This window comes from Carya illinoinensis, chromosome 2, assembly GCF_018687715.1.
Source record: "Carya illinoinensis cultivar Pawnee chromosome 2, C.illinoinensisPawnee_v1, whole genome shotgun sequence".
In the NCBI taxonomy this organism is placed as follows: Eukaryota; Viridiplantae; Streptophyta; class Magnoliopsida; order Fagales; family Juglandaceae; genus Carya; species Carya illinoinensis.
In genome coordinates, this window is record NC_056753.1 from 35,375,430 (window position 1) to 35,934,830 (window position 559,401).

At 35.9% G+C, this 559,401-nt stretch overlaps 64 protein-coding genes, 1 long non-coding RNA gene, 6 other non-coding genes and 3 pseudogenes across 156 annotated transcripts; 40 read left to right on the forward strand and 34 right to left on the reverse strand.

Moving 5' to 3' along the window:
• Positions 1-3,388: 3,388 nt before the first annotated feature.
• Positions 3,389-8,694, forward strand: LOC122301349 (protein MAEA homolog). The gene is made up of 7 exons (XM_043112628.1): positions 3,389-3,807; positions 5,200-5,394; positions 5,705-5,827; positions 6,733-6,918; positions 7,668-7,801; positions 7,987-8,173; positions 8,249-8,694. Exons 1-7 carry the CDS (start codon positions 3,421-3,423, stop codon positions 8,348-8,350), a joined length of 1,314 nt encoding a protein of 437 aa, XP_042968562.1. The 5' UTR covers positions 3,389-3,420; the 3' UTR covers positions 8,351-8,694.
• Positions 8,695-15,360: 6,666 nt separating this feature from the next.
• LOC122301920 lies at positions 15,361-28,402 on the reverse strand (annotated as a pseudogene).
• Positions 28,403-30,299: 1,897 nt separating this feature from the next.
• Positions 30,300-36,328, forward strand: LOC122301350. 2 transcript variants are annotated; one of them, XM_043112629.1, is made up of 4 exons: positions 30,300-30,502; positions 31,430-31,644; positions 31,739-34,632; positions 34,735-36,328. In XM_043112629.1, the coding sequence occupies exons 2-4, from the start codon at positions 31,621-31,623 to the stop codon at positions 36,143-36,145; spliced, it is 4,329 nt and encodes a 1,442-aa protein (XP_042968563.1). In that variant the 5' UTR covers positions 30,300-30,502; positions 31,430-31,620; the 3' UTR covers positions 36,146-36,328. The 2 variants fall into 2 exon arrangements, with proteins under 2 accessions (XP_042968563.1, XP_042968564.1); XM_043112630.1 differs by having other exon boundaries at positions 30,300-30,498.
• Positions 36,329-39,415: 3,087 nt separating this feature from the next.
• On the forward strand, positions 39,416-53,293 carry LOC122301352 (SAC3 family protein A-like). Of its 3 annotated transcripts, none has more exons than XM_043112631.1 (14): positions 39,416-39,814; positions 39,947-40,018; positions 40,831-41,859; positions 42,154-42,582; positions 43,138-43,233; positions 46,178-46,275; positions 48,484-48,664; positions 49,053-49,544; positions 49,660-49,800; positions 50,426-50,485; positions 51,616-51,746; positions 52,000-52,133; positions 52,219-52,445; positions 52,798-53,293. In XM_043112631.1, exons 2-14 carry the CDS (start codon positions 39,959-39,961, stop codon positions 52,897-52,899), a joined length of 3,180 nt encoding a protein of 1,059 aa, XP_042968565.1. In that variant the 5' UTR covers positions 39,416-39,814; positions 39,947-39,958; the 3' UTR covers positions 52,900-53,293. The 3 variants fall into 3 exon arrangements, with proteins under 3 accessions (XP_042968565.1, XP_042968567.1, XP_042968566.1); XM_043112633.1 differs by having other exon boundaries at positions 48,487-48,664; XM_043112632.1 differs by having other exon boundaries at positions 39,422-39,563.
• A 139-nt stretch (positions 53,294-53,432) lies between these two features.
• LOC122301353 (protein RDM16-like) lies at positions 53,433-63,886 on the reverse strand. 5 transcript variants are annotated; one of them, XR_006240175.1, is made up of 7 exons: positions 63,134-63,886; positions 56,637-56,921; positions 56,023-56,499; positions 55,745-55,939; positions 55,501-55,661; positions 53,862-54,818; positions 53,433-53,706 (listed from the first exon to the last, which is right to left on the reverse strand). XR_006240175.1 is itself a non-coding variant. In XM_043112636.1 (7 exons), the coding sequence occupies exons 1-7, from the start codon at positions 63,154-63,156 to the stop codon at positions 53,948-53,950; spliced, it is 1,935 nt and encodes a 644-aa protein (XP_042968570.1). In that variant the 5' UTR covers positions 63,157-63,299; the 3' UTR covers positions 53,791-53,947. The 5 variants fall into 5 exon arrangements, 4 of the variants coding, with proteins under 4 accessions (XP_042968570.1, XP_042968568.1, XP_042968571.1 ...); XM_043112636.1 differs by lacking the exon at positions 53,433-53,706 and having other exon boundaries at positions 53,791-54,818; positions 56,637-56,760; positions 56,838-56,921; positions 63,134-63,299; XM_043112634.1 differs by lacking the exon at positions 53,433-53,706 and having other exon boundaries at positions 53,791-54,818.
• A 2,446-nt stretch (positions 63,887-66,332) lies between these two features.
• LOC122301354 lies at positions 66,333-77,341 on the forward strand. Its single transcript, XM_043112639.1, has 18 exons — positions 66,333-66,718; positions 67,144-67,365; positions 68,144-68,239; positions 69,146-69,198; positions 69,527-69,623; positions 70,617-70,690; positions 70,969-71,086; positions 71,307-71,417; positions 72,120-72,196; positions 73,266-73,332; positions 74,011-74,076; positions 74,780-74,887; positions 74,991-75,121; positions 75,308-75,374; positions 75,531-75,598; positions 75,674-75,767; positions 76,438-76,508; positions 76,634-77,341. The coding sequence occupies exons 1-18, from the start codon at positions 66,569-66,571 to the stop codon at positions 77,010-77,012; spliced, it is 2,049 nt and encodes a 682-aa protein (XP_042968573.1). The 5' UTR covers positions 66,333-66,568; the 3' UTR covers positions 77,013-77,341.
• A 1,925-nt stretch (positions 77,342-79,266) lies between these two features.
• Positions 79,267-82,082, forward strand: LOC122301356 (probable membrane-associated kinase regulator 4). The gene is made up of 2 exons (XM_043112641.1): positions 79,267-79,457; positions 80,967-82,082. Exons 1-2 carry the CDS (start codon positions 79,442-79,444, stop codon positions 81,941-81,943), a joined length of 993 nt encoding a protein of 330 aa, XP_042968575.1. The 5' UTR covers positions 79,267-79,441; the 3' UTR covers positions 81,944-82,082.
• On the reverse strand, positions 79,430-80,800 carry LOC122301357. Its single transcript, XR_006240176.1, has 2 exons — positions 80,333-80,800; positions 79,430-79,792 (listed from the first exon to the last, which is right to left on the reverse strand). It is a non-coding gene; the product is annotated as an uncharacterized LOC122301357 (long non-coding RNA).
• Positions 82,083-84,185: 2,103 nt separating the features above from the next.
• On the reverse strand, positions 84,186-88,268 carry LOC122301355 (ankyrin repeat-containing protein ITN1-like). The gene is made up of 4 exons (XM_043112640.1): positions 88,049-88,268; positions 87,235-87,741; positions 86,058-86,467; positions 84,186-85,170 (listed from the first exon to the last, which is right to left on the reverse strand). Exons 1-4 carry the CDS (start codon positions 88,068-88,070, stop codon positions 84,340-84,342), a joined length of 1,770 nt encoding a protein of 589 aa, XP_042968574.1. The 5' UTR covers positions 88,071-88,268; the 3' UTR covers positions 84,186-84,339.
• A 16,464-nt stretch (positions 88,269-104,732) lies between these two features.
• On the reverse strand, positions 104,733-104,850 carry LOC122302086. The gene has a single exon (XR_006240332.1). It is a non-coding gene; the product is annotated as a U5 spliceosomal RNA (small nuclear RNA).
• Positions 104,851-114,097: 9,247 nt separating this feature from the next.
• Positions 114,098-115,945, reverse strand: LOC122301360 (3-ketoacyl-CoA synthase 19-like). The gene has a single exon (XM_043112643.1). It carries the CDS (start codon positions 115,822-115,824, stop codon positions 114,439-114,441), a length of 1,386 nt encoding a protein of 461 aa, XP_042968577.1. The 5' UTR covers positions 115,825-115,945; the 3' UTR covers positions 114,098-114,438.
• A 5,582-nt stretch (positions 115,946-121,527) lies between these two features.
• On the forward strand, positions 121,528-124,247 carry LOC122301361 (probable pectate lyase 4). The gene is made up of 5 exons (XM_043112644.1): positions 121,528-121,751; positions 122,360-122,711; positions 122,796-123,006; positions 123,135-123,203; positions 123,804-124,247. The coding sequence occupies exons 1-5, from the start codon at positions 121,625-121,627 to the stop codon at positions 124,038-124,040; spliced, it is 996 nt and encodes a 331-aa protein (XP_042968578.1). The 5' UTR covers positions 121,528-121,624; the 3' UTR covers positions 124,041-124,247.
• A 660-nt stretch (positions 124,248-124,907) lies between these two features.
• LOC122301358 (exocyst complex component EXO70H1-like) lies at positions 124,908-127,397 on the reverse strand. Its single transcript, XM_043112642.1, has one exon. It carries the CDS (start codon positions 126,825-126,827, stop codon positions 124,908-124,910), a length of 1,920 nt encoding a protein of 639 aa, XP_042968576.1. The 5' UTR covers positions 126,828-127,397.
• A 2,002-nt stretch (positions 127,398-129,399) lies between these two features.
• Positions 129,400-131,234, reverse strand: LOC122301362 (60S ribosomal protein L35). The gene is made up of 4 exons (XM_043112645.1): positions 131,073-131,234; positions 130,785-130,920; positions 130,530-130,686; positions 129,400-129,684 (listed from the first exon to the last, which is right to left on the reverse strand). The coding sequence occupies exons 1-4, from the start codon at positions 131,074-131,076 to the stop codon at positions 129,610-129,612; spliced, it is 372 nt and encodes a 123-aa protein (XP_042968579.1). The 5' UTR covers positions 131,077-131,234; the 3' UTR covers positions 129,400-129,609.
• Positions 131,235-137,880: 6,646 nt separating this feature from the next.
• Positions 137,881-140,781, forward strand: LOC122301363 (caffeoylshikimate esterase-like). The gene is made up of 8 exons (XM_043112647.1): positions 137,881-138,210; positions 138,316-138,357; positions 138,467-138,593; positions 138,743-138,889; positions 138,998-139,128; positions 139,800-139,937; positions 140,092-140,190; positions 140,325-140,781. Exons 1-8 carry the CDS (start codon positions 138,208-138,210, stop codon positions 140,619-140,621), a joined length of 984 nt encoding a protein of 327 aa, XP_042968581.1. The 5' UTR covers positions 137,881-138,207; the 3' UTR covers positions 140,622-140,781.
• Positions 140,782-146,539: 5,758 nt separating this feature from the next.
• On the reverse strand, positions 146,540-153,069 carry LOC122301364 (spliceosome-associated protein 130 A-like). 5 transcript variants are annotated; one of them, XR_006240177.1, is made up of 5 exons: positions 149,830-153,066; positions 149,069-149,560; positions 148,010-148,165; positions 147,828-147,891; positions 146,540-146,877 (listed from the first exon to the last, which is right to left on the reverse strand). XR_006240177.1 is itself a non-coding variant. In XM_043112648.1 (4 exons), the coding sequence occupies exons 1-3, from the start codon at positions 152,839-152,841 to the stop codon at positions 148,028-148,030; spliced, it is 3,642 nt and encodes a 1,213-aa protein (XP_042968582.1). In that variant the 5' UTR covers positions 152,842-153,066; the 3' UTR covers positions 146,540-146,877; positions 148,010-148,027. The 5 variants fall into 5 exon arrangements, 3 of the variants coding, with proteins under 3 accessions (XP_042968582.1, XP_042968583.1, XP_042968584.1); XR_006240178.1 differs by having other exon boundaries at positions 146,540-146,917; XM_043112648.1 differs by lacking the exon at positions 147,828-147,891.
• Positions 153,070-153,869: 800 nt separating this feature from the next.
• On the forward strand, positions 153,870-155,427 carry LOC122301365 (dirigent protein 24). The gene has a single exon (XM_043112651.1). The coding sequence runs from the start codon at positions 154,055-154,057 to the stop codon at positions 155,279-155,281; it is 1,227 nt and encodes a 408-aa protein (XP_042968585.1). The 5' UTR covers positions 153,870-154,054; the 3' UTR covers positions 155,282-155,427.
• Positions 155,428-156,780: 1,353 nt separating this feature from the next.
• On the reverse strand, positions 156,781-162,470 carry LOC122301366. The gene is given in 5 exon segments (XM_043112652.1): positions 156,781-157,487; positions 157,603-157,789; positions 159,318-161,147; positions 161,748-161,828; positions 161,937-162,470. Coding segments are annotated over 3 exon segments (1,188 nt in total). The 5' UTR covers positions 159,708-161,147; positions 161,748-161,828; positions 161,937-162,470; the 3' UTR covers positions 156,781-156,876.
• A 776-nt stretch (positions 162,471-163,246) lies between these two features.
• On the reverse strand, positions 163,247-173,566 carry LOC122301367 (probable sulfate transporter 4.2). 2 transcript variants are annotated; one of them, XM_043112653.1, is made up of 17 exons: positions 172,916-173,566; positions 171,946-171,994; positions 171,056-171,257; positions 170,210-170,378; positions 169,215-169,280; positions 169,026-169,133; positions 168,221-168,328; positions 168,063-168,128; positions 166,356-166,416; positions 166,053-166,180; positions 165,729-165,770; positions 165,433-165,549; positions 165,007-165,058; positions 164,563-164,701; positions 164,317-164,405; positions 163,905-163,981; positions 163,247-163,790 (listed from the first exon to the last, which is right to left on the reverse strand). In XM_043112653.1, exons 1-17 carry the CDS (start codon positions 173,225-173,227, stop codon positions 163,497-163,499), a joined length of 2,079 nt encoding a protein of 692 aa, XP_042968587.1. In that variant the 5' UTR covers positions 173,228-173,566; the 3' UTR covers positions 163,247-163,496. The 2 variants fall into 2 exon arrangements, with proteins under 2 accessions (XP_042968587.1, XP_042968588.1); XM_043112654.1 differs by having other exon boundaries at positions 171,056-171,261; positions 172,916-173,016.
• Positions 173,567-174,800: 1,234 nt separating this feature from the next.
• On the reverse strand, positions 174,801-178,516 carry LOC122301369 (metal tolerance protein 11-like). The gene is made up of 6 exons (XM_043112655.1): positions 178,070-178,516; positions 177,037-177,146; positions 176,687-176,932; positions 176,009-176,089; positions 175,622-175,852; positions 174,801-175,440 (listed from the first exon to the last, which is right to left on the reverse strand). The coding sequence occupies exons 1-6, from the start codon at positions 178,233-178,235 to the stop codon at positions 175,096-175,098; spliced, it is 1,179 nt and encodes a 392-aa protein (XP_042968589.1). The 5' UTR covers positions 178,236-178,516; the 3' UTR covers positions 174,801-175,095.
• A 6,676-nt stretch (positions 178,517-185,192) lies between these two features.
• On the forward strand, positions 185,193-192,147 carry LOC122301370 (beta-hexosaminidase 1). The gene is made up of 15 exons (XM_043112656.1): positions 185,193-185,697; positions 185,781-185,864; positions 186,183-186,218; positions 186,375-186,486; positions 186,669-186,739; positions 186,881-187,011; positions 187,537-187,553; positions 187,834-187,882; positions 188,339-188,439; positions 188,818-188,877; positions 189,659-189,692; positions 190,471-190,569; positions 190,869-190,928; positions 191,021-191,271; positions 191,663-192,147. The coding sequence occupies exons 1-15, from the start codon at positions 185,344-185,346 to the stop codon at positions 191,836-191,838; spliced, it is 1,635 nt and encodes a 544-aa protein (XP_042968590.1). The 5' UTR covers positions 185,193-185,343; the 3' UTR covers positions 191,839-192,147.
• A 1,710-nt stretch (positions 192,148-193,857) lies between these two features.
• On the forward strand, positions 193,858-199,565 carry LOC122301371 (protein-tyrosine-phosphatase MKP1). Of its 6 annotated transcripts, none has more exons than XM_043112658.1 (4): positions 193,858-194,019; positions 194,364-196,970; positions 198,057-198,235; positions 199,324-199,565. In XM_043112658.1, exons 2-3 carry the CDS (start codon positions 194,544-194,546, stop codon positions 198,111-198,113), a joined length of 2,484 nt encoding a protein of 827 aa, XP_042968592.1. In that variant the 5' UTR covers positions 193,858-194,019; positions 194,364-194,543; the 3' UTR covers positions 198,114-198,235; positions 199,324-199,565. The 6 variants fall into 6 exon arrangements, with proteins under 6 accessions (XP_042968592.1, XP_042968596.1, XP_042968597.1 ...); XM_043112660.1 differs by having other exon boundaries at positions 193,859-194,194; XM_043112661.1 differs by having other exon boundaries at positions 193,859-194,194; positions 194,395-196,970.
• A 1,565-nt stretch (positions 199,566-201,130) lies between these two features.
• LOC122301921 lies at positions 201,131-207,372 on the forward strand. Its single transcript, XM_043113271.1, has 4 exons — positions 201,131-202,379; positions 206,195-206,339; positions 206,410-207,029; positions 207,138-207,372. The coding sequence occupies exons 1-4, from the start codon at positions 201,765-201,767 to the stop codon at positions 207,213-207,215; spliced, it is 1,458 nt and encodes a 485-aa protein (XP_042969205.1). The 5' UTR covers positions 201,131-201,764; the 3' UTR covers positions 207,216-207,372.
• A 425-nt stretch (positions 207,373-207,797) lies between these two features.
• On the forward strand, positions 207,798-209,863 carry LOC122301373 (60S ribosomal protein L23a-2-like). 2 transcript variants are annotated; one of them, XM_043112665.1, is made up of 4 exons: positions 207,798-207,896; positions 208,071-208,125; positions 208,833-209,196; positions 209,558-209,863. In XM_043112665.1, the coding sequence occupies exons 2-4, from the start codon at positions 208,110-208,112 to the stop codon at positions 209,640-209,642; spliced, it is 465 nt and encodes a 154-aa protein (XP_042968599.1). In that variant the 5' UTR covers positions 207,798-207,896; positions 208,071-208,109; the 3' UTR covers positions 209,643-209,863. The 2 variants fall into 2 exon arrangements, with proteins under 2 accessions (XP_042968599.1, XP_042968600.1); XM_043112666.1 differs by lacking the exon at positions 207,798-207,896 and adding an exon at positions 207,935-207,957.
• Positions 209,864-210,326: 463 nt separating this feature from the next.
• On the reverse strand, positions 210,327-213,588 carry LOC122301372 (psbP-like protein 1, chloroplastic). The gene is made up of 8 exons (XM_043112664.1): positions 213,426-213,588; positions 213,232-213,334; positions 212,565-212,645; positions 212,265-212,347; positions 211,997-212,119; positions 211,811-211,882; positions 211,091-211,187; positions 210,327-210,702 (listed from the first exon to the last, which is right to left on the reverse strand). The coding sequence occupies exons 1-8, from the start codon at positions 213,480-213,482 to the stop codon at positions 210,599-210,601; spliced, it is 720 nt and encodes a 239-aa protein (XP_042968598.1). The 5' UTR covers positions 213,483-213,588; the 3' UTR covers positions 210,327-210,598.
• A 1,088-nt stretch (positions 213,589-214,676) lies between these two features.
• LOC122301374 (ABC transporter B family member 20-like) lies at positions 214,677-225,730 on the forward strand. Its single transcript, XM_043112667.1, has 11 exons — positions 214,677-215,568; positions 217,339-217,393; positions 217,497-217,672; positions 217,822-218,022; positions 220,235-220,494; positions 220,568-220,878; positions 221,085-221,305; positions 221,413-221,753; positions 221,960-222,744; positions 222,830-223,071; positions 223,931-225,730. The coding sequence occupies exons 1-11, from the start codon at positions 215,191-215,193 to the stop codon at positions 225,158-225,160; spliced, it is 4,200 nt and encodes a 1,399-aa protein (XP_042968601.1). The 5' UTR covers positions 214,677-215,190; the 3' UTR covers positions 225,161-225,730.
• Positions 225,731-226,126: 396 nt separating this feature from the next.
• Positions 226,127-228,393, reverse strand: LOC122301375 (photosynthetic NDH subunit of lumenal location 1, chloroplastic). The gene is made up of 8 exons (XM_043112668.1): positions 228,214-228,393; positions 228,011-228,107; positions 227,270-227,353; positions 227,090-227,163; positions 226,890-227,012; positions 226,738-226,809; positions 226,540-226,636; positions 226,127-226,368 (listed from the first exon to the last, which is right to left on the reverse strand). The coding sequence occupies exons 1-8, from the start codon at positions 228,265-228,267 to the stop codon at positions 226,265-226,267; spliced, it is 705 nt and encodes a 234-aa protein (XP_042968602.1). The 5' UTR covers positions 228,268-228,393; the 3' UTR covers positions 226,127-226,264.
• A 942-nt stretch (positions 228,394-229,335) lies between these two features.
• Positions 229,336-231,063, forward strand: LOC122301376 (aquaporin TIP1-3-like). The gene is made up of 3 exons (XM_043112669.1): positions 229,336-229,724; positions 229,949-230,199; positions 230,414-231,063. Exons 1-3 carry the CDS (start codon positions 229,592-229,594, stop codon positions 230,786-230,788), a joined length of 759 nt encoding a protein of 252 aa, XP_042968603.1. The 5' UTR covers positions 229,336-229,591; the 3' UTR covers positions 230,789-231,063.
• Positions 231,064-232,348: 1,285 nt separating this feature from the next.
• On the forward strand, positions 232,349-236,186 carry LOC122301377 (phragmoplastin interacting protein 1). The gene is made up of 4 exons (XM_043112670.1): positions 232,349-232,994; positions 233,458-233,629; positions 235,146-235,192; positions 235,363-236,186. Exons 1-4 carry the CDS (start codon positions 232,459-232,461, stop codon positions 235,883-235,885), a joined length of 1,278 nt encoding a protein of 425 aa, XP_042968604.1. The 5' UTR covers positions 232,349-232,458; the 3' UTR covers positions 235,886-236,186.
• Positions 236,187-236,878: 692 nt separating this feature from the next.
• LOC122301379 (protein SOSEKI 5-like) lies at positions 236,879-238,622 on the forward strand. The gene is made up of 3 exons (XM_043112672.1): positions 236,879-237,419; positions 237,538-237,608; positions 237,765-238,622. The coding sequence occupies exons 1-3, from the start codon at positions 237,194-237,196 to the stop codon at positions 237,834-237,836; spliced, it is 369 nt and encodes a 122-aa protein (XP_042968606.1). The 5' UTR covers positions 236,879-237,193; the 3' UTR covers positions 237,837-238,622.
• A 317-nt stretch (positions 238,623-238,939) lies between these two features.
• Positions 238,940-244,266, forward strand: LOC122301378 (protein ALP1-like). The gene is made up of 3 exons (XM_043112671.1): positions 238,940-239,546; positions 239,685-239,823; positions 243,110-244,266. Exons 2-3 carry the CDS (start codon positions 239,691-239,693, stop codon positions 244,153-244,155), a joined length of 1,179 nt encoding a protein of 392 aa, XP_042968605.1. The 5' UTR covers positions 238,940-239,546; positions 239,685-239,690; the 3' UTR covers positions 244,156-244,266.
• A 2,076-nt stretch (positions 244,267-246,342) lies between these two features.
• On the reverse strand, positions 246,343-247,651 carry LOC122301922 (ethylene-responsive transcription factor 5-like). Its single transcript, XM_043113272.1, has 2 exons — positions 247,578-247,651; positions 246,343-246,916 (listed from the first exon to the last, which is right to left on the reverse strand). The coding sequence occupies exons 1-2, from the start codon at positions 247,649-247,651 to the stop codon at positions 246,343-246,345; spliced, it is 648 nt and encodes a 215-aa protein (XP_042969206.1).
• Positions 247,652-252,560: 4,909 nt separating this feature from the next.
• Positions 252,561-253,457, reverse strand: LOC122295524 (zinc finger protein ZAT11-like). Its single transcript, XM_043104564.1, has one exon. It carries the CDS (start codon positions 253,309-253,311, stop codon positions 252,733-252,735), a length of 579 nt encoding a protein of 192 aa, XP_042960498.1. The 5' UTR covers positions 253,312-253,457; the 3' UTR covers positions 252,561-252,732.
• A 2,556-nt stretch (positions 253,458-256,013) lies between these two features.
• Positions 256,014-261,619, forward strand: LOC122301380. 5 transcript variants are annotated; one of them, XM_043112675.1, is made up of 7 exons: positions 256,014-256,176; positions 256,479-256,640; positions 259,086-260,486; positions 260,594-260,662; positions 260,759-260,957; positions 261,122-261,223; positions 261,386-261,585. In XM_043112675.1, exons 2-6 carry the CDS (start codon positions 256,638-256,640, stop codon positions 261,190-261,192), a joined length of 1,743 nt encoding a protein of 580 aa, XP_042968609.1. In that variant the 5' UTR covers positions 256,014-256,176; positions 256,479-256,637; the 3' UTR covers positions 261,193-261,223; positions 261,386-261,585. The 5 variants fall into 5 exon arrangements, with proteins under 5 accessions (XP_042968609.1, XP_042968607.1, XP_042968610.1 ...); XM_043112673.1 differs by having other exon boundaries at positions 261,122-261,585; XM_043112674.1 differs by lacking the exon at positions 256,014-256,176 and adding an exon at positions 256,185-256,366 and having other exon boundaries at positions 261,122-261,585.
• Positions 261,620-263,383: 1,764 nt separating this feature from the next.
• LOC122301923 lies at positions 263,384-264,342 on the reverse strand (annotated as a pseudogene).
• A 511-nt stretch (positions 264,343-264,853) lies between these two features.
• LOC122301924 (WAT1-related protein At2g39510-like) lies at positions 264,854-266,283 on the reverse strand. The gene is made up of 4 exons (XM_043113273.1): positions 266,226-266,283; positions 265,613-265,704; positions 265,126-265,265; positions 264,854-264,974 (listed from the first exon to the last, which is right to left on the reverse strand). Exons 1-4 carry the CDS (start codon positions 266,281-266,283, stop codon positions 264,854-264,856), a joined length of 411 nt encoding a protein of 136 aa, XP_042969207.1.
• A 2,293-nt stretch (positions 266,284-268,576) lies between these two features.
• On the reverse strand, positions 268,577-270,816 carry LOC122301382 (WAT1-related protein At2g39510-like). Its single transcript, XM_043112678.1, has 7 exons — positions 270,575-270,816; positions 270,386-270,448; positions 270,134-270,250; positions 269,793-270,033; positions 269,553-269,714; positions 269,262-269,413; positions 268,577-269,084 (listed from the first exon to the last, which is right to left on the reverse strand). The coding sequence occupies exons 1-7, from the start codon at positions 270,772-270,774 to the stop codon at positions 268,889-268,891; spliced, it is 1,131 nt and encodes a 376-aa protein (XP_042968612.1). The 5' UTR covers positions 270,775-270,816; the 3' UTR covers positions 268,577-268,888.
• An 8,401-nt stretch (positions 270,817-279,217) lies between these two features.
• Positions 279,218-286,286, reverse strand: LOC122301383 (2-oxoglutarate dehydrogenase, mitochondrial). Of its 2 annotated transcripts, none has more exons than XM_043112679.1 (9): positions 286,104-286,286; positions 283,877-285,522; positions 283,244-283,470; positions 282,790-283,122; positions 281,642-281,888; positions 280,834-280,962; positions 280,494-280,709; positions 280,169-280,292; positions 279,218-279,737 (listed from the first exon to the last, which is right to left on the reverse strand). In XM_043112679.1, exons 2-9 carry the CDS (start codon positions 285,425-285,427, stop codon positions 279,499-279,501), a joined length of 3,066 nt encoding a protein of 1,021 aa, XP_042968613.1. In that variant the 5' UTR covers positions 285,428-285,522; positions 286,104-286,286; the 3' UTR covers positions 279,218-279,498. The 2 variants fall into 2 exon arrangements, with proteins under 2 accessions (XP_042968613.1, XP_042968614.1); XM_043112680.1 differs by having other exon boundaries at positions 285,993-286,286.
• Positions 286,287-290,486: 4,200 nt separating this feature from the next.
• LOC122301384 (40S ribosomal protein S15a-1) lies at positions 290,487-292,900 on the reverse strand. Of its 2 annotated transcripts, none has more exons than XM_043112681.1 (4): positions 292,744-292,900; positions 291,647-291,784; positions 291,392-291,552; positions 290,487-290,801 (listed from the first exon to the last, which is right to left on the reverse strand). In XM_043112681.1, exons 2-4 carry the CDS (start codon positions 291,777-291,779, stop codon positions 290,703-290,705), a joined length of 393 nt encoding a protein of 130 aa, XP_042968615.1. In that variant the 5' UTR covers positions 291,780-291,784; positions 292,744-292,900; the 3' UTR covers positions 290,487-290,702. The 2 variants fall into 2 exon arrangements, with proteins under 2 accessions (XP_042968615.1, XP_042968617.1); XM_043112683.1 differs by having other exon boundaries at positions 291,647-291,787; positions 292,744-292,895.
• A 2,906-nt stretch (positions 292,901-295,806) lies between these two features.
• On the forward strand, positions 295,807-311,600 carry LOC122301385 (replication protein A 70 kDa DNA-binding subunit B-like). Of its 13 annotated transcripts, XM_043112693.1 has the most exons (13): positions 297,342-297,503; positions 297,625-297,673; positions 298,163-298,220; positions 298,299-298,452; positions 303,062-303,332; positions 303,417-303,513; positions 303,612-303,736; positions 303,817-303,895; positions 304,095-304,239; positions 304,339-304,496; positions 304,601-304,721; positions 310,491-310,537; positions 311,542-311,554. In XM_043112693.1, exons 6-12 carry the CDS (start codon positions 303,440-303,442, stop codon positions 310,518-310,520), a joined length of 732 nt encoding a protein of 243 aa, XP_042968627.1. In that variant the 5' UTR covers positions 297,342-297,503; positions 297,625-297,673; positions 298,163-298,220; positions 298,299-298,452; positions 303,062-303,332; positions 303,417-303,439; the 3' UTR covers positions 310,521-310,537; positions 311,542-311,554. The 13 variants fall into 13 exon arrangements, 10 of the variants coding, with proteins under 10 accessions (XP_042968621.1, XP_042968619.1, XP_042968620.1 ...); XM_043112687.1 differs by lacking the exons at positions 310,491-310,537; positions 311,542-311,554 and adding an exon at positions 295,807-295,917 and having other exon boundaries at positions 297,444-297,503; positions 304,601-305,174; XM_043112685.1 differs by lacking the exons at positions 310,491-310,537; positions 311,542-311,554 and adding an exon at positions 297,255-297,335 and having other exon boundaries at positions 297,444-297,503; positions 304,601-305,174.
• Positions 311,601-315,329: 3,729 nt separating this feature from the next.
• On the forward strand, positions 315,330-319,617 carry LOC122295532 (transcription factor bHLH103-like). Its single transcript, XM_043104577.1, has 10 exons — positions 315,330-315,589; positions 316,023-316,157; positions 316,301-316,361; positions 317,394-317,515; positions 317,696-317,787; positions 318,077-318,238; positions 318,550-318,633; positions 318,730-318,795; positions 319,050-319,112; positions 319,218-319,617. The coding sequence occupies exons 2-10, from the start codon at positions 316,112-316,114 to the stop codon at positions 319,335-319,337; spliced, it is 816 nt and encodes a 271-aa protein (XP_042960511.1). The 5' UTR covers positions 315,330-315,589; positions 316,023-316,111; the 3' UTR covers positions 319,338-319,617.
• Positions 319,618-322,299: 2,682 nt separating this feature from the next.
• Positions 322,300-324,154, forward strand: LOC122301387 (actin-depolymerizing factor 2-like). Of its 2 annotated transcripts, none has more exons than XM_043112696.1 (3): positions 322,300-322,461; positions 323,389-323,654; positions 323,788-324,154. In XM_043112696.1, the coding sequence occupies exons 1-3, from the start codon at positions 322,459-322,461 to the stop codon at positions 323,936-323,938; spliced, it is 420 nt and encodes a 139-aa protein (XP_042968630.1). In that variant the 5' UTR covers positions 322,300-322,458; the 3' UTR covers positions 323,939-324,154. The 2 variants fall into 2 exon arrangements, with proteins under 2 accessions (XP_042968630.1, XP_042968628.1); XM_043112694.1 differs by lacking the exon at positions 322,300-322,461 and adding an exon at positions 322,777-322,806.
• Positions 324,155-325,698: 1,544 nt separating this feature from the next.
• On the forward strand, positions 325,699-325,770 carry TRNAC-GCA. Its single transcript has one exon. It is a non-coding gene; the product is annotated as a tRNA-Cys (tRNA).
• Positions 325,771-326,683: 913 nt separating this feature from the next.
• LOC122301388 (THO complex subunit 4B-like) lies at positions 326,684-329,334 on the forward strand. Of its 2 annotated transcripts, none has more exons than XM_043112697.1 (5): positions 326,684-326,977; positions 327,185-327,310; positions 327,995-328,063; positions 328,142-328,326; positions 328,873-329,334. In XM_043112697.1, exons 1-5 carry the CDS (start codon positions 326,810-326,812, stop codon positions 329,054-329,056), a joined length of 732 nt encoding a protein of 243 aa, XP_042968631.1. In that variant the 5' UTR covers positions 326,684-326,809; the 3' UTR covers positions 329,057-329,334. The 2 variants fall into 2 exon arrangements, with proteins under 2 accessions (XP_042968631.1, XP_042968632.1); XM_043112698.1 differs by having other exon boundaries at positions 326,686-326,977; positions 328,885-329,334.
• Positions 329,335-331,353: 2,019 nt separating this feature from the next.
• Positions 331,354-345,329, reverse strand: LOC122301389. 3 transcript variants are annotated; one of them, XM_043112699.1, is made up of 18 exons: positions 344,858-345,329; positions 344,076-344,155; positions 343,432-343,482; positions 342,546-343,064; positions 342,196-342,441; positions 340,820-340,885; positions 340,120-340,317; positions 339,119-339,170; positions 338,750-339,034; positions 337,815-337,925; positions 336,260-336,451; positions 335,401-335,676; positions 334,432-335,055; positions 333,793-334,205; positions 333,644-333,704; positions 333,480-333,548; positions 332,030-332,646; positions 331,354-331,860 (listed from the first exon to the last, which is right to left on the reverse strand). In XM_043112699.1, the coding sequence occupies exons 1-17, from the start codon at positions 345,101-345,103 to the stop codon at positions 332,560-332,562; spliced, it is 3,576 nt and encodes a 1,191-aa protein (XP_042968633.1). In that variant the 5' UTR covers positions 345,104-345,329; the 3' UTR covers positions 331,354-331,860; positions 332,030-332,559. The 3 variants fall into 3 exon arrangements, with proteins under 3 accessions (XP_042968633.1, XP_042968634.1, XP_042968635.1); XM_043112700.1 differs by having other exon boundaries at positions 331,354-331,863; XM_043112701.1 differs by having other exon boundaries at positions 339,119-339,166; positions 340,116-340,317.
• An 11,561-nt stretch (positions 345,330-356,890) lies between these two features.
• On the reverse strand, positions 356,891-363,313 carry LOC122301390 (ACT domain-containing protein ACR9-like). Of its 5 annotated transcripts, none has more exons than XM_043112703.1 (8): positions 362,947-363,313; positions 362,101-362,319; positions 361,894-361,999; positions 360,921-361,275; positions 360,209-360,490; positions 359,977-360,119; positions 357,483-357,610; positions 356,891-357,147 (listed from the first exon to the last, which is right to left on the reverse strand). In XM_043112703.1, exons 1-7 carry the CDS (start codon positions 363,296-363,298, stop codon positions 357,499-357,501), a joined length of 1,569 nt encoding a protein of 522 aa, XP_042968637.1. In that variant the 5' UTR covers positions 363,299-363,313; the 3' UTR covers positions 356,891-357,147; positions 357,483-357,498. The 5 variants fall into 5 exon arrangements, with proteins under 5 accessions (XP_042968637.1, XP_042968636.1, XP_042968639.1 ...); XM_043112702.1 differs by having other exon boundaries at positions 357,478-357,610; XM_043112705.1 differs by lacking the exon at positions 357,483-357,610.
• Positions 363,314-365,586: 2,273 nt separating this feature from the next.
• On the reverse strand, positions 365,587-369,308 carry LOC122301392 (UDP-glucuronic acid decarboxylase 6-like). 5 transcript variants are annotated; one of them, XM_043112710.1, is made up of 13 exons: positions 369,182-369,308; positions 368,543-368,656; positions 368,326-368,412; positions 367,985-368,072; positions 367,801-367,892; positions 367,463-367,527; positions 367,295-367,383; positions 366,945-367,022; positions 366,718-366,811; positions 366,439-366,505; positions 366,263-366,326; positions 366,134-366,174; positions 365,587-366,034 (listed from the first exon to the last, which is right to left on the reverse strand). In XM_043112710.1, the coding sequence occupies exons 2-13, from the start codon at positions 368,630-368,632 to the stop codon at positions 365,849-365,851; spliced, it is 1,041 nt and encodes a 346-aa protein (XP_042968644.1). In that variant the 5' UTR covers positions 368,633-368,656; positions 369,182-369,308; the 3' UTR covers positions 365,587-365,848. The 5 variants fall into 5 exon arrangements, with proteins under 5 accessions (XP_042968644.1, XP_042968646.1, XP_042968641.1 ...); XM_043112712.1 differs by lacking the exon at positions 369,182-369,308 and adding an exon at positions 368,971-369,129; XM_043112707.1 differs by lacking the exon at positions 369,182-369,308 and adding an exon at positions 368,829-368,971.
• A 1,790-nt stretch (positions 369,309-371,098) lies between these two features.
• Positions 371,099-371,170, forward strand: TRNAH-GUG. Its single transcript has one exon. It is a non-coding gene; the product is annotated as a tRNA-His (tRNA).
• Positions 371,171-371,673: 503 nt separating this feature from the next.
• TRNAP-AGG lies at positions 371,674-371,745 on the reverse strand. The gene has a single exon. It is a non-coding gene; the product is annotated as a tRNA-Pro (tRNA).
• A 949-nt stretch (positions 371,746-372,694) lies between these two features.
• Positions 372,695-373,465, forward strand: LOC122295540 (CLAVATA3/ESR (CLE)-related protein 46-like). Its single transcript, XM_043104590.1, has 3 exons — positions 372,695-372,854; positions 372,983-373,050; positions 373,142-373,465. The coding sequence occupies exons 1-3, from the start codon at positions 372,722-372,724 to the stop codon at positions 373,226-373,228; spliced, it is 288 nt and encodes a 95-aa protein (XP_042960524.1). The 5' UTR covers positions 372,695-372,721; the 3' UTR covers positions 373,229-373,465.
• A 7,590-nt stretch (positions 373,466-381,055) lies between these two features.
• LOC122301393 lies at positions 381,056-382,750 on the forward strand. Of its 5 annotated transcripts, none has more exons than XM_043112717.1 (3): positions 381,056-381,427; positions 381,568-381,619; positions 381,728-382,750. In XM_043112717.1, the coding sequence occupies exon 3, from the start codon at positions 381,746-381,748 to the stop codon at positions 382,556-382,558; it is 813 nt and encodes a 270-aa protein (XP_042968651.1). In that variant the 5' UTR covers positions 381,056-381,427; positions 381,568-381,619; positions 381,728-381,745; the 3' UTR covers positions 382,559-382,750. The 5 variants fall into 5 exon arrangements, with proteins under 5 accessions (XP_042968651.1, XP_042968649.1, XP_042968650.1 ...); XM_043112715.1 differs by having other exon boundaries at positions 381,573-381,619; XM_043112716.1 differs by lacking the exon at positions 381,568-381,619.
• Positions 382,751-383,770: 1,020 nt separating this feature from the next.
• On the reverse strand, positions 383,771-388,282 carry LOC122301394 (geranylgeranyl transferase type-1 subunit beta). The gene is made up of 11 exons (XM_043112718.1): positions 387,947-388,282; positions 387,284-387,359; positions 387,014-387,072; positions 386,793-386,932; positions 386,384-386,439; positions 386,214-386,290; positions 386,028-386,073; positions 385,548-385,672; positions 384,596-384,663; positions 384,429-384,516; positions 383,771-384,145 (listed from the first exon to the last, which is right to left on the reverse strand). Exons 1-11 carry the CDS (start codon positions 388,154-388,156, stop codon positions 383,996-383,998), a joined length of 1,095 nt encoding a protein of 364 aa, XP_042968652.1. The 5' UTR covers positions 388,157-388,282; the 3' UTR covers positions 383,771-383,995.
• Positions 388,283-395,953: 7,671 nt separating this feature from the next.
• Positions 395,954-397,766, forward strand: LOC122301396 (dof zinc finger protein DOF3.6-like). The gene is made up of 2 exons (XM_043112719.1): positions 395,954-396,216; positions 396,359-397,766. Exons 1-2 carry the CDS (start codon positions 396,163-396,165, stop codon positions 397,334-397,336), a joined length of 1,032 nt encoding a protein of 343 aa, XP_042968653.1. The 5' UTR covers positions 395,954-396,162; the 3' UTR covers positions 397,337-397,766.
• A 5,846-nt stretch (positions 397,767-403,612) lies between these two features.
• On the reverse strand, positions 403,613-407,596 carry LOC122301400. 12 transcript variants are annotated; one of them, XR_006240182.1, is made up of 4 exons: positions 407,213-407,596; positions 406,817-407,022; positions 406,223-406,305; positions 403,613-404,725 (listed from the first exon to the last, which is right to left on the reverse strand). XR_006240182.1 is itself a non-coding variant. In XM_043112728.1 (3 exons), exon 3 carries the CDS (start codon positions 404,663-404,665, stop codon positions 403,904-403,906), a length of 762 nt encoding a protein of 253 aa, XP_042968662.1. In that variant the 5' UTR covers positions 404,666-404,725; positions 406,866-407,022; positions 407,213-407,575; the 3' UTR covers positions 403,613-403,903. The 12 variants fall into 12 exon arrangements, 11 of the variants coding, with proteins under 11 accessions (XP_042968662.1, XP_042968661.1, XP_042968660.1 ...); XM_043112728.1 differs by lacking the exon at positions 406,223-406,305 and having other exon boundaries at positions 406,866-407,022; positions 407,213-407,575; XM_043112727.1 differs by lacking the exon at positions 406,223-406,305 and having other exon boundaries at positions 403,613-404,738; positions 406,866-407,022; positions 407,213-407,575.
• Positions 407,597-408,926: 1,330 nt separating this feature from the next.
• On the reverse strand, positions 408,927-411,602 carry LOC122301397 (heat shock cognate 70 kDa protein-like). The gene is made up of 2 exons (XM_043112720.1): positions 411,228-411,602; positions 408,927-410,636 (listed from the first exon to the last, which is right to left on the reverse strand). Exons 1-2 carry the CDS (start codon positions 411,439-411,441, stop codon positions 408,976-408,978), a joined length of 1,875 nt encoding a protein of 624 aa, XP_042968654.1. The 5' UTR covers positions 411,442-411,602; the 3' UTR covers positions 408,927-408,975.
• Positions 411,603-414,871: 3,269 nt separating this feature from the next.
• LOC122301399 (very-long-chain enoyl-CoA reductase-like) lies at positions 414,872-418,791 on the forward strand. Its single transcript, XM_043112724.1, has 4 exons — positions 414,872-415,262; positions 415,536-415,575; positions 417,114-417,868; positions 418,459-418,791. Exons 1-4 carry the CDS (start codon positions 415,194-415,196, stop codon positions 418,525-418,527), a joined length of 933 nt encoding a protein of 310 aa, XP_042968658.1. The 5' UTR covers positions 414,872-415,193; the 3' UTR covers positions 418,528-418,791.
• Positions 418,792-419,327: 536 nt separating this feature from the next.
• On the forward strand, positions 419,328-422,382 carry LOC122301398 (actin). Of its 2 annotated transcripts, none has more exons than XM_043112721.1 (5): positions 419,328-419,490; positions 420,583-420,652; positions 420,817-421,210; positions 421,372-421,985; positions 422,086-422,382. In XM_043112721.1, the coding sequence occupies exons 2-5, from the start codon at positions 420,593-420,595 to the stop codon at positions 422,149-422,151; spliced, it is 1,134 nt and encodes a 377-aa protein (XP_042968655.1). In that variant the 5' UTR covers positions 419,328-419,490; positions 420,583-420,592; the 3' UTR covers positions 422,152-422,382. The 2 variants fall into 2 exon arrangements, with proteins under 2 accessions (XP_042968655.1, XP_042968656.1); XM_043112722.1 differs by lacking the exon at positions 419,328-419,490 and adding an exon at positions 419,542-419,930.
• Positions 422,383-423,008: 626 nt separating this feature from the next.
• On the reverse strand, positions 423,009-427,122 carry LOC122301402 (dolichyl-phosphate beta-glucosyltransferase). Its single transcript, XM_043112736.1, has 10 exons — positions 426,922-427,122; positions 426,745-426,793; positions 425,680-425,786; positions 425,327-425,372; positions 424,781-424,915; positions 424,569-424,658; positions 424,317-424,448; positions 424,128-424,211; positions 423,905-423,969; positions 423,009-423,473 (listed from the first exon to the last, which is right to left on the reverse strand). The coding sequence occupies exons 1-10, from the start codon at positions 427,032-427,034 to the stop codon at positions 423,287-423,289; spliced, it is 1,008 nt and encodes a 335-aa protein (XP_042968670.1). The 5' UTR covers positions 427,035-427,122; the 3' UTR covers positions 423,009-423,286.
• A 76-nt stretch (positions 427,123-427,198) lies between these two features.
• TRNAK-CUU lies at positions 427,199-427,271 on the forward strand. Its single transcript has one exon. It is a non-coding gene; the product is annotated as a tRNA-Lys (tRNA).
• A 10,029-nt stretch (positions 427,272-437,300) lies between these two features.
• Positions 437,301-438,413, reverse strand: LOC122301404. Its single transcript, XM_043112739.1, has one exon. The coding sequence runs from the start codon at positions 438,245-438,247 to the stop codon at positions 437,564-437,566; it is 684 nt and encodes a 227-aa protein (XP_042968673.1). The 5' UTR covers positions 438,248-438,413; the 3' UTR covers positions 437,301-437,563.
• A 982-nt stretch (positions 438,414-439,395) lies between these two features.
• Positions 439,396-442,717, reverse strand: LOC122301403 (glucan endo-1,3-beta-glucosidase-like). The gene is made up of 4 exons (XM_043112738.1): positions 442,174-442,717; positions 441,179-441,757; positions 439,719-439,986; positions 439,396-439,628 (listed from the first exon to the last, which is right to left on the reverse strand). The coding sequence occupies exons 1-4, from the start codon at positions 442,624-442,626 to the stop codon at positions 439,600-439,602; spliced, it is 1,329 nt and encodes a 442-aa protein (XP_042968672.1). The 5' UTR covers positions 442,627-442,717; the 3' UTR covers positions 439,396-439,599.
• Positions 442,718-444,184: 1,467 nt separating this feature from the next.
• On the reverse strand, positions 444,185-447,979 carry LOC122301405. Its single transcript, XM_043112740.1, has 3 exons — positions 447,323-447,979; positions 445,677-445,893; positions 444,185-445,121 (listed from the first exon to the last, which is right to left on the reverse strand). The coding sequence occupies exons 1-3, from the start codon at positions 447,542-447,544 to the stop codon at positions 444,634-444,636; spliced, it is 927 nt and encodes a 308-aa protein (XP_042968674.1). The 5' UTR covers positions 447,545-447,979; the 3' UTR covers positions 444,185-444,633.
• Positions 447,980-453,342: 5,363 nt separating this feature from the next.
• Positions 453,343-458,336, forward strand: LOC122301406 (annotated as a pseudogene).
• Positions 458,337-466,506: 8,170 nt separating this feature from the next.
• LOC122301407 (receptor-like cytoplasmic kinase 176) lies at positions 466,507-469,952 on the forward strand. Its single transcript, XM_043112741.1, has 6 exons — positions 466,507-466,959; positions 467,499-467,824; positions 467,971-468,106; positions 468,244-468,386; positions 468,481-468,604; positions 469,279-469,952. The coding sequence occupies exons 1-6, from the start codon at positions 466,908-466,910 to the stop codon at positions 469,692-469,694; spliced, it is 1,197 nt and encodes a 398-aa protein (XP_042968675.1). The 5' UTR covers positions 466,507-466,907; the 3' UTR covers positions 469,695-469,952.
• Positions 469,953-470,494: 542 nt separating this feature from the next.
• Positions 470,495-473,732, forward strand: LOC122301410 (transcription initiation factor TFIID subunit 11-like). 4 transcript variants are annotated; one of them, XM_043112751.1, is made up of 5 exons: positions 470,495-470,963; positions 471,515-471,811; positions 472,236-472,323; positions 472,827-472,926; positions 473,350-473,732. In XM_043112751.1, exons 2-5 carry the CDS (start codon positions 471,546-471,548, stop codon positions 473,472-473,474), a joined length of 579 nt encoding a protein of 192 aa, XP_042968685.1. In that variant the 5' UTR covers positions 470,495-470,963; positions 471,515-471,545; the 3' UTR covers positions 473,475-473,732. The 4 variants fall into 4 exon arrangements, with proteins under 4 accessions (XP_042968685.1, XP_042968686.1, XP_042968684.1 ...); XM_043112752.1 differs by having other exon boundaries at positions 471,520-471,811; XM_043112750.1 differs by lacking the exon at positions 470,495-470,963 and adding an exon at positions 471,014-471,224.
• Positions 473,733-474,478: 746 nt separating this feature from the next.
• LOC122301408 (serine/arginine-rich SC35-like splicing factor SCL30) lies at positions 474,479-480,762 on the forward strand. Of its 7 annotated transcripts, none has more exons than XM_043112743.1 (8): positions 474,479-474,669; positions 475,322-475,489; positions 475,622-475,699; positions 477,037-477,201; positions 477,302-477,342; positions 478,665-478,743; positions 478,835-479,008; positions 480,478-480,762. In XM_043112743.1, the coding sequence occupies exons 2-8, from the start codon at positions 475,326-475,328 to the stop codon at positions 480,488-480,490; spliced, it is 714 nt and encodes a 237-aa protein (XP_042968677.1). In that variant the 5' UTR covers positions 474,479-474,669; positions 475,322-475,325; the 3' UTR covers positions 480,491-480,762. The 7 variants fall into 7 exon arrangements, with proteins under 7 accessions (XP_042968677.1, XP_042968678.1, XP_042968676.1 ...); XM_043112744.1 differs by lacking the exon at positions 480,478-480,762 and adding an exon at positions 479,234-479,369 and having other exon boundaries at positions 478,835-479,046; XM_043112742.1 differs by having other exon boundaries at positions 474,487-474,669; positions 478,835-479,017.
• On the forward strand, positions 478,307-478,434 carry LOC122302094. Its single transcript, XR_006240341.1, has one exon. It is a non-coding gene; the product is annotated as a small nucleolar RNA snoR111 (small nucleolar RNA).
• A 659-nt stretch (positions 480,763-481,421) lies between the features above and the next one.
• Positions 481,422-484,878, forward strand: LOC122301411 (16 kDa phloem protein 1-like). Of its 2 annotated transcripts, none has more exons than XM_043112755.1 (5): positions 481,422-481,674; positions 482,268-482,353; positions 483,943-484,081; positions 484,437-484,572; positions 484,646-484,878. In XM_043112755.1, the coding sequence occupies exons 2-5, from the start codon at positions 482,293-482,295 to the stop codon at positions 484,703-484,705; spliced, it is 396 nt and encodes a 131-aa protein (XP_042968689.1). In that variant the 5' UTR covers positions 481,422-481,674; positions 482,268-482,292; the 3' UTR covers positions 484,706-484,878. The 2 variants fall into 2 exon arrangements, with proteins under 2 accessions (XP_042968689.1, XP_042968688.1); XM_043112754.1 differs by having other exon boundaries at positions 481,423-481,674; positions 482,288-482,353.
• A 3,722-nt stretch (positions 484,879-488,600) lies between these two features.
• LOC122301414 lies at positions 488,601-501,844 on the forward strand. The gene is made up of 4 exons (XM_043112766.1): positions 488,601-488,628; positions 500,853-500,959; positions 501,073-501,189; positions 501,272-501,844. The coding sequence occupies exons 2-4, from the start codon at positions 500,891-500,893 to the stop codon at positions 501,710-501,712; spliced, it is 627 nt and encodes a 208-aa protein (XP_042968700.1). The 5' UTR covers positions 488,601-488,628; positions 500,853-500,890; the 3' UTR covers positions 501,713-501,844.
• Positions 501,845-502,269: 425 nt separating this feature from the next.
• Positions 502,270-508,205, forward strand: LOC122301412 (protein INVOLVED IN DE NOVO 2-like). Of its 9 annotated transcripts, none has more exons than XM_043112758.1 (10): positions 502,270-502,632; positions 502,761-502,846; positions 502,928-503,029; positions 503,240-504,225; positions 504,332-504,513; positions 504,741-504,830; positions 504,930-505,217; positions 505,535-505,744; positions 506,153-506,391; positions 506,752-508,205. In XM_043112758.1, the coding sequence occupies exons 4-9, from the start codon at positions 503,274-503,276 to the stop codon at positions 506,387-506,389; spliced, it is 1,959 nt and encodes a 652-aa protein (XP_042968692.1). In that variant the 5' UTR covers positions 502,270-502,632; positions 502,761-502,846; positions 502,928-503,029; positions 503,240-503,273; the 3' UTR covers positions 506,390-506,391; positions 506,752-508,205. The 9 variants fall into 9 exon arrangements, with proteins under 9 accessions (XP_042968692.1, XP_042968694.1, XP_042968693.1 ...); XM_043112760.1 differs by having other exon boundaries at positions 502,928-502,981; XM_043112759.1 differs by lacking the exon at positions 502,761-502,846.
• A 3,042-nt stretch (positions 508,206-511,247) lies between these two features.
• On the reverse strand, positions 511,248-513,448 carry LOC122301415 (expansin-A4). Its single transcript, XM_043112767.1, has 3 exons — positions 513,196-513,448; positions 512,506-512,824; positions 511,248-511,837 (listed from the first exon to the last, which is right to left on the reverse strand). Exons 1-3 carry the CDS (start codon positions 513,350-513,352, stop codon positions 511,528-511,530), a joined length of 786 nt encoding a protein of 261 aa, XP_042968701.1. The 5' UTR covers positions 513,353-513,448; the 3' UTR covers positions 511,248-511,527.
• Positions 513,449-520,208: 6,760 nt separating this feature from the next.
• Positions 520,209-524,334, forward strand: LOC122301417 (telomere repeat-binding protein 4-like). Of its 2 annotated transcripts, XM_043112770.1 has the most exons (9): positions 520,216-520,444; positions 520,544-521,357; positions 521,482-521,691; positions 521,780-521,848; positions 521,947-522,026; positions 522,491-522,732; positions 523,156-523,461; positions 523,605-523,668; positions 523,872-524,334. In XM_043112770.1, exons 1-9 carry the CDS (start codon positions 520,364-520,366, stop codon positions 523,917-523,919), a joined length of 1,914 nt encoding a protein of 637 aa, XP_042968704.1. In that variant the 5' UTR covers positions 520,216-520,363; the 3' UTR covers positions 523,920-524,334. The 2 variants fall into 2 exon arrangements, with proteins under 2 accessions (XP_042968703.1, XP_042968704.1); XM_043112769.1 differs by lacking the exon at positions 523,605-523,668 and having other exon boundaries at positions 520,209-520,444.
• Positions 524,335-525,916: 1,582 nt separating this feature from the next.
• Positions 525,917-529,227, forward strand: LOC122301416 (scarecrow-like protein 14). 2 transcript variants are annotated; one of them, XR_006240183.1, is made up of 3 exons: positions 525,917-526,131; positions 526,552-528,902; positions 529,030-529,227. XR_006240183.1 is itself a non-coding variant. In XM_043112768.1 (2 exons), exon 2 carries the CDS (start codon positions 526,552-526,554, stop codon positions 528,787-528,789), a length of 2,238 nt encoding a protein of 745 aa, XP_042968702.1. In that variant the 5' UTR covers positions 525,917-526,131; the 3' UTR covers positions 528,790-529,227. The 2 variants fall into 2 exon arrangements, 1 of the variants encoding a protein (XP_042968702.1); XM_043112768.1 differs by having other exon boundaries at positions 526,552-529,227.
• Positions 529,228-530,324: 1,097 nt separating this feature from the next.
• LOC122301418 (actin-related protein 5-like) lies at positions 530,325-536,434 on the reverse strand. 2 transcript variants are annotated; one of them, XM_043112772.1, is made up of 12 exons: positions 536,018-536,434; positions 535,866-535,936; positions 535,469-535,593; positions 534,608-534,652; positions 533,918-534,020; positions 533,565-533,674; positions 533,216-533,325; positions 533,047-533,137; positions 532,526-532,969; positions 531,853-531,980; positions 531,225-531,564; positions 530,325-531,116 (listed from the first exon to the last, which is right to left on the reverse strand). In XM_043112772.1, exons 1-12 carry the CDS (start codon positions 536,086-536,088, stop codon positions 530,613-530,615), a joined length of 2,142 nt encoding a protein of 713 aa, XP_042968706.1. In that variant the 5' UTR covers positions 536,089-536,434; the 3' UTR covers positions 530,325-530,612. The 2 variants fall into 2 exon arrangements, with proteins under 2 accessions (XP_042968706.1, XP_042968705.1); XM_043112771.1 differs by having other exon boundaries at positions 536,064-536,433.
• Positions 536,435-559,401: the final 22,967 nt, after the last annotated feature.

The window sequence follows — 559,401 nt, forward strand, 5'->3', positions numbered from 1 at the left end:
CTAGCCAAGGAGGACTCTACAAAGTAATTGCAATATAAATATGTCAGAGTTGCCGTCACTAGCATCATTTCACACAATAACAACCGTAGCCTAAGAAAACAGACTTCCATGGAGAGAATTAGCATTCTAATCACTTTCATTGTCTCCATAACCATTTTGCCAGCAGCCTCTGGGAACCTGTTACCAGCAGACGACTAGGCTACTCAGTCGAGATTGAGACGTGCACTGTCTGCTGAAACCAAAGATCATGTGAGTGTCAGATTCAGCGACTCACTGGGAAATTGATCATTGTGAAGCATTTGAAGAACCTTAAGTCAGTATACGATGGGTTCTAACGCTGTGCAATCGACATGTTCGAAGCAAAAGGGCCATGCATGAGACAGTGAGTGTGCTCGCTGTAATATTGTCTAGGCTCGACTCGAAGAAAGTCGAGTCGGACGATTGGAGACCTGGTTGGGTGAAGGTTCTTCGTCGGGATCAAGATGGTGGCGGCCATGTAATATTTCCGGTTGCCAACATGTTCTATTTTAGGACATTTGTGCCGGAGAATGTATGGTATGGGTTTGATTATTGTCACTCTGGCAGAGGTTTTATCCCTCATGCTGCAGATTCTTGGTGAGGACAAGTCGAAATGCTAAAATATAATAATTTGGCATATCGATATATTGTCTAGGCTTGAGAAAACTTTTCTTTTTCTTTTTCTTTTTTTAAATCTTTTTATCAAAGTTTGAGATAAATTTTTGATATTGAGATGATTTTAATTTTTGTATAGAAAGTTAAAAAGGTAATGGTTGGGTCCCATTAATAATAAGTTTAAGAGGAATTAAATTTGGTTTAATAACTAAACACAACCGTTTAACGTTTCCAAATATTATCTTACCTTTTATTTTTCTTTTTGTGTACAAAATAGTAAATTTTTTAATATTTGAATTTGTTAAGAGTTTCTTTCTAAATTAATGAACAAGGTAAAGAAAAAATCTATACATTATTTCCACACCACACATAATTTTTAATTTTGCTAACTTATTAAATATATAATATGTGTATGATGGGTATAGGAACTCATTTAATATAGGAGAAATAAAACCAAAAAAATTTTAAAATATAAAAATGAAAAAAAAAAAAAAGTATGGTGCATGTATAGTGTATAGTGTGTGAGGTGAGGAGTAGCAAAACTCGTAAGCACAATAGATAACAAATATATAAAGTGGATATCTCTTTAAAAAATATTTAAAAATGAAAATAATGGCATTGGTAACATATTTGAATCTGAGGGTAATATATTAAGGAAACTATTACAATACCAATTTTACTCGCATAACCATATGTGATAACGTATAAATTATTGAAATGTTAAGCGTTTTAAAATTCAAAACTTGGATTTAAAAAGAAAAAATTAATAAAATAGAGTGATACTCTATACCCATAATATTGTGTGTAAGCCGTAAAGTTGTATATATATATATATATATAGCACTACTCATATATTAAATACGTAGGCCGTTCTATTTATATGTTTAGCACTTTGTGTTCTTCTACAGTACACACTGCGTACAAGTCACTAGTAATGATTATATACATGACTTATACCTTTCTTTTTTAATTTTTATAAAGAGATGACTTGTCCGTAGAGATTATAACTCACAACCTCAACCTTTCTTTTATTATAGGAAAAATATATCAGTTGAACTATATATCAACATGTTAATGCTTAAAATTGCACAATAAATCAGAATGGAGAAATAAATTATACCTAACTCACGATGAAGATTTAGCCTTTGATATGCTATTCTTCGCATTCATTCATAACATAACTAATAAATAAGCGAGTAAAAATAAATAAAGAGAGACGCGTGGATTTACATAGTTTGGTATAATACTTATGTTCACAGTTTGTTTGGGTGCGAAATCTACTATAATAGATAATTTTACAATCTTTCATGTATCACATATCTCACAATATAATAGAAAAATTTATGAAACTTCAATTGGAATCGCTTTGTATAGTGGAGTTTAGCGTAATGAGCTTCTTTAGAGAGCTTATTAATAGTCTGTCAAATTTGTGGAGACCTTCACCTTATATAGAGGTTTATTTATTTGAGTGATTGTGTTAAATTTGCATTATGAAGACTTCCATTTTTAGAAGTATGAGTCTATTTCATTTTAAGAATCTGAATCACTTTCATTTGAAAAGTTTTAGTCAACTTATCTTATCTTTTTTTAAATTTATCTCTTAACTTGATTTTAAGCCTTATCTCAATGCTCAATTTGGGGCGGATGATTTGATCCCTATACAACTAGGGTTGTGCAAAAAACATAGTAACTCGACCCGTCTGCGAGACTCGACCTGAACCGTACCGAAAAATACAGTTTTAACCACTACACGGGTTTGACCCATACAATCCGTACAACCCGATGACCCGCTATTAATTTACAGCTGAAAGCCTGAAACCCTAGCCCCCCTCTCAGAGTCTTCTCACTTCTCTTCAGATTTCATCTTATCGCCTAGGCTTTCCTTGAGCTTCAAGAAGCTGAGTCGAATGGCAGATTCCTATGGTGGAGCCACGAGAGATCATCTTTCATAACCACCGATTGAAATTCCAGAAAACCTCCATCTTCTTCCTCGGTGGGTTTCATCGTGTATTCCTTTTAAAGTTAGTTTAAGCGGATGAACTCGTTCTCATGGAATCCTCCGGAAAATGCCTCCTCAGTCTTCTTCGAAGGTTTAGGAGCGGCCCAAGTGGGGAGTATGGCTTGATGGAATAGGAGGGTTGATTCAGTTGAATACGGGGGTATGTGTTTGGGGGCTAAGAATGCGAGGAAAAGTGGAAACGAAATGAAATTGGGTATCTGGAAAGAGGATATCTGAGAGTAATTGAGACTTGGACAGTGATGAATTGAAGGAAAAGGAGGGTTGAAGACGGGGTGGGGTATGCGTTTGGGGGGCGAGAATCTGGAGAGGGGAAGAAAACACGGGTTGAGCGGTGCAGCCTTGCAGGTCGGATCGATTCTGCCTAACTTATCCAGAATCACGGGTCGGGTCGGACCCAAATTCTAAACGGGTTGCTCGGGTTGCACCCCTATATACAATAGTCAATCTTTCATATTTGTCATAAGATCGTTAAAATTATAAAAAAATAAAATTGATGAGTAATATTATATACAGTAATAAAATATATAAGTATTACGTAATTATTTTAAAAAATAATAAAATTTATTATTAAAAAAATTAATTATATTTTATATAAATTTCTTATTTATTTATTTATTTTTTCAAATGTAAATACCATTTCTCAAAATTTATTGAGACTTTTCATTATCGGGAGACGAGCTTCGGTAAGCTTTTAGTTCACAATCTATCTACGTATTCCTATACATATAACGGAGTCGGAAGCAAAATGTGAAACGCGGTCGTTTCTAATGTCCCGTCCTCCAGTACTTGTTAAACCTTTCCGTGTTCACTCGGCAATCGCAAGAAAGCGTGCTGGTGTGGAAATGGATTATCTTCCGATCGGAACTGCAACCAGCACCACCGGCAGTCCGACCAGTTCATTCTCCACGGCTCCTGCCCCACCCTCCTCAGAACTGGCCCACCTGACCGAGTCCCTAAAGCTGGAGCACCAGTTCATGCGTGTCCCGTTCGAGCAATACAAGAAGACGATCCGAGCCGACAACCGCATCTTCGAGAAGGAGATGTCCGCTATGATCTCCAGCGTCTCCGAATCCTCGGATTCGGACGTTTCTACAGACGAAGCCATTCATAATCTCAGCTCGCTGGCATCCCGGCTTCAAGGGCTCAAAAGGAAGGTACGGGATTGAGAGATATAATTGCATTTGGACGAAATTGGCGGATTGGATCCTTGATTCTTTTAAGGACTCAGTCAAATTGCTCAAATAGTATTTTTTTTAATGATCAAAGAGTGATCTTCACCTATATGACTATGTATAAATTCAGGGAGCTCGAGTTTTGATTTGTCGAGTTCGGCTTAATTCAAAATATTCGATTTCTAGTCTGAATTCAAGATTTTTTTAATTTTTTATTCGAACTCGACTCGATAAGCTAAAATCTTAATTCGAATTCGTCACACAAACGAGTTCGAGTCGAACTGAGCTCGACCTCGAATTCGAGTTTGAATTTTTTTAATAAGATTTAATAATTAATAAAATAAATAAATAAATAAATAAGAACTAATATTGAATTTATACAATTAACAAATAGAATCTCTATTAAATTATAAAATTTTAAAAAATTTATAAATAATTAATATCTAACTAGTTGATATTTATCTAAAATAACAATATATTATATGCCTACATATATTATTAATACATTCACTTAATATAATAGAATATATCTATTTCATATATGGTTCCCACATACTAGTATATGAAATTTTTAAATTTTATCAACTAATTATTATACAAATTATAAAATATACCTATGAAGTATATTTACTATATAGGCATAAATAATTAGAATATATATTATATATTTAATATATATCATATTAGTTAATACATATATACATGCATAGGTGTATGTATATATTTATCAATATATGAATGAGTTTTAATCGAGTCGAGCTAACGAGTCGACTCGAGTATAAACGAGCAAGCCTAAACGAGTTTTAGTCGAGTCGGGTCGAGTTTTGTCGAGTATGTGTCATTTACAAATCGAGCGAGTATTCTGCTTTAACGAACGAGTTTTTTTTTTCACAAGTAGAGTTCGATTCGAGTTTAACCGATCAAGTACCGAACGAGCTATCGAACATACTTGTTCATTTACAGCCCTATATAAAGAGGCTACCACTTGTCTAAGGATTAAAATTTTATTTTATTCGTAATTGTTACTGTTATCCAAGTTTAAGGCAGTTATTTTTATATTATTTTGTTTTAAATTTATAAAATGAGAACTCTGAAACTGGTATTTACTTTGTACTTAGATTTAGTAATTTTATACCCGTGCAGACTAGTGATTAAAGGAGGGAGCAGTATACTTAAATATCTGGGTTGGTTTCCGTAGCAGGAGTTCCCTGGATGTGCTAATATACGTTAATAAGGTCTTGCTCTTTAGGGTGGGTCTGAAGGGACCTGTCTTGGTGAGTTACAAGTCATAAAAAGTAATTTTGTGGTTTGAACGGTGGAATTTTATTTTGAAGTTCATAACACTGATGATTCTCTCATATTTGATTTGTTAAGTTGGAAGAGGGAACTCGTATAGGGAACTTGCAAGCACAGAAATGCCGTGCTCGGGTGGATCATTTGGAGTTGGCAGATGCTGAGAATTTTCTGGATTGGAATAACACACGCTCGAAGCGGATTCTCATAGACTACATGTTGCGAATGTCATACCACGACACTGCTGTGAAGCTGGCCGAAAGCAGCAAGATACAGGTAATCTTCCTATATTACCTACATATATATTGATGACGGGGAACCACCCCATGGCAGAGCCCTTAGGACTCACTCATGGAACCTAACCCCTCGGAGAGACTAGCACAGCAACCTACCGCAATGGCCTCCCAATTAAAATGCAATTTGATCTCAGGGGGAATTGAACTTGTGACATGGGGCTCATGCACACAAGTTCGCCCTTATTTTAAGTAAATAGAATTTTACACTTTTCTATGTACACGTTGACATTTCTGTTGTATACTCACTACCTTTACATCTGCTGCCAATCTGACTAAATTTCACGTCTCAGGATCTTGTGGATATTGAGGTATTCCAAGAAGCAAAAAAGGTAATCAATGCTCTTCAAAATAAGAAGCTAGCTCCTGCCCTAGACTGGTATGCTGATAACAAGTCAAGGTTGAAGAAATCCAAGGTATATGCTATTCTATTGGCTTTATTTATAATTGGTGGGTACATGAGTTTGCTAGGACTGCTACTTTCTCTGCTTGCTTAGGAAAAAAGCTTATGCCGTGACTTGGATTGCTCAGCACTTGTATATTTTATTTTATTTTATTGATCGATAGGCAAGATTTATTGATCATGAGAATAGGCAAGAGCCCAAGTATATTTTAGGCTCCTTCCTTTTGATCACTGTTGCCAAAAATCTCAGTTGTGATCTGCTCAGTTTCCACACTTCGGCCCTAGGTTCTGTTTAATTTTTTGAAAGCTACCTTTTTCAGCATAATAAGCTAATTTTATTTCCTTGGACTGAGCTACTTTGAACCTCAACTTGTTTTCACTGATTAGGGTAGGTGTTCTGAACTGATAATCCAAGGAAAGCTCTAGTCATATCAGAATTTATTCTCCCAATGAACTTGTCAATGTCACGACTGAAATTGATTGCAATCATTCCAAAGCTCAATTTCACCTTCTAAGGAGCCAACGTGAGACTTTACCCTTGATGCACATTTATGATACTCATTCACCTCTACCAGTTCTTAATCACCCAATGTAAAGAAGATTTTAACATCTCACTAATGATAAAGGTGAATGAGCATCATAAATGTGCATCAAGTGTCAAGTCTCATATTGTTTCCTTATTATCTGAAATGGACTTTACAATGATTCCAATGACCTCTAATGATTAGTCCGTTTGGAGAATAAGCTCATATGTGGTTAAAGCTTTCCTTGGGTCATTATATCCAAACCATATCCTCTATGAATTCTGGTAAAATTATAATTTCCATTATGACATTTTTCCTTCTTGAATGCAGTTACCACACCCAAAATTTTGCCAGCTTTCTTCTTAATGAATGGTTTTAATGTCTAATGATGCAGAGCAAATTTGAGTTCCAATTAAGACTTCAAGAGTTCATAGAGTTGGTGCGAGTTGAAAACAAGCTGGGAGCTATAACATATGCACGGAAGTACCTTGCACCTTGGGGTGCCATCCATATGAAAGAGTTGCAGAGGGTCATGGCAACACTGGCCTTTAGAAGTAATACCGAATGTGCTACATACAAGGTGAACGTCATCACTTTTGTTCTGAAAAAATGTTTTGTATGTTAGTGTAGCGGATGCACTTCTTTGATACTTTAACGGGTTGGAAGAACCATCTTTTTCTATCCACCTTTTTCTTGTCTGTTTTGTCTTAACGTCGCCATACCAATTTCTGAGACTGAATATGATACTGCTAGAGGTTGTGCAGCACCTGCCAATTGAATCAATTGCAAAGCCAGTCTTTGGGTGTTTGTTAGGCTCACAGGCTTCAGGTAGGATGAGATTATGATACAACTAAGATGGTTTTTGGTTTTCAAGCGGAGAGGCTGAGGAAAAAAGGACATCATCCTCATTGTAGTTGTTCAGTCCCAGTGGGAGAAGAGGCCAAAAGTGTTGATAGCGACTCACAACATCTCACCATTTGGGACACTGCTTTGTCATTTGATTGTTCTTTTGTCAGGTCGTTTAGCCTCCCAAGTTCTTGTGTTTTAGCATATTTGACGTTCTCTCCCCATTGCAATATTCGATACCTGACTTCTTTTTAAATAACTGCTCATATTCGGTAGTTATGTGTCAAAAGAAGCCTGATGCAGCCTTAAAAATCTTTAAGGGCATAGACCCCTGCATCGATAGATGGTAATTGATGCCACAAGTTCATTTTTCCTAAACCTTTGTATTGCTTTCTATGATGGCTGTTTGATTGGTCTTGTTTTGGTTTTGAGAGCTGAGATGGGTTACTTTGTCCTTCCTGATGGGTTTTGGTTCTGGTGCAGGTTTTATTTGAACCCAAACAATGGGATTTCCTGGCGGAGCAATTTAAACAGGAATTCTGCAAATTATATGGCATGACACTTGAACCTTTGCTGAATATCTATCTGCAAGCAGGCTTGTCAGCTCTAAAAACTCCGTATCCATATTCAATTCCACATCTAATATTTATCTGCAAGCACCTTTTTTCGAATCAGAAATTTTTGAAAAGTTCTTTTTGTTTTTTCAAAAATTTAAAAGTAAAAAAGTAGAAATCTTCCAAGGCCACGGATTCAGAAGGGATACTGCTAGTTGATATATGTTCTGTTGCCTTGACCTGACTAGATACTGTTATGAAGATGATTGCAGCAAGGAAGACCCTCTATCGCAGGATAGTTTTCGAAAACTAGCGATGCCATTACCATACTCTAAGCAGAATCACACGAAACTTGTTTGCAACATAACAAAAGAGCTGATGGACACAGAGAACCCTCCACAAGTTTTGCCTAATGGCTATGTTTACAGCACTAAGGTTCGCGTTGTTCTTGCTATAAAGAACATGTGTAATTTATTATTCAAACTCATTATTCACTATGCTTGTTGGCAGGCTCTCGAAGAAATGGCCAAGAAAAACAATGGTAAAATCGCCTGTCCTAGGACAGGTTTGGTCTGCAACTACTCAGATTTGGTTAAGGCGTACATATCATAGAGGTCTACATGTTCCGGCCTGTCTAGTGAATCAATTATTTTAGGGAAAAAATCTTGCAACGATATCTGTCTTTATTGCAGTCAAGTTCATCTTCTGTACATGGTTCCTTTCTGCAAGAGGGATGCCTTATTGGTTTGTGTTGTGTTGGGGGACTTGCACATACATGCTCCGTACCGTTTAACATAAAACTTAAATAGTTATAGATAAAATTAACGATAATTTAATTTAAAATATAAATTTTATTTATATTTTAAAACTTTCATGTTAATTTAATTCTAAGGTTTGTTTTCTCATATCCTTGTAGAAATCTGAAATGTAATTTAAAAAACCAAGGAATCTTTGAAGCTGGTTTTTGTCAAGGATGACGTCTGGAAACTTGTCAGCAAATTCAATGGCTCTTTGGATGGGCCTGATTTTGCCTTCAAAGATGTCATAACCAAGGAATCTGATCTTGGTTTGAAACAGTTTAATCTTTTTTGCAGAAACAACAAGTCCATTTCTTTTGATGATCTCAAGAAACGTTTTAAGATGTTTCCAGTGTTCATCAATAGATTTGGAGAAAACAAGAACATCATCTATGTAGACGATGGTGAAATCAGTGAATGATAGAAAAATATCATTCATAATATTCTGGAATTCACTAGGAGCGTTCTTCAGCCCAAATGGCATGACGTTCCACTCATAGTGACCAAACGGAGTAGTGAAAGCAGTCTTGTACCTGTCTGACTCCCTAATTTGGATCTGTCAAAATCCGGACTTAAGGTCAAACTTGGAAAAAATAACTGCATCACTTAACCTATGAACCAAGTCATTCTTGTTAGGGATGGGATACCGAATCCACTCTAACACCTTGTTCAAGGGTTTGTAATTAATGACTAAACGGGGTGTACCTCGCTCAATCTCAGCATTTTTCTGAACATAAAAGGCTGCACACGACCAGGGTGACTTACTATGCCTGATGATATTCTTAGCAAGAAGATCCTGGATTTCATTTTTACAAAACTCCAAAGTTTCTCTATTCATTTGAATAGGTCTTGCTTTGGTTGGAATTAAATTTTCAGAGAAATCTTTAACATAAGGTAAAGAAACAACATGTTTCTTCCTATGCCAGAAGGCATTAGGAAGTTCCGAGCAGACCTAATAAATCAAAGTTTTTTGAAAATCTTTAATTTTAGATCTAAGCAGGGGATCATGCAAGTTATCATAAACACGTTTGAATTTGATTTCTTGTTTAAGAAAATCTAAATGTTTTCTTTTTGCAGAAAGCAAAAACACAGATCTTCTAGCAGTATCACGTTCAAACTTGGAAGCAAATTTAAACTTAACTTTCTGTCCAAAGGGGTCAGTGGTGATCCCATCAGCTTCAGAAAGGAATGGATAAATCATATTGAGAAAAGGCATGCCAAGAATAACATCATGAGTCAAATTCTTAACAAGCACAGAAGGAATCTTAAAGCAAATATTGTCCTGGCAGATATGAGCTGTGTTCAACTCATAACGAATCTTCATCTTAGATCCGTTTGCCGAGAATAAATTCTCTTCGGACTTTTCGAAATAGGAGGTAGGAACTAAGCCTTCTCGGATACAGTTAAGATCCGCTCCTGAATCGATTAAGGCAACAACAGAGAATCTATATTCATGATTAACAATAATTTCTACTAAACAAAACCATTTCTGTGGAACAGAACGGTGAACTAAACAAATTTCCTTAGTTGGACTAGAGGGTTCAGCATGGTCTGACTGGTTTGATTCTTCACCAGAAGGGCTGTCATGATCAAATTCTTTATCCAACTTTAAACATGCTAAATCTTGTTTAAAAGATGCATTCTCAGATTTGAGATTCTTGATCTCTTCTCTGAGTTCAGTAATCTCCCTTTTAACAAGAGATACTTCATGCTGTAAATCATTTAATGAAATATCTTTGGGTTTTTGTTTTTGAAAACGTCCCAAAGTTTCTTCAAAAGAAATCTTGCCCTTGGAAGTCGATGGATCCTTACGGGTCATCGTTTCCTTAAGCTTTCTGAGATATTTCTCTTTAAGTTCAGGGTCTTGGATCTGTGAGATAATAGAGAGGAGCATGTTTTCATGTTCCTGCTCTTTACTCAAAACAAGTCCTTGTTCTCTTCCTCCGTCTAAAACATTGATTGTTTTGACTTTAGAAGCACAACAAGAATCATTGCATCCAAACTTGATGTTTGGTGAGTTATTATGATCAGAGTCCGAGTGGTAATCAGATCCGCTTGAACTAAATTCATCATCATCCGAGGATGTAGGAGATCCGTGTTTGAGTAAACGAAACAGATCTTCTTGATCAACGGAATTGATATTTAACTCATTAAGCTTTTTCTTAAAACCTTGTGGCTTCTTCGTACACTTATTCGAATAGTGTCCAGGTTGGCCACAATTAAAACATGTTCCCTTTGCAGGGGTTTTTGAAACCTTTTTATGAAATGGTTTCTTTCTTGAAACCGATTTTGAAACAGGTTTTTTATAAAACTCCTCACGAGATCTGTTATAGTTCCTGCGAGGTTTTGCAAATTTTTTAGAACTCTTTCTGCGCTGTACAGATGGAGCAATAGGAGGAAGGCCAAATTGTTCGCAAAAGTTTCTCATCTCGTATTTGGCTTTCTTTCTATCTTTCATCTGTTGAGCAATCATCTTTTGATCATTGCACATACTAATACCAAGTTTCTGAATAGTACTTACAATGTCACCGTAAGTATAATCATCATAATTCAGATAACCCGTAATATCAGTAAGTGAGTCCTTTACCTTAATGGCGAACAAACGAGGCAATCCATCAATGAACTTTTCTTTCCAGTAAGGTTTTTGAGAATCATCTCTAAGCATAACATGAGACATAAAAACATCTTTATACCAACGATAATCAGACATTTTATTGTATCGCAAATTATTCAAATAATCAGAAACTCGGTTTGTGATGTTGGAAGGGGTTCCAACAAAATGTTTAACTATGGTAAAAATCAGGGTGTTGACACTATCAGGAGACCCATGGGTTCCTTCCCTTCGGTCTTCTTCTAGTGGCAAGATGGGCAAACCATCTGTGTCTCTTTTGACAGCAGAACGAATGGTTTCCCTTCCCTCGGTAGTGAGATGTTTATCCCACCAAGAACGAAGCATCCTTGAAAATCCGCTGGTCAGGATATCAACAATCTCAGTCTGGCTGAGTTTGTTGTTGTAATAAGCAATAGCAACCATGGACATACGATTCAGAGTATTGAGGATTTCTTGCTCAGCGAATCCATCAATATTCCATTCATACATTTGGTCAGCAGATATGGAGAACTGAGAGTGTGAACCTCTCTCTTCGTATTGCAAGTCAGGAGGTGTGGGTCTAGAATACCAGTTTTTCGTGAGACCTATTGGTTTAATGTCTCTCGAATATATCCTCGCAAGCTCGGGTTTTTCAACTTGAAGACCCTGAAACTCTTTTTCAAGTAAATCAATTTTCTGAACTAAGGAATTATCAGACAAAGAAACTTCATCATCAGAATCATTCCAAGTACGTACAGAAAAGGAATCATCAAAATTAACCCCTGGGCCGTTTCTGTCTATAACAGAACAGGAGGGTTTTTCTTGCTTAACTTCAGCAAGCATTTGATCAAGTTTAGCCATTGTATTGGTCACTCCAAAATGGATTTTTGACCTATCATATGGCAGGACGATCAAAGGTTTTTCAATTGTTTTCTTTAAAGCAGGTTTTTCGAAAACAGGTTTTTCAACTTTATCCTCGATACGGTCGAGTTGTTGACCTATTGTATGGAGGGTCTGGTTGACGAAATTGTTTTGCTCTATGATCTTTTTTGTTTCGGCAAAAACATTTTCATTCGGACCTGAATCCGAGATCTTAAAGGGTGAAGCTCTCACTTCTTTCCCTTTGACAGAAACAAGGATGGTTTCTAAAGGAGGGTGGCTGGTTTTTACAACTTTCCTGCCTTCTTCTTTAGTAAAACTTGTTTTTAAAACATTTAAAAATTTCTTCGAATCATAATGATTTTCAAGAAAATCGAAGAATAAGATGTGCTTGTTATCCCTGTACATCTTTTTCTTCCATTCTTTTCGAATCTTCTGTTTCTCAGAAATTGAGTAAATCCTATGATAAGTTTTTCGCTTATCACGGTTTTCTTTAGACATAAAATCAGCATATAAATTAATCATATCAATTACAAGTAATTCAGAATCTAAATCATCCAATGCTTTATCCAAAACCATTAAATTGGAATGGACTAGAGCAACCATATCAGAAGCTGTAGGAGATGTTGAATCAACCTCATCTTCTACTTGTACTTCTTCCTTTATGGATTTACCCTTGGATTTATGATCATCTATGGTTGAATAATAGGCTGAAGTAACCTGGGACTTAGTTGAAATTCCTTCCAACTTTATGTCTTGAGTCAAGGGTTCTTCTTTTGAGTGAAGTTCCCTGATCTGGATCGGACGAGCGGGATTATCACGATCCCTCAAGTATCTTTCGAGATTTTCATCTCTTAAATCTTGGTCCGAACTAATTGAAGACCTAGAACCTGCAAAAGAATTTCTTCTTTTACTGATAGCAGGTTGGTCAAAGGAAATCTTTACAGTACCATCAAGATACTGTTGGATAATCTTAAGGTCTGAATTTTGAGCTGGTATCTTCCTGGGAGGAAGTTCCTGCTTAAGTACCCATTCAGTTGGAAGAGTAACGTCCTTCCAAAAGAGCATCTTGGGTGTTGTGATGTTAGAGTTCGAAGTTGAACTATACATCAAAACGGTCTCATTTTTTGGAGACTTAATCTTAGTCTTTGGCTCAAGGCTAGTGCTTAAGACTCTGTAATAGATGCGGTAAACTAAGGATATTGGTCTGCTACCTTCAACCATATCAAAACCAGAGGTTTTAACACTCAAAGTTAAAGAAGACAATACATTTTTATCAAACAAATCAACAGTTAAATCAGGATAACAATTAAAATGAACTGGTCCGTCAATTAGGGATGTTTGAATGATCCCTAAAATACTATTATTGTAATTTAAATGTCTCCCATCGCGTAAACATAAAAGAACACAAGCATCAATACCTTTTCTAACTAAAGGTACTACTGCAATTTGAACAGAAGCTATATGCATGAACTTATAACCTTTTTCTTGAAAAGATTTTATGGTTTTCTTTTCAAATAGAACACAATGTTCTTGTATTCTGGAAATAGGAAAGGTTTGTTTTAAAGTTTTAACATGAAATAAACTTTTCATTTTGGATTGAATCCAAGTGCGGTGATAAAGAGAATCAATTTTGATCTTTGGCATATGCCATTGATCAGAACTATTTGAATCATTTTCAAAAATCTCACAATCTTCTTCATTAACAATATCAGGAGGCATACCTGACTGGGAACTAGCAGATGAGCTAGATCTATACATCTTGCTCATCTTGGTAATTACTGAAACAAAACTCTTGGGTACATCCTAAATCTAGGTCTTTTCGTTTTCCTAGTTGCAGGACTCACACATACCGGAGGGCCACAAAACCAAAGCACAACCTCTATATCCCTTCAACGTCCTTCACACGCCTACCCGGCTAACACGGACCACAAGGAACTCCGGAGGTATCTTGTAGGGTTTATTCGACTGCGGTGGTGTACAACAGGAAAGAGAGAAAATAACTAGAAACAGAATGAACTTAGAGTGTTTCCAGAAATTATCAAGATAAGAAAGAGATAAGATAAAGCAAAGTTGTTAGCAACCAGAACCAGAAAGTGGCTCTGATACCATAAAGTGCGGAATCAAGTGAAGAAAGAGAGAAAATAAAACGAAGCTCAAAGATTAATGGCAAGAATTAAACATGAACAGATATTTTTGGAGTCTCAGATTGCCGATGCATGAGATGCTTGGTATGAAAAACTTAAAGAAATAATGATCCAAAACTTTCAAATATTATTAATTGAAAGTAAATATAAACAATACTTAAACAAAACTTACACAAGCTTGAAATAAAGAAAAGAAGAGAAGGAAGGTGAATTGAAGCTTGCAAGTAAGTAGGGGAAGCAGTTCTTGCTGAAGGTTGGTTCGGCTAGAAAGTTCTGCTTAACAAATGAAATGAAGAGCCCTTTTATAGAAGAAGGAAGCCCTTTTACAAATAGTGAAAGCATAAATTACGGAATGAACAGTGAAAGTGAACAGTGACTTTTTACTATTCACTTTTCAGAAAGCATGCACTCGTTGAAAGTAGTTTTGTCTTCTTTCGCCGAAAGTGAAATATTCTTCCTGCACGTTGATGAAATATTATATAGAGGCCTTAGAATTATTCTTTTAATTAAGTAACTAACAAGCTGCCAAGATTTTTAAAAGTTTATGGGAACTTAAACGGGAAATTAATTCATGCTTGAACAAGACTAGCATTTCCCCCTCAAAACGATTTGGATAATAACTCATAAAAAAATGATTTGAAGAAAAATAGCTCCGTATGCCACTCAGTTCCAAATGTTGCAAATCCGTGAGCTATGAAGTTGGTTTCTTCCAATTTCCAGGAGACGTGAACATGAATCGCTACGCAACAACTGGAATGTCTAAGTAGCACACCGAACAGAACTTGCCCCGTATTCAATCCAGAAATTTGATTCGTAAAGTACCTTTGGTCACGTATAAAACTAGCATGGACACGACCAGAAAACCCCACCGTCCTGGCGACAAGCGACTCCAAATCTTCAATGTTGCACAAGAAAACTAGTAGAATGACATAAGGTACAGTCAAGATCACTGGAACTGTATGAATAATACCTCTCCAGTAAAAGTTCAGAAAATCTCAAAACAGGTTTGAAAATGTTCAAGACTATAGTTACCCATATAAAGTAGAACCCTCATCAATAACAGGTTTTTAAGTTGTATTCCGTCACTTAACAATGCCTTCAGTTTGACTAGCTGCCTCTTGGAGAACCATGATTATCATCATCCCTACAGGTCGGACTAGAGCTGCGACTCTGGCCATTTTCTTTGGCAGGGCTTCCATAATTCCGCTACTATGGGGCCTCTTCATCAGCATCATCCATAGGGCTTCTGCTATTTCCCCTGGGACTCCCACTGTAATCAGACCCATTGGCCTGCCCGCCATCCCTTTGGGACGAGCTACCTCTCTCTTGTGGGCTCTTATCAGGTGTAAGACTATGCTTCCTCCCTTTAGATGGTGGTGGTGAACTCCTGTGCCGCCTAGGGCTCTGGCTGTCACGGGGGCTCCTTGATCTTCTTTCAACCTGCTCAAGCCTTCGTTCTCTCTTTAAAGGTGATCTAGATCGACTGAGAGAAATACAATTTATTACACACGGAAGGTTTATTGAAATAAGTAAAGGCATTCTGTAATGAGGAAAGCATTTTATTTGTCTTATACAAAAGGCAGTGTACAAACCACATAAATGGGACGATGGTCCATACTTGTAACTACGACCCCTGCTGTAACTACGGCTTCTACCACGTTGAGGACTCAATGACCTTGAGTAGCTCCGCCCATGATTGTACCAGAAAATTTCTTGGTGAATAAACTTGTTAGAAAGTACAGCGGAAAGTACCTCAGGCTTAGCTTAAAGAAATGCTCCACAAGTTTCTCCAGCGCGACAAAAAACCAAGCGTTTTCTCTTAGTGGTAAAGTGTACTACGTAGTTATAAAACTAGAATAACACTTAATAAATCCACAGCCTATAAACTATTTCAAGAGAGAACAAGTGAAAGAGAGATTTTTACTATTATCTTTGATGCTCCAGAATCAAAAGGAGGGGGGCTATATATAGCCCCCTACACGGCTGGCCTTAAAGGCCAGCCTTCAATACGCTGGAAACGCATGGCTTAAAGCCATGCGTTTACCGGCTGTGTAACGCATGAGCCATGCGTTATAACGCATGCAATAAAAGGGGGGGTTTGCCCGTGTGGGCGCCCCCTCCATTTAACATCTCTCACTTGCACACAATGGGCATGACCCTAGGTCTGCATCTCTCTAATGTTCTCAATCTTGTTCACACAAGTAAATAGGCCGTGCGACCACCAAGCATATCTTCAGAAAGGTGGGAGTACATACACTAAATCTCTCCCAGAGAAGACTAGCATAGTAACATCCCTAACGTGTTTGGTTATGTCCTAGACTCATTCGATCGCATCAGTTCAAGCATTTTCGAAACCCTCTTGAGTTTCAAAAAACTCAGAACAATGCTTGACTATCTCTAAATCATTTCAATATGTTTACAACCTTAGTCGCTACCAGTATGTAGCGTCATAGTTTGACGTCAGCAAACACTATCGAAGATGCGATATCGAAGAATCTTCCATTTGCACTCATATCATTCAATTTTGGTCAAATCGCTTTCCCAGCAATGCCTCTTTAGACCGTATTAATCATGGCCATAGACAACATGCCAAAGTAGCAGACATTATAACCTTCATCTTGTGACATAGTCAAAAGTAAAGGACACTTAAAAAAAATGAGACTCACATAGTAAGAAAGAGAAGAACCATTTACTCACTTACTCATTTGGTCAAATAAGCACATGTAGTATGAAATACATGCTACGGTGGATTTCTCTTTTTAAAAGAGCATATGTCTATATCAACACCGTACAGATCTTAGTCTAGTTGCTCCTTAAGCGTCTAACCCGAGTTCCTCTATTTGCTCGCCTCCAAGGTGTCAAAGAGGATCTCACATCTGGCTATCCACAGGCTACATAGGTTGTGGGGTAACCCATGCATAGTCCTCTCATTGGACCTGATCTTAGCTCCCACTAAAACGACATATCTTTGTGTCATCTAACTTATCCATTTGGACAAGTATCTAAGAACACAATGTCTCATATCTACTCGCTTCTTAAGCGCTAGAGGCGATCGCTCATGTGAGTGAGCCGATCTAAGCCTGTTGACATATCTTGTGTGTGAATTAGAAAGACAATACGATAAAGACAATAACTGAATCATATTATATTAATATCCCAAAGGAAAGGTTACATCTCAATGTAATTTGAAACACAAAAAACATTTACAGTCTACGCAGTCCTAAATTCCTAACATGAGCCTCAAAGACATCTCTTGCTATAGGCTTCGTTAAGGGATCAGCAACCATGCGACTTGTAGAGAGGTGTTTCAAAACCACTTCCTTTTGCGCTACCATGTCTCTGATGTAGTGATATCTGATATCTATATGTTTGGTTCTTCCATGGTACTTAGAGTCCTTAGCATATGCGAGAGCAGCCATGCTATCGCAGAATATTGTCACTGAATCTAAAGAATCCGTGCCAATGTCTAAATGCTTGAGGAATCTCCGTAACCAAACAGCTTCTTGAACCGCTGCAGAACAAGCTATGTATTCTACCTCCATGGTGGATAAAGCTATACAGGGTTGTTTCTTGCTGCTCCATGTAATGGTGCCATTGTTGAGCAGAAAGGCATACCCAGTGGTTGATTTACGCTCATCTAGGTCACTGCCCCAGTCGGCATCGCTGTAACCTTTTAGCTGCAAATCTAAACCTTGATAGCACAACACATAGTCTGCAGTTCCCTTGAGATATCACATAATCCTCTTGACTGCTTTCCAGTGAGCCAGTCCGGGGTTAGATTGGAATCTACTCACTAAGCCAACTGCATAGCATATGTCAGGCCGAGTACACATCATTGCGTACATCAGACTACCCACAGCATTAGCATAAGGGACACGGGCCATCTTTTCCTTTTCTATTTGAGTCTTAGGACATAACTCTTTAGATAAGTTCTCGATTTTTGCAACAGGGGTATCAATGTGTTTACATTCATTCATTAGGAAACGCTCGAGGACTTTCTTTATGTAAGTCTGTTGGGACAAACACAAAAGTCTCTTTGAGCGATCTCTGTAGATCTTAACTCCCAGAATGTATTCTGCTTCACCCATATCCTTCATCTCAAAATTGAAGGATAACCACTCTTTTGTGGCGACTATCAACCCTTTATCATTTCCAGCTAGTAGTATGTCGTCAACATATAATGACAACATAATGAAACTCTTCTTGGACCTTTTAACATAGACACAATGGTCCTCTGTGATCATCGTAAACCCATTTGAAAGAACGGCTCGATGGAATCTGAGGTACCATTGCCTAGATGATTGTTTTAGGCCATATATTGATCGTTTGAGCTTGCACACTTTGCGCTCTTGACCTTTGACCACAAAACCCGTTGGTTGATCCATATAAATCTCCTCATCTAGTTCTCCATTGAGAAATGTTGTCTTAACATCCATTTGGTAGAGTTCCAAATCCATGTTTGCTACTATAGCTAGAATCAGGCGAATTGAAGCGAATCTCACCACTGGTGAAAAAGTTTCCTCATAGTCTATACCCTCCTGTTGGGTATATTCTTTCGCCACTAAGCGAGTTTTGTACTTATCTATCGATCCATCCAACTTGCATTTGACTTTAAGAACCCATTTGTTCCCAATAGTCTTACGCCCTGTCGGTAGATCAACCAGATCCCAGACCTGGTTAGTCTTCATAGACTCAATTTCATCATTAAGAGTTTTCATCCACTCATCTTTAGTAGAAGATGAGAGAGCCTCATGAATTGTCCTAGGCTCATCATCATCATGCGGAGCTACCATAAAAGTTTCCCCTTCAATCTCAAAACGACGACGGGGAATACTTTCACGTGTGCTTCTACGCGGCTGAGGTTGTTGTGATTGATTGACAAGCGGTGTGCTTCCACTCGGATTTAAGTCCTTTTTATCATTTGTAGGAGCTTGAAGAATTTCTTCCTCATTCTCAACTAAATTCCTTGGAGCACTTTCCTCTTGTTCCACAATCTCATGAAGTTCTAAACTCCTATCAACATCACCTCTACTTGGAAATTCATTTTCAATGAAGTCCACATCTCGTGATTCAATCTCAGTTACACTTCCATCAGTTTGTTCACCTATTAACACATACCCTTTAGAGTGTTCTGAGTACCTTATAAAGATACACTTCTTCCCTCTAGGGCCTAATTTCTCATACTTATGAGAAAGATCATGAACAAAACCCGTTGAACCCCATGGCCGCAAGTTACTCAATTTGGGTTTCTCGCCGGTCCATAGTTCATATGGGGTGGAAGTTACTGATTTGGAGGGCACTCGGTTAAGAATGTAGGCAGCAGTCAAAAGTGCATCCCCCCAAAAAGAAATTGGTAGGTTTACTTGCGCCATCATTGACCTAACCATCTCAAGCAGTGTTCGATTTCTCCTTTCCGCCACGCCATTTTGCTGTGGCGTACTTGGCATTGTTAACTGTCTTTTGATTCCTTTTTCATCACAGAGCTTTTTAAATTGCTCAGAGATATATTCTCGTCCTCGGTCAGTTCTTAGAGTTTTTAAACTCTTATCTAACTGATTCTCGACCATTCTTAGATATTGCCTAAGACATTCCAATGCTTCAGACTTATGAGAGATTAAGTAGATATGACCATAACGTGAAAAATCATCTATAAAAGTGATGAAGTAGACACCTCCGTGTCTTGCCCTCACACTCATTGGACCACAGATGTCTGAGTGGACTAATTGCAGTGGAAAATATGCCCTAGTGGCTTTTCCAAACGGTTTTCTCTTAACTTTTCCCATTAGACAATGTTCACACGTGGGCAAGATGACCTTAGCGAGATTGCCTATCAGGCCTTCTCTCACTAATCGAGTCATTCTATCTTGCCCTATATGGCCAAGCCTAGCATGCCATGTGTATGAATCCAAATTATCAATAGATGAAGAAAGAAAAGCAATAGATTCATTTATATTAGAATAAACCAAATCCAATATCATAAAACCGTCTTGAAGAAAAGTATTGCCATAAAACACATGGCCCAAATGAAAGGAAACATAATTGTTTTCAAAAACAATCCGAAAACCAAGTTTTAATAGAGTGACAACTGAAAGTAAGTTTCGTCGGATCTCGGGAGCGTATAGCACATTGTGGAGGAAAAGAGTGCGGCCACCCCGCAAGTCCAGCTTGTAGGTACCAAGTCCTAGTACCTCCACGCTAGCTCCATTCCCCACCTTGATATCACGGCTCCCAGTTGGAATTCGGCGATACTCTACAAATCCGACTCTATCTCGCGCTATGTGCTCAGTCACTCCTGAATCAACAGTCCACAAAGGATAGGAGTCAGCAACCATCACATGGCTAGTTACAAAAACAATGCGAGAAAAGTCAGAGTGTACCTTCTTCGGCTCAGTGCAGTCACGAGCGAAGTGGCCAATCTTTCCGCAGTTGAAGCACTCTAATTTTGACTTGTTTTTCCCGCGCTTGCCCCTCTTGGTGCGCCGAGAAGTTCCTGACACTTTTTTAATATGTCCAGCAGTCACTCCATTCTTGGACTTTTTGTGCTTAGGCCTTGATGCCTTGCGCGAACCAGCATTAGCCACATAGGCCGTATGATTGGGCTTAGCAGCCTCTAGGCGCTCAGCCTCCAATTCCAAATGACGCGAGACATCATCAAAGTATTTGATATTTTCGTTATGCGTCAAATTCTGGCTCATGTTCTCCAAAGAATTCGGTAGTGATCTTATCACTGCCTGTACTTGCTGTTTATCTGTCAGGTTGTTTCCTGCCGACCTAAGTTCGCGGATCATAGTTGACATAGCCCTAAGATGCTGCTTCATCGTATGGTCAGAGCGCATCTTATAGGAGTTGAACCTCATGGTTAATCCACGCAACCTAGTGGCTGAAGTCCCACCAAACTTCAACTTCAAAGCCTCCCACATGCTTTGGGCAGTGTCATAGACCTCGAACTCACACATTAGATCATTGTGCATGCTGCTTAACATAATTATGCGCGCGCACCGATTTTTCTTAGCCCATTGGGTATAGGCTTGTTGATCTATCTTGTATTGTTCCGAGTTCCCTTCCTCAGGCATAGTAAGGGTGTGAGATAAGGTCTCCAAGACCTCTTGCTCATCTAAGACATATTGAATCTTGCGATGTCATATGTCATAGTTTTCCCCATCTAATTTCTCCCATTTGTTTAAGTCGGCAACAATATTCTTGGATGTCATTTCACTACAATACGCAAAGAAGGGATATTACTCACACACCTAAGAAATCTGCCGCGTCCTTTCAAGTTAGAAAAAGAATAATTTAGACATGTCGCAAGATCGAAAAATCGCTAAGCTTCAGAATCATCTCTTGCGTCACAATATCCAATTATTAGATTTCTAGCTCAATTTCCGTGCAAATTTTAAAAAACGAATATGGGAGAATTTATCATCATAAATCTCAACCATACTCCCACTATCTTAAGTAGTTATCTAGGCCTAGTCACATGTAAAGACATAACCTACTAAAACCGCAGTAACCTTTTGGGCCAGTCTACAAGGACAGCTATCCAGACCATAGTAACTGTGACGCCCCCAAATTCCGTTTGGGATCGGACGGACATTTGAAGCGTCGAGACATGCAACACAAGGTTACCTGCCCCCGTTCATGACATATAAGATGCAATGTTCCTAACATGCATCTAACATTATGCAATATTCGCAGCGCATAATTTTTTCTTTAGCAATACTATGCACCAAATTGAAAATATCCCAAATGCTTAAAACATACTTCATACATAAAGATCCATTGAATAGATCACAACACTAGTCCAAAATGGTTATGATCCAAAAAGTACTAAAGATGCAACTCCATTGTACAAGTAGTAATTTGCGTTAACTACTATATTAACATTGACGTCGCACCGTCGCTTAGTCAACTGTGTCTAGTTGATCAGCTCCTGATTCTCCTTCAGGTCCTGAAACAAGATCTACCATTCGGGGGGAATGGTAGTTGGGACTACCAAAGTGAGATTTGATTACAAATTTCAGTAAGTTAACAAAAAACTTCCACACAAGCTAATGATGCATGCATGACAGTAAAAGCATAAATGCATAATCAAATTCATAAGTAATTAAAGCATAACTTGGCGTACAACATAGCATAATTGACATAACTTAAATTGAAATATGAACTGAACTTGACTTGACATGAACTTGATCTGAAACTTGACTTATCATGAACTTGTTCTGAAACTTGACTTAACATGAAAAATACATACTCCACAGTTGTTGTGGCCCCATGTATTCTACGTGTAAATACATACTCCACAGTTGTTGTGGCCCCATGATTATACGGAAACTTATTCTTTAACTGTTTAAATACATACTTCACAGTTGTTGTGGCCCCATGTATTCTACGTGTCACAATTGCTGTGTCTCACGTAGTGTATGCGTCACAATTGCTGTAACCCCATACATAAGTAATCAAGATGAAACGTGACTGGAATACGAAAGGACTGAAGCCCTGACATAACATAACGTGACTTGAACATAACTTGAAATACATGACCAACTTGAGATAGAAACATTTCGTAACATGACATAACATATAATAAACAACATATTTAACATGACATACTTGCAACAGTGAATATTACATGACTTGACATACATGTAATAGATGGCATACTTAGCATGACGTACTTGTAATGTACAGTAATACATAACAGAATATATTATGTAACAGATAAAAATTGATGACAGAATAAATTCTGTATAATAGACAATTACGTGATAACTAGGCATGACATGACATATATGATAACACATATACATACACTGTAGTTCCTTTACTTAGCACACATACACAGTAGACTGCTAGTAAGTTAAAAGCTAACTTACTTCGATCTCCGCGTTTCTTATAAAACTTCAAGTGCGACCACGAGGAACTGTAATTAGTGATTCTTAAAGTTAGAACTAAATCACTAATAATTTAAAATATGGAAAATACTAACTTAAAGAGTAAAATTTTCATTTTACTCTCTACATGTGGGAAAATAACCATTTTACCCATAACTTAAGGATTTTGCATACTAATTCCAAAAGTTTCCAAAATTTACATTCCTCATGTAAATTTTGTCCTAAACTTAAATATCAAATCAGAAAAATTTAAAACAAAACACAACTATGAAGAACACACTATGGCCAAAACATCTATAGGTCATTTCCCTTGATTTTTGTTGCAATTCCTTCCAATTTTAAAACTCATGCTTAAACCAAAATTTTGCAACAAATATCTTTCAATCCTAAGTTCAAAACCATACTTAAAACATCCATTTAGAAAAAGCTAATAATTAACACCAAATTTTTTTATAAAAAGATCTAAGCACTTGAATCACAAGTTTTGACCTTAAATCAAAACATCTTCAAGAATTTCAAAAATCAAATCTTACTTCTAACATATTCATAATATCATCCTAACATCAACCATGCTTTAAATCATCAAACTAAAGTCACCAAAATCACAAAATAACATTTGGAGTTTTTGGTTTTACACTTAGTCCAAAAATAGAAACTTTTTCCTCAACTAGTTTTGATAAATCTCTTGATCTATGACTTATAAATATATGATCTTCAAACCAAACCATCACATGGTTTAAAACGATGTCCTGAAACATATATAAGCTTCTAATTCAAGATCAAATGGTTAGAAATTAACCAAAACATAAATTTTAGCCAAGAATATCCACACTTTGGCTTATTTGAATATCTCTTTGCATAAAATTTCATATCTTTGAAACTAACATCAAATATCTTCAAAATAATAATATAACATGTATATAAGATACTTAGGATCCTCCAATAAAATTATTAAAGTCATTAGAATAGGTTTAGACCACCAAAGAGTTAAACTTTCTCAAAACAGAAACTGTTTTTCTTCTTCCAGTTTCTAAATCTAAGAAAATTTTTCATCAAAACCTTTAATCATGCAAAAATCCTCAACCAATAGTCACATATACATGTTAACAATACTCCATAAAAATTTCGGACCAATATCTATCCATTAGCTTGGTCAAAAACTCCAAACTATAACATATTCTCCAGTTTATCTCCCAGAATGACCTTTCTATAGTTTACATAATATTTGACTGACCAAATGATCTTCAAATGGGGCAAATAAGATATCCATGTAAACTAGACTCAAAAAGGAATAACTTATATGAAGAAAAATTTATGATAAAACACTTACAAAAGCTTCGAAATGGGTGTGCAAAAGACCTCCTAAAAGCTATTCGAGAGAGAGTGTTTGATATTCTTTCAATGGAAAGTGTAAATGAAGATAATTTCGTGGGGAGAGGTGGCTGGAGATACTTATGGATGAGATATGGAAGAGATGAGGCTGGAGTTGAGAGTTGAGTGTAGTTTTCTCCTACCCAAAATATCTATAAAAGATTATCTCATAATATTCTATCCAATAGTATCTACAAAAAATTAACTTAAAATATTTTTATCTAATAATATCTATAAAAATCAACTCAAAATATTTTTACCCAATAATATTCATGAAAATTACCTCAAGATATTTCTTTTTATCCAATAATATCTACAGTTTTGAACAGACGTTTTGTTCGAAAATATGAAAAAATGTTATTGTGCCATAAGACTTTAAATAACCCTCCGAATCTAATGGCACAAACCATAATACATTTTGACACTTCTAACTATCTCCAATAATCAAAAACACACTTATGATACTATAGTAAATAATAACATTAACTATGTAGTTAGACAAAAACCTATACGATTAATAGATTCGTGAAAATTTATGGGGTTTTCACGAGGTTCCTAAACTTAATAGAAATTTCACAATTGAATTTCTAGCGGGCTGTTACAGTAACCTGTTGGGCCAGTCTACAAAGACAGCCAGACTACAACAACCTGTTAGGCCAGTCTACAAAGATGGTTCATATGAGACCATTACAGTCTATTTTTCTTGTCCCATCAGTGTATTTACAGTTCTTACTGGGGCCACTGTAGTCTTTTTGGCTATGCAGTACATTTACAGTTCTTATTGGGGTCACCATGGTCTTTTGGCTATACAATGCATTTACAGTTCTTACTGGGGTCACTGCAATTCTTTCAGCCTATCATTCACATTGACAATTCTAACTAAGACTACTTAGTGGGATTTTCTATTTTATCACTAAAAGAAATAAAGACTAATGTCTAAACATTTAAGTCTAACATTCATAGATGATAAAATAATCATATTTCCACATGTTCAATACACACATACATGTTATCACATTTAATTCTAAAAAATTAAATAAAAGATCACATGTATTATGACATTATGGAAAAAAAAAATATAGCATGAAAATAAACAAATATTCACATGTTATCACATTTAATCTATAACATTAAATAAAAGATCACATGTAATATAACAATATATCTAAACATATATTGAATCATGCCAAATTTTTTTTTTAATATTATTATTATTTGACAAAAACTATTTATAAAAACATTTAAAACCCCCACCTAAACCAAAGAATATTTGCAGCCCAGTGGTGCGCCCTCTCCTTAGTTTAGTGGTAAGTCTTGGGTTCAAAACCCATTGTGCCACTTTTTTCAGTTTTTAATAAAAAAAAAAAACTTACAAAAAAAAAAACACTGGGCTTAAAAGCCCAACCTCCTTTTTTTTTTTTTTTTTAATTTTTAAACCCAAAACATAGTGGGCCGAGGGGCCCAAGCCCATGCAACAAAAACATATGACATTAGTCATCTTCTTCCTCCAGCAGTTACTGTTCACGTGAACAGTAACTGCAAAACCAGCAAATCCCAGCCGCCGTTTTAGGAGGTTACCGGTGCCTCTGTTCGCCGGAAAGAACCTCCGGAGGAGGCTGGGTGCTGCCGCAGCACCTGGGTGGTGCGCGCAGCACCACGGTGGTGCTGGCAGCACCCCTCTGGTGCACGCAGCACCGTCCTGGTGCGCGCAGCACCGAGGCGGTGCTTGCAGCACCACTGGGTGCCTCCACGGTGCACCATGCACCGTGGGCTCCAGTCGGTGCACACGGCACCGTGGTGCGCGCAGCACCATTGCAGGGGTGCCGCGCAGCACCCTACGGTGCGCGCTGCACCACCATGCTCAGGTGGTGCGCGCTGCACCACTGCAGCGGCTTCGGCCAAATTAAAAAAAAAAAAAGTTTTTTTTTTTAAATGCAACACCACATGTGCGCAAATCACATTAAAAAATAAAAAATAAAAAATAAAAATAAAAAATAAAAAAAAGACAATCACAATTTACATGCATATGCCAAAAAGAAACTGGAAGCAATTTAAAAAGCTCTGATACTAATGTTAGAAAGCACAGCGGAAAGTACCTCAGGCTTAGCTTAAAGAAATGCTCCACAAGTTTCTCCAGCGCGACAAAAAACTAAGCGTTTTCTCTTAGTGGTAAAGTGTACTACGTAGTTATAAAACTAGAGTAACACTTAATAAATCCACAGCCTATAAACTATTTCAAGAGAGAACAAGTAAGAGAGAGATTTTTACTATTATCTTTGATGCTCCAGAATCAAAAGGAGGGGGGGCTATATATAGCCCCCCTACACGGCTGGCCTTAAAGGCCAGCCTTCAATACGCTGGAAACGCATGGCTTTTCCCAGCTGTGTAACGCATGACTTAAAGCCATGCGTTATAACGCATGCAATAAAAGGAGGGTCTGCCCGTGTGGGCGCCATTTCCATTTAACATAACTCCAGGTATATAAAATTTGTAAAAGGATGAGAGTCGTACCTAACTTTCTTAGGACTGTTCTTAAAATTCCGTTCTATGTGGCCTCTTTCCCCACAGCGATAACACTTATTCTTCCAGTCCCCAGCCTTGCAATCTCGTGCCCAATGGCCATCAATTCCACAATTAAAGCACTGCCCTGATCCAGGAGGAGGACCTCGCCCAAGATACTCACGAGATCCACCAGGACCACGTGGCCCCTAAATGCATCCAAATTACATTTAGCATAGCTTTTCTACCTCAAGAAATCTTCTTCAATAGCGTGAAAAATAAATGAGAACAAATACCAAAAAAGCAAATGATTTTATTTTTATTTTTAAAAAGAACATTCAGATTAGATATTAAAGCAAAAACAAGACCTTGTTCTGCCTGATTCAACCATCAGTTCAAGAGAAAACAAGATTCTAAATTTGTTGGGTTCCTTCATTAAAACCTGGTATGAATTTACACGCCAAGAGGTTGAACCACTAGCTGGAACCACTATTCTTTACACATGAACTTTACCACAATCAAAAGACTCACCATAAGCATAAACCACAACATAGAAATAAACAAGTGCCTCAACAGTGTAGATCAAAATCTTATTTAAGTTCAAATGCATAGAGGTAAATGCTACACTTTTACATGGATCTAAATAACAAAATTCCAAATTGAGCTTGTATGGGCCATAATCATTCACGATTTTCACTAAAAAGGGTTGCCCATGACAAGGAAAAGAAAAAAAAAATCAAATAGTTCATACATTGCATGCTTCCGACAATAACATGAAAAAATTTTACATCGAGAGAATATTAGGCTTGGTAAAATAAATTCTATTGAGTAATGCTATACATTACACTACTATCACACTTGCATTCTACTATATATAATGTGACACATTCATCACTATTTGATGATAAAGAAGTATGCAATAAATGACTATTCAACAGTGATAAATGTGACACATTTTACTTAATGTGATATAAATAGGATGGCAGTATAGTATATAGAATTTTTCAATTCCATTAACTCACCCCCTTTGCAAATTCTACAATGACTCTGCTTCCATCTACTGCATCTTCAGCATCTCGAGGGTCACTAAATTCCTGGGATTGTCAGCCATTTAAGGAAAAAAGACAAGATCATACTTGCTAAAGAGATTATTTGAATGGAGTACATAGATGAGAAAAAAATGGTGAGCGAGAGAAAGCAGAACAAAGAATGCAGGTATACATACAACAAAGGCAAAGTCGCGCTTCATATCCACATCGCGTACTCTGCGTAAACGGGTGCCAGAAACAGTAAGGCCATCAAGATACAAGTATCGAAGGGTTGGACACTTCGCCCCTTACAGATGAACTAAACACCACTTTGAGATTGTTGCCATTTCCATAAAAACACGCAATAACATTATAGAAAGACTTGCCAAATCCACCAAGGTTCACCCTCTCACCATAGACCTCCAGGTTAGGCAAAAGCCAAGAAACCTTCAAGAAGATCATTTGATATAAGATTAAAATTAAATAAAATATTATTATAATATAATTTTTATTTTAAGATTTAAAAAAATTAGATTATTTTTTATATTATATTTTAAAATTTATACAAATTATAATAATGATATAAGATAATTCATGAAAACGAAACTAGGCCAAATTTTTAAAGCTTCTTGAACATAAAATTGGGAGAGTTTATTTGCAAATACTGCACCATTTGAACAACTTCAACACAATCCACTCCATTAGCTTCATGTTCCATATTACACAAAGTGAAATTACCCTTTTTTTTTATATCATCTTGTAACATGACTCCACCCAACTTTCACGAGTAATTCATCGTTTGTGGAATTTGAATGCGGTAATTAAGACCCGTTAATAGCTTGGTCGGCGTAATTATATTATCTAATTATTTAATTGAATTGAATAACAAAATTTTAAATAGCACATAACTTGATTTGTATAAGATTATCAAACTCTATTATTAATATTGTGTTTCGTTTGCTTTTAGATCGGGTTCTTAGCAATTTGGGTATTTGATCTTAGACCTGCGAACACAAATAAAGCACTGAGGGATGGCGGCTATGGTGGTAACCAATGGAGTCCGGTGTTAAAATTAGTAAAAATGCTTCATAGAATTATAATGAATGAGTAGAAGAACAATAAAAGTAAAAAGAGTTTAGAGAATCTAACTCTTATTCTATGCCTGTGAGTTATTTTTATTTCTGAGGTTAGGCGTAGAGGCCCATGCCCTGTGGCTGAGAGTTCGTGTGCCCCCGTAGCTTCTTCAACCATGTCCATTTAATACAGTGTGGTCTTCTAAACTGAATATTTAATATGACATAATTTGTATCTCATCTATTTGTCTCATATGTGGTGCGTCGGACGCCCCTTCCTCTTTACCACTTGTCAAAGCATTATGAGTCTTTTGTCTATATGGGCCATTGACTTTACTCATTTGAAGTCGGATGACATTGCGGGAACTCAAGCCCCCCTTGTTCTTCTTTCTTTAAACCTGGACAGGCTCTTTGGGCTCGAACATATCTGGCCAGCCCGAGTCTCACGCACTTGGGCCTGCGTTTCTGGCCGAAGGCCGTAAGGGAAAAAACCCCTAACACCTGTGATAAAATATGTCTTTTATCGTGCAAGGGCATCTTTGTTTGGGTGCCAAAGTGTAATTATCATGCAATTGCAACTATTTTCCCCCTGGGTGCCAAAGTGTAAATTACCATGCAAGGGCATCTTTATTTGGGTGCCAAAGTGTAAATTATCATGCACGGGCATCTTTATTTGGGTGCCAAAGTGTAAATTACCTTTTTACTTTTTGTGATGTGATGGTGGTCAGACACAGTTGCAAAAAATAGAAAGTTAAAAGTGGAGAGGGGAAAAAAAAAATTAAGAAGGGAAGGGGAGCTTGGTAAGCGAGAGATAGCTGAGTCATTTGAAAAATATTATGGGCTGTCGGTTAAAGATTCCAAACGTGTAGGGACTTAATCGCAAATATGTCAGAAGAAGATGGTGGTGCGGTGTGAAAGCATATATATTATTCCTTGACTTAATTTAAATCCGTAACTTCGCGGAAGTCCGCTTTCCAGAAAAGTTGAAAAAAAAGAGAGAAAGGTATAACATAACGTTAAAGATTTATGTAAAGGAAAATAATATATGGGCATTTTCCGAAAAAAGACACAGGCGGTACACGTGTCAGGTAACTATTTGAGGTCATGTTCTCCGGCCAAAGTGCGCGCGACCAAGACTCTACGTGTCCACCCACGTTAAAGTCTAATACAAGAATAAATATAAAAAATAATCCACAGCACATTGCCCACCGCAATTATATATAAATATATATATATTTTTTAGATATTTATATAAATATATTTATATATATATATATATATATTCATAGATAGGAAATAGATGGCTGCGTGCGGATGCAAAGCACAAACCCTAGGCTTGAGATTTAAGGCTAATTTAGTTTAGATTCTCTTCCTCTTACCTTGTCTTTCCGTTTTTCTTTGGCCGATCTGATCATTCACATCCATTCCCGGAAGTTGCTTGCAGAGCTTGATCAAGCTCATCCGATCCCCTTCTCTCTGTCTTCAGTAGGTAATTTTTTCCTTTTAAATAACCGATTGTGTTCTGGTCCTCTTCCCCTTTCCTTTCGTCATGTGCGTGTTGATTTTTAGATTTCAGCTACTTCCTGGGAATTATAGGATTTTTTTATATTATTTTTCATTTTTTAAATTTTCTGTTCAATTATGTATTTCGATTACTTCAACCTGATTTAGGTATTTACTGAAATGATCGTAAAGTCATCCCCCCTCGCGCCCTCTTTCGATGTGATTCTTTTTCCATTTTCGGCGCCTGATTTGTGAAAGACGGTGGAGAGAATTTATCGATTTCTTGGACGATGTGTTTGGTCGTGGAGAACACATTTTCGGAAATGTTTCTTATCGTCATTCGAAAATCTCGCTTTCCATTTATGATTTTTGGTTGCCCTTTTCCCTAACAGATGTTTCCTGGAAATCCTTTTTTTTTTTTTTGGATTAAAGGAATGAATCTTATTGCATGTTTTTACGGATCAAATATTTTCGACGTGTCCGTGGAAGGAAAATTACCTGTGGATGTGGATGTGGATGTGTATTTAGTTTGTGTGTTTTTGTGTTGGGAAGTTGACCTCCAAGGACCGAATGCGTAGTTTGATCCGTGATCCTATCACTTTGGCATGTAATTGTTTTGCCTTTTCGTGCAAGATCATATCCAGACCATTTCTTTTTTTATTTTCTCAGATTTACAGTTAGTATTTGATAACGATTTAATTGTATTCCTAAAAATGTTTTTTCGTCTTTTATGCTGATTTTGCTTTCTTGGTGATCTAGTTGTTTTATCATTTTACGAATCAAAATCGGCTGTTTACTTGATTGACTTGATCAAGAAGTTATTATTGAACTTTTTTTGTTTTTGTAAAATTTTGTTTCATTCGTCTTTCTGGACCAAGTCATCATGGCGTAGCTTTATCTTTTATGTTTGCAGGTGAAATTTGCAGGTGATTACTACATGTTATCCCATCCAGAGTTTAAGATTCAGGAGACTGCGTGAAATTGCAAGGTCTTATGTAGCTTAGAAATATCAGTGAATCAAGAGCAACTTTAGAAATTTAATCAAGGAATTGCTATTGATTTAGGATAGAGAGAAGGATTATAAGTTCAGCAAATCTGGAAGTCATGCCTGTATCAGGCAATGAAGAGGTTTATTTCTTTATCAAGCTCTGCTTGGATTGGAGAGCGATACAAATTTATTGGTTCTTTTGAATATTTGATTTAAATAATCTTTTGTTTGCAGACTGGGCTTAAACCCATTTCCCGGCAGTCTAGCGATTACATTTCAGGTGTTCCCATGAAGAAGAGGAGGTTCCCATTGTTCTGTTCTCCTTCACCTCCACTTGCACCAACTTTGATTCCAGCAGTTTCATTAAAGAAGGAACAATCGGATTCCTTATCGGAGGAACATTCTGATTCCGTACAGAAGGAACAATCCGAGTACATTGCAGGTGTTCCCATAAAGAAGAGGAAGTTCCCATTGTTCTGTTCTCCTGCTCCTCCACTTGAACCTACTTTGATTCCTGCACTTCCATTAAACAAGGAACAATCCGATTCCCTATCAGAGGAACATTCTGGTTTGCTACAGAAGGAGCAATCCAACTCCCCATCAAAGGAACATTCTGATTTGCTACAGAAGGAACAATCTGACTCCCCATCAAAGGAACATACTGATTTGCTACAGAGGGAACTATCCGACTCCCCATCAAAGGAACATTCTGATTTGCTACATAAGGAACAATCTGATTTACTACAGAAGGAACAATCTAATTTACTTCAGAAGGTTCACTCTAGCCCACCTCAGGGGTCTGCCATGTCAAATGCTAGTGTTGCAACAAGTTCTTCAGGTATATCTGATGTAAACAAGAAACCCATATCTGAGGCGTCTAAAGGAAATATTGATGTTTTTAATGTTGCTTTGGCCCAAAGCAATCCTAAATGCTCTAGAGTTGAACTCGAGAAAGCAAGCATAAGAATTCATCCCGATTCTTTGGATAACATGGGCAGCGAAAACAAGCTTATGGTGGCTGAAAAATCTGCTTGTCCAATAACAGTGGGAAAAGTGAATTTGCAGTTAGCACCAAATGAAGCTCTTGCACTTAATATGGGGAAAGAGGTACATAGCAAAGAAAATTTTGAAGGGAAGTGTAAAGCAGAAATTCCTACCGTTGCAGGGAATACCGAATTGAGATTAGGTGTAAAGGAACATTTTTTTCCAGCATTGGCAGTTCAAAACAGTGATGGAAGAGGCCAAAATCAGGGTACTTCAGAGCCTGGTTCACTGAATTTGTCTTTGAGCAAGGGAAGTAGCAGTAGCCAGTGCAGCAAAAATGGTGTTGAATTGAATAATGGGTTACAGCAGAGTGCTAATAGGGCAAACTGGGATCTGAATACTACAATGGATGCATGGGAAAGATTTGCCAGTGATGCAGCATCAGGTCAAGCATCTACCGATGGGTTCAATGCAACTGATCGTGTACATGATAGAAAACCTTTGATATGCACAAATGAGATGATTGGAATTACTGCTTCTTCAGAACAGCATAGCCATGTAGAGAGTGAGAACAGAGCTAATTTGACCTTATCATCCAGCCTGGCTGGCCAACAAAATAAAGTAGTTCACTCTCTTCAGTTAGGTCTTAGTCAGTCCTCCCTTCGGTCACAAGTGAGCCAGGAACCTTCCAGCTTATCTGCCAAAGAAATTTCTGGCAGGTTAGTTTCCAGTATGGGCTTGCCAGAATCGATGGCTTCAACTGGAAATTTGAGTACGGTTAGTCATAGGACTGTGAAATCGGAACCATTTGATGATAGCACCAAATTAGATAACTTGGGAACGGAAGCCAAAAATATGGGATTGCTAAATACTAGTAGAGCACTAGAGCATGAAATAGTTGATGGCAGTCTTACGAAGTCTTCAAATATCAGCACGCTGGAAGTAGCTGGTCCTGCTGCTATTAAAACTGAACCAGTTCGTGAGGGTAGTCGACAAGCCCTTGATACAGTGAAGGGGACATCACAGGTAGGCACATCACAAATAGGCAAACAGGTCAGTCAGGGTTTGAGTAATAATTCTTTTGCTGTGGCAATGCCTGCACAGATGTCTTTCCCTACAGTCGAACCTTCTTGTTCAACAGGGTTGACTATAGCCAGCGATGTAACAAACCATTTAGAACATTCTGATTTCACTGAAGGGAGCCATCTTGATGGGGAGGTGCTGCCTCAGGAAGCATGTGAAAGTGCCATGCTAGTTGCTTCAGAAACAGTTGCTATATCTGTGTGTCATAATGATAAAGAATCGAGTACTTCTGTGATGATAGCTAATGTAAGAGCTGAAGATGGAAATGCTGATGATCCTGAACAGTGCAGATTAAAACACATGAATGACCACCTCCCTGATATGCGTGGAAGTGAAGATTCTGTAAGTGATGAGGAGAAAATCAACATATCAGCTGATATATTAGAAGAAGATTCTTATAGTTCTGATTATGAGTCAGATGGTAACCATCGTTTAGCAAGGGTGCTGGATACAGAAAAAGATTGTGAAGAAGATGATTATGAAGATGGTGAGGTCCGAGAACCACTAGTGCATAATGCAGTAGAGGAGCCCATATGTGAGAAAGAAGTAATTGAACCTGTTGATCATGGCGAGACTGATGATAGAAAGATGGACATTGTGGGACAGTATGGTGATTGTGACCCCACTTCATCCCATGATGGAGATGGATTGAAGAGGCCAACTAGGGATATACAAAGAAACCCATTTGATCAATCAGATAGTAAAGATTGCTTAAAGGAACAGGAGACAGAATTATCGTCTGAGCAAACCACTAAGGGAAACCAAGAAGCAGTTGCCACTGTAACTCAGGAGTTAGAGGAGGATGTTAAAAAAATTGACTTGCTGGCAAATACTGATACACGTTTGCCAAATATGGAAGCATCTGCAAATGGTGATGATGCAGCTAAGGATGCCAACGGTGGTGGTAATCGGAGCCGCATTATAAATTTGTCTCGAGCTTCTCATGCATCATCCCCTGGCAAAACAGGACCTATTTCTGCTAGGTCATTGCCAACGCAAGCTGGGAGTGAAAGATTACCTGATGTAGCACTTGAGGGAGAAAAATTACATCCCCGAGGGAGGTGATCATTCTTTTACCCTTATTTACTTGTTTATGTAGCTTCTTTCTTGAGGGCTAAGTAGTTGTATTGATATCTGATTTTCTTTCCTTTACTTTTGTTCAGAGATGAGTCATACATCGATGGTTCTGGCAAATTTTCACGAGAGAGGCACCAAGATCTCTCGCCCAGAAATTCTAGATTAAATTTTGGGCGTGGCAGGGGGAGGATCCCTAGTCGGTTAGACGCTTTACATGGTGATTGGGACTCAGACCGTGACTTCACTTCAGAATTTTATAATGTTCCAACAGAGTTTCATGTCTCCAGACATAAATATGCATCTGCTGTTGCCAATGCTGACCTGGAATATAATAGTTATAATATTCCACCTGATGGTGCATTTTTTTGCACTGGTCGGGGAGGGAGGAAGCGCTTAAATGAGGAGAGAGCTATTTTTCGCCATATACCCTCAAGAAGACGGTCTCCGGGAGGGAGAGATAACCCCGCTGCACGTGGTGGTGGTCAAATGATTCGCAGAGTTCCTAGAAATGTGAGCCCAGGTAGATGTGTCGACGAAGATAGTTCTGAAGTGGTTGGACTGAGGCATAGCGAGAAGCTCATTAGGGTTTTTCATGATGATGCTATGGAACCCATGTTCACACGATCTCAACCTGCATATGAGCATTTTGCCCGAGGTGCTAGGAACTTTTCTTCTGTTCAGAGAAGGGGTCTTCCCCGACTTCATTCAAAATCTCCAATAAGATCCAGATCTCGTTCTCCTGTCCCATGGTCATCTCCTAGGAGAAGATCCCAAGATGGCTTTGATGGACATCCAGAATTGACTCATCGAAGATCTCCAATATACCGGATGGAGAGGGTGAGATCTCCAGATCACCCTTCTTATCAAAAAAGAAAAAAGAAGAGGTCCCCAGATCACCCTTGTTTCCCTGCAGACGTGATGGCCAGGAGGCATGGCTCCCCGCCGTATTTGTCACGAACATCTAATGATTTGAGGGATTTGGATTCTGGACGAGACCATGGTCATCCAAGATCTGTAATTCCCAATAGGAGCCAATCTGGCCGGATTTTACTTAGAAACAGGCGATTTGACGTTATGGATCCCCGAGAAAGAACAGACAGTGATGAGTACTTTGGGGGGGTCATGAATACCGGTCGACTGCATGAGCTTGGTGGTGATGCAAATGGTGATGAGAGAAGAAGGTTTGGTGAGAGACGTGGACCTGCTCGTTCATTTAGGCCTCCTTACAGTGATGCCGATGGTGAGGGTTTACATCTTAATTCAGATGATGGCCCCAGGCCCTTTAGGTTCTGTCCAGAAGACGAATTAGAGTTCCGTCAAAGAGGCAATTTAAGGGATAGGGAGTTTGACCGGAGAATTAAGTACCGGCCAGGAAATGCACCTAGAAGAACAAGAAGCATTGAAGAGCAGGAAGCAAATTACAGGCGTGGCGGGGGGCAGGTTTGGCATGATGATGGGTTTGATGAGATTTCCCGAGTGAAGAGAAAAAGATTTTGATTTTGATTCTGCTATGATTTTGTTCTCGGTAATTTACAGCCTTATCGAGGACATTTTACTAGCTCAAAGCACACAGGAAGTTGCTAGTCATTTTGCAGTTTTAGGGGATGTTTGGATGATGATGGGGAGTTCTTGAAAATTTCATGAATACCAGTGCAAATTATTTGAGACAAGTTTTTATCAGAATCTCGCAAAAGAGGGTGGAACCCATTGAGAATATGATTGAAAATATAGGTTAAGGATGGCCAAGTTTTTGACCGGAATTATACAGAGCATGTAATAAATAATTAAAAAAAAATTATTTTTTCATTTTTGTTAAAAAAAAAAAAATGAAGAAGAAGAAGAAGGATACCTGGGCCACCAATGGGTGGGTATAGATTTAAGGCTCATGGCCGAGTTCTGGCCCTCACTGCTGATCAGATCGGGATGTGATGGCTGACAGCTCTATCGACGACCCCATGGTAGTCGGTGGTCCAGTTTGGCCACCCAGGGGTGTGGCTACCATGAGGTGGTTTTACTATTAAATTTATTTAGTATTTTCTGAGATTCTAACCTTCTTAAAGGCTCTCATAACTCTTGATCATATATTATTGAATCTCCCTTGACTGAGACATTACTTTGACCAACAAGAACAGCATCTTTCTACATGCCATTGTTCCTTCATTAATTGTGGCCATTTCTCCAGTTCTCTATGCAACTTATTCATGGGCCTGCCTTAAAAACCAGTTTATTGAACCGAACCTTTTTATTCTGGATTTCCATTTTTTTTTATTACTATTGGATCTCGAAACTATGGAGATATGTTTCGTAACTTCTTTAACACCAAATTAATCTTTCATTTAAGAAATGTTTTTAAAAATAAATAAATCAAGTTTTTCTATTTCATTTCCAACTTTGAATTTCAAGATTTATCGTACGTTATGCGTGTAAAATGACAAGTATATAATCTAGATAGCATTTTCCTTCCTACTAACATTGATAGGGAAAAAAATAAAACAAAGAGGCTTTATTTCATGGCATAAAATTATTATAGAAAAATATTTTACCAAAGTTATTAAAAAAAAAAAAAAAGAATAATGCTACTCTTCCTGTTGGGAGCTACTGTTGGAGTTTTAGTTTTAGTTTTGTTTCGTACTTGATAATTAAGTTTTTTTTAATAATGTTATCATTTTTTTTAAAAAAAATTAAAATTGTTAAAAAAAATACATATAAAAAAGAATATACAGAATCAACTAGCGGGGGCTCCCAAAAGTCGCTGTAGAGCTACCCAAAACAAAAAATTGTTGTGGACCGAATATCGGGCAAAACAAAATAAGGACTAAAATTACTTTTTAAAAAGAGAAGTGTTACATACATAACGAGAGTATATAAAAATAAATTCTATAAATTGATATAATTTCATGTGATTCGTTAAATCTACTTTACAGTAAAAATAATTTTATAATTTGAAGTATTATATCAAATCATATTAATTTATAAATTTATTTTTAGAGAAAAACTTCAAATTGATAATAGTGTAAATTAGAGATTTACACGTTCCAATGAAAATAGAAAACTATGAAATTCATATGGTTTACAATGGGTGTGTTTGTAGAATATTACCCTCCCCTCAAATCCCTCAATCCCCTCCCACTCCTTTTCGTTTTCTTCCTCCCACCAAATGGACAAACTCAAACACCAATAGACTCCATAATGATTTCAGGAAAAAATACCCCAGAGATAAATGAAGAACATAAACGTTATCAACCTTTTAGAGAATATCAAATAGCACCATACATCGCAAAAGATGACATAAATTGAGAAAGTTTGGGAAAAAAAAGTAATGAAACTGTTGTAATAAGGACACATGTAAGAAATGAAACCCCAACTTTCAATTTGGCTGTTGAGAAATTGATGAAAAATAATAGAAACATTTAGGTCTTAACCCCTTATTGACGTGATCATTTGAAACCACACTTAACACCTCAAAAATACACCCAATCAACTAGTTTCGGAAATTCATCCAAAGATAAATACACAAAAATACACCCAAGCAACAAATTCATCCAACTGATTATGCAAAGAGAGAGAGAGTTCAGAGGTGAGAGAGAGAGAGTTGAAAGAGGGATACACATGTGAGAGGAAGGGAAGAAATGCGGGTGAGGGGAAGAAATGTCTGTTTGGGATTACGGTATGTCTTAAAAAATCTTTAAATAGTCTTAAAAGCTATCTAATAGAAAGATTAAGTGGTTTGATTGTTACATATTAAGTGCATGTCTGAGATTATGGTGGAAAATATAATTTATAATTTTATGGCTTATAACTTAAATAATAAGCTCTATACTTCAAAAGCTGTTTATTGTTTGATAAATATGTATCTAAAGTACTTTTAAAGTTAATTATATTAATTTTTTAAAAATATATAGTTATCTGCATGAGCTTTTTGATTAATAGCTTCAATTTGGTGCTTTTCTAAAAAGTAGACTTAGTTTTTTTAGGTGATTAAAGTATTTCTTATAAATTTACTAAACATGTTATTTTTTTCTTTAAAAGAGGTTTTAAACAGTAAAAAGTACTTTATAAGTTTTCAAACTCAATCTAAAACACTTTTAATCTTAAATAAGTTAAAAAATATGTTTGAGGAAAATTAATACTTTTCCTTAAACATGCTTTTTCAGATAATGCGGAACATATATCAAATTTTAAAAAAACTATCAATAGAAAAAAATACTTATATAACTTTAGAATAATTATAAATTTCAAACTTTTAAGGATATAATCATAATCTTTAAAACATTAAATAATCGTCAATTCTATATCATAACATATTTTTTTAATTTATTTCCAAATAAACATAATATGCTTAAAATTGTTTTAAATATATAGTTACCAAATATTAAATAATGTTTTAATAGTAAAACTTATTATTTAAATTATAAGTTATAAACTTTAAAATTATAAGTTATATTTTTTACTGTAATTTTAAATATATACAAACTATTGTAATTCGTTTTTTTTCTTCCTACGACCAATTATAATTTACATTTCATAAAATTTATAGGTGTGAACAATTATTGGGTGCTCTAAATTTTTTATTTACACCACGTCCTGCTCCGAGGTGGATTTTTATTTTGTATAATATATATATATATTTATTTTGTAGATTAAGTACGTTAGGGAATTTCTTTTTTCGTTCGTTTCCCCCGTGCTTTATTATTGATATAATTGATTTATGGTTTGAACTAACCATAAAAATCAAATCGTAATAAGTTATTAGGAAGCAGAAACTTAAACAATCCCAAATAATAACCATAAGGTCCATAACCTTCCCCTTCCGCCAAACAACGTTTCCGAGTCCCGTCACCTGTGCCCCCAAACACGACCCAAACTAGGCCCCGCCTGAACCACCTCTCTCCGAAATATTCTTACACATATATCGGTGTGTTCACTCTATTCATCTCTAATCGTTTTCGTTTCTGAGTTTGATTATTCATTGACTTCTTTGTTTCCGGCCTTGTAAACTTCATCTTGGTGCGTGCTTGTTTTTTGTTTTTGGGGGATTATACGTATTAATTCGGTCGTCCAATTTTACCTGAAATTTTCGTCTGCATATCTTCAACTTTTGCTTAAGATCTTTGCAATGAATCGGTCCGCATTCGACTTCCGGGTGTTAATTCAAGCTCTTTGAAGGTCTGGATCGCTTCCGATTAATTTTGAGCCGATTAGGGTTTTGTAGTTACTTTATTCTGCGGGTTTGTGGTTGATTAAAGTTTTGGTGAAAACTATGCGTTGGCTAATTCGATTCCTGTTGTGCTTAATCAGGATGTGGATAAGATGATGAATCAAGGCGGTACTACTGAGACCGTAGCTCCGGCGGAGACCTATTCGTTAGAGGTAATTTCGAGGCACTATATCTTTATAGTAATCTCTGCTTGATAGTAGAGTTTTAATAAATGCTTCATATGGGATTCGTTTCTTAGTGGATCGATTTATTATGAAAATTTAATATGAAAATTCCACTCAATGAGCTATATTAGTTGCTGAAAGCTAGTGTATCCGTTTGAGAGCTTTTATGGCTTCTCAACATGCCTAGAAATGGCTGATGAGGAATCCGTTTATCTGCTAGTATGATGGCCGGTCATAGGTCAGTAAATATTTGAAGCGGTAATATTTTGGGAGGTTTAATATTCAATGGATTATGTCAAAACTAATGATCTTATTTCAACCTATTGAAAAAAATCAGAGCCGCTGCTGGTTTATATTAGTAAGTGAGAATAAGAGCACAGCTTTATCCAATTCCAAAAAATTATTCTGAGAAATTCACTGCTCCCTAATTTAACATAATTCCGTCAACAGAAATGTATTTTGAAAGTCCCTGCTGCGCTATTTGTGCATTGTCAGTAAAAATCTCAAATTTACATTCCCATGCATTGGGGCATACATGCAATAAAGTATATGTTGTCAATTTGGAAAAGGACTTATCTAGACTGATTTGGATGGCCTGCTCGGGGAAACATTTTGCATTGATCTGCTACTATTGTATTTCTAGGTTCTTTTGTTGTATTCCACAGTTCTCTTTCCAGTGTCATCATATGACTTAATATGGTCTAAGTTCCTTATTGAGTGCATTTCTTATGTTTATGTGTTTTATTAGTTGCGGCAAATGTTAACAGCTATTACATACATTGCATTCATTTCTTTCTCAGAATCAGCATGTAGTTGATGCAAGCCAAGGTCAGACTTCTTCATATATTCCCCAAACGACTGGGATTGATGCCTTATCATGGACCATTCACCGGGCGGATCATAGCTCCACCCAGAATGGGATCCTTGCTAGCTCCACCGGCAATTACCAATATGATTATCACACAGAGCCACCCACTAGAAATGCTCAAGGTGGCCTAAATGTAGCACCTTTGACTTCTAGTTCATCTAGTTTGGGAACATCAAACGTATCACAAGATTATAATGGGTATGCATCATACCCGAACTCTACCGATCCATACGGTTATGGAAGCGCAGGATACCCGAGTTACTATAATAGCTATCAGCAGCAGCAGCAGTCTAACCATTCCAGCTATCCACAGCAGCAGTCTAACCATTCCAGCTATCCGCAGCAGCAATCTAACCACTCCGGCTATCAGCAGCAGCAATCTAACCATTCCGGCTATCAGCAGCAGCAACAATCTAACCATTCCAGCTACCAGCAGCAGCAATCTAATCACTCCTACTCACAACCTGTAGGAGCATATCAAAATACAGGTGTTCCTTATCAGCCTCTTTCCTCATTTCAGAATACAGGGTCTTATGCTGGGCCTGCAAGTTATTCAAGCACTTACTACAATCCTGGTGATTATCAGACTGCTGGAGGTTACCCGAGTGGCAGTTACAGCAATCAGACTACCTCATGGAGTGATGGAAATTATACAAATTATACTACCCATCAATATACAAACTACACTCCAGAATCAGCTGGTGCTTATAGCTCAAGTACTGCACCTGAACCCTCCTTACATTATCAACAGCAGTACAAGCAATGGGCAGATTATTACAGTCAAACAGAAGTCAGCTGTGCACCTGGCACGGAGAATATCTCTAGCACTAATAAGTCTCATGTTGCCTGTCCAATTCCTGGTGTTAGTGGTGGATATCAAACTTCAAATAGCCAAACACCACCTTCTTACACCCCATCTTGGAGGCCAGATTCTGGTTCATCTGCCTTGCCCTCAGTGCAGGTTTTAATTTTTTCGTACACAGACTTATCATTTTTTTAAAAAAATTCTCTACAGGGTTTAGAGGTCTTTATTTTACCCTTTTCCTAATTGTGTTTGATATTAAGATGCAAGTACTCTCTCACACATAAGAATTTTCCGTTGAGTATTTCAATAAACTCATAGTCATGCGATTGCATTTCATCAGATATTTATGCCGTATTTTTTTCATGAGAGATCAAACAGAGTCTTTTCCTTGGTTAATTAATTATTTTGCACTGATACTTGGTAGTTAAATTGTTTCTCTGTCTCTCTCAGCCCACTGCAGGAATTAGTGGTGCCAATGATGTTTACTGGCAGCATGGAGCTCCAAGCTCTCAAGTTCACCATACTAGTCCCATGCAAACCCAATCTCAAAAGCCTTTGGATTCAAGAACTTATGATAGCTTTCAGGATCAACAGAAAGCTGTGTATTCTCAGGGACCTAATGTACATTATCATGCTACACAGCATGAGAGTTATCAACTACCCATAAAAACTGTTCAACCTTTGGATACACGAAGAGTAAGCAAACTCCAGATCCCAACAAACCCTAGAATTGCTTCTAATTTGACCTTCAGTTTGCCAAAAACCGACAAGGATAGCTTTACCACCAGTGCATCAGCAAAACCTGCTCATGTCAGTGTTTCACTCCCAACAACAAATCAGAAAGTAATGTGTAACGATGCTGCAGATTCAATACTTAAGGTGAGACTCCTGCTTTGCTCATTTGGCCGTCTTTTCAATTATACCTTCTGTAGAAGTTATTGTAAGATGGACTGTTGCCATTCATCAAACTAACTTTTCTTAATTGCTTATCTTCTAATAATAAGGAATGTATGATTTGGCAGATGCAGTGAGAAATACTTACTAAATAATGCATTGCAAGAACGTAATTATTTTTCTTTCAAATGCTGAGAGTTCATTTATTTTGCATTGAGGTACAAGTACTGATGGTGTGTTATGGAAACTGGAAACGCATTTAATATTTCTAAAATAAGTTATAAGACACTGAACTAGCATGACCATCCTCTTTTTGTAATGCTGGAAACTCGTTCATGTTCCTTTTGAGGTAAAATTCTTGCAATATAATTTTTGGGAAAGTTTAATCATATTACATGGCTTCACATGTCATGCTGCCTTAAGTACACTTAGCTAATTTTGCAAGTTTGGAATCTGATGGCTCTATAAGTTGACGCTAGAATTGTTTGATGCATGAATAATGTTTCATGCTATTGTCAATGAATCTTTTGTTGTGTGCAGACAGGTATGTTCCCCAAGTCGCTACGTGGCTATGTTGAAAGGGCTTTGGCTCGCTGTAAAGATGATACACAAACCTGTCAGGCTGTCATGAAGGAGGTGAGCCATGTGGCTAGTCATTCTGGTTGCTAGTTACATGCATCCAATTGTGTTCTATCTGTTCTCTCTCTCTCTCTCTCTCTCTCTCTCTCTCTCTCTCTCTCTCTCTCTCTCTCTCTATCCCCCCTTTTATTTTTTTTTTCTACTCTCTACCTTTGCAGGATTTAAGTGAACAAAGGATAATTCTTTTTTATATGTAGTAAAACTTTATTAAAAGGCACAATTCAAGGATTCTAGAAGTATACAAGAAATGCACCTATTTAGAAGGAGTTTCGAACAATGCATGGTGTGAAAACAATATATTTTCCCTCTTTAGGATCATGATGAATACCCTTCTTAATTCAAGGATATATGGATTTCTGTTTATCTTTATTTATTCTGAGTAGAAAAGTACTAACTAATGTCTTTGTGAAAAGTTTTGAGGGTATGGATAGTATCGACGTTAATTTGAATGTGGTAAGCATTAAGTGTCGTCTCCTAAAAAGTTGATACCATGATGAACAAATAAAATCTGAAAGCTTCGTTCATGCAGCCACTTGTTTCCCTCATTGCTACATTAGATTTCTCTATGAAGTAAATTGCCAATGAAATTTGAGCATAATACTTTCAAAAGGTAAAAGGTGAGAGTATCTCTTCCAATTGGTAGTGTAATGATTACTTCGTCATTGATTCATTTGACCTATTTCACAAAGTTCATAAGAGTCGTGTTGTCAATTCTAAGATACAAGGAAGAATTTGGCTTTGAGTGTATTGAGATTGATTTGTCTATGGCAATGGTTTTTTTTTTAATATCAGTAAACAGAATAGGCAAAAGCCCAAGTACATGGGACATATACAAGAGCGTTGCCAATGTGCTAGCTCAGTGATATAAGAAATTCATGGAAACTCATTCCATTGGAATCAACTACAATCAACCAATGAAGTAAAGTACTAAAAAACAATTTCCTAAGCTCTTCCATTTATCGCTCTTGATCTTAGAAGCTTTTGTCATTCATTTCCCTTCAAATGCATCGCCATAAGCATATTGGGACCATCTTTCATATTGCTGCAATATGAGAGTTACCTTGGAGGCCTCTCCAAGAAGCTAATAGATTGATCTGACGATCATCCTTTGCAGCATCACCCAAGTTAGTCCCACCTGAGTGAAGAAGTCGTTCCATGATGTCATCGCAATCTCACAATGAATTAATAAATGATCAACTGACTCCCCACTCTTTTTGTACATACAACACCACTCCATGACAATGAATCGATGTTTCCTTAAGTTGTCGAGTGTGAGTATCTTTCCCTAGGGGTTGGCTCAAGTGGTAAAGGCCTTGGGCTTGGGGGTATGCTCCTCCCAGGTCTAAGGTTTAAAATCCCCTTGGGTGCAAATAATCTCTAAAGGCCATTGGACTGGGGGATTTTTCCCTTAAATTACCCGTGGTGTACTTGCCGGAAACTTCTTGCCGAGGGCCTGTGTACCCCCGAGATTAGTCGGGATGATGTTTCCGAACATTTGGTGCCAATAAAAAAAAGAGAGTATCTTCCCCAACAAGGCTGTCCATACAAAGAAGCGTGTCTTTAAGGGTGCCCTTGTCTTCCAAATGTTGGGAATGGGTTGGTTGTTTGTGTGCATGGCTTGATAGAAAGAGCGGACAGTGTCACCTGTGTAGTTGAGCTTTTGCCAATTCCTACAATCGATAAAAAAGAAAGAAAGAGCGGACAATGAACTTCCCTATTTTGGAGTGACGCTAGAAAATCCTGTCATCAACTTCCCTCCTCATGCGAGTGGAATGTATGAGATCTTAAAACATATTGCGGCGACTTCCCAATCATGTGCATTTATGAAAACAGTGACATTGCATTGAGGAGCACCATTTGATGTACCAACAGGTCCGAAATCGAGGCTTCTGTCATTCTTGCCATGCCATAAACTTCTGGATAAGCTTACTTGAATGGCCTATCACTACACCATATGTCATGCTAAAATTTGATTTCAAGTCCATCACCCACCTCGAACTGGGTATTTCTAAAGTAGGCATCCCATCCTCTTCTTATGTGCTTCCAAAGCCCCACCCCATATGCCCACTTACCTCATTTGAGCATCAACCTCCCCACGCTTCACTGTGCTTCGAGTCTGATATTTGAGCATCAACCTCCCCACGCTTCATTTTGCTTTGAGTCTATGATTTTCTCCACTAGCTCCCCCGTTCTTGGTGGTAGTTCCACAGCCATTTTCCCAACAAAGCCTTATTAAAAACCTGTAAATTCTTGATACCCAAACCTCCTTCTGATATGGGAGAGCATATTGTGGCCCATTTTACCAAGTGAATCTTAAACTCATCATTCATCCCCCCCATAAGAAATCTCACTGAAGTTTCTCAATGCGTACCTTGGTAGGAAGCGGGAATAATGATAAGAAATAAGTCAGCAAGTTCGATAGAGTACTTTTAATTAAAGTAACTCTACCACCTTTGGATAGGTACATCCTCTTCCAGTTGGCCAGTTTCCGCTCCATTTTCTCTAATACATCATCCCAAATTGATTTCGATTTGAATGGTGCACCCAAGGGTAGACCAAGATATTTCATCGGCAAATGAGAGATCTTACATCCCAAGGTGGAGGCCAAGCTCTCCATATTAGTAACATTTCTCTGTGGTAACAGGTTTTTTTAATACTAATTCTCTATGGTAACAGTTAAAACTGTTTACCTTTTTATTTTTGTTGAGCTTCATTAACATAACTTTTTACATGTAAGATTCTGCTCTCCTGACATACATACTTCCAGTCATAAATACATGTATATAATTGAACTCTTAAATGTGTGTTATATGCATTTAAATTTTCAATACCATTTAATTTTTTTCCCCGAACAATACCATTGAAATTTAGTTATTTGTACTTGCATTTATTTAGTACTTTTCTGATGAAAAATATTGTACATTCTTGTTTCTATATTCAGATTATCACAAAGGCAACTGCTGATGGTACACTTTACACTCGAGATTGGGATAATGAACCTCTTTTTCCACTACCAAATGCGGATGCAGCTGACAAAGAGTACTTTCTTTCTCTCTCTAAATTAAGTATCATATCCTGTATCTCATTTTGTATATGTTTGGCTTTTCCTTGACTTAAAAGAACATTTGGCTTTGCCTTGGTCTTAATTTTCTTGGATTGATAACTATGAAGAAAAATTATTGGACCTTTTGTAACACCCCGTTCCTGTAGGATAGAGACGTACTAACAAACATGATAAAATGCCCGGTAAAGAGACTCATTACTCTGAAATACCTCATTTATTGAAAGAAACTTAATTGAAAGGATATAAATAGTCTTGAAACTTGAAACTGAATAAAGCAAAACATGAGCTAGTGTTAAACAAGACTAGTTATTGAAATGACATAAAAGAAACTTAATCCTTGTGTAAAAGACACTTATTCATCTCTAAGTCCTTATACTAAATCTACTCCTGGCCATCCAACTCTGCATCATCATAATCACCATCTGTGGCAATCAACATAGAAGAAAACAAAAAGACAAACAACAAAAATGAGTTGAATACTCAGTAAATAATACATCATACCGTAAAATACTATCTAGCTTAGCATAAATTTGATTTTTAAAGCCTTATCATAACTTTCATATAACATTCATGGATTAACATGAACGGAAACATTCATAATCGTGGCAAACATGAAGCGTGAATGCATGAGTAACTTGTTTATCTTGAATTATACTTATTTCATGGTGAACCACGCTTGAGTCCATGGCACCACATAACTTGTCATGTAGTGAAACACGATTGAGTCCATGTTTCACTTAACTTGCATAACATGAAGTGAAATACGCTTGAGTCCGTATTTCACTTATCCTGCTTGACATGGAGTGAAACACGTTTGGGTTCGTGTTTCACTTAACTTGCTTGACATGGAGTGAAACACGCTTGGGTCCCTTTTTCACTTATCTTGCTTGACATGGAAGGAAACACGCTTGAGTCCGTGTTTCACTTATCTTGCTTGACATGAAGTGAAACATGCTTGGGTCCATGTTCACTTAACTTGCATGACATGGAGTGAAACACGCTTGAGTCCGTGTTTCACTTAACTTGTGGTAACCACGCTTGAGTCCGTGGTACCGTCTTAGCATAACTGCGATAAACACGCTTGGGTCCGTGTTACCTTAAAATGTTTATCTTTCTTGATGCATGATAATTTTCTTGGACTTCTTAGACTTTTCTAGCATGGCATATTCTTGTACATGGCATGGCATAATATGATATATTCTTGTACATGGTATAGTATAGCATGACATGGCCTAACATGATTTAATCATTTTATGACATTTCATGGCATGCATGATCTGAGAACTAATGAACATGTCATACATGATCTGGCTATTTATTACATGGCATGCTTGACTTAAGTTATTGCATGAACAATACATGGCATATATGGTCTAAGTACTACATGAATGAAGCATGCATGATCTGGCTATTTTAATTCATAGAATACCTATCTTAAATTATTATATGATCATATCATGACTTCCATGTGATTTTAGTAACATTCAATCCATCAATCAACAATCCATAAAAGCATAACATATATATAGGCTTACTTTCATGTAAATCATCGTAATTCATAGAAGTTCGTGAAAGCGATCTAATCTTGACTTGGCTCTTAGCGCAACGTAGATAACCATCAAAACCATATTATATTATCATACCCAATTATAATATTTACATTACGCGTACATTTATATGATTATACTATTTACCTCTTAGCGTTGCTTCCGAAATCTCACGTCGTAGCTCGTGACCTATACAAGGCACTAGACGTTACTAATCTTTCTAGAAAACGTGTCGTAGCAATCTAATTACTTAAAATCTTACCATAGAGATAATTTAATAAATAAGTAATTAATAAAAAGAATAAATATAATCATAACATAACTAAATAATTTCTAACTAAATTAACCTAAATTCTAGGTTCGTATGTTACACCTTTTATTTTGGGTTGAAGTATCACTAAACTAGTATGCTTAGGTGATGCTCGTCTACGTCCATTTTTATGATCACGATAAAAAAAGATTTTGGTTCAAATTGTTTTTCTTCTTTTTCTTCATCTTCTTTGATTCTTCCTTGAGTTTGTATTATGTACATATAAATTTAACGCGTAAATTATATTTGATCTTTGGATAGACATATTTATTTAGGTAGCATCCCATGGCATTATCATATATCCTTGAGTGCGTTCTGTTCTGTAGCAGTTTTCAGTATTCAACCCCCGGTGCCGCATTGCTAAAGCACAAAAGAAGTCCAAGTATACGACCTAAAAGTAGGTGGGAGCCTTTACCAGAGGAGAAATTACTTGATAAATCAGCATCTATGGTGACTGATACTGTGAAATATGGTGGCTGGATGAATGCCAACGAGAGGGACAGAAAGGTATTCTTGTGACAGTTCTTTGTCTGCGTGCGCCCCCCCCCCCCCCCCCCCCCCCCCCCCCCCCCCCCAACACACACCACACACAAAAAAAAGAAAAGAAAAGAAAAAGACCTAAAAGTAGTGTACAACAGCAGTTGAATCCTTATGATTTGCTTTCTTTCCTTGCTCCGATTTCTTTTTTTTTTGGGGGGGGGGGGGGGGGGGGGGGGGGGGGGGGACGGTGGGGCGTATTTGAATCATTTTTTCTTGTTTGTTTTGTTAGTTTCTTTATATGCAATGGATTGCACATTTTACTTATCTTTATATCTTTATACAAGTTTGGTTCTGAGCAACATATGTGCTTTAGATTCTTAGTAATTTGTTTCATTGCTAAAATAATTGTTTGCAGCCTTTTGTGGGGAATAATGAGAGCAAGGAGAATCATTTGAGTGCTACTAGATACTCTCCACTGGACCAGAAGAATGCAAGTAGGAACATGCAGAGGCTGGTTAAGAAGCAGCGTTTTGCTGATGGTTTCAAGGCTGCTGATAATGGTGATGCATCTAGTGATAGTGATAAGGAACAGAGCTTAACGGCATATTACTCTAGTGCAATAGTACTTGCGAATACACCAGAGGAAAGAAAGAGACGTGAAAATCGCTCTAAGCGTTTTGAAAAACGGCAAGGACAAGCAGAAAAGAGTCACTTTAAACCCAAAAATGCTGGGGGTGGAAACCTATATGGTAGAAGGGCTAGTGCGTTGGTGCTTAGCAAGAGCTTTGAAGATGGTGGCACCAGAGCCGTTGAGGACATTGACTGGGATTCCCTTACTGTCAAGGGGACCTGCCACGAGATTGAGAAACGTTATTTGCGTCTTACTTCTGCACCTGATCCCACTAGTGTAAATACTTTCTATAATTGGCTTTTTAAGGCATCCATTATTCAAATAAAATCTGAATAAGAAACTGATGACATTTTACGAGTAAAATAATTCATTTTCGTTTTCAACTTCACAGGTAAGACCAGAAGAAGTTTTAGAAAAAGCTCTTGATATGGTTCAGAAATCTGAAAAGAATTACCTATATAAATGTGATCAGCTGAAGTCTATTCGCCAAGATCTAACTGTACAACATATTCGCAATCAACTAACAGTTAAGGTATATATGATGCATTCTGGTGCTTCCTTCCCCCTGCCCCACCTCTCAGCAGACTTGTGATCTCTCATGTACATTTTTTGGATGGCCAGTGGATCCCTTTCTTCATCATTTTCATTTTTTTTCCTTTTCTTTTTAACCTTGGTGAATTCTAACATTGTGGCATAACATTCTCATTGCTTTGAATACATTCTATATGATACACACACACACACACAACTACATATGGGCAATTTCTACTTTTTGACTCTGTTACACCTCTCATCAACTTTTCAGTGGATCAATATTTTATCGAACCCACAATTTGATTAATTGGCCAAGTACCTACGATTTTTGTCAAATATCTATTATCACCAGATATCAAGATGATTGGAGGTTAAGAATAATCTCATTTCAACATATTTATGATTTAATGTGTTAAAAAACTATTAAATATCTGAGTTTCTGAAGGAAAGTAAATGACATCATATTGGTGATAAATTTGGTTTGCATGACCAGATTATTGGGGACATGTAATCTAAAGGTGGGCTTGAAAAAATCTTGATCCAAGTGTAACTTCAACTTTATACATATGTTTTGTGTGTCTTTAGAGATTGCTTATGCTGTTCATTCTTCATACACGTTTCAGGTGTATGAAACTCATGCCCGATTAGCGTTAGAGGTTGGGGACCTGCCTGAGTATAATCAGGTTGGAGATATTCACTTTCCTTGAATACCATTTTGTTTGATCTATTATTGTTTTATTTTGCATGGCTCATTTCCCTACTTCTGTTGATTTTGTTAACTTTTCTTCATGCATATAGGCTATGATTCATTTTCTCATTTAGAAACCATCTTTATGTTAAGATTACCACTTTTGTGTTGTTACACAGCCAGACTCTGAATCGTAACTGGTACCAAAAGAAGTGTGTATACACATCCGTCATAAGTTCCAATATCAGTAGTCTTTACTTTAATACTTTTATACATTTCTTTTTGGAGAATATTTGGGGTGATGTGTATAGATGCGCCATCATCGCCTTTTCATGTTCATGAATTATTTTGAAAAATTTACTTAGAAAAAAAAAAGAATTATTTTGAAAAATACTGTGATGTCTTAGTGAACTAATCATTTTCAAGATATTTACTTTTTTTGTCACTTGAAGATTCTAGTTTAAGAAATTGCAGACACTCCCCTGTTACAAAGGGGGAAAAACTCAATTAATATCTTGTTTATCATTAAACTGGTTGGGTCCAACAAATTTTCATGGAGATAATTATATATCTAGGAGAATGTGAAGAGCCATGAGTTATATGCTTCTAGTTGCTGGGTTGCGTTCAATCTTGTTAATCTCGGTCTAAATTGATGAGCTTTTTGTTTAATATGGAGTTCTTAACTCAATTTTACTTTGTTTAGTTGTTCTGAATTCAGCTTTTGGATCAACTTCGGTTTGAACTGTTACGAGTTTATCTTTTTTTTAGTCAACATTCTGAGTTAGGGGATTTATTATTTCCTTTCGGCGATTCCGGTGAGTGAGTTGGCACCAAAAGTTATGTACACCCTTTTGGTGCCAATGCAATGTGACATGGTAGGAGTTTCTTGCTTTCGTTTAAAAGTAGTATTAATTTTTGTGCCAGTAGAAATATATATGTATTTATATAGATATTGACAGATGGACAAAGATAGAGATAGAGATAGAGTTTAATCTTTGAAAAAAAGAGCTTTTGAATATGATTATGAGTTTTCCTTTGCTATATATATGTCACTGTAATTCCTTAGATGTTGTAATGTGATTGTAAATTGGAGTTAGTGATTGATTTTCTTCTATGTCGTTTCAGTGCCAATCCCAATTAAAAACCCTTTATGCTGAAGGTATCGAGGGATGTCATATGGAGTTTTCTGCTTACAACTTACTCGGTGTCATTTTGCACTCTAATAACTACAGAGATCTCTTATCATCGATGTCGAGGTTAGTTAATCAGTAGATAGATGACATGGCTTTCATTGATCAAGTATGCTTATCATCTTGTGTGAGTTCCTTTCAATTTTAATTGATTTGTGTTTGATAATGAAGTTGTAACATGGTGTCAGCGTATACATTTTCTTGGATGCATGTATGATATGATGTTCCCGTAATGAGTCTGAGTTTATTATAAATTTCATATGTTCCCTTCATATCATTAACCAATTGAATTTTAAACATTGTCTTCGTGGTTTATTAGATTGTCAGTTGAAGCAAAAGAGGATGAAGCTGTAAAACATGCCCTTGCAGTTCGTGCAGCTGTCACTTCAGGAAATTATGTTTTGTTTTTTAGACTGTACAAGACAGCTCCTAACTTGAATACTTGCCTTATGGGTGGGTATATTGTCATGGAATCATTTTAGAATAAGTCTTCATCATCAATATAAATGAGTTAACAAAATTTTTAATGAATTTGCAGATCTCTATGTCGAAAAGATGCGGTATAAAGCTGTTAGTTGCATGTCTCGTTCTTATCGCCCAACAATACCTGTTTCATACATTACTCAGGTGCTGGGCTTCACCACACCAAAGAATGAAGAATGTGACCAGGACTCTTATGGATTAGGGGAGTGCGTGACTTGGTTGAAGGCACATGGTGCATGTCTTATTCCGGATAACAGTGGAGAGATGCTATTGGACACAAAAGTACGTCAACCTCACCTTATTAATTTACACTTGTATATAGTATCTATTTTGTGCTATTATTTCTTAGTGGGACCAGTGCAGAACGTAATTTGCTTCGAGACAATATCCCTAATGAAACCAATGTCCCATCTGAGTTTTTTTTTTTTTTTTTTGCCTGGTGTGTTTGTATGGCTTTTTTTTTTTTTTTTTTATTTGGGGGTGGGGGGTGTGGTTGGGAGTGTTGACCGAAGTATCATATTTCATTAGTCACAGCTGGATGTGGGGTTGAGACGGGGGCGTCTACAAACTCATGTATAGTTTCGTAGTTGCTATATTTCGACTGTATGTGATGTGTTTGATGTACATACTACAGGCATCCTGTTCGAGTCTTTACATGCCAGAGCCAGAAGATGCTGTGGCCCATGGAGATGCTAGTCTTGCTGTCAATGATTTTCTGACACGAACATCCTTATAGTCAAGTTGATTGTACCCAATTGTATTTGTTCATTAGTGAAAAAGAAGTGGGGGAAAATCCTACCACCCTCAAAAATCTGTCGTATCATGAAGGAGAGTGGCATTTATCTACCTGATTGATTGCTACTATTGAGAAGGCTGAGCCTGTTGAGCTTTCCTCTGGGCGGCGTAGATGATCCGATCCATACGGTAATTGAAACGTAATGAAAAAAAATCCTAATTTTCCCCCAAAGAAGATGCGAAATCACAAAATGTGCGCTGATACTTGGCAGTGTAGCGGCCGGGTAGATTTCAATTTTTGGTTTTAAAAAGCCTGTTATTTTGGCGAGGACAGAACATAGTAAATGTATCATATTGGAGGAGGGAATCAAAGGAATTTTTTTTTTTTTCTTGTACTTGTGATGAATCACTTCTTAGGAGAGCTCCAAATTATTAGTAAAGTTTTCATATAGAACTAAGCCATTGTTTTATTTTCTTTGCTATTATTATTTGAATAATTTTGTGCAAAGCCATTAAAATACTGGTTTTCATAGGTAGTCTATAATAATTGAATTTTATTAGTTGGAGGATCCACATTGGGGCCAAATTATTACTCGCCCTCTCAAGTCTCATGTTTTACTTACAAAATATATATTAATCATCCGAACTATAGCCATCAACAACAAAGTCGATAACCTTTTTTGGATGATAATCAGGGTCACAGGCAGCAGGTATATTCCCCACCTGGATGAGAAGGCCTAGCGTTTTTGGATTTGCCGGCTTTCTTCTCCTTCTCGGTCCGCTCTGGCCAAGACAGACGTGCGTGAGGCTGTATATATGGCAACAGAAGACGTGCCACTCAGTACCACCACGGCGACTTGCAAATAAAGTTTATCCGACTTATGCAATTTCGTACCACACCAAGCTAAAAAGGTCTAGATAAATGGGCATGCCAATTCAACTCTTAACAAACTCGTTACTTACCAACAGGTTGATTGACAAAGCAGCTCAAGCTGAAAAGAAAAATCCAAAGTGAATCGAAAATACTCCCCCCAATGCAGCGTCTCCAACTATGTTTGATCGTCTGAAAAGTTAATGGCTAGCTCCCAGTAATGAGCAACACCAGCATCGGCAAAGATCTTCCGTGCAGCAGCTTCAGTCATACACTCGTGAACAGTAAATCTGTTGAAACTCGATTTGGCAACACTTCCTTGCCAGACTAAGACACACCTCTTAGCAGGTTTATCATCACCATCTTCATCCTCCTCTTTTACAGCAGTAGCCCAGTTTATGCGCCTAAGCATGAGCTTTCCATACCTCTTTATGGACTTGTTTCCACCTTCAACAACCACAACAGTAATACCATCAGAGATCACAGCACATCCAGTCAGGCGGTTCTCTTGGGCATTAACATCAATTTTGAAGCGGGTCTGTACGTGTGACAGGTCATTGATCCGGTAAACTGATACATTGGTCTCCACTGTATTTGGCTCATCAAAAAGCTTCCGCTCTTTCTTTTCACGGCGCTCAGCAGGAGTGAGTTTGCGAGCAATATTCCTGTCAATGTGAGCTTGCTCCCGTTCAGCAGCTGCACTCCTGATTTCCTTTTCAAGCCTAGTTGGATCTTGGGTCGCTTCAGAACCAAGAACTTTCATCAAATTGCTCATTTTAACTTTTGGCTTTGGAGGCTCAATCAGGCCTTGCCTAATCATCTCTTGCTTATCTTTCTCCCTAGCCAGCCGTCGCTGAGTACGAAGTTTCTTCTGCTCCTTCTTGGTTAACTTCAAGGGTTGAGGTGGTGTAGGAGCTGGCTCAGCCGGGGGCTCAATCGGACGTGGGTGTTGTACATAGATAGTGATCTTCTCCTTCTTCAGTTTATCTTCTACCATGGTTCCATCTACTATGTCACCATAAGCACCAGCTTGCAAAAGAGTCGCATCCCTGATAATTCCAGCAAGTTTAACTAATAGGATAAAACATAAGGGGAAAAAAGTTGCTAAGATGCAGTTCTTAACTATCGGTAAGATACAAAATGCAAACAGAGAAGGAAATAAATTGGCCCCTTCTGCTTTTCATCAGGTAGAGAAAACCGCGTGGTTTCTAAAACGATCAATGTACTATTTTAAACAGTTTAGACAAGTGAGGTGGAGAGAACTTTGGCCCCAACGGAGGCCTTAAGCCCTTACTTCAACTTCAGTAATGATAGTCACAATCCAACTCTCAGTGTTTCATTAACTTGGAAAACAGATAAATCGAAACATAGGCTACTCGAGGCTTTCTGGATATTTACAGAGAAGCAAAGAATGTAGTGTGCATATCAGCTTACTGCTTTCTCTCAAATTAAATTACATATCTAGCAGGGATCCCAACCCACGCTAACTGACCAGATTTGGCATTTCTAGCATAACCTTTATATTATGGAATACTTGATCCACAAAGTTACCTTACCATGGTAAGTTAGATTGTAAAACTAATTGAATTGCAAAGTATATATGATGTGCTATATTAAGTCACGCCAGTTTGTCAGGAAGTTATTAGTAATTCTGTTTATAGACCCAGCACTTCTATTCTACCATACAATTTTCCCATGGGCATACCAGATGAACAGATCAAACCCACTTACCACCACTCGATTTCAGGAATCGTGTCCTTAGGTTTTTCTTTGATGATAATTCTCTCTGCTACCTCAATCAGATTTGGATTAATATCAGGTGCTGCCTTTGCCTTAGCCAACTGTGCCTGTTTTGCTTTCTGCTCTTTCGCCTGTGCTTCTCCAAATTTACTCTGCAACGGCAAAATGAGAACCATTCAAACAGGTGTTGAACTAGTAGAAATGAGCAAGAGGAAATAAAGGCAACAATTAATACCTTCAATTTAATATGCTCGGCCTCTTTTGACCACTTGCCTTCTTCAACAAACTGGAAAGTCATCCTCTTAGGCCTTAGAAGCTTAGTTTTGTCAATACCCATCCTTTCATCAAAATGAGGATTTGTCTCTGGATCAACATCCAATTCAGGTCTAAGAATCTGAAAAGCTTCCTTTTTCTGTTTGTTAATGTTGACCTGGAAAGTCAACAAGATTAGAGCACCTACAAAAATTATTGCCAATCAACACTTGGCTGAACAGATCAAAAATATCAACAAACCTTTAAAGTGCTGAGGTTGCTTGGTTTTGTCACATTCACCACATTTCCATGTTCATCTATCTCTCTACCAAGTGCATCAAGACGAAGAACAGGGGCCTTGGTTGGCTTCTGCGGAACAACGAACTCTGTTGCCGCCGTCTGACCTGGAAATAGGTTTATGAGAGGAGCAAACTCCGGGTCCTGACGAAACCCCATCCTGGCAGCAAGTTCCTGTGCACGTTTTACTGCCTCAATATTGGGTAGAGTCGTGAGGCCTGCAGAAGCACTAGGACCAGTGACTGGTGGCTTCACAAAAGCTGCAGCAGATGCAGAAGGTAAGGTCAATGAAGTAGATGTCATCCCCTCTGAAACATTGGTAGGGGCAGTCAAAACATTTGGCCCTTGCCCTGTTCCACTAATGACAGATGGTGCTTTCAGTCCCTCCTTCAATTCCAAGCGTAAGCTACCATCTGGAATTGAGCTAGAACCCTTGTTCAACTACATGACAGTTAAATGTGTACAACTTTAAACATGAGAGAGAGAGAGAGAGAGAGAGAGAGAGCAGTTGAAGAAAAGCTTGAATATAAAACGGTATAAATAAGATAAATCGAAGTATTCTGGGATTAACAACTTACAAAGGGAATCTTCTTCAGCTTCTCTGACAAATCTTTTTGCATTTGTAAAGCTTTCTTAGCTTTAGCTAAAGCATCAAGAGATAGACTTCCACTTTTTCCAGCAGCTGAAGATGTCCCATCTGTACTAGATTTTCCAGGAACCTCATGAGATCTGGTAATAATAACTCCCTTATTTTCATTTGTGGTAGAAATTGAAGATACCTTTGTAGGAATGTGATGACTAGGGGGGAAATAGGACTCAGGCACACTCCTGGACTCCATGGTGAGTGATTCCAGAGCAGCACCCTGTGTGAAAAAATAAATAATTAAGTTTATACACTAGGCCATAGGAGCTGTATAATTTTTGTGTAAGTAATAGGAGCTATAGAATTAGATGGAAACAAAACTGAAAATAGGTAAATAAATTCAAAAGGGCATAAAGGGAATGAGCTGAAATGTCCACAGTAAATGCCAAGAATGCCAATGTTTTATAAGCTTACAAGGGAAAATAAAGTTGTCATCCAGGCAGCTCTACCATATGCTATAAATTTAAGCAAAAACATAAAATAATAATGCTTAACAAAAAAATAAAAAAATGCTTCATCATAAAAAAGGTCTATATATATATATATTTCACTTATATAAAAAAGATAATTATTTTTAATCCATAACTTCCACTTATATGGGAGAGTTACAGTTTCTTGAAAGAATCAACGAAGGCAGATCTCTCTCCGTAGAGGAAAGAAATCAAGAGCTTTGTGGCTGAAAGAAGGGGATAAGAGTACAAAATTCTTCCATAGAGTGGCAAATCCGCATAGGAGGAATAATACCATTAAGATGCTGAGTATCAATGGTAGAGAGTGTACGGAGGCACCTGTGATACGGGAACATGTGCTGAATTTTTTCGAACAACTATTTACAGAAAGACAGGGATGGAGGCCAAAAGTGGATGGACTTGTATTTGATTCCATTGAGCCACAGATTGCGGCAAGATTGGAAAGAGCGTTCGAGGAAGAGGAGATATATGAAGTGATCAGACAAATGGGGAAAGACAAAGCGCCAGGACCAAACGGTTTTTCGATGGGGTTCTTCCACACTTGTTGGGAGGTGATAAAAGAGGATCTGCTGAATGTCTTCCAGGAATTATTCTCGTCAGGGAAATTTCAGAAAAGTTTGAACACGACTTTTATTGCATTAATTCCGAAGAAGACTGAGGCTGTAGAAGTGAAGGATTTTAGGCCCGTTAGGCTCATTAACGGGGTCTATAAAATTATTTCAAAGGTTCTAGCAAACAGGTTGGAGGCCATTGGTAAGATAATCTCAAAGCTACAAAATGCCTTTGTTAGGGGTCGTCAGATTCTGGACTCGGTATTAATAGCCAATGAATGTTTGGATAGTAGATTAAAATCCGGTATGGCAGGGATTATTTGTAAATTAGACATGGAAAAGGCATATGACCATGTAAATTGGGACTTTCTTATCTATCTCTTGAGGAGGTGTGGTTTTGGAAAAAAATGGTGTAGATGGATCAGATGGTGCATCTCAACAGCAAGATTTTCAATTCTGATTAATGGCAATCCATAAAGTTTTTTTAACAGCTCGAGAGGTTTAAGACAAGGAGATCCATTGTCCCCTCTTATCTTTGTTATCATAATGGAGGACCTGAGTCGGATGATAATGACTCTAGTTAACAATGGTTTGCTGGCTGGTTTTTCCGTGGGTGATCTGAATAGGGGCCTTATCTCGATATCTCATTTACTTTTTGCTGATGACACGTTGACTTTCTGTGAGGCTAAACAAGAACTTAGGACTCTGAAAGCGCTACTATTATGCTTTGAAGCAGCATCAGGTTTGAGTAAAATTTTGATAAATCAGAATTAGTTCCAATTGGGAATGTTAGTAGATCTCGACAGTTGGCTAACACATTGGGGTGTAAGGTCACTGCTCTTCCTATGACTTATCTGGGTTTACCTTTGGGGGCGGCTTCAAGAGCCATAGCTATCTGGGATACAATTATTGTAATACCACATATGATAAGGATATGGGTAGGTGGTGTATGGGATCCCACATTACTTGGGAAGGAAAAGTTTGTGCTCTTTATAAGGTTCCAATGGGGCTCCAATTGTATCATTGACTAGTCCTTTTGGAGTATAGGCCATGTGGTTTGGGCCTTCCATTGGGGCGTTACAATTGGTATCAGAGCTTATCCCAACCAGAAATGTGAGACTCAAGCCGTGCCACCTACAACGGATAGGCCCAACGAGGACGTCGGGAATTTAAGGGGGGTAGATTGTAATACCCCATATGATAAGGATATGGGTAGGTGGTGTATGGGATCCCACATTGCTTGGGAAGGACAAGTTTGTGCTCTTTATAAGGTTCCAATGGGGCTCCAATTGTATCATTGACTAGTCCTTTTGGAGTATAGGCCACATGGTTTGGGCCTTCCATTGGGGCGTTACAGTTATTGAGAAAATAGAGAGAAGATTGGCTCGATGGAAGAGACTGTACTTGTCGAAAGGAGGCCGAGTGACCCTGATAAAGAGTACTCTTTCCAACTTACCCATTTATTTTCTATCTCTTTTTACAATTCCAGCTTCTGTGGCAGCACGGATTGAAAAATTGTACCGTGATTTCCTTTGGAGTGGTTTGGGGGATGAATTCAAGTTTCATCTAATCAACTGGGATACAGTTTGCAGACCAATTTCTTCAGGAGGGTTGGGGATAAAGAATCTGAGAATTTTCAATCGGGCTCTCCTAGGGAAATGGTTTTGGAGATATAATATGGAGCCGGAAGCATTATGGAAAGTAGTTCATAGTAAATATGGCAGCCTTTGGGGGGGATGGTGTACTAGAGAGGGGAATGGATTGTATGGAGCGGGGATTTGGAAGCAAATAAGAAGAGGGTGGAGGATGTTTGCCAATAATACTAAACTTTTGGTGGGGGTGGGCACATGTATAAGCTTTTGGAGGGACATTTGGTGTGGGGAAGATACACTGAAGGACACTTTTCCATGTATATATTTAGTGGCCTGCGATCAAGAAGCTTCGGTCGCAGACCTGTTAGTTCGCTTGGGGGATCAAGTTCACTGGAACATCACTTTTTGTAGAGCAACACATGATTGGGAAGTAAACAGTTTCACTGATTTTTTCAACCTAGTGTACTCTATGAAGCCGAATGGATTGCATGAAGATAAACTGTGGTGGAAACATACGGGTAAGGATATTTTCTCGGTTCGCTCTTATTATAAGGCCCTTACAGCTATACCGAATGTTTTGTTTCCATGGAAAAGATTGTGGAGGGATAAAGCGCCGCCCAAAACACTTTTCTTCGTTTGGAAAGCAGCTCTGGGCAAGATTCTAACTACTGATAATTTGCGGAAGAGGCGGGTAATCATTACTAATTGGTGTTGTATGTGCAAAAAAGATGGTGAGTCAGTGAACCATCTCCTGATACATTGTGAGACAGCGAGAGCCTTGTGGTGTGAAGCATTCCATCGAGTAGGGTTAAATTGGGTGATGCTGAAGTCAGTACTTGAATTATTAGCCAGTTGGGCGATGCCGGGGGGAGATGTACATGTCAAAGCTATGTGGAAGATGGTACCTATCTGCATTATGTGGTGCATTTGGCAAGAGCAAAATGAACGAACATTTGAAGATAAGGAGAGGACAACTGAGGAGCTTTGTATCTATTTGTTCAGCACTTTATTACTATGGTCTCTAGCTATAGACTTTAATGGCCTAAATGTACACGAGTTTTTGGTGACTACTATAGCCACCTAGATAGGTTTTACCGCTTGTATACCTTCTTATGTACTTGGGCTATGCCTATTATTATTAATACTATCGTTTACTTATCAAAAAAAAAAAAAAAACTTATGTATAACTTATCGTTATGCAAAACTTTAAACAATTGTATCCTTAAAAAATAAGTAACAATTCTCATCCAGATTAATCCATAACTTCCACTTACATATAACTTACCATTATACAGAATTTTAAACAATCGCATCCTGAATTTAATTTATTCAGTAACAATGCTCATCCAGCAATTGAAATAGAACTTGCGCCTGATATATCTGATATGTCACAATATAGCTTCTATTTTCTTGACATAGACTAATCGATCTAAGTGAATTTCAGTCGGGGAGTAAATGTCTAGTATGTTTCTGTCCAATTTGGGAAGATGGTCACATTCAGCCAAAACACTAGCTGGAAATCCTAGCATTTCATAATAAATATTACAACTTTATGTCCACCATATAAACACCTTGAGAAGAGTGGTACAAGTTGATAAAGAGTTGAGATTTAGAGCAGAAAACCAACAGCAAAAAGTAATCATTTACAAAGACGACACTTACCACGTACTGATTATCATTGAACAACTTTATATGGATGGTTACATGCTACCTCAACACTATAGGGAAAACCTAGCATTTTGTAACAACCATTACAAATTTAGCCTGTCACCATATGAACATTTTGAACAGAATGGGAAAATTAGACAATGGTGTGAACTTTTACCTCAGAAAACAGTCATTCACAGAGATGACTAGGGATAGGGGCAAAACTACCACTGGTTCCAACTCCGGCCAACGTTTGCTCCGATTCCGACTCTAGCAGAGTCTGAAAAATCGGAGTTTGGAATCACAGTCGGAGTTCCTTCGAAAATTTCTGTTGGAGTCAGAGCCGATATTTGCTCCAACCTCTGAACTCTGACTCCAACTGAAAAAACAAAAAACAAAAACTATGCTGCGATTTTTTTGCTCCTCAGATCAAAGAAGGAGAAGTCTATGGTATTTTTAGTCTATTTTTGTGCCTGTCTCAGTACATCTGTCTCTGTCTCTGTCTGTCAGTCCGTTTGTCTTCTGTTGCTCTGTTTGCTTTTTATGTTTACGTTTGGTTTAAGGACGGTTAATGTTAGTTTCGAGATCCAATCCTAACCGTTTGTTCCTTTACATCGACGGCTAATTTGAATATAATGTCACAGTGCATATATATAATTAGCTTTTAGTCTCTATATCCGAGCTCCTCTTCATTCTTCAACACTGAGCCTCTACTATCTTCCCAGTCTCATTTCCTTTTACGTTTTTGTGCAGCATCTTACAAAGGAAGAAATGCACCGGAGGAGTACATGTATACCATTCACCGGAACATACAAACTCCATATCATCACGGTGGCTTTAGAGTATCAACTATGCCATCGTTCAACGACAGCGGCCAATGGAGCCGGCGCTCCCTCCCTCCCTATGTGGCACCGACGCTCCGACTCTGACTCTGGAAAATCCAATTGGAGTTGGAGCCCAACTTTGACTCCGATAAAACTCGGAGTCGGAGTTGGGCTTTCGGACTCCGTCGGAGTCGAAGCTTAGCCCTAGAGATGACCCATCAAAGACAAGTACTCAACTCATAATCATTTCACATATCATATGAGGTAAGCAAATTGAGCTTGAGGATTGTTTCATCTTAAGCTACATATGTAAGTCAAGAACATTATCAGACCAAACCTTGTGCACTTAAATACTAAAAACACTAATATCCTGTCAGATGAGGTAAGCAAGTTAAGTTTGAGGATTTTTTTTATCTTAAGCTACATATGTAAGTCCAGTGCATTATCAGATCGAACCCTGTGCACTAAAATACGAAAAACGCTAATATCCTAGGGAAACACAATCATACAAAATCAGCCTGATCCACCAATACAGCAGTTCAACAAAATCATAAAGGATTAGGCACTCAAAATCAAGTTCAACTCGGTAGATTGACAATCATACTGACTTAACCTGGACAATATTGGAGCTGGATCGTACCCTATTAACAATTGATCCAAAAATTAACAGCCCCTAATGCATGGAGATAAACCAAATGTCTCAGCACACCACAGGCAAGTAACAATTTGACTTTCATCCACAAATTTGGTGCTCTCAAATACTTCCTCAAAGCTTGTTCACTAGTTAAAGATTAATCAAGAACGAAAATACTGATTCTAATAATACTAAACCTTACTTCTAAAGTACAAATTATGGGCTAGGTTCTCTCTTGTAGACACCTAGTGTACTTGGTTACACCTATTGATATTAATAAATTTTTAGTTACCAAAAAAAAAGTGCAAATCCTGCAAGTACAAAAATCAATTAAATTAACGAAATTATATGCATAAAACTAATGTAAGAACGACTGGGTACTTCACAAGCAACATTTGGCCCGTCTATTTCAATAGTTGGTAAAGGTATTGTTTAAACAGGACGAAACTCATCATTCTACAACAATTATAAACATATCCTTGCAATAATTTCACTAAACTCCACAAGAAGCTAGCGCATCTGCCACGTGTTAAGCATAACATGCGGAGTGCTAGTGTTCAAAACTTCTTTGGACTTTCAATTCACACGTAACATGTGCTTTCTATCATCTATGATTCTTTTTCATGCCAAAAAATGGCTCAAAACGTAGATAAATTCAACTGGAATACCGCGACAAACATTATACAAAGAAAAGAAGGTTTGTGAAAAACTTACATTTCCCGATAAACCATTAGCATTCGCGGTGTTGGCGCTCCGGGGCTTACAGAGATGCTCTTCGTCACTCACCTCTTCCTTCACCCGAACCTTCAATTCACTCCCATCCACTCGCTTCCTGTATTCAAAATCGCTATCATTTTCATCCCCCTCTTCTTTTTCCACTCTATCCTCAAGCCTCCTGTCATTCCTTTCCTTCCTCTCTTCTCCATCTAATTCGTCCCTGTCCTCAAACCGCCTTCTCCCCGAAACCCTAGCCTTCTTCTCGCCACCATCACTCCTCTCTTCGCTTACTCCTCTCTCCTTCCGCTTGTGCGAATGCGAGTGGCGCCTCTCCAACGAACCCTCCCCCTCGTCAGATCCCTCGCGAAGATCCTCGTCATCGGCATCCAACAGCCCGCGTTTCACTCCGCGATGCTTAGGACGGTCTCTCTCTCTGCTCCCTTCCCTTTCCCTCTCGTCGTCGTAAGAACGCTCAAGCTTCGAATCCCGGTCTCTGCTACCTTCGCGCTCGTTGTGAGAGTGACCAAGCCGAGATCGGTGACGGTGGTGGTGATCAGACTCGCGGCGCTTCTCGTCCTTGGAGGATCGGTGCTTGTGGTCCCGATCGCGGTGGTCAAGATCCTCTCTGGCACGCTTGCTTGGTCTCTCTCTCTCCGAGAGGCGCTCCATGCTAGGTTTTGGTTTCGCAGATCTCCCACCCGCTCCCCCCCTCTCTCTCTCTCAACTTGATCGATGAGAAAGATCCCTGATTCTGTGCGAAGAGATACCGGCTCAAGATTTATATGAAGGTTTCTTCGCGGTTTGCTTTTACTGAACCGGGCGTACCAGTCTCTTTAGCCTTTTTCTCCCCCATTTCTGATCGACCGGTCTTTTTTAAATGCTGCGAAAATTGTAAAGAGACTGGTACCACCGCAAATATATTTGCTAAAATGAAATTACAAATTGATATTTGTTAAAAATAAATTACATATTGATAGGTGTTATGTGATATTTTCTTTAATTGGTATTGTGAAACTAAAATCTTGGAAATGCATAGGTTTTTGGTAAGTAATTTTTTTGCAACTTCATTTAGATAATTCAATGGAAAATTCTTTCGATCTAATAATTCATAGAAATTGCTAGTACTTACTGAGATTTAAATCTTAAGCTTTGAGAGAACATATTAGGGCTGTGCATATAATCTGGAAGAAAGCTGGGCCAAATTAAAATGACCCAACCCGAGTCGGATTTGATCGGGTCTCCAACTTATTAATGGTAACAGTTTGTGTTTTGGATATCAACCCGTCCGACTATAAAAACATCATTATCTTCAATTCTTAAACCCTAGCCACCCAAGTCCCATGAATGGATGAGAACCTAGCCTTCCATCTTCGACTCGCCAATCCATTCTATTCATAGCTGCAAACGGCACATAGGCCAAATCATCAATCATTCCTCCTATAGTCAAGACCTCAATCACTCATTACCACTTGACCTAAATGCCTCACCTAGAGCGCCTCATCTTTTAGCATGTGCAGCAAGGTAATTTTTCCGGCATTATCAAAACCAAGGAACAAGATTCTCACCTCCTTTTGCTAGATATTCAACGATGCTATAACTCCATAAAACCAATCAACAAAGAACATGTTTTCTCCAAGAGAGTTGGCACAACCATATGTCCCATCGAAAATCAATTGTGTGTTTGGAGTTTGAAAAAAAAAGGAGTTGCAATTGGTGTTATAGTCTTGTAGAAAAATTGATGAAAACGAAGGAATGGTACTTACATGTTCCAGTAGAGGTAGGAATGGTGAACGAAAATAGCCGACTGTTAATTTTGATGTCTTGCATGGGAGAATTTGAAGTAAAGTAGTCGAGACACCTAACTCTGTTGTGGAGTTCTATGGGTATTTTTGGTTCAATTAGTCTTCAAATTTATGAAATTTGTAATTTGTGGATTTTTTTTCTATATTTAAATAGAATCTGTTGTGGATGTTGTTGTTTGGCTCACGAGAAAATAAAGAAAAAAATGAATCTTGATGTTGAGTAAGGAAAAGTGAAATGGGTTCCTATTGTGGAGTATGGACTCTATGGTGGTTTTAGTTGTTTGGCTCTTGAGAAAACGAAGGAACAAATGAATTCTAACGTTGAGTAAAGAAAAATAAATAGATTCCTGTTGTGGTCAGGTTATGCGGGTTTGACCCGATTTTATTTTGATTGGGTCAAGTTGAATCTACTTGGTCTTCAAAATAATCCTGGTTAGGTTGAGCCGGGCCTAAACCCACTTATTTCAGACCGAGTTGCAGGCCTAGAACATACTATCAAGACTGAGAATATTACCACTTGTGCTATACCGTGAGGGTTGCATATGATATATTAAATTATGTTAACTCGTGGGCTTTATTTTTGTGATATCTCTTTGTAGTTAAATAATTTTTCAATTGCAAATTTAAATGTTGTTTATATTATAACCCTTGAACATCTATTTCGATTGAATTTTTTAAATAAATTATGAATAATGCTACATATAACCCATAGTTATGTAAGTGCCGCACATTCCATTAAAAAAAGAGTAAAGTATATTATTAAAAATTAATTTTTTCATATGTATCTCATATTTATTCATTTTTTTTAAAAAATATATACAACACTTACGTATTTTATAACTGCAAATATTATTTATCAATTATAACAAATATGGCAAGCCGAGGTCCAACTCAAACAAGACTACTGCAGTCTCATTATCATCTGTACTATTTGGGAAGGAATTTATATTCATTGAATTACCAAAATTAATCACAATCAGAATTAATTATTCCAACCATTAAACCATTTAAGAGATAAATGCATTAGATTAAACATTAGTATTATGTGAAAAATACACAAAGCTATACATAGGAGGTTTTATTGCTTGCAACATTCACTGCAAGAGATAAACTCAGCAAATTGAGCTTTTAAACTTTAAACTATCTATTTATAGAAGTGATGGGAAACGATATCTCAACTTTTTCTTTTATAGAAGTGATGGGAAACGATATCTCAACTATCTCAAAATCGAGCGTTTAAACTTGAAACCATCTATTAATTTAATGCTCAGTTTAAAAAAAAAAAAAAAATGGTATAAGATCCATTTATTATTATGTGGACTTTGTAGTGTGCAGTTCAGACCGTTTGGCTTCCACAGAGCGATAAAACGACGCCGCTTCGGCTACAAAACTTGCCTAATCCTATGATCCTTTTGAGTCGCTCGCAGACCGCTTCGCCCAGTGTCCAAAAATCTCCAAAACTGAAGACTTTTGCACAATTTCTCCGTCGTCCAGTGTCCTAAACCTTCCCAAAGCGTCTTGCATGCTCGATTTAGCTATCACTTTATAATCATCGTCATCTTCTTCTCTTCTTCTTCTTTCCTCTTCAAGATTTACAATCTCTCGGCTATTTCTGGGACTCCGGGTCAAAATGTCGTGGCTTAGATCTGCGGTTAGCAAGGCCGTAGAGGTCGGCAACAAGAACAACCTTACCCGTACCGTCAAGAACTACGCCGATTCCGTCGTTCAACACGCCGGCCAAGCCGTAGCTGGAGGCGCCAAAATCCTTCAGGATCGCATAGTATTGTTCCTATTATCTATCTATTCTGACTTTCTTGCATTTTTCTTTTTCGTTTGATTCGAATTTATTTTTTTGTTCCATTTAGATGTAATACATACATACGTGCTATTTTCATGTTACTTATATAAAAAAAAAATACATGCTATTTTCAAGTTATCTGGTTTTAGTATCTGAAAGAGTGGATTGCCTTATTGGGTGTTTTGGGTTTCCATCCAAATTCTTGAGGCGACTCGTATTAGGAAGTTAATCGAAAATAGCGCAGAATATAATCATCTGAGAGCACATGATTGAATTCACACAGTGGTTTTCGTAGTGGTTGGCGAGACCTACCACTTCTGACAGTTTTTTGCTACAGACAATAAAAAAACGCATTTATTCCGGTTGATACGCTCTATCCGACTCTGTTAAGTTGCACTTATATGCAGGGGACCCGGAATTTTAGAAGTGTTAAACAGACCATTAAAAGACTGGAAGAAGCAGCAGTTTCTTGCACTGGCGCTGAAAGAGTTCAGTTACTGAGAAGATGGTTGGTCGTGCTTAAAGATATTGAAAAATTATCTGGAGCTCCCCTCGAAGATAAAGAAAAGACCCTTGAGCAACATCTTGCTTCGGATGAAGGAAAGGATAGCCCAAAACGACCATCTCTGGTGACTAAACACACCACCCCAACTTTTTTTCTTTTCATTTTCTCTTTTTGAATCTAATATCTATAAATGCTAGGATTGCTGTACTATGATATTATCATAAGCAGTTTCATTTTGTTTTTCTTTACAATGGGAATTCAAATCATTTTAAGGGCGATCATGCCTCTTGGACCGACTGTGTAATGAATTTTGATGGCCCTGATTTTTTCCTCATCAGCCGCAGGGCTATTTGGGCTGGTGGAAACTTTTGAGTTTCCCACATTAAAATCGGTGGTGTTTTTTTATTGGTAAAATCGGTGGTTGTTACCATTTCCTATTGGTATTTTTCAGCTTTATTTATAGTATGAAAACCTTGAAATCCAAAGGGAATTATGTTGAATCAGTGTTTCACATTGCACACTCTATTGCTTAACTTCTCATTACTTCACTTAGAACTTTTTTGTTTTATTTTGTTTTATTACTTCATTCAGAAAATAAAAAATCGAATGCCTTAGCTGTTACATTGCTTGACCACGATAATTGTTATGACCATGATTCTGTCCTCATACATGCTATGATGATTAGAATTTGTACTCGTCAATTATTTATTCTAAAACCTTATCATTTCATCAATTTTTTCGGACCAGTATGAGTCATGTTTTTGCACATTTTAATATCCTAAATGCTCATTGCATGACTGCAAGGTTCCAAGTTAGGGTGAGATTTCTCGTGTGCAACAGTTGGTAATTGGTTGTTATTTGGGTTTAGATAATTGTTCCTAATTTATTTTTTCCTCTTATAGGTGCTGTATTATGACTCTGATCTTGGGGGTGAGCCAATGAATTTTCGTGATGTTTTTCTTCAGAGTCAGGCTTTGGAGGGCATAATAATCTCTATGGTACACTGAACTAACTTCAAGCATTTATATAGTTTTACTTGAAATGTGCTGAGAATCAGTTGAAACTAACTTCAGTATTGTGAAAGAAGTGCCAGTAAGGTGCTTATAGCTTTATTTATAAAGTCAAGAGTTTGGTACGCAAGCCTCAAGCAGCCGGGCATAGGTGTAGAAACAAGATTTTTTTTTTTTTTTAAAAGAAAACTGAATAGCGCACTATTGAAAGAAAAATGAATGAAATAGGAAATCAAAATATGCTGTTACACGTTGAAATTATGTCAAAGTTCCACAATTACTTTATTTTTTTGGTCCAGTAAACTGTAAGATACATTGAAATACTGAGATGCAACTAGTAATTGTTGATTAGTAAGTAGAGGTTAGTATATTTACAATGGATGTTTCCATAATATTTGTAAATTGTTTGATGAGTTTTAGTGTTTTTGGGTGATTTGTGATTGTGGTCTATCTAGAATTGGGAAAACTTTTATGATTTAGTTAGGATGCCAATTGTGTTCAATTCTCGGCAGTCAAGAATTGGGTTAGCGTTTAAGTGAGTCCATGCGTGCATATGGAAATTCTTTGAAGTCTGATCATGTTCAATGAAGGATAATCAATGCATGATGATTCTATTATCTATGAAGATTAAAATTTGCCAAATATTTACAATTTTTTCCCTGAGGCCTAAATGGTTTGCTAATTTACGGGGTTTTTTGTTGTCTGTCTAAATATTGGATTAAAGGAAATAGTGAGCCATACCATTGGGCCCTTTCAGTCTAGCGTATGCCTTTATTCTCAATATTTAGACAATGCTCACTTTTCCTTTCATGTTGACACTAATTAAAAAATCTCTATGTTTTGTAATTGCTAATTATGGAGGTTAACACAGGTTAACTCTTTTCTGTGCCTCAGATTCTTGAAGCACCAGTCGAAGATGAAGTTTCTCTGCTCCTGGAAATGTTTGGGTCAGTCCTCTCACCATCGCAGCTTGTGGTGGATTATGGGAGAGAAGTTCCTGCATTTATTTAGTATCTCACTGGAATTAAAAAATCCTGAATCAATTCTTTTTTATATGTAAAATGTTAAAAATAGGTGTAGCCAAGTACACAGGGTGTATACAAGAATCTTCAATCAATTCAATTTTAACATGATGAGGAAATGGATTTATTTAATCTTCAATTTTGTATTCTCTTTTGCTCTTTTGAGGCAAATGTAGTATAGGTTTTCATAATTATTGACTTGTGTTCATCCTTAAGAAGATCTGAATCTTTTCTACAATATTATCACCTGCAGGCTCTGTCTTACTGGAGGAACAGAAGTTCATAATGCAATAGTGAGCAGCATACAGGATCTGGCGAAAGCTTTTTCAAGCTACCAAGATGAAGTATTGGTAAATACATATAAACAAACATTAAATTTAAAAGAAAACCACCATTTCAATGTTTAATTTCTTTATGTGCAAAGTATGCCCCTATGAGCTGGGTTATGCCTCAGTGGGTGCTGGATTTGATGCCTTGTTGGTGTAGTTCTGTTAGTAGCCATAGCTACTTAGAGATTTGGAAAAGCTCCCTTTTGTGTCTGATGCGGTGTATCTGGTGGGAATGTAATCCTTGGACTTTTGAAGATTGTGAGTGGACTGTGTTAAGAGCCATAAGCTCAATTTTACTTATAAAACAAAAAGAGCCATAAGCTCAATTCTCCTTATGTATGGATGGCATCGTGCAATAGTGTCGGCTCCTAGCTTTCTCAATTTTAGGGAATTGTGTTCTTCTTCATCCCTTAGTTGGGTGTTTCCCAATGCATACTCCCTGTGTATATGGGTTGTGCCCCTTTGTGCTTTGGATAAAATTTACCTTATAAAAAAAAAAAAAAATGTAAGAAGCGTGCTTTACATACATACATGCACACATGAAGGGATTTTGGCCATCTAGTGCTTGGAAAAGTATATTGTGTTACCTTTCTACAACTTCCCTTGGACCAAATAAATAAATAAATCATCCCCAAGTCTGCTGGGTTGAAGAGTAGTTTATACTTCTACTCCTGTAATTCTTTTGTCACCTTTGATAGGAAGTAAACCTTTTCCTATAGAAAAGTACAACAGCAATATTAAAAACTAGGCCAAGGAAAAAAAAAGGAAAAGAAAAAGAAGAAAGAATAAAAACTAGGTCAAGGAAAAATAACCCAATAGAGAAAAAAAGAAAAGAAGAAGAAAGAAAAGAAAAACCCAGGTTACTTCAAATGTTACAGAAGTACTTAATTTTGATAACTAATTCTTGTGGCGCCACCCCCTTTCTCGATAAAAAGTATTTAGAGTTATCTTTTTTTTTCTTCTCCTTGTGATTTTGAGTGACATACAGTTTATTGATGTGTATTTCATTTGCAGGTGAAGCGGGAGGAATTGCTTCAATTTGCGCAAGGTGCCATTACAGGGTTGAAAGTCAATGCTGATCTTGGAAGGTGAGGACAGAACAGCTCAGCTGCTCAAAGTGATCTGTTGCAAATGCAATTCCTGTTTGCCTACAAGTTTTTTGCTGCTTTTGTATTGGTTATTTTTCCTTTTTCAACTAGCATGTTCCCTTTTATTTCTATTCTTGTTACTTTGCTAGCCCCCATTGGTGCTTATCTCTTGGGTTGCATCCCTTTTGGTGCTCATATTATATGTATTAAAGAAAAAAAGAAAAGCAAAAGGAACAAAGTTAACAGTTTTTTTCTTTCTTAATTTATTCGATTTACAGAATGGATGCTGAAGCCATTGATCTCAAGAAAAAGCTTGATGAAATTGCAGCTTCCCAGAAGCAGTTAGATGAAGGCCGTGCAAACGCACCCAAAGAAACAACTTTAGCAACAATAGAGGTGAGCCTGCTTTTTGTGAATAGGCCAATCTTATTGAATACAAAATTTTTTTCATTGAATCCGGATCTTTCTTTCTTTCTTGATGTGTATGCTAATAAGTGTTCTGGAAAGCAAAAAAACTTTTCTACCCTTTATTGAGTGGGAAGCTATGAAAAATGGAGCTTGGTTGCTTCATGTTTGTGGTAGGCTCTAACTTATAAAAAAAAATATGTTTGTGCAGGCTCTAAAAGAAGCGCTTGCACATATTAGAGTTTGTTCCAGATTGGAAGGTCTCTTATTGAAAAAGAAATTTCTAAACAATGGAGATACTCCTGAGGTTCATGCTCAAAAGGTATGCTTCTCTCTTGCTGTTGGACCACTGCTTGTTACATTTCTCAAACATAGATCATACCGTGCTTTTGTTGTGTTTTACGGCTACAGTCCCAGTTTCTGATTTCGGTGAGTGTATTCGGGTCTTTTAGGTTTACCTGCAGTGCTACACTGCAAGTTCTGAGAATTGATTTTGTGACACACCATATATGGGTGCAATTTTACTAGGTTGAATAATTTTTAGTCATTGTATGTATATAGGAGCTAAGGAATTGGAACAAGATAATGAAATTAGTAATTTTATGATAAGTGGCACATTGCATGAGTAGTATAAAGGTCAATGATTTTGAAGGGCTTGATAGTGGTGCTCGGCACAAGCTGACATAGTTGTCTGGAAAAAGCAATGTGCCATTGCTAGAAGGAAGAACTCTCGGACTAAAAGATGAGTGCAGACTTGTTCCATACATGGGTAATCTCTCTATTGCACATTAGCTTGATCAAAAAGCATATTGGCACGATATATACTCGTCAATTCTGCAGTCTTGGCTATATATGTCTTAGACATTAGATTGTCTGAATATTTTAAGTGGCCTTCTCGTAGTGTGAATTGATTACATTTAATTTGTTTCTTTTTTATTTGCATGTGTATTAATCAGTAATGCTAACGTTCCTTAAAGGTTTTCAAAAGTTACTGTCACCTCTATTGTCTTATTCCTACAAGCAGGTTGACAAGTTGAAGGTCTTATCAGAATCTCTTGCTAGTTCCACGACAAAAGCTGAAAAACGTATTTCTGATCATAGGTAGAAATCATACTTAAAATTCGTGACCTCAAATCTAAATTTTACTGCACTTATGCGCTGGAAGATGTTTTTCATTCAGTTGTTATTATATTGTTGAAACACTTATTAAAACACTTTATGCTGTTATCTTAAAAATTAAGTTTGGCAAAAGGCATAAAAAGCATAATGCCATGTTTTCATAACAAGTCACTAGCATTATGCCAGAGGCATTGAAATTCTCAAGTGGAAGAGGAAATTCATTCTATGAGGCCATCTCTAGCAATAAGGACAATCTGTTTTCTTGGAAGAGTATTTGGAGGACTAAGGCTCCTCTCAAGGCAGCTTTCTTCTTATGGACAAATTCATTGGGGAACATCCTGACTATAGACAACCTAAGGAAACGAGGACTTATCACAATTGACTGGTGTTGCATGTGCAATAAGAATGGAGAGCCAGTGGATCACTTGCTACTTCATTGTGAATTTGCACCTTGTGGGATGATGTCTTTAGTAGAGTTGGGTTATGCCTGAAAGGGTGGTTAATCTTTTCACTAGCTTGAAAGATTTATACGACATCCCGCAGATTGCAGCATTTTGGATGATGGTCTCCAAATGTATTATGTGGTGCATTTGGAGGGAGAGGAATGACTGAAACTTTGAAGATACGGAACACTCCATGGACGATCTCAAAATCTTCTTCTTCAATACTTTATTTTTTGGGGCAATTGCTATAGATTTCAATGGGCTTAGCTTCAATGCTTCCCTTGTATCTATATCTAGTTCTTGACTAGGTGTTATCTCTTGTATACGTTCTGTGTACTTGGACCACGCCTATTATCCTTATAAATATTTTTTCTTTACCGATAAAAAATGTTAAATTGGGATCCTGGAGGGTTCTTCATGAAATCCCAACCATACCAACCAACAGGATGCAATGCAAACCTGGACCCTTTTACAATCACTTCTGGTGCTCATCTAAAAAAAATGACTAGCTGATTGCTTGAATATAATTAATGGCATTATTTTGTATTTAATCCACTATTTCTTTTTTTGTTACGTTTCAAACTATTCGTTCTCTTCCCTGTTGGCAGATTACAGAAAGAGGAGGCACTAAAAGTTCGTGTAGCCAAAGCAAGTGAAGTTAGTGAAAGAGAGAAGGTAACTTGCTTCTACAGCAATGCATTTTTCTTCTCTGGTACCAGTGAACTGTAAGAGATAAGAAAAAGACACCATTCTCCTACAGTTATCAGTAACACTCAGAAAAGCAAGTATCATGAGGTTTATTTATTTATTTATTTTTATTTTTTTATAATTTTAAAGAAAGCTTCGTATTTTCTCATTTAATTTCCATTTTGGGATGAGAATTACTTCAAAATTATATGGAAATAATTGTCATGCAAAGTATTAAAAACATTAAAAGATTGAAGTAACGCACGTGTGCACATCCACATTTATATGTGTTTATGTATATATAGAAATTATTATGTGGACAAGTTTTGACATTTAAATGGTTTAATGGTTTATGCTGTTTTACAATTATTGAGAACATCTCCATCTATGTGGATGCATCTCTCGCTATCAAAAACATCATGTTGCCTGCTTTCATAATGTTTCTCACTTAATGGTACCACATAGTTGTGTAACATATAAAAGGTGGGTGGATGCTTTGAAGATTTATTTGACAGTTAGCAGCAGTATAGCTTCCTTTGTGTTGCTGATCTTCCTATGCTTTATGGTAGATATGTGGTACAAGGCCATGCTTGATACAAGCTTGTGGCTTTTACACTTCCTGTTCCAATTTGTTTTAGGAGAAAAACTCCATAATTTTGTTTCCAGGTATTAGCAGCTGAGATAGCAGAACTCGAAACACAAAGAGATGATCTTGAAGCTGAATTGAAAAAGGTTTTTTCTGCTTTCTTTTTCTTCCCCCTCTCTATTGTCAAAAACTATTATTTGTATTACGGGGAGAAGTTTTCTTGTCATGTTTGATTCTCTTCTCACATGAAACTCGACCTTTACCCATCTCTTCAATAGTTTAAATCCAATTGTCAAAATGGTTCTCTTCACCTATAATAGTTGATCTCATTTTCTGCACTTTTTATACCATTGGATGCTTTTAATATACTTTTCTTTTTGTTTCTTTTGTATAACAAATACGAACATTTTCCTTTGTGATAAACTTGTATTCAAAGCTCGCTCTTTCAATCATGGAATGTAACATATCACACACACCAGTCTTCAAAACTTAATTAATATTTACTTATTGAAAAAGTTATTAATGTCTAAAATTGCCAAAGAACAATCTGCCTTATAACTATTATGGGACTACTTATTATGATGAGAACTCATGCCTTAAATACATGCTTTGCAAATACCTCTAACATTGTCAAGGCTTCAATCTTATACCAAAGTCACTATTCCGTAATCTTGTCTTTAGAGTAGTTTCAAAGAAGTTTGAAAGTCAATCAACAAGGGCTTGTCAACCCTTTTTTAGTCATTTTAGTAACCTTGTTATTATTGTCTTTTTTCTTGCCCTCCATTGATTCTGAATTTTTTTTATAAGTCATTGATTGTGAATATTTTTAAGCCGGTGCATGTGATGTAGGTTAACATTTCCTTGGCTGCTGCTCATGCACGCCTTCGCAATGCCAGAGAAGAGAGAGATCAGTTTGAGGAAGCTAATAATCAGATTGTTGTTCACTTGAAAACGAAGGTCTGGATTCTTGTTTTATGGTGATCATAATTTTTATGCATTGCATCTATACTGGCTACTTACCATTCAAATACCCAAAATATCCTATGTAAAATGTTTATAGGAAGATGAGCTTTCCCAATCCATAGCCTCAGCTAGGGTAGAAGCAGATGTTCTCAGCACATGGATTAATTTTCTGGAAGATACTTGGGTTCTTCAATGCTCGCATGCAGAAACTAAGGAGAAGCAGGTCAAGTATGTACCTTGACTGAGTGTATTGACTATTGAGTAATGCCCACCAGGGAATTTTTCTTTTTAAGCATTTTCCATACATATTTCTAACTGTCGTACCCATTGGACGCTAAATGCAGTGGCCCTTACTTCCTATTCTTCCATATGTTTCATGCATGGTTACTTACTATTCCTTCTTGCATTTACTAGTGATGAACTGGAGAGGCATGAAGACTATTTTGTTAACTTGGCCATTCATCTCCTTTCTAATTACAAGGTGTGTTAATATTCTTCATAATAAAGATTTTTTCCAGTCTACTTATCCAAAAAAAAGAAAAAAGATTTATTCCAGCAATGGAACCTAAAGTAGTGGATAAAGTTGTAAGCTCTCACTTTCTCCCCTGCTCTAATCCAACTTGTACCCCTTGTGCAGAAAGAGTTGGGGCCATCAATCGGCTGTATTCAAAAATTTGTGGATAACTTAAAGAATTTGAGTGAGGGGTAATGCCTCTTGTTGCACTGAGATTGTTATGACCTATATAACGCAGTTTATTAATTCTTTTACTGATGAGACAGGTCAGCGGAGGCATCAACTTTGGATAATGAGGATTCTAAAGCATTAAACCCAAGAAAAAATCTCGAGGAGGAATATTTGGATTATGAAGCCAAGGTACAAATTACTAAAAGCTGTAATTTATTTCACAGTACTAAGATATTGATATGTTCATGCTTACAATATCAAAGCTTCATTTATGGATTCTCTTTAACTGTATTGGAAATTCTACCTTTCGGCTAATTTTTTTTCCGTGCTATCATCTTTCAGCTTGGTTTTTAAAAACGCAAAAGCTTGAAACTACTTTTCACCTATACCAATTCTGCTTCAGATTAAGCATCATGAATGGGGTTGCATAATAAGCTAAGACTTACAAGTGTTTATTATATGCACGACATTTCCATCAACTCTGGATAATCCAAGATTTGTTACAGATTCAAATCCCAGCAGTAACTCAGACATCTTGGGTTTGATTTCACATTAGGAGTTTTCTTGGATTATCCGGAACACATGTAATGGGTGGGGGGGTCATGTATTTGGGGTTTATCCCCAAGGGAGGGTCTGAAAAGCCCTGCATTGGTGAGTTCCACGTCATTAAATTGAGAGAGAAAGGATGAAACAAAAAGAAAAGAAAAGAGATTGGATTGATAAAAATGGGATGGAGCGGGAGGATGAAGCTACGCCTTCATTTTTTTCTATGTATCTGGTTCTTTGTGAAGAAAGGAATGGAAGGGGGAAAAAAACAATAGACATCTTATACATGTTATTTGATTTGTTTTTGTGTCAGATCATAACCACCTTCAGTGTAGTGGATAACATGAAGGAGCAATATTATGCTCAGGAAGGGAAACATTCCAGGTTCAATATTATGGCCATGACTTCACCTGTTATGTTTTTTGCTTCATTGACTTTTTTTTGGGGGGGGGCGGGGGGTGTCCTCCGTTTTTCCTTTAAAGTGATTTACTTGGCCTCCCTTAATCCAGGAAAGACGATTTGATGGTCAAGGAGCTTTTTGATGACATTGAAAAGTTAAGAGCAGAATTTGAGTCTATTGAGAGACCAATCTTAGAGATGGAGACACCAACCCCAAAGGCTGAAACTCAATCTGTTGAGAAGCAGCAGAAAGCTCCATCTCCTCCTCCAATGCAGGGTACTGAAACACTAGAGGCTGAGAAAGACAAACAGCCAAGATCACCTGCAATCATGGCAGAGCAGATGCTAGACACTGAAGCAGAACTTGCGAAGTTGGAGTCCGAGTTTGGGAAGGTTGGTCAAGACTACAATGCAGAGGAGATTGGTGACTGGGAATTCGATGAGCTTGAAAGAGAATTAAGAGCTGGCGATTCGGCAACAAGCAAATAAACCTTCTACTGCATACATGGCTATCCTGTTATCCCAAGTGTAGTAAACAAGCAAGCATATGTATAAGTACGATATACATTTCTGTGTCTCTACGAAGCTAAATTTTAGATATCAAGCTTCTCTTTGTAACTTCCTTGTAGCAATTTATACAGTTTCTATTTTTTTCATTCTTCTGTAGATTCTCAAACTTGTATCTTGTTTTAAGGAACGTATTAAACAAATCAAGTAAGCTTGTATGGAAGTAAATGTGGAACCTTAAGGATGATTTCTGCTTGCATCATTCAAGTGCAACATTCGTGTAAAAGGGGTTAGTCAACAGTTATTTATAATCTCTCTCTCTCTCTCTCTCTCTCTCTCTCTCTCTCTCTCTCTCTATATATATATATATATATATTTATATAATTGTAAGGGTTGTTCTGCCATATCTTACTCCGTTCCCAAGACTGCCTACTTTTGAGTTGAGAATGTGGCCACAATTGTCTCCTTGGACAAGGTGGTTGGTGTTGAAGGGGGCCTGTCGTGCTTTCTCACTCAGAAACAAAGGACGGAAATGTGAGTTTTTAAGGTCTCTGTTAAATGTTGATTCGTCAGAGAAGTTTGCGGATATAAAAAATGTTGATTCGTCAGAGAAGTTTCCGGATATAGAAGTTGAAATCTGTTTTATCTTTGTAGAACATCATTATTGTGGAGGGTTTCATGCTTTCAGCACTAGGGTACACAAGCTATTGGGTGGGAACCCCTCGCACAAAATCCCTTCAAAAGGCAGTTTGTAAATTGACTACCAAAACACATTGCCCGGAACTGTATATGTGCTGTTACATTTTAATTCTTTTCTTGGTGCTGGTTGGATACCTGGCAATGGAGCCCCCAATGGTCTGCTCTACTGGTTTATCCTTGTACCATTCAGTTTACTACTCTAAGCATCCAGCTTTCCTGGGTGGTGGTGTGTCATTTAGATGGATGCATGTATGGGCCGTATGGCTGTCCTTTGCTTGTAATTTTCTCTTTTGTTAGGCAGTATTTATCCCTGCAAACTCTTCATCCAACACATTGACTCATCCATTATTTGCTATGTAAAAGTTACGACTTACTATTATCTTCACTTCTGACCAGAATGCTCTAGATTTTTTAGGGAAAATTTAGTGGGGACTTGTTAAAAAATCAGTCATTCTTAACTGCTTTGCAGCTAAGCCATACCCTGATACACACCATACCATGCTCTGAACACAACTAAAAAGACTTTTACAAAACTTGCATGAAATAATAGGAGTTGATGTGTTTAATCTCTTGTGTATGCAACAGAAACAATACAACTCTAACTAAATGTCTCGTTCTTGAGAATGGAAGGTTCTAATTATTTCATTGTCAGTGGCTGAAGACGTGTCTGTACAAGAGAGAATGCCAAACATAGTGTGGTGTGTGTCAAATGAAGAAGCAATTAAAAAAAGAAAGTCTCGAGCTGCGCAAGCATTCCATCCAGAATTTCCATTCCCCACCATGTATTGTCGGATCGTAGGTTGGTTCTCTGTCTCTCTGCTATCATTGTGTTAAGCTTTCAGTAAGGTCAAACGTTTGGTAACTGATAATTTTAAAAAAATTAATCCCAATCCAAATAATTTTAGACCAAAACAAGTTCAATCATTTCAAATATCTCATCTTGTTTACGTAATCAGCAAAAAAAAAAAAAAAATATTTTTATGTTTGATGAATATATCACGAAGGGGTTGACTCAAGTGGTGAAGGTCTTGGTTTTGGGATATCACCATTTTCAAGATCTAAGATTCAACACTTCATGGATGCAAATAATCATTTTAGGCCAAAACTTTAGTGAAAAATCAGTGATTTAACCAATTCCATAAAGAGAAACTTCTTAAAATGCAGTGTACAAGAACGAAATTTACTTTATAGGGGTGGGTCCAAAGGACCCCATGCCATAACCAATTCCGTATAGAGAAATTTCTCAAAATGAGGTGTACAGGATCATAATTTACTCTGCACGACTCCATGAGAGGTTTCCGACGTAAAAATAAAAACAAATTTAAAAAAAAAGGTTTGTTGAATATTGGGCAGATGCATTTGTTGATAGCATAATCGTGAAGAAGATCAAACAAATTTCTGATAAATGATTAAAAAAAATTAACAAAAAAGTAAAACAAACCCACCCAGGTATCCAGTGAAAGTGATAAAAGCACGCGAAGTATAAAGTCGTTCTTTAGTATTGGTTTCCTCCAATCGAATGGAAGACTTTTTCCCAGTTCATGCTCTTTTTTAAATTTTTTTATCTCTGGTGCACGGAGACAGACGAATAAAATATTATGTTTTGAAAGTGCAGAAGCCATGTTTAAAGCTATAAACAGGTTCGAAGTTTGAATGTGGCTGATAGTGATAGCCGTAGGGGCTTGGAGAGTTCTGCATAAAAAACCAGAAATATGTATTACTTTTCAGGTACGTTCTCTTAATCTGTGACTACCAAGTTCCCTGATCAAATTTAAAATCAGATACGTGCAGTACTTCACCCATCTCAAACATTTCGTGTGTTTTCTCCTATTTTTCCTCTAGATAAGATATATAGATCAATCAAGGAAAGCCATAATCTAAGCTATTCCAGACATGACTTAGATTATGTAGTACAATCAATCTGCACTATTAGAGACAATACATGTAGTCACAACAACCAGTAGGATGATTGCCATTTCACACGAAGCGGACAGAGCAGCAGCAAAGCCATCTTCTTAAAACCACAGCTCTCCATTTTCTTACAGCCAAAATGAGTGATATTCCTGCAAATAAGCCACACAAGGCTGTGAAATCATTACTTGTCTCAAAAGCTTAAACTGATAGAAAGAGAGATTTTATTATTTATTTTATATCTTAACACTCTCTCTTACATGTGGATCAGACTCTCACTAAATGTGTGGCCCAAGAAGTAAAATATTTAATTAAATAGATGTAGAGTGTAGAGTCAGTTCGAACTCAAAACAACTTTACAAAGCAGACAACACTTCACTTTACAGGAAGTAGCATTGGAATCCATTTGTCTTGTTGGGAGGCATGGAGGCACTTCAGTTAGCAAATCTTCATTTTGATGCAATTGGGGATATCATTCAGATCACACTTCAAGCAGTTTTTCTTTTTTTTTTTTTCCAACAAAATTAGAGTTTGGTATTGTCAATCGACGAGCCCTCTCTCAAGACGAACTTAACTCATAACCTAACCCTAACAGGCTAACACACCGAGGAAAAAGTAGTTTCGCGCCTGTGGGTATTGAAAATAGACATGAGTCTTATCTTCTTGTTGACAATATGAAGTTACATACTTACCTTGCTTCCATGTGGGTGTTCTAGCCTTAAAATTTGATGGCGATGTTGCCTCTATGTGACAGTCGAGAATAAGGAATACAGGCATATGGCCACAAGAAATAATCAAGAATTGATGATGACCCCAAAGTGCTTTGAAAGAAAACAGCTTGGGAGAGTATAATACTGCCTAATTCACTTTAAAACCATTACTGGTTCTCATTTAACTCCTTCAAAAGAAGCTTTATCAGAACAAGACGGCACTCTTACCATTTGTTAATCATAAATATCAATAGTGAAAAGGCAATGAGCCACAATAAAAGAGAGACGTAGACAAGGGTCAGTGCTGAGACATTAGAAAAATCCCATAATTTTGTCTGCGTCTTATATTTGGACGCATTCGAAGATTTATAAAAATTATGACTATTCCCGACAGTTTATTTGTTTCCATTCATCCACGCTTTTAGAGGGAGGACTATCCGTCATCCCCCCTCGAAATGCTCAGCTCCCCCCCCCCCCCCCCCCCCCCCCCCCCCCGCCCGAAAGATAAGCTGCTTCATTGTGTGTGTGTGTGTGTGTGTGAGAGAGAGAGAGAGAGAGAGAGATTAACAATAAAGAGTTGAAATGGCCGTGAACCTCCCATCATGTGATCATGCAGATGATGACTTCATCGACATGGAAATCAGCTCATACTCGAACTTCCCATGCCATTCTGTTAGCTCCCCTCCGCACAACAGAGAGTTTGAGTTCCAAATGTCTTCCGGCTCTCAAGAAAGAGAGCATACAACTTCCCCAGCTGACGAGCTCTTCTACAAAGGAAAGCTCCTTCCTCTTCACTTTCCCCCACGTTTGCAAATGGTAGAAAAACTCCTGCAAAGCTCCGGCTCTGCTTATGATACAAGAAAAGAGATCTTTGAAGAATGCTATAGCACTCCATTAAACACTACTGCCCCGACACCCACTTCTCATACCCCATTTGAATCCTGCAATATCTCACCCTCAGAATCTTTCCGGGCTAGTAGAGATCAGTTGAGCCTAGAAGAGTATATCTCGGACAATTCAACTGAAGTCAGTGGCTTCATTGGTGAAAACCCAAATAAGTCTTGGACCAAAAAGCTCAAGCACTCCTTACTTGGTTTAAAGCAGAAGGCTTCCAGGGCTTACCTCAAGTCTATTTTCAGTAAATCTGGTAGTTCAAATGAGCCCTGCACAACGGCTACAAAGGATGCAGATGAAGGATCGATTTCAAAAGCCAAGAAATACATGAATAACTCTATAAAAGAGTCAAACAAAACCCCGTTGGGACAAATTCAGAAGGATAAATGCTCGACGTCAAAAAGCATCACAAGGAGCATTGACAAAGACAACGATGCTGAGAATGGCGTCGGTCACCATAGGAGATCGCTGTCAGTGGTTATCAAACGCCATTCAACAAACAAGTCTTCATCCTCATCTGTCTCTTCTTCATCTTCATGCTCAAGCAATTCAGATGGGTTCCATGAGTTGCAATTTCTCAAGAGATGCAGCAGCGCAAGTTCAGATATCGAGATGTCAATTCAAGGAGCAATTGCTCATTGCAAGGAGTCTCAGCAGCTGTTCCACTCCAGGAAGACTGTTAGTGAAGTTGGGTTTTAATGATTGCTGCCAATTTCCAGGATTGCAGTTCATGAAGATCAAGAAAGGCCAGACCTTTGCAGAGGTTTTTGTGTTTTTTTTTTGGGGGGGGGGGGGGGTTGTCGCAAACAAGGAGGAGTAAGATGTTTTAATTGGTTAATGATGTTTTCTTACCCTTTTTTCCTTTCATAATCTTGATTTTCGCCATGCTCCGATCCAAGACTAGAACTATGGCTTTTTAGACAATTTAGACCAGAACATCAAGTGGACTTTGTGAAAATACACAAAAAAAAAAAAGCTCCCTTCCTCAAAATAAGTTGTAACGAAGAAAAATGAATGAGGTTCTTCGTCTAGATTAGATGCCTTTCACTTAGTTAGAATTTAACAATCTAGGTTTGATTGATTGGGAGATTACACATATAAAATCTTCTTTTATTCACAAACTGTGAACCTTTGATTTTTGAAACATGAGCTGAATATCTTCCACCCAGGTAACAAGTCCACTTTTATGCTTGCAAACTTCTAACATCTATCTTTTCTGGGCCTTTTGCTGCTCCTAAATGATTCCAGTTCAGGGATCAATGAGACATCACTTTCAATTTTCAGTATACTGTAAACCTCAAAATCTGGTACTGAGTATGATTTTATACCCTTGTTTCTTCTGACATGGAAGCTATACATGTGTCGTCTTTATTCACCTGTCTTATACTGACTCATCAGGAAGTGGATCGGATGTTAACCCTTGCAAAATAAGAGAGACAATCTTTTCAAATTTTTACGAAGTGAAAGCAAACAATCATTTTCCACAATTGGGTGATTATGAAGTGAAAATGAAAACAAAAATTAAAAGAAATCCATCTCTTACACAAGATGACATCGTTTGTCTAAACTACATAAAGATGAGTATCATTTTGTTCTACTCAATTATCTATTCATGGAATCAATAATGACTGGAAGCCCGCCCATCTGTCCAACTCTCTAAAGCAACCAAGAGTTAATCCTGCCTCCCTTAAATATGCCAAGTGCTGCCTAATGGCAACACACGTTCCTTTTATAAAGTTATAGAAAGCTGCTGAAAATGGGGCAAAGGCGTTAAAATTATTAGACCGCCCATAGATGCACGGGTAAACTAAAACAACACCAACAAAGCTAAGCAAAGCAAAGACCATAACTAATATGAGAGGAAATCTTCAGGTGCAAGCAAACAGCCTTTCATGTATCTCTTTTCCCATTCTTTTCATTTACGTGGTGGGTCTGCTCAACCTGAAACTAAGAATACATGTCAGCCAGAGTTTTGACAGGATTAGAGCCAAAGGAAAGCAATAAAAATGCAAACTTGATGTTGTTAAGCACTGAGGGAAACCCTTTTCTCCACCCAGCTTCCACGTATATCTACAAGGAGAAAGAAGGAAAAGGATACCTAATCACATCAGCTTGTCCTTTTTGTTACTTGAGTTTTTAAAATAATTAATCCCCGAAGAATTGTATCCAAAAGGTTATGGATCAAACTCTGCCTTACATTTGGTTTCGGCACGGAAAATATTTTAGTTAAATGGTGGTTGGTTTCAAAGGAAAACATCCACATGAGGTGTTCGATAAAATGTTTCTGAAACGCCGTGCAAGACTTGTTTTTGCATATCAGACTACAGGAAGTACGATCTATTTAATCATTTTCGCATCTAAATTTAGGCGGGAATTGTAACATTCAAAACTGTCTCTATCAGATAAGTATTTACAACTTGGCTGAAGATTACAACATTCAACACTAGTCTATATCTCATAGAGCTGCTAGCAATGCCTTCAGCTATAGGGAACTGAAAATCACAAAGGAAATGATAGGGGTGATTCTTTCGGACTTCATGCATATCTCTGCAGAGGTCATCATTTATCTAAATGCGTGGCCCCAATTGGAGTTAGAGTTGATCTTAACTCATCTCGTCTAATATAATCATTATAATTTTTTTAAACTACCATACAAAATATAATAAACAATTCAACTTTTTTAAATCTCAAAACAATAATAATATTAAAAAATAATATTCTAACAATATTCAACTTTAAACTTTCATCTGCTCATTCTATCTCAACTCATTATCCAAATCTCACCTTGTATGGCCACACTCTTGGCATCGGGAATTGCGCGGTTAACTTGTGTTACTGAGGTGTGCATCTGTGGTTTCTCATCTTATAAGAATATTTTGATCATTTGGAGTTTTGGACAGACCCAGAAACAGAAAAATAGAATCGTCCAAATGCATTAACGTGCACAGAAATATAATTGTCATAATTATTGATTCTTATTTAAGTTCAAAGCTATACTTAAAGGCATTCATTTTTAAGCACCTTTTGTACTCGTTCAGCGTGCATCTTTTCCATTTATGATCCTACAAACTTCCACAGACTGTAAGTTGCACACATCAAAGGGCAAAAATCCGATCAACTTCTGAGTTTGAGTAGTCAGAGTGATGCCACGAGTTGGATCCGCTCCTCCTGGCATGCTTCTCCTTCCTTCGCATTGAATGATTCCTCTTGGACCTCACCACATAATAAGTCATAGTGCCGAGAACCCCAGCCATTATTACTCCTCCCACAGCTGTGACCAAAATTGCTGCCCATTCATGCTTCCTGCCAACCACTATATAAGAGGAGGCCATAAAAGCCACCGAAGTGCACACAGAAGCCAGCCACATCAGCTTGTTAATAACTTCCACTACTCGTTTTTCTGCTTTTGTCTCGCCTCTAACCAATGTAATTTGAACAACCACCACAGCCAAAGACGTAAAAAGGGCAATAGCATTGAAGATGAAGAAAATCTTGAAAGAAGCAGTCTTGACCACCACAGCCATTCCATTGTCCTTATCTCCACCAGGCACAGTAAAAATAGCTGCAAAGGCAACTGTAGCAAATAGCACAGCCACCACAGTCACTGAGTTGGTGGCATTGTTGATCCCTTCTCGGTGAAGTTTCCTGAGCTCTTTAGAAATATTATGAACATTTTTGTTAGTTTTCCTAGTTTGTTCGAGCTGGATATGAACATCTTTCTTAATTTGAGTCACAGTTTTCCTTAATTCATCCCTTGGTTGGTTCAGTTCATTAGCTCTGAGAGCATTACATCGAGAAAGGCAGTCCCTTATATCTGTGGATTCTTCAGAAAGGGGAAGCTCTTCAGCTATGTCAAGAGCTGTTTTGTGGTCTCTGGTCAGTGCATTAACATTGGTGTCAGGAAGGGATAATAACTCATTCACTATCTGCAAGAAGAAAAGGGAACATCAATTCTAGGACAATCTTTTCACCCTAAATATGTGTATACTTCAATTTTATATGAAGGAAGTTCATTTAATTGAAAACTTGGCATATGTACAAAACCACACAGAAGTCGGATACTTTTATTCTAACATACAGCCAAAGCTTCAATCGCTCATGTTATTACGAGTGTAGAACATCAAAATTGATTTTGGAGAAAAATAAACATGATAAGGATACAGAAGCAACTAAATATACTAGTTTTCCGGGAGTTGGTGCTAAAATATGAGGAAAACATTGTCAGTGGAAGATTTAAGTAGCATGAAACTGTTCTCTTTCAGCAAGATATATATATGATGACAAAGCAAAGATATATACTTCATTTGCACTGGCAATCAAATAAGCAGCAGGCAGAAATCACAGAGAGATGCTAACTGCAAAGTTGGAAAGAGACAATCCAAGCTAGACATATGCAGGGATCAAGTGCAGGCATTCTAACTTGAACAGACTCAAAAGCAATAGAGCATGCACATTGCTGAAAATGTAAAAGATATATACTTCATGCACATTTGACATTAATATGAATTAAAGCCGTTAACTATAATTTATAAGAAATGCTTTAGCCACAAAGAGATCCCACAAAAGTAAACCCACAAGACGTGGCTTGACGTGGTATCTTAGATTGCAAACCTACTTTGGTTGTAAAGTAAATCTAATGTATTATATAAAGCCATGTCAATTTGTGAGTTTACCTTTGTGGGATCTCTTTGTGGACACTTCTCATAATTTATAGGTTCCAAGTATAACCAACATGTGAAAGATATGGACAATTGAACCTTCCAAAGGATACAGATCTAAAAAACAATATTCAGGATAAGCCAAAAAATGGTACCTCTACTCGCTTTTTCCGTGTGGCTACATGTAACGCTGTGTTACCAAATTTATCCGGAAGCATAACAATAGCAGCATCAGCATTGAGAAGCAATTTCACCACCTCACAGCTCTGCCCTTTTACAGCCATATGCAATGCAGTCTGCCCTTTCTTGTCAGTCCTTCGTGCCAGCTGTGGATCTTTGCTCAGTAATGCTTTTACAATTTCAACATGCCCCTGTCGGGCAGCCAAATGCAATGCATTTTTCCCGTTGGATCTAGATATCTCCAGCAAGCTACAATCTTTTGAAAGTAATTCATTAACTACTTCCGTATGGCCTTTTGTTGCTGCAGATATAAGAGGAGTTGCATTTGAAGGACCAATTGTTTTACTGAGACCAGGGTCATGATCTAGGAGCACCTGGACAATGGCTGCAAAAGAAAAATCGTCGTAAGTGTACTGCCTTTGCAGGGAAAGTGTATCTTTGACAGGTGCTCATTATATCGTTCAAGCGCTATTGCAGTGCTAAATGACTTTATGATATAGAGCAGATTAAATGGAAACATGTCATCCCAAAAGATCAAGAAAAAAAATACGACGGACAAAAGAAATAAAACCCATAAATTGGAAACCAATAGTACAGGGGCCAGTTGCGCCTGGAAAAGACCTCTTGAACCCTGCAATCCTTAGTGATAATGATAATCTCTCAAGTAAATATATGTCTAATACTGCATCAACAGTCATAAATCACTACTTCTGTGGCCGCTAACTTTTGTGGCAAGATGTCAATTAGGATTCTCTCGCATAAAGTCGACGTGTTTAAACCATGTGGTTAATAGATTCTCAAATTTTCTATCTATCATACGCGCATTTAAAGAATGAAGACTGCCAAGAAACCATTTTTCTCAGGAAAAGAATTTTGCAGTCCATCAACTTGTAAGTTGCTACATCTCTCGATTCCACGAGTACCTTACATAAACCTTTGTACTGTTTAAAGTATTCGGTGTAACGAATCCTTCAAGAGAATAATAGCAGTTAGTTAGTAATCTTAGATGCATCTCTAAAACAGCCATAACCGATGTGGACTTAATTTTCATTTTCTTACAATTTCTACTGCAGTTGAAACTGAGCTAAACAAAAAAATCGAATTTTTAAAGCACACGATCAAAATAAGATAAACGCTACTTGAATCCATTACCATGGTGTCCTTGACTTGCGGCTATATGCAACGGATCAAACCCAGAGAGATTCTTCTTCTTGACAGTCTCCTGACTCGAATACTTCAACAATTCCTTCACAATATCAAGGAAGCCTTTCTCGGCTGCCGTATACAGCGCCGTCTCTCCCAACTCGTTCACCTCATTCACAACCGCAGCCCGGACCTCTGCAACCTCAGCGTCAAGATCCGCGCCGCTCAGAGTTCCCGTCATCTGCGAAACGATATCATCGAGTATCCGCTTCATGGCGGCCAGATCACCACGCTGAGCGGCCAAGTGCAGCTCAGTGTCGTTGTGCCGCCCCGTCACCTGCTTCACGTACTTCTTTTTCCCCGCCTGATCAATCCGCTTACCGGAATTGGAAAGTACTAACGCCGGAGCCGCAGCCGAAGCCGTCGACGAGGGAGATGGCGAAGGTGACGGCTCGGCGAGAGGGTTTTGACTTGGTGGTGGAGTCATCAGTCCCTTCTCTAAGTCTCTATCACCTCCTATCCAAATAAATCAAAGTTCAGTCAATATTAGATAACAATTCAAAATCTCGTACAACATACTCTAGCTCCGTTTCTTTTGTTTTCCGAGAGGAAAACAAAACAAACTTTGTTTCCACAAGCACTGAGCTTTATCGAATCGATTTTGCTTATTGAGTGAGCTGAATATATACAGAGATGGACAGGAGAGAGAGAGAGAGTCTCCAACGAACCAAATCGAGCAAGCATCATATGCAACAACAAGGTCCAGCTGGAAAACTGAAGAAAACGAGAGAGAGAGAGAGAGAGAGAGAGAGAGAGAGGGTACCTTCTTCGATTGGGGATGCCATGACCTAGCGAATCGGAAGAGAAGATGGATTATCTGGGAGTTCGTTTTAGGAGTTCATCATGGACAGAGAAGGAGGGGGGGAGAGAAGATGAGGCAAGGGATTAGATCAGAATCAGAAATGATAAAAAGCGGACAAAAAAGGGCAGAGAGAGAGAGCCGAAGGTGCTGAGAAGGAGAGCATCTGCTTTCGGAATTTTAAATGAATTGAGTTTTTTTTTTATGGCTTTTGTTCAATGGTAACCGAAGACCGGTCCCACTTCATCACACAAACGTCCAATCCCCGGCGGCTGCAGCGAAACCACTTACTTACTCGAGTCCACCAAAAGTTAAAACTGCTCCATTTTGCAATCCTTTTACCAATTTTAATATTTTACTATTATTTAAAATATAAAATTATTTTAAACTTTTAGATATTTTAATACTACTTTATTATTACTTACAAACCATTAATATTCTAAATTCTAACGTCGTCTTCATCACCGAAGATAAGATGGATCAGGAAATTGTCTACCTACCATGCGACTCTTTTTTCACTTTCCGCGCCAAGTCTTCACTATGCGAGTCCTTTCCGGAAGAAAATGCTGGGAAGGCAATAATGTTTTTTTTTTCTTTTAAAAAGATTAAAGTTGTTCTAATTTTATTAATTAATATCCCTTATTTTTTGTAGAGAAATATCAAGTACAAAGAAAAAATTTGGGGTTACAAAAATCTCAAACCGTCCTAAACAAACTAAACTATATTACTTATCAATACATCATAAAATGTAATCTAGAACATCCAATGTACTAAACGGTCACATGAGAAAACTATATTAACAGCTATAATGCTGGACACTAAAATGTAAATTGAATTAACCACCATCTAAAAGCAAAGCACATGTAAAAAAGAAAAAATAGTAACAATTACAATCTATGTCTAAACTTTGGCAAATCAATTAAATCCAATTTTAATTAGTCCCATGCTGATCTAGGCAAAACAAAAGATAAAATAATAATAATAAGAGAAACCTTTGGCACCAATTTTTCCTAACTAGTTCGCAACTGTCTAGTTTGGTTACCAAATATCAAATTATTTCATCTCATTTAATTATTATAATTTTTTTAAATTCACACACAGAATATAATAAATAATTTAATTTTTTTAAATTTAAAAAGAAAATTAATATTATAATATTATTTTATTTAACTTTCAACAAAACATCTCATCTCGTTTCATCTAATCTATGTAACCAAACGAAATTGTCTTCCTTAGATATGTGCTGCAAGAAATATAAAAATTGATTAAAACCCATCTCAAATCTCTAAAAGCTTTCAAGGTGAAGAGCAGACTTGATTGAAATTTGAAAATTTTATATTATTTTTTGTATTTCATTTGAAAGTTTGAAAAAATTGTAATTATTAGGTAATGATTAAATGAAAATGTTGAATATTTGTAATTAAAAAGTATTGTATGTATGTGTGACGCCCCCAAATTCCGTTTGGGATCGGACGGACATTTGAAGCGTCGAGACATGCAACACAAGGTTACTTGCCCCCGTTCATGACATATAAGATGCAATAATCCTAACATGCATCTAACATTATACAATATTCGCAGCGGATAATTTTTTTTCTTTAGCAATACTATGCACCAAACTGAAAATATCCCAATACTTAAAACATACTTCATACATAAAGATCCATTGAATAACTAAGATCACAACACTATTCCAAAATAGTTATGATCCAAAAGTACTGGAGATGTAACTCCATCGTACAAGTAGTAATTTAACTACTATATTAACATTAACGACGCACCGTCGTTCAGTCGACTGTGTCTAGTTGGTCAGCTCCTGATCCTCCTTCAGGTCCTGTAACAAGATCTACCATTCGGGGGGAATGGTAGTTGGGACTACCACAGTGAGATTTGATTACAAATCTCAGCAAGTTAACAAAAAACTTCCATACAGACTAATGATGCATGTATGACAGTAAAAGCATAAATGCATAATCAAATTTATAAGTAATTAAAGCATAACTTAGCGTACAACATAGCATAATTGACAAGCTTAAATTGAATCATGAACTGAACTTGACTTGACATGAACTTGATCTGAAACTTGACTTAGCATGAACTTGCTCTGAAACTTGAATTAACATGAAAAATACATACTCCACAGTTGTTGTGGCCCCATGTATTCTACGTGTAAATACATACTCCACAGTTGTTGTGGCCCCATGTATTCTATGTGTAAATACATACTCCACAGTTGTTGTGGCCCCATGTATTCTATACATCACTATGCAGTTAAATACATACTCCACAGTTGTTGTGGCCCCATGTATTCTACATAAACTGAATATACTCAAGATGAAACGTGACTGGAATATGAAAGGACTGAAGCCCTGACGTAACATAACGTGACTTGAACATAATTTGAAATACATAACCAACTTGAGATAGTAACATTTCGTAACATGGCATAACATATAACAAACAACATATTTAGCATGACATATTTGTAATGTATAGTAATACATGACAGAATATATTGTGTAACAGATAAAAATTAATGACAGAATAAATTCTGTATAATAGACAATTACATGATAACTTGGCATGGCATGACATATATGATAACATACATACATACACTGTAATTCTTTTACTTAGCACACATACACAGTAGACTGCTAGTAAGTTAAAAGCTAACTTACCTCGATCTCCGCGTTTCTTATAAAACCTCAAGCGCGATCACGAGGAACTGTAATTAGTGATTCTAAAAGTTAGTACTAAATCACTAATAATTTGAAATATGGAAAAATACTAACTTAAAGAGTAAAATTTCCATTTTACTTTCTACATGTAGGAAAATGACCGTTTTACCCATAACTTAATGATTTTGCATACTAACTCCAAAAGTCACCAAAATTTACATGCCTCATGTAAATTTTATCCTCAACTCAAATATCAATTTAGAAAAATTTAAAACTAATCACAACTATTAAAACTCCATAGGGCCGAAATTCTCATATGCTATTTCTATTGATTTTTGTTTCCAACTTGTTTTGATCAACCTTTTGATCTATGACTTATAAATATGTGATCTTCAAACCAAACCATCACATGGTTTAAAAAGATGTCCTAAAACATATATAAGCTTCTAATTCAAGATCACATGGTTAAAAATTAACCAAAACATAAATTTAGCCAAGAACATCCACACTTTGGCTTATCTGAATATCTCTTTGCATAAAATTTCATATCTTTGAAACTAACATCAAATATCTTCAAAATAATAATATAACATGTATATAAGATGCTTAGGATCCTCCAATAAAATTATCAAAGTCATTAGAATAGGTTTAGACCACCAAAGAGTTAAACTTTCTCAAAATAGAAACTGTTTTTCTTCTTCCAGTTTCTAAGTTTCTAAATCTAAGCAAATATTTCATCAAAACCTTCAATCATGCAAAAATCCTCAACCAATAGTCATATATACATGTTAACAATACTCCATAAAAATTTCGGACCAATATCTATCCATTAGCTTGGTCAAAAACTCCAAACTATAACATATTCTCCAGTTTATCTCCCAGAATGACCTTTCTATAGTTTACACAATATTTGACTGACCAAATGATCTTCAAATGGGGCAAATAAGATATCCATGTAAACTAGACTCAAAAAGGAACAACTTATATGAAGGAGACTTTATGATAAAACACTTACAACAGCTTCGAAATGGGCATGCAAAAGAACTCCTAAAAGCTGTCCGAGAGAGAATGTTTGATATTCTTTTAAAGAAACGTGTAAATGAAGATAAGTTCGTGGGTGATGGCTGGAGATGCTTATGGAAGAGATAAGGGAGATGATAAGGCTGGAGTTGAGAGTTGAGTGTGGTTTTCTCCTACCCAAAATATCTATAAAATATTATCTCAAAATATTCTATCCAATAATATCTATAAAAATCAGCTCAATATATTTTCCAAATGTGGAGTAGACTTGGAAGAGTAAGGTGGCTAAAATCTTTCTATGTGTATTTTAAATCTCTATTCTTAAGATATTTTCCAAATGTGTATTTTGCTTAGGTGTCATGATCTCACACCTTGATTTCCTTCACAATTCCATCTAATGGTTTCTCTTTGTGCCAAGTGTCTAATACTATTCATTATGTGTGGTTAAGATCTTGCCAAGTGTCCAAATAAAATATCGCTATCCTAATTTGGACATTTCACACTATGATTTTGAAAACACTGCGCTCAGTACATTTACCGAGGTTACTATTCACTCCAAAAATAAACGTAATAAACTTAGTACTGAAAAATTCTAAATATTCAATTAAGCCTAGTGGTGTAGACTATAATGTATTCTGACACTTTTAACTATCTCAAATAATTAAAATCGCATTTCTGGCACCATAGTGAGTGATAATACTAACTATGTTGACAGGCTAAAATTTATGCGATTAGTCAATTCGTGTAAACTTACAGAGTTTTCACGAGGTTCCTAAAGTCAATAGAAATTCCTTAATTGAATTTCTAGCGGGCTGTTACAATCTCCCCTCCTAAAAAAAAGATTTCGTCCTCGAAATCGAATTAAATAAGAAATAGAAATTTAATAAGGAGGTGTTGCTTACCAACCTACTGTCTATCCCGTATATATTTGCCTTTGAGATTATGTCATTCCTTAACTCTCTTACTTTAATCAACAATTAGATTATACTTCTTTGTACAAGGTTGGCCAAGTTGTAACGACATACTCTCCAAACCTAAAACTTTAAGTAAATAATCTTCCGAAACTCTTCTTTAGAAAAGCATAGGTGATATACTTTAAATGTTCTTGTAAATACCATAGTTAGTAAAGAATTCATCAAAATTAAACCGTTAACCTCTCTCTTTTTAACAAAATCGGTGGCACTCTGTTTTAGACCAGACAACTCTGATCCGCGTGATTTTTATAGGTCTTCTGTAGTTGTCAGGCGCCGCATAGCTACGACACTACTTTGTTCTTCTGTAATTGTCAGGCACCGCAGCTATGATACTACATTGCTCTTGTCTCTTGTAGAGAAATGATTCACGAGAGGTGATTCGTCATAATTTTCTCTATAAAAGAATTATTCAGTTCATCTTCTTTCTCATCTCATCTTCTTCACTTTTCTGAAATTAATCTGCATTCTTACTCTGCAATCTCTTTCTGCTTACTCACTTTGCAATGGCTCAGCAATCTTCTCATTGCCAAAACATGAGGTATTCTGCACCTCGTTCCCCAGTTGTTTCTGCTTCTTCCATAGGTGCTATTATGCAATCAAATAATGATCTGACTAATAAGTCAGAAAATGAACTTATCTACGAGCTTGTGAGTCTCGGTACTCGATACTCATCAGCCATTGTCGCATATTCTCAGAGACTGCAATCCAGGACTGGTGGGGTTGACAAACTCCACGAGAGTATTTCTCTGCTTCAGAGGCTTCTTATGGAATCCAACATGAAGATAGAAGCAGTAAAGCGAGAGAACAGAGATTTAAAATCTTTGCTTAACTCTTCTTTTCGAGTGGCTACTCCTTTAGATAGGAGAGGCATGCAGATTTTTGAAGAGCAAGAACGTTTAAAGATTGAGGCAAAGAGCCTCAAATTTCTGTAATTTTACTTTATGATAATAAAATAATACTTCACAAATATTCATATTTGTGTTTATATCTTCTGGTATATGTTTTATGTACTCCATTTTATTTCTTTCAGGGATTTTCATATATATGACATGATCCAATGACTTATATAAATATGCATTTAATCATGCATATTCAAACTCTCAGTAATCTTCAAGTTAATAAAAACCTCAAGGAGTTCTACTGGTCTAGGACTAACTTACTTCTTTATAATCGCAACAATCAGTCATCTTCCTAGGTGGTACTTTGATAACTGACCAGTTAATAACTTAAACTTGAAACTTTCTCTCTTATGATTGTCATAACTCTTCTATCCATCATAAGTTATCAATTATTCTAACTCTAAATGATTTGTTCCTAATGTTCACATAAATCCTCAAGACCAATATTTTACTCTCCATATAATAGCCTTCAAAAGAAGATCGATCTATGTATCCATAAAGATAGTGTTTTGCCAGAAATCATTAACTGGCGACGTGGTAATACTATTATCATAAATAAATTCTACTAAGGCTAAAGTTTCTCCTAATCAAATTACTCTTCCAAACACAATTTCTATCGTATTCTCCGAATCAAAACAATTCTCCAAATATGTGGAATACCATTTATCAATCCTACATATCCTTTCTCATATTACTAAAAGGTATTCTATATCTACATTGGTATGAACAATAATACTTCTAATGAAAATTGTTACTCTTACCACTAGGGTAACAATTTAGCTTCCAAACTGAATTCTCAAGCACTACCACAATTAATAGAAACAATGACTCGTTTGAATCAAATAATGTACAATTTACCAACCCCAATGACTTGACTTACTCCAAAATAATAATAATGCAATACTACCATCAATTGCAATCAGATCAACGTTAACTATGTTTACCTCAACTAATTCTTTATCCATCGGAAAATTCTGATCTTTTTGATTGTTATCTCCCTTAGGATTCCGAGGTATTCTATCACGAGTCATGTGTCCCTTCTTGAAACACACGAGCATATATATTAAAACCACATACTACCCTTCATACCTTAAGAAATTCAAGCCTAATGTTTGGTGCATTTCCTAAGGACATGTGGATTTACTGCCCAGAGACGTATTGCTCTGATACCACCCTGTGACGCCCCCAAATTCCGTTTGGGATCGGACGGACATTTGAAGCGTCGAGACATGCAACACAAGGTTACTTGCCCCCGTTCATGACATATAAGATGCAATAATCCTAACATGCATCTAACATTATACAATATTCGCAGCGGATAATTTTTTTTCTTTAGCAATACTATGCACCAAACTGAAAATATCCCAATACTTAAAACATACTTCATACATAAAGATCCATTGAATAACTAAGATCACAACACTATTCCAAAATAGTTATGATCCAAAAGTACTGGAGATGTAACTCCATCGTACAAGTAGTAATTTAACTACTATATTAACATTAACGACGCACCGTCGTTCAGTCGACTGTGTCTAGTTGGTCAGCTCCTGATCCTCCTTCAGGTCCTGTAACAAGATCTACCATTCGGGGGGAATGGTAGTTGGGACTACCACAGTGAGATTTGATTACAAATCTCAGCAAGTTAACAAAAAACTTCCATACAGACTAATGATGCATGTATGACAGTAAAAGCATAAATGCATAATCAAATTTATAAGTAATTAAAGCATAACTTAGCGTACAACATAGCATAATTGACAAGCTTAAATTGAATCATGAACTGAACTTGACTTGACATGAACTTGATCTGAAACTTGACTTAGCATGAACTTGCTCTGAAACTTGAATTAACATGAAAAATACATACTCCACAGTTGTTGTGGCCCCATGTATTCTACGTGTAAATACATACTCCACAGTTGTTGTGGCCCCATGTATTCTATGTGTAAATACATACTCCACAGTTGTTGTGGCCCCATGTATTCTATACATCACTATGCAGTTAAATACATACTCCACAGTTGTTGTGGCCCCATGTATTCTACATAAACTGAATATACTCAAGATGAAACGTGACTGGAATATGAAAGGACTGAAGCCCTGACGTAACATAACGTGACTTGAACATAATTTGAAATACATAACCAACTTGAGATAGTAACATTTCGTAACATGGCATAACATATAACAAACAACATATTTAGCATGACATATTTGTAATGTATAGTAATACATGACAGAATATATTGTGTAACAGATAAAAATTAATGACAGAATAAATTCTGTATAATAGACAATTACATGATAACTTGGCATGGCATGACATATATGATAACATACATACATACACTGTAATTCTTTTACTTAGCACACATACACAGTAGACTGCTAGTAAGTTAAAAGCTAACTTACCTCGATCTCCGCGTTTCTTATAAAACCTCAAGCGCGATCACGAGGAACTGTAATTAGTGATTCTAAAAGTTAGTACTAAATCACTAATAATTTGAAATATGGAAAAATACTAACTTAAAGAGTAAAATTTCCATTTTACTTTCTACATGTAGGAAAATGACCGTTTTACCCATAACTTAATGATTTTGCATACTAACTCCAAAAGTCACCAAAATTTACATGCCTCATGTAAATTTTATCCTCAACTCAAATATCAATTTAGAAAAATTTAAAACTAATCACAACTATTAAAACTCCATAGGGCCGAAATTCTCATATGCTATTTCTATTGATTTTTGTTTCCAACTTGTTTTGATCAACCTTTTGATCTATGACTTATAAATATGTGATCTTCAAACCAAACCATCACATGGTTTAAAAAGATGTCCTAAAACATATATAAGCTTCTAATTCAAGATCACATGGTTAAAAATTAACCAAAACATAAATTTAGCCAAGAACATCCACACTTTGGCTTATCTGAATATCTCTTTGCATAAAATTTCATATCTTTGAAACTAACATCAAATATCTTCAAAATAATAATATAACATGTATATAAGATGCTTAGGATCCTCCAATAAAATTATCAAAGTCATTAGAATAGGTTTAGACCACCAAAGAGTTAAACTTTCTCAAAATAGAAACTGTTTTTCTTCTTCCAGTTTCTAAGTTTCTAAATCTAAGCAAATATTTCATCAAAACCTTCAATCATGCAAAAATCCTCAACCAATAGTCATATATACATGTTAACAATACTCCATAAAAATTTCGGACCAATATCTATCCATTAGCTTGGTCAAAAACTCCAAACTATAACATATTCTCCAGTTTATCTCCCAGAATGACCTTTCTATAGTTTACACAATATTTGACTGACCAAATGATCTTCAAATGGGGCAAATAAGATATCCATGTAAACTAGACTCAAAAAGGAACAACTTATATGAAGGAGACTTTATGATAAAACACTTACAACAGCTTCGAAATGGGCATGCAAAAGAACTCCTAAAAGCTGTCCGAGAGAGAATGTTTGATATTCTTTTAAAGAAACGTGTAAATGAAGATAAGTTCGTGGGTGATGGCTGGAGATGCTTATGGAAGAGATAAGGGAGATGATAAGGCTGGAGTTGAGAGTTGAGTGTGGTTTTCTCCTACCCAAAATATCTATAAAATATTATCTCAAAATATTCTATCCAATAATATCTATAAAAATCAGCTCAATATATTTTCCAAATGTGGAGTAGACTTGGAAGAGTAAGGTGGCTAAAATCTTTCTATGTGTATTTTAAATCTCTATTCTTAAGATATTTTCCAAATGTGTATTTTGCTTAGGTGTCATGATCTCACACCTTGATTTCCTTCACAATTCCATCTAATGGTTTCTCTTTGTGCCAAGTGTCTAATACTATTCATTATGTGTGGTTAAGATCTTGCCAAGTGTCCAAATAAAATATCGCTATCCTAATTTGGACATTTCACACTATGATTTTGAAAACACTGCGCTCAGTACATTTACCGAGGTTACTATTCACTCCAAAAATAAACGTAATAAACTTAGTACTGAAAAATTCTAAATATTCAATTAAGCCTAGTGGTGTAGACTATAATGTATTCTGACACTTTTAACTATCTCAAATAATTAAAATCGCATTTCTGGCACCATAGTGAGTGATAACACTAACTATGTTGACAGGCTAAAATTTATGCGATTAGTCAATTCGTGTAAACTTACAGAGTTTTCACGAGGTTCCTAAAGTCAATAGAAATTCCTTAATTGAATTTCTAGCGGGCTGTTACAATCTCCCCTCCTAAAAAAAAGATTTCGTCCTCGAAATCGAATTAAATAAGAAATAGAAATTTAATAAGGAGGTGTTGCTTACCAACCTACTGTCTATCCCGTATATATTTGCCTTTGAGATTATGTCATTCCTTAACTCTCTTACTTTAATCAACAATTAGATTATACTTCTTTGTACAAGGTTGGCCAAGTTGTAACGACATACTCTCCAAACCTAAAACTTTAAGTAAATAATCTTCCGAAACTCTTCTTTAGAAAAGCATAGGTGATATACTTTAAATGTTCTTGTAAATACCATAGTTAGTAAAGAATTCATCAAAATTAAACCGTTAACCTCTCTCTTTTTAACAAAATCGGTGGCACTCTGTTTTAGACCAGACAACTCTGATCCGCGTGATTTTTATAGGTCTTCTGTAGTTGTCAGGCGCCGCATAGCTACGACACTACTTTGTTCTTCTGTAATTGTCAGGCACCGCAGCTATGATACTACATTGCTCTTGTCTCTTGTAGAGAAATGATTCACGAGAGGTGATTCGTCATAATTTTCTCTATAAAAGAATTATTCAGTTCATCTTCTTTCTCATCTCATCTTCTTCACTTTTCTGAAATTAATCTGCATTCTTACTCTGCAATCTCTTTCTGCTTACTCACTTTGCAATGGCTCAGCAATCTTCTCATTGCCAAAACATGAGGTATTCTGCACCTCGTTCCCCAGTTGTTTCTGCTTCTTCCATAGGTGCTATTATGCAATCAAATAATGATCTGACTAATAAGTCAGAAAATGAACTTATCTACGAGCTTGTGAGTCTCGGTACTCGATACTCATCAGCCATTGTCGCATATTCTCAGAGACTGCAATCCAGGACTGGTGGGGTTGACAAACTCCACGAGAGTATTTCTCTGCTTCAGAGGCTTCTTATGGAATCCAACATGAAGATAGAAGCAGTAAAGCGAGAGAACAGAGATTTAAAATCTTTGCTTAACTCTTCTTTTCGAGTGGCTACTCCTTTAGATAGGAGAGGCATGCAGATTTTTGAAGAGCAAGAACGTTTAAAGATTGAGGCAAAGAGCCTCAAATTTCTGTAATTTTACTTTATGATAATAAAATAATACTTCACAAATATTCATATTTGTGTTTATATCTTCTGGTATATGTTTTATGTACTCCATTTTATTTCTTTCAGGGATTTTCATATATATGACATGATCCAATGACTTATATAAATATGCATTTAATCATGCATATTCAAACTCTCAGTAATCTTCAAGTTAATAAAAACCTCAAGGAGTTCTACTGGTCTAGGACTAACTTACTTCTTTATAATCGCAACAATCAGTCATCTTCCTAGGTGGTACTTTGATAACTGACCAGTTAATAACTTAAACTTGAAACTTTCTCTCTTATGATTGTCATAACTCTTCTATCCATCATAAGTTATCAATTATTCTAACTCTAAATGATTTGTTCCTAATGTTCACATAAATCCTCAAGACCAATATTTTACTCTCCATATAATAGCCTTCAAAAGAAGATCGATCTATGTATCCATAAAGATAGTGTTTTGCCAGAAATCATTAACTGGCGACGTGGTAATACTATTATCATAAATAAATTCTACTAAGGCTAAAGTTTCTCCTAATCAAATTACTCTTCCAAACACAATTTCTATCGTATTCTCCGAATCAAAACAATTCTCCAAATATGTGGAATACCATTTATCAATCCTACATATCCTTTCTCATATTACTAAAAGGTATTCTATATCTACATTGGTATGAACAATAATACTTCTAATGAAAATTGTTACTCTTACCACTAGGGTAACAATTTAGCTTCCAAACTGAATTCTCAAGCACTACCACAATTAATAGAAACAATGACTCGTTTGAATCAAATAATGTACAATTTACCAACCCCAATGACTTGACTTACTCCAAAATAATAATAATGCAATACTACCATCAATTGCAATCAGATCAACGTTAACTATGTTTACCTCAACTAATTCTTTATCCATCGGAAAATTCTGATCTTTTTGATTGTTATCTCCCTTAGGATTCCGAGGTATTCTATCACGAGTCATGTGTCCCTTCTTGAAACACACGAGCATATATATTAAAACCACATACTACCCTTCATACCTTAAGAAATTCAAGCCTAATGTTTGGTGCATTTCCTAAGGACATGTGGATTTACTGCCCAGAGACGTATCTCAAAATATTCTATCCAATAATATCTATAAAAATCAGCTCAATATATTTTCCAAATGTGGAGTAGACTTGGAAGAGTAAGGTGGCTAAAATCTTTCTATGTGTATTTTAAATCTCTATTCTTAAGATATTTTCCAAATGTGTATTTTGCTTAGGTGTCATGATCTCACACCTTGATTTCCTTCACAATTCCATCTAATGGTTTCTCTTTGTGCCAAGTGTCTAATACTATTCATTATGTGTGGTTAAGATCTTGCCAAGTGTCCAAATAAAATATCGCTATCCTAATTTGGACATTTCACACTATGATTTTGAAAACACTGCGCTCAGTACATTTACCGAGGTTACTATTCACTCCAAAAATAAACGTAATAAACTTAGTACTGAAAAATTCTAAATATTCAATTAAGCCTAGTGGTGTAGACTATAATGTATTCTGACACTTTTAACTATCTCAAATAATTAAAATCGCATTTCTGGCACCATAGTGAGTGATAACACTAACTATGTTGACAGGCTAAAATTTATGCGATTAGTCAATTCGTGTAAACTTACAGAGTTTTCACGAGGTTCCTAAAGTCAATAGAAATTCCTTAATTGAATTTCTAGCGGGCTGTTACAGTATGAGTGATGTTTGGATATGAAATATATGAGAATATATAAGAATATTTAATAACAGTCGTGTTTCCAAATAGACTCTCAATCTATCTAACCGTCTGAGTTTAAAGTTGGCATTTGGATTCAGTGCGGTGAATTAGTTTGACTTAAGATATTTTATTGAATTTTGAAAAATAAGAGGAAAAAAATTATAAAGTTAAAAAAATTTTGAATATAATTTTTGTTTTGAAATTTGAAAATTTTCTATTAATTTTTGTATTTTGTTTGAAAGTTTGAAAAAATTATAATTGTTAGGTAATGATTAAATGAAAATGTTGAATATTTGTAATTAAAAAGTGTTGTGTGTATGAATGATGTTTGGATATGAAATTTATGAGAATATCTAAGAATATTTAATAACAATCGTGTTCCCAAACAGACTCTTAATCTATCTAGTCGTCTGAGTTTAAAGTTGGCATTTGAATTTAGTGCGGTGAATTAATTTGACTTAAGATACTTTATTAAATTTTGAAAAATAAGAGGAAAAAAATTATAAAGTTAAAAAAATTTTGAATATAATTTTTATTTTGAAATTTGAAAATATTAAATTATTTTTTATATTTTGTTTAAAAGTTTGAAAAAATTGTAATTGTTAGGTAATGATTAAATGAAAATGTTGAATATTTGTAATTAAAAAATGTTGTGTGTTTGAGTGATGTTTGGATATGAAATATACGAGAATATCTAAGAATATTTAATAACAATCGTGTTTCCAAATAGACTCTCAATCTATCTAACCGTCTGAGTTTAAAGTTGGCATTTGGATTCAGTGCGGTGAATTAGTTTGACTTAAGATATTTTATTGAATTTTGAAAAATAAGAGGAAAAAAATTATAAAGTTAAAAAAATTTTGAATATAATTTTTGTTTTGAAATTTGAAAATTTTCTATTAATTTTTGTATTTTGTTTAAAAGTTTGAAAAATTTATAATTATTAGGTAATAATTAAATGAAAATGTTGAATATTTGTAAAGTGTCGTGTGTATGAATGATGTTTGGATATGAAATTTATGAGAATATCTAAGAATATTTAATAACAATCGTGTTCCCAAACAGACTCTTAATCTATCTAGTCGTCTGAGTTTAAAGTTGGCATTTGAATTCAGTGCGGTGAATTAATTTGACTTAAGATACTTTATTAAATTTTGAAAAATAAGAGGAAAAAAATTATAAAGTTAAAAAAATTTTGAATATAATTTTTATTTTGAAATTTGAAAATATTAAATTATTTTTTATATTTTGTTTAAAAGTTTGAAAAAATTGTAATTGTTAGGTAATGATTAAATGAAAATGTTGAATATTTGTAATTAAAAAATGTTGTGTGTTTGAGTGATGTTTGGATATGAAATATACGAGAATATCTAAGAATATTTAATAACAGTCGTGTTTCCAAATAAACTCTTAATCTATCTAACTGTCTAAGTTTAAAGTTGGCATTTGGATTCAGAATTGGATTCATTGCACGAGTTATGAAAATAAAGAACGTTAACTTTGTCTAAAGTATAAAAATAAACTTATAAAATAACGTGATTTGATATAAAATTGTATACGTTAAATTATATTAATTTCAAAGAAATTTATTTTGTTATAAAAAAAAATTTACAATTTAATATTCTACGTTAAATTATATTAATTTAAAATTTTATTTTTATAAAATGTATATATATAACAAAACTTTCTCAATCTTTAATGCACTGCAAGCACCCAACAAGAATATCAGGTCGAAGCGGACGAGGCCACGAAGGACCATTCCAATTATAGCATCGGAGACCTGAGATTTGAGTGATAAAAAAAATCACGTTTCGGAAATTGGGCCACAGTCTACAACAAAACTAGGCTTGGGCTAAGCAAAGTGGCCGTTCTTCATTTCTCTATTGAGAGCGAGACTTGAGATATAAGACGATCCTTCCAATCGAATAAAATTTGGTTGTACAGCCCAATTCCCGATTGCTTAGTTCATTTAGGTTCAGCTGTTTTGTGACGGTCAGCATTGCATCACATGATCGCCTCACGTTACATTTATTTCTTTGTTAAAAGATTAAGGTTAGACGTAAGTCTAGGCCTCGTTTAGTTATGCCATTTAGATGAGATGTAATATTTTATTAAAAATTAAATAAAATATTATTATAATATAATTATTTAATATTCACTTTATTTTAGAATTTGAAAAAGTTGAATTGTTTATTATATTTTGTATAGAAATATTAAAAACTTATAATAATTAGAGGAGATGAAATAAAATGAGATGAGATAATTTAGTATTTGGTAGCCAAATCAGGCCTAATTGTACAAATTCTGAATAGATATTTTTATCAAAAAGTGAGTCCCACTAAAAAATTAAATTTTTTAATAATTTTTCATAGTGAAATTTCAGAGTGGTAATATGTGACATGACCCGTGAATCTAACAAAAATAGATACAAAATTAGCGAGTTTGAATTTGATGTTAACGGGTTTGAGTCAAAACAGGTTGACTCGTTAGTACACTATTTATAAACATGACAATCACAGGACAACCCACTTCATTCGAAATCAACTCGTTTTGATCCGTTTATATTTTATTTCAAAATGATAATTTTATTATTGTTGAGTTATAATATTGATATTTTTTAGTATACTTATGTTTTTATTATTGGTAGAAAGGATGTTTGTATGTCGTCAACAATTGAGATTGTAATTATGGACCTGTACTCATAATTTTATTGTATAGTTTGTAATATTGGTTTTATTATATGTTAAAATTTGAAAAATATTGATATTTTTTGTTAGTAGGTTGTATTATCTTTTTTAAGATATTGTGGTTACTAATAAATATGTATTTTAATTTTTATGTAAAATTATGTCAATCATGTTAAATGGGTTATGCGTGTTAATTCAACTTATTTACATTAAATGAGTTAAAATAAGTCGTATCGTGTTGATCTATTTCTAATTAATTATTACGAGTCAAAATAGGTGACACGACTCGTTATCTAAATGAGTGAGGTTAAGGTTTGAATGTTTGACATGTTTAACTTAACGAGTTAGATTCGGATTGACCTTTATAATCGAATATTCATGACTTGACATGAATTGAAAATACAAAATTTAAAATTACAAATTACAATCCCTAGTGGAATCTACTATTTTACAAACGAATTGCACATTGTATGTTTAGAATTTGCAAAAATCATTATTCTTGTTGAAATAATAAAGGTGGAGTTAATAGTCCTCAATACTAGACTGTTCCAACATAGCTCGATGCCAAATTCAAGGAGTTTCACAAATGCCTGAAAAAAAGAAGAAAAAAAATGTGCATATTGTTATGAACTGAATGAAAAGAGAGAGTTTCAAGAGATTGAGAGAGAACGGGAGAGGAGATTCTCTTGTTGATCTGTATCTCATATAACATCAATGTACCCATATATATAGGGTTACAAAAGAGACTATACATTTGACGACTAGCACTATACACTAGTACTATGCATTTGACAGCTAGCTAAATGTGGTCATACAATTCAAGATAGTTTATAACACATATATAGTATTTATTATAGCAGAAACTAACTTTTTAAGCTGAAATTGGCAAAGAGCCCACATAAGTAGCGGCGAGCACACGGTATTCTTCAGGGAAAAGAATAGTTCGCTCTGTCGCTGTCCAGAGTTTTAATACTCTCCTTAGTCCTTTCCCGCGGGACTTCTAGCCAGTTCTCCTTTTCAGACCGACTCCATTACCTTGCTATTTTTTCCAGGCTCGCACTTCTCTTTAGCATTAAAACAGCTTTGCACGTTCCAATATCATTCTCGCGTACTCACTTGACTGTTATATATCCAATATTACTAAAAATCATTATGACCTTGTCACACAAATCAATTTGAGAAATACCCATATATTCTAAAGAAATACTTTTTTCTTATATCGGACTCTCAGAGAAGAACAAACTATAATATGCAAAATTTAAATTAGAATTTCGGGGACATTTGCAGAAAATCCCCTTAAAAAAGTAATGTATGCCGTTGGAAGCGACGAGCACACGGTATTCTTTAGTAAAAGGCGAAAAAATAGTTCGCTTTGTGCTCACCGCGCGGCTCCACAGTTGAAAGGCCTGTCGGCATGCTTTACTATGTAGCGTGGTATTGGTTGGATTTTATTTCCTTGTTTCTGTGTGGGACCAAAAACTTCAAATTTCATTTTTCATATTGAGTTGGACTCCATTATATACCATTGGCTAATTTGGCTTTCCCCATCTACCACTGCCTCTCCTCTCCTATGTTTCCTCCCTCTTTCCCCGCATAGCTTTCCTCGTTTTCCACTTCTGTCAATTCCAAAATTTGAGCATCGATCCATGAACAACACCCATCCATCAATAATCACAAGGTAGAAAAAAATAGGCCTATAAATAAAAAAGAAATAATATTTATAATTGTAGTTGTACAAGTGTCGCGTAGTCTCTTAAAAAAAATAAATTAATATGAGACTCACATGAAAAAAAAATTAACTTTTTAATCGTGGATCTCACTTTTTTTCAAAGTGACTGTGCGACATTTACACATTCTACGGCTGTATATAGCATCACTCTAAATAAAACTCATATTTTCCTAATTTATTTATTTTTATTAAAAAATTTACGCGAACAAAATTTTTATATATCTAGAATTACTCATAATTGTGCATAATCATATGGATCAACAATCTTTCGTTATTATTTGTGCTACAAGTTCAAGGTAGTTGATTAGCTGAACTCATTGTTTCCAACGTGTTGGACTATATAATTAAAGAAATTGAAGGGGATAAAAATAACAATCTAGATATATCAGCTCACCCCATTAAAGGACCATCATTATAAGACAAATGAGAAAATGAAGAATTAGGACAAGATGAAAAGAAAAAGTATAGTGTCAGAGAAAGTGAGAGAATTGACAGGAAAAATGAGAAATGAGAAGAAAACAAGTCGACATGCAAAGAAGGAAATAACATAAAGCTAAACTTTCGACGAGCCACTCGCGAAATCTCAATAAAAGGGAGTCTGATTGGATCAAGAAATGGATCATCTTCAACCTCATGATGATAACTCCGAAGATAATAAAGAGATTATCTTCTTCAGGAAAAATGGGTCTCCAAACCTCTATTATATATAGAGAAATAATAAATCACGAGAAACTGTAAAATACTCATATTATAACTAATGGATTTACCATTCAAATAATTGGTGGATTTAGGCCTTGTACCGAATCACATAAATATATGTCTTTTTTTATATTTTAAGTATTATTTTTCTATTTACTATTATGGAAGTACGTACGGACACTGTGTTAACGTCACAAACCACTATCATGGGATTCAGATGACATCGATTGAGGCCCAAGTCACCACCGTGGGTCGGGAATGACTATTTTTCTCATTTCGACCTATTTTGCAATTTTGAACTTTAACATAAATGATCAAATTCATATAATTTCATTAATTTGTATTCGAATTTCAACTTCACATTTCTTCCTCATCTTAATTGAATATTCATCGGGGCAAGCAAGAATAAGAGATATGAAATGGAATCGTAATTCATACTACTCCCTTTAACAGACATTTTCCAAGGAAAGAAAAACCGTAGATATATAATGTATATAGAACCGGCATTCATTGCCCACAAAATCATAATTTTGTCCAATATTCCTTTATAATAAGGTCTAATTGAGATTTGAATATCTTCTATATATAAAAAATGTGTATGAAACGGAATTTGTTGTTTTAAATGAAAAATCGGGTTTCTCCATTAATTTTGTTGTTCCCGTTAAATAACAGTTAAGCCACCGTTTGTGGCCATTTATGTTGTGTCTGTTTCAATTCTATTATCTAATAATTTAGAATTTGCAAGAAAAATAGTGCCAAATTATAAGTACACTCTTTAGTGGCCAATTGTGTTATCTGTTTGAACTCCATTAATATAATAACTCAAAATTTTGAAAAAAACAGTGCCGAATTATTTATGTTGAGTCTAGGCAGGGATACCATTGTCTTTTCCTATAAATTATAATGGCAAAACATTATAATAAGTTACAATTTGGAAAGACTACAGTCTCATTTTATCTTATTTTTCCCCTTCTGTACGTGTGCCAGCTATTGAATTTGTGAATATTGTTCATGCATTGGAATGAAAGCTACAACCAGAGAGAAAATATAATTTAAAAATCTATGGAGACAGATTTTAATCACATGTAATAGAAATTTATAGTAAGTTTTTATAATATACAGTATAACTTATAATTTATAATAAGTTACTTTTTATATCCATGTGTGTAGGCAGGGAAAAATTAGTAATTTTCAATCACTTGATGAGGCAGCCGAATGGCCAAGCAGTGCAACAGTCATATTCAAAATTTGAATATCAAGAGACATTTCGTAGGAACCCAATAGGCATTGAAAGGGGTTTAAGAAAACCCTTCTATTACTTTCAGTGCATTGGTGCTAATGTTTGAAAAGTGACTGATACCTTCTATTACTTTCAGTGCATTGGTGTTACGGTTTCCTTGATTTGAAGGAAGATTGAAAAGTAAGTCTAACTTTCTTTTGTGTGTTTATAGTATAAGTCTATCCATGCATTACATATGTTTTTTCATATTTATAAAAAATGAACTAACCGATACCATGAAACCATAGAATTTATAAAACTTATTAAAAAAACCCATTACAAAACTTAATTCAGAAAACTTATCCATGCTCTGTTTCTCTCAAATCAGGTGTGGTGAAGCAATGCAATGGTGCAAAAGTTTGAAGGTACATTAAAAATGTCAGTTTTATTGCCTTTTGTGTGTTTATATTATATATAATCTATCTATGGATTATATCAATCTCTAAGTTTTATGATATTAGATTACTGCCTTTTAATAACTTATTTGTCTTTGACTTAATAATAAAAACATCAATCCAAATCAAGCCACAAATTTTATAGCATATAATTATATCAGTGCCTTATAATTATACAGTTCAAAACTCTTCTCATAATTAGACAGACAAAAATTCACGAAAATTGAAAGCAAATAAAAACTGTATAATATATCTATTAGAGAAATCAGATATGATGAATGAAAACAACTCATATGATTGCAATTTATAGAGTAGGTTAACGAAATTAGGTCTTATTTTTTTAGCATTCAGAATTGAGGCATAAAACAACTCATGGCTAAAGAATCTCTCCTCTACAGACTTAAAAAAATAGTACTCAAATAATTTGTAGGCATCTAATAAAAAATAATAATTGCTTTAGAAACCTCAAAATAACTTCATTCCTTTACAATAAAATCCTTTGGCCGACCACTAATTTAGCAGCTAATTTCTTTGTAAGCCACCCCTCATGTTCCTTGTCTCCATGCCAAAATATAATACATGTTATTCCAATCCAAGTTTGACCAAAATCCCAAAAAACAAAGAACTCAAGAGATAGGGAAGTTTCACTCAACATCAAGCTTAAATTTACTAAAATTGTCTTCTATCAATGTGGATACAAGAGGCAGCAAAGAAACAGAGAGTAGTTTCAATCTATACAAGCTTACTGACCTTCAAACGGGAAAACATAATGGTAAAAGATGCAAACTACGAAAGAAAATATAAGCAAAATACAAAATGCAATGGGGAAGAAACTTACCAAGATAAAAGATACAAAAAGAAGGTGAACAGAGTCTCATTGATGTAAATTTTGTCTTGCCCAATCTCTTATATTGACAAAAAGATTAAACATAAGAAAAAAAATCCTATAATAAGTACATTCCACAAAAATGAAAAAAAGAATAAATTAATACAAACTGTAAGAAGATAGAACCTATCACAAAAAGCAGAGTACAAAATAACAGCATCTAGGAAAGCAAGTTGTTACAAAACCAAACTAGAATCCAAAGTACTTAAACAAAAAAAGAAAAAAGAAAAAAAAGAAGAAGACCAAATCAGATCATTTAAAAAATAAAGAACCATACAGAACAATGGCAAAATAAAAAATAAAAAAGAAAAACACTCAGATGTGAATAAAATCTCTTCAACTTTATGAAGATCTGTTTAGCTGTTCATAAGCGAACGACAAAATAAAAAACAAAAATAACCAGATTTGAACAAGAACTCTTCAAATCTGTGAAGAGATGTTCAGATTTGTAGAGAAAAAAAAGAACAATATAGATAGAGAGAGGCGAAGATCAACTATGAGCATCTGAATGGCAAAATTAAAAAGTAAAAAACATAAACAAATGAAGAAAATCTGTTAGAAATGAGGTCTCTCCATTTCCCTACGGATCCGTGATGGAAAAATAGCTGTAGAGAGAAGAAGATCAACCCAGAGCATGCGAACGACAAAATAAAGAAACAAAAACACCCAGATCTCTTCAAGATCTGTTCATATCTATAGGAACAAAAAATAAATAAAGAACCATATAGACAAAGAGAGGTAAAAATCAACCCAAAGCATGCGAATAACAAAATAAAAAAATAAACAACAAATGAAGAAGATCTGTGGGAAATGAAGAAGATCTCTCCATTTCTCTATAGATTCGTGGAGGAAAAATAGATAGAGAGATGTGATCATTGAAACTGTGAGCATATGAGGGCGAGAGATGATGAGTTGAGAGCAATTCAGAGAGAGTGTGAGAGATAGAGGAAGAGAGTGAAAGTAAGAAGAAGATTCGGGATGCGGGTGAAATGAGCGAAGGAAAAGAGGCAAAAAAAATTACTTCGACTTAGCTGGGATAGGCTGTCTATAGGTTGTGAGTCAGAACCGAGAGAGAGAGAGAGAGAGAGAGAGAGAGAGAGAGAGAGAGAGAGAGAGAGAGAGAGAGAGAGAGAGAGAGAGAGAGAGAGAGAGAGAGAGAGAGAGAGAGAGAGAGAGAGAGAGAGAGGACAAATTACAAATGTAAATAAATGTGTCTTATAAAGAAGTAGTTGCACATGCACGTCATGTATATAAATGTGCATGTTATATGGATAAGCCAGGAAAACATATACAAGTAGGTGGATCCATTAAATTGGTAGAAATATAAATAGAAAATATAACTTCTTTACAGAAAGACAAACTCAAAGATGGCATGAAACCGCGTTGATATCATACCAACGAGTGTTTTAAAAGTGAAATATAATAAATAAAAAATTCTACGTGCATTACTTTACATATTTTTTTTATAATTTTATTAATATGATTAATTACATTATTTTTTTAATATAATTATTTTTTTAATCAATCATGACAATAAACTACGTAATAAATACATAAAAAATAATTATATATAATAAAACTCATAAAGGTTTTTCATTTTTTTTTTTTATGGAGACGTCATAAGAAACAATTCTTTGAGAGAGACGGGAGTTAACTGATGTCGATTCTATTTTCATCTTGGTATAAATTATACCATACGTGTCACAATTTCATTGAATGATGTAAATCTCACATTCACATTGCATCCAATTTAAAGTTTTTCTCATTTGAAAATACTTTCTTACCGTAAAGTATTTTGTCATTTATTTTCAAAATATATTACTAAATAAGTAATAAATAATACATATTTTTTTAAGTTGTTTTTACACCCATCAAGAGAAGCCATTGAAATTTGTTACAAAATGTTTAATTTTTTAAAAACATTTTTTTAAACCCTTTAAACATTTTTAAAATGACAAAAAAAAAATTACATACTTATTAAAAAAACACTTTCTTAACTACTAAATAAAATAATAACAAAATTAAGAGCAATTCGGTAGAAAATGTCTATGAATATTATTGATGGGAGTGGATTTTTTTTTTTTTTCTAATTATTTGATTTTACATCACAATGACAAAAGATGACGAAAGGTCAAGGTCATCTGTAATTTCTTGGGAAGCTAACATGAAAGCCATAACCTTATAAAATGATCCAACAATTCAAATATTTGTAAACTTTTTATATCTATATTTTTAAAATATATTAAAATTATAGCAAACTGTACATTAAAATAAAACTATAGTCAACAAAAAATATGATTATTAAAATATTTAGCATTTTACCTATACAGTGAAAATAATATTGCAAATAGTATATGTTGTATATGGTAGAAAAAAAAAGACCAAAGAAATATAATATTTTATAATAATATTTACGTCGTTCAGCGTGCATAGAAAGTATTACCTTCCATTTTGTCAAGAAAAATCAGGTCTAAATTTTTAAAAGTTGAATTTTGTTATAATGAGTTAATTACAAAAAAAAAAAAAAAGTTTTTTTTATTAATTATATAAAGCTATTCAAAATTTATTTTATAAGAAAATCGACCGTATGTTAAAAGCGTTGTAGAGAAATTATCAAAAAAAATTTGGAAGATTCAAGTTTATGTAGATCTGGAAAAACTTAAAGAGAAAAAACATAGGCAATTTAATGTCCTCTCTATTGAAGCAGTGCAAGATGAAGAAAATACTAGATCGTTATCTTAGAATCAAAATGATCTCAAACAACTTTCATAAAATTATTGCTGATGTTTATTTATAGGACCATGCTATATATTCTATTAATGCTCTTCTTTTTTAATATATCACAACGTTTAATTATTTATCAATTATATAAACATTACATTATTAGTTATTTAATTAACCAAAAATATTACATCTTTATTAATAAAAAATTAATTCTTAACCAAAAAAATTACATATAAACTAAGCAAACATGCATTGCACATTACTTTCACCTGTTGTATATATATCGCAAATGATTAACATTTTCAGTTAGAGATCGACCCTTTCTTTTCCAAAAAATAAATGAGTTCGGTCTCCCTTAAACCTGACCTTGTACGTGTCCACTGTCCTTAAAATAAAATAATAATAATAATAATTAAAAAAAAAAAAACCAACTCTAGATCGAAAAAGAACCACAAGTGAATAATTATGTACTGGTACAAGCCGCTACCTTGATAGTGCTGTTTTACTGAAATATCTGTTTTCTTGGTAGACATTTTCTCAGCACATGCTAATAAGTGACCAAGTCCACTATTATAAGCTGTTGTAATTGTCCTTTTGAAATTAATTAATGAAAAATAATATATTGCACAAGCCTGCCAGGTCTAGAAGTACCAAGATCAATGGGTTAAGTTGTAGACCACTTCTAGTTGTCCTTGTCTAGTTTCCGTTCTGTTTGGACAACACGATTTAAAATTAATAGATAGATGACCAAATGACTTTTGATCAATAGAACTGTTAACAATACAAAAAAAAAAAAAATATAAAATTAAATTTATAGATTGAAGTAATTTGATAAAATTAGTTAAATCTACTTATAATAAAATATTTTTATTATTTGATGTATTTATCAAATTAAGTCACATGAATTTATGAATTTATTATTATTTTTTGGTTAAAATACTTTTTAATTAATTATTTTAAGTGGAGATGTGTAATTCATAATTGGGAATTTCTTGTATGCATTCGTGTGAGTTCCTAACATCTCCTGTACGTTCGTCGATCTGTCTGAAGAAATCTGATAAATTAATCTGATATTCTTGTCAGTTCTGATCGAATAAAATTAAATGAATTATTACTGAACACTATTTTCGTGTATCTTAATTCGTTCAGCTTGCAGCCAATCAAAGACCGATTATTTCAGCAGTGCGATAGCCTGAGAGGCATGCAGCCTGTCTATATGGAGAATGGCGTTAATCTTCTTAATTGGTCCACGACGCCTGCATTCGACAATAGTGTGCCGCAGCAGTAATGTTTCAACCACGTGTTTGAAACTTTTTGTGCAGAGTAATGTTTAAACAAAACCTAACTCCGCCACTGATTAGCTTGCAGTTAGATCTACCCAGCAACGTACGTACTCGGGGAAAAAGAAAGGAAGGGTAAAAAAAGAAAAAGAAAAAGAAAAAGTAAGAGAAAGGAAAATTCCTAATCCGATAACTTCTTCTAAACCTCAGCTATTTTAGGCATAGAATATGCAGAGTAATGGCACAGATGTGTGCGTGTATACAAAACTGGAATAAGATAATGATCAATCGTAAAATGCCATGTATATTGATGGAAAGAATTGCTGTGATCATGATCTGGAGTGGGATGAAGCCACCAGATAATTAACATCATGAACTTCATATTCTTAATTTATAAAGGCAAAAATCATTCGCATGCATGCCTAGCTAGGCTTGGGATTTGCATTGCCGTGGTGACTTCTTAACTAACTTGAGTTCTGCTTTGTTAATAGGCCAACTAGCTAGCAACATTGAATGTTAATGCTGCAAGATCACCAACATGCTACAGGTATGGGTGCTTTTAATAATGAGCATTAATTGTGTAGCGGAAATATTGATCCCTTTCTGCATCTTTCAAAGGAGCGAAGGATTTAACCAGTCAGGCAGTTGGGAATGCAAGCAGATTAATTATACTGTGATGGGAGCTAGGTTCTTGTCGGCATACAGTACTGGCACTACAAATGATGTGTGTGTGATATATATATTTATATATGTATAGGAGGCAAACATATTAATTTCGATCGTCGATCTGCTTTCGTCTTCGATGATCTTCATGGGCATGCAGTTGCTGTAAAATAAAAGTTCACGAATCACATTCGGCAAAATAGTTGGTGAAACCTGTCCCGGCGGCCGCCCTCACACACACATATATTATGAGTAATACTATACATTACACTATCATCTTATTTGCATCTCATTATATATGATGTAGATTATTTATCATTATTTAATAATAAAAAAATATGTAATAAATAATTATTTAATAGTAATAGATATGCCACATCTTACTTAATAAGATGTAAGTAAGATGATGTATAGAATTTTTTATTATATATATATATATATGTGCATAACTTTAATATTTACATCTATATTATGTATATATATCTATATATATATGCATAATTAAGTACTCTTCGTCACAGGGCATTTTTAATTCTATGCCGAGTACGTACGTAGTTCACATTTATTGGAAAAGCTAGGTTTTAACTTGGGTAAAAAGAAGAAGATCACTTTTTAACTCGACCAGGTCAGAAGAGGCCCGTAACACTGCCAAACCGCATTTACGTCCATGTGCATTAAAGAAGTTATTAACAGTGAAAGAAGTGGTAGGTCAGAATTTATTGACCTGAGAATACTGAATAGTGAGATTCTGTGATCAGCATGAAGATTTTAACGTACGATCGATTCTAATTATAACTAATTGTATTATTTTCAATATCTTTGAGATCATGTGGATTGAGACGATCAGTTGTGATCAAGTAATTACTCGATCGCTCAACACTTTTTGTACTGGAGTTTCATTGCGGCAGGACAAGATTTCATTCCAACTAAAGTATCAGCTAGTATTAATATTATCAATAAATTAAAAGAGAGAGAATTCTATAATGAGGAGAAACATCGATGAATCTAGTTCATTGATATTAAATATATATTAATCTACTAATCAAATCAAAGAAACAGCCAGCTAGGCCGGTACATTTCGAAAGCTGATCTGCAAGCTTTATTTTCATGATCACACTAGATGGATGGAGTACTGCATGCTGATGTATCTGGGATTAATATGATAAGTCGATTCAAATTATATGACACGAACTACCATAACAGGGTCATCTCCTTCGAGTAGCAAATTAACATTTATAGCTTTCACAAGATCATAAACGATCGAGATGCCACATTCCGAATTAAGAGGGAAAAGATCTATGAGCGTAAACCAGGAAAATTCACGATCAGATATCTAATTCAAGTCTGACAAAGCTTAGATCTTCATCATTAATCCAACTATACTTTTCCACGAAAGGGTTGACTAGTGCTTTCGGTGGGTAACTATCTATGCAGTCTTTCCAAACATTGCCGCCGTCCAAATCCCTCAGCACCTCCCACACACAGTTGTTGCACTTAAATCCTGCTCCAAAACTGATCATCAGAATCCGGTCACCCTTCTTAAGCCTCTTCTTAGCTTCCATGTAACCTAAAACATACCAAAGCCCACCGGCCGATGTGTTCCCAAACCGATGGAGAGCCATTCTTGCTGGCTCAAGATCATATTCACTGAGCCGTAAACCCTTGCCAACCCCATCGATAACGGCCCTTCCGCCCGGGTGGATACAGAAGTGGTCTACTCCGGCCTTAAAATCCAAATACGATCCCACTGCGTCGAGTTCCAGGCTGTCAGCTTTGGCCTGCTGGAGTGCTACTATGAAGTGGCGGAGCAGTTCCCTTACTGGCAGTACTTTGGGTACTAGCATTCGGAGGTTTGCTGTAAAAGCTTGGGCTGCAGCTTTTGTGAGGCTTTTGGTGAGGCGAAAACCAAGGAAGCCTCGCTCGTCTTCTATTTGTTTGCAGCATTCATATGCTTCATCGCTTGAGCCGAAATGGGTTCGAACTAGACATTTTAAACTCAAGATGGCTCGATGCTTCAAAGCTCTATTGTTTGTGAAGAGCATTGAACAACCTCCGGCGCGGAATAGACAGTTGGAGAGGAGCATGGATTTTTCTTTGCCTTTATACCAGTGCGGACCCATGGATTCCGTACTCACAACAATAGCAAAAGATTCTTTGTAGGTCTTGAACAAGTGCTGGACGAGGTCGACTGCAACTAGGCTTGCACTGCAGCCCATTCCTGAGAGGTTGAAAACCTTAATGTCCTCCCTCATCTTGTAACGATTTATAATGCAAGATGTTAGAGAGGGAATGGGAGAGAACAAGGACACATTCACGACAAGTATGTCGATTTCTGATGGAGAAACACCTGTCCTGGCAAAAAGCTTGTCAAGTGTGTCGAAGATGATTTCATTCATCTCCAATTGGGCATCTGCAAGAGTAGAGCAATCTTCTCTTCCCGCAATGACAGTTCGTGGGCCATAAGTTTCTTCGCCGAGCCCTGAACTGACAATGGTTTTGAAGAGAAAACGGTATTCTTCCAATCCCAGATTCTTGTTTCTGAGGATGATTCTTACGGAGGAATCAGTGTCGATCTTCCTGTCCTCAGGAGCCTTGTAGCACTCGTAGGCCAACATATAGCAGCCTTGGTTTCTCCATTGAAGAACCGATCTACAGATGCAGAAGAAAGCATAGAACACAGGTAGTAGACACATTGTCATGAAGAGATCCATGGCTAGCTAGAGTGAGAATGAAATAGAGTGTTTTCCTTCTGTGTTCTATGTATGTGTTGTGGAAATATTCTCCAGTCTTGTACACATTCTATGCGCAACTTGGACATTTACCTCTTACCTAACAATTACCATCTCTAATAAATACAATATGGCTATGATTACCTATCCTTCTAGTGTCAGAAAGGCTGGTGCCGTGGCTTTTTTATACACCAGAGCTAGGGTACTCGATCGTGTCGTGGGTGTGTGAGATGATATATATCAGATGAAAAATATGGGAATAAAAATGAGATATTTTATAAATAATAATAAAATAATTTGAATTAAAATATTTTATAAGATTTTGAAAAAGTGAAAAGAGTAAATTAAATAAAAATATTATAAAATTAAAATATTGTTAAAATATAATTATTATTTTGATATTTGAAAAAATTGAATTGTATTTTTTATTTTATTTAAAAATTTAAAAAATTTGTAATAATTATGTAATATTGATTAAATTAAAAAGTTAAAAATATGAAAATTTAAAATTATAATATATTTATACGATATTTAAATTATGTTAATATAAGATGAAATGAGATGTGATATGATAGTCTATAAAACCAAACAGGTCTTAAGACTCACTAACGAAGGGTTGGTGACCTTTGCAACATGGCAAATAATTAAGCAGAAGTAGCTATACTTAGACACATTTCATCATGGCACGTTCTTTTATAATTTCGCACCACATGCACTACGATCAAGTTGCCCTCGAGAAAAAGCAAGTTATGATCATTCCATTACAAAACACCAAGACGTTTCTACTATAAGTGAATATAATAATAATAATAATAATAATAATAATAATAATATCTACTATATTTTGGTAAAGAGCCTTCATCTTATGCCCTCTTCCCAGTACTATGAGACCATCTATTGCATGAGCACGCTTGATACTTCTATTGTTTTTCGTCAGCATGCAGCCTCTTCAATCTTCATGTAGTACATCTCCATATCATGAATTCACTACGTACGTACAGCCGCGTAACCCAACAATTTTAGCACTGTTAAGGCTGTCCTACTCCAGTGATCTCCCAATACAATCGCAGCTGGCTGGAAACGAGCCAAAAAAAAAAAAAAAGAAGAAGAAAAGGACCGACGTTGAAACATTTTATTTTGCTTTTCAAAGAAAGTTTACCATGTCGATCGTCAGTCAAGCCTCCATCCTTGCATTTGCACCAAAATGAGCTTGTGAATCAAGATTCAGGTACGTAGGACAGTGCCATCTTCGATATAAAGTCAAGGAGTTCGATCGACAGCTAGCAGTACTGGACCAGAGGCATGCAGCTTAATTTAAAAACTATATATATATATATGTCATGCATCCGAAATCTTTGAAAGTGCTTCATGTAGTTAAGTGCTTCAAGGTGATGTTGTGGCACAGATTTTAAACCCTCACCAACACCAGTTTTGATATTTTGACATCAAAATCACAGAACCCATACGCTCATGTGTTCGGTCTTTTTCTAAATAGAGAAGCTTTGCCTTCTCTCTAAAAAGAAAGCTGATCATTTCGAGTGCTGTTGTCAAAAAGAAAGGTATGAGTCTCGGCTTCACCTTCCTCTCCATTTCCTTTTCATTTTCTTCTTCATTTTCATTACCTTTTTGTATATATGTTTCTATGATAGTGTTTTTCCATTAGTTCAGATTTTTTTTAAATCTGTAGCTCTTCGGCCATGAACACTCGACACATGACCCATCACGATGTTCCACTCCCATTGATTTACTGGGACATCGCAGAACTGCGTCCAAAATGTTGGCGTGTGACCCTCGACACATGACCCATCAGGATGTTCCACTCCCATTGATCTATTGGGACATCGTAGAACTGGGTCCAAAATGTTGGCGTGTGACCCTCATGTACGGCTTGTCTCCTCGTGTGAACTTCACGCTCTGTTATGCTCCGTCAGCTCTGTTGACTACACGCATCGTACCAATAGACTTCCCACCCTCCAATCTTTCAAATTAGCTTGGCCCCACCTCCATTCCACTAGTGTGTGGTCATAATGCTCTACTCTAAAGGCACGGGTTGACCATTCTGTCACTGCATATGTGCCTTTTTTACGCCAGTCTATACGGGTTATTACTTTCCCTAATCGGTAATATTGAGAAAGAGATTAAGAACCTCACTAACAGATACCTCAAGACTTTTAGGTCTTGTTTGATTAACCAAAACTAAAAAACTTATCTCAATTCATCATTATAATTTTTTTAAATTTTCATATAATATATAATAAACAATTTAATTTTTTCAAATCTCAATATAAAATTAATATTAAAAAATTATATTATAACAATATTTTATTCATTATTATTTAAAATATCTCATCTCATCTCATTTGTGTAATCAAACAAGGCCTTAACTACATTACATCCGCTTACATCACCTCGAGCGGTGGTTTACCTTTAAAATGTCTTTTAAGACGGTACTCTCTTTGTAGGGCTTGGGTATAGACCAAGAAATTAGTCTCAGAATCTTTCTTGTTTTTTTTTCCTATATCTTTTGTATTGTAGTTGTTGTTTTGAGATGTTTTATTGGGAACCCTTTTTTCTTTAACTTGTACCATATTTTATTTTAATGAAATTTAATTACATAAAAAAATGGACTAGTCATCTCTGTGCACAAATGGGATTAGAGCAACTTCAATTAACATAAAAGTAATGTTACATACAATCGTAGAATTAGTAAATATGATATAGTCACTTAAAAAAAAAAGATTTTAATATTAAAAAATTAATTTTTTTTCATACGAATCTCGTATTTATTTATTTTTTTAAAATAATTATATAGTACTTATATACTCGTAATTACGTACAACTATCATTTCATTCGCCGCAACCCACTAGATGATCTGTGCCATGCATGGTCAACTTTGACATTCCTCCTCCCCTCTTGATCATGATCATCTATATGTTGCGTCCCACAATATTAGACTTCCCTTAATTAAAAATCTAACGATAATCTAACGAACGGTTCTAATTATTAAAAAAAAATACTGATCCAAAAGCAAACTAATAAAGTTAAACCTTTAGAACATAGAGAGTATTTATAGTCATTATTTCCCTTTTTCTATTTCTGACAAAAACACCCATACAACCAGAGACACACAAGACATTAAGCTGGACGTTATAGCTGAACGGGGATCAAGAAAAGAAACATAATTAAACAATATCCACAAATTAAACCTAGCTAAGATTTTAGGACGGGTGTATTTCTTTGGAAAAATACTTCAATCACAAATAAATTATATAAAAATAAATTTATAAATTAATATGACTTGATTTAATATATATATTATAATTCGTCAGATTGTAAAGAAAATTTAACGAATTATATAAAATCTTGTCAATTTATGAATTTACTGTTATAAAATATCTTTGTGTATATAACACTTCTAATTTTTTTTCAATTTCTTGTGAGGCAAACTAGCTTATGAAGTTAATTCAATACTATTGTTCCAAACTTATCAATTCGCCTATTTCATTTGATTATCAAGTTCCTATTCAAATTTGGAGGAATATTTTTCTTTATCTACTCAGTATTTAAAAGAGAAAATAAAATGATGACATCGAATGACAGATAGATATTGAAAAGTGAAGAAAAATGGCCTGGGCCAGCTGTGCATATTGATGGAATTCATTTACTTTCAGATTAATTAAAGCCAACACAAGTGGATCGATGCACAATAAATTCACTAGCACAAAACGTGCACAACATCAAACTATATAGGACAATGCTTTATATGGTGCACAGTTCACATTAAATTTGAGCTGCAAACTATATAGGACACGTGGGACCCATTATTTTTTTTTCTTTTAAACATTTTTTAAACATCTTAATCATTAAAAAAATAAATTATTTTTTTATTAATAGTTATTTTTTTAATTATTAAAAAAATTTAAGATAATTTAAAATATAAAAATAGACATATTTGAGAGTCGTACGTACTTTCACTCCAACTATGTAAGGGAATGTTACATATCATACAGCAACTAGCAAATCATCACGACCAACCAAATATTAGATGAATTTTATAATACATAAAAAAATTTATGTATTAATTAATATATTAATATTATTATCTTCATATTTAAAATTTAAATTAATATTATTTTTTATTAAAATTTAATTTTTTAACCAAACACGTTAAATAAATAAATATATATATATATATATATATATATATATATAAACTCAGACTCGTACCATATTTTCCTATATCAGATGGAGGCAATAAAGACGTGAATGATTTAATAAATCACATTGAATGACGAGAAGGGCCCAGCACTTGGACAGAAAGAAAGATATAAAAGGGGAGCATTCAATTTTGTCATAATTACTACAAATAGTAATAGTGAATTAATAATTTAAAACTATTTGTAGTCAAAATATTTGTTAGAAAAATATATTTTTATTGACATACCGAGCAACAATGGCATGAAAGTCTGCAAGATTAGTTAGTGTAGAGGACATTTGTATTTCGATTTTTTAAATTGTTTCAGTTATCATACTAAGTGATTTTTTAATTAGGTAGTTTGGTTGACCTTGCTAACTTAGAGAGAGAGAGAGAGACTTCATCTTGAAACTCTATTATTGTGGTAGTCATTGTCGGAGAGGTGTGTCTCCATCTTATTTTTTTCTCTTTTTTCTTTCTATATTGTGAATACACTTTTTAAGCAGTATTTTTTTTCTCTCTCTTATGATTCGGTTTTAGACAGATTTGTCACTCCCCAGCCACTTTTAGTCTAGACGTGCCGCACCACCGCTTCTTACGACTGCCGATCTATTGGGAAGACACGAAGCCGTGTCAAAATTCTTGACACGTTGTTCTCACGTGCGGCTTATTTTCGTGCGTGGTCTTCACGCGCTGCTGCACTCCGACGACTACATGCGCCATTCCAACCGCTTCATCTTGCCAAGATCTTTCAGATCTGGGCCACCCCATCCTCTTCCCACCGGCGCGTGGTTGCCTCATGCCATCACAAGTGTGCGGGTTTGCGGATGTTCACTGACTGCAAATCAGTCCACCCGATATCATGCTTTTCTACTATGTTTTCATTTTTTCTAATTGGTGATCTCGAAGAAAAGATTGCAGATCTCTCCAAAAATCATCTCAAGACAACAAACAAAGGTGCACCCGCCACCCTCGCCGCTTCTAATGGAGTTGTTCGCATTTTTTTACAAACGTCTTATTATCTTCTTTTAAGATGACATCCTCTTGATAGGACATGGATAAAGACTAATAAATTGATCGCTAAAATCTACTTTCTTTATTTTTTTATCCACCTCTTTACATTGTTGTTATTGTTCTAGAGCATTTGTTGGATAACCACACCCCCTCCTCATATATCATCTTTTCTATTTTTTTAATGAAGTTTACTCGCTTGCTTAGAAAAAAAAAAAGATTTTTTTAACATATATACCAACTTATAAGAATTATAATTAATTTTAATATTAGAGAAGTATCATGTCTACACAGAAATCTTACATAAGAAAGTATAGACGTTGACATGATTTACTATAATACATCATATGTATATAATTTAAAATAAAAAGAGTTTTATAAATTTGTCAAATGGGCTCCTTTGGGACTTAGCCCAACTTCGATCACGGAGGTAGCCCAAAAGTACTCTCGGTATTTTTCTTATAAGCTTTCCACTACGTTGAGCTGCATCACTCTTAACGGCTTGTCTTAACTGTCCCTTTCCTTAACTAACGGTTTGTTTCAAGCTCGGCCTTCGAGCTCCAACGAAAACGAACATGGCGTCCCTACCTTATGCCGAAGTGGATTCCAGCCTGAGATCACTAGCAGGTCGTGCCGAGGGATTCGGGCGGTTATCGGTAGGAGGCCTCTATGGGCCGGTCTATTGCGTCACCACTCTCTCAGGTTATCTTTGTCTTTAGCTTTTAATCGATATTCTATCACACTTAGGGTTCGATTTATATGGATTTAAGAAGCTGTTAATTAGGCATTAAATCAGGGTTCGTGTTTTGAATCTCGCTAAATTTCGAATCTCCAATCCGGTTTGCAGTGTATCGTTTTATGGGATCGGATTACACGTCCCTTGAGAAGTTCCGGATTTTGAGGTTGTTGATACGTGATTGCAATTCATTTTATATCTTTGATCTGTAGGTTTTTTATTTTTTATATTCGTTTCTTCTAGGGTACACTATATAAATACATATTTAAGACAAGCTTAACCTCTATATACGTTTTTACATAATATTAAAATGCTTTTTATCACTTCCGATGCTGATTTTCAAACAGTTTTTAGTCATTATATAACTGATTTCTAACAATTATTTTGTATCTAAACGGCCCAGCTATGTCTTTTGGATCTATAGCAGTTCTTTTTTTTGTTGATGCATCGCATTATATGAAATAAATTTATTTAATTGAGGTCTAATCTATCGACATTGCTAAGTGTTCGAGGTTTTCCTGAATTGTGCATTAAGTTCTTATAGAAGATCAAATTGCTGATATTCTGTGTCCAGATGATGGTCCGGGATCCCTTCGTGAAGGTTGCCGCAGAAAAGAGCCATTCTGGATTGTTTTTGAAGTTTCAGGTGTGATTCATCTTTCTTCTTACTTGAGTGTATCCTCTTATAAGACAATTGATGGTCGGGGTCAAAGGATAAAGCTCACGGGCAAGGGCTTAAGGCTGAAAGAATGTGAACACATAATCATATGCAACCTTGAGTTTGAAGGCGGTAGAGGGCACGATGTTGATGGTATTCAAATAAAACCAAATGCAAGGCACATATGGATAGACCGCTGCAGTCTTCGTGATTATGACGATGGACTTATAGACATTACCAGACAAAGCACTGATATAACTATTTCAAGGTGGGCTGATTATCTCATGTTACAGAGTCAGAGTGAGTACTGGCATTAAACGATTTTGATGGATTCTTCCTCTTTTGGTACCAGATGTTACTTTACTCGGCATGACAAGACAATGCTTATCGGGGCAGACCCCTCTCACATTGGTGATAGATGCATTCGGGTGACAATTCATCATTGTTTTTTCGATGGGACACGGCAAAGGCATCCTCGCGTTAGATTTGGAAAAGTTCATCTATACAACAATTACACCAGAAACTGGGGTATATATGCTGTTTGTGCCAGTGTGGAATCCCAGGTAAATGGCTCCTCATTTTCTGATTGATCATCGTAGGTTGTCTGCATCCAGAATATCTGCAGACATATTGCCTTTATCTGAAGTTTAAAATCTAAGCCATTTCTTTATTGAAATAATATCTTTTTCAGATATACTCTCAATGCAACATATATGAAGCAGGACAGAAGAAAAAGACTTTTGAATATTATACAGAGAAGGTAAATCTCCTGACACTGCTGCTTCCTGATCTCTTACTGGCTACCGCTTAACACATGCTACTTGCCTTGCCTGGGAGCTCCAGCTTCCACTTGTTTTTGCTTCCCACTTTCCATGCTATTGCTTGTTGAGTGACTACCCTGCCTACCATGGTGCTTCAATTGCAGTATAACTGTTATTCTGTCATCCTTAATTGGTTGGCCATGTAGCCCTAAGCAATGAATGAGTAGTGCCACATTCTCACTAAATTATCTTTATAGTTATTGTCTTCTCTGTAACATGGACAAGGCCTTGAAGTGCAAAATCAAAGGCTGGCTGTTAAAAATATTTGTGGCGGGCGCACGCGCGCGCGCACACAGATCTTTTTGCTTTTATTTATTTTTGGATAAGTAATGTTTTTTCATGTCATCTGTACTAGATAAGAAGCTGAATCTCTGAACGGTTCTTGTGTCTAGACTCGAATGTGCAGAACTATTATTATTCAGTAAATCATTCCAACTACGAAGATATAAGCTATCTATATGCATTGATGTGCTTTCGATTAGAAAAATGGTCTTCTCCTGTCAGTGTTTCAAATGTTTTTTCTTGCAATGATTCCATAGGCAGCAGATATGGAAGAGGCAAAGTCTGGCTCAATAAGATCTGAGGGAGACTTGTTTCTGAATGGAGCTCAAGCTTGCTTACTGACAGGGGCCAGTGAAGAATGTGTGTTCCATCCAAGTGAATTTTACCCGACATGGACAATGGAAGCACCCTCAGATTCTCTTAAAGATATTCTCCACATTTGTACAGGTTGGCAATCCATTCCTAGGCCAGCAGAGCAGAAGGCAACTGCATAGTTATTATTAATATCATTACACATTTGCGGTTATTTGTACTTATTATCTCTACAGAGTTTATCCTCTCCTTAAAAAATGTTGAAAGTTGAAATGCTATAGCTGGCAACATATATTTACCTTTGAGTAAGACATGAATTAATATAGTTCAAAGCTTGCTCAAGTCAACTTAAGACCAACTTGAGCGTAATAAAATCAACTTGTGGCATACATCTAATTTGTGGTATTCACAAGTTTATTGACTTTGTTTTTAGTTAATATGCCCTGACCAGATCCATACAAGGGAAGATCTCTGTTGAAAATGTCAACCATTCAAGTATGACGTTTTTTTGTTATGCATTGTATTTATGCAGAACTTATTTTCTATTTCATACTCATAAAAAAAAAAAAAAAAAAAAAAAAACTTATTTTCTATTTCAGTCACTTCGAGTGAATTGTTTGTCTTCTAAAATTTACTTTCTGTACTAGACTTTTGGGAATTGCTCTGGTTATGATATTGTCAAACTTGATTACTTGGCATGGATGCCTATTTAACTTGGAATATTCACATCTGGATACGTGATGAGGATTTTTTGATTGAATATGAACTTATCCTATATGTTCATTTTATATTTCTTGTGGCATTCAATTCAAATTACTATTTATATTCTCCAAAACGCTGGTTGGAAATTTTTTTTGATGAAACCTTTAGAATCCCCAAGTATAGGAGTACTGTTCCAAAATGATTATCATTCATATATGACTGACTTCGTCCATCCTTATGAAAAATCTGAAAAGACCATTAGAAAGGCACCAATACCAGTCATAAGACTCATAACTGAATTACATGATTTTGCATTGAAATGTACGTACATAATTTTTTTTTTTTTTTTAGCGGGGTAGACATCCCCCTAACTGCAATGATGATGTAGAAGTAGAACAACCTGAGGTGGAAGTCCCAAGAAATAAATCTGATAAGTAATTCCTTAAATCATCAGGTGAAAATCTCACCAGTAACTCCATATTATTCTCCCCACTTAGCATCATGAAATATGTATCAAAAAATTCTTGATACACAGGAACCAGTTTCTTTGCTATCGACACCTTCAATTCATCCCTTAAGTTTCCGTCTTGTACAAGCCATGATGTCTGTTTTCTGTATGCTTCTTCAAAAGCTGCACTGAACCTCCTAAAGCACTCCTTTGCCATCTCAGGAGTAATCTCTGCTGAATCTTTCCCTGGTAATGATGAGATGACCTTAGTCCAAGCTATTGATTCATGGTGTGAAGCACATTGTTTAACTTTCTCGGTGTGCTTCAATACCCAGTCAGTGCCTAGGAGGTGCTTCAGGTTGGTTGTGCATACCTTCTCAACAATGAACTGGAGATTATTGGCAAGGAATAGGTACGATAAAGAGGCATCTTTGTAGAGTTTAGCTTTGCTATCAAGCTTGCAGACAAGAATCAATATGAGCCATGCTAGGTAGACCGACACTGCTGGCGTTGGACCATTTTCCATGGGTGGACTCTCAAAATAAGAATCTGGTAGTGGTGAAGTTGATGATGGTGAGCTATCCACAACGATGTTGGACAGAACACCATTGAAATCTGCAAGTGAAGATATGTAAGTCATTGCTGAGTGGGTCAGCGGGTGAACTCCACCCCCAAACACCAGAGTTCTTGATGAGTCCTTTTGGATTGTTGATTCTAATTCGGATAGAATAGTGCGAATGGAGTCTCCCAGTATGAGTAGTGATGAAAGAGCCTGTAACTTGATAGCTGAAGTTGATTCAAATTCGAATATCAGTTCAATATCTGGCCACAACTCGGAGATTGCTTCATAAAGTTCCATTAGCTGGAAGATCTTGTCCAGCGAATGCTTTCTGACTGTCCTCATGGCAATGAGTTCAGGGAACCTGAATAGATTGATTGCTCCTCCTTTGGTTATTTCTGAAAAGCATAACTCCCTGCTTGTCTCAGATGCTGAAAACACATGGTCACAGAGGACTCTTTCTCCACTAAACAGCCTTCGCACAGCAATCTTTATTGCATTCATCCACGTCCTTATCATATGCTCAAGGTCTTCCCTGTTCATTTTATGAATTTGAGAAGATCTGAAATTTTTTATTCCAAGATGAGATAATTCTTCATCTACTACAGATTTTCTTATAACTTTGTATATCTTCACACACTCTTTTCCATAACCTGAACTAATCATGCATTCGGCTATTGATTTCAAATCTGTCATGGCAACTGCTGAGAGTTTCTCCACCTCAGTGATTGACTCACCAGCAATTTCAAACTCATCTGCTCGAACCTCATCTTCACCAACGGAATTTCTTGATCCACCAGTGGACTGCCCAGGTACTGAGTCTGGATCAAGATGGTCACGGTTTTTGGAAAGCTGGTAAAACTCATTTTCAAGCCTTTTCATGGCTATTTGCATTAGGTTCTGAGCAAGTATGAGCTTCTTGGACGTAGAATTTTCATTGATTAAGAAATGCATAGCTCGTCGCAAGTCCTTAACAGACTTGAGAAACTCGTTCGCTTCTTTTCTGTTATGGTGGAAGAGAGAGGTGACTTTCGTCTTCGAGGAAGAGTTTGGATCCCATTTGAAGATGATTGATCCAGCATTTTCAATGTTTTCTTCCATCATGGATTGGGAGAATTTGACCGTAGGTGTTGAGGGAACACTAGAGCGAGAGCTTGGAAATAAATAGGAAGACGAAAGGGTTTTAGAGGAAGAGATGAGACTTGAGATTAATCTCCTAGGGATGAACTTGTTATTCTTTGGGGTTTCTGATATTTTCATGGAGCCTTGAAGGGTATGAACTCAAAACTGAAGAAGAGCTTCAAAGCTCAAAGATAATGAAAATCGGCTTCTGACTATTGAGAGAGAGAGAGAGAGAGAGAGAGAGAGAGAGGTTACAGTTATAAGCTGTTGGTTTTGGGTCATGTTTCTGGGGTTTATAAAGTGTTTCTGCTAGTTTCCACTCGATGAAGGTGGATTTGCTTCATTGCACTAACAAGAATCCTTGACTGACTCGGTTGGGTGTACACGTAACACGTAACACGTATCAGGGATAGTAATTAGTGTTTGCCCCCAATCGCCAGAAACGTAAAATGACTAGGAATGAATTGACCATTTCTGTTAGAAAAAATTGAGAAGAGCTATCAAAATATATCCACCCCGAGATCGAAATCAATAGATATATTTTAAGCTTTAAATTTTTATTGAACCTTTTATCTTGCTTTTGTAACCATCGTTTGGATTGTTGTATTCCTTTTGTCTTCAACGAGAAAGAATTGGTCTAGTGAGAGGTTTATTTTATTTTATTTTTATTTTTATTTTTGACAAGTTTGTCTTATTGGACTTGTTTGGAATTGCGTAGAAGTTTTAAAAAATGTTTAAATAGTCTTAAAAGTTTCTTAATAGAAAAATTAAGTTGTTCAAATGTTCCATATTAAAGTATTTTGATGTTTTTCTTGAAATGTGCTTTTTCGAATAATCTATAATGTAATTCCAATTTTAAAAAAATTGTCTATAGGTAAAAATATCAATACAACTTTTAGATAATTATAACTTTCAAATTTTTAAGAATATAATCATAATATTCAAAAAAGAAAAAATAAATAATCGTCATTTCTACTTTAAAAATTACATTTTTAATTTTTTTCAAATAGATATAATATGTTTGAAAGTGTTTTAAACATGTAGTTATCAAATGGTAAATAACTTTTTAATAATAAAATTTCTTATTTTAACTATAAGTTATAAACTCTAAAATTATAGACTATAATTCTCACTGCAATTCCAATATTCGTAGTTGTAATAATTCTACTAGGAGTATATTTTGTGAGAATTATGATTGTTGACGCATGCATTTTAATGACTTTCTATACGAACAGTTGAAATGCAGTCTGTATTTTGACCAGAACATGAGTTGTTTCAAGATTTAATTTGTGAAGCATTCAAACCAATAATACAACTTGAAATCCAATCTTTTCTATCTATTTATATTTCTCTTTTGTTAGTCGCCATTGATTTTTTAAAAAATTTAAATTGAGAATAGAAGGCATCGTATGGCGTGCAAGAACAGCGACAGTCAACCCATATATATGTAGGATAAAAATGTGGGGAGTTTAGAATATCGTAATTGCACCTTTGAACTAGCAAAACCAGATTTGGAAGCGACTATCGATGATAATGGACCTCATCATGAAAGGGATGGGAACTACTCCTGAATGAAGGTCAACTCTCTGTTGGATTCTCTCGGAAGATCTGACTTTTTAAACAAATGCGACCGGTTCCAAGTATTGAGTATATATACGATTCCATCAGCAGTCTCACTAATCCCTCCGAATCACACAAAATAATTTATCCTCTCATAATATGAAACAAAATAATTGCTTGACAGATCAAATATAATAAAAAATTTCAATAATTTTAAAAGCCTTTTTTCGTAATATTTTTTTTAAAATTAAGTATTTATCATAATTTAATACTGCATCATAAAATACGAATGGATGATAAATATGACTTAATTTACTTCTGATATAACTTTAGAGAGAGGGCGGGGGGTTAACATTATCATGGGAGTGGACTGTGGTGCGAAGGGTCGATCCGACGATTCCTCTCCAAACCCATGGGAATGGCCCGAATGGGTTGAGAGGAGGATCCTCCCTTCATGGTGTAATAAATTCTAGTGTTCCAAAGGTATTAATAAAATTTGCCCATCTAAACTACATCTAACATTATTCTTAACAAAATAGTTTTTTTTTTTTTTTTAATATAGATCTTATATTTATCCATTTTTTCTTTTAAAAAAAAAATGCAAAACTTACATACCCTACAACTACACATAAAATATTATTTCTCTATCATATAAATAGAAGTTTTTTAATTTTTTTTCCAAGAATTTTTGCTGTCATCCCCATACCTGATTTTCGTATTAAAAGGAGTAATCTGGAAGGAAATAGAAACTTTGTTTTATATTTTAAAAAAAGCATTTATATGGGATTATGTATTTTGAAAAGTGATGTTCTACGCGACTGTAAAACCAAAATCAAACAAGTTTTAATCGAGAATTGTTGAACCACAAAACATCTAACACGAAGCAATGAATGTATATGACCTTCACGGAGCCATCGAACTCGCATCGACGGGAACGATCGAGCATTTAAGAGGTCATGACTTATGACCCAAAATCATGACCAGCTCCTACATTCCTTTTTATACGAATTGCTACGCATCATCATCGAGATTGTTCCATTCACCGCAGGCCAGCAGAATCATCATACGGCTAAACTAAAACATTTACAGATTACGCATGAATAAAACAGAAATAACATGGCCATAAAACGAAAAAAAAAAAAAAAAAGAATAAGAAAAAAGATCACGACGCATTCATCAAAGAAGAATAGCTTCATCCCACTGTAGTATGAGACAATCCACAACTTTCAAACATCAAACAAGAACGTAAGATTAAGTCCTCTAACCATTAATTAAGACTAAACAAAAGCCAAAATTTTATCAACCGAGGGGATTTTTTAAAATAAGGTACCAAGATCTTTCAAGCTGAAGTCCCTACACCCTACACCTTGATAGCATACTTCCTCATGGGAAAATACATCTCTCTCTTCTTCTGTCGTTCAGTCTTCAATGATGCCTGGGCAAACGGATCGAAACAAACTCATATTAGGTAACAGGGCAAGCTAAATACTCAAAGCACAAACATAAACATTTTAATTAGACAAGAATAACAAGAAGCACAAAATGCACAGCCGTCAACACAACTAGTAAAAACACAGACAATGGATAACTAAACCAAGAGAGACAATTGGAACTTGGGAAGTCAGGTTTGCTTGCTCATGGATGGACTTTATCATTTTTGTCTTAAAACGATCTATTCAGCTTTTACAGTAACAAAGACTATCTAATAATATATTTTTTTTCTCATTCATGAAACAGCAACCAATGTCATACCATACAACAACGGCTATTCAGATAACAATTGGGTATTCTTCCCCATACTGATACGAGTCTTCTAGGATCCCAACTTCATCACTTCTTGGCAGTTTGTTGCTAGTGTCATTTGACCTCATCTTGTTTTTATCCCAATCGACCTTATCTAAATCATATGGCCCAAGTTACTAATCCCTACAATACAAGAAATGCAATACACGAGTTCTCCCGTTAAAACGTTCCTAAACTTAACAGTACTTTTTCCTGTTTAGAACTAAACTTTGTACCATTGCCGTGTACCATTCTCAGCTACGCAAATCTTAAACGACATAAATAAACTAAGAAACAAATTAAACAACTAACTAACTTCATAGCATTGTACTTGGATTGCGCCTTTAGGGCGTTTTAATGAAGTTTCTTCTTTATGGCATATCAAAATAAACTATATCCCAATCAGAATCGTAAATAACACAGAACCATAAAAGATGGTGACTCGAGAATAGAAGAAAAAGGAACCAAACTAGATAATTCTATCAAAGCATAGACTACCTGGTGTTTGGTGAGCCTTCTACGAATGGCCCTGGTCTTCTTGGGACGCAGATCGAGGGGTAGGTATTTCTTCTTCTTGTAAGCTTCTCTCAGAGCCTCCTTCTGCTTCTGGGAAATCACCGTCAACACCTGCGCAATCGACAGCCTCACCACCTTTCTGTAATAACAGGAAACAATGAAACACAGAAGAATCAGAAACAAATACTTGGCTTTAAAAACAAAACCAGAAGGAAAAAATGGAGTGATAAAAAGTACATCTTGGAGAGCTTGTTGGGTGCACCGCCGGTGACCTTGGCGACGCGCAGGAGGGCAAGCTCGGCCTTAAGATCCTTGAGCTGGCTCAGCAGATCCGCCTTGGTTTTCTGACGCAGTTCATGGACCTTGATTCTCGCTGTATCATTTTCACAAACACAAATGCGATAAAAACACAAATCAGAATTAGAAGAGACAGGTTCTTCGAAAACACAAAAACCACTAACCAGAAATCATATATATTCGGGAAACGTTGAAAGTAAAAGTAGAGAATCGAGTTTTGACATGTACCCATTGCTGTAAGTCTCGGAACTTCCCTGCGGCGTATCTGTTTCTCTTCGAATGAAACCCTCGAAAAATGGGAGGTTGAGGGCTCGTATTTAAGGGTTTAGGGTTGTGTCAGAATCCAGGATCGGGCTGGAACAATGGGCTAGGCTACTTTCCTTTAAAGTATTCTTTCCATTAATGAGCTGGGCTTAAGAATTTATATATTTAGACCAAAATGCAGCCCATTACTAGAAATAATCCCGTCCATATATTTGGGCCTACTTCCAGCCCATTAATATAACCAACCCTCTCTTCTATACGAAGCTAATCCCACGCGGCTGTGCAATTCTACCTCGCAGTCAAAAGAATCGTGACAACGATTTTGTGTTGAGAAATACTTTAGTCACAAAAAAAATTATAAAATAATAATTTTATAAATTCATGTGATTTTATGTGGATAGTTAGATTGTAAAATTATTTTTATTATATAATAGATCTAATGGATCACGTGAGGTCATGTCAGTTTGTGAAATTATTTTTATATAATTACTTTATGGCTGTAACAGTTCTCTTTTGTGTTTGGTTGCTAGGTATACCTCAACTCATCTCAAACAATGAGATTCACTATTTTTTCAACTTCCTATAAAAAAGTTAAACCCATCGTAACTCATTTCATATATTCAAGTACAAATTTTAATATATATATATTTTTTGATATTCTTGGATGTCCGGCTAGTTTGCCTGCACCTCGACTAATCTCATGGGGCCCTGAAGTTAACGGTCAAGTAAACCTCCAGTGGCCCTAAGGTGACTCGAACTAGTAATCATTGGGAAGCAAACCCAAGGCCTAACCAATACAAATTTTAATATATTTACATTTAAACAAATCTCAATGTGATCCACAAAATATTACTATTTATAGATCAACTCAGATAATTTGAGATTATCTCAATATCCAATTAAACGCAATCTTTTTCAAGGTCAAAGTGAGTCCCGGCCATCATATTATATATTTTGAGTCCAAAGCTCGGATTTAATAATGTTTATTATTATTAATATTAGTCTCTCCAGTATTATTAGATGCAAAATAAATATATATTATTAATACATGAGGTCAACACGTACAATGTATATATCTTTCTTCAATTTTAGATCTTAAAATCCGGACGTAAGTTCTAAGAAAATCGATCATTGAACGTAAATTCTAAGCTAGAAAACCTAAGCAGTCATACTGTATATGATTTAATCAATGACTCATTAAATTATTTGAATAATGCCTGATTTGATTGCATGACCTGATCCATCGATCTTCAACATTGTCTAATTAATGGTTGATCAGGGCAGCTGATGATGATCTCATAATTAGTGGTTCTAAATGTCCTTCCCGACCTACTACTGATGCATTTCATTATCATCGCTAATAATATCATCGCTAACAATTGAATTGATCTAGACCTTGATCATGACTTTACAACTGCACTTTTCTATCATATTAATGCTGGAAGAAAAAAAATTAATATACATATATACATCTATATATATACACACACTTGAGACTGATCAAAAACCTACCCTTTCTTTTCATTTCTTGTTCCATGCATATTTTATTGACTGTCCTCATGATCTGTCTTGTCCTTTAATTTTGATTGCTTTTTCAACCTATGTATCATGTGTATTAATATTGACCCATGAAAACGGGTTTGCCATGATCGGCACGTCATGCATCCATCATCCTCGATCTAATTAAATTGTCAAAGTCTATGATCCAAAGTCAATGTAACAGCTAGCCCACATTAAAATATAATGCAAATTGACATCAGTATCAATATAGTCATGAGTTTTTTTTTTTCGATCTCTTGTTTCTTCTTTTTATAAACAGGTCGCGGACTTTATATTGATCATGGTGTGATCTTTTTGCCTCGGAACCGTACCAACTGTACAGCTCAGAGCTGCCTATAATGGGGATACATGAGGGTACTGGTGGTTTCATGGGGGTCCTGGATCGGCCGATATTGTTGATGAATATATAAGACTCATGTCATTAAGAACCCTTTACTTCTTTGAGCAGCCACACCTTCGAATGTCAAAATCCGCCTCGAGTTTGAATGCTGGAACGTCGTCAATGACGAGCCACTATGAGCTCGACAGCCTAACTTAATAATAAACTAGTATTAAAATCAACAAGACCAATGACATATAATAATTATGTAATCTAATGGCCCCCCTTCAGTCCTGCAGGCAGCTTTGAATGCAAAGTGCATGCAAGTATATATGTATGAATATTAGAAATTAACGAGCTAATTAATAATTAATCATCAGCTACATAACAAATTAATTAAGTTTCCCGGCCGGCCACATGGCCTATCTTCAGGCCAAAAAGCTGCAGCTGGTCAAAGAATCTATCAGGGTTTCACATCTCCTAATTTCTAGTTAGTTTACAGTTAGATGCTATATCACATGTCGACATAACTTTTTTCTATCTGGTTGGCTTTACCTTGTAAATTTGTGATCTTCCTTGTGTCTGAGGCTTGATATTCTGCTAATCCAAACAGAAGAACGCAGAAAAATAGAACTGAAAAAAATAACTGAATAAAACAACAACATGCACCCAGCATTAGGCAAATACTTAACTCCAGATCGTTACGTATACGACGGGACACCAAACATGACTAAAGCTAAACTAAACTTAGTTTCTTCTCAGGAAAAGGAAAAGCACTAAATTAAGTTAGGTTTTTAGTCAGCAAACAGAGGAAAAAGAATTGAGAGCAGTACACGAGCTAGCATTGCTCCATTTTGTCGGCAGCGTTGTCGTCCCTACGTACTCGATCTGGTCGTTCCGTTTCTTTATATATAAATCATGAACATCAATGGAAATATATAGACACGATCCATATAAGAAATCTGACTCATCATTTTGCTTATTACTAGACTTCTCATTTGTATCTTACGTTATTAATCTCATAAAAATAACACACATATATACTGGCGGGCGTGCATATTAAAAGACATGCAGGCAAATTACTATCATTAATTATTTTGTGTAGAAAATGTACCTGCAAGTACGTACATGAGAAATGCGTACGTTCAACGTTATCCAGCTGAAAGCTGCTGAGTCATGTTGTTCTGCATGTATCCACCGTCCACAAATGTAATTAAGGCGAGTGGCCCAATGAAGCCAGTTATTGGCGTACCCTGCAAAATTCATGCATGACTGAGCTGCAGCTAGCCAGTCAAATTAAGTTAGCTGCCGCGTGCTGGTCTTTTTATATGCGCTTGAATTTCTGCACCGAGTAGATCATATATATCCTTAAAATCCAATAGCAGCTAGGAGTACATCATGAATATTATTATCTAAGCATGATTTTTCTCCATCGTGAATTAAACTTTGTTTTAAAACGACGTAGTACTTATAAATTAGGGATTAGATGTCAAGAATCTAAGATATTAATTTATAATATCCAAATAGTCCGACCATTTTAGTAAATAAAATTAAAATCAATTATAATAATATTCTAAAATATTAGTTTTATCGTTGAAATTAAGTTAATAGATATATATATATATATATATATATAGAGAGAGAGAGAGAGTACACGATATTCCATATAAGCAGAAATCTGACTCATTTTAAATATGAATTTAGTTGTACTACTGCTTATTATGTATAAGTACTCTCATTTGTATCTTACGTTGTTAATCTCATAAAAATCTATAACACAGATATACACTGGCGGGCGTGCATGTTAAAAGATCATATGCAGGCAAATTACTATCATTAATTATTTTGGGTACAAAACGTACATGCAAGTACATGAGTAATAGGTTCAACGTTATCCAGCTGAAAGCTGCTGAGTCATGTTGTTCTATATTTATCCACTATCCACAAATGCAATTAAGGCGCGCGAGTGGCCCATGAAGCCATATTCGCGTCTACAAAATTCATGCACGAGTGATCTGCAGCTAGGCAGTCAAATTAAGTTAGCCGCCGCGTCTGTCTTTTTATGCGCGCTCGAATTCATGCACCGTGTAGATCATATATATCCTTACAAAAGAATAGTAGCTAGGAGTACATGAATTTATTTATTTATTTTTTAATCAAGTAGATAATATATAAATATAGAAATACTGGAGAGCTGAGATGAAAGTTTAAAATATTATTTTTTAATATTATTAATATTTTAAAATTTAAAAAAGTTAAATTATTTATTATATTTTGTATTGGAAGTTGAAAAAATTGTAATGATTAGATAAGATGAGTTGGACTAGACTTGGTAACCAAACGCTGCCTAACTCTTTTTACATATTACAGATGGATCTTTTCCACTATGAAATTGCAATAAACTTAGAAGGATTTTGATTAAAGGAATATTTCTATAGAGTTTCATTGTTGTCGCCCACTGCGTTAGATTATGCGCGCATCGATTTGAAGATTGATAAATTTTCATTGCTTCTCATCTTGTGAAGAATTTTAAAAGATGTTTGATATCATTGATGATGGGGTTTAGTACCCAGTCTTGGGTAGCTGAGGAATTTATAATGTCTTGTATAACCACATTGGAATCTCATTCAAGAATTATACACTTTAGTTTCATTTTTTCAACTTCTTGAATGGCCATTAGTGCTGATTTGGCTTCCCCTGTGATTGGATGGGAGCTATGTATCCAATCTGTTTTAGCAAAATAATTGTCCTTTTTGAATCCTTTCATATTGCAGAAATTGTTGTACCTTGGTTCCTCACAGCTATATCAAAAGACAATATCTTGGCTTCTGGTGGGTCTTGGTATTTTTCTTTAATTGACAAGAAATCTTCAAATGGCAAATAATCATCTTTCCTTGTCCAAGCTCTTATATGATCTTTAAAATTTTTTTGAACTAATTCCACAAATCTAATTGGGTTAGACTAAATTTGTTCATGTATGACTTTGTTCATTTGAAACCACAGAGAATCCATGGCTATGCAAGCAAAGATTTGAAAACTTTGGTATTCGGACTCTGGGATTTTTAAAAACTTGCTTGGATTGATGATATTTTTTATCTAATCATAAAGTGGTTGATTCGAGAAAATGGTGATATCTATAGGCCAATTGGATTGTCTCCACATAATTTTGGAATAAATACAGTTTAGGAACATGTGGATAAGATTTTCTAGTTCTATTTTGCAAAGAGGGTATAAAATTTGTTCTTCCTCTAGGGGAATGACTCTATGAATGATTTCTTTTGTGGGAAGGATGTTGTGACAAATTTTCTAAAGAAATAGTTTCATTCAGTCTTGGATTTTCATTTTCCACAAGTATTTCCAATTAATTGAATTGTTTGAGTGGGAATGATTGGAATTTTGATTCACCAAGCCAGCATAAGCTAACTTTACCGAAAATTTTCCCGATAAGTGATGGGTCCATTTGATTTTGTCAGGGATTGAGTGGAAATTATGAATGGCTAAAGGAATTTTTTAAATTTCTCTTGTTGCATCCTCAGTGAAGAGTGTATTAAGAAGTAAAATGTTCCATCTTCTAGGTTCTTCAAAGATGAGTTCTGAAACTGTAGTATTCTGATTAATAGTAGAGATTGATGGATTTGGAAGGGGTTTAAATGAAGGTAAAGTAGGAATCCAAGGATCCTGCCATACCTTCACAATAGTTCCATTATTGATTTGAAAACAACAACTATTTATCAGAAAGTCTCTTTGCTTAAAGATACATTTCCAAAACCAAGAATCTTGGAATTTTGAAATGACGTTGGCAAAGGAATTAGAGTTGAGATATTTTTTGGACAGCACTTCCTTCCACATATTGATTGAGTCATTCATAAAAATGCAAGCACATTTAGAAATTAGAGCCAAATTGAAGAGATTCATTTGTTTTAAACCTAGCACTCTCATAGATTTTGAAATGCAAATGTCTTTCTAGGATTTTGGGGTGAATTTTTTCTTTTTAGGGTTGTCTATGCCCCACCAAAATCTTTAAAATGTGGAATCAAGATGGTTGTTGACGGATTTTGGTACTAGGTTAATTGGTAGCCATTGTATAGCAAGGGATTGCACTTGTTACAGCTTTGATAATGATAATTTTTGCAACTTGAGAAATGATCTTTGCTTTTCAATTTTAGAGTTTTAACTGAATTTTTTCAATGAGATCATTATGGAATTTGGAAGATTCGACTCCTTGAGTGAGTGGAAGCCCTCCCATGAATATTATTATCTAAGCATGATTTTTCTCCATCGTGAAACTTTGTTTTAAAACGTACGTAGTTATTAAATTAGGGATTAGATCATTTCAAGAATCTAATATATTAATTTATGGTATCCAAATAGTCCGACAATTTTAGTAAATAAAATTAAAATCAATTATAATAATCTAAAATATTAGTTTTATCGTTGAAATTAAGTTAATTGATATATATATATATATATATCAATTTTTTCAGGAAAAAAAAAATGATTCGTGGCACTTTAATATGTGCCCATAGGAAGTTTTCAAACAAAATCCAGTGAAAATAGAACATATCACTTAATTTAGGAGAGGAATTAGGATCAAATTAATCATATCTTTTTGTTATTATTAATTTCTTTCTTATCATGATGACCTGTTTGTATATATGACCGAAATAATATATATTTCCGTACTTAATTATACGTACTCAAATCCGGCCCGCTCGGGTATATTATATATTTATATATCATAAATAATACTTTTACAAGGTTATAAGTTGAGGCTGAGGTACTTCCATCAAAGCCATGAAAAACAAATAATACGATGAATGAAAGAGTCAACTTAATTATAAGCCAAGTTGCAATTCGGAAAGGGTCAGACGTTATGATATATAGCGAGTAAATTAAATATTGTTCATATACACTGATCATGATACTCCGACGTGGGAGAGAAAGGATACTCCCATGGGTCTATTTTGGATGGTAGACAATTAATAGGGTTGAACGCGTAAAGCTTTTTCTTACTGCTCTGCTAGCTCCTCGTTTCCTTTTTTGGATTATAAAAACCCATCCACTCAGTTCTTTTGTTTATCTTTCTTTCGTTATTTGCTATATATTCAGAACTTTTCAATCTCTCTTTCATATAGTCTGTCACGTACGTAATTCAAGAGTTTGATCTTTTGCTAGTTATCCTTCTCTTGAGCTTCTGAAGTCCATTCTGTTCATTTCTTCATGGTCTGTCCCTCTCTCATACAGTACTATTTCTCTGTTGCGCCCATTTCAACGCCTTCTGATACTGATGCACTTTCCCTTGATCTGTTCCTTAAACATGGTTTGCAGGCACAGGCGGAGCGTCAAACAGGGGATGTTAGTTATGAAGAGGTTAGCCCTGTTTTTTTGTCTCATTTTTTTCTTGGAATTTCTGAATGTATTTGGAATATCTTGTGATTAAATATATTTTTGTTTCTCAATCTTCAAACAAATTTTCCAGGAGTACATAATCAATCCACGCGGATTGAAGCTTTTCACATGCAGATGGCTTCCAGTGAATCAAGAACCTAAAGCCTTGATTTTCATTTGCCACGGTTATGCCATGGAGTGCAGCATCACCATGAAAAGTCAGTATTAATTAATTGCTCATCCGCTTCATTCCCCAGTTATATAATTTTGACCCAAATATATATGCTTACAAATCAAACAACAAAATGAAGATCAAGAAAAATCGATAAATCTATGCTAATATATAAACGGGTTGTGATTGGATTAGGTACCGCGACCCGGCTTGTGAACGCTGGCTTTGCAGTTTACGGGATAGACTATGAAGGCCACGGGAAATCAGAAGGATTGACCGGCTACGTTAACAGCTTCGACGTTGTTGCGGATGACTGCTCTGATCATTTCACAAGCATATGTGGTCAGATTTTACTCTCTCTCTCTCTCTCTCTCTCTCTGATTTAGCACGTTTTAAAATTCTCGAATTTTTGGTCTTTTAACTGATCTACGGTTGGTGAGTGATATTCAGAAAGAAAAGAGAACAAAGGGAAGATGAGATATTTGTTGGGAGAATCCATGGGAGGGGCAATGATTCTACTATTACATACGAAGAAGCCTGACTACTGGGATGGTGCAGTCTTGGTTGCACCTATGTGTAAGGTACCAAGTTGGTTTCACTATTGATAAATAATTTAAAATCTTTGAAAAATAGTATAAAATATAAATTGATTGATTTTGATAAGTTGAGATAAAAGGAAGTTGTAGGTCAATGGATCTTAAATGCCCTCTGTTATTATTTATTTTTTTCTTTGCAGTTTAGAATGAGTTGTTCTACCGTCGATATTGATATTTTTCGTGGCATGTGAAGCCCTTTTGATTGGTGGGTCCTACTCCTAATATTATGCATGGCCTACGGTGAAGACGATTGGAGCTAGTTGACAAAGGACAAAAAGACTGTCATTTCCAAGGAGTTCTAGCATATTTTTTCCGTTTGGATCTCTCGACTAGAGTTTAACCTTATGTCCGTGTTTTTCATAAATTATCAAAAAAATAGTAAAAGATACCTTGAGACGTTATTTTTATTTAAAATTTTTAAATTATTTATTATATTTTATTTAAAATTTTGAAGAAATTATAATAATTAAATAAAAAAATAAATTAATATATTTCTTATATCCAAACAAAACCTTAATATCAAGGTTCGATTGTGAAATATTAGTATTCCAACTATGACGAATGTGTTTTTCCCCAAATTGAGATTTGGGCATGTTTTAAATACAGATCTACTGTAAATTTGTTTGAATTTGTTTTCAATTTCATATTTTTGACAGATAGCAGATGAAATGAGGCCACATCCAGTGGTGATATCCATTTTGACAAAGCTTTGCAACTTAATTCCAACGTGGAAATTAATCCCAACCCAAGATATCATCGATGTCGCCTTTAAATTACCAGAGACAAGACAACAGGTATATATCTTCACCCTTTACTCATTTTTTTTTTCCATTAATTTTTTGAAGAAGGCTCCTCTTCTTTTTCTTGTTTAATAAGCTTTCAACAGTACCGATTGGGAATTACTACGTACCGAGTGCTAATGATAACATACTGCGTAAATAATAACAGATTAGAGACAACCCATATTGCTATAAAGGTCGGCCTCGATTGAAAACCGGCTATGAACTTTTGAGGGTCAGTTCCGAGCTTGAACAGAGACTTCCAGAGGTATGTATTTCTTCTTCCTTCCGAACTTTTGGTATTTTCAATGTTTTTAGAGAACTTGTAATGACTCTTTTAACATGTTTACAGTCTGGAAGCAGGGAAGCATTACAATTCTAATTTTTATTGTCTTCGAGTAGGTTTCATTACCGTTTATAGTCCTCCATGGGGATGATGACAGAGTGACCGACAAATCGGTGAGCAAACTGCTTTATGATGTGGCTTCCAGCCACGACAAAACCTTCAAGTTGTATCCAGGAATGTGGCATGGTCTGCTCTACGGTGAGCCATCAGAGAACTCGGACCGCGTGTTTTCAGACATCATCGATTGGTTGGAAAAGAGATTCATCGTAGGAAATCCAAGGTTAGAGTGGGAGCAGAAGCATGAAAACGACGGTTTCTCAACGACTAAACAAAACGCAGAAAATTGCAAATGATTGTTGTTTCATGGGGTATCTGATGCAAATTAGGCGATGCTCCATAATTAGTGGAGATATTTTAATTTATTACTTTCTTAGTAAGATTAGTATTCTCTAATTTTATTCTATCTCCAATTGTTATTTTCTAGTTAGATTAGAATTTTCTAGTTTTATTCTATCTGCAATTATTATTTCCTAATTAGATTAGTATTCTATTTTGTTAACTATTTAAGAATCAAGAATGTACAATTAAAAGTACTTTTTGAATGATTAATAAAATTGCATGTTTGATCCTGAGAAAAGACTAGTTAGGCAAGACACTAAAAACTTGTTAATTTATTTTCTTCGAAAGATTCCAACTTTATAGAGAGAGATTCTATGTTTTTCTCTTATTGGCATTGACGTGAGGTTGAACTAGGAAGTTGGCACTAATTTTGATATTAGAATAAGGTTACTTCCTTAAGGAGTTTATCACCTTATGCCTGTAACCTGTCGTGGTACTTCGTACACCATGGCAAACAACCATAATCTAAACAGCAAAGACACCGAACAGCCAATTTGCAGCAACAAATAATTCAAATCACCACATTTTTAAAGTAACTCACTCATCGACTAGATGCCATGGATGAGTGTCAAACTCGAGAGGAGTTTAAACCTTTCAATCGAAGAGGCCGTGACCCAATTCGTGGGGAGGTGTTGGACAAAAGTGATAGAGATGTTGATAAAGATTGGGAAGATGAAGAAGACCAGGAGTTTGAAGATCGTCGACCTCGAATATTATCAACTTCTTGATGAACTGACTAAGAGGATGAAGGTTGATGTGCCGGATTTTTATGAAAAATTAGAGGCCAATGCATCTGAAGACTGGTTAACGACTATTGAGGATTATTCTGATTGGTTTGTTGTATCGAAGGATCAAAAGGTTCGTTATGTTCGGATGAAATTGAATGGGCACGCACGAACATGATGGGAAAGTGTAGAAGAACAATTACGTCATACCCAACACCCAAAAGTTTCTAATTGGGAGGAGATAAAAGAGCGACTGAAGGAAAAATATTTACCCATTCATTATGAGCAAATGATATTCGAAGAGATGTTATAACTTAGGCAGGAGTCATCCAGTGTTGATCAATTTACGGATCGCTTCCACGAGTTGACTGTCCGTAGCAAGATTGTGGAGACTAAACATCAAACTTTAGCTTGATACCGCATCGGATTACGTAGCAATCTATGCAATGAGATGTTGACTATACGTTTAATCAATCTAGAAGAGGCGTATCAATTGGCACTACGTATTGAGAAACAAATAGAGGCCTCAGTTGGGAGGAAAACGATATCAACTGATCTAAGACTAGAACGTGTCACAATGCCTTCATTCCAAAGGCCACTATTACTGAAAGATCAACCCATGGGTTCAGTAATTGGAGACTAGAAAAGAAAAGTAAAAGGTACCGTGAATGGCCACAATGTACTATGTTGTTGTGTATCCTATAAGAGATAAAAAATTAGCCTTCATATGTGAAAAAGAATTATTGGTAAAATGAACACTGTTGAAGAAACGAATGAAGAAAACTCAGTCCTAGTGAAGCAACAATGTTTCGTTAAATTTTCATTGGGACAAAAATATATGGAAGATGCCTAGTGCGATGTGATCTCTATGACAGATTGTCACATGCTATTAAGGCATCCATTGCTCTATGATCAGAGGGTTTCTTATGATGGGTATGCTAACACTTATTTAATTTTAAAGGTAAGAAATTTGTTTTAGATCCTTTGTAGATCTCAAAATTTGAGACAAAAAAAGTAAGTTATCCCAGTTTTGACCATGTGTCAATTTTGACCATGAAGCTATGATGCTAATGGTAGTAAGGCGCGAAATGAAACAAGATGGTGGTTATGTTCCAGTGGAACTCACCACAAAGTTGGAAGAATTTCATGACATTATACTGGATGAGATGCCGAAACAACTACCTCCAATACAGGATGTGCAACATGCTATAGACTTGATCACCGGATCAACCTTGCCTAATTTACTGCACTATCGCATGAGCCTAACAGAGAATGAAGAGCTCAGCCAGCAAATTCAGCAATTGTTAGACAAAGTCTTTATTCGAGAGAGTCTTAGCCCCTAAACTGTTCTGATTTTACTTACACCCAAGAAAAATGGTAGTTGGAGGATGTGCGTAGATAGCCAATCAATTAACAAGATAACAATGAAATGCTGTTTTTCCATTCTCTGTCTTGATAACATGTTGGTTTTGCTTAGTTGTTCCTCTATTTTTACTAAGATCGACATTCAAAATGGATACCAGTAAATCCGTATTCGACCGAGCGATGAGTGAAAGACTACCTTCAAAACGAAAGATGGTTTGTTTAAATGGCTAGTCATGCCCTTTGAATTAACCAATGCACCAAGCACCTTCATGCGCCTTATGACACAAGCTCTCAAGCTATTATTGGGTAAATTTGTTGTTGTTTTATTTTGATGATATCCTAATCTTTAGCTGAAGTTTGTAAGACCATTTAGGCCATGTTGAGCAAGTATTGAAGACTTTGAGAGCTGAACAGCTCTATATTAATTGGGACAAGTGTTTGTTTATGAAGAAAAGTGCCAAATTTCTCGATTTTATAATTTTTTATCAAGGTGTCAAGGCCAACTCCACAAAGGTACAAGCTGTTTAGAATTGATCAACGCCCTAGCATTTTTCCAAAGGCAAAGGCTTCCAAGGTTTGGCCACGTTCTATTGCCTGCGGGTTTAGCACTATAATGGCCCCAATCATTAAGTGCTTAAAAGTAAAGAATTTTTCATGGAGTGCCACAGCTAGAAATTCAACGAAATTAAAGAGAAGACGGGGCAAGCACCAATTCTTAAGTTGCTTGATTTTTCTAACATTTTTGAAGTGGCTTGTGATGCCTCATATGTCGGAATCGGGAGTGTATTGAGTCAAGAATGTCACCTCATCGCTTTTTACAGTGAGAAGCTTAATGATAATCGCCAACAATACTCAATATATAACATGGAATTTTATGTTTTAATTCAAATTCTCAAGCATTGGCAACCATATTTGATTTATTAAGAGTTTATTCGTTACACTGCTCATGATTCTTTAAAGCATCTAAATACTCAAAGTAAACTAAATGCCCGACATGCTCGCTGGATGGACTATTTGCAGCAGTTCAAGTTTGTTATCAAGCACAAGAGACCTCACTTGTTGCATATGTTTTCAACTAATTTTATAGGATTTGAAAGTCTCAAAACGCAGTATGTTAATGATGAGGACTTCAGCAACATGTGGAGTAATCTATCTACTCATGTGTGCATATCTGATGGTGAATATTCTTTGAGCGATGGATATCTATTTTACAAACACGGTTATGCATTCCTCATGGGTCTTTCCACGAGTTCCTAATTTTAGAACTCCATGGTGAAAGTTTAGCTAGGCATTTTAGATATGATAAAACTTTTACTATTGTTACTAATTGGTTCTATTGGCCTCAGATGCGTAAAGATGTGCATACAATGGTTGATCGTTGTTGGATTTATCAAATAAATAAAGGAATCAAACAACAAGTAGGACTCTATACACCACTCCCCATTCCGGACAAATCATGACAACATATTAGCATGGACTTTGTCTTGGGTTGGCCAAAACTCTTCGGCAACATGATTCAATTATAATGGTCGTGGATCATTTTTCAAAAGTGTCACATTTCATTCCATGCCGCAAGACTTATGATGCCTCAAAGATTGCTGCATTATTCTTTCAAAAAGTAATCCAATTACATGGTGTTCTAGCTTCTATCATGGCTAATAGGAACTTAAAAGTTGTAAGTTATTTCTAGAAGACATTGTGGACAAAAATGGGGATGAAGCTGATGTTTTCTTGTGCATTCCATCCTTAAACAGAAGGCCAAACTAACCAATAAAAGTTTGAAAAATTTGTTACGTTGCCTCATCACAGATTATGTCACCAGTTGGGATATAGTACTTCCACAAGCAAAATTTACTTTCAATAATTCTGTTAACAGCTCAATAGGGTGCACCCCATTTGAAGTCGTTTATGATTTTTGACCCAGCATTCCAATCAATAACAACTCCTTATCGTTGCCTTCTAGACCAAGCGAAGCTGCACTAGATTTTTCTAGCTATATGAGGGACATTCATAAAAAATGCAAACGGTGCCTTACCTTTCATACAAATTCTTATGCAGCTTCTGCAAATGCAAGGCGCGAAGATAGGCAATTCAATGTGAATGATATGGTTTTTATTCGTTTAAGATCGGAGCGATTTCCTCCGAGAGGTTTTACCAAGCTTCATGCACAACAGGCGAGTCCCTTTAAAGTCGCCAAGTAATTGGGCACCAACGCGTATATCATTGATTTACCATCTGATTTAGTATTAATCCAATTTTTAACATAGAAAATCTTACTAAGTTTAAGGGTGATGAAACTTATTTTTCCACATTATTAGCTCCAAAGGTATCACAGACACCAACTCTTTGTGTTCTAACAAATACAGCTATTCGAGAAGAGATTGCCTCAATTCTTGATCACCAATTTGTTACAACTCGTCAATGAGAGTATTATAAGTTTTTAGTGCAGAGGAAAAATCGTCTAAATTCAAAACCAGTTTGGTTGAAAGCATCATAAGTCTAGCATTTACATCCATATCTATTTGCTACTTACACTCGTCAAACTTGCCAGATTCGAGTTCTTCACGGGATCTAGCAATTGATGCAAATTAAGAAAATGCTCCATAATTAGTGGAGATATTTTAATTGACAGTTATCTCTTTCTAATTTATTGCTTTCCAAATTAGATTAATATTTCCTAGTTTTATTCTATCTACAATTGTTATTTTTTAGTTAGATTAATATCTGTTTTGTTGGTTATTTAAGAATTAAGGATGTATAATTAAAGACACTTCTTGAATGATAAATAAAATTACATGTTTGATCCTGAGAAGAGACTAATCTGGTGAGACATTAAAATTCTGTAAATTTATTTTTTAAGAGAGATCCCAATTTTATAGAAAGATTCTATACTCTTTTATTTTTGGCATCGACGTGACGTTAAATCAAGAAGTTGGCACCAGTATCACTTATCAGTAATAGTAGCACTTATCAGTAATGGTAGCTAGCAAATGCCAACTTCAGCGTGGCAATGAGTGTGAAGTAAACGACGGGGAGATTCATGTCATTTCCTAGCAATTCTCTTAAATGCTTTGTCTCAACTCTTGTGTATTAAGCTATGCACTTAAAAGGAGAGCTATTTTGGCTGAAAAAAATTGATTTGAACTTCGATTAAATCCTAACACATATCTAACGAATAAGAGAGACCCAACAAAAAGCAAAAGAGTAGTAAGGTAACGCTATTTAGGAGGAAAAAAATGGAACAAATGAAAAGAATTTCTCAATAGAAAACAAAAAACAAGGACAGGATAATCGTGTCTTTTATAGACTCGACAGGCTGCAATTACTAACGTAAAACGGTAAGAGCCATCCGACATTGAAAGAGTATCACAGAAGCATCAACGCTCGCAAATTGTTAAAGAGACGTCTTTTTTTTTTTTTTTTTCCTTATATTTTTCCCGGTTGGCAGTAGGGCTTCTAAATTTCTAATGCATTTTTGTTTTTTACTCCGCGACTTTTACAGATCGCTTGCCTGGGAACAGTTGAACGCCAATTTCAAACTGAATACCTCGAGCCCCAAATCCGAACCCAGCTAATTAACATATGTTCCTTGATGGCCTCTTTATCCGAAAGCATGTTCTCACCAAATAACTTCAATTCCATTGTTCCTTCTATGAGAATTCCTCACGTGGGTATTTCCTCTTGTATACTTCATGTGTACTTGGATTATGCCTATTAATGGCAATAAAACTCTTATTAATTATTAAAAAAATTAATTAATTAACATAAGTTGACACCAAATCTAGTAGCCGTGCAGGCATTGAACACACACCAGGTAGAAAGATACAAGCACATACAGCAGTCAATAAACATAATTCCATGAGGAGATTGCATCAAGGTCAAATGACTAATTACAACAAAAAACTGCAGTCTGGGAATGTGGCTATTGCGTGTACTTCTTTTTCCCATTATCCCACAACTTTTCCCAACTAGCCTAACTAGTCCCAACATTAATGACTGGGCCACTGTCTCATCCAGAGTCCGAAAGGATATTTCTTTTCGCCACGCATGCTCTCTCATCAGTGCAAGAACAGGCAGCAGGGTGCCCCGAATTGGGCACCAACCACTGATATCCCCTCACCTGTTTAATGGAAAAATTTCCCGTAGATCAGAACAATGACCTGTAAATACAGATAAATTATGGGGAAGATATTTCCTGTTCACGAATCCAGTTGAAAAAAGAAACACCTTATTCGGAATCTAGTTCTGTTGTTGTTGTTATAAATATTATTTATTTATTATATTTACTTATAATTACTATTATTATTATTATTTACATTTCTCCTTTATTGGTCGAGTTTGTTTGGTAAACTTAATTTATGTAATTCCTATTCACACCAATAGTCCAAATTTTGTTAGAGAAGCCGTCCCACCTGTTGCCTATATAAGCTCATGTATCTACCAATTCTTATCAGAGTGAAAGATTGACCAGGAGCTCTAAAGGCTTCTTTCAGGATTTTAATTCCTTCTTTCCTAGGTGTGAACACCGAGGAAACCCAGGCTTGCTGCCTTAAGCAGATTAAAGGCATGCTTGACAAACATGAGAATTCTCAAAATTCCCAAAATTTCTCATTGACTTTTTTTTTTATAAGTAAAAATATTATATATATCAATAGGAGTAACCAAGTACACTGGACGTGTACAAAAAAACACCTAACCCATACTAGAGAAAAAATTTCTCATAACTTCATTCTCAAATATCATTCAAACACAAAATACTTTTCAATTTCAAATTTTTAACTTTTTTATCTAATCATTTCTCAAACATAAAAACCAATACAATTTTTTCAAAAGTGAAAACAAAATTATATTAAAAAATTATATTCAAACAATTTCTTAACTTTATCTATTCACTTTCATAAACTCAAATACAATACTTCTTTTAAAAAATATTTTTATTCAACTTTTTCTCTCTCTTTTACCAAAACCTAATAAAACATCTTCATTCAAACCGTTTAACTACTATTCACACAATTTTGAGATACTCTAGATACCCCCAAACATGCCCTAAACTAAAACCCCAGAACATACCTAACATGTTAAGTGGCAGTCGCATGAACATTAAGAAATAACCGTACATGCTAATGTGCTCCTCCTGCATGTAAGGGTATTGATGAACCAAAAATCTAGAAAAGGAAACGAAAAAACTAATGATAGTAGTAACAATAATAATGATAACTAGATAGATAGATAGATAGAATGAGAAAAGGCACCTTTAAGTTAAATTTTCCTCAAATGATCTTATTTCGAACTTCTTCAAGTTTCTTCAGTATCTCCCCAGGAGTTCTATCTAATTCATCGGCAATTTTCCTTTGCAAATCCAGAGGCAGAGTTGGGAACTGTTCACACAGATCCCCATCGATCACATCCTACAAAATAATAACTTAGCATTTCCAGAACTATTTCAGAGTAAAAAATTAAGGCAGTAATTAATGGAACCAAAAGAATCATGGAAGCAAGCAAGCTAGAACAGTAAAAAAATCTCCAATTCATCACAGGAAGTTAGAACACGATCGCCACATTGACTCAAAACACAATAAAACTTTTAATTATTTATTATGAGATACCCTATTTACTTGGTAATAAAATTCTCTTATTAATTATAAAAAAATTATTTATTATGAGACAAAAAAAAAAAATACACTTCAAACTGCAGTGATAACAACAATGCTAACACCAATACATTGGATGCACCAAAGAAATTTATTGTATGTAGGTATGCATGCATCTATGTTCTACACATATTTACGAGAGGAACAAAGATAAGAAAGACATCACCACTTGACTCTATTCCAAAAAGGCACTCTATGGATGAAATATTGCCATCATAATCGTCAACTTCTCTCTTTTTGGTAATCAATAAAAATTGATTTAAAAATGCAAAACGTGCAATCCATGTACACGATAATTTTCAACATTTCTGGACGTAATCAATCAAACCTTTCATGATACCAACAACATTTGCTCTATACAAGAAACAGCAAACCGATGATCCAAACTACCGCAAAGCATAAGACCAGTCAAAAGTTAAATTCCCGAAACTCTGATAAAAGAAGATAATAAATAAGATAAAATCCACCAGTCTTAAGAAAATTGAAACCAGAACATGGAGCCTTGAATCTCGAAAAACTAATGTAAAGAAAGACACATATCGACACCCTTACGAGGTACAAGGGTCATTAAAGAATGTAAAAACCATAAAATCCGATTATCCACTATGAATGATTATATGGGCAACAAGTAACACAAAAGAAAGAAAAATAACTGATTACCTTAACAGGAAAGTAAGCAGATCTATAAGCCATGTGATCTCTTCCACACAAAGGTGGATGTTCCTGCCTCATATACATCTCCAAGTGAGAAAAGAAGTCAACATCATCGCGAGAGGTGAATGCTAGCAATGCTCCCAAGCTCCCCGTCACAGTGCCATATATGAGGCACTCTCCCCCACCTGGAATTAGAGATGCCTTCTGCAAGCAGGTGACCACATCACCAATGTGAAACTGCACTATCTCCTCTACCTTGTTGGGAGCTCCATTCAGCTTCCCCTGCTCCCATTTTATTTTCCCCCCGGTTGGATCTTCTTCTATCTCATCCGACACATCCTGTGGTAACCGCACAAAATAAATGTTCCCAAACTTGTCTGCACCTGCCATGGTGTCAAAATCTATATGGTATGATGCAGTAAGCCATCTTGGAACGCTATCATCGGCAAATACATACAGTTGATTCTCATCACGTCTGTACTTACAGTAATGGAATGACTGCAGAGAGCACACTAAGAAGATAGTTAGCTATGAAATAATGAAGAAAAAAAGGGCAAGTAAGATGGGAAATATAAAATTCACTGTGCACAAGCCACTTTTGCACACCCACTATACACCCAAGCAAATAAACCCATCACCTCTAACCCAAAACTAAAATTTGACAACATATATGGATATCTGATCAAGCAAAAGCTAAAGAGTTCGTCTTGAATGTCTCCAACATATATCCAATCAAACTAGGAACAAAATAGGAAAAACAATTATACCTCTTGAATGTCGCCAACATATATCCGATCACGATAAGTGTGAATGGAGACAATACTGTTGGGGAACAGTTTGTTCTCACATTTTCTAAGCAATCTTCTTTTGCCCAAATCATATAATCTGAGAACATTTCCAATACCTGCAAGTAATCGTCCTTGAAACTGGCACAAAGCAGTTGGAACGCCTTCTACTTGTGTCTTGTGCAATAGTTCAAGTGACCTTCCATCCTCTAAAAACCTATAAATATGAATAAAACCAGCAGCTAAACTTCTTTTGGGCCAAAACTGTAGTCCCTTTGCAGTGCCAACAGCTAAAAGAGTTCCATATTCTTTATCGTGGAAATTCACTGTGCATATACTGAACGCAGCTTCATTGTCCTGAAGCTCCAGCAGACAAGTTGTAGTAGCTGTCTTTGGGTCAAGAACTCTAATGCAAGAAACCCACCTGTCTGATTCAGCCTTGGGATAGCCATAGTGTTCGTCCGAGAGGGGATCATCTTTGTCCTCATCACCACCGTTCTCCATCTGCTCCATATTACCATTTTCATTTTCCCCAGTTCCAACAGCCTCAAAGCACTCCTTTTTTGCAGCTTCACGCTCTTCAGCTGCGAATGCTCCTTGATCACTCTCAATAATTACCAGCAATTTTCGCTTGGGTTGAAGCACAAACTTTCTTGGTGTGTATCTTAGGGGAATTACAGTTTCATTAAATGTTTCTCCCAGTCTCTCAATAGTAAAAACCCTCAAAGCATCACCAGCAACAGCAACTACACCTTCTGCACATTGGTCAGAGGCAAATGATGCTGCATATTCAAGAGTCTCATATGATAAAGGTGTTAAAAGAAAATGTCCTTGGTGAATATAGCCAAGCCAAGGTCGACTTGACAAGCAAAGCATGGCACGCTTGCCTCGTACTATAATAGAAAAAAGCTTTGGGGCTCTCAGTCCCAAGAAACGAGACCGGGAATCAGAAAGCTGACCAGTCACCATATCTACAACTGTTCTAAATAGAACTCCATTCTGCAAACCAGAATTAAGAAAAAGGCTGGCAGGATGATCAGCACCGTCCTCCCCACCTATTGATGCCTGGACTTCGAGAAAAAGGAGAGATTCTGGAGCCGAAGAAACACTTTGCACACTCAGAATCTGCATACCATCTTCAGGGTCCAATGATAAGATACGAATTGTGTTGTCATATGAACCAACAGCAAGGAAACGAGATCTTTGCCTTCCTTCAGGTACAGGGGCAATGTCCAAACAAGCCACATCACCTGACATTTCGTGCTTATCCACTTCAATCAATTGGCCAGTGATATCCACCTCAAAATACACAATTTCACCACCACTAAGTGCAATGACCACTTGAAGTCTGTTAGAGCCAACCTTAGCAATTGTCCTCTTTCCAGGAGTCCTCCACTCATTGATACGCCCATCCTCCCTAATATGCCTAATGCCATTGGGATGAACTTGCATGAGAGAGTCATCACCAATTAAAGAAACAGCAAGTGAGGGGGTGGTATCAAGAAACCCACTATCACTAACTTCTTCAACTGTCTCACCAATGGAAAGAACGAGAGTCGCATTTGAGAATGACACCACAATGTATGCATCAAACTCATCATTAACATTCTTTTTCACAGTCCAAACCGCACTTGGCACACCAGGAAGCTCTGACACAGCCATTTCACTAATAGCTAAACCAGGCCTTAACATTCTAAGAGACGAACGAGGGCCCCGCCCACAAAGCGTAAATATCTGGGGTGTTTCTTCTTCAAAGAGATTAGCCACTTTCATGTCCATTATTGGCATTAGGCTCTCCACTTGGTCAATCCTGAGAAGGTTCTTAAGTCGTCTAGGCTGGAAAAACACTGGCTGGAAACCTTCTTCTGTTTCCATCAATGTAGCCGATGAAGACTCCACATCAGCATCATCACCTATACCTTGGAACTGATAGAAAGCATGATTCCCAAATTCTGAAGCAGCGAACAAGTGCCCTGACTTCAGCACACACATGGAGGAAGTAACCGGAATTGTATCAAAGTACTTAATCTTCAACTCTGTAACACGGTCATTGTCATGGTCCAAAGTAACCTTAAAAATATCCCCATACTCTGTTTGCAACAGAAAGAAGAACATCGCTTTCTGCTTATGCACTGCTGCTGAAACTATAAGAACCCCTCGCTCAGCAGGCAGATCTACTCGTCTAGGAATCACAGCCCTAAGATCCGGGTGTCCCTGATTTTTATATATCACAAAGTTTTCCGCACAAACCAACACACCACTCGGCCCGTCCCCTCCTCCGGGAACAGTAACAAGTAAGTTAGCACCATTATCAACTGGCTCCGACCACTTCCTGGATACGTGGTTAAGCCCTAAGTCAAGCTCATAAAAAGTCAAATTCTTCTGGGCCTCACTTGCTGCCTGCCCAGTTGAATCCTGGTCTGCCTCCGAGTAATCCAACTCTATGGCAGCAAATATCGGGTTATCGAACCCACAATCAACTCCACAGATAGAATACACTATCGTATGCGATTTATGCGCCTCCAATGGCGAGGAAATGGTCAGCCTCGCCGCCGTATCCCTATTCAACACATAAACAAGCTTCTGCTTCTCACAAGCCCCAATCATCACCGCCCTACCCTTTGGATCAGTGGCCAAGTACTGGCCCGGAACTATTCTACGACAGCCCGATTTGCCGAAAGTTTCTTGGTGAATTTTGTCGAAAACATTCTTCTCCTTGTTGTACTCGAGGATAACTATACGACCGGAATCGGACCCGACAACAATATAGTCTTTCTGAGACCCAGTAAGCCTAAACTGAGCTAAAGACCTAATGACGCCAAAAATTTCAACGGAGAGAAGCGTTTGGATCTTACCGCTGTCGTCGGGTCGAAGAAGCTCGAGGAGCTTGCCGCGGGCGACAACGATCTCTTGGGTCTTGCCGCCGGAGAAACTTCCGTTGATGGCGCAGACTATGCCGGTGGCTCGCTGGAGAGTGAGGCTGTAGAGGTACATGGCTCAGGAATTAGAGTAGGGTTAGGTATAAGAAATGAAGGGGAAATGGAGGGTTAGGGTTTTAGAGGGTCATTTGGTGGAGGGGGTTTTTCTAGTATTTGGGGGATCTGCGGAAGAGAAGACGAAAAGCGTGCGAAGGACTGAGTCACTGAACTAGGGCGATGCGTTAAACCCTAGAAAGTTAGGGGTTGGTTGCTGAGAAAGATAGATGCGTTTACCGCCTATGTTTGGATCGGACGGTTCAATTTGACCTAGCCAATCGGTTCAAGTACACGTGGTGCGCTGGCTTACCCCCTGGCGATGGTTCGATGTGTTGGGTAATTTTGTCATAAAATGTATAATTCCAAGTCAAGTCACGCACTTTTGTACTGAAGTCCATATGTTACGTGAATAGTAAAATGAAAAATATAATGGTAAGAATAATTATGTATTAATCTATGTATCAATATAATGTAATTGGTTAAAAAGTAAATTTTATTAAAAACAGTATTAATTTAAATCTTAAGTATGAATAAATCTATATTGGTACACAGATTAATACGCAACTGTACTTATATGTAGCAAAACTCATAGTAAAAATAATAATAATAATAATAATAATAATAATATTAAATAGTAATATAAAATAATAAAAAATTACGTAAAAATTAATAATAAAATAATAAATAATAGTAGAATAATAATAAAATATTCTCAATATACTCTATTACTATTCATTATTTTTTTCTTATTATTTACATAATATCTAAGATCACTTCAATATTTAAATATAACTTAAATATAAATTTATAATTAAAAAAATAACTTTTGTACGTAGACTTAAGATTTAATATTTGTTTGAAATAAATATATAAGACTTAAATATCATTTCCCTTTAACAAAACCTCTCACACCGTAAAAGAACCACATAAGTTATGCACTGTTCATATGAACAGAATCCCCCTTTTCTTTTCTATTTTTTGGTGTCATGTTCCGCCGTCTCTCTCATAATTCATAAACAAAATAGTCCACCATTATCATTAGGAAGTTGTCCTACTTTCCCAGCACTGGTCTACTCCGCTTGAATCCCAAAACGTTTTGGGTGCAACAACTCCACTGTATCAGCTCCATTTCTATATTCTCGCTCATAAATCTCTCCATTGACAATGTATAAATACCCATAGATGAATGCTTCCCCTCAGCAACTAAATTAAGTCCCAATTCACAGCCCAAGATGGCCAAGCTTTCCCTTCTCACACGTGTGACATTCAAAGCCATCTGCCTCTTGCTCCTAGCCATCACCTTTGAGTGCGCCAACTCTGTCAGGGTCCTCATCGATGTAGACCCACAGCCCTCAATCCTCGCCGATCCACCCCTGCCAACCAATACTGTTGCAACAACTGTCCCAAATGTAACTCCACAGGTGGGTCTGACCGCCACCACATTGCCAAGTGATCAAATCCCTCCCACCCCCGCAGCAGATGACACTAACCCACCCTTACCAGAATCTAAAATCCCCATTGTTGACATCCCACCTATAGCTAGCCCAGCAGCGGAATCAGATGCTGACTCACCACAACCCGAGCTTGAAGAACCCGACACCGTAGCAGCACCTGTTGCTGGAGTGGCACCGGTAGTTGGTCCCACAAATACCCCAATTGGCACAGCATCCCCCATTACCTCTACCACCAGTGCCACGGTGGCAAAACCCGTTGGTCCACAAACCCCTGCATTGACCTTCTTCATGCATGACATCCTAGGTGGTACACATCCATCGGCCAGGGTTGTCACTGGGATCATAACAAACACCCAATTCAACGGCCTTCCTTTCACACAGCCCAACAACAACATCTTCCCACTTACCGGCGGGGTCCCACTAAGCAATGCAGACCTTAGCGGTATCGTCAACAACAACAACCTCCCTATCATTGCAGGCCTCAACGGCGTTGGCCCCCAAGCCTCCACTGTCATCCAAAACAGCGGCAACAACGGCATCATTGGCAGTAGTAATGGCAGAGGCAGTAGTAATGGCAACCTGCCATTTGTCACTGCAGGGCAGCTGCCATCCGGGCTCACACTCCAAAAGCTCATGTTCGGATCGTTGACAGTGATTGACGACGAGTTGTCGGAAGGTCAGGATCTGGGGTCTGCGGTAATTGGCAAAGCACAAGGGTTTTACTTGTCGAGCTCGTTGGACGGGACGAGCCAGACAATCGCCGTGACGGTGTTGCTACACGGTCTCAGTGGTGGAGATCACCTTCAGGAGGTGGAGGATACAATCAGTTTCTTTGGGGTGCATAGATCTGCAATGCATGAGTCTCAAATTGTAGTGATTGGTGGGACCGGGAAATATGAGAATGCGAAAGGGTATGCTACGGTTGGGACGCTTCATCAAGAGGATCAACACGCCACGGACGGTGTTGACATGATCTTGCAGTTCAGTGTTTACCTTTCTGAGTAGTTTGTGTTTGTGAAATTTATAGTTTGCAGTCCTCTGGCTATTTCAATGTTCATTTCATGTATCTTTTCGTTGTGCGTGTGAAGCTGCATGTGAATATTTTTCATTTTAATTAAAAGAACCACTATGCTTAGTTTGGATATGTAAAATGTAAATGTTTTCATCTCATATCATCTTATCTTATTTCATCATTAAAACTTTCTTAAATTCTTATATAAAATATAATAAATAATTCAATTTTTCAAAATTATAAAACAATAATAATATTAAAAAATAATATTCTAATAATATTTTATTAAATTTCAAACTTTCATCTAAACGACACCTAAATCTCTAAATATATCTTATAAAAAAGAAATTTACAAATTAGTGTGTCTTAATGCAATACATCAAATTCAATATACAATAAATAAAAAAAGCTATATAATTTGATCCATCATATCAAGTAACATCAATTTGTAAACTTTCTTCTCTAAGACTTATTTTGTAAATGTAAATCAAGTATTTTCCTTTAATTATCTCAAAGTATCTGGCATTTCGATCGATTAGGATATGAAAGGAAAAGTAAATCATTTATATATACACATATATAGCCAACACAAACACTCTTCTGTGTGTGTGAATATATATATATATATATATACACACACGCACATAATTGAGCACCACTGTCGAGATGTCTCTCGTTCTACCTCTATAAACTAGATTTTGGGTTGAAATTGATATTTCTAACAGGACTTAAATTAAAGCCATATAAACTGACAAAAATGTTTTATTCTGTTAATATTTGGTATTCTGGTAATATATTATTGAGGGTAAATATACGTACATATAGCTCGAGCTTTGAAATAGGAGTTGGTATGGTGGAGTTGGTGCATGCTTTGGTTTGGATCCTAACTTTTTGTAAACTAGTTCAAGAGAAATAGTGTTGAAACTTAAAAGTAGATTAAAAGAATGATTCGGCTAAGGGCAAAGGTTTAGCTCACCAAAGGAAACACATGACATTTATCTTGCTTGAACCCAGAATGCTTGCAACTGCAAAATGGGTTTCTAAAGCTGACATGAGCTCATTCAAAATAGCAGAAGTTGATTCGCCTTATTAGGATTGCTTCTATCTGGCAACACCATTTAATATTGCTGCGAACTTAACATTAAGCACTTAAATTAGAAAAATGGAAATTAGACAACCTAATGTAAAGAGTTCATGATAAATCAGGAAGCTAGTCATCACAAATCCCTGTATCAACCAATGTTCTCAACACTTTCAACTCAAAAAGAGCAGGTTTCGCACTAACAAGACATTTTGAAACTTTAATACCTAAATGACTGAATGAATAAGAAAGAATTTGATGCAAGACTGAGAGTATGATACATAGATCCCTCAGAATAACACATGACCACTTCATAATAGCAACACACTCTTGTCTGGACAAACTAATCTATATCTATATACTTTTCACACCCTTCCACTCACATCAAAACGATTGATATATACATAAACATCTTTTTCTGAATGGCTCTCATAGGCTTAGGGAAAAAAGGAACAAAAAAATAGTTTTCATTCAATATATCTGACAAAAACATTAACACGCTGACGTCTAAAAAGTGCCCATGCTAATAACCTCTGAAACAAGCTCATCTATCAACAAGCTCCCTATTTCTCTACCTATAAGATCGATATCATCTCCTAAATCTACAGAACCCAGTTCCTTTTGCAGCGGTTTCGCTGCCAAGTTCATGCTTGCTTCCTTTTCTTGGCTTACCAGCAACATCCATAACTCTTCCTCAATCATGTTCCGACTTGGCCTAGGGTTGAATCTTTTGGATGCAGGCTTTGCCCATTTGGGCACAACCATGCATGGCTGTGGAATCTCCATTAGCCCCAAATTTATCTAGTCAAAGAGAAGTCTCCTATCTGACCTCTTCCAGGAAGCCAGCTCACCAAACTTTTTTTCAAGGGTCTCAAAAACTGAAAGGTTTATTGGGCATTCTGGTGTGTGCCAGGTACCAAAATCCATATTTAGGATGCCACCATGAAAACCTACCTCAGTTAAGACATCAATAAGGTACGAGTAACCTCTACTTTCTTCAACTCTAAACAATCCCATTAACCCTATGTTTTCTTGAGGGTCGCCTACAGATCCTTCTCTGGAATCTTCGTCACTCGGCACAATCATCCCAGGTCCTTCTGAGTGTGTTTCTGAGATATCTGATATCAGAAAGTTGCACTGATGAACCTAGCCAAAGAAGGGGACAGAATATATATAGAAAGAGGTAGAATAAAGGTGGGTTAAAATTATGAAATGCAGTCCTAATGAGCTTACCACATATGTCAGTGCTGATACTGTCTAAGCATTCCAAATCATTTGAAAGATCTTCTTCGAAAGGTAGTTCCAGAACTGAAACTGGACTAGGATGATAAGCCTCCTCTGAGCTCAATATAGATTCTGGCTCTGTGTGAAAGCACCGTGAGTACACAGCACCTTCTTCATGGAATCCAACTGATTTTCTCTGCAATATATGACAGAATTCAGTAGTGGTGAAGCAAAATATTGGTAAATAAATCTATAGACAAGTAAAAAAAATAATAATAAGATAGAGATTATCATAATTGGCATGAGAATTCTATAGATAGAATTCTACAATTTATAGGAGAATCATTCATACAGAAGACACGTGGTGGCTGATGAGCACCAAGGTAGACCAAGTATTAAAGATCTTTTATAAGTTTCAGATGTACCAATTACAAGGTCAAGAGCTAAGAAAATCAATGAAGCAGATTGATGCAATCCATTTGAGATGAGTCTAGCAAGAGCCCAACACTCAAGATGGGCTTGAGGAGATTCAGTTTTGATCCACGTAATACAAGCAATGGAAGGCATGACTTAAGGTTATTGTTTGGGCCTATTATTATCGAAGGCTTTGAACTTGTTTAATTCATTTAAATGACTTATTTTATTAATCTAGAATAATTGGGTTTGAGAATGCTTGGCCCACATATGTCATATGATTTCTTAACTAGGATTTTAAGGGAAACTTTTAAGGTAAACACTAAGGGGGCACCGGCCATAAGGGTAGTTTAGGGATTGTTTAATTTTTCAGCTAGGGTTTCTTTTGGAAAGGGCTTTGTATTTCAGCCAAGGGGTATTTTTGGAAAAATTAATATGTTGGGCTCCTAGGGTTAATGGGGGTTTGGGTATTTAAATACCTTGTAGCCGTCCATGAATGCTTTAGCTAATTTTTGAATGAATTTTCATTTGTGAGTTGAGTTTATCTCCTCTTATTCTTCAATGAACTTTTGAACTTATCAAAATCAAATCACAACCTTTGTGGCATTCCACCTTATAATCAGGGTTCTCGAGACAAGTTTTTCAACGGGTCTAAATTTTCCATTGGCTTGATTTTGGCTTTCTTGAGTGGGTTTTCAAATTGATTGTGGGTTTAAGGGATTTCAATCCTGCGGCTCATATCAATGGCTATGAACTAACCATTCAAATTTAAAAACAAAACCAAGAAGACACAGATTAATGGTGTTGGATTTTGACATTCCGCACAAATTTAATTTTCATTTTGAATAGCTTCTCTTTATTGGAAGCAAAGTGAACACAGTTTAAAAATGAATTAATGATTTCGAACCACATTTGAAATCACAATTTCATAGAAGTATTACCTTTTGCAAGTATGATTGAGCACAGTTTAAAAATGAATTAATGGTTTCGAACCACGTTTGAAATCACGATTTAATAGAAGTATTACCTTTTGTAGGTATGATTGAAATTTAATGTTCACCTCAACCTTCAAGTATCATTTGATACTGTCAAGATGCTATATATATCAGTTTTAGAATATTGAGCTTAAAAAAATATCAAAAAAGTAGAGAGTTGTCACAGTCCCATAAAGCATTCAGAAGAAGCCTAACATCACAACCAAGCATGCCAAAAGAACTCTTTTTTAGGAAATACCTAGTTATATATTTCCTAGAGACTAGGAAAGATAAATAAACTAAATAATCAACCATCTTATTAGAGAAACATCAAACCTGTTGAATCAAGGTATAGGAGGCACGACTATAAGAATCAGAATTTGTCTCTAAGATACAGATGATTGGTTCAGACTGCTCTTCCTTGGAATTTTCAGAAGCCCCACCCACGACCTTACACTCTGCATCAGCCACCACATTAGTTCCCATGCTCACTGAGGCAACATTGGAGACTAAGGACTGAGGAACTGAAATGTTGCATTCATCCTTATTGCTGCTGTCAAGCTTGTTCTTCATCTCACCTTCCATCACCCATGTGTCCCACACAAAGCAACTATTTTCCAAAGCAGAGTGAGAAACAGTGGAGCTTGAAGACTGAGGGCCCATACAATTCTGATTAGACAGATCCTTCTCAAGTTTGACCTTCACCTCAACCAGGACAACACACATCGCTGCTTCTACATTATCATTACTTTCCAAATCCAAACATGGAAAGGAATGAGTTTTCTTATTGCTGACTAAGTTTTTATATTCTAAACCATCTTTCGGATGTAAAGCTTGCTTTCTTGACTTGTGTTGCGCCCAATTAACAGACTTTTCCAGGCTTGAATACCAGTCACTTGAAGGCCTTCATATCTGGTCCGGGGTCTGGAATTCCCAGTAGCAGAAGGTGCAGAAAGAACTATGGACCTTGGAAAGTTTATCATAGGCCCATCCTTCGAAACATTTGTGCTGATGAAGCTTAAGTGATCACTATCTTTATCATTTGGACTAGTTTGATTGCTCAGGCCATGCTTACTAGGCTTGTAATAAACATTTCTAGTTCCAATTTCATCATCAGCCAAGGCAAACAATTCACCAAGAGTACTGACTCTACCAGCCAATCCATCTTTCTGGACCTTCTTATTTGTCTTCCATTGGTCTGATATTTTTTTTTTGCTTCCCTGGATACATATGCCCCATTTTCAGTACTATGAAACTCTTTATGCCACCTATCACCCAAAAGTGAACCTTCACAAGAACTATATGAAGAGAAATTTAGTGTATGACTCTCTATCTTGCCATGATTTGGTTTCAAAATAACAACTTTCATGGGGGAATGGCATGCTTCACTATTTGACTCCAATTGAGATCTTGAAAGCTTATAGATATCATCAATTCCAAGTCCATGGGGATTTCTATTAGTCCCATTCTCGGGTTTGTGCAGCAATTTAACATTTCCTTGCAAAGCCTTCCTCCCTAATTTTCTACATTTGTTAATATTGATACCATAAGAAGTACATGATGATTTCAAGACTGGAACATCGCCTGATCGTGAGTAAGAAGTTACACCTTCCAATTATGAAAGTTCTTGGCAAATGAAGAATCTGGCTCTTGGAGATATTTTGGAAAGGGATCCTTCTTAATATATGTAATATCCAGTGCATCTGGAAGTTCTGCCAGGTCTTGAAACTTCTTATCCACTGAAATGTATTTTGCATTTGGAAAATTATGCCTTACGAATCCCAATTTTTCTTCTGATGAATTGGAGCTAGGTTTCCCCTCTTCAACGAGCAGATTATGTTGCTTATGTCTATCTAGTGTGTCCAGTACTCTAAAGATATAATTTAATTCCTCACGCTCTCCATTGCTCATCCTAAATGAAGGATGCTCATGAGATGAACGCTTCCCCATGACACCTATAGAAGCAACTCTCTGAAAGTAATACTCCGAAAGACCCTTTGTTGTTTCTGAACAGGTTGCTGAAGCGGCATTTCACCAAGACCCATCAATCTTGCAATAACGCTTGATGTTCTTTTACTGGATTCCATTTCCCTTGACAAAACTTCCACTAGTTTGAATAAACACCCACTAAAAATCAAGCGTCTTTGGGAAAGTGCAAATATATATCTACACCAAACAGAGAGAACGCCATATGAAGAAGGGAACAACAACCGGCCTCCAATCATTAAGAAGTGCAGCAAACAACTCGTGGCCCCCACATACATCATCTAAAACAAACAAATTTAAGTCTAAACTAAAAGAGCAAGCACAAAGGAGAACTTCCGTAGAATCGGGAACATCATGTCCTAGACCATGCCCATAAGCTTTGAAATCAATCTCATATGAAGGAAAAATATATAATACATAAATTGAACATATGAAAACAAGTAGTCAATCCGTTCTGAAATCTTTAAGCGGGCGTCTTGTGAGATAAAGAAAAAGTTTCCAGGCACTCTGTGACTACAAAATAGTAAAGTTTCATGCAATCAACATTCAGAGACGAAATGATTTAGACAACTTTTTGGTATGTGTTTATTAGAACAAAGATGTGTAAAGAGTCAGTAAAGTGCATGAGCAATTGGAACCTAACATAGATTACTGAAAAAGGACAATACGACATAATAAGCCTTCAAAACACCTTCACAATAATTTACAACCACCCTACAGTTCATCGAAACAAAACATCTACAAAATCATATTGATCCCACTACAACAGAATATCCTTACTAAATTTCCACGAGAAACAAAAGCTGCGATGAAAAAAGCACATGCAAAATCAAACCCTTTCCCCATCTCCCCCGGTGAAAACTACAAAAAAAAAAAAAAAAAAAAAAAACCCATGAATCTTAATCTCCCACGTAGTAAATAATAAATATATGACCTGCGTATTGATTAACAAAACAGAGAAAAGCTAACCTTTTATCTGGCAGTTCTCTGCACCATGACAGTGATTCTGGCTTTTAATGCGCACCCATAATCCAAATCCTATGCCAGGCAAGAATTCTCGACGAATCCACTTCATTCCCTGCAATCATAAATTTATCAAATGAAGTTCCGAATCACTACGCTTTTGTTATAAAAGAACCAATAAAAGGACGCGCCGGCATTTAGGCAAGTTGGGTCGACAAAAATTGTTATCCAATGAAAGGTCAAAATCGCAACAACTTTGGACACGCAAATTGGTCGGGAAAGTAAAAATCTGGGAAATGGAATTTGGATATATAGTTGAATCCAAAAGCGGATTTTAAAGAAATAGAGACGCGTTTGAGGAAGACTAGGCCGAGAAAAATTATGGGAACGACGAAACGGTATGAAAAACTGAACTGGGTGATTTAAGAGGTTGCGCGTTGGATGGTGGGGTTCTTCTTCGTTTTCCTGTTTGTCATACTGTCGTTTCTGGTACTACGCGCGAATAGTTTACTTGTCTCGTCTTTGTTAGCGTATTTCGCGCCACAAAGATATATGCTTTTTTTTCTGGGAAATGATTCTCAAGGTGGCCACCGAGGTGGCAGATTGAGTTTTTTTTTTTTTTTTAATTTTTTTAATAGGTAAGTAAATATTTTGGAAAAAGTTAGTGTGCTTCTCAATTCTTACCGTTTAAATATACCGTTCGATAAAAAATTTTATTTATTTATTTAGTAATTAAAGAAGTAATTTTAAATATATTTATATATTTTTTATTTTTTAATAATATTTAAATATAAAAAACCAAATGTGCAATAAAATAGAATGTTACTACTCATGCGACAAAATAGTCCGCTCCAAATATTTTTTAATAAAGTTGTAATTTTTTTCTTTTTAAAAAATATTTAATGAATTCAAAAAAAAATTAAATAAAAAAATGAGATGAGATGATTTTAAATAAAAATTAGAAATTAAATAAGATATTATTAAAATATTATTTTTTAATATTATTATTATTTTGAGATTTGAAAAAATTGAATTATTTATTATATTTTATATTAAAATTTGATAAAATTATAATGATAAGATGAAATAAAATACTCTGAATCTAAACGAGCTCTAAATGTGTACTTATCAACTCGGATATTTGCCTTAGCTCCGTGCAACATAATCTTAGGTTTAATTTATTTTTTTATAAATATTAAAAATTGCAAAATAAGTTACTCAAGTCTGTACCCCCACACCCTCTTAAACAACAGCTCCTGCTCAAATTGGAAGTAAATCAAACTTATTTCAACTGTGACAATTGCAGAGAGGCAATATTGCTTGTAGAGGAGTTTGTACCAATATATAAATCAGCATTGCATACAAGAAACCTAAGTAGCTACACCCTGCGGGCATCCTACTTTTTCCCAACCCCCATCTAGTCAACTCCCCATCTCTTTGGAAGTGCTGAAGCTCAGCCAACAGTTGATTGTTTATATAATATAGCAAAGGAAACCTAATTAGAAGAAACGATCTAAAATTTTATTATTGGCATTTTATTATAAATATAAAATAATCAAGCAATTCTCAAGACTTTCGGGACAGTAATGGCTCCGATTCCAGGCTGCCCGACTCCAAGTTGGCAATTGCCAAATCCTCCCCTCTCGGTTTCCATAATCTCTGAAATAAATTTGGTTTATCATCATCAGGCTGAGGATCTGATGATGTCTTTGACGTTTCTTTCAAGCTCTGAACATGCTGAAGGCAAACTTGAACAGCATCATGCACTCTCACAAAGTAAAACTCCTTACCAATCAGATCAACAACACCAGATCTTGATAAGGTGAGCAGAACTTCTCTATTTGGATTGGAAATGGCCATCTGCAAAGAACAGAGACATTGCCAATAACATTACGATCATGGTATTGAGAGATTCAGAGTGCTAAAAAAGAAAAAAAGAACATTTTTAGACTCATTTAATAGGGGATATTTAACCTGGATGTCACGTGATTTGTACTCCTGATGCAAGTCTTTCAAAGCTTGAACAGCACTGGAATCTATATATGTTACAGCTGCAATAACAATAAAGAAAAAATAACTCACTTTGAACTCTGGATCAATAAGGAAGGGCGACACAATTTATTCATGACAAAAGAAAAACGAAAAAGAAAAAAATTTAGTTTAATGAACAACTCAACGTGAATTGTTTATCGTCATCAGTTAAGCATTCTTCATCTGACACTACATGACAGTATTGTAATGTATCTACAAACGACATTACTTTTATGCACTCATATGGAGGAAATAATTTTAACTGGAGTAAATAAGACATCATGAATGCTTCAGCATGAATAATGACCCAGAACAGTACTGCAGATAAAACTCAAAGAAGCTGAAAAAGACTTACGTGCCATCTCTATAATAACGAAGTAAACTCTTTCAACTTCCGGTCCTCGACTAGTAGATCTATCAACAACAATTTCATATTCCCGTAGCCTGATAGACGATATATGTATGGGTTAGATATCATCTTTAAATTGCAGAAACTGGTAAGCACAAATCAACTGTGACTATTAGCAATATGAATTAAGATATACAATGGGAATTGTCACTATTATTGGATTTTTTCAATATAAATAACAATAATCTTTACCTTTCCTTTATGTAACTTATGTTCGCAAAATATATAGGAGCATCAATCCGAACCACCACAATTCCATTGTATGTGTATGCTTCTGGATACTGTTGAGTGTTTCGATAAACAGTAGTGCCTGGAAGACGCCCCAAGACAGCTGCAGTACAACCCAAATTAACAATTAGAAGATACAGGTATCAATACGCTGAAACCAAACACGGTTGCAAATTGAAACTGCACCAGTATTGAGCTCCTGGTTTTTATTTCTAGCTGAAACCCACCGAGTAAAAAGAAACTTTCTACTACCAGAGCCCACTAGGGAATTATGTCCTCTAGGCAGAACAGAACGAAGTGGTTATGAAAACTGACTTATCTAAGCAAGCATTTGAATAATATTCTGTAATGCAGAGAACACCATGGTACATGTAAATACACATACACCAAATAAATCAAGCTACTTACCAATATGTGGATTTGCTGATTCGTGGATAACAAAAGCAAGCGAAACACCAACCTACATGTTTATGCAAGGTATATCTATTATGTCTCTAGTTTAAACCTTCTGCAATATCGAATCATGTGAAATATCCCTTTTAGACAAAATAAGTAAAACTGCTACATTACTTTTAGATGTTTAGGGCAGGAAAAGCTTGAACAAACCGTTTTTTTTGTTTTTGGTATAAATAGAGTTCAGAAAATAATTTCAAGAAATATGTACTGAGATTCAGATTATTAATAGATGCAATATGATACTAAGCTTCTTTGGATGCCATATTGGGAGTTTAAAGAGCCCCAGAAATTTGTGGCACAAAGCTTTGAAATATATTGGATGCATTAATATACGAGTCAAAATGCAAACTAATATGGTAAACTGTATCAAGTGCTCACCCCAACAAGGACACCGATCTCAATACCAAGGAACAATGTTGTAGTGCAAGTAATGGTCCAAAGAAGAAAATCTTTCTTATCTACTCGCCATAAGAATATAGCCTCATTGTAATCCACCTGGAACAATACATCCAAAAGAAAAACGTAAAAAGTTTTAATCTGAACATGGTAATGGTGGTTACCAGTCCTAGTCTGATAAATGTCAGCTTATATATACCTTGCAAATTCAATGGTCTAACAATTAAAGAAAGTTGACAAAGTAAGCATCCTCGGCATGGAATTTTAAAAATACTCACCAGACCCATCACAGCAGAGATCACAATGGCAGCAAGAGCGCACTGATATGAAAGAGATCACAAAAACATGGTTAGTGTTCCATTCAAGTTTGGAAGGCAAGAGAACAGAAAGGATACGCAGCAGTATAGATAGTAACTCATTGTATAACATGTCAACTTCCTAGACCATGGTTCCCATAATAAATCATTGATAAGGCAATAAGCAAACTGTGCTGTTCAAACCAGGAACCCCTAAGAATAAGGGCATGGCAGAACATGCTATCAAACATGACCTGCAAGTTGCATCCCTACTGAGAAAAGCAATGTGTTGAAGTTGAAACAAACCTGGGGTATGTATTCAAACAATGGAGTCAAGAATAAAAGGGCACAACCCATTATGGTTCCGGAGACAATGCCAGATAAGCCAGTTTTTGCTCCACTTTCATGATTCACAGCAGACCTAGAAAAGGAACCTGCACGTCATATTAAAAAAACATGACCCTATTTCTAATAAGTAGGTATGTTTGGTAAAAACTGTAGGGATAAATAAAATTACAATGAATGAAGACATCATTTCTGTAAACACTCGTAGCTAATTATGAAACATGGACTCATGTTGCAGATCTTAGAATCTTGCAGAAGTATCACCTGTGGTAGGGTATGCTGAAAAGAATGAACCCATAATGTTGGCTACTCCAAGACCAAACAACTGTTTAAAACAAATAGAATATTCATTAGATATTTCTTTGCTCAAAACAACGATTGCACAATGTCCTGATATAAAATAGCTATTTACCACCATAAAAGATCAACACCACCCAGTTCTTTTTTCTTTTTTTCTTTTTTCCCAGTACATAATATAGCATTTTCTAAAATAAACCATCACATCTAAACAAAAACTTCATGATCAATGGAAATAAATTGTTCAGTCCTGTCATTTTGTTAGATGGGCAGTGCCATCCAAGGAATTATGAGCCACAAATGGTAAATAAATTGCAGATTGTATCCTATGCCTCATGTTTGACGTTTATGATACCAGTTTCTGTCAAGCTACATTATCAACTCCATTGAATTCCATTTTAATTTCATGGGGGGAAGGAAAAATAAACAAAAGCGGAGACTCTTATATGTAGTAAAAGATGCTGAAAATAACAAGAAATTTATTATTTTACAAGAAAGAGAAGTTAATTGGCACAACTAAGAGACCAGGTTTTTAGCTGATTAAACCTACTCGTGATGAATTTAAAAATTGTTTTCTCATTGAACTACATGAAGATATGGGCTATGGCAAGGAGAAATGCCTCACAAATGAAAACTAAAACCAAAAAACATAAGAATAAAAAATGCCACTATATTTAACTTGGTCCATAAGGTTCTCATTTGAGTATTCCTCTTAATTTCGTGTATGGTGTGCCCAAGGACTAGTTGCCACATTATATAGATAGAAAAGCCACAAAATATGAACTGAATGAAAGCATTTTAAAAGAAGCTGAAAATCAACTGAAATATGGAAAATGATTGTATAGTCCTAAGTTATGGCAAGCCCTGTTATCAATAAAATTTATCTCTTACTTATAAAAAAAAAGGTATGCAAGCCCTGTGCAGTTAAGTGGGGCATACTAGGGAACCATCATGAAACAACCCACTTTCCATGATGGGCCCTACTTTTTTTAAAAAGGCCTGCACGGGGCTTGCACACCATTAGACTGTATAGCATTACTCTCAAAATATATCCCACTTTCCACATAGCTATGGAAAGAAGTTTTATTTTTGGTTTGGTATCAAAATGAAACACATTGTTCACATCATTGTAATAAGAGCATATATATTAATATTTGTGTAGTCAAAACTTCATTCCCATAAACCAATTAAATTATTTGACTGCATGCAGCATGTCAAGGAACATCACAGAAATTAATCACACAAAAAAGAGAAGCAAAATTCAAGATTTGAATCATGATGCAGTCAAAAGGTAGGATATCGTGCACTTCATACAAAATTAGCTGATCTGAGATCATAAAACAAAGACTAGAAAACGTGTGAAAATGACTGGATTTTAGACATTACATTCCCTATCTAGCCACTTTTTAAAGGGAAATTTAGAATATTGATCCATCCGCAAATTGCAGTTGAGCCCATTGGAAAAGAAGAGTTTAAACTGCTACAAATGGCAAAAAATGTACATGCTTCCTTTTTGTTTTTTTGGAGGGGGTGGATGGGTAATGGTTCATTTGCATGCATATTTAACTGAGTACAGGCCTTCATGCTTGCCAAACAGTTGACCTTGTGCAAATATCTAAGTTGCATATATTCACACATCTAATGACGTCTGCATTCTGCCTTTTAAAGGCATACCTCTTGATTTGAGTCCAACTCATATCCATTCTTTGCTGCCAATGCTTTTGCAATCCCCACAGATTCCTAGAGTTAAAGATGTAACATAATTTTCATTAGTACTACAGTTAAATCTAAGAAAAATATACATGATGAATAATCGATGCAATGCCTCTTACCAATATAGCTACACCAGTGATGACAAGAGCAGTTGGAATCAAAGATGTTACATACCCAAAACTTTTGGGTACAGAAAATCCTGGGAGGCCCTGAGGTATATCTCCTACCTAAGACAACACCAAGTATCCTTTGTCAGTCTTGTTGAGACGTTATTGGTCTAAGATAGATAAAACATTAAGACAAGTAAAAGGAAACATTAAAAAAATGAACACATGACTAGCAATTTTAGTAAAAGTTTTTTGTCTTCACATGATGCTGCTTTAGACCGTGATTATATCATGCAGAAAGTAGCATAAGTTATGACCAAAATTTTTTTTATTGGTAAATAAAATTTTATTAATCATCAGAATAGGCAAGAGCCCAGGTATACTAGACATATATAAGAGCATCGCCTATGCATGCTAGTTTATGACCAATAATTGAGATTAACAATGTTGTAGTGCGTTAGAGATCCCTAAAATTAAGCAGTAGAAAGATACGACTTTTCCGCATGTTGGAGAAGTGATATATATATATATATATAAAGGATATGTATTGTTAGGATTGAAGGAATAAGAATTGCCATTATATAGTCACTTCCACCTAAATCATGGTTATGCAGATGAGAATTCATAAATGTTACTAGAATAGGTTCTTTTCTATTATAGATTCATGATTACTACTTTCTAATTGATATCATATGAGCAAACATGGACATCTTTAATACATTAATCCAGAAGCATTAAACTAGTAATATTTCCATGACAATATTACTAGATCTGATACCCATTAAGTTAAATAGAGTCTAACATATGCCATTCTCACCAAAGATATGGAAGAGGGATGAAATATTTTCACAAAAGTCGTTCCCAGAACGACTGCTGTCAGGGGACCTGCAGCTCTCAGGAATCGCAAGTACTTCCTTGTTTTCCCCTACACATGAAATGTCAAAATCATAACTAGATTACAGGTAAAGACAAATGTCCCTTCAGAACAAAGACAATGAATTCGTACCAGGTGCTTCATGACCAGAAGTATTGCAAGTATTATGGATCCCATTACAAAAGGAGGCCATGAAAACTACAAAAAGAAAAACCTCCTGTTGTTAAAAATGGAACTGATGAGCAAATATGCAAGGCAGCGTGGGTATGCTAAAATGAATAACTTAGGATAGAAATATTTAGTTATCAATACTACATCACTAATTCAATGCTGAAAACCATGGCATGCTAGGCAACAGAGCCGACTGAAGTTGGCAAATTACCAATGCAAACTACCCATTTTCCCAATCTTTTTATTTCACTTCAGCTTCCAAATTTCAGTAATTCCACATTCCAAATGAACTCCTAGGACTTTTTAAAATTGAAAAATAAGTTTGAAGGGATTGTTTTATATAATCCTAGAAGCCTCCACATTTGATCTTATAGAGAAAAAGATCTTCACAGCCTCATATTTCTGACAGGCTCCTATTAGTTTTTTCTTTTAATAAAAACCAATCAATTTTCCTATAGCAGCTCATTTTGGGTTATGAGCAAACCTCAGTACACCAAGCAAAAAGATAAAAAAAAATTACAACCTGTACAACTACCCTATCCTCCACAAAACAACGGATTATTAACATCTCATGAAAGGGGGACAAGTTTTTCCAATGGCCAAAACGTCCCTCACTTCTCATGGAACATCATTTAAATCATAATACATGTCTTATCATTTTGGGTTATGAACATCTCTATCAGAACCTTGAGCACCATCTTTAGCAAAGAAATAAGCAATATTATTAGCCACACGAAAAACATGTCTCCATCACAAAGCAAGGCACTGACATGCTGCTGAAAGCTGCTCCCAATATTCCATTACCCTTCATGGCTCCTATTAGTTAAGAAGCCACTGACCGCCACAGGTAGGCTAGGATCAGGCAACGTTAGGAACGAATGGGAAATGTACAGATCAGCAAACATACAAATAAACTAATATATGAAGGATAGACGACTTGAGCATGCAAAGCATACCCCATCTATCCCAGCTATGATGCTCTTAATCAATGGCACAATCTTGCTACTCCGTACTATATCATATCCCAAAAAGTATTTTGCTTGAGATAGCGCAATCACGACGGCTGAGGCAGTTGTAAAGCCAGAAATTACAGAGTGGCTGATGAAACGAATAAGCCACCCAAGCCTGAAATTTCATTTAATAGACACATAAATAAAATGTATGAAGTGACCAGAGTTGGGGTCCATGTAAATCATCAACCCTTGCTCCACTCTTCAAAATGACAGGCCGAACTAAATACTAAGTCATTGCTTCATGTGCTATAACACTAAAAATTTTATTAAACAATTAAGTTCATCATATCCTATCAGCTTAAACTTTTGAAGCAATTATTAATTTAACATAGGACTAAAGTAATGGTCTTAAGTTCAAAACCTGACTTCTAGTCTTTAGCCCTATTTATTGAGAGGGAGTATTCCCACATGTAAAGAATGGGGTTAGAATATTGATTAAATAATTAAATCTACCCTTTTCTATAAGCTCAAGCTTTTTAGATGATTGACAATCTAACAATAAAAAATTTTCGATCTACCTAAGAACAATGATATGAACTTTCAAGTGTTCCACAATGTGAGCTAGGAGACTGTCATTATACAGCTTGAGAATTATTTTTTATATAATATGATGCCCTACACAAGCCAAGAATCAATATTATTATACAAGGTATATTTTCCTATCACCACATGACTCAGCATGTTCAATTACTGAGGTTTTAAAGCTGTACCAACAAAATTATCTACCACTGCAAGACCAGATTTACATTTTGTAAACATTTCCATGAAGAGAAAGATAAGCAAAGGAACCTCAAGAGACCCATTATGCATTCCAGTATCCCAACCATAAGCGCCAGCAATATTGCAAGTTCTGTGTATAATTCATCAGATGAATCAACGATTTCACTTAAGACATTAGAAACCAGGAGAGAGACCAATGCCACTGGACCAACTGCAAGCTGACGAGATGACCCAAATATGGCATACACAAATAGAGGCACAAAACCAGAGTCTTCCTTGCAAAAGCAGAAGTAACAATGCAAAAGTTTGATAAGCAGATTTAATATAGGGAAAAATCAGAGGTCTATCTAAAGTACAGAGGTGAAATAAAATAATACAGTAGACAAAAGTGAAAGAAAAGAATATAATTCAATAGAAATTTAGCAACGTTTGTTGGTATGTAGCAATCAGATCTATCATAACTGAAACACTACTTCCAAATGTGTCCAGTGAGCAAAACGAAGTGTTAGATGAAGATTAAAGACAGGCACAATTTAGAGTCCTCAAAACCCAGTAGATTTTTTTCCTTTTGCAAAATTCACATCATATGAAGTTTTCACTCTCTCGTAGGAATTGGCAAATGAAAAATCTAAGAAGTTTTATCTCTAATCAGGAAGAGCACAGTAGAGCCAAATCAAAAGCTGATCCGCAAGGGAATTCAATTTTAAACTTCTCTACACCAGTTCGTAATTAGAAGATTCTCATTCTTGATTACAATAAAGTAAAGTTAGCCACGTCTAATCTGGTGTTCTGCATGGATCTATTTTGCCATTCACTATATCAAAATCAAGCTCTCTCACTAATATGTTAAAAATCATATCGGTTTCCATCATAATTCAATAATAATTATCAACGCATAACAAGACGATATTTCTAAAAATAAAAACTTCAATAACATTATAATCCAGTGTAGCACTTACAAAGTCCATATATTGGTTGAAGCCCAGCTAATTTTGCATAAGACATCGCCTGGTCATTCACAAGATACAGTCAAAACAACTTGAATCCATCCATGTTATCATAATATTCAATTAAAACAAATCACATTCCAATAAGGTGTCATGTCTTAATGAAAAAAAAAAAAAACCAAGGAAGAAAACGGCACTAATATTGTTAGAAGTTATAATCAACTAGCATTGATGCTTCAGTGGTTTGAATAGAGTATAGAAACAGCAATCAGACTCATATCGCGCCCAACCAATCATCAATTATCTCAGCGCTTGGTACATAGCACGCAAGTCGGGTCAAAGTTACAGTCGTTGGAATTCTCGGGTCTGTAATAGTGAATAAACAATCATTTGAAACTTCATTGGAGGGAGGGAGAGAGATAAGCTTTCAGATCATGAACAGTTAAGCTTACGGCCAAAATCCAATACCTTAATTCCAACATTAATTATCAGCTGGACCATGACTTCCATAAAACCACCTACTAGAACTGTAGAAATCTGTCTAATAATCAACGTTTGACTGGATAATTCTACCGCCGGTTCAACAGGAAAACAGAGGAAGGCATACGATCAACAGAAAAATACGTGCACAAGGAAAGGTTTGAGTTGCAGAGAACGGAAAATAAAAATATTCAATATTTTGATGTCGACTGAATTAATCATTTGCAAGAACATATTTTCCACTCAAGCGATTGCAAAACAACAGTCCAGCTTAGTTGAGCTGAGCCCTTTATCTTTCAAAACGAAAACTTTGAATTAATTTTCTTTCCTTTCCTCGGTTTCCTCAACAACCAAACAGAAATTATAACTCCGTTTGGTTGCAGAGAAAGAAGTAAAATCAACAATACAATGGAAACATCATCTACAACGAATAATTGTATGCTGCGTTCGTTTCTTTCATTGTCTTTGAAGGAAGGAATGGGGAAGTGTAGGATATCAGTACCTGGGGGACGAGCATGACACCGACGGTCGTCCCAGCCATGAGATCTATCTGGAGGTACTCCCTCCATTTGTAAGTCCTAATCCAACGGTAACAGGGGAGGAGGAGCTCGATCCACTGGACCCAGGTCATGCTCTGCAGCTTCAACGTCCATTTGGAGAAAACGGCACTCGGATATGAAGTAGAAGACGAAGACGACGGCGACGTGCTGGGGTGCTCCAACGGAATGATCTTCACGGACCGGGTCGACGTCGGCATCGAGTAGTCGGACGCCGCAAGGTTGAGTGAGCTGGGCGATGCATACGTTATCTCCATGCGCACCGCCGCCGCATCTGGTCATTTAACTATCGGGTGATTCAGGCCGGTGTACCTTTTGGGTGGCCCAGGATGGTCCACTCCCATGATCATAAAAAAGAGAAAATCATTTTAAATAAATAAATAAAACCACGAGAATTTTCTCCCCAGCAATTTGAGTTAATTTTAGCTGGGGGAAGATCAGAAAATGGCGGGTGCTACTGTAGGTTTGAGACTTTTGAGTTCATACATCGAATGTATGTATAGAAATCATAGATCGGCTATAAATCTATTACATATACATTTTTTTGGGCAATTCTGAAACAAACACTTTGGGCTCAAAATTTCAAATAAATAAAGAGGAAGTAGGTTTTACAGCCTAGAAAAGGACGATATTTCCCTCAAGTTTTATCATCTCTTTAACTGCACTAATAATATATTTTAAAGAAAAAATATATTCTTTATTTATTTTATCGTCATCTTATAATATGATATTAGATAATAGATTTATAAATAAAATATAATAAATAATATTTAATTATTTAATTTTATATTATAAAATAATAAAAAGATGATAATAATTAAGATAATGAATAATTTGATAAATCAATCGTTTAAATAAAAATATATATTTGATACTTAAATTGAGAATAGCAAAATTTCAAAACAAAATGAATTGTGACAAAGCTACGTGAAAAAAACAAATCGAAACATCCAAATATTTACCCAAAATTGATCTCCATTAGGTAAAGCCAGTAAATTCAAGTCGTTGGAAGTATGTTGGGAAACGGGATGAAAGGCAAAACTGCAAAAGGCCTTTCACCGGGAAATGATAGGGAAATTATGTGGACGGGAATAAGGGTAGATGCAAGGCGAGTTGGACAATATTATTTGGACGGAAGTCTGCCAGTGTCCTGAACTAATCCCAAACCACGTGCGTTTCTATTGTTCGCTGGCAGATTATATTAAACACACGTTTTCATCTATTGTAATATTATATATAATCGTAAAATTATAAACGTTATATAATTATTTAAAAAAAATTAAAATTTATGATTAAAAAATTAATTTTTTTATATAAATTTTATATTAATTTATTTTTTTTAAAATGACTACACATCGTTTGTATAATTATAATTACAAATATCATTTTTTATCTTAATATATTTAATAAAGAAAAACGCTAAGTAGTTTCCTTTTTTTAAAATAATTAAAAAAATATTTTTTTAATGATATTATGAATTTTTTTAAAAAACATATTTTAAAATATAAAAAACGAATGAAAAAATAATAAAAATACTCTTGTTCTTTTTTGGGATAGAGCTCGTGCTACACTGCACCTAAGTTGCAACTGTTTCCGGAACGTCGCACGTGTTAAAGGGCCAAATGTCTTTTAGCATACAACAACTCTACTTTTTCGACTTTATAAGAAAGGATTTCCGCCGAGATCAATAAGGTTTAAAATTAAATAAAATATTATTAAAATTTATTTTTTAATATTATTTTTATTTTAAAAATTGAGAAAATTAAATTATTTATTTTATTTTATATAAAAATTTAAAAAAATTGTAATAATCAGACGAAATCACACAAGTTAAGAGAAATTGAGAAAACTATATTCGCTCTGCACGAAATTTGGGCATGTATGCAGTGCACTTAAATGTGCAATGTTTCGCGTTAAGATACAGGACCAGCCCCGACAATTGCCCGGGCAAGTCAGTTATCCAGCGACAAAACGTCCCACAAGTATTGGCAGTTCCACCAACCTGCGGCCATCACAGCCAAAAGAATTTTTATGCTACACTTAAAGGTGGAAACAGGAACCTGTAATCGAATGTGCCTTGGAATTACGAGAGCTACGACAAGTTATGTAATTTTTTGCACTGAGACTAGTTTGCCTGAGCATGCTCTGGTTTGTGAGTGTACTCGTAATCAAGATGTACAAAGGCACGCTCTATCTCAGGCAGGAGCTCGAGCTTCTCCTGTAATGATTCCCCGATGTCGTGAGCCTCTTGCAACGGCATGCCTGCTGGCAAGACTATGTCAACCTCCACAAAGTAATGTGACCCAAAGGTGTATGCCCGGACCGTATCAATATGCCTCACCGCCTTGTGGTGGTTCCAGCAGAGGTAAGTTAGCTTCTGAAGGTATTCTGGAGCAGCTGATCTTCCCACAAGGGAGTTCACATTTTCCAACACTGTCAATGACCATGTACGGATGGTGTATAAAGCCAGCTGTAGCAAGTCCAAAGTGATATGTCAGTGTAAATCTCCTCTGTGAGAGAGAGAGAGAGAGAGAGAGAGAGATGAAATGCCAGTAGCAACATTTACTACAGCATAGGTGCACAACTCCCATGCTGAACATAAGAAGAAACAAAAGATCTGAGAAAGAGAGAAAGAAAGAGGGAGGACTTACAACGATAGCTCCAACGGGGTCCATCCAATCATCAACATATTTTGCAAGCAGAGCAGCAATTAGTCCAATAATGTTGGTGATAACGTCAAAAAAGTGATCCTGGGCATAAGCTTTGACGATCTCATTAGTGAAAGAGCGGCAATAAAGAACCAGAAGGAATTTTACCAAAGTCACAGAAAGCATAATGCCAACAAGCCATTGCTCTTGCTTCATGGTCAAGTCGAACTCATGCTGATAGGAAGCACAGAAATATTGAGAAGAAACATCAGAGACGGTTTAAGATCTCAAGACCCAAATGCATCCAGCTATTCAGAACTTTCTAATTATCATAGTCATGGAAAATGAACCGCTCTAAACACATTAAGAATGCAACTAACACCCACTTACATCAGAGAATAGCATCCGCATCGACTCCAGGATAATCTGCAGTCCAAGAGTCGCCATGACGGAGGCAAATACAAGGATCCCCTGCAAATTGTAGAGATGTATCAAACTCTGCTGTAGTAATATTATGTTGCAAGGCATGTATGAACACTTGCAAGGAGTGCAAAGATTTTTTAGCAAAACAAGAGCCCTCCCTTTTGAGTGAAATAAAATGAACCTCCCAGATGTCATAAGTACAAAACAACAGCAATGAAGAAGACATTCATTCGTTCATGGTAAACATATTAAATTTCCCTTCCTTCAATTGATTAAATCATGGACGAATAGCAATTTTACTCAAGGCAATGTCCATTCAACCAAATATAAGTCAAGTGATATCCATCTACAGCTAGTGACTGATAACAAGTCTTACTGGTAAAATCAGTTTCACACACTACGATTACAAATAACAGTAAAAAGGCAAAAACAATGGAATTGGTTATTAGTTATCTAGAATCAAAATGGTCCAGTAGAAAGTAATTTGACAAAGATGAGGATGCATTAAGTCAGCACCATACATGCATGCAAAGTAAAATAATCATGTTTAGCATAAACTTGGGCCGCACCAGCACTGCACTGTTCATTTGTAAACTTAAGCATATAGATTAGAATATCACAAAGAAAGTTTAGAGGATAACTTACCAATGGCTGCATACGTTTCTTTCCAATAGGATACTGATAAGGGTTGGGTGTTTGCATAGAGAATGCAGTAAACCACAGGATGAAGCCAGACAAAAGATCAAGAAGCGAGTCCAGTGTGGATGCAATAATAGCTAAGGAACCACTTTGAACAGATGCGTAGACTTTAGCTGCAAAGAGAGCCATGTTTGCAACATTTGATATTCTGATGGCAAATGTTTCGCTTTTAGCCAACTTCTCTTGCTCTTCCTGACAATAACAATAGCACGATTATAGTTTTCAGCTCCAGAGCCAGAGCCAAATGTAAACAAATAAAAGCTTAAGGAATTGAAAATTGCAATGATCATATGAACCTTTGACATCCCAGGAATAAAGCCACGCTCTGCTAAGGCATCCATTTCATTAAAGCCCTCGAGCATTTCTACCTGCTGCTGATAGTAGTCAGCCACATTGTCTTCAGGACCTGAAGCCATCAAGCAAAACCATTGAGAGGCATTCGTATGATATCTCTGAAGTCTTGATTGTGAGTTATATTATTTGAAGAATCATTCCAATCAATTCACTTGCCCGGTCTCTCCAAGTCATAGTATCTTCCTCTCCCACTATTATTTGGACTTAACCAGTGACACACTCAGGCTATGCAATCAGCGGCTTTTAAACCTTTTAGAAGAAAATTAGTGACTTCTCAAATATACAAGGATTTCTTGCGAAACTATTCATTAAATCATACTATGCTGAACTGTTAAACCTCTCAAACCTCTAAAAGATTAAAGTATTCTGTTCTTCCATCTTGGCGGCTTATAGGATGCTATCTACGATCCAAAATCCCTACTTTTGCTTACATGAGAGAACAAAATATCAAACATGCCAACACACAAAAACAACCTGAACCATCCAACCAAGCAAGCAACTCGTGAGCTAAGAAGACCCCTCCCCCCCCCCCCCCCCCAAAAAAAATAATAATAATAATCCAAGTCTCAACGCCTCCACCAACAGTTTAAAGCAGAATCCAGAATTGTCACCTAATTCTCACCAATTTTCTACCCAGGAATTTGTACCGCGTCTTACATATGGCAAAGCAAACTAAAGCTCAAAACACCCATAGGCTTTTTCCCATACATAACAACCACTGGTTCATATACATTTAAAGATATGGGGAAACACTGAGAATCAACTAACTCCCACCGCCTGCCAACTGAAAATAAGGTAAAAGCAAAGCGAAATAAAGCAATTAATACACTAATTTGGAGGGACATAACTATAGAAATAACACCAAAACAAGCAAAATACCCAACAGACCAAAAACTCGTAATAGAATATCGCCATTAAAGACCAAAAGAGAAAGATCATCAACAAATGACCAACCACGAAGAATAGTGAAAATACCTAAAACCCCCAGGCAGTCGTGGAGGCCACGAGGAGGCTTTTTCTCCTTCTGCTCTCGGCATAACTCGACCCCGTCGAAGTTCAACCGCCACGACCCGTCACCACAGTCGGGCTGAGCCAAGAGCGAGAGTTCCTCGTCGCTCTCGAAAGTCACCGGCTCCCCCATTTTCCTCTTACCCAAAACTCGATGAAGAGCTATGGAGAACGAGGGATATCTTTGATTGGAAATAAAATTGGGAACGAGAAAATATTGGGAACACGAGCGGGCTTTTACGGGATGTTTGGTGTGCGAATGCTGTGGCTGCTATGGTCGGAGATTCTTGGAACCAGGGAAAGTAGAGCAGAGCACGAAAAGTGAGCGCACACCCAAAAAAATGCTGACACGCTCCAAACCACGCGCTTCTGTAATTGGAATATTGGATTAGGGAAGACTAAAGGTCTAACCAGTTCCGTCTAATGTTGGATGAAATTTAAGATCGAATCCGTTTATATACGTTATGTAATTTTTAAAATCGATTATATATTCGTTATTCTTTTAAATCGATATTTCGGTTTCAACCCGATTGAATTTAATTTTTTAGATTTAATGTATTATATTATATAATATATTATATTATATAATACTATAGTGATAATATATTATAATATATTATTATAATTATATTATAGATTATAATAATATATAGTGATATAGTATTAATATGATTATTAATATATATTATATAATATTAGTATAATTATTAATATAATAAATAAAATGATATAAAATTTTAAAATTTAATATTATATCAATTAGTAATTTATCATCTAATATAAAAATAATTATATATTATATATAAATATTATATATAATAAAAAATTAAAATATAAATATAAATTAATCCAATCTGATCTGATTTAAAAAAAAAATAGAATCGAATCGATTTAATCGATTTTAAGAAAAATAAAATTGATAGCTGGCCGAACTAAATTCAGGATTGGATTAATCTTACCGGTTTGATTTGGTATGAACTGATTTATCGATTTATTGATTTTTTTTTTTTTTTAATACTCTCAGGAAAGACCGGAAGCAGAGGGTCTTGGACCTTAGGGTTATTGAACAGCAATCTGGCGCGCGTGGGATATGGTTTTTGTGATTTGTTGGCATATGAATGAACATCGGAGTGGCGACAAGAGATCGGATTAGGTTACCGTAGCGTGGCCGATTACCATCCGAGGGCTCGGGAAAAAAATAAAAATAAATAAACGTGGTACAGATTTTGCGGCCATTGGACGGTTAGGATTTCGTGAAAGAAATGGAACTTAGGATGGATGGATATATTAGGTAGACAAAGGGAGTCAGAGGATTGCCGAGGACAATCACGGACTGATACCTGAGCCACAAATGATTGATTGATTCCTTCTGGGCCTAGGAGTCGGCGTCTGGGTCCCATTTTGATCTCAGAACCGGACTTTGCATTTGATTCTATCCGATAAGTGATTACGCGCCTTCCGGAGATCAACACATGATCAAATTTTTTTTAAGATTTTTTCGTTTGGTTATAAAAATGATACGTGATGTGGTGAGATCTTTTAAATAATAATAAATAAAATATTATTATAATATTATTTTTTAATATTAATTTTTTATTATAATTTTAAATTTTAAATTATTTATTATTTTTTATATAAAAATTTAAAAAAATTATAATGATGAGTTGATATGAAATTTTTAGTTTTGATTAACCGAATGGATAATTTCGATTTGGATATTCAATTAAGTTCAGTCGAGTTGAATTTAATTAAAAAAATCAAATAAAATATTATTATAATATTATTTTTAATAATATTATTATTTTAAGATTTTAAAAATTGAATTATTTAAATTAAAAAGGTTGATGGGAGAATAATATTATTTAAGATATTTATATGAATAATATATTTTATGTATTTATTTTTTTAAAATAAAAAATCAAATTCACGTAAAAAATTGAGGAACATTTGTTTCGATTTGGACCATAAGAGCATTGATAATGGTTTATATATTTTCATATTCATCTTTATATTTGCATAATATTTTTTTAAATTGGTCTACATTAGATTATGTATTTTTAAAATTTTGCATACCGATGAATAATATTTCTTCAATTTTGAAGAAATACTAATTCACTTTTTAAATATTATTTTACTTTTTTTTACTCTGCTACCCATTAAAAATAATTTTGTGGAATTTGTATTAAAATGATTTTGATATATGAAATTTATATTAAGTTGACAGTGCTTTTACGAGTAGGGAACTTGGCGCAGGTTAGGCGCATGAACGAGTTAGGATTGCCACATCAACTATAAGTAAATAAAAGAAAATAGAAGATGAACAATTGGTAATTGCCCACAAATGGAATTGGAAAATTGAAATGCACAAAACACGAATAGAGGCATTCGTAGTTCCCTACCTCTAGAAGAACTGCAACCCATTTTCGTCTCTCTCATTCACGTTCATCTCAAAATCACTGATATTCACAACCCATTCTCGAAATCCATCGAGTGCGTTGTTCCTCTACAACTCGTTCCTTGACTAAGTTGCACTGCACTCCTCCGCCAATCACCCTTACAAATAGCTTCTACCAATAATTTTTTTGATATATTTGGACATGGGTATGCATCAATGCCACCAAAAATGTTATTTGATATGGTCACCATGTATTTATGCTGACCTATACATTTATAGAATCAAGAACATAATATAAGTGAATTTTAGATTGAACACGAATCTAGCTTGGGTTTAAATGATATTAAATTGAATTTGAATGCTCAATAAAAAGGGATTGAAGAAATTAAAGAGCAGACCAAGTACCTTCTCGAAGACAGTTAGAGAGCTTGAGGCATGAGAGGTGCCACGTTGGAAACTACAATAAGTCCTAGATGGAGTTTCAAAACTTGTAAATTTAATTACAGAAATGAATTGCCCTCATTCAATCAAGAATAAAACGAAATCAAATCTAGTGTGAGAGAGAAAGAGAGTATCTTAGTTGTCGAAATCGATTAAGGACAGTAAGATGAAAATGGGAGTTTGTGGTTGTTACAAATTTTTGCAATGTTCAAAAACTCATCTCGGGTCTTAGCTGCTATTTAGAGATGGAGGACAGTGAGAATTAAGGAGATGGAGGATGTTCTGAAACCTATCTTGGGTCTTAGCTGCAAATGGATTGTGAGAATGTAAGAGATAAACGATGATGAGAATCGAGGACAATGAAAATGAAGGAGGAATAACGATGAGGGAATCTGAATGGATTATTCGTGCAAAATATATCGTATTATTTCCCACGTAGCGTTCGTGCGCAATCTCTGCACGAAGTCCCCTATATGTATCATTTTCCTTAAGTTGATGATATATAATGTTTTTTAATATATATTAATATTTATTGATAAAATTAGTTATTGTGATATATAAAATTGGTAATGTTTTGATGTATAGAATTGGTATTTTTAAACGAATTATATTAATTATAAAATATATAAAAATAATAATTTAAACAAATAAAAAATTAAAAAAATTTATTATTATTTAATTTAAAGATGTATAATTGAATGTGAGAGTTTTTTTTATATACAAAATTAATGTTTAAAAAATGTGATTTTGAAGTAAGGAGACTGTATTGAATGTCATTCGCTTTATACGGATGGGTATCAGAGATTCGTGGACCCAGTGCCCAGCGGTTAGAGCAGCCTCAGCGGGTGAGCGGGGGACTCGGCTTGGCGAATGACGATTCCCTCCTTAGTCAAACCCACGTGTGGTCGCCTTTGCCTGCTGCAACCACGTGGTCCTTGTCCGCAAAACAATAATTCATACTGTAATGCAATTGCAACCGCGGAACCATATCATCCAGAAGCATACTTTATGGGACACTTTGCCGCCATGCTTTATTAACTATTCTAAATATCTTAATGTTATATATAATTGTGAAATTATAAATATCATATAATTATTTAAAAAAAAAAGTAAGATTTACGATTAAAAAATTAATTTTTTTTATATAAGTTTCATATTAATTTATTTTTTTTAAAATGACTGTATGCCACTTATACAATCACAATTATAAATATTATTTCTCTTCTAAATATTCACCTTTAGCTGGCATAGCTGCCAATATTGAATGCTGATGCTAATATACAGGAAAAAAATTATATATAATTATTTTTATATATTTTTTTATATACAAGCCGACGTGATTAGTTATATTATTATTTTTTTAATATAAAATAATTATTGAGTTCTGTCACATCAGTAAAATATATAAAAAGTACACGTAATTGACTCACATTTTTAATATAAAATACTTAATAAGTTTTATTATATTAGTAGAATACATAGAAAATATATGTTATTGATTATATGTAACAGAATTATAATATGTTTGCCTTCTAATGAGTACCAACCAGAAAAAGAGAACAAAAAATAAAAGGTTTCTTATACCCCTACTAATTGTTGAGTTCTGTAACATTAATGAAATGTGTAATGAATATGCATAATTGATTGTATGTAACAAAATTTTAATATATCTTACCAATTAGATAAGGGAAATCCAAAAAAAAAAAAAATGAAAAGTTTCTTACACCCATACTAATTAATTGATTATATGTAGCAGGATTGTGATATATCTTTCTTCTAATAGGTACAAATAAGGAAAGGGAGAAAAAAAATTCTTATACGTCTACAACCAATTAACAACTCTCAACCCGATATCTTCTACAACCGATGACGTGGCACTGAAATGAAAGACCACTCAACTAGGTAGGCCCGCTATCTTCAACAGAGGCCCAATATCTCTAAATTTTTAAAATAGAAAATCATTTGTATATTTTATGATCCTATTAAAAATATTTTAAAATATTTATTAATAGTAATTAAGTATTTTATAAATTATAATGAAATAGTTAGTAAATAATTATTAAATAGCAGTGAAATAACTTTATAATATATGATAAATAATTTTGTTTCCCAATGAATCCTTAAATGCATAAATTTTACAGTCAGTATATAAAAACGAAGTATATTTAAATCTTGTTTTTCTTTAAATTGATTGTTCAATACTTGCACACTAAGATTGCATTTTGATGCTGAGGTAATTTTAAATGATTTAAGTTGATATATGAAAAGTAATATTTTGTAAGTCTTATTGATATGTATTTGAATATAAATTAGTTGAAATATATGAATAAAAAATATTGAATAGTAGTAAAAAATAATAAAAAATATGTAAATAATAATAATAAAATAATAAATAGTAGTGAAGTATTATTAGAATATCCCAGTACCCAAACTAGCCCTTAAAATGCATTACATAAGTAAGCCTACAATTTGAAGATAATAAAACTCCAAAATTAGTTATGATATTTTTCTGTAATCAATACTTGAAGAGCTTATAACTCTCTTAATTACTAGAGTTACTTTTAGCCAAATGGTCTACAGTCTTTTTCTCTGGTCAAGCCAAGTCTGTAAAGTTTTAATTCATAATTTTTCTATAAGGAAAGTAAGATGGAGAAAGAGGAACATCCTCAACCAAGATTTTGAGTATAAATTTGAAGACTCGAGTATTAACATTGACTCTTTCACAAAGACAATTGTGATGTTAAATCAATAAACCCTATTATATCCCCCCCCCCCCCCCCCCCTAAAAAAAATCAATGGGTTTAGTTAAAAATGTTTCATTATTTTCTAACCCTGACTCACTTCACTTAATTTAATTAAGATTCTGTTTGAATGGTGAAAGTATTTCATTTCATCTCATCTGATCATTACAATTTTTTTAAATTTTTACATAAAATATAATAAATAATTTAATCTTTTCAAATCTTAAATCAATAATAATATTAAAAAATAATATTCTAATAATATTTTATTTAACTTTCATATAAAATCGTCTAATTTCATCTCATTATCTAAACCGCACCTTAATATTTCACGTGTTGTACTAACTTATTGAATGAAAGTTTGATTCATACGTGAATAAGATTGTTAAGATAAATATATAATATTAAATCGACATATTTTAAACTTTTTAAAACATGTGATAATTTCACACTAATATCACAAAAGTATAGTGATATAAATTCAAATTGACCACCCATACTATTAATATAAAAGTAATGCCACACAAAATCGTAAAATGTACAAACGTCATATAATCATTTTAAAAAAAAGTAGAGTTTATTATTAAAAAATAAATTTTTTTTAATATAAATTTTATATTTATTCACTTTTTTTGAAAATGATTATACAATATTTATACACTCATGACTATAAATATCATTTATCTTAATATAAAATTATGTTCCTATAAGAGCACTACTTTATTTGTGATTCATACACTATCATTATTGCCCATTTTCCACGACATAAGGAAGTTTCCCGAGGAATTTATAAACCCTTTTAAGTTGTTGCTTCAAGAATTGTTAAACCTGTCAACATGTTAGGTTATTTTTGGAAATAAAAGAACTTCACAAAAGTTTCATAAAACTGTTCCAATCTCGATATTGAACATCTTCATCCCAAAATAATCTTAATGATCTTAATAAGCCAAAGCATTTTAGAAAAACTTACTATCATTTATATTTTCAATAATCTCCATCCATTTTCAAATTTCAATAAAAAAAATTATAAACTTTCTCAATTTTAACATATTCTTAAAGGGTATAATCATTTTTATAAAACTCTACAGAACCATATTTAAAGTTGTCTAATAATTATCAGTACGATGTTGTTGAAATATAATAGATCATATAGTCATAAAATATGTAAATTCTGTCATTTAAAAAAAAAATTTATTGTTAAAAGCTTAATTTTTATATAAATTTTATGTTTATTTATATTTTAAAAATAATTATACAATATTTAAATTCTGTTTAACCACTGAGATTTTTCAGATGAGAATTTTAAATTTTAAGATTAAATATTAAAATCTTATATTTTAATAATATTATTATTTTGATATTTAAAAAAATTAAGAAAAAATTAAATTATTTATTATATTTTATATAAAGATTTAAAAATAAAAATTTTATATTTAAAATGAGAAATTTTAATGATCAACCAGTACCTTACCTGAAACTTAAAAAATTATTGCAACCAACTACACCCGTCGTTCTGGTCTGTCGTTTTGTTTGTCCTTGACTCCTTCTTGCCGAGGGATTAGGAGATTACAGATTCCCCCAACCGGACCCACTCCTAGGAGCATTAATTCTAGTTCATCATCGTTGACACTCGGGAACCTCCATTCGTACTTCCGTCGGTCACCATGCTTGTCGATCTCTTCAAGTCCCTCTTCCTAATTCTCGCACTTGCACCCTGTCTTTACAGAACCCTAGTACTCGGTTCCGTACCAGAAATCAATGGCTCTCTCACCTACCTCTGGCCCCTGCCCTCCGAGTTCACCTTCGGTAACGACACGCTCTCTGTTGACCCCAGCCTCTCGCTCACCGTCGGCGGAAAAGGTGGCAACTCCGGTATCCTCAGTGCGGCATTTGACAGATACAGAGCGATTGTGTTCAAACACAGCGATGCATTTTCTATATTTAGTAGATTCAGGGGAAGGAGATCCGTGTATGATATTAGCGAGTTGAACGTCATTGTTCACTCTGATAGCGAAGAAGTGAGTTACTTTTGAACGGAAATTGGGCAATCTTCTTTTTTGTTGGGTCGGTGAATTTGAAAGTGTTTTGGGTTATTTTTCAGCTTCAACTCGGCGTAGATGAGAGCTATTCGTTGTTTATTGCGAAGAATGACGGGCAGTCGATTATTGGGGGGGCGACGATTGAGGTATTTTCAGCGCTAGAGATTAGCTTTAGCTTCTCTTGTGCTGCAAAGCTCAATAAATGGGCATTTTGGTTAAATTTGTTTTGATAGGTAAAAGTAAATATTATTCATAAAGAGGCATAGCCTGAGTACACTAGAGGTATACAAAGATCATGCCTGGTTACAACTAAGAACTAGTAAGGGTTACAAGTTGGTTAAATTTTATCGTTATTTTGATGAATTGAATGGACAATTCTCTTTATCTCTGTGATGCGTCATTGCGTATTTCACTCTATGCAGTCAGTCACGAGTTTATTTGTGTTGACACTCTATTTATTGCAGGCAAATACTGTTTATGGTGCCTTGCGAGGATTAGAGGTATGTATGATGGCATTGTTGAAGCCTGCCATAGCATGCATTTGCAATCATCCCTTCCTGTTTCTGCAGCACTTTTTAGAAAAGATCGGCAAGCGGGTGATCGTCCCGAGCGTTATGGGTTTTCCATCGCTGACTATTCTATCTTATGATTTCCAGACCTTCAGCCAATTATGCGCTTTTGATTATGGAACTAAGTCAGTACAAGTATACAAGGCTCCTTGGTACATCCTAGACAAACCGAGATTTCCGTATCGCGGGCTTCTTTTGGGTAGGCTACATATGTCTCTGGAAAGTATATTTATAAATTTATTATAACTATGCCCTATATATATGTAACTGCATCCTTTACTGTTGCTTAATATATTAACTGTGTCCTATAACGTTGCTTAATATGTTAACTGTGTGCTATAATGTTGCTTAACACCCATCTTGATTGGCATATTTTTGCAGATACTTCGAGGCACTTTTTACCGGTTGACGTGATTAAGCAGATAATTGAATCTATGTCCTATACTAAACTTGTAAGAGTTGTTACTTGGTATTCTTTTCAAAGTGGTGTTTCACAATTGAATTTTACTCAAGGACTTGGCTGATGATTATTTCATCCTTTGCCTCTCTAATTATGTGCATGTAAGTCTGATACTGATAATTGCATTCAGTAGAATGTCCTTCATTGGCACATCATAGACGAGCAGTCATTTCCTCTTGAAGTACCCACGTATCCTAATTTGTGGCAAGGTTCATACACCAAGTGGGAACGTTACACAGTTGAGGATGCATACGAGATTGTGAAGTAAGATATCTGGAGAAACTTTAAATTTCTGAGTAACTGGCTTTTGAGATATTCAGTAACTTGTCCTAGAATTTTATCATTCCTATCATGGAGTTACTTGTCTAATAGTTTTAAAACCATATCAATTACATTTTGTGACTTATAAAAAAAAATTTGTTGAAATATAGAATTATTCAAACCATATGATGCTACTGTCTTCAACTAAGAACTAATTTTTCATGACAAGAGTTTCAAATCTCATGTTGTATCAAGAACACTGAAGGCTGGGTAAATTATGAGACATAACATGGTACATAAAAAAAAGACAAAAAATTTGAAGTGATGCTTTCAGTATGCAAAAGATATATGACTTGCAAGTGCATTGCTATAACCAAACATGTAACTTATTCTTTTCTTTATTTGTGCTCTATACACATGGCTTTTTACATGTTCTGATGTTGCTTATACTTTTATGCTTTCTTCGTCTGCCATAGGCTAACAGTGTTTTTTCTTTTCATGTTTCAACTTTCGTGCATCAACCTGAAGCTTTGCCAAAATAAGAGGTTTGTTCTAGATTTATAGTTTTTGATGCTTCAGTAAGACGCTTGAAAAAAGTGTCTAGACGTTGAAGTTCACAAATTTTCCCTTTTCAAATTGAATTTTCATGCATTAGAAATTTGGCATCTCAACGTCTGTTGGAAATGTCAAACTATAATTTTTTTCACAATAGGCCATAGGGCAAGTTTCAGCTATTAAATTAGAATTGAAGAGGTTGAATTATCTTAGGGCAAGAATGTCTGGATTTATCAATTTTTCTTGATTATTTCACCTGGTCTATGACAGGTATCAATGTCATGGCAGAAGTAGATATCCCTGGTCATGCAGAATCATGGTAAAGCACATATTAGTGTCCACCTTTTGTTTTAGTGCAAGCTGATACTATGATCTAATTATTGTAGCTAAGAATCTTTCTGAACTTGAAGGCTGTAAAAGAAACCCTTTTTCCAATAAAAAATCTTCTTGGGAAAGCCCGGATTTGGCATAGTAGTGGGTCCTGACCAATAGAAAGGAAATTGCTTTCTGGCCTTCAACCCATAATTCAGTTATGTTCCCCTTCCAGTGCCATAATCATGGAGTAGAATCCATGTCTGTGAACTCTTACCTTGCGATTTTTTCTGGCAGAGCTGGGAATTTGGTCGATTCCTTCTGCTGTTTCCTCAAATTCATTAGAGGAAACTTGTGAGGCATTCATAAACTCAAGTACCAAAAGATGAAAATTGTTTGAATACTTCATCTTCTATTGATATGTTTCCTCAACAAGATATTGTGCGATATACCTTCTATGCAGGGGTGCTGGATATCCTGATCTCTGGCCTTCTCCTTCATGTAGAGAGCCACTTGATGTGACAAAAAACTTCAGTTTTGATGTTATCTCTGGTATTCTGACAGGTTAAGCTCCTTTACAATCTTTTCCCTGATAATCATGTAATTTTTTTTTCTCTCTATACTGAAATTGTGCAACATATATATAAATATTAGTTAAAAAGCTTATTTTATTCATGTGTCGTTAGTTGTATTTATCCTGAGTGGTGTACTACATAATTCAAAGATCAATAGGTGCACTGCCGTGTGATATAAACAAGCACGTGAAAGTGTATTTCTATAAGAAGTTTATGGTTACACATAAATTTTAGTGAAATTTGGAAGGGAAAAGCAAGGGAGGAGTAATGTTTAATTTTGCAATTTATTTTATTTTTTCCTTCATATTGCTTCAAATTTTCTTTCTCTTCTCCATAGATTTTTTTATTAGCAATTTGTATTTTACAGATATGAGAAAAATTTTCCCCTTTGAGCTCTTCCATTTGGGTGGTGATGAAGTTAATACAGGTTAGATTGACTGGCTTTCTTATTGCATGCTAAGATTTTGTTACCACCATTTTGTAAAAAACTATTTGCTTCTTGCATTATGAGATTGAATGCAAATAAACAATGTTTAGCACCAAAACTTAGTTTATGTTAAGATTGATGTGTGTTGTCCCTTTCTCTGCTATTAGGAATTGAGACTGCAATTACTGATAAAAAACAAGGAAAGAATTGAGACCACAAGTTTCTTCCTTTTTCCCGCATTATTATTATTATTATTTTGATAGATAAATTGAAAAAGAATAATGTTTTTAACTATATCCATTATAATTATTAGAAGCTTGAGCTTATTGCTCTGATAAAAAAAGCTTGAGCTTATTGCTAATCCATCTTTATATAAGCAAATGTTATAGAGGAGACAAAAATCTTGAAGCCCTTAGAATTTGTAGTGATAACCTCTCACTGAAATTGTGCATTCTCAAAGTTATTGGAAATACCTACTTCTGTCCATTTCTCCAAATTTGTTCACTATTCTTTCAGTCAATGGAGAAGCTTTATAGGCATTTGAAAATCTCATAGATACGGCCTCTGTGATTTAATTTGTCAAAAGCCACAATATCTGCCTTAAACTTTGACTTCATTGTTAGGAAGCTTAAATGAACCTAAAGTATTTGTTGGCAATAAACTTCATCCTTATTTGCCCGACAAGTAATTCTATGTGTGCCAGTTCTCTCTCCTCCTCAGTTCTAGTTTTGTGCTACCAGCCTTCTGATGTTTATTGATATGAAATCATTCTATTTGACAGATTGCTGGACCTCTACTCCACATGTTAAACAATGGTACATACCTCAACTTTTTTGGTTGGAAATCTGGTCATGTGATCACGTAGTTTTACTTGCTATGTTTTACGCGTTGACCACTTTTAAAAAAAAATGTTTTGCGTGTTGACCATATAGCCTGCACTCAGAATAATCTTAGTCCTCTAATGTTTACTTTTATGTTTGTTCCATCTATGTGTGTGTGAATATAACAGGAAATAAAAAATGAAATACTATTAGTAAAATCTGTGGGTCTGTTCAAGTCAGTTTTGATGGTATAATGTAGAAAAGAAATTGAGTTTTGAAATACTCTATGAAGGACCTCTGATAATATTAATCTTTTGATTTAGCACCCGCATCTATAACTATGTTGATTCCTTGGTTGCATACTTCAAGGGTGTGTTTGGTTTCAAATCACTGAGTTTCATCTTTCTTATAATTTGGTTTAGTTCTCTTTCTTATTTATCTGCCACAATATTTGGAAGAGATCGGTCTTCCCCCCTATTAAGTTGCCCTCAATAAGTTAGCATCGGATAATTATATTTCTATTGTTGTTTTAAAACTCATGCTGGAGTATTTTTGTCAATAGCATACAAGTGATGTTTGTTATGCTTGAATGTTGGAGTCAAACTTAACATTGTGGTGTTGAGGGATGAAATAGCGGTCACTTTCCATGCAAGCTTATGGTGGCCCTTGAACTATGGTGTTAAGAATTCATCTTTATCAAATGTTTCCATTTAGTGATGTTTATCCGACATTGACTAACATTTACTCTCTCCATCAACTATTCAATGTGCAGGCTTCAGGATCGAAACATGACCACTAAAGATGCCTACCAGTATTTCGTACTGAAAGCTCAAGAAATTGCAATTTCGAAAAGTTGGACCCCTGTCAATTGGTATGTCCTAATTTACCACAGTAAAATTGCTTGCTATTTAAACTTCATGTTAATTGTAAAAAATCTGTTTTTGATAGGTACTTCGACTACATTAATTGTAGAAAATTAAATGGAAGTTCTAATATATCAGTATAAAATATGGAAATGGAAAATACTTGGAGAAATTAAAATTCAACATGCATAGCTTACAATTGACCTCAGCCAAAAAAAGAACGTCTACTTTTCTGCGTGTAGCCCTAAGGAAGTGTCATTTTATTAAAAGACCGAAGCGTGTGACAGATTCTGATTTTACATCTCAGGGAAGAAACCTTCAATACATTTGCAGCAAACCTTAATCCACAGACTGTAGTGCATAACTGGTGAGTTTTTCTTCCTGGGCTAAGTATCACATTAGTATAATGCTGACTCTGTAATTGTGTCAACTTAAAAAGTATTTTGTGTGTTGCTACAGGTTAGGCCCCGGTGTTTGCCCGAAGGCAGTTGTGAAGGGCTTCAGATGCATTTTCAGCAATCAAGGCGTTTGGTATCTTGATCATTTGGATGTCCCTTGGGATAGAGTGTACACTGCTGAACCACTAGAGGGAATAAATGATGTTCACAAGCAAGAGCTTGTGCTTGGAGGAGAAGTTTGCATGTGGGGTGAAACAGCAGATACATCAGTTGTTCAGCAAACAATATGGCCTCGAGCGGCAGCAGCTGCAGGTATGCCTTTATTGGAAGAAAATCACCAGTTACAACTAATGGACTTGTTTCAAGGTTTTCTCAATAGGAAAGTGGTGGTATTTTTTCAAAATAGTTCGAGAGAGAGAAGATACTATGTGCACTAATAGATTTTTGAAACGTGGACTGAAAAAGCCCAAACAAAATCCGTTGGTTTCAATTCAAAGTGAGGTCTGAGATACATTACACACACCAATAGGCACACTTCCACACTGACAAACACTTGAGTTTTGCAGAGACGTCGGAAGGGTGAGCAAATTCATCCTATGTTTTCATTTTGTCTTGTTTTTATTATTGTCTTCTTTTGCAATTTATAGATGCTCAAAATTATTGTCTTAAATATTGGGTCAGAATTTTCCATTGTTTCCTATAGAGCGCTTGTGGAGCAGGAGGGAGGCAATATCCACAGCAAATATTAACTCAACTGCATTACCCCGGTTGCAATACTTCCGATGTCTCTTGAATAGGCGTGGGGTTCAAGCTGCCCCCGTCACAAATAAGTATGCCCGAACCCCTCCAATTGGTCCAGGGTCATGCTATGATCAATAATATTTCTATGGTGAGACCAGGTGAGTTTAGGCTTCCCACGCTGCATTGTTCTTTACACGATATTCAAAGAATGCAAGAAATCTGGAAATTTCCTTGAAATAAATCCAGTACTATGTGATAATGACTTGCTGTTGGGTTGTAGTCAGTCGTCCTAGATATCCGCCTATGGAATCGTGGGCTTGGTTAAAATTAAGGTCGGTATTGACTGTGAGGTAATCTCTGAAATATATTAGTGGTTTGGTGTTGATGATGTTGGTGCTGTTGTTGTAATTTACTTGGAATAAATAGACGTGTTCAGTTTTATCACTATCTCATATGTCCCTGTCAGAGACCTTATTCTGAGGTACTCTTCACTAGATTCAAGTTCTTCATGATGGGAGTTTTCTGGCATTTTGTCTCAAAGGAAGTCGCCCGGTCTGGTACCTTGTAGGCTGAAGTATTCAAATCTACCGATGTTTCTTTGAAATCTACGAATAATGAAAGAGTAATGGTACACGTCTGAATTCAATTTCCAATCCCATGTTTGGGGACCCAGTTCTCTTGAATTCCACAAAATTGAATTAGACTTGTAGTTTACACTTGCTGACCAGACCTCATAAGTGATAATAGCCGAGGAGGTCAAGGGTCTCCTAAAACTTGTAGAAAGAAATACAGAGTCCAAGGTAGGACTCGATCGAGATGACAATTTCAAACTTACCCGCACGGCTCCACTGCTTAATATCTTAGAAAAATATAGTTGCAAACATAATTATGTACTAATCTGTGTACCAATGTGATGTAATTGATCAAAAATTAGATTTTATTAAAAATAATATTAATTTAAATTTTAAGTATAAATAAATCATTATTAGTACACAGATTAGTGTGCGACTGTGCTCGTATGTAGCAAAATTTTAATATCTTACCCTTCTGCAATGTTATCTTACTTGCGAGTTTCGGTCGTGAGAAGGACTTACGAAGTCGGGTGCGTGCCTTCCTAACAACATGCTGGGCTTTGTGACTCATAATGAGAAACAAAGAGTTGTTTGAATCGAAAAATCATTTTATCTTATTTTATTTTATTTTATTATTATAATTTTTTTTTAAATTCTTACATAAAATATAATAAATAATTTATTTTTTTAAAATCTCAAAATAATAATAATATTAAAAATAATATTCTAATAATATTTTATTCAATTTAACTTTATAGAATCATATCAAGGTAAGTTTAGATATCATACATATAAGTTAATTCTAATTTGTAATTCAATTCATTTAATTAAACGAGTTATACCCTTAACCAAATCTCACTATTCTCGTAACATATTCAAAGATTATATTGATATTGGTTAAACCTTTTTCACTTTGATTGTGATTTATCTCTATGGATGCATCTCAATTTATCTAGTTATTCTAATTTTCAAGGGAAATATGGTGCTACCCATAGTCTTTCAAAGCAAGCGGGAAAAATGATACGTATAATCTTGTTCAGAGTAATGATATGTATAAATTACAAATAGACAAATTCAAAAAGCTCAAATAAATCTTTCACACTTTAAACTTGTATATAATATTACTTATCCTGTTTAATATGTATTAGTCATTAGATTAAGGACTCGTTTGGATTCAGTGAATGTTTTATTTCATTTTATCATTATAATATTTTAAAATTTATACATAAAATATAATAAATAATTCAATTTTTTAAAATTTCAAAATAATAATAATATTAAAAAATAATTTTATAAAAAATATTTTATTTTATTTTTAATTTTTATTTAAAATTATCTCGTTATATCTTACCATCCAACTAGTTCTAAGAAATATTTGAAGGAGGGTAATTGGGTCTAAACGAAGTATCAAACTTTCCACCATGCGACGCGAATTTGGGGTAATCAAACGCGAATTTGGGGTATACAAGAACGAAAGTAGGTTAATTAGGTCCTCAGGTGACCACGTCACGCAGTCGCAGTCGCAGTCAAATAAACTAATAGATGACAATAAAAATTACAATAAAATAACACAACCGTTGGCAAGGGCTCATAATTTCCCCCACCCCCAATTTCTACGCATTGTTCAGTGTTGCCTCCTTTTTCACTCTCTTCGTGCTCTGAACTAGCCCTCCCTCCCTCTCACCCGCATCCTCATCTCTCTTTAAAATTACGTCTTTTTCATGGCTGCCTTTCCGTACTTCATTTTGTAAGTCGCAAATCTTACGTCCTCTCTCTCAACTTCGCATCACGGGAAAACAAACACAAGAAAAAAGAAACCCTAGAAATTTAAACTATCGTTTCGTTCTTTATGAGTTTTTCCCCAATTTACTTCCTTTCAGTTCATTTCATTCTGTTTTGTTCTGTAAGCATTTCACTCCAAGGTTGAGACTAAATTTTCTACTTTTTTTATTGCTATTTTGTCCTGTAGATTTGCCACTTTCTTCTCCCTCCATATTGAGAATGCTCACTCCTTTATTTACTGTCAATCTCCCTTTAATTAAACTCCCTTGTATTATCTGCTTGATTGTTCTTTTTGTTTTCTTTGCGTAGGCGATTTACCATCTATTTTTATCTGTCGCAGTTCGCTTGATCTGATATGGGTTTAATTCATCATATGTTAGTTAACCCCCCCATGCTTCACATACCAGTGATAGTATGTAAATAGGTTGGTTTCCCAGGTTTCTGGTCTGCTTCCGTTTCTACAGTGGGATAGGAAATTCTGAAGTGGGCATGGTGGGTAAAGAGGATGCCTCCAGTAATTCTCGGGCTCCTTGTCAAGCTTCCAGCAACCACAGGATGTTTATGCGCTCAGCGTCATGGTCCTCTTCCCGTGTTGCCTCTCAAAACCCAGATGCTGAAGCAAAAGATCGTGGGGATCCAAATGGTAATGTAGGAAACAATAATGGGCAAAATCGTCGGTTCCCTGTTCCATTAACCCCGCGTTCCCATCAGAATTTCAAGGCTCGGTCGTGTTTGCCCCCGCTACAGCCATTGGCTATTGCTCGCCGGAGCTTGGATGAGTGGCCGAAGGCAGGGTCAGATGATATTGGCGAGTGGCCTGGACCTCCTACACCTAGTGGGAGAGGAAGTGGGGATAGATTAAAGCTTGATTTGTCATCAATTCAGCGAAACCCAGATAGGAATGGTGGGCTTGTGAAGAGGGATAAGATTGCTTTCTTTGATAAGGAATGTTCAAAAGTGGCTGAACACATATATCTAGGTGGGGATGCGGTTGCAAGAGATAGGGATATACTAAAACAGAATGGGATTACGCATGTTCTGAATTGTGTAGGTTTTGTTTGTCCCGAGTATTTCAAAGCCGATCTTGTGTACAGAACTTTGTGGTTGCAGGACAGTCCGTCAGAGGATATTACTAGTATTCTATATGATGTTTTTGACTACTTTGAAGATGTTAGAGAACAAGGTGGAAGGGTTTTTGTTCACTGTTGCCAAGGGGTGTCTAGGTCTACATCCTTGGTGATTGCATACCTCATGTGGAGAGAAGGGCAGAGTTTTGATGATGCCTTTCAGTATGTCAAGGCGGCGAGGGGTATTGCGGATCCAAATATGGGTTTTGCTTGCCAGTTGTTGCAGTGCCAAAAGAGAGTGCATGCATTCCCTCTTAGCCCGAGTTCTTTATTGAGAATGTATAGGATGGCCCCACACTCACCATATGATCCTCTGCACCTTGTCCCAAAAATGTTGAATGATCCTTCTCCTTCTGCACTGGATTCTAGGGGCGCATTTATTGTTCATATACCTTCTGCAGTATATATTTGGATTGGCAAGAACTGTGAAGCCATAATGGAAAAGGATGCTAGAGGGGCTGTTTGTCAGATTGTCCGGTATGAGAGAGTGCAAGGGTCAGTAAGGATGATCAAGGAGGGAGAGGAACCAGCTCATTTTTGGGATGCTTTTACGCACCTCTTACCTTTGATGGAGAAACCCGGCAATGGTGCAGAGGTTGGGCAATCAACTGTCACGATTTTCCCAGGTGACAGGAAAGTAGTCCCATATAATGTCGATTTTGAGATTTTCCAGAAAGCTATTCGGGGGGGCTTTGTGCCTCCATTTGCGTCGTCTGAGAATGAACATGAAACCCAACTTCCTGCTAGAGAAAGCAGTTGGAGTGTACTAAGGCGTAAGTGTGCATCTGGCGACATGAAGGAGTTTGTGACAGCTCCCAAATTGTACCTCTCCAGGGTCTACTCAGATTCTAGGATGATAGGACATTCATCAACAAAGTTGTCATCACCTTCGTCATCATCGTCGTCTTCATTATCGTCGTCTTCATCATGGTCATCATCTTCTGCTTCTTTGCCTTCGCATCTTTCTCCAATTTCCATCTCTTCGGATTTGAGCACTAATTCGAAGCATCTGTCGGAGTCCTCTCAGGATTCTTCTTCTGCCGCTTCATGTTCTATTCCAGTATCTTCAACGCTGTCAAACTTTTCTAACTTGTCTCTCTTGTCGTCCAAAACTTCTGATGGCCCTGGAGTTGTTGGTGCCAATTTTCTTTCACAGCCATGTTCAAAATCCACTTCTGCCCAATCTAAAGTAAATTCACCTTCCCTTGCTGAGCGCAGGGGTAGCCTATCAAAATCTCTGAAACTGCCAATAATGGCTGATAATTCGAAGGTGATATATACACCCTCATTTTATCTTGCTGATCAAACAGATGGCGTCAGGATAAGCAATAATACCTGCGTTCCATGTGAAATGAATAGGATAGAAGATGTTTTAGAGTCCAAGGATATAGCTCAAAGTGGGGAGGGAAATTTAACTCAATTCTGGAGAAATAATCCTCTGGCAAATTTCCTGGGGTCTTCTGTCTCAAATGGGATAGAGGAAAGTGGTTCAGCACCTAGTAAGCTTATGCAACCTTTAGTATGTCGGTGGCCCAGTTTAGAGAAGATTGCAACATTTGGTGCAAGTGATGTGAATTCGAAAGATGCTTTCGCTATTTTCTCTCCAGGTTTAGGCAAAAATGAGAATAGAATATTATATTTTTGGGTAGGAAGGTCTTTTGATCATGATGAAAGTCGGATTCAATTGGAAAGTGACAGAGAGTTAGATAATTCAACAGAGCTTGACTGGAATCAAATTGGTCGAGATGCTCTTACCCAAATGGGTCTTCCAAAAGACACCACTATCAAGGTATTATTCTTCGCTTACTGCATTATATGTTATTTTCTTCTTTTTTGTCTAGAACTTTTATCATTTTCAACCTGCCTACTACTTTAAGGAAAGATTCATATGTTGTATTTAGTCTGTTTGCCATTTCGAGTTTTGATGTCTCGTGGGAAGATGCAGATTCACTAGCCACTGTACTTTAAAGCCTTAGCATTTTAAAGGTAATAGAAATGCCTTTATTACCTTTAAAACGTTTAAATGTTTGGGCAGTATGAGTCATCAAATTTAGCATGTTTTTCAATTTAGGTGGAACATGTAGTACTTATCAGGGGTTTTCCCTTTGTGGTGTTTGTTTTTAACTGGCAGTACTTATCAGGGCTCTCTCTCTCTCTCTCTCTCTCTCTCTCTCTCTCTCTCTCTCTCTCTCTCTCTCTCTCTCTCCACACATTTCAGATGAATGCTTATGTTTTTATAAGTAAAATAAAATGAATGCTTATGTTATTGACCTTTTATTGTTTGAACTGCATTGATAATCTTTATTTATGTGTGATTGCACTTTTCAACGGCAATTAAGGGTGAAAATTTTGTAAAGTTTGTAATTGAATAAATTTCACTCTTTATTGGTATGTGAAATGGGCTTGCAAATGGAAACATCTAGGTTAAAATGCTTCTGGAAATCTTGGGAGCATCCCGACAAGAAAATTTCGTTGTCTTGATAAAATTTGATTTTGCCATCAGGGTTCACTTGCGGTTTCTTTTCTATTTCCTTGATTGCGTCCATATATATGTTTAACATTCTGCTATTTGTGAAACTATGAGGGCAATTTTCTCCGTCCATTTTACTTGTTTTTAAAATACAGCTTTGATTGGTTAAGTTGCAATCACATATAACTTCTTATAACATAACATTTCACCTTCAGCACATTTCTGGTCCATCTTTCCAAAGGACAACTGCTTCATGCTTTCTGTTCTCGTTTCTAACATATGTTATAACAAGGTTTATGCATTCTTTCTTTCTGTTCTCGTTTCTAACATATGTTATAACAAGGTTTATGCATTCTTTCTTTCTTGCAATGCCTAATTTGCACTCTGGATGTTGTTCATCAACAGATTGTTAAAGAAAATGAAGAGCCGATAGAGTTTCTTTCATTGCTGAGTTCATTGTAGTGGCGATATGAAGAGTCTGGAATCCAATGCCTTGGATCTTTGTCTGTTTCATAGATGGGCTTAACTCCTTGCAACTTTCTTAGGCATCAAGATGGACTCACCCTGGCAAAATAACCAGTGAGGTAATGGCCATCCACCTAAGTACTTTTCTTCTAGCTACCTTGAGCACATGATGGTGCATCTCTTGTTGTAATAGGGGTACTAGGTTTTCTCTGAGATTAATTTCTTAGAGATTAATCTGCTTAGATCAACTCTTACTAACAACGTGCTAAATTCAAGCAAGACACTTTTTTGACTATATATGTATAAGCCGGGACAGATAATTTTCCATTGAGATTAATATTAAACCTTTGCTGCTTGGCCCACTGTGCGACTGCCAATGGTATGATCAATCATTTAGCATCTGCTCCATCAATTTGATGTTGGCATACTCATTAGCTGGCCTTTGAATGGTCATAACTAATGTCTTGGGCTTGTATTGTCGAAGTAGCATGCTTGCAAAGATAATAGCTGGAAAACCCGGCACAAAGCTTTGTGTATTACTACAAGCTTAAGCCTGGCTTTTGAGGTTCATTTTTTGAATCCTTGGGTAAATCCATAAATTAGTCAAACAGGAAGGAAAGTAAAAAATTCGGATTTATCCCATCTTTAAGCAATTTTTAGTTTTAAGCGTCTTTCATTCTTTACTGGATCCAAACAAGCTCAATTTTCAGGAGAAGAGAATGAGGGTTGATAGAAATGCAAGTAATAGAACAAGTGTAGTTGGCCCGACAGTAGCAATAAGGCTAAGTAATGTGTATTGTTTTACGGTGAGAGGAAAATTAGAATTCAAAATTTATATTTGTCGTCTGTTAAGCAAAATTACCGAAGTTAAGTGTCCAACTGTTGAGTAAATATACTTTTGTTTCCTTAAGCTTGCAGTTGTTAAGAGTATGAATATCTCTTTGTATCTTTATGAGCATGTTTTTGTCCTATATAGGTTTTATGGACGGGCAATTTCCTGAGAGCCCTTTTCTTTTAAAAGAACGAATAGTTTTTCTTGTGGATCATGTTTTAAATTAAGGGTATTTAATGTTACTTTTATAAGTTATTTTACAAAAAATGTCCCTAATTTAAAACAAGGTTGTGTAAAGGGTTTTATATATATCATTTTCCTTTTTTCTTCCATCCTGCCTATCTAATTGAGATATTTTCTATATGCTGTTTGCAGGAGGCCGCTTTTGAAGTTCTCTGTGGCTCGTTGCCCGGTTGTACAGTGTTGTAACCCTCATTTTTCATGTACATTATTAAACTAGTAGAAACAATCTGAAGGCCTTAGCAGGCAGTATCTATTTCTGGTTAATCTCATATTATGTTATAGTTTGGTTAATCACCACATCCCGCGGGATGGTCTTGCAAATGGTTGAACAATATCACTCCAACTCAATACATTCACAATGCATTTCACTCGAAGGGAGAACTGGGAAGTAGTTTGAAACAAGGTTTTTAGATTAAATAGTTGTGCGGCGTTTCATTCATTGGACATCTGTATGTGGTTAAAGTACTCAAATATATAGAATTGGCACGCTGAATTCAGTTCGGGGTTTGGTGATCTCAATTCTGAAGAATTCCATCACACAGACATTGAGGTTCAGAAGATACTTAGGGATGGATTGTATTTTTCAGCCCCTGGGATAATCCTAATTCTGGATAACTTGTAGGATTACTTCTGAGTTCACTACAAAAACAGAGCATTTGATTTTAACAACTCTTTTGGATCATGAAGCAAAGTCTCATCCAAACAACCTTTAACCATAGAGAGTGACGTACTCAAAAAAGTTGCCCTCGCCATCTGATTCCCCATTCTTTGACGTTGAAGTGGTAAAGCATGCGTGAGAGAGGGGAAAGTTAGAGAGGGTGGGGTTCTCCAATAAAACACCCCAAAACGATAACCACAATGCAAATGAGGTGGAAAAAAAATTAAAAAAAAAAAAAAAGGATTTTGAGACCAATTTCTTGGTCTCTACTCAAATCTTACAAAGATGGTCCTGTCTTAAAAAATGTTTTGAAGATAAGTCACCGTTGGAGGTAGTGCAAACGGAAGCATTGTAATTGAAAGTCTTGAAGTATTTGTTGGTGAGGTTCTTAGTTTCTTTTATAAGATTATCGATTAGGAAAAACAATAACCTGGATAGATTGGCATCAAAAGGGCAGATATGCAGTGGCAGAATAGCCAACCCCTGCCTCTGTAGTGGCGCATGAGGACCACGGGCTAGTGGAATGGAGGTGGGGTCATGCCGATTTGAAGGATTGGAGGGTGGAGAGTCTATTGGTAGGGCGCGTGTAGCCAACAAGGCTGTTGTTGTGCGGAGGCACATAAAGGCCACGCGCGGAAACAAGCTGCGCGTGAGGTCACGCGCCAACATTTTGAGCAGTCCCAGTAGATTGGCGGGAGGGGAATGTTGTGGTGGGGTGCATGTCGGCTGTTCATGGCTAGAGAGTTGCAGATCTGAGAAAAATTTGAATCGGTAAAAAAATACTATCATATAAGCATATTCACATATAAGTAGTGGAAAGGAAACGGAAAAAGAAAGCGAGATAGAGAGAAAGGTGGAGCCGAGACTCACACCTTTCTTTTTTACGAAACTAAACAAAATGATTGATTTTTTCTTGAGAGAAGTCAGAGTTACTCTCTCTAAAAAAACTGAATGAGGGACTTAATTTCCCTCTAGACAAATAAATTTTTAGTTATCTCTTAATTAAATTTCTTTTTTAAACTTGACATGCCAGTCATGTCGATTAGCTTATTAATTTTGGGTAGTGCCACTCCCACCACTAGGATCTCCCGTTGGGGCTCCCGCTTATATATTTTTAAGGTTTTTTTATTGTATTTTTTTAATATGTTTAAATATTTTTAAAAAAATTTATAATATTATTAAAAAATACTTATTTAATCATTAAGTAAAAAAATAATAATAAAAAAGTCAAAAAGTCAAAGCCATAAAAACCCACGATAAAAATAAGAGTAGCATTTTCCATTAACTTTCTTTCGTAACATCATTCCATGCAGATAAAGCCGGAATCATTTAGCTCATTTCCATTACCTAGGCTATGCGCTATCAATGGTACCATGCGAAAACCAACGGTTGCTTGCTGCTCTCTATTTCGACCATTCCTCTTCCCTATGTAGCAGTAATGGAGCCTCTCTCGAGCCGTATTATATACAGAAGTAACAGAACTATCAAGGCACCTAATTCTCATGCAGCAGCCACTGCAACAGATTGCTCCCATGAGCACGACAGCACTTGTGAGCAGCACTCGAATATCCTAACAGATTTCAGAAGGAAATCTTCCAAGCACAAATGAGGATATGACACCTGTCTCATATCTAGAAGATTCTCATATAACCAACTGAGTAATTGAACACCGTATGATCAAATTGTAATCAGATTGTTCTCCTTGGTGTACTTGTATAAATATGGATTGGAAATGCAATGTAAATGAGATATACAAGAAATGCGAATGAAAAAAAGGCTCTGCCTCCATTGATGCTTTTCTTCGAATACTTAGTGTGCTTGTTTCTTTTAGCTTCTGCCATAAACTCCTTAGGAACCACAACGCCCTTCTGAAACACAGACACTTCAAACGTCATAACAAGAGTAGTAAGCGGTAATGGCATCCACCGAAATTAGCTTGAAGCTCCTTATTGACACAAAGGGTCGCAAAGTCCTGTTTGCAGAGGTTGGAAAGGACTTCGTGGACTTCCTATTTACCCTTCTTTCTTTCCCGGTTGGGACTGTGATTCGGCTCCTCTCGAAGAATGGTATGGTGGGTTGCCTAAGCAATCTATATAAAAGTATAGAAAATCTGAATGAGGCATACATGCAGCCAAACCAAGACAAGGACACCATTCTGAAGCCCAAAGTTACTGTAGGTGCTGGTTATAATGCCCCTCTCTTGCTGACAGATGATGAATCCATCAACAGACAGCAATATTTCATGTGTTCCAAGTATCATCGAAATGTGGCTGATAATCCAAGTACCATTTGTCCTCATTGTGAATGCTTAATGAATATTGAGATTCCACTTGTTGCTCCAACAAGGACAGGAGAACAGAGATCGTCCGATGAGGGAGGTTTTGTGAAAGGGGTGGTGACTTACATGGTGATGGATGACTTAGTAGTCAAACCCATGTCTACTATTTCAGGTATAACTTTGCTCAACAAATTCAATGTCCAGGAATTGGGTTCTCTTGAAGAGAGGATGGTTACTTTTGGCCTGGATGAGGTATATCTATATATGATGCTAATTAATCTTATTTTTTCTCTCCTTCATTAGGTTTTAATATATTTTGTTTGGTACTAATCTTCAAGTCCTTTTGTTGTTAGGGTTTGAAGCTGCTGAAGGAATCCCTGAGTTCCAAGTCAGTTCTAAGCGGTGTTTTCCTTGGGAATACAGGGGCATAGGAGCTTGCTAGGGGCGATATGGTTGCTTGGAATAAAATCCCAATTATTTCCTTAATTTTGTAGTAAAATACTAAAATGTGGTTTGCTAAACTGTCTCAAGAAAGTGTTGTGTGAGGAGAACATGCTAAAGAAATGGAATTTTGGTGCTGTTTTTGCTTAAGCATCTAGAGATGATTTGGATTAACCTGTTTTTCCTTTTTTGCATTGTGGATTGTTACATTATGCTAAATGGAGTTCCGCAAAAATGCCAAGATGTTGCCTACTCTCCGGATTTTTATTTGTTTTAATTATATCAATTTACCAACAATGTCTTTGCTCACTAAAATCAGACAAGGCATTTAGGATGTATGATATTATTTAAATTCACATAAAGATCACCAGATTGATAAAAATATATATATATATATATATAAAATAGATTTAGAATAACAATTCCAAAAATGAATAACAACGTTTCTATGGTTATCTTTTTTTCCCTCAACGCGAAAGTCCAGCCCAGCATATTGGCTTTGGGCAAAAGTAGTAGTAGAGGACTAGAATAGTTATAAGGCTATCATTATTCATTCAGTTTCTATGTATGTAGACGGTATTCGATATCTTTGTCTCAGATAACAATTTTTGTTATCTAGATCTGAAACTTAATATTAGTGGGGACTAACGCGCTTTCATTTTGTAATTTGTTTGTTTAATTGACGAAGTGCTTTGGGTAGAGCTTTCTTCATTGTGCAATGGCTCCTGCTAAAGGTTCATTTCTTCTTCCAATTTCCTTTCTAAGTATTGTTTTCTTTCATTGGTGAGTTCATTGTAGTGGCGATATGAAGAGTCTGGACTCCAATGCATTGGATCTTTGTCTGTTTCTTAGGTGGGCTTAACTCCTTGCAATTTGTCAGGCATCAAAATGGACTTACCCTGGCAAAATAATCAGTGGGGTAATGGCCATCCACCTAAGTACTTTTCTTCTAGCTACCTTGAGCACATGATGGTGCATCTCTTGTTGTAATAGGGGTGCTAGGTTTTCTTGCAGATTAATTTCTTAGAGATTAATCTGCTTAGATCAACTCTTACTAACAACGTGCTAAATTCAAGCAAGACGCTTCTTTTGACTATATATGTATAAGCCGGGACAGCTAGTTTTCCATTGAGATTAAAATTAAACCTTTGCTGCTTGGCCCACAGTGCGAATGCCAATGGTATGCTCAATTATTTAGCATCTGCTCCATCAATTTGATGTTGGCATACTCATCAGCTGGCCTTTGAATGGTCACAACTACTGTCTTGGACTTGTATTGTCGAAGTAGCATGCTTGCAAAGATAATAGCAAACCCAGCACAAAGCTTTGTGTATTACTCCAAGCTTGAGCCTGGCTTTTGAGGTTCATTTTTTGAATCCTTGGGTAAATCCATAAATGAGTCAAACAGGAAGGAGAGAAGTAAAAAATTCAGATTTATCCCATCTTTAAGCAATTTTTAGTTTTAAGCGTCTTTCATTCTTTTCTGTATCCAAACGAGCTCAATTTTCAGAAGAAGAGAATGAGGGTTGATAGAAATGCAAGCAATAGAACTAGTATAGTTGGCCCGACAGTAGCAATAAGGCTAAGTAATGTGTATTGTTTTACGGTGAGTGGAAAATTAGAATTCAAAATTTATATTTATCTTCTGTTTAGCAAAATAACCGAAGGAAGTTAAGTGTCCAACTGTTTGAGTAAATATACTTTTGTTTCCTTAAGCTTGCAGTTGTTGGAGTACAAATGTCTCTTTGTATCTTTATGAGCTTGTTTTTGTCCTTTATAGGTTTTATGAACGGGCAATTTCCTGAGAGCCCTTTTTTTCAAAGAATGAATATTTTTTTCTTGTGGATCATGTTTTAAAGTAAGGGTACTTTTTTTTTTACATAAATTAAGGGTATTTAATGTTACTTTTATAAGTGATTTTACAAAAAAAATCCCTAATTTAAAACAAGGTTGTGTAAAGGGTTTTATATATATCATTTTCTTTTTTGCTTCAATCCTGTCTATCTAATTGAGATATTTTCTATATGCTGTTTGCTGGAGGCCGCTTTTGAAGTTCTCTGTGGCTCGTCACCTGGTTGTATAGTGCTGTAACCCTTTTTATGTACATTATTAAACTAGTAGAAAGAATCTGAAGGCCTTAGCAGACAGTATCTTTTTCTGGTTAATCTCATGTTATAGTTTGGTTAATCACCACATCCCGAAGGATGGTCATGCAATTGTTGAACAATATCACTCCAACTCAATACATTCACACTCGAAGGGAGAACTTGGAAGTAGTTTGAAACAAGGTTTTTAGATTATATAGTTGCATGTGTGGCGTTTCGTTAATTGGACATCTGTATGTGGTGAAAGTACTCTAATATATAGACTTGGCACGCTGAATTCAGTTCTGAGTTTGGTGATTTCAACACTGAAGAATTCCATCACACAGACATTGAGGTTCAGAAGATACTTATGGGTGGATTGTATTTTCAGCCCCTGGCATAATCCTAATTATGGATAACTTGTAGGATTACTTCTGGGTTCACTATATTTCAGGAGTGTCAAATCGTGTTAACTGGTCGTGTTCGTGTCGTGTCAAATCGTATTAACGGGTCATATAGGTCAACCCTAACCCGATCCGTTAAGCTTATCATGTCAAAATCTCAAACCCTAACACGACCCATTAACATAACGGGTCGTGTCGTGTCAACCTGTTTTGACCCATTAATAAATATTATGAAATATGTTTTTTTATAAGTAAACAAATAAATTAAGAAAATATTACGAAATAGGTTAATACGACACAATACAACTCATTTTAAACTATAAATTGTTGAATAGGCCTGAAATTAACCTTTTTAACCTGATTAAATTTAGCATAATTTTATATAAATGTTAAAATTATAATATCTATAAAAATTATAAAACTAATTATAAGTCCAAAACTACAATCCAAATAATAAAAATATTGAAATTGAAATTCTAACAATTTTATTTTTAGATATAAGGGTATAATTGTAACTTTAACTTTCTTAACGTGTCATAACGGGTTAATCCGTTATCAACCCGTTAAGCAATCGTGTCTTAACGGGTCAACCCGTTTTGACCCGAACTCATTAAGGCTAAACCCTAACCCGCTATTATCGTGTCGTGTTCGTGTTGGATTAACGGATCGTGTGACATATTGCCACCCCTATTATATTTTTAAGAAAACCGAGTACCACTACGAAATCAGAGTATTTAATTTTAACAACTCTTTTGGATCATGAAGCAAAGTCTCATCCGAAAACCTTTTAACCAGAGAGTGACGAACTCAAAAAAGTTGCCATCGCCATCTGATTCCCCATTCTTTGACATTGAAGTGGTAAAGCAGGCGGGAGAGAGGGGATTGATGTTTGAGAACCCCAGCTGTAGAGTAGGGTAAGGAATTCTAGAATGCAGATACACGACGGTTTGCTTGGTCCTCTGAGGCTGGTGATCGGCCAGACACGCCAAACCACTTTCTGTGTTTGATTTATTTTTTTATTTTATATATATAAAAATAAATTTTCAGTTATCTCTCAATTAAATTTCTTTTTTAAACTTGACATGACAGTCATGTCGATCAGCTTATTAACTTTCTTTCGTAACATCATCCCATGCAGATAAAGGTGGAATCATTTAGCTCATTTCCATTACCTAGGGCTATGCGCTCTCAATGGTACCATGCGAAAACCAACGGTTGCTTGCTGCTCTTTATCTCGACCATTCCTCTTCCCTATGTAGCAGTAATGGAGCTTTTCTCAAGCCGTATTATATACAGAACCGCAACGCCCTCCTGAAACACAGCCACTTCAAACGTCGTAACAAGAGTAGTAAGCGGTAATGGCATCCACCGAAATTAGCCTGAAGCTCCTTATCGACACAAAGGGTCGCAAAGTCCTGTTTGCAGAAGTTGGGAAGGACTTCGTGGATTTTCTATTTGCCCTTCTTTCTTTCCCAGTTGGGACTGTCATTCGGCTCCTCTCAAAGAATGGTATGGTGGGTTGCCTAAGCAATCTTTATGAAAGTATAGAAAATCTGAATGAGGCATACATGCAGCCTAACCGGAACAAGGACTCCCTTCTGAAGCCCAAAGTTGCTGTAGGTGCTGGTTATAATGCCCCTCTCTTGCTGACAGATGATGAATCCATTAACAGAAAGCAATATTACATGTGTTCCAATTATCATCGAAATGTGGCTGATAATCCAAGTGCCATCTGTCCTGTATGTAACCGCTTAATGAATATTGAGATTTGTTTTGTTGCTCCGACAAGGACAAGTGATCAGAGATCGTCCGATGAGGGAGGTTTTGTGAAAGGGGTGGTGACTTACATGGTGATGGATGACTTGGTAGTCAAACCCATGTCTACTATTTCAGGTATAACTTTGCTCAACAAATTCAATGTCCAGGAATTGGGTTCTCTTGAAGAGAGGGTGGTTACCTTTGGCATGGATGAGGTATATCTATATATGATGCTAATTAATCTTATTTTTTTCTCTCCTTCATTAGGTTTTAATATATTTTGTTCGGTACTGACTTCATGTCCTTTTGTTGTTACTTGTTAGGGTTTGAAGCTGCTGAAGGAATCCCTGAGTTCCAAGACAGTTCTAAGCAGTGTTTTCCTTGGGAATACAGGGGCATAGGAGCTTGCTAGGGGCGATATGTTTGCTTGGAATAAAATCCCAATTATTTCCTTAATTTTGAAGTAAAATGCAGTTTGCTTTGCTAAACTGTCTCAAGAAAGTGTTGTGTGAGGAGAATATGCTAAAGAAGTGGAATTTTGGTGCTGTTTTTGCTTAAGCATCTAGAGATGATTTGGATTAACCTGTTTTTCCTGTTTTGCATTGTGGTTTGTTACATTATGCTAAATGGAGTTCCGCAAAAAAGCCTACTCTCCGGATTTTTATTTTTATTTTTTTAAATTATATCAATTTACTAACAATGTCTTTGCTCACTAAAATCAGACAAGGCATTTATTTAAATTCACATACAGATCACCAGATTAATAAAAAAAATATAAAATAGATTTAGAATAACAATTCCAAAAATGGATAACAACGTTTCTCTTTTCGTCTTTTTTCTTTTTTTTTTACCCTTCGGTGTAGAAAATTGAGGGAAAGAACTTCTGTGGGCCACTAAAAATACTATAGTTACCATTTTAACATCGCGAAAGTCCAGCCCATTATTTTGGCTTGGGCTTATGCTCGATCTGAAACGAAGTAAGGTTATATATGTAATTCTGTACTGTATATATTGAGACATTCATCCTCTTCGCTGAAAAACCCTACTCTACGGCCGCGGCTGCCCTCTCCGTCTCTCCACAGGTTACAAATCTTTCCGTCTTCCTAAATGCAAATTGTGCTGTGTTATTAATTCAGTTTCTATGTGCGTAAACGGTATTCGATATCACTGTCTCAGATAACAATTTTGTTATCTAGATCTGAAACTTAATATTAGTGGGGACTAAAGCGCTTTCATTTTGTAATTTGTTCTTTCAGTTGACGAAGTGCTTTGGGTAGAGCTTTCTTCATTGTGCAATGGCTCCTGCTAAAGGTTCATTTCTTCTTCCAATTTTCTTTCTAAGTATTGTTTTGTTTCATTGTTGAAAGATTCTTGTCGCGGCTTTCTGTTTTTGACCGTGATAAAAAATTTCGTTTGTATAACTGAGTGTGTTACGTTTTTGGATTAGTAATGGCTTAATAATATGTATGAAGCGCACACGTCCAAAGATAGAGCGACGCTTTGATCCGTAAAATTAATGCTTTTGCTATGATTATGAGTCATGGCTTAATAATTATGTGTGTGTTGCATCATAATTCCGAGATACGTTTGAATATATTTTTTGGCGAGTCTTCTTACCAGTTGGTATCCTCAGATCTTCCGACAGACATGAGCGCATCTATTATTTGATTTTCTTTTGGGGGCAATGAAGCTGAAACTCCATGGAAAATTTTGAACGATTTGTGATCTACTTTCCAATGTCTGTTGACTTCACTCCTTTTATCTTTAAAAGTATATACATGTATGGCCACAACTAATATTGCTCATCATCATTTAGCTGTTGCATTTCTTTTTCTTTTGTTCCTTGCTTCTTCTGTGTCTGAATCCCGTGGGATGTGCATTTCTTCGTTTTTTTTTTTTTGTTGGATGGGTATATCCATTTGGGTGGGAATACCTTCACTGATCATGTGAGGGAGTTCTTTGGAAAAAGATGTCTGGAGTTGCTGATGTACTTAAGTTTAATACTTATCTTTTTGCAGGTGATGTTACTAAAAAGGGTGATCCAAAGGCTCAAGCCTTGAAGGCTGCCAAAGCTGTGAAATCAGGTCCAGTCTTTAAGAAGAAAGCCAAGAAGATCCGGACGTCAGTCACATTTCATCGGCCAAAGACATTGAAGAAGGAGAGGAACCCTAAATATCCTCGCATCAGTGCTCCCCCAAGAAATAAGTTGGATCATTACCAGATTCTCAAATATCCCTTGACTACTGAGTCTGCAATGAAGAAGATTGAGGACAATAACACCCTGGTTTTCATTGTTGACATCCGTGCTGACAAGAAGAAGATCAAAGCTGCTGTGAAGAAGATGTATGACATTCAGGCCAAGAAAGTGAACACTTTGATCAGGTAAATTTCATTAATTCACCCTCAAGAGCGTCAAAACAAGTTAAGGTGGTTTACTTTTAAACATTTTTTATGAGGCACGAGTTTAGCATAGATAATCTTAGAAGTAATAGTTCCTGTAAACCTTGTCCTGATTTGAAACCTATCCACAAGATCTATGTGGGTGTATACGGGACGCATTGTGGGCTTTGCACTTACTAAACCATTCATATTTCTGCTGTAAATTGTAAATCCATTGTGCTATACTGCGTTGGATATTTATTTGCTATTTATGTGCTGACCCTTCAATTAATAACATCTAGGACTGGAACAGTTGGATATTTATTTGCTATTTATGTGTTGACCCTTCAATTTTTTTATGTAGGCCTGATGGAACCAAGAAGGCTTATGTTAGGTTGACACCGGACTATGACGCGTTAGACGTGGCGAACAAGATTGGCATCATCTAAGATATATAATTTTAGTACCCCTTAGTCTTAAGCGATTCATTCCTTGATATGACAGTTTTGTTTGTACGAGGCATTGTGATAGGGCGGGCTCCTATATCAGTTGTTCATTTAAATTTGTATGGGAAACAATATTTTCTATACGGCTTTTATGATTGGATATTGATTAGAATTTTGGGAATTAGTCGTGTTTCTGATTTGCAATGCAATTTTTCTTTGCGGAATTGAACATTGATCCCTTCCCTTGCTTTCTACGGGGAATATTAGTATTTTCTATCGACCAAAGCTGACTGAATGATGGTGCATAGACCATTGAGATTTTGATGATGCACTCTGCCAACTGGATCAAAGGATGGTGCAAGTGCATGCTGCCCTGACTTATTGTCTAATTTCTATGCATTTCTGCTGTGCAGTGATAATAATAAGTCACGAAGGTAGCGTGGGCGAGTTCTTGTTTGGTGCGATACTTTTTTGGCTTAGTGTTTGCTTTAGTTAAAAGGGTCTGTCATTCATTGTTCGAGGAAATGAGACGGGAAAATGCCATTCATCCTCACCGTTATCGCCTGAGTATCAGCCATCTCGTAGACACATCATGATCTCAAGTTTTACAAAATAATTGAGTTCTATATGGTCATCCCGACCTTCAATATAAAAATAGAAGATTTCTTCCTCCCAGCTTCCCAAAAATACAAGAAAAAAAGTTTTCCTGCACGAGTTATATATATGATGAATATGTTCTTCAATGTAATTTCATTAGCAACAACAAAGAAACTCTCATTAATACGTTAATTGAATGAGACACTGTATTTACCGGAAATTCCATAAAAGAGAGCCAGAAGGCAGAAGGAAATGATTACCGACTGGTAATGGCTCGTGGACAACTCGAGCAAATGCGCAGTGGTGCTTGCAGTTCAAAAGTAGATGCTTCTAATCTTACACAGGAAAATTGAGCGGCGATATCAAACGTTGAAGATTTTGAAGGAATCAACGACAGTATGCAATTTGTCTTTCATCTTCTCCCACCTCCTCTCATTAGCCCCTGTGGTTAAAGTGTAAAACTTGCCTGCCATAATCAAAGTGATTCTCAGTGAAAAAAAACATAATTTTGTAAACGACGCTGAATCTTACATGGCTACCTCAAGATGGTGGCATAACAAGCTGTTTCATGTGGTATGTCAGTCTCAAATCTCCTAGTGAGTTGTGATTTTAGCCCACTAAGAAATATACTGTGGTGAGGGGATTACAAATGCTATTCACTTTTAAAAGGAGGAATGGAATTAGGCCTAGTGAAAACATGACATCAGATTATACTACAGAGTTGAAAATATTCTCTAAAGCGGTTTGAAATAGCTTTTGCTGCAAGCCAACTTCATGGGATGGATCCAATAAGCAATATATGGAATGCGTTACTGATGCACCTAAGATATCCAAATGAAGGAATTGTGCCATACCATTGCCTATGGAGACTGTGCCGAGAGCATGGCGGGTGTAGTTTGGAGCCTGAGCGGTGAACTCAAATGTGTAATAAGCTTTCCCATCGACATCATGCTGTACAATAGAAAGGACAACTGACCGGTTAATAGTCTTTGGAATATTAGTTAAATATGTGCTCTATTCTTCTGCATGCAAGTAATTGTCAAGAACAGGTGTCTACGACAAGTCTGGTTTCAGAAATGACTTAACTTGTCTTGACCTTGAATGCAATATTGAAGGTGGGTTCACTGAGGCAGAGCCAGATTACAGTAACTATCTATTCTTATATGAAACTGAAAAATTTCTTAATCCGTCCCCATAAAACAACAAAGTAAGCATATTTTTCTAAATGTCAACCAACAAAGAAACTGAAAAGGTGTACTCTTCAGCTAAAAAGTAGAAAGATGACATAGCATTAAGTTTCATGGAGACAAAAGTGGACTGGATGTAAAGACAAACTAACTATGGTCATCCCGAGGAGAACTAAGATACTTCTCTCATTACTGTACCAAAGAGGTACAGCAAAATATAAATCAAGGTTTGAGAAGAGATGAGACCGAGATAACAAATTGCCATATTACTGGGAATATTATATTTCCATATAAGCATAATTTAAATATACTCTGATTGACCAAACTTTTATTTTTATTTTTTTGTAAGTATACTCTGATTAACCAAACTTATGGAGCAATTCAAACCTGTACTGCCTCGATTAGCTTTGTTTTTTGGGAAGGAGGGGCCAAGACCCTTTTAATCAAAGTCTCTGCAATCTGTGATCATTGTAGGGTGAGTACGTAACAATCAAAACACACACACATATTATAAAAGAAACAGACACATTAAAATGGTTAAAGATGTTAATTATTTGAAAATTTAAGGCTAACCTCTTGGGGTGGCCCAATGTCTCGAATGTCCAGTTTGCTTGTTGGGATCAAATTCACACTTACATTTTCTAATGGCTCAATAACATCTTTAAAAACCTTGTCTTGACCTTCAATTATTACTTCCTGCCAACTCCCAACACATCAAAACATTGAGGAGCTACTCTTTAACTTTTGGTATTTAGCACACTGACAGATAATTAAACAAAGACTAAAAAGAGCTGTAGATATAAGAGACAAAATAAAGCGGATAAAACTGCACAAAGCACACCTGCCACCCAAATGGATAAAGAAATTCATATCCATCTTTCTGATCCGTGACTAACTGAAATCCCTTCTTAGTTTCTGCAGCAACTGAGCCATATCAAGGGTGTACTCTTAGGATATCAGCCATCATTACTTAAGGAAACCAATGCACTACACAGAGAACAGGCGTTGCTTTCCTAGATGAGCACTACGTCAGTACAAAGATATGGAAAACCCAACTCCTTGAAAGGCAGACTTTCCAGGAAGACAAAAAACAGAAAAAAGAGAGCGTAAAACTAGCCGCATGGTTATTAATAATACTTACACGATTTGGAATTTTGATTGAAGATGACAACCCAAGGGGCCACTGTCCCGACAGCTAGCATTTGACGTCTTCCAGGTCTATCTGTCATGTTTTTAAAGATACATGCGTAATTAGTGTCTACCAAAAGTTTAATGTACTAATTACATTGTCAGTGGAAAAATGTGGTGAATAAGATAAGACTAATGTTCTATATGGTATTCGGATATCCACATATTTTATATGTATTAGTTTTATACACATATATTATATATGTCTATGTACGCACGGATCAACCTAGAATCATAACAAGCAATTACAGTCTTGTGCCCAAGGCCATCTAGCCAAGCACATATCAAGAACCTATCGATATATCATATAATTGACCTATTGCACTAGGTAAGAGGCTAAAGCAAATGAAATTTTGATTGAATTTAAGATACAGAAGTGGTGGCAAACAACTCGGGGGCATTGAAACGCGAAGTGGAAGTTTGAGTTTCTTGGCATTAAATTAAAGAAAAAAAAAATGCACTCCCCTAAATGGTAGGACTGATTACATGCACTGAAAGCCAGCATGGGCATTAAAAAATAAAGATGTAGCCGCTGTTGCTTTCCTAATTTAAGAAGCAGAGTATTAATTAAAGATTTAAAAGAATTTTTTTTTTTTGATAAGTTTAAAAGAAAATTTAACCTTGAGAAAGAGACCCTGTTGAGGACATTGCTGCTTGCGCGTCCTTGACCAGAAATGAAATGCCACCTCTTCGGCAACAAGGCAACGTACTATGCTTCTGTAACTGAGCCATAAAATAAAATGTACTTGAGGAGAAAAGAAAAGAAAAAAATGGGGATTGTTGGAGTATAGAGTGGGAGAAAAGAGACTTGAACCTGAGGTAAAGAGTCGAGGAACAAAGTCTTTGTAGGTGAGTTTTGCAGAGACGCCATTGTTGGTACTCTCTACGTGTGAAATGGTGGCAAGAGTTGGGACTATAAAAGAGGCTCTCCAAGCTTTGTGGTGGAGAACCAAAGACCTTGTTATCTTATTAGCTTTTGTCTGTCGTCGGTCGATTTATCATATCCGTTACAGGAAGCGTGGAATGTGGGCAGCTATTCGACACCTGTATTGGGTTCATAGTGGGCCCTGAGATTTGGACCCAAATATCACGGGTCCAAACCTAAAACATCGCCACTTTGCTGCACACTCATTTTGTAATGGATATTTAAAATAAGAAAAAAAAATGATAAATTGAACCCAAATCGATAAAATTAATAATATGGATTTAGAAATGTAATTGGTACGATATAATATTTTATTAATTTTAAAATATATTTAAAATCAACTCAAACCGATGAGACTCTTATATAATTTAAAATTTTGCTTAATCTTTTTAATGAACTAGAAAGTAAATTATTTCATATTTTCTATTTTAAAAAATAAAAATAAAAAAGAGAGACAGGGCCTTCATTAATTATTATGAAAAGTTGTAATCCTTTTTTTTAAATTTTTTTTTTTTTTTTTTAATATCCCTCCCTGCAGAGTCATGTACCGGCACCGCATGCCCGATCCCACCCTCATACTCGGGTAAATACTTCACTTTACATCTGTTCACACAATATATCATTAAATATTAAAATAGTTTATTTATATAATTTAAACTCTAAATTTGAATTTTCGACTTCTTATATTTTTAATTTTGATCATATTAGTCTTTATTTATAAGAAATTAATAATCCGTTAAAAGTATCATTTTAGCACCTATTATGAAAAAGAATTTAAAAATTGACTTCCGGCATTCGTTGGATCTTACAATACAACAAGCATTGTCTGGATTGCGCAGGTGTTACTTGGATGGGTTTAGGCCATGCGTGAATGGCCCATGTGTCGACCTACGATATGGCCCAACTTAAAAGTAATGATTACATTTAGATGTTAAGATAAGATAAAGTTAAATTTAGTTCAATAACCAACTTAAGCGTACTGATTACATACGGAAGAAGTTTGTTAAATATTGCATATAAATTTTTTTATTTTATTTATTTTCATTTTTTTTAGGATTTATAGATAAAAGGATTCAAAGTTCAAATCATTATAATTAAACTTAAATCCTATGTACAATTCGGCTCCGAATCTACCAAACAATACCAAACAGCACAGCCGTACAAGAATGCACAGACGTGTACATCGTCCACTCGGCCTTCCCCAACAAATGAAATACACTCAACACGGGCTTTCTACAGCGCTCGTTACCGAACATATGTTCGTACATACATAAATATCCTCCCCGTTTTGCAAGGCATCGCCGGCATTTGACCGTTAACTGAAAAAAGAGTTCCCTTCGTGTCGCCGCGGGTGAGTCAAAGGTTTCTCCTCTCTCTCTCTCTCTCTCTCTCTCTCACTCTGTGTTCGAGTCGGCCTTGTTTGACCGGGTCGCGTACCCACCTGCAACGACCCAACCCCGTTCTGTTTTCTTCTCTCTTTGCTTTTGGAAAAAAGCGAAAAAGAATAACAATGATTATATAAAAACGCGAAGCCCGAAATACACGCTTGAAATTTTATCGGTTGTTATCTGAGGAGGTCCGGGAAGCTAGTGTTTCAGTCAGTTCAAGTCCGACTACGAGTTCGAGTTCGGGGGTTCCGACTTAGTCCCCGAAGATGATGATCTCTAGGGGGCTGTTCGGTTGGTCCCCACAGCACATACAGCCATTGACTCCCGTGTCCGAAGTTTCGGAGCCGCCAGAGTCGCCGTCTCCCTATATGGACCAGAGCATGGACACGGCGGGGCAGCAGCTCGAGCCTGAAGAGGAGATTGAGGACCCCGAGGATATCGAGCTGCCACCCGCCGCCGTCCCCTTCTCACGCCTTTTCGCCTGCGCCGACTATCTCGACTGGGGCCTCATGCTTGTCGGCTCACTCGCTGCCGCCGCCCACGGCACTGCCCTTGTCGTTTATCTTCACTACTTCGCCAAGATAATTCACGTTCTCAGGATCGGCCCCGATAGACAAGATGAGCAGTTGGAAAAGTTTAGAGAGGTAATTTACAGCCCTAGAAACCCTATCGCAGTTCTTTTTTCTGGAATGCATCTGTGTTGTATTAGTTCGGCTTCCGAGAACATTTTGTAAATGGGATGAATTAGGGTTTTAAAATTTAGCGTAACTTCGCCAGATAAGTTTGGTGCAGCTAATTGTGTTTAGTTCACATCACCAACGATCACCAACGAGAAAATAAAGAGTTCGGAATTCAGATTCCGTTTGTTTCTTTTTGGTTGCGCTGTTTCATTAATAACCAAGTGCTAAGAAGTTCAGGATTTTCGGTGAGAAGTTACTTTTATTTTCTTCTTTTTTTCCCTTTTGAACTGGTTTGCCATATGGAAATATCATGTATATTTATTTATTTTTTTTGATAAGTAAATATCATGTATATTTATTAGGAGACTTATGAGGGTCATCAGAATCTATTATTTGAGGTTGCTGAAGATTTTGTTGTGATTATCACCTGAAACTCAATAATTCGTTCTTTATTTGTAAATAAAAATGGAATCTCTATTTTCTGGGCTAAAACTTCCAACAGTTCTTATGACTAAATTGACTGAAGTTATAACTATGTTTGCTCAATCTATTCTATTAGGCTTTCTTTATTTTAAAAGGTAAAGATAACTGTTGCTATGGTAATAGAAAGATTCTGGGGTTGATGTGGGAAAGGATATGAGAGCTTGCACGTTGTAAAGTGGTTCTATAATGTCCAGTCAGTTTTCGTATGCATAAGTTGGAAATAGGTTGCGAGTGTGATTTGACTCATCTCGTATGCATAAGTTGGATGTTTGGATTTCATCTTATTATTAAGAAAATCTTGGGATGGAAGAATTATATTTCGTTCCATGAAGTATGCAGCATGTCAAATTTCTGTGTGAAATTAATTAGCAGTTGTCAGTTGATCCTGTCAAAACATTCCTTCAAATGACTGAGATACATGTAAACTGCAAATACAGTTTGGGTCCCTGGCTTCTGGATTTCTTTTTGATTCTAAAGTTTGTATGTGAAGTAAGAAGTATCTTATTCGACCATATTAACTAGCAATAGTGTCAAAGATCTTTTCCATATGGCAGAAAAGTCTAATAGCCAATTGGTGGATTTTGGTTTGTTTTGGACTTGCATTCTCCAATTGTTTTCTCCTTGTTTCTAAGGGAAGTAACAGCCTTCTGTTATTGTGTGTTGCATATTTCGCACTCATGTGTGCAGTTTATTTACTCCTTCACTGCGAAGTAGTTACAGTTTTATGGGATGACATATTCGCAAGACTAGGCTTGGCATGGGTAATGCCTCGAAAGGTGATTGATCTGTTGGCTTGTTGGAGAGGAGTCCGGGGCAAAGGGCAGGTTGCAGATATTTGGAAAATGGTGCCTCTTTGCCTAATGTGGTGCACCTGGAACGAAAGGAATAGTCGCTGTTTCGAGGATAAGGAGCGTTCACCGGAAGGCTTTAGGGATTTCTTTTACCATACTTTAGTTTTATGGGCTTCCTCTATTGTACTAAATGGCACTTCTTTTACTGAACTTTATGCTGCCCTTCGCAGCTCTTAGCCTTTAGCAAGGCTCTTTGTATACCCCCTGTGTACTCGGGCCTTGCCCTTTTCTTGTTCTAATATATCTTCTTTTACTTATCAAAAAAAAAAAAATGTGTGCAGTTTATTTAGTAAGTTTTGCATTTGATTTAGAAGGTGAAATATGAATTGTTTTCGTTCATGAACTAGAAGTTGAAGATATGTACTTATTCTCATTTGGTTGTGTTATTATTTTGCTGCAGCTTACTTTAACAATCGTGTATATTGCTGTGGGCGTTTTCGTTGCTGGTTGGATTGGTAAATTATTTATCAAGATTAGTCATTACCACACTACTGTTTCTGTCTCATATTTGCAGTCTTTAATACTAACGTTTTTTTGGCACGCACACGTGTGTAATAGAGGTTTCATGCTGGATACTTACTGGGGAAAGGCAGACTGCTGTCATCAGGTCACGATATGTTCAAGTGTTACTTAACCAAGACATGAGTTTTTTTGATACCTATGGGAACAATGGGGACATTGTGAGCCAAGTACTGAGTGATGTGCTGCTTATTCAATCTGCTCTTAGTGAGAAAGTATGTTAAGATAACATATTCCCGCATTTTTCTTATTTCTTTTACTCTCTCTCTCTCTCTCTCTCTCTCTCTCTCTCTCTCTCTCTCTCTCTCTCTCTCTCCCCATTCGTTGTTTTGTCTAATCTGTTTATTGGCCTCTAATGATACAGGTTGGAAATTATATTCACAATATGGCTACGTTTTTCAGTGGTGTTGTTCTTGGTTTTGTCAACTGTTGGCAGATCGCACTAATAACATTAGCCACTGGTCCATTCATTGTAGCTGCTGGAGGAATATCAAATATTTTTCTTCACAGGCTTGCTGAGAATATCCAAGATGCATATGCTGAAGCAGCTAGCATTGCTGAACAGGTCTATTTATATTGATCTTTCCATTTAACATAACTCCCTCTCCCCCAAAACAAAACAATGAATAAAGAAAAAAGAAATGAAAAATAAACAAATACTATCATTCCTGGTCTTTTGAAGGATAATCTATCTCACATGCTATGGATGTAATGTTCTATTTTTGTAATTTTGGCTCATTATTCTCATTGTATCTCTAGATCTGCATCAATGTGATTCTTTTGAAGTTGTGGAGTTTAAAATTAATATGCTGACTGGTTGCACCGAGACGAATTTTTTGCAGCTGTTTCTGGTCTTTGTTAGACTATTTTTTGGGTAGTTTCCTTTGGTTTTTGCATTTATTAAGGGGACAAGTCTTATTTTTTACTCACCCATGGGTAGCCCATGTGGTAAGGGCAAACTTGTGTGCATGAACCCCATGTCATAGGTTTGATTCCCCTTAGGATCAAACTGCGATTTAAGTGAGAGGCCATCACGGTGGGTGGCTGTGCTAGTCTCCCTGTTTAGGTTCCATGGGTAAGTCTCAAGGGCTTTGCCGTGAGGTGGTTCTCCCGTCATAAAATTTTTTATTTTTATTTTTTTTGTTGTTATTTTATGTATGAAAGTATTAGTTATTTATATTCGAATTAGAGTGAGATCGTTGTTTTGGTTTTAAATATCAATTTTTTTTCACCCTTTACTTTATTAATAGTCACCAACCAATGTTTTTTAATAAAAAAAGTCAAAGTATGGTGGTGGTGATTTAGGCTTAGGTCTAACCCTCTCCTACCGTCACAACAATTAGGTGCGGTTTGGATAGTAAGTTGAGATGAAAGTTGAATAAAATATTGTTATAATATTATTACTGTTTGGGATTTGAAAAAGTTGAGTTGTTTATTATATTTTGTGTGAGAATTTGGGAAAGTTGTAATGATGAGATGAGATGAAACGCTTCTTGTATCCAAATCGGGCCTTCTAGACTGTCTCGAAATGAATGATTGACAGTATCTCCTTGTTGAGTTGGCTGCAAAGCTGATAGATAGTAAGGGATTTATATATCAGACTTGGCTGAGGGGCCTTGGCAATGTGCCATTACTTTGTACTACTAAAAACCAACAGCGTATCCTTTTGGCTCTAGTTGATAACCTTTTTTTCTTTTTTTTTTTATTGGCACCGGGTGTCCGGGAACAATGTCCCAACTAATCCCGAGGGTGCATAGGCTCTCGGCAAGGGTAATTCGCTTATTTATTTTTAAGGAAGAAAGACTGGGCTGTCTTTCCTCTAGAAGCCCTATAAGAGTTGCTGGCCGTGTGTAGCTCCTGAGTGGCTTCTCAGCGAATGTTTCAAAATAGAAGGATGAAGAAATAGAAAGAGAAACAGATGTAGATTAGGGGAAATTGAATGCTTGTAAGACTCGTTGGTAATTGGTAACTGAAATAAATATTTAACTCGTAATAATTTATACAAACTTATTTTCTAAAATATCTATGGAATTTTAACTTATAAAAAAAATCTATGGAATTTTTATTTTTTTCGTCACAGCATATGTTTTGGTTAGATCCTATAAGTGGTTTTCCAGTATTATGTTGTAAATAATCTTCATAGTATGTCAATAGAGGTATAGGTTTATAGCACTGTCAAAAAAAAAAAACTTGGGATGCTAAATTTTGTCTGAGCAATTTGTCTATCTTTTTAATAAAAGTTCTTATTACTTATCTTTTTAATAAAGATAGGTATACTTCCAGTGTACCTGGGCTATGCTTATCTTTATAATAAAATATCTTATTACTTATCAAAAAAAAATTTTGTCTGAGCAGTTTGTCAACTACCCAAAGATGTACAAGACCTGTTTAGTTTTGTTCTTTGAAAGCACTTTTCCTCTTTATAGAGAAATCCTAAAACAGCTTTTAGAAGGCTATTCTTGTTAACATCAATGTTCACAATTCCCTATAAAAAAAACATCAATGTTCATAACATATTTGTGAGGGGTTTCTGTTTTCCAAAGTTATTTTCCAAGGACACAACAAGCAATGCCTTTCTGTTCTTTGTTGGCTGCTACTTTGAGCATATATTTGTTGAAAATGGTGATTCAAATTACTCCCTATAAAAGTTTCTGTTATGAAGTGGCAGGTAAGTAGTTCAAATAATGGCAACAATTTTGTATTATGATTGTGGTCATTTTGGTGAAGTATTTAATGCCAGTGATTCTGAAGCGTGAATAATTTCTTGAAACATGTAGGCAGTCTCCTATATTAGGACATTGTATGCCTTTACAAATGAAACGTTGGCAAAGTATTCTTATGCAGCATCACTACAAGCAACTCTAAGATATGGTATACTAATAAGCCTTGTGCAAGGACTTGGTCTCGGATTTACGTATGGGCTTGCAATATGTTCTTGTGCCTTACAACTGTGGGTTGGAAGATTCCTGATTAAACAAGGAAAAGCTCACGGTGGTGAAATCATAACGGCCCTATTTGCTATAATTTTAAGTGGCCTGTAAGTATTGTGCTTAAACTCCTGTGTCCTGACCATCATTCCCACCATTTTTTTAATGGGTTATTTTTTATAGGGGGCTGAATCAAGCTGCAACAAACTTCTATTCATTTGAGCAAGGACGAATTGCTGCCTATAGACTGTTTGAGATGATAAGCAGATCATCCTCTACGGTTAATCAAGATGGAATCACCCCGGATTCAGTTCATGGAAATATCGAGTTTAGGAATGTATATTTCAGCTATCTGTCTCGTCCCGAAATCCCTATTTTGAGTGGGTTTTATCTTACCGTACCTTCTAAGAAAGCTGTGGCACTTGTTGGCAGAAATGGCTCCGGAAAAAGCAGTATTATCCCACTCATGGAGCGGTTTTATGATCCTACATTAGGTGTGATAGTCTTCATCTGTACCTTTTATTGTTTTGTCTGTTTTTTGGTGTACGTTTGTATTTGTATTGAATTGGGAGAGGTTGGGCAGTACAATGGTCATATTTGTTACCTTCTACAAAGGTGCATATAATATACCAGGATGGGCTTACACTGGAAATCGTTAGCATGGTTTCTGATTCCTATGGTTTTTCATTCTGTGGTGCAGGAGAAGTTCTCTTGGATGGGGAAAATATTAGGAACCTGAAATTGGAATGGCTAAGAAGCCAAATAGGTCTAGTAACCCAGGAGCCTGCCTTGCTAAGTTTGAGTATAAGAGACAATATTGCTTACGGACGGGACGCTACCTTAGATCAAATTGAAGAAGCTGCTAAAATAGCGCATGCACATACTTTAATCAGCTCGCTTGAGAAAGGATATGAAACACAGGTAAAATTTGAAACACAAAAATATCATTTTAAACCTATATGTCTTGGCATTGTCTGTATCATTTCATGTTATTGTGGCCTTGATAAAGTTAAAAATTTGTATTTCAGGTGGGCAGAGCTGGTTTAGAATTAACGGAAGAGCAGAAAATAAAACTGTCTATTGCTAGAGCAGTACTTCTAAATCCATTGATTCTTCTGCTCGATGAAGTTACTGGTGGACTTGATTTTGAAGCTGAAAGAGCTGTTCAGGAGGCTCTAGATCTCCTCTTGTTGGGACGTTCAACTATAATAATAGCTCGGCGACTTAGTCTTATAAAAAATGCTGATTACATAGCTGTGATGGAGGATGGTCAACTTGTTGAAATGGGTACGCATGATGAATTATTGACCCTCGACGGCCTATATGCAGAGCTTCTCAAATCTGAAGAAGCAGCAAAACTTCCTAGAAGGTATAACATGAGCAAACTGTGCACTTGCTGACATAGCGCATTGTGGGTGATTGGGTGGAAGTAACAAGTTTAAGCATTTTCAAGCAGAAAATACTTTTGGAGTTTTCTGCTAGAAAGTTAATTGCAGTTCTCTTTAATACTTAATTTTATTTTTCCTTTTTGATAAGTTGCATTTTGATGGGTTCTGTTTTTTTAACTATGTGCAGGATGCCATTGAGAAACTATAAGGAGACTTCAACTTTCCAAATTGAAAAGGATTCTTCAGCAAGTTACAACTTCCAAGAATCGTCATCTCCTAAAATGGTCAAATCACCCTCTCTCCAGAGAATTCCTGGCATATTCCGTCCCCCAGATAGCACTTTTAACTCACAGGATTCACCAAGAGTTGGGAGCCCGCCTCCAGAGAAGATGCTGGAAAATGGTCAGCCGATGGATGCAACCAATAAGGAACCATCAATAAGAAGGCAGGATAGCTTTGAAATGAGATTACCGGACCTACCCAAGATTGATGTTCAGTCTACAAATCGACAAACGTCAAATGGTTCAGACCCTGAATCCCCTGTTTCACCCCTTTTGACATCTGATCCCAAAAATGAACGTTCACATTCGCAGACTTTTAGCCGACCTCATTGTCAATCTGACGAATTTCCGGTGAAAGCGAAGGAAGCAAAAAATACACAGCATCGCAAAGCACCATCATTTTTTAGGTTGGCAGAGCTTAGTCTTGCAGAGTGGCTCTATGCTGTATTAGGAAGCATTGGTGCTGCTGTCTTTGGTTCTTTTAATCCTCTTCTTGCTTATGTTATTGCACTGATAGTGACGGCATATTATACACGGGATGGTCATCACTTGCGGCGGGAAGTAGACAGATGTTGCTTGATCATTGCCTGCATGGGTATAGTGACAGTTGTTGCCAATTTTTTGCAGCACTTTTACTTTGGTATAATGGGGGAGAAGATGACTGAGCGAGTTCGTAGAATGATGTTCTCAGGTGCATATCTATTTCCTTTTCTCCTAGTAGTTTGTTGAGATGACCAATTTTTTTATTCCCCTTACATAATTCCATGATGTGACAGCAATGTTGCACAATGAAGTTGGATGGTTCGATGAAGAGGAAAACAGTGCTGATGCATTATCCATGCATTTGGCAAATGATGCTACATTTGTGAGAGCAGCTTTTAGCAACCGGCTTTCCATATTTATACAGGACAGTGCTGCTGTTATTGTGGCTGTTCTTATTGGGATGTTGCTACAGTGGCGATTGGCACTTGTGGCTTTGGCAACCCTTCCGGTTCTCGCTGTTTCTGCCATTGCACAGGTTTGCATCACCTCTACTTGCTTCCCATTACAAATCTATCTACAACAGTTATAATTTGCAAATCAATAGCTTTGAACCTGTTGAGCCACGCCATCCATTCATGTGTTAAATAATCATAAATTTAAAATAATTATGAAGTTCATAGAATTTTAAAGGTCATTGATAATGTTTCAGTGAAAATGTTTGTTGTCTTCCACTTTTTTGGGAACATCTGAAAATAATGCAAAATCTGTTTGGCATGTGTGGGAAAACCTGATATAATTTAACAATTCTCTTTATGATATAGACACAAGGGTATTGACAAAATACCTAGACTTCTGAAGAAGGAAATAGTAAACTCATATTTGCAAGAAGAATCAAGAATCGAAATCCCATCTAAACTTTTACTTTATCTAAGCCAACACCCATCACATATGAGTCCCACAACAACAGTTTATGCACCAAGCCCTTGTCTACATAACATCACCCCCCACACACATTGTATTCTCAATTTCTCATTGATTTTTCCAAATAATTAATTTGAAACGTTCTTTGTTAATAATGGAGTGGTTTTTCCAAGTATTCAACACAGCTGCCTACATTGCAGCTCAATGGTGACAAAAAATAGTCTATATTAAGTTTTAAGCGATATCACTATGTCTTTATATTTGAATCTGCTTTTGTCTGATCTTTTGCTCAACTTGTTGACTTGCCAGGATATATGAAATCTCTGCCAGTCTGGTATTCTGGTAGATATAAGGATTATTTAGGGGCTCAGTTTTGTTTGTATGATCCACTTTGATGCATTCTTTTTCTATTGAAGCAATTTTTGTACCAAAAAGAAAAAGAAAAAGAGTGATGCAATGTTTAAATCTTGCAGAAATTGTGGCTTGCTGGATTTTCAAGGGGCATCCAGGAGATGCACAGGAAGGCATCTTTAGTCCTTGAGGATGCAGTTAGAAACATATACACTGTTGTAGCATTCTGTGCTGGTAACGAGGTAATGGAGCAGTACAGGTTTCAACGGAAGAAAATATTTAAGCGGAGTTTCTTTCATGGAATGGCCATCGGGTTTGCTTTTGGCTTTTCACAGTTTCTTCTTTTTGCCTGTAATGCGCTTCTCCTCTGGTACACCTCATACTCTGTTAAACATCGCTATATGGACCTACCCACTGCTATCAAGGAATATATGGTTTTTTCTTTTGCAACATTTGCACTGGTGGAGCCTTTTGGATTGGCTCCATACATACTGAAACGACGAAATTCTCTTATTTCGGTCTTTGAAATCATAGATCGAGCACCTAAGATTGACCCAGATGATAACTTGGCATTGAAGCCACCTAATGTTTATGGAAGCATTGAGTTGAAAAATGTTGATTTCTGTTACCCTACACGCCCAGAAGTTTTGGTATTGAGCAATTTCAGCCTCAAGGTCAATGGGGGACTAACTGTGGCTGTGGTGGGAATTTCAGGGTCTGGGAAGAGTGCCATAATATCTCTGATCGAGAGGTTTTATGATCCAGTTGCTGGTCAAGTCCTACTGGATGGGCGAGATTTGAAACTTTATAATTTGAGATGGTTGAGGAACCACTTAGGTCTTGTTCAGCAGGAACCAATTATCTTTTCGACAACTATAAAGGAAAATATAATATATGCAAGGCACAATGCTAGTGAAGCGGAGATGAAAGAGGCTGCTAGGATAGCAAATGCTCACCATTTCATCAGCAGTTTGCCTCATGGTTATGACACACATGTGGGGATGAGGGGTGTAGATCTGACCCCAGGCCAGAAACAGAGGATTGCAATTGCTCGGGTAGTGCTAAAGAATGCACCCATTTTGTTAATAGATGAAGCAAGCTCCTCCATCGAGTCTGAGTCAAGTCGGGTGGTGCAGGAGGCTCTTGATACATTGATCATGGGGAACAAAACAACCATTCTGATAGCCCATAGAGCTGCAATGATGAGGCATGTAGACAACATTGTAGTTCTGAATGGGGGGCGAATTGTAGAGGAAGGGACCCATGATTCTTTGCTGGCAAAGAATGGTCTGTATGTGCGCCTGATGCAACCTCATTTTGGGAAGGGTTTGCGTCAGCACCGACTTGTTTAGAATCAGTTTTGTGATTGTTTAGGTTTGATTCATCTACAGTTCTCACTCTGCTCCTTTTGAATTACTGGGATATCCGTGTGAACCGTCTTATAATAATGGTGGAGTCCAGAATGGGTGGGGAGAGAAATGAGACTGATGAGGCACTTAACAAGTTTATACTGCGGGGTTAGTTGGTATATCCAGTGGCGGCAGTGCTAGTTACATTGTTCAAAAGTAGGTTTTATAAATAGGTTTTTTGAAGTCGGTTATATTCTTTTGGAGGCGAGCATCACTAGGTTGGCATTGTGCTCCGTCACCGGATTATATTGATTTGCTTCTCAAGCAGAAAGTGGGTTGGAGTTAATTCTAGATTTTTACCGAGGAGTGGTTTTCATTTTGCATTTTTAGCAAACTTCTCTCTCTCCCTCCCCCTACCCCCGGCTTCCATGTTGAATTTTACTTCTTCCTGTAAGTTTTGACTTCCATCCTTGGAAAATGTAGAAAGAAGTTAAAAGAGGTGCAAGAAGTTGTAATCTTTGTAAATAGATACTCGTAATTTACAAGCTATTCAGTTTTGCCGGTTTGATCCCACGAGTTAAAATGTGCCAAGATACTGCCATTGTTAGACGCTCTGTGAACTGTAGGTGCCCACGATGTTCATACTTGGGAGCATGTTGCATGTTTTTACTATTTTTGAAAACAGGAATTCCGGGTTTTCTTGTTATGGCATAAACTCCCACGGCGTTGTGTTCAGCTTCGCTACAATCCCTTCTGTCCTCGGAATGCCTGGCAGTAGTCGGCAGTGAACTTTGTATGGTCACGTCAACAACCAAGTTCTATTCTGTCTATAATCACTTTGTATGGTGTTCGATTCATCAACGACCAACATCTGGCGGTAGTTATGGACTGCAATCTTCATTTTTGGTTACAGATACGCATGAATTTTGACTTGCAATCTTCATCTTTGATATTTTTTTAGTCAAAGTCTAACGACAAATCAATGGACAATTAATTATATGTATAAAGCTTTTTCGTTTAGTATATACATCTAACAAAAAATAACAAGGAAAACAAATCGTGACTTTCACATCCGAGATTGCCAGCTCTAATCAGATATAGATTATTTCAGATGTCGAGCACCTTAAAAGAGTCTGCTACCACTTTAAGCATGTCGCGATATCTTTTCCAGCGTCTCTTGTTTGCTCCGACAATCAGCGTGTAATATCTCCCTGTACAAAGAGCAACGTGGTAGGTTTATTCACGATAGTATTTTACAGAAATCTCATCCTCCCTGTCTCCTTCAATGCACATGCCTCTCTAACATAGTATAGGGCAGTTCCTGTTCAGGAAAGGAAGAAAACATACATGGTTATAGTACTTGTAGATGTCAGGATACTTACCATTTCCGATGGCTATGGTTGCAAAGGAAGTGGTCGAGAAATTCGGAGATGTAAGTTCGAACTCAACGGTGTAATAATTTTTCCCATCAACGGTTTTCTGCATCCATTGGGGTAGACATCAATATCTTAACTGCAGAATTTGAAGTTACAAGTGGAGGGTCTTTTCTAGAGAGGAAGTGGGAAGAGAGAGATGCAAACCTCCCTCATGTCATATATAGTAGCTATTTGATTCGGTGCAGCATATATATGATTCACCAAATCGAAAATCACCTGTTAAGCATAGCAACTGTTCAAGACCATTTTTTAAGTCTTCTGAAAAGAAGGCATTGAGCAAATTGCTACTATTTTACCTGTTCCATTGGACCAATATCATGGATGTCTTTTCTCTCTGTTGGTATAAATCTCACTCTAACATTTTGCAATTGCATATATCGGTCCTTAAATGCAGAATCATGTGCCCTGAAGTCGAACTCCTGAACAAGACACAAAAGATAAAACCTTTGCAGCCAAAACTTAGGCTTCCAACTCACAATGAAACTAGTACTCTTACCCTCCAATCTGCAGGGTAATAATAAGAATACCCATCTGCAGAGTCAACAAAAGCTCGATAGTTTTTTGGTATTTCTGCACAGCATGGCACAGCGTCAAAATATTATTTGCTAGCAATAAACATGTTGAAAGTTAGAACACATAGTCATATATGAAAATAACTTCAAATGAATCATGTTACCTTCAGCAAAAAGGGAACTTGCTGGGAGGAAAGTTGTACTCAGTATGCCAATTTTCAACAGCAGCAGCCTTCTCTTGCAATTGCCTAAAATTCATCAAGGTCATGACTTGTGATCTTGCGGGCATGGAAGTTTACAGAAAAGGTTTGGTTCTTATTGATCCATAATCTAAAACAAGCTGATGTGATCAACATTTTAACAACCCCCCTACAGAATTTGTCACAGTAATAACCTCAAGCAGGATTCACTTGTCAGTTGTCACAAATGACCCTTTATATCCATATTATGGAGAGCTCCCAATCTAATCATCTAGTAACTATACATCATATATTCAAGTAGATAGGAAGGGAGGGGGAAAAAAAAGAAGACTTGTAGTCTTGTAGATTGAAGTTCCTTGTTAGAACAAATCAACCAAGCGGAAATTTATTATTTCTGCAGTATAAAACTAATAGTCTGCTTAACGTACTAAAAATTGGACCAGGACCATCTAAAAGTCGATATCGGACAACCCCACAAATAATTTCTTTAATTCCATTTATAAGACGCTTAATAATAATGTCAAAGGCAAATTTGAAGAGCCAAGGCCATTTCTGTAAAGCAAGACAAGCATGTGCATGCACGAGAGAAGTGGATGTCGAGGTTCAATTTAGCAGAAACCAGCATCTACTTCCTAGAACAACCTGTATTTAACCAGTGGCCAACATGCATCAGAAGTGCGAAGAGAATTCAGGTGGGTGTCTTACTTTCTTCATCGGAGGCTGTCTCTCTTGAGCATGCGATGGTGTTAGACAAGGAAAATGCAGTAGCTCGATGTAAATCCTTTGAATGAAGCAGTTTCGACTGGAAGAATGGTGTCCATATAACTAAAAATGCATGAGTTATCTTTGAGAAACATATAAAGTCTGAATAAAAGAGTGCCTGTGCGGAAATAAATTCATGCCCTGACCTTGTTGGATAAGGTGTTTGAAACCCAGCTCAGGGAAAGTGAAGAGACTGCCATTTTTGACAGTGAGAAGCGGGACGATCTAGCTTCTCATAATTATGTGGCTATCGGATAGTGTAGTTCGGCCTTTTGTTCTGGCTGGCTAGGAGGTTGTGTCATGTGGGGACGTGCGTTTCCCCCTCTTCCTTTTTGTGCTTTTATTTTCTTCCCATCGGATAGCAATGGATAATACGTAGTTTAATGAGTGGGAGGCCTTTCAGTGGGCTTCACCAGACTCCAGGGTTGGGCTACCATATGTGACTTCCACTCGGCCCAAAAAATACTAAAACAAAAAACTTTATCCTAAATTAGCTAGGATAGATAATCATTAATTATTATAGCTCTTACAAATATGATAGATTTTAAATAATAAAAATGATAGTTATAATGTGTATAAATGTCGTATAATTATTTAAAAATAAATAAATAAATATTAGAATTATATAAAAAAATTTAATTTTTTATTAATAACTCTTTTTTTTAAAATAATTATAATACATTTTTACATTTCATAATTATATGTAATATTATCCATCTTACTGATGCAACTCAGCATTACTATTAATGCTATCAAATGGACTGATTTGCGTTTTAATTTAAAATGAAAAACTCAATTATCCAAACATAAATATTCTTAATTAAAATCCAACAAGTTTTTTCAATCAAAAGAATTCCAAATAAGGATCAGATGAGTATTTAACCTTTACAAGCCAATTATGAAATGCTTAAATATTGTATAGTTATTTAAAAAAAATTAATTTATTATTAAAAATTAATTAATTTTTTATATAAATCTTATATTTATTAATTTTTTAAAATAATTATATAACGTTTGGAAACTATCATTTATCAAATTTTTAGTAACGTTACGAAGCTTAGTGTAGGGACCCTCGTTGGACCACTGGAGCGGACACATCGTATTCTCCGTGGCACCCCGCCAACACACTACAAAAACCTCTCGAGTTTGATATATTCAACGGTTCGTTCGTCCCATTCAATAGACTCGCCATCCTTCCTGCACGCCGGTCTTAGTTCGGCGATCCACCGCCGATTCATCCTTAGCTAAATTCCATCGCCACCACACACGTGTAAACACAGGGACGAGGTCGACAAAGCCCCCTGGTCCCTACTCCTACTTCAGTTCTAGTACAGAGCAGTGAGTGTCTTTACAGGGAACAGCTTAGACCGGTTCCGTAGCCGTTATTGTAGGTATACAAAGAAAATTGGCAGTGAAACACTAGTATATCTATAGGCTACAGACAGCCCAAATACTTGGAAAAAGTACACAAAAGATACTGCTCTCAAGCTCAAGACTCAAGAGCTGAAAGTTAGTTTGAAGAAAATGCCGATCACGAGAATTGCAATTGGTGCGCCTGGAGAGGCAAGTCGCCCCGATGCGATCAAGGCAGCATTTGCCGAGTTCTTCTCTATGCTTATTTTTGTTTTTGCCGGGGAAGGCTCTGGCATGGCTTTCAGTAAGATATCACCATTCATTTCCCTTGACCCATCCCATTTTCTCAATAGTAGACTGTCAAACTATTGATCCATTTTATCATCTTTTTTATGGGTTTCAATTCTTGAAATAATCTTTCTGAATCTAAACAAGTGATTTGGTTGTAATTGGAATTGAATGAACTTCAAAAGAAGAAGTGTGAATTTCTTGTGATTGGCAAGGACTTACTGGTGGTTGTTTTTACAGACAAAATGACTGATAATGGGTCATCGACACCATCTGGGCTTGTAGCTGCGGCATTGGCGCATGCATTTGCGCTTTTTGTGGCGGTTTCGGTTGGTGCAAACATTTCTGGGGGGCATGTCAACCCTGCTGTCACTTTTGGTGCTTTTATTGGTGGAAACATTACTTTCTTTAGGAGCATCTTGTATTGGATTGCACAGTTGCTAGGTTCAGTTGTCGCTTGTTGGCTCCTTAAGTTTGCCACTGGTGGAATGGTACGTAAGAACTGGGTGATGAGAAATGATATATACATATATATATTTACAGTAAATATTATATGCAAGTACATGCATTATGAGGGAGTTTCCTTCATTTCAGTCTTCAGTCTTGTCCTGGTTTTGAAGCCATTAACTACGTTGCACTTTTGAATTCAAGTACAATGTGAATTTCATGTATGATTTTTGAATTTTTGTGCTTGACCCACCGCAGGAAACATCGGCATTCTCCCTATCATCCAACATGAGTGCATGGAATGCAGTGATTTTGGAGATTGTGATGACCTTTGGCCTTGTTTACACTGTGTATGCCACAGCGGTGGATCCAAGGAAGGGGAATGTAGGCATAGTTGCACCTATTGCAATTGGATTCATTGTGGGTGCCAACATATTGGCCGGAGGTGCCTTTGATGGTGCATCCATGAACCCGGCAGTCTCTTTCGGCCCCGCTGTGGTTAGCTGGACATGGACTAACCACTGGGTGTACTGGCTTGGCCCAATGGCTGGTGCCGCTATTGCGGCCATTGTCTATGACAACATCTTTATTGGCGAGCCAACACACCAGCCACTCCCCAGCAATGAGTTTTAGGCATATTGTCCCGTGTTTTTGTTAATTGAAATTTAAGTCCCTATCTGATGTAGATCGATATTGCGGCTAGAACAGTAAAGATTGGATGCTGGGGAAAGTACTTATTGTTGTAGGTGTCCTTGCTGTTGTTTCATTTATGCTTATTAGTGGGTGATCGATGTTTGGTTAAATCGATGCATTAATGTATTCTTTATTTTGGAGTCATTTTTTCTTTATTTTTTCAGAGAATTTTGGATTTTATTTAAATGAGAAGCTTTTTGCATGTGATTGATCTCCTTGGACAAAGTTTGTCAAATTTGGTGCTGATCATATTTTGTGGAAACATCATATGGGGATCACACAAAAACCATAACTGATCGTCCTAGCTTGTTTTGGAAAAAGAGTTATTTACAGTTTAAAATTGTATATGGAAAATGATATATACACAATTTAAGGACTTGCCGTCTTTTGTTTAAATGAAATGAGAATATTGGACTGCCATCAAAATTGTGATATTTGGCATGCATTTAAGATTTTAGAAACCAGTCTGGTTAGATATAGTTATAGATTGTTTAAGTGCTGTGCACTCCTTTTAAAAATGAGTGAAATTTATCATTAAAAAATTAAATTTTAATATAAGTCTGATATTTATTTGGATTTTTTTTTAAAATTTTTTTATTATAAAAAGAGTATGTAATGCTTGCACATTTTATATCTGCAAATATTATTTCTCTTTGCAAACACACTCGAACGTAAAGTGCTCCCCCGGCCGGCTTCTCTTCAAGCATTTTGCCGCTAGCTGCCTCCTCCTCCCCTTCCATCCTGCAGTTCGGCATCACGCTGCTCGTTGGTCACACCTCACTCCCTTTGTACATCAAATTCACCTTTCTTTTGTTCATTAATTTCCCTTCAATCTGGTCGTAGGAGGTATATACCGTAAATTTTGTTCTTTTTTCCGACTATTATCACCAATCATGCATCCCATCATCAAACGTTCAATGGCTTCTTCGCTTCCTTCAAGACCCAATTAACACTCCCCTGCTTCCTCCCATCTTTTTCTACGAGCTAGACTAGTCATCTCTTTCGTTGGGAACTATCATTAACATGTCCTGTGTGCTGATCACCCACTCATAGATGCGGGGAAGAAAATTTGCACCAATCACTTTAGTCTACAATTTTCTTTAAAAATAAATCTATAAATTTGATGTTATTTAACATAATATATTATATTTATTTTTATAATAAAAATAATTTTATAATCTAATATAGCCTTAATATGAGGAGAATATTTTCGTTGAGCATTAATATGAGGAAAATATTATTTATAAACATAAATATATATATATATATATTTATCATAGATTTTTAATGTGAAATCAAATAGTGATTTTCAATAAATAAAAACCAAATATTAATTTATTATTATTATTATTGATATTAGTTAAGAGAACATTTTAAGAGTGAAGAAAATGTTTAGGAATACCATTATTCTTTTAAGGTAAGGAGCACAAACGCAAATTTCATAATGAAAACGGCAAAATAAATTCATGCCGTTTACGTATTTCTCCGCGTCGCAGTTTGGAGAAACGGGGCGTTTCACGACTACTGTGGAACGAAGGGAAAGAACAAGTTGAAACCCAAACTCTCTCTCTGTGTTAGTGTTAGCCGCCATTGTTGGTAGTATAGGGAGGATGGTGTTATCGAACAGGAAGCTGAAGCAGAAACTAAGAGCCGAATTAACCGAGTCCCTAGCAAAATCGGTTGCCATAACTAACCCGAACAACGATGCCCGGTTAGAATTAGACCCGAATACACAGCCACAAGTGTCTCTCAAAGAGCTTCTGGACTCGGCGAGCCAGAGACCTAGATTATCGAAGCGAGAGAAACGCAGAAAAACCCTTCCTTTGCAGGGAGCCGAGGCTGTGAAAAGGAGCAGCATCAGTAGCATTGGTAACTCGGAAGAGAATAAGGACGATGAGAAAGAGAAGGAAGGTGGGTCAGAGGGTTTAGGTGAGAAGAAGAAGAAGAAGAAGGAGAAGAAGAGAAAGAGAGAGGAGGTGGAGGAAGTAAAAGATGGAGATGTGAAGGAGGCCAAGCAATCGAAGAATAAGAAGAAGAAGAAAAAGAAAAAGAAGACGAAGAGGGCTAAGAATGAGGAGGAGAACAAAGATGCTGAGCTTGGAAATGAAGCGCAACGAGTCACAGATACAAATAGGAACGGCGATAGGTAATTTGAGGATATACCCATATGCTTAATTTTAGTTTTTGTTTTTAATTTAGTTATTTTCGGATTTGGTTGTGGTATTGTTTAATTGCGGTTTTGGAAGTGCCTGAGTTGCTTCAGGAAGCTATATATCAATTCACAGGTGTGTTTATGTTGCTATTTCTGTTCAAAACGTGGTGCTTTTAGAATGATTGGAGAGACAAACTTGGTTTGATACTGCGAATTCATGCAAAACAGGCATGGACACTGGCTAAACTTTTTACATTTTCCTTAACAAAGAAATAGATTTTCTGTTTATTTTCATGTAAGGGGCATAAATAAAATTACTTACAGGTCTTACAACACGGTGAGCTTGATACCTGGGTCGCTGTTACCATATCCCTGTTTATATCTTTCTTTTTATATGATTTTGTATTTTTTGATAGATTATAGATGCGCCTTTTTCTCTTTTCTTCTTCTTTAACAGTCAAGCGCACGAGGAGGTCACTCAAAAAATCTATGTTGGAGGTATTCCATATTACTCGACTGAGGATGATATTCGTAGCTATTTTGAAGGCTGCGGTACAATAACTCAAATTGATTGTATGAAGTTTCCTGAAAGTGGGAAGTTCAGAGGAATTGCCATTATTAATTTCAAGGTAAGTGAGTATGTAGATGACTTCCATATCTTGATCGTATAGAGTGGGAAGTTTGTATATTATAATCAATAACTAAAATAGCTTATAAAAAAAAAAACTAATATAACTTATAATACGTTTCATTTCACTTCCTCACGAGTTGGGGATGGTTGCTATAGACTCCTAGTGAATGTTGCATTGGTATATTTGAGAAAAAGGGGCCAGCCTGGCACAGAATTTGTCCAAATCATGAGATCCAAGGCCTGTTGGATTTATTTTACTTTTTGAGAACAAAAAACAGATACCACCGTTTCCTAATGATTTTTGTAACGAAATTTGTTTGGAAAGAAGAAAACTCAAAGACTATTTTTAGAAGATAAAAGGCAGAAAATATGTCTGTAAACCTTATTTGTTTGGAAATTGAAGAGCTAGAGAGGGAGGCTTCTCTCTAACCTTCCCTCCCCTCAACTGCCCTGACCCATGGTCCAAACCGCCAGCCATTACACCTTCTAAAGCCCTAATAACACTATCAATCACTTCCACATATAGCTGCTTCCACCTTATCCCCAAAACTCCTAACCACAAAATCCAACATCAATGCCACACAGCCGCCTCACACTCTCATCTGAACACCATCATGTGCAATGCCCAGTTAGCATGGTAGGCCCACTCCTATATCTAATCAGCTAGTTCATTACAAGCTTGTCAATTTTAGAGACCTAGATCACTCAATCTCTATCTAAAAGATTCACTCTTCTCTCTCCTGATGAACAATAATCATCAATTTTCCAGTATCATATCTCTCTGTAAATCTACCAAATACAGAAAACCCATGATTGTGCTCGAATATCATCCCTCTGTATCCATCAAAGGCCCCTCTGAATTTATGTAGACAACAGGAAACTGTTTTCTGAGAACATATCCACTTAGGCCTTGGATTTAGGAAACTGAGGGTTTTTGGATGATAGAAAGGGAAAGGAAGAAAATCAAAACAGTATCAAGAAGATATCTACCTGTACATCTTGTGCTCAATGCAATTACCTGACTGGTTGCTTTGATTTTGACTTTTGAGATAAACATTTTTTGGGCATAGTTTTGATGGATTCACCTCATATATATGCTTAGTTGAAGGTGACTTCTTTTCTTATATGAATCAGAAGGGTCTCAATGCGAATGAATTCCATTCCTTTCATTTCTTGCACGCTAAAAGGCATAAAGGTTTGTTACTTAGGTGGACTTGTGGTTCAAGGTTGACACCCAATGCTCATGCATTTTGTGAATCCTTTCACACACTTCTATTGTCTGTGACTCATATAGGGTGTTAAAAGTGTGGCTTGAAATGTAGGCTCACTCCTACCTTAGGCATGCGGCATACATGGATCAAATAGTTTTTTGGTTATTTTGAACTAAATTGTTAAAAATAAGCGCGCAAAGGACCAATTTCTTCTAGAATGGCATATGCACATTTAACAGCTGAACAGAGTTTGTTTCCTAATTCCTAGTTTTCTTGATCTTGCTGTTATATAATTCCTTACAGACAGAAGCTGCAGCTAAACGAGCCTTGGCCCTTGACGGGTCTGACATGTGAGTAGCATGTACACAAAAGTTCTCTTTAATTATGCATATTTACTGTCCCTACCCCCCCTTCTCTCTCTCTCTCTCTCTCTCTCTCTCTCTCTCTCTCTCTCCCGAAACCCCAAAAAAAGAAACCTCAATTCCCACATCATGCTTACGTAGCTTTTAAAATGTCTCAGGGGTGGACTGTATCTGAAAATCCAGCCATACAAGGTAGTTAGAGCCAATAAAGCATCTCATTTTTCCCCAGAAATAGTGGAGGGCTACAACAGAATCTATGTTGGGAATTTGCCATGGGACGTAACTGAGGATGATCTTAGGAAGCTTTTGTCAGACTGCAACATATCATCTATACGTTTTGGTATGGACAAGGAAACAGGGGAATTTCGTGGCTATGCCCACGTTGATTTCTCTGATAGTATGTCACTCACGATGGCATTAAAGTTGGATCAGCAGATTGTATGCGGGAGACCTTTGAAGATAAGTTGTGCAGTTCCTAAGAAAGGGGCGGGAGCTGACTCAACTGATACAAGATCAGCGCCTGCAAGGCAACAGACTGAGAATCTGGAGAGTGCTGGATCTAGTGCTACCAGTGGTAAGATTAGGAGGAGGACATGCTATGAGTGTGGTGAAAAGGGCCATCTATCATCAGCTTGTCCAAAGAAGCAAAATGCTGATCCAACAAATTCTGGGTCAAGCTAAGCATGTATAACAAGTTCCGGCTTGTTTAGTAGTCATAGTGAATAGATAGGTGAAAGAGTTTTTTCTTTTATTTTTAGATTAACTTTCATTTTATTTTTGCTGGAATGGCCTGAACAATCGCTGGTGGTTGCTGTTGCAGGCGGATATTCCTAATTTTGATCGAACTTACTTTTCTGGGAAGAGTTGAAAGAATGAAATAGCCCTGTATTTCTTTCTTGTTTATCAGGGAACCGTGTTATATTATATCCTACAGATATGCATGATATAATAGATGTGAATCTTATCCTTGTATTTGATTAAAGTCAATGGCAACTAATTTGTATGTCTGTCATTAGAACGGCTGAAGATTATCAGCATTGTAATGGCGTAGAAGCCTGCTGCTGTTTTCTTCTATCTCCAGAAACAGCAACGAGGCCGTGATAATAAACTTCAGAAAATGTTAAGTTTATCATTCAAACTTCACAGATGTTATAGGGTGTGATAGCTCTTAAATCAATTTTTACTAAGGAAGAAAATGTAATAGTTACTAAGTACAGTCACATTAGTAGCTGTTTAGACTCGGAAAACACAACAATAAATAATAGTTACGCCAACAGTGTTCAGCTAAGTTTCACCTTTAAATATCTAATAGGCCGTCTTGTCAGGAGTCAGAATCCCCCACTCACAATGGTTAGATTCCGTCGGCTTCCTTGGTCTAGGTTAGGAAATTGGAAGCTCGGGAGGAATTGTCAAATTTCATTTTCAGTTTTTGAGGGCCATTGTTTCACGGGAATGGGTTTGACTTGGGAGCATTGAAAATGGAAGTTTTGTTCGAGACGTCTCACTTTGGCCCGTGAACTTGCTTGCTAGTAATGGATTGAGGAAAATGTCGGCATTTGGCACTACACTGCCACCCCCAAACGTCTCATGGAATCCTTCAAATTACGCCTCCACATATTTTCTGTGCAAACTAATATGATAAAGTAATTAAACAGCTCAAGATTGGCTACTTGTGATAAGATTTCGGCATTGACAATAGTTTATGGGCAAAAGATTCACTGATTATTTTCCTTCTTGTTGTATAGCACGTTGTCCCTTTGCACCTACGTCTGCTACTCAATCACCATACTCCATGCTTTTTTATCATTTCCCAAGCCAAGCCCTTACAAATATACGAACATCACACTCCACTCGGACGTCCTCCAACAAAAAATCTCTTGCACGAGTTGCACCTCACTTTTGCCTGCCTGGAAATATTTAACCTCCAGAAACCAACTACTCTGGAGCAATCAAGCTTGAATAGTTTTCTTCCCTTTTTAGCTATGTATAATGGCTGTTGATATAAGACGAACAACAGTGCTATGCATGCCGAGGCAGCAATGGCCAGACAGGGAGAGTAGCCCTGAGAGAACCAAGATTTGGTTCGAGCCAAAGCCTAAGAATACCGTGCAAAAAGTTCCCGTCATTTACTACCTCTCCCGGAATGGCCAACTTGAGCATCCTCACTTCATGGAGGTGCCTCTGATCTCTTCACCCAAAGGGCTTTATCTCCAAGGTAAATATTCCAAAGATTGAAGAAAAACATCAAAGTCCTCACTCACTGTTAAACTACACCACATTTGCACGAACGATCCGGATCTTCTTGTGTATTATTGACTTTGCCTATTGCTCAGATGTGATGAACAGACTAAATTTTCTTCGAGGACAGGACATGGCCAAATTGTATTTCTTGGTCTTCAAAACGGTAAATTTGCTTACATTCCTTGCACATTTTTTTCTCCTTAAACCCTGGTTGGTTTCTAGAAAATGTAGCGGAAGAAAGAAAACTACAAGTTTTTAGCTAAAACAAAGACCTTTTGCTGATGTCCGAAGCATAAGATTGAATTCATTTTCGTTTCAGGAGCTACAGAAATGGATTTGTGTGGCAAGACTTATCCAAGAACGAAGTCATATACCCGTGTCACGGCCATGAATACATTCTCAAAGGTTCACAACTCTTAGAAACCTCTTTGAGCTTTCGGTCCTATGAAAGGGCATCATCATCATCATCAACGTCAAAAATTTCCACAGAAACAAACAGTTCCAGTGTAGATTCCAATGTCCCGGCCATTCTCAGGAAAAAGAATCGGTCCTGGAGTTCATTTGAAGACCTTCGTGAATATCAAGTTTACAAGGCCAAAACTGCTGCAGAGTTCGCTGAAAAAGCTGCTAACGCAGCAACACAGACTGAGGATCACAAGGAGAGGCCAAGAGGGAAAGATATCGAAGAGATGGGAGGGAGTGGTGAAACTAAGCCGAGTGCAGAAGAGTCGAAGTCTAGCTTGGAAAAGTGTTCGAAGATTAATGATAATGGGTCAGCAGATTTAGGAAATCCGACGGTGGAACACGGCCGACTTCCCAGTGGGAGGATGAAGGCATCCACGGTGTTGATGCAGTTGATCGGGTGTGGATCGAGAAGGATTAAGGATTTGTGAATTGTGAGTACTCAACTTACAGCGATTCAAGAATTGAGGGTGCATCAAAATTCACTGTAATCTTCGTCTTAAGAATTGGATTGAAATTCGAGGGTTTTGGACGTTTTGAAGGGGCCTACGACCAACGAGGCTGTTGTTGAGTAGTTATATAGGCCTGAGCCCATTAGTTTGGTTGGGCTTTACGGCCCGTGGTAAAAAATTATGGCCCATTTATGAAAAGTCCAATGATGGATAGGGAATTCAATACCGAATCCACAAGAAGAACTAACGCGTTGCGTTTTTCATTCGCTTCCCCATTCAAGCACAACAATTTTGACAAGGATTGTGGTTTTCTGAATAAATATTCAGAACCAAATTCCTAACTCCTTTTTTTTCTCTAAGCAAATGGATGAATTTCTACTGAACAAGGGATCCTTCAGGATTCAAACCTTTCAGAAGTATCGTTCTCATTTGTTTTTAGAAAATTGAACTATGATATGATTGTTGTAAACAAAATAAAAATAAAAAGCAAATCTCTGTGAACAGTGTTTGGTATATTATTTAGATAATAATACCTATATTTAAAAAAAAAAAAAAAAAAAACTACTTAGATATCATCATCATAGATTCATATATCACGTTGGACGGAGATTCTGATTGGCCAGGAATTATTTTGAGGCCAATGGCATAATTAGAAAAAGCATAGGAAATATGTGTTAAAAATAAAAACTAATAGTAATTTTCATGAGGATACGAGAATTAGGATATGGATCTTGTGGGATTTTGAAAATTATGTATGACATGCACGAATTGAAAATCCGGGGCTAGTCTTGGGGATTTGATTCCACATTCTCTAACTAAAAATGTGAATATATAGAGATATATATATATATATATATAGGCGCACATATATATGTCATTATGTGTATAGACTCGAGAACAAAGACAGAAGGTAAGGGAGTCATCCATGTCCAGAACCTCTCTCCTCTTGTGCATTGTCTTTACATAACAAATACATATATATCAGCCCGCGTCACTTACAACTTCTTTGGTTCCCGTCCAGACCTTTTGCCATATCTCTTGCTCAAGTATATTCCTCACGACTCTGTTACTATTGCATGATTTGAATTCGCCAAAAAAAAAAGCAGCACTTCCCTGAAATACACACCCTCTCGTGTGCTCTTCAACATAGCGCTCGTACATCTTTTAGACCCAATCTTCTTTCATATGTATGTTCCTCTTGCTTGTCATCTTTTTCATTCATTGGCTTCAAATCTGGCTCATGATTAATTGGTTGATATTGTTTTTCGTAAATTCTCTTTCTTTGTTTGATTTTCTTGGTTGACTCTACTGGGTCTTGTTTTCAGTATTCAATGGGACCCATTAGAGGGTTCAAGAGGAAGAAGAGGGCAGAGAAAAAAGTTGACCAAAATGTCTTGGCTGCTTTGCTCCGCTCCCAACCCCAGCCCTTGGATTGGTGGGACGACTTCTCCCAGAGGATTACTGGTACAATATATTCCACAGTTTTGTATTATGCATTTGCATATTTTGCTTGCTTGTTGGCTGGTTCGATTTTTTGAGTTTTGTGGATATTATGCATTGAGATTGGTGCTAGTTGTCATGTCTCGTTTGCCGCTTACGACGGCATCAGTTGGGATTTCTTAGCCTTTGGCGAAATTTGAAGACATGGGTCAATGCAGTTTTCAAATATTGGATTGAAATTTTCGATGTCTACATTCACTCACCCTTTTTATTGTTTTGTTTTTGTTTTGTAAAGCATGAATTATGAAAACTGCAAACTGGATTGTATTATTACAATCATTTAGCTTGTATTTCTTGCTTATCTTCTTTTGATTGATTTGTGTGGATTTGAATTTCACATTAATATTGCTTACCTTGCCGCATACCTGGCATGATGATTAGGAGAGGATTAGTTAGGTTTCCCTGGCTCTTGGTGAAATTTATGGTCATGGGTCGATTCCAGTTTCATTAATTGGATTGATTTGTAAATGTATTCTTTCATTCCAATATTCTAGTTGTGCCACATTATGACTTTGATCATAACTTACTGGTATGTCTTGCAACAGTAAACCATGAAAGACTTTTATCTCTTGATTTATGTCCGTTGTTAAGTTTCTGTAGATTCCATACAATAATGTTCCTCTTAGTGGCCTGATGATATGGTGCTGCCAAGGATGGGTAAGTTGGTTTTCTTTGTATCCATAAAAACATTAAGACTTGAGTAAAATCCAGTTTGTAAGAAATATATTGGTTTCTTGTCTTTATGTTGCTACCCGAAAATATTTTGTACGAAAGAGTTCACTGAAGTATCTTATATATATATATATATTTATGTTTGTGCTATTCAATTTGTTTCTCATGTACTTGTAAGTTGTAAGTGTATCTACCGTAATCTTTTGGGCTTCTCCTCTCCATTCCATTTATTTCCCCAGGGAACCGGGTGAATGAACAAAGAAAGAAAAGTGCACTATTAATAGGGTATCTATTGAATTCTACTTACTGTGACTTAATAACTAAATATCATGTGCATACAGAACAGCTGCCATGCTTCATTGCCCCTCGTTTGGTTTTCCAAATGATTATTTATAGGAGTCATATGGTATGCATATAAGCTTCTTCCAGTGGGTTTCCATGATGGAGATTGATATTCTGTTATGTTGGGAAGGGGATCATTACAATTGGCTCTGCTGTTTTCTTGATTTAATATATTTCTGGAAGATTATAGCCAACATTATGATTATCATTCAGAAAAGCCTCTTTAAATGTCTATAGAAGATAGCTGAAATTGATAATGGGAATTATTGAATGGAAAAATGAACCACTTCACAAAACACTTCAAGGCCCAATGACTGTGGACAGAAATATGGTAAGGGAAGAGTGATTGAGCACCTAGTTTTTCATTGGTTGCTTCTTTCACAAAATACAATGAATAGAAGAAAACGGTACCCCATTGATGTCAAGAGTATGTTCTCTAGAGGATGTAGTTATCCAATTTGTTCTACTTATTACAGTATGTTTTGACACTCTATCTATGAGTTGATGGTCCTTTGTAAGTTTTTCAATCTATATCAAGCAATGGATTTTATTCCCAGAGTATATTCGTGTGTAGAATCTAATTGGAAATTCTTGTTATGGATTTAATACCTAAGGAGATCTTTTCCGTGTCTAAAAAACATCTCCTTTCAAATATTTAAGAATTATCATAATTGTAGAGATCGACAAACATTTTCCTTTTACTTAAAATTTGAAACAACCATGGATCACTTCCTTTTAGAAATAGACTCATTCTCAGAAGGTAACATTACTAACTAGCACAAATCTTAAAAAAAATTGTTCTGTCTCTTATGTCTGTTTATCAAAGAGCCATGAAGCTGCTGCTGTGTGTCACCTGGATGTTCAGAATGAATTTGGGATACTTTCAGGCACTGTTATCTGTCTTGCCGTACACTTCCCACAAGATTAGGGAGTTTTTGTGTGCTTGAATAAACTAAAAGAAGGACGTTTCTTAGTTTTTCTTCTTATATTTCAAATGTATTAATGAAGTGGAAAGGGATAAATGTCGGAGTTCATCATGGGAATCCAAAATGCGCATATTATGCCCATCATTATTCTTTTTCTAATTAATTTTATAACTTGCTTTCTGTACTGTTCCTGATAATTATGTTTAGAAAGTGTTTAGGATTACAGAGTTGATATGTTATAAACAAAATAAGAACTAAGCTGGGCATGCTTCAGAATTTTGTCTCTATATTCCGGAAAATCTGGGGGAGTTGAAGTGAAGTCATATTCCATGGGTTTTCATAATTTAAGAGGAGTGGGCTTCTTCTTTTCACGACCAAAAACTCTCCCTATCGGCCATTAGATCGCTTATACCAACTGGGGGATTCCTTGTAGGTAACACGTCTATACTTCAGCTTGATCATGAGGCAGAAACATGAGTAAACCTACTTAGTTATAGAGGACCTGTGTTTCTTGTAAGACAGTGAGGCATAAGTTTTTAGATATCTCGGAGATATTAATTTACTGTATATCAAGATGAGAAATATTTGGTCTACACAAAGATCGTATAAGAGTGAACTTACAAACTGATGTGGCTTGATATGTGATGTCAGATTGTAAAACTTTTTTTTATTGTAAAGTAAATCTGGCATTTCATATCAAGGCACGTCAATTTGTAAGATCACTTTTGTAAGATTTTTGTGTAAACCTAGCACTTCTTTATCGAGAAAATGAAATATTCAGAGATTCAGGTTTGCTTGAGAGAAGCACATGGAATGACAGCAGAAAGTATGGTTGTTATACCAGGAAGTGTTGGTTTCCAGTGATTGGAGCAAAGGATTTTATATTAGCATTACATTGATGAAACTGATTTTGCGGTATGTGGCTGAAACCTGCCAAAAAAAGAAACTTTTCCTAAAAAAGAAACTTTGTAGTATGTGGTTCAGTCCATGGACTAACATCTGCATATAGAAAATGGATTACAGTAAGGTCTGAGCCGCTCATTCTTCTCCATTATATTGTGATATAATTCTTGTTTTCCATGTTTAAGAATATAACCATCTTTTGTTGGTTTTGCTTGTATATTGGAATACAGTTTAGACTAAATAATCTTCCATTCGCTTTTGCTAAGAAAAAAAATGGTCCACTATTCCCTTTAAATATATGTTGTCTGGTTTGTCGTAGCTAGATGTTATCTTTTTTGTTTCTTAATGTTCGGTTTCTCCATGTTCACATCCTTGAGTGAGTATGTTCCAATTTTGCCACTTTTCAGGAACTTTATCTCAGTCAAAGAATCCAGTCAAATTTGAATCTGTTTTCAAAATCTCAAGGAAGACATTCAACTATATTTGTTCCCTTGTGAGGGACAATATGATGGCTAGGCCTTCCAATTTCAATGGTATAAATGCCAAGCCTTTGTCTTTAAATGACCAAGTGGCTGTTGCTCTCAGGAGACTTAGCTCTGGCGAATCACTATCAAGTGTTGGTGAGTCATTTGGGATGAATCAATCCACAGTTTCCCAAATAACCTGGAGGTTTGTTGAAGCAATAGAAGAAAGAGGGATTCACCATCTCTGTTGGCCTTCAACAGAAGCAGAGATGGAGGAGTTAAAATCCAAGTTCCAGAAAATCCGGGGCCTTCCAAATTGTTGTGGTGCAATAGACATCACACACATCATGATGACTCTGCCTACGATGGACTCAACTGATGACATCTGGCTTGATCACGAGAAAAACTGCAGCATGATCTTGCAGGCAGTTGTGGACCCAGAAATGAGATTCCGTGACATAATTACCGGGTGGCCAGGAAGCTTGAGTGATGCCCTTGTCCTCCGAAGCTCAGGTTTCTTCCAACTTTGTGAAGAAGGTAAGAGGCTGAATGGAAAGGAAGTGGAGCTTTCTCAGAGAAAAGAGTTAAGGGAATATATAATAGGAGATGCAGGGTTTCCCCTTTTGCCATGGCTTCTTACTCCTTATCAAGGAAGAGGCCTCCTAGATTTTCAGTCTGAGTTTAACAAGAGGCACTTTGCGACTCGAATGGTGGCGCAGAGAGCATTGGCTAGGTTGAAGGAGATGTGGAAGATAATTCAAGGAGTAATGTGGAAGCCTGATAAGCATAGGTTACCAAGGATCATTCTTGCTTGTTGCATACTACACAACATAGTTATTGATATGCAGGATGAGGTGCAAGATGAAATGCCGTTGTCTCATCATCATGATTCAAGTTACCGACAACAAACTTGCCAATCTGCCGACAACACTGCAGTTGTTATCAGGGAAAATCTTTCTCTCTGCTTATCTGGAAAACTAACATCTTGAAAGCATTCCTCTCTCTCTTTTTGGACAATTGTCTACGATTTAATTGTCAAAGTACTCTTCCTTTTTGTTAGCTGAAATGGGAAGTTATACTTGTTTGGTTATTTTCTTTCACATTGTTAGTCGTCAATCTCGAAAATCTCTCTCTCTCTCTCTCTCTCTCTCTCTCGATAGTCACATTGAGCTTGGTCGAATAATAAATGACAATTATAATGAATCTCTCTTTTAAGAGACTTTTAGCATAATGCTGAGTATGATCAGGCAGGTGAACAAGTGTTTTCGCCGCACAATACAATGCGCCACGAATGAATTCAAAAACGTTTCACAATTTTTTTTTTGGCTTGAGTCTAAACATCTTTCAAACACACAAAATCTTCACCTCATTGTTTGTCTTAAATCTCATGATAATAATAAAATTAAATTAAATTAAATTAACTTTCACAAAATTTTAAGTAATGTTATATATTGTCGTGAGGTGTGCAAGTGTCGTATAGTCTTTTTAAAATAGAGAGAAGTCTACTATTAAAAAATTAATTTTTTTTTATATAAATCTCGTATTTATTCAGTTTTTTCAAAGTAATTTTGCAGAGTTTGTACACTCACGAAGTATCATTTCTCCTTTACAAATTGCCATAAAAATATCTCAAGAAGTCTTTTTAAATCCGAATATTTATATATTACAGCAAAACTTAAAAAGGTCTAAAAAGTTTCTATACAATTTTTTTCAAAAGACAAAAGAAAATTTCGATCCACAAATCTTGTAATGGGCAAGGTTCAACCATAGGTTAACGAGCCCAGGGCCCAACTTCTCAATTTCAAAGGATTTGGGCTTGGATGTTATGGAATGTATATCATCCAAAAATTAGCCGCACCTTCCCCACTCCCCGGAAAAAGAAGCCGAAGAATATGCTCAGGGACGAGAAGTTCTGGTTTACTTCTTTTCACATTGCCTTGGCCACTGCTCTCCAGGTAAAATTAATTATCATACATTCCCCAACCAATGCCTTTCGTTACACATGAAGATAAGAATTACACATCCATATATATTACACATCCATTCAAGTACTGGTGAAGGAAATTGAGGGGAATTCGTGTGTGGGTGAGTGCTCGATCGGGTACATGACGTGATTGCAGAGGCAGGACTCCTTCAAGCAGAAGTTTGGTAGTCTTAATCAAAACACTGAAGATGATGGAAATTGAGTCATCCTTTACTTGTTATAAGAAAAGCAATATTTTGGTGGTGGTTGATTAAAAGTCCTTAAATTAACCAAAGTCATTTTCTAGATTAATGCTTTGTGAAACTGATAACGATCTGTAGTTAGGTAAATGACAAAACCTTTGGGTGCTACCCAGTACTGGTGATCGTAAGGATGTGGTTGGCATGAGTTTAAACTCATGCATCTCATATTTAATTCCATATTTGGAGTTTTCTTGGATTACCTACTACACGGTTCTTGTATATGGTCTGACTTTTCGGATATGGTATTCTGAATGACCATATCTCTATAACATTCCACATAATTATCTTAAGAAAAAGATCAAATTTCCCACTAGAGATATCACAAAAGCAAGCCTGCATGTGTAGCATTTATCATTCTAGAATACTGAAATGATAAATACGTCGGAATTTCGCGTGCATAGCATGCACTTAACGGAGTATTAATACTTGCAGATTCTGCTGTTTTGCTACAAACAAGGGATTGAGATTATGATAGCTATAGGAAGTTTAGTTTTCCTAAGAAGCAGCCCCCTAGCTAGCTGGTAGCTATGTTGTCAGTGCGCGCATGCAAGTGGGAGCAATGATATATGGAAAATAACATGGCAATCCATTCCCAGGTTCTTGGTGATCAGATCCATCGAGGAAAATAAAATAATTGTGGAAGCATGCTAATTTGCAGTTCCCTAGTAAATCCGTACGTCCTGGCCTTCAGTACTCAGAGTCATGACTTGGATGGTTTGAGACAGGCCTGGGCTCCGACTCCGACGGAGTCGGAATTGCCATTTCCGACCTCCGACTCCGACTGGAGTCGGAACCGGAAGTTCACTCCGACTCCGACTCCGACGAGGAGTCGGAGTTCGACTCCGATCGGAGTTCGGAGTTAGGAACTCCGATCGGAATTCCGATGGCTTCCGATCGGAATTCCGATGGCTGGGGTCCGACCTCCGCCTTAGCATACATCTCCATAATCCCTAGCTAAAAATCCCTTGAAGATCACCGTCCCATACCGCCTTCCAACTAGACGGCGTTAATGGGACATCCGTGGAAGAAGTACCGGTCGTATCCTTCGATTCCGTCGACCTCTCCTTCTTGACGACCGCTACCTTCACTTCCTCCTCCTCACGACGTCGTTTTCTCTCGCCAAACTCCGGGGTTGTATCCGAGTTCCCGACCTCGAGTGGGAAGTTGAGGATCGCTTTCGAACCACGGAGCTTGAATGCGGCTTGGTCGTAGGCCTTGGCGGCTTCTATAGCTGTGTCGAAGGTCCCGAGCCATACACGAGAGCCGCGTCGATTAGGGTCTCGGATCTCCGCCGTGTACTTTCCCCAAGGCCTTCGTCGGACCCCTCTGTAGTGCTTTTTGGTTTCGAGACTCGCATTTGGATTGCCGATTTGGATCCACTTGGCGTTGCTTTTGCTCGGAAGCGAGATCTCTAGCGAGGGTTTGGTACGATTTGTTTGCGGTTTTGATTCGAATGCGAAGCAATTACGGGTTGATTGGGAGGACGAGATCAAAGTAGGGGTGACGTGCTCCTCACTTTTACAACTGTTGGATTAGCTTTCAGAGTCAAACAATTAGAGAGGAGCAGAACTGTGTAGGGTTAGCCGGTTAGAGATGAAATTATATCCTATTAAAAACGACGTCGTTTAAGGTTTTCCTAAAAAAAATAGTTGCAAAATGTGTAATGGTGCATGAGGGGATTCGAACATAGGATCCGGAGAAACAAAACCGAGCCTCAACCATTGAGCTACCTGACTACGTAATATTCATAATACAATATATAATATATATATAAGGTATAAATAGTCGGAGTTCGGAGTCAACAAGGCCTCCGGACTCCGACTCCGACTCCGAATTCCGAGAACTCCGACTCCGTCGGAGTTGAATTCGAAGCGGAGTCGGAAATCTCAGAAATTTGCACAGCCCTAGTTTGAGATTCCCCAAACATAATGATCACGTATACATGCATATATACATATTTTTAACGTTTTTAAATATTATTTTTAAAAAAATTACAATATCATTAAAAAATATTTTCTTAATTATTAAATTTAAAAAAAAAAAAAAAAAAAAACCACTGTCAAGAACCTCATGGAGAGCTCCATGTGTCGCTTTAGCATTTCTGAGAGGGTACCATCTTTTACACCTTAATTTTCTTGACTTCTATAGCACAATTTAAACACAAACCCGATAAAAGAATACAAACCCGAGACAGAGAGATACAGGGAGTACTGCGGTTCCAGCACGTCCAGATGGAGCGATATCAGGCCAATGACTCATTCTTTAGAGAAGACAGCATCAATACTTTTTATTTCCTTCCACACCGACGACGTTTAAACCCGTAAAAAAAATATTTTTTTCAAACGTGAGAATACACAGTATATTTTGCAAGCCTCAGTCCCCCCCCCCCCCAAAAAAAAAAACACACACACACACACACAAACAAAAAAAAAAAAAAAAAAAAATCAAGTGCATGACACCCACAAGAAGAAAGAGACAGAGAGAGATGCATGAGTGCCTAATGTATTTTCCACACACTTGTAACCATATATTTTCCACACACTTGTAACCATATATCAGCCAGCATAAAACCAAACAGTGATCATGACGATGATGGAGAAGTCAATTAATTACCTGCTTTAATTAGCTTGACCAGGAACGTCCAAATTCAACAGTAGCGGTTAATCAAAGAACTGTACATGATTCCAGGAATACGTCTTAATTAATTAATAATATTATATATTGCAAATGATGTTAGACCCAAATACTTAGGCTGCTGCATGCTTGGACCAACTGTTTAGCTAACTCCATCCACGTGTATTCTAGAAAAGGAAAATTGTTACTGTATCCCCTGAATTTATCTTTTTCTTTTGATTGTTCATGTATTTTAATTTTTTTATTTAATGATTAGAAAAGTAAATATTAGTGTATGGGTGTATTTTTTATTTTTTTAAATATTTAAATATGTTTAAAAAAATGAAAAAGAGAGGAAAAAACTTTAAAAAAATAGCATTTAGCATATGTAACTAGCCCAACTGTCACTGTTGGTCGGCAGAATAGCGCCCATTACCCTTTAGAAAAAATCTGATTTATTAGTTGACTGACCAAGAACGGCCAAACAGTACTAGTGGTTAATCAAAGAACTGATCCAGATCGCCAGCTTAATTCACCAGCTGTTTACAAAATTTATAATTAGCAGCCTTTGAAAACATCTCGATCGGTTCCATACTTCCATATACATATTAGTCCTACGTACGCGCGCCAACCCCAGAAAGAATCTAGATGCAGGTGATGCCGGATGAGCTCGATCGGCCAGCTGGTTCATACAATTAACTAACTATCTTGGACCTCTTGTCATACAATCCCAAGTCAACATGACTGATCCGGCCCCCACCTACACCGTTTGACACTAGCAGCAAGTGGGAGCATATCTTAATCTTACGATAGCTGATTCATGGTGGCTAGTACATATGTATATAATTCTGACTTTTACCGTTTCCTTCTGACTTCAATTCTGAGATATATAATATGTATATATATACTTATATAATGCACATGACATGACACCCATATTTCATGTGCAAGCTGATCAGGAGTACAGCTTTAAATTAAAGTGAAGGGGGTATGGTTATCCAGAAATATTCTGTGTTATGGAAACTCAAAATTAGATGTTATTACGTATTGTAAAAGAGAATTATTTCGTCTTAGACAACCTAGCTACCTAATTAAGCTGGAAATTCTTTTCCCGGCCCTTAACATCATGTCATCATGATGACCACTTACCTGATGACCCTTAATTTCCATGGAAGCGTCGTGGCTGAAGATTTATTATTCATCCTGATCTATTATACATGATACATAGAAGAAAATAAACGTCTTGTTTGTTGGGTATGATACCGCGACTTTTTTGGTATATATGCAGAATTTAGGACGTACTATAGATCGATGATCAGACCCACAAGCTCCAAAAAAGAAAATAAAAACAAGCGCGACTAATACCTGTATTATAACAGCTAGCTACATTATTAATATTAATTTGAGTTCACACACATTAACCTAAAAGCATTCCCATATATCATTCTCTGGTTAATATATATATAATTTGAAAAATTATTAATTAATACTCATGATGATCTTAACGTGATGTTCTCATAATCAGAATCGGCCTAGCTACATATATCATTAAAATTAAGGTTTTGCTACACGCAGCTAGCAAATGCAGTCGGTATGCAGTCGGTTGTACGGAATAAATAAAAAAAAATTATAAAAATATTTTTTTTTCATGGTTGTACAGAATGAATAAAAAAAGTTATAAAAATAATTTTTTTTTCATATAGATCCCATATTAATTTATTTTTTTTAAAGTGACTGTACGCCGACTGCATTTGTCGACTGCACAAACCATTTCTCTTAAAATTAATGTTTATATACAAATATTATTCAAATAAATATTAATATTTAATGACATTATAATATTATATATGTGATAGGATATTGAGATCCGATCAGTACTATCATAGGATATTAATTTTACTTTTTTAGATTTTTCTATCGGTTTGTTACAACCACTCAAAAGATGAGACCAGATATATATATTTAGTACTCATGCGGTACAAAAATGATAGGGAAAATCTGGTTGTAAGAATAATTGTATACTAATATATGTATTACTTTATTGTAATTAGTTAAAAAATAAATTTTATTAAAAATAGTGTTAATTTAAATTTTAAATATAAATAAATCAGTATTAGTACGCAGATTAGTGCGTGACTTTGCTTGTACGTAGCAAAACTCAAAATGATAATAATGAGGATTTTACTTTTTTACAAAATATGGCTAGCTAATTTTCCAGTTATATATATGTGTATATATATAAGAACTGCTATAGACATAAAGAGATTATGCAAAACAAACTTACATATTGATATGTTTTCATATAATCCATTAAATCTGATTTGTAATAAAAGTAACTTTACAATTTGACGTACTACATCAAGTCATATCAATTTGTAAATTTATTTTTGTGTAATCTTTTTGTAGCTAAAATATTTTTTTTCTATATATATATATATATATATAGAGGATCGCCTTAGTCTACCCATAAGTATTAATAACAGTATAATACATTAATTAATAGCTATCTCTTTGCTTTATGCTCGTATTAGGTTATAAATGACGTCCATGACGGTGGTGGTGAAGCTAGCTGATGAGCTTATAATTAATTAATGACGATGACAGTGATAAAGACTCTGAGTTTTTGTCCATCATACGTTACATCAAAGTGTTGATATAATAATTTCCTACATATCAATTTAAACAGATCATCTTGTAGAAACAAATCGTATGAATTAGAAATATATAATTTATTATTATTATTAAAATGCCATTTTCGGATATTTTGCTAGCTAGAAAATTCGAGTACTATATATTAATGTATACTATACGTACGCGCTTTTATAATTAATGTATACGAGTACTATATATCTAGCTAGTCATGACTTGGGGAAAAATTGCCTGATCTTTACGTGGAAGCTGTGTCGTGGTCGACAGTAGACTATACCACGTAGTACTACTACTACAAGAAGTAACAAATTATTTATTTTCTCATCATCTCATGATGTTACATCTCTAATCATCTAATATCGTATAATGAGATGATAAGAAGATGATGAGAATTGATATGATATTTAGTATTACTCAAGTTAATATTGCTTACGTACATTACATCATGATCAAAGTCCGGTGCCCCATCTTCTTGTTTTGTAATTTTAATGGGGTGATATATAGTCATTAAATTAGTCTACTGTCACATTATAATTAAACAAAATTGATCAATTTGATCATGATATATACGCGCGTGACATTGAATAATAAATTAAAATATTCTGGCGGATCCAGGAATTTTTTTGAGGGGAGGCCAAATATTTTAGTGTGCAATACATTAAAATTTAAAAAATATAAAAATATAAATATATATAAAATTAGATCTCAATAATTTCCAATATACACATAGAAATAAAATTCTAAAAATAAAACAGTTTAATATATGTTTCAAATTTTTGATGATAATATTTTATGAAATAATATTCATCTATTATTATTTTTATAATAAAATATTTAGAATTTATTTATTTCGTATAAACTATCAAGTGATCTTTTATAATGTTATCTAATATTTCATTCTAGTATATATATAAGCTAGTTTATTAAATTTCATGTAACTTCTAGATATTGTCATGTCACATCAAGCATATTATACTATAATAGAGAGCTTAAATAAGATTTTTCTTGCTCAATGAAGTCTAGAAGGTAAAACCTCTCAACTATTTTTCATATAGATCACCAACTTTAAATGATTTTTCTTATATTTTTACTTTAGATTCCAAATTAAGAAGTCTAATATTGTATAACAAAAAATTTCGGGATCCATATTAACAAGTTTATTATTTCTCCTAAACTTAGTTTTGATTTAATTTGGTGAGACCACACTCTTGAAAATAAATAATATATAGTAATTAACAAAATTTTGAAACTATAGGAAAAAAATTGAAGAGACAATATTTCTAAGTATATTAAAATTTTATAGAGTATACAAAGATCATAAATTTTTTTGGAGGGCCATTTTCTATATTTGTAAAATTATGATTAAAAATTAGAGTATATTTTAATTTTTCATAAATTTTTTTGGGGGGGGGGGGCATGATGTACATCATGTGGTTCCGCCACTGTATATATATATTTAAGTATATATGCCAAATTAATATAAGCTAGGATTGATCATCAATTAATCCTAATTATGAGTATATATATATTATATACATTTGAATAGAGAATATTTATACCAATCAAAATTTCCTTAAATTTATATTTTTCCACCTGCCAGGCGGAGAGTGGTCTATTTGTTGGAACGTACGTCTAAACCGTAACCGGCCCCTCGCTTCCTCCCTCTAACTCTAGATTCAGTGTATGTATGTTCTAGTGCTACAATTAACATGTATAGGTGATAACTGTGGATCGAAGACCTGCCATCTGTTTATCATGTTTCTCCGGCCATTTGAATATGCTGTATTTATTCTGCTATATATATATATATATATAAGGAATCTTTAGTTTCTGATATTAAATGAATGCAGTATATGTATAGAAGAACATGTGTATTCATGTAAGAATGTAAAAAGTTGAATAAATATAGATCAAAATACCTCTGAGTTGTATTCTAGTATAATAAATGAACAAATATATATTCGTACGTACAGTACTGTTCAAAAAAGAAGAGATCGAAGAAAGGGGATCGAATTAAGAAACCACAGTAGTCGATCGCCTACCACATGGCTTATACGCAAGCTTAATAATATTAATAATTACAAGAAACAATCAACCATGGGTGCTGCCTTCCCAAGCCTTAGATACTCCAAGTCATTCTCAAAGGGTGTCAAGTTCAGATCCAGAAACAAGACTCTCCGACTTGTACTCGTTTTCTTCCCGATACGTACTTGTGAAGAATTAGTACGACCTAGATCAGGAGCCTGCTGCAGGTTTTGTTTGAGGTTGAAAGGGACTTGGTTTTGAATATGATCAGTAGTTAAGGTACTTGTCCTATGCCTCCTCATGTGACCACCCAAAGCCTGCCCTATCGCAAACTCTAGGCCGCAGATAGAGCACTCGTGGGTTTTGGGTTTGGTTGGGGAGCCATACGACTGTGAATCAAGACTTTCGTCTCCTCCCATGATCAACCTTGGCTTCTTGTGGCTTGCTCGGTGACCACCAAGCGCTTGGAACGATTGGAATTGCCGATTACATGTCTTGCACTCAAACACACGGCTAGGAGTACTAGAGTCAGAGAAAGCGTCCATGGAAATTTCACCCCCACGAGAGAGCAGCATCAAGCAGTTCGCCATGGTCATGCTATCAAGCTCTCTTTCTGTTGTGCTTCTTTTCATGGCCACACTAGAGATTGGGAAATCAGCAGGTTGTGAAGGGTAAAGGGAGCTGGTACGCACTTTGTGAATAGGGTTTTAGCGTGAAAGAAGAGTTAGGATTTGTTTGAAGGAAAATCTGAATGAAACTTAGGCTGTCTCTAGGGTTATGATACTTATAGGCTTGGTGGGTTCGTAGTTGGGGACTGTGACTTTTCTTTTGTAAAGTTGAAATTTTGGAATAACGCCACTAATTACCTTACTATCTTACTTGTACAATAAGGCAAGAAGAGCTAGCGATGGGAAAGTTAAGTACATCCGGGGTGAATGCTAGCTTCAGTGTGAAAGTGCCGCCATGGGCACGTAAGCATGACCTCATTGCTGAGCCAATGAACCAAAGAAGGAGTCTCCATTGGCGAGCCCGGTCGAGTTGATGAGCCTTTCCAAGAATCTTCAACTTCTAGAAGAATCGGATTTCACTTACTTAATCCCGGGTATGAAAGCGGAAGCTGCAGTACCAGCTAGCATCGTGATCAGTTAGTAGCGGAAATTATTCGCACGAGCCGGACGTCACGATCAGACTTTCTATTCAAAGTACCATTCAGCTCCCAGTTATGTTATAATTTTCTACAGAGTATATCTTATATATATCCAATTTACACGTATTAATTATTTGGATCGATCTTGCATCTAGAAATTCAACTTATAAATTACATGTCAAATAGATTATTCTAACGATGAATGAATGATAATTAAATATTATATATATATTTATGTGTGGTATACGTAGCTAGCGAGTGAAATTAATTTATTATATATATATATATCTATATACTTAAACGTTTTTCAGTACTTTTCACCCATAATAATATTAATGTCGATGTTGAATCATGAAAAGGAGTTGGAAAGCTTGGCGTACCGTGTAAAATGTTCTAGTTCCGTGTCTCGAAATCAGTGGGCAACTGTACAATATGCCTATATTAATTGTCACCTTCTTATAATTAATTAAGGTGGACCATCAATGTCCACCACATGTATTATATATACACTTGGCCTGCCGAAACGAGTACTTATATATATATTACTTCTAGATTTGTACGTACCATAAAGTTTATCCCTTTTGAATAGACAAATCAACATGAATATTGGAGTTGCATGCCATCGTGGGTGGATAGACAAATCAACATGAATATTGGAGTTGCCATCGTGGGTGGTTAGATATAGATACAGATATACATATATAATAATTTCTCATCATGTGAACAATATTAGTTTAGAGAGGACGACTTTGATTTGCCAATAAGTTGAAAAATGCAATTGCCTTGGTACGTATTTGATTTTCTATTCTCATCATGTAGTGCTACAATTCAACTAACATTAATTAATTATAGTTGCAAGGTTGTTCAACAAGACGACTTTGCATGCGGCATACACGTATGTATGCAGTATATATGCATCCTATTTATATGAACTACTGCAGTCTGTGCGCGGCGAGTCAATTATTCCACTCTTATGCACCTTATGAAACTTCCAATATTGCATTAATTAATAAATTAAGTACTACTTAGTTTTCAATTGTTTTTATTTTTCTTCGTCCCCAAATGACTTCCATTAATTAGAAGCCTCCACAGAGTCTATCCGATTATAGCACTACTCCTTGTGCTAGCTGACGTTGCTGCAGCATGCTACAAGCTAGCTGCAGTACTACGTACTTGGTAATTATATTTCCCCTCTTCGCTTTTGGTCAATGTTTGATTCTAACTAGCTAAACTTCCATGGTCGTCTTTGTATATGCGTGTACATACATATATATTGACAATATCCTTGCTGGTAATTGCTTTGGAATGGATAAAGGAGCCACATCATATGTTATTGATATGTACACACGTACATACTGCATAGGGCTGCCTTTTAAGATTAATATTATCAAAACATTAGGTGAAACTATGATCTAATGCCTAAAATTAAGGATGGTGCTAGCTGGGCGTACTGTAGACCGCTAGTTCAATTTTTTTTTTTTTTAATTATTACTTTTTTAAATATTTTTTCAACATTTTTAATTGAAAAAAATTAAAAAATATTTACAATTTTATTAATAGTGACTTCTTTGAGTACTAAGTAAAAATAAAATAAAAAATACTCGAAGTATAATTTTGAACAAAAATATTTACCAAAACTTAAACTATCTCATCTCATCATTATATTTTTTTAAATTCTCACACAAAATATAATAAATAATTTAACTTTTTCAAATCTTTAAATAAAAATTATATTAAAAAATTATATTATAATAAATTTTTATTAAAATATCTCATTTTCTCTTATCTTATTCGAATTGTATAACTAAACGAGTGAAGAACTAAGAATATACAAAATGCCAACATGGTTAGCCCTTCGATTACTCTTATTGGGTACAGAGTACATTCACCTTAGCCCAGATAGTAACGCGCGGTTGCTAAAGTTCATCCCATGCTTCGAGGTAACTTTGTATGCTTTTCGGCATTCCAATTTTTTCTCAACTTGGGCTGGGGCTGCTTGTCGGTCTCTTGCTAAAATGTATGGGCTTTTTCAGTCTCAAAAACCAAGGCTAAGGGCCCAATATAGCTAGACCTTGAACGGCCATGATCTTTCTGTCAAATTCCCAGAAATACCCTAACCCATAAAACCACACTTGTGGCCCCACAGAATCGGATGGGTACGGTCCGGATGAACCCAACCATTTATGGCAATGGTATACAGCTCCATAGAATCTCTCGCGTCACAGTTAAAGCACAAGCTCAGATATAGCTCCCAAAAAGTCTATTTTTCTTCTACTCCATCTTTTCTATCTCCGGCCTGTCGCTGCCGGGAAACATCTCCGGCGAGCGTTCCGGCCAACTTCCTGTGGAGGTACTTACGCTCCGGGACCCTCTCATTTCTTGAAATTTTAGGGTTTCGCCTCCATGGCCATATCTTGTGTGCAAATACACACCCACACAAACACACATACATATGCACGCATGTACATGTGTATGAATAGTATAATAGGTTTCTGGAAAAATCACTTCGGTCACTTTGAGATTTAAATATCTCCGAAACGGTGCGTGTTTTTATAATCTCTCTGGATCACTGGCTGCATGTCGTACGTGATCGATGCTGGATTTTTTGGGTTTGGATTTTTGTAAAGTATTGGGTTTTGCCGTTGTGTGCAGATAGAATCAGCAAGGTTTTGAGCCGGGCTTTGCGTGCTTTGCGGGTTTTATGGGCAAAGCGGCGTAGTAAAAGGTAAAGTGGTTTGGACGCTAGAAGCTAGTTCGAGTTTTGTGAGAGTGGCCTGACTTAGTGAATCCTGCTCTGGCCGGGATCACAAAATGGTAGGCTCGGAACTCTAATTGAAGCTTTTCTATGCGAATGATTTGTTATAATCGTAGGTCCTTCGGGAGTACCCTGTATCTGATTTTCGCGCTTAAGAGGTTTTCTTTGGCTCTGTCTAGTATGGTGCTACATGTTTTGTATTTCATGATTTTTCCTCTTTTTCCTCTTTCATATGGTTTGAACATTTTAGACATGTTTATTATTTAAAATGCGCGTTCCTTTGTGTAGAATCAATTACTTTTATGTGCTCAGGGCATTTTTGTATACATCGGTTGAATCCCCAGTTTATTTAAATGTTCAATCTTGAGATTTCTCGTCTTCTTTTAATGTTATTTATCTAAAAAAATGAGGCTGATTTTTCATTCGGTATCAATGACCAGCTAATGATTTTATATACATTATAAAAAAAATTATTACCAGTCTGCATAGGATGGTCTTTATACTCGTAAATTAGCATACCAGTAGATGATGTAAGTAATGAAATGCTTCCTTGTATCCATTCATAAAGAGCTGTTTTAAATTTAGTTTCAATTTTGATGGACTAAATTAAATGATTTGTTGAGAGTGACAATGTGGTCCTGTTCGTACCTAAAAAAAAGGGATGTGGTGCTTTTTGTGGCATATGATCAACTGGAATGGCTAACAAGGGTTTTATAACCCCCAAGAGTTGGCTCAAGTGATAAGAGCCTTGGTCTTGGTGTTATGCTCCCTCTAGGTCTAAGATTTGAACCATTGGGTGCAAACAATTTCTAGGGGCCAGTGGACCGGTGAATTTCGCCTTGAATTACCCTAAGTGCATTTGCAAAAACTCCTTGCCGATGGCCTATGCACCCCCAAGATTAGTCAAGACTTTGTTTCCGGACACTCAGTGCCAATTAGAAAAAAAAAATATATATATATATATATATATATAGGGTTCTATCATTGATTCCATATAGACATTTCCCTTGGGCATTCTTTTGTGCTTAGAAAGATTCCATTGCCATAAAATTGCATATGAAAATTTGTTTGCATATCTATTATATATAATAATAAAGAGGAAATGAGTGATGTAGTTAATTCAAAGAATTCATTCAAGAGATTACTACCCATAAGTTAGGCTAACTAAAATTCATCTCACAGATTTATGGGGCAAAAATCTAGTGGCAAATTTATCTAAAATCCTTGGCAAGTGGAGTTTTGAACTAAATTTTAATGTGGTGATTGGAAACTGTAGCTCATTGGGAGCTATATGATTTGAAGGTGTCTGTGAGGTCAATGGACTCCAAATATTTTTCTCAGAATTGTCAAGATCTGGATTATGTTTTCCCTGTTTTATGCCAAACAGCTTCTTCTTTTTTTTTTTTTTCATAAAAAGCAACTTATGCCTTGTGTTTATGCCTCGTGTCAAATGTGTTTTATGTTTTGAAAAATATTGCAACAAACTATGCTTATGATTAGGATTTCGGGGTGCTCTTATGCTGGATTTTAAGCAGCCTTGAGGTTTTGAATAGGCTAATGTAACACTCCCCAGTGGAAGGCCCAAACCACATGGTCTATACTCCAAAAGGACTAGTCAATGATACAATTGAAACCCCATTGGAACTTTATAAAGAGTAAGAACTTCTTATTTCCAAGTAATGTGGGATCTCATATACCACCTATCCTTATCTTTATCATATGAGGTATCACAATCTCCCCCGCTTAAATTCCCGACGTCCTCGTTGGGCCTTTCCTCCATAGGTGGCACAGCTCAAGTCCTACATTTCTAGTTAGGATAAGCTCTGATACCATTTGTAACGCTCCAATGGGAGACCTAAATCACATGGCCTATACTTCAAAAGGACTAGTCAATGATACAATTTGAGCCCCATTGGAACATTAAAAAGAGCAAGAACTTTTCATTCCCAAGCAATGTGGGATCCCATACATTACCTAACCCTTATTCTTATCATATGCGGTATCACAACTAAAGCTTTGGAAGACAAATTTATTAAGTACCATGCAAAAAGTGTTTTCCTTCAAGTCAGTTGTACATCAGGTAGGTAACTTTTTGACGATTTTTGCTTTGGAATATAACTTGGTTAATTTGATCCAATTCTTGGTGAAGTTTATGAGCAATCTCATGGTTATGAGGCAAAGCATGGAGTTGGCATTTTCAACACATTTCTTCCCAATATCTTCTTTTCAAATTTTGTTAGGGATGGCTTTTCTAAAACTTATTCAGTCCTAAAAAATATTAATTTATATGGCTGTGTTAGAAGACCATCTCTGGTGGGAACTTGAGGGTCTCAATATAGCCTTTATAGATAAACTCTGGATGAACAAGGGTGGATATGAATGTATTGAAAAGTGACTATTATCTAATCTATTGTTGCGGACCACCCTGAATCTAATTTGTCTTCCTTAATATTGTATATTCTAAATCAACCTTTTGAAGCTGTTTTTATTGGAAATCTTTTCAGCACAAAAGCATTTGGACTCCCAGAGATGCTGGGTGTCTAACTGATGGAGAGATGGGCTGCGATAATTCCTCCAGAATTGAACCGAAGCGGGGTCATCAGTGGTTTATGGATGCTGGTGGACCAGATCTATTCAATAACAAGAAGCAGGCTTTAGAAGCTCTGAACGGAAAACAAGTTTCAGGAGTTCCACAAATGAATGTTTTTCCATGGGATAACACTTCTGGATTCCAGTCTGTTCCAGGGCAGTTCACTGACCGCCTATTTGGATCTGAGCCTCTACGGACTGTCAATCTTGTTGATAGAAATATTCCTTCCGTTGAAAGTGGAAGTATGGATATGGGAATAAAAGTTTTTGAGAATCAGTATGGAAAAGATCCTTCGGTTAGTTTGTCTAGGTCTCATGCCATTGAAGATCCAGCATCATGTCTGAACTTCGGTGGAATAAGGAAAGTCAGAGTCAATGAAGTTAACTCTGACAATGTCGTGCCTGAATCTTTGGGACACACTTACAGCAGGGCTGATAACACTGGCATTTCTATGAGTACCTCCTATAATAAGAATGATGAAAATGTCATGTCATTGGGGGCTGCATACAGTAATGGCAATGAGAATACTAATTCAATTGGCCCCAGCTTCAGTAAGGTAGATAACAATTTCATGTCAATTGGTCACACCTTCAATAAAGGGGATGGCAACTTCATAACAATCGCTCACAAGTATGGCAAGACAGATAATAGCATGTTATCCATGGGTCAGCCATTTGATAAGGGTGATGGAAATTTTACATCCATGGGTCAGTCGTATGAAAAGGGAGATGCAAGTGTCATGTCATTGGGTGCCTCCTATGCCAAGGGGCATGAAAATTTCATTACAGTGGGCCCAACGTATAGTAAAACTGACGAGAGTTTTATGTCAATGGCTCCTTCCTACAATAAGGGGAATAATCACATAATATCGATGGGTCCTACCTATGACAAAGCCGATGCCAACATTGTATCAATGGGTACTTCCTATGTCAAAGGGCATTCCAGTGCTTTATCTATGGGTCACAACTTCAATAAGGGTGAGAGCAGTACCATATCTTTTGGAGGTCTTTGTGATGAACCTGAGACAAATCCCCTGGGCGGGATGATTAGTAGCTATGATTTGTTCATGGGTAGTCAGACCTCAGCTCAAGCTTCAGAAATATCTGGCCAGAAGGATCTGGTTGAGTCCAATGGTGAACCAGTTGTCAATGATGCTCCGGAACCTACTTCTAAACCTGATGCCAACCCAAGGAATAAGGAGCCAAAAACAACTAAGAAGGCTCCTCCGAACAACTTCCCTTCAAACGTCAAAAGTTTGTTATCAACTGGTATGTTTGATGGGGTGCCTGTGAAGTATGTTTCCTGGTCGCGAGAGGTATATTTGTTCTTTCAGGTGACTTGTCCATATTTGGAATGCTGATTTAACTTTCTGGACCTCTTGATTTTAATTTTTTACGTATGTTTAAATTTTATGTTCGGAAGAAAAATCTTAAAGGACTTATTAAGGGAACTGGGTATTTGTGTTCCTGCGACAACTGTAATCTCTCCAAGGTAAGCACCTCATATTAATTTTCTGCAAAAAGGCAACTAAGGACTGCTCGATCTCAGCTTAATAACCAAGCTGGTATTTTTTATTGCATCATGCAGTCTCTTAATGCTTATGAGTTTGAGCGTCATGCTGGTTGCAAGACCAAACACCCAAATAATCATATTTACTTTGAGAATGGAAAGACCATCTATGCTGTTGTTCAAGAGCTGAAGAGCACTTCCCAGGAGATTCTGTTTGATGCTATTCAAAATGTGACGGGTTCTCCAATTAATCAGAAGAATTTCCGGATCTGGAAAGGTAATTCACAATTTACAACTCTGGCGACTGGTTTAGCATCAAACCAGGAAGATGGCTATTCTCCGTCTACATTGTCTCTACTTCACCTATTACTTAACTAGGTGACGTTAAATATATGGTAGTCTCTCTCATATGTTTTCTTTTTTGTCTTCTTTTGTCCTCAGCATCATATCAAGCTGCCACCCGTGAACTTCAGCGTATCTATGGAAAGGATGATGTTATCATGCCTTGCTGAGATGAAAACCTTGCTTTCTGACGATTTTGAGGTTGGTGAATATGTGATCTGTGCATAGCAGCATACAACCTATAGAACATATAGGCTCCGTTTGGGATTTTAATAGTTTGGCCAAACGGGTGTTTATAAATATAATGGATTTTCTACTTTATCTAGCTGTAAATCTTAATTTTATTTTTGGATTGTATTTTAGATTGTAGATTTAGCAATTTTGGATGTGTGAAGCACCAAGAGTGCCTTTCCCTGGGTGAGTCGTGGTCGCAAAAGATTCTGTCTTTGAGCAATGAGGTAGTTAGGTGTTTTGGTCAAAGTTGTGCTACTTGGCCCTTTTGGGAGTGATAGAAACTCAGAAGCATTAAACTGCAGATGTTAGAAAGGCGAAACTTTTGGGAACATGCATATCTTGGAAATGTGCCAAGTTTAATCATCTGGTGTTTTCTGCTCGTTGAAGATTGCGAGCAACCCTGACTGCATTTTCTTATTATAGATTGGAAAGGTGCACGTCCCATCTGGCCAAATTAAGCTCAAGTTTGCTGCTTTTATCCTTTAATGGCCAATATATATTGATTATATTCAACAAATGACCAGGGTGAGGTGGTTTTGGCCCAAACCTATACTTTGGCTATTATAGGACCCAAAGTAAAATAGTGTTTCTTTTTGTTGCCTATTGAATAGTGAAGTTCATTCGATCTCAGGTCTAGTATTGTCTGTCTTGGTTGGTACTTTCTCATCCTATGTGGAAGAGTCGAGAAAACCCTGTATAAATCAAAAGCCTGATAAAATTGTAGTAATTCAAGCCCAATCGTATAGAGCTTTGAGTTTCTTCTTCTTTATCGTCTCGAGTTCGAGTAATTTTTATACTTCTCTTGGCAAAGTCTGGTGGGTCCAAGGTGTGAACTGGGTGCCGCTCTATATTTATAGGTGACCTGTTATGGACTCACTAGGCAGAACTCATCCTTGAAAACCGGCTTGCAATAGAGAGGTGCTTATGGACTTATAAATCACCAACCAATCCCATACTTAGTCTAGTCGACGTGGGATCGTAACATTGTCTCTGTCACACAGTTCTCTTCTCTATTTGATAAATTTTTACTCAAGTTAATAGTGAGAGGAGGAAGAGGTTTTTCTCTGAGTAATTTTGATACGTGTTCTTGTACAAGTCTAGTGGGTCTAATGAGTGGACTGAGAGCCAGGCGGCGTTTTCGCCCCATTCTTGTCTTCCTCCACATTCGTACGCTTGCTTTCGGTTTATGAGTAATGCTTTCTCGTCTTTGGCCCGGCTTGATTATACAAACCATCTTATTTTATCTTAATTTTTTTAAACTCTCACGTAAAATATATTAAATAATTTAATTTTTTTAAATCTTAAAATAAAAATAATATTAAAAAAATATTTTAATAATATTTTATTTACTTTTTAATTTTTATCTCATTTTATCTGTATAATCAATTGAGGCCTTAATCTTTGGCATCCGCATAAATGCCGGGTACCATTCCTTGGTCTAGAAAAGTCATGTTTTCTCCAAAATGATACTATATTTTGACCGTATATATGTTAATACTAGACCTATTCCCAAAATTTTTAATTTCAAAATTAAAGCAGTAAAAGGGTTTCCGTGAACAGAAGAAACTGATACTCCACAATTGAGTAATTAAAGAAAAAATAAATAAAAATCAGATCCTGTTTCAAATATTATTGAATGTTAATAATTTGAGGAATAAGGTTGAACGTATATATCCGTACTCAACTTCTTTGTTTCCCACAAACCTATTTAAGGATCCCATTTACCTGACTTGACCACGCCAGTGTGTAGAGAATTCGCCCTGCGGCTGCGCTCGAGAAGCTATTTGGCTTGATTTTTGGCTTTAAAGTTGGTAAACGTACTGAGAATATTAGATTCGTGGAAGTGATCTTACAGCTTAATTATTAAAGCCTGTGGAAGGACAAGAAAATATACTTTTCACACTTGATCATATGATATTCTCATCTTATTTCAGAAATCAAGAAGGAAAAGAATTCAAGGCCGATGATGCAGTACTACCATGCTTGCAACAAAAAGATGCAGCATTTTTAGGATGCATGCAGCCTGGAACCTATTATAAAATAAAATCCAAATTAATTCTAAGCAATTATACATGTTATTTAAGGTTCCTTTAAACAGTTTCATCAGTGGGTACTGCGCTGCAGCTGCTACCATTGATGGCAGTATGATTTGAACTTGAAGTCCCCAAACTGATCTTGAGTAAGTACAGTGGCCATTTGTAGTTCATTTGGTGCTGTCGCATCGGTGTCTGAATTAGATGCAGGTTGATCTCCCCTCTTACCCCATAGAACTAGATACAGGCCGATCACAAGAATTACAGCTCCAACAACCCTGCAATGCCGTAGTGAAAATATTCATTTATAACCTTTTGCCCACTTCATGATCTAAAACGTAAAAAAGGAAAATAAAATTCTATTTGAAATCCGGTAGATAAACCACAATTTACAAGTAGAAGAACTAAAAGAAAATGCTGCATTATTGTTCTTTACGTTCATATAATTTTGAAGGTATATATTGGTAGACGTTGTGTTAAATGTTAGGAAAATTGATCTACTTCTTATTTTTTGAAAAAGTTATAGTATATCTATCGATAATGGAAAGGTAACATTTACATTGATCTGAATTCTAACCTTCCCAAATACAATGCCTCTGGTAATACAAATGAGCCAAAAATTGCAATAACGGTCGTGCTCAGAGGATTAAAAGCAGGAAAAAAAAAAAAAAACCGGTCCCCTTTCCTTCGTTACCACTTCCGTTATATAATACGCTACCCCAGAAAGTATTCCCTGCAATACATACATGAGAAGCATTCATCATCAGTCAGAATAAACATACAAAATAACCCGAAACATACAACTTTGAAGTACTGATCAGTACTTATATTAATTATGTAGGGCATCAGACATGATCCTTTTGTCTGAAATCTGAAACGACGAGAAAACTTAACACATGGATTTCCAATTCAAATGATCTTTTAATAGTACTCAAAGTTAGAATTTCTTACTCCATAAAGACAGGCTAATAATTTGAAATCAAATTGTATCGCCCAGACTGCAGCATTATTGCCCCTTTCAAATGCCAAGCCCACTGCGATGGCTTCAACCATGCCCGAAATACATGTCAAGGGTAATGTTATATACAGTCGTAGAATTATAAATGCTGTACAATCGTTTTGAAAAAGAGTGGAGTTCACGATTAAAAAGTTAGTTTTTTTTTCATGTAAGTCTCATATTAATTCATTTTTTTCAAAGTGACTGCACGCCGCTTGTACAACTACAGTAAATATCATTTCTCTACATGTCAAAGCTGTGAGGGAGAGCTGGGCAGGATATGATCCTAGTGTACACGCCTACAATGGATGCGATCGAAAGAAAAAGAAAAGGGATAAAAGTTAGCTGCATTTTGATCCAAAATTTCGATATTTTGTAGATGCGTAGAACTTGGAGAGTTCGATAACATTTTGAATTGAGAATGATATATATAATTAATTGCAGAATGATGAAGCAACTCCAGGAGAAACAAGATGTTATGATCAGTATAGCACCCTTCTTGAGATCGTGCTTTTTTGCGGCAGCACTAGAAGATTGATAATAAGCGTACTGGTTTCTTCCTTTTGTCTATGGAAGATTTAGCTCGCTTCCCTGTATTAGAGTCATTGACATTGCCCCGCCGACCACCACAATGGTTCCCAATATCTTTGCCTGGCTATGCAGTTCCCTAATATTGACCCTTTCAAGCCTACAGATTTAGTACCATCCACAAAAATTATGTCATGGAAAAATTATGTCACTTTCCATGCAGCATTAATTAGTACGTTATATTTCTCTTTTCTTTTATTTCACTTGCATACAGGCACATACATGCATGTTAAAGCTGAGTTCAAACTTACCCAAACATCGAAGCCATTAAAAATGCAACTGCAGGAAGGATATTGTACATAGAAGACGGGAAAGAGGAATTGGTATATGTCATCCCAATATAGTGTAGGCACTGGTCAAGCACAGGCCTGTATAGAGAAACATCTAAACCCTAATGAATAAATATCCTTCGATGATCAAACTAACTTGAGAATCCAATTAATATTCGAGCTCGATACAGGCCTAAGATTCTTCCTTAAAGGAGCCCAGCAACATTGCCTTGAGTAAGATGGAGAAGGTCACCCTTGGCCTTGATTAATTTCCTATATATTGGATACGTACGTGCATGTCAGTATATCAAGGAGATCTTCATTTTTTTAAATAACGTGAAAGATGCAAATAGATGGCGAAGAATTAAAGTTTTTGTTCGGACTAAGAGAAATATTGCAATGCAAACAATTCAAACTAAGATATAGAGAGAGAGAGAGAGAGAGAGAGAGAGAGAGAGAGAGATATTACCGTAACAACAGTGGCAATGGCCATCCTGTAGGCTACCATGACGTAATGGCTCATCCCCTGGTTTAAAGCGAACTTGGCAATAATGGCCACCCCTGCATTTCCAAACTGCAAAAGAATCACAATAAAATATACCTTTACCCGGAAAAATAAGCGAATGAGAGACTCCATAGTACGTAATCATTTTCGTCTTACGTCCCCTTGAAAAGCTTATAATGCTTTTACAAAAAAAAGTTCAGGATCGATATATGCAGTAACTTATATAAAGAGTTTTGTACACCCACGGATTAATAAACATTCTTTATATATATAACGTTTTAGTACTTAGAATAAACACTCCCGAATGTTGAAAAAAACAAAATATAATTAATCACGTGTAGATCACGCGCGGGTTACATTAATTTCTTGGAGATTTAGGACTGCCTTGGCTAGATTTCACGCGGATCTTGATTAAATATTTTGCTTAGTTAAAGATTGCAAGCAGATTTTCATTTAGAATTAATTGGGAAGAAATCCATTTTCAGATCGACCTTCTTTTACTATGCATGCAAAGAGTAGTCGGTATTTCGGAAGTTATATATATATATATACACACACACACATATATATAACTCACACTCTCCTGATCTCCCAATATGGAACGTAAATTTCTCAATCAGAGGCCGAGGAAACATCGTCACGACTGGATCAACAGTGAGTAATTAATAATTAATTGGCACATGTCTTTGATTAAATGTTAGCTGATAATTAATCAGGTTTACCAAAATATATAGGTACGTATTTACAAAGTGGCCGTAATTAAGTAGCTAGGTCAAATTTCTTCATAATTATCTTATCTTATATTGCCATACATGCATGCATGAATTGTACTGGACCTATAAATGCATGTTTGTTGAGGCATTTCACAAAATTAATGAAGAGAAATGATAATTGCAGTTGAGTGTACAAGTATTGCATGTGCAATTATTTTTAAAAAAATGAATAAACATGTGTAAAGATTTACATAAAAAAAATTAATTTTTTAATACTAATATATCTCATTATTTTTCAAAACGATTGATATATACTTACACATTACATAACTGTACATAATATTACTCATTAATTAATCATGTGTTGAGTGTTCCCGTGGAAGTGATTGCGTTGTTGCCTTTTAGTTTGGACATAGAAATTCCAGTATCCACTTTTATTTCCATTTTTAATTATTGTAGCTGCTAATTAATTATATATCTGGGATATCTTTAATGATTTAATTAATTATTTACGATAAAAATAATTATTTGTAAAGAGAATATAATTATTTTAACTGAAAATAACTATTTTTTAAATAAATAATTAACTGATAATAAATAAGCTGTTTTGAAGTAGTAATTATGATATATGACAGTTTTGACATATATTAATTTTATATTATTTATTGTCCTTTTAATCAAAATTATTATCTCATGATGATATAATATAATATTAAATAATTACCCACCGTGGATCTCTGTGACCTAGCTATGACAAGATCAAGACGTAGATGATCATCAAGTCGATCAGACCCATGATATTCAGAATTTCCACGGAGGTCCACGATTGTCGTGGATTTGATGACTCAGAGCAAATAGTACTAGTTGTAGCTCACAGAGATCAAAGAAAGTCAAGACTGTCTTGGGTATAAACAGTCAAACTCACACCAGTCTGCGTCAAGATCAGCTATATATTATATATGACTTCTTTGGGTATGATTGGTAATTTCTAAATTATTCATATCAATTCATGAACTATTGTTTACGTGATAAAGTGTCATATACAATGTCATCACGTCAGTTTGTGTCATAAATAATGTGTCAAATATATATATATATATAATAATTAATTTTTGTTATTTTATTTTTTTATGTTTTAAATTTTTTTTAAAATTTTTTTAGGTTTATTCTTCGTAAACTAATTGAATTCTTCTACTCATTATCCATATATCAAACATTTGATAAAAAAAAAAAGAAAAAAAAAACATGGTGTATGGAAATGATGAATAAAATTTTTCATATAAATATATATATATATAACTTAATCTTATCTTTTTTCACGACAAAAGAGTTCTTTTATTTAAAGTCACGTGAGATAACCATAAAAAAGAGATATTGAACTATATTGGGAGACGGATCGATAGTGTTTAATAAAATGAATTTACTATGTATCAGCGATGATTCATTTTCACACCACACACTTATAGCTTTTTATAAAATGTAGAGACGCTTTTCATAGGGTATATGGATATTTTTTATAAAGTGTATAGTGTAGAATGGTGAATAGTGACTGCTCTCAATATTTTCTTTTAATAAAATGAAGCACTTCCGGGATATTATTCTCTCCATAAGTAAGGTGGATTAGTGAATATTGATTGTGAAAATTAGGACCACTGGTGACCAAACTGCAAACCGCATGCAGTTGGAATTGGAGATCTCAGATCATTAGAAATTAATTTCGACCTCAAGCGTATACTTATATTTCATATTTGAGAGAGCAACGTCAACGGATCATCCTCAAACATTAGGACTTAAGTGCGTGTCGAATGACGTGATGATCATATGATAAGTACATTGTCGTTTATTATAAGAGATCGATCGACATGCAACATGATGCATGCGACATATATGCATGACGGCAATTGCTGTGAGTATGTGGGCCGGCATTGCCATGTTCATAACAGTACTACAATGCGCGCGGAATTAGTTAAGGGAATTAACATCCATTGCGGCGAAGATCAAAGCTGTCATTAATTTTCTCACGCCAATCTTTTAAAAATGTAATGTTTTTGTGTGAAAAGACGATCTACTTGCCGCGTGGCATGTATACATAAATATATATATATATATATAAATAATAAGCTGCTAATATTAAAAAATAATATATTATATTTTTAAGTTTTGAATAACCATCCGCTTAGAACAAAGTTGTAAAAGGAGTCATAAAAAAAAATGATATCAAAATAAGCTTTTCTTTCATTATTAGGTTGTTCAAAAGGATATTATATAATAATATACAATAATATTCTCACAGAATAACTCAGTTTATATATAGGTCGATAAGTAGGAAGCTTGTACCGTTCCTCATATGCATATATAGTACTCCTAAAACACGATCGACCAGGCTGTGTACTTGAGCTATCCATTTCATGCCTAGAGGCTGATCAAGCACGTATTAAATTATTAATGCTATATATATATATGCACGTACACAAACACATATGAGTTGCAGAGTTACGTTACTGGCCGGAAGTGTGAAAAAAGAACTTTAGAGTTTAGATCCATCGATTGCCACAAATTCTTGATTTGAAGTAGTCTTTATGCTGATCTCTTCCATGATAGCCGCATTTTGGGTTGTTGGTAGTACCTTATTGCTCTCTGACATGGTTTGGTCACCTTGATCCTTGCTTTTGCCCCATAAAACCAGATACAGGCCAACAACAATGACGACCGCTCCAATAACCCTAATAATAGTTCAGTTACCTGTGTAAGTCCATAGTCGATATACATAGAATATTTTCTCTCTACTTTCGTAATCGTTTCCCTAATATATCATATAAGTTAATTAACCAAATCATTAATTGGTAAAAATCGCTTGCACTTTTTCTGTGGGCACTGGAAGAGATCAGATCATTGCGCACCTTCCCAAGTATAACGTTTCGGATAGAATGAAGGATCCCATAATTGCAACTAGAATCATGGTTAGGGGACTAAAAGCAGTCACAAAAACAGGTCCTCTTTCCTTCATTATCACTGCTTGAATGTAATAAGCAAATCCTGAACATACCACGCCCTGCATAAAAACTTCCCTTATCATGAGTAAGGCTAGTCCAAGAGCCAGCTGCCAACATTTCATAAGCATTGCAAGTAGGAAAAGACATCTAAAGTTCAAAGAAAAAGCAAAAAAAGTAAATAAATTTAGATCTCCTCACACTGTATACACAAGCTAAGAGCTTAACATTCAAGTGAATTGACCAGGCCGAGGGGTTGCCCCATTCCATTACAAGGGCCAGTATACTACCTTCCAGAGAGCCCATCAAGCATATCAAAGCTGTCAAGGAAAGCTCTGCAGGATATGATTTCAGGGTAATTGCCTACAAAAGCAACAATTGCATCTTACTATACGGGCATCTACTTGTAAGTTAAAATTCATGTTGATCGGGAAATCTTACTTGAAGAATGATGAAACCAGACCAGCAGACACAGCCTGATATAATCATGAGAGCACCTTTGATGGGATCTTGCTTGTTTACAGAACTTGTAGATGTTTCATGAGCATTTCCCAGATTTGTCCAGGGCAAATTCAACATAGTTCCTTTAAACAGAGTCATAAACATTGCCCCTCCAACTGTCACTATAGTCCCCATCACCTTTGCCTGGCTATGCAGTCTCTTAATATACACTTTCTCAAGCCTGCAAAAGCATTCAAATTTAAGCAGCCCGTATTTAATATACAATGTATGGTTGCAAGCTGTATTGATGCATGTGTAAGGAACTAAAGAGAGTTACGTACCCACAAACCCAAGCCATTAAAAATGCAAAGGCAGGAAGAACATTGCACATAGCAGATGTAAAAGTTGCTGTAGTATACTTCATCCCGGTATAGAACAAGTTCTGGTCTATTACAGGTCTGAAAAGGGGAAAACGAAAGCTTAATTGAGATCCGGCCACCAGAACAAATGATGCTACGTGATATTAATAACAAGATAATTGTTTGGAGTTTAAGGCCCAAGGCTGCATGTTGCTCAATGGTCAAGATTCTTACTCCAATAAGCCGAGCAACACAATCTTAGCAAAGAGAGAGAAGGTCAACTTTGTCCTTACTTTCCTGTACGTAATAAGTAGTTGATCGATGTGATTAGTATCTTCTTTTTTTAATCGCGTTCAACGTATAACTTTTTGAGCAAAGAATTGACATACATATAAACAATAAGAAGGGAAGAGAGAGAGAGACCTGTCCAAGACAATAGCGAAAGGAGCAACGACGACAGTGGCAACGGCGTGCCGGTAAACTACCAATACATGTGGGCTCATTCCCCGGTTTAAAGCAAACTTGGAAATAATGGACAGCCCTGCATAGCCAAATTGCAGCAGAATTGCAGCCAGAAAAGGCTTCACTTTGTTACGCAATTGAGAAATGGACTCCATAGACATTTTGCAAGTAATTCTATTACATGTAATGTAAAGAACTTCTGAGCAAAATGAAGTAGAAAGCTAACCTTATATACACTCTCTCTTTCTCTCTCTCTCTTTCGTTCTTATATATCATAATAAATGAAATCAATCTCAATACGCTTTGCTTTTCGAATCCAACTAAAATACCACCTGTCAAAGAAAAAACTCACTTCACCACAACCTCAAAACCAGCAATCATTTCCTCTTAAATTATGAAGCACTATCATTGCTGACTAAGGGAGGGGAGAGCCAGTGCACCACGTAACATGTCCATGCTGATAATGTGGTGGATTGGTGGGTCGTTAAATTAATTGTATTGCATCAAAATGAGCTTAATTGAGAAGATTTTGTTGTGTTATATTCTTTAGGGAAAACCCATCGTTTGTGTGTGCACGACTCTGGTGAACAACACCCTGCAAAACACCTCAAAATTTAATTTAGCTTAATAGAAATGAGTTTCTCACACCAAGCGTCAGTATATATGTTTCTTTTCAAAACACTATTTTGCAAATTAATATCCCTCCTTGCACCTCAAATGAGATAGTTTGGTCGCACAAAACTAAATAATTATCTCTTCTCATCTTATCATTACATTTTTTTTCAAATTCTCATACAAAATATGGTAAATAATTCAACTTTTTCAAATCATAAAACAAAATTAAGATTAAAAACTTATATTATAATAATATTTTATCCAACTTTCAATAAAAAATATCATCTGAACTGTGTAATTAAACAAAAAATGTGTAACCAAACGAAGCAGCCGTTTAAATTACATCCTTTAATTATTTAGCTGTGCGAAACTGGAAATTAAGCACGCACATACCCACCTATTAACATGAAAAGAATTTGATATTTTAACTGAGAGGTAGAGTCCACTCAGAATTCGAAAAAGGCTAACACCATAACATTAAATAATTAATCATCATTTACTCTACAACTTAAGCCAATGAGAAATGATGAATTTTAATCATAAATTAGATTTCCTAGTAAGAACATTAACAAGAGGAGTAAATGCTAAAAGTACATTCTTATCGAGGGTATAAAATCACTATTTGTCCTAAGAATTTAATGTGATAGAAACATGTAGATTTAATTATTTGTATTATATTCTTAATACTCTCCCTCTTGTGTGGGTTAAACTGAAATATTTAATTAAATATATAATAGGGTGTAGAGTCAAGATTCGAGTTCAGGACTTCTACTCTAATACCATATTAAATCACAGTACTTGTTACAAAAGATTAAACTGATACGAGAGAAATAATTAGATTAATTCGGACACGTGATCAGTTGGATGCATGGAGACAAAGTTGGCAGTCACAATCGACAGAATAATGCAAAGGAAGTCTGTATAAATTAGAGCATCTAATATATACAAGTCATATAGGTTAAATAACCATACTCAAATTATGAAGATCGGCAGTTGAAAATTCTCATCTCAAATTCAAGATTCTCATCTTATCATTACAATTTTCTCAAATCGATCTCCATATAAAATATAATAAATAATTCAACTTTTCTTAACTTTTTCAAATCTCAAAACAATAATCATATTAAAATATAATATTTTAATATTTCATCTTGAAATTCAAAATTCTCTATTACCAAACCTAACCATGTACTTAATTTCTACTACTTGTAGTACATTGTTCAAGGCCGAAAAAAAAGGAAAATTCTTCTTATCATCCTCACACTTCACACACTATATTTATTTTAAATTTTTTATTATTTTTTCTATAATAAATATGTAATGTGTAGATGATAAATATAATAATTTAATTATTTTAATAAGAATAAAATGAAATAAAAAATAAAAAAAAAATAAAAAATATTATTTTAATATATAAAGTGTGTGGTGTGGGATGATGTGTAGCATTTCCCGAAAAAAAAAAAGGATTTTCCCGGAGGCAAACCAGCTCCAATTTTTCTTTTTCCTGTTTACAACATGATAAATTACTAATCCGTACTACGAGTAAATTTTTTCAGGTAATTAATAATTCCATAGTGCATGCGTTGAAAAATGGCCCGCTAGCCACAAGATCGAATCGATAAGCATTCTTAGAAACTGTAAGTATACGTCGCAGATCGATGTCGGTTTTTTTTTTTTTCTTTTTTTGTGGGTAGTGACGATGTTCTAATTGATTTTCTCAGCAAATGGCTGTCGCCCATTGAAATCCGTAATAATATCTTATTAAGAATTTAAGGTAATGGAGAGTCATGTACTGGGTTTAAATATTAATCCCACTAATTCTGACGAACAATTACTTTCTTCTTTACTCATAAAAAAATTATGTAACGGGGAGATCATCAAGATCGATCATTTGATCCTTGACAAAATCCAAATTTACTTGTGATGAGCTTGTGCGTATAAAAGTGCTTGCATTATAAATGAGTGGCCCTAAATTAAAGCTGAGGGAGACGGACGGTTGTAGTTGAATTGACTAATTTTGCTGAATGTTAATGCAGTCCGACTCATATCTAAACGAGGGTACATAGGTTGACGTGGTTCGCATTTATACTTTTCTTTTCTTTTCTTTTTTCGGTACCAAAGCACAATAATTAGGGAAAACCATGCAAGTTTAGATGGGAGCAACCTTGAGCCATGCATCGTGTGTGTATAGAGAGAGAGGGGAAATTATAAAAACCGTGTCTCTTCCCCGTTGTTTAAAGAGGAAAAAGGAAACTCTTTGGGACCTTTTAGCTTTTGTGCTTGTTACATGATCAAGTCCGCTCTTACAAATAGCGGCGCATTTTTATGTTAATTATTATTACATCTTGGGCACATTGATTTCATATTAAATAATTAAAAAATAGAAATATTTTAGTATAAATTGCATAAAAATAAATCTACAAAATGATATGACTTGATGTGTTACGTTAAATTATAAATTTTTTTTTTTTTAAGTAGATAATAAATCACATGAAACTGTGTCAATTTGTGGTTTTATTTTTACGTAATTTTCATATATGTAGCACTTCTTTTAAAAAATTATTTGATACTTTTCACTTATATACCAACTATTTGATATTATATTAAGAAATAATGAAAAACATTAAAATTAAAATGACCATAAATAATATTTTAGCCTTGAAAGCCCGCCAGAAGGATTCCATAAAGAGATCGAAGGTCAAATGAAATTAGGAACCAAAAGCTCGTTGATTATACTTATGCAATCTGGGGGAGATGAATAGTCTTACGTACGTTGCATGGGATAACTGGTGCAGGCTTGATGTCCTTGAGAGTTTGTCGTCTTGGGCGGAATTAAAATCTCTTCTCACACCCTTCTTGTGTAGCAAAATCTGAAGATTCAAATGTCATGATTTGGTAAAATCTTGTGGTACTTCGGTACTCAAAAGTGCTTTTTTATGTACGCATTTGAACATGTCAGATTCAAACGTTCGGTTAAAAACATGAAGGAAGAAGATAACTGTCTCCATTGCTAATTATCAGAGTAGCATATTTGCTGAATTTCACTATGTATTGCTATTGTATTTCACGTGTTTATATACACAGCTTTCCAAGGGAATATGGAATCAAAATGGAATAAAAAGGCAGATACAAGAATTGTAGAGAATAACATAAAAGTTTTCTACAGTTCTTCTAGAACATGCTTAGTGTTATCATCTATGTTAATACGCCCCCTCAAGTCCAAGGGAGTATCAAAGACATTGAGACTTGACCGAAATTTGACAAATTTATCAGCAACTAGTGGTTTTGTAAGGGCATCCACAAGTTGGTCTTTGGAACTGATGAAGGAAACAACAAGTGTCTTGGTTGCGACTCAATCTCTTACAAAATGAATGTCAAGATCCAAGTGCTTGGTTTGAGAGTGATAGACTGGATTGATAGCTAAGTAAGTGGCTCCAATATTATCACACCATAAAATTGGAGCTTGAGAAAGTGGAAGGCCTAATTCACATATCACATTTTGAAGCCAAATAAGCTCTGCTGCAGAGGTGGCAACCGACTTGTACTCTACCTCTGTGCTTGAACTTGCGACTGTTCTTTACTTTTTAGAGCTTCAGGAAATCAAGTGTGTACCAAGAAAAATACAGAAACCCCCAATTGAACGGCAATCATCAGGGCATCCCGCCCAATTGGCATCAAAATATGCTTGTAGAAAGGGAGACTTAGATAAAAAATGAAAGCCATAATTGATTGTGCCTTTGAGATACCATAATATCCTTTTCACAACACTCCAATGTGGGAGCTTTGGGGAGTGCATGAATTGGTACACCTTGTTGACAAATAATGATATATCGGGCCTTGTGAGTGAAAGGTACTGGAGCGCACCTACACTGCTTCTAAACAATGTTACATCCTCAAAATCAAGGGAGTCAAACTTAGAGAGTTTGAGCGAGGCTGCCATGGGTGAGGTCATGGATTTCGCATGCAGCATGTTGCTACAAGTGAGTAAGTCTTTGATGTACTTTCTCTGAGAGAGCAAAAGACCATCTCGTGTATAGTTTATTTCCAATCCGAGAAAGTAAGATAAAGGACCTAAGTCCTTGACTGGAAAAGCTTTACTCAAATCACAAATGAGCATGTCAATGGCAGATGTTTAGAGCATCCACATTAGTTTATGCATATGCATATGCAAAATCACATCTTTTGGAGATCCAATTTGCCATACAAGCAAAACTTCCACATTAGTTTATGCAAATTTGAGACAAAATAATAATAAAATATTATTATTTTTTTATTTTTTTTGCTTTTTTTTAATAAGGTTTGATTTTCAAATATCTAAAATATTTGAGTAAAATATTTTTTGATGAGTGAATGAGTAAAATATATAGTAAAATATGTAAAGGTAAAATATGTAGAAAGAGAGTGGAAGGAGAGAAAAAGAATGAATAAAATATGTTTTGGAGAATAAATAGTAGATCTTCAAATATGTAAAGGTACTATTCATAGTTATGCAAATATTTAAAGATGCATAATCCAATGTAGATGAATTTAGGCTCATATTATGTAAATATGACTTTACATATGCATATGCATAGACCAATGTGGATGCTCTAAGTGAGGATGTTATGACAATGTCATCAACATAAATGAGCAGATAAATTCACAGATCACCATTTAATAAAATAAATAGAGATGGATAAGCTTTGGAGGCTACGAAACCATACCCTAGAAGCCATGAGCTTAGTTGGGCAAACCACGCCCGTGGTGCCTGTTTGTGGCCATAAATAGCTTTTGGTAGTTTGCACACATAGTTGGGATAAACTGGACCAATGAGTCCTTGCAGTTGCTGCATGTAAACTGTGTCAGATAAAGAGCCGTGGAGGAAGGCATTTTGAATGTCTATTTGTCGCAAGGGCCACCCATGAGAGACTGTTATGGGGATTATTAACCGGATGGTGGGTACTTTTACCACAGGGCTGAAAGTGTCGTGACAATCGATTCCAAACTGCTGATGATAGCCTTTAGCTACCAGTTGTGTCTTCTGACGATCAATGGAGCCATTGGCAAGAAATTTCGTTCGGTAGATCCACCTACAACCTAGAATGTTAGAAGCACCATAAGGTGGAACTAGAGTCCACGTTTGATTCTATATGAGGGCTTTATATTCTTGATTCATGGCAACACACCATTCAAGTATTTTTTAGGCAACCGAAAAAATGGATGGGGTTTCTGGGATGGTGGTAGTGACGGTGAGACATTGCCGAGTTAGATAGGGCATAGTGCCATCTGTACAAACAAAGGGATGGGAAGAATTTTTTTGAGCTTGAGTTATGATAGGTGATCGTGGTGGAACTAGAATGGTGGGAGAAGAAGAAGTATTTGAAAAAGAAGCAATCAAATGGGAAGATGCAGGGGATCGGGAGGAAGGAGACGGGTTATTTGGGGAAGAAGAAGTAGAAATATATGGGCCTAGGCCTGGGCCTGGGCCTAGGCCGAGGATGGAATGAGGGAAGATAAGTAAGTGGGCCTCAGAGTTGTGATATCTCGGGACACATAAAGCCTGTTTGTAGCACAATCCAGGCATTTGTAGCCTTTATGAGAAGAGCTATAGCCCAAAAAAAGACAAGATGTGGGCCGAAACTGAAGTTTATGGTTGTTGTATGGATGTAAATTAGACCAACACTCACGGCCAAAGACTTTTTAGAAATTTGTAATCTAGAATTTTGTTGAAGACAAGTTCATGAGGTGATTTATTTTTCAAGGTTGGAGATGGAAGAAGATTAATTAAATATACTGATGTCTCAAATGCTTCAGGCCAAAAAGAGAAAGGGAGAGAAGCATGGGATAGAAGTGCAAGCCTAGTCTCAACAATATGTCTATGCTTTCGTTCGACAAGCCCATTTGTTGATGGGTGTGAGGACACGAGAAGCGATGAGTGATGCCCAATTTTTGACAAAATGGAGTGAGTGGTTTAAATTCACCACCACCATCGGTTTGTAAAACAATTAATTTTTTATTGAATAAGTGCTCAAGATATGGTAAGAAATTAAGAAAAATATTATAGACATCAGATTTAAATTTTAGAAGGAAGAACCAAGTGTATCTAGTAAATTGATCAGCAAAAGATAAATAGTATTTAAAACCATTGGAAGAAACATAAGGAGCTGGGCCCCATAGATCTGCACAAAGTAATTCTAAAGGCTGAGTAGCCCGGGCCCAATTGTTGTGAAAGGGTAGCCGATGACTTTTGGCCAAGAGACATTTTGAGCATTGGAAGGTGTTTTCTATGGGGAGAACTGACAAACGATTGTAATGCAAAACACAAGAAACTAAAGTGAAGGAAGGATGGCCGAAACGACGGTGCCACTAAGTCATGGAGGTCCTCTTGCCGACATGTTAAAGGTGATGAAGACGAAGCCGACGTAGAGGAAAAATGATAGAGACCATTACAGGTAGGACCTGTGAGGACTAGTATTCCCATCAATTTGTCCTTCATAGCAAAATGGAAAGCATGAAATTCAAAATAGCAACCATTGTCAGTATAAAATTTACAAACGGAAACGAGATTTTTGGTGATCAAGGGAACATGGAGTAAATTACGAAGAGTAAAGGAGGAAGAAGAATAGGAAGGGGAAAGAGAGGAGTCACCAATGTTCTGTATAGGTAGAGCCAAACCATCGCCTACTCGGATTTGCTCACCACCATGGTAGGGTTTTAAGGAGAGGTTGAGATTATTCAAGTTATTTGTGATGTGGTGAGTTGCCCCTGAATTTGGTTTAGAAAAAGCATTTGAGGTTGTGAGGTTTGCGGAAAGAGAAGTTGAGGCTTCATAATGGTAAGAGTGGTCAAAACGATGATAGAATTGTAATGCAACATGTCCAGATTTTTGGCATACTTGACAGTGAGGCCTGGAGGGTAGGTTTTGTGATTGGTTATGGTGCAAAGATGCAAGGTGAGTGCTGCAACCTCCTCATGGGAAATTGTTTGTGCGACCTCTGCCATTGCGACCATGCTGGCCTCCTTGCATGAAGCCTCTACCATGCTAATCACGGCTTCCAGTGGTAGTGAAGTGAGCTGAGGGCTCAACTTGATTGAAAAAGTTCCGTGCAATATGGGCAATACGATTTTCATGTACAAGCAGCTATTGAAACAATTCATGTGAAAAGATAGGCTCAGCACGTGTGGTGATAGAAGTTATAAAGGATTTATAACCTGAGCCAAGGCCAATAAGTAAATAGGTAACAAAATCTTGATCGGGTAAGGCATTACCAAATGCTGCTAAAATGTTAGTTAGAACATGAACCTTGCCAAAGTATTATGTAATGATTTTGTCTTCACGAGATAAATTCACAAGTTGAAATTTTACCAGAAATTACTTTGCATGTGAGAGAGATGTGAACATGAAGCTAGATAAAGCCATAAGTCACGAGACATAAAGGTGAGAGGACATGTCCCACAACGGATTTTGAAAGGGGGGAGAATAAAATGCTAAGAACGAGTTGATCCGTTCGTTTCCATGAAGAGAAATTTGGGTTAAGGGTTGGAGTAGTTGTTTCGGTAGACAAGAACTGTGGTAGGCAAGAAAAAGAACCATTGACACACTTGTAAAGGTCTTGACCCTTCGGGTAGGTGCATATTTGTACCTTCTATACAAGGTAATTATTTGTGATTAACGTTGTGGAAACAATGTTGGAGAAGGACGAAGCAAGAAAAGGGTTGGGAGGGGGAATCCGAAAAAGAGCCATGGAAACAAAACGAAAGGCTCTTGATACCATATCAGAGTAGCATATTTGCTAAATTTCACAATGTATTGCTATTGTATTTCACGTATTTATATACACAGCTTTACAAGAGAATATGGAATCAAAATGGAAGAAAAAGGCGGTTACAAGAATTGTAGAGAATAACAGAAAAGTTTTCTACGGTTCTTCTAGAACATACTTAGTGTTTTCATATATGCTAATACTCATAACTATGCCTTGTGAATTTTAGAAGACATTCACAGAAGCATTAGCAAAAGAAAACCGATATATTACCACATCAATCAGAATAATGCCAATACAAAACCTCCGATTAATAGATAAACAAAAAAATGCGTCACCAAATTCTTCATTATTCCTTTGAAAAAACAAAAGAAAAACAAAAGAAAAAATCTCAGTAGCACGAGTTTATTCAAGAAGCAGTTCTACTTGTGTGAAATAGCCTCATTCCCAGCCCCTTCTTAGAGTAGAGGTGCATATGTAGATATTTATCTGTAATTTTCTTCTCAAGAAAACAAGCTTGAAAAAGACTTAAAAAGGGTAGTTTATTGGTTCTTGTTGCAGGGTTTTCTGCACAAGCTCAGTTTGTTCCTTCACGTGAACCTGATAGAAACCAGTGGCTGTGGCAGCAGATGGAGCACGGCCAACGTACTTGATGTCCTCCATAGATCCTCTGCCCAATGCTTTCATGGCAGTGCAAAGGCGGGGTGCAATGTAACTGTATGCACCCATGTTCATTGGCTCTTCCTGGGACCAAACAATTTCGGCATCTAGCAGAATCAAATAAGAATAAGTCAGCCTCATAATGTCAACAGAACTTAAAAAGTACAAAACCAACCAAATCCTTTCTCCCATGACTCAGCAACTCAAAAGTGCTCTGCTCAGGAGGCACCCTCTTTCAGGTTTGCACCTACTCAAATTCACCAATATTCTAGGAATATATACATAATCCTTGGTATTTTTATGGTTCAAAAGATTAGTAGGATCATTAATTAGTCAAGTATCATCCCAGATTACCCACATATATCCATATTCATCGATGGTGAAAAGAAAGAATTTTAGTTTTGGAATGTGATAAAGAAAACCAAAGCTTACATTCTAAGAGTGACATATCGCTAGTAAATCAAGCAGGGGAGTTATTTAGATACTCCTCATAAAGCATAATTGGGTTTTTTCCTAGTTGTAAGTTTCAGATACATACTTGGATATCGCTTCAGCTCCCGCTGGATGAGGTCATATGGGAAGGGACAAAGCTGTTCCACCCGACATATTGCAACGTCCTTACCACCCACCTTTTTCCGCTCTTCATCAAGCTCATAATAAACCTGCAGATAAACGAATTTGCAATAAGGTTTAGCATCCAACAGGAGAAGAAAAATCTGTATTAATTGAAAACAAAAATCAGAAAATATAACCATCAGGTAAAATATATACGAAATCCCAAAGTAGAATAGTCAAAAGGACCAGCATATTTAATTAAAAATATTAAAAAGAGGAAAAAAGACAGCAGCAGTAAGAAGTGTGACCTTTCCAGAGCAAAGAACCAGACGTCTAATACCCTCCTCAAGATCAGAGTGATCATTCTGGTCCTTTATAAGGCGTTTAAATCTAGTCCCCTGTTTGTCAAAACCAGGGTGGCCTTGGACATCATCAAACTCGGACAAATTAGATTTGCAGTCCTTGTGACGAAGCAAGTTTTTAGGAGCCATTGATACGAGAGGTTTACGAAATTCCCTGTGTATCTAGGCAATGAAACAGAAAATTGTGAAAAAATAAAATGTAAAGATTTGAGGTAATATATAGTCCCATTAGTAATCATATAATGTAAAGATGTAAAGTAGTTATATTCAAATTAGTTGCACTCACTTGACGCCGCAAGACATGGAAGTAATTAGCAGGAGTTGTGACATTAACGACCTGCATATTGCATTCCTGAATTTGTGTCCGAAGAGTTGGATCCATCTCGGGAATAACGTAAGGATTGTCATCACTCATCTGCCATAAGATTTATGAGTAGAAATAAACTTGGGAACTAGCAGGTAAATATTGACTTTAATAAATCATGGAGATCTAAGTAGGGGAAGGGACACAAGGAAGGAGGGGGGAGGGAATGAACCATGTAAAATAAAAAGGTATTCCTCAACTGATACAGAGAATCTGCAGCAGGTGTAGGATCAAGGATCATTTGAAATAGAAACTGATAACAAATTCAAACTACATTCTAACTTCTTTCAGTGATCATCATACTTGATTTGAGCACCCACCAAGACCTGAGAAGTATGCTGGAAATAACTGACTTTAGGTAAGGCTGAGATTAACTAGAGTGTGAAGAAATACCTTTGGCGATAACATATGTTTGCTTACAAAAGCAACAATAAATCCAATGCAGGTGTACATTAAATAAAAAAGTTGAAAAAGATTAATCATCATGTGTCAGTTACCAATCAAAAAAATTATCATCATGCATCAAATAATGAACCCTCAAGTTCAAGTTGATTTTTCTTCCAACGAGTATAATTAGCTAATAGGACCTAAAACTTCCTTCATTGTAGCTAAATGCACAATCTACTTCCAACTACATCACAATAACAGACTAATATAGGAACAAACAAATTTTCCTTCATATTCTAAGGAAGAGATAAATTATGATGTGAATTTGTTAGTGGGAGAGTACCTGAAGAAAACGCTCCAACCGTGCACTAGAATGTTCAGGACCCTGGCCATCATAACCATGGGGAAGCAGCAAAACAAGCCCAGTTTGCCGTAGCCACTTAGACTCCCCACTGCTCAAAAACTGATCAAAAATAACTTGAGCCCCATTCGAAAAATCACCAAACTGAGCTTCCCAGATTACCAATGAATTTGGATTTTCCATGGAGTAACCCAACTCAAATCCAAGAACACCAAACTCCGAAAGAGAACTGCACACAGCACATTGCTCTTGTAAGATAAAAATTATTAAGGCGCCAATTCAGCAAGAAGTACTTAGTGAACTAGAAGTTATAAGAATTATCTAGCAATATTTTTAATTTTAGGCTGACAGTTAGCTGTTTTGTAGTATGAAAATTTGGGAAACAAGAAGTTGATAGCGTCTCATGGACTATAGATATGTAAAATGTCTATCAGCATTACTTATAAAACAAAATCTCTATCAGCATAGAAGTGCACAAGGGAAAAATCCCACATCACTAAATGGTTCAAAAGGTGCTATCTAAGGAATTATATAATCTAATTTTATCAGTTTGTTTCCAACATATAAGATAGTAAACTGTGGATGAAATAAGTCGACACCATCTCTTAGACTAAGAATCAAATGACTATGAGGGTTATTATATTCCTAATGTGGGCCTAGGCATAAATTACCGTCATTAAAGCAACTATCTCACATCATCGTCGTATATTTTGTACATTATTCTTTGTTCTGACAAGGACAAAAAAAACTGCATCAGCACCATGAAGCAAAAATCAAACAGCATCATGATCACACAAAATATGGACAAGCATTCATACACAAGGTAAGTGACCCAAGGTGCATGCTGGAAATTGGAATAACCATATATCAGGTTTTCATGGCCTGTAACAAAAGCTACTAGACACGATAAATAAAATTGCAAGAGCAGTCAGTTCTTAACAGTAGAAAGAAAGCAGTAGAACGATCGCATACTGTGTTATTAATCATTTTCAAAGAATTGCATCATATCACCATAACGCTGATTCACAGTAGTTGCAGGCAGCAAACAAAAATGAAAATAAAAATATCGATAGAAACGAATACTAATATTGTTATGAATTACTTGACAGAGGAAAGTTACCACATAATACCTGTTGCTAACAGTAAACATCTCCTCATTTTGGTTCATGACTACATGGTCTAGAGGGCAATACTGCTCCCCTGTTTCCTGATCATGAAGTACCGCATGGCGATGACTAAATGTACCTCTTTCAACATCCTGGCCGCTTAATCGAACATGGTTACCTTCTACTAGAAGAGTAGCAAAAGCAAGTGCTTCTGAAAGTGCCCAGTCAATGCCTTCACCTGTTTCAATCATTTGAGCGCGTTGATCGTACACCTTTTTCACTGCCCTGTGAGGCTTAAAGTTTTCTGGAAAGTGAGTGATTGCTTTGCCAACATTCTTCAAAATGTCTGGTTTTACCCTGTATATCAGCAAAGAAATCTCATCATATATATACACATTGATTCAGACATAATACATCATACATATGAAGTCAGAGAGCCAACTATAAACAGAATTTGACCAAAAGGACACAGACATACCCAGTGTTCCGAACACGTGAAAGCTGTTCGGGTGATTTGAACCCAGACCAATGTGATGAAAGCCAGTCCCTTCTTTTTGGAACATAATCTTTGCTAGCCAAGAATTCTTCATTGAGGATTTTATTGACCTTCTCATTTATCAGATCAATGTCTTCCTTTGTCACCTGGCCAGATTCTAAAAGTTTGTTTTGATAGATCGCAAGAGCTGATGGATGATTCCGGATAACCTGGTAGCACCCAATTGAGAAATCTCAGCAGGTTAGTTGATTAAAATGAAGAGCATCAGTGCAAGCAATTTTGAGAATAAAAACGGGAAAGTCGAAAGAAAATATTGATCAAGTTTCAGTATGATTGTACTCAAATCAAACAAGAATAACCAACAACCCCAAGGGGGAACCTCAAGTAGCAAGCTGGGCCTTGATGAGGACCTTGCATTGTGTCTAGAGTTTAAAACCCCACTTGCACAATAATTCCTTGGTGCCACCAAGGCATGGCCCGATAATTATGCAATATGTGAGGGACAGGAGTATTGTAGGTGCCCAGGGGAAGAATTGGGGGAAATAGCCCCAGATTCCCTTCTGGGGAAAAAATAAAAAGTACCAAACTTTAGAGAGCTGAAGAGAAAGGGCTAACCTTGTACATTTTAGGCTGGGTAAAGGATGGTTCATCAATCTCATTGTGCCCAAAACGACGATAGCAAACTAAGTCAACCACAACATCTGAATGGAAAGTCTGGCGCCACTCAGCTGCAAGCTCACAAACATGAGCAACTGCCTCCATGTCATCACCATTTACATGGAAAATTGGGGCATTCAGGGCTTTGGCAACGTCAGTGCAATACCGTGAAGATCTGCCTGCCTCGGGATCAGTTGTGAAGGCAACTTGATTGTTCACCACTATGTGTATGGTACCACCAGTAGTGTAATTCGGAAGAGCACTAAGATGCAGAGTTTCATAAACTACACCTTGTCCCGCAAAGCTACCATCTCCATGAATCAAAACACCCATATTCTTGATCCTGTCTGCATCATTTGAGTAATATTGTTTTGCTCTAGTTTTTCCAACAACAACTGGGTCCACCGCTTCCAAGTGACTCGGATTTGCAACCAAAGACAAATGTATCCTCTTTCCTCCTCTAGTTGGTCTATCATAAGATGTTCCTAGGTGATACTTGACATCACCAGTTCCTGTATAAAGTCCAACTTCATCCACAGGCTTTGTGCCACCACTAAATTCACTGAATATCTGACGCAGAGGCTTCCTAACCACATTACCCAATACATTCAATCTTCCTCTGTGAGGCATTCCAATAACTATGCTCTCAACCCCAAGATCTGCTGCCCTATCAAACATCTCCTTCATGCCCGGAATCAGAGTCTCCCCACCTTCAAGCCCAAACCTCTTTGCTGTAGTCCACTTAGTAGCCAAAAAGTTCTCAAACTGTGTACTCCATATAAGCCTATCAAGAATCACCTCGCGACGCTGCCTATTGTATTGCATCGGTGTTGGGGTTTCAATCTTTTCTCTTAACCAATTACATTGATCACGGTCCGCAATGTGCATGTACTCGTACCCAATGCTCCCACAGTAAGCCTGCTCAAGTCGGGTCAGTATGGATCTAAGGGTCTGCACAGGCCGGTTTTCAGACAAAAACCCAGACATCTTCCACACACCCAAAAAGAATTCTCTATCAAGATCAGCTTCGCCAAACCCATAAAGAGCTGGGTCCAATTCTTCGGGGATTTCTTGTTCTTCCAAACCCAAAGGATCCAACTTGGCTTTCATGTGGCCATTAACTTGGTAAGCCCTCACAAGCAACAGCAATCGCATACTCTCTTGAATTGTTTGGCCTGAAATTCCAGGGGATGTGGCTGCTTGACCCACGAAGTTTCTAAAAAAATTGTCCCAAGACTCATCAACACTATCGGGGTCAGCTTCCCAAGCCCTTTGCAGCTCCTCTAAGTAGACACTGCTTGTCCCATCTAGGAAGCTGTCAGTTAGCCTAGAGAGGGGAACAGGACGAGGGACAGGAGCAACTTGTGCCTTTGATCTGAAGACTGTGGTGTGAAAATAGCGATTCTGTGATTGAAGGATTCGTGTTCTCGTTGCATATGATCCACCCTGAGATAGCGTTCTCCTAACGGCAAGCTTTGCCACACCGGAACCAGCTCTAAACCAACCCATCACTATCAATCCGGACTACCCACACAAACAGTGGCGAGCAAGTTTCTCACCCCTCAATCACGAACATATAAATTTTCTCCAGCAGAAAAAAAACCCTAATTAACAAATATAAATGAAATAAAATAAGTAATGAAATTAGAGCTTAAAATATTCTCAACTTCCGGTAAGCAAGAATACGCAAAAGCCTACTAATAAGAAAAAGCCGCCTCATAAAAGATTCTTCCAGAAAAGCGATATCATTATAATTAAACGAATTAGCACAATTAAAACTTAATTCTTGAAATCGGACACCAAATATATATGAATGTAGAACCCAACTAAAAATGAAAGCCGACAGTAAATCGAAAATCCATTAGCTATTCAATATGAAAATACCCAGAGACCAAAATCACTAGCAGAAACGAAAATGAGATCACATAACACATCATAGTAAATGAAGAAATAACTGACCGATATGCGACAAAAAAATCCCATACTCGGTTTGATTGCCAAAAGAAAAATAAAAGGACGTATAAAAAAACCTAAAAATTTTAGCAATATCCCATGAGATAGAGAAACTGCATACTGGAAAAAAGTCCGAAAGAAGGAATTTCTCCGGGTGAAGTTTCGGCTAATACGAGACGGAAGCGATAAGCTAGAGGGAGAGACAGAGCTTGTTTGAATGGAGAATGAATACCTAGAGAGAGGCAGAGGAACCCTACTCGCTGCGAAGCGACGGTGAAGACTATTGTCTCAGCCCGACGTGGTGGCTCTAATCTTGATGACTGACCTCCCAATTTTTTATTTTATTTTTTTGTTGAGCTATGTCCTCCCAGATATTCTCAAACCTAATAATTGTTATTACAGCATTGCATTCCTTTTCTACTGCTTTTTCTCTTTTTCTTTTTCCTTCTTCATTTTTGAACCTTCTATATTGGTGGCCGGTGGGCTTACTTTTGACTTTGAAACAATGCCTTGACTCGGGCCTAAACCCAACCTCTTTTTTTTTTTCAGATCATAAAGACATAAACCAAACAGAAGAAGTTTAAAAATGAGGTAGCTTCGGTTAAGATTTTTTTTCCTTATTTTATTCTTCAATGCTTCAATAATTCCGTTCACCAAATTTCAAATTTATATATATATATATATATTATAAAAAATTTATATATTTGTTTTTAGAAAAAAAATAGATAAACTGTAATTTTTTTTATACGAGTAGAAAGTTTCGAATTCAAATTTTTTATTTAGAGAATTTAAAAATATTGGAGTTGTACTTTACAATGGTGGTCTATTTTTATTGCATTATTATCTGACCGTTTTATCAGTTTATGGCCATGAGCTTTTTGTTAATACAGTATTTTTTTTTTTTTTTAACAATTATTCTTTAAAAAAAAATTTGGAAAGTTTAGGACAGAAATTACAGGTTCCATAACTTGACCTCCTTGAATACCTTCCGCACCAGATACGGCCGGGCTAGATTGGATCTTGATTGGACCAATCAACGAGTTTGAATTGTATTATTATTATTATTATTATTTCCACGTGTTATTTAATCATGTTTGACCTAAAGTTGGGGCCTTAATTTTTACTGGTCAAATAAAAGCAAGTCATTAGCATCAGCTATACATGATCCACTTCTACAGCCATGAATGAATGATACAGCCTAGTCTATGACATAACCTGCTTTTGCTTGGAAAGAAAGCTAAGTCTACGAATTTCATTCCCATATTCAGGAACCAGGACCGTTCGATTTTTAAAAAGTTGGAGAGGCTTGGATTACACTGACATATATGTTTCCAATAATATTTTACTTGTCTTTTATATGATGTTTAGGTGCCGTTTTAATATTAAGTTAATATGAGACGAATTAAAATGAAAGTTGTAATTTAACCTTCATAAAAACCTCGGCATTTGTGACAAAGCCCTTAGTGGCTGCTCCATTATGAACCTCTTGCTGCACCCATGAGTCTCCAAGTGCTAGAAAATTTGAACAACACTCCAGTGTGAATGACGCTCTAGGGGAGACAAACTCGAAGTCATTGAGGTGAATGATTTGGCCATAAGGGCTTGATATGAGGCTACCATCAATTACAAAGACCTAGGGAATAAAAAAGGGAAATAAAATTGTATTTAGATTCTACTTATCCTCACCAGAGGGATGTTCACTACATATAATAACAAAAAATGATGGATGCAACTGGCCTGGGGAATTGACAAGGCATCGTGTCCGATGTGGCATTATTAGAAATGATGTTGTTTTTTATTGTTATCAAACCCAAGCGTAGAGGCATGCATCCCACTCCCACCCCCATCCCCACGAGCCTTTGTTTGAGACTTCTCCGTCAACAACCCCCATCCGCCATGGTTGCCAAGACAACGAGTTATTATTGTTGATAGCTTAGCTGAGTTGGCTTGGCTATGAACTCAGCAAGGGAAATGGTTACACTTGGGGGAAGGGGGGTGCTGCGTTTGGGTTTTCTTGCAGGAGCTTGCCTCCGCTTAAATCTGTCTAAAAACCTTGACAATTGGGACCCAAAGATGACAGCCACCACTGATGGCCTATCAATTTGCTCGCAAACAATCGATGAGAACTGAGCAGAGTGAAAAGTGAAAAAACACACCACAACAATTTTTGCCATATTAAGTTATAGATTTTGCTGTGTTTGGTTTTTTAGAAAGTCGCAAGGCAAAAAAAATGACATTTTCAAATTTTTTTTCTTATTTGTTAGAACATACAAAAATTATTTCCACTCACCGAGTTTGATACAAATGTTTCTTTTTTGTTCAGTTGGCTCCCTCTTTATGTGTGTTTCTAGGATGGAGAAACAAAACACCTTTCACTTTTTGGAGAGAGAGAGAGAGAGAGAGATGAGGGGAGAGTGAGAGAAGCAGATATGGGAAATCAATTAATTGATGGAGTATATATAAATAGAAGGTTGATTAGACTTCATTGATTTTCTGGGACACTCATCTCTAGTAACGCTGCTCTACCATTCTGTTCTATGTTCACACAATGTCTTTCAGATAACTCCTTTTTTTTAAATTAATATATTAACTAACGTGACTAGCCGATTTTTCACGGCTGTACCTAGTAATTTTGTATAATAACTAACCCTAACTAACTTATGGGTTAAAGGCCAACACCTAAAACAAAAGTAAAATGACATAAGCCTAACATATCTATCAAAGTAGGATGTGGGTCATAGCCCAATCGACAATAACATGCAAATGAAAGAGATGGCTACAGGCCGACACTTAACACATGGATTGAGCCCAATTACTAAACTCTTAATACCTAACCCTAGCCCACTATGACTGCCCCTACTGTTACTGTTACTATTACAGACGTGACACTCAACCTTTGGAAATTTGTTTGCAAATGTTGATGTGGTAAAAGTCAGGAACTGCCTATATCCGTATTCAAAATGCCGAGGAACACAAAAGTTACAAGTGACTGTGTATTACGTATATTCCACAATTGCTAACATTTTCCTTTTCTTTTTTTGCTTATTAGGAGGTAAGCAGTAAATGAATAGGAAGAAAATGTTAAAAAATATAAATGAAAAATGGTGCTTCAAAGCATATGCCAAGAAGATCCTCTACCCCCACTCTCCCTACACCTACAAAAAGGGAACTAAACAGGCCCAGGTTTTCACTACTTTTTCCACGACTTCATAATCTCTGTCCTCCATCGTGCCCCTCCACTCTGATAACCCACTCTCTCATTGATCCTTATCGAGATTCAATGGGTTTGAAGACTTGCAGCAGCAGCAGCAGCCTTGACGAAGAGGAGGACAATCAAGAGAGCGATCCTCAAAGTTAGGTTGGTGAGGATGTGAACTTGCACCTCCGAGGTTGAGGGCAACTTACAAATCTTTGGCAATGTTGTGTCTAACCCATTCGGAATGATTGCTCAAGCTGTCTTTAAGATGAGAACGTCGATCCTTCTAAATTTGGGTTTATTCACTATTGGATTCTTGGCTTCTTTTCTTACCTCGCCGAAATCTGTTCTGCTTGTTTTTCCACTTTGTTTCTAGTTTTTTTTTTTTTTTTTTTTTTTTCAAACAAAAATGAAAGTTTTTGTTTAAACATTATCAATAAAATGAAAGTTTTATTGATGCGAATGAAGTAGGTTATCTTCAACTTGTCTAAACATTATCAATTTATCGTGACTTCTTTTCCCTCTTCGATTTTACTTCGCATATCATACCTGCGAAGAACGATACGTAAGCACATATCATCTTTTTCCTTTTCCCTTTTTTATTTTTTTAACTTAAGATCAGATACTATAGAACCTATACTTTAGAGCAAATGAACGAGCCAAGCCAAAACTCGGGTGACTTCCTTGCACACTCACTCTTTCCGTCCCCCTTCAATGTCACCTTGCCTCTGTCCAAAAGCAGCGACGTGGAGATCCAGATCACAATCGTACAAAGTACAACCAACCAGCAAAGAGAAAAAAAAATTACTTCACATACTTCCCCAACGAAAAGCCATATTCTTATGTTGAATTCCTGTCCTGGTTGACATCTCACATGAAAGGGATTCGTTTCAAAACCCTTTTGCATGGCTAAGAATATATTGAACAAGTTGAGCCAACATTAACTTAATCATATACCATCTACCAAAACTGGGCTGAAAAGTGTAAATCGCATTTTATTTGCACGGCCGAAAGGTACAATCTCTTCCAACCGCACAAACTTTATAACATCCTCGCCGGTTTGCATATATTAGCCGTCTCTTTAAAGAGCATTCTTAACAACACATCATACACGTCCCAGAGGTATATACTCTCGTAATGGATTATGGGAATTACCAACATACAGATTCTTCAATGATTAAAACTTAAAAATGAATAGCATAACCTAGCTGGAATGGTCATCAAACATGGAAAATCTTTCATACCACACTCTCATCCCAAGATGATGGAGTGACAGCCTATCAATCTTTGAACTTCTTTGAAAAAACAAAAGTCAATCCAAGGATGATCAAATTGTCTTATTTTGTATCATAAAGTGAAAGTGAGATGGGAGTGTGGCATGCAGCATTAATCAATGATCATTAAACATACAGCCTTAGATAAAGCAAACCAGTAGTTTTACGATAGGGGTCAACACAAAATCAAAGTTATTGTCTTCCTTCCATTAATGTGGATACACAACAGCTACCCAAAAAGAAAAGGCGTCAATCAAATGAAACATAAGAGCTACCCTATAATTTTTAAAGAAAAAAGTTTGAAATACAGCATATAACTCTTCAAGCAGAAAAATTCGGATCATTTCGAGCAAAACTCAGCCTAGTAAAAGAAACCAAGTACTTTACCACCAACATTCTTTCTCCTAGCCTCTTCATGATCCATGATACCAGCAGAAGTTGTCAACACAATATAACCAAACTGAAAGTTTTGAAAGTATTAAAAGGTCAGAAAAATAAAGTGTGCATAATACAGAAGAATAAATTAATGGTGCGTTTCAAATCAATGCTGAAACCTGAAGGAAAGACCAGATATTTATTTCTATTTGATAGGTGTACAAACAGTCGAAAACAAACAAGAATATTTGACCTTCGTCTGAAGATTTATTATTTTTTTATCAGTAATCGTCTGAAGATTATAGTCACCTTACAATTGAAAGTGTGCATAATACAGAAGAATAAATTAATGGTGCGTTTCAAATCAATGCTAAAACCTGAAGGAAAGACCAGATATTTATTTCTATTTGATAGGTGTACAAACAGTAGAAAACAACCAAGAATATTTGACCTTGGTCTGAAGATTTATTATTCTTTTATCAGTAATTGTCTGAAGATTATAGTCACCTTACAATTGAAAAGCTCGGCCTTTAAAACAAAACACCATCCAACTGACATTGGAATTTAACTACTAGTACAAACATATTAGGACACACTCAACTAGTAACTTAGCAGTAACAACAAGATTATAGAAGTTTTTCAAAAGCATATTTACAAGAAGCTGCCGAAGCTAACCTGTCTAGAGGGGAGCAACCTTGCAGTCCAGCCTTCAATCTCTTTGACGCCTACATCAAAACGAGGACTAATAACGCCACATTTGTTTAGCCTTCCATTCAGTTCGACAACAATTTTACCAGACCTGTGGTCGTCAACATACTCAAACTCTCCAATGTAACCTACATGGCAACGTAAAGAAACCATATGTAATAATTTCTTAAAATGTTCGAGTCCCAAAAAAAAAAAATCAAAGCAGCTTTATATGTTTTATACCATGCTTCTGCATAACAAGGAGGAATTTGATGATCACTTTTGAGGATGGCCTGATCATGACCTGGCGCTTCCCACGTTTCTCAGCATTGTACATGCTCTTAAGAGCATCATTCAAAACACTAACTCGCACCATTGTTGCTGCTAGGTATTGGAATGATACAACAAAGCTTTAGCAAGCATCCATATATGGTACAAGATTGAAGATGATCAAAAAATAGTTGAAATTTCCTTCAATAATTCTCCACTATATTTTTTGTAAGGTGAAAATAAGAATTTTCTTCACCATTTAGCCAATTTGACAAACAAGTCATGCTACCAATTGATCTTACAGTTTTTTTACACCCCTTCCTTTCGGTGGGTTGAGCCATGAAATCTCATTCTAACTCGTTAAACAACAATGTAGTTGCACAACAACTTTCAAATGTTCCTAAAAGAAACATAAACAGACTAGCAAACTTATACTAGCAACAAACAATGGCAAACTGTCTGAAGTTACAAAGAAACCGTTCCCAAACCAATAATTCACAGTCCAAATCTGGTGGCTTAACAAATGCATTGAAGCAAATGGGCCAATCTTTTACATCATGTCGCGCATCATATACATGAAGTAATCCTTTTCAGGAAATTTATCCAAAAAATGCAAAATCACTCATAAGTCTTTTTTTTTTTTTTTTATATAGGTAAAACCACTCATATAATCCTTTTGTTGAGCACGAATTGAGAACGAAAAAAATAGATCATAACTTTCATATTTTTCTTTCACCAGCTCGCTGAGCTAGTTGTGGTCTAATCCACCAAGCAGAAAGCCAATTTTAGATTGAAACTCTAATGTTCTTTCCGATTACCCAACATTTTTCTAACAACCAAACAAGCCAAAATCTCAACCAAAAGCACGGATAACTAAAAGCAAAAACCCGATAACAAGACACAAGCACCTAGCACGAAAAGGAAACAAAAACACGCGTTACATACATATATATATGTATATTTATATAAACAGAGTTCCATTATATCGAACCAAAAAACTGGAACAAAGATCCTAAAGCGCATCAAAATGAAAGAAATTACGTATTTGTTTTAGTTTGGTTCTTGCATACCGTATAGGAAGCAAAGAGTTGCTCAGCGGAGGCGCCTCCAAGACCAGAGAGCTTTAGGGTTTCTTAGCTGCCTCGAGGGAGATCATGAGTTGAGAACCGCCGACCTATATTCGGTTTGGAAAAGTGCTATAAATTACTAAATTGCCCCTATAAATATCGCTCTGGATATTTGGGCCTATTCTTTGTGCCCGGTTCAACTCTTTGAACTGAGCCGAATCCTCGATTTCCATAAATGGGCTAAAAAACCGCAGTGCTAATCAAATCAGTCAAGTTCAGGGGTTTCTACAATGAGTAATAATACATTTATATTATGTGTAATTTGGATAGCGAGATTAGATCATATAAGTTTAGATAAAAGTTAAAAATTAAATAAAATATTATTATAATATTATTTTTAATATTGTTATTTTTTTAAAATTTAAAAAATTAAATTATTTATTATATTTTATATAAAAATTTAGAAAAGTTATAATAATGAGATGAAATGAAATCGTTTATTTATTCAAACTAAGCCTTACAACTCTTTTTAATTTACAATTTTGATACAACTATGTGTTAAATTGAGGATATTTATGTAAAATGGTGTTATTTTTATAAATTGTTTTACAAAAATATCTCTCATTTAAAACATAATTGTAAAAAAATAACTGTAAGTGTATCATTTAAAACACATGCATGCATGAGACGAGGATTCCATGATCAACTTCATAGAGATAGTACAATCCTAAATCGACAAACGTCTAATTTGACCTCATAAATTTCAATCTGGTCAACTACTACGCATGATCATGTTTGAGATTCTCTTTTCAACATCCATTTTAATATTGACAATTTTCTTAAAAACAAAAAAGTTATGGCCGGGTTCAAGTGATCATCTTCATATATAAACACATGAAATTAATATAATTAAATATGTGATCACTTGTACCCATTATATAATATTCATATCCATCAAGTTAGTATTATTATGTCATGATCGATCGATAAGATTGATATCAGTTTATGGCTCAAACTTGTGATCGTGAGGAAAAACATGTCATGATGCCCCGCACCGATTTCACTTTGCGAGCTCTTCGCATGCATGCATGATATTCATTAGGCTCGATCTGGAATAGTTTTCTAACTAGTAAGGATACTACTCATAAAGTCATGTAAAGAGTACCAATTAATTAACCTTTGATCTGAACATTGATTTAGTCTTGACCCAAAAAAAAAAAAGGGGGATTTCATCATCAACTTCATTCGCAGATATAGATAATACAAACCCTAACTGATAAAAATCTTGATCGATGATCATTTGACCTCTTAAATTACAATTTGGTCAACCATGCTTGGTCAATGTTGGAATTCTAATTAATTTTTCAACACCCACATCCGATTCGCGGATTCTTTCCTTCAGAGCAAAGCTGGGATCGAGTACTTGGCTTTCACAATCATGCATGCGTATAAAGTAAACAATGCCTCATATATATAATTTCTTATAAAACCATTATTTTTGTAATATAAATGCAACGTTTGTATCCTGATCTTTCTTGTGATCATCTTCCTTCAGAGAAGCATGCAGCAGGGCCTAATTAACCAGGTGTAAATTATATGTACGTTGAATGGAATGGGACATATTTGTTGGGTTGAAAAAGCTTTAAAACGTTTTCTTTATTGTGGTGGGTTGCCGCAGAGTGCAGGCACATCGATCCTCGATTGCAGTAAGGATTCCAGGTGTCACATACATATATATATATATATATATATATATATACTAGGTAGGATGCACGTTGCTCTAGTTTAATGAAATAATTATTTAAAAAAATATATATATTTTATAAAAAAATTTATTTCAATCAATAATTTAAAACTTATAGAAAAAGTTGTGAAATCTAACAAATATTTAAGATAATGATAGTTAAGTATAGTATAATAATTACATGCTTGTATAGATTAAAAAGAAAAAGATATTTCATAAAATATCATAAGTGTTTCTGGTTTTATCATCAAAATATAAATTTTGATTTTTTGAGTAGTGTAGTGAATTCACAAATTCAAAAATATGTTAAATTATATTCTCTTTTCTTGGAAAGGAAGAATGTCCTAAGTGTTTTTGATTTTATCATTACTTCATAATTTTTTTTAATAATGTAGCAAATTAACAAATTCAAAAAAACCATTGCCTTTCATGACAAAGAATTTACGAAAAACTATAAATAGTATAATTCAAATGATAAATTTAATCAAAACATGCCATGAGATGGTTGGAAAATATTTTGCATGCGCCGTTTGCTAGTTGTAATTCATTTTTGAAAGACCCTATAAAAATAATAAAAATGTAAAACATTAATTGAATTTGTATTCTCTCACTTTGAAAGTAAAATATTAATAATAACATATTATATTTTAAAATTAATATGAAACTATAATATAATTCATTGTGAAAATTTCTAATTATACTATCTCACCTATTATTATTACTTTGAATAGTTAAAGTCGAATATGCATGTTCTATACTACCTATTTATAGAATAAGAATATAACGTTTTAATTTTAAAATATAACATTTCAACTCACTATTATTAAACGATTAATTTTATCCAACAATAAAAAATTATTTACATTTCAAAATTATATATTTAATTAAAGAATCATTAAATTAAAATCATGCTATAAAAGAAAAAATAATATATAAGTAACTTAAAATATAAGCAAATAAAATATTGCATAATATCACATGATATGCATTATTATTAATATTTATATTGTTGCAGGCCGTCGGCAAACAAATATATATTAGATTAATGATCATGAGAGTACATTAATTAATTAATTCGATTGTGCGCCTGGCCTGCATATATCACTCTTATAATACCGATATATTATCATATTGGTATCGAGAAACAAAAAAGTTTAGTTTGGGCTTCATTGTACATTGAGAATACAGAAGACTCTATGTATAACTTGGGTTTGTATCAATTATTTCCTTTTTCTAAAAGGCTTTTATTTTTTTTTAAGTGCAAAATAAAATTACCTTACTTGCAGTTTATTGTGCGAAGATGATAGGCATGATAAAAAATTGTGATGCAGAAAAAATGAAGTTGATGATTATACTAATATATAGTTGATTTTCAGTGGGGGTACTATTGCTGGTCTTTCTTGGGATCATCACTGAGTACGTTCGATGCAAAGGTTTGTCATTCATAATGTAGTTTCTTATCTGTTGTTGATGGCATGTCAATTAATTTCATATCTATTTTTCACTTGTAGGTTCATGCATTATTTGTTTGTGTAATTTGGTTAAAAATATTTTTTATAAAAATAATATGATTTTTTTTAAATTGATTAATGAATAATTTAATGCATAGAGATAAAAAAAAGTAAACTTTAGCAAATATATTTAGATAATGATAAGTTGGTAAGTATAATAATCATATATTTAGATATATTAGAAAATAAAAAGATTAGTTTAAAATTAAAGTTAAGATACATTAGAATAACATAGACAAATAAAAATAGCATCATTACTATTACAATAAATACTACCACCACACTCAAAGAACACATAAGATTTGAAATAATGTGTTTTGATATAATTTTTTTTAATCTCAACATATTTGAACAGATCTTATTCAAATCTGAGTATTTTTCTTTATAGGTTAATTTTTTCGTTTTGTATTTGTTGCTCTTTATTTTCATTTTTTTTCTATAAATCTGAACATTTATACTCAGATTAAGATCTGAGTGTTTTAAGAAAACATGTGAGAGGGTGGATTTGAGAGAGGTTCGAAATGAGACGAGAGAGGAAATAAAAAATGAGAGAGAGGTAGAAAAAATTAATTATATCTCTAAAATAAGAAAATAACATATTTAATAAAAAAAATAAGAAAAGTTAACAAAGAAAAAAAATTAGTTAACAGTTAAATAGTAATTTATTATAATAAAATAGATGTAATTAAAAATTTAAAAGTTCTTAAAACTGTTGACAGGTATATTTAATTGGAAACAGGTAATTATTACAAACAAAGAACTCATGTTTTTTATTTTTAAATCAACAAAGAACTCATGTTGATTGAATACCTGAAAACGAATTAAAAAACTGTACATCGGTTTAGATTCATTTCCATAACAAGACAAAATTCTATAATAATTTTTTTTCTACTATTTATACACTATATATTATATTATTATTATATTAGTTATGTTTAATTATTGATCGATCTGTATATTTATGGTACTCCGGACAAGTCCAAGCTTGCTAGAATATCATCATGATCTGCTGTGTATGCTTGTGCTGATCATGAACCGACATCCATCATTGTGGCCTTCTTATCTGTCCAGCGGCCAGCCTCTAGCAGTGGAGCACGTTTGCTCTAGTCGTTACATGCCAAAATAAACTTCTTACAACCGGGTTGAGAAATCCGCACGTAATCGGCACTTCTTTTGATAAAATTTCTCTTCATCATTTCGTTCCTCCCCCCTCCCTCCCTTCCTCCCTTCTGTCTCTATCAATTTTTAATTCCCCCCCCCCCCCCCCCCCCCCCCCACCCGAAGCACAATGGTACTCCCTTCGTCTTCCCCAACACTCTTACTGTCCCTCCTCAATTTGTGTAAGAATTCGTCGACAACAGAAGAGTGTCTTGGTTTGTGTTGCTGTTGCTTTTTTTTTTGGCTTGATTTCTGTATGTTTGTTTGGTGGGTTGGAGGATGGAAAACAGGGAAGAGAAAAGCGACGACTTCTATATGGTCCCAGGAATGTTTATAAGAAACTTGCACTGGTTAGCATTGGAAACCTTTCTTGTTCGCTTTTTTCAAATGGGTCTTCTTTGAAAACCTTTCAAATGGGTCTTATTTTAAATCTAAAAATATCTAAACTTTTGTTTTTGTGGTATATGACAGATCTGGGTAAGGCCTACTTATGTTCAATGCATATGCTGAACAGATCTGGGTAAGTTTTGGTTTTTTTTTTCCTATAATTTATGTACTCATCTATTATGTTGGTTTGTTGGTATATAACTCATTTAAGTAGAAATAAGTAGAAATAAGAACAGAACAAATACAACTTTTTGATTTGCTTAGTGTAGAGTTTGTTTATGTTTTGAAGGTAGTTAAATAGCATAAAGTCCAAAACGGTAAGAAGAAAATGGCAAAAAGAGTACTGGGATATTTGACTTGAAGAAGATTATCGAGAAACAAAAAAGTTTAGTTTGGACCTCATTGTACATTGAGAATATGGAAGGCTCTATGTATAACTTGAGTTTGTATCAATTATTTCCTTTTTCTGAAAGGCTTTTTTTGTTTTTTTGTTTTTTTTTTAAAGTGCAAAATAAAATCACCTTACTTGCAGTTTATTGTGGGAAGATGATAGGCATGATAAAAAATTATGATGCAGAAAAAATGAAGTTGATGATTATACTAATATATTGTTGATTTTCAGTGGGGGTACTATTACTGGTCTTTCTCTGGGATCATCACTGAGTACGTTGGATGCAAAGGTTTGTCCTTCATAATGTAGTTTCTTATCTGCTGTTCATGGCATGTCAATTAATTTCATATCTATTTTTCACTTGTAGGTTCATGCATTCTCTGTTTGTGATGACCCTGATTACTTTTATGACTTTGTTCAAGGCCTACTTGATGGACTTGATGCATATGTTGAAATATGTGGTATATAACAGATCTGGGGAAGGCTTACTTATGTTCAATGCATATGTTGAACAGATCTAGGTAAGTTTTGTTTTTTTTTCCCTATAATCTATATACTCATCTATTATGTTGGTTTGTTGGTATATAACTCATCTAAGTAGAAATAAATAGAAATAAGAACAGAACAAATACAACTTTTTGGTTTGCTTAGTGTAGAGTTTGTCATCTTCTTAGAACATAAGAACATAACCAAGCACAACATTGAATATAACCAAGGAACCAAACCAAAAAATAACACAAATCTGAACAACAGCAAATGAAAGATAACAAAGTAAACTATATTATATACTTACAAAGATAAAAACCAGAAATGTGTGGAACCCTGAAAGTCTTGAATACAGCCCACACTTTGACCCACAAACTGTAAGAATACACAAGAAAATATAGAAGTTTTTCTTAGGCAGATTATGTGGAGGCAGATTTTCCTTACCATGAAGAAAGAAATAAAACTAAGGAAATATGTACTTTCTATAATATCTTCTAGAAGATGTATCGTCCTGACTATCACAAATCATGTACAAGTCATTTCATGATTCTGTACAATTTCTGCAGCTTGTTGTTTTCTGTGAAACATAGAATTTGAGTTACTCATTACATGTAGCTCGATGCATGGGCATCCCTTTGTGATGGTTTCTTTGAAGTAGTATCCATGCATTATTTCTTCTGTTTGTGGGTCATTCATATTTGATAATTTAAAATTCCTTATTTATACCTATGTATAGGCAGATTATTTTGGTTTGCATGTAATTGTTTTATTCTCTTTTTCATTTTCGATTTAATTGATCTGATTTATTTTTTTGGTGGCACATGATTTAACTGTTGTTCCATTTGTTTACAGTTTTTTTAAAAGTTTTTATACATTTAGATGCATAAGAATTAAGAAATAGAAATCTTTTTCATTTTTCAATTTAATTGATCTCATTTATTTTTTTGGTGGCACATGATTTAATTGTTGTTCCATTTGTTTACAGTTTCTTTAAAAGTTTTTATACATTTAGATGCATAAGAATTAAGAAATAGAAATAAGATATTGTGTGTTTAACAGTGTGTTTAAACTTCCTTATTTATACCTATAAAAAAAATGTAAACTTCCTTATTTATAATAAGAGTATAAGAGTAATTTGAAACACAGTTCATACACAGTCCACACTTCGACCCACAAACTGTAAGAATACACAAGAGTATTAAAAATAACAAAGTAAACCACACTATATACTTACAAAGATAAAAACCAGAGATGTGTAAAACTCTGAAAGTCCCCAACCAACAATACCTGAAAAAAATTCACAGAAAACAATAAGTACTACAGTAAACAATGGAAAAATATGTACCTTAGGGAAAAATCACCAAATTAGTTCTCACAACCAGCATACAGTAAACTAAAAATAAGTCATAAAGGCCATTTTAAAGTGCACTCTTCTATAGAGAAGAGAGAAGAATCAAGAAATAACACACTTAAGGAAATATGTACCTCTAAAGAAAACACCAAACCAACTACACGAAACAAGCTAGCAGTAAGCGTTGAAAGAATGTTGGAATTACTATGTTGGAATTGACAGCTAATTGACAGATATATTGAGGCCGTAGTTTGTTTGTAGGACAGATGGAATTACTATTGTATGGTAGTATGGTAGTAGCTATGTTGGAATTACTTGTGCATGGCTGACACGTTACCTTCACGCATGCATTTAATAATCATCAGTGATCATGCCTTTAGTGGGCTGGAAGCATGATTCTCAGTTTTGATTTTTTTATTAGCTACATTGGGTTTTGATTTTTTAATTTATTAGTTAGATTCGTTATTTTTTAATACGATGGAAGCATGGCTGACATTTGGAACTGACTAAAAGAGGTTGATTTATTTAATACTTATCAGTAATGTTTTTTTAATGGACTGAAAGCATGGCTGACATGTTACCTGCACGCATGCACTGATGATGGACAAAGGCTATATTGATACCTGGTTAACCATGCATTGGAAGGGGACAAAAGTGAATTGACGGGAACAAAAGTGAACTGATGTATTGGAAAGGACAAAAGTGAACTGATGGATGTAAAGAATAACTGTAACCATGCATTGAAAATGGACAAAAGTGAACTGACAGATGTAAAACATAATTGCAAAGATAACTGTCTACTGTGAAGACTTACACGGACAATCAGCACAAAATTAAAAACGGAAACGGAATGAGAAAAGTTACTGTAGCAATGACATAGACGTTTATTAATATAGAAAGATATGTAGGTGTTAATTCAGCGTATATATGTACTAATATATAAAGTCTAAATCGCTTAAAAATAATATTTTCGTCTAATATTTTTATTTTTAATTTTATCCTTAGTTTTATTTGACAATTACGGTTATTTGCATTCTACTTTTATTTTACCGATAATTTTTTTGGTCTTTCTCCATTCCCACCAACCGATTTAGCTTTTCTTGTTTTATTTTCAGTTTTGCCCTTTAATTTTATTGTCCAGTTTGTTGTCTTTGGTGTCGTTTTGATTCGCCGACTTGATTTTAATGTCTTTTTACAGTTAAAGCTTATCACTTTGTCTGATAAAATGCAATCGGATTGAAATTTAAATGTCAATATTTCTTTCATTCCGTATCTTCAGTTATCTATTTTCCGTATTCTAACCTTTTAAAAAAAATATCCTGGACGAAGTTAATCGTGAATCTCAGCAATTATAGGTATGTTCTTGTTGTTTCTCTCAGTATTGTAAGGATGAATTGTATTGTATAAATATTGTTACGGTGTGTAATTAAATGATTTGCATATGCATATGTTGTGATTTCTTCTGATTTCTTTGTATGTTTTGAGAACACAAAAAAAAAAAAACACAGTTAAGAGTGAAAAAAGAAAGCCCAGTTGTTCCTCACCTTGAGAGCCAATAAACAACAGATCCAACTGAAAAACTGAAAAATAACCATAAGAAAAAAAAGTTCCTCCACCAAAGAACAGATCCAACCGAGAAACCCAATAATATGCCATCAGGAAAAAAAAAAAAAAAATACCCAAACAGAATTCCTTAATACACACGAGATGGTGAAATAAACCCACCCAAACAATAAATGCAACCGAGAAAGTCAAAAAAAAAAAAAAAAAACCCTTTCAACAAAAAAAAAAAAAAAAACTCCTTCAAAAAAACTCCTTCAAAAATAAAATTTCAAAAATAATCCTACGTCCATCTGCTCTTATCTCGTCTCTTTCACCACCAAGTGCTTCCTCCTCCCCAAGCCCGAGGCCTGTAGTCCCTTTCTCTTCCCTCACACGGATGGTCTCTCTCTTTACATCTCTTTCCTCTCATTTGTCCCTCAGATCTGCCATCAACGGCAACTCGCAGCCATGCATGTGCACACCCATTACGTTACTATTTTAGATAAAATATTATATAATATATATTATCATCAACTCACCCACTCCGTTACTATTTTAGATAAAATATTATATAATATATTTTATCATCTCACCCACTTCGTTACTATTTTAGATAAAATGTTATATAATATATATTATCATCATCTCACCCACTCCTGTCTATAATAAATAAATAAATAAATAAATAGATACTGAATCCAACAATTCCAGTGACTCTCACCCACCAACTCCCACTCCTATCGGGAAAGAATCCAAAATTAATTGCCGTGTACACCCACTACGTTACTATTTTAGATAAAATATTATATAATATATATTATTATCATCTCACCCACTCCTGTCTATAATAAATAAATAAATAAATAGATACTGAATCTATCAACTCCAGCGACTCACCTACCAATTCTCACTCCTGTCGGGAAAGAATCTAAAACTGATTGTCTTGTTGTCTAACCACGATGCACCCAACCATACGGTGATGCCGTGTGACCTTGACATGGTGGCGGCAAGGGCGCCATAGGGTCACAACCCAACAAAAGAAACAGAACCTAGGGGCAAACAACAGAGAAAACAAACATATACCCAACAAACAACAGAAATCCCAACTGCGATGCATCCCAACTAGACGCTTACATTGTTTAGCGTCGGCGTCCTTGCTGCATGTGGGGGTCAATAGCCCTAGGTGGCCCAATCACGATGCAACCCATGGTGACTAAACTAACGGTGATTCTGTTGTGGGTGTGGTCATGGTGAGAAAGAACCCACGGTGACTAAAAGAGAAGAGGGGAAGAAGAAAAATGGAGAAGGGTTGTGGCAGGTGCTATGGGACGACAATGGGAAGAGAAAGATGAGAGTCTGAGTTGAGAAAGCGAAGAAAGTTTGCTTTGCTTCCCGTGTTAAAACAATCATCCAACTTTTCATAAAGGAGTACTTATATTTATCATTCTCGAAAGTCCTTTTGCTGAAGTAAATTAAAATATATATTAGGCACGCATAATGGTTGATTAATATAGAATAAAGAAGATGACTTGATGTGTGTAACAAACTATATATAATTGTAGTGTTATTTTGCGTGCATTAACGTCACAATATCAATGAAAAGCAATTCCACAAAGTAGTTATGATCAAACCCACCTAAGTTGTATTGGAAGCGAATCATTTCCATGTACCAATTATAAAAAAGTTATCCATCCATGACTACTTTTCCAAACGAAACTAAGAAATTGATTAATTCTTTAATTTTTTTATAGGGAAATCGTTTACAAGCAGTCATATTTGGTAAAGATATCGATCTGCGCGATGATACATTGCAGGTTTTTCAATCTTATTATATAGGCAATGCATATGTCAAAACAATAGATCCAAAACACAAAATCGAATTACATAAATATCAATGGATCATCAATTCGAGGACAATTATTGAAAATGTTGAAGATGACGAACCAGTGCTAAAGGCTCCAGAGTATAATATCATCCCTTTTAATGAGTTTGATGCTTATAAGGATACAGATTCTGAAATAGGTAATAACTATATAAATAATTATTAGATATATTTATATACTTTTGTTTCATAATGAACTAACAAAAAATATTTTGGTGAAATAGAGATTCTAGCTATTGCAATCCAAATGATGTCACCCAGAGAAGTCAACACTGTTAATGGAAAGACAACAGTTCAAGATATACAACTTATTGATGAGAGGTTTAAATACATCTCTAATTACATTTATAGCATTTTTTATTTAACGCATTATAATATTTTTATTATTACAAACTTAATTCTATTTCTAATTTGTATAGCCTGAAACCTTTAACTTTAACAATGTGGGCTCGATTTGTTCATGACGAATGTCAACAAATTTCAAACATCATTGCAACAAAACCAATAATTCTTGGAATGCGAACTAAAGTTGGTTCTTATAATGGTACTTTTCATTCAAAATAATACTTTTGTTAATTATTTATCTTGTATTTATATATTTGCTAACACATATTTATAATACAGGTCTATCTTTATCATCACAAGTGACAAGCGTGTTTACCATCAATCCTCTTTTAGCAGCTGTGGTTTCGTTACGTACATGGTAAATTATTTTTTTTAAAAAATTATTTCAATAATTAATTTTATAAAATCTAAATTATTTATTGTTTCATTCATTATAAAATAATATCGTATAATTTTAACATAAATTATTGTTTTTTTTATTACAACCATTGTTTTAATTATTAATGTAATTTTTTTTTACTACATACATTGTTTTAATTATTAATATAATTTTTTAGGGCAACCCAAAATGATGCATTACTAGAAGAAATCACTGTCAAGGGTTTCAATACATCAACAGGATCGAGTTCAAGCAATGTCATGCAGACAATAACAAAAATTTCTGAAATTGCTGAAATTTTAGATTCTACAGAGGCAATGACGGTATAACTTTCTTTTTTAAAACTAAATTATTTTTTTCTATTTAAATTCACTTTATTGCTACATTCATATTAGAAATTTATTTTTTTATTTTTAATGCAGAAATCAACATTCACAGTTAAAGCAAAATTTTTATTACTCGACTTGCATCAGCCGTTCTACTATATGTCCTATGTCAACTGCAATAAAGCGACTGGATATGATTATAATGAAAAATTCTCGTGTTACAATTGCAAAAATATGAGAATCGGACAGCCACGGTAAAAAATTTATTTTAATACTTTAAATTATCTTTTTTTTACATAATAAATATAAAATAATAATTATAAAAATTATGCAATAATGATATTCTCATTAATTATAGTTCTCGAGCATATTTGGAAATAGAAGATGACACAGGATGCATAGCAGTTGTTTCCTTTGGATTGGTAGCAGAAGAAATTCTGAATTTTGCAGCAGTTCATCTATTAGAGCACACAGGCGAGGTAATAAATCTCTTTATAAATTTTTTTAAAAAAACATATTACATTATGTTCTATATTTTTTCATTATTACAGGAACACCTACCATATTTAGCAAACATTGCAAGTGCAATTTTAGAAAAAAAATGGACTATACACTTACGCGCAGAGATGAATCAATATGGACAATTACGACAGAACAAGCTCAATGTTCTCTCTGTCGAATTTATAAATTAAGCTACGCTATATATACTCTAAATATCTTTTTGTTAAACTTATCATTTTTATTATTATACCTTTAAATAGAACAGTGACATGTATGTATAGTTCATATATGTATAATTATATACTTAAATGAGACACTATTTTGTATATAAACTTTAAGTTTGCTTGTTTACTTTTGAACTCTGTTATAATTATATACATAAATATGATACTAACTTGTATGTAAAGAAATTTGTGGAATTGGACGTGTAATGACCCATGAAATTGTTGGATTTTATTGTTGGGTTATTAATTTCAATATGGTAGTTACGTCTGGTTTTGGTATTATATTGTTCTGGATATTTAGAAATTTAGAATTGTTTACTCACAATGTACTTTGTGTGGTTATTTTCTAACCTGTATTTTACTTTTCCAATGGTCTAACTTTGTTTTTACAAATATTTAAGATTTATTTTGAGATTTCTTTCTGATATGTCACATTTCTTTCTTTTCCATTTTGAGTTTATTTTAATTTTTCAAATGGTGATTTGTTGCGTTGTCTTTTGCCTTGTTTAAATCTTTTTTAGGAGATTGTTCATTGGTTCGCATGTTCACCTGGATTCAAAAATTGTGGATATGACTCTTAAAACGAGAGTCTCTATTTGACATGATCGTCTTAGGCACTCAATGCAATTTGAAAATCTCTGCTATATAAATTCTCATCAATCTTTCTAGAAAATTTGTATTCTTGATGGGTATGAAGTGACCACTTCTCGTCAGACAATCAACTATTATCCAGATAGTATTATTTCCAGCTGAGGTTTTTGGAAAGCCCACTATAAAATCTATCGAAATCGAAATAAGTAAGAAATAGCAAGTTAAGGAAGAGATGTTGCTTACCACCTAGGAAGAGGACTGATTGTTGCGATTATAAAGAAGTAAGTTAGTCCTAGACCAGTAAAACTCTTTGAGGTTTTTATTAATTTGAACATTACCGAAAGTTTGGATATATTTGATTAAATGCATATTTATACGAGTCATTGGATCATGTCATATATATGAAAATCTCTAAAAGAAATAAAATGAAGCACATAAAACATCTACCAGAAGATAAAAACACAAATATGAATATTTGTTAAATATTATTTTATTATCTCGAAGTAAAATTACAGAAATTTGAGGTTTTTTGCCTCAATCTTTAAACGCTCTTGCTCTTCAAAAATCTGCATGCCTTTCCTATCTAAAGGAGTAGCCACTCGAAAAGAAGATTTAAGCAAAAATTTTAAATCTCTATTATCTCGCTTTAGTGCTTCTATCTTTATGTTGGACTCCAGAAGAAGCCGCTGAAGGATAGAAATATTTTCATGGAGTTTGTCAACCCCACCAGTCCTGAATTGTAGTCACTGAGAATATGCGACAATGGTTGATGAGTATCGGGTGCCGAGACTCACAAGTTCGTAGATAATTTCATTATCTGACTTATTAGTCAGATCATTATTGGATTGCATTATAGCACCTACGAAAGAATCAGAAACAACTAGTGAACGAGGTGCAGAATACCTCATATATTGGTAATGAGAAGATTGCTGAGCCATTGCAAAATGAGAAAGCAGAAAGAGATTACAGAGTAAGAATGCAGACTGATTTCAGAAAAGTGAAGAAGATGAGATGCGAAAGAAGATGAACTGAATAATTCTTTTATAGAGAAAATTATGACGAATCATCTCTCGTGAATCATTTCTCTACAAGAGACAAGAGCGATATTGTAACAACCCACTAGAAATTCAATTGTGGAATTTTTTTTGACCTTAAGAACCTCGTGAAAATTCCGTAAGTTTACACGAATCGACTAATCGCATAGGTTTTAGCATGTCAACATAGTTAGTGTTATCACTCACTATGGTGCCAGAAATGCGATTTTAATTATTTCAGATAGTTAGAAGTGTTAGAATACATTATAGTCTACACCACTAGGCTTAATTGAATATTTAAGATTTTTCAGTACTAAGTTTATTACGTTTATTTTTGGAGTGAATAGTAATCTCGGTAAACGTACTAAACGCAGTGTTTTCAAAATCACAGTGTGAAATGTCCAAATTAGGTTAGCGAAATTTTATTTGGATACTTGGCAAGATCTTAACCACACATAATGAATAGTATTAGATACTTAGCACAAAGAGAAACCATTAGATGAAATTGTGAAGGAAATCAAGGTGTGAGATCATGATACCTAAGCAAAATACACATTTGGAAAATATCTTAAGAACATAGATTTAAAATACACATGGAAAGATTTTAACCACCTTACTCTTCCAAATCTACTCCACATTTAGAAAATATTTTAAACTAATTTTGTAGATATTATTGGGTAAAAATATTTTGAGTTGATTTTTGTAGATATTATTAGGTAAGAGAGTCCTACACTCCACTCTCATTCCGGTAAGAGAGTCCTACACTTAACTCTCACTTCGGGTAAGAGAGTCCTACACTTAACTCTCACTCCAGCATCATCTCTTCCATATCTTATCCACAAGTATCTCCAGCCACCCCTCCCCACGAAATTATTTTCATTTATGCTTTCCATTGAAAGAATACCAAACACTCTCTCTCGGACAGCTTTTAGGAGTTCTTTTGCACACCCATTTCGAAGCTTTTGTAAGTGTTTTATCGTAAAGTCTCCTTCATATACGTTGTTCCTCTTTGAGTCTAGTTTCCGTAGATGTATTTTTTGTATCATTCCATGGTCATTTGGTCAGTCAAAAGTATTTTTAACCATGGAAAGGTCATTCTGGGCGTGAATCTGGAGAGTATGTTATAGTTTGGAGTTTTTGACCAAGCTAATGGATAGATATTGGTCCGAAATTTTTATGGAGTATTGTTAACATGTATATATGACTATTGGTTGAGGATTTTTGCATGATTAAAGGTTTTGATGAAAGATTTTCTTAGATTTAGAAACTTAGAAACTGGAAGAGGAAAAACAGTTTCTGTTTTGAGAAAGTTTAACTCTTTGGTGGTCTAAACCTATTTTAATGACTTTAATAATTTTATTGGAGGATACTAAGTATCTTATATACATGTTATATTATTATTTTGAAGATATTTGATGTTAGTTTCAAAGATATGAAATTTTATGCAAAAAGATATTCAAATAAGCCAAAGTGTGGATATTTTTGGCTAAATTTATGTTTTGGTTAATTTCTAACTATGTGATCTTGAATTAGAAGCTTATATATGTTTTAGGACATCTTTTTAAACCATGAGAAAGCAGAAAGAGATTACAGAGTAAGAATGCAGACTGATTTTAGAAAAGTGAAGAAGATGAGATGCGAAAGAAGATGAACTGAATAATTCTTTTATAGAGAAAATTATGACGAATCATCTCTCGTGAATCATTTCTCTACAAGAGACAAGAGCGATATTGTAACAACCCGCTAGAAATTCAATTGTGGAATTTTTTTTGACCTTAAGAACCTCGTGAAAATTTCGTAAGTTTACACGAATCGACTAATCGCATAGGTTTTAGCATGTCAACATAGTTAGTGTTATCACTCACTATGGTGCCAGAAATGCGATTTTAATTATTTGAGATAGTTAGAAGTGTTAGAATACATTATAGTCTACACCACTAGGCTTAATTGAATATTTAAGATTTTTCAGTACTAAGTTTATTACGTTTATTTTTGGAGTGAATAGTAATCTCGGTAAACGTACTAAACGCAGTGTTTTCAAAATCACAGTGTGAAATGTCCAAATTAGGTTAGCGAAATTTTATTTGGATACTTGGCAAGATCTTAACCACACATAATGAATAGTATTAGATACTTAGCACAAAGAGAAACCATTAGATGGAATTGTAAAGGAAATCAAGGTGTGAGATCATGACACCTAAGCAAAATACACATTTGGAATGGAAAGATTTTAACCACCTTACTCTTCCAAATCTACTCCACATTTAGAAAATATTTTAAACTAATTTTGTAGATATTATTGGGTAAAAATATTTTGAGTTGATTTTTGTAGATATTATTAGGTAAGAGAGTCCTACACTCCACTCTCACTCCGGTAAGAGAGTCCTACACTTAACTCTCAATTCGGGTAAGAGAGTCCTACACTTAACTCTCACTCCAGCCTCATCTCTTCCATATCTTATCCACAAGTATCTCCAGCCACCCCTCCCCACGAAATTATCTTCATTTATGCTTTCCATTGAAAGAATACCAAACACTCTCTCTCGGACAGCTTTTAGGAGTTTTTTTGCACACCCATTTCGAAACTTTTGTAAGTGTTTTATCGTAAAGTCTCCTTCATATAAGTTGTTCCTCTTTGAGTCTAGTTTCCGTAGATGTATTTTTTGTATCATTCCATGGTCATTTGGTCAGTCAAAAGTATTTTTAACCATGGAAAGGTCATTCTGGGCGTGAATCTGGAGAGTATGTTATAGTTTGGAGTTTTTGACCAAGCTAATGGATAGATATTGGTCCGAAATTTTTATGGAGTATTGTTAACATGTATATATGACTATTGGTTGAGGATTTTTGCATGATTAAAGGTTTTGATGAAAGATTTTCTTAGATTTAGAAACTTAGAAACTGGAAGAGGAAAAATAGTTTCTGTTTTGAGAAAGTTTAACTCTTTGGTGGTCTAAACCTATTTTAATGACTTTAATAATTTTATTGGAGGATACTAAGTATCTTATATACATGTTATATTATTATTTTGAAGATATTTGATGTTAGTTTCAAAGATATGAAATTTTATACAAAAAGATATTCAAATAAGCCAAAGTGTGGATATTCTTGGCTAAATTTATGTTTTGGTTAATTTCTAACCATGTGATCTTGAATTAGAAGCTTATATATGTTTTAGGACATCTTTTTAAACCATGTGATGGTTTGGTTTGAAAATCATATAAATATAAGTCATAGATCAAGAGATTTATCAAAACTAGTTGAGGAAAAAGTTTATGTTTTTGGACTAAGTGTAAAACCAAAAACTCCAAATGTTATTTTGTGATTTTGGTGACTTTAGTTCGATGATTTAAAGCATGGTTGATGTTAGGATGATATTATTAATATGTTAGAAGTAAGATTTGAGTTTTGAAATTCTTGGAGATGTTTTGATTTAAGGTCAAAACTTGTGATTCAAGTGCTTGGATCTTTTTACAAAAAAGTTTGGTGTTAATTATTAGCTTTTTCTAAATGGATGTTTTAAGTATGGTTTTGAACTTAGAATTGGAAGATGTTTGTTGCAAAATTTTGGTTTAAGCATGAGTTTTGAAGTTGGAAGGAATTGCAACAAAAATCAAGGGAAATGGCCTATGGATGTTTCGGCCATAGTGTGTTTTCCATAGTTGTGTTTTGTTTTAAATTTTTCTGAGTTGATATTTAAGTTTAGAACAAAATTTACATGAGGAATGTAAATTTTGGAAACTTTTGAAGTTAGTATGCAAAATCCTTAAGTTATGGGTAAAACGGTCATTTTCCCACATGTAGAGAGTAAAATGAAAATTTTACTCTTTAAATTAGTATTTTCTATATTTCAAATTATTAGTGATTTAGTTCTAACTTTTAGAATCACTAATTACAGTTCCTCGTGATCGCACTTGAAGTTTTATAAGAAACGCGGAGATCGAGGTAAGTTAGTTTTTAACTTACTAGCAGTCTACTGTGTATGTGTGCTAAGTAAAAGAATTACAGTGTATGTATGTATGTTATCATATATGTCATGCCATGCCAAGTTATCATGTAATTGTCTCTTATACAGAATTTATTCTGTCATCAATTTTTATCTGTTACACAATATATTCTGTCATGTATTACTATACATTACAAATATGTCATGTTAAATATGTTGTCTGTTATATGTTATGCCATGTTACGAAATGTTACTATCTCAAGTTGGTTATGTATTTCAAATTATGTTCAAGTCACGTTATGTTACGTCAGGGGTTCAGTCCTTTCATATTCCAGTCACGTTTCATCTTGAGCACATTCAGTTTATGTAGAATACATGGGGCCACAACAACTGTGGAGTATGTATTTACATATAGAATACATGGGACCACAACAATTGTGGAGTATGTATTTTTCATGTTAAGTCAAGTTTATGTAGAATACATGGGGCCACAACAACTGTGGAGTATGTATTTAACTGCATAGTGATGTGTAGAATACATGGGGCCACAACAACTGTGGAGTATGTATTTACACATAGAATACATGGGGCCACAACAACTGTGGAGTATGTATTTTTAATGTTAAGTCAAGTTTGTGTAGAATATATGGGGCCACAACAACTGTGGAGTATGTATTTATACGTAGAATACATGGGGCCACAACAACTGTGGAGTATGTATTTTTCATGTTAATTCAAGTTTCAGAGCAAGTTCATGCTAAGTCAAGTTTCAGATCAAGTTCATGTCAAGTCAAGTTCAGTTCATGATTCAATTTAAGCTATATCAATTATGCTATGTTGTACGCTAAGTTATGCTTTAATTACTTATGAATTTGATTATGCATTTATGCTTTTACTGTCATACATGCATCATTAGTCTGTATGGAAGTTTTTTGTTAACTTGCTGAGATTTGTAATCAAATCTCACTGTGGTAATCCCAACTACCATTCCCCCGAATGGTAGATCTTGTTACAGGACCTGAAGGAGGATCAGGAGCTGACCAACTAGACACAGTCGACTGAACGACGGTGCGTCGTTAATGTTAATATAGTAGTTAAATTACTACTTGTACGATGGAGTTGCATCTCCAGTACTTTTGGATCATAACTATTTTGGAATAGTGCTGTGATCTTAGTTATTCAATGGATTTTTATGTATGAAATATGTTTTAAGTATTGGGATATTTTCAGTTTGGTGCATAGTATTGCTAAAGAAAAAAATTATCCGCTGCGAATATTGCATAATGTTAGATGCATGTTAGGATTATTGCATCTTATATGTCATGAACGGGGGCAGGTAACCTTGTGTTACATGTCTCGACCCTTCAAATGTCCGTCCGATCCCAAACGGAATTTGGGGGCGTCACAGATATAGTATCATAGCTGCGGCGCCTGACAACTACAGAAGAGCAATGTAGTGTCATAGCTATGCGGCGCCTGACAGCTACAAAAGACCTGTAAAAATCCTACGGATCAAAGTTGTCTGGTCTAAAATAGAGGGCCACCGCTTTTGTTAAAAAAAAAAAAAAAAAGTGAGAGAGAGATAGAGAGGTTAACATCTTAATTTTGATGAATTCTCTTCTAACTATGATATTTACAAGAACACTTAAAGAATACTGCCTATGTTTTTCTAAGAAAGAGTTTCGGAAGATTATTTACTTGAAGTTTAGGTTTGGAGAGTATGTCGATACAATTTGGCCAATCTTGTGGAAAGAAGTATAATATAATTGATGGTTAAAGTAAGAGAGTTAAAAAAATGACATAATCTCAAAATTAGATATATACAGAATAGACAACAGATTGGTAAGCAACACCTATTCCTTAACTTGTTATTTCTTACTTATTTCCATTTCGAGGACGAAATCTTTTTTTTAGGAGGAGAGATTGTAATAGCCCGCTAGAAATTCAATTGTGAAATTTCTATTAGTTTTAGGAACCTCGTGAAAACTCCATAAGTTTTCACGAATCCATTAATCGTATAGGTTTTAGTCTAACTATATAGTTAGTGTTATTATTTACTATGGTATCAGAAGTATATTTTTGATTATTGCAGATAGTTAGAAGTGTTAAAATGTATTATAGTTTGTGCCATTATATATATTTCCAGTGTTGAGTTTTTTAAAATTTTTTTTACGTGTTAAAAAAAAAAACTCAAATGGATATCTATAAAAAATTATATACCAATATTGTAGTAGTACTTGTCATACTCTACAAAACGATATAGTAGGTTGTCTAACCAGAATACTTTAAACTTCTATTGCATATCTCCACAGCATTTAACACTTATGATTTTTTGGTCCAACAAAAATTCTTAGATTTATTTTTATTAATATTTATTTTATTAACATAATGTCAAAGGTTATATAATTTTTTATTTTCATTATTTTATTTGATTAACACCCAAATTTATAATCCCTACTAGGCAAACGTCCGAAGGACTTTGTGTTTCCTAGTATATATATATATATATAACACAAGAGCTGACTTTAGAGTTAATATTATTCTATAGTTCAAACTAAGGAGCAACTGATCAGCCAATTGTATATAATAACATAAGATATGTATCTATAATGTAATAGAGATTTCAAGATTAAAACAAAACAAAACAAAACTTGGCCGTGTTTAGGTGCCAGATAATTGAGATATAGTTACGCGTGGACATTAATTAATATATATACAGGTTTTGAGTACGAGAATACGGCAGATCCCGTCAAAGCCCATGATCAAGACAAACAGAAAACTTGCTGCTTGACTTTTAGTTTTTATATATAGTCAATCATTTAAAAATGATAAGCTAATTTTCAATTATATATAATAATTGATGATGTTTTTTCCTTCCTCTCTCTCTCTCTCTTCTTTTTTTTGGTTTAAGGCTGGAGGTGGCCGGGAGGCCAGTGATCGGGGATAAAGGCTCAGTACGTACGTAAAATGTGTTTCAAAAAAATATAAATTCAGCGTGATTAGGAGTACTACATGAAAATTTTCGTACCTTCTTGTTCATGGAGATAATATATATATATATATATATATATATATATATATAACATAGGCTATTACATCATCGTCCTATAGAAAATTGAATGTAATAAAATTGGTAGCTAGCTAGTAGTACCACATGCATTCTCCATATGTGATAAAGTATTTTCCTCATTATTTCCTTTCTTGTATATATGTATACACGCCATTAATTACTTGGGTACGCTTCATAAATATATATAATATATATATATATATATATATGGCGTTAATTAAGTACTGCATAAATGATTATCGTACGTGTAGATCACTTGAATTATTGGCTTAATCGATCTGTACGCACTATAAGAAAAGTGAAATTTTGTGATTAAAATTTAGTGATCAAAATAATTATTTCCTACGAAAACATAAGAAATAATCCTTTTATCATTAAATTTTTATCACAAAAGTTATTTTTTTTGCACATTTTGTTTTAAGCCAATTATGACATATACATCATTGATAAATGATAGTTGATAAACTTCATTAATGGACTCACTCAACCCTCTATTCATCTTCGATTATCATCACTTGCAATATATATAAATGGAGCTAGCGTACGTACGTAGTGGAAAACTGGAAATAATTAAACAACTCGGGCAGTAATAATTACTCACCAAGCTAATTAACTGCAATTTAATCCAAGAGCATAAATTTATTATTTTTATTTTTTGCTATATTTCATATATATATATATACATATATATTTTATATTATTATTTTCGATCGCTACATTATATTATATATATTGGTCCGTTGAAAATTGCTTTTATTGAGTCAAAGCCTAAGGCTGATCTAAAAATAATGGCCACGTGTCACTTGGGGGCAGCATTCTTGAAAATATGCTGATCAGATCGATATAATTTGAAAGGAAAAGGGAACATGATCATCTTGACGTTTGCGTGTTCAAATTTATATTCTTTTTTTTTAAATGAAATTTATATTCTAATTAATTAAATACTGTTTTTTTAAATAATTAAATACTGTTAAAAGTTCGTGATATTGTATTTGATTACCCCTTAATTATTTGAGGCTATTTTTATAATCCGATATTATATTATTTTTTGTAGGAGTGTGTAAATTATATATCATATTTACATCATATTAGCAAATATTTATTAATTAATTATCATAACGAATCAATATATTCACATACGTGTAATTAATTAATTTATGAAATAGAAATTCAACAAGGTTACTCTTTAATTATGTAGTTATAAATAACATTGATAATCAATTAATTAGATCGAAACTATGTATATATATAATCCATACATCAGTTTTTGCAAATTACATTTGTGATACGTACTTAGGAAAAACATGTTTTGACAACATCATTATATAATTAAGATATATATGTTTTATAGATTTTATAAACTAACTTTGTTTTGTGCATCAGATTGAAGTAATATTATTAATAAATGTTTCCAATATTACATGCCCGATTGAGTCAATGGTAGCTGAATGCGACGGTGCATGTGACAGACAGTTGAAAGAAAGTACTGATGTTTCAGGCTGATATCCCCTATCAAAGTAATTAATTAATTCTCCACCTTTGCGTTTGACTCTCAATTAATTATTATATTAATACACTTGCACATAATCAATCACCATGCCTTGAAAAAATAGAAGTCAAATTAATTAATGATAGCGAAATCAAACAGATAGTTCGCGAAGTTAGAGAGCCGCCCTTGATTTTCTGTCTTAAATATTATGAGTTACCTGGACGCATTCTATTCCTTTCAAGCATTAAATGCTTTGAGACTTTGGAATTCTCTTCGATATATAGGAACGTACGAACCGCTGGTACAATCAAAGAAACCCTAGAAGTCGCTACAAATATTCTGGCGTGTAGAAAACTCATTGGTCCATCGATCGATCGATATCCAGCTTTTACTCTTTGGCCTCCCCATCAGTTTAGCAGCCGGACAAGAGATTTATAGCCAGAAGAAAGAGATCAGCTGCTCAATCTCTGCAATATTGTAGTTCATAGCTAGGTGAGAAATCCATCATCAGCTTTAAAATGGCTGCTGCATATAAAGAAGGATTCAAGCTTAAACTTTTGTGGTTATTTTAGTATTTTGCCAAAGATGTCATTACTTCTAGCTAGCTAGGATATCGTATCTCTTTCTGATGACGATCTCTCCATTTGTGAAACCTGATTGTTAGTCTTGTCAAAGCTTTTCATTTCCTGCAATGCTGATGATGATCAGCTCCGTCTTCTTTCATGTTCAAACACATCATGATCACCTTCATGTTCTAATGCTCAAGCTGCCCACTCTTTGTGTCAATTTCATGCAAGTTCTTGTCAATGAAAGTTCTATCCAAAGAACTTCTTATAATTCCAGTTTTAGGATATAGAACTAGGCGTGGTTATAATTGCGTATGAGATCAGAGCTCATTGATCTTTTTCGAATTTATTGATTTTAGGCGACTAGGCTCAAAGCTAATTTGCATCAAGGGCGGGCGCGCTTTGAGCTCAAGCTTCTGATCTGGTGCAAGCATCGATTGGCCTGAAAATGAGGAACGTTCTTCTTCAATGCTCCTCACACCTTTACAACTTCGGTACGTAACGATCACCAACCCTATACATGGAGCTAGCCAGCAAACTCTTTTTCAATGAACAGATCAATTCATGTGAATATTGAATAACATTTTCAATAATTGGCCAGCTTATTGAACTCTTTTTCTTTTCTTTTTGTTTTCAGGAAACAATTATGAAATCCAGATGCCAAATTTGGACGTCTCTATGCAAATGAATAGCGAAGGGTAAGATTTCTTTCTGTCCATTATTATCATCGAAGAAAATGTAAATAATTAGAGATGAGTCCTAACTAATAAGTGGCTTGAATATGACGGAAATATTAAATATTAAATTGTTATGCTAGGACCCACATATATCATATTTATCTCTCTAAACTTAAATGATAAGATGTAGGCCAGGTAAAAATTCTGAAGGATTTGATTTGATTAATACATAAAAATTATGCATGGTCGTATCATGTGTACACGATTTATGTAACTTGAATTAATAATTACAATTATTGGGAGATCAGCTCATGCATTTATGTACTTAACTGATTGAAATAATTACCTCTGTTGATCTCTACCGATTAATAGCAGTAAAAGGCTACACATGACGTACGTAATTAGCAACTCACGTACGTGCATGAGGAAGGTCTCAATTATTATTATACCTTTACTAATAGCAAATTAACAAATAAATCCTGCATGAGTCTTGATCATGACTTTCTCGAACGATATTTAAAATTTGAATCGGGATTGGAGTGGCTCTTAGTTCATTAATTAATTAACTAGGACCTTTGCCGGCCCAACGTAAAAGATGAACATATCCCACTTCTAAAAGCTTCACCTATATATATATATATATATATATATTGCTAGGTCATGTGCTATAGGTCTAGATAAGTTCGGTACCCGTCATGATTTGGCCATAGGCATGCATATTGCGATATAACATACAATCATGTGTGAGAGCTAGCCCCACGTACACTCTAAAACTACAGGCTATACTACCCGTCAAAAAGAAAAATTAAGGAAATCCAGAAAGCAATTGAGGGAGACCCCTTCTGTCCATGCTTTCCATAAATACATGCGTGTATTTGAAACCTAACATGTGGGTATATGATATTTAAAGATAGATTTTTAACTTGCTTGCACGTTATAAGGAATGCATATGAAAAGAAGAAAATTATTTAGGCTCGATCGCGCGTGTCTGCAGTCAGGTTTGGTACCCACTACCCAGTACCCTAATAGTGTTCTTTCCGCACTTTTTGACAGAGATTTCCATGGTAATGGTTTTTTAATGAAGCCCGTAGTATCCAACAATGAAGACCTACAGCTGGGAAATGGATGCTATCCAGACCCTTTTCGGTCCCTTCGTAATTATAGCTATCAATCAGGTTTGGTGACTTTCCTTATCTGTCTCAAGTCTTGGGAACAATTTTTCTAGTCCGGCCTAATTTCGTTGATCACTATTATTCTTCTGCCTGCCGGCTACATCGATTTTGTATTTTAGTGCGAGATATATGCTTGCAAACTGTTTGACACTCAGATGACTAAAGTACCCCGTTTAATCACAGGTTATGAATCTGGTTCCTCTAGCTGTGCCCACATTATTCCTCAGCAGTCAATGTTGCTAAGCAAGCGACCTTTTGTTCCACAATTTGAAGAAGTATATCATCTCCTCGATCTCTTAGTTATATATATTAAAAAAAACTCTGCATATATACAGATCCTTTTTATTTATTTATTTATTTTTATTGTCCTCTCTAGATCTTTAGGATCGATGCATATTATATATAACAGATCCTCGAGTATTATGTGTCAAGTGATCTCTCGCGTGCGTGGCTTTCTATATATCTCAATCCATTACTTGTTAATCATCATAAAAAATGATAATAAACCAATTAATATGACTTTAGTGATCGGTGATATATTGATCAAAATTTGTTGTGTTTCAGGACTTGCAGGGAATGCCAAATGTAAGGAAACGTCCAATTGAGCTGATCAATGATACCTTGCCCAAAATGGGAACTATGGTTGGAAACATGGCAGTATTGAGCGAGTGGAAGAAGAATAAGAGAAACAAGGCCTCAACCCCAGATAAAAAATGGCAGCATCAAGTAAGAAATTAACATTAACACATAACAAAGAGCTTTGATATACATATATAGGTTAAAATGATATTATTTCAAGATAGAGGTATTAATTGGCTTTGATGGGGACCCTGCATGAACACATCCACTTAAAATATTAATTAGCAGAAAATGTTTAATCCATTGCTAGCTAGAGTTCTTGTTTTTACTCAGAGGTAACCAGAGAAATCATTTAGAAAGAGTCATGATTTGCTCATTTTCAGGCTTGGTTAGGCTTCTGTCAGAGACTGCTTGCATATTCTCTTTGTTGAAATACTTTTTTCTCTTTATGTCCGCAGGTGCATGTGCCTATAAGGAGGTCAGGCCAAAAGCTTAGTGACAAGATCACACCTCTTCAAAAGCTGGTCTCCCCCTACGGCAAGGTTAGGAATTATTGCAACTCAAGACGATGGTTAACATGATTAACAAATAGAAATTCTAGTAATAGATATGTAACTAGGGTTTTGAACTTATTGCAGACTGACACTGCATCAGTTCTTCAAGAGGCTTCTCTTTATATCAAGCTACTTCACGAACAAATTCAGGTACTCTATATATAAGCTGATCTCCTCGCCTAACCACGAGGCTTCACTTTAATATAACTATATATATTTATATAATCATGATCATAGTCAGATAGGGATAACAAAGGCCAAGAGAAAGATAAAGACACAAGGGTCATGAAAAACAAAAGGCTTGGCTCGTTAATTTTAGATTTATCATCTGCGAATTTAAGATTCTCTCTCTCTCTCTCTAACTGTTTTGTTTTGTTTGTGCGTTGGGGTGGGGGATGGAACAGAATCTCTTTCAGATGCTGAGCAGCTCATACAAAAGTAGTACTACTGGAGCCGGTCAACGACAGGTAGGCAGGCAGTCATGACATCCTAAATGTACCCTTTTTATTTTTTGTTACGGACTTAATTAATTTCTCTAACCCTTTTTGTTAACAAAATTACAAAAATTCCAGGTGGAAATTGGAGAACAGCTAGACCTAAGGAGCAAAGGGCTTTGCTTGGTTCCTGTATCAGTTACTCAAAATGGAGAGCTAGATCTGTTGAGGACCAAACCCGGCCTCATGCATGGCTAGAAAGCCAAAATGAAGAGGAAAAAGAACAATATTATGCTTCGGTTCCGAAGCTAACTAGCGCTAAATTATGAAGTTGATTCTTTTTGTTTAATTTACCCCAAGCCAGCCTCCTTTACCTAATTAATTCCTGCGGGCTAAGAAAAGAACATGTACTTAGCGTGCGTGTAATAATCAGCTCACCTTTTCTTGTTGGGGTTGGATTAATAATTTAGAGAATCGGCCTAAAGAAGAATGGTAGCTAATTAATATATCCTCCATGCAGTTATGCTGTTTTATGATATATAAATATTTACAGCAAGGTTTTTAATTTTTGGTTAAGTCATGATCAGATCGATCAGGATTAACTATTAATGCGGCTATCGAGATTACCCAGTTTGTATGATCATCTAGCGCTTCATGCGTTTCAAATTGAATAAAACAAAGGATAAAAAAATAAAGGGATGTGGCAACAGCTAGCTTGGGCCCTTGGCATGCAATAATCCCACTGCCTAATTAGTGCCTGCCGCTGACGTGCATCTTTATTTTTGATATATTTTTTTTTCTTCAGCGGATTTGTTAAGTATAATTTTCTAGTTAATATATAATGGTTCAAGGATAAAACTTAAAAACTAGATCAATTAATGTTGCTAGCTGCTAGCAACATTAATTGATCATGTGTGTATGTATATATATATACTAGGTTAGGAATACCTGCAGCAAGTTTGTCTAGTTGAGTTAAAACATGTTTTTTTATAAAAATAATATAGTTTTTGTTTTTTTAAAACTTGGTTAATCAATAATTTAATGTATAGAGACAAAAAAGTAAACTTCAGCAAATATCTTTATATAATGATATGTCGGTAAGTATAATAATTATATATTTAGATACATTAGAAAACAAAAAAATTAGTTCAGAATTAAAATCAAGATATATTAGAATAATATAGACCAAAATAACATCATTGCCACCACAATAAATACTACAACCACACTCAAAGAACGTATAAGATTTGAGATTTTTTTGAGATGTTTGACGATAAATCTAAATCATGTGTTTTGAAATAATTTTCTTTTTAATTTCGACATATTTAAACAGATCTTATTTAGATTTGAGTTTTTTTTTTTTGTACTTGTTGTTCTTTATTGCCCTTATTTTCCTACAGATCTGAACATTTATATACAGATTAAAATTTAAATATTTTAGAAAAATGTGTGAGAGAGTGAATTTGAGGGGAATAGATAGAGAGGTAGGCATCAGAGAGTGGGAGAGAGATTTGAGATGAGAAGAGAGAGGGAATCGAGAATGAGAGAGGTAGAAAAATGTAATTGTATTCCTAAAACAATAAAGTAATCATAATAATGGACTTAACAAACTTAATAAAAAAATAAGAAAAATTAATAGAAAAATAAAAAAATTATTATAACAGTTAGATAACTACTCATTATAATAAAATAGATATAATATTATATATAGGTTAAAAATATTAATAAACCCATTCAGTGCTCCACTTTAATATATATATCCCTGATCGATCATGATCAGCACCCATATATATCTTGATCATGATCTGCATGTCATCACATGGGGAATAGCTAGCCTTTTCCATTTTTCATGAGGACATTGTACGTTGCCCATAAGGTTCCTATATTTAATAGGCCGGGGCCGCCTCGATGAAGCGCAGTTTAATTAGCTAGAGATCTAGTAGAAACATTTCAGATCCGATACCGATCCAGTAGCGCCTAGCATTACGGCCGGGTTGAGATTCTCAATCTTAAAAAGTATTTAAATATTTTTAAAAATTTTTTAATAAAAAAATAGATCCTTTAGATGTTAAATATTAAAATATTTTTAATCTTAAATAAGTTAAAAAGTATGTTTGAAAAAAAATATCATTTTGATACTTTGATATTTTTTCTTAAACGTACTTTTCTGAATAATGCAGAATGAATTTTAAAAAGACTATCAATAGATGAAAATATCTATATAAATTTATAATAATTACAACTTTTAAACTTTCAAAGATGTGATTATAATTTTTAAAAATTTAAATAATTATCATTTCTATCTTAGAAAGTACTTTTTTAATTTATTTCTAAACAAATGTAACATGTTTGAAAGTACTTTAAACATATAATTACCAAACATTAAATAAATTTTTAATAATAGAACTTATTACTTAAATTATAAATTATAAAATTATAAGTTATATTTTCCACCGTAATCTCAATTATGCACTTAGTACTGTATATCAATACCACCTCTTTTACCATTAAATATATATATATATTATATATGTATTATAAGTCTGCGATACTATATATGATACAATATATAGTATTATATACATAAAAACACGATTAATTAACAAAAAAGTATTGATATTTTAACTTTTTTTCCTATAATTGACAAAAAGTAGTGCATTTACGCACTAATATATATATATATATATATTTAATAATAAGGCCGTGTATGACCTGAAATTAATATTTATATCCAATTAATTATATATATATAGCTTGACGGAGATATATAATGATGAACCGAAAACCATATAACATACGTACGTATATTTACATATCAAAAATTTTATTTATAAGATTTTTATATATTTTATTAATATAATTGACTGCATACCATTAATTTAAAAATAAGCTTAAAGAATCGATGTCTTAAGAGATCTGTTGCAGTATCTATCGAGAAACAAACAGCAAGAAACCCAATAATTAAATCATCAATCGACAAATAAATAATTAGAAAAAGAAAAATATTAAAGAATTAAGGGTTTGGGCTGACACCTTTCACGACATGAAAAACGGGCTTAGTCCGTAGCTGTAAAGGTCGTCCTACAAGGCCCATATGTCCTCGGTGATGGATCGTGGAGCCTCCTCTGCGTGACAGGAACGCCAACCCATCGCACATGAGGTGGCATTATTTCAGTGGACCAACATCAGTCACAGTGACCATTAGGGTAACATTAGCAAGAGCCACCAAACCTTAAGAAGGTCTTCCACATTTCTCATCCACCATCTATCTTTACCTTCTCTCTCTCTCCCCCCCCCTCCCCCTCCCCCTCGGAGCCCTTGATTTTCTCTGTCTCACCGATTCCCTCTCTTTCTCCGATATTTTCTCAGGAAGAGTAAAATGGTGAGCACTTCGATCACTTCACTCTGGTGGTCCGGTCTCTCTGCGGTTTCTTTTCGAAAACTACTTCGTGTGTAATTTTAATCTAGTATCTATTCGTTTTTTTGGTGTTAGATCTGTGAAACTCATTGTTCGTTTGCGCAGAATCTCTGGTGTTTTTGAGTGGATTATAAAGTAAAATGATTTTTTGTGTGGTTACTGATCTGAATTAATTCTGATTAGATCATTGTTTTATTTTTTTAGAACCTTAACTATCTGTTCTTCTCTGCCAATTTGATCTTTTTGCTTATACTTTCGAGTCGATGACGTTGATGTGGATTTCTCAGATGCTCGATGTTCTTTTCACAAGTATGTGTATGTGCGCGTATTTTTTTTGCGTATGTATATTCTGTTTGGGACGATATACGTATGCAGGTCTCTTTGAACCAATCATTGTGACATGCATCATCTCATTTAATGTCTAATCAATATGGAAATTCCTTTTGTGAATATTTTTTTGTTTCCTTTGCTCTTAATGAATGCTGTGGAACCCGAGGCCCTTTTTTTAAATATCTCACTAGTAATGGCAATGGTGCGATGAAAGGGGGAGCATCGAGTTTTAAATTAACGGGATCAAAAGTTGTCTGGGACTTTGAAGGGAAAAGTGAGAAAAATAAAGATGATATGGGTAATGCAGTGAATGCTAGGAGGGTAAAAAGTAACAAGGACCTTATGTTTCTGTTCATAGTTATTTGGTAATCACGAGGTTTTGGGTTGATGGTGGATAACTTTACTAGTTGTATAATTATTGAGCATGAATTTTTGGTTATTTGCTGGTGAAGAACTGATGGGGTGTAGGGAGGAACATTTTGTTGATGTTAAAAACATGAAAATATAGAAATTCAAATATATGTTAGTTAACGTATGCACATCTTTCGTCCAATACTACAGGCAAACGCCGCATCTGGGATGGCTGTACATGATGATTGCAAGCTAAGGTTTTTAGATCTGAAGGCAAAAAGAACTTACCGCTTTATTGTTTACAAAATTGAAGAGAAGCAAAAGCAGGTTGTTGTGGAGAAGCTTGGTGAACCAACTGATAGTTATGAGGATTTTTCTGCAAGCCTTCCTGCTGATGAGTGCCGATATGCTGTGTATGACTTTGACTTTGTGACAGAAGAGAATGTCCCAAGGAGCCGGATTGTGTTCATTGCTTGGTAATATTTAGTGTCACGGAGTTATCTGTATATATATATATGTATATTTAGTGTCACTGAGTTTACTATGCTTTCTCATGTTCCATTCTCTGATTTGTTCTCTTGTGCTTACTGATGTACCATGCATATGAAGGTCCCCTGATACTTCGAAAGTGAGAAGCAAGATGATTTATGCGAGCTCCAAGGACAGGTTCAAGAGAGAGTTGGATGGTATTCAGGTGGAGTTGCAAGCTACCGACCCTACCGAGATGGGCCTCGATGTTATTAGAAGCCGATCTAGCTGAGACTAAAAATGCCAACTATGCAATGGAGATATCTCCAACTATCTGATTCAATGTTTATAGTTTGTGGAACTTAGTACTTGCTTTAATCCTATGATGATGGCTTGTTTTTCACATTTTAAAACATCGTGAATTGTTATTTGTGGTTTTATTGGGTTATCAACTTTTAGTGTGAATTTATTATACACACTTATTATAATATGCTGGTTTATGGGGGTACATAATAATTTCAATTGTTTGCGTATTTGATCCCTATCTTGCGTCGTAGATCAGGCTATTCTTTTGCATTTCCCAGTATGGAATGAATTCCATGGCTATGTTTTCTTAAAACCGACGTCTTTATCAATTCTGATTCTAGGCTTTGTGTGACATTGAAGAAGATTTTTTTTATTATAGTATCAACTTGTGTTTCATCTAATGCCCTATAAAGCATGGATCGATTCTGGCATTGGCACGTACTCCCCGTTGTTCTTCACCGTTTGTCATGTTCTTTCACGGTTGTACGTGGATAAAATTGTTTGATTAATATTTAGCGGTTGGAATGCGGTAAGAATTAAGAAGCTTGTACCAATTTTTCTTTGCCATCCAAACAATGGACAACCTCGTGAGCAACCTTCCACAAATTCATATTTTTAGTACTGGATAATTGATGCGAGCTCCAATGTCCAAGCGCTCCTCGGCTGGGTTTTTGATTGTGACTTGGGGCCGGAGATGATGTGTCATGGAGGACGATGATGGCAGACTGTGTTTAATTAAAGTAGAGAATGGTATGGTAAGATAGATAAGAGAAATGATTTGTACAGTCGGCGTGTAGTCGTTTTGAAAAAAATGAATTAATATAAGACCTATATGAAAAAAAATTTATTTTTATAATTTTTTTTTATTCATTCTGTATAATCATAAATAAATAAAAAAATTATTTATTCTGTACAGTCGATTGAATACCGACTACATTTACCGACTGCAAATAACAAAGCCCGATAATAAAGATGTCTGCTGCCAGTAAGTGGGAGATTTTCAGAGAAAGGGAAGGCTATCCATGATTCTGCATTTCAATAAGGGCTTTATTCTAAATTTCTGATGCCATGGTTGCGACATACATTCAGTACACAAATGATTTTAAAAAGTATGGTGCTAGCGGGCCGACAGTGCTTTGCTGGGCCTACAGCTAGCATAAATGTGAAGATTTTTTATAAGAGTTTTGCTATATATAAATATAATTGCGTATTAATTTATGTATCAATACTGATTTATTCATATTTAAAATTTAAATTAACACTGTTTTCAATAAAATCTATTTTTTAGCCAATCACATCACATTAGTGTATAAATTAGTGCACGATTGTGCTTGCAATAAATATTTTTTTTTTTATAAATATTTTTTTAATATTCTTAATTATTAAGAAAAAATTTAAAATATACACAATTTTATTAATAATTACTTCTTTAATCATTAAATATAACTAAATAAATTAAAATGCATGAGTTGAACAGTACATTTGAGAGATTCCACTAAAATTTTCCTTTTAAAAAAATTACTACAGGTACCTTATTCGGTATCATTTATGAGTAGATATAACACGTCTAGAGTTAATACGGAAGCCTTTCCTCAGCTGGATTATTGTTCTAGAAAATTTGAGTTTTTGAAAGAAATGAATTATATGTCTTGGAATGTACTGATTGGAGGATATCTAAGGAATGGACGTACAAATAAAGATGATATATCTTATAGTTAAAATTTTCAGTTAGATGGAGCACATTAAGGGTCCATAGCTCAGTGGTAGAGCATTTGACTGCAGATCAAGAGGTCACCGGTTCGAACCCGGTTGGGCCCTTTTTTCTTAATACTGAACAGCGCGTTTTGTTTCGTGAGCCACTTGAACTGCTGCCATATGCATACCTCAATTCGGAATATTTAATATATTTTTTATTTTTTGGAGAACTTTATGGTGAATTTTGTCCAAAATTAGTAGCTACGATATTACAAGAATATCTCGTTATTAAGATTATTATTTAATGATAATATGGTTAGACTAGCATCTACTCAATGCTTAATAATTTCATGTGTATTTAAATTATAAAAATTATATATACAATCATTTTTATGTATTTTTTTATGCAATCCAGTGATATGATTAGTTGTGTATTAAAAAAAAATAATTCAACCAATTATATTAATGGTGTGTATATAAAATATATAAAAGTGACTGTACGTACCATTACTCAACATGCTTCTTCTCCACGTTGGTCATCTTTTAAGGAAAAACTAATTTTTTTCATATGAATTGTCTCGAATTACCACCTCTTTCTCTCCTTTCAAGGACGATGGAAATTTTCATACTGAGCCACTCTAAAATAATAGTTATTTTATTATTAAGTTGGTGTAGAAAATACACAATTCATATTATTTAAACGGTAATCTTTAATTTATAAAATTTAAATATATTTTTTAAACCAAATTATAAAATATAAATAATTTAATCAATATGCTCTATGCCAGAACTTGCAAATAAAATTTTTTGTTACGATCATTGTAATCAAAAGAGTTTTATTATGTACTAATTTGTGTATCAATACTGATTTATTTATACTTAAAATTTAAATTAACACTATTTTTAATAAAATTTATTTTTTGACCAATTACATTACATTAATAAACAGATTAATAGACAATTATACTTACAATTATATTTTTCCTAATCAAAATAATAACAATAATGATTCCCCAATCCAAAGATTTGTACCAAAAGCGGTTAGGGGGGGACCATTTTCATCACACACAACTCTTCCTTCCCTCCTCCGTCGGCAGTAAGGAAGAAACCCCTTGCCATCTCTCGAAGCCCCTCATTCAAATCACACACCGTTTGCCCGAAAATGTCCAATAAACTGGACATGTCTCTCGACGACGTGATCATGAATAGTCGGAGATCCGGAGGCTACAATGGTAATTCCAGGGGCCGAGGCCGCGCCTCCGGTCTCGGTCCAGACCGTAGGTTCGCGAACCGCACCGTGCCTAGAATGGCGCCGTACTACACTCCGCAGGTGAGTTAGGCTTTATTTTCTTTGTCCAAGAAAATGCAGTTTCATTTTGGAGCATCATTTTCTTCTCCTGAAAACAAAGAAGTTTAGTCGAGAAAAGTAACTAGGTTTGACGTTGTTTTATAATGATAATTTGGGGTTAGGGTTAAATGCGTTTCCGTTCACACTGACCGTAAGAGAAATTGAAAGAAAAATGTGAATGTAATGCAGCCAATGCAAGTGGTGGATTCCATTTTTCAGCAACAATTGGTGTTGGGTGGAGGCTCAAACACAGAGGAAGGCACCAAACTATATATATCAAACTTAGATTACGATGTTTCTAGCGAAGATCTTCAGGTAGGAATTTTGATTAATCTTGTTACGTAAGTGCTTTTATCATCACCAATCTGTTCTACTTATTTTTCCTTGTTAAGTTTAGAAAAGCATATTTGATCGAATTAGAAGATGGAACTTTGAAGGATTTTTTTTGGATAATATTGTGGGGTTCATCAGAGGCTTGGAGCTTGCGGAAGTTAGAGAATCTAGATGTGTGGACATTCTTTAGTTTCAAGAAGTAGATGGGGTTGGATATTTACATCATATAGGAGTTACAACATGGTGGTGCTTGAATGATGGTGAAATATCTTTTCGAATGTTTATTCAGGTGTTGTGGTGTGTTGACGGCAGATGGCTATGGCTTCACATCTGTATTTTTTGCTTGAAAGTGTTGTGTTTAGACAGCTAGAACATTTATTTATATCTGAAGTGAGTTTGGAAGACTAGCTTCGCTATTTTGGAGTCAAGTTGAGAGTTTATCATTTATGGTTAAACTTGTGTAATCTGTCATTTTTAAAATAACGTTTGTTTCAAGCTGAGTTTAAGAACTTCTAAGTTTTTTGTTGTGTTTCCCTTAGTGCTTTTAATAGTAACATAGTTAGATCCCATTGTTCCTTCTTCAAGGGTGCATGTTTGTGCAAGTCTTTACATCTTGATGATTTATATAACATTGGCTTCTAAATGAAAGGCAGTGCATCTTTGCAGGTCCTTTTCTCTGAGGTTGGTGACTTGAAAAGATATTCCGTTCATTATGATAGAAGCGGAAGGTCAAAGGTATTTTAAAGCATTAAGTCAGTCAGGTCCTCCTATACGTTCTTTTTCCCAGTGAATTCAAAAGGTTTTTTTGTTTAGGGAACAGCAGAAGTTGTCTTTTTACGACAGTTTGATGCTGTGGCAGCCATCAAGAGATACAACAATGTTGAACTTGATGGGAAGCCGATGAAAATTGAGCTGGTAGGGGTGAATTTGGTTACTCCTGCCATTGTACCTCCTAGTACAAGTAGCATCTTAGGAAAACCAATTGGCGTATTCAGAAGGTATGGAGTTATGTGGTATATCTTGTATTTATTTTAAATCCTTTTTCGTGATTTCCCTGTGGTGTTGAATTATGGAGGTCATATGGTCCTTGAAATTTTGATAGTGTTCGAACATGAGATTTCTGTGGTTAATTCCAGTTTCCATTGAATGCGGGAAGAAAGATAGAATGGATTGATGTATTTCCAAGATATAGTTGGATGAAACGATGAATTTAAGGGTTCTGTAATTTTGTATATTTGAGGCCGATGTCAAGGTCTTGTGAACTTCACTCGGGATTATATTTTTTGTTAAAAATGAACTAAAGGTGCAAACTGCAATAGATTTTAGTTCTCCACCCCAGTTCCAATTAGTACAGAGTGACTGGGAGTAACTTATTTATTGGAAATTCTTTTTTGAGCCAGTTACGACCCTATGTAGTGCAATGGGATTATCTTTCACTGTTTGCGTAAGAGTAGCTTAGCTCCTCAACTCATCATCTGTCATTGTTAACATTTTCATCCATTTGTAAGTCCCTCTCTCTTTTCTGGTACACATGATTTTTATAGTGTCTTTGGCAGTGGACAAGGGCGGGCTGGACATGGGGGTTGGGTTCAAGGTGGTGGTAGCTTCTTCGGCCATGGACCTGCCAGGGGAAGCACACAGGGAAAAGTTCATGTCGAGAAGTTAACTGCAGAAGATCTTGATGCTGACTTGGAGAAATACCGCCTTGAAACTCTGCAAACAAACTGAGCTCAATTTATAGTTGATGCTTTTAGTGACTCGCTTGGCTTATGCTAGTTTCTCCTGAAACACGGTATGTTATAAGATGTGTTGGAAATGTCAATTTTAGGAAATTTTAACGGCATGGTTTAGTCTGCGACTGGGACAGATGCCTACCTCATTCAACTGGTTTTTGTCATGCAAATCCCAGGCTGCCTGTGTACGTGACCCTTGCTATTCCTTTGAAATTACCATACATCGTACATATTAATTATCGTAGTATAAGCAATCTTGCGTATTGTCGTTTTCTTCTTTGCTTTTTTTTTTTTTTTTAGTTTTTTTGAGATCCTTTTTTGATGTTGCTTTTCGATTTTGAGAGTCCATCCATCTATTTGAGTGTTGGCATTCGTTGTATCCGGTGCCAATAAAATGGGCATTCCTAACCCTGGAACCACCTATTAATCAGAGAGCAACATGCCGAGGAACAGAGAGCCATAGAGAGTCTGGACGGCCAGAGGCAGCTTGATTATAGGAAGAAAGTCTGTCTTAGCTCTTCATTCCTAGTTACTAAGCAGTGCTATTCTGTCGAGGTTGTCTCCCTTGATTTTGGTTCCACTTTAGGTCGTCTGGACTCTTCAAATATCTCAGTATATGTGAAGAGTAGTGAAATGGTTTTTGAACAGTAATACAATAATTTGAGTTAAAATGTTTTATTGAGTTTTAAAAAATGAGAGAAAAAAAAGTTAATAAAATTATTATAAAATTAAAAAATTGTTTGATATAATTTTTAATATAATTTTTGTTTTGAAATTTAAAAAAGTTGTATTGTTTTTTGTATTTTATTTGAAAGTTTGAAAAAATTTTAAAAATTAGATAAAAAAATTGAACATTAATGAAATTGAAAAATATTTTTTGTTTTAGTGATGTTGATAAGAAAATATTTGAAAATATCTAAGAATATTCCAGTACCCAAACAAGGCCTTAGAAATCGGAACAAATGACGATCTAGCTTCAGATATACATACCATCAAATTATCAATGATTTTGAATTTGATATAAATGATTTTGGGTTTTATATAAATGGTTTTGGGTCAAATCAAATAAATTGAATAAAAAACGATTATTAAACGGGTCAAATGCAGTCAATTTGTGAAACCTTCAATCAATCCATTAATACGAATAAACTCTATTTTAAAATTCTATAAATGTTTAATTTTATATATATTATTGTTGTTATGATGTAATATTAATATTAGTATTTAAATAATTAATATCTCAAACTATTAATATTTTTTTTGTTAATGTGTTATTTTATTTTATAAAAATACTAACTATATATATATATATTCTTGGTTTAGATATTGATCATAGTATATATATGTATTTTTATCACGAATTTAGTTGTAATTATGAATGGTTTATATAATCATCTTTGTATTATATAAATTGGGTTAAAAAATAAGTATAGGGTTAGTTCAATCCATTTATATAAAATAGTTTGAAACGTTATATCTTAGTTAATTAAATTAAAGTTAATTATTATCTTCGTTCGTAAAATATTAAACGGATTACACTATTCGTTTCATGTTACCTGTTAATTTTTTCTTTTTTTAAGAAAATGACATTTATTATAAAATCCTCACATATGGAGGAAAATGGTAATTATAATCATCACCTTTGTACCCTATGAATAACCTTATTATAAAAGATTGAAAAGAAATTCATTTTCAATGTAGATAAGGAATACCAACTCTCTCCATTACCAGAGAGCACCTTTGACCGTTCATGGTGGTTCATTCCAATTGAAAAAAATTCTCAGCTCTCCCAGCGCTCTCCTGATTTGACGAACCGTCGACAAATTGATTTACCTCTCCAAAAACATGTTAGATAATAAGTTTGTTTTCACAATTCTTCTCAACTCATCTCATTTCATCTAATTATTATAATATTTTCAAATTTCTATAAAAAAATAAAATAAATAATTCATATATTTTAAACCAAAATTAATATTAAAAAATATTCTAATAATATTTTTTTTTTCAATTTTTAACTTTTATCTCAACTCATTTTATTTCATCTCATTTCATATGTGAAAACAAGCGAACTGAATCTATTTCCTCAATTCATTTGACAATAACGTATCATTGTTTATATGGAAAGTGTTAAAATTTTAAAGACTGATACATTTAATTAAACAGGTTGTGTTTGAGTTGACTCATGTTAGTCTAATACTCATAACTTGATAAGACAGGAACACGAATTCCACTCCTAGTCTAGAAGGCTAATAAAGGTTTGTTCCTATTGAAAAAAATCAAACTCTAACGATATCGCAAATACATATAGCAAAATTTTCAATAGCCAAAGAACCTCAAAATCATACGTGTTATGAAATTTCTCCACAGTTACTTTTACAACAATCACCGGGAGTTTGGAGAAGAGAATAAATGACAAAAGAAAAACGTTGGGTCTAGAACAATACGTATTTACAAAGTCCAATAATGTAATCAGATCAAAAGAATATCAGGCAAGCTTAGGAGATGCCCCTAAAAACAAACACTCCGTCATGCCCAATGGTGGAACCCGATGATAATGTGAGCCAAACTAACCTCCTCCATCATTGTCCTATCCGTCAAAAAATTGTTGATCAACCTCTAAGACACATCCTACTTGGACATTACCCCAGGAATGCCCAAAACTTAAAAAAAAAAAAAAAACTGTCAAGGTCGCCTTCAAGAGTAACAAAAATAAACGAAGGCTTGGAGGAAATCTAATTCTGTACAAGTACTCTTCCAAAAAAAAATCCAGGGTCTCCCATGATTACGATGAACACCAAACTGCTACACAGAAATCAAATCAGTTATGAGTTTTTCGGTGTAAGATAATAAAATCTTCACAATGTGGGAAGAAAAAATGTTGAATAGTTCTACTCAGTTAAAAAACTATTGAGCTGAAAACTTATAAATATGCCTAATCAATAACAGCTGAGAGGACAGATGGCAGTACCTGAAGATACATCCAAGCTCTTGTGCAACGTCTCTTTGTATAATGATAGGTAGATACGTCGAAAGATTTCCAGGACAACTGCTCTGGCTAACATTTAATGCCGCGCCTTCATTCCTAAACTTCAGCTAAACATCAAACTAACATCAAACTATGTAACCAACAGTAGCAGCCCCTGGACAAGTCATCACATGAATGTACTTTAGATGGAGATGTGGGAAGAAAAACCCAGCACGGCAAACCATTTTCAGGGGAACTCTGCTAAAAATCTTTAGGCATTCAAAACTGATTCTCGATGCATTATGCTTTCTGATCTCTTGAGACCTTGTGCTCCAATCTTGAGTTTGATATTTTGATGGGCATTACCTTACCAATCAGATTCAAAATTACTTTGCACACTTGAGAATTAAGCATATCCCAGTTATAGAAATAATGCCCAGGTGCTGTAAGATCATGAGAATTATTGATGATGAAATGAAGTCCAGCATCTCCAGGACAAAAAATATGAAGTTCTGCATAATCACATAATTAGATTACAATCTCGATCCAAGATCATTTGCTAGCTGAAGTATGCCACGCATCTGAAGATATGGATTCTCCAACAGCTTTTCATTGTTGCTCTGAACAGCAGAAGCAGAAAGCAAATATTTAAGTGACATGCAACACCAGTATCCAATGAGTAGCATTACTAAATTAAGGCAATAATGATGATAGAGATAGAGACAGCACATCAGGAAGAAACAGGAATACGCGTCTTTGTGGAGATTCCAGTGATTCTTTTTCTCGATAAGTAGATTCCAGTGACTTTTAGGAGTTAATATATGCATGAAATTTTCAGCAAATAACATATAGACAGATCTAACTAAAATACAATAATATACTAAAACATTTCCAAAACAGGGAAGGCAATTCACAAGAAGATCCAAGTATATGGGAGAATGCCCAATTGTTAAAAGAAAAAGAGGTTAGCAGGTCTGTGGTCCAGCATCCCGCCTAATCCGAGGGGTGCACAAGCCCTCGGCAAGAAATTTCCCGCAAGTGCACCTCAGATAATTCAAAGGAAAAATCTCCAAGTCCGATGGCCTCTAGAAATTGTTTGCACCCAGTGGGATTCAAACCTTGGACCTTGGAGGGAGCATACCACCAAAACCAAGGCCTTTACCACTTGAGCCAATCCCTAGGGGTTTGTAAAGCACTTTTTTACTACAAAATAAAATCAATTTCTATTCAAATTTCTTGCATAAGAGGTAGAGCACTTTTTTACTTTTGAGTTTAAAACCAAGGGTAATTGGAAGTCTCGTATAGAATACGTAAATGGAAAGGATTTAACATTAGTTCTTCAAATTTTGTTTTTTTAAAGGAGACTATACATATGGAATAGAAGGAATATTATATTTTCAAATTGTCAAGGTTCATGACAACACAATTTGCAACTTCACTGGGTAAGGTATACCTGCTGAGCTCTAACAATGAGACTTTGAAGAATGTGTTGGTAATCTTCAGGATTTTCTGTCATAATTTGCTGCAAATTTAAACTTAATTGAGTTAGAAAAGAAATGAAATTTAATACGATGACCTATGGATGGTTGTAAGTGGAGAAAAAGAAAGCTCTCTTGCCTTTAAAAGAAAAGTTGAAGAATAATATGCCACCCTTGAATCTGTATCATCTAAAAGTCCCCTGCCAAAAACCAAAAGTGCATTGGCATTTGAAACTTTCATGCATAAAGAAAAAGAAATACATTATAGAAAGCAAAGAAAAAAAATACCTGAAAAATTCTTCTCCACCAACTTCTTGGAATGCAGCAGGATCTGCAGTGCATTTACCAATTAGAAGTAACAGAAGAGTAGCCCGAATATCTGACGTGGCACCAGGGAGGTTTCCTCTTCCTTTGCTTCCTACAGCAACACCTAATGCAATGTTATCTGTTGCTGCACCTGCAAGCTGAATCAGTGGCCAATAGAATAACGCAGCAGGAACGCGTGCCACTAACTGCATTGGAACAATGACATGTCCACGAAGTAAAAGTGCTGCCATTGAGGCCGTCTCACGTTCAAGTAGGGTGTAGGATCTGCCATCAGTTTCTTTCATTATATTGGCTTGGTGCACACCATCTCCATATGGAATTGCAGTTGTAGGAGGAACTCTCAGACACAACTGAGAGAATAGTATATCACACATCTGAGAAGAAGAGAGATTCATCATAGAGATGGTTAAAAAACCATGAAACTCTTGAGAAAGAAAATAAAACAAGGACTTACAATAAGTCATGAATTATATTTAAAATGCTTGAAAATATATTCTAGATAAACCAAAAGCATTTCCTCATAGATAGTTCAGATCAAACAGATTTATGTCAAAGAAACGAGATCCATAAAAAAGTTGAGTATATTTTCTGAGCAACCACCTTCAAAATATTGATGCGGTCTGTTTCATTTATCTGGAACACTAAGGACAAAGCACTGCTCATGATGTCAATCACTGCATTAGCTTTCTCCAGATGACCATCTTTGTCCACATGCCCAAGCTCGGTACTGCTTGGGTGCAGTATTTCATTCTCATCTAACAAAAATTTGCATCGCATGAGAAGCCTCTCCAGAACAAGTAGGAAGCCCCATTTTATGAAGTTGTGCTTTGACTTCAAAAGCCCACAAAAAAGCTCAACGGCCAAAGGAACATCTGAAGCAGCTGAAGCATCGTGAAGACCAGCGTGGGCAATTTTCTGCTGCAAGGTTCTAATATTAGACCAGATACCAGCATCCCTTTTCTCACTTATTTCTTCAATAAGCAGATCACCTAACCATATGTAACCATTTCGACGATATGCAGTTCTTCCTGAATGAAGAAGCGAATGTAAAATGGTCCATGAGAGTTTTGCTTTCATACCAAGACCATTTCTTGGAACTGTATCCTCAATGCTTTCCAAAAACTTGTATGATTTGGTAATTTGTATCATATGGGAGAACTCTCTGTCCAAATGTGTGAATGAACTTACTATTGTATCAAATTTGTCTACTACAATCTCCAAGAGCTGCAATAACAGAATCAACTTCAGAGCAGCAACTTTAAATGAGAAAATGGCACTATAAATAGATCTCTAAATAAATAAAATTAACCCGCACATATGAAGTCCATAAAAAGCTGGTGAATTTATATCATCAAGCACATGAAGAGATTGATATAAATGTAAGCTCTTCTATTTCCTTCAATGTATCTAGTGCATATATATGGATAAATTAATAGAAAGCATAATAGTCAAACAACTACTTCAAACTCTTTAAAAAATTATCCTTCATGAAGTCCAGTAAGAACTCCAACACATGCCCACATACAAATTACAGACCGGCCTACTTCACACACACTTTTGAGATATTACCATATTTAGCCGTTCACTGTTGGGATATTTAGACAGCATAGAAGAGATTGATCTTCTTAAAATCTCCCCAATGCCTTCCACCCCAAGCTTAACAGATATATAGAATGCTTCAGGTGCATCTGCACGAGTGAGCAGGACAGCAAGAGGTTGAATCTCATCATGGGTATATTCACTGACTCCTGTAGCTATGCATGTTTCATTTGTTTGATGCAGAACATAGTCAAATATGACCAAATACAGATTTCGCCTTTCTTCCCTTGAGTTTGAGAGGGAATACTGCATAAAGAAAAATTATAGGTAAAACAAATAGAAGGATTTCAAAAGGGGGGGAAAAAAAAACTCTAATAGAAAATCCAACTTAGGAAGTGGAAGAAAGTAAAACAGAGATTAAGAAATATCCAAAAACAGATGACAAAGTGGATTGATGCTACTGTACATTCGGTAACAAGAAGGAAAAGGATCGAATAAAGGAAATCCCAAACATTTGGCAAATTAATTCCCCAAATCAACATTAAAAAAACAGCATCAACAAAGAATTCATTCTACCTATTTTTAGGACACTACCATTTCTTAAAGTCATTATTCTGTAAGGATTGTTTCCACCCTCCAAACATTAATATTTCAAAAGTGTACAGAGTCCACAAAAACTCTCAAAATAAAATTGTGGCCATGCATGGCACTTTTCACATAAATAGCAAAACACACTGATATGTTAAATAAAGGATCAATATGCTGATTACTGAGTCTAATGTTTTTTTTTAATCAGTGATTCGTATAATGTGAAATGTTAGAGACCAAGTTATTTCTCTCATCTACCTATTCCTAGTGACTCCAAATTCATGACAACATATTTGCATACCTCAAGAAAAATAAACTCGGTTCCTCCGATCAGATCAACCTGGTCTATGAGAAAAGTTGGGGTACTTGGATTGGCATCAGTAGGTTCATCAGGATCATCATAAAACATGTTTGTTAACATGCAAATAAGCTTGCAATGAACTACTTCTGCCCATGAGTTCTTCCTGCTAGTTTCTAGAAATGCTTTAACAACCTGAAAAAAGACACAAATTATATCAAACCTTAAACTTGAAGATACTCTCATAAGGCACATTTAAGATAACTAAAGAAATACAAATTTAACGGCCACGTGGAGATTACAGCAACAAACCACACAAACTGGCAATAAGCGTCAAATCCTATAATTATTATTATTATTTTTTATAACCGAGCGTCAAGTCCTATAGATAAACAAGAAACTATGACCATAATTTAAAGAGGGTGGTGGATCTCTTTGCTCGTTGGATAACTCCTCAAGGCACCCCCAACATCAAGGCTGTGTGGAACATGATTCCCCTATGTCACATGTGGTGTATTTGGCTTGAATGGAACAGCCAGGTTTTTGAAGACTGGGAACGATCTTTGGAAGACCTTAGATGCTTCTTTTTCCCTTCCTTATGTCTTTGGGCCCCAGCTATTGTTTTCAATGGGACCAATTTTCATGATTTCCTTGTATCCATCTCTAGCTCTTAATTGTATCTAGGTGTTCTCAGTTGTATGCTTCCTGTGTACTTGGGCCATGCCTAGTTCTGTTCTTAATAAAACTTTTTTTTGATAAGTAAATAAATTTTATTAATATGCTTTCCTTAATAAAGCTTTATTTTACTCATAAAAAAAAAAATAATCTAAAGAGGGAGATCAACTGCAGCAATTGTTGGTGGTGGCTAAGATAGAAAACTGAAGAACAAAATAACAGCCATGATTCTAGTTGGACATTTTCATTTCTATTCCAAAAAGTTTTTTCCCCTTGAGCTTTTAAAAATTGTTGATACGAAACAATTTGGCAGAGATTGCTCAGCAAATTGGCTTTCTTCCATAAGAGAATCTAGTGTATCAGGCCCATTTTTCAATCCAAATTTAGAAATCTAAACTCAAGTTTGTACAAGTTTCTCTGGTACTCTTTGTTGATTCAAAACAACTGGCTGACTCATTGCACCCCACCACCTGGCAGCCAAAAAAAAGAAAGAAAGAAAGAAAGAAAGGAAAAGAACTGAAAAAGGTGAAATGGTTGCTTGTATTTTCCTTCATGCAACTATGACATGAATGCCTGTCTACAAAGTGCACATGATAAAGATCTGGATAAACTTCATTCATATCACCATTTGATCTATGTTAAAAGTACCCATCAGCTTGGAATTAGAAAAAGACAATTCTTCCTCCAAATCCCCCATAAAAAATGAAGCATGGTTGCAACTTGCAACATAACTAGAGAGCAGATTGGAAATATCACATATTATCCCAACGATAACAAACACTTTTCAATTAAAGAATCTTACCGTTAGAGCAGTGAAAATTCAAAATATCATTTTCATGAAAGTTCCATATGAGTAGAACTAAGGGAGGAAAAACCAACTAACCCTTATGTCAAGACCATTTAGTCGGTTTTTCACAATTTTCCCCCTATCACAAACGAAATAAAGTAAACAGCTTAGAGCAGAGGCCCAGACAGATTCTTCGTTCTCTTCAGTCTGAAATAATATAAAGGGTATGAGATAAGTTAAAAATTATCAAACGAGACGTATTTGATTAATTATGGCAAAGAAGACACACTGGTTTAAATATCTTATTCTATGAATTAGATGATGAAAATATCTTCTTCTTGAAGGTCAATCAGGCACCTCCTTAAAATCCATCTTAAAATTTACAAATGTAATGCAAATGCAAATGCTACTAATGTCACCAATTCAATTAACCATCTATAACAAAATTTTACCAAACCTACACAAATCTGAGAATCTCAACTATATATTAGAAGAAAGAAGGTACAGATATAACTTTGCAACTTGATGTTAATTATGTAGTACATATACATTGTGTTGGTGTGCGTGCATGCATGCAAGTGTCGAACATAGCTTTGGCAGAAAACATAAAAGCATCCACAAAACTGTGGGGCCAGCACTGTCTTGAAGCACAAGTTGCTGGTGTCTTAAAAGTTTTTAAAGCATACTGGCCCCATTCTCAGAAGTACCCTTATCTATAGCATCAACTCCAATGCTTAATTAAGATAGTTTCTAATTTCAACTTCATAATGTGTATCATCCTGCCCTACTGAAGAGAAAATGTACTTATAACTTATAGGTAAAATAAAATTCTATTGAATCAAGCAAATAGGCATCTTCTCCTCAAATTGTTACTTAAAAAAATAGTTCAATTCCTTCGGTCGCAAGACAAAACTAATGAGACTAAAGATAAATCACTGCCAACAAAAACTTGGTATGGTGATATTATATATAAAAACAAAAGGTTTTAATGTCCATGCTTGCAGAGTTCAGTATATGGCAGACCAATATACCTGAACAAGAAGAAGTAGAATCTCATACAAAATATTTAAAATCCAAGACTCAAAATTATCAATAGCTGAGACTCTGCCCATCTTCTTAACAAAATCTGATTTTCCCTTTCCATGGGTGGTAAGTGGAGCTTCGTTGTCAAAATATGATTCTTGAGAATATTCTTCCTCTATCGTTGAAGCACTGTCAGTTATAACTGGCTCTAATAAATGAGCATGAACACCAAGGTTCAGAATTAAATCAAAAGCACGAGTCCTGCAAGCTGCTTTGGGAGAACTAAGCATATCCTGGAAGATAATTGAAGAACCATAGGTCAACAATGATGCAAACAAAATGAAGAAGAAATCCTAGAAATATATTTGATGGATCACCTCAATCAAAGACAGAGTCAGGGGAGAAGCGGTACCAGAATCTAAAACATACCTACAAAACAAATTTTGTCAACAACCTTTTACCATGATCAATCTACAAAACCATCCGACAGAAACAAGCAAACAATCTACATCATCAGATGGTGGAAAAGTTACTCAACCTTCACAGATCTTGATACCTATGGTAATTGTTCCTAATTTCTCATAGGAGTTCTTGACTTGGTAAACAAAGTTGAGTGCTCGGTCATCTAGATCATCCGATAGCCAAATAGCAGATATGGAAGTTTATGGCCACAGTTTTGAATTCAAATATTAACAGGATGCTGTATGTTCAAAGACCATTTGCATGCAGGTTCATTCTAATTTATTAAATGTCAGAATTGATCAAGGGTAAAAACATGCAGATAACTGGGTAGATATACACAAAGAATCTGTTGACCCAAAAATCACTGACTTTTGACAATCAATGCCATCCCAACCGTAGAGCACATAAACCATCTTAGTATAAGCATTGAGATAAAAAAAAGTTTCCACAATCAACATACTGAATAAGCAAAGACAAACACATTCAGCATGAGAATATCCAGCAATAAAGGTGAATATCCAGAAGTCTCCACGATCAGCCCACTGATAAAAAGATGACATATCCAGCAGTTTGTTTTACAGAATGGCTTGGGAAGTGAGAAAGCTACACTGGCTTGGTTTCAGGAGGCAATTATATCCAACAACATGAAAATATCAGGAAATAAGCTTTGCAAAATTAGTTCATTCTTCACAATAAGCATACCGATGAGGGCTGCCCAACTTTTGTACATACACAGCAGGATACAGGTTCACTATCTCAATTATCCAGCTATAGCACAACCATCCAGTATAATAGTATATATGATAACAAACAATCACAAATATACATAAATTAGAGACGGGGCAGGAAAGGGGGGTGGGGGGCTAAGATAAAAAACGGCTGAGATACTCCAGGCAACATATGCATAAAAACATACATGTCAATAACAAGTTTCACAAGGACGCTCACGGCCACGTCCATGGACGGCTTTCCACAGTGATTACTTAATTTAGATGATACTGTCATAATATTAGCATTTGTTGAAGATGTCGCATTTGTTGAAGATGTCTCTGAGCAAACTGCAGCCATCACATCGCATACCTCAGCAGGATTCAATCGCAAAGGTTGTTGTTCACTGGTCCATGTCAAAAGAGTTGGTAAGATGGGGCAGACAAAAAAACAGAAGTAATGCTTTCAATACTAATGACTAAACTTCCAGTTCAGGTACACGCATAAGAAGCAAGAGCAGATCTAATTAGAAATTCAGTCAACTGACCAGCCTCAATGGGGCTCAGTCCTCCATCATCTTAAATATATAAATATAGCATAATAAAGCTTGAAGTGGTAGCAGGGAGTATAAATGAAAACAGAAGACACATTTTTCAAAAGATCAACATGTACAGTGACATGGAAAATAGCCATTTCAAAGCCACCAACGATAAAAGTGACATATTGAGGATGCCGACACCCCACCAACAAGACCGCTATTGCTGGGCAAAGCCAGGAAGTTATGCTGATAATAATAAAAGGGAAATCATTCCTCTGTCAATAGCATATGCATGGATAACCACAAAACATGGTTATCTGAAAGGACCCTATATATTGTGATCAACAATCTGAACTATCTCATTTTCTACCTGTAATGACGATATTGGAAGAGCGGGCGAGCCTTCACACGGAATGTGCTCACAGGAGAATCCTCCCTGAAAAATAAATGCAATGCTCAGAATGATCAAATTCTATTATTTGACTAAACCTGGTACATTCACATGCAGATTAGTTTTATGCACTCCAGAAACTCTCTGAATTTGTTAGATAAGCTTCCACAAAACAGCTCAACTCCAACAAGCAGTCATAAAATAAACATCTTCAGAGTATTGACCATATATGTAATTTTATGCACAAACATAGCTTCAGTACCATCAAAATAAAATATTAAAATAACCCTCTGTGTCCCACACGAGAACACCTTAAATGTTTTTCAGATGAAAAGAGTGCCTTAAAAGAGATTTAAACCTTCTTTTACCTCCTCTTAAACATTTTACTTCCTTTTCTTAACCCCCCCCCCCCCCCCCCCCCCCAAAAACCCCAAAACACCAAAAAAATAAAAAAAAAAACACTTTGAAATTAAAAGGATGGATAAAAGATTATTGAGGGTCTTGGTTGTGTCTCCCTATCTTAAATAATTTGAAGTGAAAACTTAAATTATCATGGACATGCACAAACAATTGTTCCCATGTATCAGGGGTGCCCAACACAAATTGTGCTCAACATTAACTTAAATACAGGGAACTCTGCTCCTAAGCAACACCCATGCTTCGAAGGAACAAGATTGCCAGACAATATTCTTTGACTCATTTAGTTCAATTACCTTGACAAGCCAACTTTAGGTTTAAAATTTTACTGGGTCTGAGTTGGATGTTGTCATCCAAAAACCATAAGATGATACAAATGGCCTTCATTTCCTTCAAGGCAGATGATCATGACTAACCCAAATATAGGAGCACAAGTAAAAGTTTAAAAGGTTGGTCAGTTTTGACTTCCCAAACCCAATTTAGTTCACAACACTCAAGTCTCATTACATCACTGCACTCATACCATCACCCATTACTAGGACAAAAGGCAACCGAGTCAGGTAAGATTGATCTACAGTAGGACAAAAATATAATTCACTAGCATTTATCCATGACAAGGACTGGATTTACAAGAAAAGGAAGGCAAAGAATAAAAAACAATTGGAAAATAAATAATGAAAAAGAAAAAGTCACACAGAGCAGGTTGAAACAATCATTTGAGAAAGAAGGGCATGTCAGATTTGACAGGGACCTTTTTTTATGTAGGTAGATTTGACAAGGACCTTTGTAGTGAGTAAAAAGAAAACCATGTCATGTAAAGTGCATAATAGCACAAATTATGATATACAACAGATTTACAAGCAAAAGATGTGAAAAAAATAAAAATAATTGGGAACACCAAACATGTCAAAGCAATTTGTTGAAAGCGAAGAACATGCCAAATTTGACGAGGGCTAGGTTTGGTGCGTTTAGATGCTGTAATTGCTTTCAAGTGGGACCAGGAATTGACAGAATCGGTAATTGTTGTTACTGGCGAAGGTTGCAATAGTTGATCGAGATAAGGCATATCAGCAGTTCCAAAAAATTTCCAAGGTTGGCCCTTCATTTTAGCTTCCATGTCTCCTACAAGTAATCCTGCCGCACCAACTTCAAGGAAATTACGTTTTCTCATGTCTTGGGAATCACTGTTTACAGAAAATGTTGAATCACTTTAATCACTCATTCGCAAATTAGAAAAAAGAAAAGAAATAACCAAATTAAACTTGACACACATGTAAACATCAATTACCTTTCAGCTGGCAAAGCTGATGAATGATGCTCCCCGAGCCAGCGCCATTTCAGAACATCATGTGCAATATATACTTGATCTACCAATTCATCCACTTTTTCAATGATTGATAAGTTTGAAACAGATATAGAAGTAGCATCTTTCTTCTCTAAAGATTCTCCACCAGTAGCAGGGGTTAATTGTGAATTGAAGGATTTACTCAACAAAGATGACAATGTTGGAAGTGCCTGTCTTGATGTAGGAGGCGCTCCGGCAAAGGCAGCTGGTTGGAAAGACAGTCTTGGAATATGCTGAGCTATAAGGGAACGTACATAATTCAATGACTTCACAAGAGCCCCAGAAGCAAAACTGGATACAGGCAAAGGAGATATATTCATAGGTCCTGTTGATGCCCCTGCTTGTTGATCTAAAGATCGTGAACCTGGTGACAATCTTTGCTTTCGACTAGTATCACATTCATCAATTGTGTTCACACAGAACCGATCTATCTGTAGTAGTGTCTCCTCACTTGGTTTGTATCTGTAGAAAGTAGAAAGAAATTTGAACTCCTAAAATCAAAAGGAACAACCTAATAGAGATGGATTCTTCCCAACAGGGATTCCTATGGCAGAAAGATACGATTCACTTATTCCGTTGCAAATAGAGATAATGTCCAGACCAAAAAGCACCACCAAGAGAAAGGTTTCAGGTGGCCCCTCAAAGAAGGTTTCTTAAGATCCACATCATATTGAATGGAGAGAGAGAGAGAGAGAGAGAGAGAGAGAGAGAGAGAGAGAGAGAGAGAGAGAGAGAGAGAGAGAACAGTTCACACAACAAGGATTGGGTACAAACTTATCAAAAGAAAGTATTGGGCATAATGAAAAATCAGTTGAACTAAAGAACATACCGTAGAAGATGACGTTTCAAGAGTGTTACACACCTTGCAACTACAGCTGGGCTGGTAGAAAAAGGAAAAAAACGTGTTAAATGCAGGAGAGTCAACTACAACAAACATTAATCAACATATCATGCTCGAAGAAAAAGCAACAAAGCAAATGATCATAGAAATAAATGGCCTTTTTTTGCACATGGAAAAAAATTTCAAGCCATTATAGATTACATACACCAAAAAAACTACATAAAACATACTTGTTCAGATAATTATGCAAATGCATATTGTAATGTATATTCATCCAACCCCAAGAAAGACAGAGAGTAGTTAGGAACGATGTCATTATCAAATCAATTTCTTGTAGAATCCAAGGTTTTTTAGAGGAAGTTAGAGGAAGGGGTCTCAGTTTGACACATTTTCGAAAGGAGCAAGATGGTGATTAGACAGTTTGGCCCGTAATCTAGGATGTAGGGTGTCCTCGTTGCCTACAACATACTCAGGCTTCCCATTGGGAGCTCATTTTAAATCCAAGTTGGTTTGGGAGATTATTCGGTAGAAGGAATGTTGGTTGGTTGGATGTAGACACTTTATTAAACTAAGGTGTAACTAAAATGAGTATAGCCGCACACATAACAGTAATAACAACCTACTACTTTTACCTGCGCTCCCTCTCTGCGATTGTATGTTCCAGAATTACACAATACGCCAGGTCAGTTGTTGCAGAAGCAGCCAGATAGTCCTGCCATTAATAAAATCAACTAATGATATTTGGATATAAATCTGCATATTCATACAATAAGACCGCATGTGTATACAAATCAAATGGACTATGGCGTCAATGAGCTACACCGCCCAGAGTTCCCAAAACACCGACCCTGCTTCAAGCAAAGAAAAATGATACAACTTAAGCTGTGAAAGTCTAATGATATCAGTTCAATCCCTAACCCGTCCACATCAAAAGACCTGTATTCAAACAAAACTAAAGATTTGAAAATAACAATGCCTAATAATTCCACATAGGAACTGCATCATATGTACTGAAGAATAATAAACATACAGATGTTCGTATTTGAAAGACTGTCACACAATTTTCAGTAATGTTCTGCTATGTTGCTAAAATGTAAGAAGCTAAATTGAGAAATACTATGTAAATGCACTCAGGGAGCCAAACGCAATAATTTTGGCTCATTTTAGCCGAGCTGTCCACATTTTCGAAAACAAAACAAATGAGCAACAAGAGACTCAAGCCCTTTCTCTCCTTTCTTTTCTCAGAGACCAACCAGAGCACAAATCTCGAGGTCAAACACAACAAAAATCCAATTAAATCAAATTTCACCCACAGAACAGCATTGAAACTCAGATTCAAAGGCCCGGGCAAACCATTGAAAAGATCCATACAACCCCAACCAAATCAGCACAAAAATCTACACAAATTACGAACCCGGAGAGTTCTCGAAGCTTCGGATGCGACGAAAGCCGAGGGGCCCCAAAAGTGAGGGGAAAAAGCGGAGGAGGGCGAAGACGAAAACGATGAAGAAGGCGAGGAGAGGCAATCGGCTACGGCTCGGCGCAGGGGCTCCGGCGGCTTCTTGAGCGAAGAGGATCTGAGGCGAGAAACACCGCCAACGGCGCCGTGCTGCAGCCGGGGGTTAACGGGGCTCCGGGAGGGACTGAAGCTCGAAGACATGGATGTGTTGAATGAAAGTATCAGGGAAACTCGGGGCGAACTTAGAATATGCTGAAAAATACGAAAGCTCCTACTGGTTCTCGTCTCTGTGTTCCTACTGTCCACATTTGCAACCAAACAGAATAAACCGTTGATTGTGGGAAACAAAGGGGGAGGGTGGGTGATTTGTTTCTATAATTTCGGGAGTGAGTGTGCTGGCCTGTACCTGTACGTGTAGGGAGTGAATTTGTGAGAGGTTTAGAACTTTATATGTGCTCCCTCTCGTTACAAAGACAAGTTGGTCAGCGACGATTCAGGGGCAATTTTGGAACAACTGGCCAGTGCTCCCCAACCCACGTGAGGACTGGGGCCGATGGGGGCCAGTGTGATCGTACTGGAATGACTGACTTATCCAGACTTTTAAATAGGTCCTCCGAACGACCGAGTTGCCGTCGTTTATCATTGTGAAAATGTTGGAGGATACAGTTTGTGTGTAAATGCGCTCAAAATGAATGATACGTTTATGTGTAACTTCAAATATTAAATTAAAAACATTTATTTGAGAGTAATGCTATATATCGTCATGAAATAATCGTATAATTATTTTAAAAAAAAAAAGATTTATTATTAAAATATTAATTTCTTTTCACATGCATATTATATTTATTATTATTTTTTTAATAATTACATGATACTTATACACTCATAATTAAAATTATCATTTCTCTTTACATAAAAAGTCTGTATCGAAATTTAGAACCTCAAACAATATTTCGTACAGACAAAATCAGTATTAATCCCCTCGAATCTACTGAGTGCAAACATGTAGCGATAAGGATTGTTCTACCTTCTCTATCCGTGTTTCTGATTCACAAATGTAGTGCTTTTATGTCACATTCCCCATCGAGATCATACGGCCACAATTGTAATTTGGGATAGATATTACATTAGAAAAAATATAGTTACAAGTATAATTATATATTAATCTATGTATTAATATAATGTGATTGGTTAAAAAATAAATTTTATTAAAAATAGTATTAATTTAAATTATAAATATAAATAAATTAATATTAATATATAAATTAAAACTGTGTTTATATATAACAAAATTCATTACATTATGTTCAAAGACCATTTTGCAGGAATTATCAGATCATTCTAGCCTATAGAATGTCAGGAATCTATTAAAGGGTCAAGACCTGCAGATATTCATACACAAAGATGCCGTCTTCGGACCCAAAAGCCGCAAGTTTTGACCATCAAATGCCATCCCAACCGCGGTGGACACAAAACCATGTTAGATTAAGCACTAAAGATAGAAAGGCTTCCAGTATTCTTACATCATGACAATATCAAGAAATAAGCTTTGAAATTAGTTCTTTCACAGTAATAATGATGGTCTCCCAAATTTTGTAATATACATACAGCAGAATATAGGATCAGCCCATCAATTATCCAGCTATGACAAACACAGTTACAGATACAAACATACGTACGTACATACATACACAGAGAGATAGAGAGAGAGAGAGTTAGTTTAAACAAGAAAAAATAAGACACGGACTGAACGCTACCAGCCGACAAATGGATCAAAACAAAAATGTCAATGCAAAGTTTGACGAGGACTCTTCACAGCCTTCGTCCATGGACGGCATTCCATTGTTGAAAATGCCTCTTAGCAAACTGCAGCCATCGCTTCACAAACCTCAGCAGGAGTAAATGGCAAAGGCTTTTGTTCACTGCTTTACATCAAACGAGTTGCAATGCAAACGCAAGGCCTATTAAACTACGTTCTAAGCTTCCTACTCAGGTACACACGCATAAGAAGCAAGAGCAGTGTACTTGTAATCGTAAATTCCGTCGACTGACTAATTTCAACGACTATGCTAAGTCATCCGTCATCTTAGATTCAGTGTGACAAATAACATAATCAGGCTTGAAGTGGTAGCAGGGAACAAGAGTCGTCCAGTATTTCCTTATTGCATTTGATTTAACAAAAGATGCTGAAAATAACAAACAGCGGACCCGAAAAAAGCCGTTTCAAACATGTCAAAAGCACCAACCATAAAAGCGACTACTATGAGCAAATTTATTCTTTTGATTCTCGGATCCCTGATTATGTCTTTCCCTCCTAAAATGATCCGAGATTTCCCTTTTCCGAAAATAGCTCCATCTCTTAAAGTTTTGAGTGATGTGATAGACGGAATTCTTGAATAAAATGGGCATCGGGGTTGATGAGCTACAAACAAAGACAACTTTAAGTTGTGAAAAGTCCCAAGGAATTCAGTTCAATTGTTGGAATATAGAAAACCATATCAAGGAACTGGAAAGAAAATCCCAAGAAGCCAAACAAGGGACTTCATTAATTCCTAATCCAATTTGTTATTCAAGTTAGTTAGTTAGTTAATATCAGAACTCTACTTGAATGTATTTTAAGTTCTATAAATAGGATATTTTGTACAGATTAATTAGCAAGTCAATATTCATTCTGTTAATGAGAAGAAGCAAACACTCTTTCACATCCTCTGTTTTTAGCAATTTCACGTGGTATCATCGTGTATCAAGTACTTTCCGCTGCAATCTTGATCTCTCTATTTGCTTTTATGGCAAAATCTAATTCTGATCCTCTTATCTCAAATTCTTCAAGAATCAATTCCTCTGATGATTCTTCAAGCTTCTACTTCTTGCATCCATCTGATAATCCAGGTGCTTTATTGGTTTCTGAAATCTTCACTGGAGAGAATTACGTAGCATGGAGTCGCTCTGTCTCTATTGCACTTACAGTGAAGAACAAGATTGCTTTTATTGATGGTAGCCTATCTCAACCATCCTCTCAAGATCAAACACTTCGAATTGCTTGGCTTAGGGCAAACAATCTAGTTTTGTCTTGGCTAATGAATTCCATTTCCAAATAAATTCATGGAAGTCTTCTTTATTTTACAAGTGCCTTCGAGATTTGGGAGGAACTCAAGATTCGATATCTTCGTAGTGATGGTCCTAGAGTTTTCACGTTGGAAAGATCACTTAGTTCTATTTCTCAAGCATCAAAGTCTGTCACTGAATATTTCAGTGAATTCAAAACTTTATGGGATGAATATATTAGCTATCGTCCATTTCCAATTTGTCATTGTGGAAATCTTGAAAGATGCTCTTGTGACATTTTGAAGAATTTAGCTGAGCACCAACAAGCTGATTATGTAATGAAATTCTTAATTGGCTTGCATGATTCTTATTCAGCATTACGTAGTCAGCTTCTGCTTCAATCTTCATTACCTTCGATGAGCAAGGTATTTTCTCTGTTACTGCAAGAAGAAAGCCAAAGATCATTAAAAAATACTGTTGGTATGTCCCTTGACTCATATGCCATGTTTGCTACACAATCTCAAAGACAAAATTCACTAAATGTTAGCAAATTTCAAAAACCAAGAGGCAAAACAGATGCAATATGTACCCACTGTGGATATTCTGGTCACTTAGTAGATAAGTGCTTCCAACTCATTGGTTATCCTCCTGGCTGGAAGGGTCCTCGAGGCAAAAGATCCATCTCGGCTTATCCTAGAAATGAAACTTCACGGTTACCTATTGCAAATAATATTTCATCTGTGGAGCAGGATGCAAGTAATCCCACCAACATTTTCTCCCAAGAGCAAATTCAAAACTTAATTACTCTTGCCAATAGCTTGTCAAATTCAAACATTACTTCTACTCCAGTTGCTAATATTGCAACAATCTCAGGTATTTCTTTAACCTGCAATACAGCACCTAATTCACAAAATTCCTTTACTTGAATTTTGGATATTGGGGCAACAGATCATATGATCTGCTGTCCTGATTTTTTTACCTCCATAAAACTGCCTACTGAGTCTTGCAAAGTCCACCTTCCCAATGGCCAATTTGTACCAGTTGTATTCACTGGAAATGTCATTCTTTCAACTGACATAACCTTGTATAATGCACTTTATGTTCCTGCATTCAATATCAATCTTATTTCTGCTTCAAGATTGACAAAAGATAACCCAATTGATTTGTTATTCTTCTAATCTAAATGTGTCTTGCAGGATCTCAACAAATGGAAAATGATTGGGCTTGCTGAAGTCAAGTCAGGTTTATACCATTTACAACATTTACCTGATGTTACAAAAACTAAGAAGTCTAATTCGATCAGTTCATCTTCAATTTCTGCTAAAGCTTGTAATGCCACTTCTGATATATGGCATCTTAGGCTAGGACACCTTCCAAACTCTAGAATAAAAGTCATCAATTCTTTTGATTCCTCTGTAACAGCTTCAAATAATCACATATGTGAAGTTTGTCTATTAGCTAAACAAAAGAAACTTCCATTTTCTGTATCAACTACTCATTCAAGTAAAGTTTTTCAGTTGGTGCATTTTGATATTTGGGGTCCCTTTTCCACAACATCTTATTCTGGCTATTCATATTTTCTTACTGTTGTGGATAGGGGTGAGCATCGGCCGGTCCGGACCGGCAAAACCGACCGGACCGGCACTATTTGGACCGGACCGGACCGGACCGAATTGGGTCCGGTCCGGTCCGGTCCCATTTTTAAGGGACCGAAAAGATTCGGTCCGGTCCCGGTCCGGGAGTTTTTCACCCCGGACCGGACCGGACCGGACCGGACCGAATAGAAAAAAAAAAATATATTATTTATATATATTATTTATATAATAGTATTAGCATATTACTAATATATATAATAGTATACTATATGTATATATATTAAATATATTACAATATAATTACATAAATATTAAAAAAAATGTCATTAAATATTAGCATATTATATAAATATATAGTTATCACTATTACTATTATTACATATAGTTATTAGTTATAGTATAGTTATTATTACATATATTTATTAGTTATAGTATTATTACTAATAGACTAATAGTATTAGCATATTACTAATATATATATAATACTATATGTATATATATTAAATATATTACAATATAATTACATAAATATTAAAAAAAATGTCATTAGATAAAAAAAAAAAAAAAAAAAAAAAAAAAAAAAAAATCAACCTTGGACCGAATGGACCGACCGGACCGAATAGGACCGGACCGGACCGGTCCTGATGGAGTTCGGTCCGGTCCAGGGTTGGAAAACCCTGGACCGAATAGGTCCGGTCCGGTCCACAAAACCTCCCCGGACCGGACCGGACCGGACCGAACTCACCCCTAGTTGTGGATGACTATTCAAGATTTACTTGGTTATATTTTATGAAATCAAAATCAGATACTTGAGTTCTGATTAACAACTTCATTGCCTATGTTCAAAATCAATTCAACACACAAGTCCAAACCATTCGAACTGACAATGGTCAAGAACTCAATATGCCAGATTTCTATAAAAAAATATGGCATCATATATCAATCATCTTATGTAGAAACTCCTCAACATAATGGTAGAGTTGAAAGGAAGCATCAACATCTACTCAATGTTGCAAGAGCTCTTTTATTTCAGTCAAAATTACCCTTAACATACTGGTCTGAATGTGTGTTAACTGACACACATATAATCAATAGAACTCCATCGTTAATTATAAATAATCAAACACCATATTTTATGTTGTTTCATACTTTACCAAATTACAATTATTTCAAAGTATTTGATTGCTTATGCTTTGCAAATACTCTTACCAACCATCGAGGTAAATTCCATCCTAGAGCTGTTAAATGTATTTTTTTAGGTTATCCACCTAACTTTAAAGGATACAAAGTTCTAGACGTAAACACTTTAAAAACATTTGTATCCAGAAATGTTACTTTCTATGAATCAGCTTTTCCATCTATTCCTGATCATGCTCATATCCCTTATGTCTTTCCAAATTTTCCTCAAGTATATGATCATACAGCACCAAATACAGTATCAAATAATTCTTCTCACAATTCTGATGTTATAAATTCTGTCCCAATCGATTCCAATGCTTCACATACTGACTTAACAAACTTGAGAAGGTCTAAAAGAATTAGACATCCTCCCACTTATTTGCAGGATTACTATTGTGGCAACTTGACTTATTCAGCTGCACAATCATCTCTTAGTTGCTCTTCTGGTAAGCCTTACTCAATCCTTTCTTTTCTTTCTGATTCCAAATTATCTCATAAACATAAAGCCTTTGTATGTGCTGTTTCCACTATATCTGAACCCAAAACCTTCAAACAAGCCATCTCTCAACCTGAATGGAAACATGCTATGGCAGAAGAAATAAAAGCTCTTGAGATTAATAAAACTTGGGATCTTGCCATCTTACCTCCAAACAAAATTGCCATAGGATGCAAATGGGTGTACCGGGTTAAGTTCAAAGCTAATGGCAGTGTTAAAAGATACAAAGCTAAATTAGTAGCTAAGGGATATATACTCAACAAGATGGACTTGATTTTTTTGATACCTATTCTCCTATAGCTAAAATGACAACAGTTAGGGTGCTGTTGGCTGTGGCAGCAATAAATGGTTGGTATTTACATCAACTTGATGTAAATAATACTTTCTTACATGGAGAATTAAATGAGGAAGTTTATATGCAATTACCTCCTGGTTTTGCTTCTCCTAATGACCCACGAGTTTGTAAACTTAAAAAGAGTCTGTATGGCTTAAAACAGGCTTCAAGACAGTGGTTCTCAAAACTGTCAGCCTCATTAATTCAGTTTGGGTTCATCAAAGGCAAATCAGAGTCTTCACTCTTCACTATGCAGACTTCAGATAGCTTCATGGTTTTATTAATCTATGTTGATGATGTGATCTTAGCATCCAATGATCTTGAGCATATTGCTATTGTCAAAAAGTATTTGCATGATTCTTTCACAATTAAAGATTTGGGTGAATTAAAATATTTTTTGGGCATTGAGGTAGCAAGATCAAAGAAAGGTATTGTATTGTGTCAAAGGAAGTATGCTCTCGATGTACTACAAGATAGTGGATTTTCTGCTTGTGGCATTTCCCATGGAATCCAACATCAAATTAAGCACAAATGATTCTTCTCCACCCTTAACTAATGTTGCTTCCTACAGAAGACTTGTAGGCCGACTCCTATATCTAACCATTACTAGGCCTGATTTGGCATACTCAGTCCAAGCTTTAAGTCAATTCATGGCTAGTCCTAGTATATTACATCTTCAAGCAGCTGAAAGAGTACTTAGGTATATTAAAGTCACACCTGGACAAGGTATTTTTTTGGATGCAACATCACTATTGCATTTGAAAGCATACTTAGACAGTGATTGGAGGGGATGTCTCGACTCAAGGAGAAGTATCACAGGTTTTACAGTGTTCATTGGTAATTCACTCATCTCATGGAAGTCAAAGAAACAACCTACTGTGAGTAGGTCTTCTGCTGAGTCGGAATATAGAGCTTTAGCCTCTACTACATGTGAGCTCCAGTGGCTAGTATACCTTCTAAATGATCTAAACATCCAGCATACTCACGCTTCTTTGCTTTATACAGACAGTAAGCCAGCAGCTACAATTGCTTCTAATCCTGTCCACCATGAAAGAACAAAACACATTCAACTCGATTGTCATCTTGTTCGAGAGAAATTACAAGAGGGTCTCATCAACATCATCCATATTCCTTCGAAGCATCAGATAGCAGATATCCTCACTAAGCCCCTTGGATCTCTGAATTTTCATTACTTCATTCGCAAGATGGGAATGATAAATATTCATTCTCATCTTGAGGATGGTGTTGGAATATAGAAAACCATATCAAGGAACTGGAAAGAAAATCCCGAGAAGCCAAACCAAGGGACTTCATTAATTCCTAATCCAGTTTGTTAGTCAAGTTAGTTAGTTAGTTAGTATCAGAATACTCTACTTGAATGTATTTTAAGTTTTATAAATAGGATACTTTTTACAGATTAATTAGCAAGTCAATATTTATTCGGTTAATGATAAGAAGCAAACACTCTTTCACATCCTCTGTTTTTAGCAATTTCACATCAATCCCCAACTGGAGCACATTAAAATGACAAACATTTCCAGAAGACATGCATTCAAAGACACAACCGGGAACTAAAAGTCAGATCGTCATGGTAGTAACTAGTAAGCGCCATAAACTACAACATTTCATTTTTGGGCAGCAGAATTCTATCCTCAAGTACTTTGCCCGAGGAAAGAAAATCTTCAAGCTTAAAATACATAAGAGGAACTGCAACATTTGTAATCGAGAATCAGCAATATGGGGCCTACATTCGCGATCGACTGCTTCTTCTTTTAGCGATCTCATCCAAGACCCCAGACAACAGATTCATGCGAATCTGAGCATACACGTGTCCATTCCATTCCCCTCGCTCCAACTCCTCCCCTAACCTTAAAGCAGCCTTGACCGTCTCCTCCGCGCTATCTTGTGCCGAGTCAATAATCCCCTTCTCCACAGCTTCCTTAGCCGTCACCTTAGCCGCTGTTAAAACCAAGTGGCGCCGAGTCATCGGTGAGCCGATCTTGCACTCAATTAGAGCCATGAACCAAGCCAAATTTACTAGATTAATGTCGAGCTCGCTCATGTAAAGGAAGCCTCGGTCTTTCCGCATGAGGATGTAGTCGTGGCTCAGAGCAAGGATGAAGCCGCCGGCTGAGGCGTGGCCAGAGACGGCTGCAATGGTGGGCATGGGGAGAGAGATGAGATTGGCTACAAGCGACTCAAGTTTCGAGACCATGAGTTGGGAGCGAGATGGGGAGGACCTGTTAACAACAGGGTAATGCAGAAGAAAAATGGTGGTTGCAGAGAAAGGACAGCAGAATATGGAATTGAGTGAATATTCTCATTGATTTGGCATGTATACCTTCTGCTATTTATAGCTTACAAAAAGAATGAAATAACAAATAACAAATAATGAAATTGTATATACAGCTCAGCAAAACAGAATAACAAACTTCTTTGTAATTGTATCATTCCGTAAGTACTGCAGGTGTGTGATGAACATCGTCCTTTAATTCCAATACCCCCCCGCAAGATGGAGAGTAAATATTTATGACTCCCATCTTGAGAAGTAAACGGCTGAATGATGGAGAATGCAGAGGTTTTGTGAGTAAGTCAGCGAGTTGATCAAAAGATGACACATGAGCAGTTGTAATTTGACCTTCAGAAATCTTGTCTCGAACTAGGTGACAGTCAAGTTTGATGTGCTTCATGCATTCGTGAAATACGGGGTTGGCAGCAATGTGTAGAGCAGCTAAATTATCACAATACAATACTGCAGGTTGTGTGATGGAGATACGGAGGTCATTGAGGAGATAACGGATCCATGTTAATTCACAGACAGCAGTAGCCATAGCTCGATATTCTAATTCGGCAGAGGACCGAGAGATGGTATTCTGTTTCTTGGATTTCCAGGAAATCAAGGAGTTGTCGAGAAATACACAAAAGCCAGTGGTAGACCGTCTGGTGTCTGGACAGTTGGCCCAATTGGCATCAGCGTATGCCATGAGGTTGAAGGTAGAGCTAGCGGAAAGAAAGATCCCTTGGCCGGGAGTGCCCTTTACATACTTGAGGACTTTGATAACAACAGCATAGTGGGGGACACGGGGGGTATCCATGAACTGGCTAAGCAAAGTGACGCTATAATTCAAATCTGGTCGTGTGTTGGTTAAGTAAATTAACTTGCCAACTAATTTCCGAAAAAGATAGGGATCATGGAAGAGTTCACCTTCATCCTTCCGTAGCTTGATATTTGGTTCCATTGGTAAAAGGGAGGGTTTAGATGCAAGAAGGCCAATCTCAGCAAGTATATCCAGGGCGTACTTACTTTGACAAAGTTGAATCCCATTGCAAGTCTGTGCGATTTCCATACCAAGGAAATAACGTAGAGTGCCCAGATGCTTGATGCGAAATTTGGTTGCCAGGAAATGTTTGACAGCATCACTAGAAGCAGAGTCCGAGCTCATCAAAATGATATCATCAACGTAAATGAGTAGTGCAATAAAGGCAGTGGGAGTTGCTTTAGTGAAAAGACTGTAGTCAGCTCTTGACTGTGTGCAGCTGTACTCAGTGAGGGAAGAGGTCAGTTTCGTGTGCCACTACCGTGAGGCTTGACGGAGACCGTAAATGCTTTTATGGAGACGACAGACTTTGTTGGTTTTAGCTGCAGCATGGCCTGGAGGGGGTTTCATGTAGATCTCTTTATCAAGTCACCGTAGAGAAACGCGTTATTGATGTCGAGCTGTTGAAGGTCCCAACCTTTAATTGCAACGATGGCTAAGAGGCATCTAATGGAGACTGGTTTGGCCACTGGGGAGAAGGTATCTTGAAAATCGATGCCTTCAAGTTGGGTGAAGCCCTTTACGACAAGCCGAGCTTTGGCTCTTTTGATGCTGCCGTCAGCTTTATATTTCAACTTGTAAATCCATTTACAGTTAATCGGACGTTTGCTAAGAGGTAAATCCATGATGGTCCAAGTGCCATTAAGTGCAAGAGCTGCAATTTCTTGCTCCATCGTCTCACGCCAGATGGAGTGTTTGATGGCTTGAGTGTAAGAGGTGGGTTCGGTGGTGAGATGTGGTGAAGTGGTGAAAGATTTAAATGAAGGAGAAAGGGATTTGTAGGATAAAACAGATGAAAGAGGGAAAGGAATTTGCGTACCTGAGGTTGAAGCCGAACCAGAGACCATTGTTGTGGATGTCATGGAGTGAGGAACTGGAGCTGAGGCTTGGTGACAGTGATAGTCGAGAAGATAAGAAGGAGCTTTACGTAGACGAGTCGATTTGCGAGTTGGTTGTGTGTCGGTTGAGTTGAGTGGATTTGGTATGATGGGTTGAGAAGGCTGGGTATTTATGTGTGGTGAAGTGGAAGGGTGAGGTGGGCTCGGAGGTTGTGAATTTTTAGTGGGGGTATCATTGGGCTGGGATGGAAAATCTAGTGAAGTCGGGTTGATAAAGGAATCTGCAGGTGTGGAAGTGGTGGGTTGATAAGTTGGGTTGAGAAGGTTTAGATGGTAGGGAAATATTTCTTTGTTGGGGACAACAGAACTTGGGAATTGAAGAGGTTGGTAATTGGTAACAGATGAAGGATTAGTGGACTGTTTTAGTAGAAAAATTGCTTCGTGGAAAACGACATCACGAGATAGGAAAATGTGGTTGGAAGTGAGATCTAAAAGCTTTTATCCTTTGACGCCATAGGGGTAGCCAAGAAATAAGCATTTGCGAGCTCTTGGGTCAAATTTGGTGCGAGTGTGAGAGAGGGTGGATGCAAAGCAAAGGCAACCAAATACTTTGAGGTTTGAGTATGATGGTTTGGTGTGGTAGAGGGCTTCGAATGGGGTTTTGTAGTCAAGTGTTGGCGTAGGTGTTCGATTAATCAAGTACACGGCAGTAGCAACAAAGTCAGACCAGTATTTCATTGGTAATCCTGACTGAAATTTGAGTGCTCGGGCTACGTTTAGGATGTGCTGATGCTTTCGCTAGACAAGGGCATTTTGTTGAGGGGTGGCGACGCAAGTGAGTTGATGTAATGTTCCTTTGGAATTGTAAAAATGTGGCATGATAAATTTGGCCCCATTATCTGATCGAAGAACTTTGATTTTGGTTTTAAATTGTGTTTCAACAATTGAGAAGAAATTTTGAATAGAAGCTCGTGCTTCGGATTTGGCTTTAAGTAAATAAATCCAAGTGCACCGTGTGTGTTGATCTACAAGAGTAAGAAAATATTTAAAACCATTATATGATTCGGTGGGATTGGGGCCCCAGATATCAGTGGAAACAATGTCAAATGGTTCTTTAGTGGTTGAATCAGATTTTGGAAATGGCTGTTTATGTTGTTTGGCAAGCGAACAAACATCACATGGATAATCAAGATTAGCAGAATGTTTATAATCAGGATCAAATTCATGTAACAAATATTTAGTCATGGAACTATGTCCAAGTCTATAATGCCAAAGTGTGGAGAAATAAAAATTGATAGCTGTTGTGGTATAAACGAAACTAGTTGGTAACAAGATATGAGAGAGTTGCCGTAAGGCATGCGAGTTGGGTTGTTTGAGTTGAAGTTGATAAAGTCCATCATGCACCGTCCCCACTCCAATCGTCATCCATGATAAATGGTCCTGGATGTAGCAAGAGGTAGAGAAAAAAATGAGACAACAGTTAGAATGGTGTGCTAATGCTCTTGCAGATATGAGATTAAAAGAAAAATCAGGGACGCACAATACATTGTGAAGAATTAATTTAGTGGATAAGTGGACATCACCGATGTGTGTGGTTGTGCTTGAGGCACCATTGGAAAGTTTAATGGATTGAGAAATGGTGTTGATGTTGTGAGTGAAGAAATTTGGGCTACAGATCATGTGATCCATAGCACCAGTGTCAATGATCCAGGGAGTGGATTCACGTGATGCATGGTTATTTGTGTGGGAAAAAACAGAAAAAAGGGGTACCAGACATGGGCGAGGAAGTGGTCAGTGCATTGTTGGCAGCAGGAATGGCTCCATCATTTTTAGAGGACTGGAGTAAGGCGATGAGTTGTCCATACTGCTCTTGCGTAATGGGAAGACCATTGCTGATTGTATCCTGCACAAGCGAAGACTGATTAGTTGAGGATGTGAATTTAGAGGTGTTTTTATGCCCGAGAGGAAAACCATACAGCTTGTAGCATTTCTCCTTGGTATGGCCAGGGATTCGACAGTGAGAACACACTGGAAGATTGGGATTCGCCTTAAAGCAACATTCCAGGGAGTGTCCATGGATGTTGCAATGGGAGCAAAAAAGTCGATCGCGTCTGGGATTTGAATTGTTCTGGAATCGGGTCCTTTAATGAGCATAGCGAGAGGTGCAGGAGTAGAGTTGAGCTGATGACGTCGTTCTTCTTGCTGAACCAGGGAGAGCACGTGATTGAGTGGTGGGAGTGGGTCATACAGCAGGATCTGCGCACGAACAGGATCATATGAATCAGCAAGTCCCATGAGAAACTGCATTACTTTACCTCGATGGGTATATTGATTTAAGGTATGAACGGCTCCACAGATACAATTCGGCATCGATTCGTATATCTCGAGCTCATCCCATAGGCTTTTGAGTCTATTGTGATATTGGTTGACTGAATCACCGTTTTGTGTTGAGGAGGAGATGGATTTTGTAAGTTGGAATATACGTGGGGCATTTTGGATAGAGAACCTTTCCTGAAGATCTTTCCAAACGTGGGCTGTAGTTTCTGCATGAGCAATGCTTGATCGGTGTTCTGAACCAACCGAGTGAAGGATCCAGGCAATTATGACATCGTTGCAACGTTCCTAGGCAGAGTAGAGTGGATCTGAGATGGTTGTTGGTTTTGGGATCTTGCCATCAATAAATCCCAATTTGTTTTTGATATTAAGAGCTCGGCGCATAGTCCTTGCCCATATAACGTAATTCTCGATAGTTAGAGGATCAGGAACCAGTGACGATGAGGCGCCTTCTCCAGGTTGGATGAAGTATGGGCTGGCGGGGTGGTGGGAATTGAGTTCTGGGTTGGAGAGGGCATGAGATTCGTGGTTTGAGGTCATGGCTCTGGTACCATGTTAACAACAGAGTAATGCGGAAGAAAAATGGTGGTTGCAGAGAAAGGATAGCAGAATATGGAATTGAGTGAATGAATCATTGATTTGGCATGTATACCTTCTGCTATTTATAGCTTACAAAAAGAATGAAATAACAAATAACAAATAATGAAATTGTATATACAGCTCAGCAAAACAGAATAACAAACTTCTCTGTAATTGTATCATTCCGTAAGTACTGCAGGTGTGTGATGAACATCGTACTTTAATTCCAATAGGACCCGGCCCAGTCAAGATCGTAGCCATTGGAGAAGAACTTGCCTTGGGCGGTGGTGATTAAAGCCGAAGATGGGGAGGAGATGGACTCGTCTCGGACTCGGCGTAGAGCTGATTGGACCTCATCAAGAAGCATGGGATTTAGGCGGTGTTCGCCTGCGCCCGTTAGCGTTAGGATGAAGATTTTACCTCTTTTTTCCAACGTGCACATCTCCCAGAACTCTCTTTCTTTCTCTCTCTCTCTCTGTGCGGGGGTTCTGAATGACCCAATGCGACGATTGTTGGAGCTTTATGGATGGGAGGTTTGTCGGTGAAAAGAGACAGGAGAGTTGCGATGACCTATGTTGCACTCCCTACCAACTTACCGACAAGTCCGATGAAAGTTATTGCCATTGGCCTGTAAAGATAGTTTTTAAAATAAAAATAAAAATTATAATCAAGTTATTTAAACAAGAAAATTATATGTTTTAAGAGGAAGTGACCGACTTTTCTTGCCTTCTCGGGTTAGAAATCTACGGCAATGGAGATGACAAGGTTGAGATAATTCTATAGATAATTAGTTGTGTTTTATCTGTCAAGCTTCAAATTACACATTCATTGTTAACATTAACCATACTGAGATTCTCTCAAATTCTCTATTTACATCAGTAGAAGATACGATGAATGCTTTTCAATTCCGCTCTCCCCCTTCATTCATCCATGTATTATTTGTGTCTTACGCACACCTCTTAAAAGGGGGACAGTACGCTTATCGTATTGGGCCGTTGCTTTTCTTTTTTGTTTTTTAGCTGATAACAAATAATAATGATGATACGCATGAAATCCATGTAAGAATCGGAAGGTGAAGAGCTAAATACATGGATGATTAAATACAAGATAACAAAGCTAGAAAAACTAAAGCGTCAAATGGTTTTGACATTGGTGAGCCTTGCGACAACATTTATGGATTGATATCTGGAAAAAGCTTTTAACTGCACAACTGAAGATTCATCTGTCCATGTCAACAGACTAAGATCGAATTGTGGTGCAGAGATGTGATTGGGTTGAGAAAATGCGGTATGCATGCTATTCTGATGGCAAAACTGCATTTTCTCACAGAAAAATATATCAAATGCGGTAGCTTACCAGCCCATTAATGTTTTTCTAACTTTGTCCACAATCTGAATTCTTGCTTGATCGCTTGCCAAAGGGAATTCGTGTCTTTCTTTCAAGAGAAATCTGTACACTTCCCACTGGCGATCTGATGTTGAATGTCTTACAATTTCAGCCTAAACCATAAGGGAAGATAAATCAGAGACAGGTTTATCATGTAAAGCGACAAAACATACAATAATAAACTCACTTATCAAATTCTTACCGAAAAGATGCATACTCCTAATGCTTTTAGAGTGAATGTGATGTCGTAGAATACGCGTGGTCTTCCATTCCCAGATGACTCAACTGGATTAGCAACTAAGAGTTCAATATCAGGGCCCCGGTTGGCAATAATCACCCGCAATGGATGAAGCATCTCGTCCTTTAAGCGAGAACACAATGCAGTCTGACTATCAGGATCCAGGATCTTCTTCCCGTTTTGCTGGATAAATAGGTCTATATTTCTGAAGCCTTTCACACTGGAAGAAATTCTGCCATAGGTCGTCTGAATAAGAACAACCACACATCCTTATATTGAAAAACTCCATGTAGAAGTATAAATCAATAACACTCAACAACAATGTCAACAGAAAATGTTGGTCCCAAATAAACAGATAAGGTTACATCCTTCAGCTTTTTTTGCATGAAACAACCTCTCTCGTCTCAAAACAATGCTAAATGCATGGCAAGCTAAGAAGACAAATGGAGGTGCTAATTAACGAACAAGATTTGATGAACATAGCCATATAAAAAAATCCCAAAATAATTGAAAAGATACAGCAGACGAGGGAAAATTTTATTTAGGTGTACAGGGGAAAAATTGGCAGTGTATGCAGTAATACAAAGATGCTAGAATTGGGCCTCAGTATATTTGAGGCAACCAGTCATAACTAAGCAAGGTTGAATATCAAGCAAGGAAACTCAAGACTAAGTACCTGAATATCAAAGTCCTTGGATGTCCTCATTATGTCGTAAACCAGGCCCTTTTGATCAACACATCGTACCTGAAGCAAAGTATGGAATGGGCTCAATGAATTGTCTACTGTAATAGTTGCCTTCTCTGCTGTTGACATATCTGGGCAGAGAGCTTGCAAGACACTGATGTCCCCGTTTGACAGCTTGCAACTAAATAGTTCTTCAGCAACTGCCGGTGGAAGAGATGAAAAACCCTCCAGTTGTTTGTACTCCGGCCCTGCCAGCTGAAGTTCACTAGTAATAAAATTGTTTCCTAGAACAGCCATCAGATGTTCACGGACATCATCACGCCTCTTTTTTGTTTCTAACAGTTCCCTGAAATGATACAGTCAAATAATCACGGTTGATATGTTATAAATACTCATCAATCTACAGCAATGTTAATAATTTTCTGTTCCATCACATTTTGACTTTCTGAAATTATTTCTTATTGCGATTAAAAATTAAATAAAAGAAACGAAGCAAATGTTGGGAAGTAAGTTCCTTTTGAACCAAGATTCACCGTGAAATAGATCTGCTTAATGAATTTAAACATAAAATCCAAGAAAACGAGAGCAGAAACAGATAAATAGAACGATAATAATTCAAGGACGCATTTTGCCATATGTTTGACCATGTTTCCTGAATAGGAATCTCACAATACTTTGGATATCTTAGGGTGGAAAATATATTTTCAAGAATACTTCTATGTTTTTGCCATTTACTTATAACAGTCAGATGAACAAAATGCAACCCAACAGTCCTATCGGTACAGGTAATCAGCGATTTAACTCATGATATTCACCCGATCTACAGTTCCATTGTTCACCATCAAGTTTCAACATTTTTAACTTTTTAAAAAATGAACCTTGGACCAAAATGGTACTCCCGAAAGAGCAACTCAAAATCCATAGACTTCGAGACAGAGATATGAATTATAATAGAATAACTTACATGCCGTCTGTGATAAAGAGCAGATCCAAAACTTTCCCATCCGGGGTTGGCATCACTTTTACTCTTTGAATTGTAAGTTCAAGCTTACACAGAACCTTAGTGACATCTATACATATATGCAAAACAATATATCAGCTTATTTTTATGGAAAAGTATATGTATATTACTGAGGGAAAGAATTAACAGATTTATTTCTGGGGTATTTACCATGTAACGATCCTGTTTGATCAAGGCACCAAATCTTTAACAGATATACCGGGGATGGCGAGGGATGAGTCGATTGCTGATTGAAATAATATGAAAACAAATAAGAAGGGCATACAGATAGAAGTCGGGTTTTCAAGCTTTCCCAGTCAGCTTTAAGGGAGCTATCATGTGGAACAACCCACAATACCACGTAACACCATCTTCCATCCTTTGAAAAATCTGCAAGAGATATAATTGGGTCTAAGGGTTGGGAAATGTTAAGTATACTGTAAATAATAGTAAAAAATAGATAAAAAATAATAATAAAATACTAAATAATAACAAAAAATAATAATAATATAATAAATAATAATAGATTACGTTGAGAATGGTTAAAATACTCACAGTATACAAACGCATTTATTTCAAAAATGCTTTATCAACACCACTCTCAAAAAGCTGCAGTTTACAACCATAAAGTAAAAAACAACTTTTTAGCTCTAGAAGAGCCTAAAAAGGCACTTTTTTAACAGGGAAAAAAATATTATTTGGAAATTTTTCATGTTATGATTATCAGGGCTAGGAATACTCTGATGCTACCAAAACATTCATACTGTACATAGTTTTCTAACCGAACAAACAACAGAGCAAAAGCCATATGGTATGAAAATAAAATCCGAATCAGAGTCCGCCGCATTCGACGACTTGAACCCGGCATCGGTAACTCGTTTATGTGCATATAAACATAATTTTTGGGGTGGAATCGAAAAATAGATTCCATAAAATCTCGCTGCTAATGATTACTTGACGGGAGTTTAAAAGAATTTTTTTCAGGCCAAAGTTTATGAGAAGCCAAAACACAAATACCTCCTTTGGTAATGCGAAGACCAAACTCGAGGATTATTCTAGAGAGATCGCACCCGAGCCCGGCCTTGTCCGGGCAATTCACCGTGATGACAGAGGGCTCGTCTGGCATCTTACCCATTTGGATCAAGACAACGTCGTCGCCGCAGGGAATGCCCATATCTGAGGCCGATAAATGACAAAAGACACCAACCCGCCCCGGAAGTTTTGAATTGCAGTCGGCGGGCAAGGCATAACCTGCGGCAAGTTTGTTCGGTGTGGGCTGGACCGGAAATGTTCTATCTCTGCCGTTCTGTACTGCAGCGGTTATAAGCTGAAGCTGTCGGCCAAAGCTGGTCCCACCAGATAGAAACATCCACGTCAGCCATCCCTGGCCTGGCCAGCGGCGGCCTAAATTTTACCCACGTTTTAAGAGGGTATTAAAGTAATAGCGTAACAAAGCAGTAATCCGCTGGTGTTGGGGTGAACATGTTGATGGAGAAGATCCTTGGGATCCCAAAGTCATGCCAAGCAGAAACACACGTGGCTATCAGATGGAGATTGTGATTGAATGACGGCAGCCAGCCAGGCAAACTCAATGAACTTTGGGGGCAAAGGAGGCGAAACTTCTACTGCCCCAAGTTGGGCCTGACATCACATGAAAAGCGACAACCACAAAACGGATAAAGTAGTGTTTTTCAACGCACAAAATTTTTATCTTAAATATAAAATTTTTATTTTATTATTATAATTTTTTTAAATTTTTATATAAAATATAATAAATAATTTAATATTTTTTTATTTTTTAAATATTAAAATAATAATATTATTAAAAATATAATATTTTAATATTTAATTTTAAAATTCAAAATTTTTATATAAGAATTCTAAATAGTCAAATAAAACGGGACGAGTCAGACCAGACATTTATATTTTCTTTTTATACGATTATTTTATTTATACTAAAAATAAAATTGACCACAAACGAAAGATCCCCCGTATTTTAAGTGCAATTTCATATGCAATGAATGGAAATGACAAAAGAGAGCCATCCAATTATATAATATAAATGATAAACTACAGACTGATTTACTACTCTTAAACTATTATTAATTAAAATAATATTTTTTTTAAATTTGATTTTAATTTTAATTTTGATTTGATGTATTTAAAATTTGAAAAAAAGTATATTTTATGAAGAAGTAGTAGATAAATTGTAGATGGGTCATATAAGATTTTGAGTTTGTTTATGATTGAGTTTAAAAGTTTAAAAAGTACTTTTAACTGTTTAAAAATTCTTTTAAAGAAAAAATAATATGTTTAGTAAATACTGTAAATATATAAAAAATACTTTAATTATCTAAAAAAGTTAAAAATCTAGTTTTTTAAAAATACCAAATTAAAACTTTTATCGAAAAGTTTATAACTGTATATTTAAAAAAAAATTAATATAATTGACTTTAAAAGTATTTTAGAGACATAATTACTAAATAGTAAATGACTTTTTAATAATAAAACTTATTATTTAAATTATAAGTTATATTTTTTACTGTAATTTCAACCATGCACTTAGTAAATCAAGTAGACTATTAAAGGCTTTGCCTGTTGGGCGGGAGATCGGACCTTGTGCTCGAGGGTCCGTATCAGATAACCCAACGTAAGCCCAATCCATAGCACGGGAGATAGATATATGTTATATGCAGAGTAGCAACATCAAACGAGGTAGACCAAAAACGCTGTCCGCCCCCATTCACAGTAACTAGTTGCCGAGGAAGAAAAGAATATAGATAGCACTGTCCAAGCTAGGTAACTTCCAATTCCAACCGACGGGGGAAAGAAACTGTTTGAAATTTATTTGAAGGACAAAGAAAGGCTCGAAGCTCATTATTATGATATATCATTAGCTTGTGAGGCTATACTTGAGATTGGTATAACGCTAGAAATTCCTGCGTGGATGAACGAACATGCACCATGGTCTCTCTTTAAGCAAGGGGGTGCTGCTTCTGAAGCGGCTGCAAAGGTTTTCTGTATGTACTCTTAATATGAAATTGTTCACTCGATTTATTTTAACCTATAATTAAGAATATTAATATTGGTGTTAGGCTTTAAATCTGAAATGAATAACAGTTATGGTCATATTTAATTAACCTCAAAACAATATTATGAAAATCCCTTGCTGCTGATGATAATGAACACTGCAACATGGCTCTCTCGGTCTCTCTCACTCACGCACACACACAAGCACGTACTTGCAATACCTACAAGTGTAGCTAATGCATCACGTTCTCCCATGATTAGTTGTCAACTAAGCTTAAGATTTTGCATTGTAGAGTGAGACCAAGTGGGGTGGGCTAAAGGGTGGTCAGGTGATGGCTCCACCAAAACCAGTCTTTGAGAGGATTGAAAACCAAATGGAAGAGAAAAATGGGGGTGAAGCAGCTAAGAATTTAGTGAAAAACAAGCCCAGGTTACCTTAGGCTCAAGGGGTTTCGGAGGCTTAGGGAAAACGTATTTTCCCTTTTCCTTACTACAAGTTTCTTTATTCTTTATTTTTTTAATTTAATTGTCAATTGTAAGAGCCAAGAAAGCAGTGGACCCCATTATCTGACCACTATTATTAATAATTCGAAGAGCTAAAAGCGGAAAAAGGAAAAGGTATGAGCATTGAGCAAGACTTCAAACTCAATTAAAAACTTTCTGAATATCAGATCAAATACCGTCCGAAATGCAAAAATAGAGGTTCTTCAACAAACTACATTATAAAATGAGAGCCCAATACCGTTTTATTCTAAATTACGTAAATGGGAATGCAGAACAGATAAGCATCGGTACTGGGATGAAACCGGATGTCAAGAATTTCTCAAATAACCAGCTAGTAGATGCGCCTGCGGTCCAGCAGTTTTATGCTATATAATAATATATGGTTTCACTTCTTTGGGGGGACTCCAAGCCTAGTCCGGAAATCCTCCTCCATGAGGGGAAGACCATCACGCAACTTGATCTTTGGTTCCCATCCTAGCAGCTCCTTAGCCTTTGTGATATTCGGCTTTCGTTGGCGAGGATCATCTGGTGTGTTCTCCACCATTGCGATCTTCACATCAGGGTTGATAAGCTGTGCATGTAACAAGATAAAGCATTTAAGTTTCTATGTTAATGGTTCTTTTTTTTTTTTAAATTACAAATTTATATTAAAAAAAAAAAAAAAACTGACCTCCTTCACAGTCTCAGCTAGTTCAGTCATTGTAAATTCACCTGAGACACATAAAACCTCAGTTAACATCGACAACCGAAGAATTCTATAGTTGGAATAACACCTAATGGAAACGAGTGTATAAATAACCTGGGTTCCCTATATTGATCGGGCCAGAGTTCTCTCCTTCCATAAGACGAATAAGGCCATCAACCTTCAACATTTAACCATATAGACTTGTGAGTCAATAATCCAACGAGAACCTCATCAGTAATTGAATTAAAAAATCAGTAGTAAAACAATCCAAATACTAAGCTCTGGCATACCATATCAGACACGTAACAGAAACTTCTTGTTTGGGTTCCAGGCGCCTGAACAGTCAAGGGCTCACCACTGGACAACAATAGCGACAAAAATGAAATAAGTGTCAATTTATCTGACCTCAGGTAAACAACAATGCTGGAAAAGCTTAGGAAAATAATGGAAAACCAAAATGATCAGAGTGAACTGGCAAAGAGAGGGGAGGTAGGGGAATGGAGTAGCGAGAAAACTCAAAAACATGTTAGCAAGTTTTACAGCACTGTTAATACTCTTAGTGAAAGTACCGGATTGCTTGAGCTATAAAATTGCTGACAACACGCCCGTCATCGATATTCATTCGAGGCCCATATGTGTTAAAGATCCTAGCAATCCGAATCTCTGTCATTGGATCATTATGACTAGATAATGTAAGAGTTTAAACTATAATACTGCAAAACATAACCATCAAAAGTAAATTTTATGTAAACTCATAGCGGAGGGAAGAAGAAAAAAATGAGAATTATGTTTTTACCAATCCCATGCTGCCTATGATAATCAAACATCAAAGTTTCAGCAACTCGCTTTCCCTCATCATAGCAACTCCTCACTCCTGTACATTTATGCAACACATACCGACATACGTAAGACAATTGAGATATATATATATATTTTGTTGAGAAAAGTAAGAAACGTAAGACAACTGAGATGTGCTACCAAGAACTTAATTAATTTGATAACAAACCATGATAAATATGCAAACTCAACTAAATGGCCTTTAAAGAGGAGAGTTTCCTACAACATAGAGAGAAGCACCAAACAAATGCCTTAAAAGGACCAGATACACCATGATTAATAACTCATTGAGCAGAGTGCCAGGCATACCGATTGGGTTAACATTTCCCCAATAGCTTTCCTCCTGGGGATGCACAAGGGGATCTCCATACACCTCTGAGGTTGATGTAAGCAAAATCCTGCACGTCCATTGTCATTTCTTGAGTAAGACAAGAACGGGAATGGCCACATCAACAAGATAAAAGAGTAGTCTCGTACCTTGCTCCCACTCGCTTTGCAAGCCCCAGCATATTCAATGTACCAATCACATTTGTTTTAATAGTCTGCAAAGTATCACATTCTTACGATTTAGTTTATTGATATTCACAGTAGATTAGTACTCATTGATTGAATGGAAAAAAAAAAAAAAAAACCTTTCCAGAGAAACTGAAGAAAACAAAAAGGAACATAAAAGCTGGCGTGAGGAAGGGGTGGGAGCTCTAGCTGAAGAAAGTACAAATTCAAGGGTATTTTGCAACTTCTGTCCCTGGTTCCTCCCAGCCACTACACATTTCTGTCTCTTACGTTCGGAAATAAATAAGTACAGACATACCCACCTTCACAGCATTGTATTTGTAGAAGATTGGGGAAGCAGGGCAAGCAAGATGATATATTTGATCAACCTCTACTAGCAATGGCTCAGTGACATCTGTCCCAAAAATGAAACCAAGAATATGAGAAAACATGTTTTAGTATTGAGCGTTCACCACTTAACATAAGAGAAAACAAGAGTGAGCATACCATGACGAATAAGCTCAAATCTTGGATGACCAATCCACTTCTTTAGGTTGTCCTTTGAGCCAGTGAAGTAGTTATCCGCAACAATCACCTGAGTACATTTGGAAAGAAAACTAATCGGCAACACAAGAAAGAGAAATGCAAATCATAAAACTTCACCCACAAATACAGACACACACACAAATAAAATTGCTTAGATCAAAATATGGTTTGATTTCAAGCACTCATGCAATCCATATGGTGAGCACTGAACAGACGCTCAGGTACTGAAGGGATATATCTTAATGAGTTAAAACGACAAGCATAGAAATAATTCAAAACATTTAGCCACTAAGAATGCTTACCTCATTCTTTTCATTTTCCATTAACTTGTCCACAAGGTGAGAGCCAATGAATCCAGCTCCTCCGGTGACCAAAATTCTCAAATTGGACTGCCATCAAACGAGAGAACATGTTTAAGACCATATAACAATGAGACATGATTATAGCCAAATTCGTTTCAGATCGTACCGAGAAACAAATGAATAACATAAAATATGTTTAAAAGATTGCCGTTATTACCTGAAAGAATTTAGAATTTCTAAGAGGAGATGGGGTTGGCGGTGGTTTTGAAGCCGCATGGTTGTCTCCATTTGAAGCTTCCTTCGCCATTACTGCCAGTTTCTTCTTGAATTCCTGAGCCTCAAAACACTCAAAACTCTCAATTAACTGTCAAATTCACAAAAAGCCACAAACTATCCACCCATTTAAATCTCATCAAACAAAAAACTCAAATCCCATAACAAATTCACGTACCTAGAGAATTAAAACTACATCACGAATAAATAAATAAAGAAAATCACATCACCTGTTTTATGTTTAAATTATTTCAAGAGACACTCATGTGTGTTACTGAGAGATGGGAAGCTTTATATAAAGAGAGGAATGGCATCGAACGGAAATTTTAGACTAACAATAATAATATGACCAGCTAGACAAAATGCACCCACCGAAGAGAGAGGGAAAATGGAGAATTCTTCAAGAGCACGAAAGAAAGAGGAAAATAGAAGAAAGCTCCCCACCAACGAGACCAGAGCTCACACCTAACGACTTTCAGATCTGAATCTCGCTCTCTAAATGCCGAAACAGACAGGCAAACAAAAAAAACCCAAACAACTAAAAACAGCCACTACAGCTAAATGTAGATTACGATTACTTAACTATGAGAGATCGAAATCTTAGGCTGTTTCTTCTTTATCGATGGAGAGAGAGATTCGACACAGGATGTGTGATATTAGTTCCTATATATAGTCTACGCATACTGAGCCGCGAGTGTGTCAGTTATAACTGAACGTCGCGATGCATATCGAACATCAAATTTAACGGGGTACTAGGAATTCTCCGGTCCGGTTCGTACTTTTATCTTTCGTTATGTGCCATGTCATCGGATGTCTGTTTCACGTGCATCTCTTCACTACTTCGCTACCTAACGAAAAATGGCTATATATTTCGCTGAGAATATGGCTCTTTGAGGTTCGATGTGTGGCGGGTCAATGGATATTGCACAAGGAATTTTAAGTTAAAGTGAGTGAGCTGTAACCATATGATTGGCTGAGTTTGGTCATCCTTCGTAGACTCCGATCTGTAATAGAGGTTCTAGAATTACCCCTAGCGTAGGGGAATTATCAAATAGGCAAATGCATTAAAGGTCCACGCGGGTCTACGGATCGTAGTTATCCGGTGCGTTGGAATAGATACTCATAATGGTTGACTTTACTGGTTATAGCGGCCATATTACCTGTCGTGTATTAATATCTTTTTTGTAATAGCTTATTTTATGTTTTATCCTATGCAGAATGTTCAATTCATAATGAGATTACTAAATTGGTGTGACATGTCAAAGAGGTCGAGATTTTTCAAGATAATACCAAATCAATAATTATATTTAATTATTATTTGATTTGATTTTATAATTATCAAATTAAGTATTTCTAACTATCAATATTTTATATTCAATCATAATTAAAAATTATAAATTCTTACACTCTCTTTTCCATTTATACTTTATTTAAATTTCTATGATAACGCCACGATTTTATAGCTGTCCAAGAACATAGATAATCCATTGTCGACTAAGTCTTTTGGTCTATGTTTAGCCCTCTGTATCAACCTATTGTTATTTGTAGTAAACGCTCGAGTTTGAGAAGATATTGAAGATAATATCATATCAATAAATTAATTTAATTATTATCTTGATTTTATTTCCATAATCATCAAATCTTTATCAAATTAAGATAAAAATCTTTATCCATTATTCTTCCTTCTTTATCTAAATTTCTATTATATTTTATTTCCTATTACATATAATTTATAATTGCGGTCTACAACCTCACTAGTAATGCTTATCGGTAAATTGGTTTATCTTAAATTGGGTTAGCCTATGCATGTAGAGCGAGGCTTTGCTCGTAATACATTCCAAATAGTTTCACATTTCTACCATCTAATTAAACAGTCAATGTGGATGTGTGGATTAGAGATAAAATTTAATTAAGATGAGGAAAATCATTTTTTTAATCTTATTAAAACGAGTTTTTTGCTTTAAAATAATAACTTGAGCCCATCATATTAGGTTGAGGCCGAGTTTAAGCTGCTGACTATCACTTGGTATCACCACTTTACGTACTTAGAAATAACATATAGATTTCAAAATGTTGTTGCATGCTGCACCATTTCGATTTATCGCTTGTAATCTCTTTTTGAATTTTTTTTTTTTATGCCACATTACCTTTTATTTTATGTCCACTCTCCTATTTTTTTCCTGACACTCTGACACACTTTTACTTTCTCAATTTTTTATCACTCATTCCTTCTATTTTGCTTCCCTTTTGATAAGACTCTTAACCTTATATAATCATGGGACTTGAAAAGTCATTTTGAGTCTGCTATATTTTATCTCCTCTAATCAATAAATAGATTTTTACTTTTGTTGCTAATAGCAACGTGCAGTGGGTTACCAGTCGTTTTCGTTTTGGGCCTAGTTTTATTTATTTCGAAAACATAAAAACGTGAATGCGAAGGTCTTTTGGAGGAAGTTTTTATCTATTAGTATTCTTCTTAAGTGACCAGCATAGTCACACAGTGGCTGTAGTTTAGTGGTAAGAATTCCACGTTGTGGCCGTGGAGACCTGGGCTCGAATCCCAGCAGCCACATCTTTTTTCTTTTAATGCTTTTTCCGCTCTCTTCACTCCTTGGACAAGGGAGAGAAAATGATTTTAGGTTTTAAGGCTGAATTGTTACCACCCTCCTTTTTAGAAATATGCATTGGCAAGTAAGATAAAAAGGAAGAGTATCCCAACATAAATGGATTGAAAAAAGACTGAAAAGGTACAGAGATCTTACTGAAAGTAAAGAATTTGGAAAACCAGTTTCACTGGACATCAGCACGTGGAGCAGAAAACGCAGTATTAACTATAGACAGAGACAGTTACTAGCAAGGAAGATGAATGTGAAGCAATAGTAGCGTAGAAAAAAAGGGGCATTTCCAAATTCCAACGCTACTGGAGACAGTTCAGTTCTCTTTCTTTACTTCCCTGAAGTCCAAGGAAAGGTTTAAGAAGTAAGAGGCCGTTGAAGTGATCGGCCTGGCCCAAAAAAGAGGATCATGATGGATGATGGACTTCGGCCCAAAAAAAGAAAGAAAACTATTAATTGGGGGGCATTCCGAGAATTGAACTCGGGACCTCTCGCACCCTAAGCGAGAATCATACCACTAGACCAAATGCCCACTATGCCTCTTTCAATCTAATATCCAATACTAGCCTAAACTAAAAAGAAATTAGAGATTCAGCCACAAGCGTAACAGAAGTCCGAAACAGCCAACCAACTTTTACTAGAAAAAGGGCCTAGATCACGACTAGAATATAATCAATAGCCTAGCAAAAAGATATATAATAATCCAAACAAAAAAATTCGTATTAAAAGTAACAAAAGCATCATTGTGAGTTGTCTCACTGGGAGTACGCACGCAGTGAACCAAGCATCATCATTAACATGCAGATGCTGTCATATAGATGGTAGGTGACCTCCCTCTCTGGTAACTTCTTCACATCGACAAATAAAATTACAAACTGTGAAAATTGAAAAACGCTTGCTAGCTAAAACCGATTTGATTCATTTTTCTTAAAGAGCTAGCAGGGGTACTGCAGAATTGCACCCACATGATAAGGCGGGCAGCCGATGTATGTTATTTCTGGCAAGCTACAGTACTACATATATACTCTGCTCGCAATAGTCAGTTATATGTATTTGTTGATCTCCAAATCAAGCAGTTTGCATTATCATGAGGACGCTAGCTATTAGCCTAGCTAGCTATATATACTACGTACGTACCAATTAGGACAAAAATCTATTTCATGATTGGCGAATCCCAACATGTCATGAACCGAAAGCTGTAGTTAAGAATCTTTGTGTTGGGCGCTTTGGAGGACAACAGCGTTAATGATGGCTCTATTATAAGGTGATGACCGAGACCGAAGAGAGGTCAACGGATGGTCACATGAAGATCAATTTATTAACATCATTTCAAGCGTCGTTAATTCAAAATTATTATAGCATTGGATTCCCGGACACCTTTAGCATGCCTTTCCATAATTTCAAACAAGCTATGATGAGGTGACAAATGATCAGGTCATATCTATATATAGTACTTCTCGAGCCTATATAAACCACCACACACCCTAAATACCACACTTACTTCCACCATGCATATAAAGCATCTCTTGCCAAGGATGAAGAGAAAAGAGGTCCGAATATGTCTTTTATTGGCCTTCATCTTCATTACTAGTGGATGCTATTATTTCACAGCTATGAGGATTCGAAGTGCAGAATCAGCTGGTAATTATTCTCTACAGTACTGGCCTTGCTAGCTAACATCTACCATAATATTGCATGCTAATTAAACTGAGATCTTAATATTGAAGTAGAAACAAATAGATGCTTAATTTTCTTTGATGCTTCCCTAGTTGATTTCATGTTCAAACCTGCAAAAGCAAGAGAAAGCCCAGCCACAGGATTCAAGACAGCTACTTGGGTAAGTGGTTTTAATTATTATTTCCAATGACATTTAGTTGTCACGTACTTGGTCTTTCGTTTTATGACAATGATTGTTCTTTCGTTAAAAGAACAAATCAGGAATGCAGAGTAATCGTAAGGTTCCTTCAGCACCTAATCCAATTGGTAATCGGCACCCACCATCCCGGCATAATTGATCCGAAGAGGTGTTTATCATGATCAGCAAGCAAAAAAAATATGGCGAAGATGCATTTTCGTAAGTAGATGATCAGTGGGTTAGATATTATGTAAAACTTCTGTACGTTCACCGTGTCATGCTAATTGAAGGCCGGCCGGTCGATGTTTGCTATTCGGAACGTCATTCATATAAACAGCTAGGCCTTAATATTATGGCTACCGTACGTAATACTAACAGCCTGAGATGTTTTTGCATATATACTTGAAGCTCCTCAAAACTGTCACATATGCTACAAAATTTTCGTTTGGAATATGAGGTACAAGCATCAGTTTGCAGGAAAATAAGGCATACATACATACATATATACATATATATATATATATATATATATATGTATTCTAAAATATAGAGAATCAACTATCCTAACTTGTAAGAAAAAAAAAAGGGGGTGGTTTCCAATCAAAGACAAACTTCTAAAAACTCCCAAAAATATTATTCTGACAAAAAGATCTGCATTTGAAAAACGGTGCCTAGCTAGTAGTTTGTCATTGCATACAACTTTCCTATTGCCCCGGCCAAAAAAGGAAGAAAGAAAGAAAAGGAACATATACGGCAGTCAAATCGAAACATGATCGTGATTTAGTCTTTCAAAATATCCAGCAAGATCTTGAAATTCATCACCCAATTAATGTGAAACAAAATTTTTGAATGAAGCGGATCCGTTGCAATTAATGGGTATATATGGAAATTTAAATGGACGTGTTTTGTTCAAAAACTGTACTCTATGATTTCCATCTCAAAATAATAATTGTACTGCGAGAAGAACAAAAATTTTCAGTACTGTACAGTAATAGCTAATTGTATAGAAATAATTATAGCCTTATTATTATTTTATCACTTTTTTTAATTTTTTAATTTTTATAAAATTTTCTTTAAATTAATGATTAAGATAATGATTATTAATAAAATTATATATTTTTTAAATTTTTTCTTAATGATTAAATATATTAAAAAAATACTTAAAAAAAAACATTACAAGTGATAAAGTGGTGGTAGAATATATAGTTGTAACTCTATTATTACCCAATTTTATAGATAAATAATACTCACAATTATAAATGTGCAGTATCGCATAATTATTTTAAAAAAATTGAATAAATATTAGACTTATATTAAAAAAAAATTAATTTTTTAATATATAATAGTCTTACCCTTTTCTAAAATAATTGTATAATATTTACATATTTCAGGAGATCACTACTTAAAACTGAAGAGACACCGGCTTGTGTTGGGTTGTAGCCTTCCGCGCGACCCAAAAGAAATATAGAAATTACTTGCATCCGACAGCTAGCATGCATGGGTGATGGATGTCAACGTACAATGTCTTCATATGTAACCGTAAAAATTAATATGCTACGCATAAGACAATTACAATCTTGCAATCACCGTCGCAGCTATGTTGTTTGATAGGCCAGGCCTCGTACGTCTTGGCATTCTTAAGTCTCTAAACCATTGCTAGCCGATTAATCTCTCTCTCTCTCTCTCTCTCTCTCTCTCTCTCTCTCTCTCTCTCTCTCTCTCTCTCTCTCTCTCTCTCTCTCTCTCTCATGGCGGACGGCGGTATTTTTACTCTCACCTACGAGAATTTCCGCGTCATCCTATTTGTCGTCGGATCAGCTGCCGTCGTGATCACCCTTTACCAGTGTATAGCTATGTGTTTTTGCAACCGCCATACGGCCAAATCAGCACACGACATGCAAGACAGCGTTCAGTGCCTGAGACAACGACGGAGATCACATCAACTAGCATCGACACTTCCATGGCCCAACTCATTCCGGCCCACAAGTGTCAAAAAAGCGTGAGCTCGGTGGGCGAAGATGGCACTTGTGCCGTGTGCTTGTGCGAATTTGAAGACGATGAGGAATTGACCTTGCCAGCTTGCAGGCACTCATTTCACGTCCCATGCATCGATATGTGGCTCTACTCCCACTCAACTTGCCCCATTTGCCGATCGAAAGCTACGCCTCAGCCGCCGACATTTCATCTCGCTGAAGATTTAGGTTCCGGTGAGTCGCCGGAGGCTCATCCTGTTGCACCTCCGGCCGCCCAGAAATCACACCCACAATAGATAGAGACAATATTTAAGTGGTTCGGCAACTGCCTACGTCCACTGAAGCGGAAATTCGATTTTTCAATATGTTTGTACAATTTTACAAACACTCACAACATCTCTCTATCTCTCTCAAATGGCCTCCGTTCTGGGTTTCCCCAGAATCCATTTTCGCGCTCAGCCCTCTGCCCGATCTCTCACCTCAATGAGGATAAATTTTCTGCAACTGAACTCTCTCCTATTTATAGGAGGAGTTCTCCTCAAACGGTTGCTAAATTCGGTGCAGTAAATTGCTGCTAAAATTATGTGAGGGTTGTCTGTGGGAGGCGCCTAACATTGTCAAGGGAGAATGGGTGGCCTAATAAGCCAAAGCACCTTACGGTGCATGTGCAAATTAGACCACTTGGGTGGCTCTCAACAATCACCCCCTCCACCCAAGTGTGCCATACCAAGCTGCTTGTAAACTGATTCATTCTTCAAATGAATTCACATCTTTCTTGGAATGCTTGTCAGCCATGAGAGATCCGCTATCACATGCATCTTCAGGTACGTCTTCAAATGGATATCCAGATGCCTCTCCAAATGCATCTTCAAATACATCAGCATCATCTACATCCACGGAGCTTGCAAGGGATTTTCTTCAGAGGAGATTTACCAGTGCTCAATTGCACAATCTCAACTCTCTAGGATTCTTCTTTTGCTCGAGTCCATGAGTCCGCACTCATGTACACCTTGAGCAAACTGAGCTTCGCTCTAGGCTCATTCGAGCGAACAATCTGCTTCGCTCTAGCCACATCCGAGTGAACACCTTGAGCAAACTGAGCTTCGCTCTAGGCTCATCCGAGCGAACAATCTGCTTCGCTCTAGCCACATCCGAGCAAACAATCTGCTTGGTGCCTTACAGCTTTCAAACCAGGCTCCATAATCCTACTATCACACCAATCTCCAACTTGGAGACTGGTTCTCAACATGCCGAGCTCTATCTCCAGCATGATCCCTTATACAATTTTACAGCTCATGTCTTCAACTTAGAAGACTAACTAAAGTGATGCATAACTTTAGTTCATCACGTACAATGCCCTTAATCAACACATCTACATAGGGCAACACATCTCCCACTGCACTGGGAATCAATGGTCTCGCAGAGACCTTGACACATATCAGAGAACCTGTTGCTGAGGTCTCATCTCTGATCTGGGTGACTGACCCTTCATCCTGCTGCTATCTTCAGTCTCACGTGTCCATCTTGTGTGCAGTCTCCGACTTGCATAATCTCCCTTCTTGCAAGATTTTTCTTCATACCGTAATTCACTACCTTCATTCAGCAAGATACATTTTAAGGTAGTAACCACCATGGAGGTCTAATCGTCTTGGCAATTCTTTAGGTGTAGATATCCCTGGAACATCTGACGTTTTGTTCCCATCTCTCACACATGTACTTCATGTCGTGGTCTAGGGAGATTTCTTTAGAAAAGTAAAACTGGGTTCCTTTTACTTTCTCATCTAATTCACACGACAATTACCACGAGCCAAGACCAATTAATCATTCGTGACCTTCCAACACCAAATGCTATTGGCAACAATAGCAACAATCTCCACCTTGTGACTTTGACTAGTTCCACAGTCAAGCTCCACCTCAATGAAGATCTTCATAGTTCCCGCTATCATGCTTCACCATAAAAGCATATCCACTCAGAATAAACTAATTCCAAGCATTTCACTTCGGCCCATGTCGAAAATAACCATGCTGAAAACTATGGTGTAACTTCCATGTTTGGCTCTCCTGGAAGTTCATCAGCTATCGACATGAATTTCCACCACACACCTTGCATTAATGCCAAACCAATGTCTGTGTGTAAACTTGTGGACTTGCTAATATTAACACATCCTCTATCATGGCAACTCTGGGAATTAGCGGCATGTCATGAGGATATACATGTCTCTTTTTTTTTTTTTCATGGAGAGAGACACAACATTAGCATCAATATCAGTATCTCCATTTACTGACTTGGAGCCACTTCCCGAAACTGCTCCTTGTACTAGCCGTTTCACCAATCGCTAGTATCACTGTTGACTTCAGGGATTGATTTGCCCTTCAACGCCTTTGAGAAAACACTACTGAATGACTGTTGTCTTCAAGCTGTCTTTAACAGCATTGTGCACTGCAAGAAATGCAACGCCATGTATTTCTTCAGTCACCATATTCACAGCATCATTCTCAATTTTCTCCTGATTTTAGCAGTCTCTTGTGGCCTGTCTTGCCACAATTTCTAGCGAGTCATCTGTTGTCCAGATCTTAACTTGCCTCTGTCCTTACAATCAACATTCAGGACCAACAACTCGAGATCTTGGCAGAATCTCTTCTGCGCACCTCCTCACCTAGGATAAGATCTCTTACATTAAGAAACTTCAACTTCAACTTCTTTGCAGAATTACTCATAGCCATTCCCATGACCTCCCAACATTTTGACCACAACGCCAAATGCTATTAGATAACAATAGTACATTCTGCCTTTTCTGAAATTGAACTGTTTCTTCATGACATTGCTTTAATGAATTTACCGTAGAAATGAATAGTACCTCACTAAGACAGTTCCCAGGAAAGATTGGAGGGTCACAATGGACACACTTAAAATTTCCAATCTCCTAGACAGAACCTCCTTAGACTGTACGTATCCACACTACCACACCAAAGCTTCATCTGCACTTTGTTATTTGCAACTGGCTTTTCAAAGAAAGCCACAACGAGATCCGATGCGGTTCTCCTCTTAATAACAATATGCTCCATGAGTTGTATGACTGCCAAAACCTGCTGATATAACAAGTTAATCAGCATCGTCCAATGATCTGAAATTTGCTCCATCAAATTTCACGATCCCAACTGGCTTAAATTAAGCCCAAAACCAATGAGTCCATCATGACTCCAACTGGCTACGATCAAGCCCACAACTGATCTGCAACACGTGGACGGTTCAGATCAAATGTACCGATGGCGAATCTCAACATTCCCACCGTACCGATGAGTCTGGAATGATCCAAATAATTTGCCACCACTATTTGATCATCGCGATGGAACTCCAACTGGCATAGATCTAGCCCAAAATGATCTGCAACACATCGACAGTTCAGATCAACAGTACCGATGGCGAATCTCAACATTTCCACCGTACGGATGAGTCCGAAATAATCCAAATAGTTGGAAAGCACTATTTGATTGTTGAAATCGGACTCCGGATGGCTTAGATCTAGCCCAACAAAGATCTGAAAATCGGACGGTCCAGATCTCTCTGGCGCGTGTACCACACCCGCCGCAGTAGGGCGTCTGAGGCGCGTCTGGCGCGTGTCCAACACGCGCCAGAGTACTCCGAGTGCGCGTGGGGGCGCGTGAGCGCGTGCCCTGCACGCGTCTTCAACCCCAGCCGCGCGTGAGAGCGCGTGGACGCGTGTCCCTCACGCGTCTTCATCATCTGCCGCGCGTGGGGCGCGTGAGGCCGTGTGTTCCACGCGTCTTCTTCCTCCAGCCGCGCGTGGGGGCGCGTGGCGTGTGTATCCCACTTCTTCTTCTTCCTCCAATGCGACTGAGGCGCGTGCATCGCACTCTCCGACTTCCAGGGGTGCGTACGGGCTCCTCCGACATCCGTTTTCGACACCGTTTGCGGCTACGGATCCGTCTTGATGAGAGGAACATTGTGGTGTGATCAAAAGTTAATTTTTATCAACTGTAATTTTCTGGGTAGCACGAACCGAAGCTCTGATACCATTTGTTGCGCCTCCGGCCGCCCAGAAATCACACCTACAATAGATAGAGACAATATTTAAGTGGTTCGGCAACTGCCTACGTCCACTGAAGCGGAAATTCGATTTTTCAATATGTTTGTACAATTTTACAAACACTCACAACATCTCTCTATCTCTCTCAAATGGCCTCCGTTCTGGGTTTCCCCAGAATCCATTTTCGCGCTCAGCCCTCTGCCCGATCTCTCACCTCAGTGAGGATAAATTTTCTGCAACTGAACTCTCTCCTATTTATAGGAGGAGTTCTCCTCAAACGGTTACTAAATTCGGTGCAGTAAATTACTGCTAAAATTATGTGAGGGTTGTCTGTAAGAGGCACCTAACATTGTCAAGGGAGAATGGGTGGCCTAATAAGCCAAAGCACCTTACGGTGCATGTGCAAATTAGACCACTTGGGTGGCTCTCAACACATCCAAGCACTTTACAAGATATCGTCGTGCAACCTACACGGGCATGATGGTGAAAGGTTGTCTTGCCAAAATCTTTGTATAAAGATTACTCCTAAGAATCACCTAATTGCCTGTCGTGTTTTCAAGTACATACATTTTGTCTTGGCCGGCTGGAACGGATATCCCCCATTTTTTGTTCCTCTTTTTTTCTTGTATTTTTTAGTTACGTGTCGATGGGAGGTTGTTTCCGTGTGAAGAGAAATGTCTATACAACAGGACACCATCTGCTCTTTAAATTTTAATTAAGGAAAGTTTCAAGCATTGTTTTTAATTTACTGGGCCTAGCCTTATAGGTCGTCATATAGTGTGGGCCAGTTATATAAAGTCTGCCAGAATCTTGGGCATCGTCAAAATGCAAAAACATTCTCAGCTTCGACCCCCGCAACTTATTATGTTCTTTTTGGGCCACTGGCCTGGAAAATTTTGGATATAGTATTTCATTACAGTGACAGCTGACTCGATTCTGACCTGACCTGTCATCCGCAGATTTCACTTTTCACCCTATTTTTTACGACAAGTTCTTCTTATTTTTACAGCACAGAAGATATTAAAGTAGAGAATTGTTTTAGTTCTGAAATGCTTTCGAAAAAGTAAATTTATAAATTAATAGATTTAATATATCACCTAAAACTAATCAATTTATAAATTTCTTCTATATGTGACATTAACATTCATTTATCTATTATTCCTTCAGTTGGACTTAACTTCATCTACACGGGAATGAGAAAACCTTAGAGAAAAAATGGAGCAAAGTTGCAGACAATATGATTGAGGAGACGATTATTAATCCTAGACTACCATAGCTTACAAATGAAAGAAAGCCCATTTCACCAGAGGGGCACAAATTTGATGTTAATAATAAAGTAATATTGTCCCACTAGATATCTCTGGTATTTGTGCTGCAAAACGATAGCATGTGCCCCAAGATAAGCCAAGTCCTGGAGTCAATGCTCCAATGATGATCACAATGCCCTTGACTGAAATTACGCCATCGAAAAAAGGGTGTCCTGGATATATACAGCCTACAGGAAGTATCCGACTGTGAATCCAAGTTCTGGTGTTGTAGGAATTCCAGCTGACATGTATATACTGGGGATGTATCTTTCAAATTTGTTGTTTTTAAAGAAGATAAAGTAACAATTTCTGACATGCATATGCCATATGGTACCGTCTTCCTAAAAATTGAAAAAAAAAATTGTCCTATTAGAGATCAATGGACACCTAGTGCATGGTGGTGACCACCCACAGAATCAGTTTTCTTTTCTTTAGTTTTCCGGTTTTATTTATATTTTATTATTTATTTATATTTTCATTGTTATATTTTTATTCTGTTTATTACTTTTTTTCCTTAAAAAATAGGGACATTTTTTAAATAATTTATTCATGAAAAACTAAGAATTTTGTCATATCCAATGAGTTTATTGGACGTCAGAGTATATTAAAAAAAGATTGATAATTTAGGGGTTAAATGGTTTTTTTGTATAAGCTTTAGAGAGCAATTTAAAAATTGAGCGATTATCTTTAGAAAATGTTATAGAACTGGCCAAAAGGGTCTATTGCTGGCTTTAGAAAATGTTATATAACTGGCCAAAAGAGCCGATTGTTATGTATGTAACTTGTAGTTTTACAATCATGCCTCATGATGATTCAAGAGTGATTTTCAGAGAGAAGCATATTAACTAGCAGAGCCTATTGGTGATTTGGGTTTGTCTTTTACAAGTAGAGTAAGGAAATACGATAAAAGTTCTTATTAAAGGGAAGCTGTGAGCTTGATGCCTCTTTTTAGTTGTATTCAGGGGTGATGATCTGGGTTCTTGGGCTTGTCCGGTGATCAGATAAGATTGAGACTATTCAGAAGTCCCAAGTAAGCTTTTTTTTCCTTCACTTTCTTGGCGTTTTCTTGCAGCGGAAACGAAGGGGTTCCGTGAATAATTTAGCTTTATGGTTTTCTGGCCAAGTTATTGCAGAGAAACTTAACCTTTTATGTTTTTGTTTGATTTTGAGGTAAGATCATTTCTTCAAGGTAAGATCAGAAGTTCTCTAATGTGATTTGAAGGTAAAGATGAAATCTTTGAGTAGTGTAGGACTTGGTCTGAGTGTAGTTTTTGGTTGCCTTTTCTTGGCTCTTGTTGCTGAGCTTTACTACTTATTGTGGTGGAAGAAGAAGTTAACACACAGAGAGATGGAAAATGACTACAGCGGCCCAGCAAGGGAGCTATTCTACATGTTTTGCTGGAAAAGGTCTAGTTCGGTCAGGCACACGGCTTTGGATCCCCAAGAAATCCGTTCCTCTGTGGGAATCACAGGCACCGACGTCCATGAACCAGAAGGGCAGCTTCATATGCAGTCAAACAAAAGTTTTTTGCTTAAACCCTGCGAAGATGACGACATGGAGGCAGAGTTTATGAGGCTACAAAACCTTTCAGGCCCCCCAAGATTCCTCTTCACAATTATAGAGGAAACGAAGGAGGATTTAGAATCTGAAGATGGCAAGTCTAGGGGCGACAAGAGTGGAAAGGGGTCGAGAAGTAGAAGCTTGAGCGATTTACTTCTACCAACAGAGACTCCATATTTGACCCCTCTTGCTTCTCCTTCCTTTTTAACTCCCCCTCTTAATCCTATGAACTCTAACAATCAGCATGGATTCAACCCTCGCTTTGAATCAATTGCAGATGCAGAATTCAACAGGATAAAGTCTTCTCCCCCTCCAAAATTCAAGTTCTTGCTGGATGCTGAGGAGAAACTAAAAAGAAAGTTAACGGAGGAAGCCAAAGAAAGGGTTCGTAACACGGGCGTGTTTGTCCATGACAACAGAGATAAAGCTTCCCCGTCAAAGTTTCACGAAAACGATCAAGGGTCTTTCATCACAATCATTGTTGATAAGCACAAAGAAAGAGAGCTTAATCAACATGCACAGAAGTGCCATTCAAGCACTTCACAGGTACTTCCTCTGGCTTCTTCACCTTCACCATTCCGATTTCCGATCACCGGTTAACAAAGAAACCTAGTTTACATTAAAGTTCTATTAACCAAAAAGAAATGGGGTTGCCTTCCTCTTTTTTTTTTTACCCCCCATGTAATATTTTATTAGAGATTTTCATGTTCGTCGGGTTCTTGGGTTCATTTTATTTCTCATGGCCATGTTTGGGGATGCAATTACAAGATAAACATGCTTAACCCTTGTGCATTTTATCTTTAAATTTTCAAGGTGTGTGTGTGTGTGGGGGGGGGGGGGGGGGGGGGGGGGGGGGGGGGGGGGTTTGGTTGGTTTGGGGCGCCCCGGGAGAAAGAAGGGCGGGGAGGGGGGGAACAACATTCTCTGCGACATGATGTTGAGAGGTGGGTCTGATGCATGTGGGTGACCTGTGGAGTTATTTTCCATGTCTCCTGAGTTGTCGAACACCTGTAATCATTCTTGTGAAGCCTTTTTCCCCTTCTCAATTTTCTTTTCCAGTCTTTTAGTGCTTGCTTATCCTTTCGGTTTTTGGTTAAAAGGAGATTTTAGCTAAAAGGCAAGGGGCTAGTAGAAGTATCACGGATAAATAATTCAACTAAGTGACAAAAGTACCAAAGTAAGGTGAAACAGGACTTTGGTGGGCCGGCAAGTAGTCTAGAGTTTACATGGTTGTAGCATTCAAGAAAGTGACAAAATTGAAAAATAGGGGATGGTGAGATACCCCTTCGGCTTTTCCTAAACAACAAAGTAAGCTAATACCCGTGAAAACGTCTCCTGGGAATTGACCGAAAGCTACCCCCACCTTGATGAATCATCATTCACAACCTTTAATCAGATAATCAACATGATTTGATTATTGCTTTATTTTTATTATTACTTTTTAAAGTTCTATTCGTGGTATCTAGGTAAGATCGCTTACATAAAACGGTCGACTTAATATGAATAATGCTACGTCAGATTACGTAAATATTGTGTAATTATTTTAAAAAATAATAAAATTTATTATTAAAAAATTAATTAATTTTTTTTTATGTAAATTCTTATTTATTAATTTTTTTCAAAATAATTATATAGCACTTCAGTTATTACTATAACTATCATTTCTTAATCAATACATATATTAATACGACAACATTTTGAAGTGTTATTATGATGTGAAGTGTTACGAGTAGCAGTACTATTTCATTGCTGAAAGATCGATACGGACCTGGAGTTCATTATCCCGTACATTACTATGTTACTCAACGATAATGATCCTGACAATGTAAACCACAGGGCAATTCCATTCTATGCTTTACACACAATAAAAATGTTTTAGACCATACAAATACAAGATTACATCTCATGAGTAAATCTACATTAAATGGAAAAAGAAGCTCTCTCACTTAAATTCAAAAACCAACAGCGTTTGCCCAATTTGGTATGTCAGGGCAGCCAATTCCGGATGACTGTCACAAAGCCAACCTCGGTATCAAGTCATGGCCCTGTGGCAGCCAGATCTGTCATTCCCAACTCAACACAAAGCGAGTTCATACCTAATTCTCCCAAGAGGCTGAATGCTGTAAATCCATAGTAGGAGTGGTACAAATCTGGCAGTTGCCCAGGGAACTTACTTAAACCTCCATACTGGTTCAGGAACAATTTAAGCAACAAAATCAGAATTTCAACAGAGATTTATTAGGTAAATTAATACTCAATGATACTCATCCAGAAAGTCCAAAACATCATATCAGTCGTTTTTCACATTGCTGTCAACTGACCATACCTTCTATTACTATGCATTGCGCATACAGCTAGAAGAAAATACATGGCAAGTGGGAGCGGAATCTCAAGAACACCCTATTCAAATCTTAACCAAATGTATGCACTGAACCTAAAACCATCAAGTTAAAAGGAGATGCATCATTACCTCAGATTGACAAGTCAGCAAAAATCCACGTAAAGCTTTTTCATCAATCAATTTGTGGCCCCCTAAGATTCGTAAAACTGCTCCAATCCTATACAAGCACATTGCTCTTGTCAAGGCAAGAAAATTCCATAATATCCCGTGGATCTTTAGAATGATTTCATACTCACCAAAATGCATAACAAGTATCACTATCTTTGTTGGGTCGACCTTGAAAACCACCATTAGTTGCCTGCCTCTGTTGAAGAGGAAAGACAAGTGAGTGAGAAATAGTTTTACAGGCGTACTTAGAAAAAGGAAACAATTGAACTATTCAAAAGTAAACATCCAATAGTAACAATCAAAGAGAAAAGTTGGTCTAGGCAGCAAGAGTTTGGTTTTGTTGTAATTTAGTTTTATTTAATTATAGGAGTCGGGAATATTTTTTTCAATATGCTCTCAACATTTACATGAATCTGAGGAATGATGCCAGATGCGATGTTCAGGAAAATTATGTGCAATGCCTAGGTCTATTTTTCTTATTGTCTTTCTAACTTCCAGCAGTTCATCCAGTCCTAAAAAAACTCAACCCCAGACCTTGATTTCTCACCCTTAGAATTTTTATTTTTATTTTTATTTTTTTATTTTTTTAGGTAAGCAAGAACTTTTATTGATAGCAATAGGGATAGCCCATGTATTAGAATTCTAAAATTTGTAGGATAGAAACCCTAGCACAGCCTATCTGTTATAAGCTTGCAAACCCACCAAGCCACATCAACTACACTTCCAAAATACCATTCTCAGCCATGAAAGATGAATTGGATAACATTTTCTTTGTTTTCTAGTCTGTTTTCGAGATCTGAAACATATTGATTATATTACTCAATAATTAAACCAGAACTCAACCTATTTTTCCAGCCCTTTCTACACAAAAACTCTAAGCCAAGAAACCCCAATTTCCCTCAAATAATTGCTGGCAGCACATTTTGTCTATACCAAAAGCTATGGGAAATGTTTCAAGCATTTTACTCCCTCCACAAACTTTTCAAGTCATAATGACCTTTATGTTTGCTCCTTACAGTCATTTCTTTAAATTTAAAGGCATGTTCACAAACTTCTGTGATTAGATGGGAAAAACAATACCTGCAAGATCCAATCCAGCAGCAATGGCACATTTACGATTGAAGATGTCGAACTATTGGACAGAAGATCATCTCCAATGAATCCCATTAGTCGGAGAGATGCAACCGCACAGTATGTTGCCCCACCTGTGGCACTAAAATGAACATTGTCGGTAAATATTATCACAAATAGTCCAAACTGGAAATCAAAACTATAGGAAAGAGCTGATTAATGTAGATGCAAACTTATTTTTCATTACTACGAAATAATGAATGAACAAAATTTCTCCACTAAGCTTATTCTCGGAATTCTCCTACATTTTTCAACATCTCACATATTGTCACTCTCAAACATACAAAACAAAACAAAAATCTCACTAAAAACATTTTCACTCTCTCCTCAAAACATCTTTTCACTTCAATTTAAACAACATTTAAAAAAAAAAAAAAAAAAAAACTGAGCACCACCCATGAGGGGTGGCCCAGTTTTTTCCATACTCACCATGAGATTCTGAACCAGGTCTCAATCCAAACCCTCCATCGTATGACTGAAAGTACAGCAACAGTTGTTCTTAAGTAATCGAAAACCATATCATGCATGAATGAATGCAAGATAGAAAACCAAGGATGATATCATGTTGGCTACATGAAAGAAAACAGTCCGAGATAGAGCACTTTCCATACAAACCTGACAATTTATTATGTACTCCTTTGCTTTCTCCTTATCCATGCCCCTCCAATCCTCAAACATAAAACAGATGGCAACTGATACAACACTTGGTTATTTTGATATTTCATCCAAAAGCATTTTGACTTAAACAGACACAAAAAGCATCCTTAATATCTATATTTCCTTACCAGCACAATAAACAAACCGAAGATCTGTCTCGGCCCCAATGTGGATGGGCATAAAACTGCCAAAAAGAGCCAGAATTAATCCATGGAAGGGCAGGGGGTATGATCCAAAACTTAAGATCAATATAAGTTTTTGGAAAAGGGGAATTGGAAAAACCAAAGTCTAGTTTAGCTTAAATCAATTCCCTTTTCGGCATAATCACATTCTTAAGGGTGTAGGTATACCGAAAGACTATTAAGTGCTACCTATACCATATATTGAGTCAGCACACATTCAAAAACCTCTCTTTCATTGTTTATTCTTCAAGTATTATGAGAAAAACTCCACATATGGATTTTGTACAAGTAATTGTTTCCAAAATCTTCATTTGAAAAAATTAAAAGATCTGAGAACAACAACTGTAAAGCTCACCTCCCATCAGGCTGCTGGAGGTTTCTCATTGACGTCAACATTGTTTCAGAGTCGATACTTGAGAAGTCATAGCCAACAATTTTTAGTATGGCTAGAGCACTGTACGTGCTTGCCAAATGACTACCATTACGATTCAAAACCTTATATAAAACAAAAAAGCTTATTTCCACAAGACAACCGAAATAAGAATAAAATATGAGTGCATGATTTGTTTAGTATACCCCATTATTGTCGGGAGGAAACTGAGAAGTTTTTGAACCATTGAACCCATAAAATTGTCCTGCAGAAAGCCAACAGCTATATGATATATTCTTTCCTCTTGATACATTTGAGTGAATATAGTAAACACGCTAAAAGGGGAAGTGCTCTCAGAGAATGAAGAAAAAATGTGCACTTATCGGGCAATCCAGCATTACCATATAAATAATATTCAAATTTCAAAGTTCGAACCGATTTAAACTAGATCAGATTCCTTAGAAAGCGAGCCATACCATCATTCGGTACACCTTTATTTTGTGGGAGAGCTCGAAAGGATAAAACCCAGCTGACAACCGCATCCCTGTCGACCTAAACATGTAAAACAGCAAAAACATGTAATTATTTTGTATACATTTGTTTCATATAACTGTTATTGTTGTGAAGATCAAGTGCATACTTACATACGAACAGAAAATACCACAGTATGACCTCACGACAAGGGAAAAAAAAGGTAAGAAATCCCTAACACTCCCGTGAGTCATTGCAAAATTAAAAAGAAAAGAAGGAAATTTAAGTTTAAGCTTCCCGTTGGCTAAATTTACGAGAAAGTTCTCCGTCGCGAGTATTTGTGCTAGGCACATTCAAGTCAGGTCATTAAATATGTAGCATCAACCCGAAAATATTCAAAATGAAAATTCAGGATCAAAACCGAATATTACAATCAGGGCGTCCAAAACCATGATTACAAAAAATAAAAATAAAAAAATCCGAAGCAAACACAAGATGTAACTACAACAATCTAGGTTTCCAAAAATAAAAGGCGCCAATAAAATTCCAGATCCCTAGTCAAATTGTAATCTTTAGACACAGAAACAAATGAAAATATGGAACAACACAACACCCAGTTTTATTTCCAATCGAGAGAGAGAGAGAGAGAGAGAGAGAGAGAGAGGTACACGATCAAGCGCGGAGAGGAGGTCGAGACCGGAGATGATGAAGTAGGCGAGGGTAAGGTGGTTGATCTCCTGGTCCTGGTAAGGCGACGGCAACAGATGGTACATCATCTCCAAGAAACTGATGTGCCGATCCCTCTCGAACACCGAAGAATAGCACGGCGGTGATGGAGGCTCATCCAATGGGTCCCACTCCGATTCCATGGCTTTCATCGAGTCTGATTTTGCGAGTACGATTGTTTTCCCTCCTTTCTCCTACTCTGCCTTTTTGTACCGTGCGATCTGTTGTGATGAAGGAATCAGCACCGAGAGTCCGCGAGTTATTGAACTTCACGATGCCCCCACACCTTCTTCGACTGCAAGTGCAAGGGAATCACGACCCGCGAGTTAAACGTCATATCGTTTAACTAGCTTCACTGCCCCCTTAAACGACAACAGCTTCTTTACTTTTCTATCATCGTAAGCTGGCTAGTAAATAAAAATAAATTATATTTAAATATTACAATAAAAATAAATAAATTTAAAATTTATATACAAAAAAAATTATTTTTTGAAAAATTTCATTCTTTTTTTAAAATAAAATATGAGTGGTTTATACATTTCAAAACTATATCTAACATTACTAATAGAAAAATGGTCACTAAGTGAGTCTCTAAATATATATTTTCTCCCCGAGAGTTTGATAGCCTGTTAGCATATCGTTCAGTTCTCCAAATAAAAAATTTGAATTCGAAACTACACCCATTTTATATAAAAAAAGAAAAAAAAAAACACATTTTTTCTCTTTCTTTTTTCTAGCCAATCATTGCATGGTTACCTTTTGGTTGATAAAGAAAAGAAAACCCGACTTTTGTTCATTAGTTATAAGGATGCAAATTATCCAAAAGTTTCTATTTGCACTAGAACTTAGATTGAGAAAATAAATAGACATAATGTGTCATACAATGGTATAATTGTCGCAATGACTTTATCAAATAATATAAAAAAATCAATTAATGTTATGAAATCTCATTTTATTCTAATTAGAAGTCAGTAAAATTAGAATAAGAACTATAAGATCAAAATCCTAATAAATAGGCATTGGTTTCTTTTCTTCTCAAGTCAGCTTGATATTTTTGTCCCCTCGCCATAACACGATTTTGACGTAGATGGGCAATTTTTAGTTATACTTTTAAGAGTTTGAATTTGAAGCCCAACTTATTCTAAATAGGCTGCAATTAGATGCACAAAGAATCCTTGTTGGGCAGGACAGGCTGGCAGCAGTTCGCAGCTCGTCTCCCACATGGAAGCCCCCACCTTTAGGCCCAATGACCGGAGATCATGGGTCCCAACTTTCCTCTACTGCCTTGTGAAAGCATATTATGAATTTGCTGAAGCAGATCAAGAACGGAATGAACGGAGCACCGCCATTAATATTCCATCACAACTTTGATGTCTGTAAAAGCTTATGAAATTTAAATGATAAAACTAAAACAAGCCGGCAATCATCCAAAACACAGTGGGCTGCACGCGTCTCGAACAGTAATTAAACAAATAATATGGAATCTCCGAAGATAAGAATCTACATGATGATTGAGATCCGCGTGTGAGCATGATGAGCACGATTGGGAGTACTGGTCATCATAAGATTTGTCTGCTTCTTAAATCTTGATTTACAGCCTCCACACGTGACTAAAGCTATCACCCACGCATTATACAAAACAGAAAAAGAGAGAGAGCCTTGCCTAGCTCTCTTTTATATTGTCATTACATTAATGTAAATTAGTTAAAGTGTGATTATGCATTGATTGCTGTTAATTTGTTGCTTTGTTCTTTATGCTTATACACTTTTCTGAGTGAGTATGTGGGAGCGGGAGGTAACAGCAACTGAACAACACAATAATGTAAGGCAAAAGCTGCAAGCCTTATGGTAACTGCTTTTTGCATGGGAAATTGGTTAAAGATCATTGACTGGACAGGGGAATTAGATTCCTTATATACACACCAATTACGACGTACCTTAAGCTTTTTCTATATTTATTTTCCGATCGCATTATGTAGTGCTGTAGATAGATATATAGATACGAGTAATTGGCCGTCAGATCTTGATCCGTATAATATATATATAATAATTGTTTCATGCACGATCCATCTGTTCAAAAATTAAAACAGCAAGTTTTATAATTTGTTAAAACGAAACACAATTTTTCATAAATTAATGAGTCATGTCCTTCGACTTATAATCTGGTTTGAATTTCATTCCACATAAGAATAGTACAAGACTGTTGTGTCCCAAGAAGTTCTAGGAATTTTATTAGAGAAATAACGTACGCATGATCATGTTGTGTCCTAAGAAGACAGAAAAATACATGGGAAGGTGCGTAAGAGCTAGGATGGAGTAGTAGTACTTGAGGTGATAGAGTGCATGCAAAGAAATGCTAACTTCTTAGGAATTAAGCTTATATATTAAGGAAAGAAGGAAATAACTAGCTAGTACTTAAGAAAACAAAACGTCTATATTGAGGCAGGTTTGAAAGATATTTCTTTATTAACCTTTACGTTCAAAGCTCCAACTGGCAAACATGATCGAATTAACTATACATGCACTAAATTTGCGTGCGAGGCTTTCTTATAACTTAGTTGGTATATATCAATTTAACATCAAATCAAAGTGGGTACTTTTGATGCTCGCTTTACATGATGATGATCTATTACACATATAATATGTACGTATGAAGGAGTACTGCTTAAAGGAATGCATGCATGATGTCCTAGCTAGCTAGCGCTGTTGGTGGCCACCAATCAAATTAGTGGGAAATGAGAGGGGTCAAGGTGCATGGGCCAAGCGAATATTAAAACCTTGGGACACAATTAATGTGCAGTACTATATATGTATTCTGTATATAAACAAGCACACGTATTTTTCTTATAAAATAAATAATTAGTATATGTTAATATTAAATTTTCAAGGGAATTGAAAGGGCAGTTGGCCGCCGACATTAGTACCATATTATACGTACTTTGGTTTTGGACCACAGTCTCGTTGGCAAGGGAAGATTGGGAGTTGGCCGGACGACATCTGCATGTTAATTTTTTCTTTTCAGCTTTATGATCACTGACAACTATTAATTAACGGATGACAACTATTATTAATAATTAATGTCGGATAGCCATATATAATTAATATTAACAGAATATTATGTCCAACACGGTACAACGTCTGCGTCCACGTGTGTTTTCGTGCGCGAGTACCGGATAGAGGTTTTGGACTGAAAAACACCCCACAGCTGAAGAATGGAAAAGCGCATCAAAAACCTAGAAGAAGAGTAGAACCGCCGGACGTACGATCGAGGTAGTTTGCTTGAGATGGAGGTATCCATTTATGTCAATGAAATAAGTGAAATAACGTAGACGATCAGAATCATACATTATTATTTAGCTAGAAATAAAAAGTTCGATCTCCACCGCGGATATATCTCTGAGTCTTCACGACCGCAACATATGATCCATTAATGTATTTACGTAAATCTACTTTATTATCATTTTTTAAAACGTTGTTATAATATATATAGTACCTGGGTCTCTCTCTCTCTCTCTCTCTCTCTCTCTCTCTCTCTCTCTCTCTCTCTCTCTCTCTCTCTCTCTCTCTCTCGATGCATATTAACATTTTAATCTGCTACTTGTTCGATTCCATATATACTCAACGAACCTGCACGTACTTATAAAATATTAATACACATAATTGGATATATAGAAATCACCCTTGAACATTGACTTGCTAGGAAAAGATATTCAAAAACTTAAAATACATGATACAGTACGTATGTTAAGCTTTCATCTGATTAATTATCATCATGCGTGATGTTTGGATACGTAGTAACAACCTATGTATAGTTACATGGTCAGCACAAAGTCTACATTAACTTGATGCCCTGGCTAGGTCCAGCGGATCATGATCAGTTCCATAGTACCGAAAACTAATATATATATATATATATATATATAGATGAAATGAACAAAATTTCGGTAAGGACGTTGAAAGTGTTGATCATCATGGGCTTTCAAAGGCATGATGTAAGTACTGTCTGTAACAAAAGCTTCTAAAGCTAAAAGCAATTCTGAGGTGGCCAATCAAAACATGAGGACCTTTTTTCGTATATCAAAGAAAAAGTTAAAGAAGGAGCTTCCACTTTCTTCATTCGAAAAACGATCTTCATTTTTAAATTCTTGATGATCAGGAGCTGCATGTAGGAAAGAGTAAAGTTTTTGCTGTTGTCACGCGTCTCTTGATCTTCATTATTAGAAAACTTCTCTCTCGCTCTCTACATGCCTAGCTATCCCTCTCTGCACTGAAATATTTAAGTTCAGCTGATCCACTGATCTTCTGTTTCAATATATATGCCTATATATATATGAAGAAAAGATAGTAGCAACGATATTAATAATTCATGGGTGTCTGTTTTCTTTCTGGCAGCAAAAAATGCTGCATATTAATGGGACATATGTCATCTATCCCATATATTATTGATAATTTAAAGGTATATAAATCACAAGACAAGATGTAAATAAAAAGCAATCTCTAATGCGAGAACACCCATTTCATTCACGACAGCGATCAAACCAACCAATTAAAGCCTCATCATGGGTGGGGTACAGTTGTGGAGTCTATCAAACGGTGACAATGATCTTCTCGAAACATCTTGTTAATTTGCAAATTGAATGAACAATCGCGGTCTAGTACTAGTCCACTAATAGTACATCTTATAACCAAAATATATTTTCATGCTTTCCTGCGTGTGGGGACGACCTTCAGGGTGACTGGTAAGACTTGCTTTTACACCGACCGAGAGAGAGAGAATCAATCAAGTGGGGGTTGGCAAATGAGAGGAAGGTGGGTGTGGGACCAAGTGGTATCTGTCGTCCGACCACGAGCATCTGATGACGACTGCTCAATCCACCCCACGTACATCCGGCGCCGGCTTGGCCATATTAGTGGCCAACCCCTTCCTTTTCTTCGTAGCCCTAACTAGTAATGTGAAGCCTACCTACCCACTACCCATGCATGTAAGTTCTAGATCCGAAAAATTCTCCCTTTATTATTATTGTGTTTTATTACCTGACAAGTAACGAAGGATATCTATAGAAAAATTCTATTCATAAGCATTATACAACACATGTAATATTTTTTTAATTTTTAAAATTTTATTTAATTTTATTATTTTTAAAATAATTAAATTATTCTACTAGTCATTCATATATCACATATTCGGTAAGAAAAAAAACAAAAAACAAAAAGAGATTCTTTTTTAGACTTATAGCAAAACTCATATTTATATGCAAGTTTTTTTGTATATTTTTTGCCAGTGTATTTATCTTTTTCCACACACACATGTATATATATATATATATATATCAATATTCATGTACATAGAATTAGGTAGTAGAAGACGTTATATATCAAGTACCTGTTATAAAAATAAAATCATGCCCACTCCAGATTCTCAATCATTTTATTTTCCATTTGTTCTTGTGGGTTCATATTTCATCATATTGTGAGGGCTTTTCTTTCTGCGGAAAATCTCTCAAATCAAGTAGTACTGAAGATTGTATTAATTAGCGGCCGGTAATTAAATTAGTATCAGATCTATCGAGATTTATTTGGTTAGCTTATGTACTGTCTGTGTGTGTGTATATGTAATCATCAACAGAATTTCGAATCAGGTTGACTTCGACGTTAATTAAACATATTTTTTTTATATCTTTTGCAAAAAAAAAAAATGGCATTTTCAAATGATTCCTTTTAATTAGTAGGCCAGCCACATCAGCCGTACGTTATCTTCATCTTCAATAATCAATGTCTAGATAATTGTTAGCTCGTTATCAAGTCAACTATAATATAGTTGATCAAAATCAGAGGTATCGGCCGGTTCAAGTTTCTCTAAGTACCATCGATAGATAATTGCCATGGTTTAGATCATGCACATAGAAGATAATTATAATAAGATGACAAAAGGGAAATCAGGCAAGAGTGATCCAGTACTAACTAATATTAGCAGGCGGCACACAATAATATTTTAATTTGAACACATGTTTGATGTACGTGCTGCTACAAGGAGAGCCATTCAGAATAAGAGACGTGCCACGAACATTATTGCCATCGATCCTTTTCAAATTTCAAATAATTAACTGGCCACATTGTTTCTATTTCGAACAGTTCGGCAGTGCAACATTATTAATTATACGAAATTAAAATTAAAAAAGACATAAAATGTTAATTAGAATACACGTACAGATCATGATGATTAAGCAATATGATCAGTTCCACTAGATTAATTAGGACGCGCGTGCTTATGCGCGCATCCACAGCCTTCGATATATATATATATATATATATTAAGATTAATTAGTCCTTTCCTTTGTAATTAATTAGCTCGGCTTGCATAACATGGATCAAGTACTGGCACAGTCGTATTTAGTGCGCGCGCGCGGTACCTTTCTCCCCACACGGATTTTTTTTTTTTTGGGGAGGGGGGGACACCTTGATCATGATAAGGTGTCAAAATCCGGTTAAAGCTGGGTAAAGCTAGCTATTTGGATTCCTTCCAATACTTGTATGAACTTTGGGTGAGATCAATTACAGTACATGGTATATATTTATCAGACTTTTAATTAACATTACTCGAAGATCAATTAGGGTTTAATTCAGGGCCGTATACGTACAATTAGCTGAATGAGAATGATCAATGAATCATTTGATATAAAATAGAGGCCATACATATATATATATATAATATACATATTATATACATATATATATACATATATATATATACATATTCATATATATATATATGAAGTCGATCCATATATGCTCAATCGGAGGGGCACAGTGCAGCTTGCTAGCTATACGTTCCTAGTTTTAATTAATACTCGAATCATTCATCGATACATCAGGCATCGATTTTCTTATGAAAAATATTTATGTGATAAAAATTAGGAACACAGGTCATGTACTACCTACATGCGGTACTAATTAACACTCTGGCCGGCGAAATATTATTACAATTATAATATGCTTTTAATTGCGTCACGTTTATTTCTTTGTACGTACGTAGTGAATATTGATCACTAGGGAGCTTAATTATAAGAATATATTTTACAATTGAGACTACTAGCTAGATATATATATATAGCAATATATAACATAGATTTATCCAAAACGATCAATTTCTCGGCAAAATACAATGCATGCAGCCCTTAATTTGCCGATATTGGTATATTAATGGTATATATAATGAGAGTACTAATATTAGATATAGTCATAAAGTGTGCAAGTACCCTACAGTTAGTTTGAAAAAGGGTAAGGTCTATTATTAAAAAATTAATTTTCTTTCAATATATGTTCGGTATTTATTTACTTTTTTTAACATGATTATACAGTATTTACATATTTACGATTGCAAATATCATTCCATATATAATAAAGATTGATTGTAACATTCTATTTTGTCGGCCTTGATGGTCAGTAGTCAAGATGATTTTAATATTAGTCCCGGCCACGATGTAGAATATATAAAGATAGTTACATAATTAATATTCTTTATTGTCCTCAGTATAATGTACGTACGTGTACGTAACGATGAAAGCGAAATTAAGCAAGCTAGCTACAGATATTTGCATGCAAAACCATAAGATCGAATTCCACGGGAAGCACGCTGCAGCACGGAGAATCAAAGTTACATGAATATATATTAACTGACTGTGACACTTCCACTTAAGACCAATCAACCAACACTCACACCTTCCTCTTTTATATTACTCTACTTTATTATAATTTATATATTAATCGATCGGTATTTATCTCAAATTTTCATTAGGGTTTGTCTGATCTCTACATGATGCATGGCCAATATTTATAATCTTTATTAATGAGCACAGTTAACAAGCTAGCTTACATTTTAAGAAATTCAACTTGTTCTCTTCCTCTTCGAACCCTAAAAATTTTAATAAAACAAAAAGAGATCAGAATGTGGATCATGAGATAGCGCGCAAAGAACAAAATAAATAAACACCCCGCGCGCCCAGCTCCTACCTAGCTTTATCTTTCCGTCTTCTTCTGATCCTTTTCTCTCTCTCTCTCTTTCCCTGCAACTCCCTGGGTGATGTGATTCTCCACCAAAACCTCCAAAAGATCAACCCATCAACCTTTACAAAAGAGAAAGATCTAAGAGGTAAGAGCCATGGTTTTCTCATCCGTTCCGGTCTATCTGGATCCACCCAACTGGCAACAACAGGTAAGGGTTTTCTTCCATATTTTCTTTTCCTATAGCTTCAATAAAAAGGCTCAAAATAAAAGACCAATATTCCTATCCTTTTTTTTTTAAATCTCTTCTTGAATATACCGGGTATTTGATCTTTTTCCCTTTCAATTTTCAGCACTCGAATTATCAGCAACCAGCTGAAGATGGAAGCTGCGAGAATCCACAAGTACTCCACCCTCCACCGCGGCCTCCAATAGTTGGAGGCAGTGGCGGCGGTGGCCTGATTAGGCCGGGTTCCATGTCTGATCGGGCAAAGCTAGCCAAGATTCCGCAGCCTGAGTCTGCCCTCAAATGTCCGAGATGCGAATCCACAAATACAAAGTTTTGCTATTTCAACAACTATAGCCTCTCCCAACCTCGTCACTTCTGCAAGACCTGTCGGCGCTATTGGACAAGGGGAGGTGCACTAAGGAGCGTGCCTGTTGGGGGTGGTTGTAGAAGAAACAAAAGAAGCAAAAGCAGCAGATCGAAATCTCCTGCCACAGCCGAGCGCCAAGCTGCAGGGTCTAGTTCCACTAGTACTGTTTCTTCCAATTGCTGCGCTACTGATATGTTAAGCCATTTGCCCCCTCCACAAGCATCACAGTTGCCTTTTTTACCTCCTTTTCATCATCTTAGTGATTATGCTTCTGGGAACCATTGCTTAAATTTCGGGGGATTTCAGCCCCCTGTGGGAGCAATAGGTGGTACTGGTGGTGACGTTGAATTTCAAATCGGTACTGGTTCCAGTGGGGGTGGGTCTGCTTTATCAACTGGCCTTGCTCATGAGCAGTGGAGGCTGCAGCAAGTGCAGCAGTTTCCTTTCTTCGCCAATTTGGGGACACCGAATGGGTTATTTCAATTTGAGGGGGGTGAGAATGTTGATCGGCCAAGCTTCGTCGGGGTAGCTGGGCAGCTTCGGTCTAAGCCAATGGAATCTGCAGTTACTTGTGTTAGTGATCAGCTTGCTAACGTGAAAATGGAAGACAATCAAAGGTTGAGTTTGTCAAGAAATATTTCGGGTACTGCAGGAAATGATCATTACTGGGGAGGTGGAAGTGCATGGACTGATCTTTCTGGTTTCACCTCTTCTTCCACCAGCCATATGTTGTGATTTTGATCTCTTTCTATGATCTCTAAACCCGACGCATGCAATCTCTGCCCTTGTTTTTCTCTTTCGGTTGAATTAGTTACTACAGGTTCCCATTAAAGAGAAATGATCGTCTTAGCGTTTCATTCAACAACCCTAACTTTGCAAGTTCCAACACAAAGAATCTAAGAAATTGAAATGTGAAGGCCGGAACAATTCCTTGGTAATCTGCTCAAACAACTTGGAAATGGTAGGCTTCTCGTCTGAAGTTTTCTTTGCGGTTGTGTATTTTTCTTTTTTTGATCTTTTTTTGGTTGTATTGATCTTTGCGTAACAGAAGCAGGCCGGGTATTGGTCATTGAGTTTGGTATCGGATAGGAAGCTCTAAAATGCCATAAATTGACTGTATATATATTAAGTAATTTCCCGGAAATTATATGTGAAAATTTGTCTCTTCCTTTGTTTCCCTACACATCAGTACCACTTCTATCCAGATGAATGAGAACAATGGGCCTAAAAACCATTATACGGAACTTATCAGGGCTCATTGGAGCATTATGATATGCCCCCAAGAACTCAGTTTGTTCCCAGTTCAGGTGTTGAAGAAAGGATCATTAGAATTAGAAAAATTCACGGTTCACGTCGTTGAAGGATCTCTGATCGTGTACTTCTTGAGCAGCGCGTTTGTTTGATAAATAAATACCTGTCAATATTTCAGTCCCAATATGTATGCCTGCGATCTCCATGTTTTGGGTTTCATGAAATGTACGTAATTATCTCCCATAACCTGCAACTCCCCCCGCGCGCCGGCGGCCCCAAAATCCTCTCTTTGTCTTTGATCTCTTACATGCAACTGAATGCTTGATTATTCTATTTTTGGCAAATAGAGGATGCAAATTTTCGTAGTGGTTCAATATATATTTGTTGCTTGCTCTTTTCGGGAAAGTGGCTGTATTCTTCATGTTGACGACCTACCTCAGTTTGGGATCCATCCTTTTGGACCAAGTGATCAGCTGAGTTTAAAATAATTTTGTAATTTTAACTGTGTGACGTACTCATTCCTTGTTTTGTGTGGAGACTATGATGATTATGCAATTATAAGAAGTTTGACCAAATAAGATCGTACTAATTTGTTGTATGTAAACTGATAGTGGTTGAGAAGGAAAAGCTGTAGTTAGAGAAACGCCAAAATCCCACTCAAAACCATGCAAAGACTCAACTTTCAAGTGGGAGTACTCTAGCTCCACCGTATGTATATAAGGGGAAAAACACACAAATTTCAAAAGCATAACACGTAAAACAAACAAAGCTTGATTGTTTTTGGTTCCCTACTTAACTTTCAAGCAAAAGAAACCAAAATTAAGTCCAATTAGTTTGACACATTTTTTGTTATTATTCTTATATGATTATTTTGTCATCATTGTAACTCTATTTATGATGGGTTTATTAGATTTTAGGAGTATAGGATCTAGACTTTTTTCTCGGCATGGAATTTGGACTTTTGATATGCTTTTGCAGTAACCAAGGCCGGCAATTGTTTACTAAATACTAACATGGAATAAAGCGAGCATAATATTGTCGAAAAAGCAAATCTCCTCTCTCACTTTCTCTCTCTCTAGATCTCTTGTGGTTCTGATGGTCGGTTGGTCGCAGATTTCTGATTATAGGATAGGGATCCCGAAATTGACGATGGGAATGGAATAAAAACAAGAGAGGGAATAAAAAGAGAAATAGAAGGAGAAGAAGAAAGTAACATGCAGCCATCTCGGAATTCCAAGTTGTTTATCATCATGTAAATAGTTGATGCCCCCACATGTGTAGGCGTGAAGATGTTCTCTCTGTTTCCATGGCAGCTTTCACTTTTGTGACGTCCTTGTTATAATCTCATCTCTGTGATTCCAATCTATATATGCGCTTCTTTGGTTCTCTGGCTGGCCTCACGTTCTTCCAGTACAGGAACTCAATCATATATATATATATATATATATATACGTGGTAGATTCTTCGTCATTTATATTTGAACTGACCAGAAAATATAAATTGCATGCACAAAAATAATAATAAAAGAGGGCGCTATATATAAGATGCGCAATTTGATCCAAATTAAATTGTTCTTTTTTTCTGAGCTTCTTTCATGTGATTGGTAAGATCCATCACTGATGAACATAAGCTACAGGGAAAACAAAAAAGAAAAAACGACATGAACTTAATTTGAACGCCAACATGATCTAGAAAATAGAAATAACGACTATTACTTGACCAATATTAGAGTTTTGGGCTCACCCGTTAATGTGAGAGTACTCAGTGTTTGGGAGATCCATCAAATATTATGCTCGATGAATTAAATATAATTTCTAATGATCATCTCCTTCTTTAGATTGGGACTGGTTGCTTGACGATAATGATATATATATCAATTCAACTGAGCTAATATGTTATAGTGAAAATAGCATATTACTTCTATCGTGGGGTGATAGTAATCGTACAAAAAATTGACCAAAAAGCACCAATAATGATATAATGAGTAAGTTTATTAGGCATAATATATGCCAAAAGCTGGTTAATTGGTACTAGTGATGATAGCATATCAATATGGGTGAGGTAATTTACCCTACAAGATACACCTGTTTTAGAAAATGAAAAGTCTAGTTACAAGCACAACTGCATATTAATAAATACATAAATTTAATGTGATTAATCAAAAAATAGATTTTATTAAAAACAGTGCTAATTTAAATTTTAAATATGAATGAATCAATATTGATACGCAAATTAATACGCGACTTTATTTATACGTAGTAAAACTCATTAATATTTTTAACACAACGGGAAAAAAAGACGTTTTGATCTCCCTTAATTTCCTTATAATTAAGTGATCATATCATTTCAATCGGTACTACTCATATATAATAGCTAGATAATATTTTTTTAATAATATTGTCGCATGAGATTTCTGGTTTTGCATGGCTTTGAAGTTTCAAATTATACCAATAAATAGTATATTAAATTATAGATAAATTTTAATCTAAACAATTAATTTAATTATGAAGTGACTTAAAAAACATTAAGGTAATTAAAAACAGTAAAATTTAAAATTACTCTATTTAGGCACGTACGCACTTACCACTAATTTTCGTTCAAAAAAGGCAAAACCAATGGCCTTTTTTTTAAAAAAATTTCCTGCGTCGCATCACATCAGCTTCCAATATATAGCCACGTCCATCTCTTTGTACGCGGAGAGAGAGGGAGATCAGAGAGAGAGAGATTTGACCAATCTCGATAACTCAGAAACATAAGCTTTATAAAAGTGAGAGAGGACCGTTCCAATAACAAGGAAACTCAATGAAACTTTTATAAAAGTGAGAGATCGATGATCGATATAGATACATTATTTTGCATAAATTTGACTAATCCACGCGGTTGGGAGACCTTTAATATATGATCATCGATTGGCTGATCAACTTAATCATGAAGAAGACATTACTCGTACTATCAATTTTCATTAATTTTATATATATTAATGTACGTCGAGGAAATCTCATTTTGATCAGACTTTGACGTGGAAACTAAACGTAAATTCAATCTATATTTCCCATGCATGCATCTACGATAATCATTAATATTCGAGACCACCATTTGTAAAATTAAAAGGAAAGAAAACGCGTAAAACTGTTGGTTATCTTTATATATGTAAAAAAAAAAAAAAATGTTACATTATTTCCTAAGTACCATGAATTCATGCTTTGTCTTTGTCGAAACTTTTGAAACTAAAGTTCACTCCCTAAAAGTGGAATGCAAATTATATATGCGGACATATAGGGTTTAATTATATGAGTTTCGATTGATTAAGGAACACATACTCACACAAACAGTGAAACACATTTATATCAGGTGGTTTCTTTATAATTACATGCGATGGCATGCATGCATGCATGCTTGCAGAGTACTCAGATCACTATTCCCACTGATCGATCTTACTTTTTTATAAACATTTGGGTCCTACTTAATTATTTGCTTTTTTTAATTGCGTCAAGTCTCACTTTAATCTTGAAGTTGATTAGCATGCAATATGTGATTTTCTTGTTGTATTAACTTTATATACATGCAAGATTTGAACAATTAAGTGTATAGGCTTATAGCACTGTCAATTACCTACTAATTAATTAATTAATTTGTGACCCACTTAGACACAAGATTAAATGGCCGTACGTCATCCTTTATCTAGTGCAGCAATCGTGGTCGACGTCGCATTAGCCTTATAATGACACATTGGGCTTTTAAGATAAACTTTAATATTATTTAAAAAAAAAATCAGGATTGGTTATTGAGCTCCAAACACCTAGTTAGGTAGAGCGGCTGGTCTATACAGCTCTAGTAGATAAAAATATACACTAATTATATAAACATGAATTAATCCGACTACATCAAAGTATAACAAATAATTATTTGTACACCAAAACCATGAAATTAGTCGACCCCTAAGACCATAGACTTGTTGGACTGATCATCGGGTTTTTCGTTAAGTGGACCGACCACAGAACATAACCATCAATATGTGAGCCCCCACACTTCTTTTCTGAGGCCGGAATCATTACCCCAATAATCAATTTTTTTAAATTTATTTGAACTGACGTAGCCCAATTATCAGTTAGATGGGCTTCATTTTAAGTTCTAACCTCGACCCTGATCGGTTGGAATCGTCACCCCCAAAGTGATGAATATCAGCCGTCCGGCTGAAACGGCCATTTTAATATTTTTACGTAAAAAGTATTTTAGTTTTAAAAAGACGTCATAAAAATAAGAGTTTTGTTACAGACAAGTACAGTTGTATACTAATCTGTGTACCAATACTGATTTATTCATATTTAAAATTTAAATTAACACTATTTTCAATAAAATCTACTTTTTGACCAATCACATCACATTAGTACACATATTAGTGCACAACTATGCTTGTAACTATATTTTTTCTAAAAATAATGGCTAGCTATCATTTTGCCGACAGCGAGCTATTATATATATATGTTACACACTATTGTTTATAATTATAAGAAAAAACATTATAAGCTTAATTTAACTTCGTATTCTTTATAGTTTATAATAAACCTTTTTTTATAAAACTCAATAATTGGTCCTGTTAAAATTTTAATTCAAATAAAATAATAATTAACACTATATTTTTTTCATGTATTTTTCATTAAGTGATAGATTGATTGTAGGAAGTACTTAAGAGGGGATATGCAAACGTTTAAAGGTTTAAAAAAGACACTTTAATTTTTCAAAAATGAAAGATATATATTTGAATTTTATAAAAAATAAAATAAAATAAATACATGCGAATGCCTATCTCTCTCTCTCTCTCTCTCTCTCTCTCTCTCTCTCTCTATATATATATATATCCATAAGTTAGAGACCGAATTTTGGATATTTTAAACCCATATCTTCAACTTTTTAAATTTTAGGAGGTATATTTTTAGATTTTTTATGTATGTATGTATGCTCATTTTTTATATTCTGGGTGAAAAATTACCTATCAAAAAAAAATATATATATATATATATATATATATTCTGGGTGAAAAATTATGGAACTTAACAAGATATAGAAACTGTTGTTTTTTTCATACTTTTAAGAAACTCAAGAATTTTAGACGAGGTTAGAAGAGAATTTTCATATTTTTGAAACATTTAAACCTTGAAATTTCGAGATTTATTGGGATCAATTCTATTTTTTAATAAATTTTATTTAAATTTAAATTTAAATAATTATTTTTTTAGAGGGTAGGGGGCGCCATGGCCCCTCTTGCATCAACGTAGTTCCGCCCATGCATTAATGTAGCCAGTACCAAATAATTAGTTCGGGCTAATTGCGAAAAAAAAAAAAAAAAGATCAAGAAGAAGCCCACCGGCTGTTTTGAATTCCTCTAAAGTATGTCAAGGTAAGAGGCTTCCAAATGACCCCTTTTTGGGTCTCAGATCCTATACATTGAGACTTCGGTTTAGGCCCACAATAGTTGTGAGGGCTTACATGCGCAATGTTGCAACGAAGATCTAAACAAGTTATAGACGGTACGGAATTAGGAGTTATACTGCTTGTAAATTGGTGCGTAAAGTATCTCCTTCATGTTTTTGAAATGGCAACGTTTAAGTTGTAAGAAATTTAAATTTTAAAATTCTCTTGTAAATTAAATCTTAACATGTCAACAGTATGGAAAGTATGCTTTACACGGCGGCTTACAAATAGAGAATTTCATTGAATTAGTAAAATACATGCAAATTATCTCATTTATGGAGTAGAAAATAAATGAATGATAATATCTCTAGATGATTTCTTTTTCTATAAAATTATCTCATATATACACACGAATGTTATTCTCTTTGTTGATCATCACAAATACCCCTAATACAGATTTGCAATGATCGACCAATCATACATGACCAGAGAGAAAACCACGCACAAATAATCATATCATACACATGTACTACACCGTTTCAATTATTGGTTTTCACAAAAAAAAAAAAAAAACATAGATATATATATATAAAATCTCACACCAAATATCCATCCTATATTCCTATTTCACAAAATAAATCAGTTGGAAACTAACGATTCGATCAAAGCAGCAAACACAGAAATTGGATCTCCAAAGATAGCTGAAATAATGAGTTTGAGAGCCAATTTCGCTGTCTTCCAATATTTGCTAGCTTTCTTTGGTCTGTATGAGCTTCCTTCACTTTGTTGTACTATGGTCTCGTTCGGAACTTTAATTTGAATGGCCATGTTACTATATATCTGATCATTCACATCATAATGGCCATCAAAATAACCCTTCCTCCAATTCTCAATGACCAAGTCCTTCACACATGCTACATGATAGCAATATCTGCCACAGGCAGATTCATAGGACCAGCCCCTGAAACCTTTAGAAATTTCCTTACTTCCACATTTCAGGCATTTTGAGCGGACCTTGGCACGGAGATGCAGTTTCACCCCATCACTAATCAAGGTGCGTTGAAGCTTCATGCAACATGGGTGTAGGTCACGAGCTTCCTTATGCAAACATTGGTAAACAAACCCTAGCACATCCTTCCCACAAGCATCACAGTATCTAGCCCTATTTCCTGGCACGTTTTCATAAAATCTGAAGTCACATTCACGGAATAATCGGTGGAAAGCAGAGGAGTCGGGCATCGCGCATTCTTCGTGTAGATGGAAATTGCAGTCTTCGCATTGGTAGCATTGTTTAAAACCCAATTCTTTGCATCCATCGCACTGGTACGGTTCTTGGGGGGAATCGATTAGCATCAAATCATGGTGTGGGTGGCTCAAATGCTTAATCTTGGTATACTTCATATCTATATATGCGCGTCAAAGATTCTTGTTTCCACGTTCGATCTATATGGTGCCGAGTTCCTGATGTAACAGACTGCGTAATTAATAAGGTGTCAATGTTGATCGATTAATATTGCCAAGAAAGCTAATTAAGGAAACAAACGAGAGAAAATCTCATCTAAAATTTTATCTGTAGATAATGAATGAGTATACATATGAATTATCTGTTTTATGCAGCAGAAAAAAAAAATGCTATAAGATTTACGTGTTGTACATTAAAGTTGTTATACATTGTAAGCATATGTTCATAAATACATATATGTGATCAGTTGTCACATTAATATTTTATCTTTGTAATTTTTTATATGGATCTGCATGTCAACGGTTTTTGGTCAGAATTTCTTTTCCAAAGGGCCAACGTCAAGAACTCTTAAATCTAAAGAAAAACGTATCAACATGAAGACATGCATATAATAGGCTTGCACATGTGATATATACCCACGTACAGATCACAGTATATCTTACTATATCTTAAATTAATGCTCAAGAATATAATATTATCTCCTCGTATTAGAGTTGATGAAATATCAAAGCAATTTCATATATTTTAACAATATGAAACATGTAAAGCTAGATGATTTATATAATAAGCAGCACTATTTTACAAACAGAAATAACACGAATCGAGATAATTTAATATAGAATCAAAGAAAAGTAAATCAACCCTCCAATAAAAAGCAAGCAAAGTAACCCCCCTGCCCCCAAAAAAAAAGTCGTGCCAATATATATAAACATACTCGACAAATACAACATATAATAAAACTCAAAACGAAAAGAAATACTAATATATATTTCCAATAATTCTAAGTAGTAAAAAAACAAAAAAATGTCTATGGCCTCCACGTTGAGATTTAATTTAGGTATAAGACTGTTGTCCAGTTTGAGGTCCACAACGAAGAAAGAAGAATGGCGTGAAACCTCTGTATTTTTTATGTGGGTCAGAGAAATTCTGTAAAATGATAGCAAGGCTCTAGAACAATATATGGTCACAAAAGCCGTGCGCCATCTGTTGATGGTTTTGCTAAGGGTGGGACGTGCATGGAGTAAAGACTGAAGTGGTTCCAAGCTTGCTAATGAAAAGCTAGACATTCTTTTGGAAAGCAGAAGAAGAAAGTAAAGGAAGCAAATCATGACATGCACTATAGATCAGGTTATTTGTAAGAGGAAAAAAAAAAAAGGATTTGACAAAAGCAAAATGAATATCCTCAGTTAAGCAAAACAGGATGTTTAAGAGCCAAAAAAATAAAAAAAGCTTTTGGGAAGTTAAAATAGAAAGGATGTAAATAAGCAGCAAAGGTTTTTATGAACGAATGGAGCAAAATAATTAGGATATGCTAGCAGCAACGCAATGCCAAATAATGGATAAAATGGCCAGTTTGGATTCAAACTATATAGGAGTCGCATGTAGTACTATATATAAAGATGGTGTATGCAGTATGTATGTAGGAAATGATCAAGGAATTAATGAAACACAGTACGCAATTAGATAGACAAGAAAACTAAGGTGGCAGACCGAACCGTAAATATGAGCTGTTGGATAGAGATTATCAGATCATGAGCCTGTTATCCTGGCCGGGAAGGAACTCATGGACAAAGAAACACTAACAAGAAGATGGAGATCAAAAAGAAAGAGAGATGTTGTACTATCATTGGGAGCGATGGATCGATAAGATATATATACAAAAAAATTGCAATAAAAAAAAAATATATATATATATATATATACAAAAAAATTACTTGCATATGAAGTTTTTAGAAGCGTCTTCTTTGGAACATGCAGCGTCTTCTTTGGAACATGCAGCGACTTCTTTTTTGTTTGACCCTACACACGTATTACGTGGATCGCACGGCATTTTTCGATCTATCCGAGTTCTTTCGTCCATATATATAAGAAGTTTCCCAGAAAAAAGGCTATATCCTCTTTGCTTGTGGCCCCATTCACATATAAAACATACCCGACAAATACGACATATAAAACTCAAAACTAAAAGAAATACCAATATTTCCAATAATTCTAAGTGGTAAAAAAACAAAAAATGTCTATGGCCTCCACGTTGAGATTTAATTTAGGTATAAGAAATGGAAACGTCAGATAAAATTCAAAAGAAAAACCTTTGCTTTAATTCGTTTAATTGTTCTTGGGACGTCGGTAGGTACGTACGTAGGTAGCGCAACAAATTAGGTCCTAGCCGCAAGGAGATCTCCACCTTGTTCTTTTCTTATAAGGGAAAGAAATGTCTTTGGAGCTAATGCCAATTATCATGGTGAGCTAGCTGTATAATTTGATGGCGATTACACCATGATTACAGATGAAACAGCTACAAAAGTAACAAATCAAACCTGTTAACTATATATATATATATATGTGATGCAGTACGCCACGATGAGAAAACAACCAAACAAGCATAAGTAATAAAAGAACATCAAACAACATTAATATTATGTGACAAAATCATAGATCAATAAACAAAAAACAGGGATGATTTCGATGGGAAGCAAGATACGTACCGATTATGTATGTATGTATTGTCTTGAAAGGGCTAGCCGGGCTAGTTCTGGTTCTGATCAGATATTGCGAGTGTATCGATGATGCGGAATAGAGAGTTGAATGAGATCTTTGTACAAGGCATTCTATATTTATAGATCGTCCTTAACCGACTTGTTTGTTTTTGGGAACCAATATTCCAGCCTTCTCCTCGATCGATTATTCTTTTTTATTTTATGTTGTTGACATCTTCTTCTGCTTAATTGTTAAGCCATTAGGGACGGTGATGATATCTACCTAATAATCAAACGAACTTCAGTGGTGGTTTCCCGTTAATAATGACAACATTGTTTTCCCATACGATTTATAAGCTGCTTTCTTCTGCCTAATTTTTCCCATGCTTGGAACGGTCGTGCAAGTAACTGCTTGTTAGACAACACATATACATATATATATATATATATATATATATATATATGGACATGATCGCGTCTCGATGCTATATACAATATTACACGAAACTACCACCAAATCTCGTATGCAAGAAAGTCGTCATCATGTCGACGTCATGATTCCTACGTAGGAGGCTGTCAATTAATGGCCGACTTTTTTGTCGTTTTGTGCTTTAGAGATTTTCCTTCAGTTCTTTTTTTGTTCTGATTTTATTTTCGAAGACTAACATTACGAAAATCATTGGTGACTTCCTTGATGGTGACCCTCATATCATCGTTTGGAAACAAGCAACCTGTTGAAGCATACGTACATTTTAATATACAAGCACGTCCGGCATTAAGCACTTATTTGGGAACACAAACTATCTCATCTTATCTTATTTTAAAGTTTTTTATAATTTTTTTTCTAAACATCATTTAAATATAAATACTTTTAAATTTTAAATATTTAACTTTTTTCATTTAATGCGTTACCTAATCATTAAAATTTGTCCAAACTTTTAAATAAAACACACAAAATAATACAATTTTTTTTCAACTTTAAAACAAAAATTATATTCTAACAATATTTAAATTTTATAATATTTTTATCTCATTTTTCTAAAATTGAATAAAATATTTTAATTTAAAATATTTAATTATTATCCACAAATTATTTTATTACTAATTAATTATTCGGAAGAAAAGGGCAAAAAAAAAAAAAAAAAGAACCTCGCTGGATATTTTGAATTCCTTTCCAATATCTAGGCCCATAGTTTGAGTGACATTTTCATTACCCAATTACGTAGGCCCCGTACTTATAATAATGTCAAGAGGCTTCCAAATGAGCCCTTTTTGTCTCGGCAATTATACTACGATTCCTGTTTTGGGCCATACTTTCTAGACCTGTAAAGGCATATTTTTATCGGGCACAACTTACAACAGAAGAGACTACACACCTGGGCAAGGAAAGTTTCAAAAGCCCAGTGAGCAGGGAGAATCTTTTTTCTTTTGTTTTTGTTCCCGTGTGATGTTTAGCATATGAATCACCGATTAATGAGCTGCAAAGGGGCGATAACCCACTGCCACGGGGACTCCATCCCCTGCATGGTCGTTCGCAGTGGTAGTGGTCTCTTGCTACTCGCTGGCGCACTCGTTGTCCACAACACATATCAGCCCTTATCTTGGAAGCCAAAATATAAATACAGTATCTATAGAAATATAAATATAGTATTTTCAGAAAATTCTAGACTTTCAAACATTTGGAAAACTGGGAAGTCAAGCTACTCGCACTGGTAACATGGTCTGAGCATTCGTTAGGTCAATTTTATTGATAAAAGGGGCAGCTCAACTGCTTATTGTAGTTCAGAATCAGACATATTTGCAATTATGGGTTTGCATATTAACTTAAGGCCTATGAGCTTTTCCTCAAACTCATCAACCCCTGCGAGCTCCATGCCATCTAAGTTATCTAACCACTGAATCGCCTTGTTAATAGCAGCTCTGATCTTCTTCTTACTGGCACGGGAAACCTTGGCACCAATTTGCTTATCATTAATGTTGTTCCTCATTTTGTAGGCATAGTTCTCCAAAGCTGCCTTAGACTTGGCTCTCTCCCTGCAGTCATCATCTTCAACCTTGTATATCTCAGCATCCACAATCATCCTATTAATTTCTACATTGGATAGTCTCGCCTTCTCGTTGGTGATGATGATCTTGCGACGCACCCCAGTGGTCACCTCCTCAGCAGAAACATTCAAAATACCGTTTGCATCTATATCAAAGCTTACTTTGAGCTTAGCAGCACCCCTAGGTACGGCAGGAATGCCAACAAGGCGGAATTCTCCCAACCAGTTGTTATCCCTAACTCTCACTCTTTCTCCCTCGTAAATTGAGAACAAAGCACTAGTTTGGTTATCATGGAAGTTGCTGTAGTTTGCCTCTATCTTGGTGGGAATGGTGGTATTCCTTGGAATCACAACAGACATCTCACCTCCATTGACAGACACTCCTAGAGACAGAGGGGTGACATCCAAGAGCATAATTTGATTCACTTTCTCATTACCCATACCAGTCAAATTCGCAGCTTGAACAGCGGCTCCATGAGCCACAGCTTCGTCTGGGTTAATGCTCTTGTTAAGCTCCTTTCCATCGAAGAATTCCCGCAACATTTCCTGCACTCTGGGGATTCTGGAAGAACCACCTATAAGAATGACATCGTCGATTGCACTCTTGTCCATCTTCGCATCAGTCAAACACCTATCCACAAGCATAATAGAATTTTTGAAAAAATCCATATTGAGTTCTGAAAATTTGGCACGGGTAATAGTAGAGAAGAAATCAATACTATTATATAGAGAATCAACTTCAATGGTAGTCTCAATTGCAGAAGAAAGAATGCGTTTTGCTCTCTCACAAGCTGTTCTCAACCTCCTTAGAGCTCGGGCGTTTCCACTGACGTCCTCCTTGTTTTGCCTTTTAAACACTTGAACACAATGTTCTACCATTCTATTGTCAAAATCCTCACCTCCAAGGTGTGTATCTCCAGCAACGGCCATAACATTGAAAGTACCATCCTCAATGGTAAGCAGTGAGACATCTGCAGTACCACCCCCTAAATCAAAGATCAACACATTTCTCTTACCAATGCCACCCGCCCTGTCAATACCGTAAGCAATGGCTGCAGCTGTGGGTTCATTGATTATTTGCAAGACGTCAAGGCCCGCGATGGTGCCAGCATCATTTGTGGCCTTACGTTGTGCGTCACTGAAGTAGGCGGGGACAGTAACAACTGCATTTTTCACAGTGGTGCCCAAGTATGCCTCAGCGATCTCACGCATCTTTTTTAGAACCATAGATGAGATTTCCTCAGCTGAAAAATACTTTTCTTCACCTTTATAAGTGACCACGATTATAGGCTTGTCATCAGGACCCTCAATGACTTTGAATGGCCAAAGTTGGACATCACCCTGAACTAAGGGATCACTGAATCTCCTCCCAATCAATCGCTTTGCGTCTGTAAGATAATAAACGGAAAATGGAGATTTTGACAACAAGAAAGCAGAATATGCAACAACATTGATGAGATGTCATAATTTTTTAGTTGGCAACTTGGCATGTATTTTTTTTCTTCTTTTGCAGAATTGGTAAATGTTATCGTGGCATAAGACAAGACGAGGTTTGACAAGTAGTGTTTTTTCCTTTTTTCTTTTTTTTCTTTTTTTTTTCTCTTTTTAAAGTATAGTAAGAAAACCTTTGGAAAAATACAAGAATTGACACGGGGAGTTTTTGTTAACAAGCAGTTATTTTTGCGAATTTTCCAGAAACTTCATTTATATTTTGGCTAAAATAATTATTTTATATTAAAAATATATACAACTAATCACTTCAACAAAGTCCACAAAAATTTGTGCACATAAATCATAATACATTATATCTACGATTAATTTTTTTTTTCTTTGTAATAATCTACCATGAATGTAGACTAGTTCAAGGAAAGAGAGTACTCATAATTTTTTTTATTTTAAACTTCACATATTAAACTCCTAAAAAAAAGAAAGAACGACGTGATTGAAGAAGAGAAACAAAAAGGATACTGAGAGATTACCAAAGACGGAGTTGGAGGGATTCCTGGCAACCTGATTCATGGCGGCATCACCTACCAAGCGCTCTTTTTCAGTGAAGGAGACATGAGACGGCGTCGTCCTGTTGCCCTGATCATTTACTATTATCTCTACTCGATTATGTTGCCACACTCCCACGCACGAATACGTCGTCCCCAGATCGATCCCTATTGCCAGGCCCTCTCCTTCGCTCGACATTCTGACGATCAGATCAACGATCTCGAAGTAATGAGAGGTTGAAGACGGTCTTTATGTATGATTTGTTTCCTTGCTCACGAAGTAGACTGCCATTAATTGGAAATGGCCTTCTCTCTCATCTTTACCTATTGCTTTTAGGATAAAGTTACTGAAAAAAGCCATCGATGATGGCACCGATTTTCTTTTCTCATATATATATATATATATATTACTTAAAGATTAAGAAAATATTTTTTAATAATATTATTCATTTTTAAAAAAATTATATTTAAAGATATAAAAAATAGAATCCATTCGATGACCACCGTTTATGCAGTAGGATGCATTGCCTTTATTCCCCTAATATCGAATTTTAGAAGTGAACAGAGAATTAGAATTTTAGAGTTTTGATTAGACTAGTCGAATTTCAAATAATTTTTAAATGCCAAACGTGTCCCGCGATTATTAGGCCAGTGGAAAGTTTGATTCGATTTGGTGCTAATCATTCTGGATTAATACTACGAGGCAGTTTTAATTTGCAAGAAGAGGCAGCCAGCCGATTTATATTGGGAAATGATATTCTGACCGATGAAAATCATCGACAAAATTTATAATTAATTATTTAATTATTTAATAATTCAGAAATATTTTTTAAAGAATTTGTTATCTTTCAATAAATAAATATATATATATTAGTAGTTAGACAACATTTAAAGAACGTTTGCTAGTGTATAGAAATATTATTTTTAAGAATTAATATTATTTTTATTAAAAAAAATTGATTAATAATATAATACTTTTAAAAAAAATATATAATTTATAACATCAAATGGTAAGATAGATTTAAATCGGTTTTAAAGTATTAGACGTAAAATCTTATTATTTACTACTATGTGTACTCTTGAGTATAGTTGGAAATAATAAATACGTGAAAAAAAAAATCTTAAACTAAAATTGTGCAACATAGGAGACAAACCGTTAACAGTAAAGTAACGTACAGAGCACGTTTTCTTAATTTAATAAAGCGATTATTTTAAAAAAGTGATATAATTTTTATAAAGAAATAAAATATTAAAGTTTTTATAACATATTATTATTTGATTTTAATGTTTCATATTGAGTTTAAATTGATAAATAAATAATATTTTATTAGAATAATTATATTCGTAAATATAGTTAGTAAATAGATTTAAATTTAATTATTTTATATTTCTCTTTGTTTATATAAAAAATCAATAAAAATTTTAAATCACATATATAAATTTATATATAATATAAATTATAATTTATATAAAATATCATATATATATAATAGAATATAGAATATATATAATTTATATAGATATATAATAGAATATATATCTAATATACCTCATAAATAAATGACCATCAATGTATAGATTCTAGAATCAATGCATGCTGCATAAATTTTGATAACTATAAATTTATTCATAAGTGATTGGGATGAGAGAGTAAAAAAATAAAAACTTTTAAGAAAAGAAATGGGTGGATCTGTGATTATTGAAATTATATAAAAAAATAATTAATTTTATTATAATTCATGCAACTAACGGCGTTAATTTTAATCGTAAAATAACAAAAATTATTAAACTAACAAAATTTTGTTAAATAATCACTTTATATATATATATATATATATATATATATATATATATAAATCTACACGTTCATTGAAAGTTAGAAACTTTGATGACTTTTCTGGATTGTTGTGCATTACCTATTTGGGCTTTGCTAGACGCAGTCGGCAAATGCAGTCGACATGCAGTCGGCTGTATGGAATAAATAAATTATAAAAATATTTTTTTTATGGTTGTACAGAATGAATAAAAATATTTTTTTTTTCATATAGGTCTTATATTAATTTATTTTTTTTAAAACGACTGTACGCCGACTGTATTTACCGACTGCACAAATCATTTCTCTACCTATTTATATTCAACTAGAAAAAGGATGAACATCTCCATCTACACGGAGAAAGAGTTTGGGCTGCATTGTGCGGTTCGAAAAATTCATTGCGGGGCCGAACACACAAAAAGATCAACAAAACATTGTGGCTAATGGGCTTTGTAATTGAAGGGTACATGAAAAATGGGCCTTTTTGACCAAAAAAAAAAAAAAATTATATTTTCACAAAAATAATGTAAATTATGAAATATGTAAATCTCATATAATTATTTTTTAAAAATTAATATATTATTAAAAAATTAATTTTTTTTTCATATGACATATTTTTATTTATTTTTTTAAAAGAATTATACAACATCTATATATTTTATAACTATAAATATCATTTTTATTTTCACAACAATGATAGATCAACTTTTAATCATAAACATGGATTGGGTAGATTTGTTTTTCTTTTTCTCGGAAATCCAGAATTTAAGTTCCTGCCAACCGTGACAATCGTTTGGGGCTGGCCGATCATTTGATCAACACTCAACCGTGGTGCTTCAAGGCATTTAAGATTTGTAAAGTTGGCCAAGGTCTCTATATCACATTGTATAAAGTCTTACCTTCAAATAAGAAAATCAGCTTCGAATCTATTTTAATACAGTCTAGACACCAAAAAATATATATATAAATAAATTTATAAATTGATGTGAATTAATATAGTACGTTAAATTGTAAAATTATTTTTATTATAAAGCATATTTAATAGATTCTATGTAACAACACCAATTTATGAATTTATTTTGTATAATATTACATGTAAGAGTTCTCTTAAAAGAAAATTGTAAAAGTGACTATCCATTTTAACCTATTGGATTGATGTATTTTGTTCAATTTGCATTCCATTATTGTAGAAAAAGTTGTTTTTCTTTAGACTAATGTTTTTTACTTATAGGAATTCTGTGTTTAAAAATAAAAAATAAAAAAATAGCATCTAAGAGCATTTTCAATGGATTATCTAAATTTAAAGACAATTTTAATGAATGTAAAATGAATTTAACTTTTGACTATTCAATTCACATAAGTCTCTACATTAAAATAACTATTTTTTCATTCTATAACAATAAAATAATATAAGATAAATTTGATTTTAACTATTTATATCAAATTTTCATATTGAACTATCTATTTATTAATTATATAGTAACGAGTAATCAAAAATTAAAAAAATTAATTTTTTTAATTATTAATTTATTTTATTTTATCATATTTTACTATTTTACTTATTATATATTAATTAGTAATTAGATTCTAATTAAATTAGCAATCAAGAATAATATAAAATAATAAAATAAACATTTATTCCTTAAATAATAACAACTAAATTTGACTTTATATTTATTAATACTGTAGGTGAAAGGTAAATACTTTGAATTTAACTAATCTATTATAATCTTCTCTTCATCTCTAATAATTAAAAAGTACTTTATGTTTACATATTAATCAGTTAACAATGTTTAAAGCATATCATTTTCGTCATAAAATTAGGCCGGCCGAGCCGGCACGGAATACGAATTAAGCTGGTGTGGTTCATCAGCCGATACAGTTAGCTCTCCTACCCCAACTGCTCGCCATTAATGTATCTCCCAAACCCATACCTTACTATGCAATGTACTAATATTTTCAGAACCTTACCCATTTCTGCAGACCGGGATCTAATACGAGTTCTCGATATATTGCGTACCTTCTCTGCTCCTGGATCTTTGTGAAAAATTTAAAATCGTTCGCTAATCCAAAAAGTTTCGTCGCTTTCGGCATTTGGTGAACCGGGTGAAGTGGTATTCTCTCTCTTGTTCTCAAGGATGAAGGTCACTGTCGTTTCACGGAGTGGTAAAGAAGTTATCAAGGGTGGAATTGACCTAGGCGATTCCGTACGTTCTTATCTTTCTCTTATTGTTAAACTCTACTTGATTCCCGCGAAAACCCGGAGGAAAGGGCACAAAAGGATATTCTTCACACGATATACACTTTTTCTGTTATGGGCTTGAAAATATTGAAGACAGTCGATTGGATCCCCCTCAATGATTAAAAACGAAAAATCTTGAGTTTCTACTTTGATAATACTTTAAGAATGTTTTAATGTATCTTTATGGAGCCCATGGGGATGAATTTTGGTGATTATATGTGTTTGTATTAATTTGCAGGCTACGGTTGCAGATCTGCAGGAGGCGATCCATCGGCGAAGTAAGGGCGGGTTGTGGTTCACTTCTTCTTAAGATTTTTTATGTGAACAACTAATTTTGCTTTGTTGATAGGTTAATCTGTGTTTTGTTAATTAGTTTAGCTACGATTGTTTTAGAGAGGCACGTGCCGAAGAAAAGTGCTATCTTCCACTTGTGGGTCCTTGGTACTGATTTTATTGTCGATTTGAGGAAGATCAGAATTTCCTTATTTTGTAAAGGTGTTCATTTCTTATAGAAACTGCCGTATGTTCTATAAAGGAAGAAACAGATCCCACGACACATTGAGCCTGATATCTGGCTCACTGCTACTGTATCCCCCTGTTTACATTTTTCTTTTGATTTTATCAATATCTGAAACACTTTTTTACGTACCAGTAAAGAAAAAGTTCCATGTTTTTCGACAAATACTTTACTTCTGATTGACCTTGTTTTTCGAAAAGCTCTTTCTACTTGCTCTCTGGGTTTGGTCCATTGATGTCTTCGTTCCTTAAGATCGTCTCATCAAGAATTAGAGAGATGATTCCTTCTGCCTAAAGCTATTGTCAGAAGCTTGGCTTGTTTACATCACATAGGCGCATCCTTCGTAGCAATAACTTATTGAATGCATATTTAATTGTTGAACAACTCTGTGGACAATTCTTAGGAGGCTAGAAACTCTAATTCTATTTATCTTGTAAATAGTTCTCCACTTACATAGAATATTGTTTATCCAAGGATCACAGCGCATCAGGAAGTTTATTATTGTCCTACTTAACTTAATTCCGTTACTGTGGCATGGTAGAAATCATTGTTCATTTTTATCTGTTAAGGCACCAAGTCTTATCGAAGGATTTTTTGACCAAGTTAATTTCAGATACCATTAAAAGTATATGTTGTGGATGCTACTTATATAAAATATTTTTATATATATGTATATGCTGTGAATTCATGCAAGCTGAATAGAAAAATCTTGATAATTACATTGCTTTTTCTTTCCATCTTATTTTTCTTTCTTTGTGGGTGAAGTCTTTATATTGAGAACTTGATTTTCAGATACCATAGAAACTGTCAATTGTACATGGTATTCATTTATGCATGCCGAAAAGAAAAACCTCAATACTTATGTCCATCTTATTTGTCTTTATATGGGAGGTCATCTTTCTATCGAGGACTCTGTACTTTTAAGTTCATTGGTTCGCTAAGCTTTCTCTGCAAAATTGGCTCTAGATTCCTTTCTTCAGTCATATTTTCTGGACTTCCAGTGTTTCTATGATTGAGGCATATTGTGATACCCCCATATGATAAGATTGATGGTAGGTGGTGTATGTGATCTCACATTACTTGGAAATGAGAAGTTCTTGCTCTTTATAAGGTTCCAATGAGACTCCAATTGTATCATTGACTAGTCCTTTTGGAGTATAGGCCATGTGGTTTGGGCCTTCCATTGGGGCGTTACACGTGTTCTTTTGTATTTCATCTTGTTGACGTTGTTTGCTATCGGCCTTACTCTTGCAAGTCAAATAATTTCATTAATTCATTTTTCTTGTCTTACCTCAACAGCCAGAAAGTTCTACCCTTCGAGACAGCGATTAACCCTCCCCATCCAACCTGGATCAAAGGAAAGGCCTGTTGTTCTAAACTTCAAGAAAAGTCTTAAGGACTATTGCGATGGAAACTTGGACTACTTGACTGTAGTGTTCAAGGACTTGGGATCACAAGTCTCCTATCGTACACTTTTCTTCTGGGAGTACCTGGGTCCTTTGGTCCTTTATCCCATCTTTTACTACTTTCCTGTCTACCAGTACTTTGGTTACAAAGGGGAGCGCATCATCCACCCGGTTCAGACATATGCTTTATACTACTGGTGTTTCCACTACTTCAAGCGAATTTTGGAAACATTTTTTGTGCATAGGTTTAGCCATGCAACGTCACCACTGTCTAATGTGTTTCGTAATTGTGCATATTATTGGTCCTTTGGCTCTTATATTGCTTACTGTGTGAACCACCCACTTTACACCCCTGTTAGTTACCACCAAATGAAGATAGGGTTTGGATTTGGATTGCTTTGTCAAATCTCGAACTTCTATTGCCATATCTTGCTGAGGAATCTTCGCAAGCCTGATGGGAATGGAGGGTATCAAATTCCACGTGGTTTTCTGTTCAATATTGTAACATGTGCAAATTACACAACAGAGATTTATCAGTTGTTAGGTTTCAACATTGCAACCCAGACAGTTGCAGGTTATAGTTTTCTTGCAGTTGCTACTATTATCATGACCAATTGGGCCCTTGCAAAGCACCGGCGTTTGAAGAAGGTAACTTTATATTTGTTGAATAAGTAAAACTTTTAACTTCTTTTCTTTTTATAACCACCTGCATTCCTCACAAAAAGTTTAGGTCCTTTTCTGATTATTTCTCCACATAAATTTACTTCTATCTAGAGTGGGTTTGAGTTGGATTTAGGTAAGGTACCTTGGAGTTTCATTGGTAAACTGTAAATTACAATCTTGATTAGGAAAAGAAAGAACATATCTAGGAAGGCACCGGATTGGTTTTGAGTGGATGTTTACTGCACTTGCATTATTCTAAAACTTTGTTGAATTCATTGAATCTTATTTCATTAATGCTGTTTTGGAATTTGTTATTTGATTTGCGTCTTCATCTGTTGGCAATCATAGTGCCTCCTGGATGGCGGGGAGGAAAGTCCTTTTGTGGGCATCACAGGATTCAGGGATGACAATAACCTGTTTCTTTAGTGTCCTTGCACTTCTGAATATATTGTTATATTTTCTACCTACAAATAACAAAATGCGTGAAGCCAAATAAGAAACTTCAATTAGAATCAGTCGCAACTTTTCTTTGTTACCAATATTGCGTCTTACCTTTGACACATTGTGGCCTGCAGATATTTGATGGCAAGGACGGAAGACCCAAGTATCCACGGAGATGGGTAATACTACCCCCATTCCTGTAAAAGTGACTGGTCATCTTGCCTTTTGTTTTTCTCTCCTTGGTACCGAGATTGTAGTAGTTCCATTCTTTCGGGACTGAGACATGAACTTTGGCCTACATTCAGACAACGTGGTCCCCCTCCCATTTGAACTACCTGAAGTCCTTGAGGATCTTCTTCTCTCTCTTGTTCCCTGTTTGCTCTCAGTTTTCCTTAGTATTTGGAATACTTGTAGTTAAACTTTTTTTTATCGGATTGCCTATTTACAATCTCATCAGTTTTTTACAAGACCTGGTTCGTAAAATAAACGTTGGAAATCATGGCTTAAAATAATGAATTAATGGGATAGGTACTCGAACTTGGTCCACGCTATTCCACCTTTTCCTTTTAGAATTGGCATCGAGTAACGGCTCATAAATCCAAGAAAAGTGAGGAGAGGTAGATGAAAAGCGGATGGATGTCAAGGCCATGCAACCCAAAGTTTGTTGGTGCTTTAATCTTTAAATAATTTGTTAAAAACATTTTTATTGCTATATGATAATTTTGAAAAAATTAGAAAGAGTTCAGATAAATATTAATCTGTGTATTAATATTATTGTCTTTATATTTAAAATTTAAATTAATATCATTTTTATTAAACATTAACTTTTTAAGTAATCGTATTAGATGGACGCACGTATTGGAATGTGATTCCAAAAATGGAAGGGTAAAACAAGGGATAGAAAATGATTTATTTATTATTATTATTATTTTATGTGTTTTAGTTGTAACTTGTAATGAAAAGAAAAAAATCGGAGGCAAGAGAATCTGGACTGAGCCCGCCCCCGAAATCCAACGATCCACGTCGCATCCGGTACCTCTTATGTTTCCCATTTAGCCAACCCTCTCTCTCTCAGGATGAGTTCCTCTCTGTTTCTCTGTCCCTGTCTTTCCCTCTCTCTCTCTCTCTCTAACCCGACTTCGTTCTCTGTCAATTACTTCCGAAAGGTCAGATTCCCCTATCTTTTCCTTTCATCGATTGCGTTCCATTATTTCTTAAGATCTTTCTTGGATTTTCGAATTTCCGCTCATTTGCTCTCTCTGAATTTGCCTCTCATTGTTTATTAGCGATCGGTAGTATCGGGATCGGCTCCATAGATGTGTATATTACTGATTTTATTTCATTTGGTGGATTCGGTTTTTGCGCTTTTTTCCTTATAATAAAATTTCCTTCCCTCTTCATTTTCTTTTCTTTTTTGTCTAAACACACAAAAAGGAATGAAACAATGCTGTGCAATAGTTTACGACCACGCTTTTCTTGTTATCTGTTTCTTGAAAATCATGACACGGTAATGAGATCTTAACAGTTGCATGGCGCATTCGTGTTTTTAAGGAAAATTTCGAGGGAGAATTTCTAGGAGTCGACGAAAATGAAGCTCTCAAAAAAGGTAGAGAGGAAGAAGACATCTTATAACAATGATGATTGTGTATGAATCAAGTGGAAAAACGAAAAAATGGTGTCATTTATGGATCTTTATTATGTGATTTATTTTTTGTTTATTTTTTGAAAAATGATTTTGCCATAAAAGAATTTCATAAAATTAAATTTGACGTAATAGGTCTGTAAAGTTATTTTTATTGTATAATAATAGATTTACATGAAACTATTAATTCTGTCCATTTATGAATTTATTTTTATAAAATTCTTTTATAACTGTAGTAGTTTTATTTATTTATTTATTTATTTTGGTCTTTGTTGTTATCGGTGTCGAGTTTGGTTTATTTTCTTGTTGCTTTGGAGAAGAATTGATTATCTCGGTGAGGTGGGGTTACGACCATGTGTCATGTCCCGCTTTGTTTAATACTACGATGTACAATCCATATTAACACATTTCACAGACTTATTTATTTCTCTCTTTTTTCACTTAAATTACATTACTAGATTTGTACATCCAGCATGGTGTCAATGTTTTATCCATATGATATCTAGCATATAGATGTACAATAAGGTGGAAAATTAAGAAGAAATAAAAAAACTCCATCACAGGGTTCTTATTGTCCTATCTGTTTTTCTCTGACTGATCATAGTTTATCCTGCAGGTGGTAGAAGATGGCGGATGCAGAGGACATTCAGCCACTCGTGTGCGACAATGGGACAGGAATGGTTAAGGTATTAATTAAGTACCCTCTGTGTTATGAATGTTGTTTTGATTTCTAATATGCAAAGCTGTTATTGACTGCTAAGTTGAGGTACTCCTCAATTTTTGTTATTTTGCCCCTTCTTTCTTTTGAGATGTAATATCTTAGACAACTGGCCATGATATTACATTTTAGGCTGGATTTGCTGGAGATGATGCCCCACGAGCTGTGTTCCCTAGCATTGTAGGCCGTCCTCGTCACACTGGTGTGATGGTTGGGATGGGCCAGAAAGATGCCTATGTTGGTGATGAAGCTCAATCCAAGCGGGGTATTTTGACCCTCAAATACCCAATTGAGCATGGTATTGTGAGCAACTGGGATGACATGGAAAAGATTTGGCATCACACCTTCTACAATGAGCTTCGTGTTGCCCCAGAAGAGCACCCAGTTCTCTTAACTGAGGCTCCTCTCAACCCTAAAGCTAATCGTGAGAAGATGACCCAAATTATGTTTGAGACCTTTAATGCTCCTGCTATGTATGTAGCAATTCAAGCTGTTCTTTCCCTGTATGCAAGTGGTCGCACAACTGGTAAGCAGTCAAATTAACCATTTAGTTAGCTAGGGTTTCAAGTGGAGTAATCATTGGTATTTAGTACGTCCCTACCTCCAAAAAGGCATTGTCAGGAGTCTGAACATTGCTATGGAGCATCTCTTCCCTTATTTTTTGATGGATTTTTGCCTTTGTCTCAGGTATTGTGCTGGACTCTGGTGATGGTGTTAGCCATACAGTCCCCATATACGAGGGGTATGCTCTCCCACATGCCATCCTTCGTCTTGACCTGGCTGGTCGTGACCTCACAGATCAGTTAATGAAAATTCTCACTGAGCGTGGATATTCTTTCACCACCACGGCCGAGCGCGAAATTGTGAGGGATGTGAAGGAAAAGCTTGCTTATATTGCTCTTGATTATGAGCAGGAGCTAGAGACTTCCAAGACTAGCTCTTCAGTTGAGAAAAGCTATGAGTTGCCAGATGGGCAGGTCATCACTATTGGGGCTGAGCGTTTCCGATGCCCTGAGGTTCTGTTCCAACCATCCTTGATTGGAATGGAAGCAGCAGGCATTCACGAGACCACATATAACTCCATCATGAAGTGCGATGTTGATATCAGGAAGGACCTGTATGGTAATATTGTCCTCTCAGGTGGTACAACCATGTTCCCAGGCATTGCTGATAGAATGAGCAAGGAAATATCTGCACTAGCCCCAAGCAGTATGAAGATCAAGGTGGTGGCTCCACCGGAGAGGAAGTACAGTGTCTGGATTGGAGGATCCATTCTGGCATCACTTAGCACCTTCCAGCAGGTATGCTTTCATGCATGCATTTCATTCGAATTTAAATTTTCTTTTTATTTTTTTGGGGGTCACTAGGGATGGGAGGATTTTGCTTGTTTCTTGAATGCAGATGTGGATAGCGAAGGCAGAGTATGATGAGTCCGGGCCATCAATTGTGCATAGGAAATGCTTCTAAATGTCCGAGAATAGAATCTTTGAAGAAATAAAGCTCCTGATTTTGTCCCAGAAAGTTCTTGCAATTCTTTCATTCTAGCTTGCAATCACTTAATGCAATTTCCCATCTTGGAGTGCTCACTTTCAGGGAAGGCGTGGAGTTGATTTTAAATAATGGTCCATTTCTTCTACTATTATATTTTGAGAAATTTTTTATTCTTCCATTCAATATTATTAATGCTATTCGGGCTCCTATTGCTGAAGTATTATATATTTTCGTTGTATTCTTCAAATATTTGATTATTCATCTAACAATCTCAATCATCAAAACATCTTATCTCAGATGTTCCGATAAGGCTGAATGTCCTTTTTTTTTTTTTTCCTCACATATTTTTGATATCTTTAAAAACTTTAAAAAATTATAATATTATTAAAAAATACTTATTTAATTATTAAATAAAAAAATATCGATAGATCCAAAATGGGAACTCCTAGCATCTCTCTTTTGAAGAACCAACAATTTTATTCCTTTCATATTTACAATAGATACCACTACTCTTTCAATCTCTGATAAAAAATCTTTACAAAAAGCTCTCAATTCAAAAATGATTTTAATCGGTCTCAATAATTTTATAAAACCCCAACGCATACCCATGCTATTCGAGTATAAATAAAGCTGTATATTCCAACGTTGTTCCATGGTTTAAACAGAAAAGGAACAATCGGCTAGCTTACGTTAAAGCATAGTTTGGCGTCAAGTCCGTAGATTAGAGGCTTGTTCATATGTTCGGATCACTAGTTCTCGAGTTCATGTGCCGTCACGTGTATACTATAATTCCAATCACCCGCAGTGGTGACTATTTTGATTCCACCAAGCCATATATAACATGGGCTCCAATTATTACTACACGTACTACTCAATTCAAGCACATTAGTTTCACATGGCAAAGCCGTTGGTAAATTCGTGGCTTTGCATAAATAAGCTCGAAAAAATGTGTAAATTTTCTCAATGCAAACATTCTTGAAAGAAGAGATGTATAGTGTTATACCCTACTACCTAATCAGGTGCATCACTTTTCTTTCGCTGGTATTGCAGTAGATCGTGAGAAGAAAGCAAGACCACATTGCCTGTTCAAGATGAACTCCGACGTGAAAGCTCAAGTACGAATTGTCCACATACGGGTTCGATATCCCACAGACATGAGTGCAAGCTCCCAAAGCATATTGGGTATGCTCAATGGATTCACCTTGGATCCAGGAATTTCAGACCAGTTCACAGATATCTCAATCATTGGGATATTAAACCACTTGCATAGAAACACTAACTCAACATCAAAACACCACCTGCGTAAAATCCATGTTGGAAGTGAGTTCCACAATGAGAATGAGGGGGAAACATAATCAGAACACATTGTTTAGGGGGAGAGGGAGAGGTAGAGGGGAAAAATATCTAAAAAATACCTAAAAGTTAGAACATAAAAAATGAAAAACGCTATTATGATATCTACACTAACAATTTTATGCACATAACCATACACATTGAAGTGTCAACTATTTAAATGGTAAAAATTTTAAAATTCAGAATTCAAAAGTTGAATTAAAAAAGAAAAAACTGATAAAATTGGACAAATACTCAATTCGTATAATAATGTAAGTTGTATGCATGTGTAGCACCACCAATAAAAGATTACCTTACTTACTCCATTGTACATCTACAAATTTAAGCATGATCTCGATGCCAAATGTCGAAGAACGATGCATCTAAATGCAATTACCTCTTCAAACGGATGTTTTTGAAAAGCTTCCTTGCAGCAGCCCGAGTGAACATCTTAAACCCACACTGTGATACAGTGATCAGCCAACATCAGGATAAAGCTTTAAGTGTATTTACTTAAGACTGGAAGACATAAGAGCTTCATTGAACAGCATAAGCAAAGTATGGGATTTCTGGTACTGAACTGCAGATCAAATAAATAAATAAAAATGAAGTGGAGATACCTGTGTGTCGCGAATTCCAGGACCCGCAGTCAAGAGAACCACAAGGTGGAAACCCTTCATCAAAAAGTTGCGGTACCATTTCCTCTGAGACATATAAGGGAAATGGCTCAAAGATGCAAAATATAAAACAACTTTAGCAAAAAATGGAGCACAAAACATATAAAGAGAGCAATATTAGTAAGACTGAACTGCAGCCAGAGCCTTCTCCTCTAGATGAGCACGTGAGCCAAATGCAGCAATTGGGATATCAGATATACGAAAACTCGCATTTCTAGATGCTGAATCTCCATAATTACCCTCCTTTCTGGCAAAAGCATGGATCTAGTACGCATAACATCAGATAATTTGCAGTAGATCTGTTAATATCTCCATAGACTAAAATTTGAAAATAGCTAAATTATTCATGAAAAACAACAGTTCGAACATGGTGAATAAACAGACCTGATCTTCAAGTTTTTCAAGGTCATTAACCTTGGTTGCTCCATCAGCATCCAGCATTAGAAGCAGTTCACCACGTGAATGAAGCATTCCCTGTTTTACAATGCTTTCGCGAACGAAAAGAGCTTCGATCAATTGTCATCATGCACAAAGAGAAAACATGGTATCTTCACTAAAATCAATACATGTTTGCAAGTGGTTTGAATTAAGCTCACTTTTCTAATTGCTTCTCCCTTCCCATGATTTCTACCGAGAAGGATAACTCTCACTTTGTCTACAGTGTATTTCCTTACAAAGTCAAAAGCTACTCTTTTTGTCCCATCTGCACTTCCGTCATCAATAATCACCACCTGTTGAAAACTCATTTATGTTGTCATTTAATGGATAGATAACATTGATGAAATTTTCTTGAAGGATAGCATAACACCATGCATTAGAATAATGAATTGCCACAGAAATTACAACAAAATTTCTTCCACCACTATCTTTTCACGGAAAACAAACTACAAATTAAGAGCCAGGACTACAGAGCTGGAGGATTCTCCTATGCAACAATAAGGCAAACGTAACTCCGTCTATATTTTCTTGGGTAACTTCGCCTTGTCATAGAAAGCTTTATGGGATAGACCAATGAAAATGATGAAGGACAAGATCTCATTTCCCAAAAATATTTTACGTGCTCCAAATGGAAAACAAAATTATGCAAGTCCTCAAACCATGGTAACTAATTGAGATGATCCGGTAAATGAACAAAATGATACCTCATAAGAAAACGACTTATCCTTCGCTGCACGTTGTTGAAGATAACTACAACATAAAGACAAATCTCTTAGAAAATTCATAAGCACAGTTTAAGTAACTAGATATGTCATTCTACAACTCCCCACCTTAATTGTGTATTACTACGTAACAAGAATTAGTAATGATACAGATTAAAAAGAGCAACAAAAAAAAACAAAGAGAGAGAAAACTCGGGCCTTTTTCTTTTCTTTTCTTTTCTTTTTTTTTTTTTTTCTTTTTTTTTTTTTTCCTGTTTGTCATGCCTAAGCATAAATAAAAATGTACAGCTTCATCAAAGAAAAAGAACAGTGCAATTAATTTTGCTCAAACTTACTTTACCATTTCCTCAAGAGCTCCCGGAAGTCTATGCTCTTCATTGTATGCAGGGATTATCAAAGATATATACTTCTCTGCTGGATCAGAAATATGGGGGCAAGGAACCTTGAACAAAGTCCTTCCAGAAAGTCAGAATCATCCAAAACCACCATGGATGTCAATTAACTATCCTAAAAGAATGCTACCGGCACGACATTGTACAGAAAATCAACTTAACAAAGTAATTCTTAACATTGTGAAGTCAATAATATTGCCGATATTTTTAAATCTATACGCTTTAAAAAATATCGATATTTTTAAATCAATATGTTTTAACAACATCATTATTGTTAATTTGTTTGGCGCTTCAACAATAATATCTATGTGATTTCAGAAGTTTGTCGTTCTGAAAGACCTTCATAAGGTTGGAAAAAATTCCTGTCACAAGCAGATTGAGCTAGGATTTCACCACTATTCTTGTCTGAGGAGATATCTTCTCATTCAAAAAAGCCGAGGCCTAAAGTGAAACATTGATCCTCTGTAAACATCACATTATCTAGGACCTTTTACCTTCAAAATATAGAAATAATAGAAAATGACCATACTGAACGAGCATAGAGCCAAAGACCCGCTTGCGTTAACTAGGCCGTAAACAGTGACACAGACTGTTTGGCAGAAGCCAAACAAAGTTGCAATTCAGTCAAAGATTTACATTTCAATTCGATTAGGTAGAAGTTTTGCTAGACGAGATGCACATTTAAACATTAGCCATGCATTTGAATTATATTGCGTGCTTACAGCGTACTTGACACTATGACTCATTCCCACACCAGTTAGAAACAATTCCATCAACTGTCATTCAAATTTACACAAATCCTGTATTGTGCAGTCTGCTCAACAAAGTTCACAGTCGATTGATTCAGAAAAATCTCTTTTCAATCTCAGGACACGAACGAACCACAAAACAACGGTAAACTATTCTTAGAAATTTCAAACTCACTTCCTCCTACGACTCCTAAAATATGTAAATCGAAGCTAAAGCGGAAATATCATATATATGCATGTATTTGCAGCGTTGATTTACCTGTTTTAACGAATTAGGGTCCTCGAAGACTGCGGTAGCTTCGACATGCCTAGAAAAGAATAAAATAAAATGCTATAACGAAATGAATTGATCATATTTCTAATTTAGCAGTAAACGAAGAAGTTTTGAATGAGGAAAAAAGCTTTTAGGGATTCGATTGGTATGGGGGGAACGTACGTGTGGTTGTTTCTTCTTCGATAAGCTTCGAAAAATATTGTTGAAACTAGAACAAAGACCGCGATCAAAATGAGGGCGATTAAGAGCTCCACCATCGTCCATAGAAACCCCATTTTCGCATGCGGAGTTCGTCCGTGTATTGGTCCGATGGCGGTCCTCGTAAATGAATATGAAGGTCGTGGTCAGACACTCAGAGCTGCAAAACATAAAAGTTATATTTATCTAACTGATTTTTACTGCCTAGTAAAGCCCATCTAGCTCAGTCGGGCCTAGTAAAGCCCGTCTAGCTCAGTCGGTAGAGCGCAAGGCTCTTAACCTTGTGGTCGTGGGTTCGAGCCCCACGGTGGGCGGTTCTCTTTAGTTTCTCAGGCTAGTTAAGCCTCTTCGGATTCCAGAAGTGTTTTATCCAACATTTTGGGAATATTTCAAAAGAAATGATACACACAATATATATTTCACAATACTCTATACAACACATATTATAAAATAGATGTTGTAAAATAATATTATTGTAAAATAAATTATATGACCACCTTGAGCTAGCCGACATATGCACAGTGTATAGTACCAGCATAGTACTGCATAGTAACTAGCATAGTGAATGGCCGATATATGCACAGTGCATAGTGCCAGCATAGTAACTAGCATAGTAAATGGCCGACATATGGACAGTACATAGTGCCAACATAGTACTGCATAGTAACTAGCATAGTAAATGGCCGACATATGTACAGTACATAGTGCCAGCATAGTACTGTATAGTAAGCTAGCATAGTTCCCTTTGTACGCATATATATATCGTTGAATTCTTAAAGAAATTCATAAGTTTCATAACTTCTCTGAGTTCTATCTCTCTCTCTCTCTCTCTCTCTCTCTCTCTCTCTCTCTCTCTCTCATTTTAGAAAGTTTTATAATAAATCTATCTCTCTATTTACTTTTCGATAGTTTCATAACACGTTATCAGCACGAAAGTTCTGACGATCTTGAAACTAATAGTCCTCTACTTCAAGTAAATCTTTCAATATATTTTTGTAGTTTTCAAAATGAATATGAAATATTCAACATACTTATGTTCCTGATTTATATAAGTAGAAAATGTCAAATCTTACAAAATTGGAATTTGTTGCTCTTGACATTTCTGGAAAAAATTATTTATCTTGGATCCTTGATGCTGAGATCCATCTGGATGCAATGAACCTGGGAGATACAATTAAAGAAGGAAATCAAGGGTCCCTGCAGGACTGTGCTAAGGCAATGATTTTCCTTCGGCACCATCTTCATGAAGAATTAAAAATTGAGTATCTAACGGTGAAAGATCCACTTATTTTGTGGAATGATTTAAGGGAGAGATATGAACACTAGAAAACTGTAGTCCACCCAAAAACTCGTCATGATTGGATGCACCTGAGGTTGCAAGATTTCAAGAGTGTTAGTGAGTATAACTCTGCACTCTTTAAAATTAGCTCGCTATTGAAATTATGTGGTGAAAAAGTCACTGATGATGACTTGTTAGAGAAGACATATACTACTTTTCATGCCTCGAATGTGCTCCTGCAACAGCAGTATCGAGAGCGAAAGTTCAAGAAATATTCTGAACTTATATATTGTCTTCTATTAGCTGAGCAAAATAATGAGTTTTTATTAAGAAATCATCAGTCACGTCCTACTGGTTCTATATCATTCCCTGAAGTGAATGATACTAGATTTACATCATTTTCAGAAGCGAATGATGCATCTTTTCAAAGAAAAAGAGGGCGTGGACGTGGTAAGAAAAACTATAGAAGTGAAGGTCCTAGAAGTGACCACACTAAAAGGGAAAATAATAGATATACACCTTACCACCAGAAGTGGTTTAACTCAGAAAAGGGCAAAGGTCCTCAAAATAAATTTGTAAAGAAATATGAAAATGAATGCCATAGATGTGGTATGACTGGACATTGATCTCGTATCTGTCGTACAGCTAAGCACTTGGTTGACTTATACCAATCTTCTATAAAAGAAAAAACAAAGAAATTTGAAACAAATTTTGCTGAACCATCATATGCTTTAAATTCTATAGATGGAGAAGATATTACAAGCCTTGATGTTTCTGATTTCTTTGAGGATTCTAGTGGTAGAGTTGATCATGGAAGTGTTCCTTTTTAATTAATGTATTTCCTTTATATTATTGTAAAATATTTTTATTTTGCAATGTTTTTTTTTTTTATAATGAAAGTTTTATATATTTTGTAGAATCATGAGTCTTATTGATGAACTTTCTATCTCTGAGATGAATAATAAAGATGTATGTTTGGCTGACAGTGCTACAACTCACACAATTCTTAAGGATAAAAAATATTTTCAAAATCTAACATTGAGTAAAGCCTATGTTCATATCATTTCCGGTTCATCGAATCTAATTGAAGGTTCCGGAAGAGCTTATATTGTGTTGCCTAATGACACCAAATTTTGTATTAATGATGCTTTATTTTCTTCACAATCCAGAAAAAATTTATTAAGTTTTAAAGATATACGTCGTAATGGTTGTTATATTGAAACCATTAACGAAGACGATAAAGAGCATCTTCTCATTACTAAAATAATTTCGAGCCAGAAGCTCGTATTAGAAAAACTGTCTGCCCTCTCATCTGGATTGTATTATACAAAAATGAGAGAACAATTGAATCACATGTTGTAATGCACCAGAAGTGCATTGATCCCAAAATATTTATGACTTGGCATGATCGCCTTGGACATCCGGGATCAATAATGATGAGACGAATAATTGATAATTCGTATGGGCATCCCCTAAAGAATCAGAAGATTATCTTACCCAATGAATATCCATGCTCTGCATGTTCTCAAGGTAAATTGATTATCAAACCATCTATCTCAAAGGTTGTTTTTGAATCTTCATCTTTTTTACAAAGGATTCATGGAGATATATGTGGGCCTATTCAACCATCAAGTGGACCGTTCAAATATTTTATGGTTTTAATTGATGCATCAAGTCGATGGTCACATGTTTGTCTACTTTCCACTAGAAATGCTGCATTTGCTAAACTTCTTGCACAAATAATTAAGTTACGAGCACAATTTCCTGACTATCCAATAAAACTATTCGATTGGATAATGCAGGAGAATTTACATCTCAAGTTTTTGATAATTATTGCATGTCAATAGGAATAGATGTTGAACATCCAGTTGCCCACACACACACTCAAAATGGTTTAGCTGAATTATTGATTAAAAGGCTTCAGCTAATTGCTAGACCTTTACTCATGAAATCAAATCTTCCTATTTCTGCTTGGGGACATGCTATAATTCATGCAGCATCATTAATTCGAGTTAGGCCATCAGCATATCACAAATATTCACCATTACAGCTTGCATTTGGTCAGCAACCAAATATTTCTCATCTTCGTATTTTTGGATGTACTGTATATGTTCCAATTGCACCTCCACAACGTACAAAGATGGGCCCTCAACGTAGACTTGGGATATATGTTGGGTTTGATTCTCCATTTATTATCAGATACCTTGAGCCTCTTACAGGGGATATGTTTAAAGCACGTTTTCAGGATTGTCATTTTGACGAATCCATTTTTTCAACATTGGGTAATGATAAGTCGGTGCATAAAGCACGACAGGAAATTACTTGGGAAAATAAAGCTCTTTCCCAATTTGATCCTCGTACAAAAGAATGTAATCTAGAGGTTCAAAAGATTATTCATTTGTAAATTGTTACAAACCAATTACCGGATGTATTTACTGACACTAAAGGTGTGGTAAAATCATATATTCCTGCTGTTAATGTTCCAGCAAGGATTGCAGTCCCTGAAGGACAAGTTGCCAAAATAGCAATAGGCGAATCTAAGATACGCCTGAAGCGTGGACGGCCTATTGGTGCTAAGGACAAAATTCCTCGGAAGAGGAAAATACAAAATGAATTTGGTACTCCTGAAGAGTCCATACCAACACAGGCCATAAGAGTAATTGATGCTCCTCAAGAGAGTAAATCTTCCGAGAAAGAACCTCCTGAAGAGGTATTTCATGAAATGTCTTCCCTTGAAGAGGGACACGTACCTGAAAATAACGAGATCTCGATACATTTCATGAGTACAGGAGAAATTTTGAATAGAAATAAAACTGTTGTCGACAACATATTTTCATATAAAATGGCTCTTGACATTACCAGAAGTAATGAAGAAATTGAGTCAAGAACTGTCGAAGAATGTTGACGTAGAGATGACTGGCCAAAATGGAAATCAGCTATTGAAGCTGAATTAAACTTGCTAGCAAAGCGAGAGGTCTTTGGACCAATTATACAAATACCAAAGGGTGTAATGCCCGTTGGATATAAATGGGTATTTATACGTAAACGTAATGAAAGCAATGAAATTGTGCGATATAAAGCACGACTTGTTGCACAAGGTTTCCTGCAGAAATCGGGGATTGATTATGAGGAAACATACTCTCCTGTTATGGATGCAATCATATTCAGATATTTGATCAGTTTGACAGTTATAAAAAGATTGAATATGCAATTGATGGATGTGGTCACTGCATATTTATATGGATCATTAGATCATGACATATATATGAAAATCCCTGAAAGATATAAAATGCCTGAAACTTCTAATCTGAGTACATCCAGAAGTATGTATTCTATTAAGCTTCAAAAATCTTTATATGGGTTAAAACAATCCGGACGCATGTGGTATAAACGCCTTAGCGAATATCTATTGAAAGAAGGATTTGAGAATAATCCAATATGTCCATGTGTTTTTATTAAGAAATCAGACTCCGGATTTGTTATTATTGCGGTTTATGTTGATGATCTAAATCTTGTTGGAACTCTTGAAGAGATCAGAAGAACCGCTACATATTTAAAGAATGAATTTGAAATGAAGGATCTTGGCAAAACGAAATTTTGTTTCGGCCTGCAGCTCGAGCATTTGCCAAATGGAATTCTCATTCATCAGTCAAATTATACAGAGAAAGTCTTGAAACACTTTTACATGGACAAAACTCATCCCCTGAGTACTCCAATGGTTGTTCGATCACTTAATGTGCAAAAGGATCCATTTCGCCCTTGTGAAGACAATGAAGAAATTCTTGATCCTGAAATACCTTATCTCAGTGCAATTGGAGTGCAATTGGAGCTCTGATGTATCTTGCAAATTGCACTCAACCTGATATTACATTTTCAGTTAATTTACTTGCAAGATATAGTTCCGCACCAACTCGAAGACATTGGAATGGCATTAAACATATCCTTCGATACCTTCGAGGTACGGTTGATATGGGATTATTTTATCAACATGGTTCAAATCCACAATTAGTTGGATATGCAGATGCAGGTTATCTTTCAGATCCACACAGAGGTAGATCTCAAACTGGATATGTATTTACTTATGGAAATTCTGCTATATCATGGAGATCTGTCAAACAAACATTATCTGCTACCTCTTCAAATCACTCAAAGATCATTGCAATTCATGAAGCAAGTCGAGAATGTATTTGGCTAAGATCAATGATCCAACATATTCAAGAAAAGTGTGGTCTTCCAGTGATTAATGATAGCCCAACAACTTTATACGAAGATAATGCTGCTTGTATTACTCAAATTAGAGGAGGATATATCAAAAGTGATAGAACCAAACATATTTCACCTAAATTCTTTTATACTCATGAACTTCAAGAGAAAGGTGAAATTAAAATCAAGCAGATACGATCAAGTGATAATCTGGCAGATTTATTCACAAAATCATTATCAACTGCAACATTTAAGAAGATTGTGCAGAACATTGGAATGCGGAGACTTGAAGACCTTTTATTATGCACTTTTCAGGGGGAGTAATGTCTTGAAGATTTATACTGATTGTACTCTTTTTCCTTCGCTAAGGCTTTATCCCACTGGGTTTTCCTTTGCAAGTTTTTAACGAGGCATATTCATTATATGTGGTCATCCAAAGGGAGAGTGTTGTAAAATAACATTGTTGTAAAATAAATTGTATGACCACCTTGAGCTAGCCGACATATACACAGTGCATAGTGCCAGTATAGTACTGCATAGTAATTGGCATAGTGAATGGCCGACATATGCACAATGCATAGTGCCAGCATAGTACTGCATAGTAATTGGCATAGTAAATGGCCGACATATGCACAGTGCATAGTGCTAGCATAGTACTGCATAGTAACTAGCATAGTAAATGGCCGACATATGCACAGTGCATAGTGCCAGCATAGTACTGCATAGGAAGCTAACATAGTTCCCTTTGTACGCCTATATATATCGTTGAATTTTTTAAGAAATTCATAAGTTTCATAACTTCTCTGAGTTCTATCTCTCTCTCTCTCCTTTTATAAAGTTTTATAATAAATCTATCTTTCTCTTTACTTTTCGATAGTTTCATAACAATAGGGATATTTTTGTAAAATGGTGTTAATTTTATAAGATAGTTTACAAAAATACCCTTCCTTTACAATATTGTTGTGTAACGTGTTGTGAAATATATTATGTGTTTAGAAAAAATCTTCACAACCTCCCAACACCCCACACTCCACATTTTTTATTATTTTTTATTATTTTATTTTTTATTAAATATTTAATATATAAATAATGAATAAAAGAATTAAATTATTTTAAAAAGAATAAATTCAAAAAAAAATATTAAAAAAATATTAAAAAATTAAAAAAAAGTGGAGTGTGGTGTGTTGGGAGGTTGTGTAGCATTTCCCATGTGTTTATCATTTTTCATCTTTCAATACATACGTTTTACTTTTTAATACAAGTCTTAAAAACACATATATGTAAAACACATATATTTATTGGTATAGTTATTTTATTTTTAAAACTATAGTAACACACCGACTTTTTTTAATAGAAATACTATCATTCATTCATAAAGAGAAATTTACATCCATAACTTAATATATGCGAGGATATCTCCATATCATAAATAATTTAGAGCTTCATTAGTACACTACTGGACTGGTCTGGACTTTATTGTTGATGATACTTTCTATAGACAAATGTCCAAAAATAACATTCTGCCTAACTAAAACAGATACTCAACATCACCTTTAATAGAAATGAAGGATTCAATCTCTACGGACAAACCATTCAAGAGACGGATTTCTTTTTTATTTTTACTATACAATAATGAAAAATGATGAATTACTGTTTGGACCAATTTCAGTAGACTTTGATAGCGCGTAAAGACAACAAACTTGTCTATTTTCAGCCACAAAAATTAGATCTAAAAAATTTGTTTGTGGTGGTTCCGATGATCTGATGCGTGTAGCGTGAAGAACTATTAAAAGAGGTAGCGCGTGAGAACCACACATACTGATTCTTACAAAACCACCACAACCCTCCAAATGATTTGTGGCTTGGGATTCTTCTTATGCTGAGCATGTCTCTCTAGAGTAGCCAAAAAATTGTGGATCTTGAAGAAAGAAAAATAAACAAATAAAGGGGAAAATGAGGAGGATAAAGGAGAGAGGAGGAAAGAAGAGGGGCTCCTCCCCCTCCTCCGAAAAAACTCAGATCTAGGGTTTTTTTTTTTTAAGCGAAAGAGCAATTTTTGTAAGCACACCAACTTGACTTGCATGATGCAAAATTTTTATAAAGCATTATAAATTGAACTTTTATCCCAATTTTGAACTAGTTCAATCAGGCATTGCGGAATTTTAAATACACATGTGTGTGTGTGTCTGTATATATATATATATATATATATATATTACTAGACATGTAGAGATGGAGTTTGTCGAATCAGGTATCAAACGTGTCAAAAGTGTTTTGGCAGGGATATATATCTGGATGGGGTCTTGCATGGGAAAAGGGAGATCATAAGATGGTGTAGTTGACTGGGCTATAAAAATAGAATTTTATCCTTCATTCTTCAGCTATAAAATTTACGAAAGGACTATTGCTTCAACTTCATTTAATCGTTTAACTTAATTTCGAACCAGAATTACATTTTGGCTAGAATATCGAAATTTGGCCGAAATTGACTGGAATGGTCGTAATTTGATTCGAGACAAAACAAGTACCAACCTTGTGCTATTTAATGTTCCAACATGAAAAATTCAGGCAATTCTTTCCATATTGGAATGGTTTCTAAAACTTTGGTTTTATCTCATCTTATTTTATTATTACATTATTCTTAAATTCTCATACAAAGTATAATGAATAATTAGACTTTTTCAAATTTTAAAATAATAATAATATTAAAAACTAATTTTTTTTATAATTCATTATTTCAACTCTACTTATCATACAAATTGCCCCTATTTGTAATCCTCATTTGCTGTGAAAGCACCGAAAGGGACTTGTGACTTACGAGTCGAAAGACTCCCCCTATCGAACACTTTTTTCTTCCATACTCATCATCTTTTGTTCATACACGACAGAGTTCATCACTCTTGTAACATCATTTTTGTCCAATGATTATTGAATTCGGTATTGGTATATGCCAATATATAGTACGTAACAAGCATTCTTACGACTTGATTTTTTATTATTGTCAAAATAATAGATAAGGATATTATAATAGATAATCCAGAGCTAATAGCGTTACCAATCCTCGGTATAATTAAGGCTTTAAATTATTTTTATTTTTAGCGTTACCAATCCTTGACATTCTTACGATTTGATTTTTTATTATTTTCAAAAGAATATATAAGGCTACTGTAGATAAATATCCAGACCTAATAGTTTCCAATCCTTGGTATAATTAAGGCTAGCTTTAAATTTTATTTTATAATGTTATAATTATATTAGGATCTAACATTCATTAAAAGTCAGATGTTCCAAACTCATTTGTTAATGTGTAATCTCACACACCATCTATATATAAAGATTTAGGACAGGTTTAGAGAATAAGATAATATGATAATTTTGTGAATATTAGTAATATAGTTTGTGAATAGTAGTGAGATAATTTGATACGAGTAATTTTTTGAATTTTGAGAAATGTGAGAGAAAATGTTGAATAAAAAATATTATAAAATTAAAATATTGTAAGAATATAGTTTTATAATATTGTTTTTATTTGAAGATTTGAAAATGTTGAAATTATTTTTTTATTTTTTATTTAAAATTTTGAATAAGTTGTAATGATTAGTGTGAAAATTTTATATTTGAATTATATTGAAGAATAAGATAGGACAAGATGAAATGAAATCATATTAAAGTTTTGCATCTCATTCCCTACCCCAAACCTGCCCTTAAGTTCAAGATACACTTATTTTGTCATATGATTCATCTTTTGAGTTTCAACAATATTAATACATAATCAAAATATCAATTTTCATGGAATGCCCTAGGCTCTTCTTAAGTTTTGGTAGCATGTTATCTCTGCAAGGGAAATATACCATGACACATTGAAATGAACATGGAACCGTATCCTTACTTAAAGCTTATTCTGTGGAAAAAGGTGGTTGGCATGGGGTTTTCTGGTGGCATGATTAAAGCCACTGATCGAGGTGGGAACACGGAAAAGAATTGTTTTCCTTTTCCCCAGATCGGCTTTTGTAGACCCTAATTCCCGGGGTACTGGAGAAGGGTGGCCTTTCACTTTCCATCTTCACTTTCCATCATGCCAAACGGCAAACAACCTTTTTCCTCACCAAGTCACCATGCTCGCCTATGCCCATCATCATTATCATCGCATCCATCCCCTCCAACACCCATCATGGCATCATCCCTGTACTACCCATCATGGCTTTAGACAATGTTTAAGCTCGTGTGCTAACCCAATTGCCGATCGAGATGCAGGTGTATGATCTTCGACGTCGTTTGAGTTCACGGGTTATGTATCTCAGCACAATTTAGTAATTTACAAGAAAGCAATGCCGGATAAGGTTTGAATGGACCTAAAATCTACATACCAGTAATGCAAGCTTTCCGGCCTCCATCATATACACAAGTGCGTTTAGACTCTTAGTACAAACGTCGTCGTCAAATAGAGTATCTAACGCTTATAAAACAGTACAGTACTAATTCAGCAATTCATTGCGAAGGGATTTTATGATGTTATATTGTTGGCACAAGCAAAAGATTACGTACGTACGACGTCTAAGGCAACTTGGCCGGCCGGAATAATACGGCCAGTACTGCACCAAGGCCCCGACTCCCAAATGAGAAGTACTGTTCGGCGCGTAGTCGCAGCAAGAGCTACTTATTAAAGGAAATTACATGCTGATGAATAATTATTAATTTTTTCAAAGGAAAAGTGTGATTGGAGAAATAATTATTTCACACGACTATCATTCAAGAAAAGAATACGATAATATCCACCCTTTACTCTATGTCACGTACCTACCCTTTCAAACTCGGAATATATAGTCCGGAAACATCTGCCTCAGTGCTGCAAATGAACAGATATATCAACATACAAGAGACTCTAATTTCATGAAACAGAAATACAATTTATTCATGATGCTAAATTACAGATCGAAATTTTTTTATCAGAGAGCTAGAAAATAAAGGTAGAAGCAATTACACGATCTCTAATAAAAACAAAGCAATCCCTCGTCATAATCCCAGCACGAAAAATTCCAAAAAAGGTCGAACTAAAGTTAAAGAAATCAATACTAGTGATGACGATTGGCGATATTGATGAAGTAGAAAAATTAGAAATTTTGCCTAGTGAGCTGCCATGGCCACCGGCGGCGCAAAACTGATGCTTCTTTGGTTGGGCATGGCAAGCATGGCAGTATGATCGAAGAAATCATTGAGCTCAAGCACGGACTGTAATATCGTCCTCAGATCCTCAGCGCAGGAGAAGCCGAAGCAGCCCACTTGTCGAACCGCATACACATAAAAGGTTATGCAGCCCTTTCTAAATTTAAACCTTGCCATCTCGCACCCAGTCAACCCCCTGATAAGCCTTTTGTTCACTTCTCCGAGCGGTATCTCCGATGGCCAAACGCGGTCAATAGCCGTCTTCATTGTCTCCGTTTCGAAGACGAATACAAGAACTTTGGATTTCTTCGTTCCAAGGCCTAGCGTGAGGGTGTGCCAGGCATGGTGTGCCAAGATGGTGAAGTTGGTGGGCAAGAAGGTAGTGGTTGAAGGAAATGGGAGTTTATTGTTGTTGTTATTGGGTTTGGTATTAATCGTTGGTGGAAAAGAAAGAAGTCGAAGTAGTTCAAGAGACCTAGCCCGCCGGATCGTGAAGGATTTTACGATGAACTGGCCGCCGAACCGGAGGCCCTTGACGTCGGAGCTCGGCTTGAAAGATAAGTCTGAGGTCGGTTTGGTGGATTGGCCATTTGGGTGCTGGTGTTTTTGCTTCTTGATCTTCTTCTTCTTCTCTTTTTGTTCCATGGTCAATGCTGAATCTGCAAGTAGCGAGGTTTTGGTGGGTGGTGGGATTTGTCTGTGTTACAACAAAACCAATCTAATGCTTTTGAAGGCTTCGAAAAAAAGAAATGTGGTCTGAAGCTTCTGATTGATTTTTCTTGTACTAGATTCTTTTTGTACAGTAAAAGAAGGGATAATGTACAACCACTTCACGTTATTAATATTTTTCTTTAAAAAAAAGGTTTATCTTTAGTTGATGTTGTCAAAATTTATAATATGGTTCTTATCAATGGTGACATATATACTGATATTCTATTTAAAATCATGTGAGCTTATGTTGGAGTTTTTTGAGTTCATTTATTTAAATTTTTTTTTTCATTTTCTTTTTACTATGAACTGGCACATGGCGTTGGGAGTTCCTTTTATCAGTTTATGTATCATTTTCTCTTGTCTTTGCAACTCAACACCTCCTAAAAAAGCACAAAGTTTTGTTCAGATTTGACTGGACGACAGAGATTTTGCAAGATGTCGAACTCACGTTTGCTCAGCTACACGCCCACATGACCCGATTGATTTCAAACCCAGTGGCAGAAACCGTTGAAAATCAAATAGACATTAACATATATAGCATGTGAGCTTAGATGATTTTAAGCTAAAAAATGATAATTATATTCTCGTTATGGTATCATGCACGCTGCACAGTGACTGAGGATTGGGACCACATAATTGGAATTAATGTAGATCATCATATATGGACAAACAAGGTTTGCTGTTGTTCTCCAGGCACTTTAGGTTTGCATGATTATCGTGTTAGCTAGCGCTAGCTGTACTTGTAGCGAGCAAAATTACTCACTCAATTGATTTCTAAGCTTTCTCTAGCAACCCCACTTAACAATTAGAAGAATAATTGTTTCCAACTTTCCAATCCTTTTGCTGGATGTATGTTCGTAGAATCCTATTTTTCACATACGATTTCGTCCGTATAATTTTTTTTTTTTTTTTAAATGTCAAAATCACCATGTTTGATGCATGCCAGTCAAGAAGAACATACACTATATATGTACCATGATTAATTATAAGTACTTATTCATTTTTTGTGAAATTGACAGTATATATTATTCGGTATTTTAATATTTTACTTTTGACTTCAGAAATTGCAATTAATACCCGAGTGTCATGGGAAGTGACCAGTGCAATCATCCATTTATTCCATGCACAATGTAATTACAGCTAGATTTCCGATAATACAACAAATATTAAAAAATATCGCACGTCAATAGTTTCTCCAAGTATGGTTAGAGACTCGACTCCCAGGCAGCCTTACTTCGTGTTTTCTTTGACAGTAGTACTATTACCATAACGGATCCATTTCGATCTCATGCGACGTATCTACATGTACCATGACCTGAAAAAGAAAACAGGGAAAAATGGAATGTTAAAACTTGATTATATAAGTCTCAAAAGTTTCAATTATCTTTGTTTGATAATTACTTACTTGGGTCAATGGAGGTGAGGGTTCCAGTGTGAGAGAAATCACAGTTGTAATCATGGCGACCAGATTTCTGATAGTAAGCATTCATGACGAACGATGCATGGGACCTAAGATCATTGGGTTGGAAGCAAGCTCCACCAGCTTGAATGGGTTTGCAATCCACACCAGTGCTGCATACATAGTCTATGTTCGCCTGTAATGCTGCACTGCTAGCATCTGGTTTTGGCACACACCACTTCTTGCCTGCGGGTGCTGGTCTATTGCCACCAGACTGCATTCATTCATTATACAGGAAATAAGAGTTAATGATGATTAATAAAATATGCACACTGTCGAATCTAAACGACATTTTGTTCAGACCAATTAGCATGCCGACCCTTTTCAAGCAATTTTAAAACTAATAAGACAAGATCTGCCCAGCTGCCAAAAGCTGAGGAACATAAAAATGAACCAAAAGAAGGCGTACGTCAAGATCCGATGGAGATTTTAGAAAAAACACCAGCTTAGATCTTGAGTAGAGCAGTCAGAAGAAGTAGTGCGTCAAAGCTCAAAAAGAATTGGGCATTTTAGTATATTAAACAAAATATTGATTAAGCAAGGTGGAAATTTAATTAGCAGAGACATGAACAAATTAACTTCATTAATGTTCGTTGGGAAGCTTGAAGCAAGCTCGATCTAGATACGATCATGTAAGGACAACACCAGCTCGAGAGAGCATTACATTTCCTAAAACTATTTTTAATAACTAGTTAATACAATGAATAGGACATCGTGCGGAGAGAGAGCTTATATATGGCACCATAAACTATTTCAGGCAAGGGGAATCATGAAAGAGGTGCAAAATCCTTGTTTCTTTTCTGTAATTTCTTCTGTTTCTTTTTTTTTTTTTGGTATTTTTGGATTCTTAAATTATATATGCATACCTCAAATACAGGGCGCTGTCACTGATTCTTTTATTCATAAAACCTACCATCTTGCAGGGATACCAAGGGAACGGACTGAGATTACAGGTTGGAAGCTTTCGTCGAAGGCATGTGATTCGGATTGAGTAGAAAGGTGGATCAGTGGGCAGAAAGGTATGAGATTCGAAGGTCAAGCATATGAAATTTACTTTATCGGTAAGAGTTTAATTTGGAGATTCCGTTCTTCCAATTCTCCAGCCTTGAGTAGAAGAAGAATGATTTACATAAATTGGTAAGTTTCATGGTAATATTTATTGTTAACCATCATTCACATATTTTTATTGGGTCTCATAAGCGTTTTTTAAGGGGAAAAAAATGCTATTTATTTTAGATTTTATCATTTTTAATTGTACGTGACACAATAGTTTTATATCTGAACTAATTAATCATGTCACTAAAAATATGAACGTAAATGACAAATTTAAATGGAAATGCAGTACTATTGATTTGTGAAAGATGTAAAGAATAACAGAGCTGACTATTGTCATCGGGTTATCGTACCTGGCTGTTGCGCATAATCCCAAGGTCATAAATTGGAGTGAAATCTGGTCTGAACAAACCCCAATTTCTCTCAGCGGTCGGACCGGGCTTAAGGTTCTCATCGAACAAGGAGAACAGGTAGGTCTCAAACCTCCGGTTGGGCATCAATGGCGTGCCCTTAAGGGAGTTAACATGCCTAACCAAGTTCCCATTAAATGTCGCCGCATTCTCCACGCTACAGGCCTCGTAGCCGTCGCAGTTGGTGGGCCAACCAGTCTCCCCCACGACTAAGTCCACGTCGCCGAACCCGACGGCCTTCATGGCCGAGTGAAGGGCATCCATCATGGCGTCGAACATGTTGGTGTAGGTAATGCCGGTGTTCTTGTCATGGATGCCGGGATTGCTCTTAAAGAGGGCGTAGTTTGCCTTCTGTGGGGAGTAGGCGAAGTAGGGGTAGGGATTGACCATGAAGGGTGCCTTGGTTTCGCTCAAGAACTTGAGCATTGGTGCGAATATGACGCGGTCGTAGCCTCGTCTGAACCGGCCGGCACTGGGCGGCTCAGAGATTGAGAGTATGCCCAGAGAGTGAGGGGAGGTGACCTGATAATCAAATGTACAAGCGAGGCTTTGATATTAGCTCTCTCAGATTTTCTAGAAGTCAAGTGCAAATTAATTGGATCATTTTTAAATCAAAAACAAGATTCAATAAAATCTTTGTAATTTCCACTTTTCATAATTTTTTTGTAGGAACTTTTGTCTTCCCGCAAGGTCAGAAAAAGTTGCTATTATTACTTTTTAAAATCACAAATAGTTTTGCTTAGCATGAAATTAAGATTCTAGATCGAAACAAATGTAATCAGTTCTTATAAGGTTACTCAAAACATGCCTTCATATCAAAACGGGGTTTATGCATTCGAGATTAAAATGAAGGGAGACGCAATAAAGTCAAATCAAATAAAATCAAAGGCAGACTATTCCCACATTCCCCTCCGCCCAAAATCAGGATACCATCTAACCTTAATATCGTTGATTTTGGCGAGAACAAGAGCCTGGTGGAGAGTCCTCATCGCGGGGACGAGGCGGCTGATGAGGTTCTTGTCGGCGGTGGCCATGATTTCATTGCCCATAGCTATATAATTAATCTGTGTCTGCGGGTGGAACGGAGCGATGTGGGTGGCGACCCATTGGCGGGCGTTGGCAAGGTTGGCGAGTGCGGGGATATCACCGTTTCCAACAGTCACGGTGACGGGGATGCCGGAGTTGGAAAATGCCCGGAGGATGTCGGGATTGGTGTCGAAAATTTTGATGCGGTCGATGGTGGTCTGGGTCTTGAGGAAGTTGGCCACTTGGGCTGGTGGTGGAAGGTTGTCTGCGAGAGTTCCATAGTTTACTCCGATGGAATACGCCGTGGAGAATAGGAGGAGAAGTAGCGTGGCGGAGAGGGAGAGGATGAGAGGGGAGATGGCCATGCTTTTGCGGGTGTTATTAAAGCCTCAGCCTTTGGAGGTAGAGGACAGAGAGCCGAAGGAGGGGTAGTTGTGATGGGTATTGGTAATTATATATATATATATATAGGGTGTGGAAAGGTAGACGAAAACACGCTTTGTTAAAGTTTACGATCAAAGATCGAATCTATTTTTCTTGTTTTCTAGATTATTAGTGCATTTGATGATTGAGAACAAAAAAGAATAATAAAAGATTCGAGGTGTGAGCCCGACCACCTTCTTTTTGACATAATAACTTTCTGGTTGTGCGGGGATAGCGTACACGGGAAAGACAGAGGGACTCGTGGTTCCGTGCCTCACGCGGTTTCTGAAAGAGCGGACGGCGCCGCGTTGCCACATGATAATTGGAGTCTGCTTTTGCTTTATGTGTTTGGGCTCATGTTAAACAGACTTTCTTATGTTGTATGATCAGAAATGGTTTAGGCTCCTTTGGGCTTTGTTGTCGCTTCCAACCAAACCACGGCTGCCGGAATGTCGGGGCCAGTCAAAAAAATCGGCTGGTTTGAATTTAGAGAGAAAATAAGATGATTTTAAATAAAAATTTAAATTTAAATTAAATATTATTAAAATATTATTTTTTAATAATATTATTATTTTAGGGTTTAAAAAAAATTAAATTATTTATTATATTTATGTGACAATTTAAAAAAATTATAATAATAAGATGAGATGAGATAAAACGTTTTTATTATCCAAACGGAGACAAACGAGAAGATAAACTCGATCTTGAAAAGAGATAAACTAGATCACAATCATTCATATATATATATATGAGAATTGTTATAATTATAAAATTATATAAAGATAAACTCACAAACTGACATAGTTTCGTATAATTCTATGAATCGACTTAGATCATATTTGGATGTTGAGACTTGAGATGAGATGATGTTAGATAATAAATTTGTGAATAATAGTAAAATAATTTTTGAAATAATGAAATTGTTTGAATTAAGACGTTTTATAGAATTTAAAAAAAATGAGAGAAAAAAAGTTAAATAAAAATATTATTTTTTAATATTATATTTGTTTTAAAATTTAGAAATTTGAAATTATTTTTTATGTTTATTTGGAAGTTTGGAAAAATTGTAATAATTAAATAATGATTAGATGATAAAAATTGAATATTTGAAATTGAAAAGTATTTATATTTGTAATGCTTGAATGTTGAGTTAAGATGAGACTATCTTGCAATTCAAATGGCACCTGAATTTTATAATTTAATATATTACATAAAAATAAATCTATTATTTTTATATAACCATTTTATGGCTAAAGAGAAAATAGAGAAATTTTAGAAACAAGAATAAAGAGCACAAGATATGGGCTTGATAAAACCCATGCCTATACAAGGAAGGTCTACGCCGTCCGCCGGCACAATCCCTCCCTCCACCCTCTCTGGATGAGGTTCGTTGTTTCACTCTTTATTTTAATGTTTTGTAAGGAAAATATGTTTTCTAAATTTGATGTTGGACGGAAATGCAAACGGAAAGGACAAATAAAACACAAGGTTCAAAAAAAGTAAGGAAGGTCAAAAACTTATCATTCAAGCAACCATTTGGCCATTGGAAAAATAAATACCCATAGAAGCAAAAAGAAAAAAAACAATATATGATATCAGAATTTCCTAGGCCTACAAAAATAATAGGCGAGCTATACACTCGGGAAAATAAAAAAAATTAAAAAAAATTAAAGCAAATGATAAATAAGAGAAAACAAACACCCGTTCCAAAACTTCTACGCTGTTGGGTTTCGCACCATGATCGATAAAAATGAAGGTCTCCACCACGATATGGTTTATTTCTATCACCGCCGATGACTATGTGAACCTGCCCTGCCTTCTGTTCAGGCTCGCACTTATTTAGTATGAGTGGAGAAAGATCAAAGAAGTGTAAATTGAAAGCCGCAAAACAATTGTTCTCTTGAAAGAAACTCTCATCTCAAAGGCACAACCCAACTATGTATATCAGATTAAGCAGTCCTGAAGAAAGAGTGCCTCCTCCTCTCGGGCTTCAGTCTCCAGTTATTATCACCGTTAATGGGCAATAGTCGCTCCACTTCCATTTCCGATCGAAGCAAATACTGCAGCCTCTTCAAATGTTCCCTGCATTGCTTATGGTCTACAAGATTAGTCCTGCCAATACTCTGTTTATCCGGATTGAACTCTCTCTGGTACGGTGACTGCCACTTAGCTTTCAGATATGCCAGGGATCTCCATGGAGGAAGTGGCATTGAATTCTGCTTGAGAGAGGATTTAGCTGCTTCAACCATAATCTGGAGAAACTGTTCCAGCCGGGTCAAGGAGCCCACATAAATGACTGGAAGGGAATTCAATATTCTATCATATGATTCGACAGCTCTAGCTATTTCAAAGTGACTTCGGAAATCAATATCAATGATCAAACGTTCAGAGTTTCCGGTGCCGTTGTAGTTGACCACATCAATGTACTCATGATCCCCTGCATAAGAAATGAATTAACATATAGAGGCAAAAATAATGACAATCCAAGCTAATATATCATTCACAAAACTCCGTACATGATTACATGCCACTGAAAGCCAGTCTATACCTAGGAAACCTACTAGAGTATCCAGTAGCCAGTTAAACAAAGGCCCCGTCTCCACAAGCATATGACTCCACCTTCATTCACTACTCTAGGAAATTACAAAATGATCCAGAAAGTTTGTCAACTTTTTTTTTTTTTTTTGAAAAATAAAGACAGATGAATTGCATAACAGAAACTGCGGTCCACATATAGATGTGATGTTTTATTTTAAGGGATATATTCCAATATACAACTCCAACGTTTATGCAATGTATATAGGTAACAGACGTGACAGAAATATGGTTAATTACAAACTCTCTAGAAAGTAAAATCCTGATAACATAGACGTAAAATTAAGATTCCTTTCCTTTCTCTTCTTTTCATGAAATTACTTATTTTCTTTTAATTAAAGGTAATATTTTGTGCTGAGATAAGATTTGTAGGTAAAGAGTTGAATATAGAGCATACCGCCGGGGACCTTGCCACTACCCTGCCATTTGGTTGCACATACAGCAGCATCATAGCCAGAACGCCTCAGAAGCTTAACCAGACAAAACCTGATGCAACTGCCATTACATGCACCCGACTTGACAAAGTGAAGCTCCGCTTCACGAATAGATAATATAAGAGAATTAACCACTGACAGCAAGTCAGTCTCATACTGAGCCATGGAGATCTTACAAAACTGTGGTATGACAGTGAATCGGCAAAATATTAGCAGTTGAAACTGATCAACAGTTATTATTATTTTTTTTAACATAAACAGTAGTTTGAATTATTACTTAAAACACAATGGAGTTGAACTTCAAACAACAAGAAAATTTTTAAGTTAAAAAAGGTCTTAAAGGTGGTCCTTAAATGGAAAAGTTGTGTATAAAAAACAGATATTGACTAGGACGTGTATGAACTATCAATATTAAAGAAAATTATTACCTCACAAATTGAAAGGTGACCCAAGAGTCAGAACTAACATGACAAAAATCTTAACGAACAATATGCAGCTCAACAGTGTTTACATACAAATCAATTATTTTCTGAGTGACATACTTTCATCTTCTAGTGCAGGATACTTGGACACTTCATTGGAGAAATCATTCCTAAATTTGTAGTACAATTAGAAGAACAAACTACAATGGCAGAATGCTGCAAAATTGCCTAATAGAAGGGAATAATGTTTGTCTGCCTCCACAGCCTCATTCCTTAAGATGTTAACTGATCACTAGCTTTAAAAAAAATGCATTGTTCCCTTGGATTGTGGCATCTATATTCACCACCTATCGTTATCCTTATCCTTATCATATGGGGTATCATTGTGATACCCCATATGATAAGGATAATGATATCCCATATGATAAAGGATAAGAGCAAATAGTGTATGGGATCTCATATTGTTTGGGGCAGAGAAATTCTTGCTCTTTATAAGGTTTCAATTGTATCGTTGACTAGTCCTTTTGGAGTATAGGCTATGTGGTTTGGACCTTCTATTAGGCCGTTACATACATACTATCCATGGAGTTGCTACACAACTTTGCGAATTAAAATAGTTCTGTAGTTGAAACTCTATACATAGGCTGAAACGGAAATTTTCTAACTTCCCTTAAGCCAGCTTATTGAACTCCATGTGAGTCTGTAACATAAGAAATATCATGGCATTATACTCGCTAACATTTCATACTACACCCACCCACCCCCCTTCTTTTTAAGTAACATTTCATTCCCTTTTTGGTCTTGACATATGAGAAAACATTGCAGGCAAAATGATCATACTCGGGCAACCACCTAAGTCTAAATTTTTGGTATTTAATTTCCTTTTATTCTAATATCTTAATTAAGCAGTGATAACACCAATCACCTTCCAATCAAATAAATGAACAAAGAGAACTGGTCGAAAGGAAGGACCATCAAGGCTTAAAGTTCAAACAAAATAAGAAAAACTTGCTTGATTGATGATATTCTTTGGCAATTCTGTAAGAACTCAACATGAGCAGAATTTAATGTGATTAATTACTCTGAATCTCGTCCATATCTTAAAAAAATCAAAGCAAGCCCCACGTAAGAAAAAACTAGGGTAACTTTAAGAGGTTGGGCAAATGGAATTTTATTCATAGAATTACCGGAATCTTCTCGGCAAGGTGGGCGAGATCGAGTAGAGCGGAATCACTGTCACTGCTACACCAAGACTCTGCCCCGACACTCCCATTCTCCAAGAAATCGCTAACCATGAGAGCCAAATCGTGCTCGCTCTCGTGACTGAACGCTCCTCCGATCTGACTCACGCCTCCAGCACCGCCCCTCATCAGCCAATCCCCCGTCGCCATGCATACTCGGCAGTCCATATCAGAAAGGCACACAGCGTCGCTTCCAACGCAGCTCCCCTCTTCCCCCTGCACCGCCCGATCACAACGACCACGACTCCTCTTCCCCCTCGCTATACAAGACAACCATCATCTCCGACAGTAGAACACGAGAAACATCGAGTAATTTCTCGAAACCCTGGCCTCAAGAAGCTTTATAATTCGGGAATAAACGGAAACATAAAACCAATACACTACGTATTCTCTGTATGAATAGTTTTTTAGGGGGTATGAAAAGAAAACAGAGGATACGCTTGAGACCTCGTTTTTCGAAAACGCTTTTGGTGTTTCAGTTGTTTTCGTTTGTTTCGGGATTATTTATGATCCGGAGGCAGGGCGGGAGCGTGAAAGAGAGCAAATGGAAGAGAAATGCCTCTGCTGCAGAACCAAAAAGACGACCCAAAGGATGGAAGACGAAAGGAAAACAACGGGCATATTATAAAGTGTGAAACGGGTTAAATGTCGGTATTGCCCTTGCTTTATTGTCCCATGGACCACGTAATGTCCTTCTTGCCCATTCAAAATTTGGAGGGAATGGATGAGGGAACAGCGGAGACCTTGGGCGTAAAGAGAACGATATTCGCGGCTGCCTGATATAAATTTTTGAAAAATTTAGGTGCAGTTGTTTTGTATATTTTTACGATGAAGGTTCATTTTATACTATATATTTTATATATTAAAATATTATTTTTTATTTTATTTTATTTTTATTAAATTAATTAAATTATTCTATTTATCATCTACACACTACATATTTATTATAGAAAAAATAAAAAAAAATTAAAATAAATATGATGTGTGAAGTATGAGGATGACAAAAATTTTTTTCTTATTTTTATATACTTTATTAATGGTTATGATATTTTTTAATATAAAATAATTATTTTAATTAATCATATTAATAAAATATTTAAAAAATATATAAAAATGATGGTATATAATATTTATTAAAATTTAATTTATGAATTTCTGTAAAAATCTTGTGTTAGAATAAAAATACTTTTAGAATATGAGTTTGTTTCCAAATAATTTCTCTTGAGGTTTGATACAATAGTGAGATAGATATTAAAAATATGTGAAAATAAAGGTTTTATTAGACTTTTTTTTTAAAAAGATTTTTTGGTATGAGATGGTTTGATCAATTGTGATTATTTTGATGTAAATATGTTTGGATTCAGAGTAGGAAAATAGAGTACAAAACTATGGACATTTTCAACATGAATCCCTTACCAAAAGGCTAGTTAATCAAGCACCAAACTCGTGGGCGGCTAGAAATATTATTATTATTATTTTATTTTTTTGAATCAAGAAATATTATTAATTGGTTGTAAAGAAAGAGTCGAAAAGATATTATATTAGGAGGTAAGCAAGTGGGTCAAAAACGCAAATGGCACGGGCATAATGTTAATTTCAGGAAAAGCAGGTAAAGCCATGTGCTTTGCCTTGCGCCCCAAGCTTTGGCAACAGACAAATTGGACTGGATATTTTATATAACGGTCATTGCCCCTGTCGCAATGGAAGACGACGGGAGCCTCACCACTTGCGTTACACGTTAATTAATTATTGTATTATATTCTAACACTTTTCTTGACCACCGACTTCGATCAGTTCCTTCGTTGTTCCTGCATTTTTATTTTTTATTTTTCTTTTCTTAAAATCTCTGGCTATTCTCTAATTCGAGTGATTGACAAATATTTTAATTATTTTATCAAAGTCCTTAAAACTTTAATATTATGTCTATCTTGTCGCACCGTTGTTGTATGAACGATAATTAATTAAAAAAATATTGGAGGATAAGAAAAGAGAGGACTCGCCACCCGGATTGTAGTGGGGGGCAACACGCTCTCCGTCGCTATCCTTCCTGGCTTTAGAGAAGGCGACAAGTGACAACACTAGACTCAATTATGGCCACTATAAATGGACCCGACCGGCCAACCCAGCTCAGTTCGGGTCCATTTGTTTAATAAAATTATGGAGGGGTTGGTCGGCAAAATTATTACCTACAACATTTTATGATAAGAGAAATAATATTTGTAATCGTGATTGTGCAAGCGACGTATAGTCGTTTTGAAAAAAATGAATTAATATGAGACCCACATGAAAAAATAACTTTTTAATTGTAGACCTCACTCTTTTTCAAAGCGATTGTACGGCGTTTGCAATTCTACGACTGTATGTAATATTGCTCTTCATGATATTTTAGAGGGCCCACACGCTTTTTGGTTTGCATGGTAAACACAAAAACCAATAGCGATAAGAATCATCGTATAAATTTCGTCTATACAGTAATATTTCATTTCTTCTTATTTTATTATTATATTTTTATACAAAATATGGCAAACGCAAAAACCAATAGCGATAAGAACCAACGTATACGTTTCGTTTATACAGTAATATTTCATTTCTTTTTATTTTATTATTATATTATTTTTATTTTAACTCTCATCTTAACTTATTTTATTTAATTTTTAATTTTTATTTTAACTTATCTCACCTTAACTTATTATTTAAACGACGCTTAAAATTTATCTTTATACCTACTACTTTGAAACAACCCTATCATTAGTCCCCCTTTCTTCTAGACTTCGCGTTAGTGCTAATTTATCCCTTTGAGTGCCTATTTAATTATTAATATTATTATTATTTTTTTTTTTAAGATTTGGGTGTTATGACCACTTTTCCGACCCAATATGCATGAATTTATAACCTATACTAAAGTGGCATTTGGACTTAGCCATAAGATATAAAAAATTTTAAATTTTTAAAATTTCTCATAATTTGATTCTCAAATATCACTCAAATATAAAATACTTTTTAATTTAAAATCTTATAATTTTTTATCTAATCATTATTTAAACACAAAAATTAATACAACCTTTATAAACAAAACATAAAAATCAATATAACTTTTACAAATTTAAAAAAAAAAAATGATTAAAATATAATATTCAAGTAATTTTTTAATTTTATAATAATTTTATTCAAATTTCTTCTCTCTTTTCTTAAAATTTAATAAAATATCACTAAAATAATTTATTATTATTCTCAAAATTATAAAATATTTAATTGACCAGCTATTTCGTAATTGTCAATCATTATTAACCTTCGACCTGCCCATTAAGAAGAAGAAGAAAACAAAAAACAAAAAACCTTCGACTTGCCGCTTCGGCCCTATGCGAGGTGGTAGGCCCTTGAGCAGCAGAGCTGGACCCATTCAAATATCAAGCTGGAGAAGGCGAAGGTTAGGGTCGTTAACAAGAGGTGAGCTCAAATCACTCTCTTATATTTGGGCCGGATTGAGTTTTCACTTCAAGATCATCGGCCCACTTATTTTGGGTTGGGCCTTGTCTTCTTCACAGCCCGGTTCCACTCCGTTTAAGATATCGGTTTATTTTATTTTATTTAATGGGTGTCTTTATTTTTCCTACAAAATTATGCATTAAAAATAAAATCGAAGTTACAAAGTGAGAGGGGGTATGAACTGAAAAAATAATCTCATCCAAGTATGTAAGTAAACAAAATTAACAAAGTAAAAAAATAAAAGATTGAACAATGGATCTTAATTTCGAAGTTCGAACCCAAGAGTAATGTTATGTATTGTCACTTTTATGTACTTTTACGCATTCTATTAATATGATTAGTTGTATTTATTTTTTAATGCACAATCAATTATATCAATAAAATATACAAAAATAACTACAAATTAAAATTTTTATAACCCAAGTGTGGCGAAGCAAGTAATCATTTCGAAATAGTTATAATCAAAAGTCAAAACTGTTAATAAGAGATTTATTTCAACTCATTTAGAAAACTGCCACACTGCCACGTGTCCTCTGAGAATGTGAGACGCACCTTCTTTTTCTCTTTTTAATAAGGAAATATGTGATAATTGTGAAATTAAAAGAAAAATGATATTATAAGAAAAAATATTGTTGTTTAATACAAAATTTCTTCATATATAAATGAACGATACTAATATATATAGAAGTACAAAGGGGTTTATGTATAGTTTAAATCATAATTGATAGCTAAATATCAGTCTTAATTGATGACTAAATAGTCTTAATTGATAGTTAAAGATTGTCTTAATTGATGGCTAAATATGATCTTAATTAATGACTAAAGATAATTATACAAATCAGTTTATAACTGTTATAATTTTATAGAAGAATGATTTATACAAATTTTAAATAAATAAATTATATATAAGCTCTTGTAAAAAGATATATCCCATCTAAAAAAATATAAAAAAATTATTTTTCATTAATAGGATCTGCTTTTTTCGTAATTTTAAATGAGCATATACCTGTCACGTGTAGAATTAAACTTGCCATTTTTATAAATAGGCTAGAAGATTATGCTCGTTAGTAATTATATAAATACAAAATTCTTCCTTCATAATCCTTTTTTTTTGTTAATCAAGAAACTCACGTGAAAAGTTTTATATATAGAAAAAACTATTTATACTTATAAATTTTATCTACATAATGCAATATAACAAAGGTTAATACGTTGAAAATGTTAAAATTTAAAATTATAAAAATATGATAAAATTAATATTATATGTAAAATTATGAGTAGATATAACATTAATCTTATGCACGTGAACTTTATAAATGACACTTTTTTTCATTTTTTATAAGAGAAACATTTAGTTTATAAAAAAAAAATATCATAAAAATAAAAATATCATAGAAATGCTAATTTTTTGTAATATATATTATTGTAAAAACTTATTTACTATAAAGAACATCTAACATGTTACGAATCTATGTTAAAAAAATAAAAACCATTCTACACATCTGATCTAGACTTACTTAAATTTTATTTTTACCATACTTTTTTAAAAAACTAGCATTTCTATTTTATAAATTGTGAATTATGTCGTTAGAAATAGGCATGACTGGGTTGTCATCGCGCCAGAAAGTCACAGCCCACGAGAAAGTTAAAGATTTACGTAAGTCTTATTCGAAAAATAAAAATAATGTAGATATAATCATAAATTATAAATGTTATATATATATTTTGAAATGTGTGATTTATTATTAAATAAATTTTATTAAAGTGAATTTCATATTAAAAAAAAACTAGGCAATTTGTGCTTTCTAATATTATAGATAAAGAAATACTTTATCAACAAAAAAATTATATAAAAATCAATTTATAAATTATATAAATTGATACATTATATTAAATTATTCCCGCCGGAAGTCACCGTCGTTAGGCAAAAAAAAAAGTTATGAATTTTTGTTTCTTTAAAAATCATTTTTTAATATTTTTAAAAAATATAAAAAAAATTATAATAACATTAAAAAAAATTCTTAATTATTAAGAAAAAAAAAAAAAAAGGGAGTACCGCTCCAGCGGGATCCCCAAGCGGGATGCCCAGCATTTTCCAATTTATATTTATGCACTCTTAGCATTTTCTCTTATAAATATTATTTACAGAAATACTTTTTGCAGTTGGGAGATGCAGTTGGCGTGCAGTCGGTTGTAAAAAAAAAATTAATACAGGACCTACATGAAAAAAAAATTATTTTTATAACTTTTTATAATTCATGTAAGTCCCCTTGAATATAAAAAATTTTTTTTATAATTTTTTTTTATTCATTCTGTACAGTTGACTGTACGTCGACTGCATGTGACGACTGTATGTAGCAAAGCTGTATTATTTATCACCTTTCCCCGTTCCGATAATCACTGCCCACTTTTGAGACAGCAGCGCAACGAGCCCCTGACTCGTGAGTCGTGGCTAGAGGCTAGAGCCACACGGACACCGTGACCTCATTTTACCTTTGATTGACAAAACTACCCACGAGCACATATACTCCACCTCCGAGGTGTTAACTGTAATCGCACACCGACCGCGATCAACTTTTGCATATATTCTTGTTCCTAAGATCGTCACTCACCAGACTGGAAGCCTACCCTCTGCGAATTGCTTTTATCGGAAAAGATGGCAAGGAAGTTCTTCGTCGGCGGTAACTGGAAATGCGTGAGTCTGCTTCCAATTTATTCTATGCGATCGTCTTCTCTGTTTGTATTTTCGAGACAAATGAGTATGCTATAAAAATAATAGAGTGCGAGTGAATGTTGAACGCTCACTTCATCGTATAGCTCAACCGAAAACAAGTTGCTGTTATCCACTTTCCCGGCAGCCAACAGTCGATATTTTGTATCAGTTGTACGATCTCTTCTTTTTTTCTTTGCCAACAGCCAATAATTCCGTTGCTTAAATACTTTTTTATTATTATATTTCTTTATCCGTTGCACAAATCTTGGTTTTATTTTGTATACTCTCTGTTCTTGAGAAGAAAATACGGACGCATATACTCGCATATACACTAAAAGTATTGGTTTTTTTTGGTTTGAGCTAAACGCGAATGTGGATGCAGAATGGAACCACTCAGGAGGTGAAGAAGATCGTGGCCACACTTAATGAAGCCCAAGTGCCCCCACCAGATGTCGTGGGTATGTGAATGATTGGATTTGATGTATCGTGTTGCTGTTTTGGTTCTTTTTGGAGGTAACACACTGTGAGCCTATATGAATGGAACCACTCAGGACCCGTTGCATGCCATATAATTTGTTATTAAGGTTTAGAATTTGTTGGATGTGCGAGAACATTATCTAAAATGAAGACTTAATATTGATAGGCTGTAATAAAAATTTCAGCATCGAGAGAAACTTGTTTTTGTAGTATATGTATAGGTTTCAGTGTTTTAGAGGCTATGAAAGTACTTTTTGCACACTTTGGCCTATTATGATCTCATCTATATGCGGGTGAAAGTTTTTGTTGCTCCATGAGACAGCTAATCTCGTAAGATTTCAGAAGCTCACACCAGCATGTTAGTTTTAATCCAAATATAGTGAACCTTTCTTATTTAAGAAATTGATTGGTTATTTTAATTCAAATCTGTGTGTTGTGGGTGAGTCCCTAATTTAACAGAGTGACGATGTTGTTGTGCTTGCAGCCTTGCACGGTCTTTGGGGAATCCTTGTCATCAAAAAATTTTATTTCAAAATTTCAAATGTTGTCTTTGATCACTGTTGGTATTCGTACTATTATTTTTGTTTTATTTCCTATTGTTGCAGTTCTTATTTGTTATTGTTATTTGCATGACACACGGCCACAAATAATTTCCTCATTCCTATCCTCACTTTACTATGTGAAGTAACCGTATTTCTTTTGGTCCATTGAAAACATGTTCTTCTTGCAGAGGTCGTGGTAAGTCCTCCATTTGTTTTTCTTCCGTTGGTGAAAAGTTTGTTGAGGCCTGATTTTCAAGTTGCGGCACAAAATTGTTGGGTAAAAAATGGAGGTGCATATACTGGGGAGGTTAGGTATATAGTGACCTCGTAATTCTTTTTTTCATTTTTTGTCAATGAATTTTATTTTTGAAGCATCTGGACTTTATTCTGCATTATTGAGGTTGTATATTTAATCAAATAAATTCTTTTTTCTGGAAAATATTTAATAAAGTATGTTTCTTAAAGGAATCTAGATTTTTGCCGTAGGTATTTACTTAAATTGACGTGAACAGTGTTGTGTAATCTTAGCAAAGGAATGGTTATTATCATTATCATCTCCAACTTAGCCATGTCGACCATATGTTGGTTCTTGTGTTTGCATAATATCTTTCATGGTCCATCTTTGATTCAGGTTTTTTCATAACTGAATATATCTAGTGCATTTCTTTGTTGACAAATATTTGAAAGTTTATTTATATCTATGTGCAGTGCAGAAATGCTAGTCAATTTGGGAATTCCTTGGGTAATTCTTGGTCATTCTGAGAGAAGACTTCTCTCTGAATGAATCAAATGAGGTAAGTTGGTTTTTAGAGACACTTACTTCTTAAGTTTTGGTTATGGCATTTTTTTGTCATTGGCTACAATTAATGAGTTCTCATCTTTTTTATTTTAATTAAGGCACCTTTAAAGTAATAATAATACCCATCTCCATTATTTTATTTCAGTTTGTTGGAGACAAGGTTGCATATGCACTTGCACAAGGTTAGAAGGTGATTGCCTGTGTTGGAGAGACTCTCGAGCAGCGGGAATCTGGATCGACTATGGATGTTGTTGCTGCACAAACTAAAGCAATTGCAGGTAAATAGTTTGCTATTGCTTAATGTTTCTCTTTTGGAAAAGATAAGTGAGCCTGCTGTTTCAGGGGAGAATATAAGAGGAAACAAAAAAGTGGGAGTTCCAAATCTATCAACCAATGATTTTGCTTTGCCTGGTTCCATGTAATTCAAGTAGCGTAGCACTTCAACCTCGCAACACCGCTAGTTCATGTCTGTCAACACACTTTCGATGCTATCCATGTTAGTCATGCTCAAAGGATTGCATCAATTCTTTTGCGATGATCATGTCTGGTGTGATTTCTCTTGTAGACCGTGTTTCGAACTGGGCCGATGTTGTTTTGGCCTACAAGCCTGTGTGGGCTATTGGTACTGGGAAGGTTGCAACTCCAGCTCAGGCTCAGGAAGTAAGGCATTGTCTTTTGTTTTCATTAATCTCATTTGTTGGACTTAGTCCCACGTTTAACTAAGAGGTGTTTCTATAGCATACTTGTAGTGAAGTTGAAGCTTTTGATTGGAGACCATATAGAAAAAGGTGCTCCTTGTTCTCTAAATTTGCTTGTGTTCTGTACATTATAGATGTAACTTGACTGTACAGAATTATCCCCAAAAGTAATTGTATAACATAAATGAAGACCGTACTGCAAAATGCCAACGAGATAAATGTTGCCCTCAAATGTTTAGATGCTCTAACCGTCAAACGTTTTGAAGAATATCATCGATTCAGGCTATGCATAAATTATATGCGGTAATATTGTTTTAATGGGGAGAGAGAGAGCCGTATGAGGGAGTTTGCTTCAGAGATATGCATATGGAGATTGCTTTCATAATTTTTTGTAATACAGAGAATGAGGATCTACAATCCGGTAATTGTTATTCATTTATATAGTAGCATGATGCCCTCAAATGTTTAGATGCTCTAACTGTCAAATGATGACAACTCTTATGTATCCCATCTATATATTAAAATTCTTTGTACTCATAAAAAATAAAATAAAATAAAATTCTTGGTCATATCAGTAAGTAATTTTTTGATTATACTGTAGGGCAGGTCTTAACCATTTAGTTAAGTGAAAACAAGGATTTTTAACTCTATGGCAGGTACATTTTGAATTGAGGAAATGGCTTCACACAAACACCAGTCCTGAAGTTGCTGTGGCAACCCAGATTATTTACAGAGGTCTTTTCATTATTATATCCCTCATTGTATATGTGCGATCCTGTTATTATCTCAATTTGGAAGATAAGTCAAGTTTACTGAATTTAGCTTTTTATCGAATGGAACATGCTCAGCTTGTTCTGATTTTGGGCTTATGATATTACTGGATTTTGCTTCGTTTGCCTGTTTATCAACTTGATTACAAAAGGGAAATTCTCAGCTTGTTTGAATTTTGGGCTATGATATTACTGGATTTTGCTGGATTTGCCTACCTGTTAACTTGATTAAAACCTGAATGAGCACACTCCGTTTGTTTTTTTACTTTCCCCTTTATAAAGTGAAAAATAGATATTTTCAGTTGACATTTAGCTTCCTTAAAACTTCCCTTGATATGTATTTTTCATCGAAGTATTAATCTTTTTGGTTTCCTTTTGACCATATCAATCTGTTATTATGCTTTCTTAGAAGCCATAGATGCTCTCAATAGTCAGATGTCCTTGTAGAACAATTGCTGCCAACAATTTAGTATAGCAGTATCTTCAGCACGAGGTCATTTTTTGGATTATGGAGTGGCAATGAGTAGTGGATTTCATGGTTGCCTCCTAGCAAATTCTGGTGCCATTAAACTCAACTGAGGCCCAGAAGGAAATGGCAGTGTGAATCTGCATCTTTGTGAACCATAAAGTTTGAATTTTTTTTCCCCGTTATTGCCACTGTTCTGCTTATTGTCGTCTGGAATATGCTGCGTGTTTTGACTTGGTTGGCTTCCTGTTTCCTCAGAGGGTGGTTATTGCACAGTATTGTAGAAAATAAGTCGCTGATACCATGTAGAAAATAAGTAAAATAGAATTTGAACGAGACTTCTGTTTCTGAATAATCATCTGTTATGTACAAGTGAAATAAGGAAATAAATAAATTGAAGATCTCCTCATCAAAATAGTATTTCTAATCAAAGTAGTGTCTTATACATCAACAAGTATAAATGGACCAATCTTAGAGATGTCTAACATTTGTTCTTCCCCGTTTTCATCTGTTTCATTACCGTTATTGCATACCTGTTGAAGGTTCTGTTAATGGGGCAAACTGCAAGGAATTGGCAGCTCAGCCCGATGTTGATGGCTTCTTGGTTGGGGGGAGCTTCTCTAAAGGTAACGATATTGTTGCTTTATATTTTTCTTTTTACAATCTTCCTGTTTCACGCCCTTATTTTTTATTCCCCTCTTTGCACTCATCAGCCGGAGTTCATTGACATTATCAAGTCTGCCGAGGTTAAGAAAAGTTCCTAAACTTGGAACCGTGTATGAGTACGCAAGACCCCCTTACGGTTTCGTGCAAGGACCTATAATACCCTATATAGTATATGCTCATGCAATAAAATATCAAATTACCCTTTTTTTCTTGATACATTTGAGAGAGTGAGTTCTGTTTTATATCCAAGTCACCATTGCGGACTGCATGTGTTTTGGGTGTGTTAGTGAAATACACTGTACTAAAATAAAAAATTACAATGAAATGAAAAATTCAAACGAAACCGGCTTAGATTAAAGTACGGAAATCTTGATCTCTTTAAGAAGATTTAAACCCTATATGGTGTGTAAAGTTTCAATTGAACTGGTGCATCATACCTCCTCTTGACTTGTTTCCATTAAGATACAACAACCCAATATATAGTTAGAATAAACTCTCATAAGTTATTGAACTCAAAACTCCTCTAAAAATAAAACAATTTTTTTTTTATATATATATAGAAATTCTCAATATCACAAGAAATTTTATTTCTACATATTCCGTCATACAATCGAGCCACCTATCTAAAGAATTTTTAATAACCAAAATCTGAACGTTGGTGACTTGATCCTCTAAAACCAAATCTCACGTGCCTCCTAGATTATAGAAAACAACCCAACAACCAACGCGGGCTACAAAATTTTTTATTTGTTGAGAGGATTCTGCTTCTAGTTTTTATAAAAATAAAAAAGGAATTAAGAGAGAATAGTCGTTGAAGTAATATTATTTATTTTTCTTAGTCGGTTGTTCACTTGGAAAATAATGGATGCCGAAAACACTGAATAAATCTTAACGGAAGAAAATGATTTCGTGTAATCCTCCCTCAACAGATTTGAAGAATCCAACGTCAACTATAAATTTTTTTTACTCAAATACAACCTATTAAAAAATACCAACGGGGTGTATGTATGCAGGTGTTTGAATTTTTGCCGAAACGGCTGATACTGAAATTAAACTTGCATTTTATCCTCCCTTCTCGCAGAAGCAAGCCATCAAAGGTGAATTGACTTTCATTAGAAACATCATATAGATTGATATATAATAAGGTGAAGATCAAAGGTGTGCCATGAGTGAAGATCAAAATTTTCCTCATTCCAGAAATGGTCCCGGAGATATTAATGATCAACGTCTTCCTTTGTTAAAAAAAAAGGGTGGTCAATTTAAGCAATTTCCTCTGATGTTGTGGATAGAGAGCAGAGTCGTTATCAGCTTGAAGTAGTTTCCAATTTTTATAATATATATAGATATATATTATTGGTCGCCAATTCCCAATTTGCGACGCCACCGATGTGGACTCGAAGAACTGGCCCGTGCGTTGAATAACCGTGGGTCATCGTCGTGGCAACCAGATTATGATACGTCATTATACGCTGTATCGTTGATTATGAACAGCTTGAAAAATCTCCTACCAGAATAAAAGCTGTGTTCGGTGTGGTGAAAGATCAATGTGTTGTAGTTCGAGTATATGTGCTCGGAGGATCTTAACCCACTGCAGTCAAGCATCTCTGTTGATACTGACAGTACGGTCTTGTTATTTTATAGGATGTGGATACAAACTTTCTCGCAATATTGGGCCGTTGGACGCCATTTTTATTAAGAATAATTTTTATTTATTTCTATACAGTACACACTATATTTATTTTATTTTATTTTTCTTATAACAAGTATATGTAATATATGTATGAGAAGAATAATAATTCAATTAGTTTAATAAAAATAAAATAAAAATAATAATAATAATTTTAAAATATATAAAATATGTAATATGAGATATTTGACTGATTGAATAACATCGTCTGTTGTTAATCCTCTCAATCGTAACCAAGGCTAGACTCTAAGCGACATAAAAAGAATTTTGGGATTAGCTTACGTGATGCTATGCGTACTTAAATATTCTTCTTTGTTTAATTTGTTTTTATTTTTTTATTTTTGGGCGTTAGTGATCCATTAATGCCTCTCACCCTCGAGCTATTTTGAAAAATACAAGGTGGAAATGAATAATTATTTAATACTTCCGTTAAGGCCTTTGGCTTTGCCTGAGTGATGTATGGTCTTGGTCGTTAATGTTGATAGTGATATCATTTGAGAGACAAATGAGGATAGGGAAGAGACGACTATGTTTTCCTAATAGCTTTCCGTATTCTTTTACCGGGCTTTCCATTTATAATATATAGTCGATATATCCTACTAGTTGAATAATCAATAAAAATGCCAAATTGGAGGTTTGCATGAAATCTAGGTTCTCGGTTAGATTATTTATAATAAGTTTGATCATTTTCTTGCGCGAGCTTCTGATATATTTAATTGTCAACACGTCAACGTGGAAGATAACGTGCGCTGGTTATTTCTATATGATTATTGTAAGGGATGGTGTTGTTTTATATCTTATATATAACCACCCGTCAATGAATATTATAATCACGGGCATACAAATTAAAGAAATCTCTCTCTCTCTCTCTGTGTCTCTGCTTGTCAACTCATATATGTATGTTGAGTAATGTGGAGTCTAGTTCACACCGCTCGAGCGGAGTCATTGGCCGCTCGAGCGAAGTCAGGCAGAGTCGAACGCTCGATGTTGGCTCGACAGTGAGCTCGAGCAGGAGGAGTTCGCTCGAGCGGAGGCATTGGCCGCTCGAGAGAAATCAGGCAGAGTCGAACGCTCGACGTCAGCTCGACAGTGGGCTCGAGCGGGATGCGGAAGGGAAGTTCGCTCGACGCGCGCTCGACACGCCGCTCGAGCGAACATACGATTTAGGGATTCCGCCGTTTGAACTATAAATCTGATTTTTGCCTCTTAAGTCTGTAACAGAGCAGCTACGAAAACACTGTGGATGAACAGTGTTGTGACCCATCTTGTAGTGTGATTCCTCAATAATAAAAATCCTCTGCAGCTCCCGTGGACGTAGGCAATTTGCCGAACCACGTACATCTTGTGTCGTGTGTGATTGCGTGTGTGATCGTTTTCTCATTCGGTGTTATATTTCAATTCATTGTCATCGTTTTTCACAACAATTGGTATCAAGAGCCAAGGTTCGGGTCTGAGGAGAAACGATGGCTGGAGATGAATTGAAGGTATCGGGGATCGAGAAGTTTGATGGCACGGATTTTGGATACTGGAGGATGCAGATAGAGGACTACCTCTATGGGAAGAAACTCCATCTTCCACTATTGGGGCAGCAACCGGAAAAGATGGATGATGCTAGTTGGAATCTGTTGGATCGACAGGTTCTGGGGGTTATTCGATTGACCCTGTCGAGATCCGTTGCACACAACGTCATCAAGGAGAAGACGACGGCGGATCTCATGGCGGCTTTGTCAGGTATGTATGAAAAGCCGTCAGCGAATAACAAGGTACATCTGATGAAAAAGTTATTCAATTTGAAAATGGCAGATAGTACGTCTGTTGCACAACATCTGAATGATTTTAATACTATCACAAATCAATTGTCGTCTGTTGAAATTGAATTTGATGATGAGATACGTGCACTGATACTATTGGCTTCATTGCTAAATAGTTGGGAAGCCATGAGAATGGCTGTTAGTAATTCTGCTGGTAAAAATAAACTGAAGTATGATGATATTCGTGATTTGATTTTGGCTGAGGAGGTGCGCAGGAAAGATTCAGGCGAGACCTCGGGTTTGAGTTCAGCCCTGAATGTTGAATCTCGAGGGAGATCACATGACAGGAATTCAAACAGAGGAAGATCAAAATCAAAGTATAGGGGCAAGAGCAAGTCGAGGCCTGGTCAGCAGGCAACTTGCTGGAATTGTGGCAAAGCTGGCCACATAAAGAAAAACTGCAAAAACCCCAAGAAGACGGAGAATGATAGTGCTAATGTGGTAACTGAAGAAGTACAGGATGCACTATTGCTTGCAGTTCATAGTCCAGTTGATGACTGGATACTGGATTCAGGGGCTTCCTTCCATACATCTTCCCACCGGGAACTAATGAGGAATTATGTTGCAGGTGATTTTGGGAAGGTATATTTGGCTGATGGTGAGGCTTTGAACGTAGTGGGGATGGGAGACATTGACATTGCACTCCCTGGCAAGAACAAATGGACCTTGCAAAAGGTCAGGCACATTCCTGAGTTGAAGAAGAACCTCATTTCTGTTGGGCAGCTTGATGAGTGTGGTCATTCAGTGGTGTTCTCAGATAGCACCTGGAAGGTCACAAAAGGGGCATTGGTACTAGCTCGGGGTAAGAAAACTGGTACACTTTATATGACTACTGGTTTAATTGACACTATTGCTACTACCGTTGCAGAGAGCACAGCAGATTTGTGGCATTGTAGGCTTGGCCATATGAGTCAGAAGGGCATGACGGAACTTCTGTCTAGAGGCAAGCTACCAGAACTGAAGACAGTTGATCTCGGTATGTGTGAGAGTTGTGTTATGGGGAAGCAAAAGAAGGTCAGCTTCTTGAAAAGTGGCAGGACGCCAAAGACAGGAAGACTTGATCTTGTGCACACAGATGTGTGGGGTCCTTCTCCAGTTGCATCTCTTGGAGGTTCTCGCTACTATGTTACGTTCATTGATGACCATAGTAGAAAGGTATGGATTTATTTTTTGAAACATAAATCTGAAGTATTTAATGTTTTCAAAATTTGGAAAGCCATGGTTGAGACAGAGACAGGCTTGAAACTGAAGTGTTTGAGGTCTGACAATGGTGGTGAGTATGTTGATGGCGGGTTCAAGGAGTACTGTGCAGCTCAGGGTATCAGAATGGAGAAGACCATTCCTGGGACACCACAGCAAAATGGAGTTGCTGAGCGTATGAACAGGACCATTAATGAGCGTGCTAGAAGCATGAGGTTGCACGCTGGACTACCACCCACTTTCTGGGCAGATGCAGCCAGCACTGCCGTTTATTTGATAAATAGAGGGCCATCAGTTCCACTGGATTGTGGATTGCCTGAGGAGGTTTGGAGCGGGAAAGAGGTTAAGTTTTCTCACCTTAAAACCTTTGGTTGTCTTTCTTATGTGCTTGTTGATTCTGATGCTCGCAGTAAGCTTGAGGCTAAGTCAAAGAAATGCTATTTCATTGGCTATGGAGACGAGGCATTTGGCTATCGTTTCTGGGATGATCAGGGTCGGAAAATCATAAGAAGCAGGAATGTAATTTTCAATGAGAAAATGATGTACAAGGATAAGTCGAGTACAGTTCCTGCAGTAGCTCCTCAGGAGTCTGAGTTTGTAGGATTGGATGACCTACCAGAGGTCACAGTGCAGTGTAGAAATGAGAGTGACGGGGAGAGTGGGTCCAGTACACCCATTCCTATTATTCCGCAGGCAGTTTCAGAACCGTCTACTCCTACAGTTGCAGTTCGCAGGTCAGTTAGGACTATACGTCCCCCACAGCGTTTCTCACCTACTTTGAATTACATTCTGTTGACAGATGGTGGAGAACCGCAGAGTTATGAAGAAACCTTGCAAGATGAGAATTCTAGCAAGTGGGAGCTGACCATGAAAGACGAGATGGATTCCTTGCTAGGGAATCAGACATGGGAGTTGACAGAACTTCCATCAGGGAAGAAGGCATTACACAACAAGTGGGTGTACCGGGTGAAAACTGAGCATGATGGCAGTAAGAGGTACAAGGCTAGACTTGTTGTAAAAGGCTTTCAGCAAAAGCAGGGTATTGACTACTCTGAGATCTTTTCTCCTGTGGTAAAGATCACAACTATCAGGATGGTACTGGCTATGGTTGCCACTGAAGATCTATTTCTTGAGCAGTTAGATGTGAAGACAGCCTTTCTTCATGGAGACCTTGAAGAAGACATCTACATGCACCAGCCTGAGGGGTTTGTGGTACAGGGAAAGGAAGGTTCAGTTTGCAGGCTGAAGAAGAGCTTGTATGGCCTGAAACAAGCTCCTAGACAGTGGTACAAGAAATTTGACAACTTTTATGCACAGTGCAGGGTATATTAGATGTCAGGCAGATCACTGTTGCTATGTCAGGCATTTTGGCAATTCTTATATTATTTTGTTGTTGTATGTGGATGACATGCTTATTGCAGGGGCTAGTATTGATGAGATCAATAATCTGAAGAAGCAGATGTCAGAGCACTTTGCAATGAAGGATTTGGGAGCTGCAAAGCAAATCATTGGCATGAGAATTGTCAGAGACAGAGTCAGAGGTACGTTGAGACTCTCACAGGCTGAGTATGTGAAAAAGGTACTCAGCAGGTTCAACATGGACAAGGCCAAACCAGTTGGCACACCCTTGGGAAGTCACTTCAGACTCAGCAAGAATCAGTCACCAGAGTCAGAGGAGGAACGAGATTACATGAGTAAGGTTCCTTATGCCTCAGCCATTGGTTCACTTATGTATGCTATGGTTTGTACAAGACCGGATATTGCCCATGCAGTGGGAGTTGTGAGTAGATACATGAGTAACCCAGGAAAGCAACATTGGGAAGCAGTGAAGTGGATTTTGAGGTACCTAAAGGGTTCCTCAGAAACCTGTTTATGTTTCTCTGGAGAGAGCTTGGAGGTGCAGGGCTATGTTGATGCTGATTTAGCTGGAGATATTGACAGCAGAAAGAGTACAACGGGCTTTGTTTATACACTTGGTGGTACTGCAGTGTCATGGGGTTCTAATTTACAGAAAACAGTTTCTTTGTCTACAACAGAAGCTGAGTATATTGCAGTGTCAGAGGCTGCAAAGGAGATGGTATGGCTACAAGGCTTCTTGGAAGAATTGGGTAAGAAGAATCAGAAAGGCACTCTCTATAGTGACAGTCAGAGTGCCATATTCCTTGCCAAGAATCCAGCATTCCATTCCAGGACCAAGCACATTCAGATCAGGTACCACTTCATACGGTCATTGTTAGATGACGGACAATTGTTACTTGAAAAGATATGTGGAAGCAAGAACCCTGCTGATATGTTGACAAAGGGTGTTACGCTTGAGAAACTGAAGTTGTGCGCAACTTCAGTTGGTCTTCTAGAATGAAGACAGGAGCAGTGAGTTGCAGAGGTGGAGGATATCATGTTTGAGGAAGACGGTGATACAGCGAGTGTACCAGTCTCCAAGTGGGAGAATTGTTGAGTAATGTGGAGTCTGGTTCACACCGCTCGAGCGGAGTCATTGGCCGCTCGAGCGAAGTCAGGCAGAGTCGAACGCTCGATGTTGGCTCGACAGTGAGCTCGAGCAGGAGGAGTTCGCTCGAGCGGAGGCATTGGCCGCTCGAGCGAAATCAGGCAGAGTCGAACGCTCGACGTCAGCTCGACAGTGGGCTCGAGCGGGATGCGGAAGGGAAGTTCGCTCGACGCGCGCTCGACACGCCGCTCGAGCGAACATACGATTTAGGGATTCCGCCGTTTGAACTATAAATCTGATTTTTGCCTCTTAAGTCTGTAACAGAGCAGCTACGAAAACACTGTGGATGAACAGTGTTGTGACCCATCTTGTAGTGTGATTCCTCAATAATAAAAATCCTCTGCAGCTCCCGTGGACGTAGGCAATTTGCCGAACCACGTACATCTTGTGTCGTGTGTGATTGCGTGTGTGATCGTTTTCTCATTCGGTGTTATATTTCAATTCATTGTCATCGTTTTTCACAACAATGTATCCCACGTATAAAGCGACCGTTCGCATTTATCGATAATATTGACTACTCAAAGCATCTAATTGAATCAAACAGCAGCCACGTATGATAATATTGACTGCTTAACTAGGTTGCCATCTAATATTGGTTGGAAAATAATAAAAGCCTACACACCATAATTCAAGAGAGGTTTACGTACTTCCTTCTTCATTTTCCTTTTAAAATGGGCTTGATGTTTTTGTCGCATCCATCATCCTAGAATTTCCTTCTATGCTAACCAAAGTGCAGCCATAGGCGCGTTTTTGCATAAAAAGAAGCGAGCCAACAAGAAAATGAGTAAACCTCGAAACAATCAAATACCATTTTCTGAAAAGTGAAACCACATTCCGCACGTTTAGAGCCTTAAAGGGCAGTAAAAGTTGTAAAACCTTAGGCCAACTCAATCCCTTTGAGCGAGAATACATGGCAAAGTAGTACAGGATGTTCAAAAGTTACCGCCTGGTTTTTCTTTTCCTTTTTCTTTATCTTTTTATAAAGATAAAATGCAATTTGCATTAGTCAATTATTAGGCATTTCACTTTCCGTATATTAAATCGTACCCTGTCCCATTCATGTGACGTATTAGAATTGAACACTCATACTATTCAAGGTCGAAGCATCTAAAGTACATATATTATTTATATTCTAAACTGGTTGGCAGGTCATAAATGCAAGCGACAGCTATAAACCTCACGCAAAAGCGTTTGCTTTCACACTCGAATGCCCGATTTGTTTTGACTTTTCCTGCAATGGCCTCCATATTTACTTTACACTCGGCTATCTTTTTTATTTTTTATTTTTTATTTTTCATTTTTGCTAATTACACTCGGCTATGATCTACACATAATAGCATATTCGCGTAATAAATGCTCCTGAACTGTGTTTGATTTTTCCATATTGTTTACTGCTAATAATAAATATCATAGTATATTTTCTATTAGACCTAATAATATGTTGGATTTATATGGTATACGTACGATAATGAATATTATAATGACCAGATTGTGTCTAAATATCTTTACAGTTCATTGTAAATAATTGTATCTTTTTCTTTCTTTGGCTTCACACTCGAATATCCGCCTTTACTTCAGGAGCCCCCGGTCAGCTTGCCTTCCCTGTTTCAAATTGTTTACACTTTGTTTTCGATTTCTTAACTCAGAAGCAGTTGCAGTGTGTCTAGCGGAGGGAGAGAGAGAGAGAGAGAGAGTGAAACTTCTGAATTCATGGGTTCGTGCTGTAGTGTTCGAATCAAAGCTGAGAGCCCTCTTCACAACGGTATTATTGCAGTTTCAGTATTTCTCTTACTTAGCTAATTCTTTCACCTTTTTCTTTTTGGGTCTTGGAGCTGCTAAGAAATTATGGATTTTCTTTGGACTTTGTAATGATAGAATTCTACCTTTTCGATTGCTGAAATATGCAATTCAGCACCACTTGCCTGTTTTCTTTCTGTTCTTTTGGATTGATTCTCTGTTGATTCCTGCATCTGGGTTTTTGGAAACAAAGATATTTTGCCGATAAAGGAAATTATAATTTTCATCAGCTTGTGGTCCAAACTATATATTTGGCTTGGTTCTAGTTTTCTATGTAATTCGCTTGCTGGCCTGTATATTTGTCTTGATTCAGGTGAGCCTACAATTTCTTGGAAACCAAATGAATGTTTAGCCGTAGCCAACAGAGGCTGCAGCTTTTCTGTACCGTGTCCATTTGAAGAGATCAAATCTTTTTTTTTAGTTGTTGCCAGTTTGTGAGAAGAGCGTTCTCTTCTGTGTTTGAATTGTTTATATTTACTAGTTGTTCGGCATTGAGCTATGTAGGTGTAAACTCAACTTGTGGTAATAAAGATGGGAATGATTTGAGCAGTCCAAGCAGGAAGGTCTCATCTGTCTCGGTGCCTCAAACTCCTCGAACAGAGGGTGAGATCTTACAGTCCACCAATTTGAAAAGCTTCTCCTTCAATGAACTCAAAACAGCCACCAGGAATTTCCGTCCTGATAGTGTGCTGGGTGAAGGTGGTTTCGGTTCTGTCTTTAAAGGATGGATCGATGAGCATTCATTTGCAGCTGCTAAGCCTGGGACTGGCATGCTTATTGCCGTAAAGAGGCTTAACCAAGAAGGTATTCAGGGTCACAAGGAATGGCTGGTGAGTTTTATTTATACCCTTCTTCGGCTTCTTTGGCATGCAATGGTTAAACACTTCTTTAGGTAGCTCTTGCAAATAGATGGCATTGCAGAATATATCTTCAGGAGTTGCGATTAATTAATTTCGTGGAGCCTCTTGAACTATAGGCAGAAATCAACTACCTGGGGCAGCTGCATCATCCAAATCTGGTGAAATTAATAGGTTACTGCTTAGAAGATGACCATCGGCTTCTAGTGTATGAATTTATGGCCAGAGGCAGCTTGGAGAATCATCTATTTAGGAGTGAGTAATTGTTTTTTTTCTTTTGTTGCATTATTTACTTTTCGAGCTTTTTATGTACTTCATCGTTTATCCATTGTTTAGAACCTTAAACATCTATATTAACATTATGATCAAGAATCTTAAGCATCTTGGAACAGGGGCTTCTTATGTTCAACCGCTTTCTTGGAACCATCGTATGAAGATTGCACTTGGTGCTGCTAAGGGTTTAGCATTTCTTCACAGTGACAACGTAAAAGTGATATATCGAGATGTTAAAACTTCTAACATCCTGCTAGATAGTGTACGTTCAGCATTTTCAACTGTCATATAGTTTGATGGCTTCTGTAGGAGTTTAGTTGAACATGCTCTCACCCACTTTTCATTGCAAATGGCAGAACTATGATGTCAAACTATCAGATTTTGGGTTGGCCAAGGATGGGCCTGAAAATGACAGAAGCCATGTCTCTACAAGGGTTATGGGGACCTATGGGTATGCAGCACCCGAGTATATGATCACAGGTACCTTAAAGTTTACAGCTTTGTATACCTTCTCCTATTTTCTAAAGGCCTGAACTATTGCCATAAGTTTTACCTGTTGTCCTCCAATATCTGTGCCAGATACAATTACTTCTCGTTTGTTTCTTGTTTCCTCACCGGAGCCAGGCAATTAATCACATAGGCTAAGACCCTCTGTACTAAAAGGGAAAGACAGGTCCCAACCCAACTATCTGCAAATTTTTGTAATTAGCCATTTACCTGCAGCTGTATTAATTTATTTCTTTATAGACATGCTTGATACTTGTAATGAGAAAACTTGGAAAAAGAGTAAAATAAATTACTTTTTCTTCAAGCTTCTGTCTTTTCAAGGAAGTTTGACCATATTAATCGAGTAGTAGCTGTGACATTAGAGGAAGTTGTACTGAAAACTATATACTCTCCAAAGGTTATTCTGTTTTGCTATCTCAAAGTCCAATTTGGGTACCATTAGATCCCAAATTTCTCATTCTAGTTCAAATTTAAAGCTTTTCAACTAAATTCCTCCATTAATCTCTCTACATGGGGTTGCAAACTTACCTGTTTATCTGGTACCTGCAGCATGGGCTTTATAGCTCTTGATGAATGCTGCAGTTTACTGCACACTTTTTCTATATTGGGACGGGATCTGATGCTCCGTTCATTCTCTTCTTATGTAGGTCATTTAACTGCCAAAAGTGACGTATACAGTTATGGGGTTGTTCTCCTAGAAATGTTATCCGGCAAACGAGCAATTGACAAGAACAGGCCAAATAGAGAACACAATTTAGTTAAGTGGGCCAAGCCTTACCTTTCCAGCAGACGAAAAGTTATTGAAATTCTCGATGCTCGTATTGAAGGCCAGTATCCATTGGCTGCAGCACTGAAAGCAGCCAACCTTGCAAATCAATGCTTATCGTTAGATCCCAAGTTCAGGCCAAACATGGATGCGGTGGTAACAGTATTGGAGCAACTTCAGGACTCTGAGGACATTGGGCGCGCACAAAATGAACACCACCAGATTTCTACTCGAAATTCAACAAGCAACGGCAGTCCCAAACCTAGCAGGATAAGTGCCAATGGGAGCTTGCAATGAGAAAATTGTTTCCTATCCCTAACCATTTGCTTCTCATTTTCATACATAAAACAAGGAAAAGCATTGGACCATGCTTTACTGTTTTATTTATTCAATCAAAGATAACTAGAATAAACGGATGTTGATTGGATAAACATCATCTCATGTGATGGAGTATGTATTAGTATTACCACCGTTGATTACTGTACAGTTCTTGTTTTGTGAATGATTATAGAGAATCTTGATAAATTTATGTGCTACTTTTTCCCATTTTATTTATTTCCTTTCTTTCTACAACAAATGATGTGGTGTCTTTTAGGACCAAATGGGAGGCTGGAGATATTATTCACATGTTATTTTATTTTTGTTGAAAGAACATACATAGAATGTTGATATGGCTTTTGCTTCATTCATTTTAATCAATCATTCAAACAATTATCTACCGAGTATTGCTACAAATCAGCAACTATTCACATCACACACCTCACACTTATAGCTTTTCATGGTATGTGGGAGTGCTTTTCATAGTGTGTGTGGATATTTTTCATAGGATGTGGGGTGTGGCTGATGAGAACAATTATTCTTACCTATAAGGGTGGTGCTAGTGTACTGTCCAGCTTTAATCGTTAGCTGGGAGTGTCTACTAGTACAAATTTTTTTTTAACATATTTAAATATTAAAAAAAATAAAAAATATACTAATATATTAAAAGTCAATTTCTTAATTATTAAATAAAAAAGAAATTTAAAAAAAATTAAATATATAAACTGTCAAAATGAAGGGATAACTTAGATGACATATTAGCATTTTCCTTACCTATAAAAAGGAAGGAATCAATTCAAAATAAATTGGATTATCGACGTAGTTGAATGGTTTATAATTTTTTATTTTTTATTTTTGGCCCAGAACGATACCCATCTAAGTTCTAACGGACTCGAGGACTGGTGGACAGAAAGTGTGTAGTATACAGTAGCATAACTCCTTTCTAGTTTCTTTTACAAAGCCCAGGTTTTGTTCTGATTAGATGATGGTTTGGGTTTGGGATCAAACACTATCATGGGCCAAACTTGTTTTTACGAACCATAAAAAGTAACCATGTAGAAAGCTTCGGCCCAATACACATCTAACTACCAGTGCCAGCTATTTGCGCTTGAAAAGGCGATCCCGCTCCCAACTTCCAAGGCGCTTCACATAACGGCCCCCCCCTATATATTCCGGTGCACGGTAGCACCAGTCGTTCGTTTAAGCTGCGTTACGTACGAGACCCAACCTCTCTCTCTCTCTCTCTCGGTAATGATTTTATTTCTTAAAAACCATGCGTTTTCTATCCTCCGTTCTTGTTAAATTTGTTTGGAAGCATTTATGACCTCTATATCGTCGAAGAGATTGAGGTTTAATCGTATGGCTTTAATTGGAAGCATGGAATTGTTTGGCTCTATGGAAATATAATATACGATTCCGCATGAGAGGAAGCCTTCAATACTTGCCCAATTCCCAACTCCACCTTTTTTGCCAAACATCATGTGACTCTGTGGCTAGGGAACCTGTTGGGTTGTTTATACTCTGTATTTTCAAATGTGTATTAGAGATTTTGAACTCTCAGATTGGTCTTCCTTTGAAAAGAATGAAAAAAAACTGCAAGCTATTAACTTGTCTATCTTCTTAGTTTAATTAAGTATCATAGAGTTCGATTATGATCAAGTAGTTAGTGCTAGAATTTTGTATGTGACAAAGACATGCTTGTTGAAATTATTGATTGAATTTAGAGAAAAGGGAAAACCTTGTTAATTGTTTGATAGTTAGACTTTGCTATCGTCGTTGATTGATAAAGTTATTATCAGTGCAGAAGCAGAGAGAGGACTGAAAAAATCCATGGACCCGTTTGAAGTGGCATTTGAGGACGTAGAAGATTTTCTGCCTGATTCCCCCACTACTGGTCCTGGTCATATTGACAACGAGAACCAATTTCTCACTCCTAGTAACCTATTAACATCCCCAGCCCCGACAATTTCAATTGGGACTAATGCATCCATAGGCTACAATGAAGATGAGGATGAGGAGGAAGAGGAGGATAATGTGGACCTTAACATTAGGAACATTGCACTTCGAGATGACCCTGATAAAACAGCCAAGACACGGTAGGTATAAGATTACTCGATTTTTTTTTGAATCAGTGTTGGATTTAGGACTTCCAGCTTTGTGGGGTCATGATTTTTTTTTTCAACAAATTGAACAAATCCTAAATGAATGGCTCCCTTGTCTATTTCCTATCCCCTGCAGATATTTGTGGGAATGAATCATATATCGTGGTTGAAGAAATAGTAAAAACAACGTGTCACTAATTAATTGCCAGTTAAAAATTCTATTGAATTGTAGCTTTTTCTTTGCCATTTTTCAAATGTTGTGATCGTAGATGTAGAACTAGAACCAATTCAATGCCAATTAAATTCAATATATGGTTTATTTTTATGGCAAAACTGATATGCACGTCTTCGTTTTGCATATATATGGAAAACTGCAACGACATGTTGCTCTACAATGTTGTAACTCTTTTCTTTTTAGGGCTATCCTGTCACAGTTCACAGGGGAACAGATGGAAAGATTCGAGTTCTTTCGGAGATCTCGTTTTAAAAAATCTGAAATGAGAAAGGTATGCCTTTTCTGTATCTTTTATGCATTTCTCCTCTTTTTTCCCTTGTATAGTGTGGTCTTTTTTAAAGGCCTTGTCAAGTTATTACTTATGTTATCAACTACCCCAGTTTTTTTTTTTTTTTTTTCACTGGCTTCAGTTGTTTCCCCAACTTTTGTGATCTGAGTGGTGTTTATATTGAGGATCCAGCAACCTGAAATGAAACAGATCCTTTGTACTGAACATTATCGATGTATATTTCATGCCTGTTTAAGGAGAAAAAGAAAATTTAGAACCTTATAGGCTTGCAGCACTTACATTACGTAGAGGTGTTTCCTGGGCTTAATTTCTGTTAATCTATAGAGAAAATAGGTTGGAAAATGACTTTTTAGACGTTTTGACCTCTTATTAGTTATACTTCATCCGGACTTCTTGAGGGACAGCTCAAAACCTGTTGGCGATTAATCTATGAGATTGGAATTTGCCCTAATTTCTTGTTTGTTTCTTTCATATGCTGAGCGCAGATGTTACTGACCATCACTGGAATGCGGACAGTTTCTGAGCCAATGGTAGTTGTAGTTTCAGCCACTGCAAAAATGTTTGTTGGTGACATTGTCGAGACTGGTATGTGTACTTTATGTAATTTCCACTTATGTTTACATGTATTTTCCAAAATAACTGGTGAGCGTGATCCCCTTTGGCAGTGGTGATCCCCATTGCTTCCTGTGAGATTGTCAATTATTCAGTTCTTTTTACAAGGATGCTACTTTCAGTATCTTGCCTCACTGTCTTGATATCTTCCACTAAGGCAATCTTAAAAATGAAAAAGAAAGAAAAAGGATATGTTTTTGGCCAGCTGAATAGGAAAAGAATGACTGAACTACCAGAGAAGATGTGATTGCAGCAGTTTGATGCTTTCTCTATCACAGTCCCTAGGATTGCATCTAAACCTAGTGCATTTCTTAGTCCTGGAAAACTGTATTTTTGGATTCTTGAAATTAGCTCGTTATTCTATGTATCTTCTATTGATGCATTTCAGCTTTGCAGCTAGAACTGTTATGACTGAGAGGAAGGAATCCGGTCCTATTCGGCCTTGCCATATCAGAGAAGCATATAGAAGACTGAAGCTTGAAGGCAAAGTACCTAGGAGATCGGTGCGGAAGCTCTTCTAGGTTATGGGGCCAGACATGCATCCTTTCTTCCTAGAATTGCTAGCATGTATTTGACTATCAGGCTGGTAGATCAAGGTGTGGATTGCATCCATAAACCACACCTATCATCTATGCTCGATCCATTTTATGCCAAACTGGAGGGCAGGACCATATCACATTTCAAAAATTAGCGTAATCTACACAAATTTGTAGACTTCGGCCTTTTTTCTTTTATACAGCAGTTTCTTGGTTCAATGGAAGTTACTTTTGTGAATGAAATTTGGAGTAAAGTGAAGCCAAACTTGCATCAAATACACAGAGTATGAATCTGGCTCCAGAGTCTAGAATGAGTATGACCATCCCCCAGCAACCTATTTTAATTTCGAAACTCATGGCTCGTTTTTCTTAATTGCATCTGGTCAGCCATTTAGATATAATACTCTTCCTAAAACATGTACGACCAATACATATGGGAAAGAACTTTATACGAGCCGGCTGTTTACCGGTTCCTTGTCTTCCCCAGGTAACTTGGAGGACAGAGTCGCAATGCCTGTTATTATAGTTTAATCCTGATTATGAATCGTTATTAGTTGCTTTCAACAACATTTGATGTGATTATGTTCTGCTCTCGTACAAAGTTTGTGAGTATATAACATCACGATATTTGAACTACATTAACCTTAAAGCTTAGAATTTGAGAGAGATAGGAACATAAAGGAGACGTTTCAATTTTACTCCATTTAGAATTTGGACAAAATTAGACGTCCTCCTTAAAAAGATTAAGAATAAATAAATTAATTACTTTTAGAATGTTACTGTTAGAATTCATAGGTAAGATTTTCAATTATTTTACTTGGTTCTCAAAAAAGATTATAGAAGGAACTCTTTTATTTTTGGATAGTTATAAATAAAGAAAATAGATGGAAAGAAAAGAAAAGGCCAACCCGCTGTACAAGTCAAACTGTGTTCATGTTGTAATCAATCAAAACCGGGTCGGCTAGCACAATCGGCATTGTTTTATTATGCTCGAACCGAATGAACCGCCGGCCCAATATGTAAATTTCTCCTATGCGTAGGGTTTAAACTCTGGGATATCGAGGAAAATTTTCGATGCGAGGCTTTATGGTGGTACAATAGTCGACGCAGTTGGACACAGAATTCAGATCCAAGAAATTAATTGGCTTGTTTCTGTTCTTCGAAGCTCTTGTTCATCGAGGTAAATCTATCCTGTCCCTTTTGGTTGCTCGAGAAAAATAAAGATAAACCCGGAGGCTTTAGTTTGGTTGCCGAAAAACCGCTGGAAAAAACATAATTTGGAAATCTATTTCTTGATAAGTGAGAACGTGGGAATCTTGAAAGAGTTTCTATTCGGGTGAAGCTGTGCTTTGAGATTCCCCTTCGATCCTCTCTCCCTGCGATTTCCCTAAAGCCAATCAAAAAGCTTTTTATTTGAAACCTGAGCCGGGGCTCCGTTTGGTTGGCTAGAAATCTCAGGAGAGAGAAACGAAAGTTTACGTCTTCGATTCAGTTTTTGGGTACGGTTAGAATGGTTTTATTACGTTCGGCTGAGGTAGAGGTTTTGTTTTCTATGTGCGCAAATAACTCTAAAACCTTGAAAGGATTAACAATCTTCTTGGCAACCAAGCTGCAATCCAGATTTTTTTCTTTCTTATTTTTTTGCCTTGGCATGCTATTTGGAATCAAGTTGTGGGGTTCTCATTGACTATTATAGCATAAAATTCACAATATAATTCAATATTGTGCCCCTTCTTTTTGAAGTTTTCTGGTTTAGAAACTTCTTTTAGCTAGTAAAAATTGCGGACTTTATATATTAGGATCAAGTAAGTAATGATTGTGATGTTGCGCAGCATCATGAGGAGGTACAGTCCACCATACTATAGTCCTCCTAGGAGGGGATATGGCGGCCGAGGGAGAAGCCCTCCCAGGAGGGGATACGATGGTGGCTTGGGCTATGGTAGGCGAAAGGAACAGAACCATGGAAGCCTTTTGGTCCGCAATATTCCACTGGATTGTAGGTAATGTTTCCACTTACCAAGGTTGTTGCAGGGTTTGTGGTTCAATGTAGCCATAGGATTTTTTGGAGCTAGAAGATCACTCCTTTGCGGCTGTTGATTTTTCAAAACAAGTGTTTTATTTTCTGTTTGCAGACCAGAAGAAATTCGGGTTCCATTTGAGAGATTCGGATTTGTTAGGGATGTGTATATCCCCAAGGACTACTACTCGGGGTGAGCTTTTACCTTTAGAGAATTGAAAAGGTTGTGTAACATTCCTGCTACTTCTTTGATTCATTATGGCAATCGATTGTTGGGGGAAATAATTTTATCAAAGTATTAGGTGTCGTGGTCTGTTCACTTGGAGTTGGGAACAAGCTTCACGCATAATTAATCTGTATTCAGCCAAGTTTTTAGCTTTATAGACCTATTTGTTTTAAATTAGTTTAACACTAGATTTTTCATGACAAACTGACACATTCAACTTTACAATATAGGTCAGTTATAATTATAACATGCAGCTGTAGCTCTTCTTTGCGTCATTGTCCTACGCTAGCTGACCAACTTAGTTTGAAATTTTTTAAATGTTTAAGGGGTATGAAACTGTCAAAAAGCCATCTTAACTGTTGACTTGCCTAAATGAGACGAGCCAAAGCTTGTAGCTCAAGGTTGGTGTGTTGAATATACTGCTTGACAAAAAGTATGGATTTGATAAACACGAGTTCTTTTGACATTATGGAAATTGGGCGTTTCTATTTCATGAGGCTATTCTTTGCAAGCACATTCATTGGATGGACAAGTTATGCCTAGTTGTACTCTCTCACTTTACTTTCTTTTATTTTCTTTGCTCTTTAGATAAGGTAAAGAAGTTGGGGATGCAAAAGTTGTATATTGAGTTACATTATACACTATTTATGACGGTTTTATCGTTCCTTTTTGTAGTGAATTAAATTTTGAACTGATTTGTCAGGGGGTATATTGGTTTGAACTTTGAAGTTAAAACAAGCCCAAGCCCCACTTTTGAAGACCTACTGTTTATCATTGTGTAACATCTTGGTCTCCAAGACTGTTGAGTAATGAAGAATGTTCCTCTATGAAGAGAAATTATGTAATTACACATTCAATAGAAGTTTGATGTGGAAGATTTATTCTTCACCAATTGAAGAGTACCTGAAAGGATTTTTAAGTTTGTGGGAACGTTGATTTCAAGTGCATCCTATAATTACAAGAATGTGGAGAATTTTCAAGTCACTTGCCTCTTTTGAAGTTGACTTTCATACTTGCACTTAAAAGAAAAGGACAGCACTAAGCTTGGATTCTAGCTTCTTTAAGTAAATTCAGCATGCACTTATCTGGAAGTGCTTTGGAGGTGATATTTAGATGTATAAATCAGTGCTCTCGTACAATCAGTGTTTGCTCAGATTGTATAGTACCTGAAAGGTATACCAAATAATGACGTTATGGTGGTATCATACTGTGCTAATTTTGACAAGTCAGTGCTCTCATGCAATCAGTGTTTGCTCAGGTTTAATCTTAACATCAAATGAAGCTCTGCTCTGTCTTCTTTCTAGGCAACCTCGAGGATTTGCATTTGTACAGTTTGTGGATCCTTATGAGGCCTCAGAGGCTCAATATCATATGAATGGGAAAATTTTTGCTGGGAGAGAGATATCTGTGGTTGTTGCTGCCGAAACAAGGAAAAGGCCAGAAGAGATGCGTCATAGGGCTAGGGTTAGGTAGTTTTCTCTCAACTCCCTTCTCCATGTCTGGGAGTTATGTTTAACACATATATTTTATTTATTTAGAGGTTCTTCTAATATGTTGTACTTTTTGCAGAGAACCTTCGGGCTATGGGGGACGACGGTCATCTTATTATGGTATGTTGTTGCTTACAATTTGCATTCTTGCTTTCCAGAATTTCTGTAATCCGTAAAACTTCCACTGCTATATAACAGAGCTTATCAACAACAAATTGCTCGTATATCATTGAAGGGTATAGCCCCATTGTTTTTGCATCTTGCAGACGAGAATTATCTACCCTTTTATTCTACTCTTGGAATACCCTTGAGATTCTTGTTGCATTTCTAATGGGCCAATGACTATTCCAATAAGATTCCTGAAAAAATTGGGGTTGTTTGGATTGTTAGAGCAGCTTGTTCCGAAATGATTAATTTCGTTTTACATTAAAAACTATTGTTTCCTTCTCCTATCTTTTTCATGTGAAGTAACTGTAATGAATTTGATTGAAAGCATAGACATCAAGTCATTTTCATGTTTAGATTTCAGTTTAACTGTGTGTCCTCTGTCTATTTGTTTGAGTAGGTCAATTTGTGATCAATCCTGTACTTCAGGAAGATTGGTGAATTTAGGTCCTCTGTTAAGCTCAAGCTCATGTACGGAAGTTGAAGACTTGGCCCTTAAATCTCATACCTTAAAAATTCCTGGAAAAGACTTGATGTCTATGATTTCAACCAAACACCTCTTTCCCTACTACTTTTTTTTCATGGAAGACTAATGAGTTTGACGCTATATTTCATAAATTTTCATCTTTGAATTTAGTTTTTAGCAACTGAAACTCTTTGAGGTGAGAGCCATTTTCCTGTTGACATTCCTTTCTAGCAATTATGATGTCACTTCTTCAGGATGTCTACTAAATTTTCTTTTGGTAAGTAGATGTCTACCACAAACTTCAGCGCTTCCATTCTTCTACCCAGCCAACTGAATGTAAGGTTAGGTTAACGAGTGGGCTTATAGGATTCCATAACTGTCTAATAATCGCTCATATTTTGGACCTCTTTTTCTTCCTTTTTTGATTTTTTAAATCAAAGCCTCTGTTCGGTTTAAGAGAAAGGGAGACAGTTCATGTCTCCTACATTGAGACGAACGACAAGGTATAGCAAAATCAATGGCAGAGATATCGTTTCCGGCGTCATCTTTCTATTGACGATTCGATTGTTGCTCATCCACATTTGTTACTTATCTCAGAAAATTTCTTCAAGATGCCTACTAGCTCAGCTGCTATTGTTTGCTGAGAGTATCAGCTTCCCATTAGAGGTTTAAGGGAAGAATCTGGAAGTGATATGATTTTTTCAATTCAGCGTCATCATCAGAGCTTTGGATTCTTTTTATTTTTTATTTTTTTAATAATGATTACGTTATTCCTGTTTAAAATAATCTTCTTTTGAATCTGATATCTCAGAACATTCTCGGTCTCGTTCACTATCCCGTTCACGCTCCCCTCACCATCCGTCAGGTTCTAAACATCGATATCGCTCAAGGTAACTTGCAAGTTTACTAATTGCCCAAATCTCTATTACAGTGGTTACTTGGGCAGGTTAATACGTTTGTGGGTTATATTCAAATCATCAGGTCCTACTCACCTGCACCAAGACGAAGGGGGGACTATTCAGTTTCCCCAAGTAGAAGGCAAGCAGACCACCCTAAATCATCAGGAGGTCCTCGAAGAGAGCAAAATGCTGATCACGGCAGGTCTTGCTCTCCAGGTTATGCTAATGCTGCTGATCAAAATGAAAACCGCAACGGGTATTGCGAGTAAGTTGTATCTCTGTAAACTGTTTCAAATTTTTACCCATCCATAACCCCGAGGGGTAGCTCAATTGGTCAGGCCTTGGGGTTGCTCCCCAATGGTCACTAGTTCGAGTCCCCTCAGGGCCACTGGAGGATTTACCTGGTCGTTAACTTCAGGGCCCCTTGGGATTAGTCGAGGTGCGCGTAAGCTGGCCCGGACACCCAAGGTTATCAAAAAAAATTTTTACCCATCCATCGCTCGATAAAATATAAGTCATGTTCTTTGAATTGCTTTTTGGTTATGAAGTGATTGTTTCTCTAGCACAAGTGAGAGGGTGAATCCTCGTTAGGCGTGTAACCGGTCCGGTTCGGTCCGGTTTCACCGGTTTTAATGTACTATATTATACATTATATAATATAATATATTATAGTATATAATACTATAGTGATAATATATTGTAATATATTATAATATATATTATAATTGTATTATAGACTATAATGATATAGTATAATATATAACACAATGATATATTATAGTATATTATACTTATCAAAAAAAATATTATAGTATATTATAATATATAGTGATATAGTCTTAGTATAATTATTAATATGCACTATATAATATTAGTATAACTATTAATACAATAAATAAAATGATATAAGATTTTAAAATTTAATATTATATTAATTAGTAATTTATCATATAATACAAAACTATTTTATATAGAATTATATATTATATATAAATATTATATACAATATAAAAAATTAAAAAATATATATAAATCGGTTCGGTCCGGTTTTAGAAAAAGAAAAATTGAAACCAGACCGATTTTGACCGGTTTTAAGAAAACTAAAACTGGTACCAGACCGAACCAACCTTGGGACCGGACCGATGCCACCAGTTTGGTCCGGTCCGGTCCGGTTTATCGGTTTGTTTTTACTCTCCTAATCCTCGTAATCAGTGTGGAAGCTATGATCGCTATTGTGTCTGTTGCCGCATGGTTACTACAGTTGACATTCTTATGTTACAGAACTTATCCACTGAAAAGAGAGTTACAGAGGAAGTGCCGTGCATGTTTTTTATAAATATATATATAGATATAGATATTTAGATTTGGCTTGAAAGGGTTTCTGGATACTTGTAAGTACCTGCATAAGTGCGCTCTCTCTCTCTCTCTCTCTCTCTCTCTCTCATGGGTTTAGTCGTGACATAGTCCACGTTTGTGGTAGAATGGGGATGCCCCGGTGGCTTTTACTGCATCCAAGGCATGAAGTATTGAGGAAACCTCCAAGAAAGATGAATAATCTGTAAATAATCTGTGTCGAGTAGAAGGTTAAATTTCTGGTAGTTGGCACTCTGTCAAATATATATAGACTAGAGAGAGAGAGAGAGAGAGGAAATCAATAAAAATAAATAAAAAATATATTGATTATTATATATGACCATTTATTTCTGATTGTATGTTATGCTGTAGGAAATCAACATAGAGGGTGAGGAAGCAAGAGGTCACTGGAAGTCATCGAGCGGTAGAGCCTCGAGATCGCCCTTTGGATCCAGGTCTAGATGAAGAAAAGACAAATGAATTTTGATTTCATCTTCAGGCTTTGTGTGCAACTGTAGGAACGATCATGTCTAAAGAAAAAATTTCGCGTTGCTTGTTAGAACCCATAGAACTCTTGATGGTTTGATTTCAACTGTATAAAAAAACTCAACCCAGATGCGAGAGATGTTCATGATGATTTCCAATCCTTTATTGTTCCGAGTGTCTTGCAGTTTAATTTGGATGGAAAATGATAGAGTTACTACTCTTTTACTACTCATTTTGTATTTAATTTTGTATTTAATTTTTTATTTTACTTAATGATTAAATAAGTGATTATTAGTAAAATTATATGTTTTTTTAATTTTTTTCTTAATGGCTAAGTATGTTAAAAAAATACTTCAAAGAAAATGATGAAAAAATTAAAAAATTCTAATAACTTATAAGTAGTAAATAGGTAGTAATAGAGTAGGAAGTCTATCACTATCCTAATTGGATTCCTCGACCTAATTATACAAAAGATGGCCTCAGTTGGTGCATGTCAAAGGAGTCGCATCTATTATAGAATTAAATATTAAAATATCCTTTTGGTGTAGCTTTTGGGCACTTATGTTCTAATTTGGAACATATTGCTATTGAATTTCCATTATTGAACCAATAAAAATGTGTTAACAACAAACTCCCTTTTATAATTTATTAAGAGGAGTTGACGGCATTTGAAGATTTATGGCAACCAACCAAAATAAGTTAACGCCACTTATGGCATTTATGAACCGGGCCGCCTTTGGAGTCACAGTCGCGTTACGGATTCATCTTGGCCCATGGGCGGCTGGCTCAAGAATTTTTATTAAATTAATTAAACCGGTCCTCAAATGGCAACGTGCCGACTTTCAAAATTGCCGTGCACTTTTTTATATTTCAGAGTCAATTGGATGGAAACCCAGAAGTTGCACAACCGGAGCGGTCTTTGTTCGTTCCCATCCTCCACATAAACCGTGCTCGAGTCATGCTGAGACATTTCTAGGAATCTTATTGAAATCAGAGACAGAGACAGAGACAGAGAGATGGCAATTGGGACGATGGAGGTGCTGCTGGTGAATGCGAAAGGCCTTGGCGACACTGATTTCTTAGGTATAATTTACATATATGCGTACGTGGGTATCTTTTTGTTCCCCCGGGCTTTTTGCAATTTTTTCTATCTATTTTTGGTGTTAAAATCTTCTCTATCAAAGACCAGAAAAGATTCATGTGTTCCAGTCTAAAAAAATAAGAGGATTCATGTGTTCCTTCTATTTATTCCTCTTCATTCTTGGTGCGTTTCATCTACCTCTCTTTCTCTCTCTTTTAATCTAAGATATTCGTTTCTCCCTTCTCATTCTTCTTCATGTTTCCTGCGTTTTCGAACGAAATGTAAAAGATTTTCAACTTCATTCGATCGAGTTTAAACGATTATATCATATGGATTGGGCGGACTACCAGACCCTTAAATAGCATCATCATGAATATATTCATCAACAACTTTTTCAAAGAAATAACTCCAAGAATTTGAAAAGTTTGCTATATATTTCTTCTATTTACAGCTAATCTTTTGATGAAATTTTCTGGTAGAATTGTATGGTTGATCCCAATGGATCCTCATTGATCACGATACAATGCCGTTCCACTCTATTAAATTCAAATCCTGACAAGTTATTTAATTTAACTTCCTATCATTTATTGTGTAGTATATGAGTATATGTTGCAGGTCGCATGGATCCGTACGTTCTGATACAATTTAAAAGCCAAGAGCGCAAGAGCAGCGTGGCCAGAGGTCAGTTCTTTCTCGATTCCCTCTCTCACTTGTCACTGTCATACACTGTTTCAGCTGAATGTGTTAATGACAATGACTTGATACATTACCGTAGATTATTTACTTTTATAATAAAATAGATGGATGATATAGGATTAATAGAAAAAATTTAGTTGTAAGCATAATTATATATTAATATGTTTATCAATATATTGTGATTAATCAAAAAGTAAATTTTATTGAAAATAGTACTAATTTAAATTTAAAGTATAAAATAATCAGTATTGATATGCAGTACGCAGATTAGTACTCGACTTTACTTATATATAATAAAATTCAAAGCCATGATACATTATGGATTTACTTTTAGGCCCCGTTTGGTTACATAGATGAGATGAGATGAGATGAGATGTTTTAAATAGTAATAAATAAAATATTGTTATAATATAATTTTTGAATATTAATTTTGTATTGGGATTTGAAAAAGTTAGATTGTTTATTATATTTTATATTGGAATTTGAAAAATGTGTAATGATGAGTTGAGATGAGATGAGATGAGATTTTTGGTTTTGACTAAACAAATAAGGCCTTATTATTTTACGGCGGTATCACTTTTCTTTATTGTGTTGTCTTTATAACCGTTCTCATTAAAATTTGAATACCCAAATGAAAAGGAAAAAAATTGCATTACAGTTTCAAGAAAATTGTCAGTTGGAAAAGTAATTTAAGATTGTCTACTAATTTCTAAAACGGTTTATTATAGCTAACACATAGCATTGCCTTAAAAAAAGAAGCAAACACTGGATTAATTAGATAGTGACTGGTCAGGGGAATAATTCCAAATACTATCCTTCTACAGTCACAAATATGAAGTGATCCAAGTTACTTTCTTAAACCTTTAAATGGTAAGTATAGATAGTGGGGACAACTCTCTTTATTTATAATTCAAGAATAATGCTACATCTATAATGGAATTAAATAAAAACAATCTCACAAACTAATGTAATTTCATCTGATTCATTAGATCTACTTTATAGTAAAAGTAACTTTATAATTTGACGAATTATATCAAAACATGTCAGTTTTTAGGATTACTTTTATGTAATCACTTTATGACTAGAGTATTTCCCATCATTCAATAATTGAAGTCCAATTCAGTGTCTCTTTATAATTCAATGGATAGAAGTCCAATTCGGTGTAAATGCCTTAAAGAGTGGAGGTGGTAAATGCCTGCCTTGCTTCTGAGGTTAATTATTGTACGGTCACAAAGTTGACTGCGTTTGACTGTTTGTTGTAGTATGTTTATTAAAGCCACTATGTAAAATTACTTCATCAACCTTGGAGACTTGAGCGGGATTGAGAGAGGGTGAGAGGGAGAGAGGGAGGTTCCTATTTTTTTTTTTTTTGCAAGTCTTGATTTGTTAAGCTCAAAGTTCAAACTGTTTGTTGTATGCACCAAAGATAAACTAAGAATCCCGGAAACTAAAGCCAAACTTTCAGATCCTGCAAAAGAAAGAGACATGCTGCTTACATAGTTATCTGTATAATATATAGGGTATGCTTCTTTTCTAGTTCCAGCTGGTTTTATAGAAATGTATCGGCGGTGCAGGTGAAGGTGGATCTCCGGCGTGGAATGAGAAATTTACATTCAGGGTAGAGTATCCAGGGGAAGGTGACCAATACAAACTTATTCTCAAGATCATGGATAAGGACACGTTCTCTGCTGATGACTTCATTGGGCAAGCCACGTAAGATATCACGACAGCGTAAGTTTAATCTTTGCAATTTTAAGTTTTCAAACTGTTGACTTCCTTAAACAAATTTCATGGAGTCGGTGCCAAGTCCTCACTCCTTTTTTGCGCATTAATAAGGGCCATTACAAAAGATCATTAAGACTTCAGATGATTAGGGTGGCAACGATATCCTCAAGAAAAGTGAGAATGCTAGAGGAATAATGTGAAGGATAAAAACCTAATTCGAAATGCACATGCACATGCACAAGCTTGCACTTCATGTATATACAACCAAAACGATATTTGATGAGCATACTTTGCTCTTTGATTTTACTTTTCAAATGTCAGATCAACTTTTCATTATGTGCAGAATCTACGTGAAGGATTTATTAGCAGTAGGAGTGGAGAATGGAACTGCCGAATTACATCCTCGCAAGTATAGCGTGGTTCGCACTGACCAAACTTATTGTGGAGAGATTGAAGTTGGTGTCACCTTCACCCCAAAGGTATTTTTAATAGCTGCATTTTAAAAATTTGATTGACGTGGTTATCAATTATTTATTAGATTTCTTTTTCTAGGTAGAAGAGAACTACAATGAAGAGGAGTTTGGAGGATGGAAGCAAAGCCACCACTACTAGTTCTCCCCTGATCTTGCCACTCACACCAGTTTGGTTCACATGGAATTTTAACATTGAAACTCTTTTTTATCTGTCAATATGTATTTTATTATTAGTTTCGTGCTACATTTGATCACTGAGAATGGATTTTCTTTTGAAAAAGAGCTTAGTAAATTATGTCAGTCTTAGCTTAACTTGATTGGAGCCTTTGGACTGAAAGTTGCAAAACCGTAAAGGGGACCAAGTTCGAGTACCGAGTACTCTTGTATGTACGAAATCTTAAACTCTAGACCATGCCTCAAATTAGAAAACAGTTCTCAGATCACAAGGGAGTTTTTTACCCCCACAAACATCTTAAAAGGTCGATGAATCTTTTTATGAGAAAAAGAAAAAGAAAAAAAAAAGCCTCAAGCCCTGGATCGGATGGTTGACAGAGTATAAAGTTAAGGACCTTGAGAATTTCAATGTTTTTTGAGTTCTCAAATTATTTTGAACATGGGGTGGGGATGTAACAACCCGCTAGAAATTCAATTGTGGAATTTCTTTTGACTTTAAGAACCTCGTGAAAATTCCGTAAGTTTACACGAATCGACTAATCGCATAGGTTTTAGCCTGTCAACATAGTTAGTGTTATCACTCATTATGGTGTCAGAAATGCGATTTTAATTATTTGAGATAGTTAGAAGTGTCAGAATACATTATAGTCTACACCACTAGGCTTAATTGAATATTTAGGATTTTTCAATACTAAGTTTATTACGTTTATTTTTGGAGTGAATAGTAATCTCGGTAAACGTACTAAACGCAGTGTTTTCAAAATCACAGTGTGAAATGTCCAAATTAGGTTAGCGAAATTTTATTTGGATACTTGGCAAGATCTTAACCACACATAATGAATAGTATTAGATACTTAGCACAAAGAGAAACCATTAGATGGAATTGTGAATGAAATCAAGGTGTGAGATCATGACACCTAAGCAAAATACACAAGGAAAGATTTTAACCACCTTACTCTTCCAAGTCTACTCCACATTTAGAAAATATGTTAAGCTAATTTCCTGGATATTATTGGGTAAAAATATTTTGAGTTGATTTTTGTAGATATTATTAGGTAAGAGAGTCCTACACTCCACTCTCACTCCGGTAAGAGAGTCCTACACTTAACTCTCACTTCGGGTAAGAGAGTCCTACACTTAACTCTCACTCCAGCCTCATCTCTTCCATATCTTATCCACAAGTATCTCCAGCCACCCATCCCCACGAAATTATCTTCATTTATGCTTTCCATTGAAAGAATACCAAACACTCTCTCTCGGACAGCTTTTAGGAGTTCTTTTGCACACCCATTTCGAAGCTTTTTTAAGTGTTTTATCATAAAGTCTCCTTCATATAAGTTGTTCCTCTTTGAGTCTAGTTTTCGTAGATGTATTTTTCGTATCATTCCATGGTCATTTGGTCGGTCAACAGTATTTTTAACCATGGAAAGGTCATTCTGGGCGTGAATCTGGAGAGTAAGTTATAGTTTGGAGTTTTTGACCAAGCTAATTGATAGATATTGGTCCGAAATTTTTATGGAGTATTGTTAACATGTATATATGACTATTGGTTGAGGATTTTTGCATGATTAAAGGTTTTGATGAAAGATTTTCTTAGATTTAGAAACTTAGAAACTGGAAGAAGAAAAACAGTTTCTGTTTTGAGAAAGTTTAACTCTTTGGTGGTCTAAACCTATTCTAATGACTTTAATAATTTTATTGGAGGATCTTAAGTATCTTATATACATGTTATATTATTATTTTGAAAATATTTGATGTTAGTGTCAAAGATATGAAATTTTATGCAAAGAGATATTCAAATAAGCCAAAGTGTGGATATTCTTGACTAAATTTATGTTTTGGTTAATTTCTAACCATGTGATCTTGAATTAGAAGCTTATATATGTTTTAGGACATCTTTTTAAACCATGTGATGGTTTAGTTTGAAGATCATATATTTATAAGTCATAGATCAAGAGATTTATCAAAACTAGTTGAGGAAAAAGTTTCTGTTTTTGGACTAAGTGTAAAACTAAAAACTCCAAATGTTATTTTGTGATTTTGGTGACTTTAGTTTGATGATTTAAAGCATGGTTGATGTTAGGATGATATTATGAATATGTTAGAAGTAAGATTTGATTTTTGAAATTATTCGAGATGTTTTGATTTAAGGTCAAAACTTGTGATTCAAGTGCTTGGATCTTTTTACAAAAAAGTTTGGTGTTAATTATTAGCTTTTTCTAAATGGATGTTTTAAATATGGTTTTGAACTTAGGATTGGAAGATGTTTGTTGCAAAATTTTGGTTTAAGCATGAGTTTTGAAGTTGGAAGGAATTGCAACAAAAATCAAGGGAAATGGCCTATGGATGTTTCGGCCATAGTGTGTTCTTCATAGTTGTGTTTTGTTTTAAATTTTTCTGAGTTGATATTTAAATTTAGGACAAAATTTATATGAGAAATGTAAATTTTGGAAACTTTTGGAGTTAGTATGCAAAATCCTTAAGTTATGGGTAAAACGGTCATTTTCCCACATGTAAAGAGTAAAATTCTTTAAGTTAGTATTTTTTATATTTCAAATTTTTAGTGATTTAGTTCTAACTTTTAGAATAACTAATTACAGTTCCTCGTGATCGCACTTGAAGTTTTATAAGAAACGCGGAGATCGAGGTAAGTTAGCTTTTAACTTACTAGCAGTCTACTATGTATGTATGCTAAGTAAAAGAACTACAGTGTATGTATGTATGTTATCATATGTGTCATGCCATGTCAAGTTATCATGTAATTGTCTATTATACAGAATTTATTCTGTCATCAATTTTTATCTGTTATATAATATATTCTGTTATGTATTACTGTACATTACAAGTACGTCATGCTAAGTATGTCATCTATTACATGTAAGTCAAGTCATGTAATATTCACTGTTGTAAGTATGTCATGTTAAATATGTTGTCTATTATATGTTATGCCATGTTACGAAATGTTTCTATCTCAAGTTGGTCATGTATTCTAAGTTATGTTCAAGTCACATTATGTTACGTCAGGACTTCAGTCATTTCGTATTCCAGTCACATTTCATCTTGAGTGCATAGTGATGTGTAGAATATATAGGGCCACAACAACTGTGGAATATGTATTTACACATAGAATACATGGGGCCACAACAACTGTGGAGTATGTATTTTTCATGTTAAGTCAAGTTTATGTAGAATACATGGGGCCACAACAACTGTGGAGTATGTATTTAACTGCATAGTGATGTGTGGAATACATGGGGCCACAACAACTGTGGAGTATGTATTTACACGTAGAATACATGGGGCCACAACAACTGTGGAGTATGTATTTTTAATGTTAAGTCAAGTTTGTGTAGAATACATGGGGCCACAACAACTGTGGAGTATGTATTTACACGTAGAATACATGGGGCCACAACAACTGTGGAGTATGTATTTTTAATGTTAAGTCAAGTTTGTGTAGAATACATGGGGCCACAACAACTGTGGAGTATGTATTTACACGTAGAATACATGGGGCCACAACAACTGTGGAGTATGTATTTTTCATGTTAATTCAAGTTTCAGAGCAAGTTCATGCTAAGTCAAGTTTCAGATCAAATTCATGTCAAGTCAAGTTCAGTTCATGTTTCAATTTAAGTTATGTCAATTATGCTATGTTGTACGCTAAGTTATTCTTTAATTACTTATGAATTTGATTATGCATTTATACTTTTACTGTCATCCATGCATCATTAGTCTGTGTGGAAGTTTTTTGTTAACTTGCTGAGATTTGTAATCAAATCTCACTGTGGTAGTCCCAACTACCATTCCTCCCGAATGGTAGATCTTGTTACAGGATCTGAAGGAGGATCAGGAGCTGACCAACTAGACACAGTCGACTGAACGACGGTGCGTCGTTAATATTAATATAGTAGTTAAATTACTACTTGTACGATGGAGTTGCATCTCCAGTACTTTTGGATCATAACTATTTTGGAATAGTGCTGTGATCTTAGTTATTCAATGGATCTTTATGTATGAAGTATGTTTTAAGTATTGGGATATAAAAAGTTTGGTGCATAGTATTGCTAAAGAAAAAAAAAATTATCCGCTGCGAATATTGCATAATGTTAGATGCATGTTAGGATTATTGCATCTTATATGTCATGAACGGGGGCAGGTAACCTTGTGTTGCATGTCTCGATGCTTCAAATGTCCGTCCGATCCCAAACGGAATTTAGGGGCGTCACAGGGGAGACAAGGGCGCCTTTTAGGTATTTATTAGCGGGGCTTTGTTACATACAGTCGCCGTGTAGTCAGCTGACGTTAGCATCTATTAAAAAAAAAAATCTCACACATTTGTTATTCTCTCAAGTCTACGTTGGCCATCTACTTTCCATTTCGTTTGTTGCCCAGATGACTAACACAAGAGGGGGGGTGAATTGAGTTGTATTAAAAAAAATAACAATTATAAATCAAATATATAATATAAAATATAAACAAAATATGAAATAACAATAAATATAAGGAGTAAGGGTAAGAGAGAAGCAAACTCAGTATGTTAACGAGGTTCGGCCCCACTGCCTACGTCCTCGCCTCAAGCTACCCCTTGAGGATTCCCAAATTCACTATTCAACCTCCTTCAGGTGGAGATAGAAACCTATTACACCTTTGAACAACACCGCTACAAAGGATCCGTGTAGAACACCCTCTACACTTGCAATCACCTTACACGTGGTGATTCAACTATTCCCTGTGTAGAATACTTTCTACACACACAAGGGTTATACACACCCTTTTTCTGATACAAAAGCTGATAGTGGGTAGGTTATCAGAAAACACTCCTCAACGAGTGAAATAAGAACAATACAGCGCAAGCTATATCTCTCAAAATGAACAAGGATTAAGGCTCAATGTTTAGAGAAGAGAGAATGAAAGCTTTGAATGAATGTTGTATACTCTTGGTGTTGTAAATGTGAAGCTCTCAAATGATCTATTTATAGGCATATGAGACTTCATATTCAAATTTAAAAAGATTCACATGTCAAAGACAACATCATTCACTTTTTCAAAAAATTCAAATAAAATGTTCTTCTTTTTCAATTGTCAAAGACAACATCATTCACTTTTTCAAAGAATTCAAATAAAAGGTTCTTCTTTCTCAATTGTCAAAGACAACATCATTCACTTTTTCAAAAAAATCAAACCTAATCTTTTACTTTTGGCATATGACAAAATGAGCACACTTTCATTTTCAAAAAATTCAAATATAATCTTTTACTTTTTGTATAAGTCTAAAAAAGCATCAATCACTTTTGAAAATATTCAAATAAAACATGCACATGTGAAAGATGACAATCAATCATCTTTAATATTTTCAAAATTCAACCCTTTAATCAAGGCATGCACATGCAAAAGATGACAATCAATCATCTTTCAAAATTTTCAAATTTAATTTTCAAAAATATTCATGCACATGTGGAAAATGTATTTTAATGCTTTATGATAAAATATTAATTTTGAGCATTAATCCTAATTTCGAATTTTGAAGAGATTTACAACATTACTCTATAATTTTAATGTGAACTTGTTCCCTTCTTGCTCATGCTTGTTTCCTTGATGTGCTTGACTCCATTGTGTAGACAACTTGAGCTTGAGACTTCTTTATTCTTTGAATTCATTTGTTATCATCAAAATCCATGTGTAGATTTATAATCACATGAAACTTAAAACCTTGAGTTCAACAATCTCCCCCTTTTTGATGATGACAAATATTTGATAGAACTTGAAACCTATATTAATACTTAAGCTCCCCCTGAAAATATGCGTTAGTTTTTCAAGCAAAAGTATAAATATAATTCCAAGCATATATAACAAGTTTAGCAATTTAAACAATGTTAATGTTCTAGTCTAACACTTCTCCCCCTTTTGGCATCATTAAAAAGGATCCGCAACAAGAAAATGGACTGAAGAAAACGATGCGTTTAATAGTCACTGTAGATAGTTGAAAAATGGAGCCGTCCGTGACCCGACAAGTGCTGCAAAGCCTCGAGGCCTAACTCTATGAATTTAATACGGCTGAAGATTTAAACAATCGCCTGATGTTGTTGACAAACGGGATTGAAGGCTCCGAGTTTCTATAAAAAAATGATCATTTTCATCTATCGGATGCCAAAAAAATAATCACTTCTTGACCTGAGTTCTGTTTTTCCACAACGATAGAATGGCTGAGCAATTCTCTTCCACTAATGTTCCAGACTTGAATCAGGAACCCTTGACGCATCAATCATCAATCTTCTCTCCTGAGGCCGTCAATACCATGATAGGAGCAGTGAACCGTTTTTCTAGTAAGGCTGATTCTGAGATTATTGCAGAATCAAGAATGCTCAGTAATCAATATGCCGCCTCTGTTACGATCATGTCTCGAAGGTTAATGGCGAGGGTGAGTGAGATTGATCATCTTAACATGCAAATATCTGAGTTACGACAGAAGCTTGCTAATAAGGATAGTGAGAATAAAAGGCTAAAGCAAGAAAACCAAGAGTTGAAAAAATTTACAGATTGGTATGCTCATGATCTGCAACCACGAATAGAAGAGCTGGAACGAGAAAGGGTTCAGATACAAGGTCAACATCGGCAGATAACAGCAGAGGTTCATCGTTTACTAGAAAAATAGGGACAATCTACTGTTAATCTCGCTGGCTTAGTAAGAAAACTTTTGACAATGTGTGTCCAGCATATCTTGTATTTCTTTTGACTAAATAAGATTTGAAGAGAAAATAGTTTTTCTTATTCTTTATTCTATCTCTATAAAATCAGTCCTGAAGTTCATCTAATCCGCATCAAGTTTTCATCTCATCTCTATAACTCATTTGCATTCCTTCAGCATTCTCGTTTTAAGCCTTCTATTCTTTTCTCAATGGCTCATTCTTCTAACATTTCTCTAGATCCATCCATGAGGCATTCTGCATCTCAACCTCCTGTTCTTTCTGCAGCTACCATTGGTGCCATGTTGCAGCAAGAAAATAATAATCTGACTAATAAGTCAGATTCTGATGCTATTTATGACTTGGTGAGTCTTGGGACTCGCTACTCTTCCTCTATTGTGGCTTTTTCTCAGCGGCTACAAGCCAAAAATCACGAAGTTGAAAAGCTCAAAGAACAAATTGTTGTACTTCAACAAATTGTTCAAGAGTCTCACACAAGGGAATGAATCATTCGGCAGAAGAATAAACAGTTGAAATCTTTATTAGATTCTTCATTCCGCTTGCCGGTTCCCATGAATAAGAATGACATGATATTGTATGAAGAGAATGAGCGTCTCAAACATGAGGCTAAGAATCTCAAATTTATGTAAAAGTATTAAAAAAAATCTATCTCTATTTTTATTGACTCTGGTCTATCTTTTAAGAGATATTCATAGCATGCATCATACCTATTTCTCTTCTGATCATACATAATCTATCTTCTGGTAAAGGTTTTGTGAAAATATCTGCTAACTGATCGTGTGTGTTTGTGAACTCTAACATTATATCACCTTTTTGCACATGATCTCGAAGAAAATGATACCTTATTTCAATATGCTTAGTTCTAGAATGTTGTATTGGGTTCTTTGAAAGATTTATAGCACTTGTATTATCACATTTGATTGGAATGTGATTATACATGAGTTTAAAATCTTCAAGTTGTTGCTTCATGTAGAGAACTTGAGCACAACAACTACCCGCAGCAACATATTCTGCCTCAGTAGTAGATAGTGCAACAGAATTTTATTTTTTACTAAACCAGGAAACTAATGCATGACCTAAGAAATGGCATGCTCCACTAGTGCTTTTTCGATCTATTTTACAGCCAGCATAATCTGCATCTGTGTAGCTGATTAGATCGAAAGATATGTGCTTAGGGTACCATAACCCTAGGTTAATTGTACCACTAAGATATCTAAGAATGCGCTTAACTGCAATTAAATGTGATTCTTTTGGAGATGATTGAAAACGTGCACATAAGCACACACTAAACATAATATCTGGTCTACTGGCTGTTAAATATAATAAGCTACCAATCATACCTCAATATATCTTCGAGTCAACTGGCTTACCGGATTCATCTTTATCAAGTTTAGTTGATGGGCTCATTGGTGTTCCAATTTCCTTAGCATTTTCCATCCTAAACTTCTTCAGTAATTCCTTAATATATTTTGATTGATTGATGAATGTCCCACTTTTTGTTTGCTTAATTTGCAATCCGAGAAAGAATGTAAGTTCACCCATCATGCTCATCTCAAATTCTTCCTGCATAGTCTTAGCAAAAACTTGACACATATTTTCATTAGTAGCACCGAATATTATATCATCAACATAAATCTGAATCAAAAGAATATCATCATTTTCATATTTAATGAAAAGAGTTGTGTCGATTTTTCCTCTTGAAAAACCTTTTTCAATCAAGAAACCACTGAGTCTCTCGTACCAAGCTCTAGGAGCTTGTTTAAGTCCATATAGTGCTTTTGTGAGTTTGAAAACATGATTTGGGGAAATATGATTTTCAAAACCTGGAGGTTGCTCAACATATACCTCCTCATTTATAAAACCATTTAAGAAAGCACTTTTAACATCCATTTGAAAAAGTTTGAAATCTTTATAACAAGCATATGCAAGTAGCATTCGAATAGCTTCTAATCTTGCGACAGGTGCATATGTCTCATCATAATCGATTCCTTCTTCTTGATTAAAACCTTGGGCTACAAGTCGAGCCTTATTTCTAGTAATGACTCCAGACTCATCTTTCTTGTTTCTAAAAACCCATTTTGTTCCAATAATAGTATAATTTTTGGGTCTAGGAACAAGTGTCCAAACATCATTTCTTTCAAATTGATTCAACTCTTCTTGCATAGCTAGAATCCAAGATTCATCAAGAAGTGCGTCATCAATATTTTTGGGTTCAATTTGAGATAGAAAAGCAGTATGATTACAAATATTTCTAAGAGATGATCGAGTACTTACACCTTGTGAAGGTTCTCCCAAAATTTGTTCAACTGGATGATCTTTCACAAATTTCCACTGTTTGGTTGCATCTTGTATTAAATTTTGATGATCTTTCCTGATGGCTCCATGTTGAACTTCCTCTATTGCTTTCTCTTTGTTGAGATTGAGACTTTCTGTGTTATTTATACCTTCTGTTTCTTCATCAATAGATTTCTTGGAGAGTGGAGAATTAGATTCATCAAATACTACATGCATAGATTCTTGTACAGTTAAAGTCTTTTTGTTGAATACTCTATAAGCTTTACTATTAGTAGAATACCCGAGAAAAATACATTCATCAGATTTTGCATCAAACTTGCCTAAATTATCTCTGTCATTCAAAATAAAACATTTGCATCCAAATACATGAAAGTAACCAATGTTGGGCTTTTTCTCATTCCAAAGCTCATAGGGGGTTTTATCTAATTTAGACCTTAACATAACTCTATTTATAACATAACATGCAGTACTTACCGCTTCGGCCCAAAAATAACTAGGCAAGTTGTTCTCATTGAGCATTGTTCTTGCCATCTCTTGAAGAGATCTATTTTTCCTCTCTACTACCCCATTTTGTTGAGGAGTTCGAGGAGCAGAAAAATTATGAATAAAACCGTTTTCATCACAAAATGTTTCAATATTTTTATTAACAAACTCTTTTCCCCTATCACTTCGGATACTTGAAATAGTATAGCCCTTTTCATTTTGAATTCTCTTGCATAACTTGGTAAAGACATTATGTGCCTCATCTTTATGAGCAAGAAAGATGACCCAAGTATATCTAGAGAAATCATCAACAATAACAAATGCATAATATTTTCCTCCTAGACTTGCAACTCTATTTGGTCCAAAAAGATCCATGTGTATCAGTTGCAATGGTCTAGTAGTGGAAATATGTTTCTTAGTTTTAAAAGAAGTTTTTGTTTGTTTACCAAATTGACATGCATCACAAATTTTGTCTTTAAGAAAATATGTTTTTGGTAAACCTCTCACAAGATCATTTTTTGAAAGTTTGGAAATAAGTTCCATGTTGGCATGACCTAATCTTCTATGCCATAACCAACTAGTTTCATTTTGAGCTGACAAGCAAATAGCATCTTGTGAGGTAATTTCTTCAAAATCAATTGTATAAACATTATTGTTTCTAAAAGCAATAAAACAAATATTACAATCATGATCATTCAAAATAATGCATTTATCCATTTTAAAAGTAACTGTAAATCCTTTATCACATAATTGACTTATGCTCAAAAGATTATGTTTTAAACCTTCAACAAGTAGAACATCTTCAATTATGAGAGAAGATTCATTACCAATTTTACCTATTCCCACGATCTTCCCTTTCGAGTTGTCTCCAAATGTCACGTGTCCTTCTTCTTTAGATCTAAGATCAAAGAACTTAGTCTTGTCTCCCGTCATGTGTCTTGAACATCCACTATCTAAAAACCACTTATTTTTGCTTGTGGATGACTTCATGCATACCTATAAAAACAATTAAAATGATTTTTCTTGGTATCCAAGTTCTTTGGGTCCTTTATTTATTAGTATTAGAAGAAACAAGATTTTTAGGTACCCATATGACCCTAATAGTCATTGTATGATTTCTTCTAATAGGACAAGTATGATAATTATGACCATTTCTATTACAAAAATTACAAATAGCATGTGACATATATGAAAAACTTGAATGATTATAATAATATCCTTTTTTTGACAAAATTATTTTTATGAAAAGAATTTTGAATATTAGTCTTTGAGGTAGAATGATTATCAAAGAAATTTTTATAAGGTTTGTATTTTTGTTTTGGCATATATCCCAAACCTGCCTTGTCAAAAACACATCTTTGACTACCAAGAAGTTTTTCAAAATTTCTTTTTCCATTCGTAAAGTTTTCAACAATATTTTCTAAATCGGTTTTCTTCTTATTCAATTCAAGATTTTCATCTTTCAAAATGATACTTTCTTTTTTTAAAATTTCAATTTCGTTTGTTAAAGAAGAATTTTTCTTTTTCAAAGCAGTATACTTTATACCCAATTTTTCAAATTCCTCATAAATCTCTTCTAAAACATTTTGCAATTCTTCATATGAAGGATTTTCAATATTATCAAGATTTGTTACCTCAATGTCATCTTTAGCCATAAGACAAAGATTTGCTGATTCTTCATTGCTTGCTTCACTATCTGAGCTACTTGAATCATCATCCCATGTAGCTTTCATTGCTTTCTTGCCCTTGTTTCGATCTTTCTTTAGCAGAGGACAATCTGGCTTGATATGACCAGGTTTATTGCATTTATAACAAATTAAAGTGTCGTTTTTACCTGAATCTTTCTTGGAAAACTTTTTGAAAGATTTCCTCGGAGGAGTTCTATTTTTCTTCAAGAACCTCTGAATTCTTCTTGTTATCATCGCAACTTCTTCATCTTTATCGTCATTTTCCTCATCTTCATCACTTTCACTTTCATGAGGAACAGCTTTAAGTGCTAAGCTCTTCTTTGGCTTTCATTCTTCTTCTCCTCTTTTCAATGTGTACTCATGGGTGATAAGTGACCCGATGAGTTCATTGACTTCGAGCTTCTTGAGGTCTCTAGCTTCAAGAATCGCTGTAACTTTTGATTCCCAACGTTTTGGTAAAGAGTTGAGAATTTTTCTTACTATCTCCACCTTGGAATAAACTTTGCCAAGAGCTGTCAAGCTGTTTATGATGTTAGTAAAACGAGTGTGCATACTAGAAATAGATTCATCATCATTCATCTTAAACATTTCATATTCATGAGTAAGAATATAAATTTTTGATTCCTTGACTTGCGAAGTTCCTTCATAAGTTACTTCCAAGTTATCCCAAATTTCCTTTGCCGTAGCGCAATTCATTATTCTATTAAACTCATTTCCATTAAGAGCATTATATAATAAATTCATAGCAGTTAAATTTAAAGTATAAAGTCTATCGTCTTCACGATCAAACTCTTCTTCTTCCTTTTTGACCTTTACTCCACCAACCACTTTTGTTGGAATATAAGGTCCATTTACAATACATTTCCATATTTCTCTACCTTGAGCTTGAAGAAATATTCTCATTCTAACTTTCCAGAATGAGTAATTATCTCCACAAAAGAGTGGAGGCCGACTACTAGATTGACCTTCACCAAATGAAGCTGCAATGTTAGCCATAAGATCTTAACTCAAAAGATAGTTAATCTTATAATAGAGCTCTTAGCTCTGATACCAATTGTTGCCCAGATGACTAACACAAGAGGGGGGGTGAATTGAGTTGTATTAAAAAAAATAACAATTATAAATCAAATATATAATATAAAATATAAACAAAATATGAAATAACAATAAATATAAGGAGTAAGGGTAAGAGAGAAGCAAACTCAGTATGTTAACGAGGTTCGGCCCCACTGCCTACGTCCTCGCCTCAAGCTACCCCTTGAGGATTCCCAAATTCACTATTCAACCTCCTTCAGGTGGAGATAGAAACCTGTTACACCTTTGAACAACACCGCTACAAAGGATCCGTGTAGAACACCCTCTACACTTGCAATCACCTTACACGTGGTGATTCAACTATTCCCTGTGTAGAATACTTTCTACACACACAAGGGTTATACACACCCTTTTTCTGATACAAAAGCTGATAGTGGGTAGGTTATCAGAAAACACTCCTCAACGAGTGAAATAAGAACAATACAGCGCAAGCTATATCTCTCAAAATGAACAAGGATTAAGGCTCAATGTTTAGAGAAGAGAGAATGAAAGCTTTGAATGAATGTTGTATACTCTTGGTGTTGTAAATGTGAAGCTCTCAAATGATCTATTTATAGGCATATGAGACTTCATATTCAAATTTAAAAAGATTCACATGTCAAAGACAACATCATTCACTTTTTCAAAAAATTCAAATAAAATGTTCTTCTTTTTCAATTGTCAAAGACAACATCATTCACTTTTTCAAAGAATTCAAATAAAAGGTTCTTCTTTCTCAATTGTCAAAGACAACATCATTCACTTTTTCAAAAAAATCAAACCTAATCTTTTACTTTTGGCATATGACAAAATGAGCACACTTTCATTTTCAAAAAATTCAAACATAATCTTTTACTTTTTGTATAAGTCTAAAAAAGCATCAATCACTTTTGAAAATATTCAAATAAAACATGCACATGTGAAAGATGACAATCAATCATCTTTAATATTTTCAAAATTCAACCCTTTAATCAAGGCATGCACATGCAAAAGATGACAATCAATCATCTTTCAAAATTTTCAAATTTAATTTTCAAAAATATTCATGCACATGTGGAAAATGTATTTTAATGCTTTATGATAAAATATTAATTTTGAGCATTAATCCTAATTTCGAATTTTGAAGAGATTTACAACATTACTCTATAATTTTAATGTGAACTTGTTCCCTTCTTGCTCATGCTTGTTTCCTTGATGTGCTTGACTCCATTGTGTAGACAACTTGAGCTTGAGACTTCTTTATTCTTTGAATTCATTTGTTATCATCAAAATCCATGTGTAGATTTATAATCACATGAAACTTAAAACCTTGAGTTCAACATCGTTTAAAGAGAACAAAAACCAAGTCTCAACTAACCTCATCGTAGCCTTATTCTCTTTCAATTCAAGCTATCGGCATCGAGAAGTAGCCTCGTCGCAACTTGATACTTGTAGTGGGTTCTGTGTTTTTTTTTTTAATTATCTAAAAACTATTACGCGATGTTAGTTGACTTTGATTAATAGCAGAGAAGATTGTTTGGAGGCCATAGCTTTCTGATAGATTTTATTGGAATCGTTGAAGCTTTAAGATGTTCATGTTGTCCAACTTAATTAAATTAATTGAAGCTTTAAAGTTGTTGCCCGAGTTTTTAAGATGTTCATGTTGCCCATTCCATCTTCTTCTCATTCCTTGGAGGCGCCTATTCTGGCAGAGGACAACTCCAAACGAGGAGCCACTCCGTGGACTCTGTTTCAAGGTTTCAAAATTTACTTTAATTTTGTAAACCGTAGCTGAGAGAGAAGATGGGGGAAGAAGAGGCTAGGGTTTCAAACATCCTGATTTTTCACATTTCATTACCAAAAAAATCCCACCACCCACAACCACTCTACCCCCATCGATCACGATGAGGGCCAAAGTATTACTGCGAGATGAAGCTTGAAGACTTGGAATTTGAAGACCAAGACAACCATCGCAACCTTCACTTTGTTGAAGACAGACGAAGACGATTCGGGGTTCGGGATGAAGGGGAAGGGGATTTCGAAGGAAACAAAAGCAAATTGAAACGAATGCCCCTTTCTCACTTTCTGGTCTTCGAGTTGGGGAAGATAACGGGGGAAGACAAAGAATTTTTCGGAGGAAGGGGAAAGGGAGAGCTAGCCTTCGATGGATCTGAGGAGGGAAATAGAGGAAATGGGATTTGAGGAGAATGGCAAGCGTGGACTTGAGAGAAGCAGAGAGAGGAGGGAAATGGAAAAACTGGTTCTGGGGAGATGGAAATGGATGGATTTCGATATGGAGAGGAAGAGGGAGGAGGAAACAAGATGGAGAGGTCAGACGAAGATGGAAATGGAGGGAGGGAGGGAGGAAACTGAGAGAGAGAAAAAATAGATAAAAAACACACCGTTTTATTAAATGACGTTGACACGCCGCTTACAAGCCGATTACACCCAGCGCTTGCATCCAGCATTTTCCTTATTAGCGACTTGTTTCTATGTCGGCCTTGTAGATGAATTTATTTACTACTTACATGGGGTTGGCATATGTTTGATGAAGTGGTTCGAGTAGCAAAGTCTCATTCATCCATGTCATTGCCACCAACACATGGGACAAAGCGTGACATCTTCGTAATCTTCCAATCCGAGGGGTTTCAACTTTAATAATGATTTTTTTTTCTTAAAAAAATGATAGTACTTTAATTTTATTAATTACTCTTTATTTATGACGGAAGAAAACCTTATACAAAGGGGAGCAAGGGGGTTATAGAAATCTCAAAACCAAGCTCCTATAAAAACTATAATTCTTAATAAAAGCTAGTTATAAATGAGAACTAAAGAAGAGAAAATTAATGACGCAACTTGGAAGTTTTTTGCAAGATTCAAATAAAAGATATCAATCATGTATTTAGATAATTCCTAAAGGGAGGAAAAACTTACCCCCATTGCACCAAAAGCAAGGCTATCAGCTAAAGCATTGCCTACTTAGTCAATTTGTACTAGGGGCATACCAAATGGGCAAATTAAAGTAGCATAGTAGATGTAGATGTTGAGGGTGGGGGTCGAATCCATGATCTTCATTTAGATGTAGATGTTTGTGCCATCAGGCCACATGATTTTGGCTTTTCTATAAACATGGAATATATCAAATTGGAAAGCACTTTTAATAATGAACTGAAAACAGCCACATGCAAGTCAATGTCCTTATGTGATTTTACTTGTTTACACCTCATACTGCAATGTTGTTAAGAAATATTGATTTATGCTCAATCTTAGAACGAAGAGGACATTAGAAATTAGTTAACTATGATCCTAACTGCTTATTGATAGACTAATACTATAGTTGAAAACCTTATTGTCCGATTAATATTCGATCAAATTTTCGTTTAGAAAGGTAGTTATAAAGCTGCTAACTTTTAAGGTCAATATTGAAGCCATCTTGGCTCAGCTGCTAGAGCACGTGGCTTTTAAGGTGGGTTTGATTCCCACAGGCGGCGGTATCCTGATCCTGTCAACTATATAATGTAGTTAGTATTCATTTGATAGTATTTTAACTCCTCCAGTTCACGGGCTTCACGTCTCCAGCCCCCGCTGTTTTCTGTTGACATAAATGAAGACGTACATTAATGAGTTCATGCGATGGCCATGCTCTCCACAAAAATATACCCAACAATTAATAATACCAACCTTCAAATCACTTTCACTTACTCTAATATATCCTTCCCGCTGCACAAAAAACATGGTTTTCTCCTTCGCTCTCTTCTCTGGGTCCTTTTATACCCCACCTATACTGTGGTGGTACCCACGAACACACCAAATAAAGCCCTACTCCTTCCTCTTTATTCCCTATTCTCTATTCTAATCTATTCCCTTTCGTGCATCTTGGTCTCAGATTGTTATAATATGAGAGTTTCTTTCTCTGACTGAGCAATGAAATTCGAGAACCTACTGATGCAGCGAGGGCAGGAGCAGCAGAAAATACTGGGTCTTGAGGAAGAGGTAAGAGCTTGTACTACTCCTTTCCTATTTGGGTATTAGAATTCGAGTAATCCAAACTCAACGAAAATGGGACAATAAATGGCATACAACTTTTCACACCATATTTTTTGCTGGTGGGTATGCTAGAGGCAGAACTGAAGGAGGAACAGGCATTGAACAGGATTTTGCGCTTTGCACTTCAGGGGCCAATTTCCTCCCGCCCAAGTCTTTGCTCATCGGTTCCACCCCAGGTAAAAGCAAATAAATAACACAACAATTATAGCTCCGTGAGATTATGCGCTAAATGACCTCGAAGATGAATGTGTAATTCAGGTTCAGGTGCTTCTGGAAGAACTAGCGAAGGTACATGAAGAAATATTGTGGCTGGAGAGAAAAGTTGAGGATCTGAAACTAAGCTTGTACCAAGAGAGGAAACGGAGCAGAGAAAGGGAAATGGAGCATTTAACAAGTATACCAGAAGACGGTCACTTGCGATGCGGACCAGAGATCCGATCGTCAGTGCTCAATGATCAGCGGTCCAGATCAGAAAACCGTGATCATGAATTTAGGAAAGAGAGAATCATAAAGGAAAGAAGACCTTCGTTGGGGTCTGTATCGAAAATCCTAAGCATGTCTTCTACAAGATCCAGCGGTAAACTAAAGTTTTTATCGAAGAAGAATGTTCATAAACCTCGTGCCAACACTAGAGGTAGAGAATCCAAAAGGCCATCAGCAAGATCCTCGTTTGAGATTAGTTTAACCTCGGAGTTATAGTGGGTCCATTGCACGCGACCAACGTGGTGAAACATGTTTATGTATTGTCCCCCACCCACAAAAAAAGAAGTTTTTTGCGTTAAGTGACATGTTTATCGATCTGAAAATACACATTTATAGTAATTTCCTTTCTCTCTGTGTTTTCCTCTACTCGGTTTTGGATGAGATGAACAGAAGAATATCAAATGCGAAGGAGGCATGCCGGGAGATTGAACCGAAACCAATTCCGTCAATAAAGTATGGAGAAACCAAATAATTTCTCAGAGGAACTGATGAAGGTGCCTAATCGGCATATTGCTCGAGCGAGAAAACCATAAATTGATGATATATATTGAGTTGGCGTAAAATATAAATTAACCACGTAAATTAAGATGCTTAAATGAAATCTGGACAATTGAAGAACATATTTCTCATTCACACACCAAAAAAAAAAATCACGACTCGCCATTTCATGCTTTAAATTAAAAAGTTTAAAGGTTTTTTTAATGATAAGTATTGTGTATTGGTTCTGTGTGAGTGTTAAAAAAAAATAATACTTTCATTGACAGTTCATGATTCGGCAATGGAGGCGCCCCCAGGCTATGGCATCAACTCTCTACGACCATGGTTCAGAGGTTTGGGGCTTTGGGAGGAAAAAAGACACTGTTCCTTCTCTGGATGACATGATTTTGGGACGTCAACTAAACCACCCGACGCGCGAACTCACACATACGAAGTCACACTTATTGTCCTCTTGCTGGGTGGGTGGGAATCTTTCACAGCACCAAGCGCATGTCGCTAAAGTTTTTGCCCCATCACCCTTGGTCTAAATCCATAACCCCAACCTTTCCTAATTCTTCCAAGGGATCCCACGGCACCACATTCTCACACTCTTCTCTGTCCAGGATTCCAGAGACCTCCAGGTACCTTCAATTTTGAAGGTGACCCACACCGCTGCTCACATTTTCCTCTCTATTTCTTTCAATGCATGCATTCGCTTGTTTGGATAATATGTCCTACATGCATGATCATTTGTGGGTTTGATTCTCTTTCTGTTTCTCATCTGTAGAGTACAAGTTTCTAGACTTCTCTGTAAAAGTCATTTTCCATGTTCCCTTTTCGCTGGCCCGCTTGCACTTCTTTTTTTAATTCAAGGTTGCATCTTTAACTCCCGGTTGCGTTTTTTTTTTTCACCCCCTTAATGTACGAGGGCTGTTTTGAATTATGTGTGTACAGTTGTGGTCTCAAATGCAAGAAGGGAGTTAAAAGAGAGATCTTGGATTAAATACTGTAAGATTTTGGATGAACTGGGACGGCTTCTGTGTTAAACGCTCAAGCGTGTGTGCCCACTCTTTTCATGCTCTAATTGCACTTCTTTCACTTCCTAATGCTCGTATTTAATAAAGTCATCTGTGAAAAAATGGATAATACTACTGGGAATTATCTGCAAGATAAGTGTGAAAGTTTATTTCTTTTTTTCCTCTTCTTTTTTTCCCTTCAAAATTCCAGTTACTTTGTAATTTTGAGGGTATTTGCAATGTGTTACAGCTCATGAAAAGATACGGACATTAGTGAATCTGAAATGGACGAGTATGAAGATAAATCTTATGAAGAATTGAAGAATGGGAATCTTAATGTCAAAAATTCTGACGAGACGTTTGCTTGCCCCTACTGCCCGAAGAGAAAGAAGAATTATCTATATAATGAAATTCTTGAGCATGCTTCTGGTGTGGGCAAAAGTAGTTCAACAAAGAGAAGTGCAAAAGAGAGAGCTAATCACCTTGCTTTGTTGAAATATTTGGAAAAGGATTTATGCCCATCAAAACCTGTTCCCAAGAGTAGTTCAAAAAAGAAAAACTCAAAAGAGAATGCTAATCCCCTTGCTCCGGTGAAATATTTGGAAAAGGGTTTGGCAGGTCCATCAACACCTGTTCTCAGGAGTGATCCTCCTATTGATTGCAACCCCAATGAGAAATTTGTGTGGCCTTGGACAGGAATTGTGGTTAACATTCCAACAAGACGGACAGATGAAGGAAGATATGTGGGAGAAAGTGGATCCAAGCTGAGGGATGAATTGAAAAGTGGTGGGTTTAATCCCATAAGGGTTCACCCTCTATGGAATTTTCGGGGTCATTCAGGCAGTGCTGTTGTGGAATTCCAAAAAGATTGGCCCGGGTTACATAATGCCATGTCATTTGAGAGAGTTTATGAGGCAGATCATCATGGGAAAAAGGACTGGTATGGTGTTAGTGGCCAAAAATCTGGTCTTTATGCTTGGGTCGCCCGTGCGGATGACTACAGTTCAAGTGGGATTATTGGGGACCACCTACGAAAGATTGGGGATATTAGAACCATATCTGGAATTATGGAGGAAGAAGCCCGAAAGCAGGACAAGCTTATATCTAATCTGACTAACACTTTCGAGCTGAAGAGCAGGCACTTGAAAGAGATGGAGGAAAGATGTAGTCAAACTTCAGTCTCCCTTCGGAACTTAATGGAAGAGAAAGATAAGCTCCTTCAAGCTTATAATGAAGGTTTGTGATGTATATTTCACCATATTGAATTTGGTACTTTCCATTCCTTTCCGCTTTCTGGGCTTTCTAGTGGTATTAATCCATTCCATGTTTGTTTGTGTAATAGATATAAGAAAAAGACAAATGAGTGCAAGGAATCACTTTCAGAGGATTTCCAATGACCACGAAAAGATTAAATTGCAACTTGAATCTCAGAAAAAAGAGCTTGAGATGCGTGGGATGGAATTGGAAAAGCGTGATGCGCATAATGAAAGCGAAAGAAGAAAGCTTGCTGAAGAAATTGAGAAGGTAGCTTTATTTTAACTGACAATGCATATCCCAACGTCTCAACAGTCAATACCATCTATAGAGTGATTGATTACAAAACTAATTAAACTTGATATCATCGAAGTAAGTCCTGCTATTTTCTTAAGATTTGTATTCAACCAATCACAACAATAGTTTATTTTTTTAATGATTATATGCACGTGTGCAAGAGATATGCTTGACAGTGCTGCTTTTCGTGGTTCTATCAGAATGCCATAAGAAATAGTGCTCTGCAATTGGCCTCTTTGGAGCAACAAAAGGCTGATGTAAATGTATTGAAACTGGCTGAAGATCAGAAGGTTTGTTAGTTGTTTTCAAGAGCTTAAAAAATAACCTGAACATCTCCTTTTCAAATTTGGAGAAGAGAAATTGGTAATATATTACCATTGAATTTGCAGAGGCAAAAGGAAAAACTCCATAACAGAATAATTCAACTGGAAAAGCAACTGGATGCAAAGCAAGCGCTGGAATTGGAAATAGAGCAACTGAGAGGGACATTAAATGTCATGAAGCACATGGTAGATGATGGAGATGTAGACGTATTGAAAAATGTGGAGACAATACTTAAACAGTTGCGTGAAAAAGAAGGAGAGCTTGAAGATTTAGAAGATTTGAACCAAGCTCTAATAGTGAAGGAGCGCAAGAGCAATGATGAGCTGCAAGGAGCTCGAAAAGAATTAATTAATGTAAGTTATTTTCCCCCTTAATTGATGAGCTGCAAGAAGCTCTAAAATGCATGCATTTATAAGAATTTAGAAGAAAGATGGTATAGTTATGCGGAGAGTTTATTGTTTATTTATTAACATTATGAACCCCAAAGGTGACTAACTCATAAGTTAATTAGAATACTTGGATTGCCAGTGTGCTACACTATGGCATCGATGTGAACTGTGGATCGTTCACTAGCTTGTGGGAAAACTCCTTATGTTCTGAATTAAAAAGTATTAAACTCGGTACAAATTCCCTCAGCTTGTGAGTAGATACTAATGCTCTTATTTTTTAGGAATGGAAAGAGATAGAGATCCATGGTGATATTGGGGTTAAGAGAATGGGAGAACTTGACGATAAACCATTTCGCGAAGCAATGAAGAGAAAGTATGATGAGGAAGAAGCTGATGAGAGAGCTTCAGAACTGTGCTCACTGTGGAAAGAATATATGATGGACCCCGATTGGCATCCTTTTAAATTTACTACAGTTGAAGGGAAACAGCAGGTGTTATTCTTAAAACTCATAAAATCTGGCTTTACGATATACTACTCTTGGTTGTAGATTATATCTGTTGTGTGGTAAGCAGTGCATTTTGTTTTTCTTAGATGTTGTGTATTTTGCATCCCAAAAAAAAATTGTCTGAACATAGGTTCTGCTTACACATCTGTTTGGTGGTTTGCCAATGTCCTCTTATGTAGCCTGTCATGAATTTGCTTTCCGCTATTCTGCATTTTTCAATTTGGCCTGTGCATGCACTTTGGTACAATTATCTTTTAAGTTTTTTGAAATTCATGTAATCATCAAGGATTCTATTGCCCTAATTTAGTATTGAAGCTTTTTAATAATTATCTGCAATGGCTCCCTTTTCACATAATGCAGTTTACTTAGAATGACTGTCACCAATCATTTCAGGAAGTTATAAATGATGAAGATGAGAAATTAATAGGTTTGAGGAATGAATTGGGTGATGAAGTTTACCAGGCCGTGACTACTGCTTTAATGGAGATAAATGAATACAACCCAAGTGGACAGTATATAACATCTGAATTGTGGAACTACGTGGAGGGAAGAAGGGCTACACTTGAAGAAGGAGTCAAATCTATACTGGAGCAATGGAAAGGATCTAAACGCAAAAGGGGAATGAGTTGAAGGTCGGTGTTTCAGATAGCGTATTACAGAAATTAAGGGCAGGTATTCATGAATAATGATAATGTGGTGGGCTCCCATCTAGACGGGTTTTGAAGAACTTGCTATCTTTTTCACTTGTTTTTGCCTACCCGACACTAGATTGGTTTCCTTTGGTTATTGACAAGCTTTTTACTACCTAGGCCAGGTGCCATCTTTTCACTTCATTTTCTCTTTTTCTAAAAGCAGTATCTGCAAATACTACATTTTCATTCAGTTCATTTGTTATCAATATCAACATTAGCTACAGCATACCCACGATTCCAGTAGTATGCAAAGCCATGCTGAATTTTTCTCACATGTAAAACGTTGCTGCTGATTTGCAGGAAATGATATTCCCGGCTCCAAATGACATATCGCTATGGAGATGGAATGAGCTGGCCCATTTACTTGAGGGTGTTGTGCCTTTAATGGCATTTGTTCTTTGTAAATTATGGAATTACATTTTGTAGGGATTTGCCGTTCTCCATGAGACAACTAGTTGAAATCAAACTACAGCCGTGGTTAATCCAGATTGGGCTAGGCCCGGCTTGGCTTCAGCTACGAAACAATATGGGCCGGGTGCTGCCTGCAGGCCCACAGTGCCTAAACAAAACCCTAGAATTTACGATACAAGTCATTGCTCCTTGAAATGGTAACCCATCAGCCTATCCCGCCGGAGCAAGAGTTTTCTGTGCTGAAAACCTATCTCATTCTTTCTATGACTTATTTCTCTAGCATGCCGTCGCTTGTCCTAGGTTTTAAGCTTATGTTAGCAGAGGGTTTGGGCTATGATTATAAAGAGAGAGGGCTAGAGTGGGATCCCAACAAAAAAAAGGAAAACCCAGTTCGATCTGGAGGAGAAACTAATGGAAGGTGCCGCCAACCCCGAAAGGGGAGGCTTTGGTGTCTGAAATCTGACTCTTTTTCTTCCTTCTCGTATTGGGTTTCTTCCCGCAATGACAGATCTTCCAATTCTTTACACTTGATATGAGCTCCAAAACCCTTCAAGTCATTTTTTTCCCTTTTTGTCGTGGCTTTCCGTTATTTTTTTTCGTTTTGTTTTGTGCATCTATTGTATTTGTGGTGAGAAAACAGATTATTTTTGTATTCTCACCGAAACAACGATGCCTACAGAGAAAGCCTTCTTCATACTTGTCTGTTTTCTTAGAATCACTTACAGGCGTGATTAGGCAGCGGCCAGACAACCGTAGGGATGGTATCCACAGAAGACGAGTCATTTCATCTCGTTTTCATCTACTAAACTCCATCTCACATCCCCAACATCTTTCTTTGCATCTTCTTTATAAAGTTTTTCTCTTTTGGGGTCCAAATTTTTCCTAATTTCTTCGTTTGGAGTTGTTGGGTGTGATTCTCTGAACATTGTGGGAGGTGAATCCAATGGAAGGTGCGGCCAACCCGAAAAGGGAAGGCTTTGGTGTCTGCAATATGACTGTCTTTCTTCTCGTACTGGGTTTCTACCGGTAATGACAGATGTTCTAATTCTTTTACACTTGATATGTCATATGAGCCCCAAAACCCTTTCATGTCCTTTTTTTCCCTTTTTATCTTGATTTTCCTTCGTTTTTTTCGTTTTGTTATGTGCATCTGTTGTATTTGTGGCGAGAAAACAGATTATTTTTGTATTCTCACCGAAACAACGATGCCTACAGAGAAAGCCTTCTCCATACTTGTCTGTTTTCTTAGAATCACTTACAGGCGTGATTAGGCAGCGGCCAGACAACCGTAGGGATGGTATCCACAGATGACGAGTCATTTCATCTCGTTTTCATCTACTAAACTCCATCTCACATCCCCAACATCTCTCTTTACATCTTCTTTATAAAGTTGTTTTTCTTTGCTGGGGTCCAAATTTTTCTTAATTTTTTTCCCTTGGAATTGTTGGGTATGATTCTCTGAACATTGTCTATTAGGTAATTAACACGTTTTGGGAGAAAATGTTGGACTCTAATTTGAAGCCAAGGCGGGAGTATCATGTTTGTTTACATTGTCAAGAAATCCTAGCAACAATTGAGAAGATTAGGCTTTAAACTAGAAGGTTAATCGTCAATAAACAATGAAGGGAAATTGCATGGATAACGTGAGGGACTGATGAAATTAACTCCTAAAGGTGTTCGACAATTTGACGAGAAGATCATAACCATAATCCTGTTATGGAGTATGTTATAGCGTCAAGATATCTCTTTTTTCCTTCTAGCAGACGATAATCCATTGAAAGTAAGTATCAGGGACCATTTGATACAAAAAGTAGGAAGAATTCTAAAAATAGTTTTGATACAAGCAAAATTATGCACTAATTTAGATATTAATATTGATTTATTCATATTTAAAATTTAAATTAATATTATTTTTAATAAAGTGTATTTTTCGACTAATCACAATAGATTGATGCACGTGCAGTTGTTCTAACAAACTAGATTTTTCCTTTTGAAAACCAGTGATGGTAAACAGTTTTAAAAATCCAGGCTTGGAAAAAATAAATCAAAGCTTTGATATAAATTAAGAGATCAGTATAGCAATATTATCCTTAAAATAAACAAATTAAAGTTGCTAGCAAATTAACCTTAGACGATTATAAAAGAGTAAGGAAAATGATTAACTTACTATTCTTGTACAACTTAATAATTTCACAAAATTGAATTTCAATTTAAATGAAGTGGTATGTTTACATTGGTTGAATGTGAAATCACTCAAGGAGTTGTGAGAGAATTGTAAGAGGTTTGCACGGATAAAGACTCATTTTGTCAATTTTTTTTTTTTTCAAATTGAATTTTAAATTTCATTTTCACTATATTAATAGCGTAAAGAAATAAGTTTTTAGTAAATCTTTTTTAAAGTACATTTAGTATTTTTTAGTTCATCTATTTTTACTGGCACGCACCTCAAATTTGAGGTCAAAGGTAAAAGTATAACCACAACCATTTAGAGGAAATGAACGGCAGTGCTCGCCTGCTGTGATCCTTTCAAATGAAATCGATACCAGAGGTTGGCTGGAGATGGAGCATAAGTGTATGTGTATGTCTACCTGGTTTGAAAAGAGAAATACTCTAATTTCATTCTATTCCATCTCATCTTAATATCTAAACAAATAAATAAAAACACTTTTTAATTTCAGATATTCAATTTTTTAATTTAATTATTACTTAATTTTGACAAATTTTCTCAACTTTCAAATAAAATAGAAAAAATAATTTAATTTTTTTAAATCTCTAAATAAAAATTATATTTTAATAATATTTAACTTTATAATATTTTTATTCAACTATTTTTTCTCTCTCTTTTCTTAAAACTTAATAAAAAAAAGTTTGTTGTTAAATTAAAATAAACTCATTCAAACCAATTATTAATGAAACTGATTATTTTATTAATTTTTCATAAAAAAGTTAAATATATCTCAACCTACATCATATATTTCAACTTAAAAAAATTAAACCTTCTCAAACATAAAAGTTAAACTCATCTTAATGAGATTCACAAAATATTATTACTCACAACTCAATGCAACTCAACTTAACATTTAAACTCAAACTAACTCAAATTATTTCTAATTTATATCGTCTTTAACTCATTATTCAAACATGGTATAAGACAAATACAACTGCCAACGTCAGCAGACTTGTTGGGATTACAGGGGTAGATTATCTGGGCTTTTCTTTGTGAACCATTCTCTACAGTTACAGTTTCTAAGCAGGAATTTGCTACGAGCCTTTTCGGGCATGGAATCAATTATAGTTTATGCATAGTCCCTGAAAGGGTTTTATTTAGGAAGCACTACTAGTGAGCTAGTCATAGATGAAATTTAGTCAAAGTTTAGCTGGGATTACAAGGGCAGATTATCTGGCATTTCTTTGTGAACCATTCTCTACCGTTACAGTTCCTACGTTGAAATCTAAACAGGAATTAGCTGCGGGCCTTTCACATGGAATCGAATATAGTTTGTACGTAGGAATCCGAAGTCTCTGAAAGGGTTTTGTTTCCTACTCTGATCTTGATCTCACTTCCATTCAGCCCTATATGAAAGAATTGGAAGAACTCTGTAATTACATACCAGAGACGTGTGTATTCTCATTCATACATAACCAAAGTCGTTACAAGAGATAAGAGAAAGAGCTTGTGTATTTGTTACAAGAGAAGAATTACAAGAGATTTAAATACAAGTTTAAATGATAACTGCCGAACATCACGCCAAGCAGCAACATTATCTGCAAGCTATCCAGTTTGAACTGGATGATCCTTATCCTTATCGCTACATTCCTTGTATTTGACATCAATCAGTGCTCGCAAAGTCGTACATAGCCTTTAGATTTCTGTGGCATTTGTTATCAAGACCTCCTTCTAGACTTTTAGTTCATAACTTTGACCGGCCCAGACATGCAAAAGACGCAGTGCATCTACAGGAGGAACCTGGATTCAGCCTTCAAACTTCAGAAGCAGAGAGCTTGAGCGGTGAACCAAAGAACTCGATGGGGGAATTAAGCCAACAATTTTAACTCCAGATCACTCTCGTTATCTGAATACAGAAGTCTGCTACTTTCCCAACAGAATTAGTTTTCTCACACAAACTTAGAACATTTGTGTTTTGCTAATTAAACAAATATAGAACATGTTTGAAAACTTGAAATTCTACGGCAATGCTGCTAAACTTCGAAGTATACGAAGTTCAGTCCATTGTGTTCAATTCATTACCAGCCTCTTGAATTGTCTCGTAGTGTTAATATGCTTTCCGACAAAAGTCCATGTTCAACTATTTTACTTTCATTGAAATGATATTTGTTAATCTTAGATTCAGACATTCACACAATCTGGAATATTTCATAAAGACTAGAGTGAAAATACTTCATATATATATATAGGTATTTAATTTAAAATTAAGCCGCGGGCTTACATAAATTATCAGCCACTTCAGCGCCTAACATTCCCTCCCCTTTTGCTTTTCCTTTCACTTTCTCTCGCACCGTTACAAAAGTCAAAAAGTTTCACCCCCCACAAACACACTTTTCCCGGATTTTCTTGCTCTTTCCCGCACATAAACTTTCCAATAGAATTAAAAAAAGTTAAAAAACCAAAATGACATATATTGAGCTGGGAAAATCGGGATTTTGTTAGACCCTGAAATTCTTTCCAATGAAAGTCTGTGAGAACTGCCAACTGGAAGGGACAATGTTCCACGAGGTGGAGCTGCGGCGATCACTGGCTGTGACCCTGAAAGATAGTGACTGACCCACCAAAACTGCATTTGACTGCCAATTTTGACCCCAGTTTCGGCTCATGGTCATCCACCCAGTCTTTGATCCCTTCACGCTCACCTTCACTATATCCCCTGCACCCGCGACGTTGGTAATCAGAACCAAGTTGAAGTAACGGTGGCCGTTGATTGTGAACCTGATCCCACCCAGCTTTCGGCATGGCACCCTACACACAAACATAACAAATTCAATTAGGCACAAAAGGTAAATATCAAGTAAATTAAGATTCATTTGGAAAAGTAAATTAAAATCTTCTCTGACTACAGATATCCAACCTCCCACGCGTCTCTCAGTTTCTCGTACCATTAGACTCTTAGGAAGGCGCGCTCACGCTAGTGTACCAGAAAAGTCCATTCTGTTTCTTGTTGGGAGTCGTGCTGGTGCGGAAATGGGTGGGTCCGACCTGAACCCTTTTCAGATTGATGGACGAGAGATCACAGGCCCATTTCTGAGGCCCCTTTCCTCGTGTCACGGTTAGATGGGGACGTGACAATCACGTGGGTCAAAGTAGAGGTGATTCTATGATGTCAGCACGGGATGGACGGTTCAGATTTTACTGGCAGTAAATTTAACGTACTACGACGGAAATCACTAGGAAATCAATTTTCTGATACTTTCGATGTTCATCGACTGTACAAGTACGTGGACATTCAGTCAACCCAATCTAATAGCTTAAGGTCAATGCCATGCAGGGTTTTTCTTTTCTTTTTATCTTTTTCCAAAGAATACCGCAACTTTACCATTCGTCAGAAACACAGTCAGTCCAGAGATGAGTTGAGTACAGGCGTAAAAGAAAGCAAAAGAGCACGTATATAGTTAGTACGAGAGGCTCACCGGCGGTAAGAGACAGGGACAATGCCGGCACGGTACTCGGCGATCTTGAGGAACATGGGCATGGCGAGGTCGAAGTGGGGACGAGGAGGGTTGCACCACCCGCCATTATCATTGGGAAGCGCATAGTTGGGAGGGCAAAAGTTGGTGGCGGTGATGAGGATGGAGGGGCTGCCTGAGTGGCACCACTGTGGTTCGTTAGCGCACTTGATCTCGAAGCAAGCTCCGCAGCTCAACCCATTGTTGAATAGAGCAGTGCTCAGTGCAGCTGTGTTCACGCCGTAGCCTTGGCTGTAAAGGTTTCCGTACCCACAAGCACCTCCTGGAGAGGGGGAAAAAAAGCGTACGATGAGAAAATAGAGTACTTGCAATGTGTGAGATTTTGTGAGTAAAGCCTAAGGATCCAAAGAATGGCAAATGGATTCTTGGAGTTTGTGGGTTTTGCTGTGTTTGAAATGAGCGGCATGTTTATCTTTGACAGTCATTGGGTTGTATAGAACCAGTGAAATACTGGTGAACTTTCTACTCTTTGGTGGAAAATGAAGCTAGAAACCTTTGGTTAGAAAAGCTTTCAAACGACTTAAAACAGAGTTCTAAAACAAATAAATAGATAAAGCAGAGATCTGGAGAGACTTTCCATTTTCGTAGACTCTACCATGAAGAGCTATAATGAGTAGGAAACAGAGTACGTACCCATAGTTCCAGAGGCGTCATTGCCACCGTAAAAGGTAGCATGGGCGGTTTCCCACGATCCGCCGGAGTAAACCCCCGGGATTCTGGCGTCAGCCAGAGTCAAAAGTGCCAATATCAGATAAAGAATGCAGGCCAGAGCACTCATAGGAGTTGCCATATCTTTTGAATGCTCCAAGGCCACGGAGGAAGAAATGGCTTGATGCTTATTGGCTGTGTGTGGGAGGGTCTTGGGGGTGTTAAGCAGAAGCAAAAGAATGCACTCTATTTATTGATGCAGAAAAGAAAAAGACCTATTGTCAAAATAAAATAAAAAAATATAAAATAAAAGGCAGAATTTGAGGGAATAAATTATAACCCTTGATTAATGGTGTTTGGTCTCGCTCCCAATCAAGCACTTTTTTTTTTTTTGTTTTCTTCTTCCTTCCAATCTGTGTCACCAGTAGTCTTTTGTTTTGAATTGACGGAACTGCCCCTGGGAATTTGATTTATTTATTTTTTTCCCTTTGCCGTAGATAACAAGTGTTCTTTTGGGCAAAAGCAAGGGATGCGTAATGGAATGATGATGTGTGACAGAGGGGGCCTGGATCTCATGGCCGATATGAATCCACTTTGCTTGATTTGCAATGAACTTGTGCGACCGAAATTTGTTTACTTTTCCTTTCTGTTTTACTCATTGGGGTTGTTGTGTTGGGAAATCGAAGAAATACTTCAGTTTTGACCTAAATTAAATGCAATAAAAAACATATCTTTATACTATATATGATGATCATTTTGCACTTACACGTGTGTATCAAAGCCATTATTTTTTATAAAAATAAAATAATTTGCAAGTCCCATTTTTTTAAAAAACAATTTTTTAACATAAATGTGTACGTATATGACATAACCAAATTTTAAGATATAAAAAAACAACTTAAAGTTAAAGTTCCAATTGTATCAATCAACTTGAGAGATCAGTCTTGTTTAGTTAATCAAAATCAAAAATTTCATCTCATTTAATTCTAATTTATCATTACACATTTTTAAATTTCAATACAAAATATAATAAATAATCTTATTTTTTTAAATTTTAATATAAAATTAATATTTAAAAATTATATTATAATAATATTTTATTTATTACTATTTAAAACATCTCATCTCATCTCATCTGTGTAACAAAACGGGGGATTAACTTAAACTTATCCAGCCGAGCAGGGTGTTATTCTCGTGAAAGGATGCGTTGATCTGGGGCTTTCCGCTTTGTTAAAGTTGGAAATCGACGTCAATGCCGCCGCAATAATTTACCCGCCGAGCTTGATTTTTATTTTTATTTTTTGGTGCGATAAAAGGAAATTAAAATTCAACAGGCAAGACAAATATGTGGGGGGAACGGCCCACCTCCGCACATCTCGCTCCACGTATCACGCCGAGGATTGGCCGTACATCCGAGTATACTCCGTAGCGCACTCCATGCATGGGAGGGGTCTTTGTGTGCCCATTGGTCTTCAATCTTCATTCGTATTTTTTATTACTTCTTTCTCAAATATAAGTCTAACAAGTCAAGGTTCAACATAAAGATGCTTCATTGTCTTGCCCTTTTGATTATTTTTCTACACGTTTGGTTTGAAATTTTTATACACAGAACATGAGGGGCAAAGCACCCAACGGGACTTTATTTCTTTCGTTCAATGTTTTACGTGTTCTTTTAGTAATACGGACAAGATAACAGCTATTTATGAATTGAAAAGTTCTACACGAAAGTCTTATATTATTAACATTTATTTAATCAATATTTAATTTCTTATTTTTATTTTTTTATTTTAATGTTTAAATATATGTGTATAAATATAATGAAAAAAATAACAAATAACATATTAGTTAGATGGAGGATATGTATGTTGTAAGGCTTAGTTGTATCATTCCTCTTATAAGTTATACGTGTAAATATATATAATTTATTAAGAAATTTCATCAGCTATAAAAAAATTATTAAAATATATATTTTTATATTAATTAACATGACAACTGGCAATTATTTATTTTAGCCTATATTACTACTATTTATGTCTTGGGGGAGTTTATTATAGTGTGAATACTTCGCCTAAAAGTCTTTTCCATTGATGAAGAGGGCTAGAGTTTTGATTAGCAAGGGAGCATTGGCAACAATAATGGATTACAATTTACAATTGACTTGAAACGGTTAGGACGGTGCACTTTTACGCTTTACAGGTTTTGCATTAAGGACACGGGGGTGACACAGCCAGAGTGTCCAATCTCCTCCACCAACCAAATCCACGAGATCTTACACGTCATCCAAATAATTGAACTACAGTTGAACAATACGCACCAACCTGTCACCCATGACTCATTGGATTTATGCATGTGAAATTGCCACCAAGATTTTCACCACGTCACCAGCCCAACTGATCATCACCCCTCAAAACCAACACCTTTATTTGTGGAAAACACGACATGACATAATAATTAGAAAAGAATAATGTAAATGAATTTCGACCGCCAAGGATCAGGTTGATTAAATTCAAATTTTCAGAATCAAACCCATGACAACTTTAAATACAGTGGGACCAGAACATAATTTAGAAATATAAATAAGAAAAAGAAGTAGAATAAGAAAAAGCTACAGTTACTGGCCAGCCTGCCAAATCACATGATTGATGTTTCTTTGATGTTGGGCCGTCAACATAATTTACTTTTAACTGTGGATTGTTTAAGTATAGGTGAATGAAAATTGTAATCATTATGGATCATAATCTCTAAGATGTAGGCATGTGCATCTACAGAAAAGGGTCTTCGTCTTCGAGCTCCTCGTCATTTTCCACGTTCTAAGTTAATGTGATGTTTTGCCACGTAGTGGTAGGTTCATCACCTTGTCACATTGATGTTCTTTCTCGTTATTATAACTTACTAATAGATTGCACGTATTTCTATTACTGCCTACCAAGTTCTTTTCATGGGAGATCCAAATTCCGCACTAAAACCTTCTCCTGAAAATTAGAGCCTTGTGTAATTAATAGCCACGATTCTAGTCAATTAATGTGTCAAGGGTTGCTTGCAACCACAACATCATAAATCCAGCTATACCCTGTCTTCGTAGTCCGGGTTGATAAGCTAATAATTTTATTTAAAATCTTTTACATCATATATTATCTATGCATTATAATTTAATTTAAAAGATAAAATTTTAAATTTAAATTTTAAAATCAAATTATATAATGAGAATAATATATAATGTAAAAATATTCAAATTGCGTTACTCGAATTATAATAGTTATTAATGTTACTTATATCAAAGCAAGGAATTGGACTCCACTCTACACCTCCCCTTCTATATTAACTTTTCGACATGATTAATCTATTAGGATTAAGTTGTTTCATTGTTATAAAAGAAAAAAAAGAAAAAAAGAACGGTACATAAGACACCATCACCTCATATTGATGAGAGAACTGTAACGTACACAAAAAAATTATACAAAATAAACCCACAAACTAATATAACTTTATACAATCTGTTAAATATATTTTATAATAAAAATAATTTTACAATCTGACATATTATATCAAGTCACATTAATTTATAAATTTATTTTTATGTAATTATTTTGTGACTAAAATATTTTCTATTAAGGAATATAGCTTTCATCAAGACAAGTATTTAATGCTTTTCGCTCACATTATTGGATCGTTGGGGCCCATATAAATATAACCTATTCTTCTTGGGCCCAGCTTCTTATTAAGTTTAGGATATGTTGGGCTTTTTCTATCAACTATTAAATAATAAGGTCTCGTTTAGTTACATAATTTAAATAAAATAAAATAAGATATTTTGTTAAAAATTAAATAAAATATTATTATAATATAAATTTTTAATGAAAAATTCCATTTGAAGTCCCCACTTGGAGACTACATATGCATGTTATTTATTAAATAAGAAAAAACATTATTTTATAAGAGATATTTTTATAATTTTAAAAAATTTTAAAGATAAAATTGTTTAGGCCTGCATTGCAGTCTTCGAATGGAAACTGTATATAGCATTGCTCATTTTTAATAAGGTCTCGTTTAGTTATACAATTTAAATGAGATAAAATAAGATATTTTGTTGAAAGTTGAATAAAATATTATTATAATATAAATTTTTAATGAGAAATTCCATTTGAAGCCCCCACTTGGAGACTGCATATGCATGTCATTTATTAAATAAGAAAAAACATCATTTTATAAGAGAAATTTTTATAATTTTAAAAAATTTTAAAGATAAAATTGTTTAGGCCTACATTGCAGTCTCTGAATGGAAACTGTATATAGCATTGTTCATTTTTAATAAGGTCTTGTTTAGTTACACAATTTAAACGAGATAAAATAAGATATTTTATTGAAAGTTGAATAAAATATTATTATAATATAATTTTTTAATGAGAAATTCCATTTGAAGTCCCCACTTAGAGACTGCATATGCATGTCATTTATTAAATAAGAAAAAACATCATTTTATAAGAGATATTTTTGTAATTTTAAAAAATTTGAAAGATAAAATTGTTTAGTCCTGCATTGCAGTCTCCGAATGGAAACTGTATATAGCATTGCTCATTTTTAATAAGGTCTCGTTTAGTTACACAATTTAAATGAGATAAAATAAGATATTTTGTTGAAAGTTGAATAAAATATTATTATAATATAAATTTTTAATGAGAAAGTCCATTTGAAGTCCCCACTTGGAGACTGCATATGCATGTCATTTATTAAACAAGAAAAAATATCATTTTATAAGAGATATTTTTGTAATTTTAAAAAATTTTAAAAATAAAATTGTTTAGGCCTGCATTGCAGTCTCCTAACGGAAACTGTATATAGCATTGCTTATTTTTAATAAGGTCAATTTAGTTACACAATTTAAATGAGATAAAATAAGATATTTTGTTGAAAGTTAAATAAAATATTATTATAATATAAATTTTTAATATTAGTTTTGTTTTTAAATTTGAAAAAGTTGAATTATTTATTATATTTTGTGTAGATATTTGAAAATTTTATAATAATGAAATGAGACGAGATAGTTTAGATTTGGATGAACAAACTAGGCTTAAATAATTAAGAGAAAAATTTTAATCAGTTATATTCTAATTTCTGTAAGTTACAATGGATGTATGTGTCAAGAAGGGTACAAAAGGTATCCTTGATTAACATAACTATATATATATATATTGATTAAATTCGTGAGTAAATTTGTGAGGCATGCTTTCGTTGAAAACTTGCCCCATCTTTTCTAGACCCAGGGACCATTTAATATATTCTGTCTCCTTCTTTATATCTTTGTATGGGCTCTATATATATTGAGCTTTACGCGATCCCCAAAAGGAAAAGATTTTAATTAAGTTTCACAAGCAAGCCGCAAATTTAGAATCTCGAACTTTTGTCCTCCCAATGCACCAAAACCAGCAGTGCAGTCCCACTACGATACCTCAACTCTTCTTTTCATTTCTTTGTTGGGGAACGAAGTCATGAGGTTTCTTTGAATGGAGTTAGGGTCCCCATGTGCCTCTCTCACTGATGAACTTAATTCCCAGCTCTAACTACTTTTAAGCTTCATGAAGAACAACTACCACATCAACCAATTTAACTAACACCCATAATAACGAATCAAAATAGAGCCAAAGAAATCATTTCCACGATTAAAGAAAAAGAAGAAGAAGAATATAGGCAGTAGTACTTTTGGCATTGAAGAGAGGGTCGGGGCCTAGGGGGGAATGTACGTAACAACACTTTGTCTTTGCGAAAACACCTTCTTTAAGCTTTTAGCGACAAACTAATGCCCCTTTTTAAATTTATAATGATATTTATGAACTTGGCCCGACTCAGTAATTACGCCTAACACATACACATGCGACAAACATTTAAAAGGAAAATCCTCAGTGCACTGGTAAAGTGTCCTGATCGGTATTTTCTTTTTATTTTTAAAAAAATACATACACATATGACATATACTTAAAAAAATAAAAAATAAAAAGGAAACAAGGACGCATAGAATCTCAAATCGTATGGGCTTCAAGTCCTTCACCCGCTACTTACATTCTGGGCCGCTTTGGGTTAATCCCAGGAAAAGTGGCGCCCAAATTAGGCGGGGATCGGATCGGTTCGTGAAAATTCCGTTCTGTTTGCTTGTGTTGAATTGGAATTCCTCATTTTGCGCAATCCTTATTTTTAAAAGAATTCCCTTTGGTTCGTTTTGGTTTCAAATACGTAGCTGTAAAGCAAACAGAGGTCCGTAATGGATTTGGCTTGTTTAATGTTGAATTTGCGCATTTAATACTATGCAACTCGACGTAGCTGAAATTTGTTTTCTATGATTTCGGGTTTAGAGGATTCGTATATCATTTTAATTATTTCTACATTAAGCAACCAATGTCAAATTGGATTTGCACACCATTTTCAAATTGGATGGTCCTGTTTTATGCATTGAAATCTTTGTTAAACCGTCTGGGATTTGTTCTCGGATTTTGGGATATGAAAATTGATTTGAGAATTGCTCTCGTGTCGTTTGGGTGCTAAGGTATTACAGGACGAAGACACGTGCATACTCTCTCTCTCTCTCTCTCTCTCTCTCTCTCTCTCTCACACACACACACACACACACACATTACAGTAGAAGTATAGGCAACCTACAGTTTACCGGCTTAACTTAATTGCTTGGCTTATTTGAGTTGTGTTTTTCTTTTCGTTTGGGAATTTTGCCGATACTGGATAATTGTGATAAACTTGGAACAAATTTGAGCTTTTATTACCAAATCTTTGAACCACAAGTCGTTTAGATGGTCTATAATATTTGCAACATTATATTTTCACTTAGTTCTTTTTTAATGGAAAAGGCGTTATTTGAACATACTTTTACATGGTAACGTAACTTTATTTTAGTGCTTGTCAGTAACCAATCAATTCCACTATGCACATTTTTTTTTTTTTTGTGTAAAAAAATATGTACGAGTTATCTTTCTATGGCTACTGATAGGGTTCTGGGATTTAACTCTGTTTAATATTTTTCCCTGACATGTTAATTAGAATTATGTTGACAATGGGTCTTTTTGTTTTTGGGATTTGATGGCAGCGAGGAGGATTTGGGTGGTGAAGCTTCATTGTGTTTGATGTTCTTATTGCCATGCATGTCTAAGATATGGTGTTTAAGAAGAGGCTAGATCCTGCAATTAATGGCTTCCGGGTCCCCACTATACCTAGAGCTCCCAGATCTGTTAGAGTAAGCATTTTACAGCAATTCTAAGTTGTTCAGGTGTTTCCAGTATTGTATGAGCTGAATTCTGGTTCTAACTCTATAAATGTTGTTGATTGATTCCAGAGGAGGAGGCCTCTGTGTAATAAAGTTGAGGATGGTAGACTCTGTGCATTTGAATTATTGGCTTCTATAGCTGGCAAGTTATTGCAAGAAAGCGAAAGTTCTGCTTCTAGCAATGCGTCGGAAAGATCTGATCATGCCACTGGCAAAAATGTCAAACAGGAACATCAAGTTGAGGACAAACCATTCAAGGAAGGGTGGATTTATCAGGGAAGATGTGGAGACGGTTATTTTGCCTTTGAGGTGGCGTCGCAAAACATCTGTCACAAGTCCACCCTGAAGGAAAGTTGTTCACATGCTGATAGTGATGGGATCTTGGAATGCAATTCCATCATTAATAATTCTGATTGCTCTCGGAAAGTCAGTGCCAATGTGTCTGAGTTTGGAACAAAATATAGTGAAGTGGAGGGAGGCTCCTCTCATTTTGGGGAGTCTTTTGACGCTAATGTAAATAATGAAATCGAAAGACAGCAAGAGGTTCAGGGGTTGGAAACTGAAGGTGCTAATACATGTAGTTCAAAGGATTCAATGGAATTGTGTCAGAAACCCACTGCAGTAATCAATACTGACAGTAATGTTGGATTGCCATTGTGCGAGGACACTGCATCAGATGCTTGTTTTTCCAGGTATAGGAATGATGTTATGTTAGGTAGTAGAGATGATGACGAAAATTTTTCCAGATGCTTCAAACCTAGAACCAAGGCAAAGGATTTTAGGTCTCCATCACGTATTGCAGAGCGAAGAATAAAGAAGTTTCTTACTTCCAGATACTGGAAAGCAGCTCCAAAGTTGAAGGATTGTGAACTTTCTAGATCTGGTAGGCAGCTGATTAATTGTTTGATCCTAGTATGACTCATATTTATCCTATGCTTGATTTTCAAGTATATTTGATCGTTAATTCTAGTTCTTATTAATGAAGTTTATGACCTCTGCATTTTTAGATGGGGGATTAAAGCAGTTTTATCACAAGAGGAAACCCTCCAGGAACCGTGAAAGATATCAGCGTGACATGCTCTTTAAAAAGAGAAAAATGTTTGACCAAAGCTCAGTAGTGATTTCTGTTGGTGGGTTCAGTAGTGAAAGTGTTTCTAATTCATCCAAGAAAGGCATGACTGAAGATAAGGATGACTCGGCAATAATGTTGCATGGAGGTCCTTTTCTGCTTATTAATCCATTATTAGTGTTTCTTAGAGCTGTTGTGATTTGAGTCATTCTTAATAAATGTCGTTGTTTTTGCAGCAAATGGGGTAAAAAAGGTGTCATCTTCAGTTATAGGACATGTGCCCTTCCATTCTAAGGATTCTCATGGTACTAGAGTGTTTGATTGTTTGATGCAAATTTAGTCTTTTGATTTTGTTTTGTTCTTGCATCCAGGAGTTCTGATGTGTTTATGTCTCTCCGTGCAGTGAAGTTTAGCATTAAGTCCTTCAAGGTGCCTGAACTTCTTATTGATGTCCCAGAAACTACCACTGTTGGTTCACTGAAGGTATGAAAACAACGGGACCTTCTTTTCATATTGACTATCATATTATATTTAGAAGAAAAAAGAATGTGTATATTGTCAGGGCTGCACATTGCAAGTATTACGACCCTACATTTTTTTAAGACCCTACATTAGAAGTACGATGACCCTAGGTTAATGAGGGTTATATGGTAAAATATTCTGAAAAAGATATCACCCATAAATTTTTTTTTTGATAAGTAAAAGATAAATATTATTGATCAAAGATATCACCCATAAATGCTATGCAGATCTATCATTTTTATCATTGAATTTTGCTTGTAGTTTCCAAGATTCTTTTGTTAGTGATCGGGACAATTGCTTGTCTGTTGCAATAGTAATGGGTTGTCTTAAGTTAGTCGTTGGCATGTGTAATTTATTTATTTATTTTTATTTTTTGATTTCTACATTATATTATGGTATTTCTTCTCTCTTTTTTTTTTTGGTAGAGGACTGTTATGGGGGCAGTAACTTCTGTACTTGGAGGTGGATTATGTGTTGAAGTGCTTCTTCAAGGCAAGAAGGTTAGAGATGATAACAGGACACTATTGCAGACCGGAATCTCTAGTAAAGACAATCTAGATTCTCTGGGTTTTGAATTGGAGCCCAGTATCGTGCAAACTCCTCCACCTTTGTGCTCTAGCGACTTTCATCCCATTTTGTCATGTGACTCTTCTCCACTTTTAACCAGGTTATTCAAATTTTCTTTTGCAAAACCTTTTTTCAGAGTTGGCATTTGCATGGCTTGGTCATTTGTTATTACTTTAAAGCATAAATGGTTATTAATTCTTTCTTTTACTTTGCTTAAATTTTAATCCTTTATTCATCTATAATTTCATGCAAAAAATAATGAAGGGAGCATGCAATGAAGCCACCCCTCATAAGATTTAAGTAGGACGCAGTGGTAGTGCCCCTTAAGGGCGCCATTGACTGTTGTAATTTTAAGTGCATTGATATTCTTGGTTTAAGTTCAACTCCATCAAATTGTGAATCGTTGGTTTTTTTTTTTCGTATAATGCATTTTAAGTTATGTTTACAATGGCTAATATTATATTGCTTATCAAGTAAATAATACGTTACTTATCAAATAAATATTGCATTACCTTCTTTCCAGATTCCCAGGAAATACTATTGTAGAGATCTGTGATCCCTTAGTTGACCCTTCGGTAATGAATTCGGGAAGCCATGTTGAGAGTGGTCATGAGATAGTTTCCTCCCATATTGACACAACTGACAAAAGTAAGCCGGATTCCCAAGCTCTAGTTGCCCTTCCAGCAAAGAGCATGGAGGCACTGACTTTAATTCCCTTGAACCAAAAAACAAGGCATTCTGAACTTGCACAGCGTCGAACAAGGAGACCATTCTCTGTTTCAGAAGTAGAATCATTGGTGCATGCAGTGGAGAAACTTGGAACTGGAAGGTGTGAAGCTCTTCAGCACTCGTTGGTTCAACTTGAGAGATTCTCGTATTTATTTATTTATTTAATCTTCTTTTGTAAGGAGAGACCGTTTCATTTTCTAGAAAAGAAACCTCAGTTTTTCAAATTGCTTTCACATTCCGCAGGTGGCGTGATGTTAAATTGCGCTCTTTTGAGAATGCAGACCATCGAACTTATGTGGACTTGAAGGTAATTATTTCTAGTGTTACTATATATGTATTAATAGAATGCAAAAATATTTCGAGGGGTCCTCATTCTAGATGTACGGGTTCATAACTGAACTGCTCTTTGCCAAACTCAGTGTTTGATTTCAATATTTTGAGGTCTCTGAGATAGGATTTCCCTGTCATTCCAACTTGGGGTATACAATGTGTTTTTGCGGTTTTGTGCAGGACAAATGGAAAACACTGGTTCACACAGCAAGAATCTCCCCGCAATAGAGAAGGGGAGAGCCTGTTCCCCAGGAACTATTGGATCGAGTCTTGGCTGCTCATGCTTACTGGTCTCAACATCCATCTAAGCAACATTGATTGCATCAGGCTGGAACCGTGAAGATCTTGGAAGCCCCAGCCGATAGACATGGAGTTGAAGATATCTAAATTGTCATGATGTAAAGAAGGAAAGAAAAGAAATGCTGACAGGAGAACAGAAAACGAAATTTGTATAAATCATTCGAATTCATTGTAATATTCTCACACTCACTCAATTCATCGTGTGCTTCTCCTTTGTGGAGAGGTTCGCATTTGTAAATGATTAGATGGAATCAGGTCACATTCTAACAGACATTACAATGTTGTTTAGTTCAATTTATTCAATTTCATGAATATATTTTGTGTAAAGTTCAGAGAACAGAAACTAGAAAATTGTACAAATCTTATTACATTCTTTGAAATCCTCATTTATTGTTGATCTTAGAACTTGGCTTCCATATATAGACAGTGAAGTACTGGCTTTCAATATCACATGGGTATAATGATAAGATTGCAAGTTTGGGCGCTGGCATGAGGGTTTGTCAACATCTCTGGACCCCGCCCCAGTCGTTGGATGAAGCTGAGATGGGGGACCTTTGACCCCCAGCCAACCCTAGCCTAGCCTAGGACCATCAATTTGCAAGTTATTTTTGCACTTTTGTCGATATCACGTACAATTGGGACTCCTAGGATCACCATGATCACTCATTCCATTGCACTTATCCACCAGCAGACGTCCGAGCACGTCTGTTTGAAATTGTTTGGATCAAACTGACCTAACTTGCTTTTAATTAAACAAACTGATAAAATACTTAAGTTGACGTTAATAACTGTTAACAAAATATCCTTCTCTGCAGATGTATCCACGACAAGGACACGACCATTCAAGTGCAGCTTCAGACATAATACATCCTTATCTCATTGACACAGCATGTAAATAGAAACGAGATAACAAATAAATAAAAAAAAACAATAATCATATGAACCTGTTGTCGGGCTACTGTTTTTTTTGTTTTGTTTTGTTCCTGACGAGCCATAGAATTAGGACGCCCGACTTCTTAATAAAATCAACTCCTTCGCGGTCAATAGATTGCCCTATTCCTCTGAAGTCTGAATATGGGTACTGGTTATGAAGTGGATGAAAAAAGGTCTTAACTGATGATGGCATGCACCTCCATTTGTTTACTATGAAATGGATTTGTTATTGCAGATAACTTTTCTTTGTTTATTCTTCGGATCTTTACAAAAGAGTATGCGCGATCTTACATGGACGTGAGATCCGATCGTTTTGTTTATTTTCTGTTCATCTTCTTTTCACGTGAACAATTAACTATCTCATCATACGTCCGCACTAAGTAAAAGCTCTCTGCATGATCTGGTTCCAACAACCTTTTGCTTTCGCAAAAAAACAAAAAGGTTGGAATATGAAGATAAAATGGTTAGCAACTTTGTATATCGGAATTAACAAACTATATATACAACGTTTTGGAGCTTGGTGTTCTCCACCAACAATCATATGGGATTCTATGAAATCGAAGTCACTTTTTAGAGAGAATTCAAAGGAGTAGATCATCAACTTAATTAGCATGTTCAAGATCCTGTGAAAGGAGCACTACGTGTTCAATTTTTGTTTAAAACTGGATTCCTTTAATGTGTTACAAAACACTCGATCTACACTATCAGCTATAAAGGAATAATTAATCATGAATGAATGTTTTTATGACAGCGCAGACATGTATATGCGGAATAATATATATGTCCACACAGGTATAACCCTTTCTCTCTCTCCCTTCCCTCAAAAACTGAACTAAACGAATATCGTACCAATGAAAAAAGAGGTAATAAAAGAGACAGAAAACAGAACAAAACAAATGTGGAGGTGGGGGCGCGGCATAAATACCATAGTGAGCATACCTGTTGATTACAATGCAACCTCCATGAACTGGTCGAAGAAATCAGACACCCCCCCCCCCCCCCCCCCCCCCCCCTCGCCTAAGATATTTGACGTCTGAGATTGTTTTGTTCCCATCAATTCATGAGCGCCCAAATCCTCATCACCCTCTGCCAGCAAACCAGCCTTCCTTTTTTTTAGCCGGAGCAGCCCTGCTTTTCGCTTCTTCAAAGTGGAGGATAGGCTGTTTAAACACCTCTCTTTCTCTCTCTCCTTGAGGTTTTGGCTCAGGTACGTGCATAATCTTTATATTCCAGCTGCTATGACTTTAAGCTATCTTGCAATAAATTGTTTTTCTTCTTGTATGAGTATCACTCTCTCTGTGTCTATTTTTAATTAGATTACTGTTTGATACATTCAAACTCTGAAACTGTAGAACACTACATTATTTTTTTATCCATTTCATTGCCCTTGATTCCATTTTTGGTTATTGAATGTGTTTGGACGCACGTTTTATGACGCGGTAAATTGCCTAAAGCTAGCATTTTTCTTGTCCCATTTTTCACATGCTTTTGATTGCCTTTCATCTTTATCCGGTTTTAGTTTCTGCGCTTCGAAACAGAAAGTGGACTGTTACTTGTGAGATTATAGTGAGGTCAACCTTCTTAGGTTTTGGGTATTAGAGTTTTTGAATGTTTTTCTACAATCTAGATGGCCATGGATCAATCTTCGAGAGGATTCTGCGGCACCAAAGGATTAAATCCGGGTGATGAGACTTCTTTGGGGTTATGGAATCCGAATCTTATCAGCCGATTCAAAATGGACAATACCTTTGTTGATCAAAACTACACACGTATTCCTCCCCTGCCAACTGATCCAATACCTAGCAATTTGGAATTGACTTCCTGCGTGAACTCAGAAGGAGATTCGCATGAAGACTGTGATTTTAGTGATGTAGTTTTGAGGTACATAAACCAGATGCTCATGGAAGAAGATATGGAAGAGAAGGCTTGCATGTTTCAGGAGGCACTTCAAGCCACCGAGAAATCATTGTACGAGGCCCTTGGGGAGAAGTATCCTCCTACACCTGATCATGCTGTGGCGCCTTATGTGGATCAAAACTACGAAACCCCAGATGAAAGTCATGCTTTGAATCAAGATGATTATACCTTGTGTACTATCAGCTCTAGAGGTACCATCTCAGCAGGTGCTGGGTGGACTTGTGATTTGGGAGAGCTTAAATCATCGCGTATTGTCTCTGTGTTTACCCCTCAGTCGTCCTACAGCTCCACTCACTGGACGGGTAATGTTGTAGATGGGTTCGTGGATTCCCCAGTCAGCCCTCTTGGAGTGCCAGCAATATTTTGTGAGAGTGAGTCTGTCATGCAATTTAAAAGAGGGTTCGAGGAAGCAAGCAGGTTTCTTCCCAATGGAAATGGTCTGATAGCTGATTTGGAGAGTAATGGTTTGGTTTTGAAAGAACTGAAGGAAGATGCTAAGGATGTGGTAGTTAAGATTGAGGAGTACCATGAGAGTCAGCACTCCTTAGACGGGATGAGGAGAAAGAAGAATCCTTATCTTGTGGATGTGAACTTAAAGGAAGGGAGGATTAGCAAGCAGTTGGCAGTCTCTGCAGAATCAACTGTGACTTCAGAAATGTTTGATATGGTTTTGCTAAATGATGGAAAATGTGAATTTGTACTTCATCAAGCTTTGCAAAATGGGACAAGCGAGAATGTGCAGCAGAATGGTCGGTCCAAAGGGTCGAATGGTGGAAAGGCACGTGGGAAGAAGAAGGGAGGTAAAAGGGATGTGGTAGATTTGAGAACTCTCTTGACGCTTTGTGCACAAGCCGTTGCAGCCAATGACCAGAGGAACACTAATAAGCTACTGAAGCAGATCAGACAGCATTCTTCTCCTATCGGAGATGGGATGCAAAGAATGGCCCATTATTTTGCCAATGGTCTTGAGGCACGCATTGCTGGCTCTGGTACTCACATTTATACTGCCCTGATTACCAGGCCAACTTCAGCTGCTGATGTCTTGAAAGCTTACCATCTTTTTCTTGCTGCCTGTCCCTTTAAGAAGCTTTCAAATTTCTTTTCAAATAGAACCATTATGAATTTATCTAAGAAGGCAACAAGGCTCCATATTGTTGATTTTGGTATCCTTTATGGTTTTCAATGGCCTGGCCTCATTCAGTGTCTCTCGTCTAGGCCTGGTGGACCTCCTAAGCTTCGAATTACTGGAATTGATCTTCCTCAACCTGGTTTTCGGCCTGCAGAAAGGGTTGATGAGACAGGACACCGCTTAGCAAAATATGCAGAGACTTTCAATGTTCCATTTGAGTTCAATGCGATTGCACAAAAGTGGGATACCATCCAAGTTGAGGATCTAAACCTTGACAATGAGGAGGTGCTTGTTGTCAACTGTATGTACAGATTAAGAAATCTACTTGATGAGACAGTGGTGGTAGAGAATCCAAGAGATATTGTTTTAAACCTGATCAGAAAGATGAATCCAGATGTTTTCATACAGGGCACCGAGAATGGGGCCTTTAGTGCACCCTTCTTCATCACAAGATTCCGAGAGGCGCTATTCCATTACTCTACTTTGTTTGATATGCTTGAGACTACCGTGCGCCGTGAGATTGAGGAGAGGCTACTTATTGAGAAGGAGATATTTGGGCGTGAGGCAATGAATGTCATTGCATGTGAGGGCTCAGAGAGGATTGAGAGGCCTGAGACATACAAGCAATGGCAGCTCCGGAATATGAGGTGTGGGTTTAGGCAACTCCCTTTGAACCGGGAGATCGTGAACATGGCAAAAGATTGGGTAAAATCATCTTACCACAAGGATTTTCTGATTTATGAAGATGGTGAATGGCTGTTGCAGGGGTGGAAGGGACGAATTGTTTATGCACTCTCTTCTTGGAAGCCAGTTAGTTAGGCACCTTACTGTTGATTATTCGTTGAAGGTCATGGGATTCTCCTTGCAATTGCCTTGCGGTAGGGGATATGCTCTGAGAATTTCTTCCCCTATTTCTGATACATAAAGTCAAGGTACTGAAATATCACGGCTAAAAGAATATTTTTATTTCTCTTCCTCCTACTGATACCTCAATGTTGATGTTCGTATGGTGGTAAAGTGAACTTAATATGAATGGCTGAATACTTTTTTGCCGAGCAGGTTAACTGGAGGCAGAATAAAGACTGCTGCCTGCTTGTTGTCATCGTTCTATGGAAGACCTATTCTTGAATTGTAGGTAGAAAGAAGCGACACTACTTGACATTTCCCAGTAATTGACATCTTGTTTGCTATATTGGTCTATACACATTTGTTTGATAACCTTAATTTAAAATAAATATTTTAAACTCTCTTTATGTATTTATCTTTTTCACTCAAGGCCTTAAAATTCATGAAAAAATTCAAAAGTATCTTTATAGGTAAAAATAACATTGGAAACCTTTAGTTATTGGAGAGAGAGAAGTTACAAAATATCGTTGAAGTCTTTGAAGGAGGAAACACTTTACAGGTCCGAGATTTTACATTGCTTGCGGAAACCGAAAAAAAAAAAGGAAAATATATATATCACATGCCATTTCTTTCGTAAGTCACTTGTAAATTTACAGTATCATATATCAAAGAATGTCAACAAAAATAGGTTCGTCCTACTGACCAAAGACCTGTTTCTTTTACTGGTGCCTAAAAACACAATAGGATACAAGAAAGAGTCAGTGTAAATAGTATAGCAGTCGAAGGGTATTTGATTAGCAGACAGAAAGTCGTAATTAGATCTGCAATTGCATGCTTACTGGGGTTTTCATGGATCTGCAACCTTTTTTGTCGTTAAATAGATTGTTTTATCATTTATGTCACGCGTTTTCGTTAAGTTTTTCGTTAAAGTTTAAATAAAAGTAGAATAAAATATTATTAAAATATTATTATTATTATTTTAAAATTTAAAAAAATTAAATTATTTATTATATTTTATATGTAAATTTGATAAAATTATAATGATAAGATAAAATAAGATAAAATGAAATATTTTTACTATCTAAACGGGACTTTCAACTATCTTACTGGTGATCCAATGGTTCACAAGGTTTCAATTCTAACAAAAATAATTTAAAAAAAAGTAAATAAATTTAAAACTTATATAAAAAATGTATTTTTTAATGGTAAATCTTATTTTTTTAAAATAGAGTATATGAAACTTGTATATCTTAAAACTGTATCTAACATTACTCTTAATAAAAAAATATTGAGAATTTGTACAAGATATAATAGTGTAAGATCATCGGTATTAAATTGGACAAAATTATAGCAAAATTTAGCTAAAATAGGTCATTTTTCCTACTTTGTTTAGGAAAATGATAGAATATGTCTACTAAATATGCCTACTCATATATTTTTTATTTTTTTAAAATTTTTTCCTACAGTTGAAAACATATATTTTGAAATTTTGAAAAATGGAATAATTATAATCACAAATCACCAATAAAAATTTGAAAATTGAATTTGTTCTCAAATTAGCTGTAATAGAAAGAATGACTCAGCCAATAACGAGGAGTGCACGACAGCTATAATAGAAAGAATCCTCTCATTCATCAATGACGAGTTTCTTCTGTAAGAGGATTCTCTTTTGGTAAAGTATGTTGATATTTTTATTCCGTGATTCTTGTGTGGTTGGAAAAAGTCTAGAATTTAATGGACTTAGAGAGTCATATAATGTGACGATGATTTACAGTAATGCACCCAGGCCGAATCATTTATAAACTATATCGCAGCTGATATCTGCGAAGCCAGTCTTCACCCTTCTCAAAGTAATCTGTTCTACTGAAAGTTTGTGTTGGAAACTGTGGATCAACAGCATAAACAGCAGCCCCACGCCATGCGTCAAGAACAGGATCAACTGCTCTTACCACCTTTATAGGCGACCCAGATGGCCTAATCATCCGGATTCCTGCTTCCAAGCGCTCCGCAATACCAGGGAAAAGACAACTGCCACCGGTCAAAAATATTGAATTAGTCAGTCTCTCCTCCACATCTTGACCCACGGATGGCAACCTCCTTATTGAGTTCCCAGCCATCTCATCTAACCCTGCCTGATCCACCCCTATCCAGTTGGGATGAAATAAAATTTCAGGGCATCGGAACCTTTCGACCCCAAGAACAATCTGGTGGTCTTCCTTGGTCAGAGGACGAAATCGTGGTACTTCAACAGGTTGAGAGGTGCCTAATTCTGACTTGGGAACAAATGTCGGATCTATTTCCTGTCACAGTATTACAGACATTGAGACTTGTACCTGAATTAAAAATAAACGGCCAAAATAAAAGGGTAGTTCGAGATATAGGTCAATCTCACGGCAAGAAAAACTGACCTGGAGCCTGGAAGATATGCGAGTCAGTTCTGCTTCCTCCTGATCTGGTCCCTCATCATAATCATCATTATCTTTGCTCATCAGTTTGTAAAGTTGCCAATCTTCATCCCTGGCACCAAAAGTATCCTCGCCCTTTCCTCGATCAAAGGCTGCTGTAGTTAAGAGGCGCATCCTTTCCCTCTGCGCTGCACTCAATCTCTCACCACGACCAACAGCTCCAGACATACCATTTCCATTTGTATGGTTCCCATTTGTTTTAAGACGTTTTCGCTGCTCAACTTTCTCAGAAAGCTCTTTGTATTTATCACGCAGCTGCTCTAAATAAAGCTCTGGGTTCTCTCTATATGAAAAGAAAAAGAAGAAAAATGATGAACAGAGAGAAGTGTGCTTATTAAAAGGAATCTACAATACTAATCATTCATTAAGTAAGGCAAGCATTCTTAAAACCTAAAGTGTTATGCTAGAATCCAGATACAATGTGATATGCTTTTCTTTCCTCTTTACTTTCTTGCTTATCCCCAACAACCCTATGCAAAAGCTTTACTTCAGACTACAAAGATTTCCCCCTTTCTCCTTAACACCCGACCACAACATTTAAAAAAAATAATAATAATAAGTTTACACATACAAGCGTTTTTCTTCGTCTTGTTGATTTTTTCTTTCTTGTTCTAATTCCGATTCATAGCGTTTCTGTTTAGCTCGCTGCCTGCCTTCAGATGTGGTTTTAAGAAACAACTGCCTCCTCTTCTCCTTCAGCTGTCAAGTGACCATAACAAAGTGAAAACTCAACATCAATGATCAGAAAAGTCACAAAAAATGGGTAGAGCCACTCTCCAGCTGGTCTCCAACACAGCGCTATAACAATGAGGTTGCATTATCATATTCATCAAAAACTCTAGCATTCAAATTCAGAAAATCTCAGAAGCAATGTCCAATATTCAAAATAAAAGTAAAATCAGGTTAGGTACAAACTTCAAAACTAGCATACATAGAAATTGCAATGCAGCTGTCTTGGTTAATAGAAATATAGCTGCATAGATGATTAATAAGTAGGTGTTTGCATAGATAATTTGGAAATAACCATTGATACCTAGTTTTAGGTCAAGGATAAATCTTCATTCCACATTCCAGACAAAACAGGTAAATATTCCAGTCCTACCTGAGGGATGGAAAAAACTAGATTATATCTTGAAAGCACAACCCGCAGAAACTGTTCTTCTCTCTTTTTTTTTTTAAGTGCAACCTAAGGAAACTTCAGATAGACAAGGCATATAAATCAGCCATTTGCCATAAAATCATACCTGGTCTGGTGTCAGCATGTTGTCAGGAATATCGATAAGAGGAAACTTTTCGTTTTGAGCAAGATCAATCTTCTCCTCAGCTTCCACTTGGTCACCCTTTGGTTCACCTTTTGCTTTCCGTAAAGATTGTGAGACTTTCTGGCGGGCAGATTCTACTTCCTGCTTGGAGACATAGGCCGTTGCTGACAGGAACGATGGAATATCATCATCTTCCACTTGTTCAAGCTGCTGTAAAAGAAATTCCAAACCATGCAATTCATTTTCTAGTTCATTAATCCTAGATGACCTCTTTGCCTCGGCCATTTCTCGCAACCTTTGACCTTGTTTCTCCTTTATGGCTGCCTTTCTTGCAATCTCTTCTTCTGAAGGAGGCTCCTCAGCTGGTGGTGGAATCCATGGTAGCTGCCAAGACCTGGTTTTATCTTCAGCTTCCTTGGTCCCTTTCTGTCACAAAAATGCCATAGTTTTATTGTCAGATACTGAAAGGGGGCCAATAGGACGGGACAAGACAGGCACTTTACCTGAAACAATCGAGCTTCAGAAGCATAATCTGGAGTGATATAACAATGCTCCATCTTCAAGTCTTCAACCTTCTCCCATGTAAACCTAGCCCTGTTGCATTTAGACAACATATTCAGAAGTTTTGCACAAACTTAATAGAAGCATAATCTTAATAAATTGTGTACTTACATGTGATAAGGGTATTTAAGTGAAAGAAGTTGCTTCAAATAATCAGTGATGTGGTATCCACCGATATTGGTTCGGCAGCTTCCTCTGTAAACAGGCTCCCCATCAATAAACTGAGAGTCAAAATGAAACACCATATCAGTGCTCCTTTTTTTTAGCAAAGATAAAACAGTAACAACGAGAATCAAATATGAAAGCTCCATAGTAAAAATAATCCATCGGTTACTTGCAATCATGTGGAGCTCTTATGGAAGGTTCTAAACATAGCTATAGACAATATCAATACATAGACATATATGTTTATGCAAGCTGTCCATTGCTTGAATACATTATGCAAGGTAGCAAAGCATACCGGAATCACGTTAGTTGTGGAAAACCCTGGGCAGATAGCAAGGCTATCTTTATCACAAACCCCAAGTTGTTGATTATATTTATAGCTGAATGCAGCATCAACACCAAATGCTGGCATAGCACAAGGAAAAGACAGATTGATCAGGACGGTAGTACATATGTTAATGGAGCAAGAGAGAACAAGAGCCAGCACAAAAGTATATCCAAAGGAAAGTGGAGGGAAATTAAAAGAAATAAACAGTGAAATGATAATGCCCATTGATCAGGCCCGTTGCTTCCGCAGGTAAGACCATGCAGATCTTGAGCTTGCCCATTAAAAGTATCTGAAGTTTCATGTCACAGTTAGTGATATACCTACTGATGGAATGCCATAAGTCTCAAAAAGAAGTTCTGCCATTTTACTACGAGACTGAACAGGGTTGCACACGCCTTCTGTAATCAGTACAGGATGATCAATCTGTGCGGCCCTCAAGTGTACATAAAGTAAGCAAAAGATTCCGTGAGCATATTGACAAATCCAAACCGTTACACAACACAAAGCATTTGAGATAAATAACCCCTCACAGCATATCATGCATGTGACTGCTATTAGCACCAATTTATACCTTGACTACACTATTTGCTTCATATAGTTCCCAATGGTCTCCAGATGCCACAAAGATGATTTCTTTGAGAAGTAATCGAAGACTTAATTAAATATACAATAGGAAAAACTATCTAAAAATAGAAAAACTATCTATTTTTAGATTAGAAAAACTACACAAAGCAAAGTTCACGTACATAAATAGTATACAATAGGAGAAACTATCTAAAAATAGAAAAAGAAAGAAAATCATGAAACTCTGAGAAAACCATGATGTAAAATAGTAAGTCTAAAGAACATAAGACCTAACACGGCAGGAAACAATTGCTAGCCTAAATCTTAACAGAAACCACATAATAATATAGAGCCACAAAACATACAAAGAGATCAGCAAGAAATAAACGTTCTACAATAAAAATTCTAAGCATCTATGTATAAAACTATGTACATTTTCATAATACCTCTGCTCCATTTGCACCCATCCGATCAAAGCCAAAGTCAAGAATCTACAGATGCAGAAAAATATTAGCGAGGCTGCTAAAAGTGTTCTGCATACAAAAAGATACACAAACTTGGACGAAATGTGTTCCAGATCTTTCTGTTAATAATCAAAGTATGCATTACTGTATTTGTGTCTAAAATGCATAATATGTACAGCCTTGTGAAACACATAAGAACCATACAAACTGATCACATTATAAATAAATATGTGGTAGAAGCCTACAAACCAGTTACCGCGCTCCTTATACAAGAACATGGGTTAAATCAAGTGTCAGTTACCCACAAGCAAAGAAGCCACTATCAGGTTGTCAATAGTAGATAAGATTTTTTTAGAAGGGATAAATGAATAAAAGCAAAGGATACCAGTGTGGATTGAAATCTCTATTTATAAGGTTTTTCAAACAATATTGTCATCCGTCATTGTGGGAAGATTTGAACAATTTTTTTTTTCTTTTCTTTTTTTAAATAAATATTTTTAGATTTAAATTCCAAAGATGATATTTCACAATGAATTGCAACAAAGTGCTAGATTTTTTAAGTAACTCAATTCATTTTCCCATGTTTTCTACAGGTTGTTTTATTAATTAGTTTCTCTTCCCGTATATTCCACTAACCCCTCAAAACAAGATTTTACTGTTTTGGTAGGGAGACAATACCAAGTTTAGATGAGAAGAAAATTCCTTGCAATGGTGCTAAAGTAGAAGCAGAGGTAAACTGATGACTGCGGGGCATTTGAAGATAAAAAGCACTTGATATTTCTAGTCCATAAAACTTAAAATGATGCATTTAAGTACTTAGCAGAGAAAGAAGAGCAAACTTACGTATTCCATTATTTCAAACTGATATACAACATTGCCATCAAAAGCTGAACGAGGCCCTGACCGAGTGCAATCAAAGTACTTCAACAGTGCAGGATCATGATCACCAACAATACTTACAGTTTCGCCTGTTCAAAAATAAAAATCCATCACCCCCCCGGGGAAAGAAAATATCGTGCTGAGATAAAGAATACCAGATTAATGGAAACAAGCTCATCAAGAGCAATCAAAAATCAGTTTTATGGTGGAAATATAGAATGCAAAAAGATGCTCAAGTCTTCGTTTCTTTTTTTCGATCACATTCTCGAGACCAAACAGAACCTATGAATTAAGAATCTAAATGCTTCTTCCCGCTAGAAAGAACAAGAATAAAATAGAAAATGTAGGAATTAAGCGTTACCGGTAGCTTTATGCCGCGGCCTCTGGACAATGTTGCGGAAAATAACACGAGGATCCGTCTCTCCGGCCCATCTGAAAAAAATTCACGAACAGATATTAACTTATAAGGATCAAAGACATGGTACCAAAACGAAAACAATGCATCACACATACGAATTTATGTATAGAGGTTGAGTTAGGCTTTCTGCGGGGGGCGTACCCGATACGAAAATAGGAGGCGCCATTGTCGATGACGATGGGCGTGGTGGAGGGGAAGAGATTGAAATCGGATTGCCGCTGTATTTGTGAAATGAATGGCATTTTCCCCCCAGGACTTTTTCGAATGGAGAATTAGGGTTTTGTGGAGTTGGGTGGGGTCGTGTGCCGTGCACTAGCTTGCTGCTGCTGCTGAGACGAAAGTCCGCAGGTCCAGCACGGTGGTGTTAGAGAACTTTCCAGCTCTGCAGCAACTAATTTGAATTCAAATCAAACATCTGCAACTGATAAAGACGAAAATGATATGAATTCAAATCTGTACAAGGCCTCAGACGAGGTAAGGCGGTTATTTACCAAAACCATAAAACTTCTACAGATACTTAGTACAAGTCTTTAGCAGCAACGTTGAATCGGATCACTCAGGAGCCGCCGAGCCGGGAGGTCCAACTCGGACCGCCTTGTGACTAGAAAGTTGGGCGCGGGAGCGAAGTAAGGTCTTGAGCCAAGCCCATAAAACCTTTGGGCTCATTTGTCTCCAGCCCATTTAAACACAATCCTCCTGGACTAGTGTTTCTACTGTTCCATGAACGCCATACAAGACAAAATCCCTTCCGATCCAGATGGCATTAGCCTTATATTCTTTGGGCTCGAAGTAGTCAATACACCTAAAATTGAAAAAGATATTATAAAGGATAATGATACGTAGAATATATAAATGTTAAAAAATTATTTTAAAAAAAAGTAAAATATATTATCAAAAAATTATTATTATTTTTTTCATACAAATTCCATATTTACTTATTTTTTTAAAAGAATTGTGCTACGTTTATATACTTTGTAATTACAAATAGTATTTCTCTCTTATAAAAGGTAGGCTTTGGTTTTTCAAATGGACCAGAAAGTTAGATCAACCCCGTTAAGGGGCTTGAGCTTAATAATGTATATGGGTCTCCTAATTAAACCAAGTAATTATCAAGCAAATTATCATGGGTCCATAAATATGTATTTATTTTATTTTATAGAAAATGGACTGCATGCACTCGTGACTGTATCGATTCCTGTAAGGGTACGAGAAAGTGCAATTGTTGGCAATGATTCTTTGATAAATATTCAACGAAAATTTCATATATATTTGAGTGGAAGTACTTTGATGATTTTTCTTTTTTTCTTTTTTTGTTGTTTGAATTATTATAGAAGAATATTATATATATATATATATATATATATATATATATGGAAGATTGGAGGCAGTCCCTTTATGTGGCTGGAATTATTGTACCTGCACATTTGCTTGGGGTGGCAGAAGTGAGTGATTAAAGGGGGGAGGGGTAGGAGAGGGTACTGAGTGTCTGGTCGAGTTGGTTTGTTTGGGTTTGGGAACTTTTAACAATGGACATTGGATACCCCCTGTTCAGTCGCTTTTACGGGTCCCATATACTCCCAGCCTTGTTATATAGGGACATCATTCATGTAGTACGGTTCCATCCACAACTTTCGCATTCTAATTATTCCTACAACTGCTATTCTTTTCATCCATACTTTTACCGGCTATCGGCCTTCATATATATATATATATATATATAACTGCTCCCATGCATCAAACTTCTACGCAAATTATATATTTAATACATCATGATTTATATATATATATATATATATAAATAATATTTTCAATTATAGTCTATATGCACCATATACTCATTTTAAAAAAACATAAGTAAATATAAAATTCATATAAAATACTAGTGTAAGAAATGATAAATAGAAATTTTTAAATAAAAATATATATTTTTTAAAAATGAGTGGGCGGTGCTTGTATACTCAATTATTGTATCTAGTATTACTCTATCAACATTGTACAAATTAAACATTATATGAACCGTGAGCTATCAGCTAGTAATGTTAGTTAGGACCATCCGGATCCCATTATTTTAAGTTTTATTTTTATGAGATCTCTTTATGACTGCAGTAATATGATCTCTTTTAGAGTAGATATATAGATACTATGTACGTGTGAATTTTGATCTAAATACTGCTCAACAGTGGACCACCCAGATCAGAGCGGCGTAGCCGAGTGGGATGTACCAAATTATATGGTGTTGATGAATACAATAATAGATACGAAGAGATGAAAGATAAACGTACAGAACCCACATTGGTGGATCCAAGCCAGCCAGGATCGATTAATTGAATTAGCTAGGCAACGTCACAAGTCCATATTATATAGCTAGCTAGCTGTTTAATTGCATGGTAATTATTACTATGAGTATAAAAGAAGATGGAAGAAATAGTAAACAAGGCGGATGCATCTCATGTGCTTTTCACCTGAATCAACAGAACAAAAACTGGAGTGCTCTATTTGGTAGCAAATAATTTGCTACGCGATAATTTATAACGAACACAATGCAAATGGTTAGTCCGCGCTGGAGACATGATCGAGTACAGATCAATGCCAGGTCCAGCTTCATGAATAAATATTACATGTGGGATCACACATTTTATTTATTTATTTAAGTACGTACTGATCAAATCATGATGAAAGAATATATATATATATGTATGTATGAATGTATGTACTCTGTGTGTGTGTGTGTGTGGATATATTGCTCATTGATCATGACATTGATGACCTATTAAAGAAATTGCATATAATTAAGCCAGAGAAAATATCAACAAAACAAATACAGATTCCAAAATCTCATGAAAATCAAAACTCGCAGGATACCGAATAATACATATATTCTTTAACGAAGATGCATATTTTTATAATTTATTAACAAGTAACCCTTTACGTCCTAATTAAGCACAAGTGACTAATTAAGCCCGTGAATATTAAATATTAGGTCTAGTCTTCTAGACGTGAAAGAGCAAGAGGAGATTTTGTGCAATATTTACGCGATCAACGCATGCATATATAAAAGAAAAGAATGATTTAGAGCTAACTATATATTATTCTCATGTTAAGCCTATATATAAGTGACTCATGCATATATATGTCCATTCCTAAATACTACAAGAAATAATGGATCGAAATTAAAGATCAGCTACTTCAATTTCTGCAAGCTAGAAGGCACACTAGCTAGAAATTAGGTCCAAATCTCCAAATTCATCAGGCATCAACCGCGCGCTAGCTGCCTGAGGGCCAGGATTATCATATATGGAAATCATGAGAGACTTTAACGTTTCCAGTTTCAAGCTTAGAATATTAATCCGAATCATAATTGGCTCAGGTATCTAATTATGCGTTGAAAGTGCTGGAAACAAGTTTAAATTAATCGAAGGTACAAAATATTTGAATGGCTGTATGTATATTATACAACAGCTTTCATAACTTTTTAATGTCATTAAAGCTTTCGGACGTGACACTGCGATTAATTAGAAATATTTAAACGGATTGCAAATTTGGAATATCATTCTAATTAATACGTACATATCATATGTCATGAGTGAAAGTAATATAATTGGTGACCAGAGTAGCAAATCTATTTCACTTCATCATGTGCTGGCATTTCCTTAAACCGCGACGATCATATATATCTACGATGACTTTCTTCAAAAGTTAACTGGCAGTAGTACTCGAACTGACAATTACAGAGCCATGTATTTTCGCCCACCATGTGCACGAGGACATGATGAGGATCGTCACAAATTAGAAATCATGAACTAGCTAGCTAGCTAGCTAGCTAGCAATTAATTAAACTTCCCAGCACATTAATTCATGCATTCCCAATGAACAAATATAGCGTTAAAAAAAAAAATAGCGAAGGAGAAATTAAAGAGCTCACGTACGGCATTTGAGGCATGCAAGATCATGTCGTTATTGTGGAAAGAAACAAAAGGATGTAGCTAGATTTCTCGGACAATCTTGAAAAGTAGATCAAATATATGGTAATATTAGCAGTAAATTATAGTTATATATTAAACTTTAGAATTACTCATGTCCACCCAACCAGAACAAGTTATCGAGGGCTACGCCGGGATTCCTTTGTTGATATATAGCTAAAATATTAACAGTCTGTCTATTCTTAGTACAAAATTATATATTAATCGGACTAGGAATTAGAACCATCAATCAAAATCTCAGTTTATAATTATTGGCAGCAAAGTGCAGCCGAGATTAGAATGGGAAAGACTTAGGAAATTGAATGGGTCCCCACCAAGAAGCGGATTTGAAGAAGATGGCTTTTCTGTCGTATGGAAACCTGGCCAAAAATCCTAAATAATGCAATCCTGGAGAACAAACCTAAATGCAATCATATATATCTAGCAAATACCTTAATTGAAGTGTACGAAAGCAACAAAATCATGATTGTATATGTTATGCTTTATGTGTATTCCAAACACATTCATATTATAAAAAGCTGGTCACTGATCTGGAGCTGGTATACATAGATAATATTCAGATCAAAATCAAGATCAAGATCTAGAACAGAGAGAAAAAGTAGAAAAAAGAGAATACCCAGTTATAATAGATCAAGCAACAGTACGTCATGATTCTGGGGTTACCCAACGTTCCACCAAAAAGTACAGACATACCTGCTGAAACCAGGGATCAGTTGCAGTACGAAATAAAAAAAAGGTTCCGGGAAACCAACCAATCGCTAATCGCTAAAAAGAAATTTTCCAAATAACCCATGTTACAATACAATATATTGCCCTTACGCGGGCAACATTTTTTAGCGCAAACCCTAACCATACTAACCAGCATATATGTGCTAGGATGAAAATTATAATCAAGAAGAGCAGAAGGTGCAATTTCAACTACCAAGAGCTCGTGGTTGTTAATCCCTAAATCTAAAATCCATAAAAGCAAACGGATTTCTACAAAGTATATAATTGATCATGACAACCAGTTACCTCCTTTTTTGGTACAAAAAATTAGTGCACCGTCTTCAGTAATTAACCTGGCTAGTATTAGCCATTTATTGCTGCTGCAGCATCATCAAGATTCCCAGATCAAAGGCCGTCTGGAACGAAGCAAGGGACCAGCCCCACAAAAGCCTTAAAAGATTGTGAATCTTGATGATGCTCCAACCGCAAACAGTGACTGTTAGCCCTCAGATCACCATCTTTATAATCAGCCAATGCAAAAGACAGAATTGAACGAAGAAACCCTAACCCTAAATCTCATCCCATGACTGAAAAATGAAGAAAAGAAGTAACAGAAAATAGAAGATCACGCCATAATGAAACTTATAAACGTTCATCCATATGTCTAGGTTTAAAATTTTTTGTAAGACCCACTTGATATTTTAATAACAAAAATATCCTGGGTATGGAGAAAGTACTAAATAAGTATAAAGGACTACTAAAAAAATAGACTCGCAGGGAAGGAGGAGATAGAGGAAGAGAGATGGAGATCAGCTGCTGAGGGATCAAGAGGGTTGGAGGACATTGTATTTATAGACTTTCAGAGTCGGGAGGGGAGGTATGAGCATTGAATAAGAGAGAGGACTGTTTGGTGCCTGAGAGATCTGTCGAGAGAGAGATGTGCCCACAACAGTTATCCATCGTAATCCTAGGTACCATATTTACCAAATACTTAAAACTCTCTGAACCAGTCCCCCTTCCACAGATGTCAACAGAATAATAGCTATCTTTGAGGATTGGGAAAACGAAAACTTACCCATTAATGTGTAGTAGTGGCGTACGTTTATGCTTGTAGAATATGTTGCGTTCTCCACAAGCATTTTCAAGTGGGGGCGGGAAGAACTGACAGGGCCCAGACCCTGACCGGCCCCTGACCCAGCCAAATATCAGAGGGGCCAAATATCAGAGGGGTTTTCACCCTATCTAGGGTTTCGACTTCCAGTTTATTGCTGCCTTGATCACCCCTTTGCCACTTTTAGATTCAACCTAAGTTTTAATAGAATTAGCCTCTCCAAGTTTTTGACCCTTTGTGGTTCTTTTTCAAATTCTGGTTTGCAATCCAAAAAGCAACCTTTAGTTTTACCAATTAAGATTCGTAATACACGTGTATAATTACTTGTATTACTTTGCTGATCATCACCATCATACCACCGACCTTTAGCTTTTTTCCATCATATCATTATATAACTAAGCTATAAAGTAATTAATATGTGAGTAGATTACTGACAATATATTACAATAGAAGTACTAGCTTATCCATTAATATCCATGTCAATGAGCTGTCTCCCCTAAATCACCTTTATGGTGATTGAATTTCTTAATTTGCTGATGATATGTTTTCAGCTGATCGCTGTCGAGACGGTGGATCTGATCTGTCCTAATATGAAAAGTTTTAATCTTTAATTTTATTTTTTTTCCCCTCTTTGAGTAAAAGGGATATCTACCGCGACTCTTCGAACACCTACTAATCGCTCATCATGTACCGAATTCCAATTATAATATTATTTCAATAACCTCTAATTCGTACCCATGAGATGACCTTTTAAAGTGAACTTCGTTAGAAGAGTACGTATGATCTTGGAGCATGCGCGCAGTTGCTTGTATTATGTTTGTGTGTGTGGGTTTTATTAAGCTATATAATTATGGGTTTCTGCATGCTTTGAGTACTATTCGCGGTGGCATGGCTTTATTTACGAGCGGCCGAAACAGTCCAATTACGTTCAAGCGGTACTTCATTTATATACGTACAATGTTACATTCAATATTCCATATATGCACGGACCTACAATATTATATTAAAATGACTTTCAATAGTTCCCATGCATGCAGTACTAGTCTACTAGATCGAGGTTTGAATTCTGTAAGATCATCCGGCGGCCATCCACATCCCTAAACTTAATCCTTAGCCAAATTATTATAAGAAAAAAATATGAAAAGTGAAGAAAACTCATCTAAAATATCCGATTCCCTCAATTAAGTTTTAATTTTAGGATTGGTACCTATTTACTCTCCGGATTTGGGAAGCAACGACTGTAGCAAGCCTAAATCATTATTTTTATTTTTTTATTCTAAATTTATATATATTTATTAGATATATTTATTATTCATACTCTTTCTTCGATCCAAACTATAAACCATATCATAATAATTAAATTTTCTTATTTTTATTAATGTGAGGTAGATAAATTAACTAATTTTATATATTTCAATAGAATTAAATAAAATCATTTTTACTATAAATTTAACAATTTTTTTATCCCTAATAATTATATGTTTCTAGGTTTTTATTTTGAGTTTAATTATATATTTCAATTTTATACTAATTTTTAAAATTTAATTATTACAGGATATTACAATTGGAAAATGTGAGTTTTGACAAAAAGTTATATTATTCTTAAAAACCTAATAATTTTAAAAATATTATCGTACCCAAAAAAAAAATTTAAATTTTTGTTTAAAATATTCTCTAGATAGTAATAGTTCAAAACATAAGAAAAAAAAAATAAAGTAGTTGAGTTGTTAATATTGTAAAGGGAAGTGAGAGAACAAATAATAAAGAAAGATTATTTTAATATAATAGGAAAAGAATAGGGAATGAGATGTATGTGGTTTTAAAAGGATGAGTCAAATTTAAGAAAAAATTCAGGGAAATATAAAATTACCTTGCAGATAATTAATTTCTTTAAAAAAACCAAAAAATATTGTTTAAAATTAATTTCTTTATAAAAATTTAGCTGAAAATTATATTGTTTTGTAGATAATTAATTTCATTTAAAAAAACAAGCCGTATTAACAGATATTAATACATACATATATACACATACAAATATGTATACGTATGGATGTGATTATATAATATGTATCACGATCATGTACTGAAATATTGAGATATTCTTTAATTTGTATATGAATTGGAACGTACAATTCGAATAAAGATGAAGATCATATCATTAAATGCACCTCTAATATACATGCTAGTTGTTGTAGAACCAAATGTTATATATGTCCATATCTATCCAATATATATATCATATATGTATATGCTTAATTCTACACAATTCATCAAATCATGAACTCAATACAATTTCTTCCATTATGCACAAACACATTCTTGTATAATAATACTTAACTTTTACCGAACGAAGAAGTACTAATTGATTAATAACTCTCTATCCCTGCCTTGCTATTTCTCAGCAAGCGATTACAAGGGTTTTTTTTTTTTTTTTTTTTTTGGGGGGGGGGGGGGGGGGGGAGGGGGGGAGGTGGGGTAGCTTAAATATAGGGAATTAAGATCGATCGTAAATGATCGTTTATTTAAAAGAAACACTTTTATCATCAACATTACAATGAATTAAATTGTTATGATATATATTTATATATATATATATAGAGAGAGAGAGAGAGAGAGAGAGAGAGAGAGAGAGAGAGAGAGAGAGAGAGAGAGAGAGAGTATGTGATATGCAGGATGCTTAATTTATGTAAAATAGATTGAACTTCCCCTACTATAAACAAGAAGATCGAATAATCAAAAGTGATAAATATAATGAGTAATGTAATTAACTTCACTCCAAAAAGAAATAAATTTTTACAACTAAAATTTTACAATTAAAATAACTATTTCCAGCGAAAACTTACTAGACCGTCAAAATACACGATGCTGTTTAATTTCCAAGTGAACACAATCTATCGATCCTTCATTAAATTCGAGGAAGAGGTACATACTTCGCGTTTAAAAGTCGAAAATATATGCTCTAGTTGCTGTATAATTTACACACATACAGTAATATATATTTAATATCCACCGACACACACGTACTCAAACCGCATATCTTTTTATTTTTTCAAAGATCGAGTAACCCAACACGAGCTTGAGCGAGAAAGGAGGGAATTCACATGATGCGACTAAAATTTCTCCCAAATTCTCTTTTTGCCATGCCAAATTGCATTATCCAAGAGTACTCAAATGCATACACAAGCAAAGCTGCATGTATGACGGTCGTACGTAGTTGCAGAACTATATATTTTTTTCTTTAAAAAAAAAAAAACCCTAAGAAACACAATACTTTTTTCTTCAAATAATTATTTAATACTTAGTTGTTATTATATCATTTTCCTTTTTATATCTATAGAAAGTGGCGGTTCTTAGAGATTGTCTAATGACATCTTATATGACCGGAGGTATAATCATAGTGAGGACGCAAAGGCTGTACGTTCAACCTCAAGACGTCAAGCATCTTGAGACTTGAACTCCAGTGTTGCAATTAACCGTAAAACCAACTACGGAGAGAAAAGAGAGGTAGAGGACTTGAGATGTGACGTCCGTTGATGTGGCTGCCAATTCATGTACTAAAGAGTGGACATTAAAACTGACATGTTAGCGTCGAACACGGAGAAGTGGATCCCAGATTAAATTAATTCCCACATCGGCCACAGTTTTCCACACGCACGCACATCCTCCTCGGACATTCATCTGCTTCTCCTCGGATCTTTCCCTTACTCACGAGCCAATCGTAAGGCACTTTGACCATTCTTATTAGTTTATACTATTGATCCTCTGGCCCCTTGATTACCCGTGACGCCCCTCTTTTATCTGTTGAAATCGCAAGGATTGCAAGATTTTTGTTAACGAGTTAAAAACTGAGTTTTGGACCCAATATTTTTTTAAAGTTATAAAATGTGAATTAAATTTCTTCCACCTTATAATTCGTATCTTTCTATCCTCAGTAATTACTCAATATTAATACAAGCCTGTTATTCTCGATCGTTGCAGAAACTTTGGAGGGTGGTGACCTGGATGGATCGTCCTACTCGTAATCATAGATCACATGCTTGCAATATCTCAGTGTCAAGAAAGGGAATAAAAAAAAGGATCGATTATGGATCTGGCTCACACTCGATGAGTGGGAGTAGAAACAAAGTACCGTGCATCAGCAATTATTTACAGATCATATACAGTTCTTCTTTTTCACACAAAGTGCGGGTTGGGCTAAGTGCTTTTCTCTCCGACATGGTCTTCTTGTCAAATCCACCAAAATATATATACTATTCCCGTATAAGCATCTATATCTCTCCTTGTTTTGGTAAAGGGACTTTTTGCACGTGTAGAACCAAATGTTTCATGAGATTATGTACGTAACTTAGCACAACGCGTCCCTGTTATATATATATATATATATAATCTAGCTAGCAACTATATATATACATACATATGATCTTGTTTTTTCTCTCTGACATGAGGATCAAGATTCTGTGTGTGGTGATTAAGAAATCTTAGAAGGCTTCGGAACTCAATTCTAGAAGTCTTATCTCTTTGAACAGTTTCTCTATAAAATCCCTTTTTATTACCTTTTCTCCGTTTCTTTTTTTTAGTTTTGCAAACACCGTTGATTTAGTTGATCACTATTTTTTTTTCTCGATTTTTACCACTTATTAATTATTATCGCATTGAAATGTTTTACCTATAAAAAAATTTTATAAGATTAAACTTACAAACTGAAATGATTTGACATAGTACATCAAATTGTAAATTTATTTTTAATATAAAATAGATTTAACGTATCACATGAAATAACGTATATTTGTAATTTATTTTTAATTATGAAATTTCTTTGTGATCGTAATACTACTCATTATCACAAAACTAGGTCTTATTGTTGTCAACCTTATATTTTAGACCAATTTCCTTAGACATTGTTTCTTTTTAAGAAATCCTTAATACGTAAGAGTTTATTTCTATACGTAAATGCATAAACAAATTCGTAATTAATATTGGTAGTCTTAACAGTATAAGAAAAATAACTATTTGTGATAAATTATATATAACCAACCAGAATAACTACTTCGACCAAAACAAATTTATATTAGCAGAAAATAGACATTTTTGTAAGAAATAATTGATTACAACTGAACAGTTTTCTTGTAGTGTAATTATGATCACCTATATTATAAGAAGGGTTAAAGTTATGTGTATCGATCCTTGGACTGCTGATCATCTATTTAAAACTACCATTGTGGAAGACAAATCGCGAGACAGTACCGGATGAGAGGTTTGAAAGGCCGAAAGGGCACATGACCAATTCTTTTCTTGCTGCAATGAAGTTCCAAAATCTAATATTAGCCCGTGATTGTGCACTGTACTGTCAGCTGTAAGGTCTTCGGGAACTAAAACTAGAAAGTACTGTCATAAACTATAATTAAGAACAAATTTTAAATAAATAATTAATTAATTAATGCCATATGAAATTATTTGAGTCCGATCATCTAAATTGACCTATTGAATCATTTCTAATTTCCTAAAATTTTAACGACAATATTTAGGCTGAACGAAGTCGTCTCACTCGATTTTCACTGGCTTTTTAAGGAAACGAGTAAACCCTAATATAGGCGGCAGGGCAGAGTTCTGAAACGATTTGTCAAACTAACAATCGCGGCAATTGCGCCGAAAACTGTATGGAAGAGTCCACATTTACTAAACAACAGATGTTGCTCTGCTTTGAATCAGCACCTTAATTACCGCAAATGGAAAAAAGTAGCTTAACACCTCAAAGAAATTCCAATTTCCTGAGCTACTCATGCCCTTTCCATGCCCCTTTCTTCTATAATACACGCCATCTCATTCAGTTTTAAGCTCTGAAGTTTGATCCAAGATCTTTTCTTTATTGTTGTATGAGTCGGTACTGCGTTTACTGCAGAACTACAATATTTAAGTATCAAGAATTCAAATGGGGATCGATGAGAGCATGCTTTAGTCTTGGACAAGGTCAACTTTATCCTGATTATTTGGTATGGGAAAACATGTACCTTACAAAGCATCCAAACACCAAATGTACTCAAATATAGTAGCAGTAAAGACTGGAATTATGATAATTTCTTGGTAGTCGTGTTCCTGCTATAAAGAAATCATATCCCATCGAGAGATGCGAAAGGTTGGCTTTACTTGGGGGAATCTGAGCGAACCTATGGTAGTTGAGGCAGTGACTAACTCTGGTGTATGTGGGGGCTCTTGTCACGAGTTAAAGAACACCCATGCAGAAATTTCCCCTTCAGGTCCTCTTCTTGACAGATTCCTTAAAAGTAGTAATTGGGTGCTTGAAACTCTCCGCCTCTCTGCCCGAGTGTTAGCGAAACCGCGGTGCCTATAGTTCAACGATAAATATAGATGCATGTTTGAGAGTGAAAGAAAGTAAATGTGAAGATTGTGTTCGTATGCATGATCGTCATGGTGAAGAGAGGGGGGAGGTGTGCTTCTGGCCATGCATTGGAATGCCATGATTCTGATTTGACGCCACTACCACAACTCAGTACAAGAAAAAGTCGTAAACAAACATGTCACTTTGAGCGCTCACTGCTCTCTCTTTCTCTCTCATGTCATTTAAAGAAAGTAACTGTGATGGTAACCAGGGCTTTTGACGGAACTTTGTAAGTTGCCGATCAATTGTAGTTACCTCAATTATAGAAAAAGTCAAGGTTGATTTCTCTTCTCTGACTAAATTTATCCTTTGAGCCAATCAGATCTTGACATGAGCTCAAGAATACCGAGTCTCTGGCCCACTTTCAATATCACAAACTGCGATGGATATTAATGACCCCTCTGAGTTGCGTAATTGTATTGAAGGGTTTGTCCAGAATCCCAACAAGCCAGAGTAGCTAAATTCGAATTTTATTATACTCGCTTAGCCGTTCATGCCAGACTTCTCGTCGTCTCGATTGTGGGTCTATGAGAGAGAGAGAGAGAGAGAGAGAGAGCCCAACATCCTAGTTCCTACGGCCTGTTGCATCAAGGAAAGAAAAAATATGCACAGACAAGACTTCATCCAATATATATTTTAAGAGTAATGTTTCTCTCTTGCATAATAATCGCTCAACAGTAATAACTTGAACCCATTTTGTCTAAAACAGTGCATTTGTCGAATACATCTCCAACTTATATATGCTAAGTACTTGCCTTCGTCAAATTAGTTTAAGTTGGTGAATTTTCTTTGTTTGGTCCTTCTTGTTCAGTTGAAGGCCGGTAGCATGGAATAAGGTTCCAAGGCCCATAATGTCGAGAGGAAATTCCAGCAAATGGGTCCGTGACTGGAGCTTTTGAAAAGGGGGTGGAAAAACAGATGACATCGTCAAGGAGCCCTCCAGATTCCGGTGATTTTCGGCGGGCCGGGAAACCTCTCGAATGTCAAAGTTAGCACAAGAAATTTTTGTTCGTGGCAATTAATCCATGAATAGTGCTAGATCCCGCTTCCAGCTTTTGTTTTTTTTGTTTTTTTTTTAGTGATTAAAAAAAATTGTTTAATATTATTTTGAATTTTTTATATTTTTTAAATATTTAAAAATACTAAAAAAAAAATGATGTAAAAAAAAAAAAACAACTAAAAAAAGAAACTTTTTTAACTTACCGAGAGCGGTGGCCGTAGCAGGCTCCTTAATCCATAGTCTTGTCATATGAGTGCGGACAGAAGTCTTTAAATCTCTTACGTACGTGCAGAGGTACTGCATGTTGTCTATTCCAAACGAGGCCTGAGTTTTCGCGTCTTACATGTCGGTTAAGTGCAAGGAACACGGGAAGTCAGCTTAATTTATGTGATTGAGGTGAAATGGGTAGGCATATTTGATTGACGGTTAATGATGTTCCTCAGATTATGGTTGGAGTTTGAGAGCCTCTTGCTCATAGCTCGGCTCTCTGCGATTCTGCGTCTACATTTACCTCAAGATCCCGTGGATCAAAAGTGTTCTTTTGTCGGACTTTTTAAGCAGGCCTAGCTTCTTAATTTTCTCCAAAACTCGGGTGCCGTCTCAAGGGGGATTTTGGGCCACCCAAGACTGTGCCTAACACATTCCATGCATACTTGCAACGAAGAATATAAAATGTTCAATTAGACAAGGGCCACCACGCTCCCTTATCTTGATTGAAGCCGTGCACCAACAGATCCATTTTCAGGATCGGACCTATTTCCCTGGCCCGGGTTATAATGACAAGGCCGAAACATTTACAGAAATCATTTGTTTACACAATATTAATATCTTATGAATTAATTGAGTGTACTAATTTAGATTGTAAGATTGAGATGGGTGAAGTAAAAATTACTGTAATTCGCCTTATTTATGGCCGGGTGTGCGCTCTTGTCAAGCAATCGGCAATAAAAGAGAGCAATTTTCCTTCGGCCTGCTTGATCTGCATGGACACCACCTTACTTTTAAACCAGACTTGAAATGGGCCTCTATTGTAACCCGCTTCTTCTACAACTGAAGGTAGGCCTATTTTTCTTTTCCTTTTTTTTTTTTTTTTCATTGACAATCAACCCGGCCGACTAGATCATCGTGAATTTGAGGATAGAAGATAACTCAAATTGTAAGCATTATCTTCTCAAAATTGACTGATTAAGAAAAGCACCCCTTTTTTTTCGAAATTATTTACGAGGTAGTGCTGCAGCTATGTGTGAAGATGGATTTGAAAAAATTAAGAATTGGCAGTCCATGATCTTTTGAGAAGATAGCCTCCGAGCAGTGGCACATAATTAATTTCCTTTAAGATCGTGAAAGTCGAAAAAAAAAAAAAAAAAAAGAAGCAGCAGCAGAGCCGAAGGCAAAGTAGATTGCATTCAATCATTGTAGAGGATTTCATGACTTCGTATAGATTAGGACTGACAGAATTTAGAAACCAATATATTGTCATCATCATCGATTAATATCTCTCTCTCTCTCTCTCTCTCTCTCTCTCTCTGAGCTCTATTATCCATATATATAAAAAAAAAAAAAAAAAGTAATTAATTAAGCCGGTAAGCACGTATCTAATAATAAAAAATAATAACAAAGGGGTATAATTAGTACGATTTATGGCGCCAATCAAAACCTAAAATTATTAGTGTCCGCATCAAACGTCGTCATTGATCAGTTTTGAAAACTAATTTAGAGTAATTAACAAGCTGTAGGAGAAAGTGTTCTAATCATCTAAAAAAGTTAATTAATTAAGACGATCATAAGTTGACCGCCACATGATCCCAGAAGCTGACTATAAAGCTCTTCACGACTTGCCGAGGCTGTTTTAGTTCTGTTAAAATCAACCCAAGTGTAAGTGTGAGTGTGAAATGAGTTTGGGTTTGCAGCCACCAACTCATGCTCACCCACCACCACCCACCACCACCTACCATAGTTAGGCCACCCACCCTCTCCCAAGTCAGAAGAAGCTGCAACAGGTGGGCTGCTCTTCTCCTATAAATAGAAGAGAGCTCTGAAGATAAAATGCAGTGGGTAAAAGAGAGAGGAAGAGGAACGTGAGAGAGAGAAATAGAATTTTGTAGAGTGTTTTGTAAATCTCGTACAAATTCTATAAAAGAGGCTCCAGTGGACGTAAGCAATTTGCTGAACCACTTTAAAATTGTTTTGTGTGATTTTTGGACAGACCAGAGGCACAACAATTGGTATCAGAGCTCTGGTTCGAGCTGTCCGAAAATTCAAGTTGTTCAAAATCAATTTTTGACAACTCCAGGGTGTTCCTCGCGTTGAGACGAATCCGTTGCCGCAAACGGAATCGAAAACGGAGGTCGGAGTAGCTCACACGCGCTCCTAGAAGGTACGCGCGTGCACTGCTGTCATCCACGCGCCCCCACGCGCGTCGGAGGAAGAAGACGACTGAACTACACGCTCCCACGCGCCCTCACGCGCTCCAGGGTTGAAGACGCGTGGCAGACACGCGCCTCACGCGCTCCCACGCGCCCTACAAAGGTTCAGCGCGTGACATACACGCGCCTCACGCGCTCCCCACGCGCAGACAGTACTGTAGCGCGTGTAATCCACGCGCCTACTCGCCGCCCACGCGCACTGTTCAGCGCGTGCATCCCACGCTCCAGACAGATCACAACCGTCCGTTTTTCAGATCCAATTTCGGCTTGATCTAAGCCATTCGGAGTCCGATTTCAACAATCAAATAGTGCTTTCTTACTATTTGAATCGTTCCGGACTCATCCGTACGGTTAGAATTTTGAAATTTTGAGTCTAAATTTTTTAAAATTCAAATGGAAGGATCTGGAAAAGACAGGAGCTCTGAACATTCCAGTAGCTCGGGACGTCGGTCCACTGTGTCAAATGCCAAGTTTGAAGTTGAAAAGTTCGATGGAACAAGCAACTTCGGCATGTGGCAATGTGAAGTCATGGACGTGTTGATCCAACAAGAGTTGGATATTGCGTTGGGAGGAAAGCCAGATGATATGACTGATCAGGGTTGGAAGAAGCTTAGTACTCAAGCTTGTAGTACAATCCGATTATGCCTTACCAAAGAACAAAAGTATTTTGTCATGAGAGAGACAGATGCTAGGGTACTTTGGCAGAAATTGGAGGATAAATTCATGAAGAAGAGCATTGAGAGCCGTTTGCACTTGAAGAAGAAGCTTTTCAGATTCCAATTTCGTGAAGGTATTTCAATGTCTGAACATCTGAATAATTATAATCAAATTCTTGCTGATTTGTTAAACTTGGATGTTAAAATCGAAGATGAAGATAAGGCTTTACTACTGTTGAATTCCTTACCTGATACATATGAGCATTTAATTACTACTCTATTGTATGGGAAGGAAAAGATTAGTTTTGAAGATGTATCTAGCTCTTTAATTAGCAATGAGTACCGGAGAAAAGATAAACAGGTACATCAAGATACATCAAGTGAAGCGCTAACAGCAAGGGGGAGACCACAGTCAAGGTATCCCGGAAGGAGGAAAGGTTTTCATTCGAAAACCCGAGCCACATCGCGTGGTTCATCAGTCGGCAGAAAACTCGCCAGAGATGAGTGTTCTTTTTGTCACAACAAAGGACACTGGAAGAAGGATTGTCCCAACCGGAAGGGACAACAGCAGAATCAACCCAACACAGCCAATGTCGTGGACAGAGATGACGAGTCAGATTTTGCCTTGGCAAGTTCATCATCCATTTGTCGTTCCGATGAATGGATTATGGATTCCGGATGTACCTATCATATGTGTCCCAATCGGGACTGGTTTACTGATTTCACAAAGATTGATGGTGGAGCAGTACTTATGGGCAATGATAGTGCCTGTAAGACTCAAGGAGTAGGTAGCATTCGGTTAAAGCTGCATGATGGCAGCGTCAAGACTCTGACAGAAGTTCGGTACGTTCCGGACTTGCGGAAGAATCTCATCTCACTGGGATCTCTGGATTCAAAGGGATTCAGAATCGCCATTGAAGATGGAACTCTCAAAGTACTAATGGGAGTTCGGGTGGCAATGAAGGGTTTGAGGCGAGGAAACTTGTACTTCTTGCAAGGAAGTACTGTTGATGGAAGAGCTTCCACAGGCTGTGAGAAGCTAGATGAGACTGATGCCGACACCACCAGTCTTTGGCATATGCGTATGGGACACGCAGGAGAAAAAGCTTTGCAAACACTGGTGAAGCAAGGCTTACTCAAAGGTGCCAAGACATGTAAACTATCTTTCTGTGAGCAATGTGTATTGGGGAAGCAGAGGCGGATCAAGTTTGGAACCGCAGTACACAATACACAGGGAATTCTTAACTATGTGCATTCCGATGTTTGGGGACCTACCCAAAATGCATCTTTGGGAGGTAAACATTGGTTTGTAACTTTTGTTGATGATTATTCTCGTCGTGTGTGGGTGTATACGATGAAGAACAAAGATGAAGTGCTGAAAATCTTCCTTGATTGGAAGAAAATGGTTGAGACTCAGACCGGCAGGAAGATCAAGCGGCTCAGATCTGATAATGGAGGTGAGTACACTTCAGACCCCTTCATGGAAGTATGCCGGAGAGAGGGAATTGTCAGACATTTCACGGTACGAGGTACACCGCAGCAGAACAGTGTGGCAGAACGAATGAATCGTACTTTATTAGAGAAAGTGCGATGTATGTTGCTGAATGCTGGATTCAGTAAACAATTTTGGGCTGAAGCTGTGACCTATGCCTGTCACCTCATTAACCGACTACCAGCAGCTGCCAATAATGGGAAGACGCCCATTGAAGTGTGGAGAGGTAAACATGCTACTGATTATGACTTTTTACACATTTTCGGATGTCCTGCTTACTATTATGCTAAAGAAAGTAAGCTTGATCCTAGAGCCAAGAAAGCAAAATTCTTGGGCTTTAGTATCGGTGTAAAAGGGTATAGACTCTGGTGTGTAGAGTCCAAAAAGGTAATCATCAGTAGAGATGTTACATTCAACGAATCTGAGATGCTTAAGTCACATAAGCATAAAGATTCCAGTGAAGGCAGCAGTGATGGCGAAACATTAGATGATTCGCAGAGTGTGGAGTTTATTACTTCAAAGAAGTTGGGAAAGCATGGACAAGATGAGGTTGATAATCCAGTCATAGTACCTCCAAGTCAACCTGAGTCAATAGCAACCAACAGACCGAGACGAGAGAAACGTGTACCGATACGTTATTCAGACTATGTGACATATGCATTACCAGCTGAAGGGGGTGAAATCCCAACCACTTACAGAGAAGCCGTACAGTCCAGTGAACAAGTTGAATGGACAAAGGCGATGAATGAAGAGATGCAGTCTCTTCACCAGAACCAGACTTGGGAGCTTGTGCCGCTTCCAAAAGGAAAGAAGACAATTGGCTGTAAGTGGATCTTCAATCAGAAAGATGATCAAGCTGCTAAAAATGGAGTGAGATACAAAGCTAGGTTGGTAGCCAAGGGCTACGCTCAGACAGAGGGAATTGACTACAGTGAAGTATTCTCTCCTGTTGTGAAACATTCATCCATTCGGATATTGTTAGCTTTGGTTGCACAATATGATCTTGAGTTAGCACAGCTTGATGTAAAGACAGCTTTCTTACATGGTGATCTGGAAGAGGAGATTTATCTGTCTCAACCAGAAGGATTCAAAGAAGCTGGCAAAGAGAATTGGGTATGCAGTCTGAAGAAATCTCTCTATGGCTTGAAGCAGTCACCTCGACAATGGTACAAGCGTTTCGACCGCTTTATGTTGGATCTGAAATACACTCGTTGCCAATACGATCATTGTGTATATTTCAGAAAACTTGCAAATGGATCTTTCATTTATTTGCTTTTATATGTAGATGATATGTTAATTGCATGTAAAAGCAAGGGGGAGATAGATCGCTTAAAAACTCAGTTAAGTAATGAGTTTGAAATGAAAGATCTAGGAGAAGCACGAAGAATATTGGGAATGGAGATCAGCAGAGATAGGGTGAAAGGTATAGTTCACCTTACTCAGAAACAGTATCTGAAGAGAATACTGCAACGATTCAACATCGACTCGAAGACGAAGCCGGTGAGTACTCCTATGGTCCCATATTTCAAGCTCAGTGCATTGCAGTCTCCTAAAACCGATGAAGAGCGAGACTACATGAAGAATGTACCATATGCAAGTGTTGTTGGAAGCTTAATGTATGCCATGGTGTGTACACGACCTGATATCTCCCAGGCCGTTAGCTTGGTTAGTCGCTATATGCATAATCCTGGAAAGGTTCATTGGCATGCGGCTAAGTGGATTCTACGGTATATTGCGGGGACCGTAGATGTTGGTTTGAGGTTTGAGAAGAGTGAAGATAGTCTAGTAACTGGATATGTTGACTCAGACTATGCAGGTGATCTTGACAAACGTCGATCGACAACTGGTTATGTGTTCACTATGGCTGGAGGACCAGTTAGTTGGCGATCAACTTTGCAGTCAACAATTGCACTATCATCAACTGAGGCTGAATACATGGCTGTAACAGAAGCCGTGAAAGAAGCTATTTGGTTACAGGGATTGGTAACAGATTTGGGCTTTGAGCAGCAAGAGGTTACCGTTTACTGTGACAGTCAGAGTGCAATTCATTTGGCCAAGAATCAAGTATATCACTCTCGAACAAAACATATAGATGTCAGATTTCACTTTGTACGTGAAATATTGGAAGAAGATGACATCAAACTTCAGAAGATTGGCACTGAAGATAATCCAGCAGATATGTTGACGAAGGTCGTCACAGGGATCAAGTTCCAACACTGTTTGGACTTGATCAGTATTGAACACTGCTGAGCACCCTCGGGTGCATTGGAGCGTATTCGATAGCAGAAGTCTCTCATGTCAAAGAATTTGGTGCATTCATTTGAAGAATGAATCAGTTTGTAAGCATCCTGGTATGGCACACTTGGGTGGAGGGGGTGATTGTTAAAATCAACCCAAGTGTAAGTGTGAGTGTGAAATGAGTTTGGGTTTGCAGCCACCAACTCATGCTCACCCACCACCACCCACCACCACCTACCATAGTTAGGCCACCCACCCTCTCCCAAGTCAGAAGAAGCTGCAACAGGTGGGCTGCTCTTCTCCTATAAATAGAAGAGAGCTCTGAAGATAAAATGCAGTGGGTAAAAGAGAGAGGAAGAGGAACGTGAGAGAGAGAAATAGAATTTTGTAGAGTGTTTTGTAAATCTCGTACAAATTCTATAAAAGAGGCTCCAGTGGACGTAAGCAATTTGCTGAACCACTTTAAAATTGTTTTGTGTGATTTTTGGACAGACCAGAGGCACAACAAGTTCATCATGTGGTACAGGGCCTAATTTAAGCCGTTTAATCCAGTCGTTGCAAGCTGCATTCACCAATCAAGAGAGCTCGAAATGATTAATGGTCAACTTAGCTTTTCCCTTTTCTTTTTGGATATAGTCATGAGCTGCATGGCTAATCAAAACCATAACAAAGATACCGAAGAATCGTGAGAAATCTATATATTTTAGGCTTCGTTTTCCCCACCCCATGAACAACCCATGCTACGAGGTAGCTATACATATGCACTATTTTTGCGATCCTGTCTTATACATCTTAAAAAAAGGGTAGGAGTGTTTTTAATATTCAAAGCCTCGTGGACGTTGATGATGCCTCGAAAATGTAAAAGATTTTCTTACTGAATCGATTAAGTTTTAGTTCATGGAAAGTGGTCTAGGGTTTCTGGTTTGAGTGCAACTGCATGTACTAGTAGTAAGTCATGGGAACTATATCAATATGGGATTTCGAACCAGTCGCAAAATCTCTTGCCCATGATATATGTCATGGTTTGATAGGATTAATGGTATATATTAAAGTACAAAAACATTTGTGTGGTCTCGATCGTTCAATGTCACATGTCTTTGATGGGTTCTCAAGTAGTTGGTTAATTACAAGCAAAAGTATGATACCATAGGGTCAAATGGACGAAACTTGGGATAGAAAAGCAGTCCGCCTGCGAACAACCTAATTAATTAAGAGAGAGAGTTTGGACCAAGTTCAACTCATTATTTCAGAAGAAGTTCCTGCAGCTGCTACAATTAACTCGCTTTATGCGTACAGGTGTACTGGGACACATGCATCTCATGCATATTGCTACAATTAAGTAAACACGGCGTGCTCTATGAAAGTTGCTCCGCCTTTTGCAAGTCTGGTCAATATATAATCAATTATACAGAATAAAAGAGAGTATAGTTTTCATTGCTTTAGGCTAATGATTGATGATTCCCTGGAGCAAAGAAAGAATCCCACATTTCTTTTTAATAATCTGAACTATAGTCTATTAATGGAGAATTCTGGCCAGTACTATATGCAGGCTCTGTAGATAGCTAGCCAACAAAGCGCCGGAAAAGTGACCTTTCCGTTTGAATTGAGATATATGTAAATATGCGATGACGAGATCACTACCGAGTACCGATATGAGATCTGCATGGCGAGCAAGAAAAATATTGTCTGGGGCCGGATCTGGGCCGCACTTTATTTATATATATATATATATATATATTATCATTTGAATCATGAAAAGCAATCAAATATTAACGAAGAGATCGAAATTATTCACTCGTAGAATAAGATTCCAAATCTTCGTGGAAACGTACTTGCCTTAGCTATTATATATATGAACATGATATTCTTATTTGTTATGGAGACATGCATGAAAATAATTATGATATTGAGAAAATGGATTCTTTGATGTATCGCGCAACATATATTTATAATCACAATATGCACTACCCGATCGACGATGTACATATGATTTGGCGACCTAGCTAATTACTGACATCTATCACGATGAAGGTTGTTGCAGCTAGCTAGCACTGAAAGCAATAAGAACCCTGCCCCAACTGATGAAAGAAAATTAGTATTCCATTGTTAGACTAGGGAAGGAAGATGTTAATCAAATCCATTTTTTGACAATAATTAATATGCTGGCCAGAGTTTGATCTTTATAGAACCAAATGTGTAGCATCCAAACATCTCTTGTAGTTTCTTGTCGCTGATCCAAATCTGTAGCATCCAAACATTTTTTGTACTATTTATGTTAAATATAAACACCGCAACAGGAAAAAATAAATAAATATTTGACTACAAAGATATGGGGAATAATATCTCATGTCCCTAAGCCCACCCCCCCCCCCCCCCCCCCCCCCCCCAAGCTCTCTCTCTCTCTCTCTCTCAAGAACATATGAAGTTTGACTCAATTGTTTTTCAGGGTTGTTGTCGTAGATATGAACTCTTAACTACTAACTTCAACTACGGTACTGGCGAAATTAAGCTGTGTCAAGCTAGAGGAATAGCTCACATGGGGGCCATGTGATAGTGTCGTCTCTCTGACAATCAAAACGTTGGTGAAATTGACCGGATTTATTATTAATGTAATTAGTACGTACCTTGCATCGATCGATCTCCTAAGCTAGTGGCTTGTACATATGCCACAGCAGCTAGCTATATTAGTTAAAGGACTGCCAGCCGCTGGTGTTAACTGCTATACAGATGATCAGTTATTGCATTCTGGCTGTCCGATAAATTAAACAAAGTTGTTGAAACACTTGGATGAGTTCCAAGACGTACAAAACAGCTTGTTGCATAATTAATTATACATCGATCATCATATTGTATTGGAGTGATCTTGAATATATATATATATATATATATGTATTGCCAATTCGTTCTTTGATTTTGGAGTGTGTTATTTATAATTTTGGCTTGTTCTTTAGAATTATCTTTAAAGTAAAACACACTAGAGACCAAAAAGAAGGGGCGAGGGGAAACGACAAAAAAAAAACATTTGACATTAAAGGGCCGGGGCACAAAACGATAGCAAAACAATATATATGAAATCAAACCGTTGAAACCATTTTCCTATGATGAAATGGTCCTCTAAAAAAATAAAAGACAACAGCATAATGCAATAATTTGTTGAACATATTCTAAATTAAACAAAAAGAAAAAAGAAAAAAAAGAATTACCATGTACGTCCATACATCCGGCCGCATCAAACGCTAGCAACCTTGCAGTCCCAATTAACACTTAGAATGAGAAAGGCCAATAAAAGAAAAGGGGGTGACGACCGAGTAGGACAAAATTAATGTCGTCTTCATAAATTAATAAAACATGATTAATCTTAATTAAAAAGACATGAAGTGTTTAACCACTCTCATGATCCCAGATGCTGCGCGCCTACTGGCCTCTTCATTACTTAAATAGGCTGTTTTGCTACTTTACATGCTCCCAATG

What these genes read in the sequence shown, in the direction of transcription:
- LOC122301349 (XM_043112628.1), top strand. Translation starts at nt 3,421, where the DNA reads ATGTCCCGTCCTCCAGTACTTGTTAAACCTTTCCGTGTTCACTCGGCA. An exon ending in TTCAAGGGCTCAAAAGGAAG is followed by an intron (nt 3,808 to 5,199) that starts GTACGGGATTGA and finishes TGATTTGTTAAG; the next exon opens with TTGGAAGAGGGAACTCGTAT. An exon ending in GCTATGTTTACAGCACTAAG is followed by an intron (nt 8,174 to 8,248) that starts GTTCGCGTTGTT and finishes GCTTGTTGGCAG; the next exon opens with GCTCTCGAAGAAATGGCCAA.
- LOC122301350 (XM_043112629.1), top strand. Translation starts at nt 31,621, where the DNA reads ATGCCTGTATCAGGCAATGAAGAG. An exon ending in CTGTATCAGGCAATGAAGAG is followed by an intron (nt 31,645 to 31,738) that starts GTTTATTTCTTT and finishes TTTTGTTTGCAG; the next exon opens with ACTGGGCTTAAACCCATTTC. An exon ending in AAATTACATCCCCGAGGGAG is followed by an intron (nt 34,633 to 34,734) that starts GTGATCATTCTT and finishes ACTTTTGTTCAG; the next exon opens with AGATGAGTCATACATCGATG.
- LOC122301352 (XM_043112631.1), top strand. Translation starts at nt 39,959, where the DNA reads ATGATGAATCAAGGCGGTACTACTGAGACCGTAGCTCCGGCGGAGACC. An exon ending in GCGGATGCAGCTGACAAAGA is followed by an intron (nt 46,276 to 48,483) that starts GTACTTTCTTTC and finishes TCTGTTCTGTAG; the next exon opens with CAGTTTTCAGTATTCAACCC. An exon ending in CCAACGAGAGGGACAGAAAG is followed by an intron (nt 48,665 to 49,052) that starts GTATTCTTGTGA and finishes AATTGTTTGCAG; the next exon opens with CCTTTTGTGGGGAATAATGA.
- LOC122301353 (XM_043112634.1), bottom strand. Translation starts at nt 63,805, where the DNA reads ATGGAGCGCCTCTCGGAGAGAGAGAGACCAAGCAAGCGTGCCAGAGAG. An exon ending in CTAATGGTTTATCGGGAAAT is followed by an intron (nt 56,922 to 63,133) that starts GTAAGTTTTTCA and finishes TTTTTCACACAG; the next exon opens with GGTGCTGCTCTGGAATCACT. An exon ending in CCGAGCATATTAAATTGAAG is followed by an intron (nt 55,662 to 55,744) that starts GTATTAATTGTT and finishes TTGCCGTTGCAG; the next exon opens with AGTAAATTTGGAGAAGCACA.
- LOC122301354 (XM_043112639.1), top strand. Translation starts at nt 66,569, where the DNA reads ATGTCGTGGCTTAGATCTGCGGTTAGCAAGGCCGTAGAGGTCGGCAAC. An exon ending in AGGGCATAATAATCTCTATG is followed by an intron (nt 68,240 to 69,145) that starts GTACACTGAACT and finishes TCTGTGCCTCAG; the next exon opens with ATTCTTGAAGCACCAGTCGA. An exon ending in CAGGAAGGGAAACATTCCAG is followed by an intron (nt 76,509 to 76,633) that starts GTTCAATATTAT and finishes CCCTTAATCCAG; the next exon opens with GAAAGACGATTTGATGGTCA.
- LOC122301355 (XM_043112640.1), bottom strand. Translation starts at nt 88,070, where the DNA reads ATGGCATCCCCAATCGAAGAAG. An exon ending in GGCATCCCCAATCGAAGAAG is followed by an intron (nt 87,742 to 88,048) that starts GTACCCTCTCTC and finishes TTATTTGGATAG; the next exon opens with GAGGTGATAGAGACTTAGAG. An exon ending in CGCAAGTCAAGGACACCATG is followed by an intron (nt 86,468 to 87,234) that starts GTAATGGATTCA and finishes TTTCTTTTGCAG; the next exon opens with CCATTGTCCAGGTGCTCCTA.
- LOC122301360 (XM_043112643.1), bottom strand. Translation starts at nt 115,824, where the DNA reads ATGGATCTCTTCATGACAATGTGTCTACTACCTGTGTTCTATGCTTTC.
- LOC122301361 (XM_043112644.1), top strand. Translation starts at nt 121,625, where the DNA reads ATGGCGTCCCTACCTTATGCCGAAGTGGATTCCAGCCTGAGATCACTA. An exon ending in ACTGATATAACTATTTCAAG is followed by an intron (nt 122,712 to 122,795) that starts GTGGGCTGATTA and finishes TTTTGGTACCAG; the next exon opens with ATGTTACTTTACTCGGCATG. An exon ending in TTGAATATTATACAGAGAAG is followed by an intron (nt 123,204 to 123,803) that starts GTAAATCTCCTG and finishes ATGATTCCATAG; the next exon opens with GCAGCAGATATGGAAGAGGC.
- LOC122301358 (XM_043112642.1), bottom strand. Translation starts at nt 126,827, where the DNA reads ATGAAAATATCAGAAACCCCAAAGAATAACAAGTTCATCCCTAGGAGA.
- LOC122301362 (XM_043112645.1), bottom strand. An exon ending in CCCAACAAGCTCTCCAAGAT is followed by an intron (nt 130,687 to 130,784) that starts GTACTTTTTATC and finishes CTGTTATTACAG; the next exon opens with AAAGGTGGTGAGGCTGTCGA. An exon ending in GAAGGCTCACCAAACACCAG is followed by an intron (nt 129,685 to 130,529) that starts GTAGTCTATGCT and finishes CCGTTTGCCCAG; the next exon opens with GCATCATTGAAGACTGAACG.
- LOC122301363 (XM_043112647.1), top strand. An exon ending in GGGATGTTAGTTATGAAGAG is followed by an intron (nt 138,358 to 138,466) that starts GTTAGCCCTGTT and finishes CAAATTTTCCAG; the next exon opens with GAGTACATAATCAATCCACG. An exon ending in TGGTTGCACCTATGTGTAAG is followed by an intron (nt 139,129 to 139,799) that starts GTACCAAGTTGG and finishes TATTTTTGACAG; the next exon opens with ATAGCAGATGAAATGAGGCC.
- LOC122301364 (XM_043112648.1), bottom strand. Translation starts at nt 152,841, where the DNA reads ATGTACCTCTACAGCCTCACTCTCCAGCGAGCCACCGGCATAGTCTGC. An exon ending in ATGTTGGCGACATTCAAGAG is followed by an intron (nt 149,561 to 149,829) that starts GTATAATTGTTT and finishes TGCTCTCTGCAG; the next exon opens with TCATTCCATTACTGTAAGTA. An exon ending in CTGCTTACTTTCCTGTTAAG is followed by an intron (nt 148,166 to 149,068) that starts GTAATCAGTTAT and finishes ATTATTTTGTAG; the next exon opens with GATGTGATCGATGGGGATCT.
- LOC122301365 (XM_043112651.1), top strand. Translation starts at nt 154,055, where the DNA reads ATGGCCAAGCTTTCCCTTCTCACACGTGTGACATTCAAAGCCATCTGC.
- LOC122301367 (XM_043112653.1), bottom strand. Translation starts at nt 173,227, where the DNA reads ATGGAGATAACGTATGCATCGCCCAGCTCACTCAACCTTGCGGCGTCC. An exon ending in GTGTCATGCTCGTCCCCCAG is followed by an intron (nt 171,995 to 172,915) that starts GTACTGATATCC and finishes GTGAATGACCAG; the next exon opens with GCGATGTCTTATGCAAAATT. An exon ending in AGTTGGACTCAAATCAAGAG is followed by an intron (nt 166,417 to 168,062) that starts GTATGCCTTTAA and finishes TGTTTTAAACAG; the next exon opens with TTGTTTGGTCTTGGAGTAGC.
- LOC122301369 (XM_043112655.1), bottom strand. Translation starts at nt 178,235, where the DNA reads ATGGGGGAGCCGGTGACTTTCGAGAGCGACGAGGAACTCTCGCTCTTG. An exon ending in CGACTGCCTGGGGGTTTTAG is followed by an intron (nt 177,147 to 178,069) that starts GTATTTTCACTA and finishes TGATGGCTTCAG; the next exon opens with GTCCTGAAGACAATGTGGCT. An exon ending in TTATTCCTGGGATGTCAAAG is followed by an intron (nt 176,933 to 177,036) that starts GTTCATATGATC and finishes TGTTATTGTCAG; the next exon opens with GAAGAGCAAGAGAAGTTGGC.
- LOC122301370 (XM_043112656.1), top strand. Translation starts at nt 185,344, where the DNA reads ATGCTTGTCGATCTCTTCAAGTCCCTCTTCCTAATTCTCGCACTTGCA. An exon ending in TGGTGATGAAGTTAATACAG is followed by an intron (nt 188,878 to 189,658) that starts GTTAGATTGACT and finishes TCTATTTGACAG; the next exon opens with ATTGCTGGACCTCTACTCCA. An exon ending in AGTTGGACCCCTGTCAATTG is followed by an intron (nt 190,570 to 190,868) that starts GTATGTCCTAAT and finishes TTTACATCTCAG; the next exon opens with GGAAGAAACCTTCAATACAT.
- LOC122301371 (XM_043112658.1), top strand. Translation starts at nt 194,544, where the DNA reads ATGGTGGGTAAAGAGGATGCCTCCAGTAATTCTCGGGCTCCTTGTCAA. An exon ending in CAAAAGACACCACTATCAAG is followed by an intron (nt 196,971 to 198,056) that starts GTATTATTCTTC and finishes GTTCATCAACAG; the next exon opens with ATTGTTAAAGAAAATGAAGA.
- LOC122301921 (XM_043113271.1), top strand. Translation starts at nt 201,765, where the DNA reads ATGGCATCCACCGAAATTAGCTTGAAGCTCCTTATTGACACAAAGGGT. An exon ending in AATGGAGCTTTTCTCAAGCC is followed by an intron (nt 206,340 to 206,409) that starts GTATTATATACA and finishes AAGAGTAGTAAG; the next exon opens with CGGTAATGGCATCCACCGAA. An exon ending in TTACCTTTGGCATGGATGAG is followed by an intron (nt 207,030 to 207,137) that starts GTATATCTATAT and finishes GTTACTTGTTAG; the next exon opens with GGTTTGAAGCTGCTGAAGGA.
- LOC122301373 (XM_043112665.1), top strand. An exon ending in AAAGTGAACACTTTGATCAG is followed by an intron (nt 209,197 to 209,557) that starts GTAAATTTCATT and finishes TTTTTTATGTAG; the next exon opens with GCCTGATGGAACCAAGAAGG.
- LOC122301372 (XM_043112664.1), bottom strand. Translation starts at nt 213,482, where the DNA reads ATGGCGTCTCTGCAAAACTCACCTACAAAGACTTTGTTCCTCGACTCT. An exon ending in CAATCAAAATTCCAAATCGT is followed by an intron (nt 212,348 to 212,564) that starts GTAAGTATTATT and finishes GATATGGCTCAG; the next exon opens with TTGCTGCAGAAACTAAGAAG. An exon ending in AGCTAATCGAGGCAGTACAG is followed by an intron (nt 211,188 to 211,810) that starts GTTTGAATTGCT and finishes TCTATTGTACAG; the next exon opens with CATGATGTCGATGGGAAAGC.
- LOC122301374 (XM_043112667.1), top strand. Translation starts at nt 215,191, where the DNA reads ATGATGATCTCTAGGGGGCTGTTCGGTTGGTCCCCACAGCACATACAG. An exon ending in AGTTGGAAAAGTTTAGAGAG is followed by an intron (nt 215,569 to 217,338) that starts GTAATTTACAGC and finishes ATTTTGCTGCAG; the next exon opens with CTTACTTTAACAATCGTGTA. An exon ending in CAGCTAGCATTGCTGAACAG is followed by an intron (nt 218,023 to 220,234) that starts GTCTATTTATAT and finishes TGAAACATGTAG; the next exon opens with GCAGTCTCCTATATTAGGAC.
- LOC122301375 (XM_043112668.1), bottom strand. Translation starts at nt 228,267, where the DNA reads ATGGCAGTCTCTTCACTTTCCCTGAGCTGGGTTTCAAACACCTTATCC. An exon ending in GACAGCCTCCGATGAAGAAA is followed by an intron (nt 227,354 to 228,010) that starts GTAAGACACCCA and finishes GATGAATTTTAG; the next exon opens with GCAATTGCAAGAGAAGGCTG. An exon ending in AAGTTCCCTTTTTGCTGAAG is followed by an intron (nt 227,164 to 227,269) that starts GTAACATGATTC and finishes CATGCTGTGCAG; the next exon opens with AAATACCAAAAAACTATCGA.
- LOC122301376 (XM_043112669.1), top strand. Translation starts at nt 229,592, where the DNA reads ATGCCGATCACGAGAATTGCAATTGGTGCGCCTGGAGAGGCAAGTCGC. An exon ending in AGGCTCTGGCATGGCTTTCA is followed by an intron (nt 229,725 to 229,948) that starts GTAAGATATCAC and finishes TTGTTTTTACAG; the next exon opens with ACAAAATGACTGATAATGGG. An exon ending in AGTTTGCCACTGGTGGAATG is followed by an intron (nt 230,200 to 230,413) that starts GTACGTAAGAAC and finishes GACCCACCGCAG; the next exon opens with GAAACATCGGCATTCTCCCT.
- LOC122301377 (XM_043112670.1), top strand. Translation starts at nt 232,459, where the DNA reads ATGGTGTTATCGAACAGGAAGCTGAAGCAGAAACTAAGAGCCGAATTA. An exon ending in ACAAATAGGAACGGCGATAG is followed by an intron (nt 232,995 to 233,457) that starts GTAATTTGAGGA and finishes CTTCTTTAACAG; the next exon opens with TCAAGCGCACGAGGAGGTCA. An exon ending in GCCCTTGACGGGTCTGACAT is followed by an intron (nt 235,193 to 235,362) that starts GTGAGTAGCATG and finishes AAAATGTCTCAG; the next exon opens with GGGTGGACTGTATCTGAAAA.
- LOC122301379 (XM_043112672.1), top strand. Translation starts at nt 237,194, where the DNA reads ATGGCTGTTGATATAAGACGAACAACAGTGCTATGCATGCCGAGGCAG. An exon ending in CAAAGGGCTTTATCTCCAAG is followed by an intron (nt 237,420 to 237,537) that starts GTAAATATTCCA and finishes CCTATTGCTCAG; the next exon opens with ATGTGATGAACAGACTAAAT. An exon ending in ATTTCTTGGTCTTCAAAACG is followed by an intron (nt 237,609 to 237,764) that starts GTAAATTTGCTT and finishes TTTTCGTTTCAG; the next exon opens with GAGCTACAGAAATGGATTTG.
- LOC122301378 (XM_043112671.1), top strand. Translation starts at nt 239,691, where the DNA reads ATGGGACCCATTAGAGGGTTCAAGAGGAAGAAGAGGGCAGAGAAAAAA. An exon ending in CTTCTCCCAGAGGATTACTG is followed by an intron (nt 239,824 to 243,109) that starts GTACAATATATT and finishes GCCACTTTTCAG; the next exon opens with GAACTTTATCTCAGTCAAAG.
- LOC122301922 (XM_043113272.1), bottom strand. Translation starts at nt 247,651, where the DNA reads ATGAGTCATTGGCCTGATATCGCTCCATCTGGACGTGCTGGAACCGCA. An exon ending in CCTGTATCTCTCTGTCTCGG is followed by an intron (nt 246,917 to 247,577) that starts GTTTGTATTCTT and finishes CTAATCCAACAG; the next exon opens with TTGTAAAAGTGAGGAGCACG.
- LOC122295524 (XM_043104564.1), bottom strand. Translation starts at nt 253,311, where the DNA reads ATGAAAAGAAGCACAACAGAAAGAGAGCTTGATAGCATGACCATGGCG.
- LOC122301380 (XM_043112673.1), top strand. An exon ending in ATGTTTCCTGGTCGCGAGAG is followed by an intron (nt 260,487 to 260,593) that starts GTATATTTGTTC and finishes TATGTTCGGAAG; the next exon opens with AAAAATCTTAAAGGACTTAT. An exon ending in ACAACTGTAATCTCTCCAAG is followed by an intron (nt 260,663 to 260,758) that starts GTAAGCACCTCA and finishes TGCATCATGCAG; the next exon opens with TCTCTTAATGCTTATGAGTT.
- LOC122301924 (XM_043113273.1), bottom strand. Translation starts at nt 266,283, where the DNA reads ATGTTTCCTCGGCCTCTGATTGAGAAATTTACGTTCCATATTGGGAGA. An exon ending in TATTGGGAGATCAGGAGAGT is followed by an intron (nt 265,705 to 266,225) that starts GTGAGTTATATA and finishes TTGGAAATGCAG; the next exon opens with GGGTGGCCATTATTGCCAAG. An exon ending in TTAATGGCTTCGATGTTTGG is followed by an intron (nt 264,975 to 265,125) that starts GTAAGTTTGAAC and finishes CTAAATCTGTAG; the next exon opens with GCTTGAAAGGGTCAATATTA.
- LOC122301382 (XM_043112678.1), bottom strand. Translation starts at nt 270,774, where the DNA reads ATGTCTATGGAGTCCATTTCTCAATTGCGTAACAAAGTGAAGCCTTTT. An exon ending in TTAATGGCTTGGGTTTGTGG is followed by an intron (nt 270,034 to 270,133) that starts GTACGTAACTCT and finishes ATGCTTTTGCAG; the next exon opens with GCTTGAGAAAGTGTATATTA. An exon ending in CTGGTTTCATCATTCTTCAA is followed by an intron (nt 269,715 to 269,792) that starts GTAAGATTTCCC and finishes TTGCTTTTGTAG; the next exon opens with GCAATTACCCTGAAATCATA.
- LOC122301383 (XM_043112679.1), bottom strand. Translation starts at nt 285,427, where the DNA reads ATGGGTTGGTTTAGAGCTGGTTCCGGTGTGGCAAAGCTTGCCGTTAGG. An exon ending in TCACGTGTTCGGAACACTGG is followed by an intron (nt 283,123 to 283,243) that starts GTATGTCTGTGT and finishes GCTGATATACAG; the next exon opens with GGTAAAACCAGACATTTTGA. An exon ending in TGGTTCTTTGCTCTGGAAAG is followed by an intron (nt 280,293 to 280,493) that starts GTCACACTTCTT and finishes GTTTATCTGCAG; the next exon opens with GTTTATTATGAGCTTGATGA.
- LOC122301384 (XM_043112681.1), bottom strand. Translation starts at nt 291,779, where the DNA reads ATGGTGCGAGTTAGTGTTTTGAATGATGCTCTTAAGAGCATGTACAAT. An exon ending in CCTTGTTATGCAGAAGCATG is followed by an intron (nt 291,553 to 291,646) that starts GTATAAAACATA and finishes GTTGCCATGTAG; the next exon opens with GTTACATTGGAGAGTTTGAG. An exon ending in GGTTGCTCCCCTCTAGACAG is followed by an intron (nt 290,802 to 291,391) that starts GTTAGCTTCGGC and finishes CAAAACTTTCAG; the next exon opens with TTTGGTTATATTGTGTTGAC.
- LOC122301385 (XM_043112687.1), top strand. Translation starts at nt 303,440, where the DNA reads ATGATGTCACCCAGAGAAGTCAACACTGTTAATGGAAAGACAACAGTT. An exon ending in TAAAGTTGGTTCTTATAATG is followed by an intron (nt 303,737 to 303,816) that starts GTACTTTTCATT and finishes TTTATAATACAG; the next exon opens with GTCTATCTTTATCATCACAA. An exon ending in GTGGTTTCGTTACGTACATG is followed by an intron (nt 303,896 to 304,094) that starts GTAAATTATTTT and finishes ATAATTTTTTAG; the next exon opens with GGCAACCCAAAATGATGCAT.
- LOC122295532 (XM_043104577.1), top strand. Translation starts at nt 316,112, where the DNA reads ATGAGGAACGTTCTTCTTCAATGCTCCTCACACCTTTACAACTTCG. An exon ending in TAATTATAGCTATCAATCAG is followed by an intron (nt 317,516 to 317,695) that starts GTTTGGTGACTT and finishes GTTTAATCACAG; the next exon opens with GTTATGAATCTGGTTCCTCT. An exon ending in CTGGAGCCGGTCAACGACAG is followed by an intron (nt 319,113 to 319,217) that starts GTAGGCAGGCAG and finishes CAAAAATTCCAG; the next exon opens with GTGGAAATTGGAGAACAGCT.
- LOC122301387 (XM_043112694.1), top strand. An exon ending in CGGATTGTGTTCATTGCTTG is followed by an intron (nt 323,655 to 323,787) that starts GTAATATTTAGT and finishes ATGCATATGAAG; the next exon opens with GTCCCCTGATACTTCGAAAG.
- LOC122301388 (XM_043112697.1), top strand. Translation starts at nt 326,810, where the DNA reads ATGTCCAATAAACTGGACATGTCTCTCGACGACGTGATCATGAATAGT. An exon ending in CGCCGTACTACACTCCGCAG is followed by an intron (nt 326,978 to 327,184) that starts GTGAGTTAGGCT and finishes AATGTAATGCAG; the next exon opens with CCAATGCAAGTGGTGGATTC. An exon ending in ATAGAAGCGGAAGGTCAAAG is followed by an intron (nt 328,064 to 328,141) that starts GTATTTTAAAGC and finishes TTTTTTGTTTAG; the next exon opens with GGAACAGCAGAAGTTGTCTT.
- LOC122301389 (XM_043112699.1), bottom strand. Translation starts at nt 345,103, where the DNA reads ATGTCTTCGAGCTTCAGTCCCTCCCGGAGCCCCGTTAACCCCCGGCTG. An exon ending in AAGCTTCGAGAACTCTCCGG is followed by an intron (nt 344,156 to 344,857) that starts GTTCGTAATTTG and finishes TATTAATGGCAG; the next exon opens with GACTATCTGGCTGCTTCTGC. An exon ending in ATCGCAGAGAGGGAGCGCAG is followed by an intron (nt 343,483 to 344,075) that starts GTAAAAGTAGTA and finishes TTTTTCTACCAG; the next exon opens with CCCAGCTGTAGTTGCAAGGT.
- LOC122301390 (XM_043112703.1), bottom strand. Translation starts at nt 363,298, where the DNA reads ATGTTTCTATCTGGTGGGACCAGCTTTGGCCGACAGCTTCAGCTTATA. An exon ending in CTCTTTATCACAGACGGCAT is followed by an intron (nt 361,276 to 361,893) that starts GTAAGTTATTCT and finishes GTATCATTTCAG; the next exon opens with GGAACTGTTAGAAACAAAAA. An exon ending in CCAAGGACTTTGATATTCAG is followed by an intron (nt 360,491 to 360,920) that starts GTACTTAGTCTT and finishes GTTCTTATTCAG; the next exon opens with ACGACCTATGGCAGAATTTC.
- LOC122301392 (XM_043112710.1), bottom strand. Translation starts at nt 368,632, where the DNA reads ATGGCGAAGGAAGCTTCAAATGGAGACAACCATGCGGCTTCAAAACCA. An exon ending in TGGAAAATGAAAAGAATGAG is followed by an intron (nt 368,073 to 368,325) that starts GTAAGCATTCTT and finishes AAATGTACTCAG; the next exon opens with GTGATTGTTGCGGATAACTA. An exon ending in GGGAAATGTTAACCCAATCG is followed by an intron (nt 367,023 to 367,294) that starts GTATGCCTGGCA and finishes ATAAATGTACAG; the next exon opens with GAGTGAGGAGTTGCTATGAT.
- LOC122295540 (XM_043104590.1), top strand. Translation starts at nt 372,722, where the DNA reads ATGCATATAAAGCATCTCTTGCCAAGGATGAAGAGAAAAGAGGTCCGA. An exon ending in TCGAAGTGCAGAATCAGCTG is followed by an intron (nt 372,855 to 372,982) that starts GTAATTATTCTC and finishes ATGCTTCCCTAG; the next exon opens with TTGATTTCATGTTCAAACCT. An exon ending in GATTCAAGACAGCTACTTGG is followed by an intron (nt 373,051 to 373,141) that starts GTAAGTGGTTTT and finishes TTTCGTTAAAAG; the next exon opens with AACAAATCAGGAATGCAGAG.
- LOC122301393 (XM_043112714.1), top strand. Translation starts at nt 381,626, where the DNA reads ATGAAATCTTTGAGTAGTGTAGGACTTGGTCTGAGTGTAGTTTTTGGT.
- LOC122301394 (XM_043112718.1), bottom strand. Translation starts at nt 388,156, where the DNA reads ATGAAAGCCATGGAATCGGAGTGGGACCCATTGGATGAGCCTCCATCA. An exon ending in TAAAGGTGTACCGAATGATG is followed by an intron (nt 387,073 to 387,283) that starts GTATGGCTCGCT and finishes GGCTTTCTGCAG; the next exon opens with GACAATTTTATGGGTTCAAT. An exon ending in ACCTGGTTCAGAATCTCATG is followed by an intron (nt 385,673 to 386,027) that starts GTGAGTATGGAA and finishes TTAGTGCCACAG; the next exon opens with GTGGGGCAACATACTGTGCG.
- LOC122301396 (XM_043112719.1), top strand. Translation starts at nt 396,163, where the DNA reads ATGGTTTTCTCATCCGTTCCGGTCTATCTGGATCCACCCAACTGGCAA. An exon ending in CACCCAACTGGCAACAACAG is followed by an intron (nt 396,217 to 396,358) that starts GTAAGGGTTTTC and finishes TTCAATTTTCAG; the next exon opens with CACTCGAATTATCAGCAACC.
- LOC122301400 (XM_043112731.1), bottom strand. Translation starts at nt 404,665, where the DNA reads ATGAAGTATACCAAGATTAAGCATTTGAGCCACCCACACCATGATTTG.
- LOC122301397 (XM_043112720.1), bottom strand. Translation starts at nt 411,441, where the DNA reads ATGTCGAGCGAAGGAGAGGGCCTGGCAATAGGGATCGATCTGGGGACG. An exon ending in TCCCTCCAACTCCGTCTTTG is followed by an intron (nt 410,637 to 411,227) that starts GTAATCTCTCAG and finishes ATTATCTTACAG; the next exon opens with ACGCAAAGCGATTGATTGGG.
- LOC122301399 (XM_043112724.1), top strand. Translation starts at nt 415,194, where the DNA reads ATGAAGGTCACTGTCGTTTCACGGAGTGGTAAAGAAGTTATCAAGGGT. An exon ending in GAATTGACCTAGGCGATTCC is followed by an intron (nt 415,263 to 415,535) that starts GTACGTTCTTAT and finishes ATTAATTTGCAG; the next exon opens with GCTACGGTTGCAGATCTGCA. An exon ending in GGAGGCGATCCATCGGCGAA is followed by an intron (nt 415,576 to 417,113) that starts GTAAGGGCGGGT and finishes TTACCTCAACAG; the next exon opens with CCAGAAAGTTCTACCCTTCG.
- LOC122301398 (XM_043112721.1), top strand. Translation starts at nt 420,593, where the DNA reads ATGGCGGATGCAGAGGACATTCAGCCACTCGTGTGCGACAATGGGACA. An exon ending in TGCAAGTGGTCGCACAACTG is followed by an intron (nt 421,211 to 421,371) that starts GTAAGCAGTCAA and finishes CCTTTGTCTCAG; the next exon opens with GTATTGTGCTGGACTCTGGT. An exon ending in CACTTAGCACCTTCCAGCAG is followed by an intron (nt 421,986 to 422,085) that starts GTATGCTTTCAT and finishes TCTTGAATGCAG; the next exon opens with ATGTGGATAGCGAAGGCAGA.
- LOC122301402 (XM_043112736.1), bottom strand. Translation starts at nt 427,034, where the DNA reads ATGGGGTTTCTATGGACGATGGTGGAGCTCTTAATCGCCCTCATTTTG. An exon ending in CGAAGAAGAAACAACCACAC is followed by an intron (nt 426,794 to 426,921) that starts GTACGTTCCCCC and finishes ATTCTTTTCTAG; the next exon opens with GCATGTCGAAGCTACCGCAG. An exon ending in CTGGAATTCGCGACACACAG is followed by an intron (nt 423,970 to 424,127) that starts GTATCTCCACTT and finishes ACTGTATCACAG; the next exon opens with TGTGGGTTTAAGATGTTCAC.
- LOC122301404 (XM_043112739.1), bottom strand. Translation starts at nt 438,247, where the DNA reads ATGGAACAAAAAGAGAAGAAGAAGAAGATCAAGAAGCAAAAACACCAG.
- LOC122301403 (XM_043112738.1), bottom strand. Translation starts at nt 442,626, where the DNA reads ATGGCCATCTCCCCTCTCATCCTCTCCCTCTCCGCCACGCTACTTCTC. An exon ending in CCAAAATCAACGATATTAAG is followed by an intron (nt 441,758 to 442,173) that starts GTTAGATGGTAT and finishes TTTGATTATCAG; the next exon opens with GTCACCTCCCCTCACTCTCT. An exon ending in GGATTATGCGCAACAGCCAG is followed by an intron (nt 439,987 to 441,178) that starts GTACGATAACCC and finishes GAATGAATGCAG; the next exon opens with TCTGGTGGCAATAGACCAGC.
- LOC122301405 (XM_043112740.1), bottom strand. Translation starts at nt 447,544, where the DNA reads ATGGACTGCCGAGTATGCATGGCGACGGGGGATTGGCTGATGAGGGGC. An exon ending in ACCTTGCCGAGAAGATTCCG is followed by an intron (nt 445,894 to 447,322) that starts GTAATTCTATGA and finishes GTCATACCACAG; the next exon opens with TTTTGTAAGATCTCCATGGC. An exon ending in TAGTGGCAAGGTCCCCGGCG is followed by an intron (nt 445,122 to 445,676) that starts GTATGCTCTATA and finishes TTTCTTATGCAG; the next exon opens with GGGATCATGAGTACATTGAT.
- LOC122301407 (XM_043112741.1), top strand. Translation starts at nt 466,908, where the DNA reads ATGGGTTCGTGCTGTAGTGTTCGAATCAAAGCTGAGAGCCCTCTTCAC. An exon ending in TGAGAGCCCTCTTCACAACG is followed by an intron (nt 466,960 to 467,498) that starts GTATTATTGCAG and finishes TGAGCTATGTAG; the next exon opens with GTGTAAACTCAACTTGTGGT. An exon ending in CTAACATCCTGCTAGATAGT is followed by an intron (nt 468,387 to 468,480) that starts GTACGTTCAGCA and finishes TGCAAATGGCAG; the next exon opens with AACTATGATGTCAAACTATC.
- LOC122301410 (XM_043112750.1), top strand. Translation starts at nt 471,136, where the DNA reads ATGAGAGGAAGCCTTCAATACTTGCCCAATTCCCAACTCCACCTTTTT. An exon ending in GTGGCTAGGGAACCTGTTGG is followed by an intron (nt 471,225 to 471,514) that starts GTTGTTTATACT and finishes AGTTATTATCAG; the next exon opens with TGCAGAAGCAGAGAGAGGAC. An exon ending in GATAAAACAGCCAAGACACG is followed by an intron (nt 471,812 to 472,235) that starts GTAGGTATAAGA and finishes TTTTCTTTTTAG; the next exon opens with GGCTATCCTGTCACAGTTCA.
- LOC122301408 (XM_043112742.1), top strand. Translation starts at nt 475,326, where the DNA reads ATGAGGAGGTACAGTCCACCATACTATAGTCCTCCTAGGAGGGGATAT. An exon ending in AATATTCCACTGGATTGTAG is followed by an intron (nt 475,490 to 475,621) that starts GTAATGTTTCCA and finishes TTCTGTTTGCAG; the next exon opens with ACCAGAAGAAATTCGGGTTC. An exon ending in AAACATCGATATCGCTCAAG is followed by an intron (nt 478,744 to 478,834) that starts GTAACTTGCAAG and finishes TCAAATCATCAG; the next exon opens with GTCCTACTCACCTGCACCAA.
- LOC122301411 (XM_043112754.1), top strand. Translation starts at nt 481,608, where the DNA reads ATGGCAATTGGGACGATGGAGGTGCTGCTGGTGAATGCGAAAGGCCTT. An exon ending in TGGCGACACTGATTTCTTAG is followed by an intron (nt 481,675 to 482,287) that starts GTATAATTTACA and finishes TATATGTTGCAG; the next exon opens with GTCGCATGGATCCGTACGTT. An exon ending in CAAGAGCAGCGTGGCCAGAG is followed by an intron (nt 482,354 to 483,942) that starts GTCAGTTCTTTC and finishes TCGGCGGTGCAG; the next exon opens with GTGAAGGTGGATCTCCGGCG.
- LOC122301414 (XM_043112766.1), top strand. Translation starts at nt 500,891, where the DNA reads ATGAAATTCGAGAACCTACTGATGCAGCGAGGGCAGGAGCAGCAGAAA. An exon ending in TACTGGGTCTTGAGGAAGAG is followed by an intron (nt 500,960 to 501,072) that starts GTAAGAGCTTGT and finishes TATTTTTTGCTG; the next exon opens with GTGGGTATGCTAGAGGCAGA. An exon ending in GCTCATCGGTTCCACCCCAG is followed by an intron (nt 501,190 to 501,271) that starts GTAAAAGCAAAT and finishes TGTGTAATTCAG; the next exon opens with GTTCAGGTGCTTCTGGAAGA.
- LOC122301412 (XM_043112758.1), top strand. Translation starts at nt 503,274, where the DNA reads ATGGACGAGTATGAAGATAAATCTTATGAAGAATTGAAGAATGGGAAT. An exon ending in AACTGGCTGAAGATCAGAAG is followed by an intron (nt 504,831 to 504,929) that starts GTTTGTTAGTTG and finishes TTGAATTTGCAG; the next exon opens with AGGCAAAAGGAAAAACTCCA. An exon ending in CTCGAAAAGAATTAATTAAT is followed by an intron (nt 505,218 to 505,534) that starts GTAAGTTATTTT and finishes CTTATTTTTTAG; the next exon opens with GAATGGAAAGAGATAGAGAT.
- LOC122301415 (XM_043112767.1), bottom strand. Translation starts at nt 513,352, where the DNA reads ATGGCAACTCCTATGAGTGCTCTGGCCTGCATTCTTTATCTGATATTG. An exon ending in TGACGCCTCTGGAACTATGG is followed by an intron (nt 512,825 to 513,195) that starts GTACGTACTCTG and finishes CCCCCTCTCCAG; the next exon opens with GAGGTGCTTGTGGGTACGGA. An exon ending in GTCCCTGTCTCTTACCGCCG is followed by an intron (nt 511,838 to 512,505) that starts GTGAGCCTCTCG and finishes GTTTGTGTGTAG; the next exon opens with GGTGCCATGCCGAAAGCTGG.
- LOC122301417 (XM_043112769.1), top strand. Translation starts at nt 520,364, where the DNA reads ATGGTGTTTAAGAAGAGGCTAGATCCTGCAATTAATGGCTTCCGGGTC. An exon ending in GGCAATAATGTTGCATGGAG is followed by an intron (nt 521,692 to 521,779) that starts GTCCTTTTCTGC and finishes TTGTTTTTGCAG; the next exon opens with CAAATGGGGTAAAAAAGGTG. An exon ending in GAGAAACTTGGAACTGGAAG is followed by an intron (nt 523,462 to 523,871) that starts GTGTGAAGCTCT and finishes GGTTTTGTGCAG; the next exon opens with GACAAATGGAAAACACTGGT.
- LOC122301416 (XM_043112768.1), top strand. Translation starts at nt 526,552, where the DNA reads ATGGCCATGGATCAATCTTCGAGAGGATTCTGCGGCACCAAAGGATTA.
- LOC122301418 (XM_043112771.1), bottom strand. Translation starts at nt 536,164, where the DNA reads ATGCCATTCATTTCACAAATACAGCGGCAATCCGATTTCAATCTCTTC. An exon ending in AGTTTGAAATAATGGAATAC is followed by an intron (nt 534,653 to 535,468) that starts GTAAGTTTGCTC and finishes CTGCATCTGTAG; the next exon opens with ATTCTTGACTTTGGCTTTGA. An exon ending in GCATATCTTCCAGGCTCCAG is followed by an intron (nt 531,117 to 531,224) that starts GTCAGTTTTTCT and finishes ATACTGTGACAG; the next exon opens with GAAATAGATCCGACATTTGT.